Source organism: Desmodus rotundus, chromosome 3 (genome assembly GCF_022682495.2).
Source record: "Desmodus rotundus isolate HL8 chromosome 3, HLdesRot8A.1, whole genome shotgun sequence".
Classification (NCBI taxonomy): domain Eukaryota; kingdom Metazoa; phylum Chordata; class Mammalia; order Chiroptera; family Phyllostomidae; genus Desmodus; species Desmodus rotundus.
In genome coordinates this window covers 142,572,213-143,148,928 of record NC_071389.1, presented here as the reverse complement: position 1 = coordinate 143,148,928, position 576,716 = coordinate 142,572,213, and the positions used below count along the sequence as shown (strand labels likewise).

At 40.2% G+C, this 576,716-nt stretch overlaps 4 protein-coding genes and 4 pseudogenes across 9 annotated transcripts; 4 read left to right on the top strand and 4 right to left on the bottom strand.

The window, feature by feature from the left end:
* Positions 1-18,320: 18,320 nt before the first annotated feature.
* On the bottom strand, positions 18,321-19,278 carry LOC112318954 (transmembrane protein 59-like; annotated as a pseudogene).
* A 72,542-nt stretch (positions 19,279-91,820) lies between these two features.
* LOC112318997 (aurora kinase A-like) lies at positions 91,821-116,305 on the top strand (annotated as a pseudogene).
* Positions 116,283-149,785, top strand: RXYLT1 (ribitol xylosyltransferase 1). 3 transcript variants are annotated; one of them, XM_053921215.1, is made up of 8 exons: positions 116,283-116,639; positions 117,501-117,656; positions 121,536-121,638; positions 131,421-131,735; positions 132,786-132,956; positions 135,919-136,254; positions 136,599-136,762; positions 149,639-149,785. In XM_053921215.1, the coding sequence occupies exons 1-7, from the start codon at positions 116,471-116,473 to the stop codon at positions 136,735-136,737; spliced, it is 1,389 nt and encodes a 462-aa protein (XP_053777190.1). In that variant the 5' UTR covers positions 116,283-116,470; the 3' UTR covers positions 136,738-136,762; positions 149,639-149,785. The 3 variants fall into 3 exon arrangements, with proteins under 3 accessions (XP_053777190.1, XP_053777191.1, XP_053777192.1); XM_053921216.2 differs by lacking the exon at positions 149,639-149,785 and adding an exon at positions 137,384-139,622; XM_053921217.1 differs by lacking the exons at positions 136,599-136,762; positions 149,639-149,785 and having other exon boundaries at positions 135,919-136,361.
* Positions 149,786-152,650: 2,865 nt separating this feature from the next.
* Positions 152,651-408,158, top strand: SRGAP1 (SLIT-ROBO Rho GTPase activating protein 1). Of its 3 annotated transcripts, none has more exons than XM_024576286.4 (22): positions 152,660-153,606; positions 269,283-269,478; positions 274,881-275,043; positions 296,486-296,548; positions 318,401-318,583; positions 319,057-319,185; positions 337,393-337,614; positions 339,701-339,802; positions 350,373-350,570; positions 351,080-351,164; positions 357,271-357,298; positions 361,556-361,589; positions 364,662-364,722; positions 364,878-364,955; positions 367,053-367,187; positions 386,367-386,472; positions 389,271-389,495; positions 392,075-392,154; positions 399,427-399,607; positions 400,786-400,920; positions 401,063-401,402; positions 405,587-408,158. In XM_024576286.4, the coding sequence occupies exons 1-22, from the start codon at positions 153,540-153,542 to the stop codon at positions 405,962-405,964; spliced, it is 3,189 nt and encodes a 1,062-aa protein (XP_024432054.2). In that variant the 5' UTR covers positions 152,660-153,539; the 3' UTR covers positions 405,965-408,158. The 3 variants fall into 3 exon arrangements, with proteins under 3 accessions (XP_053777189.1, XP_024432054.2, XP_053777188.1); XM_053921213.2 differs by lacking the exon at positions 361,556-361,589 and adding an exon at positions 360,942-361,044; XM_053921214.2 differs by lacking the exons at positions 361,556-361,589; positions 389,271-389,495; positions 392,075-392,154; ... (2 more) ...; positions 401,063-401,402; positions 405,587-408,158 and adding exons at positions 360,942-361,044; positions 388,435-389,216 and having other exon boundaries at positions 152,651-153,606.
* Positions 186,948-190,011, bottom strand: LOC112318982 (small ribosomal subunit protein uS17-like; annotated as a pseudogene).
* Positions 408,159-435,003: 26,845 nt separating the features above from the next.
* On the bottom strand, positions 435,004-462,051 carry KICS2 (KICSTOR subunit 2). 2 transcript variants are annotated; one of them, XM_045184754.3, is made up of 4 exons: positions 461,509-462,051; positions 454,426-454,711; positions 440,674-441,485; positions 435,004-436,315 (listed from the first exon to the last, which is right to left on the bottom strand). In XM_045184754.3, exons 1-4 carry the CDS (start codon positions 461,741-461,743, stop codon positions 436,242-436,244), a joined length of 1,407 nt encoding a protein of 468 aa, XP_045040689.1. In that variant the 5' UTR covers positions 461,744-462,051; the 3' UTR covers positions 435,004-436,241. The 2 variants fall into 2 exon arrangements, with proteins under 2 accessions (XP_045040689.1, XP_024432232.1); XM_024576464.4 differs by lacking the exon at positions 435,004-436,315 and having other exon boundaries at positions 439,239-441,485; positions 461,509-462,049.
* A 28,981-nt stretch (positions 462,052-491,032) lies between these two features.
* C3H12orf56 (chromosome 3 C12orf56 homolog) lies at positions 491,033-572,333 on the bottom strand. The gene is given in 14 exon segments (XM_071220790.1): positions 491,033-491,149; positions 493,278-493,319; positions 493,321-493,463; positions 498,069-498,126; positions 502,728-502,847; positions 509,867-509,957; positions 510,567-510,673; positions 513,077-513,221; positions 541,135-541,207; positions 548,498-548,590; positions 548,593-548,659; positions 570,315-570,453; positions 570,455-570,681; positions 572,325-572,333. Coding segments are annotated over 14 exon segments (1,431 nt in total).
* On the top strand, positions 513,250-522,262 carry LOC139440819 (RNA-binding protein FUS pseudogene; annotated as a pseudogene).
* Positions 572,334-576,716: the final 4,383 nt, after the last annotated feature.

Sequence of the window (576,716 nt, the reverse complement as noted above, 5' to 3'; positions counted from 1 at the left end):
ACTCTCCATATTTGTGAAATCATATTGTATATGTCTTTCTCAGACTGGCTGATTTAATTTAGCATAATATTCTCCAGGTCCATTCATACTGTTACAAAGGGTAAAATTTTTTTTTTACAGCTGAGTAAAATTCCATTGTGTAAGTGTCCCATAGTTGTTTTATCCACACATCTATTGATGGAGACTTGGGCTGCTTCCATTTCTAGGCAATTGCAAATAACACTGCAATGAATATAGGGGTATTTATGTTCTTTCCAATTAATGTCTTGAGTTCCTTTAGATATATTCCCAGAGAACGAAGAACAAAGTTGGAAGAGTCACACTACCTAATATGAAACTATACTACAAGGCCATAGTAAGCAAAACAACCTGGTACTGGCATCAAAACAGACACATAGATCAATGGAACAGAATAGAGAACCCAGAAATAAACCCACACTTTTACAGTCAATTCATATTTGACAGAGGAAGCAAGCACAAACAATAGACTAATGATAGTTTATTCAATAAATGGTATTGGGAAAACTGGACAGATACCTACAGAAAAATGAAACTGGAGCACCTTCTTACATTATATGCAAGAGTAAATTCAAAATGGATTAAAGAGTTAAATGTTAGATCCAAAACCATACAAATCCTAGAAGAAAACAGGCAGCAAAATCTGGAACATTGCTTGTAGTAATTTTTTATCAGATATATCTCTCTAGGCAGGGAAAACAAAGGAAAAAAATAAATGGGATGACATCAAACTAAAAAGTTTTTGCACAGCAAAGGAAAACAAACATCAATAAAATAAAAAGACAACTCACAGGATGGGAGAACATATTTGCTGATACATCTGTTAAGGACTTAATATCCAAAATTTATAAAGTACTTACAAAATTCAACCCCCAAATCCAAACAACACAATTAAAAAACATGGGAAAAGGACATGAATAGGCAAATCTCCAAAGAGGACATAAAGATGGCCAACTGACATATGAAAAGATACTCAATGTCACTAATCATCAGAGAAATGCAAATAAAAACCACAATGAGATACCATCTCACACCTGTCAGAATGGCTATCATCAATAAATCAACAAGTGCTGGCAAGGATGTGGAGAATGGGCAACTCTTGTGCACTGTTGGTGGGAATGCAGATTGGTGTAGCTGTGGAAAGCAGTGTGGAGATGCCTCAAACAATTAAAAATGGAACTGCCTTTTGCCCCAGTGATCTCACTGGGGTCACTAGAGTTTCTAGGAATTTATCCATTTCATCCAGGTTGTCCAGTTTGTTGGCATATAATTGTTCATAACATTTTCTTACAGTCCTTTGTATTTCTTTGGTGTCAGTTGTTATTTTTCCTCTTTCATTTCTGGTTTTATTTATTTGGGTCCTTTCTCTTTTTTTTCTTGATGATCTGGTTAAAGGTTTGTGAATCTTGTTCATCTTTTCAAAGAACCAACTCTTGGATTCATTGATATTTTCTACCTTTTTTAGACTCCATTTCATTTATTTCTGCTCTGATCTTTATTATTTCTTCCTTCTACTCACTTTGGGCTTTGTTTTTCTTTTTCAAGTTTCTTTAAGTGTGAAGTTAGATTGTTTATTTGAACTTTGTCTTGTTTATTTGAGATAGGCCTGTAATGCTATGAATTTTCCTCTTAGGATTGCTTTCCCTGAGTCCCACAGATTTTGGATTGTTGTGCCATCATTTTCATTTGTTTCAAAATATCTTTTGATTTCTTCTTTGATCTCATTGTCAACCTATTTATTGTTTAATAACATGTTATTTAGCTTCCATGTCTTAATGTGTTTTTCAGTGTTCTTCTTGTGATCCATTTCTAATTTCATAGTGTTGTGTTCAGAGAAGATGCTCGATATGATTTCAATCTTCTTAAATTTATTGAGACTTGTTTTGTGTCCTAATATGTGGTCTAGCCTAGAAAATGTTCTGTGTGTACTTCAAAAGTATCTATATTCTGCTGCTTTGGGGTGAAGTGCTCTGAGGAGATCAATTAAATCCATTTGATCTAGTGTGTCACTTAAGCCCACTGTCTCCTTGTTGATTTTCTACCTGGTAGATCTATTCATTGAAGTCAATGAGGTGTTAAAAATCCCCCACTATGACTGTATTTCTGTGCATCTCCCCTTTTATGTCCATCAAAATTGCTTTACATATTTAGGTGCTCCTATGTTGGGTGCATAAATATTTACTAGGGTTATATCCTTTTGTTGGATTGTTCCCTTTATCATTACGTAGTGTCCTTCTTTGTCTCTTACTATTGCCTTGGTTTTAAAGTCTATATACTGTTGGATATAAGTACTGCTACCCCAGCTTTTTTTTTTCTTTTCCATTTGCACGAAATACCTTTTTCCAAATGTGTGTATCATTTGGTCTGAAGTGGGTCTCTTGGGGGCAGCATATATATGGGTCTTGTTTTCTTATCCATTCAGTTATCCTGTGTCTTTTGGTTGGAGCACTTAAGCCATTTACATTTAAGATGATTATTGATAGATATGTATGTATTGCCATTTTATTGTCTAACTGTTTTCCTCTTCTTTTTTCCTTCTCTTTTTATTCTCCTTCTTCTTAAAACAAGCCCTTTAACATTTGTTCGATGTTAACAAACTCCTTTAGCTTTTTCTTGTCTGGGAAGTCCTTATTTCTCCTTCAATTTTAAATGATAGCCTGGCTGAGTAAAGTAGCCTTGGTTGTAGGTCCTTGCTTTTCATCACTTTGAATATTTCATGTCACTCCCTTCTGGCCTGAAATGTTTCTGTTGTGTAATCAGATGCCAGTCTAATTGGTGCTCCCTTGTAGGTAACTACCTGTTTTCTCTTGCAGCTGTTAGGATTCTCTCCTTATCTTTAAGCCTCGTCATTTTAATTATGATGTGTTGATTTAGGCCTCTTTGGGTCCAACTTGTTTGGAACTCTGAACTTCCTGGACCTGCGCGGCTTTTTCCTTCACTGGATTAGGGAAGTTTTCAGTTATTATTTCTTTAAATAGGTTCTCAACCCTTGCTCACTCTCTCCTTCTGGTATTCCCATGATGTGGATGTTGTTATGTTTCATGTTGTCCAAAATATTTCATAAGCTCTCTTCATTTAAAAAAAATTTTTTTTTCTTTTTGCTGCTCTGCCTGGGTGTTTTTTTCTACCTTGTCTTTCAAAACACTGATTCTATCATCTGCTTCATCTAACCTATTGTTTATTCCTTCCAGTGTATTATTTATCTCAGACATTGCATTCTTTATTTCTGACTCATCCTTTTTTATGGTTTCCAAGTCTTTTTCCATGCTTTTGAGTATCCTTATAATCATTACTCTAAACTCTCTATCTGATAGATTGCTTGCTTCCATTTCATCTAGTTATTCTTCTGGAGAATTCTCTTGTTCTTTCATTTGGGGCTTATTTCTTTGTTTTCCCATTTTGACTGTTTCTTTGTATTTTCTGCCTTAGATGTTAAACTGATCAGTCATTAATCTGTTTAAGTGCCACAGGGTGAGGCTGGGTAATTTCTGCAGGCAAGGCTATTGGTTCTCCTCAGGCTGATGCCACTTGGAGAGGAATGCTCTGCCTGAGAAAGATGCTTCTGCAGTATGGAGAATGACTCAGCATAGGGATTCTGGCAGTTGTTCCTTCAGTTCTTTCCCCACACCTACCAGCCCGAGACTCCCCTTAAGCAGCTCTAATCCACTCTGACCTCCCTATGCCAGAACCCAGGGTAAGTGGCTGCAAATGAATTTTGTGTGTTGGCCTTTTAAGAAGCTCTCTGTGTCTCTGGCAGTCTCTCCCACACAGACAGAAGCCCTGCTGCTTTTCAGAGCTGGGTGTTACATGGGTTTCTTCCTGGCTCTGCTGCTGTACGCTGGGGAGCCCAGCTTGGGGTTTAAACCCCACACTTCTCAGGGGGTCCCTGTCCATTGAAATGTCCCTGTGGTACCTCAGTTGCAGACCGTGGGAGCCCAGCCAGCCCTTTCATGCCTCTTCCCCCCTCCCTACCAGTCACATTGTGGTGAAGTGGTTTCTTCTGTCTGTCTGTCTGTTATAAGGCTTCTCTCCATATAGTATTCAGTTGGTTATTCTGGATGATTTCTCTACAATGTAGATGTAACTCCAGATTGGGCCTGGGAGAAAGTTAGTGTAGCTTCCACTTACTCCTCCACAATCTTGGATCAACCTCCTCTGTTTCTTTGTTCTACTCAGGCCCTCAAAAATTAGATGATGCCCACCACATCAGGTACAGCAATCTTCTTCACCCGGCCTACTAATTCAAATGCTAATCTATTCCAGAAAAATCCTCACAGAAACACCCATAAATAATGTCTTACTAGCTATCTGGGCATCCTTAGCACATGAAAAGGCTGAGAATTTATTGAGTGTTTACTATGCCAGGAACTGGTCAAAGCTCTTTATACGTATTATTTATTCAATCCTTACAACTACTGAAGTACTAATATTATCCCCAATTTAGTGATGAGGAAACAGGCACAGAATGGTTAAGAAACTTGTCTAAAGAAATAATCAAAAGCTAGTTAGCAGTTGAATCTGGACATGAACTTAACCTATCTAGTTATAAATCTACAGTCTTAGTTGCTACTACATGCTTCATTTTTAAAAATCTGTTTGAAACAGCAACACACTTCCAAATCCACCTTTCAAAGACACACATGCTCTCCCACAGTTTTCCCACTAGACCTTCTGTCTATGAGTATCCAGACCAACCCCATTTTGCCATTCAGATGGCTCTTGTGGTCTATCCACATGGACTATGATTAAGATGACTTAACATCAGATTGATTGATTTCCGTAACTCCAACAAATCCCTTTGTCTGCCACCAGACTAAAACCATTTGTTCTAGTAGCTGTTGGTAAGGGCTCACAACAGAACAATATTCCTTACTAGAAACCCATGCAGTAATGGAAGCACTGTAAAAGTTTTCCCCACTCTGAGACAAAATTTTATATTAGAAGCCCAAAGGAGAACGACTGAGAAGTAAAATTTTACAATAAAAATTCTAAACCTCAAAGATATTTTTTTAATATTCAATTATTTATGGTTGATTTTATAGAAAAAAAAGATAAAAAAGAACAAAAATGGAAATTTGCATTATTATTTTGGATGTGACAAATACTTTATTTTCATTACTCTCAAGCCTTTAAACCAAAATATGTAAGCAGATCAACTTAGAGGACAGTATCTCAAAATATATTTTGCTGTTTGCTATAATAAAACTCAATTTTCTCTTTTCCTTTTGATAAAACCAGTTAGTTGCCCAAGTACAGTGCTCTGCATGCTACTCGAAGTGAATCAAATCCTTTCAAGAAGAAAGCTTTGATTTTTGGAAAAACTGTGGAAAGTTATTTTTTAAAGGCTAAATATTGTATACTGAATTTTGATCAGTCTTTGTGATTATATACCAGTTTCTTAGTGAAAAATCACACTTCTTGAATGAGGCTTTAAAAAAAGAAAATGAGTAAAAGCAATGTTTTCTGGGCTGATGAGAAATTATATGTTTAAAAGCCCTGGTTAGTACTTCTAAGGAAGCATTTCAAATCCTCCATGGTAGGAAGACTCCAGCTAAGCCTAGAATTGGCAACTGCAGAAGCATGACGTGAGAATTCTGAAACACCTATCTACCCCTAAAAGAAGTACATAAAAGCTCAGTTTTGAAGAAATGTAATGGTCAAATACTGCAATCAATCTGTCTGTGTTTTAACTCTCTTTCTCTATAGTCCAAAAATGTCACCACCAGCCTATGAATCACACCTCTGTTGACAAGAAACTTTTTCTTCATTAATCTCTAAATGCTATACAGTCATTCCTCATAAGGACCAACTTTAAGACATTTTCTAGCTCACAAGTGTTTCATTGATATTTGTATCCCCAATGCCTAGTAAAAAAGACATAGACATACAAGTGCTCCATGGAGATGGTTGAATTGAATTGAAATGGATTTCCTTGGGTCATATACAACCTTCATGTTTTATTTCCCCTACTAGATTGTAAACTCGTCGAGGTATCTTGTTTCACATGTCTTTGTATCTTCTGCATCCTATAACATTCTACATAGAATATCCTAACTATTTGTTGAATTAAAAATGTGAATGAATGAATGAATGAATGGGTGAATGAATACTTGAATGAATGAATCTTACTTCTAGGCTATTCTCCAGGAACATGTTTTTATACTGCTTTTCAAAATCAGAGACTAGCATTTAGATTCTATTTCCAAGACTTCAAAGAATAAGTTCAATTACAATTTTCCCATAACTAGAAATTTCTTCACAAGCAGCCTATAAGAATGTGTATTAAAACTGGTACTTAGCTCCTTGATCTTTGAAGCTGTTTATTTCCTTCTTAGGAGTATGCAAGGGTTTTAAATATATAATTTAATAGAATTGAAAGGCTTTTCTATATCTTATTTCTGTCTATTACTGTATTTTGAACCTATAAATATAACAGATTGAAAAAACATTTAAAAGCAAAACTAAATTTACATCTCTAATGAGATTTGCACATTCTTTTTGTACTCAGGGGAGACACTGAATATGAAAATGAGCAATTGAAACTGAATAGAATCAAAAATACAGTATAGAGTATAAGAGTTCTAAAAAGGACTTTATCTTTTCAGCATAATAAATAGAAATCTTTGGTTAAATGTTTTTGAAAATATAGAAGTTGACATTTAATTATGCATATTTCAAACTTTGTCACTTCAGTTGGCTTGATGAAATAGTACATACACAAAGTATGCCTTTGTTCAAATTCTGAGTCTGCTACAGACAAGCGGGGTGATGTTGGACAAGTTATTAAAACTTTCTGTGCCTCAGTTTTCTCCCTGTAAAGAGAATTTTTGATGATTAATACACATAAAGTATTACTATTAATACACTCACAGGGAATACTGCATGGCTACTGAATGAAAAAAATGATTTCAAAATGCCAATACTAACATTTATGCAACTAGAAAGGGCGTATACTTTCAAATCAGTCACTTTCTGAAGCTGTTTAATTATGTAGGAAATATTGCCTTTACTCAATTAATTTTGGAACTTTTTTTGAAATTACCTTACAACTACTTTGTAAGCAACTTAAAGCAGAGACTTAACATCATACTTTGCTTTTTTAAGAAGTAGTAAAACCCTACCATAGTACTCAACTTAGTCACAACACTTGGCTGTGAATAACTTTGAGATGTTTATAGAAACCTAACCATTTACCAAAGGAAAAAACTTTCTGTCAATGGTAAGAATCAAAACAAGATTCTGAAAATGCAGAAAATTAATACAGAAGGTATTTTTCACAATGGTATTATTATTAAATTTAATGTCTGTTACCCTAAGAATTTCTAAAGATGATTGATATATATTTGGCCATGTAAGTTTTATGAATATTTACTTTATTATATATTTGACTTACATTTTTTATATACATACTGCTTTATTACTACAATATTGTATTTTATTATTATGTAGGAAAAGTAAGTGTTTAAGGCACGATTAGTGAAAACCAAGATGGGTGGTAGGAGTGCCGGGTCCTGTGCATGCCTGAGCTCTCTGTTCGGCTCTACCACACACTAGAGTGGTCCAGGAAGCTTGTCCAAGTGCCAGAGATTACCTTTTGTTTTGCCCGGGAGGGGAAAAATGTGGCAGGAAAAGCAAAATGCTTTCTAGACTCTGACATGCTCCTATACACTGGGGAAGGAAAGTCTCTCCTGGCTATCCATATAAGGGTTTCCTCACCTTAATTTCTTAAGTATAGGTTATAAGTCAAAGAGCGGTCTTCATTTCCACCTCTGTTCTTAGTCACCAGGTCTTGGTTATGATAACTGTTTTGCAGGAACAGAAGAACTGTGTTTCATCTTGTGAGCAAGGCAGTGATTGCTCTTTGTTCCAGGTTATCTTAGTTGTGTAGCAAAGACAGAGTGTCTCCATTCAGAGCAAAGTGCAGGTTTACTTATAGCCTTAGAAGATACAGTATCACCTTGCAGAGCAAAGGAGAGACACGCTTACCATCCAGTACAATGAAGATAATGCACCCCTTGGGAACAAAGGCTAGGCATGCTAACTGATCATTGTAGATTAGATTTGGGTTTCCTAAACTCGGGGTTCTCCTGTAATGCCACCTTATATGTGTGTAGGTATTTTCATATTGGGAACTGCGACTCAGGGAACTATTGCAAAAAAAAAAAAGAAAAGAAAGAAAACCCCAAAAAGGCTGTTATTCTGGCTACTGCTATTGTTATAAATAGTAAACTCTCTTTTATCTTTGATCCATGAGCTTTGTGTCTTATACCAGCATCCTTGAAACTGTGTCAGGCTAACTTGTTAGTATGCAAATGGGATAAAGCCTCAAGACCCTTCACAGTTCTGAAAGAGCACCTAGAAATCAGAGAGAACACTAGGCAAAAACAGTAGTCGAGAGCAGTGCTGTCCAACAGAAATATGATGATGGCCACGTGTAAATTTAAATTTCTAGTAGTCATATTAAAAATTTTAAAGAAATAGGTAAAATTAACTCGAGTAACATTTTATTTAACACAGTATATCCAAAGTATTATTTTAATATGGTAATCAGTATAAAAACAGAGATATTTTACATTCTTTTTTTATACTAAGGCTTTGAGGTCAAATGTATATACTCACCCACAGCATGTCTCTATTCAGATTAGCCAGGTTTCCCAAGCTCAATAGCCACACGTGCCTACTGTCACAGTACCGGTCCACGTAGGTCTTAGAGAAGGAGGCACAGCTAGAGCAAGACGACCCAAGAATGTTCCGTGGATATAAATAGGGGTTCTACGAAAAACAGGGCTGCACATTTGCTTAAGTTCAAGAAGTTCTCAATTATGCAAAGTCCATTTTTTTTTTGCAAGACTCCTCATAGACTATAATACTTAAAAATATTGTTTTCTTCATCTTTTTGGCTGGAAAAAATGTTTTTCAGAGCATTTTGTGGGATCAGCGATCTGTGCAATACACTTGGGAACTGCCGACACAGACTGGGTTTTCTAGGTCAGCCGTGATTTCGCATATTCTGTCCTGGAGTCCTCTGAAGCATTTGCGTGTGAAAGACTTTAGGTTTGGAAATTTTAATCACCAAAATGCACTGCTCGGCTAACCATACTCAAAGTTCTCTCCATTCTGCTGCATTCCCATTTTCACCCTTGCGACTTTGTACTCTCCAAACCACCCCACGCACCACCATCCAATTAATTGGTTAAGTCAGGGTTTTACCCCTTTCGCAGTCTCCCCATTTTTTCCTAAATATACTTACGTGTGTATTATTTCCTAGTGCTGGCTTAGCAAACCGAGTAGCTTAAACAACAGAATAACTATCCCACAGTTCTGGGGCTAGAAGTATGAGATCAAGGCGTCTGCAAGTGCCTCCTGAGGGCAGTGAGGTGAGACGCACTGCATGCCTCTCACCCAGCTCCTGGGTGCTTGCTGGGCATCTTCAATGCCCCTCCGCTTGCGTCGGAAGCATTGCTCCCATCTCTGCTTGCATCTTCCCTGGTGCTCTCCTCGTGCGTGGGTGTGTGTCCACATTCTCCCTTTCAGTAAAAATCCCAATTGGATTGGGGGCCTACCTTTAAATTACCTCATTTTAACTAATCACATCCACAAGGATCCCATTTCAAGTAAGGTCACCTTCTAAGATACTAGCAGGTTGGGACTTTAACATATGAATTTGAAGGGGACACAGTTCAAGCCATACTAACATGTAAAAAATGCACTTAACAAATAGTTATGAGTGTTTGCTGTATGCCAAGATCCCATCCTCTTTTTCCCAACCAGCAGATTCAGCCCTGTTTCCCACTGCTTCCCTACAAGCACCTTAGATTACATCCAAACTCACTATTTCCTTAAAGCTGTACTTCCTCATTGTATTAGTTTCTCATTGCTGTTGTAACAAATTAGCACTTAGGAGCCTAAAAACATAAATGTATTGTCTGATAGTTCTGGAGGTGAGAAGTCAGAAATGGGTCTTATAGACTGAATCAAGGTGTCAGCAGAGGTGCCTTCCTTCTAGAGGCTCTTCCTTCTAGAGGGGAGAATCTGTTTCCTTTCCTTTTTCAGCTTCTGGAGGCCCAGCAATCTCTGGCTCATGGCCCCTTCCTCCGACTTCAAGGCTAGTTATGTAGCAGCTTCAGGAATCTCCCTCTCTCTGCTTCCATCATCACATCTCCTTCTGTAGCATTGACCCTTCTGCATCCCTTAAGGACCTTTGTCGTTACATGGGGTCCACCCAGGATAACCTTCCTATTCCGAGATCCTTAACTTAATCACAACTGCCAAGAAGGTTTTGCCATATAAGGTAACATATTTGCAGGCTTCAGGCATTGGAACATGGACATCTTTGGGAGACAATTATTCTGTGTCCACACCCGGGTTGCCATCCCCCCTGAAAATCCCCACAACATCCTTGTTTTTGAAACCTTCATCATTTTTCAAGTTCAAGATAACATAAATGCTTTTAAAAAGATTTTTCCAATCCTCTAGTTAAATATGCTTTCTTGCTCTCCTGAACTCCCAGAATGCTTTGTCTGTACCGCCCCTCCCTTACCTTCTGGTATAGTAGAGTATTTCTGCTCTCGTCCTAGCTCTCCTATTAGCAGCCAGCTTTAGAAGGCAGGAAACATAGTTTACTCCTTTGTGGATCCCTGTGAGCTCTCTCAGTTGTTTACAATTATTAACAGTAGTTGCCCCAATTTTTTAATTTACTGATTATTAACAAAGCTGTTGGGTCTGAATGGGAACAAATTGGATTCTCTTGGCAGCCAAAAGGCAATCCTAGGCAATGTGTTCAATTTCAACTTGTTTCAACTACTTCACCATTTCTGGCTTTTAAAGAGAGGCAATAGGTGCAGGAAAGAACGTGAGCTTTACCACCAGACTGACTGCATGCTATACAATCCCACTGGTATAGAATTGTAGCAAAGACCAAACTGTGGTGACAGAACCACATCAAAAGTGGCTGGGGGAAGGGGAGGGTATGCCATCAAAAGGACTTGAGGGAACTTTCAGGGTGACAGAATGTTCTAGATTATTATTGTGAAGACAATTACAGTGCTGTATGAATGTGTCAAACATCAAATTTTGCAACTTATTACATGCAAATTATACTTCAAAAAAAGCAAATTTTAAAATATTGAGCAAGTTAGGGACAGCAGAGATGAAGTAAAAGTTTAGATCCAAGTGGCAGAAGGGAACAGAGCAAGAAAAACCCAGATAATATATGTCCTCATTTAAAAGAGGGGGAAGCAGCCCTGGCTGGTGTGGCTCAGTGGACTGAGCACTGGCCTGCAAACCAAAGGGTCGCTGGTTTGATTCCCAGTCAGGGCACATGTGTGGGTTGCAGACCAGGTCCCCAGTAGGGGGCGCATGAGAGACAACCACACAGTAATGTTTCTTTCCCTCTCTTTCTTCCTTCCTTAGCCTCTGTCTAAAAGTAAACAAATGAAAATCTTTAAAAAAAATGAAAATAAAAGAAGGGGAAGCAAAAGAGGGAGAAACTGAAAAGTTCAGAATAATAAATTCACATGAGATAAGCCACCTTCAAGGCACAAAAACAGTAAAAGGAAAATAGTAACAACAGATAACATAAAATGAACATGGTGCTACATTTTTTGCCCATTAGTAGTTTAAGTTCAGCAAAAACAGCACGCCCTGCTAGCCAGTGACACAAGAACAGCTAAAACGACAAATAGCACAGTCAAATGTAATAATGGAAAATAGTAAAGTACAAAGGAGCTACAAGGATGGATTTCCTGCAGAGGTGTGCTCTGAGTCAGACTTTGAAAAAGTGATTGCACTGGCAGGAGCAGTACTCCAGCTGGGAAAGAATATCATGAGCAAAGAATTGGAACTGGGAGATAATAAGCATGAGAAAATGTTATTGATTTTCTAATGACTTTATGTTTCTCAGCACATAGTCTTGAAATGACACTTGAAGTCTGTCACAAGTCATGACTCTTCCCTGAAAGCTGCCCTGTCACCTCATCCCAAGTCCAATGCTGCAACTTCGTGAAGGTTTCATTTTGTGCCTCACCAGTTAGCATCCTGCCTTGTTGTCCAACCGTTCAACGCGCTCTACTGAACTGTTCCTGGGGGCAGGAATTGTGCGTGTATCTTGTTTCCAACATGCCTAGTATAGTTCACGGCATAGAGTAAGCACTAAATAAGACAAAACATTGATTAATAAAATCGAAGACTTACCTCCAAAAGAAGTAGGAACATCTTCTTTCTTCAGCAAAAACATTTCACCTTGAAGTACAGAAATGCGTTACTCCTGCAGGGAATCATCGGGATGGCATTGCTGTTTTGGCCTTTTTGTCCTTTATCCCTTCTGCTAATCTTCCCTGAAGGTATGAGACATACCTGTGAAGTGGATCCAGCTGAACTCCAAGCCCTGCTGGGGTACCCCCAGGGGCTGCAAAATAAAAACCCTTCTCTCCGTGTTCAGTGGTCATTGGCTGCTATCACGCCAGGGCTTTACAAGCTGAACTCTCTTTAACCTTGAAATCCATGGAGCAGAAGTGTCTCCAAGTGAGTCTAACTGCAGCTAACCTCATTATTTTTTATGTTTCTCTTTGATCTGATTTCCCTTTTTTATCATTATTTATTCTCATTTATTTAACCCACGTTTCCTAGGAGTTGTTGGCTTAAATGAAACAACTTTAAATAATACTTAATGATGCTGCTTTCTGGAGTCATACTGGCTTGTTCCTTTGGACTAGGCCAATTAAGTTGCAATATAATAGGCTTATTCTACTCCTGTATTTTCTTTTTTGTCATTTCCATTGCCAAATGGTCTGCCTGGGTTTATTTGTCAGTCTTCACAGGAGTGCATGGGGAACACACAGAGGTATTTTTCTGGATAAGGTTTTTCTACATCTCACATTTAGTTCAGAGTGATTTTATTCTTTGTTTTGTTCAGAGTTTAACAACTCATATTATAATCTAGTCCCACAAATACAATTAGGAAATGGTATTCTAAGGATCCCATAAAAATGCAAATCACAAGTACAGTCTGCCTTGGAATTAAAAGCAAGATGTTTTCCTTTACTCCATAGCTCTCTCTTTGGTGACTCTGATACAAGATCATTAGTCATCATTTGGGTATATTTTACTCTACTTAGCATTATTCCTCCTCAGAGTACCTTAAAAATGTGCCACATATCAAATATCTATATATGTGAAAACATCCCTTCGATAATATTTTCAATCCTTCAGACATATGGTGTTACAGAGACCCCTCCTCACTTTTCTTGGAATAACATGTATTTCTTGGGTCTTCATATGACATTACTAAAGTCTTAGTATAGTTACATGTGAAAACCCCAGAAATAAATTTGGAAGATGATGTTTACTCTGCATTTCCGGAAGCAAAGAAAATAGACTAACTCCCCTAGATGTTCTCCTTACAATTAGAAATGATTGCAGTGTTTCTCTATCCATGCAACTAAGGTTAGCACAGCAGAATCAGCAATACATACTGACAAAAAATTTTTAATCAGAACATATAGTTCAAAGGATTTTTTTTCAGCTTCTTCATGAAAACAGGAAGAAGTTATACCCTGACTAGACAGAACGAGAAAACTTTTCCTTTCATGACTGAGTGCCATGTCTTAAGGTTCCCTGTACTAGGTTTTTAATGCCAGATGTTAAGAGGAGCTTAGAGAGATCCTTTCTCTTCTAGTTCATCCTTCTCTTTCACAGATGCAGAGCCACGATTCAAACCCAGGTGGTACAGCTTCTTACATTAACTACCACACTTGAGACTGAAAATGCAATTAGAGTTCAAAGAAGAAATCAGGCCAAAGCAGCTGGGAAAAAAATTCACAATGGAACTGGAGCATATCTTTGAATGCCTAGAATATTAAGTGGACCAAGAGCAAAGTTTAGGGTGTTCTATGCAGGAGGAATAGTGTGAAGAAAGGACCAGAAGCAAGAATACACAGGATGAGCAGTCTTAGTATTCCTCCATCATCATCATCATCATCATCATTATTATTATTATTATGTTTTTGAGTACTAATTCTATGCCAGGAAGTTTGTTAAGTGCTTTACATGAATTATTTAATTTCATTCATATAATAACTTATATAGAGGTAAATATTCTTATTTTCCCAATTGTTGTAAGGAAATCAAAGTTCAGAGGGTTGAAGAAACTTCTTTAGGGTCAGAACTAAGGTGCATACTCTTAAGCATTATGTCATATTCCAAGTAAATGGACCCACTGGGTGGCTTTTCAGACATTAAGCAGAATGTATAACCCTCAGAAAAAGATAACCACAGTTACATCATGTTCATCTATTTTCATTTGTAGCCACTTCTTTTTCATTTTTCAACATGCAAATTCCAAATTCCACCATCCCATTGGATTTATTGTGTGCATGAAACAACATTCACCAAATAAAAGTTTATTTCCAAACAAATGAAAACAAGAACGTAGCCACAGAACACGCACAGACCTGGACTGTCTCCATGTAAAGATAATTCCAAGGAAAAACCTTAACTTGGAGAGCACTCAGGAGGTATTAACTGGCCCGAAAGATACATACTCACTCACGCAAGTCACAACCTTACAAAAATTATAGCTGTGTGTTTCTTCACTTTGGCTCAGACTCCATTGTTCAATCTGAATTGCCCAATCTGAAGTCAGCAATGTTCTGCCAGAATATGAGGCCTTTCAAAAAGGACTGAATATTCTCCTTGACGCCACTCAGATATCTTCCAGAGCATATGGGTGGCAGAAACTTTTAAAAATTATTTTGTCAAAGTGCTCAGAGAGCTTCCTCAAATCACCTCATCTAAAGCACTCTTGTTCTCTGTTCCTTCAGCTATTTACCCTGTAACTTCATTTAGTTTTCATAAAAAAACCTAATATCGATTTCTCACAAAGTGCTTTCAGTATTGGTCTCAGCAGACTCTAAGCTCCTTGGAGATGCAAACTATGGGTCCTATAGTAGTCCATGTGCAACCCTCCCTCCAGGGCTCTGCATACAGCTAATCATGAGCCACCTCCATAAAACTGTCCATGTCTTTGGGCAGCTACAAAATTAGTTCTTCAATAGGTAGATGTAACTTAAAAACTAGTATCTTTGAGTCACTTGGGATTTACACCATGTGAAAAAAAGAGGTAGAATTTTCATTGGGCTATAAAAGTCCTCCTTTGCCTGATTGCCTTGCCTTGAATGTGAAAACAGACGAAAACGGTTGTAAAGCTTGGAACCGAGGCAGTGGCGAAGCATGCTCCACAGGCACATTGCACAATTGTCATAAACCTCTGTTTTTAAGCAAGAAGTAAAAGTGGAAATAAGAAAACACTTTATAGTTGTCTTTTGTAAATAGTTATCCATTCACCCATAGCAACATAACAAACATTTGGGATAATATACTTCAGAAGAACTCGCCTCCCTTTAGACAGGGCAAATAAGTGGAAAAACAGAAAAGTCGGGAAAGGTTGCTATAGAAAGGAATTTGAAGATTTTCTTTCCTCTCAAATTGTGGTTAAGCACTAATTAGTATGCTTAGAGTAAGATATGAGATCACCTCTGCTTCCTCCAAGAATTAAACAACAGGTTTGTTTTCTTTCTCAAGTGAAATTAAATTTCAACTTTATAGAAAGTGATTTAGAGAATTAAGAGCTTTTTATGTGGGTTTATGAGGTTTTATTTTGAACTTGTATGATGGTGCTTTCTTTGTATCATTTCTCTATCATTTCTATGACTCCAAATGTATATGTATTAGCCTCACAATTGAATTAGGGATTCTCGAAACTGTATCTCCTTTCAAGGAAGAGAATTGCACACAAAAATAAGCAACTGCTGGTTAAGAAAAGGAGGAATTAACACTGTTTTAAGCACAAGAAACATGTGGCAGCCCCTGTGCGTGATTGGGCCTTTCCTGCCTAGACGGACTTTCAGCTGTCTCTTCCCATCTTTCCTAGGGCTCTTCTCAGAAGGGGGCCCAGACCCTTTCTGCTCTGGCACACCACAAACAAACCTGGGAGCTCCAACTTCCCTCTGAGCCTGAGAATTCCCACCGTGGGGTTGGGAGGGAGGCAGTTCAGGACCCTTCTCTCCAACACGCAGCAGCATCTACCCTTTTCCTCTGACTCTTCCTCTTCTCCAACCCTGGAAACGTAGGCTGTGGGATGGCAAGTGTCCCCGATCCATCTCAAGGTCTTCCCAGGCTCTTGCTTACACTTGGAGCCCTCTCTGTTTCCTTCGGGGTCAAGACTAGGAACTCAAGCCTAAATAAAACTCTTTTTCTCTTTTTTCCTAACCCATCTTTTTCCTGAGGCATTAAACCCAGACTAGCCTAGTGCTGCCTGAACTGGAGATGGAGTGGAGACAAAAAAGAACTTATCGGCAGAGAATTCCTGTGAGGGTGTGTGTAGTAGGGAAATGACATCCCTTGTGCATAGGAGAAAACACTTCCCTGAATTGGATAGAGATTCACACAAACAACATTCAAACATGGAGGTGACATGAAGGGGTGTCACGAGCACATGTTCGATATACAGTCTTTCCTATAAGTCAGCCAGGCAACTGCTTGGCTAGCTACCTACTGAGCAACCGGACACCAAAGAATAGACAAGAATCACACAAGGTAACAATGCTGTTCCTCAGTTTTTATCGAATGCAGGTTCACTCAAAGTAGAACATCAATATACATTAATATCCTGCTCACACTCTAACAGTCTGAGAGAAATATAACACACACACACAGCAATCAAAGGGGAATAATGAATCCGAGTCCCAGAGTCTTGGTCTGCATGTCCGGGAGACAGCACAGTGGACAGGGGAGTCCTCAGCATCTTGCAAGGAAGGATATCTGGAGCCGCGTGGACAACAGGACAGACAAAGTCCTAAGTCCAGCAGGGCAGAGCCTCTGGTGGCCGATGCCACGGGAGATCAGCATGGCGTGGAGCAGCACTCTGGTGTGTGGAGCTCGGCTGTCTCAGCAGTGGGCTGGAGCCTACCTCAGTTATACTCTTGAGGGTAGTGTACTCCACCCCTTTGGGTCTCTTGATAACTGTCTTGGAATCCCTGATGGTGAGTGGGGACTTTTCCCCAGGAGCCTATCTATCTATCGGTTCTGCTCCGCAGACATGGCTGTTCTGGTCCCTTGTGCAGATATCTTAGGTGTGCCTTCTTGCCAGACGTGTCCAGCATCACTTAGGTAGTTTCCCTCTTGAACCAAAGTGTCATAGCTGTCTGGCAGCCGTCTTGGTTGACAGGAGTGACTCCATTTTGTTTTGTATACTTTATGCTGTCTTGACCAGACCAATGCCATTTTACTGGTCATGCTCTCCACAAGGCGGATGTAAGAAAATCCTGGGATGTGACCATGAGTGCCACCCAGAAGATGCCCCTTGATCACCTGGCTCTGGAGGCCAGGGGTGCTTGTGTTCTTGGATCCATGGGACTGTAACAACTGGGGAAACAGTTCTTGGCTGGCCTCCACCCCTAGGGCACAGAGCAGACAGCAGACTGAAACACACCCCCAGTTTTCTTGTGAAAGAGGCCCATTTGCTTGTCCTGGACCTTTGGCCTCAGTCAGGGGCTGGCCTACTTCTCTTTAAATCCTTTCCTCATCTCCCTTTTCAGAAATGATCTGTATCTCTTTTGTACTTCCTTAGTATGTTATTTTTCCCTTTAGTAGTAAGATTCATATTCATATTCATATGTTTTTAACTATGTCCTTGATCATCTGCTTTTAAACTGTAGACTCCTTAAATTGGGGCATATTCTGCATTTGTCTTTCTATCCTTTGCAGCACCGCACACTTAATATGAGTCAATAGCTTTCTGCTGACTTGAACTGTTGGATGATTCTTAGAGTATATCAGACAGCTTCTTCTATGATGCAGAAATGCTAATTTTCTTGGAGGAAAAGGAGTATAAATGGAACATTTATTGTAGCGATAATGTTCTGAATATTTTTAATGTGTTGAAACTATTATAAAAAGTGCTAGAAAATAATTGGCATAGTCATGCTCTATGAGAATAATCTCTGAACAAACCTAATCTTAAATATTAAAATTTTTTATTAAGGTTAAAAATATATTATTTTTAAAGAGCTGTATGCATTTTGAAGCATCTTTTTATTTCACTTAGAGTCAAGTGATTTTCCTTTCATACGAGCAATGGTTTTCCCCTACCAACCCCTTCCAGCCCCTCCCCTCCCAGAGTCGGGTAACTTTATTTTCACTTTATAGTGACTTTTAAGAACTATAGCCAAAAAAACTAATTTTAAAATCTCTATGAGAAATGGAAATTTAAATATCTATTACACTTATCTTTTTTAAAAATAACCTTAAATTTCTGAACAAACAAGATTCACTTTTGTAGGTAGAGGTCATGCTTCTTCATGATCTTTAGCTTTTGATCTAACAGCCACAGAGAAGGAGCTGGGTATCTGTCTAGCTGTTGTTTGTTCACAAATTCCAAGTCACCGTAGACACTCAGCAGCTCAGAGGGAACAGACTGCTCCATGGCTGTTGCAACAGTTGCACAACAAACCCAGAGCAACACCATTACCGGGAGACAAGATTGTGGTTAAAACCCATCCAGAGTTAAGAGAGAGGCATCTTAAAAAGCGATCACTTTCTACATCGTCAAGATAGTTTCTGTGTGCTTGTGAACTTCTCTTTGGTAATTCTGAGGACATTTTGCTTAGCAATGATATTTTTCAAATTTGTAGGCGTCTGCTCCAAGTGTGGTGTGCACTGGATTTCTGGCTTAGACTGGAGTATAACAATTTTTCCCCCATCAGCCTTTAGATAAAAAGTCCATGAAGGGGTTATGAAGCTCTGTGCAGAGGCCATGATGTCACTCCAGAATGACTTGACCAGAGTTAGATGTATTTGGACATCAGGGAGATGAGTTGTTCTTGTCTCAGTTCAGCAAACGGCAGCTGATTCTGTCAACCAAGATGGGAAGCCTATTGCTCATCACATTGGGAATGTGCTTGTGAACATGCAGATTCACATTCCAGTTTGGTCTAGTTTAAATCAGTTCTGTCATCCACAAACTGACAAATTGAAAACAGCCTGCAACCTCTCTGACATGCCACAACTCCTCTTCCTCAGGGTAGGTGTGCAAGGGCTAGGTCAATGGACAGGCCTGGTGGAAGACACCGTACCACCCAAAACAGAGTAGAACACTTCAGCTGACGCGGTTCCCAAGCCTCCGGCCATGGTCAGCAGCAGCAGCAGCAGCAGCGGGAGCCCCAATCGGGGTCTGACCCAGAGGCTCCCTTACCACACTGCCATTTTGTTTCTCTTTGTCTCAGCAGCTCAGTTCATTGTTTAAATGAGCATTGGGTTTTAAAGAAGACTCTGCAAAAATTCAAAATTAAATTCCTTTCATATCAGCCAATCTGTAGCATACACTAAGTATGCAATTAGATTTGAAAAATGTTGTATAATGCCTAGCTATAGTAATAGCTTTAAAATTGCACTTTCCAAGGAAAAAGTACTGAGGCTGACATTACGCTGGAACTAAATATATACACTGAAAAAATGAACTCATAAAGTTTTATGGTTTGTATTAGCATTTTCATCTCTCATATTCCCCAGAGAAAAGCAGCTTTTAAGATGGTCTCTGTCTCTTTTCTTTATGCAAGGGCAATCAGCAATTAACAAAGCTCCACGAATTCCAAATCTGATTCATTACAAATGCGTGACACCCAATTTCATCAAACACTGAATCACAATCGATTAACACCAGGTGATTTTCAGCATTTTGTAGATTAGAACCAAATAAAAAGGTATGTATAAAACAGAGTAAAGGAACTGGCATTTTGAAACAACTATAAAACTGTCTGTTTTGATTTATTCATGTTAAAATTACTTTTTCCCTGAAGATTTTCAAAGAAAAATATTGTCATAAAATGATATGGAAATGAGTTGAGATAACATACATTCTTAACAATTGATTTTTCTAGAGTAAAGTTATTTTCCTTCTCAAAGACAATTGAAACTTTCAGTTTCCATAAGATGATGGCGGGCACATAAAGTTTAATCCTTCTTACACAACTCTCAAAACACCAAACGGATTAACATAGAAAGCAAATAAAGTCACCATAGCCTTTAAGCCTACCACACAACTGCAGAAAAAAAGATAAAAAATATGAACAATAAAATGGCAATGAATATATATCTATCAACAACTGAATTTAAAAAACAAAGTAAAAAAAGCATGTAAAACAGAAAAAAATCTCATAGATACAGATAACATCTTGAGGGTTGCCAGATGGGAGGAGCGTTGGGAGTGTGGGGCGGGGTCTGGGGGCGGGGAGTAAAAGGCTTAAAAAGCACAAATTGGGTCTGGCCCCATGGCTCAGCTGGTTGGAGCATCATCCTATACACCAAAAAGGTTGCAGGTTTGATTCCTGATCAAGGCATGTACGGGAGGCAGCTGATCAATGTTTCTCTCTCCTCTCTCTCTCTCTCCCTCTCTTCTTCTCTCCCTTTCTCCCTCTTTCCTTTCCACTCTCTCTAAAACTAACAAACATGTCCTCAGGAGAGGATTAAAACAAAGTACACAGTGGTTGTTACAAGGATAGTCATAGGAAATATAGTCAATGATATTCTAGTAACTACATATGGTGGCAGATGAGTGTGAGATTTATCAGCATGGTTGCTTAGTGAGTTATGTAATGTCTAATCACTGGGGTCTACACCTGAAACTAATATAATGATGCATGTCAACTGCAATTAAAAAATAAAATGATTTGAAAATGAAAATAAGTTTTATACAAACTAGGCAATTACCATTTTTCTAATTCTACATCTTGAAATAATGCCCCTAAATCCCTTCCAGTTTCCTCCGGCAGTTCACATGAGCATTCTCCTTTTCTATGTGTGCCATTAAATAAAAAGTTCTACAACAGCAATTTGCACCCTTTTCATCTCATGGTACACATAAAGTAGTTACTAAAATTCTGCAGCACACCAATCTGATTAAAAAATAGGTATAATTTTGACTCATTCACATTGGACAGCTATTGTTGTGTTAGCTGGTGTCATTTTTTTATCTGACAATCTAAGGGAAAAGAAGTCAGTGCCCCTGACTAAATAGCCAGGTACTGCATGTTTGAAAAATTCTTGTAGCCCACTGGTTGAAAATCACTGATCTGGACCCATTGCTTTGGCGAAAGCTACTTTTGTGTCTGGGTTCCAGTCCCCTCCCCTAACCATCACCAAAGCCGTGCTGCCCTCTCCTGCACTTGAAAAGCATTCTCGGTGCTGAAGCACATCCCAAACTGGCCCCTGAAGTAAGGTGAAGGAAACTAAAATCACCTTTGGCAGGCAGAGAGTGAAGGGACAAGTCTGGAAAGTAAGTATTGTCACACTGCAGGACAAGGAGAATATGAGGCGTTCCCCGCCCCCACTCGTGGAATAGATGTGGGTCATGTGGGAGAAGGAACAGAACTGAAGGCGTTTTAAGTCATGGAAAAGGGACCAACTGTCAGGGTAAGGGCACTCCAGCAAAGACGGTCTGTGTAGAGCAGACCTCTGTCCACCAAGGGCAGTGGAGAGGCATCATCCAGGCTAAGGGAGGTCCCAGCAGAAGGACTGAAAGAGTCCTGGGAGAACAAGAAGGTCAGGTTAAACTTAAGCCAGCCTCCAAGATCCCAATGTCAATTTATGACAGAAAGCCACCAGACAAGTAAGAACTTTCCTGAACCGGTTTTCCTCCTTCATTTTCATTCCAAACCTAAAGTCACTGGAAAGCTGGGAATCAAGGGGAAGGGAAGGAGTAAAGAGCCTGCCGTCTCCTCCTGCCTCATGCAGGAGTTCATGTCTACAGCCTGTAGCTGATTTCACCTAGCAGGGTGTATGTGTGGTGTTTGTGGGTTGTATATGTTGACTGTAGGTCTTACTTTTGAATTAATGTTGAAGTGTTGGCTAATACATTGAACTACACCATTTTAAATGAAAAATGGGGGCTGTGTTTGCAACTTAAAATTGCCAGAGGACTTTTTATTACCTTTGAGTGGGTGGCTGGACTATGATATGACACAGGGCCAGCTCTGGTCTCACGCATCATCTCACAGAAGGGCAAGTTCATCCCCACCGAATACATTTTAAGGAACAATGGAAGACAAATAGTGCTTCTCAAGAGCTTCACTTGTTCAGTGTATCAATTTTCAAACATTAATTTAATGTAATAAATGTAGTTTGCTGAAAACAAATCGATAACGCTGAAGTTAGTAACAAAAAGACTGTCCCTCTTGGCCATTTCTAGATTCAATCTGTATTTGTATTTTACCTTTATGATACCAATACAGAAGATGCTTGCTCACAAACGTAGAATACGTAAAATAGTCTTTACAAACTTCAAGTCTTTATTGGCTAGTTCAAAATAATCTCACTTCAGATATATTACCCAGCCAACCTTCAGTCCTCAAACACCAATTTTAATTCATTGTCTCTTAATAACTACATAAATCCATTTAACTTATTTTAAATTAGCTTTGTTATGTAATTAAAATCTGTATTAAATTCTAATCCAATTGTAACTGAAATCACAATGAGGATACTTGTTCATTGTTCATTTACTACCTCACTTGCTGTTAATTATAAGCTCCTCGGTACATCAACTGCTAAAATGAACGTGGTAGAGACCCCTGTAGTGTAGGCTGTTTTGAATTTTGCATCGTTCTGACAGTTCCGACCTTGTGCTGACTTAGTTCTCCCTACACTTACCTCTGATTTTACTATCACGGGTCTTTGTTTTTACAACAAGCCTTAAAATCCTTTGGCCTTCTCTTAACATAAATGAAAACAAAAACACCAATGCAATTAGGGCACAAAAACCTCATCAGGGTGTTCAGTTATGGTCATCCGCCATTGGCACCCACCAAGGTGCCGTTGCCTATCTCATGCCCCCTACTGGGGACCTGGCCTACTGGAAATCGAACCTGCGACATTTTGGTTTGCAGGCCCAGGCTCAGTCCACTGAACTACAGCAGCCAGGGTGAGAATCTGTCCTTCTGATCAGTACTCTTTCACTTTGAACACCAATAATATTTTAAAATATATAAATTGAATGCATATATAAAATATATATGTGCCTTGAATTAAATGTATTTGTGCTATATAGAGAGAGTGAAACATAATTTGTTTCATCGACCTAGGGAGATTTTTAGTGGTAATGTGGCCGTAATGGAGAAAGAAACGCCGAAGTGTTTGATCTGTTTGTGAAGTACTCCACTGTGCTTCTGTGAGGGTGTTTGTGCTTAGGGGAGATCATATGGAAGAAAACTTTGAAAGATAAATACATATCATGAAAAGTTGTTTGAAAAAATATTCCCTTCTTCCTCTTCCACACTTTAATTGAAGAAAACATTTTTTCTTCAAGGTCTTCTGTACTAGGTCATATAGCCATAAATTTCTAAGTTATTCTTTTGATAAAAGTATTTTTCCCCAAATCTCCCTTCTGAACCCTCTCATTTAATATATTGGGGTTTTGACTCTGCTTTTATAAAATATCATAATATTTTTTAACATTTTATTAACTCTAGATAACATGTACCAAAGATGGGAACATAGGATTTGATTTTCCCTTGGCCAGGAACTAGCTGGGTGGTCTCAGAACCCCGGCTCCTCATCTGCCAAGTGTAAATATTAATACCTTATCTTTGTAAAGTCAGGCAGCTGTGACAAATAACCTTCTAAGTTCTTTCTAACTTTCTAACCCTGAGTTTTTTCTACCTCTAGCTTCCAGACTCTCTGTGATTCTGTCTAAGCATAACATATTTCCTGTACATTAAATTGGTTATGCCAACTTTTGATGAGCACATTTACCATGCTTTTTATGGGATGGGGGTCAAGTTAACCCTTTTCTGGTATAAACCCTTCCACAGTCTCCTTTTGATTCAATCTTTGCATGCATATTTAATTCACTTAATTCAGTGTTTTGGCTAAGTCTTGGGCTTTCCTTGAAGTAATGTTCTATAAAAGGTAACTATCATTAAGCTATAATTGTTGTTTGTGGCTCCAAATTAAGAGAAATAGGATAACTTCTGGAACTATTCTGAAATTTTTTTTAGTGCTAAAAGGTCTAGGGAGGAGGACACTGCCCAAATAATATGCATGCACTGAGTAAGAGGTAGTAGAATTAGTTAAACCACAATTAAATACAACAGATTGAAGTAGATTCTTCCCCTCTTCCTTATTATCTGTATAGATCAGGGAAGTTCACTCGAAAACTATGTGAAATTAGAAAAATGTTTTCCAAGAAGAGGTCTTATACCATAGAACTGAATGAGTCAGAAGCAGAGAACATCAAACAGATCACTGCTCATTTTCTCCCTGGGCTGATATGCCACAAAACACTCTGTAGTACTTTTCATTTGCCCAAATGACCTTCCTGTCAATTCCGTCCTTCTATTCAGACAAATGTATTATTCCTAAGACTTTTTATGCCTAAGAAGTTTCTGAGTTGCTTAGATTTTATTTGCATTCTTCAGGTCTATGCAGATAAGCCTCCCTCTTCTCCTCTCCTTTCCTCTCCTCTTTTCCCTCTCCCTGTTTCTCTCTGTCTCTTTCAGCCATGCAAAATACCCCTAACCATCAGAATTATTATGTCTGTCTCATTCCTTTCTACCCTTTTATTCTTACTTCTCAATTTCTATTCTTCTCTGTCTCAGAAATCTCCAACTCAAAACCTTTAAAAAGAGTACATGTTTCCTGCCTTTACTTACAGTGCCTATATTGACTTTTTGCATCCTATCTCTACCACAGACAGCAAAAGGATTTTCAGAACCAAGTCCTCAGTTCTAAGGCAGTCGCTGTTCTTGCTTCCAGGACACTCATGCTTTAAGCTAATGAAGCCTCTGGACCCAGGCAGAACAGGGAAGAAAGAGGGTCACTCTAGTTTCTCTTATGGAGGATCTAGCTCCATCTCTTCCAACATTCTTGAACTTCTTGCTGAGCAGAAACCCCACTAAGGGTCTGGCGCTCATGCTGCTCTGGCTCCCAGAGGCCTTCCTATGGGGCATCACCTCATCTATCCTCTCCGGAAGAACTCCAAGCTTGAAGTCTTTTCAATCTCCTTCCATTCCATTCCTCAGCAAAGGGTACACTCGTTCATTCCAGTCCTTCAGACTCCTGATTGCTTCCTGATTGCATCTGCTAAACCTACTTACTAGTGAGGTTTTAATAATTGTTAATGAGTTGAGTTTTCATCTTTTCCATTTTAATAGTGACTTATACTGTCTTGGTCCTGAAGATGATGGGCCAGCAGCAAAGCAGCAGGAAGGACACAGATGACACTGATGATGAGCTGAGCAACTGCGTGTGCACATGAGCGGATGTTCCCATGAGGCTTCTCAAAGCGTTCTTTCAGTCCCATTGGGAAGTGTGAACTGCATTGTCCCGGTATACAGAAGGTTTTGATAATATTGATGATGACACTATGCACTTACGTAGAAGTAGAAGTATTATTAGTAAAATGCATCGCTCTAAGAATGTGAATAACAAACGACTTCTTAATACTAGAGTCACCTAGGTGAAACATCATCCTTATTACTAAGCATTACTAAACTTTGTTAACAAAAGGAAAACAGAACAATTGTGGCAAATAATAAGTTTCTTCCTTCTCCAAATAGGCCTTGGGAGGAAATAAGATAATTAGGTATAATCAAACATCCTCTCTAATTCATTGCTTTCCCTCCTTCTATTTATTACAGGCTTGGGGAATAGACAGCAGGAAGGTTCTTTGAGTTTTTGTTTTTCTTTTTTTTCCTGCCACTGAAAAGTGATCAGTAATGGTAGAAATCTCAGGCACTGTGACGGACTACATAGGAAAACTCAGGGTCAGTAGAGTAAGTTAAGGGACCCTGAAAGACAAGCCTTTTCATCACCAGTGTGACTGACAGTGACTGCAGTGAGTCACATTTCCTAGAGAGATGAATAGTGATGGGAAGAGGAGAGGTCGTGGCAGCCTTGGTGCAGGCAAACTGAGAAACTGTCACAGGACACTTGTTGTCTGTGGCTATTAGGTATAGACACCTAATTCCTTGACCCTGAGGGACTTAAGCAGGGAAGTAGACCACTGGAGGGTCTTCCTCAGCGCCCCAGAGAACTTGATGTTCCGAGAAGAGCAGAACATTTGTTTTTTTTTTTTTAAGATTTTATTGAATTTTAGAAAGAGGGAAAGGGAGGGAGAAAGAAAGGGAGATAATCAGAGATAAACATCAATGTGTGGTTGCCTCTTCCATACCCCCTCACCCCCTTTAGAGGCGAGGTCTCAGTCTGTTGGCTTCTGGAGGTGACCTAGCAGAGGCAAACAGGAGCTCTTTCCCGAAATGCAAGCAGCATCTAGATTACATATTCTTTGGAATTTTTTCAGGCTCTCCTGAGGTTTGCAATTTCCAGAATAAAGAATAATAATTTATTTTAATATCATGGTCTTCTCATCATACAAACTTCCTAGTTTCCATGTATTGTCACTTATTCCAAAGACTTAGTTGGCCACCCTCTAAAATGTTTGCCTTCTGACCTCGGGAACCTTTGCTGCTTTGTATACAAACTCTCCTCAATCCTCGATCTCTTGAGGATTGTGTGAAACACTGTACAAGAAAAATCTGAAGGATGAATGTATTAGTCAGGGTTCTCCAGAGAAACAGATCCGATAGGACATGTGCATACACACACACATATGGAGGGAGAGAGTTTTATTATAAGAATTGGTTCATATAACTATGGAGATTGGTAGATTGAAAATCTGCAGTGCGGGCTGGCAGGCTGGAGACCCAGGACAGTCGGTGGTACAGCTAATGCGCAGTGGCAGTCTGCTGCAGAGTTCACTCTTACTGCGGGGGGCACTCTTTTTGTTCTATTTAGGTCTTTAACTGATTGGATGAGTCCCATTCACGTCATGGAGGGCAATCTGCTTTCCTCAAAATTCACTGATAAAAAATGCTAATCTCATCTAAAAACATCCTCTGAGTTGACACATAAAATTAACCATCAAAATGAAAGAAAAACAACCCTGGCTGGTGTGGCTCAGTGGGTTGAGTGCTGGTCTGCAAACCAAAGGGTCACTGGTTCAATTCCCAGTCAGGGCACATGCCTGGGTTGTGGGCCAGGTCCCCAGTAGGGGGCACTTGAGGGGCAACCACACATTGATGTTTCTCTCCCTCTCTTTCTCCTTCCCTTCCCCTCTCTCTAAAAATAAATAAATAAAATCTTTAAAAAATGAAAGAAAACAATAAATAGTTGTTGTTTTAAATATTTTCTTTCATTTCTTACCTTAATAGGACCTGGATTTCCCACAACAAATCTGCTTTCCTTGTCCCCTCTTCCATGGAGGCCACCCATCCTCCCATATGCCACGATCATGGACTCAGAGCTATGTTGTCATTTGCTTAGCAGCCCAGTGTCTCTTCCAGATCATTTCCCACCCTACCCCACCCCCGACTCTGGGCAGAAAGCTATCTTCCTTCGACCTTGTGCTAATGGGTTATGACACCTCTTCCTGTCACTGTCAATTTCCTGCTGGTCAGTTCCTCATTGAATGTTCTGACACCCAACTAGCAGTATTTCCTCCTTAACTGAATTCTACTGTTCCCATGGGTGACCTGGGTGCCCACGGTGCTGACTCATCTTTAATTCAAGAGTTTCTTCATCTCCTTGATTCCTAAGACTTCATTCCACCCCCTCTTCAGCCATCCAATCTGCATCCCAGGCCTGACCCTTAAATGTTAGTCATTATCTTTCCTTCACCAACATTCCCTAATAGAAGCCATTTTCTATCGGCAAGTCCTAAATAAAAACGTGCGTTGAGAAGGACACTTAGCCAAAGACTCCAAATCAGGTGGGCCCTAGAACAGAGCGAGAATGGAGTAAGCAGGAAATTTCCATCCAGCCTTGGATTCACCAATCAATCCTCCTCAGTCCTTCCAAAACACTGATCCAAAGCTGGTATTTCCTCACACGGAATACTTTAGTGGTTTAGTGGGTAAGTCCTAAATCCTTCCCATGGAATGCAAGGGGCTTCGTGATCAAACTTCTTCCTAAGTCTTCAACAGTCAGTGTCTACATATTCGGCTGCCTGTTTAGTGAAAGACTTCAGATCCCATAATTAAACATGCTTTCTAGCATGTAATTCCTTTGCATGTTATTCTCTGCCTGGAAACTCTACTGTTTTTATACTTTTGTTCACATAGCAAACACCTCCCCTCCTTATACTGTAACAACTAAGGCAACAGGCACTTCCTTGGACAAATTTTCCCTGAACCACTGGCCCCCAACCAGAGATGATATCCAAGCCCTAATCCCCACCCCCACCCTCACCCCACCAGATGCTACACTTACTACACACTTTCTATTGCTTTCTATTGCAATGTACTTGTTTGTGCATGTGTCAGTAATCTTTCCCATACTCTGAGTTTTTTGAGGGTGTGATTTGTGTACTGCTCAGTCCTTAGCACCCTACACAGTGAATAAATAAAGCCGACTTACTTACAGCAAGTTGACCACCGACATGGCCAGGAGACTCAGACACTCCCAGACCATTGAGAGAAGTTCTCCTGGGCCCTCCTACCCTGTTCTTCCCACTCTGGTCCTGTGTTTGTCTGGCATCTAATCTCTTTTGCTCCATCTCTCATCTCCCTGTCTCTGTTTCTCCTTTGGACAAGACAACAGAACTCAGACTTTAAAGCTGCTTAGGGAGGCAGTTCTAAACCTCTGTATCCCAAATGTGTTGAGTCATAGAGCAAAAAGACAGGAGGGGTGGAGTTACTGTGAGCTTGCTAGGAATGCAAAATGCATACCACATGCCACACTATGCATGAAGCTCAAAACCATTATATTGAGGCAAGCAGCCAGACATACAGGAAAAAAAAGTACATACATAAACTAACTTATGCTGATAGAAGCCGGGACAGTGGTTCTTTAGGGGTGGAGTGAATTGAAAGGAGCATGGGGGTAGGTACTGGAGTACTTATAATACTCTGTTTCTTGACCTGACTGTTCATTTTGTGAAAATGTATCTAACTGTACACTTATGATCTGTGTACTTTTCTCTATTAGGTAATACATAAAGAGGAATATAAAGTTAAAAAAATTAATGCTACAATGGGGAACCATAGTATGCCCAGGAGAATAAGAAAAAATTTAAAACCTGACTATGCAAAGTTTTATCAGAAATGTGGAAAATGGGAAGTCATTTTTAGAAGTGTAAATTGGCAAAAAAAAATATTTGGCAAACAATTTGGCATTATCTTGTAAGGCTGAACATGTGCATATTTTACAATTCAGTAATTCCATTCCTAAGCCAGAGAAATTCTTATCTGTAGCACAAAGTACATAAAAGAATGTTCATAGAAATATTGTTCATGGATTTTTTTTAAAAGAGAAAAAAGAGAGAGACATTTGAGATGACCAACCATCAGGGAAGTGGATAAACGAACGGCAGTGTGTCCACACTACACAGCAGTGAGAAATAAAAGAATACAACTACTCACATCAAGAGATTATTTTAGAAACAAAATATTCAATGAAAAAAGCAGGTCACAAGAGATTATATATGATTCAACATTTATAAAACCTTCAAAATAGCAAAATGCATGTGTGATAAAGCCATTAAAGAAAGCAGAAGTACAGTAAACACATGGTCTAGGAGAATGGTTGCCTGTGGAGTGGAGGGGGACACAGTTGAGGAGGGACATCTGGGAGCTGCACCGGAATTGTCCATTTTCTAATTCTCAGGTGAGGGGGTGAGTTAAACATTGTGCTTTATAATTTGCATATATATTATCAATATACATTTGTATGCACAGATAGTAACCAAGGAAAAACTTACCTAATTCCTGGTCAGTATGAGCACCTGTTGTTACCTATCTCCCTTCTAAATACTCATTGGATGAAAAATAACAAAAAGCAATGATAACAGAAGCAATGATAACAATAAAATTTTTAAGAAAAACACAAGGCAAAAAAAGAAGAACGATTAGCTAACAAAAGTTTTCTACCCACTTTTGAGACAGAAGGTGGGTGGAGAGGGTTGGTGAGGAAGCGTGGCAGGAAGCTGCAGTCAGAAGGTGTGTGGGTTGGAGAAAAAGCTGAGGAGAGACAGCCCCACGGAACCCACAGAAACATCTGGCCCAAGGAAATGGCAGCTGTGGTGGAGCAGGAATGAGAAGTAGAGCAGAAAGCAGGAAGGTTCTTTGGACATCTCTATATAAAGAGTCTGATCCATTCTGTGCCCCGCCCCCAACCCAGGTGGACAATTCCTGGATGGAAAAGTAACGCACTCCTGGCGAATGCAGCCTCCGCGGCCCCACCTTGGTGAAGGCAGGCGGGTCTGGATTTGGGCACTTCTTTCAGAGGCAACCTGGGACTCAATTTCCAGGGTTTGTCTGAGATTCTGTAGCAGGAAACATTCAGCTTCTGTGCTTTTCCCAGGGAAAGGCCTCAAGCTAAATCTGTTATCATTTGTCCATCTACCATCCAGCTTTTAAAGGGTTGTTGCTATTTTTTCCTCTTAGCTCTTGTGTTTTGCTCTTTTATTTAAATTCCTTTATCACAGTGTGGGGTGGATGCAAGCTTATAGGGAGCACCAGCAAATTTGAGTATTCAGTCTTATGTTTAATTGAAAGTCTCTATAAATTTTACAAAAAGATAAGAAATATTCTAAAGTTGAATTGGGTTGGGGAGACATGCATGTTTAGTAGATGGTTTAAAAATTAAACAGAACAGAAACATTACACTATGTCTTATATAGCAAGAGTAAGTATCGTTCCCTGAAATGTATTATGTTACTTTGCAACAGGGTGCAGAGTGTGTCCCCTACAGCCCTTGATTGGGGAGAAGGAGGAGCAGATGATACTGATACAGCATTTAAGACACATTGCATGACAATGGCAACTTAACAGCCTTGTCTTCCTGAAGAGAAGAGGCCTGCCACCCAGGGTGAATTGTGTGGTGACTGTGAAAACACTTAGGGACTCCTGACATAGCCAGGGGAGCTCATACAGCACCTGTGTGAGAGGCAGGGGACAGATGCCCACCCTGGATGTGCGTGCATCGCTGGGAACTTTAGCCCTGACTAAAGATGGCAGCCAAAAGAAGGTAAAAGATATGGGGGAACTGGCAAAAATTGTGGATACTAATTCATCATAGGAAGGGCTGGATATGAGGTCAAGTGGGAAGTTCTGGGCTGAGCATTTAAAGGAGGGTGGGCTGACAGGTACTGGAAGCAACCTAAGTGCCCATTAGTAAATGAATGCATCAAAAATTGTGGTACATTCACACAATGAAATTCTATGCAGCAGAAAGAAAGAAGGAGCTCCAATCCTTTGCAACAGCACGGATGGAACTGGAAAGCGTTATGCTAAGTGAAATAAGCCAGGCAGTGAAAGACAAATACCATATAAACTCACCTTTAACAGGAAGATAATCAACAAAATGAACAAGCAAGCAAAATATAACCAAAGACACTGAAATTGAGAACAGGCTGACAGTGACCAGAGGGGACAGGGGAGGGGATAATGGGAGGAAATGGTGAAGGGTTTACAGGAACAATTATAAAGGACACATGGACAATAACAAGGAGGGGGTGGAAACAGGGAAGGAAGGTGGGGAGGGCTGGGATGGTGGGGAGAGGTGGGAGGAAAATGCAGAAAACTGTACTTGAACAACAATAAAATGTGTTAAAAATAAAAATAAAAACAAATGAGGCGGGCTGAAAGAGAAAGAGGAGCAGCCATGTGGTCTGGAGTGACAGAGGAGGTAGTTCTGCTTCTCTGAAGGACGTACGGAAAAGCTACTCTCTTGGGACGTGTGCCTTCCTGGACTCCATCATGACCCAGCATAACACGGCACGTGTTTTCCTGAACCACTGCATGGAGACTGAGGACAGGGCACCCCAGATCCTGAAGGGGAGAGCTGCTGCGAGAGGATGGCGACTCTGAGACCCACGAGTGCACATTCCAGAGAGGATGGAGGTCTGTTTGCAGGACTGGCTTCAGGACAGATGGGCATATGGGGATCTTCTAGGCATGGTTTTGGCTTATAGCCTTTGGGGCAGCAAGGGGGCTCCAGAACTCATGGGAAAGGGGGCTCTGAGCAGGAGTGCTCTTGGCCCTCCAGAGGTTGGAATCCTGATAATAAAAACCTGTTTCCTTCAACACTAATTGTTAGGTCATATGTTAAGGAACCAAGTAGCCGAGCCCCAGTTTCCTTGGTAACAATTTAAAATGTGTGCGTTTAAATATGGTTCTTACTGTGGGTTGTAATGTTTTTTTAACTTAAAAAAAAACTCAAATAATTGTTGATTAGCTTCCAAAGGCCAGAGTGGGACTTCCAGGGTCACGGAGCTGGGAAACTGCCAGACACAAACTAGTTCTAAGTCAGCGGCTAGGTGCCCGCCTAGGAGCTGCCCTGTGGAAGAGGAACTGGGTGGACTGGAGACAAGGTTGAGGCTAACTTTTTATAGGATATCCTTTTATAAAAATATCACCTATTCATAAATAAATAAACACACTTATGAAAGGGCAAATACACCTTTCTTAAAGTTGACTGATTTCCTACAGTGTGCCAGGCACTGCCTTATGGTTTTATTGAGAGAACAAGCTGACTGAAGGAAAAAATACTGCATCATTAAAAATCTAAGGAAGGTGGAATGGTGAAAAAGTAGTACTAGTATATTCTAGTGATGCCCACCCCCACCCCCAAGCAGAGGATGTTTATTTGTTGATTTATTTGTTTGTTTATATTTATTTTAATTTGTAGCCAAAATGAGAATCAAGTGAGATCATGTAGAAGATAGTATTTTGAAAATAAGAATAAGTAATACAATTTTAAAGAAAGGTAAAAATCTTAGAAACCTGTGATCCTGTAGGGTATGAGAAAAATGAGGACTTTTCTATCACAGAACTAGTTCATGGGGACATTTACAGGTCTATATTTGTTGTTTTCATACTTTGGGATGGGATTCTAAGTAACCTCAAAGGTTGCAATACGTCCTGAATGTCAGAAATGCGGAAAGGTCAGCATAGCAAGCCACAGAGGTTGTTGCTAAGCCTAACACAGCTCTTTGTTTATGGCATCAGCTGTGCAATATTTTTATCATTGTCCTTCCAGCTGGGTGATTGTAGACAGACAATGCCTTCTTACCTGTTTCCTCGTTTGTAATTTTAGACTTAGAGAATTATAGCTATTGAACCTGACACAGGAGATCCCTTCCAGTGCTAACAATTGTTGGACTACCTCCACCAGCCGAGGTACCTGGGTCCATTTTCCTCTTGAAACCATTACTCGAGCCATTTTCATGAACCCATGCTCTGATTAGTTTAACCGTGACAGCCACCCGGAGACGTGCTCCTTCCCACGGTTCCCAGATCAAAAGAGAACAATTTCTGCTGGAAAGTATTTCTGGCCACTTGCAGAAAGCAGTCATTGGCACGCTGCAATGCTGCAATAGCATGAGAAAAACCAACCCGCACACCACTCTATTTTACATGCCGATTTCAGGAGCGCTGAAGTCTGGGCCTGCGGCAGAAGAGGGACTCTCCATGTGCCCATAAATTGAGATGCTCAAAACCAACATCTAATCCCAAACGCTGAGGTCAGGAAGAGAGCGCTTGCACAGGTTTCTAACGCACTGTTAAGGCTACATGATTGCACTTCACTGTATATGTACCTAGAAATGGGAAATTGAAGTTTTAAAATATTTGAAGAAAATATTGAAGTTTTAAAAATAATTCATGGTAGGGAATTTCTTCAAAGCAACAAACAACCCCAACATTTTAAAAGAAAGGAATTATAGATTTGACCCTACACAAATTTCTGGACAAATATAAGAAAAGTGTGCCCTGACCAGCGTGGCTCAGGGGTTGGGTGTCATCCCACAGACCAAAAGATCACCACTGTGATTCCTGGTCAGGGCACATGCGTGGGTTGTGGACCAGGCCCCTGGTTGGGGGCATGAGAGGGGCAACTGATTGATGTTTCTCTCCCTCTGTCTCTCCCTCCCTTCCCCTTCTCTAGAAATAAATAAACAAAATTTTTTTAAATGAAAAAAGTATGTGTTTATGTATAGGCAAAATTAAAATATACTTTAAATATCTTATTTTAGTTGTCGTTTACACCTCAATAAAGCTGAGAAATTGAAAACCAACAACAGATGGGGTGAAATATTGACAACATATTAAGAAATACATAGTTAATATCTAGAAAATATAAGGGGTCTATAAATAAGAGTAAACAAAATAATAGAAAAATAGGCAAAGGATACAAAGAAAAGACCAAAAAAGGCCCAGCCAGTAATACCTGAAAAGATATTCCACTTAACAAAAATCATGTAAAAATGCTATATTGTTGGCCATTAGATGAGCACATTAAAAAACGGATAATAACAAGTGTTGACATGTGGGGACACATGCATTCATTCAAACATGATTGGTGTAGGTTCAGTTGCTACTGCCTGTTTGGTAGGTAATTAGTGGTTTCAATTAAAATTTGCAATTGCACTCTCAGACCCAGAAATTTTACTCCTAAGTATCTGCTTAAAAGAATAATTCATATACACACAAAAATTTATACAAGTTTGTTTATTTCAACATTCACTGAAATAATAAAAAGTATGTTATCTAAATATAATACCTATAGGATATATATTAAATAAAGAAATATAAAATATATAAATACATAATATAAAGTATATTTGGTATATAACATTTTTATTGCATAGTAAGTATAAAATTATGTATAAATAAATTAATTCATTATAGTTTAATGAATTGTGATAGGGGACCCTAAAAAACCCAAAGTTATCTTCTGGAGGGCAGACGCCTTCTAGTACAGGCTTCTTCTGCTAGGTGAGTGTTATAGGAACCCAACTGTATCAGTGTACCGGCTGGTGGTGTTGTGAGAGGCTGCATTCGGCTTCAGTGGATTGGTTTTTTTGAAGACTTTTTCAAAGTGTTTGCCCATTTCATGATGGGGAATTTATGAGTGCACCTGTCCAGACCACAATGAGTGTTCAGAATTTTTTGACCAAAAATGGCATAGCCCCCATGCCCCACCCTCCCTATTCACCTGATCATGCCCCAAGCAATTTTTTATTGATTTCCCCACATAAAAAAGTCCTCAAAGGGAAATGTTTTGCCAATGTGGAAGAGGTGAAACAAAAAACAGCAGAAACAGTAGAAGGAATCAAAATCGACAAGTTCAAACACTGTTTTGAGCAGTGGAAAAAAGTGTCTCAATAGGTGTATTGTATGAAGTGCAGAGTACTTTGAAGGTGACTGAAGTTTACACATGTAAGAATAAATACACAATTTTTTATAAATTCCAGGGTTTTTTGGTCCTCCCCTCATATGATACATTTATATTTGGATATGCAGAGTAGTCCAAAGGAATGATAAACATATGAGGTCTATCCAGAAGGTATCCAGGCATGTAATATGAAAAATAGAGACATTTCTTGAAGAAAATATAAGATATAAGAAACATTGTATGTAGGACAATGACACCTCAGTCCCCTTCAAAGTAGGCACCTTTGGACCTCACACAGTTCTCCCAGTCACTATCAGCTGTCCTGTCACACTGTCCTGAATGTCATTAACAGTCTGAAATCTCTTCCCTTTCAATGATGATTTTAGTTCTGGGAAAAGCCAGAAGTTGCAGGGTGCCAAATCAGGGTTGTAGGGGGAGCTGAGTCACCTGAATGATTTGATGTTTCACCAAAAACTCTGCATGAGATGTGATGCATGAACAGGCACATTGTTGTGATGAAGCTGCCAATCGCCAGTTGCCCATAGCTGCAGCCTTCTGAATCATCCAAATACTTTCCATGCAGGAATGTTCAAGTTTAACACAAAATTTGATGTGGATTTGTTGCTCTACTCACTCAGTCATTTTGAATGCGACAGCCACACAGTACACATGCTCACTCAAGGGTGAGCACACACACATACACATTCCAGTCCACTCTCCTTTGCTGCCAGGTTGCATGAATGTCGTGCAAACCATTCTCGTTATATTAACAATGGCTGGACTTTTTCTGGACAAATCTTATATACCTCATAGAAAGAGCCCCAAGGTAGACTGAGGGCTCTTGCAAAAAGCAAGTCACATTACATGCATGTTATATGATTACATGGTGCTAACATGAATACACCAAAAGAAAAACCAAAGTGTGTAATTGAATAAATACATGTATTCCTAGAAGAAGTTCTGAATGGAGCCTCACCGCTAGGTGAGGTAGAGGGTAGAGGATGTTGTAAAGGAGTGTTAACTGTTTAGTTACTTTTGTAATAATAAATATTTACAGGGGCATATTGGTGTGTCATTTTCAAATTTGAGAATAAAACAATACAGGAAAGAAGAGAAGAGGGAATTAAAGTTTCTGCATATATCAGGCATTACAATATCAGGGTGGGATGTATCTGGTCTCTTTAATAATAATTTACCCTTGAGAACCCTCATTGCTTTCATCTAGATTTCTTCTGCTGAGAGTGGTAGAGCAGAGTGATTTGTAGCCCAATCTCTAGAACGAGGCTGTTGAATTCAAATGCTACTCCATCTTACCAGATGTGTGATCTTAGTCCAGTTACTAAACCTGTCTAAACCTCAGTGTCCTCATATGAAGGGGGGAGGGTGTGATATTAATACCTACTCCATGAAGTTCTTGTGAAAATGAAACTCAAATTCTAGGAACAATAGTGACACATGGCATACAATAAATGTGAGTTATTAATACCAGTGAGCATCCCCTGTATGTTCTGGCTGAGATAAGATAAAACAGCACTGCTTTCTTTCCTTGCTTAGTAAGCAGGGAGAGAAGGTTGCGTTGGAAGCCACCCACGTATGCATCAATCCAGGAGGACAGAGCAGCCCCTGGCCTCATACCCTACTCACCCAATAGGAATGTTTCTAAGCCGAAGAGCAGGCAGCGCTTGCATGGCAGCAAAAGATGTGCCAGTATGTGTATGACTTTTCAAGTGCTCTCAGCACAGTGGGATCTCAGTAAATGTGTATTGACCAACTTGGTAGCAATGTCATAGTACAGCATGTCCATTCGGACTCAAGTTCTGGTTTACAAGCCATGTGATATTAGATGAAAATTTTAATCCTTCAATTTCTAATGTGAAAAAAAATGTGGACTGGAATACCTCCTCTGCACTGTTGTAAGTTAAAAATGGCATTTTCATAGTGCTCAATAGTTCCTGGAGTAAAGTAAGTGTTGAGTAGATGGTGGCCAAGTCTATCTAAGCTGGCTCAATTTTTAAAAATTTGGAAAATAATTAAACTTCATGAGTATCACTGTTTGTAAAGAAACCTTATGACATAATGTATCTCAACATAGAGCTAAGAACCAAGAGATCATTCTAACTTGGGCTCTGTTGCAGACTTAAGTGCCCTTTAAAAGTCAACTCAACAAAACATCTGTTAATGATAATAAAGTCTGTAGCCAGAGCACATTCACCGGCAGAACCACTCACTGTGATTACCCCATTTAAAATTCTCAGACTACTGTTTGATGTTCCATGAAGTCATCAAGCTATGAACTTCCCCAAACTTTCACCTATCAATTTGGATCTGGTCTGGTTCCTCCCAGCACTTCAGGCCTACGTGCTAGCATCCTTGGTCAGCCCACACAGTTTCTAGTCCAACCCGCCCCCACCCCCACCCCGGCTTTTTTTTACCTCCTTTGCCAAAGGTGTCACAGAGGTTGGACAGGGTAGGTCTTATTCAAAACTTGCATTGGTTAACTGAAAGGAACAGGCCTATGGTATTCCTTCCCTAATATTCCATAATTATTTGTCTTGTATTGATTCCAGTTGATTCACCAACTTTTCTTTTGCTAGTGACTGTAGTGACACACCCACTCCATCCTCCAAGAGGAAATGTCTCCACTCAGCCTGAACCCCCAGAGCATTTCCTCTCTAACTGCTCAAGGTGTGTGTAACTTTCTCCCCCCATTAGAATGGCATATCTTTCCTCTTGGATTATATATTCCCTGGGGGAGCAAAAGTTATATAGCCTCATGGGCCTGATAAAGTTTATAGACTTCACTTTTTTTTCAATGTGATGGGTTAAAGAAAAAGGTCTAAAAATATAACCTATTTTATAAAGAAGTGTCAAAAATGTAATGAATGGTCTTATATGGTGTGAATGCATATAGGTAGAGGTCTGGCCCTGGGAAATATTTTAAAATACATTACGGTCTCTTTTAATCTTTTTATAAAAGCAAATTTCTTTAAATTCTTAGCATGTGTTATTTAAGCTTCAGAACAAATAGCCCTAGAAGTAAGTCATTCATACATTGATTCATTCATTCAACAAATACAAATTGGGACCCTACTATATACCAGATACTCTTCCAAGTACATTAGGAAAAATAGTAGTAATAAGGTCCCCATTCTCATGAAACTTATTAAAGGAAGAAAGAAAGAGAAAATAAATAAACATATAATGGAATATAAGGAAATAATAAATGTTATTTTCCTCCCCCAAAATAAAAGCTGCATGAGAAGTAAAGGATTTAGGGGAGGGAGGGGATTCTATTATTATACTATGATACTATGATAATATAATCCTATTATAGTAATAAAATAATTACTATTATTGTTTCTCTTCCTATTTCTCCCTGTAGGTCTGTTAAAATTGCTTTACGTATTTTGGTGCTTTTAGGCTGGGTGCATATGTATTAATAAACGATGTGTCTTCTTCCTGGTGGATTGTCCCACACCCTGACTCCTCCACAGCTGCCACATTCGCTGGAGCCGCGGCAGCTGGATCCTGAACTCTGTCCCTCTTCCCGCCCCTTCCCTGCCTCCCCAGCAAGTTCCAGTCTGCCCGCCTTCAGATGGTGCAACGTGTGGGTCTCTCAAGCATGTTTGTGTGGTGAGCAGGAGAACTTTTTTGGATTATAAATGCCCAGCTAGTTGTAAATTTAAGGGGAGATTCAAGTGGTCTTCTCATTCCACCATGATGCTAACCTCGAAGTCTAACAACCGTCTTATATTTCCTTCTATCACTCCCTACATATATTAACAAGTCCCTTGATTTTTTTTCCTTTCAAAATCAAGTACGTGTTGAATAGTTCTGCTTTGCTCCATCTTTGCAGCCGCAGCCGGAGTCGTCTGTCTTCTGCCCTACTGTGGTGGTCTTTCAGCTGTCTCCCTGCTTCAGTTCGTAAACATCACTTCACAAGTATTCCAGCCTCACTGTGTACCTCTCTCCCGCCGCTCGCGAGAGTTCAGCCATATTTGCTTTCTGTCAGTTCTTAGAATACATGTGCCACTCTCATTCCTGTCTTTGAGTTTTTGCAGAAGGTGTTCCTCCTGTCCTGGAAACTCTTTCCTCTTGAATTGATGAGCTCCTGGACGTTTATATCTGAGCTTAAGTTGTGACCTCCTCAGAGAGGCCTTCCCGAACCATTTTATCTGTAATGCTTCTCCCCCATCCGTCTCTGACAGCTCTAGTCCCAGCTACTTGTCTCCTGCACTGCACTTACCATGATTTCAGTAACTATTTCATTTATTCTCTGTTTGTTTTCCTCCCTAGGACATCAGCTTCATCAGGGCAAGGTCTATCTATGTCTTGGACTCTTTGTGGTTAAATGTTGTATCATAGTGCCTGGCACATAAAAATAGTCCACAAACATTTTTTAAATAATGAAGTAAACAAATAAATGAGTATAAAATAAATAAGGTCCAAGTAAAGAGATTAATGAGCAAAAACACAGGTTAAGGAAGTCCAACATATAGCCCTGGCTGGTGCAGCTCAGTGGGTTGGGCGTTGTCCTACAGACCAAAATGGTACCAGTTTGATTCCCTGCCAGGGCACATTCTTAGGCTGTGGGCTCAGTCCCCATCAGGGCGCACGCGAGAGGCAACTGATTGATGATTCTCTCTCACGTTGATGTTTCTCCCTGTCTTTTTCCCACTCTCCCTCTCTCTCAAAAAACAAAGCAAAACAACAGGGATCTGCAAAAATTTGATGTGAAAGAACAGCATATAAAAAGATGGAATTATGGGAGAAAAAGTGCAGAAGTCTTTTCTGACCAAATATAACAGATAAGGAATTGGAATTCTACTTTTTACCGATGAGAATCCATTAAAATTTGGGGCTCTGTACCCTAATTCTGGTGGTGAGCCTTTGGAAAAGAAAGAAGAAAACATATCAGATACAAGTGCTGTTGAAACCAAGTTTTAATGAAACTACGCCCCAAAAGTTGGGAAATTAGCAACTGATTAATTGACAACTTTTCATCAGTACATCTTATCTGAGCCATCAAGTAGTTTTCCAAGTTTCTGGAAGAACTTGAACACCCAAATCTGATAAGAAAAAAAAAGGTTTTAAATGAATTCTACTCATTAATTCTGAGCAGCTCGAAGTATTATACGTGGAGGATCTCGGCCTCATACGGAGCCTACAGTTAGAGATTATTTTCTCCGGTCTGTGGTCACTAGCAGGCTCTGCATACTGTTAATCTCAATAAACACTAATAAGCTATGTAAGTATAACAGTATTTCTAAATGTCCAGTGGGCTCTTTGCAGTTAACCATTCTGTTATAAACATGTTTTAAAGCCTGACACTTAAATTAAAGCTCAAAAAAGAAAGCAGAAATAGTACCTTAGGAAGCTGGAGGGAAAGTAAAGAAGCGTATTATAAATGACAGTTTCTAGACATAATATTTTGAATTGAAATTAAAATCATAACCTTGAGCTTCTCCTCATGTTATTTTTAAAATTAAGAAAACAACATCTTATGAATAATTTTAAAATTAACTGTGGCTCATGGCTAAAGCTTTAGATTTTTAAAATTAAATCCAGGAAAGAAAACTTCTTGAATGAAAATGCAATAAAAATTTAAGTCATCCCTGGTTGCTGTGGCTCAGTGGATTGAGCACCAGCCTGTGAACCAAAGGGTGGCTGGTTCAATTCCCAGTCAGGGCACAGGCCAGGGTTGTGGGCCAGGTCCCCAGTTGGGGGTGTGCAAGAGGCAACCACACATTGATGTTTCTCTCTGTTTCTCTCCCTCCCTTCCCCTCTCTAAAAATAAATAAATACAATCTTTAAAAAATCCTGTTTAAAAAATTTAAGTCAAACATATTGGAAATTTCATAGTTATTGTTTCCATTAAGGAAATACCAATTTTTTTCTGCTAATAATTTTGGGAATGATGTGGGTAGAAAAACAAATGACCAAAAATCAATTCTTTCAAAGCAATTGGGGAATATAAGGAAATTTGTGTATTTTTAAAATTTATTAATAAATGAAACAATGTATTCAAGTGTTTGAGTTGAATAATGTACGCATAAGTCCACATCAATAGCATCACCAACACTAGGAATATAAAGACGAGCAAAAGGTAACTTCTGTTAAGGAGCTCATTATTTATCAAGATATACATTAAATATACGGAAAACTTTAACTGAGTAGAGTTGATGGAAGAAAGGACCTACCAGGGAAAGGGATTGGCTGGAACAAAGACTTTTGTTTTTTGGGTTTGTTTTTTTTTTTTAATTAATTAATTTATTTTTATTCAGTTACAGTTGTCTGCATTTTCTCCCCTTTCCTCCACCCCACCCCAGCCAGTCCCACCTCCCTCCCCCACCTCTACCCTCCCCCTTGATTTTGTCCTTGTGTCCTTTATAGTAGCTCCTATAGACCCCTCTCCCCACTATCCCCTCCCCACTCCCCTCTGGCTATTGTTACAATGTTCTTAATTTCAATGTCTCTGGTTATATTTTGCTTGCTTTTTTCTTTTGTTGATTATGGAACAAGGACTTTTGAAAGAGTAAAAAATTCACTTTGACCTCTGAGAGTCATGAAATAGAAATAAAATCCAAGAAGCATGCTGGGATTGTTAATACCTGGCAGAATAGTTTGGCCTCCATTCTCAATATTATTTCAGACAATGAAATGTTGAAAGACTGTTAATTGGGAACATGATGTGCTTTGGGTTGTGCTCTTCCATAGAATGTAGGACTGGTCTGAATATGGAGGAACAAAAGGCAAGCAAACCAGCTAAGAAACACTGAAGGAATATGGCTGAGGAATAGTAGGGCCAGATTTAGGTACAGGATTGCGGAAAGGCAAAACAGAATTATTAGACTCTTTCTTTGTTTCAGACAGTGCACTATAAATTATAAGGTGTTGCTGACTCCCTGCAAGGAGTTAACACAATTGGGTAGCAGTGTTATTACCCTCTTTTTACAGGTTAGGAATCTGAGGCCCAAAGAGGTTAAATGACTTCTTTTAACTTCTCTAGTTAAGGTGTCACAGCTCAAACAAATGGATGTCTAATGGGGGTGTAACAAAAATCTTGGGAACTGATTGGATGTCAGGGTGAGAAATATTAGTAGAAGATGAGACTCAGGCTGTCAGCCTGATTCATTTTGGTGGCAAAGTCGACATGAATGGACAAGTCTTTAGGAAGAGCTGGTTTGGGTGGCTGATGAGGAATTCAGTATTGGATATAATGAATTGATGCTCCCAGTGAGATATCCTGATGTACAGTTGAAGCAGTCTGTTAAAAATAGGAATCTGGACATTCCCCTAAAAATAGGGGAATAGACAGGGATGCAGAGAGAAATTTGGAAATTCTTCTCTTAAAGCTGAACAGAGAGACTAAATGATATACAGAATGAATATACTAAGAAATTATAATTATCTCTTTGAAGTGATAGAGAAAAAGAACAGTATAAATAAAAAAATGTGCTGTTGTTTGGCAAAAAGAAAGACATTTTCTTTATACTTTCTATTTCTAAAATAACCCAATAATGGAATCTCAGACAATTATTACCATATAGTAAAGAGAGTTACTTGCTGTTTTCTGCAGGCTCTATATAAAACAATCTTTTTTCCTGTGGGAAATGAGCCCAATTTCTTGTTAGAAGCACAGGGAAATATTTAGTTCACTCAATTTAATTTTTCTGGCCTCAAAGTCTTTCTCTTGGCCAAGCTTATTTTATCTGGGGAATAGCAGCTGATTGATGGAAATCTGTCCCCAAGATCTCTTCTAGTTTCAGTGTCTCGTCTTCATGCTTCCAGAACAACTTGTGGATGTTTTAGAAGCACCAAACAGTATTCCTTTCATTAAAAAATTAAATTTATTGGGGTGACATTGGTTAATAAAATCATATAGGTTTCAGGTGTACAATTCTATGCTATGTCATCTGTATTTTGCATTGAGTGCCTGCCACCCAAAGTCAAATCTTCTTCTGTCCATTAGCAACAACATGGATGGATCTTGGGAATGTCATGTTAAGTGACATGAGTCAGACAAAAAAGGTCAAGAACCATACGATTTCACTCATATGTGGGATATAAAACTGAAAGCAACAAATAAACAAATAGAGACAAACAAATAAAAAGTCAAATACAGTATTACTTTTAACTTACCCTTTATTTACTTCGATTTCTCCAAGAGTCAATGGGTGTGGCTGCTAAAATCAGCTCCTGAGTGCTTTTGCTGGAAATCTGGGTGCCAGCTGCTGTGTGTCGGGGATGAAGGGAGGAAGGAGGGAGGAGGAACAGTTCCTTCCGTGCAGAGTCAATCTCCCCACTCCCTGTCCAGAGGGCACTTAATCAGAGAGGTCAGTATTAGCTCAACGCAGGGAAGAACTCAGAGCAGCCCTAGATTGGCTTTACTGTTTTTTGGCAATTTGGGGACCATCACATCTGTTCTGGAATTTTGCAGCATCCTTCTTCCCAGAAATTGATAAAAATACTAAATATCTGTTAAGACAAAATTATTAGTTTGCTGGAATAATAAAAAAAATCAGATCCTAGTTATCCATCAATTTCCTTTTTGTTTGTTTTCTTCTGCGTGCTTGTTAAATATAACTTTGAGGGAATTACCTTGCAAATCAGATATTTTGTTGATGATAGTTGCAAAACAGAATTACTTAAAACAAGTAACCTCTAAAACTACTCTATGATTCTCAAGAACAAGTCAACAAAGGTAGTCTTAGGAAATGTAGTCCCAGAAATATGCTGTTCAAAAATAGTGCTGCCCCATGGCAATTGGTATCAACTGAGAGGTAAAATAATACTCTACAACTATTATTGTGACATCATATGCAGTGTATACTCATAGAAAACTGGAATTCTGGTTTCAAAAGACATCACAGAGCAAGGCCTGCTCGTGAGAGCAGTGTGAGCCACCAGAGTGAGCTACAGGGTCAAACAGAATGAGGTGAGACTCCAGCTCTGCCATTTACTCCGCAGCCCTGTGCAAGCAATTTTCATCATCTATAATAACACCCCCAGATTGATGTGATATTAAATACTAAAATGTACTTAAATGCTTGGCAGATTCTTTCAACAAATAATTATTGAGCATCTACTAATCTCACCATACTGAATGGAGGAAAAGGGAGGCAGGAATAGGGATAAATGAGAAATACATGGTTTCTATTCTCAAAGGCAAACACTGAACAGCATTGTAATTCGACAAGTAACGCATGTACAAAAGACAGGTAGTGGATGCTCTTCAGTAGGGGCTCTGTAAATAGTAGTTGATAGCATTATCATATGAGTGATTTTCTGAATTATATTAATTAAAAAATAGTCATATCAGAATACAGGGAAAATAATTTATATTTCAAGAGAAAAACAAGCTATTGTTGAGATATTTTAGTGTATTTATAAATAGAAGTAAATTAGCTTAAGTGACAAGTTTAAGATACATGTATGATAGGCTGTTAAATCTACATTGCCAAATTAAAATTCCACCAACACTCCTTTATGTGTTTGTACCCAGGCTCATCCTTAATTAAGAACACGATCTTTGGAGCATGACATGCTTGGTTTTCACTGTTAATTCTGACAATACTAGCTGAAGAGCCTTGTGTAAACTTTTAACCCTTCCTAAGCCTCACTTTCCTTATCTGTAAAGTGAGAATAATAAGACTTCTCTCCAAGTTGTTATAGACAGAGCATTTAGAGTGAGTGCTTAGCAAATAAAATAATAGCTTTCACTATCGTTACCCTGTAGCAGGCACTATGCAAGAGCGAATAAGTCTGTCCTCCGGAGTTTGCAGTACAGTAGAAGAGATGGGTGTTTAAATTGGGAATCGTGAAGAGGTATGTTAATTGCTACAATAGAAAGAGTACACAGTGCTATTTGAGGATGCATTGTCATCCCAGGGCTCGGACTGAGAGGTGAATAAGGAAAAGTCTCTGCCCTGTGAGCTTGTGCTAAGTAAGGAGGAGGAGAAGCAAGGCGTGTACCTAGTAAGTACCCTAGGAAGTATAATAAGTATAAGGTGGTAAGTACGTTAACGAAGACCAGTACGTTGTAGAGGTTTCATAAAGAAGACTATCTCACGTATGGTTTGTGGGCCAATCCATACTTCTAAGGAACATTGTCTATAAAACCTCAAAACTAATGGAAATCTTATTGGCATGGACTGTTGTCCATTGTGCCTCTAATATGAGATAGAAAGCCCCTATTATGCATCTATTGTCCTGCTTGTTGTGCCCACAAATAAAAAACTCTGTTGAAAAGATACTTGAAGCTAGCCTACAAAGATTAGATCCTGCTTTTCATTATTCTCCTTTGAGAGACTCAAATGGCAGTAAGAATTCAGAGCAAGTTAATTTCTATATCATAATGATATATTTAATCTCTTTTCAAGGAGAAATAGATCACTCAGCATGTCAGAATTGGCACAGCAATTGTTAAAGCAAAAACATTCAATACTCTGAAGTCCATTATATACTGAAATGATTATTTTTTCACACAGAATAGGAACAAGCTCAAAATTCATGTTTCACTTAAAGAGAAATAAAAATATGAAAGCAGAGACTTATGTGCATTTGAAAGTTAATTTTTCAAATTTGTTCATTGTGGTTAGCACGGGCAGTATGTAAGTTTTATTATATTGCACACTTTATAGTGGAGAGCTATAATGCAACTGAAGAATTCCCAAACCATAGGATGAATGTGTGTTTTGATTCAAGTCAGTTAAGTTCAAGAAGCCATTTGACTGTTTCTGGACCATAATTCTAGTTTTCCACAGCCAGCAGGGCAGATAGAAGAATATTTTCAATTCAGACCAAATATTTTTGGCAACTTCATAGTTTTAATAAGTTCAGTAAAACAAGAAGGTGAAACATTTGACCAAAATGAAGCTCATAAATACCTATTTATGAGCCAAATAGGTAATAGGCCCATAGTTATGGGCCAAATTGTGTCCCCCTAAATTCACGTGTATGTTGGAGCCCTCATCTCTGGTCTCTCCGAGTACAGCCCGTTTTGGAGATAAGGTCTTTAATAGGTGATTAAGTTAAAATGCGGTCATTAGGGTAGGCCAGTATGACTGGTGCCTTCATTAGAAGAAGAAATTTGAACACAGACCCACACGGAGGAAAGACCGTGTGAAGTCACAGCGAGCGGGCTCTCACATTTTCAAGTAGAGCCACAGTCATTCCTCCCTGAATGCCTCTCTTTCCTCCCCTCAGTGACACACAGCTAACACTTCGGCTCCCGTAATCTTAGAATATTCTTCTCACTTGTATGTTCCCTTTCAAAAAGAGCTCTGTGCTCTCTGCCTCCATGGAAATGACACTGTGTCTCTCTGAAATAAAACCAGTAGTAAAGGAATTGGTTACCGATACCGAAATCCATCTGGGCAGCTGATCCTGTTTGCTTTTCTTTAACTACTCTAATCCATGACCAAAGAAAGTTTCTCCCTAATCCTATTCATTTATTCAAACAACATTTAATAAGTGCCTGTTCTATGCTAGGCACTCTCCCAGGTACTGGGAATACAGAGGGGAATGAGAGAGAAGTCTCATGGATTTTAGTACATTTGTAGTAATCACACCCCATGCTCCTACCTGGATAGTCAATGCTTATGTGCATTAGATGAACTCGACCATGTCCAAGGGTGGAAAATTGCTTTAAACTGAGATTTCACAGATAAACTGAGTTTCTGTTGTGCTAGCACTAAAATACCATTATTGGAGCGAGGCCTGTGACTGAGGGCTGGGAGGGCACAGTGCCCACACTCTGATATCATCATATTGCACTCTCTCTGTCTCTCTGTCTCTCTCTCTAGATTCTCCAGTCTAAGATTCATTGGAAAAATCATCTCCAAAAAACTCATCAAGTACATATTTATACATTCCATAGACTTACATATGCATGTGCATTTATATTCACTAAACTTTAGAACCAAGAAGGGCTTTTGAAACATATTTGGCCCTGGCTGGTGTGGCTCGATGGATTGAGTGCTGACCTACAAACCAAAGGTTTGCTGGTTCAATTCCCAGTCAAGGTACATGCAGGGGGGTGTGGGCCAAGTCCCCAGTAGGGGGTGTGTGAGAAGCAACCACACATTGATGTATCTCTCCCTCTCTTTCTCCCTCCCTTCTCCTCTCTCTAAAAATAAATAAAAATAAAATCTTTTTTTAAAAAAGAAATATATTTGTTATTTTTTAATTGTAAGTTTGTTATTTTCATGGCTACTAAATGCTTTCCTAAATATTTGCTTTTTTATTAAATACATTTCAAAATTGTAATTCTGGAAATACCCAGAGATACTAGTTTCTAAACATGCTTTTGCGAGAGAGAGAGAGAGAGAGAAGGAAAGAAGGAAGAAAAGAAAAGGGAAGGGAAGGGAAGGAAGGAAAGAAGGAGGGAGCTCCGACGTGTGCTTTGAAAGACAAGAGTGAGTGGCTCCTGAGTGTGGGAGAGCATTGCCTCCTCTTAGGGACTGTTATTGTGCAAACAGACAACTGCCTGCAAGCTCCGACTGTGACAGAGCTTGTGACTGACCATTGGAAGCAGACAGTAGAACTAGTGTTAGAATCAGCACTTGAAAAATATAAATGAAATTTAGGTACTATTTCAGGCCCTTTGCTTCCAGGTGCCTGAAGTATATCTAGATTTCCACCAAATCCATGACCTGGTCAAGTATGAAACTTCTCTCTGGATTTTATTAGCTTTCCAGAGATTTTTTTTTTCACAGCTTCTTCTACCTGCAAGTCCTGGCACTCTGTGGTGATCCAGATGTCTAAAGTACCTCTTCACTGTTTTCTGCATTAAAACCATTTCCACCAAGCATTTTATAAATACAAAGAGAACACATGCAGGTCACAAAAAGATGAACAGGATTATGGACCATTTAACCTTCGATCCTCTCTTCATCCTTTTGCTTCTCTCTCCTTTCAAGAATAAAGTGAATCCTTCTCTGCTTCACACGTAGCAACTAAGCAACTGTTTTTTATTGCTTCAGAACATCCTTGGGTCTCACTGTCCATAGCAATAACTTAATAAACTGCCTTTCAAACAAATACTGTGCTCCCCCCAAAAAGTAAAATTTCCTACATCGTTATATCAATATGCTCTAGATATCACTCAAGTATTGATCAAGCCTCAAGTATCTGCCAGACACATGACATTATATATGCTTTCCCTGTCCTCAGTACTAGGATGTAACGCAGAAGACAGACAAAGTCACTGACCTCACAAATCTTGTATCCTGTGCAGGGAGTGGGATGACAGATAACAATTATATACATATGCAAACACAGGTAAAAAGTAGAATAATTTTCTATAGTGATCATTACTATGCAGGCAAAAAAAAAAAAAAAAAAAAAACAACTGTGCAGTGAGACGAGGAGCAGGCATGCTGCCCGTGGCTACAAAGGAGGTGAGGTTTCCATTGAGACGTGGATGTTGGGAAGAAGACAGTTGTGCAAGGGCCTTGGAGGGGCACACTGCAGGCAGAGAAGACACCTGGTACTAATGTCCTAATTGGGAAAGGGCATGTCGTGGTCGAAGGACAGAGAGAAGACTCTTCTGACTGGGCAGGAGTGAACCAGGAAGAGAGGGTAAGAGATCAGGAGAGGAGGGGCCTGGACATGAAGAGGCTTCTGGGCTGGAGCCAGGAGTTTGAGTTATACTCAAAATTGTAATGAAAAGCTGCCAGAAGATTTTTAGGAGGGAAGTGACACAATATGGCTGTTATTTTGTTAACCACTTCAGTTACTGTGCGGTGAAAAAATATAGGAGCTATATGCTGGGAATTTGCTAAGAGTGGGTTTCCGGTGCTCTCACCGCACACGTAGGCACACGCACACACATGAAGTGGTAACTATGTGAGAAGATGAGTAAGTTCATTAGCTTGACTGTAATAATTACTCCACTATATACATCAAAACATGCTGTAGACCTTAATATATACAATTTCACGTGAAATTTTTTAATTAAAATAAACTTTGACTTGCTTGTAAAAAATATAAAAAGAAAGAATATAGAAGGAAGGCAAGAACAGCATCCAGGAAACCATCGCGGGGGCTGTTGCAGGATCACTTGTCAGGCATGGTAGCCACAGAATTAGCAAGAAGTGGTCAGTTTCGGCTGTACTTTTGAAGTGCGTCCTACAAGTGTGGGGGAACACTGCCTCCTACTGGGCACTGGCTCCAGAGTTGCTGATAGATTGTCAGGTGGCAGGTGATGAGGGAATGAACACAATCAAGGATGACTCCAGGGTTCTCCTTATACAACTCAAAGAAGCATAATAATTGTGGCACATTTCACTTTGGTAGAGCAGAACCCTGCTCTACCAAAGAACCCTTTGGTACGGTTTTTTTTTCCCTTAGCTTTCTAATATATGAAAGATACTGCTGAATGCTATCAAAAAGTCCATGGCTGGACATGGCAATTGGACATATATGTGATTGTTAGTATGCAATATAGAGTACAACCTGGCCTAACACTTGTTTCCCAGGTTGAGCTGAGGGATTTGTTTCTCTGAAATTTTAATGAAAATAACAGGTTAGTGAGGATGGCTGAGCCCATGCTGCGAAATAAGAAATTCACCCATTTTAACTAAATAGCTACCCTGAATGTGTGTCATACGGAGGAATAGGAGTCGCGTATAGAAGATTTGTCTCTGTTCTGATGCAGCCTGTATTCTTCCTTCTTGCACAGTCCGTCTCCTGCTGATCCCCCTTGTAGATGTTTCACGTGGTTCCTGCTTTATGGAGATCAGGGTCCTCGTTTTCTGTCTCTAATGATGTACTTGCTCAACTTTCACGTTAGGAACAATTTTCTTCCATTGTGTCTTGAAGGGTGCCTATTTTCTCCCAACTCTCAGCAAAATTCCTCCTGCCAATTTCTTATTCTTCTGCATGCACTTAATTGACGAGGGAAGTTACAGTGCGAACCCTTTAGTAGAAAAGCAAAATCCATTTTGGTGCCCCATTGGCAAATGGAACTGCAACATGAACTGACACACTGCCACTTTCTGGCAGCACTTCCCCATCCTCCCCCACCCCCAGCCCCTCTGCCCGTCCCCCCAGCCACCCCGGGGCCAAGCCTCAGGCTTCACCATGTAACCCTTCCCTGCCTCTTTTGTGTAACTAGTGATGTGGTGTATATTAGAAGGCATTCTTTTTGTGTTTAACTAAAGATCACACATACGTGCGTGCACACAGTGTTCCAAATCCAATTCAGGGAGCTCCTAAATCAAAAACAGAAATGTACACTGAATAGGAATAAGCTGGGTTTTAATTGAAAAAAGCTGTGGTTATAAAATGGCACAGTGCTGCCAACAAATATCTTAAAAAGTCCCAGCTGTGAACTGACACCTGCTGGGCACAAGAAGTACAACTCTGACACGAAAATGTGATGTGACTGACTCATTAAAAATAATACTGAAAAAGAATACCACTGAAAGCAAAACAGGCTCCGAAATCATTTTCACACCCACAGCATCTCACTACTGCTGTCTGGACAATCGCATTTACTTCAGAACATGCGCTCACTGTTCCAGGAACAGTTTGCCGGCATTCTGCTGTTCCACCTCACAAGTTCTTTACTCTGAAAGGCTGTGCCCCGTGTTCTCCAGCGTTGGGCTGACAGTTCTCGTGCCGTTTTATGGCGCTGTGTGCAGCAGGCACCTTGCCCAGCGGCCGTACATGTCCCAGGCAGCTGAGACCCCTCCTGGCATCCTGTCCACACAGAGCTCCGGGTGCACACACTCCAGGGACTCGGGATGTACTTCCTGTTCTACCTCTTCCCTTCCATCATGGACCCTCTTGCTCAATTTCTGTCCCATTCCCCCGACCTGGATTGTCTCCCTGCCTAGCGTTTTTGTGCTCATGCAATATTCAGACTATGCTCTTGGCTTTATACTAAAAAATCTGTCCCTTGCATCACCCTGCCTTGTGATATATAACTGGGGCTTCCTGTGACTTAAGTCAGACCCACCACCCCAACTTCACTCTTGTCTGGAAAGGAGTTTAGAAATCATGTTTTCAAAGGTCTGCAGGGGAACCTTCTCTTGCCTTCAACTACTTTCCTCATCTGCTTGCTAGTACCTGTAATTGAATTATAAGCATAACATGACATTTTCTCATTATTCTAGAATGTTTGATACTTGCTAAAGTTTGAATCACCTCAGGCCTGGCATTTTAATAACCTGGGACATGTTCTGATGAAGTGATAGAACCTTGGGGCTGAGTTGGAGGGACTGTATCTAGGACACCAGGCGCACACACGTGTGTGTGCTTATACGTGCTCAGAATAAGGCTGCTCTTTCTGTCTCCGAGTCACAATGTCATCCTTCCTTTTGCTCAAAGTTTTTATTCCTAAAGGGGTACAAAGTTACATGAGTGCAGTTTTTCTGTAGAAATACCTGGGACAGAGAAGCAGAGGATGGTTTAATCTAAGTGCTAATCGTACAGACTCTGATTTCTCAGGAAAAGACCTAGGAACAAACATTGCTTAGGCCCCTGGACATGTCAAGAGCACCACAAATACTATCTTAATTCTTCCAACAACTGAGGGACGGAAGATGGTTATTATTTTTCCCAACTTAGTGAGAAGGAAACTAGGTAAGATCACAGACCTAATAATGGCACAGACAGGCTTCAAATCTAAATCTTTCTGACACTTCATCTCATGTACTTTTCACATTCTATATACATCTTGGACAGATTCTGTACACAAGAGGGGATCTAGTATAGTTAGGAGCTCACATTTTGAAGTCAGGCAGATGTAAGTTCAAATCTTTCCTGTGGCCGGGGATGAAACAATTTAGCAATGAGCTTGGCTGCCACCCGTCTTATATTCTTTCAGCTTTTGTCTTAACTCTCGTTGCTGTTGATTAGTGTCTATCATTGTTTCCACTTCTCATCATCCGTAAGTCATCAAAGCCTATGTCCCCCTCTCCAGCTGCAGTTCCCATCGCTTTCTCAAGTTCAGACCTAATTGCTGGTATCCCTAGTGCTTGAAGGGTGGACATTTTCACATTATCTGACTGTCATTTTCATTCATGCTAAAGAATGTTAAGTCAATTATTATTTTTTGAGGAAATTACCATGGTTACCATGTTTCTGTACACAAAAGACGTTTGTGTAGTTTATGTATGACCCATGTCAAATGTGATTTATTTATGTCAAATGAGTAGAGCAATCTAAGGTGTCTGCTCGAGAAGGGGCCAGTTCTCGGTTGGGTTAATAGATCATGAAAACATGCACTAACCGTGAAAATCGTACACACTTCATTTAAGGATTTTTGATACATGCTTACTCCCAAAGAACATTGTTGATATAACATTATACAATAATGACCAATAAATAAATAGCACTAGCCATATGCCAGTTATCATACAAGTGATATATATACACACATATATACACATATATGTAGCTTATTACTCACACTAAGCCTATAGGGAAGTTATTGTTGTTGTTATTATTATCATCATTATTCCAACTTTACAGAGACATTAAATAACTTCTCCAAATTACACAGCTAGAAAGCAGTAGGGATAACATTACAAATAAATGAAAAGAAGACTCTTCAATTTTTGACATTGGGACTATAGGTTTATTGCATAGAAAAATAAAATTAGATCTTTATCTTAATAAGCCTCAGCTACATTGATACTTAGGATGAAACAATTTAAACATTAGAATAAAATATAAAAATTAAATTCATGGTACTGGTGGTAAGAAAGATTGTCTTATGTAAAAGCAAAAAAAATGATAAAAACACACTTGATAAATTTTACATCAAAATTAAAAATGTATGTTCAACAAAAACACATAATAAGTTGAAATGGGAGGCCAAAAAGACAGAAAATAACCAAACTCATGCACAGAATATTTTTTAAAACTTCCAAAATCTACTAGAAAAAGAAAACCCCATAGAAAATGGACAAAGGATATGAACAGGTAATAATCACAAGAGGAAATGGCCTGACAAAATGCTCAGGTATTTGAAAACTGAAAATTCAAACAACAAGAAGATATCATTTCATCGTCAAATGGTTAAGAACACTGAGGTGCTGGCAGGGGTGCGGGAAATGGGAACACTCCACATGGCTGCAGAAATTGGAACAACCATGTTGGGGGGCAATTTGGCAATATCTCATAAAACATTAAAATGTAATTTTAAATACAGTTATATGTTCTAGAATGGTTCTTTCATTTATGCTCAAGGAAACTGTAGACAGCTATTTACTGTGGCAGTGTTTATAATAGCAAAATAGAAGGAAAAAAGAGAAAGCAATTTAAATGCTCGCCAGAAATGAATAGATAAATAATGTGACTTATGTTCATAAAACAGAATTTATATAGCAGCTAAGAGAAATTATGTATTTCTATACCAATATATTTCTTTATATCAACATAGGAAGATTTCAAAACCTAATCTTCTGTGAAAAAAAATAATTCACAGCTCTATATTCATATTATATATTTTTTTAAAGATTTTATTTATTCTTAGACAAGGGGGAAGGGAGGGAGAAAGAGAGGGAGAAAAACATCGATGTGAGAGAGGAACATCAATTGGTCGCCTCTTGTTCACACGCCAGCTGGGGACCTAACCCACAACCCAGGCATGCGTCCTGACCAGAAATTGGTGCTGCAACTCTTCGCTTTGCAGGATGACGCCCAACCACTGGGCCACACTGGTCAGGGCCACGTTATATTTTTATGTATTGTTTCTTTAAAAAGATAAAAATAAAAATTATTTCATAGTTAAATATCTATACAAAGTAAAAATTGATTATTTAGAAAAGTATTTGTATTACTTAAAGTAAGGTACTGTATTTATAAAATACTAAATGTACTAATTTGAGTAATCAATTAGCTAATATATCTATAAAAGGAGATTAATTAGAGAGGTTAATTAGAGCAATAGATCTACAAAAATAAAATAGGACAGTCAATTAGGTAATTGATTAGAAAGATTAATCAGGGTAATATAACAAAAGAATTTAAAATTTCAGTGGATTAACCTAATAATTTATTTCTTGCTCATAAAACAGTACCAATTTTTCTTGTCATCACCTGTCATATTACCTCATGAAGTGATTCAGGAATTCAGACCTTTAAAACTGCAACAGCCAAAATAAATCAAACATTTTCTAGGGCCTTGTCCTTGGCATCCAGCCAACAGAAGGGGAAAGAGGTAAAGAGGGAACATGCTTCTTGAAAGCTTTGGCGAGAAGTGGCTTCTGATCGTTTCTGTGGTAAGAAATAGTCGTAAGACCACCTGTGCAGAAGACCACATGGACATGGAACCACCAGCGGGATGGCCATTTCCCCGGGACTGCTCTAAACTATGAAAAGAGCAGGAATTTTAGCAAATGGCTGGCCGTCTGTACCTCACCCAGTGTAGTGTTTCCCTGTAAAAGGAAGTGGGTCTGGGAGTGGGAGAACAAAGAAATTTAAACTTCATCTGTATTATTTTGTGGGGAAAAAATGATGTAAATAAAATGTGGTAGTTCACAATTATTAGTTCTGTAAGTACATGAGTGCTGTGACAATATTCATGGTACTTTTCTCAATTTTAAATTTTTTCAAGGACAAAACAGGTTCCATGACTGCTAATGTAACCGTGTCATTACTTAGGAACGTCACTGTCACTCTATCTTTGGATTTAGTGCCATGGCACCAAAACATAGGCAAGACTTCCTATAAGGGGATTATTCCGGAAGATCCTGGCAGGTAGCACAGTGAGATAAATGGATGAAAGCTGAGGTCAGATTAGGTGTTGAGTCCTGGCTTCACTATTGCACCACACAATCTTAGACACTATTTGACCACCCTGAGCCAACAGTGATAATGATAATCTCATAAACTACTATGAAAACTCAGTAAGATATTTTATGTAAACTGCCTGCCGTGGTGTAGAGATTTTAAAATCTCTCTTTTTGGTTTGTCTCATAATTATTATTCCAAAAGAGAGAAAAATAAAGTGGGATAATAACATATCTTAATTGCTTCTTATATACCACAGTACTAGGGGTACAAGCTCATTTGCACAAACTGTTCCTGTTAAATTGCTTGTGTCTTGCCACTTCTGGAAATCCAATTTCCTTAATATCTGTGCTGTCTGGTTTAATTACTCTTGAATTTTCTTCATGTGGATTGTCTTCATACTTCACATTTTGATTTCATATTACTGGGTTGTCCTCAGTTGTGTGGTCTGATGTCCCCATTACTAGTCACGATTATGGCTTTCCAGCTTTCTCCTTGACACTTTTTTTTTTTTTTTTTTTGCTTAAAATTGTCCTGTGTCCCATGGCCTAGTGTTCCTCTTTTACACGTCTCTGTTCACCAGGCCAGAAAACACTTCAGTGCCTGTCCAGGCAAACATATATACATAAGTATCTCAGAAACTTTTAGACTCTAATTACTTAAAAGACATGTGCGTCGCTCTGCCTTTATGATTGGTTCCCTAGCAAGTAAGCAGTCACTGGGAAGATATAAGAAAATGTATGGCAAGGTCTACCCAGGAAAGTTATCCCAACTTCCTTTGAGTCGTTTAAGTAACTGCGCAGAGGCAAAGGCCGAAAGAGTCTTCCGTAACCCGCAGCACTGGTGTGGTGGACTGTGCTGATGGTCACAGGACATTCACTGGGCCAGCCAGCCCAGTGGGAGACTCCACAGGAAACACAAGGGAGAAATGAAATGCTTCTCTTCGCAACTCCCACTTCTCTCAACTTCAAAAGCCTTTAAATACATATTTTTCTCTCGTTCTTTCATTAATTCACTTATTCTTTCTTTTAAGAAACACAGAGTAAGTACCAATCATATCCCAGGTTTTAAGGGACTGAAAATCAGTAAATTCTAATCTGTGCCCTGGAGAAACTCAGTGAATTGGGAAGATAAATTATTGTCTTACAGTCACGTATGTTTAGAGGAGGGCAGCAGGAAGTGAGGAAGCAGCAGAGAGCAAGGAGATATCAGAACAGCTTGGAGAAGGAGATGCAATGGCATTGAGATTCAAAAGATGCACACACCTGCAGGCAAGGGAGAACATCAGAGACAGAGGAACGTGGGAGCAAGTTCATTACATATTCAGGGAGAATGAAGAGTCCCCTGTGAACAGAGACAAGAATTGGTTCATGAGGCTGAAGAAAGAGGTTTTGGGAAAAAGGGAAGAAAGTGATCCTGGGAAGTTTAGGTTCAGCCAGTTCTTTAAAATATCATTTGCACACTAAGAGATATGGCACGCAGAGATGGTAAGGGATTGTGGTTTTGTATTCTTGTGGGTCTTTTTAGCTATGTGAACTTGGACTTGCTACCTCTGAACTTAGTATATTAACCCTAATTTCTTTACTTGTCAAGGGAGGATGACATTCAGGATGGAGCTAGAAAGGAAAGATAAAATGATTATAGTCACTGTAACCACTATTCATTGAGTAGGCACTATGCACAAGTATCATGCTTTACACTGATTACCTCATTCAATTATCAGATTAAAATGTTATACCTTGGATATTATGATTATTTATATTCTACCACTGAGAAAACTGAGATGAAATAATTTTCTAGGTAGTGGCCCTGGAAAACCTGTTTGTAAAAAATTAATTTTTTGGAGAAAGTTCCTAGAGCTTCAAAGTTCATTAATAAATGGCTTCCTAAATAAGGAGATTGTTTTATAGATAGATGAGAGATTATGAGCACTGGACATGAGAGAACACATTTAAGGACTATTTCAGAAATAAATATAGAAATCTTAGGGTTTCCTGAATATTAGAGTGAGATAAAGAAAAGTTGATGCCACCAATGCAAGATGGGGACACAAGAGGAGAAAGACACAGAAGGTGATGCTTTTGTTTGGGAATGTATTGATAGTGGGACATTCAAGTGGCCATCCAGTGGGTGGAAGACCCTGGGTGAATGCGCTCTGGGTAAATATAATGTACAGGCTTCCTGTGCGGGTAAATAAGAGCACCCAGGAAGTGTTGAATAAGGAGAGAAGGGGACTCAGGACAAAGTCTTACGGAGGGCCACTCTTCGGGATATGTAGAAGAGTTCAGAGAAAAAACCAGGGGAGGAAGAACAAAAAGGGAAACAGATTTTGTCACTTCCAGTTTTGATGGAACTGACACTAAACTCATGTGAGCACAAAGATTTTTCTTGTATTGGTGTCTGCTCTCAGATATGCCACTGCAGAATATTATAATCCCCATAAACCCATCCACAAAGAGAAACTGAGTTTTTACATTTGTTTACTTTTTGTTAATGTAAATTTAAATTTAAGTGGCCCCGTGTTTCTAGGACAGTGCAACTTCACTGTGACAAAAAACAATGGAGAAAATAAAATGGAAGGAAAGCATTGATTATTGCAAAATAAGGAAGAAAAAAGACAAAAAAAAAAACAGATGGGGGGAATATAAACAAATAGAAAATTAGTTAACATAAACCCATATCAGTAATTACATAAAATCTATCTAAATAGATTACATATCTAATTAAAAGATAGACATTGTCAGATGGTTTTTTTTTAAAAAAAGACCCAATTATTTACCACTTCAGGAAACACATTTTAAGCATAAAGACACAAATAGCTGAAAGTAAAAGATTCTAAAGTAAAAAACCATATCATCTAAATGATAACCATTATTAGGAAAGTACTACTGACATCTCAAAAATGTCACCTGGGATGAAGCCCAGAGCAAAGAGCACATCGCATGATTCCATGTGTGCGGAAGAGTAGGTAACCTATTTATGATGGCAGTCGTAACAGAGGACACACGCGGGCGTACTGGCAGGATGAGAGGCCTGCAGAACCCTTCTGGACTGTTCTGTATTATGTACTGGAAGGTTACAAAGATCTATGTGTAGGTAAATATGAGACTATACAATTAGTATTTGTAAAATTAACTGTCTACTAATCATATCTCAATTTAAACTAATATTTAAAGCCGCCTTTAAGGGACACGTCTCATATGAAGGAAATAAATAAATGTGTTCGAATGTGTTACCTTTGAGATACTGCAGTAGGTGAACAAGTGGGGAGGTCAAAGTCACAGTCATTAATCATTTCAGTGCAGTGGTGACATGAAACCCAAATGAAGTTAGGTTGAGAAAAACATAGGAAGCCACCAAAAAGACAACAAACGCAGACCACATTTTGAGAAGTTTTGCTGTGTGGCAGAATAGAGACATGAGGAAAGACAAGAGAAGAGAGGGAAGAGGGGGATAACTTTATGAAGAAAGGAGCATTTGTTTCATATAGGTGAGACGAGATGGGATCTAAGTAGAGTGTGAGAGCTCAGAGAAGAGTGAGGACAATTTTCCACTGTAACAGGAGAGAAGTTACGGTAAGTAGCTACACACGCTGGTAGGTTGACATATTTGCCATTGGAAAGATGAGGTAATTTCTCACCTGATTCTTTCTCACTGAAGAATAAGATGAACTCATCAGCTGAGAGAGAGGAAAAGAATGTGAGAGATTTGAGGACAAAGGAGAAAATGTAAAATAATCATGTGAGACTACAAAAGTAAATTTATTAGAGAAAAGTCAGAGTTTGGAACCATTTCAGATTAGTGACAATAAATTTTAAATAATGCATAGTTGTGTAGTTTTTTCCAACAATGTTTAGTTGTTATAAACCAAGTGCTATTTTAGGTATGAGTTGGATATTCTCACATAGAATAATTTTACCATAATGGATTATTCAGACAATTACATGTTAAGTCTTAAAATTCAGTGCTTATTTTACTGTCCACTTTTAAAGTATATTACATGGATTAACTTAATTATTCCAGTCATCCTCACTCCATTTTTTAAGTTTTTACTTTTTATAAAGTTATTTTTTATTGAAAATATTGGGGCACAGGTTTCAAGTGTACAACCCAATGAAACATCATCAGCACACTGCTTCATGTGCCCATCACCCCAAGCAAAGTCTCTTTCAGTCCCCATTTTCCTCCCCTTCCTCCGCCTCCCCGGCCCCGCCCCCTTTTCCCTCTGGCCACCACCGCGCTGTTGTCTGTGCCCATGGGTAATACATGTATGTCCTTTGGCTAATCCCTTCACCTTCTTTCACCAGTTCCCCAACGTCCCTTCTCCACAGCTGTCAGTCTGTTCCATGTGTCCACGCCTCTGTTTCCATTTTGTCCATCAGTTTAGTTCGTTCATTGGTTTCCACATATAAGTGAGATCATACGGTATTTGTCTTTATCTGACTGGCTTATTTTACATAGTACAATAATCTCCAGGTCCATCCATGCTGTCACAAAATTTTTCTAAATTGTCGGTTGTATTTTTCATGAGGAAATATTAAACTGAAGTACCCTAAAACTGTGAGTTCCTCAGTCACATCAATGGAAGCTTTATATTTTGAGTCAAAAGGACTAAAATGAAATTTTAAAGGATAAATATATTCATGAGCTCTTTAATTTTTATATATACTTGTCTAGTTTTATTTTAAACTTTGATATTTAAAGTCTCTGAAATGTTGTAAACTTAGTCTATGCCACAAGTATAAGAAGTATGAAATAAAAAAGATCTCAGAAGAAACCATAATGTATATGTGAAATGAAGTAAATTTTCCAGCCTTAGTTCCATGTGAATACTATGAAGAAAAATAAATTTTCATGATAATTTAATTTAAATGTTTCTTTAAATAATCAAACCTATACTGAAGAAAACTATGAGTCTATTCTCTAAAGGCAGGAGACATTTCTCAAAAAGCAGTGTAAAATTAAAACACAACCACCTTGGGGAAAAAAACATAAGATGTTTATGAAATAAGGGAAATTTTTTAACCTCAATTTCATATTGATGCTATCAGTGAAAAAATATTTGTTTTATAATTTAACTTAAATGACTGTTACAGTGCATAATCCAAAGGAAAATACACAAGACAATTCTCAAAAACAGGAGAAAATGGGAAAAGGGAAAGCTCTAACCTCTAGCAAGCACGCACTTTGTTCTAGGCACTATATCAGGGTTTTTAAGCAATTCATTGAATATTCATATTTCTTTCCTTTAAATTTGTTATTATTATTCTACTACAGTTGTCCCAATTTTTCCCCCTTTGCCTTCCTCTGCCCAGCCCACCCCCCGACTCCCACAGTCCATGGGCCATTCATACATGTTCTTTGACTAGTTCTTTCAACACTTAATCATCTTACTGTGAATCAGGACAATTTTTATTAATCTGTAAGCCTATTCCAAACTTTCCAGGGCACAGTTCACAGTCCTGTCTTTAGCCCTAATAAATAGGGTTATTGCCATGTATTGTCCATTAAAGCTAATGAAAATAATAAATAATAATAGTTTAATTTTATGTTTACTTTTGTTTAATATCCAGGTTGGCTTCAATATCCTATATCTAATAGGAACATTAAGAAACTCTATGCTCCTTTGGTGACAACCAATCTAATATGTAAATAATAAATATCAAGTAGCTAAAAATCTAAAGTAAAGTTACTAAGCATTTCTCCATTTGGGGAATTTTGAGAGGAACAAGTGGTCTTTTAAATTTCTTTCTATACGTGATACTGGTAGATTTTTTTGTAATTTTTTAAATTTCTTCTAACCACTATAGTGTCCTGTCTCATAGTCTTAAGTAGCATACATATAATTATAAGGCTTTCCCAGCAACTAACTTTAAATATATTTGTCTTGTCTGGAGTCAGAGAAGTCTAAAAAGATTAATAATCCAGAACAGGGTGTGTAGCAGACACGACTTCCCTGAGGAGTAACTTGTATTGCCAAATCCATAAAAAGGACTTTCTAAGAATTGGGGTCCATAAAAGTCTAAGAATGATGGAGTCGTCTACTTCCCACATACCTCAAATCCCCAAGCATCTTTGTGGGCATATGATTTTGTGGTTTAAGAAACTTGTTAAATCATTCTTTCTAAAAATGTCTTCTAGTTTTAGACCACTATTATACATCTCTAGCCAAAACTGAACTGCCTGGTAGTAAGGCAGAACTTCCTAAAGAATGTTCTGCCTTCGTGTATGCACTAAAAGTCCTAAATGCATTAGATCAAGTCCAAGTTGAAGTTTAAAAGGCCTCATTCCTATGGGATTGCTGAGGGCCTTCAATATACACATGTGAATTGTGAATCTTCAGGAGAGAAATACAGTTGGCAACTTTCTCTGAACAATTAACAAAGAATCCCTTTTATGATAGTCTCCAAATTTTCAAGGAACCTTTTCAGGAACACCAGCTATTGGGATAGAAGCCATCACCTCCCCATTAGAAAGTTTCCTATTTTTCACTGATTAAATAACACTTTCATTTAAATAATAAATTTTCCTATAAACAACACAAATGTAATTACATGTTAGTTGGACTCACAGTGGATTTCGTCTCTGAGCTTGGGACTTAGTCCCACCAGTTATGGGCTATGTGTACTTTATAAGTCACTCAAACTCTCTGAGTCTCTGCTTCCTCACCTATAAAATTAAGGAAATGGCAGTATTTTATAGAACTTGTATGAAGACTAAAATAACAAATATAAGAGTGACTTTTCAAATTATAAAACAATTACATCTGTAATATTAATTGAAATAGAATCCATTAACCTTGACAGAAGAGGAAGTAGACCTTTGCACAGGAAACTGCACGTGATGAGATGGGTTTATGCATAAACTGGTTAATATAATCCACATGGAACAGTGAAGCTAGATGCATTTTTTTTACATGGGAACATTTTTCCATTCTATTCCCCCAATACTCCAGTACTATGTTGATTATTGTATTACTTCTATTGTATTAACTGTTAAAGAAAACTCAAAATAATAGTGACTTACATAAGACAGAGGTTTGTTTATCTTCTGTGGAAGTATCTGAGCATGAGCGATTGAGAAATAATACTGCATCAGAGCCTCAGGCACCCTCCTTCTGGCTGCTCTGCCCAGGTGCTTGAGTCTTCTTCGCTCCCGTAGTGGACCGCGCAGGAAAACAGAAGAAAAGAGTAGTCGCACACATCACTTTTGCTCGTGTCTTATTGGCCACAACTACCTGCAAGGAAGGCTAGTAATTGGATCTTTATTCTTGGTTGCCATGTGTCCTGCTAAAATGTGAAGGGTCTTTTATAAAAGGAAAAGGAGAGAACAGATAGTGAAGGACCAGGATTGTTCTCTTCTACAGCTGTGCCTTTCAATTCCAATTAGTTTAAGATCCTGAAGATCCTGTAAATATTTGCACTAAATTTCCATATTAGCAAGCATTTTGCAAACCATTCTTATGTTCACTAACCTTTGGGGATAGAAAGATTGTGTGACATGATGCTCACCCTCTTTATTAAGTACTTCAACCTAATTTCTTCCCTATCAGAAATCTGAGGTCTCTGATCTATTAATTTTCTTGTCGGTTGCATTGCTGAAAACCATCTCTGTGAATGCTTATTTTGATGGAAAGTTAATTTTGACTCAAATTAGTCAGCATGACCTTTCCAACACATGCTGAAAACTGAATAGCTCATGATCAGATAGAGCTCACACAACTTACATTATTATAAATGTATTATTAAGTTTATTAATGTATTTTATAAAAATAGATTTTGTAGATATGTCCCCCATGGATGGAGGGAACAAGAAAAGTAGTTAATAATGTCTTGATCTTAAAAACATTTTTATTAAATTTATTGGGGTGATATTGGTTAATAAAACTGTATAGGTTTTAAGTGTACATGGCGAGTCCATCAATAACTCTGAGAGACTTCTGTGTGGATGTGTGTATGGTTTAAATCCAGGGCATTGATAACGACAGCCAAATGAGGAAGAACAACGTCCTCTTTCATACTTCTCAGAATCAAAAAGTCTGTATTTCGTTTCATTTGTTCAGAGAGAATGGCCCATCATTCTAGAAAATAGAAATGATTCTGTAATAAATGAAAGTAATACAATAAATGGAGGAGTTATATTTTATTAATTTTCAACACAGGGAGGAAAAATAGAGATGGCTTTGGTCTCCACTGAGACCTGAGGCAACAGGGGACCATGTCACTGAGCTCTTTGAACATGTAGGGAAAAAATCGTTGCAAACTTTAAGAAACCCAGTAGTTTTCTGAAAAGAAACACTCCATGGGAATATTGGAACTGGCTATTTAAAAAATGATGAATGGGACAGAAATACTTTTTAGATACTAGGTTGACATTTTTATGTATGTTATACTTAGTAATGCACCTCAAGGAAGCCTTTATTAGTATTAGTCAAAAATTATTTTAAAAAAAGAATATCACTCATCTTTCAATTCTAAATGAGGCTTCCAGTTCCCGTTTTTTAAATGAGAAAGGCTGATTCTTTCAACCATCTTATCACCAACTTAACACAGATTTTACTTTTCTCTGTCAGTTCAATTTATTTTTTAAAACTTAAAAAACTAATTTACTTTTCCTAATAACCCTTTTTTGTGTTTATTAGATTGCACTAGTAGAATTTTAAAATAATTCTAATATTCGATGAAATGAGCAAGTCTTTTCCAAGAGTAGGCAGAAAAGAATCTAAAGAAAGAACCAGTGGAATAAGATTAAAGTACTTTATATTAACTTTGGGAGAAAAAGAACTAAAATATGAAACCTCAGCAATCTATTAACCAAACTAAATATCCAAACCAGAGTTACTTTGTAATTATTTTTAACCAGCAAATAGACAAATGATATTCCAATTTTAAAGTCTCAATATTCCTAGAAGCCAGAGAAAGAACCCAGTTACCTTTCAAGGTCGCCTCCACTGTCAGTCGTTAAAGCCACGGCCACATTTGCCTCCCATGAGATTAAAGATCTATGAGAGCAGGATTCTGAGGATTACGTTCACTGCTGCACGCCCAGCTCGTGGTGGGTGTTCAGTAAGTTCTTGTCCTTGCAAAGTATACTTTGTTCCCTCTCCCCAAACTTCCCTCTGTGAAGCCAATCAACCTTCTCCAGAGTTTCTGCTCACAGGCAAAAGGCCTCGTCAGTGTCAGTGGACAATAGTTTAGGCTTTTTGTTTTTCTTCCAGGAGGTTTACAGTTTCTGGTCCTATGTTTAAGTCCTTGGTCCATTTTGAGCTGAATTTTATGTGCGATAAATGATAAGGGTATAATTTCATTCTTTGCATGTGGATATCCACATTTTAATCAAGGCAGTATTACCTGGCTCAATAAAAATATGTGTTTGAGAAAATTATTAGAAAAGATAATGTCTCCCAAAAATGTACGGTAAAATATTGATCACTTCACTGACTTCTCTCCAAAGGAGGAGGAGTCTGCACAGAAGGCAATAGCTTTGCCCTCATTTCTAACGAGCCGGACCGTACATCTCAAACTTGAGAATTCTTTTACTTTGAGAATATCTTCCCTGACCCCCGGGATGAGAAGAGTCTATTCCCCCACTGAAATGTCGTCAACATCACCTAAGATGACCCCACAGTGAACACAAAACCAAAAATGAGAAAAGAAAGTGCCACATTTGGTTATAAGATAGGCATGCAGACAACCCCAATATACTTGCATTTTTTAATCATGTTTATTGAAAGAAAATACAAAATTTAAAAATTCTTATATCTGTGGATCACAGTGGTCTGGGATTCTAGTTAAAGAAATATCCCACTAGGCCATGCCAGGAGAGAGCTAATCTTAAAATATTTTATTACACCCGTAAGTGACACTCTTGCAGCCTCGCCAAAGCTGAGATGTGAACAGAGAACTTGAAATAGACTGCGTGGGAATGGCGACGAGTGCCAACAGCACCTGCTGCCAACAGCACCGGAGTGGTGATGTTTATTACTAAATGCTATTTCCCCATGGAGATATGAAGTTGTCCACCATACTGGCTTGTTAATCTTTAACATTTATTTCAAAATTTCACAGTGATCCTAATAACTCTATTCAGGCTGTGTCCATTCTAGACCAAAACAAATACAAAAACTATTGTGGCACATATGTTTTCAAGCCACTAAAAAATATTATCTAACAGAACAAGATTGTTAATGCATCCTCTTTTTCTTACTAAATTCCATTTTTGTAAGTTAGAGATGAAGAAAACCAAAGTGATATGGTATAATAAAATTGGGTATCTGTTTACCAATGGAGTTACAAATACACATGGTGAGATTAAGAAGACAATTCGCTTGTCCTTCAGAGCATTTTGTAAACAGTACCTATGGAATCAAGTATCTATGAAAATATACGCATATTTGAGTATATTGAAGTATTGAACTTCACATGCTTGAATTTAACAATAAAAGGCTCACTCAGAAAATTGAAAGAGGAATCACAGGAATTGTATCAAGACATCTGAAAATAGAACCCATCCTACACTTATTATTTTTCTGTGGTTACTGGGTCAGCAATTGTCAGGAATAGATTGAGAATTATGAAATGATGCTCAATGTGAAGAAATCATTTTTACTAAAGAGCATCTATCTTTTCCCTTGAGAGAGAAATGAACTGACTTAGAGAATGTGGAAAAAATAGTTACCTAAGTACTTAACTAGGATTATTTGCTCTTCATCCTGATTTCAGATCTAAAGTACACCTGAAAGACGATAAGCGTGTTTCACCGGGAGAATCTGAGACTCTCCGTTCTCCCTTTTCCCCTCTGTCACATACTGGTTTGGGGAACTTAAGCTAGAAATCTGACTACTCTAGGCCTCAATTCTTCCAGAAAAAAAATGGATATAATAACGTTTGTCTAGAAGCATAGAACTTTATCAATGGGATTTTAAGAACCATTTCAAGGTAGAAGACTTTTTTAGTTCATAGACTTCTTTAATGAAGTTGGAAATTCAACCTACAAGAAATTAAACCACTCTATATCAAATTGTTATTATAACATGTAGTTTGATTGCTTGGAATTATTTAGATTAGTACATAGAGAATGCTCACTATAAACAAATAATAGTCTAGCTTTAGGATTTATAAATAATAGCAATATCTGTAAGATTTTGGAGTGATAATATGAACATAAGTTATGAAAAGTACAGATATACTATTTATTATTGGTTTTTAGTTACTCACTGTTTCTTCAGAAAACCAAGTGCTTAATCCTATGGGCTTAGTTTTAGGGGGGTTTTTCCTGCTTGTTTGCTTGTTTTGCTTTTTCCCTGCATGAACAATAACCTGAAGTCAGTGTAGGCTGGACTGACTTTGAACATGTGCTACAACTTTTTAAGTGCATTCAGATAGAACATATTTGAATTAATCACCAAAGAACTCATACATCAAATTGATGTTATCAATTTTTGTTCTTAATTGGCCAAAAAGAACTGTTCATATCATAATTACGTTTAAATCATATCTTTAATTAAAATCCAAACTAATAAGGAGAAATGATGGAGTGACAAAAAGCAATTAATCTATAAGAAGGCAATAAAGGAAACAAAAAGAAACTAGAAGAGGATGGTACATAAGAGAAAGCACAAAAATACATGATTTGAAACCCAAACATATCATGAAGTTTTCATTAAAAACTTCCTTCTTTGGGTTCACCCCACCTGTCAATGGGCTTCTTATTCTGGGGTATGATAGAATTTCTGGACACTCATTGCATCATTTTGTTTTATTTTCATTCTTTAGATTCATTGGACTTGGTTATTTACTCTTCTAGTTTTTGAGCTTTTCATTCTAGAGATGTTGGACAATAATTTCTTTTCCAAATAATGATTCTTACTGAGTTTCATATTTCATTAATTTCATCAGCAATGTTTTTCATGAACTTCTGTCATTTTGCTGAACCAAAATCTTTGGACTGTTAATTCTATGTCAGTAATAGGATGGTTAGAACTTAAAAATGAAAAGCCACCTTCATTCTAGTTTTACTTCTTCCATTTGTTTTGAGGTTTATAATAATTTGGGTTTTTCCTTCATCTTCCAGTTTCTTTATATCAATAAAATGAAGTTGAGCACTGACCAATGTAGCTCACTTTGGGGCACCATCCTGCAAAGCAAGAGGTGGCCAGTTCGATTCTTGGTCAGGGCGCATGCCTGGGTTGCAGGGCCAGGGAGCCTATGACAGGCAGCTAGGTGATGTTTCTCTCTCACATCCGTGTTTCTCTCTCACTCTTTCTCCCTCCCTTTCTCCTGTCTCTGGTATTAAATAAATAAAATATTTTTTTAAATGAAGCTGATAGTATGTCCTTCAATATACCTAACTTTTTTTTTTTACTTCCTCAAGAAACTTATAGTTCTTTCATATTCCGGTCTGTTATATCTTTGAAAATAGTCAATGGAATAATATTAAAGATAGCTTTCATCTTTAAAAATAGTTTTGGTCATTTTAATTGTTGCACATGATTTTTAAAACTGAATATATCCAAAACCAGCAGTTCTTCTTCCCACCACAGGCCATTTTCAGTTACTGTTGCTGCCCACCCCCAGGGCAACCACTTTCGTGGGCTGTTTTCTATTCCCTCTAGATTCCTAAACATGTGCATGCTGCCACTTACTGATTTATTGGTTCTTTTTATTGTTCCTGACTCTTTGCCATGGTCTCCTTCACATCATTCCACTTGCCCCGAGGGGTCAGAGTCAATGCTTACATTATATCACCTGTATATTTTGTTGGCATAAGCAGAGTGCCACAACTACCTTTTCTTACAGAATTTTAATAGAACAGATACATATTTAGAATTTAACTAAAAACATAAAAGTTTTATTGGTAACCCTTTAATGTGTTTAAATTGAGAGTTTTTGTGTGGAAATTGTTTAAGATGCTTTTTGTGAGACATATTTGCTAACAAGAAAAGATAAGTGAAACCTTGCTGACTGAAACTAGAGAATGGAATGTACTCTCTGATGCTAACGTGGGTAAGTAGTTAGAAGTAAAAACGTCAGAAAAGGCATATACTAAAGTGAGTTTGACTCCCCCCTCCAGACCTTCACAGTCGCGTGGCCTTGAGGCAGGCACTTGACCTGTATTTGGTTTTTTCTTTGAAATTTAAGCAAACAAAGAACACAAGCAGAAAAGGTCATCAGCTTGGGAACCAATTTGCGCAGGAAGCATGTTTGTAACCTACTATTTCCCTTTTGGTAACCAGTGCATGACTCGGGAAAGCTAAATAAATGTTGTATTAAAATGAATATGATTGGTTTAAAAGGATGACATCTGTGTGGGCCATTTTATATTAAATAAGATAATGAGTCAAAGCCCTTTGCATAGTCCCTGATCAATAAATTTTAGTAATGATTATTATCATCACTATTAATCTTTTGCTTATAAGACTTATAAAAATTTGTAAGACTGAAATCACTGCAAAATTTCCAAAGGAGTTTGAAAATACTAGAAGTCTGAGAATATATCCTAAGGATCCCAAAACAACACTGCAAAAAATATACGTGCATCCCTATGTTTATAGTAGCGCTATTTAGAATAGCCAAGATTTGAAAACAGCCTAAGTGTCCATCAGTACATGAGTGGACAGAAAAGCTGTGGTACATTTACACAATGGAATACTAAGCAGCAGTAAAAAAGAAAAACTCACATTTTGCAACAGCATGGATGGACCTGGAGAACATTATGCTAAGTGAATTAAGATAGTCAGTGAAAGACAAATACCATATTAAATCTCACTTATATGTGGAATCTAATGAACACAATGAACTAATGAACAAAATAGTAACAGAAGCTTAGATACATAAAATAGACTGATAGCTGTGGGAAAGTGGGGGGCAGAGAGGACAGGATGAAGGATGGTGAAGGAATTAACCAGAGAGCATTTACCACACAGCCCATGGATACAGACAACAACATGGGGATGGACTTAGGGAGAGGACAGGGTGGGGCTGGGTAGAGGTGGGGACAAGAGAAAAAGCAGTAACTGTAATAGCTTATACAATAAAATTTTTTTAAATTTTAAGTGGCTTAACTAAAATAGCATAAACAATAAAAAATTTTTTTTAATGTATGTGGCTTAATTAAAACATAGCAGCCTGAGGATCTGAAAAAAGGAAAAAATTAAAACTCACCCATTATCTCATGTCATTCTTCCTGAATTCAAGACTTAAATTACTTAGAGCCAAGTATTTTAATAAGGGCTTATTCTCTATATATGGGAAGTTTTATCAATGTATTTTTTAAATCTTTTTCTTGTTTATTCTATTATAGTTGTCCCAAATTGCCCACCTCCTGCTCCCACAGCCCATCCCCACACTGTTGTCCACGTCCATGGGTCATTCATACGTGTTCTTTGGCTAATAAATTCTTCTGCTTCTTTCCATGGTTCCTGCCCCACCCCCTTTGCTTGGGCAACTGTCAGTCTGTTCCTTTTTTCTACCTCTCTGTTTCCACAGCTCATTAGTTTGTTTTCTTCATTGAATTCCTCTTATAAGTGAGATCATATGGTACTTGTCTTTCATTGACTGGCTTATTTCACTTAGCATAATAGTCTCCAGTTCCATCCATGCTGTCACAAAGGGTAGGAATTCCTTCTTTTTTCTTTCTACTGAGTACTATTCCATTCTGTAAATGTACCACGGTTTTTTAATCCATTTATCTACTGATGGATGCATAGACTGTTTCCAACACTTGGTTATTGTATATAGCACTGCTATGAATATTGGAGTGCATACATTCTTTTTAATTGGTATTTCAGGATTCTTAGGATATATTCCCAGCAGTGGAATCACTGGGTCAAAAGTCAGTTCCACTTTTAGTTTTTTGAGGAAATTCCATACAGTGGCTGTTCCAGTCTCAATTCCTGCCAACAGTGTACTAGGGCTCCCTTTTCTCCACAACCTCACCAGCATTTGGTGTTTGTTGATTTATTAATAATGGCCATTCTGATTGCTATGAGTTGATATCTCATTGTGGTTTTAATTTGCATCTCTCTGATGGCTAGTGATGTTGAGCATCTTTTCATATGTCTATGGGCCCTCTGTTCTACTTGGAGAAGTGTCTATTCAGATCCTTTGTTTATTCTTTAATTGGATTGTTTGTCCTCCTGATGTAGAGTCATGTGAGTTCTTTACATATTTTGGAGATCAAATCCTTGTCAGATCTAACATTGGCAAATATGTTCTCCCTTTTCATTTTGAAGCTGGTTTCTTTAGCCATGCAGAAGATTTTAATTTGCTGTAGTCCCATTTGTTTATTTATTCCTTTATTTCCCTTGCCTTAGGGGATATGTCACCCAAAATATTGCTAAGTGGGGTATCTGAAATTTACTACCTATGTTTTCCACCAGAACTTTTATGGTATCATGACTTACATTTAAGTGTTTTATCCATTTTGAGTTTATTCTGGTATACAGTGCAAGTTGGTGATCTAGTTTCATTTTTTTGCAAGTACCAGTCCAGTTCTCCCAACACTATTTACTGAAAAGGCTATTTTTAATCCATTGTATGCTCATGCCCTCCTTGTCAAATATTAATTGACCATAGAGACTTGGGCTTATTTCTGGATTCTCTCTTCTATTGCATTGATCAATGTGTATGTTCTTATGCCAGTACCAGACTGTTTTGATTACAGTGGCCTTGTAGTATATGAGGCCTGTCCAGAAAGTATCCAGCTATATAATAGGAAAAATAGTGACATTAATTGAAAAAGATAGAAGATACAAGAAACATTGCACATAAGACAATGATGCCTAGGTCCCCTTCAAAATAGGCACTTTAGGACCTCACACAGTTCTCCCAGTTGCCATCAGCTGCCCTATCAAATTTTCCTAAATTTCATCGACAGTCTGATATCTCATCCCTTTCAAAGGTGATTTTAGTTTGGGGAAGAGCCAGAAGCCACAGGGTGCCAAATTTGGGCTGTAAGGGGGCTGAGTCACCTCGGTGATTTGATGTTTCATGAAAAAACTCTGCACAAGATGTGATATATGAGCAGGCGCGTTGTCATGATGAAGCTACAAATCACCAGTTGCCCATAGATCCAGCCTTCAGTAGCCATCTGAGTACTTTCTGCAGAGGAATGTATAGCTTAATGCAAAATTTGATGCAGATTAATTGCTCTACTCACTCATTTTAAATGCAACAACCACACTGTACACATGCTCACTCAAGGCATCTACCGCCCCCCACTGACTAGTACAGTGAAGTCGTCATTGTTCATGCATGCACATTCCATCCACTCTCCTTGACAGCCTGGTTACATCAAAGTCATGCAGACCATTCTCGTTATATTAACAATGGTGGTGCTTTTTCTGGACAGACTTCATAATTTGATATCAGGTATTGTGATCCCTCCCACTTTGTTCTTCTTTCTCAAGATTGCTGAGGCTATTTGGGGTCTTTTTTGGTTCCAAATAAATTTTTGAAATATTTGTTCTAAATCTGGGAAATATGTCATTGGTATTTTAATAGGCATTGCATTGAATCTATAGATTGCTTTGGGTAATATGGACATTTTAATGATGTTAACTTTTCCAATTCATGAACAAGGTATATGTTTCCATTTACTTGTATTTTCCTCAATATTTCTTCAGTGTTCTGTAGTTAGCTGACTACAGGTCTTTTACCTTCTTAGTTAAATTTATTCCTAGGTACTTTATTTTTTTGCTGCTGTAGTAAATGGGATTTTTTCCCCTTAGTTTCTATTTCTGATAGTTCATTGTTGGTGTACAAAACTCAATTTCTGAATATTGACTTTGTATCCTACTACTTTGCCAAATTCACTTATTAGGTCAAGTAGTTTTTTCATGGACACTATAGGATTTTCTATGAACACTATCATGTCATCTGCAAATATGACAGTTTTAATTCCTCTTTTCCAATTTGGATGCCTTTTATTTCTTCTTGTCTGAGCACTTGATCTCCAGTACTATGTTGAATAAAAGTGGTGAAAGTAGACACTCTTGTCTTGTTTCTGATCTTAAGGGAAAAGCTTTTAGATTTTGCCCATAGAGTATGATGTTGGCAGTATGTTTTTCACATATGGCCTTTATTATATTGATATGTGCTCCTTCTATTCCCACTCTACTGAATGTTTTTATCGTAAATGGATGCCAGATTTTATCAAATGGTTTTTCAGCATCGATTAATAGATCATGTGATTTTTGTCTTTCATTTTTTTATGTGATGTATCACATTCATTGATTTGTGAATATTGTACCATGCTTACATCTCTGGAATAAATCCCACTTGATCCTGATGTACAATCTTTTTAATGTATAGTTGGATTGGGTTTTCTAGTATTTTGTGGAGGATTTTAATATCTGTGTTCATCAGAGATATTGGCCTGTGACTATCTTTGTTGTGCCTTAACTTAGTTTGGGGAATAGGATAATACTGGCCTTGAAAAAGAATTTGGGAGTCTTCCACTCTCTTAAATGTTTTGGAATAGTTTGAGAAGAGGTATTAGTTCTTCTTTGAGTGTTTGGTAAAATTTACCTGTGAGGCCATGTGTACCAAGGCTTTAGTGTGCCAGTAGATTTTTTATTAGTACTTCAATCTTGCTTGTTGTTTTTTGGTTTATTTGGGTTTTCTGCTTCTTCCTGATTCAGTTTTGGAAGATTGTATGTTTCTAGAAATTTATCCATTTGCCCAGGTTGACCAATTTCTTGGCATCTAGTTGTTCATAATAATTTCTTACAATCCTTTGTATTTCTGTGGTATCAGTTGTTACTTCTCCTGTTTTATTTCTGATTTTGTTTATTTGGTTCCTCAGTCTTTTTTTCTTGATGAGTCTGGTTAACAATTTGTCAGTTTTGTTTACCTTTTCAAAGAACCTGCTCCTGGATTCATTGATCATTTGAATTGTTTTTTACTTGTTTCTATGTCATTTAATTCAGCTTTGGTCTTGATCATTACCTTCTGTCTAGTCGCTCTGCCTTTGTTTGTTGTTGTTCCTCTAGTTCTTCTAGATGTAGGGTTAGGTTGTTCCTTTGAGATTTTTCTATTTTTTTAGGTAGGCCTGTAATGCTATGAACTTCCCTCTTAGGAATGCCTTCGCTGTGTCCCATAGGTTTTGGGTTGTTAAGTGTTCATTTTCATTTGTTTCCAGATACTTTTTGATTTCTTCCTTGATGTCATTGTTAACCCATTCATTATTTACTAATATGTTATTCAGCCTCCATGTATCTGAATGATTTTTAGGTTTTTTTGTTGAGGTTGGTCTCTAGTTTTAAGCCATTGTGATCTGAGAAGAAGCTTGAGATAATTTCTATTTTATTGAATTTATTAAGGCTTGTTTTGTGTCATACCATGTGGTCTATCTTTGAGAATGATCCATGTGCATTTGAGAATAATGTGTATTTTGCTTCTTTGGGGTGAAATATTCTATAAATATCAATTAAGTCCATGTGATCTAGAGTGTCATTCAATTCTATAATATTTTTATTGATTTTACTTGGAAGATCTATTCATTGTTGACAGTAGGGTGTTAAAATCCCCTACAACGACTGTATTACTGTCTATCTCTTACTTAAAGTCCTATAATATTTTCTTTATTTATTTCAGTACACTCATATTGGGCGCATATATGTTACAGGGGTCATATCGTCTTGTTGACAACTCCCTTAAGTACTATATACTGACCATCCTTGTCTCTTATTATGGCCTTTGTTTTAAGTCTATTTTATCTGATATAAGTATTGCTACCTCAGCTTTTTTTCATGTACATTTGCATGGAATATTTTTTCCCAACACCTCACTTTCAGCCTGTGTAGATCTTTTGTTCTGAGGTGGGTCTCTTGTAGACAACTTATATGTGGGTCATGTTTTCTTCACCATTCAGCTACTCTGTGTCTTTTGATTGGAGCATTTAATCCATTTACATTTAAGGTTATTGTTGATAGGTACTTATTCATTGCCATTATTTCCCTTTGTACCTGTGTTCCTCTCTCTCTTTCTATTTCTTCTTCTTCTTAAAGTCATCCCTTTAGCATCTCTTGCAATTCTGACTTAGTGGAGATATACTCTTTTAGCCTTCTTTTGTCTGGGAAGTTCTTTATTACAACTTCAACTTTCAGTGAGAGCCTTGCTGGATAGTAGTCTTGGTGGCAATTCCTTGCTTTTCATTACTTGGAAAATTTCATGCCAATCCCTTCTGGCTTGTAGTGTTTCTGTTGAAAAATCAGTTGATAGCCTTATCTGAACTCCCTTGTATGTTATTAGCTGTTTATCCCTTGCTGCCTTTAAGATTCTCTCTTTATTTAAATTTTGTCAGTATGAATATAATGTGTCTTGGAGTGAGTATCTTCAGGTTCATCTTGATTGGGGCCCTTGGTACATTCTGAACTTACGTGATTTTTTCCTCCTCAAGTTAGGTAAGTTTTCTGTCATTATTTTTTCAAACAAGTTTTCTATCCCTTGCACCTTTTCTTCTCCTTTGGAATCCCTATTATGTGAATGTTTTAGAATTCATGTTGTCCCAAAACTCCCTTAAACTATCCTCATTCTTCTTGAGCCTCTTTTCATTTTGTTGCTCTGATTGGGTGTTTTTTCCTACCTTGTCTTCCAGCTTGTTGATTCAATCCTCTACTTCATCTAGCCTGATTTTAATCCCTTATTGTGTGTTCTTTATTTCAGGTATTGCACTCTTCTTTTCTATCTGGTTCTTATTCGAGGTTTCTAAGTCCTTTTTCATGCTGATGTAGGTCCCACTAAGTTTTTTGCATTTCTCACTAAGTGTCTTGAGCATCCTTGTAACCAATTCTTTGAACTCTATGCCTGATAAATTGTTTGCCTCAATTTCACTTATCTCTTTCTGGAGATTCTTCCTTTTCTTTCCTTTGGGTGTTGTTTCTTTGTCCACCCATTTCAGTTGTCTCTTTCTGGTTGTTTGTATGTATTAGATTGATTTGCTTGACTCTCTGTCTTGTGGAGTGGCCTTGTGTGTTTGGAGCCCTATGGGACCCAGTGGTGCAGATTCTTTGATCTCCCACTCTGAATGTCCTAAGAATGACCGCTGTGTGGGTTATGTGAACTCTCCTGTTGTATATGTGTTCTAATTGCTATTGGCCCATTCATTGTTGGGAATGTTCTTCTGTCTCACTGAGTAAGAGGCTCAACCTCCACCACATGTTGTACACAGTTGTATAGGTGCTGGCAGAAGAAAGCAAAACAACACCATCAGAAGCAACTCCTCCTGATCACCAGAGCAATATCAACAAGAGAGCAAAGAATATTAAAAATGGAAAGAGAAATAGAATAGTAGAGAAAGAGTAAGAGGAAAAAGAATATGAGAGGACCAAAGAAAAGTCATTATTAAAGGAGAAAGGGGAAGAGAATTATTACTCGTAATGAATTGAAAGAGGAAAATGGGAGATAGGAACACAGAAAAAGTAACAAAAATAATAAAAGGAGAGAAGAAGGGAAGAGTGGAGTAATCAAAGAGTAGAATGGGAGATGTGAATGAAAAATTAGAGCACCAAAAATAAAATTAAAAATAGATTAAAAATAAAAGGCTATGAAAAAGAAAAAATAGCTAAGATAATGAGAACAGAGCCAAGTGGATTGTCACAGCACAGTTTAGATCTTGCCTTCCTCTTTCTCCCTTTGGATACCAGTCTGATATCTGAGTCTGGTGTAATCAAATTACCGGTGCTGTCCATGTCTGGCCTTCAGCTGCCTTTTTGAAGCTACTAGAGGTCCACAGTTTGTGGCTGCTTCCTCCAGGCTTGGCTGCTCCCAGGGTGGGCCAAGCTACTCTGCAAAGCTGGCTTTTATCAGCACTATGTGTCTCAGCAAATGTCCCAAGTCACCACAGGAACCGCCTCTGCCTGTGTCTGCCTGCTGTCAGTCTTAACCTAGACACACACTGAGTATTTCTGAGAGGGCTTCTGGTAGAAACAGGTATCTCTGATTCCTGGACCTCCCGTGACAGGTGCCTTTCAGGCTTCAGGGAAGGTAGTGAATTTGTCCCCCTTCCCCAGAGCCACTGGTCTGAGTCTGTCCAGGGTTATTTCCCTGTACTCGGCAAGGCAGGTCCCCTAGTAAGCTTCCAGAGCCAAGACTTTTGGTCTGCCCGACACCAGGAGGGTGTTTCTATGGCTCTCCCAAGAGGGGGAAGCACGAGTCTGTTTTCCAGGACAGTCTATGGATTGGCTGCACCCTCTAGCCAGTCTCTGACGTCCCCAGAGTCTGTTTATGTTGCCATATCCTCAGCAAGTGTTGAGATGTAGGATGCAAGAAAAGAAAAAAAAATGAACAAAACAATACCAAGACAAAGTAAAACTGAAAAAACAGCAACAACAAAAAGTTGCTGAGTGGAATGAACAGGATTTCAGAAGTTGTGGCAAGGGCAATTCCAGAGGGTAGGGGAGGCAGTATTGCACAGCCTAAGGTAATTGCTTTTCCCCTGGGAGGGGCTAGCTCTTCTCAAGAAAGATGGCTACTGTGTAGCCCCGATATATCCCGGCCTGAAAATCCCACTGCCACTCCCCCAAGACTCTCCCTTGTGCCTCCCACTCCAGACTCTCCTCACACAACTCCAGTCTGCACCACCCTCCCTTCACTGGGGCCCAAGGTGATAGCTGCAAACACACCACCTGTGCTTGCCCCTTTAAGGAAAAAAAAAGATAATGGATTTATCTCCAGTGGTTCTCATCTCTCCCCAGGGCAGAGAGCCCCCAAGGTACAGACTCCTTGATCTCCTGATCTGGGTGATCTAAGATTGTCCTTTGTGTGTGTTATGTGGACTCTCCTGTTTTATTTTTCATAGGCCCATTTGTTGGTGGGAACTTTCCTCCAACTGACTAAGGGACTCAGCCCCTACCAGCCTGCCTTGGCCTTGAGAAAGCTTCTAGGTATGGGTTGGATCCCCAGTCGGGGCATGTACAGGATGCTACCTATCAAATTCTCTCTCACACTGATGCCAAATCAAATCCTATGAATCCCAGAATATATCCTGTGTGCATCATCTTAAGTCTCACATTATCGTGATGGGGTGGGGGAGGGGAGGGAAGAGTCCAGCATCAAAACTATAATGCAGGACAGTGACAGGGTGGTCACACCACTCCCTCCAGTGAGTCTCAGCTTGGACTCCTGCCACTGCCCTCCCACTGCTGTGCTACTGCCACAGTCCCCGTGACCAACTCCACCCCAGCCACTTCTCTCCACCCCCAGTGCTCCCAGCTCCTCGGCTGATCCACAGCTCCTCAGTCAGACTCTGTCCTGTTGGCACCCAGGACTGGAGAGGCTATAGCCCCCTCCATGGCAAGTACTGGTTCCGGGGGACCGCAGTGTATGCAGCCTGGTCACAGAGGCAGGTGGTCCAGGGGCCATGGTGCAGACACTCTGGTGACTTTTTCCCAAGGAGGATATTGAAAATTCCACAAAATAGTTCCTGCTCCAGATCTGCACAGTCAGAAGCACTGGTCTGGGAGGCAGCTGTGGCAGCAGCAGCAGCTCTGCCAGGAGAGCCTGAGCAGTCCACCCCCAAGTGCTCTCGCAGGCAGGCAGGCACTCACACACTTGCACACACACCTGCACACTCATCCACACACACCCTCGCTCACACACGCCCTCACGAGCACTCAGCTGGATTCATGAGTTGATTGCTCTGTGGTTTAGCTGCAAGACTGGTGTGGATCTGGGAGCAAATGGAGGGAGCTTCTGGCTACTCTGCAGTCGTCTTGGAACCTTTTATATATGAAGTATTTATAAAGTCACAAATCAGTGAAAGCTTCACAACTGGGCTCAGAATGATGTGTTTCCAAGGTGCAAAAAGCAAGAACAGTCTGCAAATGGATTCAACAGGTAGGTTGTTTGTTTGCCATATCTGGATTCTGCTAACATTCTTGGCTATCAGTTACTAGAGAGAGAAAAAAAAACAAAACAAAACCTTACGGTGGATAAATCCTGACAGCTCAGGTTTGCTGTAAAGACAAAGTAAAACACACATAGAGTTCAAAGACCCGAGTGAAACATCAGGAATGTTCATATAATAGAATGACATAAAAAGTTAAATCTCTAGGTAAAAAAAGGAAAAAGGCCCAATGTAACCCAAATATTGATATTAAAGGTTATAAAAAGTGGCCTTTCCCTGTAGCTGTTCTCAGGCTTTCATACCACTACAAAGGAGTCATGTAGTTATGTTTCCATGGAGAATTAACTCATCCTTTAGTGACCCTTAATTCCTTATAAGATCTCACTTAGAAATAATATAAAGCAGGAAATATCTACTTTGCAGAATGGGGGTGGTTATTTGAAGAATCAAACTAGTATAGTCATCACCAAAACCTCCTTCATGGGCTCTGTCAAAAGTCCCTTAAAAACCATATGAATGCTCGAAAGCTCTAATGAACAAGGAGGAGGTATTCTACAAAATTTCTAGGAGGAGATAATTTCTACAAAAAAATCTCACTATGCGAGTAAGAAATAACAAAGGAGAGAGAGGAATGCATTTTTCTAGGTAGCCGAAAAGAGGAGTTACACTAAAATAACAACGACAGGGATGAGCAAATCTATTGAACAACTACCATAGGCAAAGCACTGTGCTCACATTATTTTCATTTCCACAAAAGCCTTACACAAGAAACATTATTTGTCCCTGTTTTTCTGAAGGAAAGATCAACTCATATATACAATATACCTGCTCTGATAAACTGACCCCAAATCCCAGTAGCTTAATGCAATAAAGGTTTAAGTCTACCTCACGTCACAGTCCAATGCAGGCATATTGGTTGAGCAATCTCCCACATCGTCATTCTGGGATTCAGGCACTCTGTCTTGTGCGATTAACATACCCTAGAGCCTCAGAATCTATGGATCACTTCACTTTTGCTCATGTTTCATTTCCAGAACTCAGTCACATCTAATTACAAGGAAGGCTATAAAATAAGACCTTCTGCTGACAAGAAAAATGAAATGGAATGAGCTTTTTCTAGCATCAAGTAACTTGTGCATGCTCACAGAACCAGTGGGCGTTGCTCTCATGGAACTTACACACAAAATCGGGCGTTAATTACTCACAAAAGTAAGGTTGCAACCTTATATAAGGAACACAATAAACTAGGGCATGTGCTATGAAAGTTTATGAAGGAGGCTAGGGAGAAGCAACATTTCAATGAAATCTGAAGGATGAATGGGAGAGGGTTCTATGCAAAGGAAGCAGCATGTGCCAAGGCCATGAACAGGGGGGATCCTGGTGAGTACGAGGAAACTTAAACAAGACCTTGTGGCTGATGGAGAGGGAGAACAAAAAAGAGTGGAAAGATATTGGACTTCGTAAGTCATGTTGATTAATGCTGCCTTTATCTTGAGAGTAAGGTGAGCCGCTTAAACATTTTGAGCAGAGTTGAATTGACTGAATTTGTTAGCTGAAAGACCAGTCTATATGCACCACAAAGAACCGATGGTGATGGTGTCCAAGGATGCACAGAAACCATGAAGCTGATCAAATAAGATAATGGTGGCTGGGACTAGTGGTGATGGGAAAAAACGGAAAAAGGGAAAACAATTTGAGAAACATTTAGGAATGAACTGTACGAATGACAGAGTTTTGTGAATACTTTCTTTTTTTTGTGAATACTTTCTTAAGCCCAACCACATTAAAAGTAGCTTTACCCACATCATTCATATAAAATAGAAATAATTATATGCCATTTTAGAATCAGAATCTATCATGATTTTTAAGTAAAAATAAAGACATTAAAATATACTTACAACTCCCTCTCTTATTTATGTTTCTTTTAAATATCAAAATAGGTTTCCCTTCCCTCAGTCCCCCCTCCCCTTTTTTTAAGACTCTAATGTATTTTTTTTATTGGTTTTTTAGAGATAGAGGAAGAGATAAAAAGAAAGAGAGAGAGAGAGAAACATTGATTTGTTGTTCCACTTACTTATGCATTCATTGGTTGATTCTTATATGTGCCTAGACTGGGGATCTAACCTACAACCTTGGCATATCAGGATGATGCTCTAACCAACTGAGCTACCTGTCCAGGGCATTTTCATTTTCTTTAAACGTAAGAAGTTCATGGGAGATCCAAAAACATTTTCTAAATCTACTTGAGAAAAGAAACATTTTTTCATTGCATCTGAATGTCCTAGACAGTTAAAATGGGACAATTTTGTGGATGGAAAATTGGATAGGGAGAAAATGTCTCTAACGTTGTTGTGATTACTGAAATTAAATTTATTATGTGGCATGTCCTTCTAAATAAACAATGCCGTGTCCTGAAGAACAGTGTTTTCTTCATCTTGGCAGTGGACATACATTAGTCATTCAGGTCACGGCCATGTGATTCAGAAGTGATCTGTATTTGATTGCACTTTTATATTAACACCTGAACTGCCTGATGATTTTTTAGTTATTACTTTTCCCTTCTATAAAATAAATGCCTGCTTATTAGAAAAAATTCAGAAACTATAAGAAAATGGAAAGAGAAAAATATATTACTATGTTCCTTTTAGGTTATTTCTTTTTGCTCTGAAAAATAATGTTATGAATCTCTCTGGGAGGAAAAGTCTTTGTGTTTCTTCATTGATTAATTCCTTGAATTCCAAGCTATTGAATTATTACACATGACTTTTTATATATTCTCAAATTGGCATTAAAAAGAAGTTATGCCAGCATAGATATGTAGCAGCAGTATAAAATAATAGTCTGCTCTTGAAAGCATTGAACATCATCTTTGCTCAGTGTCTGCCAATTTGAACTATGAAGAATAGTATATTTCCTTGTCTAAATTTTAATTCCTTTGAATGCTAGTGAAGTTCCATAGTTTTCTATCTTTTCTTTCCATATACAACACTAGTCTGAAGATTTTTAATTGGGGCCATATTACTAATTCATGTGTCCATTTGCTATTGTGGGATCACAGTCCTTTCCACAGCTGCCAAAATTGCCTCACTTGAGAAGGGACACGAGCTGCCCTGGATCATCATTCGACCTCTGTTGTTTCTCCTTTCTGACTTCCTTCAGAAATACAGTAAGTCCTCCAATAACGTTTTGTTCAACGTTGTTTTGTTACAACATTGTTGAGATGCCGTGGAACTTAACTTCTGTTTGTATCAGTTAGCCTATGGTAAAATCAATTATACGTCATTTTACTGCAGTTCCAAGAACCTACTGATGACATTAAGTGAGGACTTACTGTATCTGCAGCCAAGGTCTTGACTGCCTGAGAAACTGCTTGGAGGGCCTTTGTCAATAACTGAGGTGTCCTTAAAAAAGAGCTTCCCCACTCTAAGCAGTAACAATCCAGGGAAGCTTCTTCCTCCGGAAGTCACTGCTGCCCCTTCCACTGGGTGCCACTGGGCTGTTTACATGGGGGAGGAGAGCTTTCCTACTGCATCACTTGTGTGTGGTCCCCCTACTCTGCGGGCGATGCCGATGCAGTGTCCGCAAATCACCAAACATCTGAGGGCTTTACCTCCTCACAAAGAGGGTTTTTGATCCAAAAAGGAGAGGCCGGAATTCCAGGCCAACTTCTCAAAGATCCACAGTCAAGCCAAATTATCTTGCTTCCTTTCTGATTCTATTTGTTTAAATCTCAGGTCAGGAAAAGCAAATACCTCTCTTTCTGTATCAAAGGAAAAAAAATAAATGGACAAGTATTTTTCAAACCTGTTATTTCTATTATAAACTTGTGTGTCTTTAGAAGGAATGAAGGAATAAATTAAGGAATTGAAGGGACCAAAATACCATGCCAATGTTTCATAATATCATCTCAATAATAAAGACTTAGGTATATTTTGATATGCATGAATTAAAACTGTTTAATGGAAGGCTCAAATATACTAGTACTTGGGGAAGTTCAAATTAAAGTGAAATTCCATATTTTACCTATGAGCTCAGGAAAAATATATTGAATCGAGCAATAGAACTTCTTACTGGTAGATGTGGGGAAAAGTGTACTCCCATGCATTGCTCTTAGTTTGAAGTATTTCAGCCTTTAAAGAAAGCTCTCTGGAGCTCTATTAAAATTAAAACTACAAATACCCTTTAACACAGTAATTTCACTCTTGGGAATCAATCCCACAGACATAACAGCCAGTTTGTGAGAAAATGCTTATAGAAATCATTATTACAACATTTATCTGAAGAGTTTAAGCATGGAAACAAAATGAAAGCCCATCAATAGACAAATAGCTGAGAAATACATCACATAGCAAAATATTATGAAACCCTTGTAAATAACCAAGAGATGTATCAGATAAATTACAGAAATCCCCAAGAGATATTATTGACAGATAAATCAGGAAGCAGAAAACTGTACCTAAAATCATATTTTGGGGGAGAGAGGAAATCCTGTGTATCTATATATGTCATATATATGTGAGAGCAGAGGGAATTGCAAATTGATGCATTGGGTTCATGGGAGTGATTCATACTGAGTTATTAATATGGATTATCCTGGGAGTGGGTGGAGGAGGTGATATAAGGGGTGCAGAGAGAAGAATTATAAGAAAATCTAAGCACAGAGAGAAAAAGAATATATTTGCTTTATAAAAAACCTGTGAAATGATTGTATTTATTTTCAGTAAAATTATATGAGTGTTTGTAATGGTTTTTAAAGTATAAAAATCTTCTTAATGGATATCTTATTAATAAATACATTCCTAAAATTGACATAAATCCAGTATAATAATAGTTAGCTGTAAAATATCATATAAAAATATAGAACATAGTCAAGGGGAAATTTATTCCACTTTGCTTTATATCAAGACTATTAAGTGGGTCAAGGCTCAAAAATACTTGGTCATAATTTATCATGATGTTCACTAATACTATATATGTCAAAGATCAATACGAACTACCAAAAAAATTTGATAGAAGTTTTGAAAGGTACCATGAAATAAAAAAGTTTTATATGAAAGTATCTGATCAAACCTCTGAAATTTAAAGTCTTTGTTTTTTTAAAGTATACTTTATTGATTATGCTATTACAGTTGTCCCATTTTTTTCTCCCCTTTACTCTCCTCTACCCTGCACCACCCTTCCCACCAGCATTTCCTCACCTTAGTTCACGTCCATGGGTCATACATATAAGTTCTTTGGCTTCTCTATTTCCTATACTATTCTTAACTCCCCCTGTCTATTTTGTACCTACCATTTATGCTTCTTATTCCCTGTACCTTTTCCCCATTCTCTCCCCTCATCCTCCCCACTGATAACCCTCCATATGATCTCCATTTCTCTGATTCTGTTCCTGTTCTAGTTGTTTACTTAGTTTGTTTTTGTTTTTTTTTTTAGCTTCAGTTGTTGATGGTTGTGATTTTGTTGTCATTTTGATCATCTTCTTTTTCTTAGATAAATCCCCTTAACATTTCATATAATAAGGGCTTGGTGATGATGAACTCCTTTAACTTAACCATATCTGGGAAGCACTTTATCTGCCCTTCCATTCTAAATGAAAGCTTTGCTGGAAAGAGTAATCTTGGATGTAGATCCTTGTCTTTCATGACTTGGAATACTTCTTTCCAGACCCTTCTTGCCTGCAAGGTCTCTTTTGAGAAATCAGCTGATAGTTTCATGGAAACTCCTTTGTAGGTAACTGTCTCCTTTTCTCTTGCTGCTTTTAAGATTCTTTCCTTATCTTGAAACTTGGGTAATGTAATTATGATGTGCCTTGGTGTGTGCTTCTTGGGTCCACCTTGTTTGGGACTTTCTGAGCTTCCTGGACTTCCTAGAAGTTTATTTCCTTTACCAGATTGGAGAAGTTCTCCTTCACTATTTTTCAAATAAATTTCCAATTTCTTGCTCATGTTCTTCTCCTTCTGCCAGCCCTATGATTTGTATGTTAGAACATTTAAAGTTGTCCTGGAGGTTCCTAAGCCTCTCATTTTTTAAAATTCTTGTTTCTTCATTCTGTTCTGGTTGAAAGTTTATTTCTTCCTTATGCTCCAAATCATTGATTTGAGTCCTGGTTTCCTTCCCTTCACTGTTGGTTCCCTGTATATTTTTCTTTACTTCACTTTCATTTCTATGCACAGAAGTGAATAGCCTTCACTTCTTCCTCTATTTTTGGACCATACTCAACCGTTTCTGTGATCATCCTGATTATGTGTTTTGAACTCTACATCTGACAGGTTGGCTATCTCTTCATCACTTAGTTCTACTTTTGGAACTTTGATCTGTTCTTTCATTTGGGCCATATATTTTTTGTCTCAGCTTGCCTGTTACATTGTAAGGGGCAGAGCCTTAGGTATTAGCCAGGGCAGGGCAACCCACTTTGCTGCTTTCTGGCACTGTATGTGGGGGAAGGGTCTAAGAGAGAACAATGCTGCTTGCTTGGCTCTCGCACTTTCAGTCACTTCCCCCACTACCCACAAGCAAACTGGGCCCTTCCTGTGCTGATTCCCAGGTGGGTTGGTTTGTGCGCACTCTAGGGTCCTGTGGGTCTCTCCAGTGAACTTTCCTGTAAGGCTGGGAGTTTCTCCTGCTGCTGCATCCCCCTGCAGGTTTTGAGGCTTTATTTCTCCATGCTTGAACCGTGAGTTGTGCGGTCTGTCTTGCTCCCCAGTTGTTCCTCCCACTTTATCCTCATGCAAATGTGGAACTGCCTGGTCCACCAGCTGTGGCTTTCTCCTCAACCTCTCCCACCACCTGTCCTCCAGCCACTGCCTTGCTGAGAGTCCTCTCCACCCCAGCTGCCCATCTCCACCCTTCCTACCGGTCTGGATGAATGAAGGAGTTCTTCATTAACTCCTTGGTTGTCAGATTTCCATACAGTTGGATTTTCTGGAAGTTCTGTTTGTTTGGTTTTTTAAAATTTGTTGTTGTCCTTTTTTTCAATTGTGCGAGAAGGCAAAGTATATGTACGTATACCTCCATTTTGGCCATAAGTCCCCTAAAATCTTTAATAAATGAACTTTTGCAGCAGAAATGGAATGGCATTTATAGAACTGATTTAAATTAAATGATTTATAGATTGTTCATAATGATAAAATGGAAATGGTAATTAGGAATTTCAATAATAAACTTTAGGTTAAATCAGGCCTCAGGCTAATTCCAGATTTCCAGGGCAATCAAAAAAAAAAAGGTATGTTTAGACTTTCTGAGTTCATTTGTCTTTGCAATGAAGATATCACTTGTCAAATAAGATATGAGAGCAACAAAACTGTGGACAAAAACTTGAGCTTGACAATAATTTACTTTTGAATTATATGTCCCTGGCTACAGAAAACAATTTTAAATGAAAATGGTACTGAGAACAGAGCCTTTTAAAGGTAAAATACCATGTAATTTGTTTTTAAATAGCATGCACTTTTGAGCCTGTGAAGTAGAAAGGCAAGAGTACTGAAAGACAAAACTAAACTATGAATCACGGGGATGTTTTAAAAGGATCCAGCCCTGGCTGGTGTGGCTCAGTGCATTGAGTGCTGGCCTGTGAACCAAAAGGTGTGGCCAGTAAGATTCCCAGTCAGGGCACATGCCTGGGTTGCAGGCCAGGTCCCCGGTAGGGGGCGTGTGAGAGACAACCATACATTAATGTTTCTCTCCTTTTTCGCCCTCCCTTCCCATCTCTCTAAAAATAAGTAAATAAAATCTTTCTAAAAAATAAAAAGTATCCAATATGTTCTCAAAAGAGTCTCATGTCTTAAAATAATAATAAGTTTCAGTTTCCAAAAACTGCATTCAACTCTCCTTTGTTGCATAGCTCCTCTTTTTTCGCTCTCCCTGCCTCCAGGACTGCATTTAGGAGTATTTGGCAGGGTATGAGTATGATTGGAGGCCAAAAGGCATCTTCCCCACTGTTCTGCCATGGGAGGACTCTCCACTCCTGCCTGACTTGAAATTCTCAACACTGGGGTCATCTGTTTCCCGTCAGAGACTAGACACCATATTTATTAGGTGGTCAAAATCATTCCTCATGTCTGACAAAGTCATTTCTCCCCTGAAGAGAAGATTCTTTTCAGTGGACATTCTAACTTGTATATCAAGAAAAAGGGAAAAGAATACCACCTGTTCTAGGGCAGCCAATATTACTTAAGGCCAGCTTTCTAATGACATATTAAGCTTGTCCCAGTCAAGTGGTGCTCAGAGATCACTGAAGCCGCCATGGAGATGAATGGGTGGTGGGTATCTTCTTTACTTTTCTCTGGAGAAAAGATAGGAAGAGTGGATAGGAAGAGTGTTCAAATACCACTATAATTCCTTCAAGTGACTCTCCAGTCAGGAAGTTCCTTTTGTGTGGTTGACCTTTTGGTAGCAGCGGCTCTCCTGCAGTATGACAGGCCTGTATAGCCCTAGAATTGAGGAAGCTGACCTCATGACACCTAATCAAAAATCAACTTCATTTTTCCCACTGCCTTTCAGTGGGACTAGGTATTTCCCTGGACAAATTTAGGGCAAGTTCCACCACTTTGCTGGTCACTCTTAGATAACAAGGAGTTTTTAGTAACTTCTAGACAAATGTATAGTCTTCATTTAGTAATTAATAAGTTCAATGAAGTAAAATAGTCAAAAACTTCTGAATCTTGAAGGTTAAGCTTCCTCTCCCTAAGTTTGGACCTCTAGAACAGGAAGAGGGGACATGACCAGCTCCTTCTCTTCAGGCAGACTGCTTACCCAGCTTATTTCCATCAGAGGCATGTGATTCGGAGAAATACGGAAACAGGAAAAATCTTTCTTGGCTGACACCATTTATTTTCTCACTGAGCACCTGCACTGGGCCTTCATGGCAGCCAGCCACAGCTAATCGCACCAGCATTCTCTTTCTGAGAATGAAAGCGATTTTTCTGCTCGGTCCCTTACAACTTGTCCCTTCTCCCTTGGACCTGGCATGTATCTCCACTTTTCAGTTCCTCTGCCTCACACCCCTTGGACAGGATGAGTGCAGTTCCACAGCTGAAGGGACGTCTACCTGCCTGGATACCTCTGCCTTTTGAGAGGAGGACTCTGGACCCTGCCTGGGAAACAGCAGCTCTCTCAATAGTCTCCTCTAATCTTCCAGTCCATTTGTAATCTTACTTGGAAGAGTCATTTAAGCATCATGAAATGAGTTTTTGTCCATTTCTTTTGCAAGTCACATTGGTGACCTCACATTGCCCATTGGAGTGTAGCATTTATCATTTTGTAAACTTAGCCAGACTTACCTAAAATAACTACATTTAAACAAATTTTTATCCTTGTTGAATAGCAGAATTCTCAGTTAAATTTTAGTACCTGTTGATTATGCTTTGAGGTCTATATGTGAGATAACGGTATGTTTTGAAATTTTTTTTCATTAGATTTAACCTTCATATTATGTTACACTGTTCTGCATTTTTAATTCTATTTTGTCCATAAAGTTACAATGGCCATGGGGCAACTAATTTAATCTCAATTAGGTCAGTAGTGGTTTATAATTGTTTTCCATAGGTGCCTTTTCTACTCTACTCAGCAGCTAGCAATCCACAGCGCTTTTGATATTATGGCAAATTATCTGGTATCTCATTTATCTGGAAATAATATAGAAAATAGGATAAATTATAAAAATAGCAAGACATTTTAATCCATACATTTTTCAATTATTTTTGTTTTCAACAGATAAAGGAGAAGAAATTCAGCACAGAAATATCTTGAGCATCTCAGTAGTGGAGTTATGCACCCCCCATGACTGGGTATTATGTTCAAGCTTCTGTCCATTTGGGCAGAGAAGTTAACAGGCTGGGAGGGCAGACTCCTGAGGTGGACTTCACCCAGTGGTGGCACTCATCTGCGGGAGCTCCATTCCCGGTCATAACTCTTTCTTCCGACCTCATTGCCCTGAGTGCCTCCCAGTGCCTAGCAATCTGCAGAGCTGGCGGCCACTGTCTCTCGAATTCTCTGAAGTGTGGGCTACCTCCAATGCTTGGTGTTCCTCCCTGATTCTAACTGTGAAAAATGAGCAAACAGGGAGTTAAACAGAGATAAGGATCATTTATCTTAAACTTACTTTGAATACTTATTAAGCTCATGTTGATTACTTTTAGACTTTAGCCCACAGGAAAATGTTCCCCGCCCCCCATGGTAGTTAGCTGTGAATTAATGGTTCTCAAATTTTGCTGCACTTGAGAAATTGCCTGGGAAGATTTTTAAAATCCTGACACCCAGGGCTTATCCCAGACCAATTAAAGTACAACTGGGAGTGGACCTCAGGCATCAGTGTAGTTTTAAAGACTCCCCAGGTGATTCCAATTAGGGCCAATCTGAGAACCAGAGCCACAGTGTAAGTGACTCTGGGCCATGGCGGGGTGCTTAGGGAAGTTCCTTCCAGCTCTTACAGATGGCAGTCACTTACCATCACCTGCTCCTTTCAAAAATCCAACAAAGGAAAACCAAAATTTAGAAAATAAGCGGTGTATGATTTACATAAAAATATCTTCTTTTTCAAAAAGGATTCATCAAAGTCTCCTCAAAAGAGTAAATGTGAATAGTCAGTACATGTACAAACATAGCATGTAGTATTTTAGGAAAACATGTATATTTACTATTACCTTAACCAATTATGTATCAAATCTGAATTTGTGACCTCCCCAAAATTGGACCACTCTCCTGCCTTCAACAATTCTGTGAATGAAGAAACATGCACTGTCCCTGGTCTTAACCTCAGAAACATGTTGGTCTTTATTGTTTTATTTTATTTATCGTTCCTAATAAAGTCCTGTAAACATGTTTTACAATTAATTAACTAATTAAGTGTATTGAGATAACAGTAGTTAATAACATCATATAACTTTCAGGTATATAGTTTTGAAATAGATCACCTGTATAGTACATTGGGGGCTCACAACCCAAAGATCAGTCTCCTGAGTATCTCTTAAATGATTTCCTATTTCTGTATCACCATCATAATACAGGCCCACTTTTATCCCAAGATTATTGCTAAAGCTTCCTAATGTGTCTTTCTGCTTTCAGTATGAGTTAATTTTCATAAAATACTACTTCTAACATGTTCTGCTCTTTTCAAAAATCTTTTGTGGTTTGCAGTCACATAAAGTTTACACTCCTTAGCCTGGCCTACAACCCTTCCACAATTTGACTTTATATTCCTCTCTTCCACTTCTCCCATGGTAGATTTACTCTGTTCACATCTAGGACTTTTTGTAAATTTTTTCTCTGAAGAATATCTTCCTTAGTGTGTCCTCCCTATTCTTATTGTATTCTCTTTTAGGCCTCAAATCAAATCCACTGTTCTGCAAGAAGTCTTCTGGGCCAAGCCACCTCTGTCCATGGAAATCTCTCTCTCTCTCTGTCTCTCTCTCATTATTCACTATCATGTGCCCTTCTAGTGCCATCTTTCCATTATTGAGTTTTCCATGTATGAAAATACCATCTCCCCATCCATGGTGTAAGCTCCTTGAGAGTAGACACCTTCAGTGTTTCCTCCACATAGATTAACACCGTCCTATCCACATAATAGATGTTCAATAAACACATACTGAACACAACATTTAGTAAGAAATATATCGCCCTGGCTGGTGTGGCTCAGTGGTTGAGTGCTGGCCTGAGAAACAGGAGGTCACTGGTTTGATTCCCAGTCAGGGCACATGCTTGGGTTGCCGGCCAATCCCTGGTTGGGGGTGTGCGTCAATATTCTCTCACACATCGATGTTTCTCTCCCTCCCTTTCTCCCTTCCCGCCCCTCTCTAAAAATAAAAATAAAGTCTTTAAAAAAAAATAAGGAATATATCAAATACCACTAATATCTGTCATGTTTCCTGTGTAAAGAATTTCTGTTTGTTGCCCTGGCTGGTGTAGCTCAGTGGATTGAGCACAGGCTGCTAACCAAAGGGTTGTCAGGTCGACTCCCAGTCAGGGCACATGCCTACACTGCGGGCCAGGTCCCCAGTGAGCACCACGTGAGAGGCAACCACACATTGATGTTTCTCTCCCTCGCTTCCTCCTTCCCTTCCCCTCTCTCTAAAAATAAATAAAACCTTTAAAAAGAAAAAAAAGAATTCCTGTTTGTTAATCTTGCCTACAGGTGGGGCTCTATGTAAATTCTAAGGCTATGCTTGGGCTAAGAAAAGAGAACTGAAGCCATGAAGTTACCCATTTTATCCGGACCTTGTGAATTGTGTGACTGTGTAAAAGGCATAATCATTTACAGGAAGAAAAACAATCTTCTGCTAATTTCTGTCTCTGTTACTAGAAAATTAGTTCTTTATCAGAGTAATACATCTAATTTTGTCCAATTCTTAGTGGTATTGATAAATCCTATAATTAAAAGTCATGTGTTTAAGGCTTGTGCTTTCATTTTAGGCAGTAAATCATCTTAATTTTAAAAGGTCATTTCCATTAATGGGGTTCTCTGAGAAGCTTTCCAGATCTGTTATACTTTGTAGCTGCCCACGAGAGAAACGTTTGAGTAGATGTTTCCTAGAATCACGGAGAAAACTGTGCACACAGTGACAGAAATAATTTGACAAGGGAATGTCAGCATGTGCCATGCTACTTCTCTTTTCAGAGTTTTTTGAGATATTGTTAAACCTCCAAGTAGGCACCAGACTTCCTTCAAAGCACTCATTTCCTGGGGATACAGTTTTATATTTAATTCACTTGTGTGGTTTTAAGGATCCAAGGTATATCCTAAACAATGAGAGAGTGAGTCTTAAATACAAAATAGAAATTCTATAGGAATTGTTTTCCTAGGTACTATTCCTCAGGTATATTTCATCCACTATTTGGTAGTAAGTAGTGTTCATTGTTCAGACCAGGAAGGTCAGGCATCTATTCTACCTGGATTCAAATGCCAAGATCATCCTTGTAGGGCTATGTCCTTGGGTAGTGTATTTAACCTCAGGTGGCCAAGTTGCCTGACCCGTAAATGGAGTATTTTTTTCCTTTGAGGGATACACACAAACCTATACAACATCTGTTTGTGCATGTGTGTAATTTCTTTGGATGGGGTGTGTATTGTTTCTTTTAGGGGAGATATATGTATTAATTTGTCTAAACCACTTAAAACGATAGCAGAGAAAAGTGCTAATCAAAACTATCAATTACAGTTTGGGGGCCTAGAAGAGAAAAGGCATATGCAGTGCTAAGTAAGAACCATCTGTCAGGGCAGAAGGCCCTGAGTGCTGAGCGAATGGGTGGGGAGGTCCCGTGAGCAGATAAGGGGATGGAACCTTCACCCAGGGTGGAGGGCCCTGCCACCAGGAACAAGAGCCCGGTCTTCTGGCTCTCACTCTACTCACCAGACACACTTTAAAAAAGAATATTCAAAACCTTCAGGAAACCAGCCCCGACCTAGAACAACTTCATGACCACAAAGTCTCGAGTTCTAGGACTTGCCTGTTTCTCCGTTGGCATTACTAAATCATTCAAGAGCCAGTAGCGAGTTCCATAAACCTGCTCTTCCTTTTCTTCCCTCTCCCCTTTTTTTCTCCTCTAAATGTGTACAGTACAATAAGTACCTTTTAGGGAAGCTCAGAGTCTGTCTTTGGTCTGAACACTCTCAATGGTCTTTGAATAGAACTTTCTGTCAAGGTGGAAACAAAAAGGAACCCTAAATAAAGGTTGGTTTTAAAATTCAAAATTAATGTAGCTGTCAGGAGTATTGAATGTGATGATTTATTTGAAGTGTTTAGTGGGGTGGGCAACCTGGTCCCCTGAAGAAATGAAATCCCCATCAAGCAGAAATCACTTGCTCTCTTTGCAGTAGAAAACACAAATGTTTTTCTTTTCCCACTCATAGCCACAGGAAAATTAACTCTCACATAGGTGGGTTATGGAAGTCTAGAGTATCAGATGCAACGATTTCTAGCAGGGGAGGGCTTGGCTCTCCAGAGGACTCAGCAACTTTGGGTCGGAGGCCAGAACCGACATGCACCATGGACAAATCTAAAGAAAACTGCATGTCAGAGCCTGTTAAGACTACAGTTCTACCTGGTGATGGTCCAAGATGTGTTCTGGTGACTCAGCAATTTCCTCCTCAGCATCTGTTAACTGCAAATGGTGACCAGCCTCAGGGAGTCTTATGTCCTTCAAATTCCTCCCAGTGGGTTCCTTCACAAGCACAAAAGCTTATTTCCAGCCATAAACCAGATTAGAATCTGAAGCAAAAGCAATTGCAGGCAAACAATGTCCCTCATCCTGTCTCCAGGCCACTGAATAATATGCAAAAGAGCAAGCAGCCCCAGCCACCAGCCCCTGGAATAAATTCTGAAAAGGAACTGACATCAAAAAGGAAAACTGCTCTGGCTGGTGTGGCCTGCCTGTGAACCAAAAGGTTACTAGTTCAATACCCAGTCAAGGCACATGCGTGGGTTGTGGGCCAGGTCCTCAATTGGGGGTGAGAAATAGATAACCTGTCAAAGCTGCTCTCGCACATCAAAGTTTCTCTCCTTCTCTTTTCCCTCCCCTCTCTTCTCTAAAAATAAATAAATACAATCTTGAAAGAAAAAGAAAAATGAAGAATTAAAAAAAAAGACAACGAGCTTTGGAAGATTTTGAAATTGGTCACCCTGTGGTAAAGGCAAGTTTGAAAATGTTTACCTGGTGAGAGAAAACAAAGCGAGTTTATCCTGGCTCTGAAAGTCTTATTCAAAGCTCAAATGGAAAAGGCAGGAGTTGAGCATCCCCTGAGAAGAGAAGTAGAAATACAATCCCACCTGTGGCGCCCTAATATTCTCAGACTGTTTGTATTTCCATAATGCCATCAGAGTTTTCTTAATGCTAGAATATGCACCTCTTAGAGCTGTCAGTAACAGTGATTTTCAACCTTTTTCGTCTCCTAGCACTCATAAACTAATTACCAAAATTCTGTGCACACCAAAAAATATATTTTTCCCATATGACAAAATAGGTATAATTTTGATTCATTCACACTGGACAGCTATTGTTGTGTTGGCTGTTTTCATTTTTTTATTTGACAATCTAAGGGAAGTCAGTGCCCTTGACTAAATAGTCAGCTATTGCAGGCTTTAAAAATTCTTGTGGCACAAGTACGTGATATTCTAAACACTTTGCTGTACATCTGAAACTAACACAGAATAATACTGAATGTGAGTTGTAATTGAAAAAAGTTTAAATAAATAAATTAAGCTTTATAAATCCAGTCATCCACTATTCACATTCTATTTTCTTGGATCCATGCAAAATTGAAAACAATTACCAAGGCTTTTTAAAATAATTCAACTAATTGCAGTGGACTGTTTCCATGGTTTTTCTTTAAAGACTTTATTTGTTTATTTTTTTATAGAGAGAGGGGAAGGGACGGAGAAAGAGAGGGAGAGAAACATCAAGTGATTGCCTCTCACATGCCCCCAACTGGGGACCTGGCTCGCAACCCAGGCATGTGCCCTGACTGGGAATTGAACCAACAACCCTTTGGTTCGCAGCCTGCGCTCAATCCACTGAGCCACACCAGCCAGGGCACGTTTCCATGTTTTTGAGGGCTGAGGGGATGCCTTCCTAGCACCTCTTCCTCCTTTCTAACAGCACCCAAATTTTATTTTCAGGAATTAACTCTACCCCATTGGATATGGTCTGGTGGGACTGTAATGAGATGCCCTAGCTTCCCCTCAACAAGGGACAGACCAACACCCCACAACAGGCCATTCAAATACTCTCTCCTTGAAATACGCTTCTTGAGTAGGATGACACAGAAATTGAAAACAGCTAACTTTTTATTTTTTCCCCCATGTAACAGGGTCCCAGCCACACTTTTCCTATAATAAGTTCAATATGATGCTTCTATTTCCAGAGCAACCTTGGATGCACCTGTTTCTCAGCTTCCCATAAATTATGAGCCCATGTGAGCCTTTCAATAGATTTCTTCTTGCTTAAATGAGTCAGAATCATCTATTTCTGCTGTTTACAGTGAAAAAAACCCCACTGGTATACCAATCTACTTTTAGTGAATGTTTTATCAGAGCAAGCACTAAGCTAGGACATTGAGGTCGCTACAGAGGTTCAGAAAGCATGGTGCTTGTTCCTAACTCACTAGGAACACAGAACATAGATCCACAAAAAGAAATTACTGAATAAAGCAATGGATAATAATACCAAATGAATTGTAAAAACAGTATTTCATAGACATGCAGAAGAGAAATATATTTCTGGGAAGCAGCTTTTTATTGTGGTAAAATATAAAACTTGGAGTCAGATAATGGGCTTCTGAGTTCCAACTCTGCCACATTTTATCCGTGATAGGCACTTTTTTCAATGACTCAGACCCTTCCCTCTGGCTGTAGCAAAGTAAGAAAGTAGATTTTGAACTGTTTTGTAACCTCAAAGCACTGCCCAAATATTAATTTCTAGTGATCACAAGGAGCTAAGCATGGTCAGCCGTTTCACAAGGTGAGCCATTCCATATAAGAGCTAAAATTCACTGCATGCCTAAAATACACTGTCCCCAGACCCTGGTTGGGTAGCTCTGTCGCTTAGAGCCTCATCCCAATATGCCAAGGTTACAGGTGCAATCTCCGGTCAGGAAACATACAAGACACAACCAATAAATGCACCCATAAGTGGAACAACAAATTGATGTTTCTCTCTCTCTCTCATCACTAAATAAAATTTTAAAACATAAAATATACTGTCCTATATAACTTGATCCTATAAGGTATACATAATTAATATTCTTTTATAGATTAGAAAACTAAGACCAATGGATGTTTGGTAATTTGCTAAAGGTCATGTAGCTAGCAATTGACATATCATGGGTTTCAATTATATCTGACTCCCAGTTCTACACTATTTCCACAAAATGCTACTTCCCTGATGGTACTTTTAGGGTCGAGCATAGGATTCCAACAAAGTGTAATACTGTGAACAAACTGATGTATATGGGCCTGTCTGCTCTCATCACCTACACACGTTAATGCCTCTTCCTGATAACCTCATCAAACTCTCCACTCTTGGAGACAGGGAGAGAAGTGCCACAGCCGTCAGTCACAGGAGGCACAGACTTTGTGACAAGGTCAATGGAGCAAGATGTAGTCTAGATCACTACTACTAGTGAGAGCAAGAAGTAGGTGCATCTCCTTGGAGAATGCTATGTTTTACCTCGACATGTAGATGAGAAGTGGGTTCAGCAATGCCACGATAGCCATATGCTGCCAAGAATATGCTACTACTTTATGTTCTCTTTCCCTCAATTGAAATACAATACAAGCCTAATACCTAACAAGCTGTGGAAATACAAGATTCCTATTGGCAACAGTCAGCAGGTTAACTAAAAGTGAGCTACTAACTTGAGCTCTGCTGCTCAATCCAGAGAGACAACACAGGGCACTTCAGCAGCACCAAAGTGAAAGGATCTGAGAGAGTCCAGTTTCTTTGCATCCCGATAGCCATATTTCCACAGGCAATCTGCTGGAACGAGGGTCTGGGCTTGTTCCAGAAAACTTGATGGAATGAAGTCTACATCTTGTCAAGGCTAGAAATTAGAAATTTCTTCTAAATTTTTAATTAATATCTAATAGCATCTTCTCATTTTTTTCCCAGGAGCAGTTTTGCATTAATCCCAGTCAGAGGTACTACTGTTTTGTGGCCATTAGAACACCTTGAATGGCCAACAATATAGTGATTGATAAACTAATCATATTAAATGTCTTTTTCTGATTATTATTCACAGGCTTCTAAAATCAATTATTTGGTGGCACAAACTTAGCAATTACTTGTATTATAATGATTGTACAACTGAATGTGCTAATCAGTCATTGCTTAAATTTTATGAATAGGATTGAGTAGTTGAACAGATTGACTGTCAGGTTGTACATGTTACTATAGAACTTAACATAAATATTATTCATTCATAAAAATACCCAGTAGCTGTACAAGATAACATAGCAGGCACAGTCCAAAGTTAGCAACCCTCAGACTTACACTGTGAGAAGTAGTACACCTCTACGGAATACAACATGATTCTTTAAATCTGGTGTCTAACATTTGTTGAAATGAGACAACATCCACATATTGGAGTTGTTCTCTTCAGATCCTATATTGTTGCTGTCAGAAGCAATAGATTAATGTTTAAGTGAAATATCAACACTTCCATGTATTACTTTCATAGGAAAAGATGATGAGACCTAATTTAATTCTTTTTATCTAGTTTTTTAAATCACATGATCAATAGTATTTATTCTTAAAGTTTATCTTTATAGACATGAAAATGGGTGGATTTAAGCATTTATGACCTGGCCTAAAAAGTGTCACTTACAATTCAAAGAATTAGAAAACAAAAGGCAATATAAATGCAAGTGATGTGCTTGTTTTGCCTGACCTAGACCTCTTCAAGACTCCAGGACCATCCAGTTATGCCCTTGTGAGTCGTATTCCGGGTAGTCACCACCTACTCTTTAAAGCATCATTGATCTATGAAAGTAATTTAAAGAAAGAGATTTTTTATTTACATTGAATATCACAGCCTTGATTTACCTATATACTTTTTAGATTTATAATCTTCATCTTTACATCTACATTTTTATCCATTGTATTCATTCTCTATTGCTACTTAACAAATTACCCCCAACATGCAGCAGCTTCAATCAACAAACCATTAGTAACTCATAGCTTCTGTGGGTCAGGAATGTTTGTGCAGCTTAGTTGGACCCTGAGACTCACCTTCTCAGTCAAGGTGTTGGCTGGCACTGCCATCATCTAAAGACTCACCTGGGGAGGATGTACTTCCAAACTCACTCACATGGCTATTAGCAGGATTCAGTCCCTCCGGGGCTGTTGGTTGGAGGCCTCCCTCTGTTCCATGCTTCTCTGTAGGGCCTCTTCATAGGACATTTCCAACTTATGACATAACACCTGGCTTCCATCAGAGAGAGCAAGAGCGGGTGAGTAAGATGAAAGTCAGAGACTTTTTGCAGTCTAGGTCACTAGGGCAGTCTACACTCAAGGGATGAGGATTACACAAGGTCGTGGGTATCAGGAGGCAGAATTATTGAGGCCATGTTAGGTTCCTCCCACTTCCATCACTTCAGGAAGTATAGTATGTGATCTAATTATAATCAAAGTCACATATAAAATATTTAAATACACTAAAGAACAAAGTGAAATTTTTACTTAATCTGGATTCCCCATCACTTCAAGTGTATCTGTCTCTCTGGTTATTTTTTGTTAACTACTCCAAAAAGAAATAATGGATTTTGATCAAATTCTTTGTATTGCTAAGAAGAATCAGGATATAACTTAAGCATCTTCTTAAAGTAAAACGTTAATAAAAGGATTTCATATATATAATGATAGCACTGTCAGTTTAAGTACATCTGACAGAGCATCAGATTCTACCATTAGTTTTGTATTGTTTTCAGCTCGTTTCTCTAGTCATTTTAAATTCTTCAATTTTAATGAAAATAAAGTTTGTTTAAGGGGCTACTATAGGATAGACAAAACATTTTGAGTAGTAAAATGTTTGCTTACATTTAACTAAGAACACTTTCCTGCTACTCAAGGCAGAGTGAACATTACATGGTAAAAGAATGTCAGAAACTCAGAGTATTTTAGGACTCAGTTTTTTTTTATGCAGCCTTTCTTCTAGATAATTCTAAAACTCACTACAGGTGTCACATACATCTTCTGGAACATGTTCATCAATGTCATTTATGAACTACACTACTCCTAAGGAGAAATAAATATGTGTATGATTTGAGGGACACATATCAATATTTATTATACATGTATACACACATCCCTTCATACTTGACCAACACCTTTAGGTATACAGTTCATGAAGCTCTAATGACTCACTTCCCACTCTAATAAATGAGCATAATATGACCAACACCCGCCCTTATCTATAAAAAGTGGTATATAGTCAGGATACACTGAAGTATAACAAGTACACCCGAAATCCAATGGCCTAACACAGTAACAGTTTATTCCTCACACTGGATGATTTCTGTCACCCCTCAAACTAGGACAGCCCAATCCTGCCACTAGAACACTGCCACTGCTGGTTGCCTTGGGTGAACATTTTCTGCATGGTGCTTCTGAAACAGCCAAGGACACAGAGACAACAGTATTTTGGCTTCCCGAGAAAGGGGAGGTGGGGGAGTAGTAAAGAATAAAGGGAGTCAAACATGTGGTGGCAGAAGAAAGTTTCACTCTGGGTGGTGAACTAAAAATGCAATATACAGATGATGTATTATAGAATTGTACACTTGAAACTTATATAATTTATTAAGCAATGTCACCGCAATAAATTTAACTAAATTAAAAAACAAAAAAGAAACAGAGAGCTAGGACTTCATCCAGCTTGCAGAACAAGTTGCAGGGCTGTTTACATCAGTCTACGAATAAGTATCTGTCAGTGTGTCCGTCTGTGATCTGGTTGTAAAATAATACCAGGTAGAGAGGATGGACTGGAGAGGAGACCTATAACCCTCATATATCTTTAAATATCGGACGTTAATGATCTCAACCAAAAAATAAAACAAAGAATTATAAGACCCAAAAGGTTTTTATCAGTCTGCAAGACAATGATGCACTCTATATATTTATTTTTAGACAGAGCATCTTTCCCGGCTTTCTTTACTCACATGCAAGTTCAATGATAAGAAGTGTGCCCTCTACTTGCCGGTCATTATTACTCGTTCTCTGTGAGAGAAGAATAACTTGGAATCTCTGGAATGGTATGTCCCAGTATTTATTCCGGATTCCATAATGGTAACTTTTAATGTGCGTTGCCACTCAGAAAATTCAGACATCTTAATAACAGTATTTCACTTTGTATGCCAGCAAGATACTGCATTGGTATATGCTCTCCTGGGAAAGTTACTATTGAAATGACAGCAAGTACAACTTCGAAAACTTTTTCTCTTAACTGAAAGTGAAATATTCATCTCTGTTGTCACCAAATCCAAGAAAGTCTCGGATCAAATGTATTCTCTAGCAGCCCGCTTTAATTTCTCTAACACTGAATATATTCCTTTCTTGAACAGATATCAAAATAGTAGTATGCCTTTCATTATAGTTTATTCATGGACTCATAAAAACAAAATTTACACACTGATGTTTCACTTTTGAAAGAGGGCATGTTAATATTCTGTTGTTTCCCCTACCCTACAAAGAAAGGGAAATCAGAATTTCAAAACATGTAAAAATCAGATCAAATAATTGTCTGAGGGAAATTGCTGCAAGTAGATCTAACTTTGTAGCTTCTTTTTATATTTTTGGCAGACCCTATCCTAACATATTATTTATTAGAATATTCTTCATAATTCATAAGGGTAATTTTTCTATACATTTACACTTCTGATTTTATTTACTTAGATTTTATTTTTATTTTCTTAGTAAAGAATTAATAACAAAGCTGTGTAGGCCCACAGAAGACATAATAACTCAAAACCTTCTTTAAAATCTAGACACAGTCACAACAAAATTGTCACTTTCAATTCAATAGATATTTGTTCTTACGAAGGATTCTGACAAGCATTTTCATCTTTCATACCTAAAATGTTATTTGATTTATGTAGATAAAGTGGATGGATGAAATGACTTCATTTTCTCTAAAGACAGGGTTAAAAGTTTTCACATTTTGTTTAATATCCCCATGGAAAAATTCATTCAAAAAATATGTTGTTATATAATTCATTCCAATTCTCCTTGTGATTCTGAAAAGTATGGTGTACACACCATGAGCAGCAGAAAGGATGAAATTTCTTCCTCTAACGCCCCTGCTCTCCTTCACTTACATCTTCAGGGGGATTGAGATTGAGTTTAAATTTCATAACTCTAAATCAAGATTCTCATTAAATGGTTTAATTCTCATTTAATGGTTTCCATTAAAACAGGTAGTTTGCTTCAGGGCTGATTAGAAATTGAAACAAACTTTAGAAATACCGCTTTTCTAAAAGATTGCTTTATTCCTTCATCTGCCTCCATGTACCGGAAACAAAGTTTTCAATAGAAGAAGGAAAAATACAAAGGATCTTCACTTCAGGGTCATGGCATGAAATAGGGAGCCCCCACCATCAATAACCCTCCTTACAGACGTCCTCAGGGGGTCCCCAGGCTCTCATAGGCAGCAGAGCAGGCAAGTGAGGTGTCCTTCCAGGACTCAGAAAAGAGGGACTGGTGAAGCTGCTGTGCGTGGGCTCTAAAGAATGAAACAAGCAAACACAACTGAAGCAGACTCATAGACACAGCAAGTGGACTTATGGTTGCCAGAGGGTAGGTGGGGGTGGTTGGGTGAAAAAGGTGAAGGGACTAAGAAGTACACATTGGTAGTTACAGAACAGTCACAGGAATGTAAAGTACAGTATGGGGAATACAGTCAATAACATTGTCATAACTATGCCTGGCGCCAGGTGGGCACCAGAAATATCAGAGGGACACTGTGTAGACTGTATGACTGTCTAGCCTCTATGCTGCATACCTAAAACTAATACAAAATAATACTGGCTGTAAACTGTAATTGAAAACTAAAAAATAAAATAACATGCTTGAGATTCAGAAAAACTTTACATAGAATTTCTGATCTTACTTTTGACAGAGATATTTAAGTAAATTAACAAATATGTATTGATTTTAATGATGCCTCACTCCTACACCATCAAGGAAAAAGAGTCTCTTTCTATGAATTTACCTTCGTCTGACATGCGCTGGCCTCATAGTTGTGTTCTTCTTCGAGTTCTTGCATCTGCACTTACAATCTTTTCTTCTCCTTTGGCACGTAGTTACTCCTTTCAGTTTCCAGTGTGCCTCTTCTGGTAGATTTTCTCAAAATTGCCTTCTAATTTCCTCCTTTTCACTTGCTAAAGGCTAGGAAATCAGTTGAAAAAGTGGTTGAATTGCACATAAACGGAGCATGAGTAGGCTCTGAAAAACACCGGTGCCCTCTCTTAGGAGCTGTATGGAGTAGGTTTAGTGCTTGGGTCAAGTGGTCATTTTTGGCCACTCAGAAAAGTTTATTCAGGAATCCCTACCATCAGATTGCATCCCAGGAGATTGAGCTACTAAAATAAGTGATTCTCATCCAAGAAAATGATTGCCGTATAGACATAATGCCCTGGGCACAAGTATCAGTTTGGTTGCTAAATGCTACAAAAATTCTAGGTGAGGAAGCTGGATTATACACGTATACTGTTATAATGTTATTATGATGTTATTTACAACAAAATAAAATTTGGTGATTAAACATCTAAAAATAAAGAACAGGTAAATAAATTATGTTATATTCACACAATGGGTATTCATAGCTTAAAATACATTTATAGGGCATTAGGTATAACATGAGGAAGTATTTCTGTTATCAAATAAAGTGAGGGGTGGGTAGGGTTTAAAAGAGCACATGACAATAACAGTAGCTAATCTTTACTGAACACCTGCTACTTCTCAAGCATTGTTCCAAGTGCTTTACATGCAGCAGCATCTTAACTATGGGGGGAAATGTACTTGGAAAATGGGACAAGAAATTTACCAAAACTATTAAATAGTGATTGTCTCCAATTGATACAGTTATAAATAATCTTATTTTATATAATGAGCATGTATCATTATACTAATGAGGAAAGCATTTGTACTTTTAGGTTGACTATCTTTCAAAGAAACTCCAGATCATACAAAATAACAGCAGAGCATATTTTTATCTCATCTCTCCTTGATACAGGACATGAAGACCCAAAACAGGCAAGTTCAAGGTTTCTTCCATATACGCTCAAATCTGGTAATCCTGAAGCAGCTAATCAGCAAAGGGATATCTATTCCATCTCCTCTATGACCTGGTGCAGTAGTGACTAAAAAGACCCATTTCAAATGCTTGGCATTGGCATCGTCAAACAGTGCCCGGAATAGTCAAACATTTTTTGTTTCTGTTTTGAACTTTTTTCTTAGCAACTTTTGAATATGCAATACAGTGTTGTTATCTATAAACTCCGGAGATGGCTTGTTCACTCTAACATTTGAAGGAGGAGTCATTTCTAACAAAGGAAGGGCCACTAGTCTTTGGCCAAAGAGATGAAGAAAATTGTCTCAGGAAAAAAACATAATCAACAGGTATAAGTTGGTCCCATAAGTCTGGTGTGCTTGGATAACTTTGATTCCCTATACGTCCTATGCCAATCTCTGATGCCAGCAGTGCTATTAGGAAAAATGCTGATTGGAGCTTTCTGTTAGATGGACCAAGCTAATATCACCTGAGTCCACTTAATGGATCTTAAAAACACAGCAAAACAATTAACCATCATATGCCTTCTGTTTTGCTGCAATCAGAAGTACCACCTATTAAGCATTCTTGCCAAAAATCAAACTGAATCAGTTCTCTTTTTTGTGTGTGTTTGAAATTTGCTATAATAAAGTTTGAAGGAATCATGGTCAGTAGACTGAAACTTCAGGAGGACTCAAAGCAAAGCTGTCGGCAACAGAACTGCCTGAGCAGGCAAGAGTCATGCTCCATTGTATCTCCAGAGTTTTCTCTAAAAATCCCTCTCGTGCCTTTCTCACCTGGAAAACTACTATTCCATCTCAATACTTAGTGGAGGCATTATCACCTCCAGGTATCCTACCTTGCTTCTGCTCCCAAGAAGCAATGCCACATGGTATTTAAGAATATTGGCTCCGTAACCTTGTCAAGTAATTTAATCAACCTGTGCTCCAGTTTCCTCATGTATAGATTGGGAATAATTTCTCATAGAGTTATTTAAAAAACTGAACAAGATACTATACACAAAAGTGGTGTGAACTGTTCCCAAAATATCATAAGCACTCTATATATGTGAGCTATTTTCTTTATAAGAATAAGTTAAATTTCTTACTTTTGTGGTCCCAGTCATCCATGACCTACCCAAATGTGTGGAAGTTGTACATTGGCTTACAACAGGTCTTATCCGCTTACCTTTTAATTGGAAAAACTAGAAAACCTAAAATATGACTCTGGTTCCCTTGCATCTAAGCCTTTGCAGGCAAGCTATGCTGATGGACAAGATTTAAAGAATGGAAACTAGTAGGAGGTCATTCTCCAGTCAGTTCTCTGCTAGCAAATATTACCTTGGAAATGACTACATTTCAGATTCCTCCATATGGAAAAGCAATCTGGTGGAGGCAGCAACATCTTGAGCTGCATTCATAAAGGTAGCAGGTCTTTCTAAAGACTCCTGGAAGCCCAGCCCAGAATCTGCTCCTCCTCCTTTCTAAAAACTTTGTAGACACCTACTTCCCTATTTTATATTCCTTACTGCTTCGGTTATTGCAGGGAGCCAGTTGGGGGGGAGGCAGTTCTGTTTTCTGCACTGAACATTAACAATTTAACTGACCCTAGTGTTAGCTTTCATTTCTCCCAGTGTAGACTCTGCAATCTAGTCAGGATACTTTAGTCACCGTAGACAAGCAGTTTATCTGAGAAAATTATACAATTTAAGTAAATAGCAACATACAATACTGTAATTCTAAAACTCCTGAGATTGTCATGAATTCAGTAGGAAGTCTAAGAACTTACTCCACCACTGTGTCTTCTCTGAAGTGGCCTTTTCATTGCCCAAGCCATTCTGGACATTGTGGAAACCAACACACCTCAGTAGAAACCTTCCTGAGAGGAAAGTAACCTTAACTTGATTTCACTATACTCGGACACATATGCTATTTTTAAAAAAAGGTAGCATCTGATTGCTTCAGGATGTTATGGAACTTTTTTGTGAAATACCTCAAGTTTTTTTTTTAACTCCCTCTTTAATAAAAACTAAAGCTTAGCATAGTCCAAGATGAGTAATTGGAATAGATGCCCAAAGCTGTATGCTCAGAATTGCCTTCATCTTCTGCCACTGACCCACTGTCAAAGGAAAACCCCAAGTTTGCTGACACAATTGTCCCCGTTTTCTTGCTGACTGTCAGTCAGGGGTCATTCTCAGCTTCTAGAGGGTGCTCGCTATCCTTGGCTCATGCCCCCTCCTTCAAAACCGTCAGTGGCATTCCCAATCCTAAAGACACTCTCTAACTTCCTCTTCTGCTTCATTTTCTGGTTTAAGGACTCACATGATTACACTGGATCTACCTAGAAAATCCAGGAATCTCCCTATTTTAATGTCAAATGATTAGTAACTTCAATTACATCTGGAAAGTTCCCTTTTACTATGTAAGGAAATATATTCATAGACCCAAGGACTAGAGATTACGGAACTTCTAAGGGGCCAGGATTCTGTCCACCACAATCAGACATGTCTGAACCTAAGGCTTTCCAGCTGGAGTACCTACTCTTGGAGCATTCAGTGGACCGGGGGGGGGGGGGGGGGGGGGGCGGGAATCTCTCTATTCACGTGTCCACTTCAAACACCTGAGGATGAAACAATAGTTAAGTCTTATAACCATTGCCAACCAATAAATGCATTTACACTCTCTCTTCCAGTGTCTTTTTTTCAAAAAAAAAAATGTGGAAACTAGTTTGGTCATATGCAAGTTTTAATAACAAGGTCAATATTCTGGAATATTTGTTATATGTGTTTGACAGTGTGTGACTATGGATGACAATCAGAATTTTTGTGGAGACCTATATCTAATATATATATTCAACATAATATACTATGGGAAAAAGGCCAATTGGATACCAGACTTCTGAGTTTTTGCACAAGTTCTACTACAAAATACCTGTGTCACTTTGAACACATCATTTAAGAAACTCCAGGCATAGTTTTTTCCATTATAAAGTTGGGTGTTTTGTTAGGTTAATATCCAATTGATGATCACTTAATCAAGCAATTTATAATTATATAAAGTAAAATGGCACATAAACAATAGATCATCTTGTTAAAAACATGTCTTAATAGGAGAATTGTAACTTAACTGTAATTTCTACTGTTATCAAAAAGGCAAGAAATCAACAGTGTTAGAGGAATTGTGGCAAAAAGGAAATTCCTGTGCACTGTTGGTGGGAATGTAATTTGGTGCAGCTGCTATGGAAAACAGTACGGTGGTTCCTCAAAAAACTAAAAATAGAACTATCATATAAGCCAGCAGTTCCACTTCTGGGTATTTAATCAAAGGGAATGAAATCACTATCTTGAAGTGATATATGCATTCCTACGATCGCTGCAGCATTATTTACAATAGCCAAGACATGAAAACAATTTAAGTGTCCATTGATGAATGAATGGATAAAGAAAATGGGATAGAAGGATTGATATACAGGTAGATAGATAGATATAGACAGATAATATAGATAGGTTATATATACATATGCATATATGTGTTTATATATATGAATATTATTCAGTCATAAAAAAGAAGGAAAACCTGCTATTTGCAATAACATGGGTGGACATTGAGGACATTATGAGAAGTGAAATATGTAAGTCAAACAAAGACAGATACTGTACGGCCTCACTTATTTGTGGAATCTAAAAATAAAAAATGAACTCAGAGATAGAGAGAACAGATTGGTGGTTGCCAGAGGCAGGAGGTTGGGAGTATGGATGAAATGGGTGGAGATAGTTAAAAGGTACTTGCAGTTATAAGATAAATAAGTCCTGGAGATGTGATGTTCAGCATGGTGACTATAACTGACAGTACTGTGTTGTATATTTGAAAGTTGCTAAGAGAGTAGATCTTAAAAGTTCTCATCACAAGAAATGAGTAATTATGCGTGGTGATGGATGTTCACTGAACTTATTTTGGTAATCATTTTCTAATAAGTACATATATCAAATCATTATGATGACACCTAAAACTAATACAATGTTATATGTCAATTATATTTCTATTTTTAAATTTCTATGATGTATTTTCATTTCTTCCTAGAAAAATCACAAAATTTTTGTTCCTCATTCATCTTACTATCAACAAAAGGAAAGTATACAAATCTACAAATCTGCTCCTCGAGAAACAAAATAAAGTTTAGTTGTAAAAACATTCAACCTCTCAAGATTCATATATATGCTAATGTGGGACAGATAGTTATCAAAATTTCTTCCTAAGAAGGCAACATAAGCAGAATAAAAATCCCACAAAAGATTTCACCTGTCATTTTTTTCCTGTGATGAATCCTGATGTTCCTCTTACATTCACAGCAAGTTCCATTTGCTCAGGTCACAGCATCCATTTTCCAGTGCACTGATTGCACAGAACATAATTTTAGTAAAACATATATTATACGTGCTTTGGATACAAGAGTCATGTCAGCTATCACCCAAACCCACATGATGTGAATAATATTTGTTGAATGTACTTAAAAGTATCCATATTAACAGAATCTCAGGTTGTTTTTTTCCTGAAAGGGATTCATGGTTCAAACCCTCTTATAAACCAGATAATCTCACAAGTTTTGTTTTCTGTTACTTGCTTCAATTTCAAACTGCCTGAACATAATTATTTTTCTTTAGCTAAACTATTACAATCGGTCTCTTAAAAATAGTTTGTATTTCCCAGTAACTGCTGCCTATTTTTGGAAAGTTTATAACATTTTTAATTATTTTTAGATTTTATTTATTTTTAGAAAGAGGGGAAAGGAGAAAGAGAGGGAGAGAAACGTCAATGAGCAAGAGAAATATTGATAGGTTGTCTCTCACATGAGCCCAACTGGGGACCTGGCCTGCACCCCAGGTACATGCCCTGACCGGGACGTGGCTTCTCATCTTGCCACAAGGAAGGTCCATTTAAGCAGGAACTCTGTTTTGCTCACAGCTGGTGCCATCACTAAAAATAGTGATAAGCACATAGTCATTGTCCAATACTTATTTGTTGAATGAATAAATGAGTGCTTAAGACCATCCACCAGATTCCTGATACATTCAAGATATAGACAAAATTCTACATTGTTGAATACTTGGCTCTCAATGGCCTGACTGTATCTCTTCAGGAGACCACTAGTTTCTGTTCCTGTGAAGCAGAACTGCTTTGCCCCAGGCCAATTCTTGGACATTCCAGAACACGTTTACAATGAATATCTTGCTTGACTACCAAAGTAGACAAATCACCATATTGTGGATAGATTTCATTCGTTTAATTTTCTGGAGGCAAACGCATTCCCAACCCCTTGTCGGACACTCTTTCAAACATGATTGCATCAGTCTGTGGAAGCGAAGTAATGCTGAGGTAACAATTCTAAAGTCTTCAGTGACCTATACCCTGAGGTTAGTTGTTCTCACTCACAGCCCACGTCCACAGCTGGTTGACAGTGGGGTCTGAGCATAATGGTCCCCCTCGGTCCAGTTGGTGATACATCCACACTGAAGGAATAGAGACGCAGCCAGAACATGCCCGTCACAGTGGCAGAGGAAAAAGAGAGAACAGCAGAGAATATCAGGTCCTCAGCTTCTGCCTGCCAGTGCCACACGGCGTGTCTGCTCAACATTTTATTAGCCGACGCAAGTCACATGGTCACGTCTGAAATCAATCCACAGGCCAAGAATGTGTCATTCTCCTGTAAGGAGGGCACTCGAATATTGGTAAACAGTAATGCACTGAACCAAATATTGATAAACACATGCACTGAAAAATAGACTGTAGAATGTCAAATAAGTCATTTCACAGCGTCTGGGTCTAAACCCAAGTTATCCTCACCAAGAGTAGGAAAAAAACAGACCAAAATATATCACTTAATTTTTACTTTAATATTTGGAGAAATATAAGCTACAACTTCTTTTCCCTACACAATAAATTACAAAAACTATTATAAAATTAATTAAACCAGTTACAGAATTCCTTCCCAATTGTTGGAGAAGATAAAATTCGTATAGCAAAAGATTTGTTTAAAAAAGCAAACATATACAAAAGATACAAAGCTTAACAAGATATAGGAGAATACCACACACAGAAATTATCTCAACACACAGGAAAGGTTTAAAGTCCCATAACGAGAGGCAAATACTAGTCAAAAAGCAAAAACCAACTATGTGCTACCTGAGAGACAAACCTAAAGTACAATAAAGCAAAAATGGTAAAAATAAAGGCATAGACAATTTAAGTTGTAAACAAACAAAAAGAAAGCTAATAGTGAAATATCAATCAGGGAAAGTAGAGTTTAAATCAAAAAAAAGAAGTAAATGTGACAAAGAGGATAATTTAGTGATGATAAAAAATAATTCACAATGGAGAGAGAGTAGTTATTAACTAATATATAACAGATATGTCCCCACAGAACAAGTGATACAACTTTACTCCTTCAGTATGAATCAAGGAATAAAATTAAACCCCTTGCATAAAATCTAGAATTCAGTTTATCTCATCTATAGAAAAAATGTGGTGTTCTGCCCATAGTCCCAGAAAGCTGTGAATTAGTTTATTGGCTACTCAGAAACTTGGAAGAAGGGCAAAGTTACCCAGAAAAATAAAAATCTAAAGCCTGCTACAGTCACATATGTGGTATCCAAATGTAGAAGACTTTCTTAGAACAAGAACCATAAGCTAAAATAACATTAAAATTAGTCCAGGTAAAAAAATTGTGGTGTCTTTTCACGTTGAAATACAGCAAGGAGAATGATCAACAGCACCACATAAAATATTGGCGAACCTCACAAATACAATGTCGAATGAAAGAAGCCACTCAGAAAACTACATAAAGTTTAAATACAAATATACCTAATCAACAGTGTTGAAAGATAGGATGGTATAAAACTAACAGTAACCCAAACCTGGAACCGAATCCTAAATCCTACCCTACACATAACCCTAATCCTAAACTTCAACTGAATCCTAAATCCAGCCCTAAACCTAATCTCTAAACTTCCATATAAACCTAAAAGAAAAAAAAAAGATAGGATGGTGGTTCCTCTGGTGCAGGGAGGGGTTGCTTTTGACTGAAAGGGGCCCAAGGCTGGCTGCTGAGGTGCTGGTAACGTTGTTTCTTCATCTTGGGGAGAGTTACAGGAAGGGGTCACTTTGTGAAAACGTATGGAGCTGCATGCTTAGGATGTTGCCCTTTTCTATATGGAGATTATATCTTATACTTCAATAAATACCTCCATTATATGTTATAGTTAAATAAAATGAAAGGAAACTAGGTCCTAATCTATTGAAATTCAATTAAAAATAAAACCCAACCTGTAAAGACACTTTCACAACCCAGGGCAATTGTCATTTGTCCTTTACCCAGAACAAATGAACCTCCCTCAGGAAAAAAGTAGCCTTTCCCTGATGAAGTCACAAAAACAAATTACAGACATTCAAATATGACAGATATCAACAGTGATGTTGATGACAGTGTTTGTAGATGTAAGTTTTTAGTCCCCCAAAAGAATACCCAAAGAACCAGTTTCTCAGTGAAAACTACTGATCAATACAAATTATGAGAGTTACTGTAGTAAGAAAGGACACAGTGTCATAGACACTGAGTAATGTCTCAGAAGAAGAAAATCAAGATAAGATGCATCTAGGGTTTTAGGACCCAGGCTAGGTAATTTTGAGGTGAGTCTTGGAGGGCAGGTAACTGGCTGCAATTGGGTAAAATTTATAACATAATTGCGTTGGACAGATGAACACAGTGAAGCTAGGACCTTGAAGAAAGTTCTTGATAAGTAAGCTATTTTAGTTGGTTTACAATCTTAAGTTCTGGGAACAATCATTTCCTGGACCAAGTGGCTAAGCTATATTGACCTGGTCCAGGTACTGGGTTGTCAAAATCAGGAAAGTACAATTTGGTCCAAAATTGATTAGCACAGGGACAAGAAAGTATGTTATTTTCAGTGATATATACTTATATTTTCAAATAAAATACAAAATGATGTGTACATATATATTTTTTTTCAAATTCAAAAAATGATGTATATTTATAGTTTCAACTGCAAAACATTTATGACCATAGTGGGTAAAATTGTAAATTAACAATAAATATATATATTTTTTGTTTTTTGTTTTTTTATTTAATTTTTTTATTCAGTTACAATTGTCTGCATTTTCTCCCCATCCCTCCACCCCACCCCAGCCAGTCCCACCTCCCTCCCCCACCTCTACCCTCCCCCTTGATTTTGTCCTTGTGTCCTTTATAGTAGCTCCTATAGACCCCTCTCCCCACTATACCCTCCCCACTCCCCTCTGGCTATTGTTACATTGTTCTTAAGAAAAAAGCAAACAAAATATAACCAGAGACATTGAAATTAACAATAAATATTTTAAAAATATTGTTACTCAAATATACATTAATAATAAATAATATTAATAAAAATAAAATTTTCAATAATAACATAAACATTAAATAAAACAAAACTAAACTAAAATTAAAAGTATTCAAGAACTGCCCTTTTTATGGATAGTGGGCTATAGTTTGTTTCAAAGAATGCTTTTCTGGTTTTTTCTTCTTTAGTTTTATCATGAAGATATTAAGATGCCAGTTCAGTTACTAGGATCATTTTCAGTTCTGTCATGTTAATATGCTTGTTCAAAAAGTCTTTGATTAAAATGCAGATTATTTTTGCAATAGACACATTGGTTAATTTCACTTTTTCCCCCGCTCCTCAGGATTGTGGAGACAAGTGAAAAATTATTCTATAAAAGTCAATACATTTTTAATTAAGATGCCAACCTGCACATGCACCCCAAACTATAAAGGAAAAGGTTGATAACTTAGCTGTATTAAAATTTAGAATGCTTTTACAATAAAAGGTAATATAAATAAAATCAGTAGACCAGCCAAAAACTGGAAGAATACTTTAGCAATATATACAGCCAACAACTGATTGCTATATAAAGTAAATAAAGAAGTTTTATAATCAAATGTAACAGATAATAGAAAACTGCACAAAACAAACAATTTACACAAGAAAGTAAAGAATAACTATTTTTTTTGTCATTTTTTAAAATCTTCACCCAAGGACATTTTTTCCCCATTGCTTTTAGAGCAGGAGGAACCGAGAGCGGAAAGGAGAGAGAGAAACATTGAAGCAATAAAAGCATCAGTTGTTTGCCTCCCATATGCACCCAGACCGGGATCGAACCCTCAACCTTCCAGTTATGGAACTACCCAGCCAACCTAGCCACACCAGCCAGGGCAACAATAACTATATTTAAAGACAACCTGAATATTAACCGAGGAAATGATAATTAAAAGAACAATATTATTTCATCCATCACATTGGTAAAATTAAAAAGCCAAATCAAGTCTTTACCACTTGGAAATCAAAATATCACACTCTCTTCTATAATAACTACTATAAGACCAAATAGCAGAGAGTAAAAACACTGAATTTCAGAATATAACCAGTGCTATAGAGGTATATTAATAGGTCTCCATGATTTCATTATTTGAAAGGAATGATAAAAATTTTAAACCAACTTTCCAACTTAAAAAAAGTTAGGGAAAAAGTCAAACAAGCAGGAAAAAGAAAAGAAAGAAAATAATCAAAATAATGAACAATGTAGTAACTGCAAAATAAAAAAAATACTTATAAATAAATTCAAAGACAGTTGTAAGGGAGAGGGAAAATAAATCAAATAATCAAATTAACTATAAAATATAAAATCTGAAAAATCTAATATAAAAGAAAAAACAAAAAATTAAATTAAGAATGAATAAAGGGAGATATCTGAATATTCTTGAATCCCAATGAAGTGCATTGTTCTCTTGGAAAATTAAAATTGCCAGAACAGACTCAAGAAGTACAGACATGAATAAACCAATGAAATATTACTAAAAATTACCTCCAAAAATATTGGGTTGGCCAAAGAGTTCATCTGGTTTTTCCATACAATGGCTCTACTAGTGCTTAGTTGTCCTTAACTTCATTCAAGACAATTTTGTTATTGTGACATCTGTCATATGTGTGCATTTAAAAAAACATCAAAATTTGTGAATTTTTATGTAGTAGTCATTTAAATATTGAAGGTGGGAGAAAATATGGAACTTCTTTGGCATATTTTGCTTTATTATTTCAAGACAGAATAAAACACAACTGACACAAAAGAAAAAAATTTGTGCAGCGCGTGGAGAAGGTGCTGTGACTGATTGAATGTGTGAAAAGAGGTTTATGAAGTTTCATGCTGGGGATTTCTCACTGGCTGATATTCCATGGTTGGGCAGACCAGTTGAAGTTGATAGCAATCAAATCCAGACACTAACTGAGAACAATCAACATTATACCACATGGGAAATAGCCGACATACTCAAAACGTCCAAATTAACAAATTTATTGGCGAAAATGCAAAGTGTCTTTTATTTTATGGAAAAATACTAAAGGGACATTTGGGCCAACCTCATAGTTGTAGGTTCAACAAATATTACTGGAAAGTGCAGCCAAACTGTCAAGGACTAAGTGTTCTCTATGCTTAGAAACTCTTAGGGCCCTAAAAAAAAGCTGGGATGCCATCCAATCCACTTGAGGTAGCTAGCAATAACCCTGGCATAAAAGTAAACATGGCAGAGTTTATAAAAATAAAAGTAAACCTCAGACTACCAAATATGCAATGTTAATCAAAGTGTCTGTTTTGTTGGATTGCCTTGTGATGAAAGCTCAGAATTAGGAAGGAGAGTATACCAATGTCTACATACTCGCAAACACTAAAATAAGAAGAGCAAAATACACAGAAAGGTTTAAATAAATGGCACTAAAAGAAGTTGAAACGTATTTACGTCTCTTCTGGGCCCCTTCAGTAGACTCCTTTTTCAAGTTGAAGATAATATTACAGAAACAGCACATATAATGAAGTCAGCAGTAAATTAGGGATGAGCCACGTAGGTTCTAAATGTCATGAAGCACTCGCTGTGGCTATCGCCCAGGATGATACTCACCCAGAGGGCTTGTGGTAAGGCAGGGTCCACAGATACCTCCATTTATGATATAAAAGTAATCATCCTAAATAAATTTTGATTAAAATTGGTGGATCACATGGAATAAATAAACAAAAAATTGTGATGAAATGTTACAGCAGTGATGAAATTGTGCACAGAGCTTAAAGGTCAATGGGGGTGGGGCATAAACGAGAGAAAGATTGACAGACAAGTGACGTTTGCACAGAATCTGCTTTTACTCAACTAGCTTCAATTTCACCTCCCAGTTCTGCCATCTCTAACCTTTATATTCTCCTCATAAATTTCTGTAGTTTATTTTCATCACCATCATAATTACATAGAAAATAAAAATGTATCTTATTGAGAATAAGTTTTATAAATTTATTAAGATATATTTAATGACTTACTGGTTGTTAGATGGCCAACCCCTGCTAGAAGTATCTTACAAATAGTTTGAAACAAAGGCTTGTGGCCAAGCTGTGGAAGATCTCTCAAGTAGTTAATGCATTTCTAGAGTATTACGGAAACCTTGCTGAACTTAGGAAAGAATGTTGGCCAGCTGTCACGAGAAATTTGTACTTGTGGACTTCTGATAAATGTGTACTATTTTCATGCAGCAAACTATGCACTAGGACTTATCAATATTGGACCCTAATGATTAAATGATTAATAGTTCTTCCTTTTGTACGCATGAGAGATAATTTCACCAAATGTGATTTGAGTTAATTATTAGTATCTGATATTGTTAAGCAAAAACAAACAAACAAACAAAACCGGGATGAGATGAGGAGCAAGGACGCAGCTACTATAATGTCAAGAACATGGGACTAAGAACAGACGTAGAGATTCTAGAGCCAATGTACACAATTTTGGTCAAGTCACCTCACCTCTCTGCACTTAAATTTCCTTCCAGTTATAAAATTCTCCTTATCAAATTACCCATGGTGTCACTTTGAAAGACAGAGACCTGACCTCAAGAGCATCAAATTCAGGAAACATAATTTTTTGCAAATAAAGGGGTGGAAATTTTATCCAAAAATATTGAAAACTCTGCATTAGGGTAGAAAGTTGCATCAGTCAGGGCACAGCAACCACCCTGGTGGCTACTCCACACCCGTCCCACAAGCTCTCTCACTACCAGGACTGCCGGACAAGTTGAACAACACTGGACACAAATGACAAAAAATTGTAGCCCAACTTCACAAGGTTTGACATGGAAAGTTTATTGGCAACATTCACTTTTACAGCCTCTATTTGACAAAAGACTGCACACTTGTGTTCATTCAAGTCACATCACAGTACTTTAAAAAATATTTTTATTAGGATTTCCAGTCAAGATGGAGGCATAGGTAGACACACTTCACCTCCTTGCACAACCATAAAAAGAATTACAACTAAATCCCAAAACAAGTAACACTCAGAACTATCAGAAAATCGAACTGTATGGAAGTCTAACAACCTAGGATTTAAAGAAGCCACAATCATTCTGACGGGCAGGAGGGATGGAGACAAGGAGATGGGATGGGGAGGTAAGGAGGCACAGTGTGGTGTGGAAGGCAGCAGTAGCAGAATGGGCATGGGTGGTCCCACATTCACATGTGGTGGACAAAAATCAGGAGGGACCCCTTGGGAGTGAGCGATCCCAGTCCCAGGCCAGACCACATAGCCCAGGGTTCTGGCGCTGGAAAGATAAATCTCCATAACTTCTGGATGTAAAAACCAGTGGGGGTTGGAGCAGCAGAAGAAAATGCCAGGTTTTTAGAACTTTGCTTAAAGGGCCCAGATGGTCTTAAAACATATAGAAACACACCCAGTCTGAGATTCAACACCAGGGAGACAGCTGGAAGGGCACCAGTCATATGCAGGAAGTGGATGAAGTGACTGGAAATGGGGAGAGTGCCAGGCAAACCCCCAGAAGCCAGGCAGAGGCTCAGTCCACTCTCTGAGCCTTCCCCTCACACAGAGCCACAGAGTGGGTTGCCCCACCCTGGCGATTACCTAAGGCTCCACCCCACACAATTTGCAGGTGTCTTTTACAGGGAGTGAAAGCAGCTCTACCTAATACACAGAACCAAACACAGGGAGGCTGCCAAATTGAGGAGAAAAAGAAATATGGCCCAAATGAAAGAACAGAACAAAACCCCAGAAAAAGAACTAAATGAAACAGAGATAACCAACCTATCAGATGCAGAGTTCAAAACAGTGGTGATCAGGATGTTCAGAGAGCTCATTGGGTACGACAAGATAAACACAGAAATGAAGGTTACACTAAGTGAAATAAAGAAATACCTATTGGGAGCCAACAGTGAAGGGAAGGAAGCTAGAATTCAAATCAACAATTTGGAAAATAAGGAAGAAATAAACATTCAACCAGAACATAAAGAAGAAATAAGAATTCAAAAAAAAAAAAAACGAGGATAGTGTAAGAAGACCCTGTGACATCTCCAAATAAGCCAACATCCAAATCTTAGGGATGCCAGAAGGAAAAGAGGAAGAGCAAGAAATCGAAAACTTATTTGAAAAAAAATAATGAAAGAAAATTTCCCTAATTTGGTGAAGAAAATAGACATACAAGTCCAGGAAGGACAGAAAGTCCCAAACAAGGTGGACCCAAAGAAGACCACACCAAAACACATCATAATTAAAATGGCAAAGGTTAAAGGTAAAGAGAGAATCTTAAAAGCAGCAAGAGAAAAGCAGAGAGTTACCTTTAAAGGAGTTCCCATAAGAAATCAGCTGATTTCTCAAAAGAAATTTTTCAGTCAAGAAGGGACTGGCAAGAAGTATTCAACGTAATGAAAAGCAAGGACTTACAACCTAGATTACCTAGAAAAGCTATCATTTAGAATGGAAGGGCAGATAAAGTGCTTCTCAGACAAGGTAAAGTTAAAGGAGTTCATTATCATCAAGCCATTATTACATGAAATGTTAAAGGGACTTATTTAAGCAAAAGAAGATCAAAACTATTAACATTAAAAAGGCAACATATTCACAACTATCAAAACCTGAATCTAAAACTAACTAACTAACTAAGCAAACAACCAGAACAGGAACAGAATCATAGGTGTGGAGATCATTTGGAAGGTTATCAGTGGGGAAGAGGAAAGGGGAGACTGGGGGGAAAGGTGCAGGTATTAAAAAGCATAAATGGTAGGTACAGAACAGACAGGGAGATGTTAAGACTAGTATAGGAAATGGAGAAGCCAAAGAACTTACATGCCTGACCCACAGACATGAACTATGAGGGAAGATTGCTGGAGGGGAATGCGGGTACCAGGAGAGGGGGGCAAAGGGGAGAACACTTAAAAAGTTTTGGTACAACTTAATAACATAATCAGTAAAATATCCTTTAAAATATTTTTTATTATGGTAAGGTGTATGTATCACAAAGTTTGCCATTCTAATCATTTCTGAGAGGTATTAACACTTTCACAATGTTTGCCTCTATGACCACTTAATTTTTTTAATGGATGTTTATATTCATTCATCTGTCAGTGCTGCAGGCCCTATGCTAAACTCTGGGGATCACATGTTAAACAAAAACTGACGCGATTTGCACCTTCAATTTGGCGGTCTTCCACAGCCCAATTCTGGAATCAAAGACTAGCGGGGTGTGAGCGCTCGCCCCGCCCCGCCGCAAGGAAGAGCTACAGGAGGGGCTTGGGAGGCGCTGTGGGCGGGGCTGAGGGCGGGGCCCAGCTGGGCTCCGACGGGTGAGGGACGGAGGTGCTGCGGCCAGGCGTGGGCGGAGCGTAAAAGCCGGGCCTGTTCTGACGATTCCCTTCGGCGGCGCCCGGGCCTGCCCCTGGGGCCCGGCGCTCAGCCGGTGCTTTTCCTCCGGCCCCGCTCCAGGGAAGCGGCCTGACCGGAAGCCCGAGTGGGATGCGGCTGACGCGGAAACGGCTGTGCTCGTTTCTCATCGCACTGTACTGCCTCTTCTCTGTCTACGCGGCGTACCACGTCTTCTTCGGGCGCCGCCGCCGGGCACCAGCCGCGTCTTTGCGGGGCCACAGGAAGGGGGCGGCCCCGGCGCGGGAGGGGCGCGGCCGAGGTAGGACGCGGAGCAGTGGCCCGGGTCCCCGGCTGCGCGCTGCGGCGCGGGGGTGCGGGGTTAGTGGGGGCCGGGCGGAGCCACGCCGCGTGGCCGGGGATCCCGCTCTCGGTCCGGGCTGCCCTGGGGCCCCGCGGCGCGCTGTTCCTGCACCCGCTCTCCGTAACCTGGCGGGTGACGAGTAGCTCAGCGCCGCCCGGATCCCACACGCCGCCCCACTTACCACCCTCAAAGCCGACAGACGCGCACACCCTTAAAACTTGTCTTAAACAAACAAGACGTTGTCACAAAATGCCAGAGATTCTCGGGAATGCTGCCGGGTGTAAGACACCTATTTCCATACTGAAACAAAGAGCCGCCTCTAACCGTGCAGCGATTTCGGAAGGCCGGGACGCTTTACCCCCAAGTGCTGGTCCCCTGGCCAGTTTTTGACCCACGTCAGGATGGGACAGAAACTCATCTCTTCCTTTTTCAGAATTTTGCACAATAGTATTTTAAAACCGTTGGACACTTTATTCTTAAGTCAAATTTTTATGTATAGGCTACGTACATACCATCTGCAAAAGTTGAACTTGTAACCTGATACGTATTATCCAGTTATTTTAGAAAGTTTTTATTTGGGAGAGATAATTTTATCTCTTCAGATCTTTCAGAATAAAGGGCTAATAAAAATTAGATTCTGATATCCTTTCTTAAAAAAATGTATGTTTAACCAGTCCAAATTTTATTTCATTGCCTCTTCGAAAAATTAAAGTTAGGATTAAATTAGAACTCTCTAATAACTACTTTAAATGGCTTGAATTTATCTACAACTCCAGCTCTACCTTGCTAATAAATACTGTTACTTTTTTTAAAACACAGAACCAGCTACTTTGGGAAGTGAAGAATGGAATCCTTGGGAAGAAGATGAAAAACAGGAGCAACAACACAGATTTAAAACTAGCCTTCAAATATTAAATAAATCCACGAAAGGGAAAACAGACTTCCAAGTGCAAATCTGGGGCAAAGCTGCCATTGGTGAGTTAATATGTGGAGCTAAGACATGTGAAAAGCATCACAAAATGTACTTTATTAATAGTAGATTCAATTTATTTTAATACACTTACAGCTTATTTTATCACTTGTTAAAATAATACATTTTTTCAGTATTTTATTTCTCCTTTTTGTTAGGCAATAGCTGTGTAAATACCTGCACACACATTCTATTTTTGGTCTTTAGCCAAGCACAAGTTGATTTGTTGATACAAAGAATGAATTGTGTAAGCATTATTTTCGTTAAATGCATATGTCAACTAAATTGTTATGAATCTATGTTTATTCATAATTGATACACAAGTATAAGTTGTGGCCACTGCCCTTGATGGCCAGACAAGTTTGGGGAACATTGAACTATGCAAAGTGAAACCAAGTTCTTTATTGATTTCTCAGAGCCTTTTGTAGGCCGATATTTGTTGTCAGTGTCCAAGAAGGGGATATAGTATGTAGCTGATTAAACTTGATTGCCCACAAAAGCATTTTCCTCTGAGTAGCCAACCATTCCAAGTTATGTATTATGCTCAATTAGAGAATGGAGCCTTCAATTCTTAGAAGAGTCAGAAAGAATTGAATTAGAAGGGGCTTTATTTGGCTTTTACATATGAGTTGGATTTATATGGACAGTAAGGGATATGGATAGAAAGTACCAGAGGAGAGGAAAGGAAACAGAGGGCAAAGCCTGGCCCATGAGTTTCATAAATTCGTTCACACCTGCATGCAAACATACATCCTTGGAGATTACTACTGACCTCTAAATTTTAGGAACCCAGAAGCAGGCCTCCAATCATCAATTTCTAACAATTTTTTCTTTGTAAAATCTTGAATATTAATTTCTGCTTTTAAATATTTCCCATTCTAGTTTTTAATTAAATCTACATCTTAACAAGTTGTAATATTTCTAGACGTTTCTCTTTTTAATCCAGTAAGCACAAAGTGACCGGATGAGTTTAGTCAAACTCTACTTTCATCAACCTGTTCCCCAGGCACAGTAATCATGTACCAGTTATAGACATTCCCGTTAAAAGGGAGAAAATGGAAGTAAAATTGAGTCACTGGTTCAAGCAATTTTGAAATCCAACCAGGCAAACTCGATTAGGTTTCCAGGCCTGGGGATCATCTGTGGCTCAGAGCTTTGCTTCTGGCCTTTCAGCTCTGCCTTTTGGAGTCATCCTTCCTTTTTCACGAAGGGTGGGATGTGTTTTCAGGTCAGTAGTTTTATAGTGTTTCCTGAAGGTAGCCTTCTTCACTTCGACCGCTCTCCGTCCCTGGTGGTCCAAGCCGCCAGTGTTTCTGCTGACAACATTCTCAAGAACCTTGTGCGTCTCCTGTGTGTGTCTGGGGGTTGCTGCGTTAGAAAAGAGCTCCTCCACAGCTCTTTCCTGGACAGTCCCATCTCTACTGCAGGCTTCTGCTAACATTCCTGAACAAGATCTATTGATTACACATCTAGTATCTTCAAAGAGCCCTCTCTATGACTAAATATGATCTTTTTAATCTTCTGGGGCACTGGCCAAAAGGATATCAAGTCACATCCTTGGCCTTCTTTCAAGAGCATGCTTTCCTGACAATGAATCTCCTAAATTTTCACATCTTTTGCAATTTGAATAGGCTGAGAATTTACCAAATCATCAAATACTATTTCTTTTTTACTTAACAGTTCTTCCCTCAATCTCGCTTTCTTTTTATGTGTTACTGTAATCAGCAAGAAGAAACCAGGCCACAGCTTTGACACTTTTCTTAGAAATCTCTTCAGCTAAATATCCAAGTATATTGTTTACAAATTCTGCTTTCCTCATCACTTCTGGACACAATTCAGCTAAGCTTTCTGCTGTTATACAGGAATGTGCCACTTAACAAAGGGATGCATTCTGAGAAATGTGTCATTGAGCAATTTTGTCCTTGTGCAAACACCACAGTCCTAAATGGTATATCCTGCTAGTGTAAAGTATATCCTGTACTTTTCTGTGACTAGTAGAACAGAAGCTTTGTTTACATCAGCGTCACGACAAGTACATGAGTAACGTATTGTCCTATGACTTTACAACATCGCTAGGCATAGGAATTTTTCTGCCCCATTGTAATCGTACCATATACTGCAGTCCATCATTGACTGCAATACCATTATGTGGTACATGATCATATAACAAGGATCCCCTTTTCTCCGTTTTCTAATAACATGTTACTCATTTCCTGAACCCTCACCAGCAGTGCTTTTAACATACATATTTCTACCAGCTTATGATGGAGGTATTCCTCAGGATGATACAGGTTTTTTCCTACTGTGCTCTGAATTTTCTTCTCCATCCTCACTAGCTGAGTCATTAACATCCATATATCTACCTGTAATTTGTTCAAGGCAATCTAATCTAGGCTTTTCTTTCCTCATACTCCTTAAAATTCTTTCAGCCTCTTTCCATACCTAATTCCAAAGCCGCTTCCAAATTTTAAATATTTGTTACATTGGTACCCCATTTCTAGGTACCCATGATCTATAACTACATAATCTGTAGTTTCCTATAGCTGCTATACCCTATTACCAAAAATTTAATGGCTTAAAACAACACAAATTTATTATCTTACATTTCTGAAGGCAGAAGACTAAAATGTGTCCACAAGGTTATATTCCTTTTGGAGGCTCTAGAGGAGAATCAGAATCTCTTACCGCTTCTCCAGGCGACCCACATTCCTTGACTCACTGTCCTGAGTCACTCTGAGCTCTGCTCCCATCTTCGCATCTCCTTCCCTCACTCTGGCCCTTCTGCCTCCCTCTTGTGAGGACCCTTGTGGTTACGAAGATTCCACTCAGATGATCCAGGATAATCGCCCCACCTGAGCATCCTTAATTTAAGCACATTGAGAAAGTCTCTTTTGCCATGTAACATAACACATTCACAGGTTCCTGATACTACATCCTTGGACCTTTCAGAGTCGGGGGCCACTGTTCAGCCAATTGCAGATAGAAGGCTTTACCTCATTGGGCAAGTCTTTAAACATGTTTGTGTGTGTATGTGTCCTTTAGTTCTGGGATGTCATGAGAATGAAACAAAACTCATCTTTCAGTGTAACTAAAATAGGGTTCCCAGATTTCTGCATGTGTGACATTGCGTTCCTCTACCCGGAGCTTCCATTCAAGTGAAACCATGTAAAACAGCAGAGGCTGCCCTTAGGGGAGAAGGTGCAATGGCACTTGTCTGCAAAAGGCTTCCAGCAGTGAGAGGTGTGTGTTCAGAGAAGGAGGTGATATCTCCATGACATATTGAATGGATACGTACATACTGGGCTTGTCTGATTATGTTTGGCACAAAATAGTGAATCCTCCCAGTTTGTTATAAAATAGAAATAGTTCTAATCACATGCAGCAGGTCCTCCTAACATCCTTTAATTCAAGTTGTTTTATGGTAATGTTGATGAGCTTCCACAGGAACTTAATTCCTCTCTATATCAATTAGTCTACAGTAAAATTGGTTTTGTTTTACACCCATCCACTTAAGAACATATCAAGGACGTTAAGTGAGGACTTACTGTAGTAATTTACATAGTACTACAGCACATTTCGGGATAAAATAGGTAGTAAAGGTCCAATGATGAATAGGCGTTTCTCAAATTCAGGGTAAGAGAGGTTATTGTCTGTCACCCACATTTTGCCCCACTTCACTCTGACAGCCTGTGAGTTCTGTCTGTCCTGCTCTAGCTGCCATGCCAATGATTCTGAGCTATCGCTTGGTAGCACTGCCTGCCAAGGGACCAAGATGAAAAAATTTTGGTTTCCTAATCAAATGATGTAAAAGAGCAGAACATAAGCTCATCCTACATGCCAGAGTAGACTAGACAACAAGTGTTTTTGTTTTTTTTAATCCCCAGGTTTGTATTTCTGGGAGCATATTTTTGAAGGCTCACTTGATCCCACTGATGTGACCGCTCAGTGGAGAGAAGGAAATGCAGTTACAGGAAGAACACACTACAGGTACTATTGTACGATGTTAACCTTTGCTGTGTTGCCATACAGTGTTTTATGCCAGTACTAGAAGAAAAATAAGAAGAATCTATATTTGTAGAAAATATTTCCACTTCAACTTGTAAAGAATACAGAAATAAGTCTCATGAATACATATTCATGGTTAAAGCTTATCTTGAACATTTTCTTATGTAATGTAGTACTCCTCTTTTTTGAATCGTGTCTGTTTCATTTTTATCTAAACATTTCTGATTACATGAAAAAATTCATGTTCCAAATTTTGTAACATTTATTTGTTGATAGGCATTTAACATTTCATATCTTGGATGAATAATATATAAACTTATTTTTCAGTTTTCCTCTTTCATGTAATAGTTTTGTTCACATATTTTTATAATAATATGTGGTATAAAAGCTCTTGGTATGAGTTTTAAAAGTTTTATTTATTAAAACATTTCATATATGGGTTCTATAATGATTTAATGGTATAAGTTACCATTTTACTGCAATATAAGAAATCTCTGTTTTACACTCAATAAAACCAAGGCATTGTTAAGACTTTATTGAGTGTTTACTTTTATAAAACTTTTCATTATGATGGCATATTTTCTAAATATTTTTAATAGGTAGAATTAAGATTTTATTTAGAAAACTTACAGTTTTATTATATGAAAGAATGCTGTTTCTATTAGATTTCACTTTTTTGTTGAAATAAAAAATAAAAATAATTATTTTAAATTGTTTATTTCATGTAAAATTATATTATTAGGGGGAAAAAAAGTGAACCAAAGGCTCTGTATTGTGTTAGGATTCCACTTCTGAGAGAAATCAAGAGGAAAAGTTATATTGTAGTTAATCTCAATTTTATTTGAATTTTTGCTGCATTTTTAATTTTTTACTTACTTTATACACACTTAGAAAGCAATTTTATTGCACGAATCTTTTCAAAGTAATAATTCTTGAAAAGTAGACAGGTTTTTCATATCATCATTGGTAATGATTATTTTTCCTTTCATCTCCAGGCTTCTAATGATAATTCCATCCAAGAGTTTATACATAGTCCTTAACTGACAATAGTTGGATTTCTGTATTTGAAAGTAAATGTGTATTCGTGTATATATAATATTTTGATATTTTAAAAGTAAATGTGTTATGAGTATTAGTGTAATAATTCTACCCACAATATATAGAATTTTCAGAAAATTCTTAAAAATTTATAGAAAAGTTAGTATATACTGTTACTATAATGATACTAAAGGATTTGAACAAACAGCATTAATTCCCAAAAGAAAATCTTCCCTTCTGAAATTTTTACCTGATATTTTATGTTAATGATCAAATAGCAATGCTATTTTCTCATAGGATTTAAGAGAACTGTGTATTCAAAGAAGTTAACTATTATGGCAGATTTTCTTAAACAACTTATTAAAATTTTAGGCTCATGAAAAGTAGTATTCCTAAATTATTTATCCAAAATTAATAAACATTTTTCTTTTCAAATTAAATTTGTTGGGGTGACTTTGGGTAGTAAGATCATAAAGGTTTCAGGTGCACATTTCTGTGACACATGATCTGTGTACTGCATTGTGTGCCCACCGCCGAAGTCACATCATCTTCCGTCACCGGAAATGGGGTGCCCTTTACCCCCTACTACCTTTCCTCTGGTGACCACCGCATGTTGCCTGTGTCTGTGAGTTTTCGCTTGTTTTCTTGTTTGCTCATTTGTTTTCAGTGTTCTATCCCACATGTGAGTGAAATCATATGGATAAGTTTTTCTGTCTGACTTATTTTCTCTAAATCAATATAAAATTGCAAGTTCTGAGTAGACTTGAACTACATGAGAACAAACTTAAATGTTTCAACACATTGATCCTTATTTGACCAAAAGTGAATCAGAAGTAATGGGTCATCTTGAAGAAATAAATGGAAAGAATTTCTAAGTACTATCAGGGTACTTGTAAATAAGTAATATATTTTGTTTAAATACATGTTTTAGTTTATAAGGAGCTTATATCATTTACTTTCAGCCTCACAACAATTCTGAGGCAGAAATAAAAATGATATCATTAGTGTTCCAGGGTTGATCAGGTTTATGAGTGCTAATTCTTACCGCCTCGTAGGCCCAAAGAACGTAACCAGAATACCAAGTCAATAACTAGAATGGAATAGAACTATCAGCCCACATGCTCACATTGACTTGACCAGCACATGCTTTCCTTATAGGCAGGCTGCAGTTGATACCCAGTCATTTGAGGCTTGTAGGATTAAATATGGAATCAAAATACGTCATTTAAGAATATGAAGTACTTCCAAACTCTGAGTGTTTCAGAAGGGACTAAATGACTCATTGTTCACAGTGGATCAGTAATATACAGTCTGACCTCAGCATGTGACTACATGTACAAGTGGGGCGCAGTGAGCTTCTGCGTGAGCCTCATGAAGCTGTCTCCTCTGGGCAGTGTCAGTGTGGCTGAGTTGGAAGAGCACGGCCTTTACAGCCGAGTATCTCAATTCAAATTCTAGCTTTACCTCTTATTAGCTGTCTGACCCTGGTCAAGTTTCTTACCCTCTCTGCACTTGAATGTCCTTAAGTTTAAAATAAGGCAAATAGTAGATTCTACATCACAGGCTTGTTCTGAAGCTTAAATGAATTAAAAGTTGTATATTGCTTAGAACAGTCTCTAGCACATAGTAATCACTACAGAAGTCTTGTGCTTATATTAGTTTTATTATTTTTACTGTTATTAAATTGGTACTACAACATCTCCCTCCCTTTCAGTTCTCCTTTTTCTATGTTTCCGTTATTGTCTAGTATCCATCACATACCTCCTCACCAATGCCTACTGATACATTCTTTTTTTTTATTTTGAGTGAACAATTTTTATTGAAACCCTCAAAGATTAAAGAGGACTAAATGGTGACTTTGGGTACCATGACAGAAAGTCTCATGTAACTGTACCATCATCTACAGGAATGAACAAACACAAATGTGACAAAATTCAAATTCTTGTGTAATTGCTGCAAATGAATGTAAACGAACTAATCATTCACTCACAACCTTTCAGTAACCATTTGAAACAGAAGGGAATCCACATGGCATAACAAAAGGTGCAAAACTCAATGAGATCAGTTTCTCAAACTTACTTTTACAGGATGCAGCATGCACTTGAAATGATTAAATGACTTAAGCTGATTTTGTATTGCAAACTGTTTTAATATCAGGTTAACTTCCATGTATGGTAGGTATTCAAAAAGACACAGCTTCTGAATTAGAGAGATCACTTAAATTAAAATGAGGAATTAAGTATTGTAATTAGGAAAAAGCTGAGGGGGGAGGGTGGTCGAAAGGAATCTTCAAGTACCAGTAAGTATAGAGAAACAATACTAATTTTAGTTCATTTTCCCCCTTACTGTGAAAACTATTATACCTTTCAAAGTAAAATACCTACATAGGATAACTTTAATAAGAAACATTCAAACCAGATCTTGGAAAAACATTAACCAAAAAATTTACTGGACCAATCATGTCTTAATTTGTCATTATTCAAACATTTTATTAAGTGTTTTCTGCTGCAGAGCCCAGGTCTCTCCCTTTTGGTCCCTGCAATGAGGAAACATTCAGTTAGCTGTGCTATTGAAATTGATATATTCTTTGTGTTAATATGTTCAAGTAGGTTACAAACTACCCTGGGATCCCTTCCGTCTCTTAAAGGAACTTTGCCCATCTCTATTTAGATCCATCTTATGTTGACCTACAGTTTGATTTTATTAGGCAACCTTACTTTTAATTTCTTAAGAGGAATCTTACTCCTGCTCATCATGGCCTTTGCTCACCGCTTGAAGACTGCCTTTAGAACCCTGTAATTTCCATACGCAGGCATATGTCTGTATGTCTGCTTCATTTTTTCTGTGTACATTGTTATATAGTTAAGATCATTGTGCAGATACTATACTGTTTCCTGCTTCTTCACAGAGGAGTGGCTAACATTTATTGAGCAGAAACACAATACTGATTGTGTTAAGCACTCTACAACCATTACCTCCTTTTATCCTTAGAACCCGTTGCTAACCTCCATCTAAATAAGTTCTACTGCCCATGCGTAATCTCATTCTCCTTATACACCCTTGGATCACAAGCTTTCCTGCTTCTCTGCCTTTGTTCATACTATATTTCCTGGAATACATTTCAACCTTTACCTTGCTCCCCTGATTCCCCTTTCACTTGAACTACCTTAGCAATTTTATTCTATATCACTTAATATAGCATTTAACATGTACTCTTATGATAGTGTTTATTGAACTGTAAAACACTGAACAGGTGTTTATAATCTATTACATGCTTATATAAAACAATAAATATATATATTATTTGAAAAATGGTTTATGCCTCAAAGTCATACCCTATAAATAATACGTTAGAACAATTATATCTGCTGTGGCTCAATGGATTGAGTGCCGGCCTGCAAACTGAAAAGTTGCGGATTCGATTCCTGGTCAGGACACATGCGTGTGTTGCAGGCCAGCTTCCCAGTTGGGGGTGTGCGAGGGAGAACCAATTGATGCTTCTCTTCCTGCCTTACGCACACCCTTCCCCTCTCTCTAAAAATAAAATAATAATAAAAAAATAAAACAATTACATCAAAGACAAGCATTAACAGATAAAGATACATCTTTTAGGGCATAAAGACTCATGGTATTACTAGATGCCCTTATGAACTACTCTGATAAAAATATTTTTAGGTACATTCATGTCTTAGGTAGTTAGAAATCAAAATGAAATATTATTAGGTAATTGTCAGTGTTATCCTTAGCAAAATGTTGTTTCATGTCTTTTTAAAAATAACATAAGTATGTATATGGTACTCTTTAAAATAGTTTGGGCATATGGGCTTAGTGGCAGATAACTAAGTTCATGTCCCATCCACGCCATTGCCTCTCTAGTGACTGCTACCTTTATACAAGTCACGTAACCTCTCTTGAGGTTACATTTTTCCTTCATAAAATTGACCTCGGGTGGGGAAGGACGGCTGGAAGAGTTCTCGCGCTGTAGGGATTATACTTGCCTATAATTCTAAATGAGAGTATTTATATACTACCCATAATAAATATTTTAAATCTATCACAATTATCATCATCATTTCTAAAGCATGTTCTAGCTCCTTTGATTCTGCAGATTCTCTTAAATTACTAAATGACCCCTGGATCATTGGCCACCTGCAACGCTAGGTTCTCTCCAAGGCAAACTCAACACGTGCTTCTGATCCCTGTAGTTCATTATCATTGTAGAATAATGTCATAGAATTTATATAGTACATTTACACACAAGCAAAGTAGATATTTAGGTTTTCTGTTTAAACTAATACCTACTAACTCTAGTATTTGTTAAGCCTAATGTTGGGGGAACACCTTAAGCTCTGAAGTGAGACTGATTTTGATTCAAAACTCAGTGTTAACAGAGAACCCAGAAATAAACCCACGCCTATATGGTCAGTGACAAAGGAGACAAGAATATACAATGGGATATAGTCCCTTTAATAAACGGTATTGGGGAAACTGGAGATATACATGCAAAAGAATGAAACTGGATCACTTTCTTACATCATAGGCAAGAATAAACTCAAAAAAGACTTAAATACAAGACCGAAAACCATAAAACTCCTAGGAGAAAACATAGGCAGTAAACTCTTTGACATCACTCTTAGTAATATTTTTTTGGATGTGTCTCCTCAGACAAGGAAAACAAAAAAAATAAACAAATGGCACTACATCAAACTGAAGAGGTTTTGCACAGCAGAGGAAACCATTAACGAAACAAAAAGGCAGCCTAACAAGGGAAAAGATATTTGCCAATGATACATCTGATAAGGGTTTGACATCCAAAATTTATAAAGAACTCATTCAACTTAATACCAGGAAAAAACCTCAAACCCCACTTTGATTAAATATGGGCAGAGGACCTGAATAGACATTTCTCCAAAGAGGACGTACAGATTGCCAGTAGACATATGAAATGATGCTCAATGTCACTAATCATCAGAGAAATGCAAACTCAAACCACAATGAGATATCACCTCGCACCTGCCAAAATGGCCATCATCAGTAAGTCAACAAACAACAGGTGTAGGTCCAGATGTGGGGAAAAGGGAACCGTCGTGCACTGTGGGATTGCTGATTGGTGCAGCCATTATGAAGAACAGTATGCTTCTGGGTATTCTTCCAAAGAAATCCAATACACTAATTCAAAAGATATACCCATCCCTATGTTCATTGCAGCATTATTTACAATAGCTAAGATAAAGGAAGCATCCTAAATGTCCATCAATAGACAGCTGGATAAAGAAGTAGTACACATGTAAAATGGAATATTACTCGACCATAAAAATGACATTTTGCCATTTGCAACAACATGGGTGGACTAGAGGGCATTATGCTAAGTGAAATAAGTCAGACAGAAAAAGACAAATACCATATAATTTCCCTTATATGTGGAATCAAAAACTTATAGGGAGAACAGATTGATGATAGCCAGGTCGGTGGGAGGTTGGGGGGAAGTTTGAAAAAGGGGAAGGGATTAAGATGCACAAATTGTCAGTTATGAAAACAGTCACAGGGATGAAAAGTACAGCACAGGGAATAGAGTCAATAACATTGTGATAACTGTGGTTTCAGATGGGTACTAGACTTACTGGGGTGATCACTTCGTGTTATATAAATGTACGATCACTATATTGTACACCTGAAATTAGAAATAGACGAGGTCTGTCCAGAAAGTATCCAGCCATGCAGTATGAAAAATAGAGACATTTATTGAAGAAACATTGTACATAGGACAATGACACCTCAGTCCCCTTCAAAGTGGGCACCTTGGGACCTCACATAGTTCTCCCAGTTACCATCAGCTGTCCCATCATATTTTCCTGAATCTAAACAATGGTCTGAAATCTCTTCCCTTTCAAAGGTGATTTTAGTTTGGGGAAAAGCCAGAAGTCACAGGGCACCAAATCTGGGCCGTAGTGGAGCTGAGTCACTTGGGTGATTTGAAGTTTCGCCAAGAAACACAGCACAAGACATGATGCATGAGCAGGCACATTGTGATGAAGCCGCCAGTCACCAGCTACCCATAGTTACAGCCTCCTGAATCATCTGAATAGTTTCTGCAGAGGAATGTTAAGCTTAACGCAAAATTTGATGCAGATTTGTTGCTCTACTTGCTCAGTCATTTTGAATGCAACAGCCACACAGTACTCATGCTGACTCAACAGCATCTGCCGCCCCCACTGACTAGTACAGCGAAGTCGTCACTGTTCACGCATGTGCACTCCAGTCCACTCTCCCTGACTGCCAGATTACAGTGATGTCGTGCAAACCATTCTCTTTATATTAACAATGGTTGGACTTTTTCCAGACAGACATCATATGTCAATGGTAATTGAATTTTTTTTTTTTAATTTAGCCCTGGCTGGTGTAGCTCAGTGGATTGAATGTGGGCCTGCAAACCAAAGGTTTGCTGGTTCGATTCCCAGTCAGAGCACATGGCTGGGTTGTGGGCCAGGTCCCAGTGGGGGTCGCTCAAGAGGCAACCACACATTGATGTTTTTCTCCCTCTCTTTCTCCTTCCTTTCCCCTCTCAAAATAAATAAAATCTTTAAAAAAAAATTTTTTTTTAAACTCAGTGTTGCCATCACGGATTTAGCAACTTCAGCCTGATTTCCCAAATGCCAAACAAGGAACCAATGTAGTCTGGAGTTGTTGTGGGTGTTAAGTGATAACCTGTGCAAAGTGCCTGTGTATCGCATGTATAAAAGGCATTTAATAAAAGTTAGTCTTTATATTCTCAAGTTACAAGCAATAAAAATAGGATTTCAGGATATTTATACTAAAGATTAAAAGATTCTAGGAGGTTATAAAGAAATGTGTGAGCAGATTGTAAAGAATCCAGGACCATTGTTGACGCAGGTGCCGGCCTGCAGTGTCCACGGCATTATGGCTGAGAATAAGTCTGCCAAGACATGATCTGCTTAGGGAGGAAAGGTGGCTGAACTCTCAAAGGAGAAGGGCCAGGAGCCTGCTCCTCAATGGACTTTTATTGGGTTTATTTGCATAGGAATACAGGGCATATGGGTAAAGCTCATCAGTCATTGTCAGGCAGTAATGATCAAATAATAGGTAACATTCAAAGAACTATGAGGGCTCATTTAGAGTCAGGGTCAGATAGCTAAAGAGCCTTAAAACTTTGGGGGAACAAGCTCATTTCACACTTGGACCCTTATCATTTAAATTGAGGGTATTAGCAAAGCAGGTTTCACAGGATATTATGCATTCTTTCTTAGGCCTGATGCCCCCAGGGAACCTGTGCTTTCCAGCACAGGGTGGCACCAACTCCAGCATTGTTTCAGGCTTAGGTTGAGCAGGGGAAGTAAGGCAGCCAAGAGATTAGGAGACTTCTTGCAGACAGAATGAGGACTCAGGCTATGTCAAAGGTGAGGGGCGAGGATCCATTACCCCCTTTTTCTATAGCCCCCCAAGCCCTTCCCTGAGGGCCCCCTCATGACCATGGGTGTCTTAGGTCATCCCTCCCTTGAGGAATCTCACCTGTCATTGGGCAAGCACTCATTTGCTCGGGGCCAAGCAGGGTGAAGTAAAGGGGGCAGAGGCAGCACCCCTACCAGGGGGATAAGCTTTGTCTCCTTAGTGGCTTAGGGTCCCAAGGTCTGTCATTCAGCCTTAGCCGTGGTGGGTTACAGCTTCTGAAACCAGACGGGGCAGTTCCCAACATATTATGGCTAATTTTAAGGTAGAGTAAGTGGTATTTTTTTATGTTTAATGCATATTAGTTAAAAATATTTCAATGGTGTTGGTTGTTCTCCATAGCACATAAGATGAAAGAAAATATTAGTTATGAAACATGTCTATTTCTTGACAGTTTTTTAATACCTTAAAGAACAGAGAGAAATACAACAGATTCTCATTTACCAACCACACGGAACTAACACATTCCAGCTGTCACATTTACTTCAGATACTTAATTTTCCTCTTAAAAGAATGAAATACTTCCAGTAAAAGTGAAGCTCTTTTTGTGCTGTTGCCCCAGGCCCTTTTCCCTTCCTTCCTCCTCAGAGGCAGCCACTGTCCTGAATTTGGTGTGTATCTGCCCACTCAAGTTGCTGTGTTTGTGCCTATGTTAGATATATAAGCATAAGTTTTTCTGAATTTACTTAAAAATTTACACAATTATCATATTGTATGAGTGTTCTGCTACTTGCTTTTTTTTAATACTATCTTTTGGAGACTTACCCTTCATGGAATGTTTATAATGCCACCTTCCATTTCTTAATTTATGAACACTTGCCCATCCATTGATTCAGACATTCATTCAGATGGGCAGTATAATAGCAGCTCACACCATAAAGGGGGTGGGAGCTTCTGGCTTAACACCTTTCCAGTATGAACTACAGAGGGTTTCACTATATTCAACTGTGTTCCTTTGCTTAACGCTCAAATTCCATCCAGCACTTATTTTGAATGTGGTTTTAAAAAGGGGGAGGGGGTACCACATTTCTGGTTATCATCTGCAAGCTGATCTGTCTACAACCAAAGCTGGTTAATCCACAGCAAAGCCCCATCATCCAAATGTGTTCAAACGAATTTATGTTATAGAAATTACGTTTCCAGAAAAAGTATGGATTAAATCTCCCTGTAGATTTTACATGAAATGATTAGAAACTCATGGTGCCAAGTATCTCCATTCTCTTCTTTGTTTGTCTCTTGTTCTGTTGTTTTGTTTTTGACAGCTTCATCACTGGTCCCGCTGTAGTCCCAGGGTCCTTCTCCATTGATGTAAATAATGTGGTACTCATTTTAAATGGAAGAGAGAAAGCAAAGGTCTTTTTTGCCACCCAGTGGTTACTTTATGTACAAAATTTAGTACAAACTCAAAAAATCCAGCATGTTGCTGTTGTTTTGCTTGGAAATGAACATTGTAACAATGAGTGGATCAAGCAGTTCCTCAAAAGAAATGGAGGCTTTGTGGAGCTGCTTTTCATAATATATGACAGCCCCTGGATTAATGACGTGGATGTTTTTCAGTGGCCTTTAGGAGTAGCAACGTAAGTACAAAACTATTGGACATGATTCTAGACTTTCGGACCTGAATTTCAAGATCAGGAAGATTGTGTTTTACATTTGCAATAACCGTAGTTCTTTTGAGATCATTGAGGCCAGGTACAATCTTTTCCATGGACAAAAATATGGTTTGGTCTCATGCTTCAGTAGTAGTAATGATGTTTTGAGAGTGTTTCAGCCTTTTGTGAAGAAGGCAGATGAGTTACCCTTTGGTGTTTCACAACTGCGAGGCATAAGATGAATTTTTAAATTCATCAGCAGTTCCATAAAGAGATGGTTAGCAGAGGATGGCAAACAGGATTTCTTAAAACAGTTTTTATAAAATCTCTATAATTAATACTGTAAAAAAAAAAATCCCTTCCTTAAAGGCAATATTAAGTCAGAAGCACACTGTGCCCTTGGCCTTGGAGCAAATAATATGATCAGATCTGCCACCAAGACTAGGTGAATTTATACAAATTTCTATTTTAAAAAGGAATTAATTAGTAACTAAGATTTCTCAATATGACATATGTAAGGCCTTTCTTTAAAATGAAAAACTTATTTTTAATCTTTCTGTTAATGGAGAATTTTTTTTTGTTACTATTAAGAGTAAGTTGGCTTTAAGAAGGATTGCCACTGTACGTGAACTTCCTGATGGCAGGGATTTTTGTCTCTTTTCGTTCACTACTTTATCTGCAGAGCCTAAGTTTTGTGTGAATGTAGCAGGTTATTTATATTTTTAAGGCCTTGAATTCAACCTGCCTTACGACTACAGGTGTATAATAAAAGTTGAATAATATAAAAAACAAGGCACTTTGGCACACAGTCTGTATAGCAATTTTGTAAAAGATGTCATTGTGAGAATCTTTTTTTTTTAAGTCAGTAGATTCCAGGACTTTTCCAAAGTAAGCATGGAAAAGTATAGTTTGGGGTTTAGAAAGTCATAATCTAGATCTCTTCTTCCTACGTCATCATGCTAAGATGTCGGGTTATGGGAATTTGGCCAATTCTGTTGTCACATATTACTAACTTGTATGTGCTTGTTTTTCCAGATACAGGAATTTTCCTGTGGTGGAGGCAAGCTGGTCAATGCTGCACAATGAAAGGCCCTACTTATGTAATTTCTTAGGAACTATTTATGAAAATTCATCCAGACAAGCACTAATGAACATTTTGAAACAAGATGAAATTGATAAGCTTTGTTGGGTTTCAGTAAGAGAACAGTAAGTTACTTGATTCATTCACTTTGTACTCCAGTCTGAGAGTTGCTTTACGTGGCAGCACGGGTTTCCAAAGAGATATTGTTAACTCCACTTTCGAGTGTATCCGTCCTTCCTCAGGAGATGGATCGGTAATTAAAGCTATGAAGAACTGGGGTTGTATACATTTAAAACAGGGAGAATCTCCTATAGCCGTAGTGCATCTTGAAGAAGAACACTAGTGACTGCAAATGCCAGTGGTTTGGGTTTGCTCAGTAATATTTGCTAGTTACACCTGACACACGGGAAATTGTGAATATGCCAGTGAGGTCTTACTTTCATCCTGAGATGTTCTGCAGGCCAGCTCAGTGTTCCATTAATGGCATGGAGTACTCCTCGCACCTCCAGGAGCCTGGCATCACCCTGAGGACAGGGGCCACTTACTATTCTTCTTCGAATCCCCAGGTCAATATAGGACCTTGCATAAAGTAGGCCAGGCTAAGAGGGGCAGTGGGTGGATGCAGGCACACGTGCATTGATTTAGTAGGGCTGGCTTTCTTCCATTTCTTTCTACGTGGAAATCATGAAACAGGTGTTCTTGAAGTGAAAGAAGAAATTTTGGAATTATTTTGTCTTTAAAAAATCAAATGCGGTTTTGTGTGTATGAAGCAGAGTCATCAGAGAACTAATGGCTAAAAAGTGTCCTTCTAGATCTAGAAATGTATTCATTGTAGCAGGTCCTCTCTTCTAGAAAATGTAACTCCCAACTCTGCTATTTGTGTAACCATATTATATCCATTCAGTCAACAAATATTTATCAAGCACCTGTCTGTGCCCCAAACTGTTTTAGCCATGGGGGATGCAGCAGCGAACGAAACAATCATAGTGCATGTCCTCTTAGAATTTAGATGCTTGTGGGAGGAGACAAACCAGTAAAATACATCATGTGTCAGAAGATGATAAATCTGTAAAAAAAAATTGAGCAGAAGAGCGAAGTAGAGCGGACCAGAGATCAGGGATGGAACACTTGCTGTTTGACAGTGGCCGGGGCAAGCACTGGTAAGAGGTTACATTTAAGCACAGGCACGGAGAAGGTGCAGGGGTGAGCCTTGTGTCTGTCTGGGAGAAGAGTGGTCCAGGCTGAGGGAAGGGCAAAGGTAAAGAGCCTAAGTCAGCAGAAGCATGCTTATGGTTGAGGAACAGCAAGGGACAGTGTGCCTGGCATGGAATGAGTGACGTAGGGTAAAATGACAACGCTTATTGTGGCAATAGCATTATTCCTGCAATTCTTCTCATAGCAATGGTCCAGGAGATCGTCAAGTAAGTGTCCTTGCTTCTCGTTGCTGCTCCCAGACCATCTCCCTTTTCCCTCCCTGAAGCCTCCAATTTTGAATCCCATGCCAGCAGACAAAACCATCCATTCCTCCTCTTCTCTGAAGTCATACTCTGACCCTGAAGGGTATATCTCCTGAATTCTTTGAAGAATTTCCTTCCTGGCACTCTCCCTCTCTGACGGAGAGTGATTCTCACTTTGCTGATCCAGATCTACATAGATGGTGCTTCCATCACCTTCGTCCTGCAGTTCCTTTACCTCCTCTCCTCCATGAGCTGGTCGCCACTTGACCTCAGCTACTTACTGTCATGGTTGTTTTCTAGACCTTATTCATACACATACTGCTTCTCCTCCATGATCTCAAGTTCCAGCATCTCTCTCTGTAACCACCATTTCCTGTAATTTCCTGTAACCATCGTTCCCTGTAATAGTCTCCTACAATGTAGCTGGGACTAAGAGCCTATTGTTCCTACTCCCTTTTCATTGTCCTTTTGCTCACTTCATTATTTTCTTCTTTACTCCACTTATATGTCGTAGTCAGCCATGACTGGATATACGTTCAGCTCCCTAGTTCCCTAATCTAGCAAACCCTAACTGCTTAAATCCAGCTCTCACCTGCCCCGTGCCTGTACCCCTGCAACCAAACATATATGGAGAAAGCTGCCAATCAAGTTCACTTTTAATGCATGACCTTGACCCTCAAGTGCCCAACAATCATCCATTTCCCTTCTCTGTGTATTTTTCTACCCTCCTAGAAGACTGTTTTATACCTGGTTCTCTTCCAAACCACTCCTGCCTCATGACCCTATTGGTCATTTCACTGAGAACATGGGAACGGTCAGGAGAGAACATCCAGCTTTCTGACAGGCATCTCAGCTTCTACCCTTGCCCCCTTATAGTCTGTTGTTAACACCACAGCCAGAATGATTTTGATAAACATACATCAGGTCAGTCACCCCTGTGATCCAGACCCTGCATGACAGGATCCTCTGACTTCACCTTCTCCACTCTCCCCCCCAGTCACTCCCCCTCAGCCACGCTGGCTTCCCAGCTGGTCGTTGAGTGTGGCAGGACACACTGTCTCATGGCCTGTGTGCTTTCTCTGCACTCTGTCCCCCCCACCACCAGATATTTGCATGTTTCCTCCCTCACCTCAAGCTCTGTGCTCAGATGCCCCTGTAATAAAATATTCCCCGATCACCTATTTTCACATTGCAACACTATATCCTCAGAAACGCCCTCCTCACGCTCTGCTTCATTTTTCCTGACAGCACTTAACACCTTCTAAATAATTTACTGACTTGGTTGCTACCTGTCTTCACCCACTAGATCTAGACTGTAAGCTCTGAAGAGGCAGGAGTTTGGAGGCTAAGGTAGAGAAGATCTGGACTCAGAAAATATGGCCTGAATTAACATTCATTCAGAAATTTTATGGTGACCACTGGATTTTTAAAATGTGTAGCTGTAAACTTTTCAAAATCTTAAATATTTTCAAGAAATCTATTTGGGCAAGATTGTATTTATTTTTTCTGCCTGTTGTCTCTAGGATGGGTTCATCATTGCCTGTAACTGACATTAAATGGTAAAATCTTTTCTTTCACAAAAGATATGCTTAGTAAAGTGAAAACTACAGTTGTTTTTCTGATTTTTTAGGTGGCAGCCCCAAGAAACAAATGAAAGCCTTAAGAATTACCAAGAAGCTTTGCTTCAGAGTGACCTCACGTTGTGCCCAGTGGGAGTAAACACAGAATGTTATAGGATATATGAGGCGTGCTCCTATGGCTCCGTCCCTGTGGTGGAAGATGTACTGACAGCTGGCAGCTGTGGGAATGCATCTGTTTCCCATAATGCTCCTCTGCAGTTACTCAAGTCCATGGGCGCTCCCTTTATCTTTATTAAGAACTGGAAGGATCTTCCTGCTGTTCTAGAAAAAGAGAAAACTATAATTTTACAAGAAAAAATTCAAAGAAGAAAAATGTTACTTCACTGGTATCAACACTTCAAAACAGAGCTAAAAATGAGATTTACTAATATTTTAGAGAGTTCATTTTTAATGAACAATAAAGGTTAACTATTAACTTAAATTTTTGAGCTAAGATCTGATTTTTCAAATCATTTCTAACATCGGGTGTGGGTGTGGGTGGTTGGGTGATTGTTATTTATAAATATTCTTCACGGTGCCCTGGTAAACCCCCGATTATGTCTGTCATGGTTGACCGAGTGCCCCTTGCTGGGCCACTCCTGAAAATGAAGCTAAAATGTTACTCAACTCACTTTTAAAGTTGAATGATTCAATATTTATTAACTCCTTTCACCAATTAAACCCACTCTAGGGGAGCGGCATTGCGGAGTGGAGAGACGGGGCGTTGGAGGCAGACACAACCTAAGTTAAAACCTTGCCTCTGCACCTACTCTCTGGGGACCGTGAGGAAGCCACCTAATTGCTCTGAGTCTGGGTTCCGTTCTGTGTAAAATGGAGATAATGGTACTTCATAGGGTAAGTTGTAAATATGAAACAAAATAATAGATAAAGTATTCAATATGTATAGTAAACTTTAAATAAGTAATAATTTCTAATTCAGTTTTCATTCCTTACTTGTTAAGGGTTAAATTTAAATATTTTATCACATCCTCATTTACATAATTTGGGAGCAGTCACTCAATGTTGGAAATGTGTGTGGACAAATCATGTTGAGTTAGACTTTTAGGTGACTCAGGCTTTGTTGGGTTACGTTGAGATGGGTGTCTGGATGCAGAAATTGGTCATAATCCATACAAACCATGGCCCAGGACAGTCAGAACTAGAAAATCAGTGCCTAAAGTCTACAGAAGTTGTCACTGAAGGACAGAGAAAGACGAGCCGGCTCAGAAGAGGGCTTCGTGCACAGGCTGGCCGGTGCCTTGGAGAGCAGTGGCTTGGGTTAAGGCCGATGAGTGGTCTGTATCTTCATGTCCCTGGGCCCCTGCAGGGATGCAGGGGAAGATGGGCTCCATCTGTTGCTTTGCCAGGCTTATTATTTCCTCAGGAATCCTGTGGCTTAATTTCTGTGAAGCCAGAGGATTAACATCATTGTTAATGATGGGTTTCTTTGTCTCCTCATTATATGAATGGCCACAGATATTGAATAGGTATAAATTCTCCCACAAGTTCCTAGACCTGGAGCTCACGCAAGGGTCTCCACATCATCAGAAGTCTGGCAGCCTGGAGATAAAGGACCTTACCTTAACCTCGTAGTGAAGACTCACGGAGCCACCAATCATATTCAACTCTGAGGAAATTGTCCCTGCTAAAGACGCCACGTGTAGGGAGCACTTTTGTACTCTGTGTCTCTCTTCTGTTGTGACACACTTCAAGTGACAACTGTGGACACTTTATTCAAGGGTACCCTGTCCATATGCTTCCTGGTGACCCTGAACATTAGTAATAACTGAGGCAGATAGCTAGTTCAAAGCCTTTGTGAACTAGGAAATACCGAGAACCTCGGAGTCAGCTGCAGGAGCAGACACTGACCGGATGCACTGGAGTAGGGGCTGTAAGGTCGATGGGGCTTTGAGAGAAGCAAAGATGCCAGGAGCGAGCTCGATGGGACAGATCTGCCCTAGAGCTGCTGTGACAGTGCCTTCCGGGTTTCCAGCTCCAGTGCCTGTGAATCTTGAGACTGCTTTCTTATTTCCCCATTGTGTATCTTCAGAATTATCTCCTTTCTTGAAACTTCATCCCTCTTTACTCCTGGTTACTTGAGCTAACTTCTAACCCAAAAGAGCCTACCCAAAACTATGACCTTGCACTTCATCTTTGACTCCCCATTCTGTCTTTTCCTGGAACAGGGGTGCTTCCAGGTACAAGGTTGTAACACAGTTCTCCTGTAACTAGGTTGAAGAAGTCTGTACTGTATTTCACCAACAAGACTGGGTCGTCTCTCTCTTTATGTGGCACTTGCTCTTGCCCCTAATCCTTTCCAAGAATGCTTTCTGCATTGATGTATTTGTTGCCAGCAAAGCCTTTGGAATGTCAAGACTATGGGTCAAAACACAAGTGAATCACATCCAAAGAAATTTTCCAATGTCCTCCCACATTCTTTCTTACCATATGGACTTTGTGAGTAACTTAGTAAGAAGCCAACTCTGAGCCATCAGTTGCCTCAAGAACTAGTTGGAAATCTGCCTAAATACTTCTGGTGGTTTCTGTTACAAAGTTTGAGTACATGAAGTTTGAAGCTCCAGAAAAAATATCCAGGTCTGAATTCAAACTTCATTGAACCGGAAATACAGTTTGAGACCAATGCTGGAGTGGGACTCCACTATTTCAGGTTGCTTTTCTATCAACACCAGATAATTTTCTAGCTCAAGAAGTAACCAGGCAGCAGAATGCATTTGTACATTAAATACTGATATTTTGTAACATATACCGTGTACCAGGAACTTGCCTAAATGTTAAGAATAAAAATTTAAATTTAAATTAAAAAAAAACTAATTCCTGGTAGCAGAGAGAACTATATAAATAATTACAGAATATTTATGTTAAGAATTCCAATAAATATATTTACAAAGAGCTATGTGAATTCAGAGAAAAACCTGTCTGTCCCAGAGTAAAGCTTCCAGACTTGTCTTGAGTTGAATTTAAAGGATATATAGATTTAGTGGCATCTTTCAGTAACAGCAAAGGGACATGGGGGCAGCATTTTCCCCCCTCTAAAATCAGCTGAGCCCGAGACCTTCCAGGCGCACCAGTTCAGGAGGTGATTAAGGCTCCTGGGGTGGTAGGATAGCAAGTTACATGCCTCTAGGGCTACGGAGCCACTGACTGTGCAGGCAAAGGGTGTCTGTTGGTCATCATCCATCAGAATTAATTCATCACAGAAGGGGTCACTGAAAACCAGGTCACTGGGGTGGTAGTTCCTGAGGACCCCCAGAGCCCCCAGAAGGAAGTGGAGTCCCACTTTGCTTCCAGTTGTTTGGCATCTGACTGCGTCACTGGTCCTGAAGTGACTCTTTGAGCTCCATTTAGGTATCTTTCATGCATGTTAATCTGTATAACTAAACCTGTGTTTATTATCTCCCTCTTCTAAAACACACATGTACAAACCCATTTCCTCTCAAACCTTCTTAATCTCAGTTAATGGGAAACGGTCATTCTAGGAAACATTCTTCTGAGTTTGTTGAGATCTTACCTCCAGGTGTGCCCTCTGCCTCAAGTAAATTCTTACAAAAATTCTGTACCGATTTGGGTGTTTCTTACACTGACAGGATTAAAACATAGAGAATAGTTAGTATATAAGGGAAAGACATCAAGAATAATCAATTGATAACATTTTAAAATGCTGTATTGTCACCCAGACCTAGGGGAAAGGAGAGAAAGAAAAACAATCCAAGATGTCTATCAAGTACTTACCTATCTATTTCTGTCTGTAACAGATGGAGGTGAGACGGCAGGTAGGTACTTACAATGCAGGGTGGGGCAGAAGTGGGTTCACAGTTGTGAGTACTCAGAACAGAGTTTGTACTTGTATCATTATTTATTAACTGTATTTTCCATACAAACGGTAAGCCTGCTTTTGCCCACCCTTTATATCATTGTGAATTTTTTACATATATGTTTTTATAGATTTGGGTTATAAAGTAGAAACACAGAAACAAAATTTTCATTGTAATAAGCAGTGGAAGATGGATGGCATTCCTGGTGCAATTTCTGTTTTGTCCAGAAGAGGGAGCGGTGAAACCCATGGTTTCCTGAGTTTGCTTCTGTTATTTCTCAACCGACAAAGGGAGGAGTGTATGGAACTGGGAAAAAGAATGCTATTGAATTTTGGACGGAGAGGCTTCCTGAGTGAGCGACTGTCTCCCACACTGCATTTCAGAACCATTGAACAGAACACCCGGCCACCACCGCCCAGGCGTGATTTTTTTGTCAAGTCTCCTTGACAAAATGTAAGAATCAAGTCAACATCCATTGTTAGGAGTTTCTCATTCTTTTTAAATGAACTGGTTAGAATCCAGAATGTGTTCATTATTTAGTGAAAGATGGGTTTGCATTATTGAAGTTTGATTGCACAACCAGAAACCCAAAAGTAGAAAATTTGTGTCAAAAGAGCAGTGTTCAACTTTCTCAGAGCTTGAATAGTTCTTATTCTTAACATGAAAACACATGTGATTACTTATATTTTATCAAATGTAATACGTGCACTAGTTCCTCGTGTACATTTCACTTTAACGCTATGGAACTTGAATGTCCTGCTTAAACAACCAGCAGAGCCTGGGGGGTCCAACCACATGCTCACGGGCGCTCATCCTGGACACGTGAGTGTGTCTCCTGCGTTGTTTCACGTTACTGAGACAGTTCCAGGAAGGGGAAAGACACAGCCAGTAAACACATGTGAACATGTTCATCCTTGCTAGTAATCAGGGAAATGCAAATTGAAATGAAAAGGAGATACCAGTTTAGATTCACCATATTGACAAAAATTTAAAAGTCAGATTTGAGCACTTCATGCTCTGCTGGAAGAGTTGAAATGGGTGCGACCACGTTAGAGAGCCGCGTAGCACGTGCAGTAAAGTTAATGATGCACAACCCTGTAATCCAGCAGTCCCACTCCCCTTAAGGTGCAAACTTGGCTGCACATTCCACTCATTATCCCAGTGGATTGTCAGCCCGCCACCCTATAGAAAGCTCTTGCCCATATGCATAAGGAAAAAAATTCAAATATATTCATAGCAACATGGTTTATAACAGCAAAAAAATTGAAAATGACTTAAATGTCCATCAACAGAAGAGAAATCAAATGTGATATGATTATTCAATATAAGGCTAATGAAACTATACACACTACAAGTATATGCAGCAACATGATTGAATCTCCCAAATAAAAATTTGAAAGTAGGTAAAGAACAAATACAATGGTTCTATATCACAGTTAAAATGAATAAATTAAGCCTGTATAAAAATCTTGTATTCATCTTCTATGGCTGCTATTTAAAAAATTACCAAAAACTTAATAGATTAAAACAACACCAAACTTTTACCTTTCCTTTATGTTTCTGGAAGTCAGAAATCCAAACTGAAGCGCACTAGGCTGACATCCAGGCGCCAGCAGGGCTGTGTTCCTTTCTGAAGGCTCTATGGGAGTGTCTGTTTGCTTGTCTTGTCCAGCTTCTGGAGGGCACTGACCTTCCTGGCTCGTGGCATCCTTCCTGCATCATCAAAGCCAGCAATATCATGCTGAGCCTTTCTCACGCTGCCCTGTCTCTGGTTCTCCCCCTTCTACCTCTCTCTTTAATTTAGAAAGACCATTGTGATTACATTCGGCCCACCCAGATAATCCAGCACAATCTCCCTCCTTGAAGGTCAATTCCATCTGCAACCTTAATTTCCCTCCTCCAGGGAAGGTAACCTGTTCACAGGTTCTAGGGATTAGGATGAGGAACCCGGGGTAGGGTGGCACAGCACCAGGTATGGGGTGGGCATTTTCCTGCCTACCACAAATCTCACAAATAATGTATGAATAGAAGACAGCAAATTAAAGAGTGATGTGTACTATATGATACCACTCATACAAAGTTTTCAAACAATAGCAACACTATATTGCTTTAACACTACATGTTTTATTTATTTTTAAATATATTTTGTTGATCATGCTATTATGGTTGTCCCAAGTTTCCCCCTTTCCTCCCTCTATCCAGTACCCCATTCTTTCCAGCAATGCCCCCCTTAGTTCATGCCCATAGGTCATGCATATAAGTTCTTTGGCTACCCCATTACCTATACTGTTCTTAACATCCCCCTGTCTATTCTGTACCTACATGTTTGTAGTTCTTAATCCCTTTACCTTTCCCCTCATTCTCCACCTTCCCCCCCAACTGCTAACCTCCAAATGATCTCTCTCTATATGATTCTCTTCCTGTTCTGCTTGTTTGCTTAGTTTGTTGTTTAGCTTCAATTATTTTTTTTAAATTTTTATTGTTATTCAATTACAGTTGTCTGCATTTTCTCCCCATCCCTCCACCTCACCCCAGCCAAATCCACCTTAGCTTCAATTATTGATAGTTGTAAATTTATTGCATTTTAATGTTCATTGCTTTGATCTTCTTCTTTTTCTTATACAATTCCTTTTAGCATTTCATATAACAATGGCTTCATGATGATGAACTCCTTTAGCTTTATTTTGCCTGGGAAGCTCGCTATTTGCCCTTCCATTCCAAATGATAGTTTTGCTGGATAGAGCAATCTAGGTTGTAGGTCCTTGCTTTTCATCACTTTGAATACTTCTTGCCATTCCCTTCTTGCCTGCAAAGTTTCTTTTGAGAAATCAGCTGACAGTAATATGGGAACTCCTTTGTAGGTAACTATCTGCTTTTGTCTTTCTGCTTTTAAGATTCTCTATCTTTTTTTAATTAATTAATTTATTTTTATTCAGTTACAATTGTCTGCATTTTCTCCCCATCCCTCCACCCCACCCCAGCCTCTCTCTTTATTTTTAATCTTTGGCATTTTAATTATGATGGGTCTTGTTTAGGATTCTATGTGCTTCTTGGATTTGTATGTCCATTTCCATCACCAGATCAGGGAAGTTTTCTTTTATTATTTTTTCAAATAAATGTTTAATTTCTTGCTCCTTCTCTTCTCCTTCTGGCACCACATGATTCAGATGTTGGGACATTTAAAGGTGTCCCAGAAGTTCCTAAACCTATCCTTGTTTTTTTGAATTCTTTTTTTCTTGCTGTTCTGAATGCTTTTTCCTTCCTTGTGTTCCAAAACGTTGATTTGATTCTCAGCTTCATCCTCTCCACTGTTGATCCCCTGTGGATTTTTCTTTATTTCACTTAATGCAACCTTTATTTCTGCCTGGTGCCAGGGTCCAGCCTCAGCAGGTCTCAGGGTCCCTGAAGGATGGACGGCGCAGGCGAAGAATGAGGGGTCAGATGCACCAAGTTTGATGCCGGAGAATGGCCAGCACTTGTGGGTCTGACTGAACTCTTAAGAGTTTAAACAAGCTTTATTTTTATAGGGATTTGTCATATGACATCAAAGGAACAGGTGCATGGCATGATTTTTCAAGCAGAAAAGATCTATACAGAAATACCAAGAAAATGTACAGGAAGTTCTACAGATTTATTCATACTAAACAAAGGTTATTTTGACCAGGAGGGCTATCAGTCAGACAACTACAATTAACTACATGTACAAAGTTTCAAATGGCTATTGATCATTTGATGTCTAACAAAGTTTACAGAATTTGGCATAGGTCAAAAAGATACGCTAGACTAGACAGCGGTTATATGTGAACTATTAAAGGGCCTATGTGGTTAGGCCTTCTAACTCAGCCATCTGTCTTCCTGTCTAGGTTCTTTCTTTATGCACTTTGCAGGGGATGATCTTTGTATTTGTTCCCTCGTGCTTAAATCATAATAGTTCACCTATTTTCCTTGCTCTTTTACCCATCTAGTTCTGTCAATTATTACTCCTGGCCAAGGTAAGAGGGGGATATCTAGTAAACTGTTTCTCCATTTTTCAGGCAGCTGGTCTGCCCATTGTCTAATATTAATCTTCCAGTAGGTAGGGGGAGTAGGCTGCGGAGGGGTTATAAGGGACTTTTGTTCTATGGCCAAGAAATCATTTTGTACAATTGTATTGGAATTCTGCAGGTCAGTGGGCCTCAAATACAAGTGCTCAAAAATCCCACCACCTAGTAATAGCAAAAACAGACATGCAAGAAGAGATATACAGGAAATCCAGCCACAGTTGCCTCTGCTGTGCAGATGCATCTCATCCATCCCGACTATTTCAAGGGTCAGCTGTTGGTCAGCTCCTGACAGCCTGGGTCTTTTTTATGCCGTTGAAGTACCCAGTGAGTTCTTGGAGAATCCTGATAACCAGTGTTTTGAACTCTGCATCTGATAGGTTGCTTATCTCCATTTTGTTTAGTTCTTTTTCTGCAGTTTTGTTCTGTTCTTTCATTTGGCCTAAATTTCTGTCTCCTCAATTTGGCAGCCTCCCTGTGTTTGTTTCTGTGTATTAGGTAGAGCTCATTTGATTCCCTGTCTTAGTAGTGTGGCCAATTGTAGAAAAGGCCCCTGTTAAGTTGTCTGGGGCAGAGGCTCAGGTACTCGCCAGGGTGGGGCAACCCGTGTCACCGCTGTGTTGCTCCGTAACATGTTGCTACGTGTTTCCTAAGTACCCCATGCTAAGCGATGGCACCACCGGAGCTCCAGTAGTGCTACACATTTTAAACACTGTTACTACATGTTGCTTCTGAGCACATATGCATGCATTAAAAGTAAAAAAGCATGCATGTGAAGGATAACACAGATTTAGGGTAAAAACACCTCTGGAGAAGGACAGACTGGCAGATGGATACACAGGAGCTTTAATGATATATCAATGTTTATTCCTTCCAAAAAAAGAGTGACAAAATGAGGTATAAAGCAAATATAGCAATATTAGATTTGATAAAGCTTGATAAAGGCAAACATGGATATTTATTTTGTTATTCTCTGTGCTTTCTGTATGCATGGAATAGTGCATCCTTTAAGATAAAATGAGAACATGCAATTCCATTACACTCTCAGCAGGCTGCCCACATAAACTGACCAATACTGAGGGCATTTTGTATCAGTGGACTTGACTTCTTTGGTCCCTAAGGGCTCACGGAAAATTCTCAGGACGTAGGGTCCAGAGGCCTGTGTTCAAGTTCCAGGGACTTCTACTACTGGACAGCCATATGCAAGTCCCTTCACTTCTGCTTTTCTGTTACAAGGAAGTTTTGGATTTTGGGTTGGGTTTTTTTTTTAATTGAGGTGACATTGGTTAATAACATCATAAAAGCTTCAGGTGTACAACATTATAAATTGATATCTGTGTATACCATAGTGTGCTCACTGCCAAAAGTCGAGTTTCCATCTGTCACCTTACAGTTGACCCCCTTACCCATATGGCATGTGAAAGCCCTGTGAAGATGATAAACTAGCAGCCACATTAGGAAGTAAATTAGTCAGTGTATCTCTGAGTCAGTAGTGCCACCCCTGGCAATGGGGCTGTGTCCATTAGCACTTGCTATCTTGCAAACGCCAGAGAACACTTCTCAGCCCAGCTTAAAGAACAACATCAACCACACGGGGGGATCTGCTTGCTCACAGGAACAGACGTCTGGCAACCTGGGCAAAGTCTGGTACACGCTGGTCCAGGGCCTCAAAGCATGGCACTAGGCGTGGCTACACTTCTCAGTTCCACACTGTGTCTCTGGGCTTCAGCTTCAGGATGGGTCTCCTGACAGAAGCAAACCTTAAGAGTTCTAAGACCACTGAATCCAGCAGAAGAAAAAGCTTTGCTTCCTCTCTCTTTTCACTGAGATGTTAGCCTCCAAGAACCTTATCTGTCTCCTGTCATCACTGGATCTCTGGCACCTACAACAATGCCCACATGTGGAATTTGTTCAATGGACCCTTAGTGAGTTATAGACAAACCTTAATAATACTGAATGAATTCACCTTCATTTTCCCTTTTCCTTCATTTTTTAATCTGTATTTAAAAATATATATATAGCAAAAAATAAAACAAATGAAAATAAATGTCACATACACATGTGTGTATAAATATGTGTACATACGTGTGTATACACACACCCACCGTACATACAATGCATGATGCTATAATTATCACCCGTAAACTCAACAGCCAGTAAGTTGCATCTACCAACATGTTTCCCCTTCTGATGCCTGTGTCCTCCTTCCAGAAGTAACCACTACCCTGAATTTTATTTATCATTTTGTCTTTAAAAAAAATTATATATATGTATGCCTGAATGCATACTATCGATTATCCATGTTTTTGCACTTTATAAAAGTGGTTTCATTTTGTATGTAGTCCTTTAGGACTCGTTTCTGTTATTTTTACTCAACATCATGTTTATACGAATCATTTGTGTTATTAAGTATAACTATAATTGTTAGTGTATCACTGCTATAGTAAATTCCATTATGTGAAAAGATCAAAATTGATTTATGCTCTCTTATGTTCCCTGCCCTCTATAAATTTAAAACTGCTACAAAAACTACACAAATAAATTTTTTTTTAATGTTAAGACAACATTGGTTCTGATTGGTTTAAGAACTACCACTTTATAGAAAGACTTAATACATAAAAGTTCAAATTTATACCAAAACATTAGAAGAGAGAATAATTTTCCAAAGATGTTCTTTGCTTTACAAAATACTATACCTTGAGATTCTTTTAAATAGCAAATATCTCCATTCTATTTGAATAGAGTTCTATTTACCAACCCAGGCTTCCCTGGCTCCCTCACCAGGAGCACATGTGTATGTAAAGTGAGAAATGACTCTGTGTTCAGACAGGTGACAAAATTAGGCAGCCTTAAAATGTGTGTTGCCAAGGTGTAATGTCAAGAAAGGAGGATTCTGCCATTTATTTCCTAAAATATAAGCATTAGAAAATATCCATTTCTTGGAATAATAAATCCTTTTGTTGGAGTTGACTCCACACACTAAACCATCTCTGAGTCTGGCAAATGAATTGCAGCTACCAGTTCTTGCCTAACTTTGGCTGTTTTCCTTCTACTGATAATACCATCTTTTATTTTTATTTTTTAGAAGTGATAGGCTTAGTACTTACATCAGGATGTGCTCATTGAGTATTCATATCCTGCTTATATTGTGCAACAGCCACACAGGAAGTTGTAGAAGGATTTCAAAGCAAAAAAATAGTAACTCTGATGAGAAGAGAGTTATGTGTAGGAGTCTGGAAATTGTGGATGTGAGAGTGAACACAGCAAAGTCTGTTTTACTGCTGTTTTGTACAAAATGGAACAGGTGATTTCAAGCAGTTGATCAAAAATATTATAAAGCAGTTTTAGTCAAAGAAAATTAAAGGTATTTAGAAGCCCTGATTTATTTTAGCTTTAAAGAGTTTTCTTGAAAATCAGAGACAACTTTTTTTGGGGGGTGGGGTGGGTAGGGGAACGAAATGATACAATTGAACATTTTAAAAGAATCATTCATTTTATTGTTCTCTTTTGCTTTTTCTATCCCGTGGCCTTTAGTTTCTTCCCCTCCTTCTTTCCAATCTGTTCTTTCCCGCTGCTCTCTTGAACGTTTCTTGCATCGACTGCTCCGAGGTCTCATTTAAACTCACCCTCCTTGTTACATCCTACACTCTTCCCTACCAGGGGAAACCTGTCAGAATGAAATTGGCAAGATCTGTTGACAGCTTTTCTTTACTACTATGATGCCAGAAAAGGGGAAATGGTTATTTGCACGGTCCATTTCCACAAGCTGTTGTTACATTATGGGCCAAGTTTTTTTTTTTTCTTTAAACAATAGTTAATATTTCTGGACTGACTACCTGGCAGTTCACACTGGACTAATGCAACCTATGAGTGAGTGGGATTTCTTTAGATCTGGGCAGGGTTCAATTGAGACTTCGCTTGAATGTTTGGAAGTAGATTTTTAAGTGTTGAATTTTGTTTACACCCATTGTAGAGAGTGATGTTCTATTTCACTGAATCATATGGCATTTCCATCTTTTATGGTGAAAATGGTCAAATATCAGCAATGTCTGATAGTTCAACTTAGTATAACAAAGTCTAAGCTCATAGCACGTACCGCACGACAGCCATCAAGTTGAGTGAGAGGTGCTGAGCACGGGGAGCGACTTTATTTGGAAAGCCAGCAAGCCAAGAAGACGGGAGCCTGAGTGGTGTCTCAAGTCCACCTTAAGAAAATAACAGAATTCAGGCTTCTTTTATGTCAAGGGAAGGGGAAAACGGAAGGTACAATAGGTGGCTAATGACCACAGACAGCTGAGTGTCAGCAGGGGTCTGAGGAAGGTTGACTAGTTAATGTGAGTCTGGTCAGGAGGTTCCTGTAAATCTTTGATAAACAAAAATGTTTGTACATACTTCCTTTATGCCTTTGGGAGAGGCACTTTCTGGTTTCTGAAAGAAAAAAAAAAAACTTTCTGCTCAAGCTGCAGGCAGAACAACTCTAACCAGCGGCATGTCTATAGCAAGACTGAGCAGAAACTATTAACGTGAAGGGCATGGGAACAGAGCAGGCCTGAACAAGATGGAGTCAGAGAAGCTAAGCATTTCACTCTGTTACTTTAATAGATAATAAATATTTGTTGATTAGAACTGAATAGACTATAAAAATCATTCTGTGAAAGATTTGAGGTAGTGTATAGGAAATGCAGACACAGTAAACTAATAAATTACAAAACAAACCCATTAATTGACAAATAAATTCTCAATTTAGATAGGTTTAAATAATGAGATAAATAAGACACAGATAAACATGCTATAAGATCCTTCAGGATTGCCAGAGTTTTGCTATAAACTTGGAAGTTAACTTGCTGCACCAAAATAATAGCAACAATGACAAGAACAACCGACATTTACTTAGCACTTATTATGTGTGTGGCTTGGCACCAAGTCCTTTATACACACTTTGCATTTACTCTTTACCACAGACCTATTATTGTAATTATTATCTCTATTTTATACATGAAAAGGTGAAAACAAAATTTTTCTTATCTTGGAAGAGAAAACCAGTTTCTTAGAGCTACATTAAATTGAAAAAAAAAATCTTAACAAGGTCAACATTACTTGAGTAAAGCAGCAAATCTATTGTAAGGATATTCTTTTATCACCCCTTGGCCATGGGCAAAGATTCCGACTCAGAAGAGTCAAATGGGGAATTCCCCTCACCCCAAATTTGGGCCCTGCGGGGGGGTCCTTGCTCCTCCAGTGTGGTCGCAATGGCGGCATCGTCGGCATGGCCTAGATTACTAGACACGTGGGCTCTCAGCCCTCACTCCAGAAGGCTTCGGAACCTTATTTTAACAAGATTCCCATGTGACTTGTGGGCACAAAGAAGTTGAGAAGAGTGGCTTTAAGTGTAGAGGAGGTCCCATGTGCGTGAATTCTAAACAGACCGCAAAGTGACTCTGATGTAGGTGACTAATGGTAAGGTCACACTTTATAGAACACCGCCCCGGGACATGGTACCGAAATACAATTCGCTGACAGCAGTGCCGCAAGCATTTGAGAAGCCAAGGGGTCAAGAAGTCCAGACAACAGAAGAGACGTGATTGCACAACAGTTGCTGTTCTGCTGCTCTGGCTGGATCCAAGAACAAAACATAGGACGTTGGCAGGGCTACATCCGCTTTTCCATCCCAACGGCTAGAGGAGAACAAATCCTTTACATAAAGGAAAGTAGAAGGATGGCCTATCTCAATCATAAAATTCTTAGACACTGAAACAACAGCTTAAAAATCGTGTGAGTTTGGCATTGAATATTCAATGTGGTTGTATTTAACTTTTTTTTTTAATTCTCACCCGAGGATATGTTTTTATTGTTTTTAGAGAAAGAAAGGGACAGAGAGAGAGAGAGAAAGATTGATGCAAGAAAGGAACATTAATCAGCTGCTCCTATACACACCCTGACCAGGAATCGAACCCACAACTTAGGTACCTGCCCTGATGAGGAATTGAACGTGAAGCCTTTTGGAGTACAGGATGACTCTCCAAACAAGTGAGCCACTCAGCCAGGGGATTTTTTAGAGAGGGGAAGGGAGGGAGAAAGAGAAGGGAAGAAACATCATTGTGTGGTTGCCTCTCGTGCGCCCCCTACTGGGGACTCGGCCCACAACCCAGGCATGTGCCCTGACTGGGAAACAACCAGCAGCAATCCTTTAGTTCGCAGGCCGGCATTCAGTCCACTAAGACACACCAGCCGGGGCTGTATTTAACTTTTTAAAAATGATTTAAATTACCACTGGGCCAAAGTGAAACTGTTGTATGATGCATGGTTTACTTTGTGGCCGCAAGGATCCCTACCTGCTCCAGGGTATATGGTCAGAGGGTACAGTAATTTTTATTTCTGGAAATTTGGAGTGGTCCTGAAAGAAAAATACTAGCAAGAGGGTGGATCAATATGTATTATGGATCCCACCGCGAGGCCCTCCAAATCTCTCACAACATGTCCCTTAAAGAGTGTGGCAGGGGTGGAAATTTTCGGGGGCAAACTGCAAATAGCCATCCCGTTTTACAGCTAAGAAAACAGCTACCACAAGGTGGAGCAAAGTCACAGAATTAGAATCACAGTTGCCTGTCTCCCAAACTCGGTCACCCTTGGCTCTCTGGACTTTAAGTCAAAGGCATTCTCCATATCTAGCTTTGTGAGGCGAAGTGGACTCTTAAATATGGGGAAGATAAGGAGAACCTGAAAAAGAGAAATCTATGAAATGAATAACTGACCTGTTAATCAGACTGAATGGCTGCATCAGAAGAGCTTCACCAAAGGAAAACATGAATCTGTCACACATTTTACTGTAGGTGAATCTGTTTCACATGTTTAAAGGGACCATAAGTTCAGAGGCAGAATGGAAAATTAGGAAAACTGACTTTGGAGGCAAGCTGGTACAGACTAGAATTCTGGCCTAGGCAGGCCTTTACCCATACTGAACTTTCCAGGTGCTCATCTGTAAAGTCGGGACAATGCTGTCCACCTTGTAGGATTCTTGTAAGAAAGAAGCAAAATGCTTTACTCAGCAACAAAATGGTGGGCACTATCATTGAGACATTAACATTCAGAAAAATGTATTGACTCATTGGATACCATGATGGCATCAAATATAATTAAGATACTGTTCCTGAATTTTAAATATTAGCTTTCTTTCAAAGAAGATGAAAACTGAGATAATAACAAGTTGCACTCCTCAAGTGCAAATATAAAATAAATTTCAGTACCACCATGGATGGACGATATGAATCACGTATAGATACGGCTACAGTAATCACCAAAGCACGTTGCTTGCCTCTGATCTCTCTCTCCCCTTGCCCAGCCCATTTTTTCCACACTGCCAACAGTTATCTGTGTGATTATGACACTTCTGCACTTAAAAGGCTCCCTGCTGTCTGCAGAACTGGATCCAAGAGCTCAGCACAGAAGGCCTCTCCCAGCTGGCCATGACCTTCCTTCCCAGCCTCTGCTTTGGATATTCTGGCTCTTCACCATCCACTCTTACACAAGAAATTAGGGTATTCAGGGTTCCATAATAAATCTCCTGTGTTGCAAAATGGAAAAAATAACTTAAACAAAATTGTCATTTTTTTCTTACATTCTATTCTGTTGTTAAAGTAAAAAGATTTGCTAAATTTTTTTGAAGCTGTATAGTTAAAATCAATGTGCACACACTATCAGTTGAAATATGCATATGTATTACTATTTTTCACCTATCAGAGATCTGCTTTTAGCAGAGGACATCTTGTATGACCATTTAAATTGTCTAGAATATTCTGCCCCCTTTTCCCTGCGGAATGCAACCCATAACTCTCTGGGATGGCAAACTACTCACTATTTATCCATTAAATCCAGTTCAAATACCACTACTCTAGAAAGCCTTTCTCCCCAAATCTCTTTCTTCTGTCCATTTTTCCTTCCTCAGGGCTCCCAAAGGTGGGAGTATTTCTCTCTCTTACAGCATCATTGTACTGCCTGCAATTACTTATTTATACAATGGACCGTGAGATGGTTTAGGGCAGGGTCCTAATCACTGAATCCCCAGCTCTTAGCTTGGTGTTTGGTCCACAGAAAGAACTTGAAAGTTTATCTCTGGATACATGGATGGATGATCAAAGCCTAAAATTCCCTACTCTCTTCAGATCTTGCAGGGAAAACATGTTCATACTGGGCACGCCTTTGGACACACCACTTTGATAAATCAGGCCCATGATGTTTGAGAGGGGGTTGAAAGGAGTTCAGGAAAGGTCACGAGCGGCACATGTGTCCTGTCGAAAAGCTGGTGACCTCCTGGGTGAGACCTATTCCCACACCCCGCCTTTCCCACCATCCTAGCTCCCGGAGCTACTTGTAGGAGGCGGAAAATACTGTGTTCGAGATAGGTATCTTTTCGGCTTCGATTGAGGAGATTCGCCATCCTTCGATTTTTAAGAGCCACGTCAGTCTCCAGTTTTCCTACGGGGGTCCAACATCTCAGAGTCACATCCTTTCTGTCGTGGAGACATCCAACTCTGGGTTTCTGCAATGGAGCCTGAGAGGAACCCCCTTCAGACCTGCCACCCTCGGCCAAACACAGTCCCCCTGTGTGGGAAGGGGGTTCCCAGGTGCTGGGGATGCGAATCAGGCGCGCGTGGAGCACAGCAGAAGGAGCGCGGGGACGGGGCGGGGCTGCGCTCCGCCAACCGAAGCAATGAGCTTCCCGGGCCAGCCCGGCGTTTCCTCACCCGGAGGGGCGGGGACAGAGAATGGCTTGGGTGACCGCGCCGTCCCCTCCCGCCAGCCCCGCCCCACCTCCCCAAGTCCCGCGCGCTCCGCCCGGCCGCCGCCGCCTGCCGCTCTCTCGCTGGGCACGGGGAGCGGCCCGCCGTGGTCGCGGCGGCAACTCGGCGGCCACTGGGGGGCGCGGCTCCCCCGGGTGCGAGTGTCGCGGGCGGCCGCCTGGGGGCAGCAGCGGAAAGGGAGACGAGAAGAAGGAGGCAGCCTGGGCGCCGGTCGGCCGAGCAGGCAGAGGCCCCTCGCTGAGCGGGCTCCGGAGACCTAAACTCCGGCGGGGCTGCGCCCAGGACGCGTTCTGGCGGCGCTGCAGCCGCCCTCCTGTCTTCAGCCGAACTCGCTCAAGGACTGCGACTCCTTCGGTCCGCCCGGGCGGCAGCCACAGCCTCTGCCGACGGGAGAGCGCCGGGCGCGGCGGCAGCATCCGCAGCCCCGGCGGGACCGCGGGGCGCCCGAGCCGGCGTCCGGAGCTGCACGGGAGGAGGGTCGCTGCGCCTGCGGTGACCGCGTCCCCGGCGCCCGCCCCCACCCCCGCGCCGGCCCAGCCCCTGCCCCGAGCGCACCCTGCGGGTTTCTAACAATGGTGCGGGGCGCCGGCGCGATCCCCGCGTCCGCCCAGCGGTCGTAGAGGAAGTGGCCCGGCTCCGGGTGGGGTGAGGCAGGGAGACGCCCCCCGCCAGTCGCTCGCTGGAGTTTGCCTGCGCACCGGGCCTCTCCGGCTCCGAGCCCCGGGCTTCCCTCCGGGTCACCGACGGCAGTTCTACGCGGGGAGTATGGTGCCAGCGCCCGGGTTAATCTAGTACTGGGCTCGCTCCCTTCTTCCTCCGCTCCGCCCTCCTTTACCGCCTGTCGGTGCTGCCTCTGGGTTCCCGGCGTGTGGGAGTACAACTCTCCGCCTTTGCAAGGAGACTGGTTTGTGACCACCTAACCGAACTTGCCCATTGAAAGCAAACCCAGAACAGCTGGATAATGTCCACTCCGAGCAGATTCAAAAAGGACAAAGAGATCATAGCCGAATATGAAAGTCAAGTCAAAGGTAAGGATGGGAGCGGCCGCCTTGCTCCTTTTGTGTGCTTTCTTGTCATTGTGCTCTCGGGGAGTTGCATTTATAACTTGGGGTCTGCGTTGGAGAAACGCAGTTGCGAGGGACAGTTCAAGGCTCTGGCCGAGCCACCCGGGGCTTCGTACGAGCCAATCCCAGTCCTAACCCAGTCCCGTCAAACCCACAGGGAGTTGGAAACCCGGTGGCTTTCCCTGGCTGCCAGCGCGCACCTCCAAAACGGAGAGAACTGGCTCTAACTTAACCACCACCTTCAGCTGGGCAACTTACACCGGCGGCAGTCAGCCCCTGTAGTGCCTCCCAGTTATCATCATCATCATCATCGTCGTCGTCGTCGTCCTTATTATTCTTTTAAAATGCTAGCATTGTCACAACATAATTTTTTTAAGGAGTCATTTTTCTGAAGTCTGGACACAAAGTGGTCTGGAGCTTCATTGAGTGCAGGCAATTTTGACATTTCCACTGTTCACTCTTAATTTATTAGGGCGAGGTCCCCTTTTATAAAACAACTCCCTGGAAGCCTGGCAGTTAAACCAACCGGGGACTGGTGGAATCTGACTCCTCCTTTATGAAGGACCAGAATTCACTGCCATCTTTCACACTCACACCGGAATATTGCTTTATCATTTGCTGGAAGCCACTTGCGTGTCAAATGAAGGTTTGAATACTTAAGTAGTAGTTTCCATCCATTTACATTGTCAAGTAAGGAACGCAATTAAGGTTAATTAAACATTTTTGCTTAACGTGCTTTGTGGTTTGAAAATATATTGTCTCTTTAGAACAAGTATTTTATGTGGCTGTTGAAGTGTTTCATAAACCTTTGTTTATTTTTTTTTTCTTTTGTGGTCTCTCAAGGGTAGCTTTCTCTATTGAGACAATGGATGGAATGCTGAGGTCGCTACTGTTCTTTGGAATATTCGATGCAAAGTGCATTAAAATTGCTTTGTAGACACCTGTGTTTGTACAGCTACAATCTCCTGGAAGGGCTACCGAGAAGGGCGTTCCTGTACTTGCCTTGGGCGTTCTTTTGTGTGGTCAAGTTGTGAAAATGCCTGGAGTCCTGTGAGAGGACCTGGTGGGGGAACGCTCTATCACCTGAGTGTGGGTTTGGACCAACTCATCATGTGCAAGCCAGGGACTCACGTTTCCTTTACGATGACCCCTACAATGGAGTTAAGCTAAACATGGCTCAGGAAGATTTTTATCTGCTTGTAATTAAGAGAATTTATAGTTATAGGAACTGGCTCCATTGACATGGACGTTTTAGTAACAGGGAAGTAATTATTTCTTTAGAGACAGGTAAACTTTGTAGTGAGCATAGCCTTTCTTTTCTTAATGAGCCCAACACCGCGCTTATAACCTTTCATTCTCCGGTCGAACTCTTGTTCATCGTCACTGTTCCTCTGTGCGGTTTTTCCACGTGGCTCTTTTGTGGCAGCTCTTCCATGGGTGGCAGTCTGGCCCTGCTGCTGCATGAACTTCCTAGTATTGGTGTAGTTATTTCTGCTCTAAGGTCATTTGTCTGTAATCAGGTTCTTACGTGAAAAATATTCTCCTGATTCATTTCTTTCAGAGTGTGAATTCTATAGTTATATGGTTACTTATATGCTTGAGAGTATAGACCCTTTACATTAATTAAAACTCAATCAAATGAGATGTGTTGCAAAGTTTTATATGTGTCTTGTCAAACCGAATACAAGGACAAATTATGAACATGGTGAAGATTATTTTTGGAACAAATTCTACCCCATAAAAAGTGATCTCTGTACTCCCTTCCACCCTCCTCACTTGTACACCCTGGAGTCCTCGGGCTGCTTTTTGACTCCGTACTGCACTTGACCTGCCCTTCTCCTGAGGGCCTGTGTCCACACTTTAATTATCTCTCTTGCAATACTCACACATCTCAAGTCTAACCCAGATCATTATATACCTATGCAAATGTGGGAGTAGGGTAACACAGCGAAGTCAGATGGTGTTTAATGGCACACATTCGCCTGTGCTTGTAGGCAAAATTGGGAGGAGAGTGGGAGAGGAGTGACAGGTACGTACGTAGTGCTCGAGGCCGGCAGTGTTACCCAGGCAGAGCAGGTTGCTTAATGAGAGTAGAATGAGAATCAGGACTCCGACTTTCTATTTCATTTCCCGAGTCCCTCTTTAAGGCTGAATGTCTTGCCCTGGCAGAGTGCTAGTCCAGTGTTTAAAGACAGGTGTTTCTGGAACAGCCAACTTTGAATTCTATCCAGCTGTTTCATCTGATGAGCAACAAAAGCAATGTGGCCCTATTGCATTGCTGGAGGAGAACCTTGCTGTGGTGGCCTCATTAGAAGAGATAGGTCTGTTCTCAGTGAATAAAGCCACAGATAGTGGAGACGCTGCGTGATTTAGGAGTATGAGTGGTTTCAAGAGTCATTTTTGATTATGTGTGATTTTACCTTCTGACCTAGAACCTAGTACTCCAAAGTATTGTTTTCCTTATTCTTTCCCGTTTCCCTAAACCAGTTGCATTTATTTTCAGAATTGCTGTGATAATGTTTTGATCTAAAGGAATGACTTCAGATACGGGCTTTTGCCTCTGTGGCTGCCTGCACATGTTTTGGGAATAGACTTCAGGAGCTATTCTCAACTGTTAGAAGGACCATCCTAGGTGATACTGTGTAATTTTATGTGTAAGATTATAAATGTATCCAGTTAGAGATCTTATATTGGGCAAGTCACATAGCTTCTCTCTGGGTTTTGTTTTCCTGTAAGATAAGGAGTTTGGACTCTTTCAGTCTTAGGGGTCTTTGAGTCTAATCAAAGATGTCATGTCAGTTGTTTTAATCACCTTGTAAATTTTTCAAACATATTTGCATTTTCTCTCAGCTGCCGTGTGTGGGGGAGAATCATCTTTGCTTTTACTTTTTTCACAATGACTTCACAAACACTATGTGTTATTTGAGTACTAAGGGAATTAAAATGTGATGCAACAGAAAATACATAAAAATAATAGCCCTGGCCGTGTGGCTTAGTTGGTTGGAGTGTTATTCCATGCACCAAAAGGCTGCAGGTTTGAACCCTGGTCGGGATGCATACAGGATGGGGGCGGGGGGAGGGGTGGCACAGCCCATTGATGTTTCTCTTTCTCTCCCTAAAATCAATAAATATATCCTCAGGTGAGGATTAAAAATAATAGTAATAATAATAAATCATGTTCAGTAAAGTGTAGCAAAATTGTAAGAGGAGGGAGAATTAGGAATTATTATTCTTTAACATGTAGTTAAAGAATAGATACATGTAGCCCTGACTGGTGTGGCTCAGTTGGTTGGGTGTTGTCCTCACAAAGCAGAAGGTCCTTGGTTCAATTCCCCGTCAGAGCACGCGCCTGGGTTGCAGGTTCAGTTCCCAGTTGGGGCACCTACAAGAGGCAACCTCTCTCACATGGATGTTTCTCTCCCTCTCTTTCTCCCTCCCTTGCCCCTCCCCCAAAATAAAAATAAATTTATAAAATCTTTAAAAAAGATTTTATTTACTTATTTTTAGAGAAGGGAAAGGAGGGAGAAAGAGAGGGAGAGAAACATCAATGTGTGGTTGCCTTTCATGCATCCCCTACTTGGGGACCTGGACTGCAACCCAGGTGTGTGCCCTGATTGACTAGGAATTGAACCGGCAACCCTTTGGTTCCCAGGACGACGCTTAGTCCACTGAGCCACACCAGCCAGGGCTAAATAAAATCTTTTTTTTAAAAAAAAAAGAATAGATAGGTTTAAATCAGGGACAAAAGGAACACAAGCAATAATTTAAAAGGAGTGTGTTAGCAAGGAAGAAAAAGACTATTTTATGCATTTTGGTCAACTTCCCGAAGATTCAGAATCCAGAGAAATTAATGTCTTGTTTGTGCGGGCCCTTAAAAAGCAAGCTTGTCTGGAAAAATGTATGAAACGCAAACCATTTGACAGGGCTACTTGTTAGCATCTCTGGCAAAAAGCTTAACAGTGAGAAGGTTGTTACCAAGCGGCTAACAGAAGATTTGACGATTATCTATGGGTTTTAGTGACCTATGAATTTTTGAATTCTGCACAGAAATATTGTGGAGCACATATTAAAAATACTGGTTCATGTATGGGAGCCAAAGTACCAAAAAACATTTCATGAGGTAGGATGCATGAATGGGAAGTTGTGTTTGCTTTTAATAATGCATATTCTTAGTTGCTAAGAGTTGACAGCTATTATTTGCAGTATTTTCCTAGGAATAATCTCATACTCATTTACGTGCTCTATGTACAAGAAGTGCCAAGAAAATCTGTTGTTCTTTGACTACTCTGCTGCCTGAACACGAGACAGTACATTTTGGTAGCAAATGGAACGTAAGGAAATACCAGTTCCATTTGAACTGACACCGTGCCATGCAATCGGCTTTCATAGGGAAACGAGAAGTGCTACTGTCATTGACATGGAACCTGGTCTCCATCGAATGTTCTCTCATCTAGCGTGAATAGAAAGCAGCAACAACTTAAATTATGAATTAAAGCCTTACAGCTGGGAGGGACTTTAAGCACTTCCTGTCCAGCTCGCTCATTTACAGGAGGCATGATGCCAGAGTTGCACAGTTCACCACTAAGGACTGGAACCCAGGTCATCTGCTTGTCAGTAGCAACGGTTTATTTTTGGAATCCTCACAAAGTAGAACGAAGATAGAACCCTATTTTGACTTTGTGTTCATTGAAGGAATCATACTTGGACCTAAGAGAGAATAGCAACTCTGGTCTGTTAACAGGAGAGTTAATTAAATTGATGAACTGTAACTAAGTTGTTGTTGTTTTTTTTAAACCAAGATCATTTTAAGAAACCACAGTGCCCATCCAGCAGCTTCACATGCTGGCCTTCAGGTCGAGGAAAACAATGGCGAATATGTACAAATGCAATTCGCTCGGTATTTTGGTCAAACTAATCGCAGCCATTGCAATAAGCCCTCTTATGTTGCCCCCAAAATATGATTCGTTAGATGGAGTTAAAAAAATATTAAGGAATAGTTTTGGAGAAGTTTTTGAGCAAAAGCATGTCCTGAAACACAGCGAGGGTGGGAATATGCTGAGGATGGTAAACCTCAGCTCTGACCATCCAGTCGGTGTCCAGTGTAGGAGCCACACACCCCAAGTCTGGTTCGGATTTGAGAGTGTACTTTGTGGATTGACCACAGACCCTTATTTCATTCACGCTGCCTACCTGCACTTCACTTCGACAACTGAGAATTAGAATGAAGACATTGAGGAAGCTGTGTGTCTGACCACTCCGTCTATTTTTGTTTTATTTTGAAGGCAGAAGTGGGGATTAGAGACAGTTACTTGAAGAGATTTTTTTGGTTATTTGAAGGTGTTTTTGTTTGTCGGCCGTGAGTTACTTTCTTATTGACATTAGATACATGTGCTCTCCCACTGATATCTTGAGATGGGAAGAGGAGGAACATAGTGTTTAAGAGCAGAAACTTCGGTGTTAGCCACCCAGCCCTGCCACGATTTTTTCATCGTAAAAGGGGGTTAATAATAATAGTACTTGCCTCCCTGTCTTTTTGAGGCTTCAGTGAGGTGACTTGTAGAAAACATTGATGACAGGCCTGGCATGTAATAAGCAGTCAACAAAAATTAGCAATTGTTCTCTTTAACTTTGGTTTTCTTTACATCTCTGCTGCTTGTTATATTCTGATTTAGATAAACTCTTTGAAATTCAAATGTTTAATCTCCAATCTGTTACCTGAGTCGACCCCAAAGTGGACAGATCTTGAATTGTCGTGATAAATGCCATGTCCCAGAGGCTGCTTACACTACCCTCGATTTGTTCATTTGTTTGTTTTTATATTCTTTTTTCTTCTTGTTGTTCTGATTGGTTATTTTTTGCTTCCTTATGTTCCAAATCATTGATTTGATTCTCAGCTTCAACCACTCTACTATGTTTTCCCTGTAAATTGTTCTTTATTTCAATTAGTGTACCCTTCATTTCTGACTGGATCTTTTTTATGCTGTTGGTCCGCACTAAGTTCCTTAAGCATCCTTACAGCCAGTGTTTTGAACTCTGCACCTGATAGATTGCTTATCTCCATTTTGTTTAGTTCTTTTTCTGGGGTTCTAACCTGTTCTTTCATTTAGGCCGCGTTTCTTTGTCTCACTTTGTTTGTTTCCCTGTGCCCTCAGTGTGTTTTATCTTAGTGTAAGTAATAGAACCTGAGAGCACATTTCCTGGGCCTGGGCTGCCATATGTTTGCTTACAACTTCAGTGTTAAATTTTCTCTACCTTTTGTTCAGCATCGCTATACAGAAAATGAAAACTGAAGTCCAGTCAATGGATCTTAATTTATCAGTGGTAGAAAGGATTCTTGTTACATCAGTTAAAGTCACTGACTTAATTTCATAGTCTTAAGAAAAAGATTTCCTTTTAAGATTAAAGTAGAAATGAAATTTTTACTTATAACTACTTATTTGCCTCTGCTTCATTAGAAAGCACTTTGACTTTTTTCAGCTGTATTGAGATATAAGAAGACATAATAGCACCTTGAAATTAAAAATTATATCTCCTGGTACATGGCTTTATTAAACATTTATTGAATGAATAGAATAATAGTTTTGGATTATTATTTCTTTATAGTGTTAATCAGTGAAGATTTGAGGCTGTAAAACAAATGAAAAGTTTATTTGGGGTCTTAAAGGATTTGAATCTAAGAGACACACAATCAGGTAGCAACTGAAAATGTTCTCTGCAGAGAACAAGGAAAAGCAGGTTTGTGTGTAAGGCAAAAACCACAAAATGAAACTCTTTCCTACGAATGAAGGATTGCTGACTGGGTTAACAGGGATTAGTGTGTTCCAGTATACAAACTGGGGCGGCGAAAACTACAAAAAGGAAGTCAAGTCTGAGTATGGTTAGTAGCAGTTGTTCTGGGATGCGTATGGCTGGGCCTTGAGCTGAGTTTAGCAACAGGCTCAGCAACTTAACAGCAGCCCTGAGAACTGGGCACAGGTGTGCAAGGGGCCCACTTCCCTAGTAGCCTCTCAGCTGTATTTTAAGTGACCCTCTCAGCAATGCCTATTCCATTTTATTTTTTAAATTATCAATAGTATAAACTAACATGGTAATCATTCAAAGGTATCTAGGGTGCCTGTCCAATGAAGTATTACCACAAAATTAAATTGAATTAAAATTGTGTGTAACTTCTTTAGAAAGCCACAAAGCTGGAAACAGTCTACACGCCCAACAGTGGGGAATGGTTAACTAAATTCCACCAAGAATGGTTAACTAACTTGTACACAGGGATGTTACACAGTTGTTAACACTGGTTTTTGAAGAACATTTTATGGTATGGAGAAATATCTTGTAATAATAACTTTTTTTAAAAAAGAGACCATGCTTAAACAAGCCCAGTGGACACAAAGCTGTGCCAGGTACATTCCTACCCCATCCGGTCATGTGATTTCAGCAGCAGGAGAAAATCTGGTCAGACCTCAGTTTTCTATGTCATTTGACAAGTAAAAGAAAATGTCACTTCCCCAAGTCAGATGTTCTATGAAGCCAAACGTTTACAATAATCATAACAGCATCCGACAGTTACTGAATGCTAACGGTGTACAGTCACTGTTGTGGGTGTTTGCCCGGGGGACAGAGCTTTATACGTACATTCCAAGTAATGCAGGTAATGCATGGCACGCGGAACTTCCAGTTGTTTCTCCCACGTAGCAAAGGTGGTACTTCCTGTAGTTTTGGACCACGGCACACCCGCCCCTTGAGAGGTTTCCTGGTTTAAAGCAGGGATCTCACGTTGAGTCCCACCCTCCCTCAGATGGAGTGGGGCAAAGTAAGCCCAAGGAAAATTTAGTCTTTGGATTGAATCTCAGGTAATTGAATTTGTCCACAGGACAGTATCATACTTCTTGTTTGCTTACAGTTCAGTGATATACTTTGGTTTTTCCTTGCTTTGAGTTCAGCCAACACTGGTGTGTGTGTATGTGTTTTATTATTTTGCTTTTGACATAAGTTTTTAATCCATCTAAAGTTTGTTTTCCATAATGTGAATTTAGGGATATGTTTTCACACGGATGAGCAAATTATTTTAGTTCGATTTGCTAACTCGTCCCTTCCTTTAAAGAGTGGTCTACTTGTGTCCTGATCAAATTTTCGTATGTGCGTGAGTGTGTCTCTGGATGCCGTATTGTGTTCATTGGTTAGTTTGTAGATTCTTGCAGCCACTGCACTGTCTTAATTACCGTAGCTTCCTAATGTCTTTATATCTGGTGGGCCAAATCCCCTTTATTTTCTTTCCAAAATTCCTTGGTGATCTTGGTACTTTCTTTTCCAAATATATTTTAGAATCAGTTTTTCCTTCCATGGAAAACTCATTGGCATTTTGACTGAAACTGCATGAAATTATAAATCAAGGAGAATTGGCATCCACATGATATTCTTCCTACCCATGAACATTTCTCCATTTATTTAGTTGTTTTTAAAATATCTTACTGTACAATTTAATATTTGTTATATTCTTGTTAGATTTATTTAATGGCATGTTACAATTTTTATTACTCATGTTCATGAGATCTCTTTTTTTTAAAAAAAGATTTTTAAAATGTATTTATTTTTAGAGAGAGGGGAAGGGCGGGAGAAAAGGAAGAAACATGGGTCAGTTGCCTCTCCTACGCCCCCAGTGGGCGGCCAGGCCTGCAGCCCAGGCGTGTGCCCTGATTGGAGTCAAACCAGCGATCTCTTGGTTTGCAGGATGGCACCCAGCCCTCTGAGACACACCAGTGAGGGCCATGAGATCTCCTGTTTTCTCATTGTTCCTAGTATACAGAAATGCAGTTTATTTTTGCATATTGGTTTTATATCCAGCCACTTTGCTTGTCTATTATTATTTCTAATACATTTTTTAACTTTTATAAAACGTCTTTGCAAATAAAGACAATCTTCTTTACTCCTTCCAAACTTTATGGTTTTAATTTATTTTTCCTGTATTTTGCCCTAGATATAATTTTGAATGCAAAGTTAATAAAAATGGTGATATTGGCTTTTTTTTTTTGGTCTTCTTTTTTTTCCCCTTTTTTTTTTTGATATATTTATTGATTACAGTTGTCCCTTTTCCATCCCTTCACTCAACTCCATCCTGCCCACCCCCTCCCTCCCACATTCCCCCCCTATAGTTCATGTCCATGGGTCATACTTATAAGTTCTTTGGCTTCTATATTTCCTACACTATTCTTACCCTCCCCCTGTCTATTTTCCACATATCATCTATGCTACTTATTCTCTGTACCTTTCCCCACCTCTCCCCCTCCCCTATTGACAACCCTCCATGTGATCTCCATTTCTGTGGTTCTGTTCCTGTTCTACTTGTTTGCTTAGTTTTCTTTTGTTTTGGTTTTAGGTGTGGTTGTTTATAACTGTGAGTTTGCTGTCATTTTTACTGTTCATATTTTTTATCTTCTTCTTAAAGGGAATGCTTTTAGGCTCCTCTTCCCTTGACCAGATGATGATTGCTTTTGGTTTATTATAGATAGTCTTCATCAGATTAAGTAATATTTCTTGCATTTCATAGAATTTATTTTTTAATCTGTTAATATGAGTAATATTTCTAGCTTTTCTAATATTAAAGCATCTTTGCATTCCAGAATTAAGCCTCTCTTCATCATTGTATCATATGTATATGTTTGGATTCAGTTTGTCAGTATTTGTTTTTTGTCTCTAAATTGAATGAAATAGGCCTAAGGTTTTCCCTTCTGATCATATACTTGGGTTCATATCTAAATTATATATGAATACATTGGACAGTATCACTTCTCTTTCTATTTTGTGAAAGAGTTTGAAATTTTTGAATATTCCTTTATTTGAAAATGTTGTTTTATTTGGGTCTAGTTATTTTGTGTGTATGAAGAACTTTTAAACTACTAATCAGAAGTTATTTTCTTTATTAGTTATAGGATTAGTATTTCTATTTCTTCTTCTTTGAAAAGTTATATTTTCCAGATATTTATCTATTGTGTATGTTTTCAAGTATATTGATATAATATTGATGATCGTATTCTCTTATCTTTTTAAAAAGTGGCTTATATGTATTGAATTTAAAATATTTTGAAACATTTATTTCTGTCTTGTCTCTTGATGAATATTAAAAGGGCTTGACTTTTTTGGCTTTTCCTTTCATTTTGATCTGTTATTTTTTTTTTAATATTTTATTTATTTATTTTTAGAGAGAGGGCAAGGGAGGGAGAGAGGGAGAGAAACATCAGTGTGCAGTTGCCTCTTGTGCACCCCCTACTGGGGACCTGACCCACAACCCAGGCGTGTGCCCTGACCTGGAATCAAAGCAGCTTACCTTTCAGTTTGTGGGAGGACACCCAACTTACTGAGCCACACCAGTCAGCACTTGATTTCTGCTCTTATCTTTACTACCACCTGCCTAATTTTCTTTGAGCTTATTGTTTATTTTCTTAAGTTGGATACATAATGCATTTATTTTTATGGGTTTTTTCTGCTGTTATATGCACGGCTTCTTCTTTGACCCATGAGGTATATAAGCGTATGCCTTTACATTTTTTAAAGTGTGGGGAAATTTAATTTATCTTTTTAAAAACATGTAATTACAATATGATTTGAGAACAATAGTATTTGAAATTAGTTGGGGATTGTTTGCTCTTTTACTATTCTCTGGAGTTCATGAAAGATTGGAATTATCTGACTCAAGTGTTTAGTAGAACTCGTCTTGAAGTTATCCATGTCTAGTGATTTCATCAAGAAAAAAATTACTATTGCTTCCACATTTACAGACTTTCAGATTAACTGACATGAAACTGTTCATAGCATTCTCCTACCTTTTTCATCTCTGCTGCATCTGCTATTCTGCCTTTTCTCTGCTAATAACACTTGTGTGTCTTCACCCATCTCCTTGACTGACCTTGCCAGGTGGATGTTCATTATCTTTTCAAAGGACTAGTTTTTGCTTTCTTGGCTTACTGTATTTCATATTTGTTTTCTTTTTCATTAGTTTATTCTCCCTGTTGTTCCCTTTCTTTAACTTTTTTGGTGAGCATTATTTTGCTAATTCTTTTTTTTGAAGTTCTCATTTATTTTCCAAGTTTTTATTTTTCTTCTTTTTAATGTAAATATGAAAGGTAGTAAAATTTCCTCCGTGGCTATACCTACACTCTACAAATTTTTGTGTGTAGTGTTTTTATCTTTTAGGTCTGTGCATTTTCTAGTTTGCATCGTGATTTTGTCTGTGACTCATGATCTGTTTAAATTGTGTTTTAAATTTTTCAGGAATACACAGTTATTTCCATTATCTTTTAGTTACCGATTTCCGACTTAATCCCATTGTCATAGAATATAGTCTGGTTATACTGATCTTTTGAAATTTTTTTCTAAACGATGTTTTCTTCGACTGTGTATGCTATTTAGGAATATTAAGGGTTAACTGCCACTGGCCCTTCCCATCTCCTTCCTCATAGCACTTTTTCTCATTTGATCTTTTTTATACTGACTTAATTTTGTTTGGAGGATTTTTAATTCCTTATGTGAAACTTGGTGATGTGATTCAAATCACATTTTAAAAAATATTTTAGACCCTGGCTGGGTGGCCCACTCGGTTAGAGCATCATCCCAATACACCAAAGTTGCAGGTTCCATCCCCGGTCAGGGCACATACAAGAGTCAACTAAGGATGCATAAATAAGGAACAACAAAATCACTGCTTCTCTCTTCCCCTCTTTTTACCTCTCCCTTCCTTTCTCTCTTTAAAATCCATAAGCAAAAATTTTTAAAAAATAAAAATATTTTATACAATTGTTTCAATCAGAAGGGTCATATAGAATTACCTATCTAAATTTACTATCCTGTAGGAAGTAGAGCTCTCATATTCAGTGTTTTTTTAACCCATCAATACGTTACACTTTTTAAAATTGAGATATAATTGACATGTAACATTTTGCTAGTTTCAGGTGTATAACATAAGGAAGGGGTCAATACTTGTAAGTATTGTGAAATGATCACAATGGGCCTAGTTAACATCCATCACCAGACAAAGCTACAATTTTTTCTTGTGATGAGAACTTTTAACATCTACTCTCTTAGCGACTATCATGCAGTTATATTTAATATATCCATTATCGAGTTCTGTTTTAGCAAGAGAACCCTTTAGCCTCTCTGAGTATAGTTCAAGTTATTATAGGAAAAACAAGTGTTTTTTTCATAAAGAGAATTATAGGGAGCTGGATGTATACACTGAGGAGGATATACATACAAGAGAACAAATAATGTTACACTAAGAGTTTTAAGTTCTTTGTATATAGATATGTGTCTGCACATTAAAAAAATCCAGGATATGTGGAGTTTAAGGATGGAAATGTGTAGTGAGGACCAGTGAAAACCTCTAGTCTACATGAGAACATCCAAGCCTGTAGAGCATTGTTAGTAGTTTATTTGAGCCAAACTGAGGTCGTATGCCTGGGAGCAAGTTCTCAAATGGTGTGGAGAATAACAGTTTTGCAACTTCCTTTATGTATTTGAAATTAAGGAGGGAATGTAAGGAAGAAAGCAAGGCCAGGATCAGGTTTCAGGATAGTTAACAACATTATGTGCTCTGCTGAGGGTTGATATCGCCTTTGAAGGCTATTACTTCCAGTGTTTCAAAGGTGTGTTAACCTAGCTGCCCAAGAACAATGGACAGGGCTGGCTTAAAATATTTCACTAAAGAAGTTACAGGTCTGGGGCAGGAGAGCCCACCAGGAGCTGCCCAGTTAGGAATTTATGATTAGATCACCCTGTGAGGTTACTCTCCATACAACCCTCCTTCTCCCCAGCCCCCACCCACACTTTCCTGATCAATCTGAGATTCTGTTGGGAAATCTGGGGTCTTGCTGAACATTCAGGTCTGGTCTTTCATTGTTGCAGCTTGCAGGTGACAACTCTCCTTTTGTTGGAGCTGCTCCTACCTTCTTACCCCTTGGAGTTCTACTCCAAAGCCGCTTGCAGCGATACAGTAATTCAGGGCTCTGTGGAAGACGTAGCACCCTCCAGCCATCTTGGCATCATAGCTGACCTGGCAGAACCAGAGCACCTACAAAGGTTCTAGCAGTTCTCACAGTGCTTGAGGTCCCAGTTTCTGGGCTGTCACTTCGAACTGCCTCCTCAGCTGGTCTGTGGAAGACCTCTGGACTTCTGCCCCTCCCTTTTATTATTCCGAAGGTGCAGCTTATAAAAGCAGCTCCTGCCCTCAGACCTCCAGCAATTAAGGTAGAACAATAGTTGTCTGCTTATCTGAAGTCAGACGATGTTCTTACTCTTCTGAGGAAGTTCAAATTTTAGAGTGGCTGTGGAATTAGCATGTGTATAAAGAGGAATTAAGCCTCCAATCCTTCTTTTCCAAGGAGAGGGAGCAAGAAGTCAGTCTGCTCATCTTGCTTTACATTTGTAAATGTGCATGGCATTATTTTGACACACAGGTTCTCTGGTGATGATTTTTTCTTGTATTCATATTGAATGTCCACAATTGAGTACAGTTCAGTCAATTACAATCTGTAAACTCCGTGAAAAAGCGAGAACTCAGAGCCAGAAATGTGATCATTGCTGTGGGACCGAGTGCTGCCTGTCCCCGTCCTCAGAGGTCGGGGACACAAAAAGAGGGTGGTCAAAAGAGCCCCCGTGGGGTTCTGGCTGACCCCCTTGGCTCACTTAATTTGCCCTTACTTCTTCACTGTGCCCAGTTTGCACCTTTCTTTTCATCGTTACAGACGGTGGACCCATTCCTTGCTAGTAACAGGGCGCAGAAGACACATTTTAAGAACTCAGCAAAGAGAATTTGTAAGATTTTGTGTTCCTTAGAAAAGAGGTTTCTGATTACAATATCCCCTCCTTTGTGGTTTGGCTTTCGTGGTTTCCTTGTGGTCAGTCGTGGTTTGAAAATATTAAATAGAAAATAACAGAAGTAAAGCATTCATACATTTTAAATCATGTGCAGCTCTGAGTAGGTGATGAAATTTTGGGATGTCCAGCCCCGTGAGCCCAGGATGTGAGTCATCCCTTTGTCCAGCGCACCCAGGCTGAGTGTGCTCCCTGCCCCATAGTCAGGCAGTAGCTGTCTCAGAGTCAGATCCACTGTCTCGGTATTGTAGTGTTTGTGTTCTAGTAACTCTTATTTTAGTTAATAGTGGCCCCAAGAGCACTGCTGGCGATTTGGATATGCCAAAAAGAAACCGTAAAGTGCTTCCTTTCAGTGAAAAGGTACATATGCATAGAAAAAATATAGTATATATAGGGTTTGGAACAATTCGAGGTTTCAGGCATCCACTGTGGGTCTTGGAACAAGTGCCCTGAGGATAAGGGGGGGACTACTGTTACTACATAAAGAGAAGGAGTTAATGAATTTTTTTTCAAATGGCTGCTCCTTTTCATTTGAACTTCTATTCCCATTGTATTAAAAATGTTTATGGGAACTCTCAAATGTGTCACAAAAGCCCATGTTTGAAAGATTTTCAGACACCTAATCTACAAATACATCTCTCTCTCGTTTGAAGCTGGGAACACCACTTCCTACAGTTGGGTCAGCACAATTGTCTTTTCTGTCAAGCTTCTCATATTTCCTCTAGTGGTCTTGGAATTAAATTGTGAAATCATTTAATGACATAATTTGATCAGACTGCTGGGGTCTGAATCCTGACCCAGCCAGCCTGCAGCCACGTAACCGCGGACACACTACTGACGCTCGTCCCGCCTTCCTTTCCTTGCCTGTGAAATGGGAAAATAATAGTACTTAACTTCAGAGCATTGTTGAGACAGGTGGAATGTAGAACAAAAAACTGGCACACAGTAAGTGCTCGAGAAATGTTAGGATATGAGCTCTGGCTCTGGAAGCAATAATAAGCCTTAGGTTACAAAACACCTAGTAGCCAAGAGGAGCCTGAGGAGACAGGAGAGCTGAATATAATGCAGCATCCTGGATGGGATCCAGGAACAAGAAAAGCACATTAGGTAAAAACTACGGAAGTCCAAATAAAGTATGGGATTTAATGAATTTAAACAATACTTAGTAAGAAAATAAAACATTTTTGTTTTTAAAAACCTCACTCATATAACTTTTGTGGTTGTGAAAAACTTGCAGGCCAAAGGACTGAATGGGTTAGGCAAAAATGGAAATCCTGAAGTGGATTGGAATGTGTCCACCCAGTGGCATCATTTCTGTCCGTATTTATACTATTTATACATTTATTCACTGGACAAATGTAATCATTTACAGAATGGGTAATATAGACTTTCTTTTTGCTCAACAATATCACCTATACCAGGCTACTCAGAGTTGGCCCATAGACCAGTGTTACTAAGTGCACTGGTTATTACCAGGAGATAAGGTAAACCGTGGTGCAGCTTCCTTTATCCTGAAGGTCTTGTTACGAAAGAATGTCAGCCAAACTAAACAGTGCTTAGTGATGTGACGATTTCGGTTGTGGAAGAAGCCCGTTATCTCATTGGGGATCTGCCATACACAGTCCGCTGACCTTCATTTGGGTGGTATTGGTCGGCACCGTTCCATACAACTATGTAAAGATCTGCCTTATCCCTTTAGTAGCTATGACTATTACTTGTTCTTTGTTGATTTAGAGACAAGATTGTCCTTCAAATGGAATAGTGGCGACCTTCACCATTGGTCACCTGTGTACTTGAATCTTCACCAGCCTCAGTGATTAGGCCTCCTTTAGGAAGGCAACGTGTGTAGAGGTTAATACTTTAGATAAATCCAGTTCAAACGATGGTTCCTTTTGGAACCTCAGTTTTCTAATTTGAAAATGAGTATGATGATTGTATCTATTTTCAAGATTGTCGTGAGGGTTAATGGAGATTCTACCTTAGCATCACTCTCGGCAAATAGGACCCGATGAAAGTGAGCTTTTTCTTACTCTTATTCTTCTGGTTATTATTTACTACTGCTTGAAGCTGTTGTCTTAATTAGTGAAAAATTTTGTTATTAAATAATTTAAAACTCACTGATCTCCAGAGAAATTAATTACTTAACAGACTTAAATCTTACAAAGCAAACACTAAAAATATGGATTTTAATGGTTCTTTAGAAAAGCAGTGGGAGACCTCTACCCAACCACCAGAAGCTATGCTGGGCGCAATCTTAAAAGAATTGTGTTGGTTGGCTTCCTAGGACATCCAGCCTCAGAGTGACGTTGTTATAGTGCCTTGCGTCATCGCTGTTAGAGAACCTTGAGAGCTACTGACGTCTGTTTTCTGGGTGTGTGCGATTGCAGCTGTGGATGCAGACTGCCCACCGTTAACTGCACTGGTTGTTCATTGAGGATCTCCAGAAATAGGTCATCGGCCAAACAAATGACGAGCTTTTAGTTACTTCAGCCACTGTCAGAGGCATAATCTTCTCACTTGCTTCCAGCGAGGATCTATCTGTGTGGGGTCTGTAACTGTGCGTGTGTGCTTCTGTCCTCCCTGGGGGCGTGGCAGCGCCCTTCCTGAAGAACACCCCAGGCAGACACTTACTGCACTGTCCTTGGTCGGCAGCTCACTGTCGACGAGTCTCCGGTAATTTCTCTCCGCCTTCTCCTCTGTGTTCACCTACAGGTATTCACTCTGCCACTACAGTCTTTATGATTTGATTGTTTTGGAGGAAGATCTAGTCTCCCCTGTTAATGAACCAGAGAAAAGCTTGGGTCCAGACTGATACTTGTGACCTGATGCAGAATGCGTGCTTAATCATGTAAATGTTGCCTGTGGTTATTACTCTTACTGTCTACAGCGCCAGCCGCCCACATTTGCAGTGTGTTGCTTCTGAGAGAGGTCATATTGGTGTCATTTTCATGTTTACAGGGAAAACAAAACTCAAAACGTAGAAGCCTGTAGTTTCCCCAGCATAGATACTAAAAGGTGGAGCCGCCAGGGTTCAAACCTGTGTCCCAGCCGTCCTGCAGAGCGAGGTAAATGCTTATGAAAAGGTAAATGCTGAGATTTCACATCAGTCACTCTCTTTAAACTTCCAAAAAGCTAGGAAGAATAATTGCCATCTTTGTCTTAGGCGTTTATATCAATTCAGATAAAAGCGCTTTTTGTTCAGTGATTGTGTACTGACATTAACTTGTTGCCTTATTATTAGCTCAATGGATTACTTGATGAGGAAACTCATGGTGGAGTCGCCCCTTTGTGTGCAGTAGAAAAGGCATTTTAGGGGAGCAATATTTAAAACGTGCTAAACTGGAACACTTGCTAAATATAGTGCCTTGTTGCTGGGGGTGATACGAATCGCCGCCTCAGCTCCTTTGTTGCTCCAGCTGAAGGACCTTGCTGGTTCCCAAGTGAAGAGGCCCCTTCCTGTCTTAATTTCTCCTGGGAAAGAAGTTGTAGCTCCTTAGCCAACTCTCTAAATTTACTTAAGCTAAGTTGCTGCTGTTCCTCTTTGAGTGGTGGTAGAACTTCTGGTAGAACCACTTAGCATGTATTAGAATCACTTGGAAGTATTGGTTAAACATTGTGCTGGGCGCCCGCCCCAAGCCCTAGAATTTGCATGTCTTACAAGTTCCCAGGTGATGCTGATGCTGTGGGTTGAAGACCACTCTTTGGGAACCATTGCTATAAAAATCAAGGTAGTTTTTAACGTCCTTCAGTTAGCCAACTTAGATGCAGAATTGCTCTCGATTCCTGTATATGGACATCAGATCGCAGCAGTGTAAACTAAGACTGCAGAAAATGCATGCAGCCCCCCGCTTCTTGCTTTGCTGCCGCCCCTTCTTAATTTGGCAGTTTCGCAAAGTATAACAAGCCTTTTCATGACACACCTGAGTAAATTGAAAACTAAAATGGGGACATGATGAGCCCTCGAGGAATTAAAGGTATAATTTCCCTACCAACCTGCTGAGCTTTTAAACTGGGGAAAAAGAAGATAAGGCAAGGCACCCTTTTTAGGGCTTCTACAGCAGGACCCCATTTTCTATGGTCACCACCAACTCTTAGGACAGCCCAGAGACTTGAGAGCTGCCTGTGGAGCAGCTGATGCGCACTGTCGTGTGGATTTCGGTTAATTCAAGTTCGTGTAAGGATGGGGGGTTTTCTGCAACAGATAATTATATTAGGTTTCATGAGAGCTTTTATTTGATTTAACAAAAATCCTCGGTCCACTGACAGAGAATGAAATTCCCACAGCAATAGTTACAGGGGAATTGCAACTTATGTGAGGGCTAGAATCTCAAATCAAACAATAAGGAGAAAAATGAAGCAGAATTATATTCTTGAAAATCCCCAAGTCACCATGTTATCAAGAACTACATCCACGAAAGCTCAGTAGCCAGAAGCCGAATCTCTCTCTGCTTATGGAATATGGCCTCACACTTCCATATGGCCAAGTTGAAAGAGCAAAAGGATGTTGAGGAAAATAAGATTTTTCCCTTCGTCTGTCAGTCCCTTCCAGGTGAATGTGGACATGTAGTTAAATTCCAATAAGTTAAATGTGCTTATAATGTGACTCCATTATATTATTAATAAAACTGAAACATTTGATTCTGAGTCACCCATCTAAATTCTTTTATAGTCATGCAGGAATTACATTTCATTCATTCATTCATTCATTCACTCATTCAACACACTGCTATTGAATACCTCCTTTATCATCGACCCCAGGGGTAAATGTTTTTTAAGGCACCCGCCTTGGCTTATAACAGTTGCTCAGGCAGAGTTTATTGAATTAATAACTAATGAAACGCAGCCCATGTTTTTTATGGATCATGCCCTGGCTTCAGAGATGGAGAAGTAAACAAAGATTTGCTATATATTATGTCAGAGGTGTTTTAAATTTATGGGAATGTTGTACAGGAAAAAGTTAGTTCTGCCTGGGAGAGTACAGCATAGACTCACGGGACAGACTTCATGTTAGCCTTGACGGGTGAGCAGATGTTCTCCAGGAAAGAAAAGGCATTCCGGGTGAAGGGAAGTCTCCTCGAGTGATTCTACGTTTTTCCATTTTAGGAATTATTAGCTTGGTGTTTTAATGCTTTGAGCAGAGTAACGAGATAAGAATAGAAAAGTAATACTGAAAATAGCTAATAGGTGTTATGGGCATGGCAGGGTAACCGTACTTTGCAGGCATTCTTTTGGGAGCCTCTCACAAGAAGCACTGAGGTAGACATGGCTGATTTCATTTTCCAGAATAGATTAGCACTGAGAGAAGCTTATTTTGCCAGAGACGATGTAGGGAGATGACCATCATGGTGTTTATGTCCGTCTGTGGTGTTTGGCAGTTCAGACTGTGTACTGTGGGGAGCCACTGGCGGTGGAACGGTCAGAGGCAAGCGTGGGAAGCCTCGCGTGCAGGGAGGCCAGTGGAAAAGACGCCTAGTCCTCCACAGTGGCACACTGAAGGCCTCAGTTCTGTCCCTGACCTGGGGGCGGAAATGCTGAGAGATACGAAGGAAACTAGAGAGGGGGAATGAAGAGGCCTTGATGACTCACGGGAGGAAGAAGTGAGTGATAAGTTTGCAAAAGGGAGGAGAAGATACACAGTGATGTACTGGAAGAAAATATCATGCGTTTTTCTGTCTCCTCTGAAACCTTGTGTGTGTGTGTGTGTGTGTGTGCGTGAGCGCTATCCGAAGTATATTAACATATCAGGATGTGTACATAAACACAGAAATGGAAACACACTGAGATGATGTTCACTTTTTTAATGTGATGTACCACCAAAAAAGTGTGGGGGCTGCTGATCCAAACATGCCCAAGAGGTGCATGACCTGACCGTCCCGGGGTCAGTAAGCCTGTGGCAGGAAAGACTGAAGAGCTGAGAAAGATGACTGCCTGTACTTCCACTTTAGCTGGTGATCATTTGCTTTCTCTCTTTTTGAGCCATTTGTCTTTTTCTTTTCAGAATAATCCAAAACGTCTTTGAAGTTGGGATGGAGGCACCAAAGGGGAAATGTATTTCTTTCCTGTGGGAAAGATTCTGTACTAAGCTGTTCTTGGCACTGAAGAAGGCTAGAAGTGGAATGGACATCGAGGCCACCTAATCCAACTTCTTCCTCCCCATCCAGAGTCTCAGACAGACAAGTAGTCATCTTGCTTGAACCCTTTGAGAGATAGGTAGCCCAGTCTTTCACAAGGCAGTTTGGACAGATGTCATTGGTACAAAGTTCTTAAGGTGCAGTTTGCTTCCCTGTTTGCAAGCAGCTACACATTTGTCCTTTTCCTTCCCTGAATCGAGTTTCAGAGCCAGTAACATCATACGTGGTATTTTATTGTACCAAGCACACATGTGTGCATAGTCACACTTGGTGCTCACAACCCTCCTCTGGAGTGGGCAGGCATGTATCTGTTCTGATTAAAAAATGAGGCAGTTGAAATTAGAGTCCCCTGGAAGAGCATCTTAGTTATTTTCCCCATAAACATTGGTCATGCCTAATTTGCATATTTTGTATAGGAGGCATTGAAACACGAGCAGCCATCTGAGTTTCAGTTCTGGTCCCACCACTTTCTAGCAACAAGACCTTGGGCAAGGTGATGTTGCCTTTGTGAGCCTCAGTTTACACCTCAGAGCACTGTTGGGGAGATTACATTAGATAAGGCTTGTAAAGCCATTGTAAAAGCCTGGCTTAGAGTTAGTTGTGCAACAAACTGTGAATTTACTTGCTTTTCTTATCTTAATTCAAATAAGTTTTTAAAAACCTATTTGTACCATGTTAATTATCTTTGTTTAACTTTATATTGGTAGTTCAGTTCTGTTATATCAGTTAATGGAGGTTATCCTGTTTTTCCTCAGCTTTATTGAGATACAATTGACATAAAACCTTGTGTATGTTTAAGGTGTACAATTTTATATATATACAGATAGATAGATAGATAGATAGATATAAATAATGAAATGATTGCCACAGTAATGTTAGTTAACACATCCATTACCTCACATGTTAAAATTTTGTATATGTGTGGTAAACTTTTAAGATTTACTGTCTTAGCAACTTTCAAGTATGTAATATAGTGCTAACTATAATACAATAACATCATGCTTGTATATTACTTCCCCAGGACTTACTCATCTTATAACTGGAAGCGTGTCCCCTTTGACTGGTATCTCCCCATTCCTCTCTGCCCCCCAAGCTCCTGGCAACCGCCATTCTAACCTCTTGTTTCTAAGAGTTTGATTTTTTAGATTCTACATATAAGTGAGATCATACAGTATTTGTCTTTCTTTTTTCTTTTAAAGATTTTATTTATTAATTTTTAAAGAGAGGGGAAGGGAGGGAGAAAGAGAGGGAAAGGAACATCAGTGTGTGGTTGCCCTGAGGACCTGACCCACAACCCAGGCATGTGCTCCAACCAGGAATCGAACTGGCAACCCTTTGGTTCTCAGGCTGGCGCTCAATCCTCTGAGCCACACCGGCCAGGGCAGTACTTGTCTTTCTCTGTTTGACTTATTTCACTTAGCATCCTGCCCTCATATCCGTTCATGTTGTAAATGGCAGAATATCCTTCTTTTTTATGGCTGAATAATATTCTAACATTAGATGGGTGTGTGTGTGTGTGTGTGTGTGTGTGTGTGTGTCAGTTTCTTTATCCATTCACTGATGACACTTAGCTTGTTTCCATGTCTTGCTGTCATCTGAACATAGGGGCACAGATGTCTTTGAGAGAGTGATTTCATTTCCTTCAGACAGACACTCAGACGTGGGATCACATGATAGTTCTATTTTTACTTTTTCAGGAACTAATGGACGTTACTTTGGAATTTAATCCTTTTCATTTTGGTTATCTCATAATAATCATTAATGTTACCTGATTTTTAAAGAGAATTTTATTTATTTCAAAAGTCATGAAAAGAGGCATTATCAGAAAGGAATTTAAGCTATTTCCATTTTGAGGGGAAAAAGTTAGGCCTGCATTGACTCCTTTGTAAACATTTAGTTCTGTATGACTTCACAGGGATTACCTCACTGCGCTGCAGCCAGTTGGTATTAAATGGGAAAGGAATGAGGGTAGGTATTTTTTTTTAATTTGGAGTTTTTTTTCTTCCTGGAGTTATGTGATAAATGCATGTGTGTGTGTGTGTGTGTGTGTGTCTTTACAATTACATAAGTATTTGAAGAGGTAGGATCAATTCCATTTGACTCTCTTTATTCCTTCATTCTTTTTATGTTTGTCTGGAGGGAAAAAATAACATTTTTATTTTCATCCTGAGAAATCTTCCGCTTTCAGGGGTTTTAAATCACGATAATGTGAAAGCCCTTTGACAACTGCTAGCTCACGTTTAAGTGTATATTTAGTCTGCCAAACTAAGCTTTCCGAGGACTGGGATCCAGGAGGAACTTCTCACTATGTTACTGGTACGTAGCACGTGCTCATAATAACTCATTAGCTATCTTCTAGCTATTGAATGTTACTTACTGCTGTCTCTGTTGAAATTTAGTGAGGGCAGTTTTATTAATATATCTTGGGAGTTTCCTGCTATATCTTTTAGTTCAGAAACATACACTTTAGAAAAATATATAAATACAGAAAAAAAATTTCCCCAAAATATACAGAATTATATTGAGTGCCTTTTTCTATATAGAGACAGTGCAAATAATTCAGATGTCTTATTATCGATGTCAGTAGTATTTTGGACCTCCCTAGACTTTTCCCTCTTGAGGAGTGCGTGTTTTCCTTTGTTCCCTAACACTTGGGTGATGGGGGCGGTGCCACGGGCCCTAAGTGAACTTATGCAGTCCAAGGTACATGTGAGATAACGCATTTCCAGAATTCTAGATCTCCTCTTCAGCTTTAGCCCAAGAGCATATTTCTGCAAAATCTTCCCACATCTCTTGTTTTAAAATTTTCCTCCAGTAAGTTCAGTTGTGCAGGGAGTCTGTTATCCGTTGCAGCCATTTTTTATCAACTTCCTGGGCTCCACAGGGATATTAAGCAGAGAAGAATTCAAGGCCAGACACAGTGTGGGTGAGGGTATCTCCGGTTAGGGCTTTGACTCTTTTCCAAAAGTTGTGCTGAATCATCTGGGAATGATGCATTATGCATTCGGTGTATTTCTTCTCTCCGTGGTGGAGTTGTTTGTGTAACTAATTTTTGTTATGATCTGTTCTTCTCTATACTAAATGCTTCCCTCTTCATTTTATTTCACTTTAGTCACTATTTATAAATTCATTCTTTCTGTATGCTGAATCACTGGTCTTCAAGTTTCTTCCACCATTTTGGCATTTAGATGCTTCAACGTGAGTTTAACCGAGAAACAAGAATCCTCATGTCCTGACTTTGGCAGCAAGTGTGTGCATTAGGGAGCTGCAGATTTTCTGGCTTGTCCTTAAGTTCTAGAGAAATATGTCTAATATTTGCCACCTGAGGTTTTCTAAGTATTAATGTCATTTAGTATAATTAAATTGTTTTTAAATACACGTTCCATAGCACCGTAGCTGAGAGCGGCGTGCTGCAGAGGTGGGCCGCACACAGCGAGGTATGATAGTGCTTTTCGGCCGGAAGGTTTTTGCTTAGGGTAATATTCAATTCAGCTAAGGGTGTGACATGATAAACATAATTCCTCAGTAGGGAGTATAAATGGATACACTCTTTGTGGATTGTAATGAGACCCTGTAATCTCGCTTTTAGAAGTCTATCCAAAGGAAATAATCATAGTTTTTCTTTAGAAAAATAAATAAATTAAAAGCCATGTAAATAAAGATCTAAGAGTCAAGAAATAATCTAGTCGGTTATGGCATGCACAAATGTTGGAATATTATGGAACCGCTAAAATTAAGACTCTGACAAGTATCCAAAGATGAAAAACTTTTCATTAAGTGAGTGTGTGGGGGGGAGGAATCTATGGTGAATAAAATGCCTTATACATCAGAATATTACAATTGTTATTTCTGAGTAAACGAGGCAGGCAACTTAAAAATCTTTGTGTGTTCCTGTATTTTCCAAGTTTTCTACTTTTTATGTATTTGTTTTTACTCATGGATTTTAGAGAGAGAGGAAGGGAGAGAAAGAGAGAAGCATTGATTTGTTGTTCTCCTTATTTATGTATTCATTGGTTGATTCTAGTATGTGCCCTGGCTGGGGATCTAACCTCCAACCTTGGTGTATCAGGATGATGCTCTAACCCGTTGAGCTACCCAGCCAGAGCCCAAGTTTTCTGTAACAATTATGCATTACATTGACGATGAAATGAATGAGTACAGGTAAAGCACTGGAATGATGCTTGGCCCCACCATGAGCTCTCAAGTCTGAGCTTTTACTGTTGGTGTGAGATTTACTTTTATAATAAGAAAATTCTTTTTTAAGCCTTCTCCAATTGAAATGAATTGTTTGTGTAACCATTTGTTTAATATCTGCCCTCCATTAACTGTGGTCCATTATTTGCCACATAGAGTCTTCCTGCAGCATGTAACACGGTACCTGGCCCATAGTTAAGTGTTCAACAAATAATTGTTCAGACTCTCAAAGATCAGATTTTAAAATGTTTTCTATTATTATGGTTTCCTAGCAGGAAGGTCACCGATGAGAAAGCTGTTAAAAATTCTTAACTGGGAACAGCTAACATTTTGCGTTTCTATAAGTGTTGAAAAGTGTGCAAATGAAGGAATTTGCATGTGTTAAATTAATAGTATGTTGTTTACCAGAAGTAGGTTTATTGGATTATTTTATGACAAATTGGCACTGAGATGTCTTTAAAATTTTTCCAAAAGTTATAGTTTTCAAATTTAGGACACAATAAACTCCAAAAAGATTATGACAAAGCTACTTCAGACTCATCTTAAAGTTACAAGTTTAAGCAAGAATAGCCACTTGTAATATAGCCTGGGAAGTTTTCGGTTGGGACAGTAGGAGTGTATTTGGATATGCAAAGATCCATGATTCTATGAAAGGACTAATTTAAATCTGTAGTTGGTTACAAGTTGTAATATACAAAGTTTCTCTGTCATATACGGAGTTTCTTCATTGTAAATTAGTGACTTCCGGGAGTTTGGTGATCACTATGAGGGAGTAATGAAATTTAGCAAGAACTACCAGCTGCTGTGTTTGAAAATAGCCAGTGAAGGAGAGAACCAAGATGGCGGCGTAGGTAGACACACTGCGCCTCCTCGCACAACCAGAACTGACAGAGAATCGAACAGCAAGGGGGACCAACACCAAGGAAACAGAAAATAATCATTCATCCAGACCGGTAGGAGGGGCGGAGACAGGCACCGGGGTGGAGAGGACTCGCGTGGCTGTGGCGGGACTGAGACTGGCGGAGTGTGGGACAAATGGCGCAGGCAGTCCGAGCACTAGCAGACCCTGCGGTCCCACATTTGCACAGATAAACCCAGAGGGCCGGACTCAGAGTGGCGGAGAGTGGGGCAGGCAGAGTGGCGGGTAGCACATTGCGGCACCACATTCGCCCACAGATAAACCGGACGAACGGCGGGCAGAGAAGCAGACTGCGCAACCCAGGGCTCCAGCTCGGGGAAATAAAGCCTCAAACCTCTGATTGAAAACGCCCCTGGGGGTTGGGGCGGCAGGAGAGACTCCCAGCCTCACAGGAGAGGTTGTTGGAGAGACCCACAGGGGCCTAGAGTGTGCACAGGCCCACTTACTCGGGAACCAGCACCAGAGGGGCCCAGTTTGTGGGTAGCGGAGTGAAAGACTGAAATCCAGAGGAGAGTGAAGCGGGCGCCATTGTTCCCTCTCCGCCTCGCCCCCACGTACAGCATCACAGCGCAGCAGAGACCAGCATTACCCCGCCCTGGTGAACACCTAAGGCTCCGCCCCTTAAAGTAACAGACGCCCCAAGACAAACAAACAAAAAAAATGGCCCAAATGACAGAACACTTCAAAGCTCCAGAAAAAATACAACTAAGCGACGAAGAGATAGCCAACCTATCGGATGCACAGTTCAAAGCACTGGTTATCAATATGCTCACAGACTTGGTTGAATCTATTCGAAAAACAGATGAAAAAATGAAGCCTATGCTAAGAGAAACAAAGGAAAATGTACAGGGAACCAATAGTGATGAGAAGGAAACTGGGACTCAAATCAATGGTATGGACCAGAAGGAAGAAACAAACATTCAACCAGAAAAGAATGAAGAAACAAGAACTCGGAAAAATGAGGAGAGGCTTAGGAACCTCCAGGACACCTTGAAACGTTCCAACATCCGAATTCTAGGGGTGCCAGAAGGAGAAGAGGAAGAACAAAAAATTGAAAACTTATTTGAACAAATAATGGAGAACTTCCCCGATCTGGCAAAGGAAATAGACTTCCGGGAAGTCCAGGAAGCTCAGAGAGTCCCAAAGAAGCTGGACCCAAGGAGGAACACAACAAGACACATCATAATTACATTACCCAAGATTAAACGCAAGGACCTACGTCCAAGATTACTGTATCCAGCAAAGCTATCATTTAGAATGGAAGGGAGGATAAAGTGCTTCTCAGATAAGGTCAAGTTGAAGAGGCTCATCATCACCAAGCCCTTATTATATGAAAGGTTAAAGGGAGTTACCTAAGAAAAAGATCAAAAATAGGAACAGTAAAAATGACAGCAAACTCACAGTTATTAACGACCACACATAAAACAAAAACGAGAGCAAACTAGGCAAACAACTAGAACATGAGGGTTGTCAATAAGGGAGTGGGAGGGGGAGAGGGGGGTAAAGGTACAGAGAATAAGTAGCATAGATGATAGGTGGAAAATAGACAGGGGGAGGGTAAAAATAGTGTAGGAAATGTAGAAGCCAAAGAACTTATAAGTATGACCCATGGACATGATCTATGGGGGGGGAATGTGGGAGGGAGGGGGGTGGGCAGGATGGAGTGGAGTGGGGGGGGGAATGGGACAACTGTAATAGCATAATCAATAAATATATTAAAAAAAAAAAAAAAAAAGAAAATAGCCAGTGAAACTCACTTAGTAACAGTAATGTGCTGTCAGCAGTGTTTATTGTATAAAATAATCATGTTTTATTGTATCTCCCTGAGACAAAATATATCTTAAGTGTACCAGAGGACATTGAGAGTAGCATGCTTTTTAAAAAATGTGCCCTTATTTATGTGAAACCAACATAAAAAGTTTGAAGAACTGTTTATCAGAGGCCTCAGTTGTACTGCGTTAAACTGGAAAAGTTGAAGAATTGGAAAGTAACTTGTTTTGGAAATATTAGCAATTCAAAAATATGAACTCAGAAAACATGGACATTTGGGGAAGTTTTTTAATAACATGAACCATAGACCTTGTGAACTTCAAAAGACCTTAAAATCTTGATGACTTGGAATCTCAGAAATAGTGTGGAAAGAACATAGGATAGAAAAGAATAATCAGGGGAGGTATGAGAGGGTAACACGGGGATAAATAGTGATGGAAGAAGAGACTTGACTTGGGATGGTGAACACACATAAGTTTTAAAAAATGAGAAATAAAAGAAAAGAATAATCAGGAAGTTTAATGCAATCAGAACCTCATAGCCTGTTATTTGGCAAAGCCTGCTAAGCTACTGTAAATGAATGTTAATCTGATTTTATCAGCTGCTTGTACTATTTTATTACATAATTTGAATATTTATGACCCTGTAAATATGTGTAACAGTGACTTGCAGTGTTTATGGAACTCAGATTTCAAAAATTGTACAACCCTTTGATGGAAAAGAATTATGTTTAAATACTACACAATTCGAGATGTTTCTACCATTTAGCAGTATTCCGTATCCTATGGGACAAGTATTTCTGCCTAAAATTCTGTGGCAAACAGAATGATGTGTGTTAAAACTGACTATGAAGACAAACGTGATTCAGTTACTTTGTTGTTTATGCAAAGATAGATAACCAACTGGAGTATTTTCACTTTTTAGGATCAAGTACAATTTACTATATTTTCTCACTAGAGTTTATATCATTTTGGTTAACTGCATCCCTATCTGCTTAGAAATTATTAATGAACCTTTTTTTAAAAAAACGGCATGAGCCCAGCTTTGAAACTGAACAGTTCACCCTAAAGGAGCAATGACATTGAAAATGGAAATAACGGGGGGGAGTGCCTCTTTAATTTTGTCGTCTGTACACATCTAGTGCCGTGTGTTTTGGGAGAACTTGACGCTCTGCCAAAGCTTTCTACTTTGCAAACATCAACCTACAAAAAGGTATTTTTCCCTTCAGTAAGATTCAAACACGTATTTTTCTTTTGGAAAGTATAATCTAATAGGAAAATACAGTTCATATTAAAACTCCCCCCCAAAAAAGAGCCTGTAATTAAGATGTGTCTCAGTCACATTTTCCCCAGTCTTTCTTTGAAACAAAAACATGGATTCTTTTAATAAAATTGTCAGTGGGTGAAACAGTGTTTTCAAGGTTATAGTAATGTTACAAATATCTGGTTACTTCATTTCGATTCCCTCAAATATTAACAAATTCTCCTTTTAAAAAACTTGGGTATATCTGGTTACTTTACATTTTGAGGTTAATTTAGATTAATTTAGGGTAATTTGCATATTGCTGTCCTTTGTGGACACTAGAGAGAATTATTAGGGGAGAGCTTTGGAATAGAGTGATGAAAACAAATTCTAGATCCCGCACCCTCTTAGCTTAGTCACCACCGTTCTTAACAGTGGCCTTACTTTCATGGGGTTGCTGGGAGAATGACCCGAAACCCTCGCAAATGCGTGGAAAGCGCTAAGAAAGTACGCCGGAGTCATCGGTGGTTCTCATACACTGCTCTCATCAGCTGATGCTTGAGCCTTTCTAGGTTGTAGGTTGCAAACTTACTTTAAAGCCTTTGCCTTTCCGTCATCCCCACTTGGAAGAATTAGCTAGTTGGTACCCTCTCCTTTATAAAGTTGACAAAGAAAAGAAATTCAGAATGCAAGTCAGCTCTCTTTGTCTAATCACAATGTTAGAGAAGTTGTGATAAATCAGATGCTTGATCCTAATGCCTAAACTGACACTGTGGCTCACTTGAGTGAGTCACTGTGTGTGCTGGTGCCCGCCTTACTGGTAGAGAGCGAAGGTCGCCACAGATATTTGTGAGAAGAGCCAGGAAATAAACATTTTAGCCTTTGTAGGTCCTACATCTGCTCTGCTCTGTCATTGCTGCTAAGACCAGGCACAGATGCTATGCAAACTAATAGGCATGGCTGTATTCAGTGAAGCCGTATTATAAAAACTGGCTGGTCCCCGTGTGTGGCTGTTGGTGGGAGCATCTCAGTACACCAAGGTTGCAGGTTTGATCCCCAGTCTGGGCACATGCAAGAGTCAACCAAGGAATGCATACATGAGTGGAACAACAGATCAATGTCTCTCTCTCTCTCTCTTCCTTCTTCTCTCTCAAGTCAATTTAACAATTTTTTAAGAAAAAAAAAACTAGTTGTAAGCTGGATTTGGCCCATGCATGGACTATAGTTTGCCCACCCCGATGCAGATGGAGACTTTAGAGTTTTCTTTTTTTTAATCAGAGATAAATCCTTGCCTTCAAAGTTGTAGTAGTTTATTATTTAGTTTATCCAAATCTAAATCCGTATTCTAATTCTCTATTCTTTCGGGGGTGTTTTTTTTGTGTGTGTGTATAATTATATATATATATATATATATATATATATATATATATATATATATATATATATAATCCTAAAAGAACGAACTGTCAGCTTTTGATTGCTGAAGCTATATGCGAATTCGTCTTTTGGAACAGGGTGGAGTGATGACAAATGCCTTGATTGCCCGAGAGATTAAACTTTGTACCTTTTTATTCATAATTTTGTACATGTTGCATTGTATTAGAAAGCATCACGTTCTGGCTTTGCAGTTAGGTAGGTTCACCTTGTAGTTCTGCCCCCTCCTAGCTGCAAGTCACTAGCTTATGGTGTAGGTTCTTAGGACGCAGTTTTCTCATTGGTAAAACGGTGGTAATTCTTACCTTGTTGGGTTGCCGCGAGGATTGAATGAGCATGCACTCAAAACGTGGGGCTCAGGGCCTGAAAAAGATAAACCGAGTCAATGGTAGCTCTCAGAACCTTGGATGAGAATCTTATCCTGTGTGCTACATGATTAAAAAAAAACTTTTTTGTAATTTTACATTTTTTGTTCCTTTTGGACCTATGCCTCCCAAACTATCCGTGCTGAAAAACTACTTTTTTTCCCCTAATCTCTCATGGACTGATTCTTTTTAAATATATAATACCGTAGTCCCCACTTATCCACAGGGGATGTGCCCCAAGACTCCTCATGTGGGTGCCTGAAACCTGAATAGCACTGAACCGTATATGTACCATGTTTACTCCTATACACACTTGCCTATGATAAAGTTTAATTTGTAGGTTCAGCACAGTAATAGATTAATAATAACTGGTAATAAATGGAACGATTATAATATACTATAATAAACATTGTGTGCATTTGGTCTCTCTCTCTGCTAACGGATCTGATAGCCAAGATGGCTACCAAGTGACGAACGGGCAGGGAGCCTATTCAGCGTGGATGTTAAAAATGCACTGACATGTGAACGAACGGGTGGGTGATGCTGTCCAGGCCTCCCACCAGCCTGACATCCTTTATCTGCATGCTCTTCACTTTGCTAAGGTCCCTCTCAAAAATATAACCAGCTCGGGGGACAGAGAGGAGGGGTTCACTCCAGAGCAACACATTGCTATCAGCACTTTTTCAATGATGATAACCCAAAAGAACATGCACTGTGTATTTTGGGAAGTTGACTTTTTCTCATCCCTCATTTTTTGGTGCTGATTGTGTACGAGCATTGTAGCAAAGCAGGTAACAGCAGTGCCACCACCTTCCAAGCTGTCACACTGACTTTCTGGAAACTGCCAGGGCCACGCCTTACCTTAGCTGAAATTCAATGGCATTGAGCTCTTGAGATTATAGATAGTAATTTTTTGGAGTAGACACAAGGGTGTGCGAACATAAACTGGGCTGGAATGTATCAAAGTGCTTGCATGGGATATTACAGATCCTGGATGCATTGTAGTAAACCATTCATGGATGTTTCAGATGCAGATTTGGAATAATGTCACTTTATGATAGGGGTAGGAGAGGATATCAGAATTTCATTTGCATGGTAATAATCATTTGCGAGGAAAAAGAACTTAACCAAAAGTAAGTCGATAGCCTACAGCAATAGACCAGATTTTTGGCAGTTAGGGTGCGGTGGACCAGTACAGTTCACAGCGTATGGACTGAAGGCCGGCTTCGGGTCAGGATGTTTGGATTTCCATCCCGGCTGTATGGCCTCGCTCATGTCTGTAACCTCTCCGAGCCTCACTTCCCTTATTTGTACACGGGGTAATCATAGTACAGAGACGTAGATTACTGTGAAGACTAAATGCGCTAATTCATGGAAAGTACTTAGCGGTGCCAATATTTCTTTAGCACTCAGTATTGCCTCTTAATGTATGTAGATTATTTGTTGGCATGGAAACACTTTTGAAAAGAAATAGCCTTCAGAATATGTATGAATAGCAGTTGTCTTTGAAAACTACTTTTATGTGCACAGTGCTAATTTCATATTTAACCATTTTATATATGTTAATTCATTCTTCTGGAATCCTTTTTGAAATAAAAGTTAATTTTAACTTTTAAACATTTTACATTGAGGTGATTTATAGCTTATTAAAGTAAGTCACTAAAATCCTAGCAAAAATAATAAGTAAACCATATTAAACAAAGTTTTAATTCAAGGAATATAATATTAGAAAATATTATGAAAACTAGTAGTATAGAAAATAAATGAAAAATTGAATATAGAGTTGTATATACAGCATGATCATAATTAAGTAAATTTTGCATTTTAAGATGAATAGGTAAGTAGTAGCTCTGGTACAGTGTTCAAATTCAGGATGGCTGTTTTTTTCCCTCCACTTCCCAAAGTTTATAATGTTGCTGTAAGGTTTTCAGAATTAAAAAATCTAAAAGATCAAACATCTCCTATTTAATTGCTCAAAATGAGAGATATTAAAAAAATCATATTGAATCTAAGTAAGTCTTTTATGATAGCTATCAAATTCATTGAATTTATTTACAAAAGGTTTGTTAAAATCAAGAAACTGCTGCGTAAATTAACTAATTTCCTAGTTGGCTAAGAATAAACAAGGTCTCTTGGTTTTATGTTGAGGCACCACACGTTAATTAGACACAGCTACACAAGACCCGAAACAGTTCTCTCAAAACTCTTAGTCCATGACAATCTGTAGACATTTCAGAAAGGAACTTTTCAAGGTCGGTGGGAAGTCAGCAGCCGAAACTTCCTCTGTGATCTGTTCAGGGGATCCCCAGAGGTCATCGCTGGTTCCTGAATCAGGTGTAGAGATACACAGTTACAACCCAGGGAAAGTACAGACCTGGTTCCTCATGTGATGAGTTCTCCGTCACGAGCAGGATGACAGCCTGCCAAGCCGACATCTGCCTAGCAGACCGTGCTGGCCCACCTGCCACCACCCTGATTCCCACTTAGGGTCAGGTCAACAGCAGCCTTACTCAGGTAACCCCTAATGTCTTTGTTTTCTTGAAGTTTTCAAAGCAGAATGAAAGACTCAGCAGGGTGAATGGTGGTGTGATGGGACCCAGGTCAGTTTCTTAAATTCCAGGACCCTTTCCTGCTTACAGATGGGGCTGCCCTTTGTCCCTCTCAGGCTATTCCCAAAGCTTCTATTGAAACAGAACACATTGTCATAGTAGCAAAGGAAATTTGCCTAGGTAAATCATCTAACCTGATGTTAGAAGGAAACCATTTTTAAAATTTTTTTTGTTGAAGTGTTCCATATGGTAGACTCTGACATATGTCTCATTGAAAATGCTCTTATTCTTATGACCAAATGTCTTCCTAAATTGAAAGTTTTTAAAAGTTAAAAAAAAATTTATTTCTAGAGAGAGGGGAAGGGAGGGAGGAAGAGAGGGAGAGAAACATCAATTGGTTGCCTCTTGAACGTGCACCAATCCAGACTCGAACCCACAACCAAGGCATGTGCCCTGACAAGAAACCGAACCTGCAGACACACCAGTCAGGGTGAAAGGTTTTTATAAATAAATAAATAAATATTCTGACTAAAAGTCTATGGCATTCTGCATATACAAAATTGCTGAACTTGTAAAAATGCCTCTTGTACCAGAATATGTCTTCATGCTGACAGCCCTACCCAGGGCTTGCTCAGCATCCAGCAAAACACAACTCTATCTGGACATTTCCTGTAGAGAAAGATGCTTTTGAATACATACATGAAGAATTATAGAGAGCCTTAGTGTTTTAAGGCTAAGATTTTTATATGCAATAGTTGAATATTATTGTTTGTTTTGACTCCCACATTATTTGAGTAGATTTTTAAACCAACTAAGGTTTATGGGGGCCCCCAGGGGCCGTTCACTTTTCTCCTGGGGGTGCTCTGGGTGGAGCCATAGGCAGCGAGAAACGCATCTGCTGTTTCGGATGCGCCTGGTAGCCGAGCTGCTCGTGGAGACATGGTGTTGAGCGAACAGTGTCTGGCTCGTCAGGTTCAGATTTGCTGCTTGTATTTTCTAGAATGTATGATATAATGAGAGTAATTTCAACTATTTCCTCTCACTAAAATCTATCTAAAATTTACACCAAGTTGCATTTTGAACAAAAGGGGAAAACACTTATGTAAAGGAGGGGTTTTTTTTTTACTAAATACAAGTAATTCAAAAATACTTCAAAAGAGAAAGTAAAATGACAAATGATATCAGGCCCTTTCCGTGTGTCAGGATTTTAATTACTGGGGTCAATGTGAAGGCCCAGTGGCCCCCCCAAAATGTGGCTCACTTCCATTTTCTGCATGGGGGTATCCAGGGAAAAACCCAGCCCATAAGGGGGGTTAAGGACAAGAACACCTTGATGGGAAGCCAGCCCATGGTGGAGGTGGCAGTCAGGGGTTATCCATCATGCTTTTTGGAGGAGAGACAGCAAAAGGAAACCCTCTTGCCATATGTGCACCATTTGGGTCCATTGGAAATGTCGAAGTTAACAATGGAGGGGAAGAGAAAGGCTTGGCATCCAAGGAGAGACTCTGAGGGGAAAGGCGTGAGGCCCTCCTGTCTCAAAGGAGCAGCAGTCGATGCCCAGGCATGGGAGCAGGTGGGCCACCTGGATCCTCAGGTGCGCGAGGATCCCCTTCTAGGAGCGCGAGTTTCATCACTGCTGAGTCGTCTCAGGTCTACAGCCTCCTGTCTTAAGATGAGAAGGTTTTGTTCAGCCTTCCATGCCCTCGCCCAGTGATTGTGAGCTTTTAGTTCAAGGAACAGAGTCTGCTTTGAGAAGAAGAGATGCCTTTTTTCAGCGTTTCTTCAAGGTCTTTGAATGGCTTTTAATGTTTCCAGCTCTTTATCCTCACGGTCCATCTTGTCAGCTGCTGTGGAACATTCCCCCCTCACTGCAAGTCACGGTCTGATAATAGCATGAGAAGTTCTATTACTTCTTGACAAAGTTCAGTCATTTTGTTTCCCTTTCTCGAAGATTTTTTTTTTTTTTTATTGAGAAAACAACTTTATTTTGTTTGAGGGAATGGGCAGGTATCTGGTCCCAGACCTTCTGGAATTGCTTCTTGGTGCCAGCAGCCTTGGTGACCTCGAGTAGTTGGAGCAAGCACACCGTGTTGCTCTGGAGCCGGCACTCACCCACCGTGACAATGTCGCAGATCTGGACATCTCTGAGGCAGGGGGCAGGTACACTGACGTGGTCTTGCGGCACTTCTCGAAGCAGTTGTACTTTGAACTTAGTGGAGGTAGCCTCGGGAGATGACAAGGCCCCTCTGCATCTTCCTCTTGGTCACCACACCAGAAAAGATGTGCCTCGGGTGGAGACATTGCCGGTAAAAGGGCATTTTTTGTCAATCTAGGTGCTCTCAGTGGCCTCCTTGGGTGTCTTGAAACCCAGACCGGTGTTCTTGTAGTATCGAGGTAGCTTCTCTTTGCCAGTCTCTCCAAGCAGGACCCTCTTCTCATTTTGAAAGATGGGCTGTTCTAGGGAGGCACACTGGGTCTCTCATTCAGATTCAACTCTAAACCTGGGGTTACTCTAGCATTCATGCTCTAAAACACTTCCCACCGCCTGCAGAATTCACTCCTTGAGACACGGAGTCCCAGAATCATCCCTCAGACAGCCCGGCCACCTTCCAGCAAGGATTATTTCCAAGACACACAGACACCCACCCAGGACTCACTTCTTATCTAATATGTACAACTTCCAAGTGTGGAGACCTCGGATTCAGGAGACACTAGTTTAGATAATACAGACACACACGCTCTCTGCCAGAATTAATCCCTGGGAAATCGAGGGCCCCCTGAAATAACCCCCAAACTGGGGTGCAGGGTCCCGCTGTCCAGGACACACCCCTGCAGCCCGTGGAGGGCCCTGTCCCTGCGGCTCCAGCCTGAATCTCGACGATTTCGAAGTGCATTTTCAATGGAGGCTTGCCCAGTCTGAAGGCTTTTAAGATGACCTGTCAGGTCTGCTTTGTGTCTTCTCTTTTAGAAATGTTGGTGTAGAATTGATTTTTCCTCTGTTCTGGCTGTTGAAATGCACGCTTAACTTTGTGACAGCTGTGTGTTTCCTCCTGGCCCCTTGTGCCTGATCGTTGGCATGCTCTCCCTCTCTCAGTTCCAACTTATCACCTGTCCTCTCCTCGGCAGGCAGCTGCCAGGTCTTCAGCCTTTCACACGTGCTCCCCTAGTCTTGATCTGACTTTGCAGAGAGACTCTAGGATTCTGTTATGGAGATACTGAGGTGTTTTTTCTGTAGCCCTTAATAGTGTTGCATTTATTGTAGCTTTTTTCACTTATGTCTTTATGAATTTAGTTTCTGTTTATGGGACTGGCTCTTTCTCGTGGTGGCAAACATCAGCTCATCTTGTTCAGAACATGGAGATTTTTCTTTTTCAGGTTGGTTTGCTTCAAAGCACAAGATGGATCGAATCACAGGGCTAACATGTCCAGGGTACCAGGCACTTCTGGGCTTTCATCTTCTTCCACCACAGGGTAAAACTTGATGGGAGCTTTACATTTTACTAGAACTAGTGCTGAGCTCTTAATGGCATGAAGCCTTTATTGCTGACTGAAAATTCTGCTCAAGAGAATTGGCAGCATACCAACTATCCAGGCACACAGCACTTGTCTCCATTTTTACCAGGGAGGACAAGACTATTCCCACATCAGTAGGCAATGCTGCCGTGTAATTCTGCAGGGTCTCACATTTGGCTGAAAGGACAGCTCCTGGCAGGACGAAGCCCGGCCTTGGTACCCCAGACTGCCACAGAGCCCCCTGTGCTGCTCATACCCAGCTGGGCCACAACAGATCCTGGTGAGCACTGGGCACAGTTCTGCTCGGAACCACGCTTGCACCCGGAGCGGGGATGGGCCGTGAGTGGAGAGTATCCATGGGGGTACAGGGCGGATCCCTCTTCTCTGCCCATGGCTCCTTCTTTTCTTAAACTTAGCTTTCTGTGGCCCTGGAGGCCTCCTGCATGCTGTTCCTTCTGCCTTGTAAGCCCTTTGTCACCTTGTGTGCACGGGAACAGCACCCATCCTGCGGCCTCCTCACCCTGTGACCCCAGCTCCCAGGGAAGAGCCAGGTGCAGAGTGGGTGCTCAGAGTTCACACACGTTTGTGGAAGGAACGAAGGAGTGAGGGAGGGAGTGACAGAGGGAGGGAGTGACAGAGGGACTAAGTGAATCCACTCTTTTGTTGCTACAGTTATTTTGACTGTGTTATGCTGCTTTCCCTGAAGATTCACACATAACACCCTCTCTCGTTCCTGTGACTCTCACGTACTTGGCTCTGGGTCACTCCTCCACTTACAGCGGCCTTCGACACCTCTCTCCTGGATGTCCTCAATGCCCAAGTCCCCTGACCTGCACCTCCACACCCGAGTCATTATCAGAGAAAAGTTCTCTAATGACCAATACCTCCTCTCTCACTGTCCCCACCTGTTCTAGTTTTCTTGTCTCTCGGCTCCCAGATAGGGACCTACCCGATCACTTGACCTCACACTGTTCATCTCACTATCTCACACCACATGGTCCGCAGGTCACTCATTTCTGTTGAGGTTATTTTTTACCCTGTCACAGGGGACACTCCCTCCTCTGAACCCCTTCTGTGTCCGGCCCGAATTTCTCTTACTCAGTGGAAGGGCTTATAGTTGGCTGGGATCACCCTTGTTCTAGTGAGTATAACACCTAGTAAATTTCTTCACATATTGTTGATGGGGAGGTACTGTTGATGGGTTAGCATTTGAAGCGTGTTAGTATATTAAGGAAAAAATTGGCAAAGGGGGTAAATCTCTGTCCCCTCCTCCTAAAAAGTATGGTATAGCTATGAAGTTTGTAGGGGGGGAAAATTATTCCAGATATTCTGTTGTAGAGGCTCTGTCCCCAAATTCAGTCTTGTAACATTTAGAAAAATTGTTATCAAAGTAGCACATGCACATAATTAAAAAATAAAATAGAACAAAAAAGTTTATAATGACAAGCAGCCATCCCTTCCCCCACCTCCAGTCTTGAAATACAGGGTCAACCATTTTCAAATGTTTGGGTTTTAGTTTATCTGGTGGCCACTGCCATATTTCAAAATACTGAAGTGTAATCTTAAATAGGGCTAGTGAGAAACAGCTCCTAAAAATAATGAAGTCATAAGAAGTGCAAACTGACTCACTATTTGTACTGAATTATTGTTGCCAATTTTATTATGAAAATTATTGAAAAATATTCTAGACAAATGCCTTTAAGTCATGATAATATTGAATCAAAATGTTCACCTATCACTCTTCTCTTTTTAGTATTAGGAATGAAAAGTTTTTTTCATTTTTGGTGTATTTTGTATATTCTGTGTACACATATTAATAAAATAAAATTGCTGTTTCTCCATGTTCTTTTCCATGTTCTTTTGCTTCTTGTGGCCATTTGTTTTTTTGGTTGTTTGGTTTTCTCTTCATTCCATGGGGACACAGTCTGGAAAGTCTGTAGCCCCTGACTCACGAGACCATGGCGAGTGCTCTGTGTGGCCCTGTAAAGGCGCAGCTCACTCAGTCTTCGAGTCCTGTCTCGGAAAGTGGGCTTAGAAAGGGGCGCGTATCTGCTCTAAGCTGATACTGTAGGACACGCGATTGAGCAGAGGAGTACTTTTTGGAAAAAAGCACACTCCAGATGCCTCATCCAGGGTGCAAAATGGCTGCCCGTGGTTGAAAATAAGTTGGTAGGCAGAGACTTTAGCGCATTTAATTAAAAGTACTGTGCTAAAAGAAATTGTAGCAATTATATATTATTAACCTAAGTGGTGGCGAGGCTTTGAAGTTGTTTGCCATGGCCCATTATTTTCCTTGATTGCATATCATCTGAGATTGAGCCGGGCTGTTTGGTTATGTAGGCATTTGGAAGAAGAGCAACATAGTAAACCCAAGTACAAAACTATGATCTTTGAACTCTGTGCCATATATCCAAGCTATTGCTAAGTGAATCCACTCTTTTGTTGCTACAGTTATTTTGACTGTGTTATGCTGCTTTCCCTGCCCACTCCCCAATCAGGCATTGTTTAGTTTATTGGAAAATACATGTTGTATATGTCAACTAGAAACAGGGTGTCATTTTGGAGCTTAAAGGGAGGAGGCTTTTATTTCAAGTTGAAATGAATGAATAAGGAGACTGAAGATTTAAGAACAGTGCTGGGTCCATTATCATAAGAAAACCAGGCTTGGCAGATGTAGGGATTATAAATTATTGGGTTGGCCAAAAAGTCCGTTTAGTTTTTTCTGTCAAATAAAAGACACATTTTCCATTTTCACCCACAGCGTTTTTGAGGATGCTCTGAGTATGTTGCCTGTCTCCTGCTATTGGCTCCTAGTGGGTAGAAGCCAGGGGTGCTGCCAAACATCTTCCAATGCATGAAACAGCCCCACGGCAAAGAATTACTGGGCCACAATGTCAATAGTACCAAGAAACTTCGCAAACCACTTTTGGCACGTTCAATCAGTCACAGCGCCTTCTCCATACACTGTAAAAATCCTTTTTGCATTTCAGTTGCATTTTTACCTTTCTTGAAATAATAAAGCTTCATATGCCAAAAATGTTGTGTATCTTCTTCCATCCTCAATATTAAAATGGCTGCACAAAAATTTACCGATTTTGATAAGACTTTTTGAAATGCACACTGATATGACAGCTGTTGAAATACAATCTAACAAAATTGTTTCGAATGAAATTCAAGACGACGCAGCACTACTAGAGCCATCATATGGAAGAAATCAAACATTTTTGGCCAACCCAATATATGTGTGGTGAGCAGCAGGGGAGGATTTCCGGCTGAGATAAGATCAAAATGTACTTTTCTGTACTAATAACTCTGCAAGGTGGCAAAGGTTTCAGTGAAAAGAATAAAATACGGTTCCAGAACCGATTTCATTATTGTAAGCTGTGCTCAGCTACACTTATTAAACAGAAGGTTTATTGAGAGCCCATGACATATTTGACAGCTAACCTGACTAGGAATTAATGGGCCAACCCCTTCATTCTGCAGAAGAGAAAACTGCAGAGGCCAAGGAAGTTGCCTGAGTGACTTGCCCCAGGTTAAGGACTCAGTCCCCGAAGTTGGTCCCCCTTCACATGCCAGGTGCATGTCTTGGGGGGTCTTCGGGCTTCCAGTCAACCAGTAGAAATTGGAAGTTCCCACAACACTTACCTCAGGTTCAATCATTTCCTAGAACGGCTGTCAGGAAAACAGTTTACTGACTAGATTACCAGTTTGTTATGAAAATGATACAATTCAGGAACGCCAGACGGGGCAGTGTATGGGGAAAGGGGCAAGGAGCTCCGTGCACCCTGCAGGTGCGCCACCCTCCCAGCCCCTCCGTGTGTTCTCCCGCCTGCAATCTCTCCTAACCCTTTCCTTTTGGGTTTTCATGGAGGCTTCATTACCTAGGTGCAATTGATTAGATCATTGGCCATTGGTGATTAATTAAACCTCCAGCCCCTCTCTGCTCTGGGAGGTGTGGGGTGGGGTTGCAAGTACCAACCGTTTAATCATAGGGTTGGTTCCCTGATAACCAGTCCCTAAAGTCACCTGTGAACACAATCCCAGGTGTGGTTGAAAGGGACTTGCTTTGAATAACAAAAGACACTCCTTTCACCCTTATTGCTCTTATCACTTCAGAATTCCAAGGGTTTTAGAAGCTCTGTGCCAAGAAACTATGGGCAAAGAGCAAAATATGTTCTTATTATAAATCACAATACTACCAGTAGGGACTAGTCACTACCTATTTAAATGTCATGGTTGTCACGGGGTCCTCCAATTTACACCCAGTTGTTCAGAAGCCCAGGTGAACCCTGGATTTGCAGTGTGCAAACTGGATTTTGCAATGGGGCAGGCTTGTAGGACCGAACCCCTAACTTGTGGGATCTGACACTCTCTCTTCATAGTTATCTATTTAAACTTAAATAAAAATTATTTTAAAATAAGCATACTTAAAAATTCAGTTCCTCAAACACGCAACCGCATTTAGATTGCACTGGCCAGCGCTGTCCTACCCCTTTCATGCCAGAGTTACTACTGTGGATCTAGACGCGGCCGCCGAAGACCTGACTAGGAGCTCCACTTTCCCCGTTCACCCTGTCATAAGCTGTAAGGTCTCAAACGGGTCCTCTAACCTAGACAGAACTTTGTTTTTCTCTTGGTAAAATGAGGTTACATATCCTACAATGTCTGTGAAGTACTTCATGTTATACCTAAAGTGCTTACATTAACGCAGAAGTTGGCGTTATTAACTTGGTTACTGTTGAAAAATACTAGCACTGGAAAGTCTTTGGCCCTTTGCTTGCTTCATGGGGAATTCAGGGTTTGTGTGGAGTCTCAGATTAGTCCGCTCTGTGGGTGAATTCTGACTGTGCAGCTGTAGGTTGATGAATGCCTTTCTTTATTCTTTGATAAGATAAGACATTGCCTTCTGCCAAACTTCTTCAAGTCTGTTCTTCACTGGGTCTAGTTTTGGGGAGGTTTTTTTGTTTTTTTTTTTAAGTAAGCTAAGTGTAGTATAATGGTTAAGACCATGGGCTCTGGAAACAGCTTGTTCTGCCAGCTCTGCCAAACATAAACATACTTACTGTGAGACCGTGGCAGTCCTGACCTGTTTTCTCATCATATGCCTTATAGTTACTGTACAGGTTAAATGATTTGGTGCCCATGTACTTAGCCTAGTGCCCAGAACTTAGTAAGTGCTCAATAAATTGTTGTAAACAATAGGTGATGACATTACAAATTTAGTATAGGAAACACATTGCAGAGTATTCGAGTTGAATTCTCTGGTAAGAGCACAATGTCTATCTAGGTAGAGGTATTTCGTGCTCTAGGAGACGCATGACGTTGAAAGTTTTGTGATTTACAAGAGATGGGATTTCTTGCAATACCAGTAATTGATCAACTCAGGGCAACACGCTTCTGGTTCTTTTTCTGTGTTCCCCTTTCCTCTGCAGTCTCAAAGGCACATAAATGCCTAAGAGAAACAGGCAGGTAATACCCATGCATAAAACCTACTGTGTGAGAGACGGTAGAGAAAGGAAAGGCTTGCACCAAACTGGAGAATGTCTAAGTGTCCTGTCCAGGTGGACTGAATCCACTGTTAAGCTTCAGCTAGTTACTGCCTTGAACTAAATACATCAGTAAATAGAGATGTTTATATGAAAATTTCCAAATTTCCAGTATTGGCTCAAGTTTTATTTCAAACTTTACACGTACTAGGTAAGTCTGTCGAGGTAAGAAACACCCAAACCTGTAGAGAATTTTTGTAAGAGTTTATTTGAGCCAAAACTGATGACAGTTGCTGGGAAGGAAGCAAGACCTCAAATGCTCCTGAGACTGACAGTTTCAGTCTCTTTCATACATTTGAAATTAGAGACGGATTTTTATGCATTTGAAATGAGGGAAGATTATATTAGAGTGTGAGTCACAGCACAGGGATTGGACTACAGGACAGTTAACAAGATTCTGGGCTTTCTTGAGGGTGGTCACGCCTTTGAAGGAGGGGTCTGAAAAGAGGCCTTTCAAAGGGGTGTTAACCTAGATGCACAGAAACAATGGACAGGGCTTACTTAAGGTGAAGATAAACCTTTTACAGGCCAGTGGCTGATGACCCACCACTACCTGCCATTAGAAATTTATGATCAGATCATCCTGTGAGGTTACTTTGGGTTGGGTTTATTACGGAGCCCTTTTGTTGTCCTCCGGAGTTAGACAATATGAGCAGCCAGATTTAGGGGGGATACTAGTAATGAGAACCAAGGGCACTGGAGCAGTATCTGGGAGAATAATGTTTGGACATGGAAACTGTGGTCTCACATTTACTATTGCTGTATGATCTATGGCTTGGTTATTTGGAACGAAGGGATGGTTTCACTCTCATCAGTGAAATCCATGCACCGTCTTTGGGAGGAGGTGAAAAAAATCAGAAGGAATTTAGTGAGCCTTCTATTTAGGTAGTAACCCTTGAACATACTCTCAAGGATTCCTTTGCTAATAACCCCAATTTACCTTGCCCGCTCTTTCAGATGTCTTAAAATAGCATGATTTCCCACAGGCTTATTGAAATGATGGTGCTTCTCCATTTAGTCAAACATTTCTGCATTAGACTTCACTTAATTGCATTTTCATGTTTTGGGGTTTTCTTTTCTCTGAGCCAGGAATTCAGTTTGGGAACACAGTTAATCATACAAATCTTTCTGGGGATTTCGTTTTGGTAGCATTTGGATTTGGGGGTGGGGGGAAATAGATTGTTTTCCCTTGATATTTTTCAAAGGTATTTCTAGATATTAATATAGAAATCAGGGAACAATAGGGCACAGAAGGCCTCCTACCTGAAGCTGAATGTATTTCAAACACTGAGAAAAAGAAGGTCTGAGCCTGAGAGATGGTTGTGTCTCATCCTCAGTACAGCTGCTTCACTGTGATAAGAAAGCAGAGCTCAACATATGCTGAGCCAGCCAAAGTTTATCCTACAAACTACTGGAATAAGGGAAGAACTTCCTGTGAAATACAGCTAGGGCTGCAACATGAAAAGCTGTGAGCATGACGCATACTTGCAGGGGAGACTCCAACAGGATTTCCTGTGCTGGAAAGGAAGCTTATTGGAAGTCTTAATTCATTCAGAAATGTGGAAACCTATTGGAGACCTACACCTGTTAAGAGCTTGGTTTCACAGTTACAGAATCTAATCTAATACTATCAGCTCAATACATGCCACTTCTGTTGTATAAGATGATTATGCATTCTGATATCTCATTGTACATCTCCCTGATGGCTAGTGATGTTGAACACTTTTCCATATGTCTATGGGCCATCTGTATGTCCTCCTTGGAGAAATGTCTATTCAGGTCCTTTGCTCATTTTTTTAATTGGGTTGTTTGTCTTTGGGGTGTTGAGTGGTATGCGTTCTTTATACATTTTGGAGATCAAACCCTTGTCTGATGTGTCATTGCAAAATGTTCTCCTATACAGATGGTTCTGTTTTGATTTTGATGATGGTTTCTTTACCCGTACAGAAACTTTTTGATTTGATGTAGTCCCATTTGTTCATTTTTTCCTTTATTTCCCTTGCCCTGGGAGATTTATCAGCAAAATATTCCTACATGAGATATCTGAAATTTTCTGCCTGTTTGCTGCTAGGACTTTATGGTATTACGACGTATATTTAAGTCTTTTATCCATTTTGAGTTTATTCTGGTATATGGTGTAAGTTGGTGGTCTAGGTTCACTTTTATGCGTGTATCAGTCCAGTTCTCCCAGCCATTTATTGAAGAGACTGTTTTTACTCCTTTGTTTGCTTGTGCCCCCTTTGTCATATATTTATTGACCATAGAGACTTGGGTTTATTTCTGGGCTCTCTGTTCTGTTCCATTGATCTGTGTGTCTGTTCTTATGCCAGTACCAGACTGTTTTGATTACAGTGGCCTCGTAGTATAGTTTGATATCAGGTATTGTGATCCCTCCTACTTTGTTCTTTCTCAGGATTGCTGAGGCCATTCGGGGTCTTTTTGGTTCCATGTGAATTTTTGAAATATTTGTTCTAGATCAGTGAAATATGCCATTGGTATTTTAATAGGAATTGTGTTGGATGTATAGATTGCTTTGGGTAGTATGGACATTTTAATGATGTTAATTCTTCCTAATCATGAACACAGTATGTGCTTCCATTTATTTGTATCTTCCTCAGTTTCTTTCTATAATTGGAATCTAATGAGCAAAATAAACTAATGAGCAAAATAAAACTAGAGACATAGAAACATGGAACAGACTGACAGGTGCCAGAGGGGAGGGTGAAGGGGGGAATGGTGGAAAGAAAGGGAAGGAACTAGTCAAAGAACATGTATGAATAACCCATGGGCATGGACAATGGAGTGGGGATTGACTGAGGGAGGGAGGGGTGAGCTGAGTGGAGGGGGGCAAAGGGGAAAACAGTTGGGATAACTAATAGAATAAACAATAAAAAAGGAAGATTACGCATTCTGGATTCATTCAAAACATAGTGTGATCTTGAATGGGAGCATTTTCCTTGAATATCTCATGTATTTTTTTTCTCATGGTTTTAAAATGTAATTCTGCCAGCTAAAGCAGACGCTTCATTGGGCACTTTAGTCACTGTTCCAATATGGGACATTTCCCTAAATTAAAACTGAAGTCATACTGAGTTTTAAACTAGATGTGTTACTAAAATATTTAAAAGATTTATATTACATAGGTATTATACAACTGAAGTAACCAAAAATTATCATTCAATCAGAATCATTGAAATGACATGTCAAGGCTCAAAGCAACAGATAAGAACTGATAAATGTATATTGATATTATTTTAGTTAAGCTTTTTGTAATATTCATGTTTACCATTGTTAGATATTGTTTTTTATATATTTTTTTAAAGAGAAAAACAAGTAAGTTTAAATTCAGACATAGCTTTTGGCAGAAGGAATGCTAAGGGAGCCTCACCACTTGGTTCTTTTGCTTCAGATTGGTTGGAAGAGTCTCGCTATTTGTAATAAAAATATGCATTGCGGTTGTACGTGCAGATGGGGGACTGGAGATCCAAACCAAAGCACGTGACGGCTGACGCTGCACGGGCTTCTCTGCCCCTTCAGAGTGGCTGAGCACGCCTGCCCGGAGTCTTCCCTAAAGCTATGCCAGATTGGGTTGTAAGGTGGCAAAGTCGATTTTAACCTGCAAAAGTAGACTGATAGTTTATTTTCTGTTCCCTTAAACTGCATTTAACTTGTTTCTAAACTTTGAAGCAAAATCATAGCCATATGAAGAGGCCTGCACAAATCTAATTGCTTAAAATTAGTTTGCATGTTTGTTATGATTTTTGTTAACCACTTTTACTATTTTTGTCACATTTGCTTATTTCCAAGGGTCATGGCTACCTCATTCTTCACCACACTGATCTCTCCTTCCTCTGGATTTTGTCCATATTTCTCATTTGGTCATTCCGTTGTATAAAGTATTATTTTAGTCTTGAGCTCACAACCAGATTGTAAACATTTTAAGGATAACATAGGCCTTTTTTTCTCCCATACATGGGGTATTTATGTATGTGGCACAACATTTAGGACCATACTTTTTACAAAGTAGGTTTTCAATAAGTGTTGTGTGATAGGATACCAATGAGCCACAAAAAAGATGAAATCCTGTCATTTGCAACAACATGGATGGACCTTGAAGGTATTATGCTCAGTGAGATAAGTCAGACAGGAAAGGACAAAAACCATATGATTTCACTCATGTAGAATGTAAAACAAAAAAGAAACAAATGAACAAAAACAAATGCATAGATATACACACAGGTGATTGGTCACCAGAGGAGAAGAGGGTGGGGGAGGGCAAACTGGGTCAGGGGGTCAGTTATATAGCGATGGGTGGAAACTAGACTTTGGGTGGTAGGCATGCTATAGTGTATGTAGATGCTGAATTATTATGCACCTCAAACTTATATGGTGTTATTAACCAGTGTTACTTCAATGAAAAAAAAAGTATTGTGAGTCTGGGAGGGCATTCAGATGAAAGTGTGTAAATGTATATAAAGTGTGTGTATGTGAACATTCTAGAATTTATCACATGTACTCAGAAGTTGAGAGTAGTATAATAAATGCCATGCACCAATACCTTCAACAACTGTTTTTTATAATGATGAAATGTATATAATGAATATTTTTATATATACACATTTAAAGGAAGAACAATGAAAAATGAAACCCCATGTTGTAATTATCTGGCTTAAGAAATGAATGTTATTAAAATGCCTAAAGCCCCTGGAATGTATTCCCTTCCCTCCCACGGGAGATAACTCCTACCCTGAATTTTGTATTAATCATTTGTGGCTAAAATTGCCATGGTTTTTTGCTCATCAACACTTATATTCCTTTCTTCTTTAGTAATACAACTTGCCATGTTTTAGCGGGATACACACCTTCTAAAGACAATTGCACGTGTTCCCTTGCAGCTATGTCATGTGACTATGTTCTGACCATTGTGATGTGAATAGAAATGATGTGGGAACTTCTGTGCTGTGTCCTTAGAAGGCTTGTGCTGTCCACTCTTTCCCTTTTCTATTAGTTGGAATGTGGATGTGATGGCAGGTACTGAAGCAGTGTCTCAGAGACCATGAGCCAGAAACCAGACGTTGAGGATAGAAAGCAAAAAGATTGAAAAAGTAGATTTTGTTTGCTCCAGCTTAGGTTAGGCAGGAAGTGCATGGCGCTTCCATGATCATTTGGCTAATATACCCTGGTAAGCTTTTAAAAGTATTTATTCTTGACAGAGTAATATAGTTACACGTACAGTCATACACTGCTTGAGGATCTGAGGGTCCCTGCTTTTGCCCCTGGTTCTGGGTTTTACCTTAAGTGATATTGTTAGTGCCTTACTAAATGGTTATCAAAAGAATTCTGATACTGTATCATATATTTCAAAGTTGCTAAGAGAGTAGATCTTAAAAGTTTTCAACACAAGAAAAAGAAATTGTAACTATGTAGTGATAGATTTAACTAGACTTACTGTGGTGATCATTTGCAATGTATACAAGTACCAAATAGTTTTACACCTGAAACTAGTATATGTCAGTTGTATCTCAATTTTAAAAAGAATTCTAAAGCATGCTATGTTCACTTATACAACAACGTATTATGATCATTTATCAAAGTCTGGCACAGGAGAGGGTAGTAGCTGCATATGCCGATTGTTTGATAACTCTGCTGTTATTCTCATTAGTTGATGAGAGCTGAGCAAAGAGAAGTCCCAACTCCAGAATAGTAGGTGGTCTAACTGTCTTGGTAAAGGACCAGCACCTTTTGAAAAAGCCAAGTAGATGCACCAGAGCTCATGCAATTTTCATATCAGGGAGTTTAAAAGCTCTACTCAAAACTCTTCTACTCTTCCAATGCCAGCTCTGATTTATACACAGCTCTAAACCACCAAGTGCAGTAAGTCTGCTTCCTAACTCATTGAACAGTGGAGTGAGTACATGGGAAAGGGTGCTTGCTGTAGAAGCAGACCCACAGACAGAAGAGAGGAGTAACAGCAAACAGGATGACAAGGCAGGAAGGACTTCAGCCACAGGCAGCCTGGGGAGACACTCCCACACACCTCAGTAAGACCTTTTGCTGTGTTGGAACTATAGTGCAGCAAACTGTAATTCTTAGTGTTTGTGGAGATCAGCCTGAGTCATCAACACAGTGTGCTTAGTGCATTGTGTTTTAAAAGACGAGAATCACTCAGGTGCACGGAGGAATGTTAACTTTGAGCCCTGGAACCATAGGGGAAAAATTGGGAAGACTGACAGATTCAACTGTGTCAAAAGTGATAACTTCCACATGCAGAAAAAAGAAACCAAAGTAAAATAAGGCAAACAACAACCTGAAAAAAATGAGTTTTACATTAATATTATAACCTAGAGAGGGATCTAGAGTTTATACTAGAAGAGAAAGAGCAGCTGATAGATTTTTTTTTTAAGTTTGTACAAAGGTAATAGAACTATGTTACTTTGAAAAACATGTATTTTTACATTTAAAATAATAGTAAGTGCATATAAATTAAAATATAACAAAAGCATGGGACTTTGTATAAGGCATTCTAGAAAGACCGTCAGCTAAATATGTGACATTTCTGATTTTTTGTTTGTTTTGTCTTCTCATATACATGTGAAAGGGATAAAAATGTTTAGGTCCCCAGAAAACTTTGCTAAGACTATCTTGTACCATTGGGGTAATTTTTTCTTAATAACCATATAGAGATTTTTGAGAGCATTTTCTGAGGCCCAAAAATTCTATGGAAATTTTAATGTGAATACTTTAAAAGTTTTCTCTGTGATCTTAAAATGGCGTGTTTTGGATTATATGTGGAAGACCTCCTAACAGATTGTTGCCTCACATTTACTTTTTGAAAAACAACTTTATTTGGGTATAATTACCGTAAAAACCCACCCATTATAAGTGTATGCTTCTATGACTTTTGTAAATTTATAGAGTTGTGTAGCTGTCGCTGCAGTCTAGGTTTAACACATTTCCATCGCCCCAAAGTTGTTCCCTTATATTTTTGTGCAGTTAATGCCTTATCCCAGCCCTAGCCCTCGGCAACCTCTGATCTGCTGCCGGGCTCTATAAGTTTGCCTTTTCTAGACATTCTATATACAAGGAGTCAAACCATATGTGTTATTTTGCATCCGGCTTCTTTCACTCAACGTTTTCAAGGTTCGCCAGACACTGTAGCGTGGCTCAGTAGCTCGTCTCTCTCCGTTGCCGAGTAGTACTCCATTGCATGGGTTTTACATGGTGTTTATCCAGTTGCCCTGTCATCGGCACTGGATTGTTTCCAGTCACATGTACTTTTGTGCTTACAGTCAGATCGGTACCAGCAACCATCATCAAGCTAAAATTATGACACAGGATTTCTCAATTTGAGGTTTGTAGAATTATTTTCCAGGATTCCTTGTTACAGTATCAAAAGGGCCCATCCATCCATTATTAAAATTTAAGAAACACTGTTTAAGTGTGTAAGACTTAACGAGCAGTATCCTAGTAACAGGACATACCCCCCCCCCGAAGCGCTAGATAAAACAATATTTATATCTGCCTATATGGTTTGCTTAAATGCATAGTGAACACTATGCCTTGGTTTCTGCCTAGTAAAGCTAGAACACGTTGTTATAGTAATCCATCAGTATCATTAAGTGAATCCCTGAAGGAATCTTTATAATATCAGTTCTTCAAAGGAAATTAACTTATATATTGCACTTTGCCTTATATTTTATATCTATCCTCCAACCTCCTCTGAATATCTTTTTAAAAAAAAGATCAGTCTCCCAACAGATTGACTTGGGATAACCTAAGCTTTGGGGGAATTTATTGGAATTCTAATAACGGGAAACAGAATTGAAGGAGAGTTGAACAACCAGGATCCAGGGTAGCTCTGGGGAGCAAAGTTATAAGGATCCCTGGGATGCTGACATTCACATAATTCAACTCCAGATGGCTTCAGTTCTGGTGTAAGTGCTCAAATCAAATTCCTGGGAGGCTGGGCTGTCTGTTTATCCCTGAGGGGTTGAGCGCCGGAGAGCAGCCACAAGAGACTCTCGTTGAATCAATCTCCCACACTTTTCTCTTTTTTACTTTCCTTTTTTTCTCTGCTTTTCTAGTACGACCTTACCTTTAACACATCTTCACTATTTTTAAAATGTTCTCTATTAATCCACATTGATTATCTAATTGCTTCCTGCCCCTCCCCTTTTACAGCTTTATTGAGATATATTTCACATACCCTAACATTCTCACATTTCAAGTGGTTCAGTGGTTTTTAGTATATTCAGAGTGTCACCACAATCTATGGTTAGGACATATTCCACACCTTCAAAAGGAACTCCTTAACCATTCATCGTCAGTCACCCCGATTACTGCTCCCTACCCCCACCCCAGGCAACCACTATGCTACTTTCTGTCTCTGTAGATTGGTCTATTCTGGATGTTTCACAGAAAGAAAATCATATAATATGTGATCTCTTACGACTGGCTTCATTTACTAAGCATCTCTTTTCAAGGTTCACCTGTGTTGTAGCATGTATCAGCAAGCACTTTTGTGGTATTCCATTGTATGGCTACACCGATTTTGTTCATTGGTTGGTGGACATTGAGGGTTTTTTTTTTTTTAAACTCTTATGAGTGATACTGCTATGAACACTTGTGTGTGTTTGTATGGGCGTATAATTTCAGCTCTCTTGGGCATATACTAGGAGTAGAACTGCTGAGTCATGATTAATCTATGTTTGGCATTCTGAGAAATTGCCAGATTGTTTTCCAAAGTGACCGCACCATTTTATGTTTCCAACAGCAGTATATGAGGGCATTAATTTTCTTCACATTCTCACCGACACGTGTTATTATCTGACTTTGGTTTTGATTTGCATCTCTCTGAGGGCTAGTGATGCTATTAAGCATCTTTCATGTGCTTAATGACCATTTGTATGTCTTCCATTCAAATTCTTTGCCAACTTTTAAATTGAGCTATTTGTCTTCGTTGTTGAATTGTAACTTCCATGTATATTCTGTAATACAAATCCCTTGTAAGATCTATGACTTGAAAATATTTTCTGCCATTCTGTGGGTTGTCGTTTCATTTTCTTAATGGTGTTCTATGAGACATAAAGGTTTTCAATTTTCATGAAGTGCAATTTACCTATTGTTTCTTTTGTCACTTCAGTTTTGGTGTCATATCTCAGAAACCATTGCATCACCTAAGCTCATAAGCATTTATTTGTATGTCCTGTTGCAGGAGTTTTATGGTTACAGCTTTTACATTTAGGCCTATGATCTATTTGGTGTTAATTTTTCTTTAAGTTGTAGGGTAGAAGTCCAAAGTCTTTTGAATGTACGTAGTCAGTTGTCCAGCATATTTGTTGGAGGTTGTCCTGTCCTCACTGAGTCTTCTCATCACCCCTGTTGAATTCAAGTAGCCTTTGAAGTGAGGCTTACACCTGGATTCTCGGTTCTGTTCCATGGATGTGTGTTTCTCCTTATGCCGGTACCACACTGTCTGTTTACTGTAGCTTTGTAGGAAGCTTTGAAGCGTGAGTCCTCCAACTTTGGTCAAGTTGAGTGTTTATTTGTTTTGACATTCTGTGTTGTTTCTATTTCCATATGGATTTTAGGATTGTCAATTTTTGCAAAAAATCATACAAACTGAGACTTTGATGAAAGTTGCTTTGAATCTGTAGATCAGTTTGGAGACTCTTGCCTTCTTAACGATAGTGTCTTTGGGTCTGTGGACGTGAGATGTCTTCCCACTACTTTGGATCTCTTTATTAACTTTCAGCAGTGTTTTGTAGTTTTCAGTGTGCAAGTGTTGTACTTGTGTTAAGTTTTTCCTAAGTATTTTATTGTTTTTACTCCATAATAGTGTAAATGGGATTTTCTTCATTTTGTTTTCAGATGGTTCATGTAAATGTACAGAAATAAAATTTGATTTTTGTATATTGATCTTGTGTTCCTCCACATTGCCGAAATTATTCTACCTCTCTCTTTAACTACATTATCTTTACAATAACAATCTAAAGTAATCCAATAGCATTCATAAAATATCTATAAAATCAACAAAATTAACTGAACTGCTCTGAAATGCACGAGAGCATAAGCTGATCTGGTCCCTGTCCTCCCGGATGGTACCGTTCTCCCCAGCGGGCAGAGTCCCCCATGTGCAGCCCACTTTGTCCTCTGACCTTGATGCTGTCTTTTTACTGTGTGCACCAACAGACGCACTCTGCATTCTAACATCTCCTCTTAATTGTGCGTGTTTTTTCCTTTTCCTGCAGTGAATTTCCTATGTATCCTCTTTAAAATCTAAGATATTTTTGACAGTCAAACATAGGCATTCCTATGTTCCTACTGTCTTTTGCACTTGGCTCCACTCCAGAAATTATATTATTTTACTGGAGTTATCTTGAGTGTCTGTGCAGTCTTGGACATGGCCTTCATTCTCCCCATTTACTATTTGCTTATAAGAGTGTGTATCGGTCAAGGTTCTCTACAGAGACAGAACCAATAGGATATATTTTGGGAAGTCCAAAATCTGTAGAGCAGGCTAGAAAAATAGGAAGGAATTGGTGCTGCAATTTTGAGGCAGAATTCCTTCTTTCTGGGAAACTTTAGTTTTTGCATCTAAGGCATAAGTGATTGAAGCCCGTTTACATTACAGAGGGTAATCTTTTTTACTTAAAGCCAACTAACTGTAGATATTAACCACATCTATAAAAGGCTTTCACAGCAACACTTAGATTAGTGTTTGATTAAATTCCTGGGGTACTATGGCCTATCAAAGTTGACACAAAATTAAGCATTAGAGTATACATTTCTGTAGAAAAGGGTTTGCATGTTCTGTTTATCTTATTTATTCTAGGGAGTCGAATGCAATGCTAATAATCAATACATGTTTTATAAGGGCTTAATTGGATGATTGAATGACATGAACTAGGTTAAGACTAAAATCCAGCTGGAAGCCCTGGCTGGATGGCTCCATTGGTTAGAGCCTTGTCCATTAACCGAATGTTGTGGGTTTGATCCCTGCTTGGGGTGTGAACGGGAGGCAACTAACTGATGTTTCTCACTCTCCCTCTCTCTCTCCCTGCCCCCTACTAAAAATCAATAAACATATCTTTGAGAGAGGATTTAAACAAGAAACAAAAAACAAAATCCAGTAAGTCTTGAGACTTGTAATTTCGGTGAGATGAGTACTACTTAGCAGGTATTTTATGTTGTCATGTATTATTAGCAGGGAATTGTTTTCCTCCATCTTTGACAGCCCAAGTATTTTAACTAAATATATCTGTGCCTTCAGTTCTGCGTTCATTCCTACCATAAGGTTACTGAAATATAAACTACTTTTTCGTTTTGTTTAGTTGACTATCCTTCTAACTGTACTTTACTATTAAACTTAGCATGCAGAGTACAGCACAATTTCCTTTCCCATCCTCTTCTGCCCTGTTTTGAACTTGCAAGCATTAACATGCTTCCCTGTAGTCCTCTCTCTACAGTAATGGGGTATTTGGAAACACGTCGAAGTCACGGTACATTGTTGTTAAGAAAAAAATACATGGAAGTTACAGAAACACTTTAATCGTATCTGTAAGACCTGTGGCAAAGCACGCTTAAGAGGTTAAAAACGTAACAAAAGCAAGTATGGAGTGGAGAGGCTGTTGGTCATGGTTATCGGGACCATAATAATATTTTCTCTTATTCTTCATATTCTCTCAGCAAGTAAAGGTGAAACCAGTGTAGTTTTTTTGCTTTTAAAGGACAACGCTTGTACTAGTTTCCTGTAGGTCAGCCCTGTGGCCAGTGGGAGCAGTGGAGGGTCAGCCAACCGGGTCTCAAAGGGCCTCCTCAGGGGTTGAAGAGATCTGACATTTGTCCTGACAGCTACAGGGTGAGGATGTAGAAGTGTTTGGAGAACAGAGGAGAAAGGAGTAGGCTGGAGAAACAATTCACTTGACAATAAATTTGAAGTATAAGGAAAAAAACACTTAATGATTTTATCTAAGATACTAAATGCCTATTGAATGCCTTTGTAAAGTGTCCTTAGTACCCTTAAGGTGGCCCCTGGAACACTTTGGCCTCTAGATTTCTTCTTGTCTCTACTGGTGTGCCACCAACATCTGAGGCAGCCTCGGTTCTATCTCTGGAATTTGTGCTGATATTGGGGAGCCTCCGTGCCCACCCTTGTAGTGGAGGTGTTTTGTCTAGACGCCAGTGCCCTAAGATGATCTTTCCGAAAAGACTTCAGTAGAACTTGGCTGCTGCAGGCTCCACAGCTGCTAAATTAAGATAAACTCCTGCATTCCTGACCCCAAATTACTACATCCCCTTGTTTAAGCCTGTGTGTGAAGTGGCACCACGTTGCTTATTCTACAGTCTCCAGTTGTTGTCCGACTCTCAGTGAACTCTGGACAACCATCTCAGACTTTTAAATATTTAGGCATCACCCCGATTACTTTACATTTCTAAGAGGTGCTAAATGTTTTAAATAAAGCCTGCCTAAACAGTCTTGTCTCATTCCGGTTTCCTCTCACAGAGGAAGTGTCTTTCAATAACCCAAAACTACTGGCTTCTAATTTTAGGAATAACTAAGGTAGGATCAGGACAGAAAATAAGCTCTTCTCTATTGATTTTCCGTAGTCATTTTAGCTGAGAGACCTATAATTAGCTCTATTTTCTCCACCTGTAATACATGTTTGGGTTTACAGTGATGTTGGAGAAACAGGGGATGATTACATGGTTAGAATTAGGGAGCTACTTGGTCCTACTTTTGGATGCTTATGTGAATGATTGGGGTCGGGGAGAAGAGCACTATTGTCCATCTGTCCGTTTTCATTTCCTTTTACTTTTAGTGATGTTAATAACTCAGGGACACTTACCTCTCTCCTGTAGTTTGCCAGGTGCTGTTAGGAGTGCTTTACTCGTATTAACTCGCTTAATGCTCACATTGTGGAAACTCTGTGGGGTGGGACTGTCACTGTCCTTCTCGCAGAGCTGAGGGAACTGGGAGGGTCAAGTAAATTGTCCTGAGCCGATAAAAGTCAGCACTAGCCAGAGCTGCTCTCTACTGCTTTGCCCATGTGCACGGAGACACAGAAAAACACAAACAGAAAAATAAAAGGAGGACTGTGAACCCTATCCCTTCACAACTGAAAACACTCTCTAGGTCTGGCATGATGCATTTTAAAGTTAGTCTGAGCTCTGTGCTGCCAGCTCCAAAAAAAAAAGGAATTCATATAAATATAAGGTGGTATTTAATGGGCCCCTCCCAGGGGGATTAAATTCACTGTGACTCTCCCTGGAGTTGTTGTTTTTGTAGTAATATTTTAAATACTCAGCAAGGGGATCAGCTGCTTCCTTTTTTCATTCCTCTGTATGAAATCTCACCAAATGGGGCGTGTACTCCACTTGTAAGAGCCTCCCTAGCTGGCCTCTTCCCTTCCCCGATTACTCAATTACATAGAAATTCTTGCTTTTTCTAATTCGATTCTTTCTACCTCTCACTGTATTTTTTTTTTCTGGCAAACCCTACTATTTTAAGACACAGATCAAGGGTCACATCTTTTAGAAAGCTTTTCCCTAGATTGCCTCTATCCCTCTCCCCATAAACTGACCACTTCCTCCCATGTGTCAGAAGCTTACGTACTTGTATTTTAGCACTGTATTCATTGTAGCTCATCACGGCACTGCTTGTCCACGGACTGCAGGGCATGTCGCTGGTTCTCCGTGAAATAAGTACACAAATTGAGGACGAACGTCTAAAATTTTTATTTCTATATTTTTATTTTCTAGTTTTGAAAAATTTACTTTACAAAAGTGTCACTCTGTGAAGGATTTAAATGTTTCAAAGACCGGCCCTGCACCCGGGATAGTTTGAGAAGTCCTTGTCATCTTTTCCTTGCCTGTCCCCTGTGCGAGGCTGTCAGCACCTTCAGCGCCAGGTTGTCTTTCTGTGGACAGTGTTTTTGTGTCAGCACTGCTGCGTTTGGCAGGCAGGGCAATGAAACCGCCGTTCTCACCAAACCGTTTCACACCAGCTCTTGCCCCCGTTTAAAGACTCAGTTACGCTGTCCCGTCCTCCATTTGCACTTGTGTCGTACTGTAGTTGCCTGCCTGTGGCTCTGTCTTTTCCACTGAATCCCGAAGGGTGGTTAAGACAGGCCTTAATCACCTGTGTATCCCGAATGCCAGCCATAGTGCCTGCTGCAAAAAGAGTGTCCATTAAGAGTTGTTGATTTAATGAACAAATGAATGAATGAATTCTAGCTGTTTATTCTCTTTGTTTTTAGTGACCTAATTTGATTCATCAACTCACAGGCTCCACAGATTCCTGATGATTTAACCCTCTATATTAAGGAAATGTCCAAAACAGGTCCAGAAGAATTAATTTCTATTGTATAACTACTTATAAAATCTACTGCAATTTAATATTGTCAGAAGCGACTAGCCTAAATTTAGGTAGTGCTGTTCTTTCCACGTGAATAAAATGAGATTTGCATTCTTTTATGTATAACTTGCGCTAATAAAAGGTCTTTGTATCATGTCGCCACCACTTCGTATACTCCTGCTGCTCAAACATTCCCTCCTTTGACGACTGAAATTTTAGTCTTTGTCCCAGAGTTGCTCCTCTTTTCAGAAATATGGCAGCTGAAGGGAACTCTGCTCATTTCTGTCTAAAAACTATTCCCTGTGATCCATTCACATTTTTTTCTTCTAGATGTGTTTCCTGTTTGCATCTAACCTTTTCAGGAGAGTGCTAAGATTGCTTCTGGATGTTGCATTTTAGCTTTCCCTGGTCACTGGGCAGTCCGTATTTAGATTTTGTTTCGGTTTACAGCATTTCATGTTCTTTTCCCTCTTAAACATTTATACGAAATAGCTGTCATGAAATAATTGAGGTATTTGAAATATGAATAATGCATGAAGAATCAAATACATTTACATTAACTTTAGTCAAAAGGAGAAATAGCAAAGTTGCATACATTTAAAAGACTATTTATTTATTCATTTATTTTTTATTTTTAGAGAGAGGGGAAGGGAGGGAGAGAAACATCAGTAGGTTGCCTCTCTCATGCCCCAAATGGGGCACCTGGCCTGCAACCCAGGTATGGGACCTGACTGGGAATCGAACTGGCAACCCATGGGTTCGTGGGACTATGCCCAACCCACTGAGCCACACAAGTCAGGGTGAAAAGTTTCATACACTTAACAGTTAATCTTGAGATGTTCCAAGCCAAGAGCTTATAAAGTAAGCAATCTAAGAAGAATCAACCAGGTTGGTATTTTCATGGTCAGTGTTCCGTGGTTTGCAGTGCAGAAAAAGAGGAGGTGGGCAGGGTGGATGGCTCTATGAAAAATTTACTTTCAGAGAACCAGGAAACAAAAATACAAATGGTATTCCTAATGCACTGCCAAATTTATAATCCAAAAAAAAAAAAAAAGAAGCAGCAGCAGCAGCATTTGCAGAGGAACCAAAAGAATGGGGGTATTCTGTTCGTATGGAATATTAGGTGATACAAAAAAAATATGAGCAGATTGCATTCATAAAGAAGGAAACTGTGTGTGAGGGAAAAACAGCTAATAAAGAGGAGACAGCAGAGAATAAAGGCAACGATCCACATTTTGAAGATTTTAGCAGGGGACACTGCGAAATCATAGCAACCATCTCCAAGGAGACCTGTGGAAATGTGAAAAATGCTGAGGTCACACAGGCGCCCAGAGAAATCCCATATTGATTAACAACTTCTAGATGTATCTTTCTCTCTTCACCTTGAATGCCTCTAGCCTTTTAAAAAGCATTTATTAGAAAAAGAAAGAAAAACCAACTGTGATTTACCCTGAAGAGAAAAAGTAACTCTCAGAACAGAAACTACTCCAAACATTGTGAGCAGCCTTTCACTAAACTTAAAAAGAGAAAAAAAAGCTACTCCGAAACTTGGATATTAATGAAGTGAGAAGTCCCGAGGATTTAAAGCTTTTGGTCGTAGCTGGTAGGGATGGTTATTGTCTTATTGAAAAAGATGCAAGTATAAATTGTAGGGCTGGAAGCAAAGCTCCCTAAAGGGTTCTCTTGTAAGTCCCTCATTACTAACCAGGCAGGGACACCGCCTCTTTCTAATCCTCCCATCCACTGGTTCTGCAGGGGCCGACAGGGAGAAAGGACGTGCTGTCCACCAGGAGCCGTGGTTTCCTTAGTTCCTTCAGTCAGTGAACACTTACCACTTGTCTGCAGCCGCCCAGCCAACTTTGCGTCAGACCCTGGGAAAGCATCAGTCAGCCGTGGTGTCGAGATGCTAAAAGTTTAAAGAGGGGGACAGAACACAATAAAAACAAAACTGGTAATAACATGGTGTTGGAAACATGCTCAGGGTGTTCTGAGCATAGAGGGGCTAGAGGGAGAGGACACGGAGACATGTGACTCAGGACGAAACTCCAAGAGCAAGGAGAGGCTGTGCTGAAAGTCCAGAAGGGGTTAAGGTGCCCTGGATGACGTAAAAGTCTTGGGACTTACGACAGATTTGGGAATTGCAAGCAGGCCAGTAGACTTGGTGAGTAGTCAGAATGTGGGACGTAACACCAATTAAGTACCCCGTCCTCTTCCCCCTTCCTACCTCTCCTCCACATTTAGCTCCATGTGGTTAATTCTGGAGAAATAGCTGCTGGAACTGGAGACAGAGGGGCTTGATCAAAACCAGGAGGCCAGGCCATTGGGAGCCACTGACTTTCTTACTTGGCACCATGTGGGATTCTTATTAATCTCAGATTCTTCCAAGTTGTTGGAACCCCTGGAGGGTCCTATGTATCTGTAGCCTGCACAGAGCTGGAGCCGATCCCCCAGAAGGGAGTCGATCCTCCAGAAGGGCCTAGGGCTCTCCAAGAGGGCCTGGTGTGTCTGGAGGGAGGGATATCGTAGGTCCTTGGCTATAGTCCAGCTGGAAAATGGTGAGTTAACTGGAAGGTTGTCTTTACTGGGAGTATGCTGGGAGCACTGGGAGCCCATGGCACCGCAGAGTGTGGTCCTTCTGAGACAGAGGTGTTGCGATAGTAATTTTCAGAAGGGACCCCATGGGTTTCACAGGAATAAAGGCCCTGGGTTTTATTTACTACTATCAAATAATGCATCACTTACGATGTGAAAGACAGTTTTTGCTTTTTGTGTTTTAGTTTTGCTTTCGAAGGATGTATTATAGTTGATAGTGCAAGTCTATTCTCAAGATTGCTAATTACTACTTGAATATTATTTCCACTCCAGAACCTGCTCAGTCCCAAAGTTGAAAACAGTTTACAATAAGCCTGTCTTCTAGAATTCTTGTACATATATACATACTGATTTCTGAAGTAGTTGTGAAGAATCAATGTAATGATGTGTCTACATTTTTTTGTTGTTGTCATAGAGAAAACCTTCAATAAATGGCAGGTGCTATTTTTTCTCTTCTCGTCTGGCTGATCTCCTAATCTGGTGGCTAGGTCATATGCAAGATTATATTGTGCCATCCGTACTAGAAGTTTGGTGGTTAAAAGATTTCCCTAGCACACCTCTGTAGTCTGGTCAAACTTCAGAAATAACTGTAGGATTCCAAGTTGGTCCCTGTTTTAAAGTTGGGTGCGGAGGAAATCGGTTACAGAAAAACTGCCTAAAGGATTCAAATTGTTCACAGCCACCAAGGAGGGAAAATCCTTTATGAAGCAAATTATATTGTTCTTGCATAGTAATAATTTGTGCTTAGAAAAAGTGCTAAAAATTTTTTTTAGTCATCATAAACATCCCATTAACTTTAGTGCATATCAGTTTCTATAGATGAGGAAACTGATACTAAAGTAAGTCACTCAAGGTCAACCAGCGAGGAAGACTGACCAGAGCCTAGATTGGAAACCAGAGGAGTCTGACTCCAGAGTCCAGGCACTAACCCTTTTGTGCTCTATTGCTTGGCTGGTGCTGTCTGGACCATTCATTCATCCATTTATTCACTTATTCCATAAAGACTTATTGTGTGTGTCAGGTAGTCTTCGAGGTCCTGGGGATTCTGGGGTGAACAAGAATGTCAAAGATTCCACAGTTACAGAGTTTACATCCCAGCAGGAGAGACTTAAAATAAACAAGGAAATGAATGTGTGTGTTGTGTATGTATATGTACATACACATGTACATCATTTGGGAATGATGTGTGCTATGAAGAAAGACAAAAGGCCTGAGAGGAAGTGCTGTTGCTATTTTATAGAGTCAGGGGAAAAATAAAATGTTACCAAAAATAGTAACTTTTTCCCTCATCTTGGTTCAGTGTTACTTTTTATTTTATTACCTAATATTTAATATATGCATGTAACATGTTTATAAATTATGAAGCATAATGACCAGTGAATCTACCACCTAATCTAAGAACTAAACATTGCCAGTTTTGTTTTCTCTTCCAGTGCTTTGTCCTGCCTCATCTACCTGCCCCTATTGTGAAGTAACCACTTATATTTTTTGTTAATTCTCTTGTATTTTATTAGGAAAAAAGTGTTTACCACCTATGAGTGTATCCATAAGTACTGTATTGTTTAGTTTTGCTTATTTGTTTTGCCCTATAAAAATAGTATCATTGTTCCACATTTTCACGTAGCTGCAGTTCATTCATATTAATAGCTGAATTAGTCTGTTGGGTAAATGTGCAAAACCAATCAATTCATTGCCCCATTGATGGATACTTGGATTTTTTCCAGCCTTTTGTTCTTTGAATAGTGCTGCTAACATTCTTGTGTGTGCCTGTTTTCAAATTTTTTTTTTATTTATTGACTTTTAGAGAGAGAGAGACTTTGATTTCTTGTTCCACTTACTGATGCATTCATTGGTTGCTTCTTGTACATGTGCCCTGACCAGGCATCAACCCCACAACCTTGCCATATCAGGACGACACTCTAACCGTCTAAGCTACCCAGCCAGGGTCTTGCGTGTGCTTCCTGGTGCACCTATACATGAGTTTCTCCATGACATTCCCAGGAGTGGAATTGCTAGATCATTGTTCAACTTCACATGATAATACTAGTTTGTTTTCCAAAGAGGTGGTACCAGTTTACATTGCCACCCAGAAGTGATTAAGAGTTCCAGCTAATCCACTTGTTATTATGAGACCTCTTAATTTTTGTTAGTCTAGTGGGTATAAGGCAATATTGCATATGGTCTTCTATGGCATTTCCCCAGTAACTAATGAGATCAAGCCTCTGAGGAGGGGATTTTGAGCCGAAACCTGAATGAAGTGAGAGAGCAAGCCTTGCAAAACTGGTGGTGGAATGTTCCAACAAAGTTTGAGAGGCAGAGACTCTCTTGTGGTATCCAAGGAGAAGCAAGAGAGCAGTTGTGATGAGAGAGAAGTAAGCCAGGGTGGATGGTCGGGAAGGAAGGCAGAGGAGCCATTAAGATGCCCCTGCTCATATCTCTGGTCTCATCTCTAGCTGTTCACTCTGGGCATCTCTTCGTCCTTGAACGCATCTGTCCCGTTCCCTTCCTGGACCCTTCCAGAGGCTATTCCTGGCATACTGCCTCTTCTCACCATGCATAACATCATCCTTCAGATTTTAACCCAAATGATCCTTCCTTGGAGAAGCCAAAGCATCCCCTCCCCACAACTCTTTCCCGCCTGCTACAACTAGGTTAGGTTTCCCTGTTAAATGTTCTTAAAGAATATTATTTCATGTTTTTCCTTCATAGCACTTGTCACAATATACATACAGTGGTACCTCCGTACTTGTTGTAAATTCGTTCCAGAACTCTGATGAGTGCCGAAACTGACGAGTACTGAACAATGAAGCATTTTCTCTTGCGGGGCAGCCTTGTGACTCAAACAAGTTCTGGCAAGGTCAATGAGTCCTAAGCAAGCACCAAGTGCTGAAACATGTTTTTCTCATCAAGATGCAATGAGTATAGGGTTTGACGAGTTCTGAAGCTGACTAGTACTGAGGTATGACTGTGTTTGCATAGTTATTAATATCCCTCACTTTCCCTAAAGTGTGAATTCTATGACACCCCTAAGACCCTGTTTGTACACCATTGTGTCTTCAGTGTCTAACACAGCGCCTGGCACATAGAAAACATTTGCTGAACATTTGTTGAGTGAATCAGTGAAAGGGCAGGGGGAAGCCTGACTCAATATCTGAATTGATTTCTTAGGCTTCTTAAGGCCTTTTTCAGTGATGATAGACTCACTCTTTCAAACTCGCTTGAAAGTGTGCCAGTTCTGTTTTAGACTTCCTTCGTAGTCACAGCTCTGCATTTACCGTTTACTGTCAATGAAATCAATAATCACTTATTTCTTAGTGTAAGGAACTTGATTTCTAATTTAGTCTAAAAAATTTATGGACACAAACTTCAACTGAGAATATTCCATTTATCATTCCAGAGCAAATGCCCAGATAGAAAGCAGGATAGTAGTAACCAGTAAGCACTTTAATAGAATTTGTTTGCATTAGGAATGCCGTTTGCACATCAGAGAAGCATTTTACATCACTGGTATAATCTTTCAAATAGTCTCCATTGTCCACCCAAAGCCTTAGTTCTTTATCAAAGTAGACTATGCCTGCAGGGTTCTACCCCAGACTACTTTTCTCTCATCAGCTCTCACCATGTCTTGTTACCCTTCACATTCCAGCATTACCCAACAGTTGCAGTTGCCCCAAGCTAGATCAAGTACCCTGCTCTGTACTTTTGTAACATGCTGGGCATACATCACATGGTAGGCATTTGTTTGTCTTTCCCGTTGAACTGTGAGCTCTTTTTTGTCAGCTCTAATAGTACAGAGCCTGGTAGAGAGTAGGGATTCAGACCAATGCTTGATGAATGAATGAATGGACGAACGAACATGTAGTCAACCATGGGAGTAGGTCTGTTTGGTTACTAAAAGGGGACAGACACCCAAGACTGGCCACTCGGTCCATACTTTCCTGAACACTTATGTGATAATTAAGGACTTCCTCTGTATTTGATGCTGTCTGTGTTTACTCCTCTCCTTTCTGTCACTGAGGTTACCCTTGCTCTGGGCTGTGGAACTCAACTTCAGTGGGCTCGTATTTAGAACACAGATGTGCCAGGATGACCCACAAGGTAACAGGAGACCAGCAGAGCATTGGAGGACATCCACTCTAGCACATCTGCACTGTGGGGGACTCACTAGTGGCACAGAAGAAAAGAACGTGGTCACCTTCCCTTTGTAAGACTCACCTACTAAGTCTGAAATTTTGTATTGACCAATCCATAAATTAAAATGCTAATCCTATCACTTAGGGGTAGACTCTTAATGTTTTGTGATACTCTACCATTCTTTTATCAGTGCCTCTATGTATTATTTTCCTAAAATGGGATCAAACCATCCCACTTATGGGGGTAACATTCTTCTTCTCTTATCCATGTAACTATAAATATATTTTCCCCTACTTACAACATCATTTTACAAAGATCTTTAAATATTTTTTGTACTTTTATAGCCAAATTTGGTTTATTTTAATTTAAGGGGTCATTAGGATAAGGAACCAGTTCTCTCAATATTTTAAACCAGTCTTATCAGAGAAATTTCATGTGATTTTATACTAAGGAAAGAAAAATCTGAGGTTATAGCTACTTGGATACATAATGAAGATAGTATTTAATAGCCTCATTCTGTCTCTCTAATCAAAATCATTTACCTCCAAATGCCTTTTTTATTAAATATTTTTTAAAATACTTTTATTTATTCTTTAGAGAGAGGAAAAGGGAGGGAGAAAGAGAGGGAGAGAAGCATAAGTGTGTGAGAGAGAAACAGCGATCAGTTGTCTCTCTCATGTGCCCTGACTGGGATGGAACCTGCAACCTGGCATGTGCACTGACTGGGAATTGAACCGGTGACCTTTAGCTTTGTCTGACGATGCCCAATGAACTGAGCCCTGCCAGCCAGGGCCCAAATGCCCATTTTAAAATTCCTTCATTATATAATGTAATCAAGATAACTCCCTCCCTTGTTAAACTAAGTAAGACACTATGCTAACAGTCTTCTTTGAGGTTCTTAGTTTTATACAAGAAGTATACAGGATGACTGTCAAGATTTGTTAATTTCAGGAGGGAGTCACTTGAGAAAAGTCTATAGTCTGTACCATTGGCTTTTTTTTTCTTTAAGACAGAGAGAGGAAGGGAGGGAGGAAAGTAGAGAAAGATCCATTGATCAGTTGCCTCTCGCACACCCCCAACTGGGGACCTGGCCAGCAACCCAGGTATGTGCCCCGACTGGGAATCCAACTGGCGACCTTTCAGTTCACAGGCAGCGCTCAGTCCACGGAGCCACACCAGCCAGGGCTGTACCATTGGCTCTTGAGGAATTTAATTAATTGGGAACTTGAACACTTGAACCTCATAAGACATTTATACAGTTTGATGTGTGACAAAGAAGGTGTGAGCTCTACCAAACCTTTTTATTGCCATGTTAATTTTACTTCTGAGGTTCTTCAGTTTGTCACATTATTCTGATTAAACATGAGAGAAAGTGGGTGTCATTCTTCCTGTGGTCTGAGTTACAGATAAACTGGGTTTCCGAAGACACTCCCCCACCCCAACCTGGTGCTACCTTTGATCAAGACTTAAGCAGATCACAAACAAATTCTCTATTAACTTTTCATGGTTATGCTGTGTTCCCCGACTCCACATTTTAATAAATCCTCTAATTTAGGCATTACATGAACATTTTTTTTTCAAGAAGTGCTGGGATTTTAAAAAATGCCAATCATAACTGATTTATTGTATGACATTAAAAAGGAATATTTTCGGTCATCCTGTTAACAAGAGTACAGAACTGAGCAAACTCACCCCTTTAATGAACTTGTTGCATAAATTGAGTGGGGCCTTCCTTCCTTTACTCTTTTGGTCTGTGCCACCTCTTATTGAGGATTGAGGAGGGAGCAGTTTGGGGGACTCCCAGAGGGAACATCTTCTTGGATGTTATATGCTTGCTTTATGGCTTGGTCCTTGAGAACCAACTTGTTTGAGGACGTAAAATGTAAAAAAAAAAACAAAAACATGAATGTCTCTAAGAGACTTCTCACTTTTAGGCACTGCCTTCCCAGTGCCTGGTGTACAGCAGGGAGGAGGTAAAGATTTGCCAAATGAATGATTGAAGTAAGAATGAATTATTTTAAAACTTTTGTTTAAAAAATGAGATCACCACTTGAGCCAAGCCATGCCATCTGGTTAAAGGCTGTTTATAACTCCTAAGTGGTATGGTTTTGGCATGGTACAGGAGGGGTGACTGTCACTGCACTGCATGTTCGCCATAATTGTGTGTCCATAGTGCTTAAAAGAACAGACGATTCAAAGAAGGTGTGATTTGTTGCCTGGATCTTGATTTAGTGGCAGAAGCTCTTTCTGAATGAGTGGCCTGCCTTCTGTAGCCTAGGACCAAGATCATCTGCTTTAGATGCATATCGTACTAGCATCCATATTCAAGGTGAATCTATTGCTGACATTACTCTTTGTCATGAACTACTTGCTTCTAACATCAACGACTTAGGCTCACGTCTACGCAGTTGCATGCTAGGGCTTTACATTTTTTTATGATCATTTGGAAAGATAAATGGGATGTATAGCATCTTAATTTTGATGCATTTTGAGTTAGATTACAAGAAGAAAAATTGCTAAAATTTCATACATTAAAAGTTGTCATTGTTAAAATTATATCAGTTAGGAAGATATATCTGCAGTGTGGAAATTAAAACTTACAAGTGACATCACCCTATCACTCTCAATGTCCTAGAATTCAAATTTTCTGGGGAAATGTTACAACAAAGAAAAATTGAGGAAAGTACTAACATTTGCTGAGAATTTTTGCTCCTTAATTTTCACAAAAGTACTATTATAACATGTACTGAGAAATTTTGTTACTTACTTTTCACAGTCACCAACACATTAGACTCAAAAGTAGAAAATCTGAGCAAGGAAGAAAAGAGAATTGAGGAACATTAAGGGGAGAAGGAAAGGAGTGAAAACAATTTTGGTAGGACATAATGAACGTGCTGATAATGAGGTTATTTGTGACAAGAGATGATGGAGTTTGGACCAGGAAGGACCACGACGTGGCTGAAGTCTCCAGAGGATTTCTTTCCATTGTTTCCTCCAAATTTAATTTTTTTTCACATTTAAAATATTATTGGATAATGTATATTTATAGTACTTTGATACTGTGCCATTGGTTTATGAGTCTTTCCTCTTTACATCATCATTATGTAGATTTTTTAAATGTTCCCAAATCTTTCTAATTTAATGTCTTAACAAAAAGCAAATGTATATTTTTTGATATAAATAATAATAGCTAAGAGATGCTAGGCTGTTACTATGTACTTGGCATTGTACTATTTGATTTCATTCAATCTTCTTAATACTCCTATGGAAGATGTGAATACAGATATTATCCCAGTTTTTCACAGGAGGAAAGTGAGGCTCAGGTTAAGTTCCTTGGCCAAGGTCACCCAAGTTGCAAGAGGTGCAGCTGGGATGTAGACTGACTTTGTCTACCTCCTGAGTCTGAGCTCTGCCTTTTCTCTGGGGAAGGCTTTTTTTGTTTACAGAGTCTAATGTGATCATGGTTTTCATATGACTTAGATAAAAGATTAGTCAATAATATTGAAATTATTCCATTTGTCATATTGTGTGTTAATGATTCCAAAGCTGTCATCCAAACCTTTTTTTGTTTCCCAAGTATTGCTATCTGGATATTTTTCCTCATTTCAAATTCCTCATCTCAACACACCTCATCTCTCCACCCTAAATATACAGTAATGAAGGATTAATGACTCTATTCATACACTTTTCATTTTTATATCTCTGTTAGTATTTCTTTCTGGAATTCTTGAATCGAATAGATTAGATTCTGCTCCTATGGCTCAGGGGACTTTGGATGGGCATCCATTCCTAGTCTGGGGTTCTAGCACTTGCCCTGTGTAGGCAGCGGCTTCCCCCTCCCCTCCCACTTCAAGATCCACAAGAGCAGACGCTGCGTTGGCAGTTATTACTTTACCCCAGTACCTAAAGTAGTCCCTTGCTGGCCCCGACGAGGTATTTGGTAAAATAATTGTCGACTGACTGATCGCCACTCTTACATTGTTGCTGACCAGCAGTACAGCCGGTCAACAGAACTGCTGTAGCAGGAGCGATGGCATTCGCACGCTTACAAGGGAACCTGCGAATTGCCGTGCGTGACTCCACTCTCCCCTAACTCACTCAGCAGTGACCCAGTTCTTTTGACAGAATTCTCATTTATGCCCTTCACACTTTCCACTTTGTCCTTTAGTTCACGGTCTGTCCTAAATTCAGAATGAGAGCACTTCTACTCTCTTCGCCCATTTCTACAAGTCTAAATAAAACCTTACTGTCCAGCAAGATCCATATAGAACATCCTGTTTGTCATGAACTCAAGCCCAGTCTACTCAGGTGATTGCCCTCTTCTGTGTTCCCCAAACTCTGTAACATTGGGAAAAACACAGTTTGCTTTGTATTTCTTATCTTCGAGAATTGGGGACAGCTGAGTTAAACATGATTCATCGGTTTACTGATTTTCTTACTGATCCTTTATTACAGGATTTCTCAGCGCCAGTGGTCATTTATATACTACAAAGGATTGGGCATTTTCAAGAGAAGAACATTGAATATATACATATACCGTATTTTGCCATGTATAATGTGTACTTTTTTTGCCCAAAGTTTTGAGGGAAAAATAGAGATGCGCGTTATACATGGGTAGTATTAATTCCATATCTATGTAAATGTTTATAAATCTCTTATTTATGTGTATGTATTAAAAGTGGAACTCTAGAAAGCCATAACTATATCCATGTGCAAAATGATATCCTGGAATATGATCATTGGTTTTTGTTTCTAAATATAAATAAATAATTTAATTAAAATGAAAGATTTTTTCCCCTGAAAGTTTGGGCCCAAAACATGGGTGCATATTATATGGGGGAGCACATTATAAGCAGCCAAATACAGTATTTATAATTGGGAGTATCCTATATATAGTGGGGTTTTTCCCTTCGTTTTATTTTCTTTGATGTTTAGCAGGACCAATGTTTCAAGTACCCAGCAGGATATTCTGCTGTGGGACAAATAAATGTGGTGGTGGTGGTGCTGTTTGGGTTTTCTTTTTCTTTTGGGGGATGGGTAGGTGTGGTCAAATAATGAATTGTTGTCAAATACGAAACCTCACCTTCTGGAGGAATGCACTTCCTAAATTGCAATGTGCTCTTCCTAAAAGGCACTCTAGGGGGTACATGTTCTACAGAGAGAGTAAAGTGGTGCAACCACTTTGGAAAATAGTTTGGCCGCTTCTTATCAAGTTAACCATATACTTACTATATGATCCAGCAATTTCACTCCTATGTGTATAATCACAAGAGAACATATATCCTCAAAAAGACTTAAACAAGAATATTCATGGCAGCCTGATTCGGAATAGCAAACAATGGAAATAATGAATATAAAATGTTCATCAACAGGTGATTGGGTAAATAAATTTTGGTATATACACATGACCATGACCTGTGAGGGGCAGATATGGGGACTACTCATACCAACCATAACAAGGATGGATCTCAAAACCATGAAAATGTCTTAAATCTTGCTTTGGATGGTAGTTACATGGGTGCATACAATTGTCAAAGTTTATTGAATCGAATGCCTAACTTCTATGCAGTATATTGTAGATGAATAATCTTGGGAGAATCAGGCCAGCTCAGCAGTCAAGAGCCTGGGATTTGGAGCCAGATTGCCTAGAAGCAGATCCCGGTTCTCCCCATTCATTGCTTCTGAGACCTTTGGTGAATTGCCTAAGTGTCTGCTTCAGTTTCCTCGTCTGTCAAATGTGACTGAAATTAGTGTTTACCTTGTATGGTTGTTATGTGAATTAAATGAGTTACATTATTTGTTAGTGCCCTTCAAGTTCTTTTTTAAAATTATATTTTATTGATTATGCTATTACAGTTGTCCTGCTTTTTCCCTGTTTGCCCCCCTCCATAGAGCCCACCCCACTCCCTCAGGCAATCCATTAACCATTGTTCATGGTATTAGTTCTCTGGCTACTCCATTTCCTAGACTGTGCTTTATATCCCCACAGCTATTTGTAACTACTCATTTGTACTTCTTAATCCTCTCACCTCTTCACCCATTCTCTCCCACCTGGCAACCATCAAAACATTCTCCATATCCTTGATTCTGTCTCTGTTCTTCCTGCTTGCTTACTTTGTTTTTTAGACTCAATTGTTGATAGATATGTATTTTTTGCCATTTTATTGTTCATAGTTTTGATCTTATTTTTCTTAAATAAGTCCCTTTAACATTTCATATGATAATGAATTGGTGATGATGAACTCCTTTAGTTTTCTCTTGTCTGGGAAGCTCTTTATCTGCCCTTCGATTCTAAATGATAGCTTTTCTGGGTTGAGCAATCTTGGCTGTAGGTCCCTGCTTTTCATGACTTTGAATATTTCTTGCCACTCTCTTCTAGCCTAAAAAGTTTCTTTGGAGGAATCAGCTGACATTCTTATGGGAACTCCCCTGTAGGTAACTAACTTCTTTCCTCTTGCTGCTTTTAAGATTCTCTCTTTGTCTTTAACCTTTGGCATTTTAATTATGATGTGTCTTGGTGTGGTCCTCTTTCGGTCCAACTTGTTTGGGACACTGTGCTTCCTGGACTTGTATGTCTATTTCCTTCATCAAATTAGGGAAGTTTTCTTTTACTGTTTTTTCAAATAGATTTCCAATTTCTTGCTCTCTATCTTCTCCTTCTGGCACCCCTATGGTGTGAATGTTGGAATGCTTGAAGAAATCCCAGATGCTGCTTATACTAGCCTCATGTTTTTTGGATTCATTTTCCTTTTTGTTGTTTTGATTGGTTATTTTTTGCTTCCTTATGTTCTGAATCATTGATTTTATTTTCAGCTTCATTCAGTCTACTGTTGTTTCCCTGTAAATTGTTCTTTATTTCAATTAGTGTCTCCTTCATTTCTGACTGGATCTTTTTTATGCTGCTGAGGTCCTCACTAAGTCCTTGAGCATCCTTATAACCAGTGTTTTGAACTCTGCATCTGACAGATTGCTTATCTTCATTTTGTTTAGCACTTTTTCTGAAGTTTTGATGTGTTCTTTAATTTGGGCCATGTCCCTTTGTCTTCTTGTTTTGGCAGCCTCCCTGTGTTTGTTTCTATGTGTTAGGTAGAGCTACTATGATTCCTTGTCTTGGTAGTGTAGCCTAGTGTAGTGGGTGTCCTGTAGGGTCCTATGGCACAGCCTCCCCTATCACCCAAGCTGGGTACTCAAGGTGCACCCTTCGTTTTGGCTGAGTACATCCTCCTCTTGTAGTTGAGCCTTGGTTGCTGTTGGCAGGTCAGTGGGAGGAATTTACCCAGGCCAGTCAGCTGCAAAGATTGCCTGTGACCACTGACCACCAACCTCCACCCTCCTTGGAGGATCAGCTGTGCAGGGGCAGGGTGGTGGTGCTCTGATGTGGACTGTGGCTGTCCACTGGTTGTGCTGACCCTGGGGTTTCCCGAATGGTGCAGGCCAAGGTCAGCCCCCACCTGTGTTTTGTCTGGGCACCCTACCTGAGCTATAAAGCAGTCTGAGATGACTGCTGGGCTTGTGCTGGGCTTGGAGATTCCCAGCAGAAGCTAAGCTCTGACTCTAAGCTGGCTGCTACTAGTGCTGGGCCTTGGGCTCACTGAAGCCAGCTGTAGCTTGTTTGACAGGATTTAGGGAGTTGTGAAACATGAGCCAAGACCAGCCATTCATATGGAAAAGCAGCTTCTTAAGTTGGGTGGGGCAGAGTCTCTGGGGATGTCCAAGGTGAGTCAAACAGTGATAACCAGGTTGATGGGGCCTCAGATGTGGCACCAGTTTGCAGGCTCTGTGGGGGGAGCGATTAGAAAAGGGACAATGACCTCTGCTTGCCTTGATCCAGACACTTCAGTTTCTCCCTGTGTACCACTGACGCCTTTCAAGCTGCTACCCCAGTGTTGGAGCTCAGAGGGAATGAGTGTAAGTGGGTGAGTCTGTGTGCAGGTTCTTTAAGGGGAACTGCTTGGGGCTTCAGAAGTTTCTTCCACTGACTCAATCCCCACTGGTTTTTGCAGCCAGAAGTTGTGGGGATTCATCTTCCTGGCACTGTAACCCTGGACTGGGGCACCTGGTGTGGGGCTGGGACTCCTCGCCCCTGAGATATCCCTTCCGAATTTTTATACAACACACATGAATGTGTACCAGCCCGTCCTACATCTGTGCCCCTCCTACCAGTCTGGATGGATGTGGTTTCTTTAATTCCACAGTGGTCAGACTTCCATTCAACTTGATTTCTGATAGTTTTGAGTAATGGTTGTTCTATATTTTAGTTGGAATTTTGATGTGGTTGTGTGAAGAGGCGAGCCATGTCTACCTATGCTGCCATCTTGACCAGCAGTCCCTCCTTTAAGTTCTTTTTAAATAAAATTAAAAAATAAGACACTCTGATCTTCATGGTAATACCCCCAAGCTTATTATTTCTAGCTGCACCTGAGAATTTCCTGGGAAGCTTCCTAAAAATAACAATTATTTGGGCTCTGTTCTGGAGATTCTGATATATTTAGCTGGGGTGGGGTCTGGACATTGCAGTTTCTTTTTTAAAAAAATATTTTCTCATAAATTCATAGATGAATCTGCCAGGGAATGCTTCCCATCTTTTTATTTTTTATTTTTTATTTATTTTTAGAGAGATGGGAAGGAAGGGAGAAAGAGAGGGAGAGAAACATCGATGTGAAAGAGAAACATCAGTCAATTGCCTCTCGCATGCCTGTAACCAGGGACCTGGCCCACAACCCAGGCATGTGCCATTGCTGGGAATCCAACCAGCAACACTTTGGTTTGCAGGCTGGTGCTCAATCCACTGAGCCACACCAGCCAGGGCATTACAGTTTCTTTATAAAGCTCCTCAGGTGATTCTGATCTGTACGTAAGGTTGAAAACCACAGCAATATTTTAGGGTTTTTTTAATACTACATTTGATGAGTAATGCTATGTGTTATAATAATATTCTCAATTTCCAATAATTATGGCACTTGGTGACAGATGGACTCTATTTGCTTCATTTCCAAAAGCATTGAAAATCTTCCCAGAGAAAACCGAAAAGATCAATTTAATAATAAAGTTGCATAAGAATAATGGAATGTCCCCTTTTTTATATTTCCAAGGAGAAATACAGAAAATTCTAACATTCAGGAGGGGGCCCTGAGACCAGCTCTTTCTTTGTTCAAATCATTTTTTTCGCTCACTGTGAAAACTTTATATACCTAAAGTGCTCGAGGAGAAAAAGCACTGGTCAGAGTTGAGACGATAGCATAGAAACTCTAAAATACCCAACGTGCAAATTGTGAGGCTCTTGGCCCTTCTATTCAGAGCTCTATAAATGTAGGTGTCACTTTCCTCTCTTTTTAGTTGTTTAGTTGTGAACGCAGGCAGTGCTGGAGAACAAGAGTCTGTGGTTAATATGAGGAAATAAGTTACACCATCTTTTTAGTGTCTCTGAAGAAAGAAATCAAAGTACCTCACTTTTTGCCCTGGCCAGGTAGCTCAGTTGGCTAGAGCGTCATCCCGATACACCAAGTTGGTGGGGTCAATCCCGGTCAGGGCATACACAAAAATCAACCAATTAATTCATAAATAAGTGGGAAAGAACAAATCTCTCTCTCTCAAATCAGTCAATAAATAATTTTTTTTTTAATTACCTTACTTTTGTTGTGAATGACTGAGTGAATTGTTTGGGACTGTATTAGTGAAAAAGATAATCATAGTCATTGGGATAGAAGGGAAAAATTCAAGTGTCAAGAATGTCACTAAAAGCCACATGTGGCACTAGACTAGTAGACAAGCAATTGTGAGTATAGCCAGAGTGTTTGCACAAATGTCTAATTTCTTTCTCTTTACTTAACTATTTTTTTTTTACGGTCACATCCCTCTTACTGATAATTAGTTGCCAGAATTATGATTAGTTATGAATCATAAATCATAACTGGCTTGTGATTCTAACAACTTAATCCCAATGCATTTAGGAGATGGCCAGTGTGTCTCCACCCTCTCCCACCATTTGTTTTTAGGTCAAAAAGAACCCAGTCATGTAGCGGAAATCTCATACAATTATTGCAGCGTATTTCTTCATCAATAATGAGGTAATGTTGTTAGGGCGTGGGGTTTGTTTGTAAAAGTTTTTGGCAGATGATTCACATTTGCACTGTCTGATTTGACTCAAAAATTCATCATGAATGGGCAAGAAGTGATGGACTACAGTAGAGTGATATACTTGAAATGAGACCCTAATTCTGTAAACACTCTCAGCCTCAATTTTTATCTCTTTAAAATGGATTAAAATGGCTTTAATTTTGAGCAAAAGAAGGGAAATGCCAAAGTACCATAGATCAGTTGGTGAAATCAGTTAGCTTCAAATTTTTTCTTCCACAAGCTACTGTTGACACTTCTGTTTGATTGCATTTCTGTTCTACAGTTATATATTTTTGAATTAGTTGAAAATTTTTTTCCTGTCTTCGCTCCTTCCTTTAATACATACTTATCGAATGCCCACTCCTGCATGTGGACAGAGTGTTGTGTTAATGCCTTGAACGAGCCATATCACTTGAGTGGGTTTCTACTTGAATCACTGGAATTATTCATTTATTAGCAGATATTATTGTGCTTACCATGGGCACGACGAGATGTGACACACTATAGGTCAAATGCTGGGTGTTCAGAAAGATGGAGATCATACCTTATTAGAGAAGGCTCGAGGTCAAGGAATATTTCACAAATTAAAGCAACTGATTGTAAATACAAGTGATTTTGGCATATGTGGTAAGGCACACAAGGAAAAAGGCATCATTGCCACTTGAAATAACCTTCATGCAAAAGTAAAGTTTAAGGTGGTGACGTTGTGTCCAAAGCCTTTAGAAATACTGCGTTTTTGCCCTACGATATAGTAGCCATCACGAGGGTAGGAATTTTAACCTGAAAAGATAGGGAAGAGATTCTTCCTACTTAATGTCAGTTAATTATTGCTCTCTTGGAAACTGTGCTTGGCAAGGCATGTAAACTCTCAAAGTCTCTCTGTTGTCCTGCTTCAGTGGTCATCTCTGTGCTGCCCAGGAGTCAGTCAGTAAACCCAGACCTGGGCTCCTGCATCCTGTTCCCGTATTGCCAGCTGCTTTGGAGTCAGTTCTGTTGGGTTGGCCTCCCAGAGCCATTCCACCTGCTTGGAGCAGCTTCCTGCCTCCAATCTAAGAGGCCTGGCAGGTATCCCACCATTTCCATTAAGTCCTTGCATATTTGCAGTGGCCCACTGGAGCCCTTCCTTCCTCTGGACCCATAGAACTCTTTGCTCTTCATTTTTTGCTATGTTCATAACCTCCCTTGCAACAATTCTTATATTTTTATCTATTCCCATGCAATTTATTTCAAGCTTATGTTGCCCTTTAGTGCTGTGTATCTGTGATTCTTCCAAGATCTGAGCACAGACCTCTCCAATAAATATCTGTAGGCCGACAGATTCCTGGATACCTTGAAGATATTAACTGCAATAACTTAACAAACAAGGATTGAAGGGAATTTGAGGGGTCATTGTAGCCGCTGCATGTCCCTTTCCTCCTGGACTTTCAGATTGTTCTACTCACTTTCATGCATTTCCTGAGGAGGCCCTACAACATCCTCTAGCATTTTCAACTTACCACCTCACCCCCATATTTTCTCAGTAACTATTTTAATCTAAATTCTTTGTGTTTTAGTTCAGACTTGTTTGCTCTTGTTTAATTAGTAAAGATGGAGAATAGCAAGGCAAAAAGATGGTGACACCGGATGCTTTGTCATTGGGGATTGTTATTGGGACAAAAGCCTTAAATTTCTTATAAACCCCCTCAGCAGCATCCTTGGGTCCTCACCAGCCTGTGGACACCATGGGAGCCGGGCATGCCTTTGTTTGGCACACCATTCAGTCGCCTGTGACTGGCACGCAGTCTGGCACATAATGTTCAGTAACTTATTTTTTTAAGTAAAAACTGGTCCATGAACTCCTATGGAAGGTTTCCACAGTGGAAGGTTTGTCATCTGGGTCTCGTGCCACGTAGAATGGTGCCTTAACAAAATCCTCTCAGCAAAATCAGAGGCCAACAGGCAGACAAATTAGATTATTTATTTTTGTAATATTTATGTTATATTTCCTTCAAATAGCCACTTATCCCAATGTTTTTAAAATGTATAGTGTATAGATTTAAGTGATTTACACAAAAGTGTTAGCAGACTTACCTCTTCTGAAGTGAATTATCTGAACATCATGCTTCCTAAAATTATACTTATCCTTCCTAACTCTGTCCTATCTTTAAATGAAGGAATAGTTTAATTATTAATTTAAATACAAATTCCCTGAAATTGCTAAACATCAGGGAAATTGCACAATACTTTTTGTCCTAAAAACAACATTTACTCATAGAAAACAGTGTATCTTAATTGCCAGAAAGTTTAATAAGCTTTCTCATTAAGTCTTGGTTAAAAAAAAAAAAAAAACCCTGAAAAGTTAGTGTATATGTTTTGGAATGTTGTTTCATTAAATCTTCCTCCTCGATCCCCCCAAAGGAAAAGAACAGCTTATTTACACTTTTCTGTGTGTGATCACACAAGCAAGTGTCTTTAGTGATCCCGTGACTATACGTGGGATGGAAACAAGCCTGAACATCCAGCCCTCTGAGTCTCAGTTTTAGTTTGAAAAGCCAGGAAAATTTATACCAAAAAGGAGACATTTCTCTCATATGTATAAACACACATAAATAGAAAAAAAAGGGTGGAAGATATTCTGAAATATTAATAGTGGTTTTCTCTCATGCTGAAACTAGGAATGATTTTTATTTGTACATTTCTGAAAATTTTCCCATGAACATGTATAACTGGCATAATTTTTAAATATGTAAAAAAATAAACTTTTCAACAGCATGCAGTGAGTACCAAATGAGGTGCTGACAGAAAGGGCTCTGTGCCTAGGGGAATGAACTCACTCAGGCTTGGGCAGCGGGGTCGCACCGAGCAACTGGGACACTGGCTGGGTCTTGAAGCGTGGGTAATACCATAATAATGATGGTGTCTTCAGTTCATATGTCACTTTCGCAGCAGGCTGGTTGTCTCCTCTGCATGTATTTTTCCCTTCCCTTACTTTGTTGGCAAAGTCCCAGTTTTGTTCAGTTAGGATGGTTCCTTTCCAGTTGTCAGGGACTGCTTCACGGTTGAACATGTGACCCAGTTTTGGCCAGTGAGATGGTGAAGAGAGGTGTGCTCAGGCACTTCTGGGAAAGTTATTTAGACACTGAAAGAGAAGATCCTTTATTGTCCGTGTGCTTTGTCTGGTCTGATGTGGCACCTGGAGCTGCTGACGAAGAGGAACCCCTTGTAACTGCAAGAGGAACCACACAGGGGATAGTAGAATGTAGAAGAAGGGACCAGGGGCATCAATGCCATTAGTCAGCATCTATGCTTTGGGTGAACTAGTTCTCTTCTTTCCTACTTATATGTTTATAATTTAACTAATTTTCTTATTATTTAAAGCTAGTTGGAACTGATTTTCTTTAACTGCTTAAAGCCAATTGGGCTGAAAGCATCCTCACTGAGACGACAATTCTACAATTTGCTAATCTGTTCATATCCAATATTGATTTTAATCTGAACTCTGTGAGGTAGATAAGACATATTAGTCAAGGTTCTCCAGAAAAACAGAACCAACAGGATGTGTGTGTATGTGGAGAGAGAGACAGAGAGATTGGCTGATTGACTGATTGACTTTAAGGAATTGGCTCGCATGAATATAGAGGCTTGGCGAGTCCAAAATCTGTTGGGGAAGGCTGGGGCAGGCTCAGGAAATAGTTACAGCTTCTGTCCGAATGTGTCTAATGGCACAATTTCTTCTTGCTTGGAGGTCGGTCTTAGTTTTATTGAGACCTTCAACTGATTGGGTGAGGCCCACCCCCACTGTGGAGGATAATCTGCTTTGTGCAGAGTCCACTGATTTAAATGTTAATCTCATCCAAAAAACACCTCACAAAACCATCCAGAATAATGTTTGACCAAATATTTGAGTACCCTGGCCTATCCAAGTTGATACATAAAATTAACCTTAATTATTCCAGTATACTGACAACGAAACTAAAATTAAGCAGATATAACTTATCTAAGGATTCAAATCCAAGTTTACTAATTTTAAACCTTTCTACCTTCTGTGTGCTCTTCCAAATGGAAAAACCTCTTCGTGCAAATGAAGAGGTGTGGTGCTTGTCATCAGTCCATCAGTTCTGAATTAAATGCCTGCTCTTGCCAAGCAACCCAATGTGGAACCAGCAAGCCAATGTGGAGGAGGGGAGGGAAAAGGCAACCAGTAGAGAGTGAAAATGTGTGGTATTTGGCTCATGAAGTCTCATATTGGCTTTAGTGGATGATACACATTCATGGTGAGTGATTATTAACTTGGTCAGAAAGCTAAATTGGGATTAGATTGTGAAGACCTAAGAATTTCAGCTAAGACTTCATTCTTATATTAGTGGGAAAAGCTGTGATATTGATGACAGTAACCCAGAGTCCCCAATCATAGAGAAGGAAAAAAAAAAGAGGATCTTTAAAAGTCCTTTCTTCTTGGTGACAATTTCTAAATTGTTACATATAATTTGTATATTATAATCTACCATAGAACTTGGAATCAAGGAAATCGCGAAACCATCAAGAACGTTTCTTTTCAGTGTGGGTAATTTTGCGTTACTCACAACTCAAAGGAAATTTATTATTATTTTATGAATTACTTAGTGCAAATGAAACTCATCCAGGCCCTGGAGGGCAGCTCAGTCAGTTAGAGTGTCGTCCTGAGTGCCAAGCTTGTGGGTTCGATCCCCGGTGGGGGCACATGTAGGCATCAACCACTGAATGCATAAATAAGGGGAACAACAAATCTGTCTCTGTTTCTCTCTCTCTCAAGTCAATAATTTTTTTAATTAAAATAAAAAAACCTGTCCATGACATCTGTGCCCCATATGGTAGATTAATTCAAACAGGGATGCTGAATTTGGATAATTTGATCCTGTTCAAATACTGATCTCCCTTGGGACTAAGACAGGAGAGTTCTGACATTTTGATGTTTCTGTATATAGGGACCGTTAGCGTGAGAGCAATAAACAGCCTTTTGTAGTTTCTTAATGAGACGTGCAGTGTATTCTATTAACACCCAGGAGCCTGCCTAAAACTGTTCTTCCTCACTAATAACTAATAAAATGAGTTCACTCGAAGTGGTAAGTCACAGCACTTGCTTTTTCTATACGCTTTTCACATGTGTCAGCAGCCTTTGCTTTTCCTGCTATCAGGGCCTCCTTTACAGTGTGTGGAAATAGCACCTGGTGCTAGAATCGCCCCTAGGCACAGTGAGCTTGGACTCTCCAATGACCTCCCTGTCCAGCAGCAGGCCGCCCTGGATCACCAGGTCAGCCAAAAAAGTAAGTTGGGTATTTTGCACATTAGTACACCACACATGTGGACTAAGCAATGTGTAATAGTCTCCAGAGAGGGTCATCAAATGCTTTCTACTGAGATGAGTGCACTGGGAGGAGCAAAAGCTGGCGGAGTGGCCCGAGAAGACAGCTTCTTAAAGGAACCACAACAGTAGAGACGCACAGGACATTAGAGGTGGAAGCAGCAGGACCTCATGGAAGGCCTGTCTTTTTTTTTTTTAACAAGTGTTTGGATGCCAAAGGCTGGCTTGGTGCCTTCTCTGTTTCTAAATTTAAATGCTTACATTTTAGTTCACATTTCACGTCTCCTCAAGCCACATAAATTATGTAGGGACCTCTAAGAGCCCTTGCAGATGGGGATGAGCAGGTGCCACCCTGGTCTGGGGTAGAATCTTCCAGGCTTAAAAGGAACTCTGGTTGTACTCACCTGTCACCTGTTACAGCTGAGCCATAGTGTGTTCTTACTTCCTGGTTTCTTGTGTCCTGAAGCTTGAAAATTCTTAAATCCAACCTCAACCCCATCCTCACGAGAAATTGAGTAGAAAAAAAAAAGACGGTACTTTCTCTATTCCTCTTTTTTTTTCCCCTTTCTAGGTAATATTGTCAAAAATAAAAATGATGCCTTGGGCAGTTGAACAGCTTAAACATGTTGTTAATTGTGCTATTTGTGAATGTATGGAAATAGAGTGAAACACTAATTTTTGCCACTTTGGCACATTCTGCTGCTATTTGTAAAATTCCTTTAGAAATGTATTACATTTTTCCCAGCTTGAAATGTCTTTAATTTGAATGAAAATGTTCCTTAAAGTCATAAGGCTTGAGAATGTACTTCTCCATTTAATCTGAGCAAAATACAATTTTTAAAAACATATATAGAAATGTGAACTGAGTTTTCAATTAATTTTCACTCCAGAGGAAGCATATTCTAAGGTAATAAGTATGAGAGTGCCAGTCCCAAGACTGAGCTCAGACTCTCATGTGACCGTGTAAAGTAGAGCAGTTACACTTGACCTCCCTCCTCCAGGAGTTCCAGTGAGAATACTTGAGCCTGTGAAACACAGCACGTTCCTTGGAAGGGCAAATGCTCGGATGAGATATTTGTAATATGATATACTCTTTTTGTTCCAGAAAGGGCTTAAGGGACTTTGCAAGAATCGGTAAGTACAAGAGGACAAAAATTAAAAGGAAGATCTAGAAGAAAGGAGGAAAAAAGAAGGCATAAAGGGGCACTAGAAACGAGTTAAGAAAAATACACCCATGCTCCCTGGAATGCCGAACGCTTCACAGCAACCCTGAAGTGGAAAACATGTTTCTCAGAAGAATAATTATTCATAGTGTTACGATAGCGTTTTCTCCCAAGGGTGCTTATAGCTAGAGAAGCTCTAATTATGTTAACTGCCTGGCATTATGTCTCCAGGAAGGTAGCTTAACAGCTCTAAACTTTTATTTCCCCTTCATGACAGGAAGAGATTGAACTCAAAGATCTGTTTAAGGCCCTGCAGCTCTCAAGTCCAATGAGTGTACTCCCTTCCCTCCTAATCATTTTTTCTTCTAGAAAGACAAACTTTCCTTTTTTTTCTATTCTCCCCCTCTTTCTTTCTATGAATGTACACTCTCCTTCCATCCTCCCTTTCCTAGCCTCTATTTCGCTGTTGCCCAACCTGATATTGTCAAACTTGTCTTTCTCAGACAGCTGCTTATCTGTGTTCCCTACTTAAAAAGAAAAGAAAAAAAAAAGAAAAGATGAGGGGGAGAGCTAGGGGAAAGAGCACGTGTGTGCACGCTTGCCCTGGGAGGAAGGGGACGGCCGCTTGTGAGTGGGGTGGGGGAGCACTGTCTGGAATTGAGATCTGCCAGGAAACAGGAGGCAGTTTTTACACTTCCTCCACTTGCAGGATGGTTGAGTATTCTGCTTGGAAGCTCGGCTTTCTGTTTAAAATATAGGCCACAAGGAGAACTGTGTCTGGGAGTGCAACCGAATGGCTAATTGTTCTTAATTGCATTCTTCCGTGCTCAGCCGACCACTAACTACAGTATCAGCTTAAAAACAGTGTTTGGGGAAATTGTTTGTGCCTCCGTTTGTTTCTCACATTCCAGTGTCTTCGTCATTGGAGGCAACATGCCCCAAAGCATCGCCAGGAAGGCTCACAAGGGCACCTGCTTTAGACGGCATGTGGCAGCCCCTCTGAATTATGCACAGTCGACATACGGAGAGTGGAGGGCGGCCTCAGGAAGCCACCAGACCCATTTTCATTGCCGTAGTTGTCCCCCGCTTCCCGTGACCTGATTAGAGGCAGTTTTGCCCTACAAAGGGGCTGTGATCATTTCTTCCAGGTGTTCTCCAGAGACTGTCAGAAGCTTAATGGTATCATCTTGTGATGCTGGCCTGTGAAAGATAAGTTCATGGTGGTAGATAAGATATTTGCAGCAGAGTTAATGCCTGATAAATACACATTAAATTACTCACCTTTCTTTCCCTCAAATACCTTTACTCCTACTGTTTTTGCTTTTGCAGTTTTGTACATCTGCTGAGATTAACTGTGATGTCTTGTCCTTCTGTTTGGATTAAAAAAAAAAAAAAAGGAATGGCTGTTAGCTATTGTCATCATGCCAAAAAATGAAGTAATTATTATTTTTAAACTAGAAACCTCTATACTAGGGCTCCTGTGATTTAAAAAAATTAGGTCCATTGGATTTAACTGTCAGCTCAACTAGTACCTTATCTTGAGAATGTCTGTGCTGATCTGTAGCTAATATAATAAGCTAAGGGGTGCAACTCATGGTTTTCCCTAAAATTATAAGTGGGATTTTATTTCAGAATTTTACCTAGATTTCATCAAGTCTGGCCCTTAGCAGTAAATTGTGTGACTATTTGCAACATCCTTGGTGTGGCCCAGTTTTTTCATAGCGGAGGATTTACAGCCGTTCCTTCCAATACAGAAGTTTAACAAAACAAAACAAAAAAGCAAAAGCATCGATTCCTTTGAGCATAAAGCTCTTCATAGCATATTAGTAATTTTGTGCCTAATGTCTTGAATTTTGCTGATAATAATGAATGTGATTCCCTAGAGTATCGATGCCAATGAGCCTGGATTCCGTTGAATGGAATGACCCTACCTAGTTGTGATTTCTGAGCTTTTCTATCTGCGTTTCTTAGGAATGTTATTATGCTGTTTTTTTCTTATTACATTATCTTCCCTTGCTGGCACTTCTCGACTCTTATTGCCTCTATTACAGGTTTGTAAATCAGATTTGAGTGTACTGTATTAGAATTCTATGTAAAATAAGAGTAAGTTTATGTTAATAATGACCTTAGGGGAACTTCTTTGAATAAAGAACATGAAATCCTGTACATTTATGACCCATCCATCAATTCTGCAAATCTCCCCTCTTTCAGCTCCCTTTGTTTCCACTCAAGTAAGAAAAAAAATTAAAGGTAGCCTTATTGAAAAATTTACTATGGCCATCAATATAATGAGCAGATAATTGAAGCAGTCCTCCCAACTGTCATTTACACTGTAAGAAAAACACCTATTGTAGTTCTTTAATTAAATAGAAAGGACATACTTCAGAATAACTATACATATTATGACATGTAAACTTTCTATGCCATTACATTAATAACCTAGACATCTAAATAAAGTGTATAATTCTGAAGTAAAACTTCGTTACCTTTTATTCCAAGCCACCTCCTATTATTTGGAAGATTTGGTAATAGTTTGTTAGGTACGACAACATGCTTTTTTCTTCATTGCTTTAAATTCCTGGTCAGATGCTATTTTAGTCCGCGTGGGGCCTTGTGATTTTGCCGGTTGGCTTAATTGGGCTGGATCTTCAGAAGAGTTTTTCTCACTTTGTGATGAGTGTCATAGTTACTCACTACCTGCCTCAACAGATGTCTTATTGAACCATTATCGGCATCACTGAAACTTGCCACTGAGCATCATTAGTCCACTTTGCTCTTGCTTTTTTAAAAAATATATTTTATTGATAATGCTATTACAGTTATCCCATTTTTTTCTCCCCTTTATTCCCCTCCTCCCTGTACCCCCCCTCCCACCAGCATTTCCCCACCTTAGTTCATGTCCATGGGTTGTATATATCAGTTCTTTGGCTTCTACATTTCCCATTCTATCTTTAACCTCCCCCTGTCTATTTTGTACCTACCATTTATGCTTCTTATTCCCTGTACCTTTCCCCCTATTCTACCCTCTCCCCCTCACCACTGATAACCCTCCATGTGATCTCCATTTCTGTGATTCTGTTCCTCTCCTAGTTGTTTGCTTAGTTTGTTTTTTGGGTTTTTTTTTTTTAAGGTTTGGTTGCTAATAGCTGTGAGTTTGTTGTCATTTTACTGTTCATATTTTTGATTTTCTTCTTTTTCTTGATAAGTCCCTTTAACATTTCATATACTAAGGGCTTGGTGATAATGAACTCCTTTAACTTGACCTTATCTGGGAAGCACTTTATCTGCCCTCCCATTCTAAATGAAAGCTTTGCTGGATAGAGTCATCTTGGATATAGGTCTTTGCCTTTCATGACTTCGAATACTTCTTTCTAGCCCTTCTTGCCTGCAAGCTTTCTTTCAAAAAATCAGCTGACAGTCTATTGGGAACTCCTTTGTAGGTAACTCTCTCTTTTTCTCTTGCTGCTTTTAAGATTTTCTCCTTATCTTGAATCTTGGCTAATGTAATTATGATGTGCCTTGATGTGTGCTTCCTTGGATCCAACTTCTTTGGGATTCTCTCAGCTTTCTGGACTTCCTGAAAGTCTATTTCCTTTGCCAGATTGGGGAAGTTCTCTTTCATTACCTTTTCAAATAAGTTTTCAGTTTCTTGGTCTTGTTCTCCTTCTGGCACCCAGAAGGAGATGGATGTTGGAACATTTAAAGTTGTCCCAGAGGTTCCTAAGCCTCTCCTCATTTTTTTGAATTCTTGTTTCTTCATTCTGTTCTGTTGAATGTTTCTTTCTTCCTTCTGCTCCAAATTGTTGCTATAAGTCCCGGTTTCCTTCCTATCACTGTTGGTTCCCTGTATATTTTCCTTTATTTTACTTTGCATAGCCTTCACTTTTTCCTCTATTTTGCAACTATCCTCAACCATTTCTGTGAGCATCCTGATTACCAGTGTTTTGAACTCTTCATCTGATAGGTGGCTATCTCTTCATTGCTTAGTTCTATTTTTAGAGCTTTGATCTGTGCTTTCATTTGGGCCATATTTTTTTGTCTCGGTGCAGCTGTTAAGTTGTGAGGGGCGGATCCTTAGGTGTTCACCAGGGCAGGGCAACCTACGTAGCTGCATGGTGGCGCTGTATGTGGGGGAGGGATCCAAGAGGAACAATGCCGCTTGCTCAACTCTTGGATGGCTTTCAGTTACTTCCCCCACTACCCACAAGCAAATTGGACCCTTCTGGTGCTGAATCCTGGGTGGGTGGGTTTGTGTATGTTCTAGGACCCTGTGGGTCTCTCCAGTGAACTCTCCTGTTAGGCTGGGAGTTTCTTCCACCGCCACAACCCCTACAGATTTTTACAGTCAGAGGTTTTGAGTCTTTATTTCTCTGTGCTGGAACCCTGGGTTACTCAGTCTGTCTTGCTCCCCAGTTGCTCCTCCCAGGTATCTGCACACAAATGTGGGACTGCCTGGTCCACCAGCCACCACCTTGCCATGAGTCCTCTCTGCCCTGGCTGCCCATCTCCACTCCTCCTACCAATCTAAATGAATGTTTCTTCTTTAAGTCCTTGGTTGTCGGACTTCCATACAGGTGGATTTTCACTGTGGGTCTCTCCAGTGAACTCTCCTGTGAGGCTGGGAGTTTCTCCCACCGCTGCCTCAACCCCCACAGGAGTTTTCCAGACTAGCTAAATTTAAAAGGCCCATGATACCAAGTGTTGATGATGATGTAGTGCAAATGTAGCTCTTTCAGACTGCTGGTAAAGACTGTGAAATGGCACCATCATTTTGAAAAATAGTTTGGCAGTGTCTTATAAAGTTACACATAGATCTACCATGTGATCCAGCCACTCCATTCCTAAGTACCCAAGACAAGTGAACGTGGTTGTCCACACAATAACGTGTAAACAAGCGTTCATGGCATTTTTATGTGTAGTAGTCACAAGGGGAAACAATTAGATGTCCACCAACTAGGTCAATGGAAAAACAATGGAACACCACTCAACAATAAAAAGAAAGTAACTATTGATATACACCACAACATGAATGAATCTCAAAATGATTATGCCCAGTGCAAAAAGTCAGAACTACCCTCAAAAAAAAAAAAAGAGACTACACAATTCCATTTAAATAAAAGTGTAGAAAATTTAAACTCATCTAGTGACAGATAGCAGATCAGTGGTTGCCTGCAGTGGGTGGGGCTGCGAGGGACCAAAGGAAGAAATGACAAAAGAGCAGGACAAAATGTAGGGGCAGTGATGACAGAAATGTTCACTATCTTAATAGTTTCATAGGCATATGTCAGAACTCATCAAACTGTATGTTTTAAGTGTGTGCAATTTATTGCATGTCAATTATATGTCAATAAAACTGTAAAAAAAATTTTTTTTAAGAAGCTATTCCATGAATTCAAAGAGAGGTAATTAAGGCCAAGATTAGGATGGTGATGATGGCAGTATCAGGAGAAAATGAAAATGAGATATTCCCCATCCTTATGCTGGCTTATTTTTATTGTTCATTACAAAAACCTCGAGTCCAGAATGCAGTTTAGGGGCAAAGACGGTAGGAGGTATTTTTAATTGAAAAGGCTCCTTGCTTTGCCCAGGTGACTTCAGAGCTTTGAAGAGATCAGAGTGTGGAGACCAAACAGAAAGGCTGTCGCAGAGGCTGCCATGGGTCGGTCGACCCAATGATCCCGCTCCCGCACTGAAGGGCCCTGGCTGCAGGCTGCCGGGTCTTTGGGCTGTGGAAGGCTCACAGCTGATTTCCTCCCCAGTTATTGTCCTCAGCTGAAGGGAGTCACTTCACCCAAGGTTCAGCCCCCTCCCTCAGACCATCCCAGCTCCAGAGCTCCCTGTGGGATGAGTGCAAGCTTTTTAAGAAGTGCTGTTTCCAAAGCACCACCCACTAAACTATGAGCACACAAATCTCCACCTGTTTCCCAGGGAGCGAGACCTGAGACAGCTCCCCAAAGCAGCATAATAGACAAAGCTGAAATGTGGGTGGCAGCACATGGAAGGGTTTAAGATTGAAAGGAACAATTTTTAAGTTGGTTGGAGAAAAGGAAAAGCATTCCAGAAAGCACCATTTTCAAAGGAAAAAATAAATAATCATTATTATAATCGACACACAATAACAACAAAGCCCACAAAACAAGAGTGTACACACTACACAGTGACAGTCTCCCACCACATTCTGACGTCCCTAGAGTGATCGTGAGGGTAGTGACACTTTGAAGACCCTGGGTCCATAAGCTGAGTCAGCTGAGATGTGGAGGGGCTGTGGAGATGGCTATTAGGAACTTAGCTGAACACATGGAATGACAAAGGGGAAAGGAGGAGAGGGGCATTTGTCCCCCAAGAAGGGGGGGGACAAATTTATTGCCATTAATATTAACCCATTAATATTAATGGCAATAAAGAGTTAAAAGTAAAAGTGCTGAATCCACATTTTTGCTTTCTTTGGGGAAGAGGCAGGGGCAGAAAGAGGATGTCAAAATAGGGGAATAGGAAGAGCTCTGTTTGCTTTGTTTCCTGCAGCTGGGTGGGGGCGTGGGGGGCTTTCCTGAGGGCTCTGCCAGGAAGTCATCGGTGGTGCCTGCGTAACTGAGAAGTGGACCAGTGGCCCAACCGTGTCACTACGCAGTCAGGGAGGATGAGAGGCAGCCTACCTAGGACACGGCACTCGCTGCCTGGGTAGGACAGGCACAGCCGGGGGTACTCACTGTTGCTCATTCACCCAGCGTGTACCTGCTCCAAAGCAAATCTGCCACTACTACAGCTGTCCCAGGATTCTTTTACGTGATGGAACACTGGTAACAGTAAGCCTCAAAATCGTTTCGGGTTGGGTTATTTCTTCATGCGCTATCAGAGGCAACTAGGGGCCATCCACTGTATGTGTAGTTGTGTGTAGAGAGGAGAACCGAATCTGTTTTCCTAGCAAAGCTTCACACCCACAGCTGTTCATGGCCCAACTCTACGCAGTAGGGGCAGAGCACAGGGCAGTCACAAAGCTCTGGCTTCACATCCTAGCCCTGCCACTTACGACTGTGCAACCCTGGCACATTACTTAATTTTCTGGGCCTCAGTTTCCTCAATGGTAAAATGGGGGACAAGTGCACCTTCTTGGAAAGAGTCGTGAGACCTGAGGTAACATGTGTCTCAAACATGGTCGACTATTAACAAAACGAGAAAAGTGCTTACCACTCATTCCTGCTTATTAGCTGAACGTAATCCCAGCACATAACATGTATATACACATCCAACTTCCAGAGGGCTACATATCTTTATATTACACTAAGTGCTGGTAGTGATATCTTCACTGAACTATGATTTATGTTCTTGGGCCTTTTTTATGGGAGTAGATTTTTTATATGTATTCATCTCATACATTTCATACACTTTCTCCTTATGGCTTCATTTACCAACCATGTGCTGCTGGCACCTAAATATCACCTAAATGTTGGCCCAGACCTCTCTGCCCAGCTGCGTCTACTTTTTTCATACTTTCAGGCAACTCAAATTCAACACATTTCAAACCAATCATCTCTACCTACTTCCAGCCCCTACAAATCTGCTTCTCTTACTTTCCTTATAGCCCTGGAGAAGTCACACAGAACAGTTGTTAAAAGGTGGGCTCCGGAGCCGGTCAGCCCTACTCGGGTTCAGATCCTGGCTCTTACTATTTACAGGCTGTTGAATCTTGACGAATTATTTAACCTCTCTTTGCCCCAGTTTCTTCAACTGTAAAATAGAGAAATAATAGTGCAAATAGGATGTTAAAAGAATTAACATGTTAACATATGTATACACTTAGGAGCCTGAGACAGAGCTAACAGCTTAATGAATGCTAATTATTATTACTATTAACTCATTTCATGGAATATAATAAAAGCCTTTTCTTTGGTGGCAGAGACCATGTATTTCTTATTCATCTTTGTGTGATCGGTTCCTGGCACAGTGCCCTCACATATTAGATGCTCAATACATTTATTTTAACTAAGAAAAAATTTTGGCAGCTTATTGTAAAATTACTGAGACTGTTGATTATTTTGTTGAATGAACAAATGAATATACAGAAATAAGTGCTAAGAAAAAAATAGTTTCTCCTGATGCCTTGGCATGCTTCCTTCCACCAGACAATGAGTGATACATTACTCATTATGCTTCCCTTTTTGAAACTTTCAAAAAAAAAAAAACACGGAGTTCAATTTTGAGACTCATTTGTAGTGACTAGACTTAGCCTAGACTTCCTGGTACCTATAATTCCCCCAGTTACTTTGAAGGGCTCTTTTTCTTGTTTCTTATTTTAATGCTTTTATTGAAGGCTGGATAAAATAATTTTTGGATGTATCCACTCATTTAAAAAATCTATATATCTATCTATCTAATGAGCTCTTTTATATGTTATGTATTGTGCTAAGAACAATAATGAATGGATGAACAGTGGAAAGAGTGCATGCTGGGAGATGGCACCAAGGGAAGAAACAGATGGAAGGCAGCGTGGGGCAGTTCAGAAGACAGGAAAGAAGGAAGGCTCAGAGGAGAAGAAAAAAAGCAAGAGCAGCTGGCCAAGAGGGAGGCATAGGTAGATACACTTTGCATTTTCACACAATCAAAAGAAGCTCAATAACAAATTTAAAAACAAAACATAACCAGAATTGCCAGAAACATACACAAACCCACTCACATGGGAATCAGCACCAGAAGGGCCCAATTAGATTGTGGGTAGTGGGGGAAGTGACTGAAAATCAGCAGAGTGGAGCCAAAAGCATTGTTCCCTCTAGGACCCCTCCCCTACATACAGGGTCACAACGCAGCCATGTGGGTTGCCCACCCTGGTGAACACCTAAGGCTCCTCCCCTTACTACATAACAGGCATGCTGAGACAAAAAAAAAAAAAGGCTCAAATGAAAGAACAGTTCAAAGCTCCAGAAAAAATACAACTAAGCGACGAAAAGCCAACCTATCAGATACACAGTTCAAAACACTGGTTATTAGGATGCCCCAGGAACTCATTGGGTACTTCAACAACATAAAAAAGACCCAGTTAGCAATGAAGGTTGCTTTATGTAAAATAAAGAAAAATCTACAGGGAACCAACAGTGATGGAAAGGAAACCAGGACTCAAATCAATGGTTTGGAGCAGAAGGAAGAAAGAAACATTCAACAGAACAGAATGAAGAAACAAGAATTCAAAAAAATGAGGAGAGGCTTAGGAACCTCGGGGACAACTTTAAATGTTCCAACATCCGAATCATAGGGGTGCCAGAAGGAGAAGAAGAAGACCAAGAAACTGAAAACTTATTTGAAAAAGTAATGAAGAAGAACTTCCCCAATGTGGCAAAGGAAACAGACTTTCAGGAAGTCCAGAAAGCTGAGAGAATCCCAAAGAAGTTGGACCCAAGGAAGCACACACCAAGGCACATCATAATTACATTAGCCAAGATTGAAGATAAGGAGAAAATCTTAAAAGCAGCAAGAGAAAAAGAGAGAGTTACCTACAAAGGAGTTCCCATTAGACTATCAACTGATTACTTAAACCTTGCAGGCAAGAAGGGGCTGGAAAGAAGTATTCGAAGTCATGAAAGGCAAGGACCTACATCCAAGATTACTCTATCCAGCAAAGCTATCATTTAGAATGGAAGGGCAGATAAAGTGCTTCCCAGATAAGGTCAAGTTAAAGGAGTTCATTATCACCAAGCCCTTATTATATAAATATTAAAGAGACTTATCAAGAAAAAAGATCAAAAATATGAGCAGTAAAATGACAACAAACTCACAGCTCTTAACAACCAAACCTAAACAAACAAACAAACTAAGCAAACAACTAGGAGAGGAACAGAATCACAGAAATGGAGATCACATGGAAGATTATCAGTGGGGAGGTGGATGGGGGAAATGAGGCAAAAGGTACAGGGAGTAAGTAGCATAAATGTAGGTGGGAAATAGACAGGGGGAGGTTAAGAATAGTATAGGAAATATAGAAGCCAAAGAACTTATACATACAACCCATGGACGTGAACTAAAGGCGGGGAGGGAATAAAGGTGGGAGGGGGGTGTGCAGGGCAGCGGGGAATAAAGGGGGGAAAATGGGACAACTGTAATAGCATAATCAATAAAATATTCTTAAAAAAATAAATAAATTTTAGACAGTGTGTTAAATGTGTAATAGTATTTAATTGTTTTAATTTGCATTTCCTTGGCCCAAGGTCACTAAAATATTTCTCTTATTTTTTTTTTAAGTTATGTGTTTTAACTCTCACATTTAGGTCTGGGGTACATTTTGAGTTAATTTGGTTTATCGTATTAGTTAAGGGCTTAAGGTTTTTTTAGATATATATGTTGATACTGATTGTTCCAACAATATTTGTTAAAAAGATTTTTCATTCAACACTGAATGTTTTTCAAAAACCAATTAATTATATGACTGTGGGTCTATTTCCAGACTTGATTCCGTTCCACCAATTTATACCTTTATATGCCAATACAACACTTCAAATTGTTGTAGCTTTGTAATAAGTCTTAAAGTTAGGTAAATCCATCACCTTTTTTTTCAGAATTGTTTTGGCTGTTTTAGGTCCTTTATAGTTAGTTTTAGCATGAGCCTATCGCTCTGGCTAGAACCTCCAGTTCAGTGTGGACTAGAAGCAGTAGAAGTGGCAAGAGGTTCCAATCCTAGGGAATGAGCATGCAGCCCTTTACCATTAAGGGTAGTATTAGCTATAGGTTTTTCATAGATGCCTTTATCAGGGTGAGGGAATTTCCTTCTGCTCCTAGTTTGCTGAAGATTTTATAGTAAATGGATTTGAATTCTGTCAAATGATTTTTTCTGCATCTATTAAGGTGGTCATATGGTTTTTCTACTTTATTCTGCACATACCACCTTAGCGATATAAGGAGTCATTTCAACTGAAAGTACTGCTTTGTTCATTTTGGCCTAAGCTGCATAAGGAAATGCATAAGGTCTTCCCAATGTAAAAGAATTACTAACACAATGAAGAAGACCTGGGTACCATTTTCTCCTTTAGTTACCATTGTCACATCCTCATTTTGGCCTTAATCTCTAATTTGCAGGAATAGACTAGTTGCTTAACTGTTCTGCCCTCCCCGTCTCTTTCTGTTCCTGTCGTGAACTGAGAAAAATTTTCCTAAACAACATCTCTAGTCATGGTGTTAGTTGTTCCCATCCTGAAAACTATCACTGGCTCCTCATTAATCTCAGAGTAAGGTTTATCTGCTCAGAGGTAGGCCAGCGTCTCCCACAGTCCTCCTCTCTCTAGTCCATCCCTGCCCTTCTTGATCCAGTCTAGATATGTTCACTTCCCGTATCTGCGTTCTCATGCCTTAGGACACTCATCACACTTTGTTTTATTTTATTCTGTATCTGCTTCTGTATCATGTTACTCACAGGATTGTAGCAGCTGAATATATAAGCTGTGTTGTATTAGTTTTTGTATACCATAGTGCCTCCCTGATACAGTGACGGAATATGGCAGGCACTTTGCATATGTGTATTGAATAAATAAATGAATATAACTTACACAATTTCCACAAATGCATATTTAATACTAAGAGAATATACCTTTGATACAAATGGAGAATATTTTTTTCACTTCCACTTCTGCAAGTCCTCATTCATTCTATGATAGTTGCTGGACCAGTCTTTTTTTGCCTTTGGTTTTTAGGAAGCCTAGAGTCTTGGATCAGATGTTTTCATTTTAAAGGATACAATGTATTTTAGAAATATGATGGATCTCACGCATGGAATTGTATGCCTTTGAAACAGTTTTACAGTTGGTAATGTACTCATAGTTACTCTTTTTCTGACCATTACCAGAGTAATCCAGTTACTCTTTTGTGGAAAAAAGAAGGAATCCAAACTAATACACACAAAAAAAATTCCCTTCACTCGGATACTGATTGATCCTAATAGCTCTTGTTTTGAATTTCATAATTCTAGAAGAGTTAAACTTGAAAATGTATCTCTAAACAATGGGGCCTCTGTTTTACACCAAAAGGCAGTGATTGTGTTGAGCATTTTAACTGGTTATCAGACCTCAGGCTGCCGTTCTGACAAGTGAACTTTGGCAGTAGGAACTTGGCTCTCAACCCTGTTTTGCAGCTGGCTTGAATGTGAATAAACTTCCCATGAAAGAGAGACATACCGTCTCAAAGAAGGAAAGGAATAAAGCCCTCAACCTACTAACCTCTCTCCCTTCTGTCTGCCCGCCCTGAGCCTCTACTTAACCTTCTCGGAAGGTATCTTCAGGTATCAGAGAGAGATGTTTTTAGGTTCTCAAAAAACATAGAAAAGAGCTCCACAGTCATCCCTCCCTTATAATGCTCATCCTGAAAGATTTATTCTTAGTGATACCCTGTATCTAAGCATAGTTTTCTTTCTGACTTCTCCCTCTTCAAGGAATTGTGCGAATACTGCCAGCCTTTGTGCTTTGTGAAACCCAACTACTTCTTCTTGACTTTCATTAGGTTCCAACCTTGTTTCCTTGCATGGTAGTGGCTTTATGTAGAGAGCATGCTTCCTCGGGTGGCCCCGTGGCACCAGCTCACAGCAGGCACGTGGTCCTCTCCCACCGCAGCATCCTGTTAGTCTCAAAAAGGTTTACCCCTCTTGAATCACTCCGTGCCCTTCCTTCACCATGAGACTCACCATCTTTACCAAAGTCTTCGGGTTTTCAGATGGGGTGGTGGTAAAAGCTGCACAAACCCTCACATTCTGTAGCATTACTTGACATTCTGTAAATGTAGCAGAAACATTTGAGATGTGTTGGGAAGCTAACATGGGATTTCTCATTTCAAACAGTGAACCATTCCTGGATTTATTTTTGATATTTTATTTTGTCTTTAAAAAGTTCATCACAACCCATAGAGTTGATCCCATGGCGTACTGATGGCTTACACACACGATGGGCAAAACGGCGATATAGAGATGTTTTCCACTGCTGTGCTGGTGGCATGAGCATGTCTGCTTGATGAGCAGAGGAAGTAGCTGATGTGTTAGACTGTTGCCTGATACAGGAACTTTCTTGAAGGAGTCCATAGGTATCTATCTTAGGTTGTCACCCCCAGTATCTTTTCACGGGGAGAGGTTTTCAGAGAGCCGGATATGGTCCAATTTAGTGAGGCTCCAGGGAGGGTTTCCATGGCTCGGTCAGCTATCAGGTCAGAGCTGATGACATATTTTTAGTATTTTCTGTGAATGCATCTTTGACTTCCAGCCCAGCACTGTGAGCCAGGTGTCTCCCCCTATCCATCAGCGGCAATTCTGCTCACCCCGCACTCCATACACACCGCCACTCCTGAATACTCTTTCCATGGTGTCACCTCCTGTAGAATGACCTACCTGCCTATCCCGCGTCCCCCAGAGTTCGGAGTCTGCAAGAGGTGCCTCACATCTGTGTTTTCTTACACGTCCTGCTGGTTGCTGTCATGGCCCTTAGCCTATTGTAAGACGATTACCTGTGGTGGGTTTTTTTAGGTGAACTCTCAGAGATCAGGGAGGAATCCATTCCCAGTCCTATTTTTATCTCAGATGTCTTATCTGAGTAGCTGACACATGGCAGGTATCTGATTCATATTTATGAATGGACCAGTCCATACCATTTAGAACCTGTTTAACCACTGCCCTCCCCTTCAGTGTTGGGTTAATAATATGTTCCGGCAGCCACAGCAGTGAACCTCATCTGAAAACGGTCCTGTTTTTCAAAGTTCATATAGTATTCGTACCCTAATTTTGGCAGATATTTTTAAGAGCATCGTACATTTTATTTACAGATTAAACTTGAAAAGAAAGCTTCTCTACCATGACTCTTCATTTTATCAGAATTAAAAAATATTTTTTAGCCTGACTTTCAGAATGTTTATGCTGATGGTATGAAGATGAATTTCCTTAACATTATAGATGCTTGGTTGCTCAGGCATGCTCCTAACTTTCTCATTTAAAGGCTTTTGCTATGAGAGGGGGGGTGGCAGGGGGATGGGGGGAGGGAATATGTCTTTTTGGACTTAGTAACTGAAAAGTTGTATAACTGTTTATTGAAATTCTGAAAACATTTTATGTTTTAGGAAGAGAATATACCTTTATTAAGTGGACCCAGATTTTTTGGTAGGTTGTGTGTGACTCAGCCAACTCCATGTCCCTGGGAGTGGCGCAGGGCAGCTGCTAAGCCCTAGAGCTCATGCAGAAAATGACCTGGCCACTTCTCCTCTTAGAGCCGTGATTCTTTTTACCTCCACAGTGACTACAGTAGCCACCTGTATTGGCCAAGGTGGTTTTAATGCCGAGGAGCTGTATGTCAGGTGTCAACAAGTGTTAGGGCAGCACTTTTTCCTCCCTCCTTTTTCCTTTCTCTCTAAATACTTCCTTTAGCTAGACAATGCCCATGTTCGGCTCTTTCTAAGGGACTTAGTGAATACCTACTGAATTGAATAAGTTAAAAGTAACGTGAAGAGAAACTTCATTGAGACATCAAATCAGACCAGGTGGTCGAAAGGATGACAATTCTGCATTGTTGGCTTTCTTTTTTGTTGTTGTTTTGTTTTTCAAGAGATACCCGAAACTGAGCTGTCTTTGAGTTAAAATAATGAGCTACTCATGGACATTTGAGTTGGGGTAAGAAAAAAAACTGAAAATAGAATACTAGTAAGTTCATTTCTTTTGGTAACTGTTAGTTTACCTGGAATCATTTATTTGAGATCATTTGAAGATGTACAGTGCTAATTATAAATCACTGCCCCAAACGAACATTTTATTCTCCATCTAAAGAAAGTGGAGGACTAGCTAGGACAGTGGGCCTCTTTAAAAAGACTCTCCCCGAGTGAACATGGTCTTTGGAGTTTGTTATGAAGGAGCTGCTGATTGTGTAACGTACGTGAGTGTGACAAGTTACTGACATCTGTTAGCCCATTTGCATGACACAGGAGTGATTCACACTCTTAGGCAACCTAGGTCTGTAAGAAATGGGAACCACTAAAAATGCTATGATATTGTGCAAACATGCAATATGCTTGGAATTTTTTTTAAATGAATGTTTAATTATAGACTAGAAGATTAACCAGAAATCCCTCTTGAATACCAGAAAATGGCAGTTGTTGCGATTCTTTATAAGATATAGGGGAATGGATAAATAAACTGTGGTACATCCAGACAAGGGATTATAGTTCAGCACGGAAAAGAAATGAGCTATCAAGCCGTGAAAAGACACGGAGGAACCTTTAATGCATACCACTAAGTGAAGAAGCCAGTCGGAAAAGGCTGTGTACTGTATGACTCCCACTATGATATTCTAGAAAAGGCGAAACTATGGAGGTAAGAAAGAGACCGGTGGTTGCCAGGGGTTGAGTCAGGACAAGGACGAAGAGGCAGAGCACAGAGGATTTTTAGGGTGTTACAATACCCTGTGCGATAGTTTAATGGTGGGTACATTTCACTACACATTTCCCAGCCCATTCACTAAGAGCGAGCCCCGTCGTAAACTATGGACTTTGCGTGATTGCGCCACATCAGTGTGGGCTCATCAACTCTAACCACTGTACCCCTCTGGTGAGCGATGCTGATAATGGGGGAGGCTGTGCATGCGTGAGGGCATGGGAATGAATATAGGAAGTGCCTGCTTCTGCTCAATTTTGCTGTGGACTTAAAACTGCTCTAAAAAGTAAAGCTAAACAATTTTTTTCTTGAAAGAACAGAAATGTAAGGAAGCTCCCCCCCATCAAGCCCCAGGTTATAGCCAGGACTCCTTAAATATATAAATTTGCCTTTTAAGAATCAATGAACAAGGCACACTTTTTTTCTGGTAGCAGCTTTGTGGAGATGTAATTTATATATCATACACTTCACCATTTATGCTGGAAAATTCATTGGTTTTTAGTACATTTGGAGTTGTGCAACCACCACTACAATCAATTTTAGGACATTTTCGTCATTCCTAAAAGAAGTCCTATACCATTAGTCATCACCTCCCAGCCCTTCTTCTCGCACTCCCAGCCCCCAGGCACCGCTACCCTAGTTTGTCTTTACAGGCTTGCCTGTATCGGATGGTGCATATAAATGGAATCAGATCGCTCGGAGGTGGGAAAAAGCAGGCTTTTGTTTAAGTATCCACTTTCATTGGTTGTTGGTTAAATTACCAGCCATCATTACCTAAAGATAAATAAATCATAAGTAAGGATACAAGATAATAATAAGACAAATAACATAAATAAATAACACAATAATTAATAAATAATAATACAAGGATAAACTCTATGTTTCACATACTCAAAAGTAAACCTACTTTTTCCCAGAAAAGCCACCACGGCCTACTCCTTACCTCAACCAGTTAGGGTAGTGGTGGGGCCCTGGTCTATCTGTTGTTCCAGCAGGCAGCCACCTGCAGCTCAAATCCTCAATGATAATTGGACCTGGTAAAACATTGTGCCTGCCAATGTTCGTAGCAGCATTATTCATAATAACCAAAAAGTTAAAAACAACCCAACTGTCCACCAGCTGATGAATGGACAAATAAAACGTTGGGTATCCCTACTATGAAATACTATTGGAAATAAAAGGAATGGAGTATTGGTACCTGCAGTCACGTGGATGAACTTGGAAATCATCATGCTAAGCAAAAGAAGCCAGGTCGAAAGGAACAACAGATAGGCTGTGGGCCCCCACTGTCACCCTACCTGGTCTAAGTAAGGAGCAAGCTTAAGGTGGCTTTTCTGGGTGTCGGCATCCTTGGCAAACTGACGTTTGTCAGTCTGCTGTTGAAGTTTAGGCCTCAGGCAGGAAACCACATGAACACAAGAAAATGCCCACAGCTGCCCCAGAGAGCCCACAGTTGTGCCTGTGATAGAATGTCCGGAAGTCCTTGACCCTCGAGTGAAGATGGAAAGGAGCCAGACTCAGGGCACACCACAGCCTGGCAGGGGCCCGCTACTGACTCGACTTCTCTGTCTGCTGTGTTCTAGGACTTGGTGTCTGTGGTAACTTTTGTAGGAACAAAAGTAGATCTGTGCTCCTTCGTGCCTCCGCCCCACCTCCAGTTCCACACTGAGGAAGAAAAACCATATGGGAACTGAGAGTGAGCATATGGGTGTGAGGTAAAACAGACAGGCGGGTGGAGACGGCTCCAGTGCCCGTCTGCTTGTCTTTGTTGCTTGTCTGCTGGCATCTGAGTGTGTTCTTTTTCCTCACATCAGTGTTCTTCTTGGAAGGTTTACTGGGGGGAGCTATGCATGATTTAATCTTGAATGAGACGTGTGATGTAAAAAAATCTCCAGAAATGGTTTCTCAGTTGGGTTGGTAATGCATCTCCATTCTACATGACTCAGTGGGTGCTGAGTCTTGGATAATAATACCCAGTGGCTGGTGTGAACCCCAAGAGGACAAATGGGATGGAACCACCAGAGGCTACTCCCCACAGCAAAGAGGGTGCGGTCTCGGGTGCTGGAGGGGATGCAGAACAGTCTCTAAGTACCTGTTTGAAGTTTTTTGAGCCTGCCTTTCTTTCTAGTCCCAAATTTATGCCACGATAGGATGGTGACTGAGTTTTCCCAAAATGTCACTAAAATGGTTCAAAACCTGCTTGGCAGGGATAAGGCATGTGGCAGCTAAAACACCCTGGCACCCAGCGCTATCATTACAGCCCTTGGATTCCTTCTCAGAAACTGTGAAGAGCCCCAGAGGGTTACGCTGCCACCTTCCCTCTGTGCAGATGTGCTCAGCTGTCTTGGCGGGCACCTCTGCTCACTCCCCACCACTCCCTTCTCACTCCCCAGAAGACTAGGGATTAGAGCCTTCCTCACCAGAAGGCTGCGTCCCACGCTTGCTCTTAATGCCGAAATTGTCATTAAAGCGTTGCAGGCTGGTTTGCACCTGTGCCCATTAACTGTGATTGATCGTCCTTGTTGAGCGACTTGACTTTATGAGCAACTTCACTGAGTGCTTAATAAGGTGAAGTAGAGTCCAGAGGATGTCATTTTTAAAATACTGTTTATGGACAGTGAAGATCAGCATTTAATTTGCTGTGCTTTGGTGAGTGGGGTTTGCACATAGGAGGCCGACTGGCCAAATTGTGGTACTGCGGCCTCCTGTCTTGCAGTTTGTTGGCCTGCTTTCCGTGGGTATTACCTTTGCAAAAGCACAACTATGCATTTGAATCCAGTCCTCAAGACATCACATGCAACACCTTACTATAAATAGGCCTTGTCAACAGAATGCTGATTTTTAATAATTCAGTATGTTTAAGCTCCGGTTTCCCCTCCCCCGCCTCCTCTTTCCCTATGAGTCAAGTCCACGGTGCGCCTGTCCATTCAGGAAGTTGGTCATTTATCTAAAACATGCTTTGAAGGTGGGTCATTGCTGTGTTGGTTTAGGTGAAATGTCCTGCCCCAAGAGGACAATAGAAATAAATGTGTTATACTTTAGGTAGACCCTCTTCAGTTGCAAGACGTTTGTCCATTACAAAACTGGATATTCCTTCATTACCAGAAAATGCGGATTACTTTGCCACTTCAGTCAAAACGTGACCCTAGCAAGCTCAAAATTTAATGTGAAGTAATCTGTTTAATTTCATCTTTGTCAAAATACCAAATACCATCTATCCTAATCCCATGGCTGCTTCCAGAAAATTTTGTACTACATATTTCCAGAGAAATATGTTTCTGAAATTATGATTGGGAAATAAGTTGTGATTACCAAAACCTAATATATATATATATATATATATATATGTATATATGTATACATATACGTATACATATGTATTCCTTCAGTATTGATGCCAGGATAATTGATAAAGGTTGCTGTGAATTTTATTATGTTCCTTAAAACAACAGTGAAGCCTGATGGGTCATTTAAAGCTGGGAGGGAAACTAAAGAAATTCAATTCTGTTGGCATTTATCCTGAAGATTTAAATCCATGTCATTAGATTACCCATAGTTATTTTATGAGGATTTAGTGATGTGTTTCTTTCCAGATTTGAAAATTCCTACTTGTGTGTGAGTGTGTTTAACTGTTTAGTATGTTTTTCTGATTGACTCTTCCAAATAAGGCTTTCAGTTAATAATAGTTACCTTTATTGATTACCTACCCTACATGGGACATAAAATGGGGTATTACTTAACCCTCATAGCAACCTAATAATGTGCATGATTATCTCTCCTTTAAAGAAATGAAGAAACTGGTGTACAGAGTTACGTAGCTTCCTCAAAGGTCACAGGACTAGTATATGGGAAGGCAGTGTTTGAACTCAGGTCTGAGAGATACCAAAGCCCACCTACACAGGCGTAATCACTATACTGTACTCAAAAGGAATCCGCCAGATTTACCTTCAGGCTTTGAAACATGCAAGCCCTTTGCACTACATCTTTGAAAAACTCCAAAGCCTTGATGAACATGCCTTACAGCATTAGGCTGAAATGATGGAAACAAAACAAGACAAAACTTGTCTGGCAGCCAGACTGACTCTCTTGCCTTCTTGAACAATGCATGCATCTGCATCTTTGAAGAGCTGATGAAAATTCTCCATAGTGTGATCATGTATGATGGATCAGCTTTTTTATAGCACCTCATATTGTCAAGAATGCCCTCATGACTTAGTTCATTAGTGGCATCAATTTAAGCCAACTGATAGACAGGAAAATGACACAAATAATCTAAATCACCAACTGGAATTCTGAGAGGTAAGCATGCAAGTTCGCACTCACCTTGTCCTTCCCACGAACATCTCCTGAGGCCAAGGTTCTGTGTGTTCTGCCTCCTTAATACTTCTTATCCTCATTCTTTCTTCTCCTGCCCACCACCACTAGCTGGTGTTAGGCTTCTCCTTTCACCTCTACTCTTTTCCTTCCGGTCATTCTGCTATCACAGTGATCTTTTTCATGTCTTTTCCTGAAGGAGGCTCTTCCATGCCTCTCCCTTTTGCTCTCTCGGTCTCTTTATTTCCTATAGCACATAATAACCTGTGGGAGGTTGAATAATGGACCCCCAGAGATATTCATATCCCCAGAATCTGTGAATGTTATCCTAGATGATAAAAAGGACTTTGCAGATATGATTAAGTTAAGGATCTTAGAATGGGGAGGTTATCCTGGATCATAGAAAGGATTCTTTTAAGAACAAGTGTTCTTAAAGAACAAGAGGGAAGCAGGGAGGTCAGCAGGAGAGAAGATGGATGTGAAAATAGAAACAGAGAGAGATTGGAGTGTGCTTCTAATTCAGGGCCAGGGAATGTTGTCAGGCTGTTGAATCTCTGAACAGGCAAGGAATGGATTCTCCCCCAGAGCCTCCAGAAAGGACTAGGCCTCCTGACACTTCGATGTTAGCTCCTAAAAATTCCTTTGGGCTTCTGCCCCCCAGAACTGTAATGGAATATATTTGTGTTGTCCTGAGCCACATTTGTAGTAATTTGTTACAGCAGCCATAGGAAACTAATACAGGCCTGCTCCGAATCATTGACTTTTCTTTTCCACTACACCTGTGCTGTCCAGTATGGTAGCTGTTTAAATTTAACTTTAAAATTAGATACAAAAATTTAAAATTTCAGTTCATCAGTCATACCACATTTTAAGTGCTTAATAACCACGTGGGGCCAGTGGCTACTCTGTTGGACAGCACTGCTTAGGACAAGAATTGTGCGCATGTACCTAGATTTGACTTCTTTCATCCTCACCCCCAACTCTGTTCTGCACTGCAGAGGGCCTTGGGCGGATCTGGGGCTGAGGCTGGCAAGCCCAGAAGCGGGCTCAGGCTGTACGGACAGGGAATTTAGAGCATACTCTCTATGCGGGGCAGGATCAGCAAGAAGGCGTTGCTGTGGTCCCTAGGGCTCCTTACTAGCTCAGGGGCACCATTTCCTCTGGTCTAAGGGTGTCCCTTTGCACCTGTCACAGTGCTTAGTAATGGATGCTAGATGTATAGTATTGCTGAGTAAACACACTTACTGAAAACCCACTCATGCTCTGCTTTGTATGAGTACTGGGATTTCACAATGAATAAAACAACTTCCCTGTGCTCGTGGTGCTTACATTCAGGGGGAAGAAATGGCCAATTTAGTCAATAAATAAATATATACCCCAGTCAGGGAATGATAAGTGATGTGAAGAAAAATAACCACAGTAACTGGATAGACTGGTGGGGGTTGAAGCTAGTCAACGTAGTTTGGACAGATTGGATAAAACATTTCAGGGAAGGTGACACCTGAGAACAGGCCTCAGTGAAGTGCGACGGGGAGGTGCAGAGACAGGAAAGGAGGAAATGAATTGATGTGCGGTTCAGTTTTAATCACAGTCATTCCGAATCCCATGTCCTCCAATAGAATACTTCCCACGTTCCCTCCCACTGCTTCCCTGTGTGTGGTCGCACTGGGAGTCCACGCCCACCAGGATTTTATTATTTGATTGATCATTATTATTTATGTGTTTGTGTGTATCTACACATACAGACACACACATTTGCAAACCGAGCTGTTATTTAACTTCTAATTGAAGAAAAGATTTACACTAAGACACTATGTAACTCTTCGAGAGTGCAGAATTACCAACCTGTTGTAACTTTCTTACTTGGGCAAACATGGGGGTTGGGAAAATAGGGGTAGTTTTGATTGAATATCTTTTCCTTGCTTTATGCTTAAGACAGTATAGCAGAAGAAGATTACAAGTATCAATAAGGGAAGAGTTTTATTAAGAGAAAACAGGTGGTAATACTGAAACCTGGTTTCGTACCCCTCCAGGTGTGGAGGGTATAGGTGAGTAAATCTGTTCCTTTTATAGTGAGTAATCAACTTGGCAACCATCTTCCAGGTATGGAGGTTATAGGTGAGTAAATCTGTTCCTTTTATAGTGAGTAATGAACTTGGCAACCATCTTCCAGGTATGGAGGTTGTAGGTGAGTAAATCTGTTCCTTTTATAGTGAGTAATGAACTTGGCAACCATCTTCCTTTTAGCCTTTGGCTCTCAGGGTGATTAGGAAAAGATGTTAGGTTAATTTTGAAGGAAGTTTCATGTTTGAGTATTCATAACTACTTCCCCGTATCTATTAAACCTTCCTTTTAATTATTTCTGTACTTAGTTCCCATGAGTTGTCTTACATTCTGAGCTTTTTGATTGGTTGCCTTTGTCCAGTCTCTTGTGTGCACTTACTCATATAAAGTAGTCTTTTGGAAGTTGCTATTTAATTTAAAAAGTACTTCGGTGACTTCTTTGCAGAGGATGAGGGATGTCCCGTGTACTCACCTATACATAAATCAATTAGCACGAGTCATATTGTTGGTGTTTGATACATTTTTGTGGAACTAGTAGATGAGTTCTCGTTTCAGTTCAAGGAGACTTTTTTAAGGGTTGGAGCTGCCTGATGGAAGTACAGCCTGCTGTTGGGGGAGAGAGAGTGAATTCTGGGTAGGCAGGGATTTGGCCAATTCGATCACCAGAGAGGATTAAATGATTTGTAAGGTTTGTTGTAAATTTCAGATTCTGTGATTCTTCTGTTTCTCTAACATGTGTTCAAAGAGGAGAGATACAGAAAGTAAATTGCTATCACAGACTAGCCTGTAGAGCCTTCCATGGCCATGCTGGCTGATGGGATTTGTACCGGCACCGGGAGCAGAAGTGTTTTTTCTCTAATTTCTCGAGACAGTGTGAACACTTCTCATCTTGAGAAATGGTTCCAGTGAAGTTGGCCTTCAGACCGTCTCCCAGACTTAGCGTGAGCCCCAGGAGAGACTGGTGAGGAGGGGAGACTGTTCTAGTATTTTCAGTTCCGAGACAGCCAGTGTGAGAAGTTTAGAATACGTGAAGCCATTGGCACCCGGATTACAAATAAATTCACTTAAAAGCCAGAAAGCAGTATCATTCACTGAATATGGCACCCTAAGTAACTTTGATTGGATTTCCACACACCATTTACATTGCTGCCTCATTCACGAGATTTCCCCAAAGTATCGTCGATCTTGATTTCGTTTCACTCACGTTGTATTTATGACAACTGAAGGAGATACTAATTTTGTCCAGTAAGCTTAGAATTTCTCTATGCCAGAGACTGCAAAATGGTAGTTAAGAGGCAAAAATCTAGCCCAAAGATGGATTTTATGTGGTCTGTTCAGTGTTTTGTCTTCATTTAATTAGTTGCTGATATTTAAAATTTTGTACATTTTACCCAAAAATCCAGATTTCTGGCCTCTCTATTAAAAACATCAATTTGGACCCAATTGACCCATGATAGAGTTTGATGGCTAAAAAGTATTGACTTAAGTACAGTCGTTATTGTCCCTTGCTATTTTATTCCCTGCCTGCTTCATTCGTTGATGGGATTTGTGTGGCCTCCAAAGGCATTTGAATTTGCTCTCTATACAGTGCTCACACATAGGTCTCAATGTTATACGTAGCCTCAGGAGGGGACCGTTGAACGATATAAAGTGTTTCCTCGGATCTGTGCAGTGTCCTGCCTTTGGATGACTGCAGCCAGCCAACCCTGTAACCAGAGAGGAGAAAACATGTATCCTCTGCTTCATCCCCGCTGGCGTTCGGGAGACCCCTAGGCCAGGAGACGGGCCTGAAGTGCCCTGCAGACTGTTGCTTGCCCACGCTCAGGGTTACTTGGCACCTGTGCCGGAGAAGGAGCCTGTGGAGTGGCAGAAGGCTCAATGGCACCCATTCAGCAGCTTTCTGAATGCCGGCAGCCAAGAGAACATCAGCTGTGCCTGCGAGTAGTGTGGGTGCGCGCCAGAAACATCTAAACTTCAAAAGAAAAAAAAAGTTGTACTGTGGGTCGATGTGGAAAGCTTTTGGTCCTACTGAATTGGGCTCATTTTTACTGAGAAGGAAGGTGGTAGAAAATTTTGAGGGGACTGTACCTGTTTTTAACCGCTTTTCCACTCTATCCCTGAGGTGCCAAGATAATTAAAATGCTCGAGGAGCTGCAAAACCTAACAGTGAAAATAGAGAGAATACAAAGAATTTCTGCTGTTTGGTCTCAGAGCTGTGTAGAATGAGGATGCTCTGAAAGAAGAATGGGGATGCTTCTTATGGCAAGTTCCATTAAAAGGGAAGTTACACACTGAGGACCAATTTTGATTTCACCTACATTTGACAGGGGGTGGGGATATGGGGAATCTTATAACTCTGAACAACCTACACTCTGGTTATAATGAGAAAAAGAAATTGTTCTTTATGTGGTCCTTGAAATTTTATTTTCGTGCCGGCTCAAGATTGAAGTTTGATGCTTTTTATTAAAAAGCAAAATGTAGCCTTCAAAATCCAAGAGGCTGAAGACAAGCACGAGGACACCAGAGCGCTCTCAAAGCCCCTCCGGCGCCCAAGTCCGATTTGGCAACTTCCTGACGACCTTCATCACTGACTCGACATTTGTTTTCTTTTCCTCAACTGCCCACTTTTCTCACGTTTGCCCCCTTTTCCATCTTACTCTTTTTGCTTTCCTTGATTCGTGTCTTTGTTTTCTCATTAAGCTGTATTTCCCTTTGCCTTATTCCTGCCCCCACCTTCCCTCTCTCCTGCAGTCTCTCAGTCCATCGCCTCTGTTTCCATCTTTTTAATACTTCTGCCTCTTACCCAAGACACAGAAATTTAATAGAGGGGTACACAGCGTGGGCAGAGAGCTAAGGCGAAAGGGACTCCATTAAAAGCCAATGTTTAGGTCATGGATGCATAATCGGGGAGCGGGGAAAAGCTAAGTGGTACCGGGATTTGTAGGGGGAAGGACTTCTGTTTCCTAACAAGGCACTGGAGCTGTTTGCACTTCCCAGTCACGTTTAAAAACCAGATAAGAGCAGCGATGTAAAGGAGTGGGTGTGGCAGAGGCAATAAAGCTCATATTGTATTTGAAATCCCATAGAGTTTATAATGAGGTATAAGATTAGAAAATTCTAGCATTTTTACCTTAGTATTGTTTGTATTTTTTCCGTTACCATTTATCCCCCTTATTCCCTGTCTCCTCCACCCATCCCCGCCCCTGCAATCACCGCACTTTGTCTGTGTCCCTGAGTCCTTTTCTTTTTTGCTTAATCCTCCCACCTCCCCAACCCTCCACCCAAGAGCTGTCAGCCTCTTCTTTGAGGATTTTTAACTGCTTTGTTGTAAAGATTACAAGATACAATATTTTTTAAGAAGTGTACCTTTTCAAAGTAAATTGAAAGATGAATGGACCAAAATAAATGAGTGGAAGAAGACAGGTGTTTTAAATAATTTGTGATTTTAAGCTACTTTAAAAGTTAACTCTAACTACAGTGAAATAAAGGGTCGTTCTGGTCACATTAGGGCACTTCCATTCCATATCGTCAGTAGTCTGTTGAGTATAGCTGACTCTGCCCTTTTATCTGAATTAGCATAAAACAGTTTTTAACATCTGTTGTCAAAATTTGGTAGGAAATGTCATTTCCTGATAATGTCGTCAATTAGAACATAGGTCTACCGCCATCTTTTCAGTGAATAATATGATTTTGTTTTTAACTTGTTAAATAAATTGAAGCATTCCATATAATAAGTGAATAGAGAGCTGAATAAAGATAGTATCCTTTATAGAATGTTTAATTTTTAGTTTTCTAATAATTGGCCCATCCCCTGCTTAACTTATCAGCCCACAGAAAGTAATGAAGCACCATCCCTGTAATGGCCCTGAGCTCTCCAAGCACTCACACCCCTGGGCCTTTTTGCACACGCCACTCCTTTTGCCCATAGTACTTTCCCCACGCCCACCTCCAACTTGGCACAGTCCTGCTGAGCTGCTAGCTCGTGTGTCACTTCAGAGCCTTCCCTGATTTACTTGGGCAGAATTTGTTGCTCCTTCTTATGTGTTGTTCTCACAGTACTTTCCTCATGCTCCATTGTAGGTCTTATGCATTACATTATAAGTGATGATCATTATAAAAGTAATAGTTACTTGCTTTCATGCCTGTAGACCAGGAGCTAATGTGGCAGACCCTGAGGGCAAAAAGCAATCCAGTTATCTTTGTCTCTCCTGAGTCCCTTACATGCAAGATGCTCAGTAAGTATTTGTCGGATGAGTAGCATAAGCATTTCGATCCTCCCTGTTCACTTGCTGAGTGAACATTGTTGAATAAACATTGTGAATTTTTTTTCAGATTATGTGGGTAAAAGTTCAATGTAGAACGAGAAGTACACTTCTATTACAGAGTTTGGCTCATATCTGAGGTTAAAATAGAATATGGGGGTGGGCAAAAAATAGGTTCACAGTTATTCATATGGAAAACAATACAATAATTAATAAATAATAATATAAGAATAAACCATGTTTTGTGTACACACAACTGTAAACCTACTCTTGTGCCACCTCTATATTATTGTCAACATTGGGTTGGCCAAAAACTTTGTATGATTTTTTCTGTAAAATAAAAGACACATTTTTAAATTTTTACCATTAACTTTATTGATTTGGATATTTTGAGTACGTTGGCCATCTCCCACATGGTATAGCATTGATGGTTTTCAATTAATGTCTCAATTTGATCACTATCAGCTTCAACTGGTCTACCTGACCGCGGAGCATCATCCAGCACAAAATCTCCAGCACAAAACTTCACCAATCACTTTTGACCTGTTCAGTCAGTCACGGCACCTTCTCCATACACTGCATACACTGCACAAACTTTTTTGTGTGTGTCAGTTGCATTTTTAACTTTCTTGAAATAATAAAGCATAATAGCCAAGAAATGTTGTGTATTTTCTTCCATCTTCAATATTAAAATAGTTACACAAAAATTCACCAATTCTGGTAAGTTTGTTTTAATGCATGCTGATATGACAACTGGCACAATACAATCTAAAAAAAATTGTTTCAAATGAAGTAAAAGATAACTAAGCACTACTGGAGTCATCTTACAGAAAAAAACAAATGAACTTTTTGACCAACCCAGTACATAAGTGGTCTATCAAATTGGACATTTTTTGTAGAGATAAAATAATAAAGAAGAAATTAATATTCCTGGCTTTTAAACAAAGCTAGCTGATATTCAGTATTTGCTTAGGCCTAAAAAAATGTTACAATACAGATACACACACACACATTGCATATATATAGATTATATATATTTGTCATATATAAATTGATTATATATATAGTGCATATATACTGATTTTGAAAACTGCCATCTCTTTAAGGATTTTTAAATTTATTTGAGAGAGAGAGAGAGAGAGAAACATCAATTTGTCGTTCCACTTGTTTATGTATTCATTGATTGATTCTTGTATGTGCCCTGGCCAGGATTGAACCCACAACCCTGGTGTATCAGGACGACACTCTAAGCAACTGAGCTACCAGCCAGCGTGAAATTTTGTAGCTTAAAGCTTGGAAGATATATATTCTGTGGTCCAGATTGTGGCTTTCAGTTGTGCAGTGAATGCTAACTAGACTACTTCCTGTTTCCCTCTTGTCTGCTCCTGAGCCAAAGTTTTAGTTCACTTGGGGCTGGAGGTTATTTGATCTCTCATTTATTGAACTGTAGTTAAATCATAATAAGATGTGAAGTTGCCAAAGTCTATAATAGAAGTCTAAAGAAAATTAAGTGAAATAATGGGTGTTTCCTTTGTTGCTTTCTTAGATGAAGATCTCTTATGGTAGAAGTAGACATACAATATACCTATGTTTGAGAGATGTTTAAAATATTATGATATTCAGTGCACTTAACTGGAGTTCTTTCCCACTGTTGACCAAATGGGACATTGTTTATGGGAAAACCTTGTCAGGCTGGATGCCAGAAGGACCACGTGGAGCAAAGAATGAAGAAGTGGTGATGGGGCAGTGGTGGTAATAGGTTGCAGGAAGAGGGGAAAGGAAAGCCATTTTATGAATTAGCAAAATTTGGGTGTGCATAAGTAAGCATTTTGATAAGTCACTATCTTTACTGAAGCAAACATTTCCCAGAGTTATTGAATATTATGTGCTATGTGAAAATTGAGACATGATTTTTGTTTTCAAGGCAGTAATTTGTAATCTGTATAGTTCTAGGCATTACAGTAATTACAACATGATAGTAATAATACAATGCTGGTTTTAAAACAAAAGCCATTGGCCTAGATACAGTTACCCTGAAAGCCACAGTATCATGACATTCAGGAAATACTGGGGAACTGGCATTAGCTACGTAGCTAGTTTTTTAAAAAATATTTGAATCCTTTTTTGGGAGGGAGGGATGTCTTTTGGCTATCTTACTTTACAAGGTAGAAATGCAATCATTGCTTTTCTAAATGATGCTAGACACTTGGTACTTCAACTTTTATTTGATACATTAGTAGTCATACAGTTTACAGCATCTAGCTACATTCTAACAAATTATTAGAAGGCCAGGCCTGGATCACTTGGCTTGTTTTCTGTAATTACACTGTTTATAATTGTTGAGCATTTTAATTTTGTATCATGGACTTTGGAGTCAGATAAACCTAAATAGGAATTCAGGCTTTAGTACTTATTAATTGTATGACTTTGGACAAAATGCTTAACTTCTCTGTGCTTGAATTTCCTCATCTATGTAATGGAGACACAGTGTAATAGGATTACTGTAAGAATTAAATGAGCTAAGCTATATCAAGTACTTATCTCAAGATCTGGAACCTAACAGGGACTCTATAAATATTCTCCTGTCTGAAGTAAATGGTAAATTGCTTGGGAGGTTAAACTGTGTTCTAGTAGACACTCTGAAATTGTAATTACTGCAATAAAGGAAATAGCCTTTATTTGAAAAGAACTTCAATTTGCAATTAATTCAGTACAAAAGATTTAAACCAGTTCCAAAGTTTTTCATTCTTGCAACTTATTTGGAGAAAAAGATGTGCAAGACTTTATGCTTACTCCATGAGACTTCCTGTCGAATTAGATCAGGAAAGGAAGTCCACGTTTAGAGAGTAGCTTAAACCTTTGTCAGTAACACAGCCATTCTAAAGTGTAAATCTTTGTACTCTGTACAGATCAATGATTTCCACACAGTCTTTTCTCGTTTAGTAAAAATCAATCTACTAATAGGGTCTTAAATGTCCTTGCTTAATTATGGGGAAGTTAATGAAATACCGCCTCTTGTGCATTCTAAACAAAAGCACAATAGTGAATCATTCACATCTGTACTTTCTTAAACTGGCCTTTCCTACAGTGTAGTTAAACTGTTAATAATTGATCACCTTAATTTATTATCTTTTACCTGTCTAGCAGTCATCTGAAGAAAAAGTACAAATTTGTTTTTCACACTTTACCTAAAAATGTTATCTAGGCCAAAGTGTAATATTCGGCTTTCAAAAGCTATGAAAACTGATGCTTTTGTAGGAAGCTTTATCCTAAAATAATACTAAGGTTAACATCATTTCGAATCAAGGTATTATAATGAAAACTTAGATAGAAAAGTGCATACAGCCTCTCTCAAGTGTCAGAAATGTGAAATGGACTTTACTTTCACTTCCAAAACAATGAGGGTTAACTGTGCCGAGAGGACAGGTTCGTACCTTATTTTACAAACGCTAAATGATTTTGCTATAAATAACTCCTCTCTACACAAATGGGCTGGTCATCTCTAGAGTTCTAGGGTGGGACCATGATTTTGAATGTGGAATGGAAACCATCTGATTTCATATGTGTCCGTGTCATTTAGTTTGCGAAAGTGATCAGTGATACCATAAATTCAAAAGTAGAAAAGGACTTTCGGGACTTACGTTTTCCATGAGGCACCACCTGGAAGTTACATTATGTTCAGCCACCCCAAACTTCCTTCCCCAGAGCCTAACTCTTTCGGGCCCAGGTACCAGAAATGTCATTTTTAGTTTAAGGAGCTGTATTTTCATTTCCCCAAATCGCATAGTCCTCCAAATCCTACATAGCTTTTAAAGGCAGTGCAGGGCCACCCCCCTGTAAAGCTATTACTGATGATGACCCCAGTTGCCCATGCCCTTTCCTTTTCTAAAAGTCCTTTAGCTTGTGCAGTTGGTACCATCAAATGTGGAACTTTTTCTTTTTTCGTGACACATTTTATGACAATCGGCTAATACAGTGCTTTACATAATGGGAAAGTGTTTTCATATCTCATCCCATGGAAGCCTCCCACAGCCTTTGGAAGCAGAATACGGCAGGTAGGGTTAGTGACGTTTTGCAGTTTAGAAACGTGAGTTCCACAAAGGTAGTTAGTTACTCCTCCAAGGTTATACTTCTAACTGAAACTGGTGCCCTGATACTGTGTGTTCCATCCCACATTTGCTTTGTGCGTAAGTCTTGTCTTTGGCTCAAGCCTGCTAACTCTTCAAAGACCTTTTCTGATGGGAAGTCCACATTTCAGATTCCACCTAGGAGACACCGAGATACCAGTTCACTCATGTCCTAGAGGAGGGAGCGTTATCCTATAGGTGAGCCACATTTCTAACTTTAGACTCTTTTTAGTGGTCATTAAAAAAAAGTAAAAAGAACAGATGAACAGGTGAAATTAATTTCAATAGTATCTTTTATAAAACCCAGTATGTCTAAAAATTTTAATTCCGATATGAATTGACCATGGTACCCCCCCACAACCCATACCTCTCATTGCTCTTTGACATTCACACATGAATACCCTGAAGGTCACTAGCCCTGTTTCCATTGCCTGTCTCCTCTCTGAGGATGGGGCTCCTGACTTTCAGTTGGTTATTTACAGCTACTAGTAGGGAGTCTGGCACAAGGAAACATTCAGTAAATATTTTTCAGATGAAAACCTACTGATACTAGTAATAAGAACATCTTCATCTGTTTCTTAGTGGTTTTCAGATTACATAATGCTTTTCATTTATATCTCTCATTTAAGTCTCACCAGTCCTCATGAGTTTACAAGATGAAACTTTGGGAGGTTAAGTGATTTTACACATGTCACATGACTTGTAACAGGTGGCACTGTAGCTCCAACCTGGGTCCTTCCTGATACTGCCAAATTCTTGTGCACGGTGCAGCAGAAGCCTAAGTCTGGGGTTCAGATTTCTAGAGAAAGGAAATCATGCCGTTTTCTTATTCAGTCCATTCACTGAAGAAAAGTCAGAGCTCACTTTTATGAACTTTTATTTTTGTTCCAAATTTCTACCTTAAGGAACATATTTCACAAAAGTTTGTGCCTGGTGTTCAGCTACTCGGTGGCTATAAGATTGTATGTGTTTTCGTAGGAGCAAAGAGCATGTGAGCAATTGATGGAACCAGTTAGAGTTTCACTGGGTTCTTCTTAAAGACAGTCCAGTGGTTCTCATCTGTCTGTTGGGAAAACGTCTTATGTCCTTCGGGTAAAGGTACTGATACATCCAAACAGAATGTGGACTTTTTTTTTTGATACCATAAGGAACATCTGACCAAACAAGACTATGAGATAATTGAGATGATCTGTGATGCTTTCAAATGTTGTGGTTTTATTTGCTAATCATGAGTGTCGTATCTAATCTATCAATTTTGTGTTCTAGTCCTGGGCATTCAGTAACACATTAGAGAAACAGGCCAGTCCGGATTCAGTCTTTCCATGAAATATGCCTTATTCTGTGGCCTCACTAAATTTATTTTAAGAGTTAGGATTACCCTTTACCAGAGCAATAGTGAGAAATGCCTTCGTTTCTTCCTTTCCTAGGCAATTCCATTTTGTTTGGTAAGTATTAGTCAGTAGAATTTTATAGCATAGAGGAACTAAAGGGTTTTTTGTTTGTGTTTTTTTTTACAAATTAATTGAGTAGTTTGAAAGCATGCTTTTTGTGTATTATTATGTTGGATTATTGATGTTGATTCATTCTCTGGTAGAATAGAAATGAATTAATAGCCATTTTTTAAAAAGTAAATTTTAGCGCTGTTAAAAAGGCCATTATTATTATTTAGTTGAATGGCTCCAACACCATTCTATTTCATATTATTCAGGTTTTTTCCTCTTTTAGATAGAAGTTCCTATTCCAGATATACATTGCTTATTAATGCATGATTTGCAAATACTTTCTCCCATTGTACGGGTTGTATTTCACCTTCTTGGTGGTTGCAGCTGTATATCTTATAACTAATCTTTCAGGGCGTTATGTTTTCCAAGCTTGTCCACGGTCTGGATCAGCTCCTCTCTCCATAGCTTCCTGGTGCATTCCTTCATCATAGCACTGAGCTCAGTGCATTGTATTATCAAATTGGGACTTGCCTTTCCTGCTAAAGGAAGGTGCGTCTTACAAATTTTTGTAACTCCCGTGCCTAAGACTCTGCCTAATACAAAATAAGAGCACAACAATGGCTCGGTGAGCTAAATTAATAAGAAGCTTGAGTCTGGCGAAATGATGCGAGTCAATGCTAATCCAAGAGAGCTACCTGATAGGAAGGGGCCTGAAAGAGTTTCCTTGATGAATCTGCAAGAGGGAAGGAAACAGTAATTCCTTGTACAGCAGTAGGCTCACCGTTTTCCTAGAACTCACCCCTTAGTGTGATGTTTTCGTCTGTCCCAGCCCTAACGTTTCTGTGGTGCCGGGGCTAACAGTGGTGCTGCGCTCTGCGGCCCCTGTGGCCCCATCGTGAGGACTGATGGTGTGGGGCCCAGAGTACTTCGGACTGCTTTCATATGTCCTGCGCAGCGGACCAAAATTTCTATGAACAAGCATTGAATTCACTCATTTATTTAAAAACCTTTAAAATTTTTCAGTGGTATATTAGGTTGGCTCAAACCTAGCGAGGTCATGTTAATGAAGCCGCACCGCACGTGCAGGAAGATGACCTGCTGTATTGCAGCTCCTTGTGGCTCTGATGCGATGTGAGGAACCCGAAGGTTCTCTCTTCCTGGCAAGACATTTCTTATGGTAGTACTTTAATATTGATTTTTTCCCTGATGGTCTTTTTTTTAATGATCTTTTCCTCATTTCTCCTAAACTTTTCTAAATTAAGTATGTAATCAGATGGATTCTCCCTCTCCAGATTTTGGAGCATATTTTATTTCCCTCAGCAACACTCTAGGTTCTGTCCCTCCACATTTTCAGTATCGCAAATGCTGCCAGTGTATTATTTTGATTAGAAAATTACAGATACCATGAAGTAACAGTTACTCCCTGCAAAAGGAAGATGAGGTTTTAACTGTTTAAATACAGTCTTCTTTCTCAGGATCCCCTAGTTCTTGATTTTGAACCCTGATGGAAGTAAGCAACAGACTATTCAATTAAGACTGAAGAAGGAAGCCATTTAATTTTTGTGTAATTTTGATGAGATTTGTACTCTCAGAGGCTTCTCTTTTTTTAATATATTTTATTGATTATGCTATTACAGTTATCCCAATTTTCCCTCTTTACCCCTCTTCTCCTGGTACCCCCATTCCTTCCAGCAATCCCCTCCCCTTGTTTGTGTCCATGGTCATGCATGTAAGTTATTTGTCTTCTCCATTTCCTATGTTGTTCTAACATCCCCCTGTCTATTTTGTACCTACCAATTTATAGTTTTTAATCCTTGTACCTTTTCCCCCATTCTCCCCCTTCCCCCACTCAGCTGATAACCTTCCAGATGATCTCCATATCTATGATTCTGTTCCTGTTCTGATTATTTGCTTAGTTTGTTTTTTAGATTCAGTTGTTAATAGTTGAGAATTTGTTGCCATTTTAATGTTCATAGTTTTGACCTTTTTCTTATATAGTTCCCTTTAACACTTTATATAATAATGGCTTTGTGATGATGAACTCCTTTAGCTTTAACTTGTATTGGAAGCATTTTATCTGCCCTTCCATTCTAAATGATAGCTTTGTGGGATAGAGTAATCTAGGATGTAGGTCCTTGCTTTTCATCACTTTGAATATTCTTGCCAATCCTTTCTTGCCTGCAAAGTTTCTTTTGAGAAATCAGCTGACAGTCTTATGGGAACTCCTTTGTAGGTAACTCTCTGCTTTTCCCTTTCTGCTTTTAAGATTCCCTCTTTATCTTTCACCTTTGGCATTTTAATTATGATGTGTCTTGGTGTGTTCCTCTTTGGGTCCAACTTGTTTGGGACTCTCTGTGTTTCCTGGACTTGTATGTCTATTTCATTCACCAAATTAGGGAAGTTTTCTTTCACTATGTTTTCAAGTAAGTTTTCAATTTCTTGTTCTTCCTCTTCTTCTTCTTCTGGCACCCCTATGATTCAGATGTTGGTACATTTGGAGATGTCCCAGAGGCTCCTTATTCTGTCCTCATTTTTTTTTAATTCTTGTTTATTCTTGCTGTTCTGATTGAATGCTTTTTTCTTCCTTATGTTCCAAATCATTGATTTCATTCTCACCTTCATCCACTCCACTGTTGGTTCCCTGTAGATGTTTTTTTTATTTCATGTGTATTTACCTATACCTCCATAATGACCAGAAATCCCACTTTTATTTCTTATTTGGCATAGGGCCGCTTAAACAACATACACGCACACCAGAGAAAACTAGCTGACAGCCTAAGCCGACTGATTTATTTTCTCTCAGCACAGCAAGAAGTGCTAAAATTACTAAACCTTGAAAGACTTACTAGGATTCCTGAATGAGAAATACTCCCACCCTTGATTTTTTTTCTTTAAAACAAAAATAGTTCTGTATTCATGGGTGAAAGAGTTTGGCAGACACGATTATAATAATGTTGCATTGAAAAACACTTACTTTGATTGACTAAAAACCAGATGCTGTTCATGGTAGTTAAAAACCTATAATAATGTCCTCATTCATGTGTTTACCACACTTCTGTGAGATTTATAATAGGATCCCCCAAACTAAAAGTGGAGAAACTGAGAGAGGACACTTGAAAAATACTCTCCTATCTTCTGCCAAGGTTCCCCTGAAACGGTTCTGCTTGGAACATAACCTTCTTGAGGGCAGAGACCTTGTTTTACAGTTACTGTAAATCTTCTTTGTCAGGATACAAACCTGGCCCACTATAGGTGCTCAGAACATGGTGTATGCATGGAAGGTGGGCAGAAATGTTTTGTTAATCTGCCCTGGCTGGTGTGGCTCAGTGGACTGAGTGCCAGCCTGCGAATCAAGGGGTTGCTGGTTCGATTCCCAGTTGGGTTACATGCCTGGGTTGCGGGCCAGGTCCCCAGTAGGAGGTGGGTAGGAGGCAGCCACACATTGATGTTTCTCTCCCTCTCTTTTTCCCTCCCTTCCCCTCTCTAAACAATAAATAAATAAATAAAAATCTTTGGGGAAAAAAAGGTTTTATTAATCTAACCAACAGACCTGGGTTAGAGGTCATGGGGGGATGCCATTTACTAGCTGAAGTCTGTAGGTAAAATTATTTAATCTCCTTAAACCTCAGTTTCTTATTTGTAAAATGGGGGTATACTAGTACTTAACTTCAATAAGGTGTAGAATAGTAAGTATTTGATTATTATTAGAGATTACTAAATTCAGCAAATTTCCTGCTGCCTCTTCAGAACTTGACCACCATGCTGTTAGTGAGTTTGATTAAAACATGGGCAAGTGTATGCATATATTTATATCATCAGTTCAGTCATTCTTTATTGCAAAACAATAGAAATTGAGGAGATGTTATTTGGATACTGATTTCTATTAACTCCACTGAATTAGATTCAGCCCTCACTTTTCGGGATTATGCACTGGAAAAAATGAAATAAAGAGGTTTTTCCAATATGAATGTTCTTGTCTTTGGAGGTTAGCCCTGGATCTCAGAACAAAAACAAATCAGTAGTCATTAGTTACTGTATCTCATTTTCCAAAACACATGTTTCATTGTTACAATCTTCTACAGATAGTTTTGCATGATAACTTCTGCTTTTGTTCTTTTTGCTAAATCACGAAATGACTAACCTTTGTATTCCTGATGTATTAAAATTGTCAAAAGATTCATTTTAGGATTATGTGTCAATAAGGCTGTTAGTTTGAACAATGCGTAACAGTGAAGAGCCCTTGATGAACACAATAGTAAAGTGGAATCCGAGGATTGCCCCATTATGAGTGGATTTTTGGATGTAGGAAGGAATTATTTTTAGGCACAGCATCCCTACAAACCCTGAAGCTATGTGTTTTACAAACTAGAAATTTATGCACTAAATAAAAATTACCAGATGTCAGTGTCCGTATGTGCCAACTGGCAAATACGCGGTGGTTCCGAGTCTGGAAGAAGTGATGCTCACTTCTTTGCCACTCAAACGCAATGGGTAGTTGAGGTGAAATGCTGTTGAAAAAATTACAATGTACTCGGCTACCCAGAGATGTCACATGTTACAAATTGTTATCTGAAAGGCTTTAATTTTTTCCCTCATGACTCCATGAATGTTTGTGGCATTGCAAATGTAACCCATGTTTCCGTTCTAATTTATTACATTCTTTCCAGCGGCTTGTCTCATTCTCTTAAAGTGTCAGCAGACACCTTATTTAGAGAGCCAACCTGGACACAGCAGTCTCGTAAAGGTCCAATACAGAGCTAATGTATAGTAGGGCTCACGGCCGTGCCCTCGCACATGCCAGCACGCCTCTGTAATTTCCGTGCGATCGTCCAATGGATTCTCTTCTCTCCTTAGAAATTCGAGCTCAACTGGTAGAACAACAAAAATGCCTGGAGCAGCAAACGGAGATGCGAGTTCAGCTCCTGCAGGACCTGCAAGATTTCTTCCGGAAGAAAGCCGAGATTGAGACGGAATATTCTCGGAACCTAGAGAAGTTAGCAGAAAGGTTCATGGCGAAAACAAGAAGCACTAAGGATCATCAGCAGTACAAGTAAGAGAGACTTGACTCAGATTCACCTTTCCAAGGCAATATCCTCCTTTTTCACTACCTTTTTTTGGTTTTAGAACTTTCCATTTTTGTCTCATAAGCTATTGATTGGCATGTCCCCATAGATAAAAGCAGCCATCTCCATTTATGAGCATCAGTTTATCACATTTTAAGTTAATAGTATTCTCTTCACACTTTTCTCTTTTCAATAAATACATATTTGTGAGTAACTTTATATTCAAGGAGATCATAAAGTTTATATTTATAAACTTTTTTTAACATTAAAATTTTTTTAATTTAATGAATTTTAGAGAGAGAGAGAGAGATCAGAAGGGAGAGAGCGAGAAACATTGATTTGTTCCACTTATTTAGGCATTCTTCGGTTGCTTCTTGTACGTGACCGGAGTGGAGATCAAACCCACAGCCTTGGCGTGTCAGGTCAGCACTCCAATTGAGCTGCCCGGCCAGTGCATCAACTTCTTGATTACAGAAAACCAGGAGTTGGTATCTAGCACAGGTATATGTTTGAATGGGCAGATGTTAAACAGCTGATTGTTCAAGCAGAGACCTCAGGATTTCTGCAGTGATTTTATATGGAAAAAAGCAGGAAGAGTTGCTTGAGTTTAGTACCTTCCTCCCCCATCATGCTTATGGTCATTGCAGTTGAGACTGACTTAAACAAGGGTCTTTGGTAAAATGCTTATGATGGAGTGTAATGAAACCTTATGTTAATTATACTTCATTTGTTAAAAAAAATACCTGCACAATTTTCTGATAATGAAATTTAAAATAAATTCTAGAGACAAAAAGAGGTTAAGTGTGCAGACAAGTCCAATAGCGTACACAGGTGCTACGACAGGGGTGAGCGCAGCGTGTCGTGGGCCGACCTGACAGAGAGCCAGCCCACAGTGAAGGTGGGAAGGGAAGGTCAAGGACAGGTCCTGGGAGAAGTAAGATTTCTCCAGGTCATGGGGGCCTGAAGATCTTACTCAACAATTTGGATTCCATCCTGAGGGCATGAGAAGCCTTTGGGGAGTTCTAAGCAGCAGGATGACCAGTTGAGACCTGCATTTTAAAATGATGACGAAGACCCTAGATAAGATGTGCACTGCCCGGCACTGTCATCGAGAGAGGGAGCCCGTACAGGGGCTTGTGCAACACGGTGGGAACTAGCAGCACTGCAGGTGGAAGTGGACTGGTTTAGGAGATACTAGAAAGGCAGCGCGGTCGTTCATTTCTGCGAATGCAGTGGGCTGGGTAATCTGAAAAACACTTCTGCTGCAAAACTCCCGGAAATTCTGACTCAAGTACAGTAGACATTCTTTTAAATATATAACTGAACTCATAGGAAAGTAAGGGAAATTTCCAAGGATGAGAAAAGGAAGAGGGAACTGAAAACCAAATTGGCAGCTATATCCACTCTTTAGTCCCACGTGGGAACAGAAGATTAGGGCTGGGCAAGGTAAAGAGCTGGCCTGTTGGATTTCCCACCATCAACCCTATCATATTGCACCCCAACCTAACATCAGGACCCATGGAACTACTATTTCAGTGAAATGATAAAACAGAAAACCATCCACCCACCCACACTGGACAACAACAAGGAGGCCTGTGTACTCAGCCCGGCTCCATATTGGAGGGGGATTTAGAGATACCTGTCTTTGCCTTCACTGTTGGCTTTGTAGGGGGCAGGAACTATCCTTGGGGTTCTTCTACAGAAGCGAATGCAAAACTACTCTGCATAGGGAATACCTTTTTAAAATCCTCACCTGAGGATATGTTATTGAGAGAGAGAAACATCAATGTGAGAGAGAAACACCAATACGCACCCCAATCAGGGATTGAACCCACAACGTTTGGTACGTGGGATGATGCTCCAACCAACTGAGCCACCCAGCCAGCCCCCCACCCACTCTTTTTCCTATGACTTTAACTTCTAACATTGGTCCAGTAGAGAAATAAACCTTAGTGATGATTTCCAGAGTGAACAAATGTTAAATGTACAGACAGAGACTGGAGCTAGGAAGAGGAGACTGGAGCCAGCACTGTATTCCCATTTATAATAACTGTTCCTTTTTAAAGTGATTGCAAATAAGAAGACAGTTCATTCATCATTTCAGTAAATACTTTTGAATGTCACCTTCTGTGTTCTGTACTCGGTAACTGGCTGTGAACTGAAAATATGCACAGGCCTGTGCGCCTTAGTCTAGTCCCTTAGTGGATAGTTGCCACTTTCTGTTTCTCTGGGTTTATTCACCAGTTTTCTTCAAAAGGTAAGCAACTTGGGATTTTCTTTGACCTGAATACGTTTATTATTGAATATGGTTCTGGAGATAGATGGATAATAAGTCTCCAGAAAGGACAAACCAGGATTAGGAAAAAACTCAAAGGCTTTATTAAACAGTCAGACAGGTAATCACTTTATAATACATGTAAGTCAAACCATTATGCCGTACACCTTAAACTGATACAGAGGTGTATGTCAATTATATCGCAAAAAAAACTTGGGGGTGGAGAGTCAGACAGACCCCGTTTGAATACTGACTCTGCAGTGCGCCTTTCATAAAGTTACTTAACCTCTCCGAGCCTTTGTTTCCTAACTTGCACAATGAGACTATGACCATTAAATGGGAAACTTGACAGCATTCTTGATGTGATTGATAGCTGGCATGGGGTCTACACACAGTATTTCTTCTGCTCTTCACAAACACATATTAAATCTTCAGCTGTAACTTTACCAGTCATTTAAGCTGGACTTTTAGAGTCTAGCTCTTACTTAGTTTGTAGAGGCTTATGGTATAGAACAACCCTTGACATAACATTGCCACTTCATAGTGTAAAGCAAAGGGTTGGATCAGCCTCCCTGGACTCAAAGACTCCCTGACACCCCAGTTCTGGGAATCTATCCAAAGAAACCCAAAACACTGATTTGAAAGAATATATACATCCCTATGCTCATTGCAGCATTATTTAGAATAGCCAAGTTGTGGCTATTCTAAATGTGCCCAAAGGCTCATCAGTAGACTTGTGGATCAAAACACTGTGGTATAGCCCTGGCTGGTGTGGCTCAGCAGATTGAGTGTCGGCCTGCAAACCAAAAAATGGTGGAACATTTACACAATAGAATACTATGCAGCAGAAGGAAAGAAGAACCTCCTATCCTTTGCAACAGCAGGGATGGAGCTGGAGATTATTGTGCTAAGTGAAAATAAGCCAGGCAGTTGAAGACGAATACCATAGGATCTCACTTAAATGTACAATCTAATGAACAAAATAAACTGACAAACAAAATAGAAGCAGAGGTACGGATACATGGAACAGACAACGGTGTGGTGATAATCAGGGAGAATGGGGTGCGGTAGGTGGAGGTGGGCAAAGGGGGGATAAATGGAGATGGAAAGAGACTTTGCTTTGGGTGAAGTAAATGGGCGCACAATGCAATGTGCAGATGATGTTTTGTTCACTTGTACACTTGAAACCTGTATGGGTTTGTCAACCAATGTCACCCCAATAAATTCAGTTAAAAAAACATAATGAGAAAAAAAAAGAACCTCTGGCACTAGCTTTGGTGTTCAGGAAATCACTGAGTCTTGCTAAGCTCAGTTCTGTCGTTGATGGAAGGGACGTAAAGAATCTCTGCCTTAAATGGTAGAGTCAGTGTGTGGAGACTTTAGACCAGCCTCTGGATAAAAAGACCTAGCTTTATATAGCACTTACTATGGATCTAAGGCATTTAGGCTAGCATTTTTAAATGTATTAACTTAAATAATCCTCATAATAATCTTATGAAAGAAGTACTATTATTTTATCCATTCTGCAAATGAAGTAATGGAGACAGAGAAATTAAATAATTGGGCCAAGATCATGTAGCTAGTAAGTGGTATATTGATATGTATTCCATCCTCTTGACCTGTGACCTGCTTCTTATAGTAAGTGCTCAGTAAATGGTAGCTGCTATTACTATTAGTACTAATTACTACCACCATTGTTATTAAGGCAATGACAAGTATTTGTTCAATGAATGAAATAACAATTAATGCTTAGTGTGGGCAGTGCACTCGGGAAACAAAGTATGAAATGTTCTCCAAGACTTCACAGGCCATTCCAACGTAAAGGATATACGTAGAAGTTACTATAATAAGATAACATTTACCTCTTGGGCTGGGTGGATAGAGAATGTGAGTGGAAAGGCTCTGTTGTCTGCCTAGAACCACTGCCCTTTGCCTGAGTGCTCCAAGGGAAAAATGGGGTTCTCCAGGTGGAGGCAGTGATTCTTAGTGTGCCAGCTGGGACAGCAGGCAGCTTCCCTCAGGGGTACAAGTGCTAAGCCTCTAGATCAGGGGTTTCTTCCCCTACACCCATTCTCACCTCTATCCTCTACTTCCTCTTTTTTTCCAGACAGGGTTTTGACTTAATGCAGTGTTAAATCCTGATTCTGAGGGACTTACTGGCAGAAAGATCCCACTTACTGATTTCTTTCCTAATTTAATTAATATTCAGAGTTAAAAATGATCATGAAAAATAGGAGGACAGCATGTTTCATAAAATGGCACTTGTGTTTCTTAGGATAAACATTCTATTCCATTTTGCCATTTCACAGTTAGATTTTAATGTCAGAACAAATAAACACATAAAAATTCTACCTTGACTTTTTTTTTAAAGTAGTAACAGCCCAATTGGTCACTGATTTTGTTCAGGGTTTTTCTTTAAGATTTTTTTACAAGTCTTTTTTGTAGTTTGTTTACTTTTAGCTTTACTATCTAGAATAACAAGGAGCAGTCAGAAAGCTAAAATAGTTTAATGGGTTTAAACGGGACATGTAGCAAGTTATAAGCCAGCAAACTTCTTGGTTCTATTCAGAGGCCTTGAGACAGTGCTTTAAAGTTCCGATTCTTTGGGGAAGGCTGGGGGTTATGTATCAGGGGATTAATAAATAGCCCTCAAATTTATGTTCCGTGGCAAGCATACCTAGCCAAATCTCTTTCCCAGCAACCGACTGGGCATTCAAAACAGACTTTGTGTGCAGAGGCAAACCACAGTCTGTCTGTGAGACAGCAGTCTATAGATTTGTATGTGAACGTGAACTGCTTTCTTCAGTGGAGTGTTTAAAGCTGAAACTGCCTGAGTACTCTGTATGGTAGGGCCCCGTGGCCCTTGTCTGGAGAATGGGTGTTCTTGGTCCACGTTTTTTCTTTCAAGCCTGGGAAATTGCTGGTTCTCTTCCATCACAGCCTAGAAGGCTGTTCCTCTGGCTGTTGGGTAGCCTGGTGTGAGCAATACCCAGAGTAGAAAGAATAGCAATAAAACTAGTCTCCTGTGGCTGTTAGTTTGCTTTTGTGTCTTCCCTCAGCTGATTGGGGCAACTTGGAAATTGATGTTAATTCTGTCTTTCTTCACTTTCTTAGGAAAGACCAGAACTTGTTGTCTCCAGTGAACTGCTGGTATTTGCTCCTGAACCAAGTGAGGAGAGAAAGCAAAGACCATGCAACCTTGAGTGACATCTATCTGAACAATGTGATTATGAGGTTCATGCAGATAAGCGAGGATTCCACCAGGATGTTTAAAAAGGTACCCTCCATCAATCCTGCCATACTGTGCTTTCCCATAACTGCTCTGCCTGTAACCATGACTGAGAAGGGGCTCGTGCCTTGGTTGCTTAATTGGACTCAATAAATACTAGGTTAAAAAGGAATTAATATTTTAATTAAAAGTGAAGCCTGCACAAGCATACTTATAGAGTTAAACCACTGAGTCTGTGACCTAAGCAATGTGAGCAAACTTTGGAAATGAGAGGTGTCTACCAATTGCACCTCTGACCTTATGAATAGGCTGCCTGAAGTTATGAAAAAAACAGACCAGAAGGAAAAATTCATTTCTCTGTTTGGGGCTCACGCCTGATCAGAGACTTGTGAAGAACAAGATAACCAGATGTGCTGCTCTCTCGGGAAAATGTTATCACACAGTCTCTTCTTACTCCCACCAGACCAGCCGCGGAGGCGGTGAGAGAGTGACATGGAGAAAATTCCACAGGCACAGAAAAGTCTGTCCTTCACATACCAGAGAGCTTGCTCCGTCCCAAATGCATTTATTGTTCCAAGGAAGAAGAAACTGAGCTTTTAAGCCTTCTTATCGTTGTTACTAGTCTTAGCCAGCTCTCATCAATTTTTTGTTGTTTGAACATTTTTGTTGAGAATAATAACAAAATTGGACCATTTCCTGAGTAGAGAATGAGGCTACTTGCCCAGTTAGAATGGCTTTCAGTTTTTGTTTGTAGGACAAGGGTTCTCCCCACCCCCACCTCAGCTTTGTACTAGTGGTGGTTGGTGCCTACACCAGTATCTGTACCTCTGTTAAGTAAGTAATTATTAGTTTCATAAAGTGGGAAAAAGCCCAGCTTGTGGATTAATGACATATTTATGTTTCAAAGGGGCCCCTTAAAACAAAGACATGGCGTTAAGCAGGCCAGCTGGAAAACTTCTTAGTCATGTTTGATGTATCCATACTAGATTTGATTTCTGACCTAGAAATGGGATTCAGCAAACTCCAAGCCATCATTTTGCTCTAGTAAATAGGTGGAAGAAATGTTTCAAACAATGGAGAAATGTTATAAACTTAGAACTAAGGCCCTAGCCATATGGGCTCAGTTGGTTGGAGCATCATCCCATATACCGAAAGGTTGCAGGTTCAATCCCCAGTCAGGGCACGTGTGGGAGACAACTGATCGATGTTTCTCCCTCTCTCATTTTCTCTCTCTCTCTCTCTCTCTCTCTCTCTCTCTCTCTCTCTCCCTCCCCCATCAATAAACATACCCTTGATTAAGGATTAAAAAAATTAGAACTAAGAGCATATTAATTAACAAGAAAATAAATATAGGAATATACTATGTATCTTTAACGTAGAAATGGAAAAAATAGTTTAGACTGAGCCATGAAAGTGAAGTAGGTTTCTCATACATCAGCCCTTTCAGCCAAGACCTTATTTGGTCAGTTGTTTGATTTTGATTTTGTTTTTAAGCATCTTCTGTGAGCAGGAGATGGGGTTAGGTCTTGGAGAGGCCATATAGCTGAAGAAAAACTAGTCCTGTGTTCAAGGAGGTAACAGTTTGTCCAGATCTGCATGGCACTATGCTTGCCAGTCATGGGGGTGTTGGCAACCATTCAGCCAGGGCCTCTGGGACAAGCACCTCAACTAACTGAGTTTATTTATTTATCCATTTAACAAAACATCTTTAAAAAGCCTGGCTGCAGAAGCAGAGTCAAAAGGCATGTCCCTGCCTGCAGGGGACTCACTACGATAATTAACAGTTGCCATGATGCAGAACTGTGGGAGCTTGAAGGAAATTCTTCACAGGAAAGGCAACACTAGTAGTGGGATCTGTAGGAGAAGGGCGTGGTCATCAGACAGACAAGGACGAAGACCTGTTCTAGAGAAAGCAAGAGCGTGGCATGTTCAGGGAGAGGAAGGAGTTTGATGCGACTGGACCAAGGGTCGTATGGGCATTAGGAATGGGATGTGAGGCTAGAAAGGACGGTCATATAAAAAGGGACTTTGTATGTCTTGCTGTTACAATTTATATTTTGTAAATCAAAGTTGAGGGCTTGACAAAGTTGATGGAAACCTAGAGCTGAGAGCCAAATGGATTTGGATTTGAATGCCAGCTCTTCTGTTTATTTGCTTTATGACCTTTGGAGAGGATTCAGGAGATTCAGGAGAGCGCTGTTCACTCTCTAAGGGAGCGAGGAGGGGAGGACTGGGCAGAGGGAGAAGCTCTGGAACTGGGATGGCCCTTGGGGTTGTCTCATATTCAGGCAAAGGACCTCGTCTTTGTTTTGCAGTCATTGGATTTGAGCTGCCCTAGGGGAGGGGCTGAGTAATCTTGGGGTGAAGCAGCTCCCTTTCGTGGAGAGTAATTCTCAGAGAGGGATCAGCTGTGAGTTCAACAGTCAGCGACCTGTATTCCCAGTGGTTGGAATGAGTTCCTGGCTGTTGAAGAAAAGGTCTGCAGAACATGTAATAAATACACACACACACACACACACACACACGCTTTCTTGCTTGCTCCCTAGAAGTTTCTTCTTATCCAGATCTAATGGGACTCAAAAGATTCACAGTCCTTGGAAACTGCCAATTTGTAGAGGACTCCTGGTTACTTTGGCGTTTAGTGGGTGAACGGTCTTCTCCTGACCATTGCTGACCACTGGAAAGTTAGCAGTCATTACAATTATAGGTATCAAATTCTACCTTCCTCAAGCAAACCCAGCAGACTATGCACCCCACGTCTCTATGTATATTATGGCTGGAAAAAGAAAGAGCAGGAGAGGCAGAGGGCAAAAGGGAAAGAACAGAGGTTATTGAAAAGCCAGGTTGGCCCATTAGGACACACCTGTGATCTAAAAGAACAGGAAGCCAGAGCCCACATCTACCCAGTCCTAAGGTCTTCAGGTCCCTTTGGATGACAGAGCAAGACTAGTCTTTTCTGATTTATTATTATTATTATTATTATTCATCAACGTTCCTCTTTTCCAGTTCTTCTTCCAGTGTATGGTTCTCTCAGAATGGAAAGAAATGGTCAGGGCCAGGCTGAAGTGACGTTTAGAGCTGCTCTGGAGCCCTTAGTGAGCATACTGCTGTTGTTCTTAGGAAAGGATTTTAAGACTTCCTCATTTCCCAGAAATACTCTGGTCTTTATGGAGACCCAGAGAGATGCTGGGTGCTTGACAGACTCAGCCTCTTACACAGCTGTATCTTGCTTAGATCGGTCCGTCATAGAGAATACTTTACCAAGCTGTTGTGTCAAATAAAGAGTTTGGAGCGGATAACTCTAAGAATGTGTTTGTAACCAAATGGATATCGTAATCAAGTAGACACATAGTTCTACGCTTAGGTATAGGGAACAGCTTCAAGACTTAAGTTTTTGTCACATCGGAGCCAGTTACAGAAATAGCTGCATCCACTTGACAGAAAGTTTTCAACAGGTAGAAAAGGTGAAGGTTTTTAAAAACAAAAATAATACCCAATTATTTAAATTTGATTATTTCGGATTTAGACCTTTAGAGTTTAAAGGAAGCCTGTTGGTCACAATAACATAGTGATTCGTCTTTTAGTCTCTGAAGTGAGATATTGTGGGTGTAAATCGTAGCTTTGCTACTGTTCGTAGCTATGTGGACTTGAAAGTGTTCAATATTTGTGAACTTCTTAGGCCTCAGCTACCACATGTGTAAAGTAGACTAATAACCTATCTCAAATAATTGCACGGAGGATTCATAAGTCATACATGGAAAGCCACTTAGCCCAGTGTCTGGACTTAGTAAGTCCTAACTTTGAGCTATTGTCTTTATATTTATCTATATTGTATACACTTTCTCCACACACCAGCGATAATCTTGTAATGTGAAATTACATTAGACTTTATCCTAAATGTGTCCTCAGTCTCAGGAGAATATCTGTCACAACTGTGATAATCACATCCAGATCATCACGAGCTATTTGTATGTCACTTACTATGAACCCGTAATTTGTATTCCAACCCATACCTGTAAGTGGACTCTGAAAAATGCCCTCCTCATAGCATCCTTGCTTGAAACTGAGTTAAAATTTCGGTCCTTATATTTCAGCTATTAGTTGGATATCAGAGAATAACAAATGCCTGTCTTGGTCAACCCCCAGTGCCCTGCAGTTCCCCCAAAGCTGTTTCTCATGGGGAGCCTTAACTTAGAGGCGTCACTGATTTCTTTGTTCATTCAACAGTGATAGCTGTTCAGCTCCAGACCCTTTGTTATGTAGAAACAATGTAAGCATGGCTAGAGGAGGATTCTGCTTTTGCACTAAGATCTGCTTTGCCATTGTAGAAGGTCAGAAATCAGAGACTCCTTGTACATATGGGTTCCCTTTATTATCAGTTCTCATTCCTCTCCCCCAAACCAAGGTTTTATGGGGTGACTCCTGCCCCATTTCCCAGCCCTGCGCCTGGAGTGGTGAGACCTCGATGCCTTCTTTCCATGACTCATGCTGAGAGAGAGTGTTCTGCATCTGTTTGGTGCCGTAGCCAGAAAACGTGCAGTTCGTGTGCTATACACACACACAAAGTAATTAGTGTCAGCAGCCACAGTCGCAGGAAAGACCCCAGCCAGCTTGCCGTAATCACTTTATTTACGCACCTTATCACATGATCTTATTTACCAGTTTTGAGAATGTTAATGGAAGTGTGTACTTTAGAGAGACTACCATAACAGGACAGCATTTGAACATGTTCAATTATCTCTGTGTTTTAAATTATCTTGAAGTCTGTCATTTCCCCATGGATTGTTTTAAAATTACTGTTTTTTCTTTCCTTGGTTTGCATAAATATGTGCACAAGTATAATTGATTTTGTTTCTTTACCAGTAAGAATGACATCTCTGGGCTACCACTTACTGAATTTTCACTGTGCACCGAGCACTGTGCTCTGCATTGCTCGCATGTTACCTCTCACATTTCATAGCTGCCTAGTGAACGGGTATTATAATCCGCATTTCAAGGATAAGGAAGCAAAAGGCTCAGGCTGACTCATACCGTAGTCTTGTCTTCGCCCATAGGTCTTAGGTAGTTACGATGACTCTTGATGTCCTTTTTGGTGGTAACTGGAGATGTTACTCAATGCATAGGTTGAATTTCTGAGAATTGGGACACTGGTTCTTGGCCCTATTTATTTCTTATGAAAATCCTGAAGAACAGTAGTTCTGGATAAAGCAGCAAAATCAGTCAGTCATCTGCGTTGTAGGTTAAAGGCAGTGATTCAAAGTAGCACAGACTGGCCCCAAGCCACCGAGAATTACCCCACTTTGGCATAAATGCCACAGGTTATCAGATTCAGACTCACAGGAATTAAATTAACCCACTTTGGTATTATTGATTGTGTGGCCTGATTTGAAAGGAAGGATGACAGGTTACTAGGAAGATTTGGAAATTTGTAGTTATTTTTTTATTTTGATCAAAACTGATCATATTCTACTTAAATATCCCAATATGAAAGAAAACAAAGACATTTCATGGGGGGGAAATACTGTGTTTCCAATGAGATCATTTAAAGTAAGTTAATAATCAGACAGGTGCTTTAATATAAGTTAGTGAAACATGCGAGTCTCCAATAGGTCCCTAAGGCTCTAACCCTGCTTTGAGGGAAAGGTCCATACACTTTGAAAACTACTAATCTATATATGAAAGAAAAAGAGCCTACCTCTTTTTTAAAGTAAAAATACATATTCATCGCGGAAATTTAGAAAACTAAAAAATATAAAAATGAAAATAAGAATTACTCATATAAACACTACCTACTATAAATATTTTGGGCTATCCATGTTTAGTATTTATATGAGAAACATGTATGTGTAGTATACAAACATACCTCTATGTGTATTTTACAGAATTGAGATTTCATTGCATATGGCTCAGGAACCAGCCCTTTCATGTAAAATGTTGTTTCCATGTCTGGAAACAGCCTTTTAAAACAGGGTACGGCCTGCTTCTGTAGTGCTTTACTGTCTGCACGGCCACGTTGTTATTCTGTTGTTTGGACATGTAAATCTCTCTCACAGCTGTGCTTTTTTTAGCACCACATCCCTTGAAGGAGAATTATTAGGTCAAAGGGTGGCATTAGAATTTCATGCTTTTGATGAAATTCTTATTCTTACCTTTTGCCTTTCTGGAGTAAAGATGGCCACGGCTGTGATTTACCACTGAGTATCTATCCTTTGAAAAATAAAGTGACTATTTTATTAGCAAAAAGCTACGACATGTGATTTAGTACGCTGATGCAACAGTAGTAAATAATATAACAGGAGGAACTTTTTCAAAGCATTTTAGTGCAGTGCAGCAGAAGAATTAAATGGTGGCCTCGAGAGACAGCTTAATTATTGATGGGGCCTGGAAAAATAAGTGGGAATAGTGCAAGCTAACACTACTAGCTGGTTCTCTTGAGTTTTATAAATCAAAACCACACTCATTTCTTACAATGATATAGGATTTTGGAATATTTTAGGAAATGTTTTCGATGTGTATTTATAAATTACTTATCAGGATGGCTGGCACTTAGTAAGTGCTTAATAGAGAGCAGTCGTTGGTGCTGCTGAGGGAGAACAGGACACGCGTGGCCTGCCGGGGGTGAATGCAGCTGGCGAGTTACTGGGTAAGAGCGTGCACCATCGGTTCAGAAACTGTATTAGACTTTTCAAGAGGACGCTAAACAGATGATACATGTGTGTCGCCTTGGAAAGTGATAGAATTTTTAAAGATCTGATGTCAGCTAAACTGGACATTTTGTCATGCAGCGTGATATGGTGGTACCAGCACTCGTGTGAGTAGTTAAGCCCACAGTTGTATTGAGAATAGTTGTTGAAAAGCACTTGAAACTTATATATGGTTAAAAAAAAAATCTGGAGGTGTATGGACCAAAATTATTTTAAATGGATATCTCTTCGTTTAATTTTCTTCTGTTTATTTATCTGTAATTTCTGATTTTTTACAGTGAACCTATGGTATAAGACACATAAGAAAACAATTATTTATTGTAAATTAAAAACTTAAAGAAACTTGGCTCAGAGTATACCCGTCAGTGTCTACTGTAAAGAAGTGGGGAAACCACACCCATTAACTGATTCAGCCCCAGCTGCTGCTTATTAATGGAGAATTAGCCTGTTCTCCAAGTACACTTGAAAAATATGCTTTGCATATAGTGTTAGGATTATTCAAACAAAAAAACATGAACCCAGGGAACTTCTGAGTAACATGGCAGCTTTCACACGGGCCCCAACTGCCTTATCTCCTAAGTTGTCTTTGAAACGACTAATCAAATATAGAAGTGGGAAGAACTGGAACAATCCTTTTAACTTCAAGCAGATTCCACTACTCCTTTGCTCACTCTATTGGCTCCTACTTCACTCTGAGTGAAAGTCTGTACCCTGCCTCCTTTTCTTTTTTATGCCGTTTGAAGTACCCAATGAGTTCCTGGGGCATCCTGATAACCAGAGTTTTGAACTCTGCATCTGATAGGTTGCTTATCTCCATTTCATTTAGTTCTTTTTCTGGAGTTTTGGTCTGTTCTTTCATTTGGGCCCTATTTCTTTGTCTCCTCATTTTGGCAGCCTCCCTTATGTTTGTTTCTGTGTATTAGATAGACCCGATTTGACTCCCCGTCTTAGTGGCGTGGCCTATTGTAGAAAAGCGCACCTGTTAACTTGTATGGGGCAGAGCCTTAGGTAATGCCAGGCCAGGGCAACCTGTGTCACTGCTCTGTTGCTAAGTGTGGGGGAGGGCTCGCAGAGGGGACAATGCCGCAACCTGCCTTCTAGAGGTTTGCCCAGGAGGAATCTGTCTCTTGGCACTGCACTTTCTCCCCATATGCCACTGGGGCCCTTCCAACTGTTGCCCTGGTGCTGAATCCCAGAGGGGGTGGGTCTGCGTGACTCCTAAGTCTGTTGTGGGCCCTTTAAGAGGAGTCTCTTGAGAATCCTGCAGTTTCTTCTGCTGCCCCCAACCCCTACTGGTTTTTACAGCCAGAAGTTATGGAACTTCTTCCTTATGCTGGAACCCAGGGTCGGGTGGTCTGGACTGGGGCTGGGATCCCTTGCTCCCAAGGTAACCCTGCTGACTTTTATCCACCACATTTGAATATGGGACTGCACATTCCCATCTCTGCACCACTCTGTATCTCCCTATCTCTGTCCTACTCCATGTTTCCAGGCCTCTCCGCCTCTCTGCTTTCTCCACGCCTCTCTGTGTCTCTGCCCCCCCTACCCATCTGGATGAATGTGGCTTCTTTAAATCTTTGGTTGGTCAGAGTTCCACACAGCTCAGTTTTCTGACAATTCTGGGTAGTATTTGTTTTGTAGTCTACCTGTATTTTTTGCTATGCTGTAGCTGTGCGTGGAGGCAAGGTGTGTGACATATTCTGTGTTTACTTATTGTTTATCCTCGTTCTGTTTCCCCTCAAATTCGAAGTAAGTTCCCGAGGGAAAAGACCTTGTATTGTACACTGAAACCGTGACTGGCACAGAGTAGATGCTCAGTAAATATTTATTGAATGAATAAATAATGAATACTTACACCTATATTAGAAACCAGAGATGAGTGTGATCCGCATAACAGAAAGTTCAAGGCATTTTAGCAAGATCCAGTATTGATTGACAAGTCTGGATTTAAGCAACACTATCACATACAGTCTACTTCCCAAGAGAGAGAAGTCAGAAAAGATGGGTCCCAGGAAACCCAAAAGTACTAGGGAGATTACAGAGAAGGTGAAGATTTACAAAGCAACTCTACAAAGTTATTTTTAACTCGTGGACTCACCCATGAGGTGTTCAGGTTCAGGTCTGATCTTTAGCAGTACACCTACCAATGACAATGAGACCTGAACTAAGGGATAGACCATTGCATGGGTTCCAGATGGGCCACTGGGTGGTAACACGCAAGACAGATCAAAATAGTGCTCTGATAGTGTTGGAACAGACCTGACACTGAAACCACAACCATCGAAGGCTGCCCAGAATTTGCATCCTGAATCTAACCAGGTTGATTTCCTGATAAAACAAAAAAAATCAAATTCTACATATGGTTTAAACAAGACCCAGATTCTCATAACATAATGTTCAAAACATCCAGAATACAATCCAAGATTACTCAGCATACAAAGAACCAGGAAAATCTCAACTCATATGGGAAAAGAGAATCAACAGATACCAATTCTGAATGACACAAACGTTGGAATTCTCTAACAAAGCCTTTTATTTATTTTATTGTTGACACCATCACAGATGTCATCCAAGAAGTAAGGGCAAGCACTCTTGAAATGAATGGGGAGATAGAAAACTCTCAGCAAAGAAATAGAAGATGTAAACAAATGGAAATTTTAAAACTGAAAAATATAATAATCAAAATGAAAAAACCTCACTTAAATGGGTTCAGTAGCAGACTGAAAATAACAGAAGGAAGAGTCTCATTAATTTCTGTTCATTTTGAAAACAGAAAAATAGAAATTATCCAATCTGAGCAACAGAGAGGAAAAAAATATTGAAATAATAATAATTAGTGCCTCAGTAACCTGTGGGACAATACCCAAAGGTCTGACATCCATGTCCGCAGAGTCTCTGAAGGAGAGGAAGAGGAGAGTAGGTGTGTACAGAAAAAAATATTTGAAAAAAATTATTGCAAGAAAACTCCCCAGTTTTGGCAAATGAGATAAGCCTACATATTCAGGAATATCAGCAAAACCCAAACTACGTGAACTCAAAGAAGTCCATGCCCAGACACATTATAATCACACTGAAAATTAAGGATAAAGAAAAAATACTGAAAACAGAGGAAAATTGATACGTTAGTTGTGGGAGGACAGCAATTGGATGAGTGTGGATTTATCTACCCACCAAATGTCAGTAGCACCTTACCGATCGTGACAATCAAAAATGTCTTTAGATATTAACAAATATTCCCTTGGGGGGAGGGAATTGGCCCTAGCTGAGAACTGTTGATTCAGATTGAGTCCTCTATTCTCCTAAACAGCTTTTTAAAAAGAAATATTCCAGTTTGATTTTGTTTTCAATCTCATGGTTTACAACTCTAGAGTAAATTAACAAGGTTCGAGTAGGTTATAAAGCACCCAGACCCTACCTTGCCATTAAGAGGAGTAAAAAAATATCATTTGGTACCAGGTTTATTTAGGTTCAGTTATTTATTGGGTTGGCCAAAAAGTCCATTTAGCTTTTTCCATAAAATAAAAAACATATTTTTCATTTTCACCAATAACTTTATTGATTTGGATATTTCGAGTATGTCAGCTATCTCCTGCATGGTAGAAAGTTCATTGTTCTCAATTAGTGTCTCAAGTTGATCGCTACCAACTACAACTGTCTGCCTGGCCGAGGAGCACCTCCCAGGAAGACATCTCCAGCATGAAACATTGCAAATCACTTTTGACATGTTCGATCAGTAACAGCACCTTCTCCATACACTGCACAGATTTTTTTTTGTATTTCAATTTCTTGAAATAATAAAGCATAATAAGCCAAAAATGTTGCTTATTTTCTTCCAGCTTCAATATTAAAATGGCTACACAAAAATTCACCAATTTTGTTTTTTTTTAAATGCATGCTGATATGACAGCTGTCACAATACAATGTAACAGAATTGTTTTGAATGACATTAAAGACAACTAAATGGTACTAGAGCCATCTTACAGAAAAAAACAAATCTTTGGCTAACCCAATATAAATGATCAGGACTTAATAAACCAAAAAGAGCCATATATACCACTGAATTTTTACCCACTCTTCTCATCCAAGAAGGAACTTTCAGTCTTACAAAAAGAACTGTTAAGGAGAGAACATTCCTACCATATGTCTGGGTGTCTGCATTTGAGATCAAAGTTTAAAGCAACCTGAGAACAGCATCCAGGTTGCTAGCCAGCATTGCTTGCCAGTTGAAGGCTATGTTTGATTCCACATGGCAGGATTCTGAAAGATTTTCAGCACCTGCAATAAATGGCATATTAAGCAATACCACACATATGGCAAACATTTGAATTAAGGAATAACAACCCAAAAATATGCAGTTGTAATGAGATACTGAATATCATTACAGATTGATTGATCTTAGTACCTTTTAAATCTCAATCAAAGAAAAAATATTATTTCATTATTAGATAAGTAGTTAAACAGAAACAGATATTTTACTGACTAAATGTCAGATCAACATAGAAACTTACAAAAATAAAAAAATGTTTAAAGATTATTTTTAAAGATTTTTATCTGTTTATTTTTAGAGAGGGAAAGAGAAGAAGAAAAGGAGGGAGAGAAACATGAATGTGTGGTTACGCCTCATGCACCCCCCACCGAGGACCTGGCCCACAACCCAGGCATGTGCCCTAGACTGGGAATCGAACTGGCAACCCTTTGGTTCTCAGGCTAGCACTCAATCCACTGAGCCACACCAGCCAGGGCTAAAAATAGAAAAATTTTAACATGGCATATATGAGTTATTTAAATTGAGAGGAAACAGTAATATTCAATAATTGATAGTAAATAAATACATGTACCATTTTTACTTTTTAAAATTTGATAGTTTCAGTTGAACAGAGAATCATAATTGGCCAATGCCCTGGCTGTAATAAACATACCCATAAAAATTTCCTCCCTCTAGCTCTAAAGATGGAGATTGCAAGGGTCAACTAAAACAATTATCTTTTATTATTTAGCAGCATCTTATAATTCCACTGAAGAGTCATGCCAAATCCATTGTAACTTTGTTTTCTTCCCTTTTCATTTTTTTCCTGAGCCTTACTGAGATCAGCTTTCTTTTCCAAAACAGATTAAACATTCTATTTCATTATTCATTCAACAAACCTTTATTGATTATCATTATGTGACAGGCATATACTATAATGAGTGCTAAGGTCACAAAAGTGAGTAAGACACAAATCCTTAATTGGTAACCAGAGGAGCTTATAATTAAGGAAGTGATTAAAAGAAAGGAACTGCAGAGGTCAAAACTACATTATAAACTGGTAACCGCTCTTACAAATACAAGACCTAAGAGCACAGAGGACTGAGGAAGGCATACCACCTAGGAAAATGGAGAAAGGCTTCATGAGAGAGTTGCATTTGATTAGAGTCTTAAAACTTTGCAGAGGAATGAGGAGGTGTGTATTCTTTTATACAGAGAGATTGCGAAGAAAAGGGCTTGGAGTTCTGAGAACATGAGCGTAGGTGGGGGTCTTCGTAGCCCCACCTGCTCACCTTGTAACAGTGGAGAGTTGTAAAGACATATTAGAGCGAGCACCTCAGTTACACAGCTGGCTGGGGGCAGGAGTGGAGCCTGAAGCCTGGTGAACCGTACAAGGTAGGATAACAGCTATCTGAGATCCAGAAAGGCAGGTTGGGGAGGTAGGGCAAGAATTCTGATCCTCAGCTTGAGGAACTAGTATCTTGTCATCTAAGCAATGAAGGAAGCCAAGAGAGATTTTTCAGCAGGGATATGGCATAATCAGCCTTGTTTTTCTAAAGCATTGTGAAGAGGAAATTGGATTGGGAAGAAATTCGTCCGGAGGAACTGGATGAGGAAGCTGTTGCATTAGTAACCTGGGTGATTATTTTCCTCTATTGTGAATGGTGGTCAGAGAGTAGTTCCATACTTGTAATGATATTGCCTTCAAAAGTTTTCACCCATGCAGATTAAGAATAAATCAAATGTTTATTGGTCTCCTATGAAAGGTCTTTTGGCAGTTTAAAACCAGAACAGTGCTATTTAGTCCATCCTAATCAGATTTTCTTAAGGCTCCTACTCCTTTTGCTGATGGCTGTTTAGGTTATTGGAAAAAGAAGAATGTAACAATGATGCCGAGATTCTTGGGTTTACAGTAACTGTGCAGACGGGTTTGGACTGTTTCCACAAAACAGGGCAGTTGCCAGTGACTGCGAGTCCCTGGGAGGTGCGTCTTGCCTCCTGATCCTCCCAAGAGCTTAGCTCCACCCCTTGAAGTGTAAAGAAAGTGCCCTTTTAATACTTCTAGCTACCACTATGAGCAGTTGTCTGGGAAGCAAGGAGAATTCTCTCATTTCTTTAAACCGTGTCACATGAGGAATAGTTGAAGTTTCTGGGAGTATTTAGGACAGAGAAAGTAAGCCTTAGCTAGGATAGAATAGGTCTTCAAATATTTGAAGACCTGTCTTATAGAAGATGGTTTAGATTAACTAGCTGTGTCAGTCTACAAGATCAGCCAGGAAGACCTAACACTTACTTGCCGTCTGAAGTCAGCCAGGGCTAGCTCAGAATCAGGGTCCTGCTTGGTTGTAGCTTTGCATTGTTCTCTGGAATGGGCTTTACCTTCCTTGGTATAGTACCTCATATACAATTAAGTATTCCATAAATGGAGTCTTGAATTATACTGAAGTGACTACCTTAGGCACCTGATTTGAAAGTTGATACAAATAGGCTATTACAGCAGTATTTGGAAAAACAAAGGGTGATTTTGTGTGATGAAACAAGAGTATGACTTACCCCATGGGAATTATTTTTCTATTCCTTAGGCTACCTTTACTTAAATCCATTGTTAATTCTATAGACCAATTAACCAGTTCTGAGGTGGTGCTATTAGTATTAGGCTAAATGTAGATCTTTAAAGGAAGTTTCTTAATTAGGTTAAGTTCTTGGCAAGTGATTAGTTTATTAATTTTTGGATTTGGTTCATTATTTATATATAGAAACTTTACTTGCTTCAAATTGAATGAGCATAAATCATACTGTATTGAAATTGTTTTGTTTACCTCTCTCACTAGACTGTAAGGCCACTTCTCTGTCTTTGGCACTTAGAAGGTTCTCGTAAAGACTGGAAGAATGATTGAGGGAATGCATGAGTGAGTACATGAATGAATGAACTTTTGTCAGTGTCTTAATGAACGTCAGCCTTTTCCTCACTAATTCAGTGGATGACTACTAAACGAGCAAATCTCTGACTTACTGATTGGTTATGGAAATAGTCCCGGAATATTTCTTAGCACAGTGCTATTAAGACTAAAGCCATGGGTGTTCTTCACAATGTGGTCTGGTTTGCTTCACCACAGACTATAATCATAGTTTACTGCAGCACACCAAAAAATATATATTTTGCCAATCTAACAAAAAAATAGATATAATTTTGAGTCATGCACACTGGACGGCTATCATTGGGTTGGCTGTTGTCATTTTTTTAATTTGAAAATCTAAGGGAAAAGAGGTTAGTGCCTCTGACTAAATAGTCAGGTATTTCACATTTTACAAATTCTTGGGGCATACCAGCTAAAAATCGCTGTACTAAAGAAAATATACTATTATGATAATATTAAGAAACTGTCAATAAAACTGAGTTATTTAATTTTTGTAAAGTTTAGCATATTGACAACTAGTCTGAAAATATATTTCTGATCTATTTAATTATAGTCTGAACCAGAGTTTGATAACGCATTCTGATTTTAATTGGGTAAGTTTGTTTACATCAGCCACTGCAAGTTTATGGCTAAGTGATTATCCATTTAGTGATACTGAAAGGTGTTTCCTAACTTATCACCATTTTGAGTAGAGAAATAAACCCTCGTATGAAAAATTGTGTTTCTTAAAGAGTTAAAGAAATGCAAGTTGAAAATGAAAATAGTTGTGCCACCTACTTTCCTCCCTGTAGGATTTTAAATTTCACTCCTGAGTTATTTAACCTGTCTGTTCAAATGCTTTTTGCACCTGAGAGGTTGTGAGTGGCTCTGCCGTCTGCGACTTTGCACCGTGCAGATCAGCTGCTCACAGGCTGAGCAGGCGGCAGCAGCCCTTTTCTCACCTGGATGCCAAATGCCACATCTGCTCAGCAGTTCCTTTAGCAAATATTCTAGGAGATGCCCCAGATATTTCCTTTTTAGATCAAGTTTTGTCTTGTTTCAGAAATGGAGTTCTGGTTCCCCCTGTGTCTGTGATTCCTTATCATTTCCCAAGTTTCCTAGTGGTGTGGGGTTTTGTCTGAAAGGGTATTGATTATTTTTCTTCGTGGGCATGATGTAGATGATGAGGCTAATTCCATCTGCTGATATTTAGTTGCATATTTTAATAAGTACAAAATCATGTCCCTTGACAGGAGGGAAGTGTGCAGAAACACTATAAATATTATCCAGAAGCTTCATTCAGGCCATTACGCCCAACCCAGCCCTCTCCATTAGGGGTTTTGGAGGATGCTGTTGACTCTTCAGAGTTTACATGAATCAAGGGAATCTGTTATTGTAAAAACACATGAACATGAGCTTCGGACTTAAAAGCACACGCTGGGGAAGTATAGCCTGACTCCTTTAACTAGAATTTACATCTGAAACTCACCAATCCTGAGACACTAAAATCGTTTGAAACCCTCTCATTAAATATTTAATCTGGTTTTCCTTTTTCTCTTTTATTCCCAGTGCGACTCAGCATAAGGTCAGGATTCCTTGACTGGTCATCACAATAGATTGACTTTAAAAATACCTCTGTCAGAGGCCAGAGGCCCTCTGAATTGGTCATTTAATCCAACCACGGAGATCACTTGATTGATTGCTCAGGATACTCCTTTGTTGTATTATTCTGCTTCTAGGTATGCCTTTCTTATCTCCTTTCTGGGAGGTTGCAGGAAGCTGGCCTGCAGGCCTGCAGAATAGAGATGCAATGCAGCGCTTGTTCCTGTGCTCTGCAGAGAAAGCTGCCTGGGCACATCCGGCTCCTCCATGAGACTGTGAACTCTGGAGGCAAAAGCCACGCCTTGCTCAGCTCCGGGTCCCATTCATCCCACAAGCATATATGGACCACCTCGTGTGCCAGGCACCAGAGCAGGCCCCGGGAATACAAAGATGATTCAGATGTACTCACTCGCTCTCAAAGAAACAAGGTTTCTGAAGAAGAAGTGTGATAAGCATAATAATAATGGGTAGTATCAGTTTCACACTCGCTGTGTGCCAGGTTTTGTGTGAAGTGTTTATTAAGGACCACCCCAGTAAAACTGTGGCATAGACACTGTTGGCATCTTCATTTTGCCATTGATATAACTGAGGTCTTACAAAATTATTTAACTGATACACAGACTAGAACAAGATAGTTTAAAAATAAGCAGTTTGATTTTAAAATTTAAACTCTTAACCACTAAATTATATAGCCTCGGAGTGGTGATAGATAATGTATTATAAAATTATAGAGAAAGCAGGGTGTAATTTTTTTTATTTGGGACTCCAGGCAAAGTTACAAGAAAGTTTTCACAGACTAGCATGTAGGATTGTACCAGGCAAGAGAAGGAAGGAGAGTCCAGCAAAGGGGACGACTGGGGAAAGGTACCGAGACTGGCGAGCTAGCGGTTTATGACCAGACAGGAGGATGTGGTTGGGGATTTGTGGAATGTAAGATAGAGTAGTTGGGGGAGATTATGGTGAGTAAAAAAAAAAAACCACCAAGAACTCTATTCTGAAAAAATGTAGCAAGTGTTTGAGGGGTTTTAATCAAAGGAAGGACATAATTTGATTTTTGTTTATTTATTTTTAAAATTCTAATGACATGCAGAAAAACGGATCAGCCAGAATAGATAGCATTGGTGACTTCTTCAAGAAGCAGAAGCAAGCCTTGGGTGAACCCCAAATTATGACTTAGTGACCCTGTTGTCCTGGCAGCAATATAAATTTACTATAACCCTTTAAAAACCCTTATAATATGTATTAAGGGTCTTAAAAATGTCAATTATTTTATCCTAGTAATTTCAGGTCTAGGAATTTGTATTAAGGAAACAACACAAAATGCAAGATAAACCTTTAGACCAGCATTTGTGATAATAGTTCAGAGAGTTAAAATGTGTTGGTAAAACCGAATGAATATGTAAATAATTGAATGATTAGTGGGAAAGAGTGGGACTTTTGGAAACCATAATACAAGAATGGTTAATATACATTCCCTGGGTAGTTATGATGAATTTAATTATAATGATGGTTCTGAAAATTATATAAATACATAGGAAGTTTTATGGCAACTGAAACAAGAGTAGAAAAAGAGTCTGCATCAAATACATCAAATCATGATGGTGGTGGTTTTGTCCTTCTATTTTTCCAATATTTGTCAGTATACTTAATTTGCTTTTACAATAGAAAAAGATAAAAAAAACTTTGGGACTATTAATTTTGTACTTATGTTTGAGGTATCTGAAATGTCAAAGTAACAATAAATAGTAAACAATTAGCAATAGGTTTGGTATTTGACTCTGGGTTTACACATTGAAGACATTCAATAAATGTCACCTAAACATAAGTTCTAGCCCTGGCTGGTGTGGCTCAGTGGATGGAGTGCCAGCCTGTGAACCAAAGGGTCACCAGTTAGATTCCCAGTCAGGGCACATGCGTGGGTTGTGGGCCAGGTTCCTGGTGGGAGGCACGCAAGAGGCAACCACACACTGATGTTTCTCTCCGTCTCTTTCTCCCTCCCTTCCTCTCTCTCTAAAAATAAATAAATAAATAAAATCTTTTAAAAAAGAAGAAGAACAAGTTCTAACCATGTTTTTTTCCCTTTGGTCAGAATCCCAGAATCCTATTGAAATGAGTTAGAAGTTTTACCATAATCTGAACAAGGCTTATATTAATAGAGGGGGAAAACTCTTCCCTTTTTCAACCCCATACCTGAAGCTGTTGAAGGGAGACTCCTTTCTGTGCAAAAGTAAATTTAACCAGCCAATCTCAAGTAACATAGAAAATACTTTATTTCAGACATATATCATTTCATGAAGTTATTTTTTTTCTCTTGTACAAAGAGAACATTGATTGCTTTCTTTCCTTCATGCCCCTATCATTTTCCTTACTCTGCAGTTCTTGTTCAAGGGTCAAGGGTCTACTCTCACTCTTGTCAAATTGTAATGAAATAGAATCCAGAGGCATCTTTAGCCTACTGGGTTCTGATGGACTTTCGATAATCCAGATATTAGATTTGCCAACCAGAGGGTTTCAGCCCATTAGTTTAGTGTGCCGGCCTGCTGTGTGCCTCAGCAGGCGGGTTTCGGTTTAAGATTGCTTCTTTGGCGGGGGGAGTGTAGAGTGGCATTTAGAAGAAGGATTGGTTTTCACTATTACAGTAATCAATTAGAAACATGCTTAAAGTTGGGATGGGGGCAGCATGAAATGATCCTTTCATTCTTTCTGTGCCCAAGGACAGGGACCGTGACCCCAGCACTCAAACTGGGGTGATGTTGTGTCCAGCCCAAGTATCTGTGAATGCCAGGGTGTGTGGATTCGTGTTTCATACTTTAGTCACGTGAAGTAGTGCTTCAGGGCCCAGTCCAGTTCCTTAACAACCTTTGCAGACAAAAGGGGTGGTGGTGGGAAGGCAAGGTTAATTTCAAAGTTATTTACTGCACCCTGGAGGGTTTGGATTGTGATTCAAAGCTGACAAATAGGCAGGAGCTTTGGTGGTGAGTCATGCAGATAGCTGGGGACCTACCTGAGAGGAACTCCTCCCCAAGTTTTCACAAACTGGAAAATTCTCACCGGGCTCTGGCTCCGTAAGGCTCTCTTTCCTGAATTGTATATGTGTTACCATGCTGGCTTGAGGCATCTGAAACGTGAAAGTGACAATAAATAGAGCATTAGAAATAGGCTTGGTATTCGACTCTGGGTTTATCCATTTTCTAGTGGATGTTGGATTAATTCATCCAGTACCACTAGTGGTAGGACCCCCACGAAAATGGAACGTAGAAAGGTAAACTTAGTTTACAGTATGGCAAGGAAATAGGGGTATAAGAAATGCCCAAGGGCTGGAACTCAATACTGGGGGCCCTTCCAAATCTGGAGTCACTGAGAGGGGGATGTAAAGGCCAGAGCAATAGCAAGGGACTTCAAAATCAAGTCAGCCTGTATCTGCTGAGCACTTCCTATGGGGAAGTCAATGGAATTAAGTGTTCAGAGACCAAAAGAAAGAAAAAATGCAACGTGGCCCTGTCACTCAAGGGTGTTGCCATTATAAGCAGTGTCTGGGGGGAAATAAATAATTCTAACATTTACAGGATATGTACTGCGTGTTAGGCACCATTCTGAGTGCCTGTGTGCGCCATCTATTTAATGCTCTCATCGACCCCATGAGATGGGTGCAAGGACAGTGTTCATTTGATGGGTCTGGAAACTGAGGCCTTAGGGAATCCAAGGTCTTTGAGACTTAAGACCCAGGCATTATGACTCCAGAGTCCTTCTAAGCATTATTGCTATATCGCCTCCCAGGCAAAGTTTTTGTATTTCAAGACCCGTGGGGAAAGGTGAAAGAAAAGTATAAGAGTATGCTTGGCGGAGCAGTTTGTCTGTGATAGATGTCTTCCACCTCACTGCCTGAATTCATGTAAAATCAGACATACACAAAAAATCTTCTGGCTTACTCTAAAATATTTGGCCTGGGATACCTTGGAGTGCCCTTATCACCCAAACCTGTCTTTAATCGGATCCTTAATATTCTTGGCTTGTGGCTAATCGGACCTAAGGGGTTTTTGGTTTTGTTTTTGTTCTAAAGTCTTAGACAAGAAATATTTTCATTTTGGATTTGCTACCTGAAATATGGGCAACTGAGCAGTTACTTGCTGGCCTTTGATCCCATTAGAGTTCTGAATTGGTGGCCTGGATCCTTGAATGAAATCTGATATTGAAATAACACCAAGCCGAAGTCATGGGAGATTGTAGTGTAATATATACGGTCAGAATAATGAAGATTTAGGGGAAATAAAAGGAGTTTCCATTGGCCTCATTTGCTCACTTGTGACTTTGCTTTCACTCTTGAGTGATTCTTAACCCACCTCTTCACATAACAGGGACACAGCAAACATAAAATCTCTAACTTCAATTTAGAGATTTTAGAAGCTATTGCAGCTTGATAAACAGCAGCATCCTTTATCATGAACGAGTTTGAATTTCTCAAAGTTCAGGTAGTGTTCTGATGTCACCTTCCCACACTGTGCTATAGAACAGGAATTTTCGCTTCACCACATGAGGCCGTTTTGGAGGGAGGCCTGACCCAATGCAATGGCCTTGTGTTCATAGCTGGACTGTGTTTCATCGCAGTCCTGATGTTTTCTTAGGAGCGGTCTGTGGGCCTTTTCTTTCTGCCTTCTCACCAGAGGCCAGGCCTTCAGCAAATATAGTAACTACTTCAGCTATTACACAAACACAGTGGCTCAGCTCGTTTACAAATTCGCTTAGCAAGTGTTTATAGGAAGCTTCCTACAAGCCCAAGCATGCCGTGGACTAGGGTGAAGGCAAGTGCCTTCTTAAGTTCCACACCCCGCAGGCTTCACTCACCTCATCCTCATCCTGACCTTGTGCCCAAGCACGGGGAAGGACACCGGGGTCACCGAGCTGATAAAGATGTGACCCTTACCCCTAATAGTGAAAGTCTAGTGGTACACATATAAATGAACCAGTGGATGTTCTTGTAGTGTCTCAAACTATAAATTAAGTCCTTCTGCACATTTTTCCCCAATCTGCATAGCTGACTTACATAATGAACCCAAAACAGAAAAAAAAATGGATATATGATTTTCTTTACAATTGCTTACAGATTTGGCTGGAAAAAAAAATTCAGATACTCTTCTACAGAACTCTCAGAATTAACCTGGAGAAGACTATTTTAAATGCTGTTATTTACCAACTGAGCAGAAGAGTGAAACTTTTTTGTCTTAATGAAAATAATTACAACAAACACAGAGGTGAAAGTATGTGGACTATACGTGGCCTTACCACCTCACTGCTTTGGAAGTGCTTTCTTAACATTATAGTCAGTCAAATTAATTCTTATTTTGAAAAGTGAGAATTAATTTCCCTCCTGGATTCACTTTAGATTTTGGGGAATCACCCTGGAAAAACTCCTTTGTGACAATACCGAAGTGGGAGACAGGGTGCAGGACTGCATCTGGTAATGACTTCAGTTCCGCAGCTCAGATTCTGAGCAAGCATGATGCTTCACCCTACTGACCTTTTCTCTCTCTCTCCTTTTTTAAAAAAATATTTTATTTATTTACTTTTAGAGAGAGGGGAAAGGAGTGAGAAAGAGAGGGAGACAAACATCAGTGTGCAAGGGATACATCGATCCATTGCTTCTTGAATGCCCCCAACTGGGGACCTGGCCCACAACCCAGGCATGTGCTCTGAATGGGAATCGAACCAGCAACCTTTTTTGCAGGTTGGCACTCACTCCACTGAGCCACACCAGCCAGGGCCTTCTCTTTTTCTCTTCTTGATAAAGTCTGATTTGGATGTTGGGAGAGCCATTAGACTGTTCAGGCCCTTTTTTGCCTCTGTCCAGCCTGTGGTGAACGTGGGTGCATATCTCTAGTATTTGGAAAGGGCCATTTGGTCAAATATTGGGGCATGCTGGCCTTCTGCTGTGTTATACATTACATTCGTCTATTTTTGGTCAGTGGATTTAGGATGTAAATAATTTAGAAACAAGTTTCTATTACATTTTTAAATATTCTTTCTTAATTTCTTCTTAATTACAGAGCAAAGAGATTGCATTCCAACTTCATGAGGATTTAATGAAGGTTCTTAATGAGCTGTACACGGTAAGCACATAATCTTTCTTCTTTTGAAAGAATCTTTGGTTTGGAATTATGGCTTGTAGAAATACTGCATTTATTAGAACTCATTCCAAGCTAGGGTGTTGACAGATGCTTGTTCGGTTGAGATGATGAACAAAGTGGGTAGATGCATCCTACTATATCCTTTGCCACTCCCTCCAATTTGGAGAGAATGCATTCAAGTAAATATGTATAGGCAGTTATAACATGTTAAAAAACTAGATTGATAGGTGTTCTAATATGACATGGTTTTAACTGGTTGGATTATATGTGCTATGTACATATATTCAGTTCCAAATATTTTATTTTAAATTGTTGCCATTCTTAAATTAGCCATTCTGGGATTTGAGAAATTTAGAGTTGCTTTATTATGGTACTTTAATTTCTCACCCCCACCCCCCATTTCAGTTAAATTGTTTGGTTAATGATTTATTCTATTAAAATTACTTTTGGGGGAGGTATCTTTTTTGTCAGTAATATGCTTTTGTGAATTTAAATTTTATTCAAGCTACTGCATATAATCATAAGAAATTAAATGATTTGAAATTATTTTATTAAGAAAGCCAAAACCAATGAGGCTGTAAGTTGGAATTTGTCATGTGCCTAAGTGAATTTTTTACATTTAATGATCATATTATTAAATACAAATTTGTTTTGGAGGGGTTGAATCAGTTTTTATTTTATAAGAGAGAAATAATGAGAAATGAATAATAGTAATTTGTTCTGACTATAGGTATTTGCATTTTCATTGCACAAGATTATCTGAATTTTTCTTTACAGGCCAATTAAACCTGAAAATTAGTATTAAAATGTTTCTCGATTTATATATCCCATTTCTTCCTAAAAATCAATGTGTGTAAAATGCAGTTTTGTGAATTAAAGTGTTTTTAATGCTCCATTGACACTGGCTAATTAAAAGAACCCGTAGTTTAAACTTTTGTGAAATTTGTAATATTCTCATAAAATTACTTTCCAATTTTTGTACATGTGTGATACATTTCTATTTTTATGTAGCGTGTACTTACGAATTTAATTGACAGTTTCTATGTGTTAGTTGCTCCTTCAGAAACTTTTAACTTTACATGCAAAAGCCTCATGTTATAAGGTCATATCCACATTTTAAAAATACCTACTGAAGTAGAGTTTTTGTTGATAAAGGCCATTTATTAGCCTGTGATTTATTAATTTTTGACAATCAAAGGTAGCAACCATTTCTAGAAATCCTGGATTTAGAGTTTAAAAGTTAAGTGAGCATTGTGCCTCCCAGACGTCAAAGAAATGTCATCCTCCACTGAACTCTTTTAAGATGAGGGCTTCACAGCATTTTCATTGCGGTTCCCTTTGCTTGAGCATTGTTTAAAAAATTAATCTGGTGGTTGTCATGGCATCAGAGACGAGCCTGTTGATTAGGGTCTGAAACTAGTAGTACTAGCCAAAACAATAGTGACAAAGATAAACTTGATCGTCGACTATGAGAATTCAGTAGAATGTTATGAAAATTTTATCTCAATGAGAGATGTGTATAGTGAAATTTTTCCTGGATTCAGCCTATCAAGTGGACTTAGATATTTAGCAGACTGTACATGTAGTTGAATCAAGTAAGCTGATATTTCCTTAAAACTCTCATCATGATCAGTCTGAAAGCCTGAAGGAGCCAGGCTCCAGAACTGGCCACCTGCGTTTGAATAACCCTGTCAGAGTCATTTAGCCTCTCAGAATCAGTTCAGGTATTAGGGTAGAAGAGACAGCAATGAGTTTTTAATTAGATAGCCTGTAGAGCACTTTGAGTTCTTGGGAAAAAATTTTACTTTAACCAGAGAGCACGCTCAGCTGAGGTCAGAGGTCATATTTTGCCCAGAAAACACCTTCATATTACAGACACACATACCTTTTACACTGAAAGGGGGCATTTGGTGTCTCTTATACTTTAAATTCCGATATACGAATTCTGTCTTGTTCAAATGAAATCTACCCATTATACATACTCAGTTCACATTCAGAAAATGAGAAAATGTAAGGAGTATTTGAACCATGAGCCAGGAGAGGAGGGAATGTAGTTTAGATTTCTTATTCAGCCACTGACCTGTCACAAACAAATAACCTTCGAGCTGCATCATGCATAGAGTTTGTACGACTAACCAGGTAATAATGACTACGGAAATAACACGCATAAAGTAAGTAGCCTCGGGGAATTGAGGGTGCTATTGAATCCCCTTTTCCGATAGATATTCACTTCTTCCTTTCGGTCGGTCCTGGATACTCCTTGGGAGTTGACAGTGAACGTTCTGGGTACACGAACTTCCTTACACGAGTGGGGAGTTTTGTATTAAAACATAGTCGACCTTAGTGGTGGGTAGCAGTCTTTTGTGTGGGCTTCTTTTCCCAAAAATACTTCTCCCATAGGCCTGTTGATTATTACAAGCATTATATCAAAAAGCCTTGCCTTAAATAAAATATAAACACCCAGGGAGAATAGGAAGAGATCATTAAACCTTAGTATGAACCAAGTTTTTCAGATTCGTTGAGTACAGGTTGTGTGCATCAGGCATACAGGCCTGGACTTAGGAGTGGGGAGGAGAGGATGGTGGCATCACAGCGCCATTTGGAAGAGGAGGGAGGGTTTTCTATATTTTTTCCCCTCAACCTTACCTTTATTTGCAGAAACAGGGCCTCATAATGGTTTAAAGCATCCACTTGGGTTCTGAGACCATAAGGACCAACCACAGCAGTTAGGATTAGTTGGGCTTTGAGTAACAGGAACTCAAAATAAAAACATAAAATAGAGACTCATAGTGTCTCTCACATAAAAGAAGTTCAGAGATTGGCAGCCCAGGGCTGGTATGGAGGTTCCATAAAGCCATCCAAGATCAGGCTCCTCGTAATCCCTGTTCAGAGAAACGTGGTTGTGACCTCTGTCTTTATCATTCACGTTGGTTCCCAGCGCTGCAGCCATCACATCTGCATTCCTGAAGTGGAGAAAAGAAAGAGGGGCAGGTCCCCCGTCTCTGAAGGAGACTTGCTGAAAGTCTCATATAACACTTTCATCTCTGCCCCAGTGGCCAGAACTTAGAACACGCACTTAGAATTACAGTCTGTTAGCCAGTCAGCTCATTGCTAACCTGTTACAAATTGGGGATTCCGTTGATTTGAGAGAGAAGGGGAGGTATTTGTGGGGAACTAGCCCTGACTGTCAGAGTAGCATCCTTATTTTGTATGTGCTAGTTCTTTCGCTAAGCACATTACTTGCATTATCTCATGTAATCCTCACAGTATCACTGTGAGGCAGTTACTATCATTATCCCCATTTTACAGAAAAGGAAACCACGTCTCAGGGAGTTTTGCCCCAGGTTGCTCAGCAAGTAGTAGAGAGGGAGCTGAAGTCCAGGTCCAGAGCCCACGCCCTTTACTGTCATTTTATCTCTGCGCCACAGTTTTGGGAAATCATTTTCTAACAAAAATCTCTAAACATTAATGCCTCCCTAACAACATAAAGCACTTACACAGTTGATTACCTACTCACTTTTTTATCAACAGCATTAGTTTCTTTAACAAAAGCATACGTGAAAAATTGAACATGTGCTCAGTGGCAACCTGACTTCTTAGAAAAGTTGATTTAAATGATCTAACAGATGGAACTCATTGGACTAAAAAATAAAAGGGTAAAGCAAGATCCTCAGACTCCCTTTCTTAGTCCACTAATGAACTTCTTTTGAGTTTAACTTTTGAAAGAGAATCAAAGTAGGGTTAAGAAAACAGAGAGTACTATGTTTTAAGAAACAAAAATGATGGACTCCAGGCAGCAAACTTGTACATGAATTTCAGATTACTTAGCCAATCTGGGGCTTTGAGTTCTCCAAAGTCTCTTAGTCTGTGTTCTCCAGAACCAATAGGATGGAAATATATTTATGTATTATATAAATATATGTATATACACACACACACACACACACACACACAGAGGGAGAGATGGGTGCAGTCACAAGCTGGAGAGCCAGGTTATAGTTCCAATTTGAGTCTGAAGGCCCAAGAAAGGACCAGGAGAGCCGATGGTGTAAGTTCTAGCCTGAGTTCAAGCCCAAAGCACGAGAAGAGCATGTCTCCCCTCAAACACAGTAATGCAGGGAGAGCACATTCTCTTATCCAGCCCTTTTGTTCTCTTCAGACCCTCAATGCCTGCTACTGTGCCAGCCACTTTTAGATGTTCTGGAGAATATAGCTGTGAATAAAAACAGACCATACATATACTTGCTCTCAAGGTATTTACATTGTAGTGAGGAGAAACAGACAGTAAGCAAACAAATGTATAGTACAGCAGATATAAGTGCTAAAAGGAAAAATAAAGCTGAGTTAATGAGATAGGAAAGCATTCAGAACAGTGTCGGGCGCATGGATGCCTAATAAATGTCAGCACCTGGTGCCATCTTATCTCATCAGTGGGGTGGGGAAGGTAGCAGCTCCTTCTCTGCCTCTCAGAGTAAATGTGGAGACCAGGGATGATATTAACAGTAATGACCGATAATATACATGCTTTTTCCTCACAATGGGTGTATGCGAAAAGAAACAGGAAAGTAACTTCCCCTAAGAAAACCAAAGCAATAGTAGAAGTGAACAGTGCTGCGATTGGGTTAATCACAGGGACACGAAAGGTTGGAGGGAACATTCCAAACACAGTTTGCCTTCGTCACGGTCACACGGTTCATCATCAAACAGTGGTGTGAAGTGTTAAGCCTGTCTCCTAATACCGAAATCTCAAAAGGTCATGGTGGATTTTATAGAAAAATAATTATTTGTTATATATTAATATTTATTTACGATGCCTCAGCCTTGCAGCATTAAGTTTGGCATTTTAAAAACCAGTAAGCAAATTCTAATAGAGATTAACACAGATGTCATGATAAAATCCACATGAAATCGATCGCTAATTATGTATAATTGACTATCACACTCTCTGTACGTCAGGGACACACATGGCTAAGCCAGAGTCAAGAGGTAATCCATCCTCAAGTTCTATTAAATTAAGAGTAAAGAACTGAGAAAATGAAAATTTATCCCCCCTTACTGGGAGTCAAATACATCATCCCAATTCCTTTCTCGCAGCAGCCCTGTGGGGGAGGTATTCCTAATCCCAGTGTTAACACACGGGAGCTGGAACCCAGAATAATTACACAGGCAATAAATCTAAAATCTAAACCCAGGTCCCGCCCTGAGGCCCGTCAATTCCCTACTGGACAGCCGCTTTAGGGAAGGATGTGCAAGGCAGGCCAGAGAAGGAAGGGTGGAACCGGATCTCATAGATAAAACTCATGGGCAAAATTCTTAAACTGCGTGCGCCAATCGACGCTCGTCAGAACGTGATTGAGCTTTCCAGACTATTGATAGGGGTTACAATATGGGCAAAGCCAAATGGCTTTCTACGTTCAGCTTTTATATTAGGATGTTCAATTGGGGTGCCTCTTCAACACATAGTCCCTCAGTCAGCGTTAGCGTTTTATGTGCCAACACCGCCTGCTTAGCTGTGTATTCGTGCACGGCGGTTACTGCTAAGACCCCATTACTGGGTACTCCATTCACCTTGTTTTCCCCTTCCGAGCTCTAGCTCCGATCTGCCTAACAAATTTCGATACCTAGAGAACAGAAGCTGTCCTAGCACAAAGCCAGAGGCTGCTGAGCATCTTGTACAGAAGTCATTTGGGAAGCATGGTTGCTGAATGCACACAGATATTCTCTCTGGCCTTTATGTATCTTTGAACCACATATCTCTTTAAAATGTTAAAATAAAAAGCTAATTATTTTTTAGAGGGGATGGGAGGGAAGACACTGTTTATTATTTCAAGCCCTTCCTTGAAAACTCCATCTCAGAGGACTGCTGAAGAAAGCTTTTTTGGCTGGCTTTGTGAGCCTCCCAAGAACCAGGAGCTAATGCATTCTTCCGTAACGCAGGAACATGCCCCCGGCAAGGTTGAACAGCCATTCCGAAAGAGCCCAAGATACTTGCCACCTCCTATCAGAAGATTTTTCTCTGAGCCTCAAAGAGGTTTTTAATTTTTATTTTTGGTTAAGTATTTATTTTAGCTCAAGGGCATTTTAAGTATTTGAAATACATTTTTCTGTGAAAATGAAAACACACTCCTTTGAGATGGACTACAAAGAGGTCTGGGTCTTAAAACAAAACACTGAACAAAGAGAAATAAGGCAGAAGGGATATGAAGCAACTCCCAAATTGAAAACTCCTTTGGAATACCACATTCTCTGCGATGCCACCTGGAAAACTTCTTTTTTAAAGCCCTCTGGAGATCTCAGGGTGATGAAGTGTTTCTTTGTATCCTTACCCTGGTTTTATTACTAGACACTTAGATGGAAAGAAAGAGAGGTGTTGGGATTAGATGACTCTTGGCCAACTTCTGAATTCTGATCTTGGTGTTGACAAAGACTGATGTTGGAAACTAGGTTAGCTAATTTAACCTGGCTTCATTTTCCTACCAAAATGATTGGGATTAATAACATTTCCATTGCAAGGAACTGTGAGGACAACTGTTTGATAAAAACTTCATACGTGAATGTCGTTTAGGCCCCCCTGCTAATTAATGAAGCCAAGTGCTCCCCAGCTCCTGCTTAGAATTTTCATTTACTCTTAGAGATTTGAGAATTAGTTATGATTGGTGGTTATGAAATACAAATAAGACTGTCTTTTAAAAGAAGTGAACGGTATGAACCAAAAAAATTTCATTTGCCTTAGATATTAAAAAAAGTGTTAGAAAGTATAGTTTAGTAAAAACAAAAAATTTCTAGAGCATGTTTCATATCCAGAATCCTACTCAAAGGATATATACACGGTCTATCCAGGAAGTATCCAGACATATAATATGAAAAATACAGATATGAAGATACAAGAAACATTGTACATAGGACAATGACGCCTCAGTCCCTTCAATGTAGGCCCCTTGGGACCACATACGGTTCTCCCAGCATCTCTTCCACTTTTCAAAACACTCTGTAGAGTCCTGTGTTGGAATCACCATCAGCTGCCTTGTCCTATTTTCCTAAATCTCATCGACAGTCTGAAATCTCTTCCCTTTCAAAGGTGATTTTAGTTTTAGGAAAAAAAGCCAGAAGTTGCCTGGCACCAAATCTGGGCTGTAGTAGGGCTGAGTCACCTGGGTGATTTGATGTTTTGCCAAGAAACTGCAGGAGATGTGATACATGAGCAGGTGCTTTGTTGTGATGCTGCTGCCAATCACCAGTTGCCCACAGCTGTGGCCGTTTTTGTTGTATCGCATCTCTCAACCAACGAACATTGAGGCTGTACTCCTTATTAATTGTTTGGCCTGGAGGGGTGTGTACTTGTGATGGACAACACTTTCCCAATCAAAAACACAGTTAATGTGGTCTTGATCTTGCTGTGACTTTGCTGTGCCTTCTTTGGGCATGGAGAACCAGGCGACTTCCATTGGGACAACTGAGCTTTCATTTCCGGACCATAGCCATACGCGTAGACCCACCATTCATCTCTGGTTATGACCTTCTTGAGGAAATCTGGTTCTTTGGTAGTGGTTTGAATCAAGTTACTAGCAACTGCAGCACATTGTTCCTTCTGCTCTGTTAGCAGAAGCCATGGAATGAATTTTGCCATAATTTCATACCAATGTCCCACATCAAAATCTGACACAGTAGTTTTTGGAATCCCCAGATCAGCTTCTAGTTCTCACACTGACAGTCACTGATCTTTGTTGATTGCAGCCCGTACACGTTCAACATTCTCAGGTGTTCTGCTTGTTGCAGGCTGTACAGAACCTGAATCACTTTCAACAGACCCTTGACCATCTTTGAAGCATTTGTGCCACACTTCTATTTGCACTGCGCTCATTGCATCATCCCTGAAAGCCTTCTGACTCATCAGAATAGTTTCGGCAAAGGAATGTTAAAGCTTAATGCAAAATTTGATGCAGATTCATTGCTCTACTCACTCATTTGTTAATGTGACAGCCACACAGTGCACATGCTCACTCAGTGGGGTCTACTGCCCCCACTGACTAGTACAGTGAAGTTGTTCACACATGCGTGTTGCAGCCCACTCTCCATGGCTGCCAGGTTACATCGATGTCACACAAACCATTCTTGCTATATTAACAATGGCTGGACTTTTTCTAGACAGACTGTATTATAGAAACTATTGCATTCTGAAATGCAGTATTACAACTTTTAAATTATTAGAATACTTTAGTAACAGACATATTAATAGGGATGTTTTTTTAATTTGGTAATTAAAGTACATGGCTTAGTTTATCATTATCCTACATATAAATATGCAGCTAACCTTTGCCAGGTACTGTTCTAAGCCCTTTACATATTAGGTCTTTAAATTCTTCCAACAGTCCTATGGGGTCGTGGAGATACAGAGAGGTTGAGTACCTGCCCAAGGTCACGAGGCTAAGAAGTCTCAGACCAGGCAGAACTCCCTTTATATCAGTGATTATAACATAAGGCAGACCATTATGTCCAATGGTCAGAGGTTTAGGCAGAGGGCTTTGGAGATCCAAAGAAAGAATTCCACATTGAGGACTGAGAAAAATTCAGAGGAAAATATCTGAAAATGGACAGAATTTCAGTAATAGGAGAGATGGAGAGGGGGCAGGAAGGTTTTCAACACTAAAAGATCAATGTGAGCCAAGGCATCCAATCAGGAAGAACACAAGGCATATTCTTAAAATGTCCCTCTGCAGCTATATCTAGAAAGAAAGGAAAAATCAGGAGTTAAAAGATTTCAGGAGAATACCAAAATGAGATTATCAAGAATACATGCATGAGAAAGAAGATCAAAGTTGGAGGAATCACACTACCTAACATCAAACTATACTATAAGGCCATAGTAATCAAAACAGCCTGGTACTGGCATAAAAACAGACACAGATCAATGGAACAGAATAGAGAGCCCAAAAATAAACCCACATCTTTATAGTCAATTAATATTCATCAGAGGAAATAAGCACATACAGTTGGCTAAAGAAGGTTTATTCAATAAATGGTGTTGGGAAACTTGGACTTATAGATACAGAAACTAGACCACCTTCTTATACCACACACAGGAATAAGTTCAAAATGGGCCAAAGACTTATATGTTAGACCCCAAACCATAAAAATCCTAGGCAGCAAAATTTCAGACATTCCTCATAGCAATATTTTATCATATATATCTCCCCAAGCAAGGGAAACAAAAGAAAAAGTAAGCAATTGGGAATACATCAAACTAAAAAGGGTTTGCACAACAAAGGAAAATATCAAGAAAATAAAAAGACAACCCACAGAATGGGAGAGCACATTCACCGGTACATCTGATAAGGGGTTACTATCCAAAATTTACAAAACTCAATGTCAAAAACAAAATAGCCCAATTAAAATATTGGCAAACAGCCTGAATAGACACTTCTCCAAAGAGGACATACAGATGGCCAACAGACATATGAAAAGATGCTCAACATCACTAGTTATCACAGAAATGAAAATTAAAACCACAATGAGATATCATTTCATACCTGCCACATAATCAACACCAATAAATCAACAAACAAGTGCTAGTGATGATGTGGAGAAAGGGGAACCCTTTTGCACTGTTGGTGGAAATGCAGATTGGTGCAGCCACTGTGGAAAGCAGTATGGAGACACCTCAAAAATTAAAAATGGATTTGCCTTTTGACCCAGCATTCCCACTTCTGGGAAGATACCTGAAGAAATCCAAAACACCAATTCAAAAGAACATAAGCACCCCTATGTTCATTGCAGCATTATTTACAATCACCAAGATATGGAAGCAGCCCAAGTGTCCATCAGTAGATGAGTGGATAAAACAACTATGGGACATTTACATAACGGAATACTACTTGGCCATAAAAAAAAGAAAGAAAGAAAGAAAACTACCCTTTGCAACAGTATGGATGGACCTGGAGAACATTATGCTATGTGAAGTAAGCCAGTCAGGGAGAGACAAATACCATGTGATTCACTCATATGTGGAATCTAATGAATAAACTGAACTAACAAGCAAAACAGAGAGAGACTCCTAGATGGAGAGCAGGATGACAGCCATGGGAGGAGGAGAGGTTAGAGGTGGAGGGATTGAGCAAAAAGGAAAAAGGGCTCATGGACAACTGCGTGTTGCCTGTGGTGGGGGATGGGCTTATAAGGGCAGTCAATGGTAAAGAAAGAATATACAATAAATTTTTTCAAATAAAAGTAAACTACAATAATAAAATGCTAAAAAAAAAAAGAAAAGAAAAGAATACAGGCATCAAAAAATGAATGGGTCTACTCCAAAGCAGTTTGAAAACCCAAAAATCTTTCTTGCACAGCTTAACAGCTCCTCTTCCACCTCCTCTTCCTCCTCAATAAATACAAAGATTAGTATTGGATTTGAGGCATCGGGTATATGTGTTAAATCCAAATCATTTTTCATTAAGAGAAAAGGATTCCATATCATTTTTTCCATTTTAGTTGATGCTGCAATTCTAAGGATTGTAGGGCTTTTAAGATGTTAAGATTTCAAGTGTCTTATATCCTCAGCTTAAATATTTCATATATTCAACCTTATAATTCAAATGTCTAATACACACATAACATCAAAGACATGGGAAACATTTCCCTGAAAAGAATTAGGTATTTAAAACTGCAGGTGACTTTGAAATTCTAGTCAATCCATTGGGCTTTCATTATACATGAGCTTTCCCCTCAGCATTTCCAGCTCCTGGATCCCGTGCCACTTCTGTTGCCGCTGTGTGCCATGTGGCCTGGTTAATGTGTGTTCCGTGTGCCAACTCTCGGGTATTTCTTTTTTCAGCAAACTTGTATTTCAGTGCCCTTTTGAAATAAGGACTTTCTGCACGATCTCTCTCACTGACTTTCTCTGTTGACTTCTTGGGCAAAGATTTAAGTCTCTTTCCAGCTCCATTTCTTTGATCCATAAAACAAAAACCATCCCTCTGCTCTCAGCCTCTCAGGTGTGTGAGAATAAACAAGTGAGCACTGGCAGGGCCACGGCTTCTTGTGGGTTTAAAAGACAAGCTGCTAGAAGGGTAGGGTGTTTTATGAATTGCAGGAGCATTCATTGTGTGCCAATTAGCACTGATGTTTGTGGGTACTATTCTCATTTCTAACTAGAGGGGAGAAAACTACGGGACAAGCTAAAAGGCAAAACAAGGATTGGAACCCAGGCAGTAAGATTCCTGAGTTTAGGCATTAGAGCTTTTCAGAAATGGAACAGGTTATCTGTGTAAGACAGGGTTCTCCATACAGGATTCTTCAGAGGGTGGCTGCCCATCAAGTCCGTGGAGAAAGGTGGTGATATGTAAGGTGCTAGCATTTACGGACTGCAGTTATTCGGCACTTGTCCCAAACCTCAGAGTCTGTTCCCTGTTGCTACAGCAGTTAAATGGAAAACACTAAAAGCATTGTTGCCTCCACTCTAAAATTGTTACAGGATCATCTCTGTTGCCTCTAAATAATATACACCGAATGGCCAGGAGGTGCCTTTCAACAAAGATATAGGTCCTAGAAATGCATCAGTGATAGCATCAGTGGTCCTGATGACACAGCCCTGTCATCAATGGGCTACACTGGTGAGGTATTTCCATATACGGTGAGGGGTGCTAGGCCCAACAGAGGTCTCCAGAGCTCTGTGCAAACAGAGAGTCACTCCGTGCACGTGTGTGTGTGCGTGCATGTGTGTGCGTGCACGTACATGTGTGCACGTGTGTGTGTGTGTGGCGGGAGCGGGAGGGAGGCTCCCTGGTGAAGCTCACACCTGAAATTAAAAGTAAAGGAAGGGTGGGGAGGATGCATGAAACCACATCACCTGTGCAGGGAACTCCGTCCACTTTGCTCTTGTCACAACATTAGCAAATCACTGGTATGAAAATAGAGGGAGTATTAAGCTGGACTTCCTGAAAAACTTCTGCTTTTACCACTTTCTCCTTACCCTGCTACAAACGAAGGACTTGAGAGACAAGAAAGGAAAGTATCTTTTGTAAAATTAGAATTTCCTGGATAAAAATGACATTTATTTCATGTTAGAAATCTCCAATAATTGTGAAGTGGGCAGAGATTACACCAAATTGTTAATTGCCATCATGAAAAATTACCCTTATGAACTAATGAACTAGTATGAATCAATAAAGAATAACATATAATTGGATTTCTAGTAATTAGAATATAATGGAATCAAAGAGGACAAGGTCTATTTGTAATACATAGTAGGGGGCTCAAGAAACTTTACTGAATATGAATGTTTGTCAAGAGTTCATTAGAGATAAATAACACAAATAACCCCTGTCTATGACTCAAAGACTTCAATTAGAAACTGCCTCTAGTAACTGCTAGAAATAGAGCTAGCACAGATTAAGATCAATAAATACAGGTTACTATGTTACAAGTAGAAACAGTTTCTTTTCAATAAGGCATTTGTCCTCTATAGGATAAATTAGTCATTTTTCTTTTTTTAACTTTTATTTTTTAATTATATTTATTGATTATGCTCTTACATTTGCCCCAATTTTCTCCCCTGTGCCCCTCCTTCCCATCACCCCCTAGTCCCTCAGGCAATCCCCAAACCAATGTTCATGTCCATGGGTCATGCATAGAGATTCTTTGGCTATTCCATTTCCTACACTGTACTTTACAGCCCCACAGCTATACTGTAACTACCTATTTGTACTTCTTAATTCCCTCACCTCTTCACCCATTCCCCCACCCCCCTCCCATCTTGCAACCATCAAAATGCTCTCTGTATCCATGATTCTATCTCTGTTCTTCTTTGTTGCATAGTTTTTTAGACTCAATTATTGAGTCTCAATTGTTGAGTGTAGATATGTATTTTTTGCCATTTTATTGTTCATAGTTTTGACCTTTCTCTTAAGTCCCTTCAACATTGCATATAATAATGGTTTGGTGATGATGAACTCCTTTAGTTTTCTCTTGTCTGGGAAGCTTTTTATCTGCCCTTAAATTCTAAATGATAGCTTTCCTGGGTAGAGCAATCTTAGCTGTAGGTCCTTGCTTTTCAAGACTTTGAATATTTCCTGCCAATCCCTTCTGGTCTGCAAAGTTTCTTTTCAGAAATCCGCTGACAGTCTCATGGGTACTCCCCTGTAAGTAACTAACTGCTTTTCTTGTATTGCTTTTAAGATTCTCTCTTTGTCTTTAACCTTGGGCATTTTAATTATGATGTGTCTTGGGGTGGACCTCTTTGCATCCATCTTGTTTGGGATTCTCTGTGCTTCCTGGATTTGCATTTCTACTTCCTTCACCAAATTAGGGATGTTTTCTTTCATTATTTTTTCAAGTAGATTTCCAATTTCTTGCTCTTTCTCTTCTCCTCTGCCACCCCCATGATACAGATGTTGGAACTCTTGAAGTTTTCCCACAGGATGCTTACACTATCCTCTTCCTTTTTGGACTTTTTTTTCTTCTCATTGTTCTGATTGCTTGTTTTGGGGTTTGTTTTTTTTTTTGCTTCCTTACATTCCAAATCATTTATTTGATTCTCAGCTTCATCCACTCTACTGTTGTTTCCCTGTAAATTATTCTTTATTTCAATTAGTGAATCCTTAGTTTCTGACTGGATCTTTATTATACTGTTGAATTCTTCAGTAATTCCCTGAGCATCCTTATAACCAGTGTTTTGAACTCTGCATCTGATAGATTGCTTATCTCCATTTTGTTTAGTTCTTTTTCTGGAGTTTTGATCTGTTCTTTCATTTGGGCCATGTTTCTTTGTCTCCCCATTTTGACAGCTTCCCTGTGTTTGTTTCTATGTATTAGATGGAGCTGCTATGACTCCGTGTCTTGGTAGCATGGCCTCATATAGTAGGTGTCCTGAAGGGTCCAGTGGCTCAGTCTCCCCTATCACCCAAGCTGGGTATTTGCAGTGTGCCCTTCATGTGGGCTGAGTGAGTCCTCCTCGTAGTTCAGCTTTGGTTGCTGTTGGCAGATCAATGGAAGGGATTTACCCAGGCCAGTCAGCTGCAAGGGCTAGCTATGACCACTGACCACCAACCTTCACCCTCCTTGGAGGATCAGCTGTGCAGGGGCAGGGTGATGGTGCTCTGATGTGGTCTGTGGCTGTCCACTGGTTGTGCTGACCCTGGGGTTTCCCGAACCAAGGTCAGCCAAGGTCAGCCCCCACCTGTGTTTTGTCTGGGCACCCTACCTGAGCTATAAAGCAATCTGAGATGACTGCTACTTGTGCTGGGCTTGGAGATTCCCAGCAGAAGCTAAGCTCTGAATCTAAGCTGGCTGCTACTAGTCCTGGGCCTGGGGCTCACTGGTGCCCCGGTAATTTGTTGTGACATTGGTTTTTCCTTTAGGTTAAAATTCATCTGCCATCTACCTTGTCACTGAAAAAAATCAACCCTGTTAGTCACTGAGAAGTATAATATATACAATACTTTTAACCCCAAAATAAATTCTTATGATATTTAGTTGTTGCAAGATTAATTTCTGAAATCATAGGAGTTGTAGAATTCCAGAGGTGGGAAAGGCCTGAGAGATCACATGGTCCAACACCTTCTCTACAGGTGAGGAAGCTGTGGGCCAGCTGAGTTAAATGCAGCCTTGCTGCAATGTCCCATGGTCAGGGCAACGGTAGATTGAAGAATCACACCCTTGAATATCTAGGACATGAGTGCTCCTTCCATTAACACCGTCTCTTGAAGAGGAAGAAGAAAACAGTTAGTCTCCAACAGAAAACAAAAACAGAAACGATATAATGGATTGTTTTTTTTCTGACAGACTGCTAAAAGTCATTCTATCTTAGTTCCTCGGAGCTTCATCAGATATTCTTTTTCAGAGGTATATATTAAAATTCTCTTGGAAAAAAGCCTTTTCGTTACACAGTCCATTTTCCCTTCTATGATCAGGCCTCTACTTTCTATTTTTAATTTTGTTACACACTTTTCAACGTGTTTGAGGTACATAGTTAGATTTGATTCTCCCCCTAATTTTGGTCCTGTAGGGCAGGGGTCCCCAATCTCTGGGCCATGGACTAGTACTGGTCCAGGCCTGTTAGGAACCAGGCCACCCAGCAGGAGGTGAGCTTGAATGTAATGTGCTTGAATCACCCTGAAACCGGTCCCTGGTGCCAGTAAGGTTGGGGACCGCTGCTGTAGGGAGACCTCATGTTGTCATGTTCTCTCTAATAGATGAGGCTCCTGTGGAGGGTCAGAAGGATTGAGGTTATAAAGTATTTGTTGCAAAGCTGCAACCAAAATCCTGGTTTATTGGATTTCATAGACCTAAGCTCTTGCCATTAAAATGTTGCTCTGTACAATTAATCCTGAAACAAAATCTTCAACCCTACATCAAACAGGGTATAACTTTTTGTGATTTTCATTAGCCATAGTTCCTTCCTATCTATATGTATTCTCTGTTTTCACTGATTTCATTTCTGTGGAGTCATAACATACCTCAGATTCTTTTGATAAACTACCTACTGTCTACATAGAAAGGCAGTATCTCATGATATTTATTTGTTCATCTAATTATTCATCCTAAAGAGATTTGCTAAAATTCTTAGCATTCACTTAAATGGAAATATTGCTCATTTCTTTCCCTTTACCTCTGTTAGAAATGATCATCTTTCCAGTGATGGAAAATCATTACTCATTTTTTTGTACTTATAAAATTTTTAATTTGTTTTTATTGAATTTATTAGGAAACCCTGGCTGGGTAGCTCAGCTGGTTAAAGTGTCATTCTGATGTGCCAAGTTTACAGGTTTGATCTCCAGTCAAGACACATAGAGGATCAACCAGTAAATGCCTAAATAAGTGGAACAACAAATCAGTCTCTCTCTCTTCACTACCCTCTCCTCTCTCCCCTCCCAAAAAAGATTCCACCAATGAATTCATTGAGGTGACACTGGTTAATAAAATTATGTGCATTTCAGGTGTATATTGGTTAATAAAATTATATGCGTTTCAGGTGTACAAGGCTATGCTACATCATCTGTATATTGTATTGTGTGTTCACCATGCCAAGTCAAGTCTCCTTCCATCACCACTTATCCTTCCTCTACTCTCTTCTATATACCTCTCTCACCCCCTTTTCCTCTGGTGACCACCATACTGTTGTCTGTGTCTGTGAGTTGTTCTTTTTCCCTAATCCCTTCACTTTTTCACCAGGCTTCACAACACTGCTCCCTTCTGACAACTGTCAGTCTGTTCTCTGTATCTGTCAGTCTGTTTCTATTTTGTTTGTTAGTATGTCTTGTTCATTAGATTACACATACAAGTGAAATCATTTAGTAGTTCTCTTTTTCTGACTGCCTTATTTCACTTAGCGTAATGCACTCTAGGTCCATCAATGCTGTCTGTCGCAAAGGGTAAGATTTCATGCTATTAACGGCTGAGTAGTATTCCATTGTTTATGTACCTACCACAGCTTTTTATTCCACTCCTTTACTGATGGACACTTGGGCTGCTTCCAAATCTTGGCTAGGGTAAATAATGCTACAATGAACATAGGGGTGCATGTATTCTTTAAAATTAGTGTTTGGGGTTTCTTTGGATATATTCCCAAAGAATCACTGGGTCAAAAAGCATTTCCATTTTTAATTTTTTGAAGTATCGCCATACTGTTTCCCACAGTGGCTGCACCAGTCTGCATTCCCACCGACAATGCAAAGGGTTCCCTTTTCTCCACATCCTTGCCAACACATGTTGTTTGTTGATTTATTGAGGATAACCATTCTGACATGTGTGAGGTTATATCTCATTGTGGTTTTAATTTGCATTTCTCTGATAATTAGTGACATTAGCATCTTTTCATATATCTATTGTCCATTCGTATGTCCTCTTGGAAGTGTCTAGTTAGGTCCTTTGCCCATTTTTTAATTGGATTGTTTGGGGGAGTTTTTTGGTGTTGAGTTTTATAAGTTCTTTATAAGTTTTGGTTATTAACCCCTTATCAGATGGATCATTGAGTATGTTGTCCCATCATTTTGTTGATGGTTCCCTTTGTTGTGCAAACTTTTTAGTTTGATGTAGTCCCATTTGTTTATTTTTTTCTTTTGTTTCCCTTGCCTGAGTCCAATATTTTAGAAAAAATATTGCTGCAAGAAATGTTTAAGATTTTACTGCCTGTTTTCTTCTAGGATTTTTTATGGTTTCAAGTCTAACATTTAAGTCTTTAATTCATTTTGAGTTTATTCTTGTGTATGATGTTAGAGGGTGGTCTTGTTTCATTTTTTTGCATCTGTCTGTCCAATTCTCCCAACACCATTTACTAAATAGACCAACTTCACCCCACTGTATGTTCTTGCCTCCTTTGTCAAATATTAATTGACCATAAAGGCATGAATTTATTTCTGGGTTCTCTGTTCTGTTCCATTGATCTATATGTCTGGTTTTTTGCCAGTACCATGCTTTCTGATTACTCTGGCCTTATAGCAATAGTATATAGCTTGATATTAGGTAGTGTGCTTCCTTCAAATTTGTTCTTCTTTCTCAAGATTGCTATTCAGGGTCTTTTTTGGGTCCACATAAATTTTTGGAATATTTATTCTAGTTCTGTGAAATTTGTTACCCTTTTTATAAAGAAGATTTTATTTATTTTCAGAGAGAGGGGTAGGGAGAAAGCAGGGGGTGTGGGGGGAGAAACATCAATGTGTGAGAGAAACATCCATTGGCTGCCTCTTGCATACCCCCAACTGGAGACCTGGCCCACAACCCAGGCATGTGCCCTGACCAGTAATTGAACCGGAGATGTTTCAGTTTGCAGGCCCACGCCCAACCCATTGAACCACACCAGCCAGGGCTGTTACCCATTAATAAAATAAATTATTTTTGGCACATTTTCCAAATATCAGTAGTTGACATTTACTGTGCACTCTGTATATGTCATGCTCTTTCTTTCTGTGTTCTTTACATATGTTGACACATTTAATCTTTCCAACTACCCTATGCAGTGAGTAATATTGTTATGCTGATTTTACAGTGAGGAAATTGAGGTACAGAAAGGTCAAGTTACTTGCCCAAGATCACACAGCAAGTAACTGCACAGACAGGACTTAAACCTAAGCAGTCTGTTTTGTGGGTCCAAGCTGTTAACCACCAGTATACTACCACTCAAAGTGAATTTTCCTGTAAAAGTTACTTTGCAAATATGATTAAGTTTTGTAAATTCTGCTTTCACTGACTTATGGAGAGTTATATGGGCCTAAGAGGAGGAGGTGGGTTATGAAAGGTCATCCATCATTGGGACCAACCTCAGGGATCAGCTTTTCTAGCCTGACGCCACAAATGACAATAAAAAAGATAAGTGTCACTCACAGGCCTTAGGTGGGAGGTAGGGGATGGGGGGTACTGACACTTCCATTGTAGTTTTTGGCAGAGTGACATTAATGTTGAGGGTTGGTTTCTCCTGTCTTTATATTCTTTGTACAAATAAAATGTAGTAGATATTTTAATTTTTTTATTTAACATGCAAAAGTGGTGTCAGATACATTATATGGGTCGGTCAGTGTTTTGTAGTCTCACGAAGAAATCCCTGATATGGTCACCTTCTACTTGACTACATTCTTCCTGCAGTTAAGGAAAGAGCAGAAAGATAAATTGAATGTGTTCAATAGAGAATTATGCATGGAGTTTTAGTAGAGATTTCAAACAGGGAGGTATGCTTTTGGAGTACATTTAAATGGATATAAGCTTATCATCATTTGGTATGCAAACGCTGGTGTTTGCATTAAGCTGATGGAGAAGCTGTTGTTTTCTTTGCTGTGTGTATTCAAAATGCACCTTTGAAAAAATGAAAGCTTTCTTTTCCTTCTCAGAAAAAGAGAACTGTCGGTTATTTTATTTTATATACAGAATACATTAAACTTCTGTCAACAGCTTTTTAAATAATGCAGTTTGTACTTGCACTCATCTGCAATTAGAGTTCTCAAAGAAGCTTTTAGTGTTTTTCTCCCCAACTTTTAAAAATTCATTCATTTTAACTGTTAACATTACAGAGAATAGTGGAAACCCTAAGTCAAATTGGAAAGCTGAACAAAGACATTTCACTGAGTAAAGAATCCTCAGCTATTGTGCTGAACTACATGAGATGTTTACACCCTTTTCTCGCTAGCGTTAGGTGAGACTCAAATGTTTCCCTTTTAACCCAGGCCAGTTAATAAGAAATGCCATGTTGGCAACCTGCTTGGGATCCGTTCTTTTTAAGGCTTAGTTTGTGCAAATTACCTCCACTACCTCCACTAGTCCTCAGCATCTAAGTAAAGCAAGTGTCAGGAGATCAGTTCTTTTCTTTGTGATGTATTTTTTAAAAAGATTTCTTAGGTACCCATGGCTGTCTGGGATGCCTTTTCATGCAGCTATGATGGGAGTCACGTGTTCTCATTTCTCCTTTCCTATGAACAAGAAGAATATGACAGCTGAGCAACTGTGTGTGTGTGTGTGTGTGTGTGTGTGTGTGTGTGTGTGTGTGTGTTTGAGAGAGAGAGAGAGAGGATTGCCAGGGGAGAGGGGGAGAGAGAAAGATTGGGTTTTTTCACCCTCTTATTTAAAGATGGAACTGGAACCAGCACCCAGATGGTCTGTGGGTTTGCTTTGGGCAGGGAATATAAACAGAGCCAAGCCTAGCAACGCAAGGTGTGTAGTAGATTCATTGACCTCTCTGTTTGCCCAGCTGCAGGGTGACTCCCTCTTCATTCCGCAGCTGCCCAGCTGCTTCCTAATGCTATTTTATGTTTCTTTTAAACTGAAGTAGCCAATCGGACTCCCCCCTACTGGTTTGATAATTAATAAAAACAGACAACTTTGCAGTTACACGCCACTCAGAAAAGGCTGCCATAGTTTATAGGTTAGCACTTACTTTGTTCTTGCTCAGCAATGCCTTCCACTCAATTTGCTAGCTTACATTTTTAAGGAAAGACATCATCATCAGATTTTATGAAAGTAAGTAAAGGCTCTTCATTAACCCCATATTTTACTCTTCAAAATACGCATCTTGAGAAGGTGTATTACGCTAAACCATTAAAAATGCTGATTTTTATCCCTTTTCAAATATAACTTTAAAAAAAGCAATTTCATATGATTCAACCTAAGGACATGTATTTATTCCAGGGGTGCGTCCAGTACCCAGACTATTTTATAACTCATTTTGAAATGAGAAAAATCAAGTTCCTTTCTTCAAAACATTACATTGATCTCAACTTCTTAACAACTGTACCTTGATCACAAAATTGTCTCTGGCTGTGTATAAATGAAGTAAAACCTATCTTCTATGGGGAAGAAATCGACATACTTTAAGATAATGTGCCACCACCATTACTTGGGGGCTGAAATCCGGTATGTTCCTTGATACAGCTGCCTTGGAGTCCTCACACCTGACGCATGCTGCTTCTTTTAAGGGTTGTAATTGTGCTCAAAACAAACAGGTCTCAGACAGGGTCCAGGTGTCTGACTCTGCAGATAAAAGCAGATCGAAATTATATTGGAAGACTCTGATTTTCAGGTAAACTCTCTGAAAATCTGACCATTACTCTTCTTTATCTAAGAAGAAATTATATCAAGATATAATAGGTTTAATCATAGGGATACAAAATGAATATTATTTGAGAAAATATTAAGCAACATATGTTATCTAAAGTGCTTTGAGAGATTGTAGAGGGGTTATTTTTTCAAGTTAGCAGAGTGTTAAATTGGCGGTATGTTTCAAAAGCCTCAAAAATGTGCCTGTTCTCTAACCCTGCAATTCTCCTTTGGAAATGTATCCTAGGAAATATGACACAACTTTGTGAACAAATATTTCTGTAATAAAATATAACCAAATTTTTTAATAATTAAGAATTCATTATATAAGTTTACAGTATATGTAGAAGGGATACCATGCAAAAATTTGTATTCTGTATATTTCTAAATTTATTAAAATGCAAAGTATGTGTATAATTTCTAAGAGAAAAAGATAGGGTACACATCAAGGAATTGAATAAAGCAAAAAGTCGAAATATCCTAAAATGTTCAACAATAGGGAATTAGTTGAATAAGCTGTGGTACACTCGTATAAGGAAATACTATACAGCCCTTAAAATTATGTTTTAGAAGAATATTTAGTGGTGTAAGAAAATGTTCTGAAACATTAAGTGAAGAAAGGATATAGGACATTAAAAATAGTAATACAATATGATCCCAGTTTTTCAAAAGGAGAAATGATATATGTCATTTTAAAATGAGGTGTGTCTATATGTGTATTTTCATAAGAAAAAGACTAGAAGGCTGTATACCCAAATTTTACCGGTGGTTACCTCTGCTTGCTTTTCCTTTCCTTTCCTTCTACATTAAATATAGATTATTAGTTTGTGGTCAGAAAAACAATATTTTAAATTAAAACTGTGCTTGAGCCTTATTATTTAAGTTTTGTATTTTGACAAATAGATTTTAAGCAATAAAATTGAGTAAGGGCTGTACTAATTTAGAGACTTTTTAAAATGAATCCAAGGTTAGGCTAAAATTTATCCATGAATAATGGTTTTTTCTGCAAATTAATAATGCAGAGGAGATTTTAGAGAAACACTTTTAAGCTGGAGGGACTTTTTCAAGTACACTGAAAGCATGCCTAAGACTCTAAATCATTTTTTCATCAAGGCCTGTCCTCTAAGTACCTCTTCTGGCAGGTGAATTTAATTTGCATGTTTCTGTTTGCTGTAAGTAGAAGCACTATTCCATAATTCATCTATTTTACTAACAGTCTGAAAGTTGGAAGGTGATATTTTTAATGTATGTGTCAGATAATGGTTTCCATTTACTCTCTAAGTTACAAACAGGCATCTTTTAACAGTTTGGGTCACGTGTTCGCAGGTGATGAAAACGTACCACATGTATCACGCAGAGAGCATCAGTGCAGAGAGCAAGCTGAAAGAGGCCGAGAAACAGGAAGAAAAGCAAATCGGGAGATCCGGTGACCCGGTCTTTCATATCAGACTAGAAGAGAGACATCAGCGGCGAAGCTCTGTGAAGAAAATTGAGAAGATGAAGGAAAAGGTAAGTAAAAATAGATGGCCACGCCTTTCTGTCCTCACTTGGGTGACACACTGAAGAACGCTGATGCAGTAGCTGACAGACACAGATTGTAAGTCGTTGTGAAATGACATGGATTTCCTCCCAAGGGAATGCAAAATGTTTCAGAAACATAAAGATCATGTAATAACAGCTGGACGCCATTTAGTGGTGAATGCCAAGTATTCAATACACAATGTAGAGAACTCGAATATTGACAAAGAAATTTCATTGCAAGTGGGCCCAAAGCCCAAATACATTGTTGTTGTTCCCCATAGCCAGGTAATTTTAGTTTGTTATTCAAATCAGATTTGAAATGTACATTTCTCAAAGGACTTCAAAGGTCATTTGTAGATGTGGAATAAATTGTTTAGATTAATAAAAATCCATGTATGTTTCTCTGTCTTGTTTAAAAATGACTTTGTTGTCTTTCCCAATGCCTGGATCTTCATTGCCAGAGACAAGCAAAGTATTCAGAAAATAAGCTAAAGTCAATTAAGGCGCGGAATGAATATCTCCTAACTCTCGAAGCAACCAATGCCTCAGTTTTCAAGTATTATATTCATGATCTTTCGGATTTAATTGATGTAAGTACTTAAAGTTTTTATGTTTTTCATATTAGGGTGAAATTAGTAATAACTGTGTTTTATTGATTCTAAAGCACCATCATTCATTAAAACAGTGTTATTTTATGTAATACTCAGAAAGAAAAAATGCTACTAATTAAATGATACACGAGACTAAGACACTCCCAACTTGTAAGAGGCATGTGAAAAAAGGTACATTCTGAAACCATGGAAAACAAATTACTCGGCTCTGCGCAGCTGTGAGTGCCCGGTGAGCCCAGCTAGGAAGGGGAGTGCACAGCCCCAGCTGCATTCATTGATTCAAAACACGTTATTGGGCCCCTGCTGCTGTGAGATGCTGAGGCTCTGAGAAGCCCTATACAGCTCTTACCCTCTGGGGTTTAAAGTGGAAAAAGCAGATGTTGAGCAAACGATGACACAAATGATTGCTTTGGTATAGTTGTGATAAGTACTGTGAAACAAAATAGTGTGCATGGACCACTTTTATAGATTTATCCAACTCTGTCCCAGCGACTTTCAGCTGGTATGCCGCAGCACACCACTGTGCCACGAGAATTTTTAATACATACACTACCTACTTGTTAGTCAGGGGCACTGTCCTCTTTTCCCTTAGATTGTCCAGTAAAAGAATGACAACAGCCAACACAACAATAGCTGGCTGGTGTGAATGAATGAAAATTATTCCTGCCCTGACAGTTGTGGCTCAGTTGGTTGGGTGTTGTCCCCCAAAGGGAAGGATCCCCCATTTGATTCCCTTCGGGGCACGTGCCCTGCTGTCTGCAGATTCATTCCCGGTCAGGGCACATATGAGATGCAACCAATTGATGTTTCTCTCTCACATGTATGTTTCTCTCTTTCTCCCTCCTTTCCCCTTTCTCTAAAAAATACATAAATAAAATATTTTTAGAAGTATACTTATTTTTGTCAGCTCAGCCAAAAATATACTTTTCTGCTGTGCCACATAATTTTAGTAATTAGTTTATGTGTGCCATGAGATGAAAAAGGTAGAAAATCACCACTCTATACTTTTCACTCACGGATCTGATGTAGAAAAGCAGTAATTGGGCCCATTTGGAGCTCTGCAAGCATATGCCCACTGTTACATTTTTGCTGTGATTACTGCCATTATTCCTCCACTTTAACCTTCTCCATTATTTATTCTTTCATCGGAAGATGTGTACTGAGACCCCAGTCGTTGTGCCAACCCTGTAGAGGGGACTGCAAAGATGAAGCAGACAAAAGACCCTGTGTCCAAAAACGCCAACATTCATAAACGAAAAAGTGATATGTCATAAGAAAAGCACAGATAAAGTAAACGAGCTTCAGAGAGTTATCCGTGGGAACTGTACTCCTATGTTGGTTTTTAGTGATTGGATTAAATAGTTTCATGTTAGAGAATTATTTTCTGTGACTTAAGAGTATCTGTCATAATTTAGACATACAGCAGGTTAAAGCAACTTTATTTTATGGCGAATTTAAATCTCATGAATTTACCTGTTGTTTTAGATCCACAGTTGGGGAATTTTATGAAGGAATTGTTAAGGGAGGGAATTATTTTTAGTTTTTAGCACTTAGATGTGACTTTTTATTTGAGGTTTTCAAAAAATTTTTATTGTATTTTTCCATTACCATTTAGCCCCCTTATACCACTCTCCCCCCACAATCGCCACACTGTTGTCCATGCCCATGAGTCCTTTTTCCTCAATCCTTTCACCCCCAGCCTCCCCTCCACTATAGCTGTCGTCTGTTCTCCATCTATGAGTCCGTCTGTTTTGCTTATTAGTTCATTTTGTTCACTAGATTCCACATATGAGTGAAACCTTCTGGTGTTTTTCTTTCTCTGACTGGCTTATTCCATCCACTCTGTCACAAAGGGTAAAATCTTTTTTTTTTACAGCCAAGTAATATTCCATTGTGTAAACATCCCTTAGTTGTTTTGTCTACTCATCTACTGATGGACACTCGGGCGGCTTCCATTATCTTGGAGATTGTAAATAACAGTGCAATGACAATAGGGGTGTTTATGTTCTTGCAAATTAGAGTTTTGGGTTCCTATGGATATATTCCCAGAAGTGTGATCACTGAGTCAAAAAGTAGATCCATTTTTAATCTTTTGAGGTATCTCCATACTGCTTCCACAGTGGCTATACCAGTTTGCGTTCCCACCAACAGTGCAAAAGGGTTCCCCTTTCTCCACATCCTCACTAGCACTTGTTTGTTGATTTATTGGTGTTGATTATGTGGCAGGTATGAAATGATATCTCATTGTGGTTTTAATTTTCATTTCTGTGATGATTAGTGATGTTGAGCATCTTTTCATTATGTCTGTTGGCCTTCTCTATGTCATCTGTGGGGGGCTGTCTATTCAGGTCCTTTGCCCACTTTTTAATTGGGTTGTGTTTTGTTGTTGTTGTTGTTGTTTGATGTTGAGTTTTGTAAGTTCTTTATAAATGTTGGATATTAACCCCTTATCAGATGTATCAGTGAATATGTTCTCCCATTCTGTGGGTTGTCTTTTTATTTTGTCGATGTTTTCCTTTGCTATGCAAAACCTTTTTAGTTTGATGAAGTCCCATTTGTTTATGTTTTCTTTGTTTCCCTTGCCTGCAGTGATATAGCAGATAAAATATTGCTGCAAGCAACGTCCGAGGTTTTTCCGCTTATGTTTTCTTCTAGGATTTTTATGGTTTCAGGCCTTTAATCCATTTTGAACCTATTCTTGTGTGCGGCATAAGAAGTTATCTGGTTTCATTTTTCTTCATGTATCTGTCCAATTTTCCCAACACCATTTATTGAATAAACCATCTTTGGCCCATTGTATGTGCTTGCATTCTCTGTCGAATATTAACAACCTGGATGAAATGGATAAATTCCTAGAAATATACAATCTTCCAAAACTAAATCATGAAGAATCAAAGAATTTGAACAGGCAGCTTACACCTAGTGAAATTGAAGCAATAATAAAAAAACTCCCAACAACAAAAGCCCTGGACCAGATGGCTTCACAGGAGAATTTTCCAAACATTCCGAGAACTAACACCTTTCCTTCTCAAACTATTTCACAAAATTCAATAGGAGAAAAGTCTCCCAAGCTCATTTTATGAGACCAGCATTATCCTAATTCCAAAACCAGATAAAGACACTACAAAAAAAAGAAAATTATGGGCCAATATCCCTGATGATCATAGATGCTAAAATCCTCAACAAAATATTAGCAAACCAAATACAGCAGTGCCTCAAAAACATCATACACCATGATCAAGTGGGATTTATTTCAAGAATACAAGGCTGGTACAACATTCACAAATCAATAAATGTGATTCACCACATAGAAAAAATGAAGGGTTAAAACCACATGATCATATCCATAGATGCAGAAAAAGTATCTGATAAAATCCAGCACCCATTTGTGATAAAAAAAAAACCTCTCAGCAAAGTGCGAAAAGAGGGAACTTAGCTAAACATAATAAAGACCATATATAACAAACCCACTGCCAGCATTATACTCAATGGGCAAAAACTACAAGTGTTCTCCTTACATTGGGAACAAGAGCAGGGATGTCTGCTTTCACCTCCCTTATCCAACATAGCACTGCAAGTCCTAGCCACAGCAATCAGACAAGAAGAAGAAATAAAAGGCATCCAAGTTATTTGAGTCTTAAAACTAATTTTATCCCACAATATCATAATTTCTTTATATAGAACTATTTAGTAATACATAAAACCAGGGAAAACTTTTTTCTCTTTTGTTACAAGTATTTCAGTCAAGTAACTAGTCATTTCATTGCTTAAATACAGAAATTTTTTTTAAATATTTATTCTAGTTACTCTGATGAAATAAAAGAGTTTTTTCCTGCTACACTGCTGCTAGATTTCCTAAATAAAAATGAATAATTTTTTATTATCAGACTCAGATCCATGCAGATTCTGCAAAGTATATGGAATACAGGAGAACTAATTCCATGTAACTGCTGTGGTTTCTTTATTCTCTAGGGCATACTTAAGTAGTGGTTGCAGTACTTGGCTAAACCCAGCTCAATTTAACATGAGTAGCACTCTCCATGTATTGAAAAGTACTCAGTACTATTCTTGAGAATGGGGATCCAGCAATGAGCAAAACAAAGTCCCCATTTTCATGGTGTTTATACAAGCTAGTTCATAAATGAATCAAACAAATGTACACACACACATATACAGTAGTGACGGTGCTTTGAAGCAAAATAAAACAGAGCTATGGGGGTGCTGCTTTTGATGTTGTGGTCAGGAAAAACCGATATTTGAGCAGAGATTGAGCTGGAGGGCCACATGGCTATCTGGGGAAGGAATCCCTCATAGAAAGGACTCCCAAGGTTAAAGGAATAGAGGCAGGGTTGTTTTTGGCAAGCTCAAGATGCTCAAGGAACAGCAAAGGAGCCAGTACGCGGGCACTGAGTGAGTGAGGAGAAAAGTGCTAGAAGGGAGGTAAGTGGAAGCACTATCACTTAGGGTCTTTTCAACAGAGGAAGGGGTTTAGATTTTAGTCTAAGTGTGATGGGAAGCCATTGAAGGTTTTGCAGGAAAAAGTGGCATCAGCTGGTTGACAGTTTAAAGACTCATTCTGTCACCTGAGTGGACAATATACTCAGGTGGTGACAAGAGTGAAAACTAAGCTCTCTCTAGAGTCTTTGCAGTTGTCCAGGCTAGAGATGATGCTGGCTTAGACTGCGTGCTAGTGACAGACCCGTGAGGAGTGGCTGGATTCAAAATAGATCGAAGATCTAATAGGAATTTGATGTAGTGAGTGAAAAGGAGGATATAAATGACTCCTTCGTTCAGGTCCTGAGTAATGAGGTGAATGGTGGTAACTTTTATTGAGATGAGGACCCTGGGGAGAAGCAGGTTGAAGGGAGAGAACAGTAGTTTTGTCTAGGAAAATTGAGAAACCTATTGGGCATCTGTGTAGAGATGTAGAGTAGCATCTTCAACGTCACTGTGATACAAAGGACAGAAATAGCACATCAGGATTATCAGAGGGTCACCGTCATTGTCATGGATATGCATTGAGCCCTCGCTATGCAACAGGCAAGTTTCTAAGCATAGCTCACCTAACCATCACAGCCTAGTGAGGTAAGTAGTATTTTCTCCACTTTGTAGATTTAAGAACTGAGGCTCAACTAGTCTGCATAGCTTGCCTAAGGTTACACAGCTCATAAAAGGTAGGTTTCAAACTCAGATATTTTAACTTCCAGATCCGATTAACTCTGATATAGATAAATAACAGTTAAATATGCCAAGTAATTTTCAATTTTAAAAAAGTTGGGCTTTTAAAAGATCAGTCTTAAATTTAAAATATGAACAATTCTCAAATAATACAACTTAAATATGAATTTTAAAACAAATGATACAAAATTGGTTTATTGTCACATTTAACTGAAATTGCATATTCTCTTAGTGAAAATTATTGGTTGACTTTTAAGGCAATCACACGTGACTATGTACATTCTAAAATGGCTGCTTATTTGGTAGGAATTCAATTTGTATATATAGCGGTGATCCTAAGAACCATTATACTTGACCATTCCTGGTGAAAAAGAAACAGACCGAGTTTTATCCAAAGGCATCTAGAATCCTTTATGCTTTGTGAGCTTATTTAGCAAAATACCTTTATACTGAGCTATCCAATAATAATTAGAAGAGTTGTCATACCTCTAGTGAGGAAATGTCAAGGCAACTTTTTTTACCTTTTAGGTTTTTAAAAATATATTGTATTGATTATGCTATTAACAGTTGACCCAATGTTTCCCCCTTTGTCCCCACTGTACCTGGTACCCCCTTCCCTCTAGCAATCCCCCCTTTAGTTCATGTCCATGGGTCATGCACATTAAGTTCTTTGGCTTCTCCATTTCCTATACTATTTTTTACAGCCCCCTATTTTGTACCTACCAATTATGCTTCTTAATCTTTGTGTACCTTTTTCCCCCTCCCCCTCCCAGCTGATCACCCTCCAAATAATCTCCATATCTATAATTCTGTTCCTGTTCTGGTTGTTTGCTTAGTTTGTTTTTAGATTCAGTTGTTGATAGTTGTGGATTTGTTGCCATTTTAATGTTGATAGTTTTGCTTTTCTTAAGTAAGTCCCTTCAACATTTCATGTAATAATGGCTTGGTGATGCTGAACTCCTTTAGCTTTACCTAGTCTGGGAAGCACTTTATCTGCCCTTCCATTCTAAATGATAGCTTTGCTGGATAGAGTAATCTTGGATGTAGGTCCTTGCTTTTCATGACTTGGAATACTTCTTGCTAGTCCTTTCTTGCCTGCAAGGTTTCTTTTGAGAAAACAGCTGACAGTCTTATGGGAACTCTTTTGTAGGTAACTCTCTCCTTTTCTCTTGCTGCTTTTAAGATTCTCTTTAGCTTTAGCCTTTGGCATTTTAATTATGATGTGTCTTGGTGTGATCCTCTTTGGGTCCAACTTGTTTGGGATTCTCTGTGCTTCCAGGACTTGTATATCTATTTCCTTCACAAAATTAGGGAAGTATTCTTTCATTATTTTTTCAAATAAGTTTTCAATTTCTTGCTCTTCCTCTTCTCCTTCTGGCATCCCTGTGATTTGGATGTTGGTATGTTTGGAAACATCCCAGAGGGTCCTTATACTGTCCTCATTTTTTGAAATTCTTTTTTCTTCTTGCTGTTCTCGTTGAATGTTTATTTCTTCCTTCTCTTCCAAATTGTTGATTTGACTCCCACCTTCCTTCCCTTCACTGTTGGTTCCCTGTAAATTTTTCTTTATTTCACTTAGTGTAACCTTCACTTCTTTATGTTGTTGCCATACCCAGTGAGCTCTCTGAACATCCTGATCACCAGTGTTTTGAACTCTGCATCTGATATGTTGGTTATCTCTGATTCATTTAGTTCTTTTTCTGGGGTTTTGTTATGTTCTTTCATTTGGGTCATATTTATTTGTCTCCTCAATTCAGTAGCCTCCCTGTGTTTATTTCTATGTATTAGGTACATGCTTTGGCTCCCTGTCTTAGAAAAGCCCCTATAAATTGTGTGGGGTGGAGCCTTAGGTAATCACCAGAGTCGGGCAACCCACTTCACCGCTTTGTGTCTCTGTGTCGGGGAAGGGCTCAGAGAGGGGAGAGTGCTGCTGCCTGGCTTCTGGAGGTTTGCCTGGCACTCACCCCATTTCCAATCACTTCACCCACTTCCTGTATGCAGCAGGCACCCATCTGCTTTTGCCCTGGTGCTGAATCCTAGAGTGAGTGGGTTTGCATACATTCTAAGTCTGTGTGGGACCTTTAAAGTGAGTCTCCTGAAAACCCAGCAGTTTCTTCCACTGCCCCAACCCCCACTGGTTTTTACAGCCGGAAGTTATGGGGATTTATCTCCCTGGCATTGGAACCCTGGGCTGTATGGTCTGGCCTGGGGCTATGATCCCTCACTCCCAAGGTATCCCTTCTGAATTTTATCCACCACACGTGAATGGGACCCACCATTCCACTGCCGCGACTGCCTATCCACACCACATTGCATCTCCTTGTGTATCTGTCCATCTCCGTGACTCTGCCCCGCCTTTCCGTCTGGGTGAACATGGTTTCTTTAAATCCTTGGTTGTCGGACTTCCACGCAGCTTGATATTCTGATGGTTCTGTGTGTTACTTGTTTTGAGATCTAGCTGTAATTCTTTCTGTGGTTGTGCAAGGATTGTTTTTACCTACACCTCCATCTTGACTGGAAGTCAGGGCAAATTTTTAATGCATAGCATTTTGTATGTGCAGTGACATGAAAGATACTACATGTATCTTCATTAAATCAAATCATTATAAATAATGAAAGAGTTCAAGTTGAGACCCTTTTTTATATACACCTCTGCTTTCCCTTAGTTTCTATCCATGTCAGTATCTGTCCTGTCTAAATTTTGTGATAGACCATGATTTAAGGATTTATTAATATAGTCATAATTTTCCATAGAATTTGTATTTTAAAACTAGTCTTTTACTACTACAGAAGCAATTTATGTTCATTGCAGCAAAGTAGAAAGTACTGCAAGCAAAAATAAAGTGACAACATTCTTCCCCCCCCCCCAAGATCACCACTGAAAATGTGGACTTTTTCTATGTGTTGACATACACGTTTTTATATCAGAAGTGATGAAATTATATTTTACAAACAGCTTTTTAACCTACTTTTTAAAATCATTGATCTCCATCTTTCCATCTCAGAAAAACCTTCTCATCTAATAACAATACCCTATTCCCATTTTGACCCCAAAATATTTCACAGCTGGTGTGTCTAGACTAGACCCAATTTAGGATCACACATTGCCTCTGAGTGATGTGTTCCTTCAGTCTTTTTTTATCTAGCCAAATCCCTTGTTAAAGAGACATAGACAGTTGTTTCTTAAAACATCTTAGCTTCTAGATTTCTTAATTGGGGTGTCATTTAGCCTGTTTCTCAGTTCCCCATATTTCCTACAAAGCAGAGTTATATAAAAGGCTTCATGAATTCAAGTTAATCCCTTTGCACCAGAATACATCACAGGTGATGTTGCTACCTTTCATGTAGATATGTAACAACATCTGTTTAACTCACCAATAGTGATATTAAAGTTGATCATTAGCACAGGGTGATGTGACTCATTATTCCATTACACAGTGAAATTTTACCCCTTGGAACAAAATATGGATATTCTAAAATCTCTTGAATTTGGATCTTATTAAATTATAAATCTGCAAATTTGGAACTCAGCAACATCTGAGCTATAAAGGAAGTAAAATGCTTTCTTCGAGTACAAATTAATCATGTAAATTAAAAAGGAATGATATTTTCAGGCACTTCAGATTATCAATTTATATATATAATTGATATAGTATTTAATGGAATCCTCTTAATTACAGGTCTAAAAACTTTAATAATTGAACACTTTGATAAACTAGTTAAAGTTTTTTATATATTTGGAGGTGAGCTAATAGATTTTTTAATTTAATAATTCCAATTTTTATATATTTTAGGTAAACTTCATCGTTTCCTGTCAATATTACGTTGAATTAGCAAAGTTGTCTCTATCTTTCTCTCTCTCTCAGAGACATAGCTGTCAGTGTAGAAGCACTTCTGTTTCTAGACAGTGGTCGTGGGATCTCTACTGAAATTTACTTTTAATAAATCTTAATTTTTCATTGTTCCTTATTATGATCAATAAATTAATTTTATGATTAACTGTACCACTGATAACACTATAAACTAAGTAAATGAACTACTTGATAAAATCCAAATTAAGAGTATTAGACATCAGGCCTGTAAAGTTTATTGATACAGAGATACCTCAGTTCTCATCATTAACTCATTCCGGAACTCGTGGTAAGTGCTGAAACCCATGAGTACCGAACGATGAAGCATCTTCTCTTGCGGGGCAGCGCTGTGATTCATACAAGTTCTGGCAAGTGCAACAAGCCCTGAGCAAGCGCCGAGGGCTGAAACATTTTTTTCTCATCAAAGTGCATTGAGTACAGGGTTTGACCAGCTCTGAAGCTGACAACTACTGAGGTGTAACTGTATTAAGGTTAATATACTGAAGAAAATATGGCTCAATTGTTAAACAAGTATTTACTCTTTTATTTTTGCTGGAGATATTTGAGTATAGCATACCCAACCAGGTTTAGACAGCTTGAGGTACTCCAGGTAGAGTTATCTTTAGGGAAAAGGGAAGGGTTCGTGATTGAGAAGGGGAAATTTAAGAGACTTCTGAACTGTCAGTGGTATTTTATTATTTAAAGGGAGCATATATGTTTTGCACTTGTGTGTAAGTATGGCATATTTTATATAGGGTGAGACAAAAGTAGGTTTACAGTTGCTCATATGGAAAATGATACAATAATTAATAAATAATACAAGAATAAACTCTGTATTTCATGTATTCACAAATGTAAACCTACATTTGCCCCACCCTGTATTTAAAAAAGAAAAAGCAGAAAGCTGCTTTTTAAAAAAGGTTAAAAGCATGCCTTAAATATTTTAATCTAAAGCACACCAGTGTACTTGCACTTGCCAGGCTTTTAAATATTATGATTTATCTCTTGTATGGAGTACTAAGTGGTCTTCATTTGCACAAACCATATCCATTGTGTATCATCTATGATTTCTAATTTTGAGTTAGAAATCATACTTTAATGTAGAATAAAAAATACTCCAGATATTTACAATGTTTTTCATAATCTTACACAATTAACATACCTCTGCCTAATTTATAATAATTTTGTTTACTCCTGTCTTTCCAATAACTCCTTTCTCACTTTTTATCAATTTATTTAATATATTAATTGCTTTATAATTAAATTGTAAGTGGCACAGATATTATACAGTCGGCTCTTGGATGCATACAGAGCAGAAATGTTGGGGCAGAGGTGTACTGGAATGTCTCAGGAATAGTGCACCCACTAACTGTGTGTGCTCGCAGTGTGCTGGCGTCGGTCAGCATGCTCTAGAGCAGGGGTTCGCAGACTCTCTCTAAGTGTCCAGATAGCGACTACTTCAGGCCTTGTAAGCCATATGTCTCTGTCCTTACTTAACTCTAGTGCAAAAATTACCTAGATTATTACCTATAGATCTATGGCTGTCGATGGCTATGGAAGGTAGTAATTAAGCAATGAATGTGGTCGTATTGCAACTAGACTTGATTTACCATATCAAGCCATGGGCTGGACTTGGCTCACAGGCTTGTGACCTCTGCTTTACATAATGAATTGCATATTAATTAATCCAGAGGGTCACTTGGGATCTTAATAGCAGAAGACTATTAAGATGCCTTCTCTGTCTCTGAAGAAGGTCCGAAGTAAATTTAGTTTGTGGAGTAATAATCTCTTAGTTTGGAATCAGGTGGGAAGCGGAACAGAGTTAATTTCACACTGAGAATTTTTATTAATGTCATTTTAAAGAATAGGTATGAATTGCAAGAAATATGTTGCAAATATTCACCAAAGGAAATTTAATTGGTTTGGGAGAATAAAGCCATAATTATAGGGGAAAAATAGATTGTATTTTTGTAAACAATAGATTTCATAATTGTGGTCATTAAGAGCCCCAACATTAAGTGCAAAAGAGACTATAGCTAATTATTCTGTCAGCGTTAGAATTTATCACCAAAAGAAAAATCATACAGGCAAGAAATATTTATAATTGATGCTGAAATTTTTGAGTAATTATGATTTGCAAAGAGAGTACAGGCCATTTTGTTAGGAATCTCTGATCTGTATAATCAAATTCATCACTCCGTACATGTGGAATTCTTTGAACAACTGGTTTTAAGATTGCAGAACTGATAATATATAGTCTCTTTCAGTCTAGTTCCATACCTACCACCCTCAAAAGACATTCAGAGAAACCAAGCCCTCGACAGTAAAGTTCCATCTGTGCTTTGTCCCAGAGCACCTGCCCGGTAATAATAAAGCATGTGTTGTTCTTACAAGACGGCATCACAGTCTCCAGTCACTCCCCACAAAAGTGGGATGTTGCCATAGAACAACCCCCTACTCCAGCTAATTTTCAGGGTACGGATAACTGTCAGGGGTTTTGTTACCCATTTATACAGAATGAAATTGAAATTAGATTACATCATATAGCACATGCCATGTTTGTTTTTTCATTTCTAAATAATCAGCTGTCCTAAAGCTTTTAGCCTTATCTTTTTGTCTCTAGAGACATGTGTTTAATCAAAAAACAAACTTACTCAAAATTTAGATTTTCTTAATTAGTTTGACTTTCCCCCATATGTAATGGTATTAAGATGTATCCATGAAAGCCTACCAAATTGTAATACTGTAGTCCCCATTAGGCCTGAGCTCTTCGTGGAAGATTATGGAGGGATGATGTTAAATGAGTTAGGATGGTGTAGTTATCATTTAAACTGATTATGAATGTTTTTATCCCTTCGTGATAGTAAGGGTATTCAAAAACCAAAATGAGTTGGGCGACTGAAGTAGATGGCTTTTAGGGTTTCTTCCAAGGGAAATGCCTGGGCCTTTTTAACAAAACCTTCACCTTCCTGGTTTCCACCGGTAGCACAGGCTGCTCCCTCTCAGGATTCCCTGCCCGCTTTCCTTCTTGGCTGGACCTCTGAATGTCGCACGGCACCTACGGCATGATCTCTGGCTTTCTATCTTTGGTCCCTTCCCTTGAGTACTATATGATGGCTCCTAGATTTTTATCACCAGCCTCGATCACCTTCCCAGGCTTCGGATTTGCGTATCCATCTGCCTACTGGACATCTCTAACCAGATGTCTAATAGGCACCTGGAATCCTGGAATATAATCCTGGAAAAGCTCTCCAAACAGCTTTTTGTATCCTTTTGCCTCATCATTGTCATCAGCATCCTCCAAACACACAACTTTTCCTTACCATTTTTTTACCCCTCAGAAAATGGCACCACTTTCTACCCATTGAGCAAGCAAAAAATCCAGTTCTCTCAATTCCCACATAGAAATACATCAGTAAATCCTCTCTTCTCTACTTCCTAAATATCCCAAACCTTGCTATTTCTCACCACCTGCACTCCGATTCTCCTAGACAAAAACCTCCTCTCCTCTTGCCTGCTCTTAGGAAGGAGGTTCCTCTGAGACCTTCCAATCAACCCATTCTCTTCCCAAGCAGCCGAAGTGTTAAAATATATAAATCAGGCTTGTCAATCTCTATTTAAAACTTTGCAAAGGCCTCCCATTGCCCTTAGAATAAAATCCAAACTGTTCACCAACACTCTATGTGAACTGGTGCCTACCTGTCACTCAATGTCATGTCCTGCAACTTTCCCCTAGGATACCACGCTTCAGGTGCATTGGCCTTTCTGTTCCCCAGGTCCTTGCAAAGCGTTCTCTTGCCCGGAGCCTTTGTAATCCTGTCTAGGACACTATTCCAGAGCTTTGCGAGACTAATTCCTTCTTTTTCTTCATGTTATACCTGCCAGCTGCCCTATATAAAAGAGCAATACCCCTCTGCCTAGCACTCTAGATTCTTCTGACTTTTCTCTATAGCATTACCACCTGACCTGTATTTATTTGGACTTGCTTTATTCTCTCTCCTCTTGTGATTTGATTCAGGGTAGCTACAGAGATTTGGCCTGGGGATAAATGAGTCTATGGTCGCAGCTCTTCTGAGGAAAGTGACTGTCCATGTGGGTAGGAGCTGCATTAGGCGACAAGTGGTTTGTCCAGACTCCTCAATGGCACAGGCATATGCAGCCTCAGTTCTTCCCGTTTCCTACTTTGTCTTCATTCCTATCACATAGATAGATGTACCATTTTGACCTTTTTGTTGTTGGAGAGAAACTCAAGACAGGTTTTACTAACAGCAACAAGAATTAAACTGTCAGCTCTTGATGGACCTTCAGGAACCCAGACATGAAAGCAGGTGTGTAAAAGCTGCCTGTAAAGTTTAGACATCCAGTTCCATTTTACAAGGTGCCCATGTCTACCAAAATTTGTGTATGGTTTCTAGGATGAGGTACTGAATGGCTGGAGAGGTGGTCCTTTCAGAACTACCCATGGTCACGTGAAATCTGTTTTTGCACTTCAATTTGCTTGGGATACACCATTCTTCAGAAGGATTCAGACAAAGGGTAGACCAGGTCTTCACCCAATACCCATAGCTGTGGAACCATGAAGGTCAAGTTTACTAAAAGCTAGAGATGGGGACCCAGGACAAAAATCACGGCAGCCTCTCAGACGAAGGCAGGAGTGAGAAAGTTCGGGTAGAATACTTCGGCAGTAGAGTTCCTTCCCTCTCCATTCTCATGACAGCTGATTAATTCTGGAGTTCCACAGGGCCTCGTGGCTGCCCTCTAGGCACTTCCAGGGATGTCCTGCAAATGGCATCGGTTCTTACTGGGGACATGTGTGTAGGGCTTGTTCTGTTATGGTAACTCCCGTCTAGGACCAAGCTTTTACCCCGCTAAGGCTTCTCATGCCGTTAATGTTATCTCCCAGAACAGTGGTTACCAGTTTTACCCGACATCATACCCACAAAACATACATCAGCCGACCTCTCAGCCTTTCGGACAACACGAAGTATTTATCACAGTCTTTAACGCCTGGATTTCGTCTTCATTTTTCATACTAATTGCAACCTTTCACCTAAGGAAATTAGCCTACCTTGGTGACTTACACTGATATCTAGTGGAATCTATCTTGGCAGCTCTTAGGATATTTAAAAATAATACACCCTTCTGCTTCCAACATTCTTACCCCAGTTTTAATCCATAATTTAATGTATCCTGACAGAGGGGATTTTTAAATCCATCAGAACAACACTTTTGTTTTCATGAATTATTTTATTGGTTTCTTATGTATTTTCAGCATTGAATGTGCTTGGGTTATAACTCAACTCTTTGTGCAGAAGCTGGCTTTTCATATCATCATTAATAATTCATAAGCTCCATAGAATTACTTTAGGTCTTTTTAACAAAGATCTTCAATCTTAACATATCCAGTGTCATTTTAGCTTCCAGTTTAGAAAAGAGATGATTCTGTATTGGGCCCTATTGTCTTGGGAGACCTTGAATCACAGTTTTATTCCTGTTTCTTGTTTCTTTTCATATTCAGGACGCTAGAAAAACCTAGACTGGAGAAAACACTGCATATCGGAAATTAAAAATCATGCCAATTAAGTGACCTTACAGACTGATAAGCCCCGTAGCTGTCAGAGAAGGAAACTTTACTTCATAGCTCACCACAGACACCTCCTAAGCGTAGCAGTCAAAGTCCGCAAGACACCTGGCCAGGCCCCTGGGTCGGCTACTAAGCCCAGGGGCAGGTCTCTCCCCAACCTGTTGGGAAACTGCAGCAGAGTCGGAGGTCTCTGACTGGGTCCAGACCCACCAGCTCTGCCCGGCAGACCTGGGTATGGAGACATGCACCGGTGCTTCTATGATCTCGGCTTTTACTACCCCCCCCACACCCACCCCCGCCAAAAGCCATCCTTACAAATCTGAAGAATGAACTGTTAGTTCATTCTAGAATATTGAAAACTTAGTATGTATTTTTCAGACCTCTAACTCACATTGCATTTCTTTCTTTTTTTTCTTCCTCTTCCTCCTTTGTTTTTCCTCTCTTCCTCTCTTTTAAGTTGTTGGAAAGAGATTTGTTTTCTGTAGGAGAAGGGTGGAAGGGCTTTGCTTCTTTCCTCTCAATATCAATTTTCACTTAAGTCCCATTGGGATCAGTACTCATAAAATGAAGTAGCTTGTGTGTTATTCTTCATTACAGTCAAGCTGAATCTGTCTGCTTGCAGGAGAGTAGGGTGCTTTGAAGCACTGGTTCAAAGAAATGAAGCCATTTCTTTACAAATTCATGTTTTCATAAAATGAGGTTTTATTGAATGATAGAATTTTTCAGTCCTTCTGATGTGTATAAAACTGCATCACAGAATCTGTATGGATTTTGAGGAGCCAGAGGAATAAAAGTGGACTTTGCTCATCTGAGACTAGAATTTTTTAATTAACTGAAAATCATTCTCTGTATTTGACTGTAGCTGATTCCACTGGAAATGTATTAATGATTAGACTGATTACTGCATTTCACAATTGTATTTTGCTTGTATTTGTAATTGTGATGTGGCTGTAATTGTGATGTGGCAGCTACTTTCTGCTTTTTTTAAATCAAGTAATCTTTAATCAAGTCGATTCTCTTACCTGATTGGGGAAGCACTCCCCCCCCAAAAGATGTTATGGGACCTTTTTATTTTATTGTTTGAGCGCAGTGCTTCTCAAACTTAGGGGGGGGGGAGCGGTTTTAACTTCAGATTCCAATTCAGTAGGTCAGGGGTGGAGCCCAAATTCTGCATTTCTAACCAGCTCCAGGTGATGTTGACGCTGCTGGTCCACAGACCACATTTTGATGGTCTGACTTTAGAATAGATTTTAGAATATGTTTATGTAAAAATTCCAAATTTAGTAATTCTGAAGTTGGAGGGTGAGGGTGAAATGAAATACATTGGCATTTCTAAGGACAGGCCAGTGATTAAACCTGTACCTTCCTGAAGGCAGAGCAGATGGCTCATGTCCTGATGGATGCACCCTTCAGACAAAGGTTGCTTCCTTTGCGCCTCTCTACTGTTCTGGGTAGCAGACTAATGAACAGCTTCTGTTCGAATTCCTTGCAAATGGAGATTATATTTTACTGGGTTCCAGTCTTCATATTACCAGAGCCTAGTAGATTCCCAGGCACCTAATAGATGGCCAGTTAGTGAGTTGGATTCAATCAAATTGAACAATATAGGGATGACCTGGTTTTATATCTTTACAACCACGTTTCCTTTTTAAAAGATTTCTCTTGCTTTTATGTATAAATGTAAATTCCGTCAGTAATCTATAACTGGTCTTGTACAGAGCTCTCTCTATATATTATTAATTTTAGTCTCTTGAAATGCAACAAGAAAAAGTAAATATAAATACAAATTAAAGGTAGTGAAGATTCAAGAATCCTAAAGCTCTTTTATTTCTAGATATAGAAATAAAATTCTATCTCTAATAAGGTCTTTCGCAACCAATTCCTATTTAAGAATTTTATTCTAGGGATAAGAAATAAGGCATTCCCAGACTGTTTTGGCAGATTCAAAACTGTTCTCATTTCTAAAAGAGTACAGATTATTATTGAGTCCTCAGTAAATTAGGCAAATCCGAAATATTATAGTTAGCATAATTGCATTTGAGAAAGATTTCCATAAAACATTGTGTCAATCTTAGTATGCACGGACAAACTTGAATGCTATTTTTTCATTATTTACTTTTAATGTTTGGTTTTGCTTTTATTTTTTAACACTTTTATTAAGCTATTATTCCCATGCCATGCAGTTTATTCATTAAAAACCTACAGTTGGCTTTTAGTATATTCACAGAATTGTGTGTCCACATAACCACCTTTAGAACATTTTCATTACCCCAGGGAGCGATTTTATACGCCTTAGCCATTCCTCCCCAATTTCCTCCCTCCTCCAGTCCCAGGCAACTACCAATCTACCTTCTGTCTCTATAGACTTACCTCTTCTGGACATTTCATATAAATGGAATCATATACTGTGTTGTCTTGTATGACTGCCTTCTTTCACTGAGCACAGTGTTTCATGGTTGACCCATATGGCAGCGTGCATCAGAACTTCCTTTCTTTCCGTGCCTGAATCATAGTTCATTTTGCTTATTCATCAGTTGATGGACACTTAGGTTGTTTGTACTGTTCAGCTATTATTATACAGCTGCTATAAACATTCACATACAGTTTTGTATGAAAATAGTTTTATTTTTTTGTATACATACTAGAAATGGAATTGCCAAGTCATATGTTAACTCTGTGTTTAATCTTTTGATGAGCTACCAGACTGTTGCAAAGTGGCTGCAACATTTTATGTTCCAGTCACAGTGTATAAGTCTTCCAATTTCTCCACATCTCCCCCAGTACTTGTTGTTATGTCTTGTTGACTAGGGTCATCCTAAGGAGCGTGAAGTGGTATCTCACTGTGGTTTTCATTTGCATTTCCCTGATGACTACAGATGTTGAGCACCCTTTCATATGCTTGTGACCATTTGTGTAGTATCTCTTTTTGAGAAATGTCTATTCAGATCCATGGCCCATTTTTAAATTGGGTTAGTTGTCTTTTTATTATTGAGTTGTAAGGGTTCTTTATATATTCTAGATGCAAATCTCTTATCAGATACATGATTTGAAAAAAAATTATTTTCCCATTCTGTGGATTATCTTCTTACTTTATTATGCCCTTTGAAGTAGAGAAGTCTTCAAATCTGATGAAATCCAGTGTGTTCATTTTCTTCTTTTATTGCTTATGCTTTTGATGCATATCCAAGAAAGCATTGCCTAATGCAAGGTCATGAAGGTTTGCCTATGTTTTTTTCTGAGAATTTCATAGTTGTAGCTGTCACATTTAGGTTTTCATTCTTTTCAAAGTAATTTTTATATGTGGTGTTCTTTTAATTTGTAAAATTTTCTGAATTACCATTTGCATTCGATATTATTTTGTATTAGTTTCACATGTGCAGAATAGTGGTTAGACAACCACATACTTTACAAAGTGGTCCCCCTGTTATTTCCAGTACCTGCCTGGCACCATAGCTAGTTATTGAAATAGTATTGACTATATTTCCTATGCTGTCCTCTGCATCCTTGGGACTGTTTTCTAACTACCAACCTGTATTTCTCAATCCCTTCATATGTATTCTTTTAATTTTCCAGTGTTGTGATCTTGGCTACCATGCCAGTCTGAACAGAGCCCTAAGAACATATCTCTCTGCGGAGTATAACCTTGAAACCTCCAGGCATGAAGGCTTAGACATTATTGAAAATGCAGTTGACAATTTGGAGCCCAGGAGTGATAAGCAGAGGTTCATGGAGATGTACCCTGCTGCCTTCTGTCCACCAATGAAGTTCGAGTTTCAGTCTCACCTAGGTGATGAGGTCAGTAATTATTTTAAAACTAACGAATTGTCTCCTCAGTTAAACATTGCTCATCACCTGCTGTAACCAACACTTGGAAGAATTCCCAGTTGTTTTCTCTCCTGCCTTCACATGGGATCACATACTAGTAAGATCAGCCTTTGATACCACCTTTTAAAGCAAGGATTAAATAATCGGATGCCTGCGCAGGCCAAACAGGTTTATGTGCAGCTCAGTTGGGTGTAAGCACGGAACTGTCCTGGGTTAGTTGAAAACTTCTTCCCCTCTACCTCAACATATTCTAATTTAAATTCAGAACAAAACATTTTGCTGGCCCCATGGAATCTATCTGAAGACCTCTTGTAACCCTGTTTTAAAGATCCCCATAAAGAAAAATAATTGTAAACGGCAAGAAAATGGGAAAGAGGGAAAAATTGCAAAACATTTTTTAACATTCCATTTGACATCAAATTGGTGAAGTAAGCATTAGGAATGATATCTCTTTATATGAATTTACTTTTCATCCTATTTTCTCAAGGGAAGAAAATCCATTGAAACTATTTATGAGTTACAATGGTATATTTTACTGTCTGTGGACTGGGGAAAACAAGAAGAGCCAATTAATGGAGCATGCTCTATAACACTTGATGGCCCAGCCATGCAAACAATATTCATGCATTAAAAATCCAATTTTAGCTTATCATAGTGACAGTATGTTTTTTAAAATTGATGTAATTATACTACCCAAGGCGGATTTTTTTAATGCCGTAATTTTTTCTGAAACACCTAATGTGAAGACTTGTAAGATATATATGTTCGTACCTGCTCATTTCTGATCTAATCTTATTTTTGCTTGATTTGATGGAGTGAAATACTCAGTTAGAAATGGTAACCATTTTTTATAACAATAGCACATGAATTTGACAGGCAACTGGCTTATGCTACCTGGACTTGTTTCTCCAAGGGGTTGTTCTTTTAATTTCTCAACTATGGGTATGTCAAACATGCAGGGTGGGGGGAAAGTAGGTTTACAGTTGTGAGTACGTGAAACACAGTTTATTCTTGTGATATATTTTATTAATTATTGTATTATTGTCCATGTGAACAACTGTAAACCTACTTTTACCCCAGCCTGTACAATGACAAAATATCACAGACAGGTGACTTCAATTGGGTTAATAGTTTTTACCTTTTTTTAATTAATATTATTTTAATAAAGTAAGTCTATTGCCTTTTTTATTTTTTTTAATGGCCAGCATCGCCAGGGAGCAATAATCTCTGATGTTTTGGAGACCCCATAAAAGAAATCTTCATCTGCCGAGAGTATTTCTATGACAAGAAAGAAAAGAAGGAATTGTTTCTGGCATAATTTTAATATAATTAAAACATTCTAATTTGACCTTATTTATAATTGAGAACATGGCCAAAATATCTCTCTGACAAAGTGTAAAATAAGTGGCCTCTTGAAGTGCAGGGTGACTCACGTTGTTTGCCTGGCATTGGCGAGGCAAGCCGTGGTCGAAAGATGTTGAGAATGGCTATTCACGGTTTTTTGAGGTTTCACTGTTCCAGGCAGTGTTCTAAGGGATTTGTGTGCATTATCTCATTTCATTCCTACAACAACCTTGTGGCACAGAAACTCTTATTATGCCCATTTTATAGATTAGAAAACTGAGGTTTGGTAACTTACCACAGTCACCCAGCTGACTATAAGCAGCAGGCTCTGCTGCCTGCCCTGTTGTGCCCGGATGTTCCATTTGGACCATGCTTCACCCTCTGTCGTCTGCCTGATAGTCATTAAGAATTCCACGAGTGAGACGTTAGCATCAGAGCTCCGTCTCCAGCAACTGCCTCATTCTTAGAACGATGCTCCTGCAGCTGCTCTCTTTCCAGTCATATCCAGGCCGTGCAGCTGCATTCTGCTCTTCCCACTTACGTAACCAGTTCATATTTAAAGCTGAGGTTTTGAGAAGGCTATTAAAAGTAGATATGTAATTGGAAATCTTGGGATCGGCGTGATTCATGCAGCATTTAAATAGGAGAGCCATCCTTTGGAGGCTGGCTTGGTGGTTCCCTGCTGTAACTATGGCTTCTGATTCCCCGTCAGGTGTGTCAGGTCAGCGCTCAGCAGCCGGTCCAGGCGGAGCTCATGCTCAGGTACCAGCAGCTGCAGTCCCGACTGGCCACTCTCAAAATCGAGAATGAGGAGGTGAGCATGCTTTCTGCCCCACGAGTAATTCTAATGTCAACTGGAAGACATTTTCACACAACCAGGCATATTTAACATTCTAAATGCAATCACTTCATCATGCATTTTCAGCTAAATCAGGGCTCCTAAAACACTCTTTGTAGAGGATAAATGCAGATTCTGTATTCTACCATAGATGAGTACTTTGCCAGGGATTCACTGCATACACATGGAATCGATAGTTCACACTAAAAACTGCTCCGATAGGTTATCAAATTCAACATTTGTGTCCAAGAATATACAATAATGTGTGGCACGGAAACTTTGATGGGTGTGTTCATTTAATCATAACTTTTGAAATTAGTACTTTTTATGCTTTTTGTATTCTGTAGGTTTTTGGGACTGAACAAGGCATTACTGATATAATTCGTACAAAAATCATTTTAAAATAGTACTTGAATGAAAATAGAAACTGTTTATTTGCTGACATTAATGGATTTAAATGTATAGAACATAAAATGTGAATTATAAATATATGATGAGCCAGAAAGCAGTCATACTATTCAGCTGCCTCTTTCTGAAATGAATTTAATTGGATCTATGTTCTCCTAATAAAAATATGAATCACAAATGTTTCTTGCATTATCATGGCTCTCAGTTATAATTTATAGGGACCCAAATCAAATTTATGTGTTGGAAGTTTACTTATTGATCAGGTTTCAGTAGCTGCAGTCATAATTAAATCTGTGTTCAGATGATATTATCAAGAATCTCTGTTTTCATCACTTTGAAGTGATACCTTCAGGTGTGGGGGTAGGAGTTTCCTCCCCGCTGCCGCGTATTGGGAGAGCCAGGACTACTTGGTACCTATGGCTTGCCTCCTCACCCATTCCAGCACTTCTCTCTCTGAAAGAGGATCATTGGCCTGACTTGTCATGCATACTTCTGCACCAGCCCTTACATCCAAGAAATGGGATTCTCTCATTGGTCAGCCTAGATACTGTACCCACCCATAGAGCCCTTTGATTGACAGCCCCAACAGAAATATCTATTTCTAGAGACAATTCCCCAAAGTAAAGAACGTGGAACAGAAAAAAAAAAACAATGAATTTTATCAAAATTCACTTTAGTGCTCTCCTTTATTTCACTCCCACTGGGACGTTTTGAGCTATGTGAATGTGTGTGTATTAGTATTTAAAAAGACTGATGTGTTTGAAGACCAGTATAGTTTGGTCAAAACCCATTGCAGCTTTCTGGCTTCCATTCTTTTCAGAAGAACCAAGCCACCCCTTATTCAAACATGTGTATTTAAGATGTAACCAGTGGGATTAGGACTTGGATCTCTGTGTAAAGCCCCACAAATGAGCCTTTCCAAAGGAAGGCTGTCACTCTCCTTCAAGTGTTCCAGAGTTGAGGCATGAGGGTTTGAGCAAGGCATTGCAAAACATTCATCTAATACAGTTACTGGGTCCTACTGAACTTACAGTTTGTGTGTGACTTCTACTTTTTTTTTTTTTTAATGCAAGTCTTCCTGCTGTTCTAATTGGAAAAATTCTCCAAACTCTAGGAAAATAGTGTGTTATACACAAAGTCAATACTGGCAGCCCACAGACCTGTTTCATTTGGCTCCTGCAGTTCTGGCCTATTAAAAACAGGGCAGACGGCGACTCTGGGCCTGCATTGCCCCATGAAGGGGAGAGCCGGACTATTTAAATTCCCTTGCCATAGTCGTTCAGTTCCTGACTTCCTTACATTGGACTTGTGCATTTATGTTACCTCTCTGGCCTCCACAGACCTCTCTGAGTATGTAACATTTTATGTATGTCCCTTTGGGCATAAATTTGGAGAAGCCCACTGCCCATATAAACTGATGAGGCAGGCAGCACTTCCTGAGGGTTAATTTGTAAAAATTTACTGTAGACACAAATGAATTGGTCTGTCCTGATAGTTCCTGTGAGCATGACTGCTGGTTTATGATTTGTTGTATGGAACAGATGCACTGTAGTGGAATGGGATTCCCAATGAAAATAATATTTAAATTGGATTTTTGGAAAATATTATATTTTTGACAGTCAGTAGATTTCCGTAGGTATATAGAAGGAGGAACATGTTTCAACATATTTCAAGGTACTCTGGGAGAACCTTGCTTTCCCAGAGCAGTTTGGTTATCACCCAGGTTCTCCTTGGGGATGAGCTGTGGGTGAAGCTGAAGTCAGTGATAAGAGGCCTGGAGAGCCCACCTAAGGAAATTGGATACTGTGGGTCAGTTCAGTTCGGTATCGTACAGTACCTATTTGTCGAGCAACTCCTACATTCCACATATTTTGCCAGGTACGGAGAGTAGAGAGGTGAATAAGTTAGTATCTGTCTAGCATAAGAACCAGACTGTAAGAAGTCATTTATACAATGTGAGATATAAGAGCTATAACTTGGGAACAACATAGCAGCCATTGCTGATTTGGAGTCCTGTGTAGCACTTTACTGTAAATGAAGAACTCGCCTCTCAACCTCCCATAATAGGACAGAAAATTGACACATAGGTATCAAGCCAAAATATATTCAATACCAGTAAAGAAGCATGTATAATTCTATATAACTCTTTGCCTCTGCACAAAAATATGCACACTCATAAAGTCCAAATTGTACTAGCAGGGGCTCAGTTACCTACAAATAATTTTGACTGCTGTAAAAAGATCAAAGTTGAGAGAATTTCATCCAAATTTACAAAAGAATGGACAGTGCAGTTCGGTAAGTCCCTGAACCTTTTCACCAAATCTTACACAACGACAAGTAATGGGAACCATTTGAAGCTGTAGGAAGCCTGCTTCGAAGGGTTTCTATGCTAAGAGCCCTTTGGTTATATTAACTTTGTTTGCTTTACAGTGCTTGATTTTTAAAAAATTAGTTGTTATTTAAAAATTGAAAATGCTAAATAAAAATATTGATTTCTAGCTTCTAAAAAATTAGAAAGTCTTGTTATACTAGACCTACATTTCTGCAGGATGATAGCCTGCTTGAGCTGAGCAATAGATGCTTCCTTAGACACAGCGCGTTTGCTGCCTTTTTGCCATGCTCCCCGCTCAACCCACTTGCATCATTTTCATTACTCCCTTGGCCTTTGAAGATATTTGAGTTTGTAGCACCTGCCTTAAAGAATAGAAAGCAGTAGCATTTGTGAAATGACCTCAGTATACTCATAAATAGTAAAAGTTGAAAGAAAGATTTGAGAACGGCTTGATTAAATTTGTGGTGGTTGCAGATTCATAATAGATTGTGACGTTCATTTTCACTTTACAACTTTCCATTTGCCTGCTGAACCTTTTAAAATGAGCTTTCTGTTTCATTCTGCTGCAAACTTGCATCACTGGTACCTCACTCTTGCAATTCCCACTTCCAGTCAGTCAGCCAGTCAACAAACACTAGTGTCCACCAGGTGTTGTGCACCTAGAAATAGATCAGGGCCTGCTTTCCACACAACTTATTCCCAGCTTTTTTCATGTTCTTTTCCTTACTTCAAAGAATAACTTTTCATGTGAAACATTAATAAACATCACTTTGAAAGACAGCACTTTAAAAGCAACCTAAGTCTAAATGATCATTTCTACCTATAAACATTTTCCAAACTTTTTCCAAGCTAATGTTACACAGTCTTGTCCATTTTCTTACAGTTTACTCTTCACCTCTGTCATAGGGATTTCAGTTTAGAAGTCATCCCTCTTGTTTCTTCCAAAGCTGGCCTCTGGAGTGACTCCCTGAACCCTTTTCTCAGGTTCCTCTTTCCTTCCTTTACTCTACACAGCCAAGGAAAAGGAAAATGAACTGCATAACTAGAGGAATTATGCCTTTCAATTTTTTAGCACAGTCTTAGTTTTAAGTAGCTTGTCCCATTTTCAGACCATTTGTCCCAATATTTGGTCCAGAAAATAGAGTTTTATAAGCATGTCACTTCTGTGCTGTGACTAAAATCTCACATATAAAACAAGTCCCTCTTACATTATAGATTTATCCCCCTGAAAGGAATGGAAAAGACAGAAGCCTGTGATTCCTCAATTAATTTGCAACAAGATTTAATGAACTGAGAGCCCCAAGTAAATTTTCCTAGCATCACTTAAAATCTTCCCCCAACAGTTTACTAGGGAGTATTTCACAGACTGTTCCAAAAATGCATTCCTTACACAGGATATTTTCAACAATGATGAACAAGATTTTAGACAAACACTTGGTACCATTTTTATGGCATGGGTAATTGATGAAAGTAAGAGATATTTTGGTTATACCATAGAAAAATTACATTTCCCTTCCAATTTTCCTGTAGTACCTACCAGTGGCTGCTGTAAAGTCTCAAGTCATGTAAATCAGTGAGTGATCAGCCCCTTATGGACAGTTGTCAAATTCTTTTAAGACTTGGTATAAGATGTGGGGCTTGATAACCACCAACTTATAATTGCTGTCTCTGATGGTTTCTGTGGCTTTTACTTCATTTTTACTTATTTAAGTATTTCTTACTCGCCTGCAACCTTCTGCTGATGAGGGGAGCGGGAAAAGCCGAAGTACAAGGTAACTGCCACTCATTCCTTAAATGATGGCGTCATCTTGGCCAAAACTGAAAACAGGATCAACTGCCTTTCACTGAAAACACATATTTTTAGAAGCAACGTGCATAAGTACTATAGGTATGTATCGTTTTTCAACTGAGCTTTAACTCACTGAAGGGAGGGCCTTGATCCAGAAGGATATCAGGCAGAATGAGGAGAGGTTCTAGAAAAGCTCTAAATGTGAGTCATGAGGTAAGGTACCCCCAAAGAAGATGGCAGAGACCACGAGGACTGTCAGCAAAGAAACCACACATTGTTGGTGTGTGCCGGACACTTCTTTGGCATCTGTGGATTTGAAAGGAGGAGGATTTCAACTTCCGCCATTCCTTCAGTGAACTTTTTGGGTAGCCTGCTGTGTTCCAGGCACTGTGCTAGTGACTAGAGATATAAAGATTTACAGGCTGCCCCTGACCTCAAGTTGCTCCCCTGATTAATGGAAAACATAGTCCTCTAAACAGTGTGGTAGGTGCTTATGAGAACCATTTGTCACAACCATTGGCTTCATGCTCCTTGGACCGCATTCAGTATCACATCCATTCAGGTGGGTCATTAAGTCAGAGTTGGAGGACAACAAGCTTTGTGAGACACAGCGGACGGCAGGATGTTGTTCAGAGAGCCGTGGGCAATGATCACTGGATTAAGGTATATTGTTGCTGAGAATGAATGATGTTCGAAAATCAGGAAAGCTTGGTGTTTATAAACATCCCCTTAAGTGCAAGTACATAGATGATGAGTGTGAATTCCTCTGGAAAGATGGTAGACCCCTCCCCCAAATGGACTGTTTTTCCAGGTCGGGTAACACCTTGGCCAGCATAGACAGGGTCACTAGCATCTGTACCCCCTGTTGGGTACCAGAAGTGAGGGGGGGCCATGGCAAGGAGCTCTGACTCTGATCCTGCCTGCTATGGCCTGTGCTGCCTAGAGGCGTCTGCATCCTCAGCTAATTAATTACAGCATTTATCCAATCTCTCTGTGTGTGCATGTGTGTATGGTCCCCTTCTGCTAATTTGTAACACATCTGGAATGACACAGTGCTGTAACCGACATGCACCCAAGGTCAGTGATGGGAAGCAGTAAGTAGATAAGTGAGGAGGGAAGGCAGTCCTGGGGTCGCCTGCACAAGTGGCCTGATGGGTGTCAAAGGACAAGTGGGCCTGCACCACACGCGTGGTGCAGGACACAATGCTGTAAGACAGCAACGTTCAACCTGCGTGCTGCAAGAATTTTTAAAACATGCAAATAGCTAACTATTTAGTCAGGGGCACTGACCTCTTTTCCTATAGATTGTCAAATAAAAAAATGACGACAACCAACACAACGATATCCATCCAGTGTGAATGAATCAAAATTATGCCTTTTTTTGGGGGGTACACCACAGAATTTTAATAATTAGTTTATGTGCACCATGAGATGAATACGGTTGAAAATCACTGCTATAAAATAATGTGGTATGTGTTCAGTTGGGTTCCCCAAAAGATCACGTTCACATGCGTGGTGCAGGCCCACTCGTCCTTAACACCCATCAGGCCCCTTGTGCAGGCGACCCCCAGGACTGCCTTCCCTCCTCACTTATCTACTTACTGCTTCCCATCACCGACCTTGGGTGCATGTTGGTTACAGCACTGTGTCATTCCAGATGTGTTACAAATTAGCAGAAGGGGACCATACACACATGCACACACAGAGAGATTGGATAAATGCTGTGATTAATTAGCCTAATTCATAATATGACCTTATCTGAAGACAGGTCTTTAGAGTGGCCCCTAATCCAATAAAACCGTGTCTGTATAAAAAGGAACATTTGGACACAGAAACACAGAAGACAATGGGAAGAGACCTAGAAATGGCCATCCGCAAGCGAAGGAGGTAGTCTTGGAACAGATTCCCCCTCACAGCACTCAGAAGGAACCTTGATCTCAGACTTCTGGCCTCCAGAACTGTGAGGCAATAAACCTTTGTTGTTTTGGCCAACCAGCCTGTGGGACCTTGTTACGGCAGCCCTAGAAATCTAATAGTTTGTTTGGAGAATGAAACAACCACTGAGACAACTTTCTTGTTTTCTCCAATGATTGCAGTGTCCTGGGAGAAAAAAGGCAAAAACCCATCCACAGAAGCCAGCAGAAGTCACCTTTCCCAATCATTTGCCTCGATCGTTATCTCCGGGTCCTCGCCACCCGGGCATGCCCCCAGTGCAGTACGTTCTCCGGGTTGTTTGTCATCCCTTTTCACGCTTCTGGCCTCTCCTTCTGCTAAACCCAACTGCGTTTTCCTGCAGCTAATGGAGAGTCGTTGCAAGTTCCATGCTAGCTGTTTCATGTTTGCCTCATTATCTTCTCCCTTGTGACTTATTAACACGACTTGTGTGTGTCAGAAGCTAGTGTTACTCTTCGTCAAGAGCATCCCATGGGATAATACATAGTCCCAACCATCATGTCTGGTGTTTTCTGCTACATCTTTTATTTTTCCTGACATTCTAAACCTAACTGTAATGTAACACTCTTGTTCTGAGGAGGAACTGAGAAAAGAAGAACAGTGGTGTTGACGATGACAAGAAATTACCTGGCAGATACTGGGTCCACAGTAGGGTCTACAATAGGTGGGCCTGTTACCAAAGGCTTGGGTGGGCGTGGATCCTGCCTGGTCCCTGGGCTAATGGTACTTCCTCCAAGACTTTAGTTGGTTAGTATGGTGCTGGGTCAGGAGTCCACTTCAGGGTCCACAGTTGGTCCCACAAATAGCAGGTGTATTACTAGGTTCTCAAACAGGTGTGGCACCTGCCAGGCCACTGGACATGACCCTGGCATGCAGCACTGGCCTCAGACCGCAGCTGAGCGTGTGTTGATGGACTGGAGCCAGGTTACAGGGATGCTTCATGATCCAACGTTGGACCAAGGTTGGTGGGCCTGCCACTAGGAGTACGAATGGGCTTGCCTTTTGTTGTGTCCCCACGCAGGCATGACTGCTCATGGGTCACTGCCAAGAAGTATTGGAATCAAGTTACAGGGCTGCTTTATTATCCACAAATGGACCAAAGTTGGCAGGCCTGTGTCCAGGGCACAGACATACATATCTCTGCCTGGTACCTCTTCAAGAGAACTGCTTCTGGACTGCAGCTGAGCTTGTCTGGAGCCAAGCTATGGAGCTACTGCAAGATCTACGGTCAGAGCAAGATTGGTGGGCCTTCTTCTGGAAGCATGGCTGGGCATGCCTCCTGTCAGACCCTTAGGTGAGCAGGACTACTGGACTACAGCTGGGAGGGGCGAGAGCAGAGTTACAGCACAACTTCAAGATCTGCCCTTGGACCAGAGTCAACAGGTCTGCCTCCAGGAGCATGCACAAGTGTGCCTGCTGGCAAGTCCCTGGGCAGAGGAGAACACTCCCAGACCAGGGCTAAGAAGGACTAGAACTGTGTCAAGGTCAGCAGTCCTCTTACCTAAGACCCAAGTGGATGGGACTCCTCTTGGGTCCCTTGGTGGATGGAGTCCGTGGCAGGACCAAGGCCAAACAGAACTGTAGCTGAGCCCACAGGGGGACAGGGCTGTTTCTGGGCCTGTAAAAGGACCACTGTTGGCAAGCCTGCCACCTGGGCACAGGCGTGCTTCCTCAAATCAGCCCTTCCCAGTCTTGGACTCCACCAGGTTTTGCAAGCTCCTGCCTGGATCCCAGAGCTCCCACAGATGCACTTTCGTCCATGAATGGCTGCCATATTTTTGTTGCTGTGGGAAGAGATGAGCAGGGGACATCCTATTTTGCCACCTTGCTGATGTCACCTCCAGGGTGGTGATTCTTTTCATTTAGCCAATAAATATATAATCATGACTTTAATAACTTGCTATATGGTTTCGTTTAAATGATCTTTATATGTCTGCTTCCTACAATAATGGACTGAGTCACTCAGCTGATTTCTTCACATTTCACTATCCAGGACAAGGTGCATGGCCAAGCCTGAAGCCCGTGACACAGGGAACCATGTGTTTATAAAGAGAAGAGCATCTGATATTTTAATCAGAAATAAAATCTGATGATTCCGAACTATGAATAGCCCTAATGGTTTGGAAAAATAAACAAACATTCTTTCTGGAGGATGATAAGCTCACTCTAGACTTCAAATAATTCTACAAAGCAAAGATAACTAGGCACATGAGGAGACAAGAACACAGGATAGCCAGAAGCAACATGAGACAACAGGCATACCGTACTTTGCCATATATAGTGTACATTTTGTTGCCCAAGGTTTTGAGGGAAAGATAAGGATGTGCATTATACATGGGTGTAATGAGTACTTACCATGTGTGTGGTAATGGTAGGATACTCCTGTGTACAATGCACACAACTAGGCGGGTGTGCACTGTACACGGGAGCACGTTAAACACAGCAAAATAGGGTAACTATAGAAACTCCAAATATTGGGATTTTTAGAAACAAACTATAAAAGAGCTGCTGACTGTGAAATAACACATTTGAAAGTGAAACACATAGAAATTTTAAAACTGAGAAATACAATAATCCAAATTAATAAATCAGTGAATGGTTTTAACAGCAGATTAGATACAGCTGAAGAGTGAATTATCAACATGGAAGACAAGCCCGAAGAAAATAAAATGCAGCATGAAAAACAAAAGGTAGAAATGTGAAGAGAAGGGTAAGCAATATAGAGAATACACTGATATTTAGCATACTAAGTAAACACCCAGAGTGAAAAGTGATAAAAAAGAAAGCAGAGACAATATTTGTAAAGATAAAGCCTGCAAGTTTATCAGAGATTATGGAAAACATCACACAATTCGAGAAGCCCCCCCGCAAGTTCCAGGTAGATTTTTTTTTTAATTATTACATAGAAACCTCATGGTGTGAAACTAGAAAACTTTAAAAGCAGGTGGAGAAAGAAAACAAAGTTCATTCAAAATAGTGATAGATTGGCAGCAAACTTCTCATTTATCAGGAACAAGCCACAAGAAAGTACAGTGATATGTTTAATGTATTGAAAGTAAATAACTGCCAACTAGGAAAAATATATTTCATAAATGAAGGTGAAATAAAACATAATGTCACATGAGTAAAAACAGTTCAATACCGCAGACTCATGCTAGAATGAATTTCTAAAGGAAGGGTGCTCTTAAAATTATAAGGAGTAGGATCAAAAAATGTAAAATATATGGATAAAGCTAAATGAGTACTGACTATATGTAACAACATTTATGTGTGTGTAAAACATTAACTATATTGTCTTATCTAAATATACACAAATATTTGCATGTAATAATACTTATAAAAATAGCATGTAATTCAGGAGAAGTCAATGGAGATAGGTGTTCTAAACTGTACACTGTCTGGGAAAAGGGTAATGTTATCAGTTTACATTAGACTTTGGTAAGCAAAGTGGAGTACAGCCTAACTGTGGAAAATAAATGTGGGAGGTGAGTTAACCAGCTCCTAGAAGATGGTGTAGGACACTATCTTTATTGCCATGAGATAGGAAAAATATTTCTTTAATAACACAAAAAGCACTCATAAAGGAAAAGAGCAGTAACTTATTACATTAAAATAAGAGGCTGCCCTGAGCAGTGCGGCTCAGTGGGTTGGGCGTCGTACACAGAGCTAAAGGTCGCCAGTTCGATTCCCAGTCAGACACATGCCTGGCTTGGGGGTTTGGTCAGGGTACGTAGGAGAGGCAACCGATGGATGTTTCTCTCCCTCTCTTTCTCCCTCTCTTCCCTTCTCTCTAAAAATATATAAATAAGATACTCAAAATAAATAAAATCTTTTAAAAAATGTAATTGAGAGAGCACCCAGTGATACATGAGATTTATAAGGACTCAAATATAACGTGGTGTCCTCCTTCGGATAATTTTGAAGAAGGCCCTTTTTTAATGCTCGTGACGTGGGATATTGTTTACCTGTCTCTCTCGTCTCCGCCTGACAGAATGGATTCTCACTGCATGCTTGGGGGATGTGCAAAATGCGCACTAGTGTGAGAAATATGTGCCTGTTCCCAGGTTAAGAAAACGACCGAAGCCACCTTGCAGACGATACAAGACATGGTCACCATCGAAGACTATGACGTCTCTGAGTGTTTCCAGCACAGTCGCTCCACAGAATCCGTGAAGTCCACCGTCTCCGAGACCTACCTGAGTAAGCCCAGCATCGCCAAGAGAAGAGCAAACCAGCAGGAGACCGAGCAGTTCTACTTCATGGTGCGTCTGTCGCCTCCCCAGCCACCCTTAGCACTCACATCCGGGGTCCCCAGACGCTGCTTCTGGAGTCCCGTTGCAATCACCTGGGGTTCTTCATTGGAGTGGACTCCTGCCTTCCCTCGGAGTTTCTGATGCAGTCGGCCTGGGATGGGGTTTAAGAGTTAGTACTTTGTAAAAGCTCCTCGGGTAATTCTGATGTGCAGGCATATTTACACAGGACTGGGCTAAAGGAGAACTTTTAAACTTTGATGGACATGCGTGTCACCGGGAGAGCTTGTTAAAATGTAGGTTCTGATTTCAGTAGGGCTGGGGAGGGAGGGACCTGAGAGTCTGCCCCTCCGTAGGCGCCCCACTGGTGGCTGCTGCTGCGGACCTGCATCAGACCACACTTCAGGTAGCACGGTTCCAGGATCTAGAAGTAACAGTGTGTCTGGATTTTAGATATTCCATGGGAAGTCCCTGGACGTTGAATTTTTTTTTTAATTAAAAATGAATCTTTCCTTTGGCAGAAACTCAGAGAATATTTGGAAGGTAGTAATCTCATCACAAAACTTCAAGCCAAACATGACTTGTTGCAGAAGACCCTTGGAGAAGGTCAGTTATTTCAAATAGATGGGAAAAACATGGATTATGTTTTATTATATTATATCGTGTATATATATTCCATGATGTGTGTGGATGATGTGTTTAAGCTTTAAGACTCAGAGAACGCTGTTTGTTTAGACTTGGCTTTATTGGTTTCTGTAATAACTAAGTTCTCCTTGGAACTATTTCCTTCATGAGCTCGGTGGAATCTGGGCAGGACTGAGTAGTCAACACAGAGCTCCTGAGGGAGGCTCCTCGGAGCAGGGGCTGCTACCAGCAGAGAAGTCAGAAGGAGCCGAACTTGGCCCCACCTGCTAAACACCCCCACACACACACTTCTTCCTTCCTTTCCTGGACATTTCCGCCCCTCCAGCCCCACCCCTTTTATTTTACGGGGCCAATATTTTTGTCCCATCTCATGCCTTTTTGGACTCTAGAAAACAGTTCAACCAGTTTGGGCAACTTGTTTTCTTTCCATTGGCATTGGTTTTAATTAAGAAATAATCTACCTGGATACATTGTTAAATCTGATCATAGTAAAAACAACAACAATAGTTACCATTTATACAAGCCAGGCTTTCTCTGTGTTAGGCATCGTTCTGAGCTGTATGTTTAACTGGATACAATAAGTGTCCTCATTTTTACAAATGAGAAAACTGAAGGGGGAAAGGATTATAGGCAAAGGGAACTAGGTAAATGTTACTGTTTCTCTTTTCATCTTCAGGAAATTTAAAGGAAAAAATAAATATTAGCACAGTCCCTGTCTTTCATGCCTCATAGTCTGTAACTTTAATCATCTTTTATTCACACTGGATCCTGCTAGAAGTTATAAAAAGTGAGAAAGAATATGAATGGGAATGGGAAATGAGGACACTGAGGTGTGTGAGCAGCTCAGGCCAAAAACAGTTTGCTTCCCTTTGACATAAACTCTTGCCTCCTACCATTCTAGAACCTTCTTTCCCCATAAATTTTTCTATCACCTTACTTCCTTGTTTTCTCCAAAGGACCCGTTGCCCTCAGGGTGTGGACACATGGAGAAAGGTCGTCATGACCTAAGATCCCAGTGTCACAGTTAGTGCCAGGTTCTAAGATAGAAGGCCAATTTCACATACAAAAAAATTAACATTTATACTACTAAAAAGTGTCTTAAAAAATAACCAAACACAATGTATGAACTTTCATTAGATTCTGAATCGAAAGACAGAAGTTATAAAAGGCATTTTTAAGAGAATTGGAGAAATTTAAATATAGACTACTAAATGATATTACTGAATTAACGTTAATTTTCCTAGATATGGCGGTATGTTTATGAAGGAGGAGATCCTTCAGAAATGCTTGCTCAGTGTCATAGTGTTTGCAACTTGCTTTCCAAATGGTTCAGGAGAAAAGATACAGAGAAGGAGAGAGAAATAAAGCCAATGTGACAAAATGTTAACAATCGGGAAATCTAAGTGAAGAGTACATGTTTTCTGAACTAGTCTTCCAGCTGTTCTGTAACAGGCGTTTCAAGAACAACAACAAAAGACCTTTTTATCCTTTGAATTGTTGTTCTACTTCAGCGTTTGTGTCCCATTTTCCCTGCCCCATTTTCCCTTCATAGTATCAGGTCCTTTTTTTTTTTTTTTCTCCATTTTTTACAAATGCCTGATATCTCACTGATGCCCCCAAGGCCAGTTGCCAGTCCTGAAGCGTAAGTTATCCTAAGTGTAGACCAATGCTTACGGGCACACAGCGCATCCGCGCAGGACTGGATACCACTTTAGAAATTGTGAGCTGGAGGGAGTTACGCGCTGGGTGAATTCATGCTGGGCACTGCATGCAGAAATGTGTGTTAATACCCTTGGGATCTCATTCTGAAACGAGTGTGGAACTCATTCGGCATAGATTCCCTTATGTTTCTAGGAGACAACTCTCCGATGGTTAATGTTATTTACGTGCCATTATTAAATAGGGCTATATTTTAGCCAATTTAGGGCTATATTTTTAGCCAGTTTGTTGAATCCGTGCTCCAGATTCTGTCTTTAGTTCCTGAACTGTGTAAAGCTATATTGTACCTTGTGAACTCTAAGGCAGGATTTCTTTATCTTGGAATTTCTTTCAGTAATTTCCATTGCTCTAGTGGCATAAGCTGGGGTCAGGTGTACCAGGCCTTCCTAAGACTAGGTTTATTCTGCATGGGAAAGTGGCTGGTTCTCATTCGGTGGCAGCGGGCACAGTGGCCTCTGCCCACTGGTGGCAGGCCTCTGCTCCCCGGGCCTGGCCCACATGGAGGCTTGGCAGCACACCAGGCATTGGTCACTGCCTGCAGCTGACACTGGCAGCTTTGCCCCGGGAAAAACTGAGCATAAAGAACATGGCCTACCTTTTAGCTCGACCACTGGGAGCCTCTGGCTTTCCATGCGTTAACAGGCTTCCGCTGAAGGACACTAGGAAAGTTCATGGCGCCTGTCCCACACTTGAGATGATTCAATGATGAGCCCTTATGAAAAAATCCAAGTCTAGGTTTGGCTGAATAAAGTAGTAGCACAGGATTAAATGGTGTGTTCGGGGACAGCCCCGCCTTCCTATACAGAAATCACGTCTCTAAATTATTCTAGACTCACTACTCCAAAAACTGCCTTCCTAGTAAAACAAATAGAGCTTACCCCAGGGATTTCACAGCTGATCATACACCGCTGAAACTGTAACTACAGACATGTGTTTGGCCTGTCTTACTGCTCGCTGTTGGCAGGCTACCCGTGGCCAACTCCTTTGATTTACAACATTTCGGAGCAACGAGACTGGGTTCTTAAAGCAGCACTGTCAAAATTCAGAATTCCAAACCTTTGAAAACTGTTGAGATAGAAAGAAACATCATCAGTTGTTAATGCCAAAGTTGTCGTCATCTTCTGTACCCTTCAGCAGCACCGCCACATCCTTTCGTGATAGCGTTTGTTTTTAAATTGGGGAAGTTACATTCAGCACAGTAAGTGAACACCGAAATCTTTTTCTTTTGTAGTAACGAGCTTAATGTCCACATCGGCTTCTTTGCGTGCAACATTTGGAATTGAGGGGAGGTAAACATCAGGGCAGTTTCTGCGAAACACAGATCGTCCGGCCCTGGAAGCGGGGTTACGTGTTACGTTATTTTTGCACCGGGCACAAGATTTCTGACAAAGGCATTAAATAGGTTACCCTCACACAATTCATTGTCTGTCTTTAAGTAGGAGTACAAATATCCTTTCAAAAGAGAAGATAGTGGTAAAAACTTGGGTGTTTTTGTTTTTTAGAAAAGCCTGCAGTTGTTGATATTAAGGAAGAAAAAAGGCTGGGAAGTAATGCCAGGAGGTCCTCATCAATCATTCATTAAGGACCTTCGCTCAGTTTGAGTTTTGCACATTTTAAATATTTTATTTAATTGGGTTATTTTTTATCTCAGATTACTACCAAAATATATTTTGGTTTACCCTTTTATATTGTGGAGGAAAAAATACATTTGGGCATGAAAAAATAATTTACTTCCTAATTCTCAAGTGAAATTGTAATGAGCAGTCAAATTAGGCGTTTGTATCAAGAACAAGGTAATCCTGAGGCTTTTTTTCCCCCTCCAAACAACATGTATTGGGGAAAAAGGGGTAATGAGTTGTCTGTTGCTTTTAATAATTAAGTAACCTAACAAAGAAAATGATTGAAATCTAATCTTCAGACCACTGGAAGCTTTCACAATTCTCTGGGAAGCAGATTCTCCTAAGCTTGTGTGTTATTGATCTATTAATGATGATACTGATTAAAAAATAAAACATTCATCATTTGAGACACACTCAGTACTATTAGCTGAAAGAAACGGATGTGGTGGCGGTTATACTATGAATGATAGTTCTTTTGCAAAGCTTGCTCTTGGTTCATTAATCAAAATGCATCTTTTATAGGTTTTTAATTTTTTATCTCATACTATTAACCATGGATGGATGGAGCAAAATGAATTTGAGTCATTTTATATATGATCTTTTTCTAACTCTAGAGAATATTTGGTTGGGATATTTGAACAAAAATAGCAAAATTTCAAAGTTGTAAAGCATTTCATTTTTAAGGAATTATTAGCATCTTTATCACTGACTTGAAAGTGATTAAGTTGTGTTATTTCATTTAATTTTATATGTATTTATTAAATTTGTTTAATAATTGGTTAAATGTGTTAAACCTTCAGTGCTAAAACTTCATAGAGCCACATATGGCGCAGAGATGCTAGCCGTGACCCCTGCCTTTCCTCTGGGATGTTTCAAAGTGTTGGATCGCGGGGGAAACACTTGCATTTTATAATATATGACTTGGGAGCTCAGGTCTAGAATTCCAACAGACCTGGACCCTAGTGCCAGGCCCATCACATACTAACAGCATGACCACAGGCCAGATGCCCAGCCTGTCATGTAAAAGAAGAATAATACTAGTGCCTACGTAATGACATTGTTTTGAAAATTGCGAGTTAATATATAGAAAGTGCTTAGAACCACGTCTAAAGACATGGCAGCTATCATTGCTGTTTTTACTGTTGTTACTAATATATTTTATGTCAAACCGTTATGCTATAATAAAGTAGGCACCACGACAGAATACAACACAGCACAGGCCAGATAGTTTCTGTGCCCTCAGCCCGCTACTCATTCTAGTGACTCACCCTGGGTGATCTAAGCTGGGCCCCGCGGCCCCAGCACAACATGGGTGGTAGAGACTGTCAAACCTTAATCGCCAGCCCCGCCTTCTCTCTGCCCTTTCACTCTATGTAGCCAGGTTCCTGCTGGAGGAGACCCCATAGACACTGCATGCTATACTCAGCTCAGGGCGTGCTGTCTCTACTTTCTGGTAGACCCTCTCTCCCACTTACAGATATAACTATAGATTATTCTGGAGTTAGGTGTCCACCTTCTCTTTCTCTTTTCCCCCAAAGTAGCAGAAGGAAGAAGAGGGGACTTACAGGTAGATGATAGGTAGATCCGGGTAGCAGGGGGAAAATCTAATTCTTCTTCTATCCCTTTGCCCCCACTCCAAGTCTTGGCTAAGATCTGATTCTGCCAGCCAACACTTAACAGTGGCCTGGGTCTGTGTTGAGAAAGGTATTTTCTGATATTAAACATCACCCCCTGTTAAGTAAATAGATGTGAATGAAAAACTTTGTGTTACTTGTTGAAAAGGAGATAATACAGTAAAAGACTCTTTGGTGGCCTGGGAAGGTTCATTCACCATTCTGAATAAGCCAGCTTTCTGTACTGTTGCCACGTTGGCCTTGCTCTGCAAGTCTGAGTCACTGCCTTATGATACAGTGGGCCGGGCACACCTGTTTGGGCTACAACATGAACGCTCACTGCCAGCTATACCTGCAGACTGAGGACCATATCATCGTTTTGCAAACAAACCAGCTGAATGCTTCACTTTCCCACACCCCTTCCCACGGCTCCACCCTAAATGTAAGAAAGAGCAGACAGCAACCATAGACACATTTAAACTTGAAACCGGCACAGCTTGTAGGAACACCGCAAAAATACAGAGCAGTTATTTAAAACAAGTCAAGAAGTCTGAATGTACAAGAAGAACCTCATGTTTTAAATAACTGAGAACTTCTAGCTTACAAATTAGTGGAATGTAGCATAATTTAATACCCTTTTACTTTAATATCTGCAAATGTCATTTCTGATTATAAAACTCAGCTTCTCTCCCCAATTTCATATTATAGAAAAAACAGCAATTTAATCTAAAGGAAATTAAGTTCTCCCAATCCTACATGAACCCTTACTTCTTTCTTCCCTGTAAGGTGTCAGTCAAGACAGAGGGAATAACTAACAATCTGGGATGTGTTTTATTTGTATTTCATCCTTGAACTTATAGTTAGATAAAGCAGCTACTTCTTGTTTAAATAAATAAATAAATCTCTCTGCCTCAAATTGCCAAGTAAAATGTGTTTCTACAATCTATAGAATTTATTAGATGTTATGTATAGATTCTATGAAATATTTACTTTGAATTATTTGCCTATAATTTTATGCTATCCTCATCTTAAAATAATGGACAGATGATATAAAATATTACCAAATGCATTCTACTAATTTCATTCTATTTCCTTATTTTAATTTTTTTTCTGCAGGTCATAGAGCAGAGTATATGACTACAAGGTAGGAAAACGTTTTATTATAACTCATATTGTGTCCCACTCACCTGTTCTTTAATAAGAAGCAGCCTTTGAACATACTTTGTTAACGAGCATGAAAGATAGTTTTGGCTTAACAGAACGCAGTAACGCGAAATGTTTGAGCTTCTCCCAAAATAGGATTTGCTCTGTCTGGCAGATCTGAAGATTCCCAAAGGAATTGTAAAGCTCTTTAATGAGGAGACTCAGAAAAAAAGACCTAAATTGAATGTGTTTAGTTTATCTAATTCAAAACGCTTTTAAGTTTCTAGAAAAAGTCCAACAAGGCTTTTGATAATTTTATTAACAAGCAACAGTGTGTGCATATCCACTGTGTTAGCAAGTGCAAAGCATGATGGGTTACATCCCACGCCTGCTTTGCCCTGTCATGTAAAAGTTAGAGCTGCGTCGAATGTGCTTCGGATCTCGGCTCTCTACCACCTGCTGGTTTACTGGAAAGATTTAACTTTTAATGCCTACAACCATATTGCATTTCATTTCTTTTTTGTACTTCGTGGAAGGATTGTCAAACTAGTGCTGAGAAAGAAAAGCCTTTTTGGAAGCTGATTCTGATGTGGGTTGAGGAAAGGTTATGGCAACTTTTATTTTCCTGCATCCACATTTGTGCAACAGTCAGAAATTATTCTAATTGACATAGCAAGAATTTACACTTTTATAGTTGGGTTCTCTTTGAGGTAAGAGGCATTTAGAACACTGGGGTGCCTGTTGCTGGAGTTGGCAAGTTGATTTTCAAGGATCTGTAATGTTCCTGCTGGGAAGTTTATTCAAAAGGAAGCTTCTCTTACTTTTTGGTGAACCAAATAGGGAGACACAGCTACTGACTTGTCAAAACTTTACAAAAATACTGCGGTTTTTCTCCCCTGTATCAAGGACAAAAGGGAATATCACTGCTACACAGTAATATGCAGCTTAGGGGGATTTTCTTGCATTTAGTATCTCTTTGCACTATCCACCGTTTTACTTGTTTAACTTATAATTAATGTAAGGCACTTTGGAATAATTTTTCCAAAAGAAGGAATGCAAATATATTAATTTTCAATGGGAGCAGTACCTGCTGAACGGGCTAGATACTCGTATCCCTCCGACTGGAGCTTTCTCTCCTGCACTCGGACAGCCTCCACCGGCGGCCAGAGTGGCAGGCAGTTGTGTGCTGGGCCCACACCCAGAGCGAGTCATACCCTGTGTGATGGCCCTGGCTCTGCTCACCTGGTGTGCATTGTGCAGCGTAGAGCCAGAACCACTGTCAGCACAGCAGTCTGCCTGATAAGCCACCGCTGCCCTGGGAAATGACTTTGCTAAGCACTCGGGCAGTTTGTTTTAATTTCAAGTCATTCTCACAGCGATAGTCTCTTCACATTTGCCTCATAATTTAGAGCCATTGGGAGAGGCAATTTTCAGGCCTTTGGTAGAAAACTCAGAAGACATCCCTGTATTAGCCCCAGCCAGGGGCGGCTCTCAGTCAAGCGGGAACAATGGCCCAGCGCCACTGGGGGCTTTGCTCCAGGTACAGTTTTGCTTGTCCCATGAATCAGTGACCAAGCAAAATGAGCCTGTGTTCTTGTCTTAGCTTTGTGAGCTGCTCCAGAGACCATCAGATGTAAAGCTCTGTTGGACCTTGGAGTAACTATGCTTTCTAGTTTCTTAACTGATTTGTTGGTATCTTGGAGTCTTGCTGCCCCTCGGGGGTTAGCCAATTCCTAGAGATAGCGAGGGACCTGCTGTCCCATGTGCCTTTTTGTTTACAAACCAACCAGTCCAGAGCCCATCCCCTCCACCACCTCCTTCATCGAGCTTTCACACTCAGGGCCACTATTCCTGTTCCCAATCACCCAAAGGCCAGGTCCCAGACCACTAGGGACAGTTCCCATGCCCCAGAGCCCACCAAAATTATCCCAGCTAGCCAATCCTAAACCTGTTTACCCAGCTTTGTCTATTCCTTCCAACGGGATCACAGCAAAGGCTCTTGCCCAATTTTCCCTTGCTCCCTCTCTCCCCGACCAGCCCTGCCGCTTGCCCAGGTGGGCATGCCCCTCCCTTTGAGAACTGTGAGTAAGCAACTGTCTCTTCAATGACAACTGTCTTCTGATCTGTTGCCCTCACCAGCCATGGATAAAAATAAAGCCTACATTTTAAAATACTCCTATAATAATGAAAAGAGTGAATAAAATCAAGCTCATGTGGTTAGTTAGAGTCCTTGGTGGGCAGTGTTTTCTTTTCTTAACTCTACCAGACCCTTTCTTCTGTGGATGGCACAGAATTCAGTGTATAAAAGACCAGAAATTTCAGCAGCGGCAGATTATGACAAGCTGCCTGGTAGAAGTTTCTGCATTTGCTTCTGGACATTTGCAAAGGCTCCTTCTGCCTTTCAAGCTCAGTGGGGCTTCAGGTGCTGCGTGCTGCATGCCCTCATTTCATTAGTCATATAAGCCCACCTGCTGGAAAGTCTTAGCATCTGGCTGTGGAAGGCCAAATCAGCACATTCGTTCCCCTACTGCTCTTGATTGCAGTGGTAACATCTAATGAAGCTGGGCAGGCTTCCACATAAATTCCTGGGATTTTGTTTCCAAACTGGCCTTTCTGAACTTAAGTGAACTTAAAAAAGGTAATTCTTCCTAGAGAGTTTGCAGCTTAAAAAGGGGCTTTACCTAATTTCCAAGTGTGATGTACATCGTCACATAAGCCTTCCAATTAAGAAGTTTACATTGGAATGTCCCGAGAGAGAGGTCTTGGGACTCTTCCTCCATGTATTCCATTCAGCACAGTTGTAGAAGTTGAATTAGATAATCCTGAGCCTCTTTGCTCTCAAGGGAGAGGACAGAAAAGTTTCACTTGCCCAATTACAGAGCAAGATGCTGCAAGGTGTATAAATATGGTATGTGGCACACCTGATGTACGTGTGCCACAGGCTTAGCCATCGAAGCAAACAGGCTGGAGACGGAGAGAGCTCGGAACAGAATGAACTGGTACATTCTAATACTCTGCAAATATCTAGGTGATGAGATGGTTTGTTTTAAAGAAATAATAATTCATGTGAGTCTGTACATTCGTGCCCAAGAAATAGCTTTGAAACCCAACTCTGTCTTTTCACCTGTGATCCATTAATAGTTACTTTTGTATCAGATCAAATCCCATTGATACCTGTGGGATACTGAACAGATGTGATGTTATTTGCATTGGGGAATTGTGTTGTAACTAAAAATACGATAGTTAATTTCTCATATGAGGATGTATCAGAGCCCTAATTTTCATGACCCTTCTTGCCTTCTATGTGGCTTGTCAGCCAAATAACACAAATCTTGGTTTGTAACACTTGGCCAAATAGTTCTCCGTTCCCTTTGGTGATGCTTTTCATTTTACACAAACTAGCCAATAAATGTCAGCTACAACAGCCACAATACATGAAAAAAGTGGTCTGAATGAATAGCTTGTATGACTTTGATACGTAAGTAAAAGTAAATCTACAGGGAAGGGGAAGGACTATTTTCCACCGTGGGTGGGGGTGGGGAAGGAACACAGAATTAGTGTTTTATAATTTTGACGTGACCTATGGGTGTTTCGTTTATTGTTTGATTTCTGCCATGCTCAGTAATTATATTCCCTTCCCTTAGGCCTCCAAATGTTCCCCCTAAGCCCCAGAAACACAGGAAGTCCAGACCCCGCTCACAGTATAATGCTAAGTTGTTTAATGGGGATTTGGAAACATTCGTCAAGGTACTGGCTCCAGCCATCTGGGTGGCTGATCTCCATGCTTCTTACTATAATGGTCTCAGCCTCTCATAAAAGGAGGCAGGTCATTATGTCCACGTCTGTCCTGGGGCTCTTCGCTTTCCCAGAAAATCAATATAATATTTCCTGAAGTCAGAGAGAAAAGAATATTTGGTTTGAGTGCCTTCAGTAGAGGAAATAAATGTGGGTTTCTCTTATGCTGGCAAAAGAGAAAGCCCTCTTTATTTAAAAAGAAAAAAAGCCACAATTTGTACAAAAAGGGAAAAAGCTACCTGGTAAAATGTTTTGGTTTTTCTCGTGCAAGTGAGATGGCACAGAATATATTATTGAAGTGTATTGTTACGGTGGCTCTGAAGCTCAACACGAGTTTTTATTTCCCTTGACTTGAGGAATTCATTATATTGGATAAATTGTAAGACCCTGTGGCCTATATCTTGTATCTCTGCTGTGTTTACTCTGTCTTCTTTTTCACCCTGTATTTCTGTAATGCTTCTAGCCGAGGACGAAGGAACTCGCACGCGAGACATCAGGTATAGTGCTACAGGCAAGCGAGGACACAGCCTCTTTCGCTCTTGGTGTCAGTTTCAAATCAGAGTCATGCTTGGCTTTAATTGGGTTTTTTAAAGGTCTTTAAAAGAAAAATGTTTGCAGTGAGAAATCAGGCCTATGAATAGGCTTTACTTAGAAAGGAATTGTAGAAATAGAACACTGATCTAAGAATAGTCTTCTCTAGTAAACCTGGATAAACTCATAGTTTTTATATTCTGTATTTGGCAAATGGACCAAATTTGAGTCGTAGGATTTTATTAAGGAAAGTCAGTGTTAAATACCAAATGCACATTTAGTACTGGATTATGTACCCTCATGTAAAATATACAAAAAAAAAAAAACCCTGAGTCTTTCATAGTTAACATTTTATGACCCAGGCTGCAGTGTTTCTGAAGACTAAATTTACATAGGAAACTACATCATTGATAATCTCCCTTAATACTATGGTACAGATATCCTACTTTCTTAATAGTATGTTACAGAAAGCTTACCTTCTTTAAAGACATCTTTTACTGAGTAGGTAAACTAATGGTTGTAAAACATGTGCACACACATGTGGTGTGTGTATGGACAGACAGATACACACGTGCACAGAGAGATTGAATACCTCTCGGGGCCTTAAAAATGGGCCCTCACCCTAGAAGTAAGTGAAAGGTCACTGGACAACCTAAATAGCTAAATAGCAATCACAAATCCACTGCGATAAGCCTTAAACTCAGAAGAGCCTTACCGGCTCTAATTTAATATACAATTATTATCAAATTTGATTATCTAGTTTCCCAGCGCAGGGCTCACAAGCAGGGATAAATTAGCTGGAGAGAAGGGAACAATGACACAGAAGCCCTGAGGTGAGCAGCAGAACAGGCCTGGCAGAGAAAGAGAATGTAGAAAAGCCCAGAAAAGCAGATGGAGGATTCTGTTCTATCTGATAACATAGTGTGAGAATGACTGCTTAAGATGATAGAAAAGCACATATTATATTTTTGAAAGATTTTTCATTAAGAAGAGTTTAACCGAATTTAGGCACTAAAGCAAGGGTAAACCAGTTATCATGGGACATTCCCTGATGTGAACCCTTCCTTCTCCCAGATGGCACATTACAGAATCGTTGCTAAAAGCAATAACAGAGCGGACACAGAGATCTCTGCCCTTCTAGAAAGTGCTCCATCAGTTGAGGTCCCCACAATGTCCCTGTGAGACAGCAAGAGCAAAACCATTTTTCCTCTCTTTCCCACTGGGCCACTGAGACACAAAGGGGTGTCTCTAAATGGCAGGTGAGCACTGCTCACTGTTCCGCCTCTTGTAAAGTGTTCGACCAAAGTATCTGGCATCCATAAAATTGAATTAGAACACACACACTTTTTTAAATCCAGAATTCATTATATCTGAATGAAATACTTATAATAGGTAAAAGATTAACAATTGAGGAAATATAAGGACAAAAATATTTGAAGTGATATGCAAACCTAAGACATCTTTCTTTAGAACTATTTTAGTGCAAACATTTTCCTTTTAATAACCTTTATTCTTTGTTTTTCTTTTTGTTTTAACACTAAATTTACCAGAGATGCAAACTAATATTCTCCTTTCATCACTTTATATTTAAATATTTGTTGCTTTTTTACAATGTTACATGCATTGTTCATATAAAGGTTACTTCCCCTAAAACACACTTGTATCTTAATGAAAAATCCCCTCACATATTCAGTAGGTTTTGATAAAATTACATTGTCATTCTTTTGTCAACTAGTCCACACTAAAAAGAGTTTTTATTCTTAAGGGCCTTCTTTAAGAAATTAATAAAGTTTATATTTCTAAAACAAACTAACTATTACAGAAACCTAATATAGGCTCTAGAAGTAATTGAACCATTAACTGGATTATACACTGATTAGATTGTCTTAAAACCTAAAATAAAACTCTCCCTCAAGTTGTGTATTACCCATTCTAGGAATAATAAAGAGTTTAAATTGCTGAACCACGTTATTCCCAATCTTTCCTATGTGGCTTAATTGGAAAGGTTAGTGGATTCTGAATTGTTCAAATATGTTAAGACAGCCAAATTCTTCTTGTATTTCAGAATAAAATTCCTCATGAATTAGTACCTAATGTCAGCTAATCAGTTCGAACCTCCATGTTTCCTTTAAAATCTAATTTCTGAAAGAGCAGAGTCTGAAAGTACATGAAAAATAACTCCCTAGCCAGTAGCCTCCTTTAACTACGCGGAGTGCATGGCGTCGATCCATACTTAACTGTGACCTTCACAGCTCCTTTGTCTCATTTGTCATCCTATACATGTTTTAAAGCATTTCTAGTATTCCATTTGTTCAGTATAGTGCTCTGACTATATTACAAGATGTGGGAGAAAATGGCAAAAAATGTCCCTTCCTAAGAAAACAAGATCTCCTGGGATATGCAGTTGTGCCATTTTTTAAATCCATAAAACATGAAAAAATAACAATGAAAAATCTGTAAGGATATGTAAGTTCCGGTGCAAATTAAATAAATACATTACACATTATAAGCATCTGTAAAGCAATTTTCATATCATATACCCGGAAACACGTAAACCTCGCAGGGACGCCACAGAGAGGGTCCTGAGGTGGCTGTAAGGCTGTGTTTGGTGCCTAGGACAGCCAGTCAGGCCTAAGATGCTGTGGTCAGAATGCACAGTTCTTTTTAGGCCCATTAGGTTAATTGTATAAATAACCTTTTAAAAAATGAGCGATTCATATATTCATTTTGGTAGGTGTGCCTAAATGTAAGTAAAAGAGGTGAGTTAGCTTTGCCATCTCTAGGCATAGGCGAGTTAAGTTGAATCAGGATTGTTTTAAATGTATTTAATTTGGTTTGCTCCAGAACTGCTATATACCTTTGGTTAAATATAAGTTTATAGTTGGCCCTTGTGGAATATTGGGAGGGGGGTGTGTTTGGAAACAATCATTTGAAAGATGATCAGAGCCTGCACTCCATGCAGTTAACCTGTGGGTTTATTATTAGGTGTGATTTATGCCTCTCCCTTGCAGTTAACTGGCTTCTGTCTCTTTACCCAGGACTCAGGACAGATTATCCCCCTCATTGTGGAAAGTTGTATTCGGTTCATCAATCTCTACGGTAAGCCATGAACTACGAAATTCTTATTTCAATAAATAATCACTAGGAAGATTTCAGTAAATGTGTCTATCCACTTAACATTTAATTCTTGAGAAATGGGGGACCTAGAGGATGTAATGGGATCGCTCACCCTCTCTCCCTTCTGTTCTCCTTAGGTCTTCAGCATCAGGGGATTTTCAGAGTGTCTGGTTCCCAGGTGGAAGTCAGCGACATTAAAAACTCATTTGAGAGAGGTAATTGCATGTCTATACCTTTAAGCAAGTCGTGTAAAAAGTCATCATTTTCTGTAGAGTGAAGTAGCATACTCATCCTTTATATCTTAAAGACCTTTCTCTTTGCATTTATTTTATTTTGGATATTGAGGTAAGAATCTATTTAGAATAGTTGAGAAATCAATCCAAAATCATGTGACTTCGTTATCAAGTCTAGGAAAGTGTGTGAGGTTTGGTCCAGGGTTAGCAATGGCCACGATCATCCCCAGCGTGTGTGTCCAAAACGCAGGAAGGGTCCTAGAAGAGTGGCAGGAACAGCTCTGGGCCTAGATAGCAGGTGTCTGAGGCGACTCATCCCAGGTGCATGTCTGTTTCCTTTGCTGGGAACTCTTTTCTTCCCCTTGGTCGCATGCCCAGACCCCTTCCCCATGACCAGATGGTGCCTTACTCTTACTCACAATCGGCCATCACGTAAGTCCTACCAGTCTGTTAATTAGCATGTTATGATAGCAAAACCATACACTTTTGAGTCAGGCAGACCTAAAATCCAATCAGACTCTTTCATTTACTAATCGTGTGATTTGAGTCAGGTTACCCATCTCTTTCTTTGACCTCAGTTTCCTCATCTGCAAAATTCCAGAATTGGTGTGAGGATTAGGTGTGATCCATGAAAATACCTAACTCTTTAACGATGGCTCTTAGTTATTAATGCTCTCCAATTATAATGATCTGGGTACATCTGCACCTCCCTCCTCTGCGTGGAAGGCAAGTGGAGAGTGCAGAGCGGGAGGCATCGTGGCAAGGAGACAGGGCTGCTTTCCCTCTCTCAGTGCCATTTCCCCTGGCCTGGGCTTGGCAGGGAGCCCTTGAAATTTTGAGACCTTGGTTGAGGAGTAAACTTGGAGCCAGATTGCTTCCCTGTTCCAAATTCCCAGGCTGATGTGATGTGTAGAGCCGAGCGGCCTCCCCTGTCAGCAGCTAAGTGTTCCAAGGCCCTGACATTGACCACATTCAGGATAAGCCGAAATGTAGTGAAGCCTCAGGTTCCCGTGCCAGCCACCACAGGCATTATTATTTTTCCTTGGAAATTCCCCTGATATTTGTTATTTGTTTGTGATCTCTTTGGGTGAAGTTTTGTCACATTGGGCAAAAAAAAAATTTTTGGTAAATTTGCGTTTAATGATTTCCCACCCCAGGAGCAGAGAAAAGGGAACGAACATGTCCTTGAAAATAAACTGCCCCAAGAGACAAAAAGGAAAAATATTTAAATTCTATGTACATTTTTTGTGAACTTTAGAAGAGAAGAGCAGTCTTGTGAATAAAAAAATGGAGTTGGATTTAAGGCTGCATAATATTATGTTGAACTTAAGGACTTATCTCAATTTCTCAGGGAGATAGACTAGCCAGGCTGCTTACCTAATATTTTAAAACTGCTTACCATAAAGGAATAATAAAATTTTGTAATGTGATATATTTTTTAAATTTCTGCTTTCTATACAAATTCCTTGGTACATGGAGTTAAGGGTACATTTTCAAATTGCGCTGTCTGATTTCAGAGTCTTCCGCTGCTGAAGGCAGCTTTCAGAGATGCTGTGAATGCCACCTTCCACTTTGGGAAACACTTATTAATTTAATTGTGGGTGTTCACAATCAGGTGAAGCCTATAGTATTTCTGATACATTCTGCTGATCCATACAGAATAGTCAGACAGACCTGTACATTCTGTGTCTTTTTCCCACTAGGTTAAAAACACAGAATGTAGTATTTGAATTCATGTCAAACTAAGATTACAGATTTTAGCTTCAAAAAAAAAAGTTGGGTAAAATTTTAAATCCCACAATATTTTATTTTAAGATTTTGGTAACTTGTAAGGGATTATTTGGTAGCATAAGATTTTAAAAAGCTTTATTTTAGTCAACTATTTTAAGTTAATCATGGGGTGGCATATCTAAACCAATTATTTTAATTTTAGTACCATATAATCTTTTACAAAGTATAATTAAAAGATACACATATATATAGAAATGTGTGTGTGTGCGTGTGTATATGTGTAGAAACATATTTTTGCTCAGAGGCAGAAAACGAAACACTGTACATACAACTTTTTTTTTTTTTTAGGTGAAAATCCTTTGGCTGATGACCAGAGTAACCATGATATTAACTCAGTCGCTGGTGTTTTGAAGCTCTATTTCCGTGGGCTGGAAAACCCCCTCTTTCCTAAGGAAAGATTTAATGATCTGATTTCTTGTATCAGTAAGTGGACTTTAATTTTTAGTCTTTTCCCACTAGAACTGTTTCACTAACCAGTTTCCTGGAAGAAGCCGTGGCCCCTGCCCACATAGCCTCCCCGCCCCCACCATTGCCCCATTACCACCAAATTTCTGAGACCATTTGTTTTCTTTCTGGATTCAGCGTGAGTCATCCACCCAGCTGTGGCCTCGCCCTTAGCTGAGTGGGCTTTGCTCCTGAGCTTGCTCAGGCTCCGTGGAGCCCAAGAGCCTCCCACTTAGTGTCTGAAATAAAGCAGAAAGGCAGGTACCAAACAGCTAAGGGAGAGGAGGAAGTTATAAGCAGGGAAATAGAACTTTTTCTCGGCTTCTGGTTCTGGTTTCCCACCAATCTTAGGAGTGGGGTAATTTACCCATCTTGATGTTACTTCAAGAAATAAGGTAAACTGAGATAAATGATGGTTCTTACAGTGCAGAAATGCCAGGTGGTGACTGTCCATCAGTGGGCATCCCAACTCACAGGCAGAGCTGCACTGGGACTGTGGGCGACATATTATGAAACCAGTAATCATCAGCGGAATGAGGCACTGCTGTTTTCCTCAGTGGGGGCTTTAGACACTACTGGGGTGAAGGTGAAAAGAATATCAGCAATTAGGTATTAACTGCAGTTTCGTTCCATACATCTAAAAATGCGGTGCCCCTTTAAGTCCGTTTTCGCAGGCAAGAGTCTGATGCTGACTTACATCACTTAGTGAGGGCTTTCGTTAAAATCAAGCTTTATTCTAATACGGAAACCTCCTACACCAGCTTTCCAACTTCACACCTAATCAACAAGTACTATTGACTTTGCCTCCAAAAATCTCTCTACTCAGTCCTCCTTCCCCATTCTCACCACCATTTTCTCCCTGAAACTGTTGTTATGGTCTCTTACTTCTCCCTTTTGCCCTAGCTCCCCACCCTCCCCATCATTCCACGTTTCATGCTGCAGCTAGCTTTGGAAAGACCAGTTGGGTTCTATCACTGTTTAAAACCTATTTCAATGTGGCCCACCTAAAAACAACCTCCTTAGTATGGGCAGTTCATAGAATGGAATTCTTTACCTGACCTCTTTCTGCTTCTGTACATTTATCTCCTCCCACCCCTGCCCAGTTTGCATTGTATTTCAGCAACGGCAAACTGCAAGCACGCTGAGCCATTCCCCACCTCCACGCCTTCTCCCACAGTTTCACCTGTAGCCATTTGACATCTGCCGGGACGTCCGCAGCAGATGAAACAGCACAGGCAAAGGCATAGAGGTGGGAAACGGTATGCTCGCAGCTTGCTATTGTTGAAATATAAAGTAAACCGGGAAGTGGCGGCAGGAGCTGAATGCACAGATGTGAAAAGAGATCAAATAGATCTCTCTTCTATCTGATCTAGAGGAAGAATTCTGTTCTGTGAACTGCTCCCCCCAGAATACCATCCTCTCCAAAGCAGAATTAGTCCTTTTCCACTCTATTAATGTTCCACTGTGTACCTATGTCTATAATTTTTCTTATCCCCCTACATCACACTTTTTTTAACCCCACTGTTGCCCTGTGCTAGAGAGAGTTCAGAGGAAAGGTTAAGAATATAGGCTCTGGACTCAAACAGCCCAGGAGGAAATCCTAGGTCCAAGCTGCTCACCAGCTGTGCGACTTTAGGCAAGTTTCTTAGTCTCTCAGCACCTCAGTTTCATCAGCTATAAAGCAAGGAGAATATTAGCTCATGTGTGTCAATAAGGGTTGTGAGAATTAAATGAGTTAATACATAGGAAGTGCCAAGAAAAGTGCCGGCAGTTTGTTCAGTGAAATGCTTGTAATTAAGCTCCATCCATAGGCCCAAGGGGTCTTGATGAATTACTCAGCTTTGTAGTTCCAACACTTGGCATAGTTAAATTCCAGGCACATAGTAAGTGCATAATTCACGGTTATTAAATCAAATGTAAATGAAATGAAGAGCCAAATTCCACCAAAATTCTTTTGTCGGCACCCATACCGAAAGTCCTGGCTCTCGCTGGGCGTGAAGTTCCTGGTCATAATTACCTTCACTCCCAGCCCATACAGTCCGATGTCTTGTGTGGAATTCAGAAGTGTGTCTGTGTCCATTCCAAGGCCCTTGCCTAATCTGACTCATCTCAGTGGGCCTCTGACCCAGCTGGAAAGAACTGAAAACGAGGTGTCACACTTCTGGAATTCTCTTCTGGCCATGTCCAAAGATTTCCCTCACATCACGGCCAGAAGCTGAAATCTGGAAAAATAATAAGCACTCTACAATGCTTAGAGGTTTTCTAGGTACATACATCATATCAATGTTAATACATGTAGCAATTGGATAAAGAACATTGGGCTACACTGTCGGTTACTATTGTAAAATTATTTCAGTTTTGTTGGATGAGAAATACTATTTCACTGTGGTTATTAAAAGCTGAAGCCACTGAGCCAGAAACAGCTAGGTTCAAATCCTAGATGTTTACCACTTATCAGTTCTGCAATCTTGGACAGAAATTAATATCTGTTTATATCTTACTGAATATCTGTTTCTTTATCTACTTCATGGAGTCTGTGTGAAGAATGAATGAGACAATCCGTGCCTGGCACATAGTAAGCCTCAATAAGTGTTACTAGCTGTCATCATTACAGCTATTACAACTACTCCTACTATAAACTTGGGTCACAGATGCCAATACCTGGGTTAGCCACTTACCAGTTTGTTCATTACCCTAAACATGTGGAGTGTTGGGGGTTTTTTACATAATTACTTCATGCATTTGGAAATGATGTTAGTATAAGCCAAAAGTTGTGTTGGTTCCAGCATGACTTTGTCCAGTATATTAAATGTTTTGTAACAATCAAAGACAAGTTATCCACACTTAAAGAGTTAGGCTTAGCAATCTACAAAGACTTAAGGAAAAAATGGGAAATCTCCATAAATATCTTTCTTTCGTGCAAGCAGTGCCTTACCTGTAATGCTGCAAGTGCAAACAAAGAAGCTGCAAAGACATGTATCCCTGTGTTGACTAAAACAATGGAAGGAATCAGTGAAATTCAGTGGGTTAATAATCCTCGGGTTAAGCGTTATGAAAATAGTCTCTGTTGGAAAGGAAAACCCTTCAGGACCTCCTTCTCAAAGAGGCAGGAGCCCTGGGGCTTGGGGTTGGTAAGGACGCTGGGTGCACACACCAGCAGGCATCTAACTGTGCTAGTCATTTAAGCAGTATTGCTAATGTTTTTGTTATGCTCTAGTTACAGCCTTTCATAGGTGTTCAGCAGTCTGTCCCAACCCTGCTTTTACCTATAAGTTCTCATATTTTTAGGACACAGTTTTGCAGAATAGGGTAGTTTCAAGGACAAGTGATGGCACTATATATCACAACTCCTTTTCTTCCAAAATCTAATCTCTTAAAAAGAGGGACTTTCTGGCTATTACTGACTTATCTCTAGGTAAGCATTTTTTCTTACTGATGTGACCATGACGTATCTGTAGTTTTCCTGGATTTTCAATAAAATCTTTGAGAATGGTATATGTCCTTCATCATTATTTTCTCTCATTGATATTACATACTTTTGATGATTTGAATGATTGATTAATTGACTACAATGTGCAAAACTTTCTAGAGACTCAGAGACTTGATTTTTGCATTCAACAGGCTAAAAATCTAGTAGGGAAGATAAGATACTTACAAATAAGGGCAATGTAAGTTAGTACATGATAGAAGCACAGAGATTTAGAAATTGTGGGGGAGAGAGCTCTTGTGGAGATCAATACTTTTTATCCTGTCATATTCTCCTGGAATCGCCATAATCGCCTTTAACCTTCCCTAGTAAGGTAATTGCATGTGGCGGTTATTTTGTATAAAAAAATCTTCCCCTTTCATCTTTTCTAAGAGTTTACGTAAACCTCTGGAGCACCTCTTACTTTTTTGTTTACCTAGTTTTGGATTGTTTGGAGAAAGTTTTTTTTATGATGAGTTGTTGTCAGGCCATTTTTATGCCCCTAAATACCATATTCTTTGGAAGCTGGCAGCATATGTATTGACAGTAAAAGACGATTGGTCTTAGCATTCTCTTTCTTTTCCGTTCAGTGTGCACTACTCACTTTCCAGTTCACTGCAAATTTCTTTTTAAAAATTGCTTGTCTCAAGACCTGGTGAACTCAAATGCGGTCTAAATTCGAAGTGGCAAACTTGGTGGCATCTCAGTTCCTCACCCAAGGGTTGACTCTTTTTTTTAAACCATCCCCCTTATGAATGGTTTTGTGAATGGCTGTGCCCACACAGTCTGGGCAGCTTCTAGAATGTCTGTGTAGTGTGGCTCTGAGATCGCCCAGGGCAAAAGTCCAAGTGCCTTGCTTAGGAGAGCTGCTCGAGCAGTTCGCGGTCTCTCCTGGCTGGCTGAGGGCTGAGAGCCCAGACGAAACGTTTGCACTTCACTCTGCATTATGTGTTGCTATTTAGGTGACTGCTCTGGACATGAGGAAACATTGTTAGGGGGTGATTTCTTTACCTATCACAAAATCAGCACGGTCCTTGCAGAACATTTGAAAAATACACAAAGAAGAGCCTGTAGATGAAAATACCGTCATGCATGATGCCACTTCCCAAAGAGAATCATTGGTGTGCATGCACATTGTCACGTTTTCTTCTGCTCTTTTTCTATCCATGAGCACACTCAACTTTTTTTTTAAACCAAAGTAGAACTGTGCTGTCCATTGTGTTCAGAATCGACCTTCTTTTTGACTTTTTTACTGTAGAGAATTTCAAACATTTACAAAAGGATACAGAAAAAAATAATGAACCCCAGTATAAATTGTCGCCTAGCTTTAACAATTTTCATTTCTTGGACAAAATTATCGCCCCTATACCCTTTCAGCCCTCTGACATCATATTACTTCACCTGTATGTATATATCTCTGGAAGATGAGGATTCTTTTCTCTTTTTTTTTATATGTACAACATAGCCACAATACCATTATCATACCTAAAAAATAATAATTCATTAAAATTATCAAATAGTCAATCAGTGCTTTTTAAAAAGCAGTTGTTTATTGTACTGTTAATATGTGATCACTGTAGAAAAATAAGAAAATACACTAGAAAAACAAATCACCTATAATTCCTCTACAAAAAGATAATATTCAGCTTTTTAATGTCTTTCCAGCTTTTTTTCTATACATATACCTATACACTTTTAAAAGCACCTTTTTGAGATATAATTCTCATACCATAAAATTCATCCATTAAAAAACTTCCCATTTACTCATAACCACCACCTGCCTCAGGACTGGGTGACTACTAATCTGTTTTCTATCTATAAATTTACCTATTCTGGCCATTTCACAGAAGTGAAATTATATAATATGTTATCTTTTGTGGCTGGCTTCATTCACGTAGCATAATGTCTTAAGGTTCCTCCATGTTGTAGCATTTATTAGTACTTTATTTTATTGACAAATAATACTCCATTATATGTATATACCACAGTCACATACTTTTAATAAAAATTGTATCATGTCAAACGGCTGCTAATGGATGTGAGATTTCTTTTTGAGGTCATCAGATGTTCTGAAATTGATGGAGGTAATGATTGGTCACTTGTGAACATACTAAAACCATTGAATTGTATGCCTTATTTTTGTATTTAATCTTTATTGAATTTATTTCTGTTACTACTTAGTCCCCTTATGCCCCCTCCCCCCAGCAATGACCACACTGTTGTCTGTGTCCATGAGTCCTTTCTCCTTATTGTTCAATCCCTCCACCCCCTGGCCTCTGCGCTGCACCAGCTGCCATCCTGCTCTCCGTCTATGAATCTGTCCCCATTTTCCTTGTTAGTTCAGTTTGTTCATTCGATTCCACATATGAGTGAAATCTTATGGTATTTGTCTTTCTCTGACTGGCTTATTTCACTTAGCATAATGTTCTCCAGGCCCATTCATACTGTCACACAGGGTAAAATTTTCTCGTTTTTTACAGCCAAGTAGCATTCCATTGTGTAAATGTCCCATAGTTGTTTTATCCACTCATCTACTGATGGACACTCAGGCTACTTCCATATCTTGGCATTTATAAATAATGCTGCAATGAACATAGGGGTGCTTATGTTCTTTTGACTTGGTATTTTGGGTTCCTTTGGATACATTCCCAGGAGTGTGATTGCTAGGTCAAAAGGCAGATTCATTTTTAATTTTTTGAGGTATCTCCATACTGTTTTCCACAGTGGCTGCACCACTTTGCATTCCCACCAACAATGCAAAAGGGTTTCCCTTTCTCCACATCCTCATCAGTACTTGTTGTTAGTTGATATATTGATGATAGCCAATATGACAGGTGTGAGATGATATCTCATTGTGGTCTTAATTTGCATTTCTCTGATTAGTGATATTGAACATCTTTTCATATGTCTGTTGGCCATCTGTCCTCTTTGGAGAAATGTCTATTCAGATCCTTTGCCCATTTTTTTATTGGATTTTTGTTTTCTTGGTGTACATCTTTGTAAATTCTTTATTGAGTTTGGATATTAACCCCTTATCAGATATATCAGCGAATATGTTCTCCCATTCTGTGGGTTGTCTTTTTATTTTGTTGATGACTTTCTTTGCTGTACAAAATATTTTTTAGTTTGATGTAGTTCCATTTGTTTATTTTTTCTTTTGTTTCCCTTGCCTGGGGAGGTATATCCGATAAAACATTGCTACCAGCAATGTCCAAGATTTTGCTCTCTTCTATGCTTTTTATGGTTTGGGGTCTAACATTTGAGTCTTTGATCCATTTTTAATTTACTCATGTATGTCGTATAAGAAGGTGATCTAGTTTCATTTTTCTGCATATGTCTGTCCAATTTTCCCAACACCATTTATTAAACAAATTATCTTTAGCCCATTGTATGTGCTTGCTTCCTCTGTCGAATATCAATTGACTATAAAGGTGTAGGTTTATTTCTGGATAAATATCTCTGGATATGTAGGAATATCTCTTTATTCTGTTCTGTTGATCTATGTGTCTGTATTTACGCCAGTACCATGCTGTTTTGATTACTTATGGCCTTATAGTATAGTTTCATATTAGATAGCATGATTCCTCCAACTTATTTTTTCTCAGGATCACTGTTGCTATGCAGGCTCTTTCGTGGTTTCACATAGTTTTGAAATATTTGTTCTAGTGCAGTGAAATACGTCACTGGAATCTTAATAGGAATTGCATTGAAACTATAGATTGCTTTGGGTAGCATGGACATTTTAATGATGTTAATTCTTCCTGTCCATGAACACAGTATGTGCTTCCACTTATTTGTATCTCCTTCAAATTCTTTCTTCAGTGTCTTATAATTTTCCAAGTACAGGTCTTTTAAATCCTTGATTAGGTTTATTCCTAGGTATTTTATTATTTCTGTAGCAATCGTGAATGGGATTGTTTTCTTAGTTTCCCTTTCTGGTAGTTCGTTTTTGGTATGATGTAATCAGCCATAAAAATGTGACTGATTTCTGGATACTAATTTTGTATCCTGCTACTTTGCTGAATTCATTTATCAGTTCTAGAAGTTTCTTCATGGAGTTTTTGAGATTCTCCATGTACAGTATCATGTCATCTACAAGTAAAGACAGTTTCACTTCTTCCGTTCTAATTTGGATGCCTTTAATTCTTCTTCTTGTCTGATTGCTGTGACTAGGACTTCCAGTACTGTGTTGGATAAGAGAGGTGAAAGCGGACATCCCTGTCTGTTCCCGATCTTAATGGAAACATTTGTAGTTTTTGCCCATTGAGTATGATGCTGGCAGTGGGTTTTGTTTGTTGTCATATATGGCCTTTATTATGTTTATGTATAGTCCCAGTAATGTCACTTTGCTGAGTATTTTTATGATAAATGGGTGCTGGATTTTATGCATCTATTGATATGATCATGTGGTTTTTATCCTTCATTTTGTTTATGTGGTGAATCACAATTTTTGATTTACGAATATTGTACCAACCTTGCATTCCCAGAATAAATACCACTTGATCATGGTGTATGATCTCTTTGATGCATTGCTGTATTCAGTTTACTAATATTGTGTAGAGGATTTTAGCATCTATGTTCATGAGGGATATTGGCCTAAATTTTTCTTTCTTTGTAATGTCTTTATCTGGTTTTGGAATTAGGGTAATGCTGGCCTCATAAAATGAGTTTGGGAGCCTTCCCTCCTCCTGAATTTTACAAAATAGTTTAAAGGAGACATGTTATTTCCTCTTGGGATGTTTGGTATAATTCACCTGTGAGGCCATCCAGTCCTGGGCTTTTGTTGTTGAGGATTTTTATTATTATTGCTTCAGGTTCACTAGGTATAATCTGTCTATTCAGATTCTCTGATTTTTCCTGATTTAGTTTTGGAAGATTATGTGTTTCTAGGAATTTATCCATTTTGTCCAGGTTGTCTAGTGATGGCATATGGTTATTCATAATATTTTATTACAGCCCTTTGTATTTCTGTAGTGTTGATTGTTATTTCTCCTCTTTCATTTCTGATTTTATTTATTTGGATCCTTTCTCTTTTTTCTTGATGAGTCTGGGTAAAGGTTTCTCAGTCTTGTTTATCTTTTCAAAGAAGCAGCTCTTGGATTCATTGCTCCTTTGTATTTCTTTAGGCTCTATTTCATTTATTTCTGCTCTTATCTTTATTATTTCCTTCCTTCTGTTCACTTTGGACTTTGTTATTCCTTTTCAAATCCCCTTAAATATGAAGTTAGATTGTTTATTTGAACTTTTTTTTTGGCACACAATATGCCTGTAATGCAATGAATTACCCTCTTACGATCGCTTTCCCAGTGCCCCCCAGATTTTGGATTGTTGTGTCCTCATTTTCATTTCTTTCAAGGTATCTTTTGATTTCTTTTTTTTCAATATATTTTACTGATTATGCTATTAGCGTTGTCCCGTTTTCTTCTCCCCTTTATTCTCCTCTTCCCTGTAACCCTCTCCCATCATCATTCCTCCACCTTAGTTCATGTCCATGGGTCATACATGTAAGTTCTTCGGCTTTTCCATTTCCCATACTATTCTTAACCTCCCCCTGTCTATTTTGTACCTACCATTTATGCTTATTCCCTGTGTCTTCCCACATTCTTCTCCCTCCACCTCCCCCTTATAACCCTTCCTGTGATCTCTATTTCTGTTAATCTGTTCCTGTTCTAGTTGTTTGCTTAGTTAATTTTTGTTTTTTTAGGTTTGGTTGGTAGATGGGAATTTGTTGTCATTTTACTGTTCATATTTTTGATCTTCTTCTTTTTCTTAGATAAGTCCTGTTAACATTTCATACAATAATGGTTTGGTGATGATGAACACCTTTAACTTGACCTTATCTGGGAAGCACTTTATCTACCCTTCTATTCTAAATGATAGCTTTGCTGGATAGAGTAATCTTGGTTGTAGGTCCTTGCCTTTCATGACTTCAAATACTTCTTTCTAGCCCCTTCTTGCCTGCAAGTTTTCTTTTGAGAACTCCTTTATAGGTAACTGTCTTGTGCGAACTCCTTTGTAGGTAACTGTCTCCTTTTCTCTTGCTGCTTTTAAGATTCTCTCCTTATCTTTGATCTTGGCTAATGTAGTTATGATGTGCCTTGGTGTGTGCTTCCTTGGGTCCACTTGTTTCGGACTCTCTGAGCTTCCTGGACTTCCTGGAGTCTATACCAGTTTGGGGAAGTTCTCCTTCATTATGTTTTCAAATAAGTTTTCAACTTCTTGGTCTTCCTCTTCTCTTTCTGGCACCCCTATGATTTGGATTTTGGAATGTTTAAAGTTGTCCCAGAGGCTCCTAAGCCTCTTCTCATTTTTTTGAATTCTTCTTTCTTCATTCTATTCTGGTTGAATATGTATTTCTTCCTTCTGCTCCAAATCATTGATTTTAGTCCTGGTTTCCTTCCCTTCACTGTTGGTTCTTTTTATTTTACTTTGCACAGCCTTCACTTTTTCCTCTATTTTGCGACCATCCTCAACCATTTCTGTTAGCATCCTGATAACCAGTGTTTTGAACTCTGCATCTGATAAGTTGGCTATCTCTTCATCGCTTAGTTGTATTTTTTCTGGAGCTTTGATCTGTTCTTTCATTTGGGCCATTTTTTTTGTCTTGGTGTGCCTGTTGTATGTCAAGGGGCAGAGCCTTAGGTATTCAAGAGGATGGGGCAACCCACATCGCTGCATTGTGGCCCTGTTTGTGGGGGAGGGGTCCAAGAGGGAACAATGTTGCTTGCTCAGCTCTCCGTCAGCTTTCAGTCACTTCCTTCACTTCCCACAAGCAAATTGGACCCTTCTGGTGCTGATTCCTGGGTGGGTGGTTTTGGTACGTTCTAGGATCCTGTGGGTCTCTGCAACGAACTATCCCGTGAGGCTGGAAGTTTCTCCTGCCACCTCAACCCCCACAGGTTTTTCATGTCACAGGTTTTGAGGCTTTATTTCCCCATGCTGGAACCCTGGGTTGCGTGGTCTGTCTTGCTCCCCAGTAGTTCCTGCATGCAAATGTGGGACCGCCCAGTCTGCCAGCCACAGCATTGCCTGCCCTGGTCTGGTCCACCAGCTGCCACCTTGCCACACATCCTCTCCACCCCAGCTGCCTGTCTCCACCCATCCTGCCTGTCTGCATGAATATTTCTTCTTTAACACCTTGGTTGTCGGACTTCTATACAGTTCGATTTTCTGGCAGTTCTGGTTATTTTTTGTTTTTAAATTTGTTGTTGTTCTTTTTTTGGTTCTGCAAAGAGGCAAAGTGTATCCACCTATGCCTCCATCTTGGCCATAAGTCCTCTTTTGATTTCTTCCTTGATCTCATTGTTGACCCATTCATTTGTTAATAACATGTTATTTAGCTTCCATATCTGTGTGTGTGTTTTTCAGTGTTCTTGTGATTGATTTCTAGTTTCATAGCATTGTGGTCAGAGAATATCCCTGACATGATTTCCATCTTCTTAAATGTATTGAGACTAGTTTTGTGTCCTAACATGGTCTGTCCTAGAAAACGTTCCATGTGCACTAGAAAAGTATGTATATTCTGCTGCTTTGGAGTGAAATGCTCTGAAGATATCAAATAAATCCACTTGATTTAGTGTGTCATTTAACACCACTGTCTCCTTGTTGGTTTTCTGCCTGGAAAATATATCTATTGAAGTCAATGGAGTGTCAAAATCCTGACCATATATTTCTGTCAATCTCTCCCTTTCTGTCCATCAATATTTGCTTCAGAAATTTAGGTGCTCCTTTGTTGGGTGTGTAAATATTTACTAGGGTTATATCCTCTTGTTGGATTGTTCCCTTTTTCATTATGTAGTGTCCTTTGTCTCTTACTCTTGCATTGTTTTTAAAGTCTGTTTTGTTGGATATAAGTACTGCTACCCCAGCTTTTTTTTTTTCCTTTCCATTTGAATGAACTGTCTTTTTCCATGCCTTTACTTTTAGTCTGTGTATCTTTTGATCTGAGATGGGTCTCTTGGAGGCAGCATAGATATGGGACTTACTTTCTTATCCATTCAGTTACCCTGTGTCTTTTGGTTGGAGAATTTAAGCCATTTACATTTAAGGTTATTATTGATAGATACATATTTAGTGCCATTTTGTTGTTTGACTATTTTCCTTTTTCTTTCTTTCTCTTTTTCTTCTTCTTCTTAAAGCAAGCCCTTTAACATTTGTTGTAGTACTGGTTTGGTGTTAACAGACCCCTTTAGCTTTTTCTCATCTGGGAAGCTCCTTATTTCTCTCTCAATTTTAAATGATAGCCTTGCTGGGTAAACTAACCTTGTTGTAGGTCCTTGCTTTTCATCACCTTGAATATTTCGCCATTCCCTTCTGTCCTGAAATGTTTCTGTTGAGAAATCAGGTAACAGTCTAACTGGTGCTCCCTTGTAGGTAACTACCTGCTTTTTTCTCTTACAGCTTTTAGGATTCTGTCGTCGTCATTTTAATTATGATGTGTCTTGGTATAAGCCTCTTTGGGTCAGACTTGTTGGGGACTTTCTGAGCTTCCTGGACTTGTGTGTCTTTTTCCTTCACTGGATTAGGGAATTTTTCGGTCAGTATTTCTTCAAATAGGTTCTCGATCCTTGTTCACTATCTTCTCCTTCTGGTATTCCGATGATGTGGACATTGTTCTGCTTCATGTTGTCCAAAATGTTTCTTAAGCTCTCCTCATTTTTTTAATTCTTTTTTCTTTTTGCTGCTCTGCCTGGGTGTTTTATTCTGCCTTATCCTCCAAAACACTGATGCAATCCTCTGCTTCATCAGACCTACTGTTTATTCCTCCCAATGTGTTTTTTATTTCAGATATTGCATTCTCTGTTTCTGACTGGTCATTTTTTGTGGTTCTGTCTTTTTTCATGCTGTTCATTTTCCTTATAATCATTACTCTAAACTCTCTATCTGATAAATTGCTTGCCTCCATTTCATCTAGTTCTTCTTCTGGAGAATTCTCTTGTTCTTTTATTTGGGGCCTGTTTCTTGTCTTCTCATTTTGGCTGCTTCTTTGTATTTTCAGCCTTAATTGTTAAACGGATCAGAAACATAGCCTTAAGTTGTAATCAGCAACCAGGCTTAAGCATCACAGAGCAGAATAATCCCTGCAGGCAGGGCTGTTGCCTCCCTTCAGGTTGATGCCACTTGGAGAGGAATCTGCCTGAGAAAGATGGTTTCTGAAGGGTGGGGAATGACTCAGCACAGGGATCCCGGTGGCTGTTCCTTCAGTTCTCTCCCCCAGAGTCACCAACCCCAGACTCTCCTCAAGTGTCTCTAGTCTACTCTGCCCTCCCTCTGCTGGAGCCCAGAGTGACTGCAAAAGAAATTTTGTGCATTGACCCTTTAAGATGTTCTCAGTGTCTGCAGCCATCTCTCCCTGGCAGACAGAAATTATGCTGCTTTTCATTACTGGATGTCATCAGTAATGACCATCCTTTACGGTTCTGGTGCTGTAGGCTGGGGAGCCCTTGTTGGAGTATAGACTCCACACTTCTCAGGGGGAACCTCCAACTCTGGCTGCTGAAATTCCCTGCAGAGCTTCAGCTGCTGCCCATGGGAGCCCAGCCAGCCCTCTCGCAGCTCCTGCACACTCCCTACCAGTCACTTGGTGGTGAAGTGGTTTCTTCTGTCTGCCCGTGGTTATAAGGCTTCTCCCATCTACTGTTCAGTTTTTTATTCAGGATGATTTCTCTACAATTTAGTTGTAACTCATTTGGTCCTGGAAAAGGTTAATGTAGCTTCCACTTACTCCTCTGCCATCTTGGATTTCTTGTACTGTACACTTTAAATGTGTGAGTTATATGATATATAAATTATATCTCAAGAAATCTGTCATTAAAAATTTTATCATACTATATTGTTCTTTATAAACCACTTTCTAAATTTAATGATATTATTAACATTTTCCCATATAAGTAAATATTTTCAAAATATAGATTTTAGTTGCCATATAATGTTTTTATTATAACAAATTCCTTAGTTTTAGAAATTTACGTTGTTTTCAGTGATTTTACAATGATATAAAATACTATGATGAGCCTCTTAGTACATAAATCTATTTGCTCATTTTAATTTTTTCATGAAAAAAAGCTTTTGAATTCTTTTTCTAGTACTCTAGTGTATGTTTTTGTTACTAAAAATTATTTCAGCTTTATTGCAAACGTGGTAGTTTTCTGTCTGAACTCATACATTATAATAATTTTCTTTTATGCTTAATAATGTTTTCTAGGCTTAGTATCTGAACTGAATAGATAAAGCTTCCTAGGCTAAGACTCAGTTTCTTTACTTACTCTAATATGACAATTCAGCAGAAGGAGAAACATTATATATTTTTACAGTGTTAGTAATTCACTAGGAAAGAACACACACAATGGCTTAGTTCACAAAAGTCGATCTATGAATAGTTAGTGACAGTTGCTAGCATTTCCTTTCTTATCTAGAACAGCAGCTGGTATCTCATCTCAAGACCAGGCTAAGATCCATCCAGATGTACTAGAACATCTCTCTGTTTTTTTCACTATTATATACAAAAATTATTTAATTCCTTGATATTGTTAGAGCGTAACAGTGAACCTAACTGCCCCAGCCTATTAAATTCACATTGAATACTGCTTTGGGGGCTATAGAACTCAGAAATACTTACGTGCTAGCTCTTAAATAAACCATTTTAAAGGTGGCCATTAATTTCCTTCTCTGTCTTCATACCTGAGGTTAAATTTGCATCTTGTGATTTCTTATTTGTCTTCTGACAAACCAATATTTATGCAAGCAAGCAGTGCCACAGAACTGGTACTTCCCAGTAAAGGCCATTTGAACTTTTTGCCATTTTCTGAAGTATCTTGTGCTTTGTGGGGAATCTCTCACACGCATTTACACAGAGCTGTCAAAGCCCCATGCTGGGAAGTTAGGATTTTGACATGGGAACCTTGCCGTGCTAGAAAAGGAACATAAATTAGCCCGCAGAGCTTGGAGCACGTGACCAAGATTGGATGAATGCTACTTTTACCTAATTACATAAGATCTGAATTGTGGAAACAAAGCCCAGCATAAAGGAAATTCAAGTGAACCACTGGTTTTCCTCACTGACAACTTTCCTGGAGGGAAGAAAAGATCCATCTTTTCATGCAGTTTAAAATTATGAAAGACCTGAATTGCCACACTCACAGCCAGCTAGGAATTCTCATTAATCAGTGTCCTTAGCAACCTGGACTCGGGAGACTAAATGAGTCATCCGTGCCAGAGTAAGACTGCTGAGGGGTGCACGCTGCAAGCCTGTTGAGCAACCAGTCAGGTAATGCCTGAGTCCTGCTCACAGCCATCGTGGTCTGACGTCTTTGCGACAGAGAGATTAGCTGCTAATTCAGGGGCGCCAGCCACGCTGGTTTGCTTTGATTTGTGTTTACGGTGGTGCAGAGAATGTATGCCTACTCACTTCGCTTTAGCTAGTCTTTTTGGTGCCACGTGTTTCTCATTCCTGTTGCTTTTCTCTCCTGAATCTTTCATTTGCATCTCACAGCACCCTTTCCCAATCCTTTATTTTTAATTGTGCTAAAATATACCATACCATAAAAATGTATCATTTTAACTGTCTTTATGTACAGTTTAGGGGCATTAAACCATTCATCTCCAGGTATTTTTTGTTATCCCAGGTTGAAACTTTGTATCCATTAAGCAAAAACTATCTATTTCTCCCTTCTCCTAATCTCTGTCAAGCACCATTCTGTTTTCTGTCTTGATGAATCTATTCTAGATACATTGTATAAGTAGAATCATACAATACTTGTCTTTTTGTGTCTGGCTTATTTCACTTAGCCTAATGTCTTCAAGGTTTATTCAGTTTGTAGTGTATATAAGAATGTCATTCCTTTTTTAAGGGTGAATAATATTTTATCAACTATATATTCCATCTGTCCATCAATGAACATATAGGCTGTTCTTCCTCCTGGCTATTATGAATAATGGTGGTATGGAATTGGTATGTAAATATTTGTTGCCCCAATTCTTTTAAAATAAAATTAGAAACTGTCTTTATGGGGTAGGGGAACTAAATTTAGAACTGAGAGACAGAAACTAGAGGACCTTGAAATCACATTAAGCCCCTTGAAAGTAATGCCTGTGTCCTCTTCTAGCCTGAAAATGACTTGCATCCTAGGGGATTGGACAAAGATTAAAGATCAATAATGCATTACAACTGGTTCCTTTTGCATTCTTTCCTCTCCTTTTCTTTTTTTCTTTAAGACCTCAAAGCTAGTTTTCAGCTGCTAAGGCCCTCTAGCTGGTAGTTGACTGTAACCTTACGTTGAGGATTAGCTTAGAGAAGCAGCACACTCAACTCTTGAAACACTCCCAGATCCTCCGTAAACAACGGCAGGAGTTTTATGTTGTTATTTTGTTTTAAACTATAACCCTTATATAGTTCTTTAAGTGGCTGGAAAAGAATAGAAGATATTGCCATTCAGGGGACCATTAATGAGACAATTCATCTTTATAGTTTATTATTTACATTAATATGTTGAACTTTGTGACTGCTTGGTTTTGAGGCATGAATGTAAAATCATTTATGCACACATAATTTTTAATGACCAAGGGAATAAATGCTAGTAAATCTCAATGTACACTCTTCTTTTTTTCAATGTATACGTTTAAGAATGGATCATTATATATATAATTTCACCTTTGAGAGATTTTGCTTGTTTGTTGAGGCAGACTTCCTAGATAGAGGTGTGCTAAATTATCTTTTTATCGTTAACTGAAAAGAACAATAGTCATTTCTTTTTTTTTAAATATATTTCTTGATTATGCTACTACAGTTGTCCCATTTCACCCCCTTCACTCCACTCCATCCTGCACACCCCCTCCCTCCCACATTCCCCCCTTATAGTTCATGCCCATGGGTTGTACTTATAAGTTCTTTGGCTTCTTCATTTCCTACACTATTCTTACCCTCCCCCTGTCTATTTCTACCTACCATTTATGCTACTTATTCTCTGTACCTTTCCCCCCTCTCTCCCCCTCCCACTCCCCTGTTGATAACCCTTCATGTGATCTCCATTTCTATGATTCTTTTCCTATTCTAGTTGTTTGCTTAGTTTGCTTTTGTTTTCATTTTAGGTGTGGTTGTTAATAACTGTGAGTTTGCTGTCATTTTTACTGTTCATGTTATTATCTTCTTTTTCTTTCTTTAAAAATATCGGTTATTTCAGGTAATAACCTTTTAATGATTTAATTTCAGATATGAAACAGTAATCTAGCTATTCTTAAATATTAGTATTTATAGATGCAAAATAACCCCCTCCTGCCCTCCCCACAAAACTCTCAGGGAGCTGCACAGTACTGCATCTGTCGGTATTTCACTTCCTCTCTCTGCCCGCGTGGGTTTGCCAAGTGGCCCACGACGGTGTCTCGGGAGACAAACAGGTGACTCTGGGGTGTGTTTTGGTCCTACTGGGACACTGGGGCTGAACTAGGTGGAAATGATGGTAAACTTCATTGTTGAGTTCTTGTGGCCTGAGTAAACTTACATTCTTGTTTAGTAACTTTTATTAAAGCCTCTTATTCCCTCTTTTCAGAAAAAAAAATTCAAGATCATTTTGTGGAAAGTAAATTAAACAAAGTACTTAAATTCAACAGATGTGCCCCTAACCTACATTGTTCGTAGCATTACATCTTTTCTCATTCTGAAATACTTCACAAATTAAAAGGCAGGATATAAATGTATTTATTTCAATATTCCTGAAATCACATTATTATTAATTATAGGTTGATGTTGAAAAATTTAAAGTGTCGTAGGAATGTTAATTGGATGACCAAGTTTTACTTCCATTCTGATTAGAGTTTCCGAAATCCCATTTTCTGAAAGTTGACAGCAGTAGTTGCAGCCGTGGCATACTCAACGGTGGGAATGGAGGCGATTTGTCCCAAGGATCATGATCAATTATTCGTTGTTTCGTGAACTCATCATTGGTTCAATGAGAACATTCCTAACACACTGTTCACTTTTCCAGCCGTACAGAGAGAAAAATAAAATGCCTAGGTAACTGGGTAGTTTGATAAGTGGGAAGTAGGTAGGGTCAGCCCTTGAGATTCTGGGGACCTGAGCTTGGCACAAGTGAGGCAGTGGCTCTCAGTCTTGGCTGCATAGAAGAATCTTGGGCATCAGCATTTTAAAAATCTCCCCATGTGATTCCAAGTCAAGGTGGAGACCACAGGTTTAAGAAGAATTAGAATAGGAAACTGAGTTAGAGTATTATGATGGTCCAGTAGAAATAATAAAGATTTCAACTAGGAAGTGTCTTTGAGACATATTCAGGGGGTAGAAACAACAAGGGTCACTATGTCCCACACGAGTGAGAAAAATGAAGCTGAGATAACCGACTCTCCATACGAGTGGTACCCTAACCTTGAAGCTGGATGAGGTTGCCGCTAAAGAGAACCAGGTAGAGATCCTTGGGGGGTGATAACTTCATTTGTGGATGCGAGAAGGTTTAAAAAAAAAAAAAAAGAAATCTCCTGAGAAGTGGGAAGAGACTCAGTTGGCTATACTGTCAGAAGCTAAAGTCTTTCAAGTAGGATACATGAATATCCCAAGAGCAATTAAGAATAAACGTAGTAATATGAAATTATAGTAAGCTTTAAAAATGCTTTTGAAATTTTTTCTGAAATGTATGCTTATTGGATGTGTTCAAAGCTATGCTTCATAAAGATATTTTGAAATCCAAGCAAGACAACCAGAGTTGGGAAACATAAAACAGGTTCTAGTCCCAGCTCCACCCCTCTAGTCAGCTGACATTGGATAAGCCACTCCCCCAGTTCTCATTTTCCCAGTCCATTGTGTTGGGATGACAGTGCCTGCCATACCCACCACACAGTATTGTTTTCCACATTAAATTAGACAATGCATGTGAAAATACATTGTAAAATACAGACCATTATGCAGATAATGTATTATTAACGGTAACCTTTTTGCTGTTGATCGTAAGCACTGTAATACTGAGATGCTTTGGACAATGTGTATTCCTAGTAAAGAGGTAAAATGATACTAGAAAGCCCCAGACACCCATCTCTTCAGAGAGCTCGCCATCCTACAGAGAGGGCAGGATAAGGGAATAAATAGCTGGGAACACCAGGGTGTACGTCCTGTGAGAGCAGGAACCCTATCACTGATGTACTCCTAATGCCTAACTCAGTGCTTGAAACCAGGTGGGCTCTCCTAAAATATTTTGTTTAAAAAATTGATGGAATAGTATAATGCAAGGTAAAAATCATATAAATAAAATACTATGGTAGTTTCAGGGAAGGAACTGCCTGAATCATAGTAATAGAAAAATAAATATATGACAAATCCATGAATAATAGGGTGAAGGAGAACATCCCCCAAAGCTATTTTAGTTAACATGAAGCAAAAAATGAGTTGAAACCATATCAAATGCAAAATCTAGAAATAGCAGCAAGTGAAAAATTATGTTTAAACCTAGAAGACTCTTGAGTTGCTCAAGTCCGAGACCATGGAAATCAGAGGACACAGGGTGGGTCAGAGGAGAAGCCTTCAGCAATGGTGTTACACCCGGACCGGTCACTTGTTCCCTCTGCTGGTTATGGTTCCATCTCACCCAAGGGTACGGGACTGCTTATGTTCACATGTAAAATTTGGTCCTGTCGCGCTGTGTGTTGAATGTGGCAAGAGAAAGGATCCTGACCATGTCCGCTTCTGTCCGCAGGAGTCGATAATCTCTATGAGAGGGCTCTTCACATCCGCAAGCTCCTCCTGACCTTGCCCAGGTCGGTCCTTATAGTGATGAGGTACCTCTTTGCCTTCCTCAATCAGTAAGTACCCTGATACCAAAATGCCCATCTTGACTGTACTGGCACAGCTATGAACGCTGTCTTTGTTCTTGGATTCTGCAAAACACACGCTGGGTTTCACTTATCAGCACAGCCCCACATGATGGAATACAGACTGAAGGGACCTTTTCCCTCAGCACATCAAGGTCATTGTGTGATAGATGAAAGGTATGGAAACGCTGGTCATAAATGCAAAATTATACAAATATCACTAAAAAGAACACTTTTTGGTGAAATCTGTGTATTTCAGACTTTCATCCAAAGCTAACGTCACGAATGTTTTTGTCAAAATGATGTAAGCCACCTGTTCACTGCAGAAAATTTCTGTGATTTTTAATGTTGTAGTCAGGGAAGGAGGGGAATGGTAGATGAGCCTTGTACACATATCCAAAAAAGAATTTCTGCAGATTCAATATAATGAGACTGTTTTAGGCAAAAGTTATCTCTAAAACCTCTTTTTAAAATGTAACAGAAGTCTTAAAAATCACTGCTTATTTTCAAAGAAATTGCTTTTAACTTAAGCAGTTCGATTCTCAGTACTGGTACAGGGGCTCTGTTATAAGAATATCTTCCCCAAGTTGTATCTAAGAGTCCCCTTACTCTTCAGTGTTTCAGTTAAACGACTGCAAATAAATCCAGGGGCAGTTAACTGGGGACTTGCCTTCTCATCCTGGCATGGCTTCTCCCTTCCTAAAATTAGGGTACGCTCTCTTCTCATTTCACTAGAGGTTCTGAGTTCTCCAAAGCCATGGGGATTTTATACAACCCTGTTGACTCTTCCTGAAGTCACACCCACTCGGGCCGACCCTAGAAACCAAGTAGCTCACACTAGGGAAGTGCTGGCAGGGAACCATCCGGAATGGAACTGAAACATCCGCAAACGACAGAAGGAACCCATTTGTACAGAAGTCACTACTGGAAATAAGCAGCATCTAGAGGAGTGGGGATAAACTATGTTTAGGTTAAATAGAAGCCATAAATTTTCACCTCGAAATAGGCCTACTGAGTCTAATCACTATGTTGTGTGCCTCAAACTAATATAGTATTGTGTGCACACTGTAACTGAAAATTTTTAAAAACATTTTTTAAAAAATATTAAGCCTAGTCACCCAGACAGTTGTAAAATCTGAAGGCTGGCCATGTTCCCCTTTACTCGCCGGTGCCTCCTGTTCCCCAATACGGAGTGCCGTGCGTTCCTGCGGGTCCTCTCCGGCCATGCTGTCCCGTCCAGATTCTCCTGACACACCTGAACAGAGCCAACTGTGAACCAGTAAACCACAACAGACTAGGAAGACAGCCTGTGAATCAACGAAGTTTTCGAAACCTGAGTCTAACTCACGAGAATGACCAGCGTGGCAAGGGTCAGGCAGCTGGAATTGCTCCCAGTATTTCCACCCAGAGATGCCCCTGGCTCCCTGCACCTGCCTTCATTCGGGGACAAGACTGAGCCCCCATGGCAGGATGCTGGGGATAGGAATTTTGAAAAGAGAATCTGTTTATTCTTTTCCAATTGTGAAATCAAAACATAGTTAAATAACATCTTTATGTCAAGGTTTCGCTTTTTAAGCCAGCACTGACTTAAAGACCCAGAAAGATTAACTGTGACTTTCCCCAAGGAGCTTAAGTTTGTCTTTTGAAAATTAGACCATTCTTCTGAACCTCCCTCCTCCTCCCCGCATCCACTTTCAGGCTGGTCTGTAATGTGAGCCTGGCTGTTACTGTGAACTTTTTTTTTAGAGATCGTATGTTTGAGAAGTGGCAGAAGGGAAAGACATATGTTAGCTGTGGAAATTATGCTTTTGTGTTTTCTCCTTTCTAGGCTATCTTATTTCCAAAAGAGGGTAAAGTGTCATGTCATGTGGTTTCTCAGTTTCTTTGTGTCTGTCACCGTGTCACAAAGGGAGTTTGGTATCTTCTTTCTCCTTCCATCTGTCATCCGTGCAGGGGGATTTTACATTTCAAGATCGACATTTTATACACTGGAAGATAGCATCTCTGGGTGGAGCACTGCCTTGCTCCTGTGTTAGACACAGCATAAAAAGCTGGCTTGTTCTGAGTCACCTGTGGAAAATATCTTACAAATATCCTTTGCATTGAATTTAGAAATTAGTAGTAGACAACTGGAAATCTCCCAAAAGTCTGCAGTGTCCCAGCTTTAAATGGAATGAGAGAACTGAGGGTTCTTTTCCCCTTCTCTTCATTTAGTGTTGGTATTCTTACCTAAAAGCAAATTCCAGGGTTTGGAGTCGTTTGCTTGCTCTCAGTGGTTACAAAGAATAGGCCCTTTGTTTTCCTCTAGGCTTTCCTCGAGACTGATAGGAGAAGACCGAAGTCTGAGATCTTTTTGAGTAGGGGAGGACAACTTTAAAGGTCTCCATAAAGCTTTATGGGGTTGTTACTGCCCTTCCCCGATTTCTGTGCGCGGCACTTAGAGCCTGACTGCGATGTTTGCCCACGGAACTCAGTGGATCCCCCTTCCCACCGCAGTAGAGGTTATCTCAAGTTCCCTTCTGGCTTTGAAAAATGCCACTTAATTAAGCAAGCAGGACTTACATTTCCCTTTCAGTTTCTATCTGGCTGAAGGATTGTAAATCTTATTTTCCTCAGTGTTTGCTGAGCCAACCTAAAGTAGGGTGGAGTGTTGTTTTATTCTAATAACAAAAAAACAAAGAAAATGTTTTAGATCCCTATGTTTCACAACATGGAGTATCTTATGAAACATCGACTTTCTTTTTTTCCCCCTTATTCTTTTATAACCCCCGCCTTGCTTCCTTCCAAAGTCTTTCGCAATACAGTGATGAGAACATGATGGACCCTTATAACCTGGCCATTTGCTTTGGCCCAACATTGATGCCCGTCCCAGAAATACAGGATCAAGTGTCTTGCCAGGCTCACGTGAATGAAATTGTGAAAACCATCATCATCCACCATGAGACTATTTTCCCAGATGCCAAAGAGCTGGACGGCCCTGTTTATGAGAAATGTATGGCTGGAGACGACTACTGGTAAGTTCAAAAATGTTGGTCCTTCTCCCCTGGAAAAATCATGAAAGTATAGATACCAACTAACTTCCTCCCTTCCTTCCTCCCTCCCTTCCTTCCTCCCACCCTTCCTTCCTCCCACCCTTCTTTCCTCCCGCCCTCCCTTTCTTTCCTTTTCAAACCCTTGTGTGGAGGGCTGACTTTGAATAGATCTCAGTGGAATGGTTTATTGCCAGGTTCCCCACCAACATGAGTTCTGTGACGGCCAAGGGAGGGCCTGGAATCCTGGGGTGAGGAGCTCTCCCCGCATCGTGGGACCCGGGTCCTGACACCCGGGCGCTGTGCGGGGCTCTAGATATCAGCTTTTTAACAAAAAGAATTGAATATAAACTGCCATTGCTTCCATTTGACAAAAAAAGCAGCAGTGGGAACACCTGAGGTGGGTTGGAATGCTTAGACCCACGACAACGCTGGCTTCTTGTTACAGAACTCATATTTCTCCCTTCCTTTTCCCCAAGGACGGTCTTTTTAGATGCATCCACCCTGTCATGCTTTTGTAGAGAATAAAGGTTTTGATATTATATAGAGCTATTTTAATTTTTACTGTTACATCAGGAAAAGATAACTGAATTGACAGATATTATTTTCGTTCTGAAATAGTTTTAATTCTATATAAAGTGGTTTCAAAATTCTCATTTTTAAAGAAGCTCTATCAACCAAATATATTTTTATTCATACTACTATTACTCGAAACAATTGTAGTAATGGTTATTTTGAGCAAATTTATTATATTAATATATTTTTGGGATAACAGTTTATCATGTCTTATTTTTGTTTATTTGTTTTGAATTTATTGTGGCAACATTGGTTAATACAATTATATAGGTTGCAGGTATAAAATTCTATAATACATCATCTGTATGTTGTATTATGTGTTCACCACCCCAACTCCAATCTCCTCCCATCACCATTTATCCCCCCTTTACCCTCTTATACCTCCCTGTACCCCCTTTCCTTCTGGTAATCACTTTTTTTTTAATACAGCAGTATAGACACATTTCATTAAAGTGGTAAAAAATGGAGAGTGCGTAGGCAATTGAATACTACCAATGACAGAAAACCCTAAAAGGTGTATGTTCACTATTTGATACATGGGTTCCAACTTCTAGGAAATCATATACAATAAAAGTAGCTATGATTTCTTGAGCCCCTACCGCATGCCAGCTACTCAGTGCATATGACCTTTTAACTCCTCACAATCACTCGATCAAGTAAGTTAAGAGAGACCCAGGAGCTTGGCCAATGCCTGGTGGTAACTGGAGACGGCCCAGGTCTGTCTGATTCCAAAACCCACAGGAGCCCTCCCACTCAAGAGCCACCTCCCAGCCTATCTCAGAAGCTGCCCCGCACAGTGCAGACGCAGGAGCAGCTGGAAATGGAAATGTCTAAGCCTTCCTTCTCCGCCCTCCTGGGAACTCTCTGTTTCCCTTTACCTTATCAGGGATTAAGTAGAAGTAGGATAAGTAGCTGAAAGACTTTAAGTAACTAAAGGTACACTTATTTTTTACTTAAACCACAATAACATCTTAAACCACAGTGTAGTCATATGCCTTAAGAAAACTGAGAGTTGACTCTTTCTGGAAGTAGTGCTTTCCAAATTAACAACAGAATATGACAGACGCCAATTCTATTGTATATCCAGCAATTTTACCCATGAAATTCAGTGCAAAAATATTTACTTGAGCATGTAACTATGTACTGACTGAGCTTGGCTCTGAGAAGATAAATGAGTAAGTATGTAGATGTCTGATCAGTACTATTTGATGTGTGGTACTCTTAGACTTTTTGTGGCTGCTACTTTTTTACAGAGTAAAAGCCTCGGAATAAAGAGGCTTGCAGCCGTAACATGTGCTTGACTACGTCTTTCCCCATACATCGCGCTCCCCACGGGTACTGCTCATTTCAAACAGAGTCAGCGATGCCGCAGTCACTCATGTCACCCAACATCAACAGTGTAAATGTGCTTTTACAGTAAAGTCAGGCTTGTGTTTGTGCCCGATGCATGTCCCGTTTGTCAGCATGCATTTCAGGAGAGGTGGTGGTAGCTGTAAAGGGTAAGTTTTTTTGAAGGATAAAATCGTAACTCTCACACAAATATACAGTGAACATCTGTCAAGAAATGATGAAAAAAATACAATCAATTAGAAGCAGAAATCACTTTATTCAAAGCCAACAATTTACATGAAGTGAGGAATGTTGAAATGAATTTGCAAAAACTGGCACATCCATAGGGCAATAATCATAATCTGCTAGAACTCAACACACTTTCATTTTTATGGATAAGAATTATTTGTAAACACTACAAGTTTTCTGCAAGTTAACTGTGTCTTTACAGACTTGTAAAATGACCCTTGTGTCAGAGACGAAGGACACACAGTCCCATAGGACCAGATAATCCTTGGAGGCTCCAGCATTCCATTCAAAGGCTGCCCAGTAACTCTTCTTCCATTCCAAGTCTTCTGTGTTGCCTTGCAGTAGCAATTGGTCACTTTTGAAATTCTTTCCACATTGGCTTCACATGGATTTCTACTTCCGCCCCACAGCGACAGCCCCTACAGTGAGCACGGCACGCTGGAGGAAGTGGACCAGGATGCTGGCACGGAGCCCCACACCAGTGAAGATGGTACGCCCTGGGTTCACGCCGTTATAAAACTAGCCTTTGTATCTTTTTAAAGAATTGCTTAAATGAAGGATTCGGTAGACACAAAAGGTGTGTGCAGGTTATGAAGAATAACCTCACAGTGAACACTGTGGAACCACCAGCAAGTTTAAGGAAAAAGCCATCGCTCCCCGTATCCCGTGGCCTTCCTCACCCCCAAGGGCGACCCCTGTATGTCGGTGTGTTTACCTGGTTTGTTGTTTCATTTTCTGTCGTGTTGAGCTTTCTGTAAGTGCAATCATACTGTATATGTTTTCCCTTGTCTTTTTCCACTCAGTGTTACGTTCCAGAGGTTCCTCCACATCGTAGCGTCCAGTTGGGATCATCTGGTTTTCTCCTGCAGAGTATTTCATTGTGCTTATCTGTTTCATCACTGATGAGTACGTGGGGTGTTCTCTATCTGTGCCACTAAAAACAGCACTGCTGTGAATATCTTGAACGTGGATCCATCCCACTGCGAATGTACAGGAGTTTCTCTGGCACAGACCCACCTAGGAGTAAGCGTGTCTTCAACTTTACTAGATACGCCAAACTTTCTGAGAGTGGTTGGAATGGGGTACAGTTCCACCAGCAGTGTATCAGCCTTTCTGTTGTGCGTGTTCATCAACACTTGATTTAATTTGTGTTTCTGTGGTTACTGATGAAGATGTTTTAAAATACAGTGTGTTAATAGGAAATTTGGGGTATAGTAAGGAAAACAGGCCAGAAGATGATTGCTATTGAAGATGCTGTTTCTGACAGTTCCCAAAAGGAAGGACCACATCCCACCTTGGGTGGCCACAGGACGCCCGCAGCAGGGTCTGTCAGGAGGGGTGGGGGGAGCAGCTGGGCCAGAGCCTTTGTTGTGGTTTGCACAGGAACGGGAGAGGCCAGATAAGCAGGCCTGAAAGGCTCTGGGGCATAGGCTCTGTCTCTCCTTGTCTGGTACCTGGCCCTGAGGTTATTGGGACAGGTGGATAGTGACCCAGAATGTGAGAACCCCAGAGGGGACGTGGGTGCGGGCTCGGGATTGGTTGGATTGTGTTTGAAAAACACACTCTGGGTGAGTTGGTTCCTTTCTGTTGGAATTGGCTGACCCTGGGAAGGGCAGTCCATCCCTCCAGGGTCAACAAGGCCCCAGATGTCAGAATACAGAAAATAAAAAAGGCATGGTTAATACAGATATACTCATTTTTAAGTGTTCAGATTTCTTTTGTGAAATTCCTAGCAAGTGGTTTGCCCATGAACACCCATTTGCCCCGTTAGTTTCACTGAGGTGTTGGGGGTTTTTTTGTTGATTTATGGTGGTTTGGCTTTGTTTTTGTTTTTGGAGGGGTTTTTTCCTTATTTGTAAGAGTTCATTGTGATTCTGGATCAGATCTTTCTTTGGGTTAATATTTTACAAATATCTTCTGTTCTGTAGGTTTTCTTTCACGTGCTTACTATGCCTTTTGCTAAAGAAAGGATCTTAATTTTAAAGAAGTTAAAGGTTCTTTCACTTTGTGTCTACTTTAAGAAATCCTTCTGTGGCCTGAGGCAATGAAGAGAATTCTTCCATGTTCCCTTTCAGATCTTTTCAGGGTTTGTTTTTCACACATGGGTCTTCCCTCTACCAGGAATTCATTTAGAGGCACGGTGTGAGGTGTGGAGTCAGCTTCTTTTTCTCCACATGGACCCACTGCTGTCCCAGCTGCCTTGGCGCTGGGTGTCCTGTCCCCACCACCCCACACGCCGCCACACGTCGGGGCCTCGGGGTGTGGGTCTGGTTCTGGTCTCTGTTCTCTCCCTGCTGGTCAATGTATCTGTCCCTATATCGGTGTCTTAATGTTGATACCTTTTAGTAGACCTTAATATTTGGCAAATCATCACCCCCCGACTCTGTCCTTCTGAACAATTCTTGGCCTTTTTTCAATTTTACATAATTTTTAGACTCAGTTTTTCAAGTTCTTAAAATAAACAAAAAGCCCTAAAAACCTGTTGGGGTTTTGACCATAGTTACACAGATAATACATATATTAATACGGAGAGAGTTGATGTTTTTATGATATTCAGTCCTCTAGTCCACAAACACTTTTCTACTTACTTCATGTCTCCCAATAAACTTTTATACTTTTGTCTGTAGAGATCATTTTTTTCTTTGTCTGATATGAACATATAAAGCTGTCATTTTTCTCTTAGTACCTCTTTAGCTGTACCCATGATCCTTTGATTCTTTCTTCAGCTAGGGCTAATATGCTTTAAACTCATTCACTGGGGGAGTTTTTTTCCCACTTTTTCTGCTGAGTTCACTTTTGCATTTGCTGCTTGGTCACATTTTATAGTCTCTTGCTCTGTACTCATATTAATCCTTTCCATCGTTTCAGATCTTGTGTCTGATCATTCTAATATCTGCAGTCTTCCTGGCTCTTGCTCACTGAGTCTGATTTTCCGGTGTATTTTGAAAATTTTTTACACATTTTTGGAACTTTGCAGAATTCCTTTCGGCTCCATTGAAGGTTAATTCCTCCAGAGAGGGTTTGCATTTACTTCTGCCTGGGGTACAGTCAGCTTGGGACCACATTGAATTTTTAGCTTGAGGTTTTCCAGACCACCCAGGTAGCCTGAACTGAATCTGCAACCTGCCTCAGGCCTGGAATGTGGTTGTAATTCTCAGACATGATTTGGTCCAAGGTTTGAGATAGATGATTTCCTTAAATCAGGGGCAGGAACGGGGTGGGGTGTTTCCAATCTGTGGAGAAGTGCAGAGGGCCAGGAGGTCACCGTGGCACTGAGATATGATGGGGGTGGGGAGGAGCTGAGATTCCCCACACTAAGCCAGCCCCTAGACTTAATCTTTTGTATAAAATAAAAGCTTAAAAAGTTAACCAAGCAGGGAAATGCCCTGGAGGCAAACTCTGACTCACATTTTCTAGTGTTCTGTTTACTTCGCTGGATTCCCACTTCCAGCAGTGTTTGGTCTTTAGTATTCCTTACTGTTGCGATAACTTACTGATGCCATTACAAAGATTTTTTTAATCCAATGTTTTTAATTGATTTCAGCAAGAGGGTAATCAAGGTGTCTAGTGTGTCTACCCCATGCTGCAAAAGGAAAGTTTCTTGGGATTTTTAAAAGTAGGATGAGTCGTCCTTACAGTGTGGCTCAGTTGGTTGGGAGTCATTCGCAAAGCGAAAGGTCACCGGTTCAATTCCCAGTCAGGGCACATGCCCGGGTTGCATTTTCAGTGCCGGGTCAGGGCTCATGCAAGAGACAAGCGATTGATGTTTCTCTCTCACATCAGTGTTTCTCTCCCTCTCTTTCTCCCTCCCTCCCTCTCTCTCTGAAAGAAAAATAAATAAATAAAATATTTTTTTAATAAAAAAGGTAGGGTAAGTTGATACTTTCTGAACTCAGTTTAGGAGATATTATTTAAAGTGAGAGCTGTGGTGTTGCTTTTGAAAGTCTCTGCGTCCCACCTCAGCCACCATTTATTCTTCTGTCTTCAGTGTCTTTGTTTCTCTACATGATTCATTCCTTTTTCACGGATGACTCCTGTGAGTGTTTCCTTGCTTTCCCCAGGGGCAGGAGGGGCCAAGACAAAGCCGCCTGGCTCTCGTCCCAAACATCAGTCTCACCGCCATGCCATCTGTCAGTTGTTCTTACCACTTGACTGTAAAAGAAGAGCTTTGCTGAGGGCCGAGTGTTTTCGATACCACTTTGATCGTGTTCACCTGATGTTGCTAAAGGAAAGCTTTCTTAGAAAGGACAGCCACCCTTCCCCACAGCCAGCCCCTAAAGTCCTGTAACTAAATTAATTAGAGTGTTGATTATCTTTTTGATTGCTCAGGTAGTTATTTTGTTTTTTCTGTTACGGTCTCACTAGAGAGACTAGCTTTTGTTTCCAAAACAGAGGCTGTCACAGAACAAAACCATCATCTGCAAGGGCAGCAGGTAACAGATCTAGGAGGGTAAGTGTCAGAGACAGGAAGGTCCCAAGGAGAAAGTGTGATGCACTAGCATTTTGTGTAAAATTAGAAGACATGCACATGTAAGACTTGATAGTACCAGGCAGCCAAAAGGTCAGCTCTGCTGAATTATATTTCCCTTCGCACAAAGTTGTAACAACCATGCAGAAAAATGAAGCTCTCACATTACACTGTTGTTATTATTGTTATCGGTAGCAGCAGCATTCTCCAGAGTCTCTGCCCACCCTGCAGGGGCCATGGCGCTCGCTCTGTGAAAGGCGTGCGGTGCGCCGCCGCGCCCTGAGGCTGACTGGTCCGCAGTGACTAGACTAAGATGTGTACAGACAACTTATGATTGACACCTGACTGTGCAGTGACTCTCATGGGAGCAGAAAGAGTCAAAATAAAATAATGAAATTTCTCAGAATGTAGGAGGGTTACCAACAAAATGTCTTTCTGATTCATGTGGTCATTCTTTCATAACCTCTCTACGTTTGAACTAAATAAGCGAAGACTGATAATTGTGTTGCTAGTTGTCTCAAAAAAAAAAAGAAAGAAGAAGAAAGATAGAAAGACTGAGCACAGAGGTTATGATGGCGGAATTATAATAAAACATGTACGTACCTACTAAATAGTCTTAAATAGCCCGTGGCCGACACCGACAGCGTGCGAATGGATGGCCTTAGAGAACGTTAGCGGTCTCTCTTCATTTCCCATCGACAAGTGCACGGATTGCATGCTATCTTGTGGGCTGGCATCTTTTCACTTTTATTTCAACAAAATTTTAATCCGTGGGGGTGTTCACATAGGAATTTACAAATTACATGTCATGAAGTTCTTTTTTTATTGATTTGAGACAGAGAGAGAGAGATAAACATCGATTCGTTGTTCCACTTATTTATGCAATCATTGGTTGATTTTTCTATATGCCCTGACTGGGGATCGAACCCCGCTCTAACCAACCAAGCTAACCGTCCAGGGCTTATGAAGTTGTTTTGTTTTTTTGATAAATTGGCATGTCTTCATTCTCTCATGGATATGTTTATTTCTGTTCCCCAGAGAGAGCTGCAGTAAAAAAAAAAAAATTGGTATCTGTTATCTTAGATAAACCAGGATTTATTCTGCATCTGCGAGTTTAGAACAAACTAAAAAGTCAGTCTCTTTGAATATAAACTTATATGCCTCCTCTATGAAGCAGACTGGTAGATATTTAATAAAGCTGCTATTTGTATTCTTTTAATAAAGAAAATATAATTTTAGGAGAGAATACCAGAGTCTTAACATGATCTAAAGTTATAGTCAATCATTAAAGGACTGAATTGTTGTTTTAAAACTATTTTTACACATACGTTGCTGAGAAGTACACTACAAGCAAATTATACTGCAATGTGAAATATCAGTCACCTTAAAAATTACCTACTAGCAAGAAGATGGGGCATTTGTTGCCTTTTCTTTAAATGTATAGCTGAAATTCACTCAGGCCCTTCAGATGAAGCAAATCCTAAGCTTTTTCAATATGTTTGTTGATGTTTGTGCTTTTACCTTACATGTTCTAGAAAATGTTTGAATTTATCAAGTGAGAAAGGAGCTTAGCTGAGTAGCCAAGGACTTCTTGGGCAGTTATTCCATATAAGTACAACAGATACTGAAGATGCTGCCATGAACTATGGGAAAAAATAAACCATTTAAATTAAACGTTTGTTACCAAGGGAAACAGAAGACAATTTCCTGAGAAAGTATTTGACAGATAGGTAGGTTTTAATCTGTTATATATGCATATATATTCCAGATATTTGGAAATGAATACATGCTCAGTTTTTAGCAAATGAGGTATTGCTCATAGCATAGCTCTGTTTCTCTAAGTATATATATACCACCTGCATTGGCCCTTTTTAGTTCTGTTTATTATTGATGAGAAGTTTATTCCCCTGTGGTTGATAGCAGAGAGGAGGATGGGGGGCGATGGTGGGAGAGGGGAAGAAAGATCCTATTGCCCCGCATAGAAAGGCTTTCTGCAGTAAGCCGAATCACAAAAAGCACGTCCTATACTTGTTTAATATAATTCGTCTGCTTATCTACCTTTGATATTTGTGTCAGAATTAGATCAGCGCTGAAATTCCAATTCTAGGCCCAGAATTCAATATCTTTTTTGAGCTTTTTATTTTGAAATTATTATAGATTCCCATGCTGATGTATGAAATAATACAGAGATCCAGTCTCCCCCTCACCCAGTTTCCTGCAGCGGTCGTAGTACCTTGCACAACTGTGGCATCATGTCGCAACCAGGAAATTGACTTTGATACAACCCATTCACCATACAGTCACATTCGACCACTTTCCACGCACCCATTTCTGTGTTGCTCTTTAGTTCCCTAAGGCTGTATCACGTGTACAGATCTGCTTGACCATGACAGCAGTCAATATGAAGAACAGGGCCACCACGAGGGTGTCCCGTGCTGACCTTTCCCAGCCCAGCCTTCCCTCTGTCGCCTCCCTCACCCCAACCTCTGGGCACCGTTAATTGAGTCTCCATCTCAATACTGTGTCCTTTGAAACATGCTACATAAATGGACTCATACAGTATGTAGCCTTTTGAGATGGGCTTTTTTCAGTCACTGTCATTCCCTTGGATAACTGCTGACCTCTAGAAAATACGACCTGGTCTTTTAATTACAGTACTGGACAGGCATAAGCCATGCTTGTTTTGTAGGTAATACCCAGAACCTGTTGCTGACGTTGTCTTTCCTGTTGGTGGCAGTTTGAAGATTTGATAGTGTGAAAAAAAGTAGACAAGGAAATTAAATGTATTCAAATAGTATTTAATGTGGCAATTTTTGTAAACTTGATTTTTTTTTTAAATAAGGAAATAGAACATAGACTTCCTAGTGTTCTGGGGTAGTGATATTTTCCACATTATAAATGGGATTAACATGTTGCAAGGGAACTCCATCAATGTCAAAATAATATTGGAGCTACTGTGGAGGAAATCACAACCCAAGGAGAGATCTTATATTGCAAAATTTAAAATATTTTTTATTAGGTTGTCATTGTATCTGTAGTAAGAGGCTACGGAAATTAAGATCTAATGTTCAGTTTTTCTTTGCCTGAAAAACTGTTGACAGCCAAAGAATGTTTTTCTGTATCTTTTTCAATACCCTCAATTTCTCTTTCTTGATGATTTGTTTATTCCCTTGTTCTGTCTGGATATTAAAATAGCCTTGTGTTATTTCTAAGGCCTCATCTTGGCCTTTCAGATAGTGTATCACGCCTTCCCAGAACCCTGTCCCTCACCACTTTCTGGTGTGTTCTTTGTAGAATGTGAGCCAATAGAAGCCATAGCCAAGTTCGACTACGTTGGACGATCGGCCAGAGAACTGTCCTTCAAGAAGGGCGCGTCCCTGCTGCTGTATCACCGTGCCTCCGAGGACTGGTGGGAAGGCAGGCACAACGGGATTGACGGGCTTGTGCCCCACCAGTACATCGTGGTGCAGGATATGTGAGTAGTCCCAGCTGGGGTCGCCAGGGTGCTCCCAAGAAGAGACCCCAGCTCTGCTCTTTCACTGGCCTTGGGCTTGTGAGGAAAGAGCAGGGGGAATTGGGCTAACACTTCTGAGCTGGGCACCTTGCCCATGGATCTCTGAGAACAGAACTTTAGGTTTTGGTTTCCCAAGCTCCTCACGGAGCTTGGGAGCAAGGGGTAGTGAGAGGTGCCTTTTGAAGCGTTCAGATTCTGAGAACCTGTGCAGGGAATAATTTTAAGAGCTGAGGTGATGCTGCTAATCGAGAAACAGCGGGGCTTCCCTCTTGGTATCTGGCTCCTGTTTCAATTCCACATTCCTGAGAGAGAAGGTCCTGACCTAACGTTTAAAAAGTATCATCTCCAAGCTGCTTCTTTTTTTTAATTTTGCTGATAAGGAAGTTCTAATTTCAAAATTATTTAAAGAGATGGGAAGATGGGCATGATATGTAAGTGAAAGGAGCAGGCCACAAAGCGATATGCACAGTGTAACCCTATTCAGTGAGTGTAGCGTTCGCAGGCAGCACCAACTTAGGAGCAGCTTCGAAAGGAAGAGAGGAATATGCCACATCAAATGTATGAGGTGAACAGGTGATTCAGCCTCATTTTAGAAATGTTCAAATGTGTACCTCAGAATCCAAGAACCATTGTGTGTATACACAGATCAGGCATATGTATCTAAAGTATGTAAACATAAGCATCGATAATGTACTGTACATACACACTGTACCTGTACAGGGCGGGCGAATGTAGGTTTATAGTTGTTCATATGAAAAGGAATGCAACAATTAATAAATAACAATTCCTGGGTCAACTCTGTTCTGCATATTCGTAACTGTAACCCTCCTTCTGCCCACCCTGTGCGTGCACGTCCTTGTGGATTTGTACCCCAGGCATTTTTTAAAGTGTAGAAGGATATTTTTTAAATTCTAACAATAGTTGTCTCTGGATGTTATGTAATGGGTGATTGTAATTTCACTCTTTTTTGTATATCTGAATTTTCCACTTTTTCTGCCATGAAATTGTATTATTTTTATAATGAAAAGAAAAAGTTATGTTAATAAGAGACTTACATACATAAATGCCATCGCTTTTTTTTTGTCGTCGTTCCTATTTATCTAACAAAAGACTCTCACTCTTGCTTCTCACTACTTCAGGGATGATACATTTTCAGACACTCTGAGCCAAAAAGCTGACAGCGAGGCCAGCAGTGGGCCAGTCACGGAAGACAAGTCTTCATCCAAGGACATGAACTCCCCGACGGACCGACACCCTGATGGCTATTCAGCCAGGTAGGTGGAGCCCGAGACTCAGGCTCCTGAACGCCCCCTTCTCCTGCGGGGTCGTGAGGAGCCACAGTCCCCGTGTCTTTGCCACGCTACCCAGTGTGAGAAGCTCTCCTTTTATCTCTCTTCCTCTCTGTGTTGTGTCCAGACAAAGAAAAAGAGGAGAACCACCCCCTCCAGGAAGGCGTCCTGGAAGAACCAGTGACGGCCATTGTCCCCTCCACCCCCCACATGCTCTTTCCAACTCCTCCATTGACCTGGGGTCCCCAAACCTGGCCAGTCACCCCCGGAGCCTACTGCAGAGCCGTGGCCTCAACAACGACAGTCCGGAGAGGAGGCGCCGGCCGGGCCACGGCAGCCTGACCAACATCAGCCGGCACGACTCCCTCAAGAAGATTGACAGCCCTCCTATTAGAAGGTCCACGTCATCGGGGCAGTACTCAGGTTTCAGTGACCACAAGCCGCTGGACCCAGAGACCATCGCTCAGGTGGGATGCTTTTAGGGGAACAGTGCCTGCTAAGTACATGGGGTGTGAACAAGGGGGTATGTAGGATTTACTTTTTTGTAGCCGTGTATTTTGTGTAGAACCAGCTAATGCAAACAGGAAGGAAATTAGCCCATCCTTTCATTTAAGGCCTCACTAAGGGTGTCTTGAAGAACCATTTGTTACTGGAGAGGCCCAGTACATTAGGTTTATATTGCTTTAAATAGAGTCATGGCAGAAACGTAGGACCCAGGGCATTCAGGTGTATCATTGCTACATAGACGGGAAAATTCTGCAAAGAAGAATAATGAGGAAGGACTAGCCGTATCAGACCCTAAATGCATGCTAAAGACAGTAAAACAGACACACTGATGGAACCGAATGGAGAGCCCAGAAACAGAAAACATTTAGTATAGGAAGGGACAGATGAGTCAACAAATAATGTGAGAAATAATGGCTGGCTGTTTGAAGAGCAGCACGTCTGGACGCTGTGTCACTCTTGAACGCATGTGTGTCTTCACTCCCCAACAGGGGCCGCAGAGGGGGGCTTTGTAGTTTTCCGTAATGATTGGGATTGACGAAAGTAAAAGTACCTGTAAAATAGTATTATTGGATAATTGATTTTCCCATAGTTCTACCATTTTTCCCTCTAGCTCTTTTTGCAGCATAGCCATCAAAAACTGTGTGGCCTTGGCTGGGTGGCTAGGGTGGTTGGAGCATCATCCCATACACCAATAGGTTGCGTGTTCAATCCCCGGTCAGGGCACATACCTAGGTTGTGTGTTCAATCCCCAGGCAACCAATTAGTGTTTCTCTCTCACATCTATTTCTTTCTCCCTCTCTCTCCCTCCCCCCGTCCTTACCTCCCCTACTCCTTCCTCTCTCTCAACAATAAATATATCCTTGAGTGAGGATTAAAAAAAAAAGTGTGTGTATAGTCAGTGACAAAGGAGGTGAATAGATTCAGACTTTGCCATTAGAGTAATCTAAAGTGGCTTGCAGCTATCACTGAAGCTTAAAACTAAATAGAACAAAAAAGACAGTGAAAGAGAAATGAATGGAACAAATATGGAGAAGTATTAAAGATGCATTATTTTTAATAAAAAGCACCCAAGAAAACCTGTATTGATATGACACATTTCTAAGATATTTTCAGTGTTCTAAGAAAAAAGAATTTTGGATAGCAAATTAGATTGTGTAAAGAATTTAATGTGTGTGTTTTTTTTAATTAAACCAGTTTTAAGCACATAACAGTTTTTCAACAAAAATCGAAAAGACTTTTGACCTTTTTGATTTTCTCTATTTGAAGTGGTATCTATGCAGGACCCTTTGAGGCCTGTTGAGAACCAGTGATATTTGACTATGTCTGAGTAATGATTTCAGAAAGCTGTAACATCGCAGCTTATAACAAACAGGTGAAGTGGGATTTGGGTTACAGAGACAGGGAGCTAGGAGCTTGGGGGTGGGAACATCTAATAAGGTCTGTTTAACCGTTTTGCTCTACAACAAGGAAATCCGTTCACTGTAAGTCATAAAAACAAAAGCTCAACAGATAAACAAGCCTCTCTACATTCTCTCTGGGGCAAAAACTTGTTATAAAAACAAATCCATATGTTTAGCGTCAAATGGAAGTCACATATGAAAGTAATCAGTTGAAAAGTGATGTCATCCTCACGAAATGGCTTCCAGCTGTGTCCTTTATTTATCTTTCCATCTCGCATCTCCAGATTTCCCCGGGGGACAGCTAAGCCTGCCATCGTGGTGTTTGTACAAAAAATATGCAAATTCTTTCATTAAACAAATCAGTGGAATCCCTGGTGCAGTTTTTTTTAACTACAACATCCATATGGGATCATCATGTTTTGGTTTATTCATTCAGCAAGCCTTTACTGAGCACTTACTGTGTGCCAGGTCTTATGCTAGGCTTTATGGACCCAAAGTTAAATCCGTAGCCAGACGCTGCCTGAAGGTGCTTTCAGTCCAGGGAGGGAGTTAGATGCAGGAACCAGCTACCACTGCGCATGGCCGTAAGGAGTTATGCTCCAAGTGAGTGAAAGAAGAGGTCCTCCACTCACCCTGCCTCACACAATACTCCACTTCTTGTGTGCATGGATGCTAAAAACACATAGTTTACCATCTTCACCATTTTTAACTGTATGCTTCAGTATATTCACCTTGTTGTGAAACAGATCTCCAGAACTTTTTCATCTTGTAAACCTGAAACAGTATACCCATTGAAGAACGACCCCCCTCCTGCCCTCTCCCCAGCCCCTGGCCACCACCATTCTATTTCTGCTTAGTCTATGCGTGTGACTGCCTTGTGTAAATGGAAGCAGGCAGTATCTGTCCTTTCTGGTCGGCTTATCCCACCTAACATGATATCCACAAGGTCATCCGTGCTACAGCATGTGGCAGGATTTTCTTCCTTTTTAAAGCCAAACAATATTCCATTGTCTGTATGTACCACATTTTGCTTATCCATCTATCCATTGATGGAGCACACTCCATATTTTGAAAAAAAAATTTTTGAAATTTCCCCTTCAGTATTTGAAATAAATTGATAGATAAAATACCTAATTTAAAAATATATATGAATCTCGGAATATAATAATATAAAGGAAAAGTAAAAGGCAGTAAAATTAAAACAAATGTATTTCAGCTAATGCTTAACAACAGTAGAAGACAAATGAAATAGTGAGGTCCTTTCACCAACACGTAGAATTACCAAAAATATAATTAAAAATGCACATTGAGCCCTGACCAGTGTGGCCGAGTTGGTTGGGTGTCATCCCACAAAGCGAAATGCCAGTTCGATTCCTGGTCAGGGCACATGCCTGGGTTGCAGGTTTGGTCCCCGGTCAGGGCACATTTGAGAGACAACCAATTGATGTCTCTCACTCACTTCAATGCTTCTCTCCCTGTCTGTCTCCCTCCTTTCCCCACTCTCTAAAAATTAATAAATAAAATCTTTAAACAAAAAAAATTTTTTAATAAAAATGCATATTGATGTGAAAGTATTAAGTTAGTCTTAACTCAAATTCCATGAAAGGTATTTCTATCAGTGATGTGATTTTTCTTAAGTGGTGGATAACCCTGGGTCAGTCCCAATCAAAATAGAGTATAATTTATGTGATCATTTACATAATTTATTCCTAGAGAACTTAATACCATTAAAAAAATATTTTTTGTTTCCCTGGCTGGTGCGGCTCAGGGGACTGAGCACCATCCTGAGAACCGAAAGGTCGCCCGTTCGATTCCCAGTCAGGGCACATGCGTGGGTTGCGGGCCAGGTCCCAGTTGGGGGCATGGGAGAGGCAACCAATCAATGTTTCTCTAGCACATCGATGTCTCTCTCCCTCTCTTTCTCCCTCCCTTCCCCTCTCTCTAAAAATAAATAAATAAAATCTTCAAAGTATATATTTTGTTTATATATAAAAAAGAATTACGTTCTAGGCTCAGGTTAGTATAAATGGATTTTCACCCACATAACTCTGGAGGACATTCAAAAGTTGAACAAGTTGTGGGACAATTTACTGCATATAAACTATCTAGGACACTTGCAAGATAGCTAGTGTGTCTGGCCTCTGCCTGCCAAAGGCTAATAATGCCACCCAGTTGCTATGGTATCTAAACATATACACACACCCCGTATTACAAACATGCCCTCTGTGGGCGGTACTGTTTCCATTGAGATCCACCGGTCACGGTCATGCAGGGAACGCTTACACTGATTTTTGAGGAACTACTAGGAGTTAGCCGAGTGCATAGGAAGTGCTCAACAATTATTTGTTGAATGAGTGAAATCAACCTGACTTTTACTTGCAATTCACTTTTATTTCATGAGAAACTGTTATGGTTTCTGAACTTCAGCTACCTTTCACCATCAAGTTAAGTAGAATTCTATGTAAAAAGTCAACATGAAAGATAGAAATCATCAGAAGGGTACCTGGTGCCTTAGAATGGCAAGTGTTTGATAAATGGCTCCATGAGCCATTGCACCTTGGTCTCCTGAACATTCAGAGTCAAAATAATTGCATGAGATGACATTATGCGTATACACGTTCTACCTACTGTGAAGTTAAAGCATTCATGCTTTTTTTGCTGGCCTGTTTGAGATGAAATACTGGGTTTCTGTGCATCGATATTAATTATCTGTTTGTTTTCTCTCTCTAACGATTTTATAACAGGATATTGAAGAGACAATGAACACTGCTTTGAATGAACTGCGGGAACTGGAGAGGCAGAGTACGGCAAAGCACGCCCCGGATGTGGTTCTGGATACCTTAGAACAAGTCAAAAACTCTCCCACCCCAGCCACCTCCACAGAGTCTCTCAGCCCTTTGCACAACGTTGCCCTCAGGAGCTCAGAGCCTCAGATTCGGCGAAGCACTAGCTCCTCCAGTGACACCATGAGCACTTTCAAACCTATGGTGGCGCCCAGAATGGGCGTGCAGCTGAAGCCTCCAGCCCTACGGCCAAAACCTGCAGTTCTTCCAAAAACAAACCCGACCATAGGCCCAGCACCTCCTTCCCAGGGTCCAACAGACAAGTCTTGCACAATGTAAAGACCACTGAGCAAGGTCAGACGAGGAGGTGATTAAAAAAAGAAAATGGATTAGTGACAAACGTCAACGATCCATACCTTTCCTTAGTTTTGTGCTTATGACTGGAGATCTGGCTTTTCTATGTTCTCAAATGTAACACCTGAGACTAGCTAAAGTAACATGGGCATTTGTATTTTGTAATTTTTTTTTAATGACTGGACATACGTCATTTTAAAGACAATAGACACACTTAGACTTACTTGAAAATTCAATGCTGCACCATTTGTGATGAAGGCAACCCCATGCGCCCTTCACATTGTACAGAGCTTCAGGGTTAGGGTGGCCCGGGGGTCAGAAACGTCTCAGTCCAGAGGCGCAAGGATCTGAGCCCCGGGCTTTGGAGTAAAACCGGGGCTGGTCTGTGGCACTTGGGATGATGGCTGAAAGGTGATAACGGCCTTGTGTGGTAGCTGACAGGGAGCGCCTCTGATTCCCTGCAGGGGGCAGGGTTCAGCTTGTGCTGAATACTTGCAGTTGTCACAGTGGGACAGACATTCCCAGGGGGACCTTCAGCCCACAGCCGGAATGATTGGATGATTGCCTCTTTCCTAATAAGTCATTCCCCTGGGTCCAGGTTAAAGACTAGCAGAAGAAGGTAGAACCTCTGTAGTTACTGCTTGAACTAAACCTGGGAAAGGAGAGACAGACAGACAGACAGTTCTCCAGAGCTATCCACATAACTCCTTCTATGAGCCTAACCAGGCCCCAGAAGATTTCCGACTCCATCCTGTGCATTTGCAAAGGACTAGAACAGTCTAATTTCACAGAATTTTTGGTTACACTACTCCACAAACTCCTTCTGAGATCTGTGGTTATACCTGCCCAGACAATATTTCCAGCTCCCGAAACCCCCATGTTCTCCTGTGCAGGGACGGAGAAAGCAGACGCACACAGGTCCTGGGTGCACTCAGCCTTCTCTTCTCCCGACCAAACGGTCTTGGCTCCTTTGAACCTGCGGCAGAGTCCTGATGACCCTGCATCGAGTGCCCACCTTTCCTCTCGGCTCTTGGAGCCAGCCTAGCACGGGCCGTGGTGCCAGCGTGGGAGCCGTGCCGGCCACAGGAGGAGGCTCACCTTGTGGTTCCAGGATCATTTCCTCTGACTTGGTACCTTGGAGCCCTGACCACTTTTTTTTTCACTTTTCTTTTCACGTGTGGTCGCTGTGTAACTAACACCATCACCCAGCCCCAAGAGGGCCCCCTTCCTCTGACACCGCACACATAGACAGTTTTTCTGTAGCCCATATCTATGCTCTATTTTTTTCTATCTTAAAAGAGTTGCTTTGAATGCCGTCGCTTTTACTGAGATACAAAGCACCACTCCCACCAGCAGCAGCTCCTACCATCTGTAACCCTATGAGCATTTAAGCTAGTCTGTCATTGAACTTACTCGTGTAGAGACCTTTCTGTTTTTTAAGATAAGTGGATGGCCAGAACTAACCCCTCCGGACCACCACTGATTTCCTTCTAAGTTTGGTTTTGGCTCCCAGCCAGGTGCGTGCCCTAAGAATTCCATAGTAGGGACCTTATCGGCCGCTCGTGAATGCCTAGTGCAGCAAAGAATGAGGATGTGGGCCACAGTCAAAATCGTGACTTTGGTATCTACCTCAGTTTGCCAGGCTGATCATTCCAATGCAAACAGAGATTGAATCAACGGGATAGTCACCTTTCAAAGTCACACTGCTGGTTGCTTGCCTAAGACCTAATTTCACTAATGTATTGGATAGTGAATTTTTTTCCTCTATCCAGGAATGGTAAGCTTTTAAACCTCTTAATTTTCAGAACCAGCCTTTTTTGCCCATCTTGAAAAAGAGCATCTTGTCCAACCCCTCACCATTCCTCTTGGGCATCAGTGGTCCTTCAGCCCCTTGGACACAAGGAGACCACAAAGGTGAAACTTTGAACAGCATTAACCCTTTTAAACACTCTTCCCAAATTCCCTAGGAAATTTAAACTTTCCTAAATAATCTCCCAGTTTTTTCTGGATTCCACTTTGGTTTCTAACTCTCTGTCACTATTTGGGGAAACAGGAGCAAAGAACAGAGGTGGAAGTAATAGAGAGGGGAAGGGAAACTTGAAGTCTTTTAGAAATTAAAATAAAAAGGGTTTTTAAAAACCATTTTCCATCTTTGATGGAAGTGTAATATGTTAACGAAGGGTATCAAAAAGTACAAGGAGGGTCTTTTATAAGCTTTAACTATAACTTTTCAGGTCTTACTCCAAACTCAATTCTTCAGACCTTCCCCTGGTCATGCTCCCCACGTTTCCTCCCTGTTTGCACCTGTGATGAATGAGGGTGGCCTTTCCACCACCAGGTCAGGACCCGGCTGCCTGGGACTGCAGAGGACTCACTGCTCTAAACCCTCAGAGCCTCAGAGGCTGTGCCTTCCGGGAAACAGCTCCTAATAACTAACTGTCCCACCGCTTCCTTACTTTACCTGTCTCTAGCTTTTTCCTCTAAACCCCTGTTGTCATCCTGAGGCTTTTTCCCCCCAATTCCCAGGGAAGAATATGACTCACAGTGAGTAAGGACTCAGTAGGGACTCACCTGCCCTTATTGTTTAGTAAAAGTTTTCAGATTCCAGGGATAAGACAAGGTGGCCACTTTACAAAGTATCCAAACTCACACCTAGTCAGCTCCTTGAAAGCTGCAGCAGATTAGAGGCTTTACCTGGTCCTCACCCGCCTCACAGCCACAGATGGAGCACACGCAGGGGAGGGGAAGGTACAGGGAGGGAGTGGGGAGAGAGTTCCTGCAGTTTCCAGGACCTTGGCAGTCCTCGTGAGCAGTCTGGGAACAGGGGCACGGTGCTGATGGGGAAATGAAGGTTCTACAGAGATTACCTGATCCCACTCACACAAGAACATGTACTCACAGTTCACGTCCCTGGGTGTTCACGTCCCCTCCATTGAGCTCACTGAAGGAGTTTCACCAAGTTGGCCTTTGGTGTGGGTCAGGGCGTGGATTAGCGTAGAGGAAAAGGTACTTTGACACATTTTCTGATGAGTGCTCTAAGTTATTTCAACATGTTGAATGGCCCCTTGTAAAGCTATTCAACAGTTTTGCATGTTTTCATACAACGTAATCTGACTTAGGTGCCCCTTGAGCTATCCATAGAATTATTTACAGCAGCGTGCCCCTAAACCCACTGCCAGGAGCGTGGCCAGTGATCAGTGGACATAGAGCACGAAGGGTCAGGTGGTATCAGTTCGGCTTTCAGTGTTTGTACTTCTGCCGTTTCCAAAAATGGGCTTATAACTTGATGAAGGAGAGGAAAGCGAGGAGAGTAGTAGTCTCCTTAGCATTTAGGAATGACACAGCCTCTGGGATCTACAAACTGGAGAAACTTGAATCTGATCATTACAGCCTCTGACATCCAAAATTAAGAGCCTGTGGGTCTGGGGAGGAGTTCAGAAGACTTCATGTTGGGGGTGACAGTCACTCCTGGCCAGAGTGGTGAGACGCCGTGAATGCAGGGAGTGCACGTGGGACTGAGCCTTGCTCTGCGTTACCACCACCGCGGCCCTGAGCCACAGAGCAGCTTCGAAGTGAAGGCTCCACCCAGGTGTAGGAAAGCTTCCTACGCCATCATCCCCTGAACTGAAAACCCAGCCACCGGCGGGGGCCAGGCTTGGTGCAGGGCGACTTCTGCACAGTTTCACAGATGGGTAAAACAGACTGGAAATTGAGCTCTCACTTACCCTAGTATACTTTCTTTAAAAATAGTCTACGTGGTATAATCGAGATGGTTGCCTGTATCTTTAAATTATGTAGGGAATTTTGTATGTTTATATAATTGTTCTGGGTTCCGCAATGCCTATCATAGAAACTGTTTAGTAAAAGAAAATATATAAACCGTGCATTTGTGAATGCCCCCCTTAGAGCATTCATCCAAGTTCAGTGTGTCGTGCGATGGGTACTATAGGTGTTTCAAGTATAGTTAAGGCTGTGTAACAGGAGAGACTGCTACCTGCCTAAGGGTTCAAGGGCAGCCCCTGCCCACCTAATTAAGCCAGTGTTGTCCTTTCCTGTCCGTTGCGCATTTGCAGTACTGGTAGCTTCCTGCGTGTGACTGTTACCTAATTTACCTAATCGTGTCAATGTACATCTGTAGTATGTACATGTGAAAGTGCCTTTCTATTTTAGTTTAAGCCTGGCTCTTCACTGTTGCCCCGCCCACCTCCACCTTCTTCTGCCCCTCCCTTCCAAACCTGCCCACCCCCACCCCCAATTTGAGTGTTGAAACTTCCTCCGCTTTCTCCCAGCTTTTGCATCTCCACCTTCCTGTGCCTCAGGTGCACAGTTTTGTCCCATCTTGCGTCCCTGTCCATCATCACACTCTGTTTTCCAATGCCTGTGACCTGCCCTTCCCCACAGTAACTCTCCCTGCGTCTGCCCTGCCCTCTCCGCTCACACCACGTGCTGCGGCCTCGCCCTCGTGTTTGCCTTTTCCTCTCCTCTGCCTCGCATCTTTACACTCCTTCGTCTCCCAGGTGAAAATAAAGGGGGATGCTTTTACAGTTCTGGGGGGAAAAGTTTTGTTACTCTGTTGTGACAATGCACTTTTATGTATAGTACTGTACATTTTGGCATGTACCATTCCAGGCTTCCGTATACAGTCAGGTCTGTTCTTCACGGTATATCTTTATAATAAATAAGGTAGTTCTGGCTGCCTTTGTCTGCTTCGGGTTTCGTGGGTGTTTCTCCGTGGTCTTTTCATTCCTTTCCTTTCTTTTTCTAATCAGTATTTACCACCACCACCGCCCCAGAGAACCAAGTTGCATTAAATAATGTGAAACTATATGTTTTAAAAAATGTTATGTCACATTCATTTTTGTTTGTGAATTTGAAAATGAGGCTTCATGCCCAGGCCCTTGACCCTGAAGCCAGGGCTTTTCGGAGTTGGAGCTGGGAGACTCCTTGTGGGAGGGAAAAGGGCCTGGGAGAGCCCCGTGTGGGGCTGGGAGGGCGGTCCTTCTAAATGCTCATCAGCTTGAAATCTCCTTGAGGCCTCCTTGGCATAGGAAACCTGTCAAGCTGATCTGTGGTTTCATTTGAATAAATTTAAATGCAATCCTTAGGTATACGCTATGTTTAGAATTCCCTCGGGGTATTGGTATTTTTTTTCTTCAAACTTAAAAAAAAAACAACCTAACTCTTAGAGTACTAGAAATATATTTTAAGTAGTCTTATAAAACTGTATTAGCAATATGGATTGATGTGGATTGAATTTAGCAATCCACAGTTGAAATTAGCAACTGGATTGAATAGTGATAAGAGATGTAGAGTTAAAAAAAAAAATAGCATGTAAATCAAGAGGAAAAAACTTCATTGGCATTAAAATACACACGGAAAAGTGCCCAGGTCATTAGTACAAGAGTTTTCACAAAGTAACACAGTGATGTATTCAGCACTTAGATGAAGAAACAGCACGTTATCAGCGTCCCAGGAGCTAATCTAAGCTTCTGTCTCTCCAAAGTTCCCCAGTATCCTGACGGGAAGCAGGTCTGGTTTCGCCTGTCATTGTACCCGTCTGTAATGGACTCAGTGTACGGATTTGTGTGGGGCTTCTTTTGTTGGAGTTTACATCTGAGGGCTGTCTGTGTTCTTGCACATAGCAGCGGGGGGGGGGGGGGGTCCATTTTTCACTGCTGTATAGCTTGGTATTATATTTATTTTAGTATTTCCTGATTAAACTTGGGGTGTGGTATGCAGAAATCTTTAAACATGGACAAGTAAGTGAACCAAAAATAAAACAAAACCCATCTGTTAAAGGACGTGTTTTCCCAAAACTTGGTGGAATGACTTTGAACTAAGCCATTAAGGGTTAGTTTATTAAGCCGCCATAGCTTTGAACGTTGTATCTGTGCCCTATGTCAACTTTTTTCGTGCATCCAAAAGCAAGATGTGCCCCAAGATACCAGAAAAGGCTAAGATAACTCATAAGGGTTACCTTAGTGTAAAACTGGATGTAATCAAGCTTTTTTATTATGGTAAATAAAATAAAAACACGTGTATTGAATTTTGTGTCTAGGAACTCTCAAAAATTCCGTATAAATGAATGGCAATTGCTTCTTCACTTTATGCCATTTCACCTTATGAAAGGTCTTATAGGAACTGTCTACTTTTCAGAGAGCAGGGGAAACCTATAAAGCTAAAATAGTTATTCTTGAGGGTAGAATAAATAGAACCCTAAATGTTAAAGAGGCAAATTCTAGTGCAGACCAGCTATGTGCCCAGGAGAATGTCCCCAACCCTGCAGACCACAGCAGTCGCGGCAGGGCGCTCCGCATGTCAAAGGGCTGTGAGAGTCCCATCTGCCATCTCAGCAGAAGAGGGCTTGGAAACGACCCTGCCCGGGCTTACCCTCGCTTTATTTGGCTTAACCACTTCAGCATTTAGAAGCAAGGCAGTAGGACAAAGATTTCATTTTATTTTGGAGGTATTTTAGGAGTTTTTAAAAAATAATTATTTATTTTTAGAAAGAGAGGAAGAGAAACATCAATGTGAGAGAGAAACATAGACCTGTCACCTCTCACACGCCCCCAGCTGAGGCCCTGGCCCACACCCCAGGCATGTGCCCTGACCAGGAACGGAACTGGTGACCTTTCAGTTCTCAGGCTGGCCCTCAGTCCACTGAGTCACAAAGAAAAAAAGATGATCAAAAATGGGGAAAACTTTTTTAGCATGGTATGAAGCAAAATACATAACAACAGATGCTTATTGAATAAATAGAACACCTGACCAAAATGAATAAGTAAAATGACCATCCATAAGGCTTCGTAAGTTTCTCCTTGGAAAAAGAAAAGCTGTTATATAGCTCGTTTTGGAATGAGAGGATGTTAATGAAGAAAAGCATAACAAGTCCCCGTGACCTATGTGGGGAAAAAGAGGTTCAAATGTATCTGATAATGTGCCAAAAAAAAAAATCACCTATGGGCTCTGGGAATAATTTACATTAAATAGGCAAAATTTCAAAACAGGAATTCATATGTAGGTCAAATGCAGGTCACGAGTTATATAAGTCTACTGGAATTCAGAAATATATTTAGAATGAAGATATTATAATTGAGTCTTGACAATGCAGTATGATGAGGGAGATTTCTATGAAATAATTACCAGGAAGTTCTAGATGTGAAAATATTGGTTACAATAAAGAGAGAAGGTCATTGTTAAGCCATCCAATTTGATGGTGTAATTCATCCTTATTACATCATTAAAATTAAATTGCCTGGGCCCTGACCCCCAGCTGCCAGTCACAGTCGAATTTCCAGAAGTCCATTCCCTTCCAGGCTCTCATTCCTCCCCCTGGGCAGGGGTGTCCACCCTTTTGGCGTCTCTGGGCCACATTGAGGGAAGAAGAGTTGTCTTGGGCTACACATTAGATATACAAACACTAATGAAAACTGATGAGCAAAAAAAAGGTTTTAAGTGAATTTACGATTTTGTGTTGCACCTCCTTCACAGCCATCCTGGGCCTCATGTGGCCTCCGGCTGCGGGTCCGACACCCTGCCCTGGAGGTTCCTTCTTGTTTCCAGGTACCAGGGGTTGCAGAGGTTGTCCGGCTCCATCCGGTGGCACTGCACAGTGTGGCAGAGAGGCTGCTATAGCTGAGTGGCTGCTGGCCTTTGAGAGTTATGCCCAAAGCACAGTGCTGGACAAAGTCCCTGCTCTCAGCAGACCCGGGGGCTGAGACAGCAGTGTCCTCTGAAGCAGCGAACCCGGGATGGGCAACGCTGACACAGAGAGGCACGTGCTGGCCCGTGACTGAGATGTCCAAATCATCGAGGACTAAATCAACATTTCAGTAAAAATACCCATCCCATAACTGGGTCTAGGACCTTTCCCTCGGCATTTATTTGCTGGTGATTAATTGCTCTTTTGTCCAACTGAGAACAGAAGAAGTTATTTTCTTATTTCCAGCTATTCCCAGGGAAAGTCCTAGAGAGTTGAGAGTTGACTTAAAATTTAATGTTATTTTAAACTCTGAAGATAGATTAAGGTAACTTGTTAACATCTGAGTTTCCTAGCTGTCCTGTTGCCATTATATCATGGCTTATGGACCCGAAGGGAAGAACTATGTCTGCTTAAGACAAAATAAGCTCCCCATGGACTGGAGTATCTTTGTCAGATTCCCGAGCCAGGGAATCTAGGACCCAGGGAATGAATGATAAACACTTCTGCAGGCAGCTAGAGGCAAGACAGTTCCGAATGGTTCTAGGCCTTCACTGTTTCTATGGACACCCCTTTCCTTTCCCTTTCCTTTGTTTTTAAGGTACATACCATGGATCTATGGTGTGACCAGCTCTTAGCCCTTCCCCAAAGTCTGCTTGGCTTTAATCCCAAGGGCGTCACAGTTTCCTTAGATCTCTGCTGAGAAGAGGCTTTCGGGCTGGGTGTTTATGTTGCACTTAGGATTCAGTCTGCTCTGATGAGACAAAGACATTTTTTAAAAAGCAGTCGATAATTTAAAATGGACAACACATCACCTCATCCCCCACTTAAACCCGCCACGACGATCTCCCATGCCACTTAGAACAGAAATCTAAGCTCCCAACCTGGGTCAACGTGACCCAGCTCCACTGAACCCTTCTACCTCATCTCTTCCACTGTCCCCCTCCTGTCACCCCCGCCACAATGGCAGTTCTGCGATCCTCCAACATGCTGTGCTGTTTCTGCCTCAGACCTTTCCCCTAGCTCCTTCTACTTAGGATGAGCTTCCCTTAGATTTTCACCTGGCTGTCTCCTTATTGATATTCAGATTGCTGCTCAAATGTCAACTCTGCAGAGAAGCCGCCCCCGCAGCCCTGCTGAATTAACACCCTGGATACAGGCTGAGCAGATGTAAATCTATTCTTCCCCTTTACAGGGCAATTTGGCAACAATGATCAAAATCACAAATACATATTCCTTCTGGCCCAGTAATTCCACCTCTACAAAGTTATCCTACAGATACATTCACACATGGGGAAATGATACGAGCATAAAGTCATTCATTACAACATCTGGAATATCAAAAGGCTGCAAACAAGCTCAGTGTTTACCAACAGAGGCAGGTTAAATAACTTACAGAACATTCACACAGTGAACTATTACTTCGCAGCTATACAGAAGAATGAGAAAGATCTCCAAGTCCTGGGTCCTGGCATGGGAAGCTCTCCAATATATACAATCATATAAAAAAGCAAAGTGCATAACTGTGCGTGTGGTATACTGCCGCCTGTGTAAGGAGGGGTTAAAGTAGGAACGCATTCTGGTATACGCTTGTTCACACAAGAAACTGTGTGAGGACACACGAAAAAGCGCTCGGGTGCGTTGCCTGGCAGCGTGAGCGGCAGAGACCGGTGAACAGCGGACGGAGATGGAAAGGAGACCCTGGCGGAGCACTTTTTAATGCGTGTTTGTGTCAGCGTGACTGTGTTACTTTTGCAAATTAAATAAATTTTAAGTGACTTTTATTCTGCAGGAAAATAAAAAACAGCACTTTCCCAAGGTCCCCTTTATTCTGTTACCCTGCTTCCTTTTCGTCACAGAGCGTTTGCTACTCTGTACCGGGATACAAAAATGGGAGCTCCCCTGAGGGACCAAACACGTTCCACCCTAGGAGGCCAAACAACATGCGAGTGTTCGAAGGATTTCACTAAAAGCTGGCGAGTGCCTTGCTCTCCTCTAGTGATGTGTAAAAACGAGTATTAGGAGAATGATTTATGAAGAGGATTTTTGGAGAGAAGCGGGTGTGTGCTGTGAGCTCCTCTCCAAGGAGAACATTGGAGATGCCTGGTCCTCTCCTCAACTCTAGCAGGTAGGCCATCAATAGAAACCTCCAAAAGTTCGACATATTAATCAATGTCCTGCCGTTGAGGGACACAGTGGAGTGGGTGGACTTCCCCCATGAGATCACTAGGGAGAGGCATAGCCAGGCTGGCTAGGTGCTGATGGAGAGGTGACAGAGAGGCGCCAGCATGGGCCAGCTGCACTTCCAATGTCTGGCAGGGCCAGGGACACATGATGCAGGCCAAGCTCCATGCATGGGAAGGCTGAGTGAGTGTCATCTTAGCCTTGGTCCGAGAAGTGCCTGGAGACAAGGACAGAACCTTGAAAAAATGGAGCTGGATTCCTAAGTGCTGAGGAAGTAGTAAGCAAACAGCCAGAAGAGAGATCCCAGCTGGAGTGGGGAAGAGGAATGTTAATTCAAATTGAATTTTAAGTTTATATTATTTATGTTATGGAACTTAAAATTATAAATGACTGAACCAAGGCTGTGTTTATAACTTTAAGTGCTCATGGGATTTTTATTGCCTAATTATAACCAGAGTAAACGCCACAGCCGAGTAAAGCAGGGCAGAGAGGGACAAGGGGCACCGCGCTGAGTTGGGGATCGTGGAAAGCCTCTTTGAACAACGACTTAGTGAGGTGAGAAGACAAACCGCACTGACATCTCAGCAATTTCTAAGAATTTCCTAAGCAGAGAGAACAAGTACAGAGTCCCTGAGCGAGCTGGGGGGGCGGGGGGGGGAGGGCTGTGCTTGAAATGTTTGAGAAACAAGAAACCCAGCGCTGACTGGAGCAGAGTGAGAAAGGAAAGGAGGGAGGACGTGGAACAGGAAAGTGAACCAAAGGCCAGATCATGCAGGGGCTTGTACCCGTCTCGAGGAGTTTGGATTCTCTCCTCAGGGGGCTGGGAGATGTGTAGATGGGGTGGGGAGTTGACAGACATGAGTTGAGTGTGTAAATGGTAAAATGACCTAATCCTACCCAGTCACCATACTCCATCCCTCTCACAAGATTAAATGATTTGAGGATGGGCCATGGGCCAAATTAGGATCAATTCTGGGGCTTGTGTTATACCGGTGGAAAATAGTTTCTCTCTTGTCCCTGAGGTTGCTGAGCCAGTGAGATGAAGCCCGGAACTGTGGGTGCCATCTTCAGTGAGCCTGCCTGAGAACAGTGCCAGAAGAGAAGAAAACATCTCAGGGGAGAAAGAAGAGAGAGGTGACAGGAACCAAATTTTGATGATATTGTGTAAGCCCTTGAATGCAGATGAGCCTAAAACTAAATACTGTATAACCTTGGACTTGGCAGGTTCATAAGCCAATACCTTTCCTTTTTTTAACTCAAGGTAGTTTCAGTTGGGCGTCTGTCCCTAGTCAGAGTTTGGATACTGCAGACACCAAATTCTTAACTGTAGTTATCTGCAGGTGGTGAGATTACAGGTGATTGCTTATTTTCCCTTTCTGCTTACATGTGTTTTGGGGTTTTTTTTAGTATTAATACCAAATTTACTCATTTTACAGTAAGAGAAAAAATTAAACTATTTTTTTAATGTACAGAGAAAAGAATGTCATCGAGGTCAGAGAACCAGCAGGTGCCCAATCTAAGAAAGGGCTTTGGACCTTTGGAGATGGGCCTCCTTGGCCATCTCCAATCCCTACTTTGCTTTGAGCGTTTTGAGCTTCCCCATGATACTTGCATAATTTATCTTTAATACCCAGGGATAGAAGTATGGCACCGATGATTCCCGAGAGTCTCTGCCAAGTCTGTGACTTTCAAAATGACCTCTATTCCTGCAGGGGTCATAACTGTGCTTTAATTCAAGCTCATGTTGGTGCTGTATTTTTTTGTAAAAGAAAGCATGGAAGATGAGAAATTCTTTTTTCATTCCAACAAACACTTTCCTCCCACTTCGATTACTTAATGCCATTTGGACCACAGACTACCTCAAGGTCACCTGGGATATCTGTGTAATACAAATTCTTAGGCTCCACCCCCCAAAATCTGAATCAGTAGGTCAGGAATGGGGTCCAGTAACCTACATTTCATAAACTCTCTGTGGAATTTTCCTGCACAATAGAGCTGGAAATCACATTCATAAATAACATGTAAAAATCCTATGGTAGCAAACTTTCAATATAAATTTACACCAAAAAGCTTTTTCCTCAGAGTTCATGTTCATATACCAAAAGTAATCTCAAAAATTGAGAGGTCCACGAAGTTAGACTTGTTCCAATATATTTTCCCTAAATTCTCTAATCAACCCCAAGTTGAGCCAAATGGTTAATATTACCACTCTTTTCCAGAACCTCAGAAATGAGCAGCTAAATTATCTCTTTGGGAGCAGTCAAAAAATAGCTTCATCACATCCATGCAACATGTGAACAGCATACATTTCCCATTGGTGACCCATGCGGTGAATTCTAAACAAAGAGGAACGAAACCTCCATCAGCACCAGGACGGAGTCAGAGATAGGCTTTGCTCTTTTCGTGGCACCTTGGAGCCAGGCAGCTGCCAGAATGGATGAAGCTGCCAGAACTCCCTGGAGTAAACACCGAACACAAACTTCATACGTTTATGAAAAGCGCGTGACCACGAAAGTTGCCGCTGATGCTCTCGGGGTGAAGAGTGGCAGGGTTTTGTATTTCACATCAGTGGTGGGAACAACAAAGAGTATTTCCCCACAAAAGAGGGGTCCTGACCCACGATCATGTCCACCTGCTGCTAAGGGGTATTCCTGTTACAGACCCAGGAGGACTGGAGACAGAAAGCACAAATCATCTGTCTATGGTTGCGTTGTGGATGCCAATCTCAGCGTTCTTCTCAGCTTGGTCATTGTGGAAAAAAAAAAAAAGAAAGAAAGGTATTCCTGGTCTTACTGACACTACTGTGCCTCATCACGTGGGGCCCGAAAGAGCCGACAGGACCCGCAAACTCTCAGTCTCTGCAAACTGGATGGCGTCCGCCGTAGGCTGAGAAAGCCGCTGAACAAAGAAGGTGAGAAATCTAGGGCCAAAGCGCCCAGGGTTCAGCGTCTTGTTATCCCACGTCCTGTAACACGAACATCAGCCTGTTGCTCTGAGGGAACAATATCACTAAGAAAAAAAGGAAGTGGCCACAGAATATGCTAAACTCTTGGCTAAGAAAATGAAGGAGGCCAGAAAAATGCCAGGAATAAATTGCCAAGAGGCGTAGTCTGTCCAATCTGAGAATTTCTACCTCTCAGTCTGAGTCCAGTCAAAACCGAGATTTTCTAAGGCTAACAAATAAGAACAGACATCAAACACACACACACACAGCCAGGTTTTGCTGCTTTCCCAAATAATTTGCTTCAAAGAGCGATTCTAATAAAGACATCAGTGAGGAATAGGTGATTGGGTTGAATCAACAAAAATGTCCTTTATATCATGTGGAATCTAAAGAGTGGAACTCACAGAAGCAAGGTTGCCAGGGCCGGGGGGCAGGGTTGGGGGAGCAGGGAGATGCTGGTCAAGGGTACAGAGTTTCGGCTATGAGATGAGTAAGTTCTGGGGATCTGATGTTCAGCGTGGTGGCTACAGTAATAACGTATTGCACACCTGCAGTCTGCTAAGTGAGTAGATATTAAGTGTTATCACCACCAAAAAGGGGGTACTCTGTGAGGTGATAGATGTGCTAGTTAGTTCGACTTTGGTAATCACTTCACAGTGGATCCCTACACCAAACCATCACATTGCACTTCTTAAATACACATAATTTTTATTCCTCGGGTGTACCTCAATAAAGCTGGAAAAGTGCCCTTTTTCATTTACAGCACATTGTATTTCTTTTAACTGTATTCTACTTTACACCAGAATAACTTTGGAGGAATCCAATGGCACTTGGCAGAAACCCTTTTTGGGGTGATAAAAAGAAACCTGGCTTCTGTAGCGTCGCTCTTTACTATGAGCCATAAAAGGTTCTGTGTGGGGGTGTCTATTCTCATCACAGAGTTGAAAAGACTTAAACCATGTGATCTAAGAATAAGAGAAGATAATGCAAATCCTGAACTGTATCACAGAGTTTGAAAATGAACCCCTTTAAAAAGTACTTTGAAATATGGTCAAGTTTTAAGGAAAGAAAGACAAGGCTTAATGAATGCACCTCCTTTAAAGAAATTGGTCCCCAAAATTTCATCGCCATGACAACTATACTCCATCATTGCCATAGTAACCAGCTGCATAGTATTTGTCTAAAGAGAAGCTCCCTGATTGGGAGACCAACAGGAAGCCATTAGGAGCTTCACAACAATACTAAAAAGGCTGCTCAGCAATCACGCTGACCTATTTCTGGTCTTCCAGCGTGTTTCAGTTCTCCAGTGTGAGTCCCTAAAACCAAGCATGATTATACTGGAATGAGACAGCCTCAAGAAGTGTATAATAATTGTATTCCCACATGTCACTGCTAAATTTGAGGCAATTTGGTTTCTAATTTTCCAGAAGTACGGTAATATCTGACAGCCACACCCTTCACCATGCCTTGCAGCTGAATTATTATATCCCCTGTGTTACAGCAACAAGGCACGCTAGCCACATCTCAAACCAGATGTTGGTTGCTAGTGACAAGTTGTCTTATTTATTTATTTTTAATTGTGTTCACCAATCCAGAGCCCACACATCCCACCACCTCCCCATGGGGCTTTCATGCTGAAGACGGCCCCTACACTCCAGAGCCCACTGCAATGGTTCAAAGCAGCCAATCCTAAGCCTGCTTGCCCTTCTTGTCACTCCTTCCCACGCAAGCCAAAATAGAGGCTCTCGCCCACATGTTCCCCTCTCTATTTGTGACCAACTCTGGTGCTTCCCAGTGTGGCCCTGTGTGAAATGCTGTGGCTCCTTTTCCTTCCTGCCTGCCTTCCTTCCTCTTTCTTTTGTTATTTTAGAACATAGTTATGATTGAAAACCACCAACACAGAGGAAAGAGACAGTACAACACAGTCTGGCTAAGAGCCTGGCTCTTACATTCAGGCTTCACAGGTTTGAATCCCCTCTCTGCTATATACACATGCTCTGTTTCTCATTTTCCTTGTCTTTCTCTGTCTGACTTACTTCATGTAGCACAATGCCCTCTAGGTCCATCCAATTGTTCCCACAATTGCAAGATTTTATTACTTTTTATTGCTGAATAATATTCCACTTTATACACACACACACAAATTTTCTTTATCTCTTTATGTACTGATGCACCTCCAGGTTTTTCCTTATTTTGGCTATTACTAGAAATACATCAATGAACATAGAGGAACATGTATCTTTTACAATTGGTGTTTTTGTTTTCTTCAGATAAATGCCCAGAAGTGGAATTGCTGGATCTTATGGCAACTCTTTTTTTAATTTTTTTAGGAAACTTCACACTGTTTCCATAGCGGCTGCAGCAGTCTGCATTCCCACCAACAGTGAAAGAGGGTTCCCCTTTCTCCACAGCCTCGCCAGCACTTGTTTGTTGATATATTGATGATGGCCATTCTGGCAGGTGTGAGGTGATCTCAATTCTGGTTTTAATGTGGATCTCCCTGATGATCAGCAATATTGAGCATCGTCACGTGTCTGTTGGCCATCCGTATGTACTCTTTAGAAAAATGTCTATTCAAGTTCTTTGCCCATTTTTTTAATTGGACTGATTTTTTTTGCTGTTATGTTGTCTGAGTCCCTTACACATTTTGGACGTTAATTCTTTACTGGATGTATCATTTGTGAATATCTTCTCACAGTCAGTAGGTCATCTTCTTTGTTTTGTTGATGGTTTCCTTCCCTGTGCAAAACCTTTTTAGTTAGGTGTAGTTCCTTTTGTTTTTTTTTTCTTTTGCTGCCCTTGCCCAAGGAGATATATCAAAAAAGATACAGCTAAGAGCAATGTCAAAGTTTACCACCTATGTTTTCTGCTAGGAGTTTTTCTTACATTGAAGTCTTTAATTCATTTGAGTTCATTTTTATATATAATGTAAGAAGTGGTCTAATTTCACTTTTTTGCATGTATCTATCTAGTTTTCCCAAAACACTTATTGAAGAGCCCGTCTTTACACCATTGTGCATTCTAGCCTCCTTTGTTGTAAACTAGTTGATCATATAAGTAAGGGTTTATTTTCTGGGCTCTCTGTTCTATTCCATTGGTCCATATATGTGTTTCCATGGTGGTACCATACTATTTTCATTATTGTAGCTTTGTAGTGTAATTTGATATCAGTAAGCATGACACCCCCTACTTTGTTCTTTCTCAAGATTTCTTTGGCTATTCAGGGTCTTTTGTGGTTTCGCATAAATTTTAGAATTAGTTTTTCCATTTTCATTTATTTCAAGATACTTTTTGATTTCCTGTTTGATTTCCTCTTTGGTCTGTTAGTTGTTTAGTAGTGTTGCTTAGTCTCTATGTATTTGTGTTTTCCAGTTTTCTTCTTGTAATAGATTTCTAGTTTCATGCCCTTGTGGTCAGAAAAAAATGCTTGATATGATTTCAATCTTCTTGAATTTATTGAGGCTGGTTTGTGGCCTAATGTGTGACCTATCCTGGAGAATATTTCATTTGCACTTGAAAAAAAATGTGTATTCAGCAGTTGGAGGATAAAATGTTCTAAAAATGTCTATTAAGTCAATCTGGTCTAATGTGATATTTAGACTATTATTTCCTTATTAACTCGCTGGATGACCTATCCATCGTCTTGAGTGGGGTGTTGAAATCCCTACTATTATTGTATTACTGTGAATTGCTCTCCTTATGCCCCTTATGTATTGCTTTATATATTGAGGTGCTCCTATGTTGAGTGTATAGATATTTATAATTCTTATATCCTCTTCTTGGATTGACCGCTTTATAATTAGGCAATGTCCTACTTTGTCTTTTACATATGTTTCTGGTTTAAAGTCCATTTTTTCTGATATGAGTATTGCTACCCCAGATTTCTTTTCATTTCTTTTTGCATGGAATATCTTTTTCCATCCCTTCACTTTCAGACTGTATGTCTTTCTATTTGAAGTGAGTCTCTTGTAAGCAGCATATAATTGAGTCATGTTTTCCAATACATTCAGCCACCCCGTCTTTTCATTGGAGCATTTAGTCCATTTACATTTAAAGTAATTATTGATGGGTATGTACTTGGGTTGTTTTTATAGTCCTCCTTTGTTCCTTTCGTCTTCTCTGGGTCTCATCCCTTGTAGGTGACTGGTTTACTCTACAGTTTTGTTTGGTTTCCTTTCTCTTTTATGTTTTGTATATCTTCGTATATTTTTGGTTTGTGGCTACTATGAGGTTTATATATTATATTTATAGTAGTCTATTTTAAGATGATAGGTGTTTCAGCTTGAATGGATTCTATAAGGACTACATATTTACCAATCCCTTCCTTCCCCAATGCTTTATGTATTGATAGCACGTTTCAGCTCTTTGTGTTGTGTGTCTCCTAACTATATATTGTAGTTTCGGTTGAGTTTGATACTTTTTTCTTTTGACCTCTGTAGTAGCTTTTTAAATGTCTGATTCTCTGTTTATTAAATACTTGTCTTTAGCTGTGATTTGTTTTCTTTCTCATATTTTCTTATTTCCAGTTATGGCCTTTTCTATTCTACTTTAAGAAGACCATTTAACATTTCTTTTAAAGCTGGTTAAATGGTGAACTCTTTTAGTTTTTGCTTGTCCGGGATACTCTATCTCTCCTTTAAATCTGAATGATAAGCTTGCTGGATAAATCATTCTAGGATCTAGGTTCCTTTCTTGCAGCATTTTAAAGATGGGCTGCCACTCTCTTCTGGCCTGTGATGTTGCTGAGAAATCAGCTGATCGCCTTATGGGGTCTCCTTGGTAAGCAACCCATCTTTCTCTTGCTTTCTTCAAGATAAGCTCTTTAACTTTTGCCGTTTTAATTACAGTATATCTTGGTGTGGGTCTCTGTGGGTTCATCTTGTTTGGAAAACTCAGCTTCCTGTGCCTGGATGTCAGTTTCCTTTCCCAGGTTAGGAAAATTTCAACCATTATTTCTTTGTATAAAGTTTCTGTTCCTTTCTTTCTTTCTTCTCCTAGATCCCTTTAATGCGAATGTTTGAGTGTTTAATGTTATCCCAGAGGTCCCTTAGTCTATCCTCATTTTTTTTTAATTCTTTTTCTTTTTGCAGTTCTGATTGGTTAATTTCCACTGGTCTCTCTTCCAGGTCCCTGATCTAATCTGCTCTTGATTCCTTCCAATGTGTATTTCATGTCAGTTACTGTAGTCAGGTCTGCTTGGTCCTTCATTATACTTGCTACTTGTTGAAGCTCTCCCTAAGTTTCTCTATTGTACTCTCAAGTTTGTTGAGTATCTATATGACCAATTCTTTGAATTCTTTATGAGAATTTTGTTCTCATAAAGAACTTATCTCCATTTTGTTAGAGCTTTGTTGTGGGGATTTTTGTTTTTGTAGCTCCTTCATTTGAGATATTCTTCTGTCTAATCATTTTGTTTGACATTCTATGATTGTAAATCAGCCTCCGTGGGAGCCAGGTGGACTTGGCAGGCCAGTAGGAGTGAGCAGGCGCTTAAGCCATCCAGGGATCCAGGGCACTGGCCTACTGATGACAACTGGTGCCAGGTGGCGAGGCCAGGTGCAGGTAATAATGCCCTGACGATCCTGCCTGCTTCCTTAGTTCCGGGTGAGACCGGCTCAAACAAAGTGCCCGAGAATGAGCTGCCGCAAACTTACAGGTAGGCCAGAGCATCTGAATAGAGCCCACACCCCCCCATGGGGAATACATGTGACATAAACAAGGCTGCTTCCTGGCACCTCTGACCCCAGAGAATTGCCAGAATGGTTGGAGACTCCCCCAGCTCTCCAGTCTCCTATATAGAGTCTCTCTTTTGTCTGTTGTAGAGAAAGTCCTTCCAAGTAGGCTGTCTGAGCCTGGTAGTAGTTTTGAAGACTGTTGGAGCAGGGCAGGCACTTGTGGCGCCTAGGGCACTAGCCTAAGGGGCTGGAGTGGCTCCTGGCAGGGAGGCCAAAGGGTGTGGTGACTGCTCTGTAGTTCCTGCTCCCTTTGTTAGAAGGCAATGTAGCTGGGAATGCGTGGTGATCGTGCAAGGAGGCAAAACACCTGAATAGAGCTCTGGCCGACCTATCGGGCCCTGTGGGAGCAGAGGCGGACTTGAACAATGATGCTCACTGGCTTCTCTGGTCAGGAGAGTTCTCGCAGCTCCCAAAGGGCTTCTGCAATCTTCCCAGCCTTCTATATTTGGTTTCTTTCTCTCCTTTGTTGTTCAGAAGCTGTTCATTCTGCCCTCGGTTGTCTGGCAGGGTAACCACCCCCTATACCCGGGTATACTTGAGTTTGCTAAGGGGAGGGCTTGAGTTCATTGTCCTCCTGTGCCCCGCCCCCATCTTGTACCTCTTGCCTTTATTTAATGAGGCCACTGACAAGCTCAACTGCAAGGAACCCTAAAGGATGCAGTGACATTCCTGTAAAATAAACAGAGGGGGAGGACACAGGCAGGTGGCGGCGTTCCTATTCACATGTGCACGTAAACTGCTACTTACAACACAAAAATGGTGTTTTAAAAATGCTGTTCTTTCAAAACAGTTTTTGAGCTTTTCAAAGAAAAACATTTCTATCTGATATTCCTGCCTGGTGCTTCCTCAAAAAAAATTGCTTGTATATTTCTAAACCATTTCTAGGTTGCTCTGGAAAGCAGAGATACCTTGGGAAATCTATTCTCCCCCCAGCCTACTCTCTCTCTAGTTGGACCACGCTTTGCTAGGTGTGTACTGTTGGAAGCTTCCTTGATATTTTCCCGCTCTGAGCTTTCATAAAATATTTAGTAAGAACCTACTGTGGACAACATCAATGTTTCTAAAGCGAGGGGCTTGAAAGTACAATCTACTTAGAAGGTGGGAAGTTAGGGGAGAAAGGGAGGGGACTTGTCTCGCACCTGCGTTTACATATACAACTGAATATGGCAGCTCAGTGAGAATACGGTTTTCTCAAGATGCCTTTATTAATTCAACAAATATTTCAGAGCACTTGTTGCCTGGCAGATACTCTACCAGATGCTTGAAATACATAAGTGGACAAACAATAAGCCCTGCCCTTGTGGAGCTTACTTTTACCTATTACATAAGGTAGAAACAATGGCAAATGTCGGTATCCAAGAGTAGCAGTATTTTGTGTGGGGTGATGCACATAATGCGAGAACCCCACGCATTTCTTGGCACTTCCAGTCATGCATGTCATGTTCTGGTCACCGAGCTAAAGACTGGATAATACAAAGCTCAGCAAACCAGCTTCGTCCCCTGGCCTCAGGAAAGTTACAGAACAGAGAAGGAGGGAGTCACTCAGGAACGAATGGCCATCAGCTTATAGCTGAGATCGGGGTTCTGAAGAAAAGAAACCCAAGAGCCCGCAGACTAAGCGACTAAGCAGGGCTGGGCAGAGATAGACCCAGGGCTTCCAAAGGAAGTGATGACTAATGACTGAGGTGCAGGCTGGAGGACAAAGGAGTGAGGGGGCGGCATGGGGTGGAGGACAAGGAAGAGCATTTGACAGCGCGGGACGTCCATGGCCCAAAGAAAGCCCCGGAAGCACGCGTGGGATAAGGCTGCACTCACACTGCAGTGTTTACTGAAAAGTAAATCCTTAGATCAGCGATTTTCAACCCTTTTCATCTCCGGGCACACATAAACTAATTACTAAATTCAGCACCAAAATAATAACACTTTTTGCCAATCTGACAAAAAAATAGGTATGATTTCAATTCATTCACACCAGACAGCTATTGTTGTGTGGGCTGTTGTCATTTTTAATTGGATAATCTAAGGGAAAAGACGTCAGTGTCCCTGACTAAGTAGTCAGGTATTACATGTTTTAAAAATTCTTGTGGCGCACCGGTTGAAAATCTCTGCCTTAGACCGTTAATCATGTAGTAAGTCAGACTACACTCTGTTTAATTTAATACGATTTTACTTTCAATCTACACATAGAAAAAGATTTTTTTGGTTTTGTTTGGGGATTATAATAAAGAGAATTTGGTTTGGCTTGGGATTAGAATACAGAGAATTTCCAATTAAACAGTTCTCAAGAACAGCCTATACCCAATGCTAGGCGAAAAAAGATGTTAACACTCAGACACTTGGCCCTTTCAGTCACACACTGTGAGGACCCTGACTAAAGGCACACACACAGAAGTGTACAAATTCATCTAGAAAGTGACCAGAGAGAGAGGTGTGTGTGTGGGACACCCTCCGCCTGACCGTTTGCACCTCGCTGAGCTGAAACGTCAAATTGTAAACGTCTCCAAGGCAGGGCCCGCCGTACTCGTCCCTGAGTACTGAACAGTATAAAGTAGTTTTAGGAATTTCAGGTCCTGGAGTCAGATAAAAGCAGATTCCAGTCCCTGCTTTGCCTCCTTCCTACCTGTACAATTTGGGGCAAGTTACTTAACTACTCTGTGCCTCAGTTTCCCCACCTGAAAACAGGATTTATTGGTTTCTTACCATATATGATGATTGGAAGATTAAGATAAAGCATATAAGTTGCTTCTCATCATTGAAGCACATAACTTGTGGAACACATAGTAAGCACTCAATAAATGTTAGTTCCGTTGTTAGCCCACCATCTTAGGAAAGGAGGGAAGGAGGAAAGGAGGGGTCAGAGAATCGGCCAAATTACCTGGCAGGGTGCCACTGTGAAAACCCGTGTTCTATGCTCACAGCTGTTCTAAGCCTTCAGAAAATTTCAGTTTTTCCCTCCTAGGAAAGAATTTAGTAATAGTAGTTTCCTATGTGACCACAATAAGAGGATAAATTCATTTGAAATGCACATATAAGAATAGAAACTGATTTATAGCTAGTACCAAAAGAACAGATGTAACCCACAAAGAATCAGTAAAAAGTTTAGCACTGTGCCTCATAGGGGAAAAATTCACTAACTACTAACATGGGCGCTTCCCCAGTCTACCATCTGAGAGAAACCCTCTGACCCCAGATGCGGAATAACACAGACCGAATGACTAATATTAAAACCCTGCATTCAGTCCCCTTAAAGTCATCTAGAACTGGAAAGCACTACACAGAAATGTTTATCACCATCGCTGGTGATTATTACTATTTTGCTTTTATATTCATCACTTGAATGTGGTAGAATAACTAAGATTCACAATTCATAGAAGCACAGCGAGGCAGAGACAGGCCTCAGCTGAATTCTCAGAACACGGATCTGCACAAAGGTGTATAGTACCTGCCAAACAGGTAAGATTCAAAGCTCGGGGACCAACACAATTTCTTAGTCTCAGAAGTTCCGATTTGGAAAGAACTTAGAAGCTCGTGTAGATCAGCCTGCAGCCTACAGGACTGCTACCCTAGTCACTGGATTAAAATGGGTAAAGGGAGGGAAGAAGTAGGGAGGCAGGAAGGCAGGGAGGGAGGAAGAAAATGAGATGAAGAGAGGGTAAAGAATTAAATAGTACAAGGATGAAACCAGGATCCTGTAAGTCAGCATTTAACCTAATTCTGTGTCTCCTCCCAGTCTGACTTCAAGTATTGCTACTCCTTGGATAGGAGGTTTGATCAGGTACGGATACGCCATATTGTACTGACGGCCCCAGTGGCCCAAGTGGGTTCATTCTGTCTTCAACAATTGCAGTACTGCGTAGAAGCCTTTGTAGAAAATTCAGACCCACCCTCAGCCCTCAGGGGTCTGACCTATTCAACGTTCGTACCAGGCACCTGGAAGAGGCCATATCCTCTGCAGTTACCATGGGCCAGTGGACATATTTGTGAAATTGGGCTGGAGGGCCCAGGATGTGACCCACTTTGTTAAAACTTTTATCATCATGATAAAGGCCATTTCAACCCATGACACCTAGGAAGGGTGTTAAGTGAATAAACTAGGTGTTCCCTAATTTCTATGCTGCTGAAAAATTTCCCTAATAAGGAGTTCTCCATTGGAGTTTGTCCTTCTTCCTTTTCCTTCTCACTCCTCCCTTCCGCAAATTGCAGTTGACCCTTGAACAGTGTGGGTTTAGGGGCACTGACTTCAGGCAGACGTGGGTTCCCAACTGCGGTTCATCTTTGAACAACACAAGCTTGAACTGTGCAGGTCAATGTAAAAAAAGTCTCGTATAAGTGGATTCACGCAATTCAACCCTGTGTTGTTCGAAGGTCAACTATACAAGACATGGCTAATGCCCTAGAAGGGCTCCCAGTCTTATGAGTGAAAGAAGACCCTTGCTCCTTCATGGAGGTTTAAAATATCGTAGCATTTCCAGCAGCACAAATAGTTTAGGAGATTGGAGGTCCAGGTGGCAACCAGCCACCTTGTCCCCAAGTCACCATAAAACAAAGCAGAAAGCTAAATACCGTGAAAGTGGTATGAACAATTAGGATAAGAGTCTGAAGGGGAAGAAATTTCTTCTGATAAAGATGACAGGGAAAAATACAGAGCATGGACTTGCCTGGGTTCAGAAAGGCATAGGGTTTTGGAGGTAAAGATGGCATGAGGTAATGATCTATTCTCGATCAGAGGTTTTCAACAAGTAGATCCTGGGCCTGCAACATCAGAACACCTGGGAACTTGTTGGAAATGCAAATTCCGGGGTCCGTCCTTGACCCGCTGAATCAGAAACACGTCTTACCAGCCCGTGTTTAGCATCTGCATGGTTCTGACACGCACTCTAGTTTGAGAGTCAGCAATCCAGATTCAAGACTCAACACAGGGTCAAGAATTTGGATGGAAGAAAAATACATCTTTATTTTTGCTAACGTATAACTAAAATTTAGCATTTTCTTCCATTGCAAAAGTAGACAATGAACTCCTTTGATAATTAATTAGAATCAGTGGCAGATCTTGCTATTTATAAATGAATTAATAAAGAAGAACACAAATCACAAATTTTATAACAGTATTTCTTTATAATTAGTTTCCTTCATAATTCTGTGTACATAATTGTACGCATTAAAAACATTCTGAGCTCTGGCTGGATGGATTAGTTGGTTGGGGCATCAATCATATCATACACCGAAAGGTTGCAGGTTCAATCCCCGGTCAGGGTGCCTGCACAGGGTGTCTTTGTCCCTCCCTCTCTCCCTCTACCTCCCTCCCTCCCCTTCCTCTCTCTAAAATCAATACACATGTCCTCCGGTGAGGATTTTAAAAAAATCTGAAAAGGCTCCATCATAAAAAGCTGTTAAGAACCCCTAAACTAGAAGAATTCTAGAGGAAGAACACTGAGCAAAGGCCAAGAGGTGAGAAAAGACAGCACAGGGCAAGGGCTCCATTTTGACTGACACATGAGGAAACAATGGAAGAGAAAAAAAGAAAAAAGTCTGAACTTGACTATCAGAACTGTACTCTTTTCAGCAGACTGTGGGGAGCTGTTTAATCAAGATTTTTTAAAAAGAGGCAAGAACCAGAGGAGAAGAAACCCAATCAAATCAGGATTTTAAAGTAATTGCCTGGTAAAGGTAAGAAGGACAGACTGGAATACACAGAAGCAGAAGGGGACAGATGAAATTTCTAATCCAGGCTTGGCTGGTGGACAAAGTAACAAGGACAACGAAGGAAGGAATTGAGCCCAGAGTGCTCTGAGGACCGAGCACGGACGACGACAGAGAGGAAGCTGTGATGACTCTGGAGCTCTAAGTGAGGGTCTGGCACACGAGCTGATCCAAGAAAACCTCCCAGCAGCCAAGCAGAGCAGGGCAAGTGCTGAGTCGCCTGCAGGATGTCTGTGAAAACACTCAGTATTGACTTACGGCACAGCACTAACCCTCGGGAGTTACTGAGTCTCTATTCACTCTTCTAAACACTCCAGACAAGTAAGCCCTCTTTATAATTTGGGAAGGGGCATGAGTCTCAGGACAAACCAAAAAAACTCTCAGTCATGAAGCAGCAGCAAGATTACAGTCATTTGTGAATGGTTCTGAGTCAGTAGAAGCTCACCACACACTCACCAGATGAGGAAAGGGTTTGGAATTTCTTGGTCAAAATTCAGTGCAGATGACAGGAGTTTCTGACTCATCTCTTGAACCAAATCTTGCCTAAATACCTGTCACTACAAGAGCAGTCCTTAAAGCCCCAAATTTTAACACTAAACATGGGCATTTTCATAATAACTCCTGGACTGTTTGGCTTTCCACCGTCCAAAGAAGCTGGCCAGGACGGAAAGGCGTCCCCAGCTCAGCAGCTATGTTTTAGGGTTGCCCCCTACTGGCTACTTCCAAGTTGCTCTCATTCCCAATCTTGTTACTGCCTAACGAAAGGTTTTGTGATTATGCTGCTTTTGATAGAGCCTCTCTAGAAAGTTCAGACCCCAAGACGGTCCAAAAAATTGTATCTGAAGTCTACCAGCTCCAAAACCAAAATATAACAATACCAAAACGGTGACAACGTCACCGGGGAACTACAGAGTTGTCTAACCCAGCTCAGTGTTGATGCTCACTAAATGCTTGTTGACTCCAGATAATCAAGACAAAGGATGCTTTCAATATGATGTATATGAAGTGATAACAAATAGAAGAGGCAAAGATTGGGAAATTTAGAAGTTGTGCCACCCTTGTTAGGTGGTGCATAGAAAGTGATTTTCACAGTAAGCTGAGAAACATACTTATTTGTCATATATACCTCAAAGCTAGAAAGCAGGAGACTGGCTACATTTGGCTTCCTTTCCATTCTCGCCTTCCAGAGTAATCAGTCTGGACCGATGGTCAAGGCTAAGTCGCCATCCCCATCCCATCAGAGTCAGCCGGGCATGGTGCTGTTCCTTCCCTCCTGTAACTTAAGGAACAGAATGAGGAAGAAAAAAATATTGTTTACACTGGCACGCAACTTAGATGTTAGCTGACCCTTTCCCCGCCTTTGAAGTTCCTCCCCTCACTAACCCCTCCAAAAAATCTACTCAAGAAGTTCCTAAAGTTTCACAGGGGGAGAGAGTAAAGGTTTACATTGCAACCTCTCAACTAACATCCTGAAAGGCCTCCCGTTAGGCATCTTCCTCCTGCTTGCCCTGGGTACTAGGGGTCTGTTTGATTCTGTTAGGCAGGGTTCAGCCGCTTGTCCCTTTCGGTTACCTCCAGTAAGGCCCTTCTCTCTCCTCCCCCACCCACCCCAATTCTTCCTTGGGGAAGCAAAAGGGAGATTCCTGCTCACTGGTAACCAGACCAGTTCTACTCCAAGTGTCTTCTCAAAGTATTTCTTCCAAACGTTTGATAGTTTCCCCAAGAAGAATTTTATTATTGGCAGCTTAGTAGTTGACAGACAGTGTTTCATTATTACAATTCTCACTTGTAGGGAGTTGAAGTTGACAATTCTGTACACTTGTTTTGAAGCTAGGCACCTCTTTAGCTGCAGCAGGCCCCCTTCACTGGAAGTGACTTCCCTGAGGACAGACGGGAAACCCCTCTTCCTTTCCTCCATGCCATCCATCCCTTTACAATGTAAACAAGACTGTAGAGACTTAGCTTGGATAAAAGGAGACATTATTGCTGCTGGAGATGTGGGCTGGTTTTAAAACTGAAAATAACATTTAAAAAAATACTCGAAGAATCACCTTCTCAAGCTTTCCAAGGACAAGGGTACTTGCCAAGCCAGATGGTTACAAATGCATGCCTTATAAGCTGGCCTTGTTATTGAAAAGCACAGCTGAAAAAGTTATGCAAATAAGTCGTTGTGTCTGCATTAATGATTTACTGTGGAACTGTGTGACTCCACATCAGGTTAGCCTAATACAATTTGGTCAAAAATGTTAGCTGGCACATCCAGACCTTGCCAAAGGAGGTGCAAAATAAGGCTACACGTATTTATTAATTCCCATTTTAAGAAAACTTCAGTTCCCTCATCCTGCTTAACTGCAGGATCTCCAGGGCCTTGACAAATGCCTCCCCTCACGATTTCTGGGAATCAGGACGTCACCCCAGTTGTCTGCTGCGTCAGCCACAAGTCTGCCCCCTTACCAACCCATGCTCTCTCTGCACAGGCTGACACTGCTCTGCTGCAAACCACACCCTGCAATTCCTGGATTCCATCTCCCTGCAGCTGCTACTGCCCACTCCTGGTCTACTTCTACCTCAGCAAGGGCAGAGACCCTTATTGTAATTACCTGAGGTCAGTGCTCAGCCTAACTGCGATCTTTTGCACAGGCGTCCCTCCAGAGAAGTCCAGGAAAATAGAAAGGGCATTGCAGCACCAAGAATACCTCCAAGCCATGATGGGCGTGGCAACTTGCAACCCAGGCGCACCTCCAAGTCTCTTGAAATAAGTGATCTTTATACCAGGCTTCTTGGACCGAGGGTATATGAGTATTTCCCAGAGGTACAAGAACAGGGACCATTTTAATGAAATCAATTTCAGATCCTCAGCTTCCGTATGCATTCTTTCCCAAAATGAATCTCCGTGAAGGTGACTTTGGCAAGTCAAGCTACTTCTTTCTACCTCTTCCTTTATTAATTGCCCCTCTGCCACATAAAAACAAACTCTCTTCCCACCGCAAATTTACGTGGTACATAAGGAAATAATTTTCCGTGGGTCTCTTGTGTTTCTGCAGGTCTTGAGAGTGAGGCACTAGGCGTCCTTAGTTCTGGACTACCTTGCAAGCGCGCTTAGAATGCAGTGTCCCCTCTCTCTGGAGCAAAGAGCAGGTATGTTTACTGTTATGGGTTGAATTACACCCTCCACCATCAAAGATGTTGAACTCCTCACCCCCAGTACCTCAGGGTATAACTTTATTTGGAAATAGGGTCCTTGGAGATGTGGCTAATATGAAGTCATACTGGGGTGGAGTGGCCTGACGTACTTATAAGAAGACAACCACCTGAAGGCAGAGACACAGAGACCACCAAGTGATGACAAAGGCAGAGACCGGAATTATGCATCTGTAAGTCAAGGAACTCCAAAAATCGCCAGCAAGCCACCAGGAGCTGGACAGGGGAGGAAAGGTTCCCTTACGGATCTCAGAGGGAAGGCGACCCTGCCAACCCCTTGACTCATACTTCCAGCCGCAGACAATACATTTCTGTTCTAAGCTCTCCAATCTGTGGTTCTCCGTCATGGCCGCCCTAGGAAACCTACTGTCCAGAATAATGTCTCCCACCAGCAATGGAAGTCATGCTTACTCACCATTACAAAATATTTGGGTTTCCTGAGATCATAATTCCTCTCCTGAAGTGCAGCCTATTGCACGAGCAGGCGTCCGTCTGGGTCCATCCACGGTGGCCCTGAGGGAGCTGGGGCTCAGGGGACCAAGGCAAACTGGTGGCATTTCAGCGTCAGTGCTGGGAGTGCCGTCTTGTGTCCTCTGGTGACAGGCACTGTGACCTGGGGCACGCTGACTTGTGAAACCTCAGACCCTTCGCAGTTCTAAACAAGGTGTTACTCCAGCTTATCAATATAAAGAAAAAATTGACAATTTCTCTAATTAGGTCACCATGAACATTGTACCTGTTCATTTCATTGAAACATGTATTTCAAATAAGACTTCTAATATATATGCTATTTGGTCATTAAACTCTTAAGAGCCTTATGGAATGGAAAGGACATACAGCATATACAGTGTAAGTATTAGCTCTTCCTGAAAGCGGCCACAGGTGACCTCTGAAAATGGTTCGCTATTCACTTGACCTAGAAAACCCCACAAAATTATGCAAATCAAGAGGTTCAGATCTTCATGTTCACTCTAAGAACACTCGTGAAACTGCCCAGGCCACCAACGGTGTGCATGTTTGAAAAGCCACCAAGTATCTGAAGGATGTCATTTTAGAGACGCAATGTGTCCCATTCCATCGATACAATGGTGGAGGTGGTAGGTGTGCCCAGGCCAAACAGTGGGGCTGGACACAGAGCTGGTGGCCCAAAAAGAGCGCTGAGTTTTGCTGCACATGCTTAAAAACGTGCCAAGAGTAATGCTGAACTGAAGGGTTTATATGTCAATTCTATGGTCATTGAGCACACCCGGGTGAACAAAGCTCCCACGACGCAGTGCGGAACTCACAGAGCCCACGGGCAGATTACCTCACACAGAAGCCCTCCCTGCCACACTGAGAGGGTCCTACTGAGCAAGAGCAGACTGTCCCTAGGCCAGAAGAGGCGCTGTGCAGAAGCAAAGGGTGTCCCAGGAGAAACTGAAGGGACAAAAGCTTGTGACTCAGGAGTAAATTCAGCATAAAGTAAATGCTAATAAAAGTAAAAACATACATACACACACTTATATATTACATGTATTATACATATAATCCTGTGAAGTATTTAATAGGGTGATCAATAAGACTTTCAAGCAAAAAGAATCATATTAGGACAAAATTCAGTGGGAGAAGTGGACTAGAGTTCAAGGAACAAGAGGAGTAATAAAATATTTCCAATTGTTATAAAGCTTAACATAATTTTAAATATGGAAAATGATGAATATCAAGACTCTATTTTACCAAGGTTTCACTGGATACATTGAAAAGAACTAACATTTGAATTTTAAACATCAATATTTATAATACATGATAAAGTGTATAAAATGTATCTTTTGAGACTATTTAAGTATCATGATGACAATTTCAGATTTTAAAAAGAAAATCCATCAAGGTATCATGATTTCTCCAAAACTGGTAGAGAGTGTGCAAGTAAAACACATTTGAAGAGCATTCATTGCCTGCCTACTTACAGCTCTTGGAGCTCCTGGCCGGCCGGGAGCTCGCCTCACTGCCGGCACCAACCCGGCAGGCCCTGTGTGTTTTAGTTGACTTATATCACCACTCTTAGCACAGCTGATGTTTAATCACTGTTACATGAATGCGGAATACAAGAAAGTGCCATTCATATGCTCTCTCTGCTTCTGCTTTGGGGACGTCTCTAACCCTTGCCTAGCCTGGGGTGACTGGGGCTAAGATCAAGGGGTCAAGGGGTGCCATGCACTGCCATTATCTTGTCAGACAAAAAATAAAATAAGTCTAGACCTAATCTGAACAGTTTGATCAGCTTAGTTATTATAAATCTCAGATCAAATGAGCCATCAGTTTTTCAGATTTAACAGGATTCTGGAATTTCTCTATAGTTTTTAAAATCAGCAAAAGCAGAGTTCAAGCCCCTAGGGACAGTTAGCCAAAGTCCGAATGACCATCTTCCTCTGCTAGGTCAACGTCAAGTGCCACCTATATTTTCCTGCTATCGCCACTGCATGTCTGAGCTATCCTCCTTCAGAGTGAGGCCCGACGCAGCGGCCTCTCACGACCCTCCCTGAGCTGAGCCTCACTCCGAACCCTAACCCAGGTTCTGACATTAGCTATGGGGCTAATGACACGGGATCCCATTTGCATCTCTCCCTTGTCAGCATTGATACTGTACACACACCACATGGCTTTAAATTTAAAGTACCCCACAAACAGACTTTTTTTAAAAAATGAAAACCAGATTGAAAAATATACACAGATAAGTCAAAATGCTTGCATTAAAGAAGCCTTATGGATTTACATGATCTCAAAAGAGGTCTCCAAAGGCAGAAACCTAGTTCTTCTGATTCATTTTCTCTGGAGAAGCAGCTTAGAATTATTCAGGCAAACGGCAATGAAGTAATTGCGTTGGTAACAGAAACCTGGGAGAAAAGTAGAGGGGGAACTGTAAACTTGACCTACCGGGCTTCCTCGGGGAGCCACATGCCATGTTTTTTCTTTCTCAGTTAGATGGAGGGGGGGGGGAATCTATTTTGTTAAACATTTACTTGAAGGGAAAATAAAATCAGAAGTTAAGGTAATGTTTTATACAGATGAATTATAGCAAATAGACTAAGAATGATCTTTTACTTAGTATTAAAAATTCTCATAAAAAATACATTTGGAAAGACTTTAGTTCTGAGCAGGTTTCTTGCCAAATAACCCGCTACCCACACACGGCGCAGCTTGGCTGTAGCTGCCTAAACGACTTGGGGTTCACAAGGTAGAGGAGCTCACTTGTGGTCACCCCATTTGTGTTAATATCGAACTTTCCCCCACTGTGTATTCCTCTGTGGCTGCTTGGAAAAGACTAACTACTTGTAAAATCATCAGAAGAAATACTTTCAGATGCTCCTTTCCAAAACTGGGTCAGAGGCCCCTAGGGTGCGTTCTGGCTCCCTGAGGCACGGGAAAGGAGGGACGAAAGTGAACTTGCTGAGGAAGATATCAGAAACTAAGGGAGGGAGGGAGGGAAAGGAGGAAAGAGGGGAGATAAGGAGGGAAAGAGAGAAGAAAAAATAGTCAATAGTAATCAAGAGAGAAAATTAACCACAAAGAATAAGGGAAGGCTATATTTACATAAAAGTGTCTTGTGGCAAGGGGGAAAATGGCTGCTTTACTGCAAATTTAGTGTAAAATCTTAAGAGGCAGAAATCCTCATAAATTCATAAACATTAAAAAATAACTCCCCGGTATCTCTGGAAGGTGTAAGGGAACTAACTCAGTATTTTAAAAAACAGCATAAGGACTAAGCATTCATCCAGCCACACTCCTGTACAAGCTGCTCTTCGAGGTAACTGAATAGAGGCGACGTCTCTCCATTTCACCATTTGATATCGGTAATGCCAATTATTAGCTGCCTCCTCCTAAGATGCACAACATACCACTACGAAACTACACTAAACTAAAGCTGATCAGACTTTTTGGTCTAACTCCAAATATGAAGGGAGAAAAAAGGACAGACATGCATGTTAAATGATGTTGTGAAGATACCATCAGCAAAATTCTGACTGCAAACCAAAACAGCTATAGGAGACATGAGCTAAGTACTTAAAAGGCAGATATTATTAGTTGGAGAGCTCAAAGTTGGTTATTGCTCTTTTTAATCACTCTTCTCTCTTTAGTTCTTACTATAGACACTTGAAAAAGAAAGACACAAATAGATGAGAAGTGAGCGGACAGAAAAAGACATACCATGCAAACACACTGTGCAAGCTGTAAGCATAAGCAAGCTGGAATGATAATAAAAAACGGACTTCAAGGCAAGGAGTAGTAATGGAACTAAAGCAGGAAACTTTGTAATGAATAGTGGTTAATACATGCTAAAGACAAAAAATTATAAATGTATATTGGACTAATGAAAGAGCTTCAAAATACAAAATGCAAAAAATTGACAAATAAAAATCCACAACCACCGTTGGAGACTTTAACACACCTCTCTCAGTAATTCATAGATCATACACACACAGAAAATCAGTTTGAATATGGAACTGAAATGATGCTATCAACCAACCATAAAACCTTGGGAACAAAGAACCACAAAGATTCTAAATTAAGAAGAGTAGGGTGGGTTGGTTAAGCATCTATCTGCCTCCTCTTCTAAACTAGTTCTTTAAGTACTATTTAAACTTAATGACTAAGCCCAGGTTTGCCACAGACCTGAAGAGAAAGACGAGACGAGAACAGGAGAGGCGGTGACTTTAGGGAAAGAGTGGTCCATCTTTTATTTATACAGCTTTCAAACCGAAGTATGTTTTAGAGCTTTTTTTACATGCATGATCTCAACCCATTCTTACATATATTCTTGGAAAAAGAGCCCCCATTTCCTTACCCCCATGTTACACATAAGGAAGTCCAGTTCAGAGGCCGACTTGCAAAGAAATAAAACTGCAATTTTGCTGCTAGATCAAAGGGTGGACACAGGATTTTAAAGGTCACCTGAGTGACTCTAGTGGGAGTGCAGGGAAGTACCAGCTATTTTCTCTCTTGAAAGTAAGTTTTTCCAGTATGTCCAAATGTACAAAGTGATTATATAAAGGACTTTGTCTTCTCAGTCAAGAATTAGGCTGTTTTCACGCACTCCCTAAAAAGACATCGTCAGATGCCACAGGTGGCCCTGGGAGAGGACAGTGGTAGACGTCCACCCTGTGCCCAAACAGCATCCTGACGAGAAACACTCCTTGATGGGCTCATTGGCAAACTCAGTGTTGATTGAACACACTCTCAGTTACCCATAAAAATCAATCAAGTTGTGGTTTAGAAACAAATTTCAAAATAAGCAATCTATGGAAAATATGCAGATTTACTCTTCCCATTAGCAAAACATAGACTTTACAGGTCACTTCAATACTGAATTTAGACGACAAATCTCAGAGTAGAATGACTGTTTCTTCGCTTGAACCAAAATATGTTTAAAAATAAATATACAATTCAAATATGTTCTAGGTGAGTAGTAGTTATTTAAGTATTGTATATATGTTTTATTTACACTCTTCTCCATGTTATTTTCCTTCAGGTACATGAGAGACCATGTCATTAAGGCTAATGGTGGTTTTATCTAGGATTAAAAAAATACACGCACACCAAGGAATATTTTTCAGCTTCTTAGCAAAACATAAAAAGGAGGAAAAATGATTTTAACTTCTCAGTTCCAATTGTCTTCAATGTCTTATGTCAGGTCAAAGTTGTATAATCTGTTCAGATTTTTATAGAATCTGAGTGAATAAAATGCAGGTGTAAATCACTACTTTCTAGTTAAAGCAAACTGGCTTTTTACAAATTATATGACTTTTATTTTTTTTAAAAAAAAAAAAAGGAAAAAGAAGGGGAAAAAAAAGTGTTCTTTCCAGAAAATAGGAGAGTGGGCTCTTCCACCAGGTGACCCACACTGAGGTGGGAGAGCCCCCGGAACTTGCAGGGCTCCTCCGGTCTCTGCCAAGGCTTCCGGCGTGTCTGCTGCGGTCGCCCAGTGACAAAGCGGCTCTGTGCAGTTGTGAGAAACAGGACTGACTGGACTATCACACTGCACACAGGCTTTGAAGGAACTACCCAGTAACAACTCGATGACTCCCTGTGGCTTATTTTGATTCTGAATCAATAAGCTAGAAGTGCAGGTCTCCACATCATGCCTTCTTCCTCGTGAACACCTACTGAAGGAAAGGCGTAAGGCAGCATGTGTTAAGGTGTAGCACTACTTCTAAAAATATGTGGAGGAGATAGGCATGAATCCCAAGTTCAGATGTGCTTAAGCTGAGTACTCAGCTATGAAGAGGTCTTTTGAATGCACAACGGATTTTTAGCCAGTGCAGTGATTCTATTGGGATTTTTATAAAAGTAGGCTAAGTCGCATGAATGTCTAAGAGTGGCTGAAAAACCAAGACTGCATGCTTTTTCAGCCTGAAAATAACCAGGGGTGGAGCCAAACATGAACATACATTTCAGCAGACAGGTGATACACGGAAAGCCAAGGAGATAACATGCTGGAGAGTGAAGAATCACACGTAATGGCTTATGCTGACTTTAAAAGCGTGAAGAATTTAAGCATATATAAGGGCAAAAACCAATGCAGTTAGGCGTGTACATCACCCCAAAGAACCCATGGCTATTAAAGCTGCCACAAGGGCTTCCGAGCTGTTAAACCTGATGTTACCCTACTATTCTGATTTACCTTCAACTGTAATAACTGGCAGAAATTTCTCACCAAGACTTTAATTTTGGCATCAGAAATATGAATTTGTAGATCAGAATCATAAAACATAACTTCATGTTAACTGGCTAGTTTACAAGATAGGAAACATACAGTCCTCAATTCTAAGAAGGCCATTTAACCTCTTATCCCAATTACTCCTGCAGGTAGGAGGGGAAGAAAGAGGGCATTTGGAATGGCGCTAGAACACAATGTTTAGAATATAAACCATCTGGAAAGAAACATTAAAGGCCAATAAATATTCAGTCTACATGAAATACAGGAAAACAGAGGAAAATAGAGGGAGTACTTTGCTGTCTCATGGAGATACACAGTAGCCGTGACCACTTCCTAGATTATGCTCTGGATACTTTATTCCAGTGGCCTTAATTGTATATAAAGTGTGCGACATAATTAGGGATGATATGTCTTTAATTAGGTCTGAAAGAAGCATGAATGGGTCAAAACTCTAATCACAGACGGCTGTAGACAACTAGAGCAGTTAAGAACACAAGTTCTTATCTTGAAACCCTTTCGCACGAATAACCTGCTAACCTTTGGATCCAGGTTTCAAACTTGCAAAAATTTTGGGGTTCTTAAGGGCAAGTGAGAGCTCATTGAGGAAGGACACGAAGTGGGAGTCCCTTTCGGACTTCTTGGACTCGAAGATGACGACGACGGTGAAGTGAGGCTCCGGGCGGGTCAGGAAGTAGGTGCTCTGGACCTTGTCGTCGTAGAAGTGGACCACTTTCTCCAGGCCGTTCAGGTCGGCTGCGCGGTCAGTCATGATCATGATGACGTTGGGCCAGTGCATGACGGGCCTGTCGCTGGGCAGGGACACCACGGCTGGGTACTGGTCCACGCCCTTAGGGGCCTCTCGGTAGGAATGGGGGTGGTGGTAGCCGTGACCCTGGAAGCTCTCAGACCCTCGGTTATCAAAGATTAAGGACACGTTGGCAGCATCGTATTTCCTGATGAAGCTGGAGATCTTTCCAAACAGGTCTGGGTTGGCTTTGGCAGTCAGCGTTTTCATTTCTGAAGCAGTCGTTTGTCGGCTCAGAGCCTCATGAAAGTAAAAGCTGAATTTGGCGAGAAGCATGTTTTTGAGTTTCATCAGCCAAAGGAAAAGGTGTGGGGGCTGGACAGCCTTCTGAGACTGCCCCCCGAACAGATGTTTCTTGGTCTCCCGCTGCTTTTCAAAGATCTGGCCCCAGGTCTGCAGCTTGGTGTGTGCACTGTGCAAGTTAACCAGCGACGGCAGGAACTTCCACTCCGACACCTGCGCCTGGGCCTTCAGGAGGTGACTCAGGACATCCACTTCCAGCTGGAAACTGCTCTCCAAGGGACTGAGGATTGGGTGGTGAAATCTGAAGGGGGAAGGGAAATTCACAGAATATAAGTGGAAATATTTCTCTATGTTGACATTTTCTACCCTCAAGTAAAATGTGTTCAGAGAAATAATATTACATTTGGGGGCAGGGGGAGGAAAAATGGAAGGACTCCATGCTGACTTATTTAAAAATTCATTCTGACCTAACTTTACCATTTCAGAATTACGTCAGCATCATATTCTCCCATGGCAATAGCCTGATGTTTTTAAAAAATGAGAGTAGTGGCCACCTTCTTTTCAAATACATGGAAACTACCTATAGTTCTTTCTTATAAACTCACCCTAACTCACTTTATTTACTCTGGTAATTGTGCGATTCAAGGCTTCTTTTCGGGGTGTGTTCCTAAAGATGCACAAGTAATGGAAAGGTCACTTGAGTATGTACATAACACACTAAACTTATTTGATATTCACAGTAACTCCATAAGGTATTAAACCTACTTTTCAGATAAGAATAGAGTAAAACCTATAACTGAAACATAGTATATAATAAAAAATGTTTATTAAAGAAATAGAACATTTACCAGAAAGCCCTTATTCAATCCTAGTTCCCAAATTCCCTTTACATTTAATCACAGTTACAAGTAAAATGGTAGCTAAACAAAAAAAATATCTAACAGTTCAATCATTTTCCATTTATCTTAGGGCAAAATATAAAATCCTTAAAAAGGCTTGAATAATCTGGTCCCTTCTTAGCTTGAGCCACATTCTTCTTCTTCTCACTTTCTCTAAACATTTCTTAAGTAGAGCTAAAAATACATGTTAAAATTATTCTGCCAAGACTTTGAGATCAGTATTACGATGTATCATTTCCACATTTCCACTCCGCTGTGTGCCTCATACCCATTCTATTCACAACTCACACGACAGGGGGCTCTGTTAAATTGCTGTGACCCAAAAATATACACCTCAGCTATGGCGACACGCTTGAATGAGTCTGAATACAGAATGAATTGACAACTTCTTACAGAGAACATCTGCTTTTTAAAAAGCCTAAATAAATAAATAAAAATAAAAAGCCAGAAAGAGAGTGCACATATACAAACACACCCCTTCCTTTATAAATCCCTATCAAAGAGCTGCTTCCAAAAGAAGTATGCAGGTCCTGTGCACGTGAGAAGTCAGAAGCCCACATGAAAATAAATCTGTGACAACAATGCGAATATTCTAAATGCCACAAAACTGTACATTTAAAAGTGGTTAAAAGAGTAGATTTTATGTTATGTATATTTTACCACAATAAAAGTATCTGTAATATCCTCTTTTAAAACAATTTAGTTTATTTGTTTTTAGATACAAATACACTGTAGGGATGAATCAGCCAGAAGTTTGCCCTGTAAGACCTCCCATGCTCGAAGGAGGTATTTATCATGGACACAAATAGAAAGTAACACATCTCTAACGACAGGTAAAATCAAATAACAGTTTAAAAGAAGGGGCAATTCCTACTATGCAAGCCGTAGAGGAGAGTATTTGAACTGAGCCATAAAGCTTAAGGAGCAGATAGGATCAATTTTAAAAAGGGGCAGGTAGGGTTTAGCTACATGAAGATGAAGGCTTACATTTCTGGTCCCAACTCATAATCACCCGATTCGACGCCCTTTGCCACCTGTCTCTGGAGCTGCTCCCACCTGAGGAGTGGTATATTTTCCCACCCTGGACTGTGGAGGGACTGGGCCATGTGATTTGATCTGGGGTGTTAACAGATCCGATGCAAGCAAAGCTTAAAATGAGCTTGGCTGGGCTTGCTCTTTTGCACTTTGGCCATGGCCACTGAATAGCTGCTTCCCCTCTAACCTTGGGCTCAGAATGAACACTTGTGGGGCAGATAAGCCCAAAGCTCACAGCAATAAGCCAAGCCTAGTGAGACCAACAGTGTTAAGCTGCCCAGCTAAGATTAGTCCAGGTAAGCAACTCTCAAAACAGACCTGCAAGCCTGTAAGTGTGAATTTTCGGTTGGTGGTTATACAGAATGATTGTGGCAATAGCTAATGATACACGATAGGACAATGTGATAGAATTCAGAACATGCTGCTCTAAAACAGGTACATGTCGTTGAGTCAGCTCTGATTCCCAGCGGCCCTATGAAGAGTGATGTCCACCATGTGCTATACTCAACAGCTCTGCTCAGCTCCTGTAGACTTATGCCTACAGCTTCTTTTACAGAGCTGTCCATCTCACAATTGGTCTTCCTCTCTTCCTGCTGCCTTCTACTATTCTCAGCATCATTGTCTTTTCCAAAGACCTCTGCCTTCTCATGATGTGCCTGAAATAGGACAGCTTCAGTTTTGTCATTTTTGCTTCCAGCCATGTTCCAGCTTAATTCGTTCTAGGACCTAGTCTTTCTGGAAGTCCAGGGATGGCCCAGGGTATCCGTAGATCTCTCCTCCAACACCATATTTCAAATGAATCAATTTTTTCCCTTTCAGCCTTCTTCACTATCCAACTTTTACATCCGTACATAGTAATTAGGAACATGAAGGTGTGGATGATCTTAGCCTGGGTCTCTAATGACACATCATCATTAAGTTACCCAATTAAAATAAAGAGAGAATCCTAAAAGAAGCAAGAGGAAAGGAGAGAGTTACCTACAAAGGAGTTTCCATAAGACTATCAGCTGATTTCTCAAAAGAAACCTTGCAGGCAAGAAGGGCCTGGAAAGAAGTATTTGAAGTCATAAAAGGCAAGGACCTACATCTAAGGTTACTCTATCCAGCAAACTTTCATTTAGAGTGGAAGGGCAGATAAAGTGCTTCCCAGATAAGGTCAAGTTAAAGGAGTTCATTATCACCAAGCCCTTATTATATGAAATGTTAAAGGGACTTATCTAAGAAAAAGAAGATAAAAAATGTGAACAGGAAAATGACAACAAACTCACAACTATCAACAAATGAACCTAAAAGAAAAGAAAAACAATGAAAACAAAAGCTAAGCAAACAACTAGAACAGAATCAGAGAAATGTACATCACATGGAGAGATTTCAGTGGGGAGAGGGAAGGAGGAATGGGGGGGAAAGGTACAGGGAAGAAGCATAATTAGTAGGCATAAAATAGATGGGGAGAGATCAAAAATGGTTTAGGAAACAGAGAACTCAAAGAACTTATATGTACAACCCATGGACATGAACTAAGAGAGGGGAATGCTGAAGGGTTGGGGGGTACAGGGTGTAGGGGGGATAAAGGGGGAGAAATTGGGAAAACTGTAATAGCATAATCAATAAAATATACTTAAAAAATAAATTTATCACTGAACCAAGGTAAGCAAAATCTTTAATATTTTTGATACTGAGTATTTTAAGCTGAAGGAACTTGGGAAACTACATATGCAGGAAGGACTTGCTGACCCTCCCCTGAATTGGGTCAAAAAACCCTCAAGTGAAAGGCACCATCCCCAAATCCTGCGGAAAGGGCATCCCTATCTCTGAAGACTAAGGGCCACAGAGAGAACTCTGGACAAACAGACCTTGCTGTGTCCCTCAGTTCAGCACACTTAGCTCACCCCCTTTTCATCCTAGTACATTTTTCCTTGACTCTCCAGTCTTCATTGTCGAGCATAAAAACACAGCTAACAGCTTCAAGTCTTCATTTCTTATGCAAGCTTTGCTCTCACATAAAATTTATATTAAATACCTTCGTATGCTTTTCTCCTGTTAATCTGTCTTTTGTCAAAGGACCCCAGTTGAGAACTTAGAATGGTAGAGAAAAAAGGTATTTTTCCTCCTCTACAAATTCAATGGCATTCTAAGCAAAATAAATAATACGAACCAAGGTAGGAAATAAGGAACACATAAGATTATGGACTGTGTTGTGGCTTCTGCTTAAAATCCTCAAAGACTTATCTGAGTCTTCTTCCTTTTTACTAAGAGTTTGGCTGCAATTTGAGGCATTTGGTTGACGTTAGATGAATTTGAAAAGATAGGCTGGGGCAAGATCACAAAAGGCCTTACGTCTGCACTGTTAAGATGTGACATGTGGTGCCTTAAGTAGAAGGCAATTCACAGAAATTGCACTATTGTTGGTTTTGCTTATGAAATTTTCAGCGAGCAATAATTAACCCTGTTGAACTATACACACAACTGTTTCATTAACGGTCTAATAATCACAAAATCTTTTTCTGAAGGAAAAAAGGCATAAAGCCTAAATAAATATAGTTCTGCCTTTGGTGAGAATTCTGTCATCTGAAGCATTCAGATCAAAAATGCAAACAGAAATTTTATGTAACTAAAAAAAATGTTCTTTAAATTCTAGATATCAAATTATGATTAAAGAATAAAAATCACAGAATGGTGTATTATTCCCATACCAGAGGGATTTTTAAAAGCTGTTTAGAATGCATATATAATTGCTGACTTCTTTAAAGCATCATTTGCTAAAATTATATTCTTCATTTAGGAGAGTAAGTATTAATTTGCATTAAATCTATCTTCCAGTTTTGTTTTAACCACAAAACAGAAAGATTAGCTAGAATTTGCTTTTATGCTCACTGTATAAAACAGTATAAATAAAGTCAAAACAAATTCTACCAATGCAAGAAACAGCTCATTGATGCTTCCTTGGAAAACAAACAGTTCTATCCCTCCTGAAAAGTATTCAAAGCATAGTGGAGCCTCTGGTCCTAAATGAGCTAAATTCATGTTTTTTCTTCTAGAAGGCACACAAAACCTCTTATATGAGTAATGTTAATTATTCCATTTGAAATGCAGCATCATAAATGACTGTGATTCTTAAACAAGAATTTGTATTTGTATAATAATGTAATAAGTTTACCAAAAGAGGAAGCCTTTAACACCATTCTATTCTGAACACAACTGGCTTGCAGAGAAAAAAACCAAACATGCTTTCCATTCATCTCTGAAAGGAGACTGGACATCACAGTAACTCACACAAGATCTGCATCTCAAATCAGGGGCTGAGGATTAGACTCCATGCTATACACCATGCTCATTAATTTTTTAATACAAAGCTCTCCATGGTTTCAAAGATGATTCACACAATTTTTTATAAGTATTTTGACATGGATCAGATATATTGGGGCAAATAAGCTTCCCCTGAAAGATAAATTGGGTCCTTTGGGAAAGGGATTAACTCATTTAATACAACAGAATTCTAAAATATGAATTATTTCTCTAGAACATCAGGACAAAGAAAGAAATATGTTTGGTGTAGCACAGATGCCAAATTAAAAAATCTACAGAAAAAAGGAAGTTACCTTGGCAAAGGGCGATTCATGTTCATTTATACCTAAAATAATCCCACCTCCTAAAGAAAGTAAATATATTATACAGATTATCAACTTTTCAGAATTTCTTAAGGAAGGAATTTATGTTGTTCAAATTAACCCACAGCCTCTAATTCAGATAATTCTCAGGCTAGGATGTATCTGTGATCAGTAATTCCCTAATGATTAGAGAAAGGTAGCACGGGCGGAAGATGGATACTGTGAAGGCAAACCCCATTGACCATATGGGGTTCTGCAATCCAGCTCCATCATGACTGCATCAACATCCAATCAGAAGGCTGGTGGGCACAGCCAAGTACTGCCCAAAGCGTTTGAAGAATGCAATCTAGTCATTGCAAGAAATGACAGATACTCTCAAGCCTCTGGGAAGTGGGATGTTTCAAAGGTTCCAAGATAATGGACAAATCACCAATCTAATAAAATACAAATGAAAAACAGTCACATCATAGTAATCATTCCTAGGAGACACATGTATGTACACACACACACACACACACACACACATCTGTAAGACTGAATACTCAGTGTATCCTAGCATTGGCATCTTTCTCTTATTTTTACAAGTTTTTTTCATGCAGACTATGTGTCAGGATCACAGGGAAATTTAATTTCTTTTAAATATATTTTATTGATTTTGCTATTACAGTTGTCCCATGTTTTTTCTTCCCTTTATCCTCCTCCATCCTGCACCCTCTCTCCCACCAGCATCCCCTCCCATTAGTTCATGTCCATGGGCTGTACATATAAGTTCTTTGGCTTCTCCATTTCCCATACTATTCTTAACCTACCCCTGTCTATTCTGTACCTACCATTTATGCTTCTTATTCCCTGTTCCTTTTCCCCCATTTTACCCCTCCCAAACCACGGATAACCCTCCATGTGATCTCCATTTCTGTGATTCTGTTCCTGTTCTACTTGTTTGCTTAGTTCATTTTTGTTTTTTAGGGTCAGTTATTGATAGATGTGAGTTTGTTGTTATTTTACTGTTCATAATTTTGATCTTTTTTCTTAGATAAGTCCCTTTAACATTTCATATAATAATGGTTTGATGATGAACTCCTTTAATTTTATCTTATCTGGGAAGCACTTTATCTGTCCTTCCATTCTAAATGATAGCTTTGCTGGATAGAGTAATCTTGGATGTAGGTCCTTGCCTTTCATGACTTCAAATACTTCTTTCTAGCCCCTTCTTGCTTGTAAGGTTTCTTTTGAGAAATCAGCTGATAGTCTTATGGAAACTCCTTTGTAGGTAACTCTCTCCTTTCCTCTTGCTGCTTTTAGGATTCTTTCTTTATTTTAATTGGGTAACTTAATGATGATGTACCTTGGTGTGTTCATCCTTGGATACAATTTCTTTGGGACTCTCTGGGCTTCCTGGACTTTCTGGAAGTCTATTTCCTTTGACAGATTGGGAAAGTTTTCCTTCATTATTTGTTCAAATAAGTTTTCAATTCTTGCTCTTCCTCTTCTCCTTCTGACACCCCTATGATTCAGAGGCTGGAATGTTTAAAGTTGTCCCAGAGGTTTTTAAGCCTCTCCTCATTTTTCTGAATTCTTGTTTCTTCATTCTGTTCCTCTTGAATATTTATTTATTCCTTCTGTTCCAAATCATTGACTTGAGTCCCAGTTTCCTTCCCCTCACTATTGGTTCTCTGTATATTTTTCTTTATTTCATTTTGCATAATAGAGGAAAAAGTGAATAGCCTTCACTTTTTTCCTCCATTTTGCATCTGTACTCAATCATTTCTGCGAGCATCCTGATTACCAGTGTTTTGAACTCTGCATCTGATAGGTTGGCTATCTCCTCATTACTTAGTTCTTTTTCTGGAGTCTTGACCTGTTCCTTCATTTGGGTCATAGTTCTTTGTCTTAGCGCACCTGTTATGTTGTAAGGGTGGAGCCTTAGGTACTCACCAGGGTGGCACAACCCATGTTGGCAGTGTTGTGGCGCTGTATGTGGAGGGAGGGTTCAGAGAGGGAACAATGCCACCTGCTCGCCTCTCACTCCACTGTCATCAACTTCCTCCGCTACCCAGAAGCAAATTGGGCCCTTCTGGTGCTAATTCCCGGGTGGGTGGGTTTGTGTACATTCTAGGACCCTGTGGTTCTGTCCAACGAACTCTCCTGTGAGGCTGAGAGTTTCTCCCACCACTGCAACCCCCACAAGTTTTTACAGCAAGAGGTTTTGAGGCTTTAGTTGTCCACACTGGAAGCCTGGGTTGTGTGGTCTGTCTTGCTCCCCAGTTGCTTCTGGCTTATCCACACACAAATGTGGGGACTGCCCAGTCCACCAGCCGCTGCCTTGCTCACCTGGTCTGTCACCTTGCCACGTGTCCTCTCTGCCCTAGCTGCCTGTCTCCACCATTCCTACTACTCTGGATGAACGTTCCTTCTTTAATTCCTTGGTTGTCAGGCTTCCATACAGTTCAATTTTCTGACAGTTCTGGTCAGATGTTTTTAAATTTGCTGTTGTCCTTCTTTGGGTTGTGTAAGGAAGCAAAGAGAATCTACCTACGCCTCCATCTTGGCCAGAAGTCTTCACAGGGAACTTTTAAAGCATACAAATTTCTGAGCACCCAATCCAGAATCACTAAATTTTACTCTCTAGGGAAAAAGAGGAAGGGCCCAGGTACGAGTATTTTCTTAAGCTTGCAAGATGGTCGAGCAAACTTGTACATTAGCATTTAGCAGTCGCCACATGAGATCCCTTCCCCTTGAGAATCATGTCTCCAACGGTACTTAAGTTTTTGTTTTTCAAACAATTACTTCATTAAAAATATATATACTAGTCATATTTGAGAAAGAAATATATTAACAGAAAATTTGTACACATGTAATATTTGTTTAAAAAAGAAAATGTATATATGGACATATATCTTGGGCCTGACAGGAAGAACTTGCTAAAACTCACTGCTTCATAGGAAGAGAATTAAGTAGCTGCAGGACAGTGGCAGCAGGCAGGCCTTTCACTATGTATTATTTTTGTACTTTATAAACTTTGAGTCATTTTAATGTATCATCTACTGAAAATAAATAAAAAGAAAATTTAGAATACAAGATCTGTCCAGAAAAAGTCCAGCCATTGTTAATATAACAAGAATGGTTTGCACAACATTGATGTAACCTGGCAGCCAAGGAGAGTGGACTAAATGCACATGAGTGAACAATAACGACTTCACTGCACTAGTCAGTGGGGACGGCAGATGCCGTTGAGTGAGCATGTGTACTGTGTGGCCGTCGCATTTGAAATGACTGAGCAAGTGGAGCAATAAATCTGTATCAAATTTTGTCTTAAGCTTGAATATTCCTCTGCAGAAACTATTCAAATTCAGAAGGCTGCAGCTATAAGCAACTGGTGATTGGCAGCTTCGTCATGACAACATGCCAGCTCATGCATCACATCTCGTGCAGAGATTTTTTTGGTGAAACATCAAATCCCCCATTTGACTCAGCTCCCTATAGCCCAGATTTGGCACCTGTAACTTCTGTTTTTTCCCAAAACTAAAATCATCTTTGAAAGGGGAAGTGATTTCAGACTGTCTATGAGATTCAGGAAAATAGGATGGGGAGCTGATGGCGATTGGGAGAACTGTGTGAGGACCCAAGGTGCCTACTTGGAATGAGGTGTCATTGTCCTGTGTACAATATTTCTTATATCTTGTATCTTCTTCAATAAATGTCTCTATTTTTCATAGTACATGGCTGGATACCTTCTGGACAGACCTCATATATAAGATCAAAAATACAGCACAATAAGAACAACAACTATAGAGGACATTTTTGGGACAATTGAGGAAATCTGAATATGGACTCTATATTATATGATGGTAAAAACCAGTGTTAAATTTTCTGTGTGGAGACTATATTATAGTTTTATATGGTTCTTAAGAATGTACAACCTGAATATTTAGAAGTGTCATTATGTTTCCATTTGACTTCCAAAAACTCAGGAAAATAAAGTTATATACAGAGAGAGATAAAGCAAGTGTGGCAAAATTTTAATAATAGTGAATCTAGGTAAAGGATATGTGTCCGCTGTACAATTCTATTCAGTAACAGTTTTACCAGTATTTAATTCAAATATGTAACACACACTCATTTAAAAAGTATAAAGTTCAATGGTTTTAATAAATTCAGAGATGTATAACCATCACCACTTTCTAATTTTAGAACAGTCTCATGACCCCCAAATATGCATTAACAGTCACTCCCCATTGTCCCTTCCCACCCTCCAACCCCTGGCAACTATTTTCTTTGTCTATGAATTTGTAATCTACTTTGTGGGTCTATGACTTTGCCTGTTCTGGATATTTCATATAAATGGAATAATACAATATGTGATCTTTTATAACTAGCTTCCTTCGAGTAGGACAATTTTACAAGGTTCATCCATGTTGTAGCATGTTTCATTACTTCATTCCTTTTATTTGCTGGATAATACCCCACTGTGTGAATATACCACATTTATTTATCCATTCATCCATCAGTTGATGGACATTTGTGTTGTTTCCGCCTCTTGGCTGTTATCTATAATGCTGCTATGAACATTCATGTAAAAGTTTTCATGTGTAGACATATGTTTTCATTTTGTATTTTTCTTTGGGCATATACCCAGCAGTGGAATTACTGGTCATATTATAACTCTATGTACATTATACTATTCTTGAAACTTTTCTGTGGGATTCGAAATTTCAAAATAGCCCTAGCTGGTGTGGTTCACTTGGTTGGAACATCGTCGCATAAACTGAAACATCATGGGTTCAATTCCCGGTCAGGGCACAAGCCTGAGTTGCAGGTTGTTCCCCATCGGGCCATGTGCAAGAGGCAGCCAACTGATGTTTCTTGCCTTCTCTCTCTCCCTCTCTTCCCCCCCTCTAAAATCAATAAGCATTTACTTGGGTGAAGTTAAAGAAAATTTCAAAAGAAAAAATTGAGGAAAAAACTTTATAAAGGAAGAATATAATAATATATTAACCAAACTATCTTGTGCTCAGAGAGAGTATGTACATTTCATGACTATCTGCAGCACACAACTCTTACTCCTTGCAGGGGAACACAGTGAGTGCTTGCAAAGTTTCCTATCTTACTGTGACACACTATTACTTCACAATCTTACTTTGTCTTATTATTTATTCAGTAAATAAAAATTGTTCTTATTTATTGACTTGCAAAATGATCAATAGATAAAGTATTGATCTGGACTGGATAAAAAGCATCTCACTATTTGATACAGCAATAATGCACATAGAATATGAGCTCTGGCATCACGGAGAAGTGGGTTCAGACATAAGGTGCATGGGGCATGCTTAACTTCTCTGAGACTCCACAGAAGGAGAACTATCTGCACCGATACTTCAAAGCAGATCTCATATACAGGGTCTTACACAGTGCCTGGTATGCAGTAATTGCTCCACATGTGCTAGTTTTCTTCAAAATAGCTCTATATGAATACTTCCCCTTTTCCTGAAAGCTGAAAAATCAATTGCTGCTGTAACTACAGAAACACTGATATGTTTTAAAAGCAAAAAACAATGTTTACTTCTCTATACAGATGACCTCCAATTGTTTTCTCGGTTTCTGCCTTTTCATCTGAACTCCACATACCCCTTCCCACCTGCCTACTGAATCTCTTTAAAAATCTGCTAGCAATTTAAGCTCACCTCACTCCAAATTTTCCTTCCTTCCTTCCTTCTAAGCCAGCCCCTCCTGACTTCTCAATCCTGTAAATGAGTATCACTGGAGGTGCAAAACCTCTGAATCACTTTTGATAGAAACTTCTAATTGCTCCCACCATCCTGTTGCCAAGACTTACAGACTTTTCTTGTCCTCATCTCTTTTCCACTGTTTTGCAACCATGAGGCCCTACTATGCTGATCAGATTACCATGCTGGCCTGCTAAACTAACCTGCCCTCCCACAACCACTCCCCTTACCATCCCATCCCATTCCTCACGCCAGTGCCTTAGTAATCGATCTGAGATAAAGATGAGAACACAACACTCCAGTAAGCAAAAACCTTTCATGGTTCCCCGCTATTTACCAATTACTCACTTTTTTATTTGATAAGTAGCTATTGAGCACCCACTATGTGCCATGGAATTTACATTCTAGTTGTGAGAAAAGAAAAAACACACTGAGCGAATAACAATTTCAGATTGCAATACGGAATGTGAAGAAAATGAATCAGGGGAACAGAATAGTGACAAAGGGTAAGGTAAAGAGAGAAGGCTTCCCTGACATTTGAACTGAGGCTTAAATGATGAGAAAATAGCTACACAAGAGTATTTCAGGATGACAGCCCAGCAGGTACCCAACCTCTGAGGCATTTCAGTGTTCTGAAATCACCTTCTTGTCTTAAAGCATCTGCTCTCTTTTTTCCTACCTTTGCTTTCCAAACCCTACCTGCCCTTACAAGTCATCTCCAATTCTACCTCCTCCATGAAGTCTCTTTTAATCCCTCCACCACTTTGCCTCCTTTCCCCAGTCCATTGGTCAGATGAGTATTATCCTTCATTTGGGAATGTAAAGTAACATATCTACCTTTCTCTTTTAAGCAAACATATATGAACTCATATATCCAAATGAGTGGTATCCTTCAAAGTAATCACTTTCCACTTAGTCCATCATAAAAGGATTCAGCACCTACTAAGTGCAAGACAGCAGGCCAGACTCCATAGAACCAAAAATAAAACTGGGTTATTCACATCAGTGATGTTCACAACACTTCTCAAACTCCTTTGGTATTACTGCCTTTAGGATCAGGCAGTGAAAAATACCTTATAATTAGTCTCATTTATTTATAAGTAGCAATTTCCTTCAAATCCAAGTATTTTAGTCAATCAATATCTTTTAAAAAATTAAATTGGATACAAATAACTTTTTGACTATCAAAAAAAAAACCCTTAAATATGACCTGCTCAGAAGTACTGATACCTACCTCCACTGTGATGAAATTTAAAACAAAGCCAAGGCCTGGCTGGTGTGGCTCAGTGGATTGAGTGCTGGCCTGTGAAACAAAGTCTTGCCAGTTCGACTCCCAGTCAGGGCACATGCCCAGGCTGTGGGCCAGGTCACCAGTCAGGGGCATGCAACAGGCAACCACACACTGATGTTTCCCTCTTTCTCCCTTCCTTCCCCTTTCTCTAAAAATGAATAAATAAAAATCTTTAAAAAAAAAAAAAGGCCAAAATGAGGCCATAGGCACCAAAAGCAATTATACAGGAGTTTCTAACATGTGTAGGTAACTGGTACATAAGAGGAGTAAGTGGATTATTCAACAAGGTGATTACTTTGAAGGGGCATTTAGTTGAATAGTGGTTTGTTAAAAAGTCATATTATTTTATATACAATATTCTTGTTGTTGTATGAACTCTTTCATAAGCACCAAAATCAGTTATAATACATCTCTTAAGGGTTATTTCATTATTGGTCTTTCGCTATTGCTTAGAGAAGTATTTATCCAAGATGGTGTTAACTAAGCCCAAGAAAGGTGTCTAATGTATACCTGTCAATTAATTAATATGAACAAAATCTAACACAGCTATTCTCCTTTGTTTTTTCATCACAAATTTTTGTAGAAGTATGGTGAAAGCTTAGGGTCTGTGTGGAATTGAGAGGCTGCCACATCCTATCCCTCCTTCTCTCCCTCCCTCTCTCCCTCCCTCCTCACCTACACTGACCTGGAGCTGTATTTCTTGAGGATGGTGTCCAAAAGGCCAACGAGCTCTTCAGCATTGATAAACTTCTGGGTGCTGAGGGTGTACATCTTCTCATAGAAGTCTGCAATCTCCATCCTAGCCTGAACGAAGAAGCAGAGCTGCTCTGACAGGTGGGAAAGGAGTTCTTCCACATGAGGAGCACTCCCACCCAGGGCACCACGGCCAGTCACCACCTTCTTCAGCTCATTATGCAGGGAAGTATAGATGGTGCGAATGGAGTCCTTCCTGCTGAAGAAAGACTGGCCCCCTGGGAAGCAAATAACATAAGCACATGTCTGGTAAGGAAGAGAAACCAGAAACACAAAACAACTCCCAGCACCCAAAAGGAAAGGATCTGAACCTCCTGAGCTCAGTGAGTTTTCACCTGCCATATTCTATGACTTCTGTGACTGGGATTTAAATATTATGTGGTTGGTAAGTTCACTGAAGAGTAAGTTAAACAACACCTGATACAACTCATTAGTGACCTGTGTTTGATTTCCTTACCCATGCACCAATTCTGCCCCACCGCACTTTAATGAGTACTCGGTCTCATTTCAGAGAATAATCAACCTAGATATAAAAAGTCCCACTTCCACATAAATATATTTAAAACAAATGAGAACACCTGATTATGAAACACTGTTCTTATGTAAATCAGAAAATTTTATTTCTGCTTTAGAGTTGCATTTTCCTTTGAATGTTATCTTTTAAGCCAACTTTTGATGTTACCTTTCAAACCACAAAATGGAAGATACACATATCCCTCCCTTACACAAGAACACAGACTACGGGGATCTCAGGGCAGGGAAGAAAACTTTGTACTCTCGACAAAGTTGACAATATAGGTTTTAACATAATAAGCAGCACATTGTGAGTCATTAAGAGCAAAAAAGCAATTATAAATACCTGCTGCTGTAACTCAGGGTTTTCAAAGGAACTCAGCAAAACCTAAAACCAAATATTGTGTACCCTTTTCTTTTTCTTTCTTTTTAATCCTCACCAGAGGACATGTTTTTATCAATTTGTTTTTTTAAAGAGAAAGAAATATTGATGTGAGAAAGAAACATCACCTGGTTGCCTCCCACACACGCCCACTGGGGATTGAACCCACAACCCTCCAGGAACGTGCCCTGATCAGGAACTGAACCCACAACCTCTTGGTGCACAGGACAACACTCCAACCAACAAAACTACCCTGCCAGGGCCAAACACATCCTTTTCAACAATCCAAAAGGATCAAATGGCATAGAATCATTTCCTTACTTCTGTATTAATACATGATCACCTGTATTTCTCCATGTGATCTCTATTTCTGTGAATCTGTTCCTGTTCTAGTTGTTTGCTTAGTTCATTTTTGGTTTTTTTTAGGTTCAGCTGTTGATAGCTGTGAGTTTGTTGTCATTTTACAGTTCATAGTTTAGGTCTTCTTTTGCTTGGATAAGTCCCTTTAACATTCCATATAATAAGGGCTTGGTGATGATGAACTCCTTTAATTTTACCTTATCTGGGAAGCACTTTATCTCCCTTCTATTCTAAATGATAGCTTTGCTGGACAGAGTAATCTTGGATGTAGGTCCTTGTTTTTCATGACTTTGAATAGTTCTTTCCAGCCCCTCTTGCCTGCAAGGTTTCTTTTGAGAAATTGGCTGATAGCGTTATGGGAACTCCTTTGTAGGTAACTGTCTCCTTTTCTCTTGCTGCTTTTAAGATTCTCTCCTTATCGTTAATCTCAGGTAACTTAATTATTATGTGTCTTGGTGTGTTCCTCCTTGGGTCCAATTTCTTTGGGACTCTCTGGGCTTCCCGGAAGTCTATTTCCTTTGCCAGATTGGGGAAGTTCTCCTTCGTTATTCATTCAAATAAGTTTTCAATTTCTTGGTCTTCCTCTTCTCCTTATGGCACCCCTATGATTTGGATGTTGAAACGTTTAAAGTTGTCCTGGAGATTCCTAAGCCTCTCATTTTTTTGAATTCTTTCTTCATTCTGTTCTGGTTGGATGTTTATTTCTTCCTTCTGCTCCAAATTGTTAATTTGAGTCCTGGTTTCTTCCCTTCACTGTTAGTTCCCTGTACATTTTCCTTTTTTCTCACTTTTCATAGCCTTCACTTTTTCATGTATTTTTCAACCATATTCAACCATTTCTGTGAGCATCCTGATTACCAGTGTTTTGAACTCTGCACCAGATAGGCTATCTCTTCATTGCTTAGTTATATTTTTTCTGGAGCATTGATCCATTCTTTCATTTGGGCCATTTTTCTTTTGGTCTTGACATGTCTGTTACACAGTAAGGGGCAGAGCCTTAGGTATTCCCCAGGGTGGGGCTACCCACCTTGCTGTGTTGTGGTGCTGTATGTGGGGAAGGGGTCCAAGAGGGAACAACGCCAGTTGCTCAGCTCCTGACTGGCTTTCAGTCACTTCCTCTGTTACCCACAAGCAAATTGGGCCCTTCTGGGGCTGATTCCCAGGTAGGTGAGTTTGTGTACATTCTAGGACCCTGTGGGTCTCTCCAACAAAGTCTCCTGTGAGGCTGGGAGTTTCTCCTTCCACCACAACTCCCACAGAACTGTAAGGCCAAAGGTTTTGAGGCTTTATTTCCCCGCACTGAAACCCTGTGTTGCACAGTCTGTCTCGTTCCCCAGCTGTTCCTCCTGATTTATCTGCACACAAATGTGGGACCTCCCATTCTACCAGCTGCTGCCTTCCCATGAATGCTCTCCACCCCAGCAGCTCATCTCTGCCTGGTAGGTCTGAAAGAATGTTTCTTCTTTAACTCCTTGGTGGTCAGACTTCCATACAGTTCAATTTTCTGTCAGTTCTGGTTATTTTTTGCTTTTAAACTTGTTGTCCTTCTTTTGGTTGTACAATGAGGCAAAGTGTATGTACCTCCACTTCATCTTGGCCAGAAGTTCCAATTTTTTTTTTTTTAACAGGGGTCCATAAATAGGCTTTAGGAAATCCAAATGAATCCTCTCAGATTACATACAAACTTGTACAACATATATATTTTTCCAGAGAGTTAAATCCACAGGTTAATTAAATTATCATAGATAAGCTAAAAAAAAGTTAAGAATCATGGCCTGAGGTCAATCACCACACTTCTTGAGGAAGGGGAATCTAAAAACAATAAAAACCGACTTCCGGTCAAGATGGTGGCATAGGCAGGCTCTACTCTTTGCACAACCATGTCAACATTACAACTGAAATACAGAAAAAACATCACTCAGTACCCTCAGAAATTGAGTTGAATGGAAGACTGACAACTACAAAATCAAGGTGAATGAAGTCTGAGAACTACAGAATTAAAGAAACTACATCCATCCAGACTGGTAGGAGGGGTGCAGTCACAGAACAGACTGGTACCACACCCACGGGTGGTGGATAAAAGTTCAGGGGAGATATCTCAGGAGCGAGGAGTCCCAGGCCCCACACCAGTTGCCCCAGTCCAGGGTTCCAGTGCCAAGAAAATAAGTCCTCATTAATTTCTGGCTGCAAAAACCAGTGGGGATTGAGTCAGTGGAAGAAACTTCTAGAGCCCAAAGCAGTTCCTTTTAAAGAACCCACACAGAGACTCACCTACTGAGACTCACCCCCGCTGAACTCCAGCATCAGGGTAGCAGCTTGAAAGGTACCAGTGGTATATAGGGAGAAACTGAAGTGTCTGCCATAAAGGTAAGCTGAGGCCACTGGCTCTTTTCCAAACCCTCCACCCACAGAGCCAGCAAGCTGATATAATACCTGAGACTCAACCTGGCAAACACTGTTTGAACTTCCTTGAAGATCCCCAGAGACTCTGCCCCACCCAACTTACGGGCCCACCCAAGCTGCTTTTTCCTTGTGAATGGCTGGTCTTGGCTCTTGCTTTACAACTCCCTAAATCCTATCAAACAAGCAAGACCTGGCCTCAGTGAGCCCCAGGCCTGGCACTAGCAGCAGCTAGCTTAGATTCATAGCCTGTCTTTGCCTGGGAATTTCCAAGCCCAGCTGAAGTAGCAGCCATCTCAGATTGCTTTTATAGCTTAGGTAGAGTACCCCGGGCAAAACACAGGTGGGGGCTGACTTTAGTCTGCACCACCCAGTAAACCCCAGGGCCAGCAGATCCAGTGGACAGCCACAGACCACATCAGAGCACCACCACCTTGCCCCTGCACAGCTGATCCTCCACAGAGGGTGGAAGTAGTAGTCAGTGGTCACCGCCAGTCCTTGCAGCTGACTGGCCTGGGTAAATCCCTCCCATTGATCTGCCAACAGCAACCAAGGCTCAACTGCAAGAGGAGGGTGTCCTCAGCTCGTATGTAGGGCCTACCTCAAGTACCTAGCTTGGGTGATAGGAGAGGCTGTGCCACTGGACCCCACAGGACATCTACTACATTAAGCCACACTACCAAGACACGGAGTTAAAGCAGCTCTACCTAATACATAGAAACAAACAGAGGGAGGCTGCCAAAATGAGGAGATAAAGAAACATAGCCCAAATGAAAGATCAGATCAAAACTCCAGAAAAAGAGCTAAACAAAAGGAGATAGGCAATCTCGCAGGTGCAGAGTTCAAAACACTGGTTATAAGGATGCTCAATGAACTTAGGACCTCAGCAGCATAAAAAAGATCCAGTCAGAAACAAAGGATTCACTAATTGAAATAAGGAACAATTTACAGGGAAACAACAGTAGAGTGGAAGAAGCCGAGAATCAAATTAATGATTTGGAACATAAGGAAGCAAAAAACAAGCAATCAGAACAACAAGAAGAAAAAGAATCTAAAAAATGAGGATAGTATAAGCAGCCTCTGGGACAACTTTAAGAGGTCCAACATTTGCATCATGGGGGTGCCAGAAGGAGAAGAGAAAGAGCAAGAAATTATTGAAAATAGAATTAGAAATCTATTTGGAAAAATAATGAAAGAAAACTTCCCTAATTTGGTGAAAGAAATAGACATGCAAGTCCAGGAAGCACAGAGTCCCAAACAAGATGGATACAAAGAGGCCTCTTCCAAGACACATCATAATTAATATGCCAAAGGTTAACAATAAAGAAAGAATCTTAAAAGCAGCAAGAGAAAAGAAATTAGTTACCTACAGGGGAGTTCCCATAAGACAATCAGCTGAGTTCTCTAAAGAAACTTAGCAGACTAGAAAGAATTGACAAGAAATATTCAAAGTCATGAAAAGCAGGGAACTACCACCAAGATTGCTCCACCCAACAAAGCTATCATTTAGAATTGAAGGGCAGAAGAGCTTCCCAGACAAGAAAATACTAAGGAGTTTTTCATCACATTATTATGTTAACATAATAATGGTGTGGTGATGAAGAACTGTTAAATGTTAAAGGGACTTATTTAGGAAAAAGAAGATCAAAACTATGAAGAATAAAATAGCAAAAACATACATATCAACAATTAAATATAAAAAGCAAACCAAGCAAACAAGAATAACAGAGACAGAATCATGGATACGGAGAACATTTTGATTATTGCCAGATGGGAGGAGTGTTGGGGAGAATGGGTGAAGAGGTGAGGGGATTAGAAAGTACAAATAGGTAATTACAGAACAGTCATGGGATGTAACATACAGGATAGGAAATGGAGGAGCCAAAGAACTTATACACATGACCTGTGGACATGAACAATGGTGGGGGGATAGCCTGAGATAGTGGAGGGTGCTGTGTGGAGTTGTACAAAGGGGGAAACATCAGGACAACTGTAATAGCATAATCAATAAAATATAATAAAAAAATAAATAAAACTGCCAGAAAATTACCCACCTTCAATTTTACAGTCAGAATCCTCCCCATTTACATATGTACGTAAATTGTAATGCATGTACAAATTTTTTATAAATTATGGATACAACAAAATCTGACAATTCAAAAGCAGGTATTCTGGTTTGGGTTCTGTTACCTACTCACACAACTGCATGTATACCATTGGCCAATCTGTAGAAAGGAAAATAACACTGCAACAGCAATTGCAAATTTGTGAGAAGTGACACTGTAAAAAGGGGAGGAAAAAGTGCACAAGGTGAAAACTATCTGATCAGTTTTTGCCAGTAAGTCAACATACTAAATAACAAATTATTTGAATGGCTAAGGCAGACATTTAGATCTCAGAAAGCCTTGTCCCTTGAATGTTTACTGAGAGGTAGATATACACACATGGTCTCCTTCAGGCAATGTAAGGAACTGGCAGTGAAGAAGCATCAAAATGTAATCTGCACTCAATTTTACACTAACCTATAGTGTATACTTGTGTCCTCCATTCATACCAGAATCTGTGCCCCTGACAATTAAGGATTTTAAATAGGCCAGAGTACTTAAACAACTGTAAAAGCTCTGGGATTCATATTTATTACTGATAATTATAAGCAGTAATACCTTGTATGCATAGCCCTTGGCTTTCACATATAGTATTTCCTTCTGATCTACTTAGACTAATTGTTTCTACTAAGTGAAAAATCAATTGAATCTACTCTTGCATCTTATTTTCAAGGACAAGATTTATCAAGGGATGATAAGAGTGTACTATTTTCCCTGTAAATCCCCTCTTGCTAGTAGTGTCAGGCATATCCTTGCCTATCCTGTCCAGTATTCATTTACTTCTCCATTAATTAAATATTTATTAATGGCCTAGGGAAAGGGGATAGGACTACATCTGTAACTCTCAGGGCCCTAACCTTAATAGACCATACAATTGTGTTCATTAACTCTAACTAGATTGTATTGCCAAGTTTTGTTTCTCTGGCCGTAGTGTCACTGGTTAGAAGAGCGAGGACATAAAGTTTGCTTAACTTCTCATTTACCGCACCAATCCATGCAGTGGGCAAAACAGAGACATCCATCGGTTTGGGGCACAGCCCTGCAAAGAGCATCCACCCCGTCCGCCAATCTATCCGCAGCAGAGGCCGGTGGGCGGGGTTTCTGGGAGCCGAGGGAAGGAAGGGAACTGTGGGAGGAGAACTGGGAGTGCCTAGTTGAGAAGTGACAGAAACGGGAAACCCAAGCCACTGCCGACCAGGGAATATATCCCCTTTCCTTCCTCAACAAGGGTCACGGGGAGGCGGGGCGGAGGTACCTAGTTTCTGCCCCAGGTAGGTGAGGCTGTGATAGACCTTCTCGGCCGCGGCCAGGTGGGCCAAGGCCGCCAGCAGCGACAGCCAGCTGCCCCCCGCGCTCTTGTTGGCCTCTCGTTCCTTCTCCACATTGTCCTTGGCCTTGTCGTAAGAGAAGATACCCAGGTGAGAGAAGAATGTCTCCAGCACAGCCTGTTCCACCGGGACCGGGGCGGCCAGCGGGATAGACTCCCCCATGCGAGCTGCGCTCCAGCTCCACCCACGTGGCTGTGCTCTCCCTCGCACTTCCGGGTTCTCAGGGAACGTGCGCACTAGCGTGCGTGCTCGTGACCCCGCCGCTAGCGGCGGGCTCGCGAGCGCGCGGCTGCCTGGTCCGCGCCTGGGCCTTAGAGAGGAGGCGGGTAAGCGCCAAGGAAGGAAGTGGTGGCTCCTCAGCTCCTAAGCAGCTTCAGCGCTTCAATTCGCGCATATCTGAGTATTCCGACCCTCAGGGCAGGAAGCGTGGTGGCCAGCTCGCTGCTCCGTGGAGCTGACCGCGTCCTGAGGTGAGCTCAGAGGCCCCTCCCGTGAGACTGCGTCTTGCTAATGACGTCACGTTTACATGACGTCAGTAGTTCCTAGCCAAACATCTGGCCTGGGCTCTCCGTGGGCCAGAGGGGCGGGGCGAGATTGTGAGACTCTTGGCTGGCGCTCTGCTCACTCACACGTGGCAAAGACTCAGTCCTCATAGCTTTTAAACTACCTCATGTAGGTGGCTTATAGATTAGAAACCTGACATAGGAAGGTTTATATCTTATCAACATGTCTAATTTTTGCCCAGTCACAAACTCAGGGTGTATTCTCACCTGCGTCCCGTTCTAGTCATAGCTTCGTGGTAAGGAAACAGCTTCAGCTTGCCCATACTACCCAAACTACGTTTGGCCTTTTTAAAAAGGTCTCAGTATGAAGGATAAATTAATGTAACTTCTGTTAAAAGATCTGAATTCTTGCACTTTGTCATTCAGATTAATTACAAATTCCTTTGACATTTAAAAAACACCATACACCCAGCATATAGGTGTGTCCACTACTCGCTGAGTTAGTTTTTCCTTTCTCCTTCTTTGTACATGCTTTATTTATGCTACCTAATCGCACCTGTAGGTATTTAATCACCTATATTTCTACGTCTCTTTTCCATACGAAGTGGTGAACTCCATAAGGCAGAATATAGGGTTCACTCACCTTTATTGTCTTTTCATAATGGGTAGCACAGTGATGTTTATTGAACAAATGAGAGAATTTTCTCTTTTCATTTTTTGGTCAAACGAGAACTATTTTGCCATTACTACCTTTTAGTGCAAATCCCATAGCTTAATTGTAATGAATAGGAGTATATATGATACCTTGCTCTCAAGTATACAGTTGAATAGAATCAACCCTGTTGACTGTGACACAAGGCAGAATTGTAGATATTAAAATGGTGAAAAAAGAGGCAACAATCATTTGAGGGGGGAAATGAAGGCCTCCTGGAAGAGAATGTGGTGGTTCTTTTATTAGTAGTACTATTTTTAATCCTAAGCGGAGGATATAGTTATTGATTTTAGAGAGAGAGGAAGAGGGAGAGAAGGAGAGGCAGAAACATCAATGTGAGAGAAACGGATCAGTTATCTCCCAGACATGCCCCGACCCAGGGCTGGGGCGGGGGATGCACGATCAACCCGGGGTCCAACCCTTATCCCACCTGTGTGTCCTGACAGGACCAAACCCACGATCTTTGGTGTACAGGACAATGCTCCAACCAACTGAGCCACCCTACCAGGGCGAGAATGTGATGTCTCTTGATGAGTGAGTAGAAGCCAGTAGTTAAAAAAAAACCTGTGCTAGGCCCAAAACCAACAGGCAAGGAAAGAGGATTATCAAGCTCATAAACACACCCAAATAACATAAGAATTCCTTAGATAGTAAAGGTGGCATCATAAATCAGTGGAGAAAGGAAAATTTATTCAATTAATAGTGAAGGAGACATGATTATGAAAACAAAAATCCCTTTACCCTGTATTCTGAAACAAAAAATAACTATATGTGTAATGAAAAAACAAAACCATAAGCACATTATAAAAAATACAAGTGAAAACTTAATTATCTAGGCATAGAGAAGAACCTTTTACTTATGAAATTGGAAAAAATTATGGAGGAAGAGATTGACTAGACTATATAAAAATAACAAGAAAACATTATACCAACCTAGGAAAAAATATTTGTAATATGTCAAAGGTTTAATATGGTTAACATATTAAGATCTAGTGATCATAGAAATGCAAATTAAACTATTCTGGTTTTCACCTATCGTATTTTTTTAACTGTTTTTAAGTGGTGGTACAGTGAGACTGTTCTTATCTATTGTAGATGGGTGTGTAACTTGGTGTGACCCTTCAGAAAAACATTTGACAATACAGTATATATTAAGATTAAATGAGAGTACCTGTACAGTGTCTAGAACAGTGTAAGAAAAAGTAGCTGCTTAATTAATATTAATAATACCTATCATTGTTGTTACTATTGTTATTTTCATTAGCATCATACCTTTTAATCAGCAGAGTACCTAGAATAATACTTTGAAATTAATAGATGTTTGCTAAATATTTGATTGGCTGATTCTTCTTGTCTCATAAGAATTTTATAGAAAAAAATATACAGTTAATGACATGTCAAGCTGTTAAAAGATTAAAGTTATAAAACAAGAAGTTACCTTAAATGATCATATGGTTCAGCCCACAAGCAGGATACTTGGTACAGCACCAATAAATGTTATTGATGATATGTTAGCTCTTTATCCATGCATATCAAATAACTCCAAAACTTAGTGGCTTAAAACAATAAAAATCATGTATCCTCTCTCGCAGTCAGGAATTTAAGAGCAGCTCAGTTAGGCATTTCTATTTCAGCCTCGCAAAGTTGCAGTCAGACGTTGGCTAGGGCTGTTGTCATCTGAAGACTAGTTTGGAGCTGGAGGATCCACTTACAAGGTGGCTCTCTCACATGTCTGGTGAGTGAGTTAGCTTGCCAGACATTTGCTGTGGAACAACCTCCTTCAATTCCTTTTCAGATTATTTGCTAAAAAATACCATACAGTTAATAATGTATTATGTAGCCCTTTAGTACCCAATTTTTAACTAAATATTGGATTGTCCAAAAAGTCTGTTTAGTTTTTTCTGTAAAATAGAAGACACATTTTGCATTTTCACCAATAACTTTATTGATTTGGGTATTTTGAGTATGTTGGCTATCTCCCACTATTGGCTGCTAGTAGGTAGAGGCCAGGGGTGCTGCTAAACATCTTCCAATGCATAACAGCCCCACAGCAAAGAATTACTTGGCCAAAATGTCAATAGTACCAAGAAACTTTGCAAACCACTTTTGACACACTCAATCAGTCATAGCACCATCTCCATATGCTACACAAATCTTTTTTTGTGTTTCAGTTGCATTTTAACCTTTCTTGAAATAATAAAGTATAATATACCTAAAATGTTGTGTCTTTTTTCCATCATCAATATTAAAATGACTGCACAAAAATTCACAAAAAATTTTCCCCCTTTATTATATTCTTATTAAATATTTGATTGTTATTCTAATAAAGTCCCAATTTTTCCCCCTTTGCCCTCCTCCGCCCAGCCCACCACACTCCCACAGTCATTCCCCATCCTGTTGTTTCTGTCCATGGGTCATTCATGCGTGTTCCCTGACTTGACCCTTCCCCTTCTTTCCACCCTTATCCCCTTGCCCCTTCTCCTCTGGTCACTGTCAGTTTGTTCTTTATTTCCATGTCTTTGGTTCTATTTTCCTTGCTTATCTATTTTATTGAATAGGTTCCACTTGTAGGTGAGATCATGTGGTATTTGTCTTTCACCGCCTGGCTTATTTCACTTAGCGTAAGGCTCTCCGGTTCCATCCATGCCATCACAATGAAGAGTACTAGTTCCTTCCTTCTTTCTGCTGTGTAGTATTCCATTGTGTAAATGTACCACAGTTTTTTTGATCCACTCATTTACTGATGAGCCCTTAGGCTGTTTCCAGCACTTGGCTATTATAGATAGCACTGCTGTGAACATATGGGTGCATAGGTTCTTTTGAAATGGTGTTTCGGGATTCTTACAGTATATTCCCAGAAGCAGAATTGCTGGGTCAAAAGGCAGTACCATTTTTAGTTTTTCGAGGAAATTCCATACTCTTTTCCACAGTGGCTGCACCAGTCTGCATTCCCACCAACAGTGCACTAGCATTCCCTTTTCTCCACATCCTCACTAGGACTTGTTTGTTGACTTATTAGTGATGGCCATTCCGGCAGGGGTAAGGTGATATCTCATTGTGGTTTTAATCTGCATCTCTCTGATGGCTAGTGGTGTTGAGCATCCTTCCATATGTCTGTGAGTGATCTGTATGTCCTTCTTGGAGAAGTGTCTATTCAGATCCTTTGCCCATTTTTAAAATTGGATTGTTTGACTTCCTGGTGTTGAGTAATATCAGTTCTTTATATATATTTTGGAGATCAAAATATATGATCCCTTGTCTGAAGTATCATTGGCAAATATGTTTTCTCATACAATGAGTTCCCTTTTCATTTTGATGATGGTTTCGTTAGCCGTGCAGAAGCATTTCAATTTGATGTAGTCCCATTTATTTATTTTTTCATTTACCTCTCTTGCCCTAAGAGGTATGTCAGCAAAAATATAGCTGCATGGGATATCTGAAATTTTACTGCCTATGTTTTCCTCTAGGACTTTTATGGTGTCATGACTTATATTTGCCTTGTATCCATTTTGAGTTTATTCTGATGTATGATGTAAGTTGGTAGTCTAGTTTCATTTTTTTTGCATGAACCAGTGCAGTTTTCCTAACACTATTTATTGAAGAGGCTATTTTTACTCCATTGTATGCTTGTGCCCCCTTTGTCGAATATTAATTGACCATAGATACATGGGTTTATTTCTGGGCTCTCTATTCTGTTCCATTGACCTAGACCATCCTGATTACAGTGGCATTATAGTAGAGTTTGATATGATATCAAGTATTGTGATCCCTCCTACTTTGTTCTTTCTCAAGATAGCTGAGGCTATTCATGGTCATTTTTGGTTCCATATAAATTTTTGAAATATTTGTTCTAATCTGTAAAATATGCCATTGGTATTTTAATAAGAATTGCATTGAATCTATAGATTGCTTTGGGTTGGGGAGATATGGACATTTTAATTATGTTAATTCTTCCAATCCATGAACCCAATATATGCTTCCATTTATTTGTATCTTTCTTAATTTCTTTCTTCAGTGTTCTATAGTTTTCCAAGTACCAGTCTTTTATCTCCTTGGTTAACTTTATTCCTAGGTACTTTATTTTTCCTGTTGCTATAGTAAATGGGATTTTCCCCCTAGTTTCTGTTTCTAATATTTCATTGTCAGTGTACAGAAATGCCCTCAGTTTCTGATTGACTTTATATCCCACTATTTCGCCAAATTCACTTCTTATATCAAGTAGTTTTTTGGTGGAGACTATAAAGTTTTCTATGTACACTATCATGTTGTCTGCAAATAATGACAGTTTTACTTTCTCCTTTCCAATTTGTATACTTTTTATTTCTTTTTCTTTCTCATCACTGTGGCTAGACTTCCATGTAGCTAGTACTATGAAGAATAAGAGTGGTGGGAATGGACACCCTTGTCTTGTTCATGATCTTAGTGGAAAAGCTTTTAGTTTTTGCCCATGGAGTATGATGATGGCTGTAGGTTTCTTGTATATGGCCTTTATTATGTTGGGGTATGCTCCCTCTATTCCCACTTTGCTGAGTGTTTTCATCCTAAATGGGTGCTGGATTTTATCAAATGCTTTTTCAACATCTATTGATATGATCATGTGATTTTTATCTTTCATTTTGTGTGTGTGGTGTATTACATTTATTGATTTGTATATATTGTACCATCTTTGCATCCTTGGGATGAATCCCACTTGATCATGGTGTTTGATCTTTCTAATGTATTGCTGGATCTAGATTGCCAATGTTTTGAGGATTTTAGCATCTACGTTCATCAGAGATATTGAAATGTACTTTTCTTTCTTTGTTGTGTCTTTACCTGGTTTGGGGATTAGGATGATGCTGGCTTTGTAAAAAGAGTTTGAGAGTCTTTCCACTTCTTGAATATTTTGGAATAGTTTGAGAAGGACAGGAGTTAGTTCTTTAAATATTTGGTAGAATTTGGCTGTGAAGCCATCTGGTCCAGAGCTTTTGTGTGCCAGAGGTTTTAATTACTGCTTCAATTTCACTAGTTGATACTGGTCTATTCAGGCTTTTTGCATCTTCTTAATTCAGTTTTGGACAATTGTATGTTTCTAGATATTTGTCCTTTTTGCCCAGGTTTTCCAATTTCTTGGCATATAGTTCATAGTAATTTTTACAATCCTTTGTATTTCTGTGGTATTGGTTGTAACTTTTCTTTCATTTCTGGTTTTATTTATTTGGGTTCCCTCTCTTTTTTTCTTGATGTGTATAGTTAAAAGTTTGTAAATTTTTTTTATCTTTTCAAAGAACCAGCTCCTGGATTCATTGATCTTTTGAATTGTTCTTTTAGTCTCTATGTCATTTAGTGCTGCTCTGACCTTGATTATTTCCTTCTTTCTACTCACTCTGGGGTTTGTTTGTTGTTGTTCCTCTAGTTCTTGTAGATGTAGGGTTAGGTTGTTTATTTGAGATTTTTCTGTCTTCTTTAGGTAGGCCTGTGTTGCTATGATCTTCCCTCTCAGGACTGCCTTCACTGTGTCCCATAGGTTTTTGGTTGTTGTGTGTTTATTTTCATTTGTTTCCAGATAATTTTTTAATTTCTTCCTTGATCTCATTGTTAACTCATTCATTATTTAATAACATGTTATTCAGTCTCCATGTATTTGAATGTGTTTGAGTTTTATTACAAGAAAGGAAATATGAATATGACATGACTAACCAAAAAAATGATTTTGAGAGGATAAAGGGAAGAGAAATAATAAAACTAGAGAATGGAAACAACACAAAGAAAGAAAGGAAATATAGAATTTACATTGTAAATAAGAAGAGGATGAGGAAGATTGCAAAATGGAGTAAGAAAAGGGAAGAATATATTATGAAGTTTAAAAATAATTTTTAAATAGTGAAAAAAATAGGAAACAAATTGGGGGAAATGACCTACCACAGCAATATCAGTGACAAATGAGCAAAGATTAATACAGGTAGAATGAAAATAAGAAGGAAAAAAGGAAGGAAAAAAAGCTTATGAGATGTCTAAAGGAAAGAAAAGTGATTTTGAAAAGAAATAATAAAAGTAAGGAATGAAAACCAGGCTAACAGAGGAAAAAGGTAAAATTTTAAATGAAAAAAAGAAAGGGCAGGAGGAAGGCAAAATAAGGTTGAAGGGGGAACAGAAAAATTTGAGATTTGAAATACAAAAATAATGAAGATCTAGGAATAAAATTGAAATGCAACAACAACCACCATATCAACAGTCAACATGCAAAGATTAATAAGGTAGAGAGAGAATAAGAGTATTTTAAGAATGGGAAAAAGAACGTGAGATGACTAATGACAAGAAAAATGGTTTTGAGAGGCTGGAAGGGGGAGAAATAGTAAGAGTATGGAATAGAAATAAGTCATAGCAAGAGAAAAAAATAAAATTAAAACTAAGAAGAGGAAGGAAGAAGGCAAAATGGAGTAAGAGAAGGAAGGAACAAAATATGAGATTTGAAATAAACTAAAATAAAAAAAACTAGTGAAATAATAGGAACAAACTTGAAGGAAAAGTAATGAATGTTAAAAAGCTATGCAGGAGAGAAAAATCAGGCAAATAATGAAGAAGACCGTGGTGGAATTTGTCTTACCAGTCCTGTGTTTACCACTGTCTTCTCTTTCTGGATCCACCCCTGGTAATGTCAGATGGTGTCCTAGTCTAGCCCTGGTGGAGACTACAGGTGATCCACAGTCTGTGGCTGTCTCCTTCAGACTTGGCTGGTCCCCACTGTTCTGTCCTGCTTGCTTTCTATCAGCCCTGGGCCCACTTGTGGTTCATTTAATGACCCAAGAGGACTGCCAGTACCACTTCCCCCTGCCGCCAGAGGGGGGCTCTAGTGCAATCAGGAGGGTGGGAACTCTGGTTTCCACCCCCACCCCTGGCAGGGTGCTGTTCTGTTTTCAGGGAAGATGGTGGTAGTGTTACCCTGCCCCTTCGCCACATATCTGGGTCTGTCCCAGATTCTTTCCGATAATGTATGGTTTCTGGTGAATTAGCTGTCCTTTTCCTGTGAGAGGCCAATCTGTCTGAAAGGGGCAGCTCAGACAGCAACTCTGTCTACTGCTTAGGCTGAGTGGAGCCCTGAACACCCCCTGCCTCTAATCTCTGTTATGCTGGTTTCAAAGGATCAGGGCCTGAGGAACAGTGTAGCTCATAGTGTCTGGAAAAAAGAGCCCTTTCAGAGCTTTTCTTTGTTTCCCCTGTGGATATGCACCCAGCAGGGGGCTCTTGAGCCTGGCCTCACAAATCTGCAGAGCCTGTATCCTGAAGGTGGGGGTTGGGCGCATCTGCCTGTTCAGTGACCTGCTTGGGTACAATGAATCTCAGACGTTCAGCTCCTGGCCATCCTGTCCCCAGCCTACCCGCGCTCTCACAGCACACTCAGTCCCAAACTCTCCACACCGCACAGTACCCTGCTCACCAGCTGTGCTGGGTCAAGTCCCACAGTAGCTTCCGTGTGACACTATCACTCTAGTTTCTTTGTTGGCAGAGCCGCTATGTGTGCTTCTACACATGCGAGCACAGGGTCCTTGTCAAGTCTTGCATCTCACCTCAGCTCCTCTTTTAAAGGAGTTTTATGTGGCCCCACACACACTGTGGGGCCTGTTTTCCATGCGACCCCTGCAACCCCGACCCTGCCAAAATCGCAAAGTCTCTCTCTGTCAGGGCTGACCACAGCCTGCCAGAACCTCTGACAGTTTTAGATAAGGTTTCTCTCTGGATCTTCCCCTGATGGCATTGGGAAGAGTCCAGCAGCAATACCACATAGCACAGGGTGGTAACAGGGTACTACTCTCACTGCTCCCTCCAGTGAGTCTCAGCCTAGGGCAGGCCTGCTCCTGCCATGCTGCCTTTGCATCCAGTACCACCCCAGCCGTCTCTCTGCCCTGAGAGCTCACGGCTCCCAAGGCGATCCACATCCTCCTCAGTCACACTCTGTCCCGTTCACAGATGCCATGGAGCCCAGGGCATCCCACCCTAGTAAGTACTGCAGTCCCCTGTTCCTGGCTCCTGGCAGCAGTGGAGTATGCGGGCCTGCCAGGGTGGAGGGCACAGAGACACATCTGGGCACCGAGGTGCAGTCACCCAGGAGGCTTCTTCCCAAGAAGGATATTTTAATTCCTCAGAATGGCTCCCATCCCAAATCTGCACAGCCAGAAGGGCCAGGCTAGGGAGCAGCGGTGGCAGCTAATCTAACTGGAGAGCCCAGGCCACCCACTCTCGAGTGCCCTGCAGACAGGCAGGCAGGCTCTTGCCCACTCACACACATCTCCCACACTCATCCACATACACACTCACTCCCACAAGCTCTCACTCTCAGCTGGATTTTCGAGTTGATTGCTCTGTGGTTTAGCTTCAGGACCAGTCCAGGTTTTGGAGCAAGTGGGTGGAGCTTCCAGCTACTATGCATCCATCTTGAATCCAAATTCACCGATTTTGATATATTTTTTTAATGCATACTGATATGACAGCTACCACAATACAATCTAACAAAATGTTTTCAAAAGAAGTTAAAGGCAACTAAGCACTACTAGAACCATCATATGGGAAAAACTAAAACTTTTTGGCCAACCCAATATTTTTCCTGTTGTATGTAGAAAACTGTAACCAAAAAACCCAAAACACTTTTTTAAAAAACATTTAATTAACTTTTTATTTTGTTTTTCTTTTTTCTTTTTTCTAAAGATTTTATTTATTTATGTTTAGACAGGAAGGGAGGGCAAAAGAGAGAGAGAGAAACATCCGTGTGTGGTTGCCTCTCTCACGCTCTCTACTGGGGACCTGGCCTGCAACCCAGGCAAGTGCCCTGACAGGGAATTGAACTGGTGATCCTTTGGTTTGCAGGCCGGTGCTCAATCCACTGAGCTACATCAGCCAGGGCTATTTTATTTGTTTTTCTACACATCTAAATATGATCTTGAATAAATGTGATCTTGAAATCATGGTTAGGGGATTATACCTAGTGAGTTGAGGAAGTAATCTAAACTTTAAGAGAGAAAGATTGTTAGATCTATTCTCTAACCATTGCCAAGTTATTGGTACAAAGCCACATGGTCCACTATGGTAGCCACTAGCAACGTGTAGCTATTCACATTTAAATGCATTGAAACCAAATAAAATTTAAACTTTGGTTCTTCATTTGCACTAGCCACATTTCAAAACTCAGTGGCCACTAGTGGCTACTACTGTATTGGATAGTAAAGGTGCCAAAATTTCCATCACCATAGAAAATTCTATTGGACAATGCTGGGAAAAAAAAAAAAAACAATGTCATAAGAAAGAATTTCATAGATAAAACGAAATAAGCCAAGATGAACAGCAAGATCCGTTATTATCTTAATTCTATTTCATACTTTCTTGACAACTCTACATTCATGTTTTTCTCTTTAAAATTTTTTGTATGTATATATATTTCTAAATAAAAATAATTATAGCTAAATTTATTGAATACTTAATAAATTCCAGGAATTGTGCTAAGTGCTTTAAATGAATTAACTCATTTAATCCTTAGGGCAATGCTCATTATGGAAAATGTGGAAAATATTTGAGAGAGAGAGAGAAAGAACCAACCTTAATCCCGAAACCAGAGACAATCACTGTTGACATTTCTAGTGGATGCTGTGGTGTGCTGCCCAGATCCCAAGATGCAGCTGCCAGGAATGTTGGCTGCTGATGGCTCACAGTTGAATTTCTCTCCAAAATTGCCTTCTGTGAAAGAAACTGCATCACCCTAGGTTATATCCTCTCCCTGGGGGCAGCCCAAATCCAATGACTGGCCAATTGTGAAGGTACAAAGGCACAGTCTCTCAACTGGGACAATCTGGAACATCCAGTTTTAGAAGTTCCATTGGACTGCTTAAAGTCTCTGTGGCAACTGCCCTGCAGTTTAACATCTCCCTGTGCCCAGTCCTGCCTCTGTACAGGTGCTATTCCCAAGAGCACTCTCCAGTAAACCACCTGCATGCAAATCTCTGCCTCAGACTCTGTTTTCTGGAAAAGCCAACCAAAGTCAACCTTTTCAGAATGTAAGTTCCAGTTGTATTTTTTCTTTTTTGCATACATCTGTTTAAATTTTTTAAATTTATCTAAACTTATTCCACCCCAACAAATTTGATGTTTTTCTTTTTTGGGCATTTTCTTATCTATTGTTTGATATGTTAATTTTTTAGTTGACAACATTTTATGAATAATTTTGCATGCAGCTAAGTATTTTTCTATACCACAACTTGGGATTCACATGGCACCTCATACTCCGTCAATCTTGTATTCTTAGATATTTTTTGGTTTCCTGGATTTCATTTATGGCACACCCTAAAATGTGGTAAACCAATACTGGTTACCAACTCCCCTCTCCCTTGCCTGCCTCAAGGATGGGAAAAACCAAATATCTCCATTTATTTCATTTTCCTAGCCTTAACTACAATTTGAGGTGGTATAAATTCCAGCCATTAGGAAGTAAACTGAAGATTTCTGAGGTTGAGGGGGAAGTTCCAAGAAATTTTGCCTTCCAAGTTAAATGAGACAGCCAGAACTGGTATCCTCTCTTACCTATTCTTTCTTCTTTGTAAGGAATGAGATGTCTAGAGCTGTATGAGCCATCTTTCATCCATCAGGGAAAAGTTAAGAAAATTAAAGGCTTTGGCCTTGAGATCGTTGAACATTTAAAAAATGCCTGCAACTACCAATCTCTGGATTTCTTGTTATGATGAAAAAATAACTATTGTTTTAACCTACTTGTGTTTAAGTTTTCTGTCTTTTACATCTAAAGTCATTTATGAATGCCACTGTCCCTGACATTCATGGTTAGACGTAATACAGTAATGAACATCATTGTACGTAAATACGTGAACAGCAACAACTTAAAATGAAAGTCAGAGAGGAAGAGCATTAGGACCCTGCATTTCCAACATTCCTTCTTTGTGACCAAATGCAGCTCTGTGCTTACCTTACCCTTCCCATTATCCTCTGCTTGTGGGGACCAGATAAATAGTGCGCATAAGCCTTCCTAAATTGTTCTAAAAAAGAAGTAGTTAGAAGAGGAACTAGATCTTGTATAAATCAGAATCTTATCTCTTGCCATGGTATTCATTACCCACTAGTACAGAAAGGACAGGGTTAAGTTGAAAACTAAACATTGAAAGTGTGTTTGATTTGAGCCTTCTAATAGCAGGCACTTGACAATGCAAAGCCTGAATCTGGCAAGTTTACCTCTATGACTCCCTCTTATTCACCCAGTCTTTAAGGCTTGTCCTGGTTCAAAGCAAAGGAGTGCAAATGCTTTTCAATATCACAGGGAATCAGAGGATATGAGACCTGAAGTGTCCAAAGTGAAGATGCTCCAGCTCATTGCCACTAGTGTCTTTAGGATAGAAGGTGGCTCCCGATCTGGCCAGGCTCACCTGCAAGCTGCCCTAGATTAGACTTCCATTTGTGAGCACAGACCAAAACTCAACTGGCGTCAGCAACAAAAAGAAAAAGCAGCCTATGTAAATCATCTGTGTGATAAAGGTTTAATATCCAAAATATGTAAAGAGCACCTAATTCAACAACAACAAAAAACCATATAACCTGATTTTAAAACAGGCAAAGAGAATAGTACTCAAGTGGCTGACAACCATATATGAAAAGATGCTCAACATCACTAATCATAGGGAAATGCAAACCAAAACCACAATGAGATATTATTTCACACTTATTAGAATATAATTTAAAAAAAAAAACAAAACAGAAAATAACAAGTGTTGGCAAGGATATGGAGAAATTGGAAACCCCGACCACTGTTGGTAGGAATGTAAACTGCAACTATTTTACATTCCAGTGTGGTGGTTCCTCAAAAAATTAAAAATAGAATTACCATATGACCCAGCAATCCCACTTCTGGGTATAAATCCAAAAGAATTGAAAGCAGGATCTCAAAGACATATTCACACATTCATGTCCATAATAGCATTATTTATGATAGCCAAGAGATGGGAGCAACCCAAATGTCCATAAAAAGCTGAGTGGATAAAGAAAATGATGAATATACATACAATAGAATATTATTCAGCCTTAGAAAGAAAAGAAGGAAGGACGGAAATACTGTCACATACTACAACATGGATTTTGAGGACATTATGTTAAGTGAAAGAAGCCAGTTACAAAAAGACAGGTACTGTATGAATCCCCTTGTGTGAGGTATCCAGAGTAGTCGGATTGATAGACAGAAGGTAGAACGGTGGTTGCCAGGGGCCTGGAGGGGAGGAGAGGGGGTTGTTATTTAAGGAGTATAGACTTTCAGTTTTACAAAATGAAAATGTTCTGGAAATGGTTGCACCACAATGTAAATATACTTAACACTGAGCAGGAGGGAACAGAAATCAAGAATATAAGTGGCCCACAAACCTCAAAGTATTTACCGTATTGGCCCATTACAGTAAAAGTTTGCTGACCCCTGTGAATTACATTATTTATGGCACATTTTGCATTTTTTGTATTCTGTTGGTATATTAGGTGCAAGATATAGGAAACACTCACATGATTTTAGGGGGGAAAGGTATTTAATACAAGGAATCAGGGGCTTACAGATTCACTGGAAAGACTAAAGAGAAGGTCACTTAGCAGGGCCTCTAGGAATGATTCCTAGGACAAGACAGCTGGTCAGGTCTACTGGGCAGCTGCTACCTCTGCAATCATCAGAAATGTGGGGAGTCAGTGTACTCCACCGTACTGTTGAGTTCAAAGACACATTACTGTAGCTGTGACCCAAGGATCAGGAAGCCACTGCTCACCTGTGACTACCTTGGTGTGTCCACGCTGAGTTTGCCAGCAGAGGCAAAGCAGATGACTCTAGCCTGGGATTCACCTTCCAAGTGCTTCTAACTGGCACAAGCAGAACCCCAACTGCAGAAAGATGGAGAATTGTGGTTTTTCTTTCTTTAGCCCCTGCAGTATGAGAAAGCACACTACGGGTATGGAATGGATGCTGAGAACCAGTTCAGAATACCAAACCATAGGTGGTTTGTGGCTTTAGGCTCTTTCCAACTCTTCTCATCATTGGCCATCTCCTTATTCTTTTATTTGAGAAACCTCTGGCACTCCTCTACCTCCACCCAACCTTACTGGGTGAATTGCCCTTTTGTGAGCTTCCATAGCTCTTAGCTCTGGCTCTTCAATATGTATATGCCTCCATATCATAATAGCCTGGATTCTTCCTCCACTAGACTGCAAGCTCCTTGGAAGCAGAAGCTCAGTCTTATTTATCATTGTGTAAATTAATTGGTGTATAGTTGTTGAAAATAATAGTTCCTATATTATAACTTTCTAAATAGACTTTCTTCTCCTATTTTCCTTGTTCCATACTCTTGTATGCTGTATCTGTATGCAGTGAAAGCTCAGTAAAACTTTCTGGCTTTCTTTTTGTTATGACAAAGAAAGTTTCCACCAATACTCTATATCCGTGTCACTATTTGACTCTCTGTATACCTGTATAGGTTAATTAATACTATGGAAAAGCTAATGTGTGAACAGTTTCCATATATATACACACACACACTCAAGTGAGTGCATAAAATCCTCACAACTATCCTATTAGGTAGACACTATTTTTATTCCTATGTTATAGATGGAGACACTGGAGCTTAGAGAAGGTAAGTGGCTTATTTGCTGTTACATGTAAGTGGCAGAGCTGGGACTCACATTAAGGTCTGGCTAATACCATGATTTATACTCTTAACTATGATGATGATGATGATGATTGTGATAATGGTGACAGCTGATGGTTCCAGACATCGTGCTAGGCATTTTACATGTCTTTCTCCAGCTCTATACTTCCTTGCATAGAATTGATGCTTAATAGTTATTACCTATGGTAAGGCAGACAAAGCTCTTGAGACCCCTGGTCTCTTCCTGGCTCTGCTACTAATTCACTGTGTAACTTCAGGTAACTACTAACCCTTCGGAGCTCCAATGTTCTCTGCAAATCAGTGAATGATCTTAAAAATAATTATAGTTCTAAAATTTTAGGCCTCTGTGAATGAATTCTATTTTGTTTTTTATTCTATAATTATTACTTCCATATACCAAGCATTTTCTCGCCCTTCAAATTCTAAGTTCCTGTAGGATCTTGATTTTGTTTTATATTGATTTTTTCCCCACATTTTCCATGGTACCTAGTCTGGTGCTCGCCAGACTATATAACAGGCTTATGAGAGGTGTGTATATAGATATATGGATTGAGGTGTGTCCGAGGGGAAACATCCATCTTCATAAGAAGCTGTGCTTATTGTCATGTTACCTTCCTTTGGAGATGACATAGAACTGGAATTTAGGGCTTCCTCAGAGAAATCAGCACTCAGCTCCTTTGGAAACTTTTCTGCAGTCAGAGATAAGATTCTTATCCCTAAAGCAGAGCTGTGGTCACTGTACAAGCACCTACTCCTGTGACTGAACGAAAAAGGTGTCTTTTATGAAAACTATGCTGTGGTCTTGGACTGTGGATAATGCCAGATACAGTAGGGAGTTTTCTACAGGGAACCAGTTTTTATTCCATTCCCTGTCTCTCATAAGGCAATCTGAAAGTCACAAATCATTTCATAGCTTTTCTGAATCTTTGAGGAATCACTTTATAGACAATCAAGTTTTAAAAAAGAAACTAAAATTCTCCCCAAACATATGAATGACTTACGCACAATGCAAAATATTTCTGAATATTTAAATAGGAAAGTTAAGTCAAAAAGCATGTGAACAGGGAAAGAAAATAACTTTTAAAAATAGTTATTTTTAGCTGCTAGTTTATGCTCTGGGGAATGGCAAAATTTACCTCTAGAGTAAATGAGAACTTATTTGAGGAGGAAAAAAAGAAAAGACGGGCCTTTTGGGATTGTTAACTAGTCCATATGGGGTAGGGTTTTATTGCTTGGAATAATAAAATTATAGAGATTGGACCTGAAGAACTCAGAAAAGAAGATGGAGGAGAGGAATTCTGAGTGAAATAGCAGCAGGCAGGGCCTGGGGAGAAAATACAGTGAAATTTCCCATGTTGAAAATGGCCAAAGAACTTTGGGTACTTATATTTCCTGTCCTGTGCTTTATTATTATTCCCAGACTTTCAATAATAGTCCGTTATAAACAACCACTCATATATAGTGATGTTTGGGGAGTAAATGAGAAGAGGACAAAGGTCAAAAGTTGGATGAGGTGGGGCAAAGAGAACCACAGGAGAGACGAAAACAGAAATTTAGATCAAGAGATGGTGAAGAATTCCTTCTTGACCTTGGGGTAACCTTGGGGAATCATACCTGTATATTAAAATATTGGATAAACTTAGACGCCTGGGACACTTGAGATCATTCCAGACTATACCTAAAGGGTTAAAGCCACTCCCCAAGCACTGAGAAAACCCCCAGACTGTACCTGGTCAGCATGGATGGGTCCACATGCTCTTGGTTCAGTTTCTTTAAGGACTTGAATGCAGAGTATCCACATAGAAAATTGGAGACCAATATTAAGAATTATTCATCTGACTGGAAAAACTGCATATTTAAAAACAGCAACAACAAAACAGAACTCTGTAACCTGTTCATATGTGGGTCTATGCATTTCTTAGTAACTATCACCATGGTAGCAAGGCAGTTTGACAAGGGTGCCTTCTCAGTACAGCACATACAAAGGAGAGAGCTATCAACTAATCAACGTACTGTCTTATGCCTTTCTTTAATTGTGTTGATCCTGCATCACTGACTGTTAGCCTTGTACACTTCCCTCCCTATTAGCATCAAGTACAGTGCTAGGAATGTATCAGGCACTCAAATATATATACTGATGGACTGAATTAAATAAATGATGTTTCTGCTATGTCTTCCTTTCCAAGCTATAGAGAGAGTCAGTTGGCAGAAATTTGATTTTAAAAAATGGCTCCTACATTTATCTGCCTAGGGGATCAGAACTAGGCCATGTTCCTGATTGGGCTGGCCCAGCAGGGATTTCAGGTTGAGGTGATTGGGTACTCTGAGACACTATATTATTAGAAAACTAACATGTGAGTGGTCGTAGAAAAATAAGTAAAATTCATTTTCATCAGTGAGGCCCTTCCAAGGTCCGGAAGCTTTGTTTAGGGACGTGCAGTGCTGTTTTCTGGGTGCTGAGACAAGGTTTGCAGCAGTCCCTGGAGTGTTTGGTGTCAGGCCTGAGCTGAAGCCCCAAGGACAGGGAGTTCACAGATTCAGGCTTCAAAATGGGAAAGCTCTTTAGGCCCCCACCTTACACAAAATTATCACTCAGCCTGGAAAGCCTCCTTGTTACAACTCCTTGAGTTAATGATGGTCTACAACCTTTTTCCAAATACATTCTTAGATTTCATTTTAATTGTCCTCTATATACTTGCTCTCCATTGCAATGACTTCCATTTTTATTTGTAATGTTTTGTAATTTCACATTGCTTTTTAAAAGTCTTTAAACGTAGGCACACCCTCTTTACTTTAATGGTCGTGGCGTCCATATTTGCCACTTAATAAATATCTGGGTTACAGTAGTGTCAGCAGATCCTCAAAGTGTGCCACCTCCAGCTCAGAGATTGATATTCTAATCATGTTCAAGGCTGAAAACAGCTGCAAGAATTTGTCCGTGGCATTCTTCAGCAGTAGCTTGCTTTATCCAGTTGATAAAGCCGAAATTTGTCCATTCCAGTGGGTCGACCACTACGACATGATTATCGTGATACCACCCTCCCTGGGACAAACTGAGCAGGCCTGGCCTCTTGTGGAATGAGCTGCAGAAGTCACTATTCCCGGAGAGGAACAGGTTAAGCCCTTCCAAACCTGCTGAGGAATTTGACCTAGTTCCTTGATACTAGAGTGTAACTTGAAAGTATAATTGGTCGCAAATGTGTTTCTTTCTTCCTCGAAATTACTCTGAACTCCTGTGAGGCAGAGAGAAGGCCCCTCTCTTCACATGGACTTGGACCACCAACGGTTGATAAACTTGATGCATTTAATATGAAATTTGGGGAGCAGACAATTAATGCCACTTCATTTTACAAAGAGAATGTTTAGGTCTCTGAGTGTGAAAGTCTGTGACTACACGGATGATGTGGTTATAACACTCAAGTCTCCTTTCTGTATTTTGGCTCCTGTGTTCAGCACAACGCCGGGCACGGGTGCTCAGTGAATGTTGGGTGAGGGAATGAATGCAAAGCTCTTCACAATTTGATTCCTACCTACTTTTCCAGTTTTATTTCCTGTGCCCCTCTTCCAAAGAAGGAAACATAGAGTTTAGTTTACACTCTGGCAAAATAGCTACTCAGTTTCCTAAACACCTCTCCTGCTTTCCCACTTCTGTACCTTTGCTGTTGCCATGCCCACGGTCTGGAATGCTCTTCTCCAGTATCCCAGACTATGAAAATGTCACTGTTTTCTCATTTCAAATGCTACTTCCTTCATGAAAATTTTACTGATTATCTCATGAAGTTATAAGCTTTTTCTCCCTCGTGAAAATTTGAGCCTCTTGTTTATTTATTATCAACCAACTTATAATTATTTTGTGGTTAACTTTTATTCCTCTTAAGGTATATATATACCTCTTTATATATCATGGATATATATATGTATATCTTGAAGACAGGCACTGGGCCTGTTAATCTTTACAGTGGCTAGCATACAGTTGACCCATTGATTACAGTAATCAGTTTGCTAATGCTATAGAATGAACCCCAACAAATTTTCATCACTTTTCTTAATAAAATCTAAATGTTATTCTCATCTATAGACATTACTCAAACTCCAAAAATAGACTGAAATTGTACCTTTGTCAACATTTGCTTCCTAGTTACGTACGTAATTCTGCAGGAGATTGAAACATTCAGTAAAACTCTCCCTTTGTGTTTCAAATGATCATGGACTTGTTCTGTTCTTTCAGTGACATCATTAGCATGATTACAGTTCTTATCTTGTGCTCCTCAGAGATCTGTTGAGTGTTTTTCCCTAAGTATGTACGTGTCCTTAAATTCCTAATTCATATAACCATTCATTCTGTCATCTTGCCTGTACTACTAACAGGTGGCATTTCCACCCATTCACCCATTTACATGTGAGGCAGAGGTCTTTACGGAGACCCTTGAGGCTGTGCTTTCTGCATATTATTAAACATTTCTTTCCACAAATGACCTCTTCTTGACACTTAATGATAAAAGCAAATAATATCTTCCTTTTTTTTTAATTAGCTATCACCACCTGCAAGGTATAAAGAGAGAGGAGCTAGAGCACAAATTACCCCAGAATTGAGCCTGGAAATGAGTTGAGAAGCTGCCCTCTTGAAAGCAGAAACCCTGCTATGTGCTTTAATTCCTAAAACTCCCAGCCCTCCTGAAGAAGGTTTCTAATACCTCATGTGGCAGAGTCTAAGGATGTAAGACAAAAGATACAGAGGTGGACAAAATTGTCCTTTACAAAATTTGGAATAATCTTTTTTCTGACCAGTGTGTGGGACTTTCCAAGGCTCTTAAAAGCATTGTTTCTGAAATAAATGCTCCTCCATTTAATGCCCTCACCAGTTTTTATTTTAAATAAAATTCTCTTTTCACCACACTCTTCTCAGAATACAGCTGTGATTCCACCTACTTTCTCTCCGTCCCACCCTTCCCTCTTTCCCCCGCCCCTCTCCTCATTTCCTAATCATACCTTGGTCCTTCTTTTTTTCATTCTCTTTATTCTAATTTATATTATAATACTTAGTCATAAAATACTTTTCCATTTTTTTAAAGGTTGTATTTATTTTTAGAGAGAGGGAAGGGAGGAAGAAAGAGGGGGAGAGAAACATGGATGTGTGAGAGAAACATCAATTGGCTCTCGCACACCCCCAACCAGGGGCCTAGCCCGAAACCCAGGCATGTACCCTGACCACCATCAAACCAGTGACCTTTTGGGTTGCGGGAGGATGCCCAACCCACTGAGCCACACCAGTCAGGGCAATACTTTTCCATTTTTGAGATAATTTCATAGTCTCCATGATTTAATTGATCTTTTTCAAAACATTGACTTCTTATTGATACATGAAAATTTTCTTAAGTTCAAATTTCAGTGTCTGTAAATGCAGTTTTATTGGAATACAGCCACACCTATTCATTATGTATTGTCCATGGCTGCCTTTCTCGCTGTAACAGAGTTGAATAGTTGCAACAGAGACCGTATGGCCTGCAAAACCCAAGGTATTTGTACTCTCTGGCCATTTACAGGAAAAGTTAACCAACCACTGGTCTACACTATAGTTGGATGAGACTACACAGGATCTGGGATAGGAAGGAGGAAATATCACTGCCCAGCAGAAATGGATTCTTAAAAAAGAAAAACAGAGAACAACCAGGCAGAACAAGGGAGCAAATCAGGTTGTTAGGGGGGTTAGGTAAACCACCGTATTTTTCTCTGAATCAGTATTGTAAGATCCTCCCAAATCTGTGCTTTCCCATCCTGCACATTTCTCCCAGAGTTCTACTGCTGATCTACTGCTCTGATCACGCAGTGTTCATCAGAACCCTCCGGGGTTTCCGCTCCCTGCAGACCTCCAAGTCAGGGACACTTCGCCAGCGTCCTGCGTGATCTGACTGCATCTTAATTTTCTAGGATTCACCTTCGATAGGACCAGACACCCAGCCTGAATCTCAGGATTCTGTGCTTCCGCTCACACTTTCTATACTACTTGGAAAGAATTTCTCTGTGCCAAGTCCTAGACATACTTTATTATTGTTATTGTGAACTATTTCAAGCAGAGTACTAAAAAGAATAATACAGGAATATCTGTGTGCTCACCACCAAACTTTGTCCAATCTTAACATTTTGCTTTGTTCTTTAGTTCTAACAAAGTATTACATACTTAGATATTTTTAAAATTTCTAAGTAGGCCTCCTTGATATACCCAAGAATTACACTTTTTTGCCATGACCAGTGTGGCTCAGTTGGCTGGTCATTGTCCCGTGGAGCAAAAGGTGGCCAGTTTGATTCCCAGTCGGGGCACATGTCTGGGTTGTGGGTTCAGTCCTTGGTGGAAAACATGCTAGAGACAACCAATTGATGTTTCTCTCTCACATTGATGTTTCTCTCCTCCTCTTTCTCCCTCCTTTCCCCTCTCTCTAAAAAAAATTAAAATATATATTTTTTAAAGTAACATTTTTCTTCCTGTGATATCCTGTAACACTTTCTTTGTACCCCTAATATCTGACCTATTCTGCCCTTGTAAAATATTTTCTTTGATTATTCTTACTTTTATCATTCCCAGAGTGGACTCTTTTTAGATAGTCTAACGAAAAGACATTAAAAATTTTTTAATTGTGTTTATTTAAAAATGTTCATTAGAAATATGTACATTCAAGTATTTAAAAATATATAGCTAGAACATCAACTCCATGATTCCCCAGATATTCTTTAAGATATGGGTATCATAGGTAGAGACATTAGAAAATTAGTAAATAATGATATTAGAAAATATCATTATATCATGATGTAATACTATCATGAGTAAATAATGATATTAGAAAAATGTTGAGTAAATAAAAATATAGATGATACAGCAAAAATGTGAAGGTTGTACTCAAAATAATTTAGCTTGGAACACTTAGCTTATTAGTATGTGATCCAACATTCATTATTTTTCTATACCCTAAGTATCCAACTAACTCAGAAGAGCTGCTTATCGAATTGAATTGAATTGATTTCTCTCTGGCACAGCAAGAACCTTGAAAATCGTATGGAATCAGCTAAGCCCTCTGACAGACCACTTTTAAGATACTTTCCCCACACTGAATGAATACCCCTGACACATAAGCCAGGGACAGATGGTGCATTTTCTCCCCTCTCCCTTCCTTGTCTGTTGTGACAAGTTGTCCCTGTTGGGGCTTGGTAAATATGAATAATGCTAATAATAGTCATCTTCTGAAGGAATGAGGACTCCAGGTTGCCATAATCCTCTTATTAGTATCACTTCAAGGGACCAATATCAGCAAATTTCAGTCTGTGGATTTGGTTCAGGAGACACACATGCACACTTTCCCTCAGAATGCTTTATGTATTTTTTAGAGAAATCATCCTCAGTCTTTTTAAAAGTCACTATTTTGTGGCATCTTTTCATTGTCGTTAACCCTGAAGCATCTGAAGTCACGTTGGCAACTGGATTTGGTCCCGAGACTTGGTTGTGAGGAATCATTTTGTCGAGCGGCGACCACTGCGCGACGTTAGCCACATCACGTCGCATCGTTACACAACTGCTGTCCTGGCCGGCGGCCTTTCAGAGTCAGTGTGACCCTTCCAGAAGTTCCTTTTCTCCTACTCTGAAATGACCTTACCTGCTCTCAGAGATCAGAGGACCCTAATTGTGGTGAAATCTTTCACTTCAATTTCCTTCTTTCGGCCTGTGCTTTGAGGGGGTGTGTTGAGAGTGTGGGGAGTGTGGTGAATCCCTGAGGCCTCTGAGTCACAAAGGAAGATTAAAACACGTCAGAAGCTTGGTGTAGCCCCCAAAGCTTCACTCATATTGGACTAGATAAGCTTCTAAGAGAAGCCCATGTGACTTCTGTGAAAGGCTTTGACTTCGCTTCCTCACTCCTACTGTTAAGACACAGCTCTTCCCTGATCCCCAAACTCCACGCCAGGCCTGGCTTATAACCAGAGCATGTAGCCTTACACTCGATCATCCAAATAAGGACACGTCTGAAAATGAAATGGCGTGCTGGGGGGAAAAGACATGACCCACCACCCAGGGAGACTGTGACGTTAAGTCACTATACTTAAAACATTTTGAGCCCATTTCCTTTAGCAGAGCCTATCAAATTAGGATCTAGATTTCAGCTGAAAGTCTGCGGGTCCCTTAGTAAATTTAAAGTTTTGTTCTCATTTCAATGAAATGCCTGTGTTTGCATTGTTTACGTTGATCCATTGTTTGTCCCTAAGTGGGAGAACTTTGATTGTCCCTGACCAAAAAGAGAACAGAAGTAGAATTCACACATAGCAAAATGTTCGAGCCAAGTGAAAGTCAGCTTGGCCTTTTAATGAAAGGCGCGTAGTAGTTCTGAAAGAGAAAAGTGAAACGTGATAACAGAGGGTACTGAACTTAGGGGCCTACGTTGTACATTCTAGCATAATCCTTTTGCAAGGGGAGGCGGAGTTTCGGCAAAACATTGTGCATGACATTAATGATATTAACTTGCACTTAATTTTATAAACTTCTAAATTATAAATTTGTGTTGATTTTATAAGAGAATAGGATCTTTCTCACACCTAAATTTGCATTGGTTCATGTTAAAGAAGCATGATAACAAAAAAAAATTAATTCTGCATGAGTTTTAAAAGTTTGAGATCAATCAATGCTCCTTGTTAGAGCAGTTTTGCTTTTATTCCTTTGTCTTCCTAATGCAACTCTGCCCTCTGGTGGTTATAGTTGCTAACAGAAGTAAAATACTCTATCCCCTTTTTATAAATGTATCCTTTCAAAATTCATTTGTAGGTCAGGTTGCAGAAGAATAATTTCCCTAAAGAAACAATGTTACAAATAATAGCAGATATTGCAAGATAGCTCACAAAACCCATAGTGGCCCTGCATCCCTCGACCTAAACCCTCCCTCCTCCACTGCCCTCCTTGCTGCCAAAAAAACCCAAATCCAGTTAATGCCACCACCACTAGTACTCTGCTGCCATCACCACCAGTAGAAAGAAAAGGGAAGGGGTTTATGCTTTGGTCAAATCCAATATCTTTATTTATAGGCACAGTTTCTGTCCTGAAACCCCACACCCCGTCTGGGACCTTCAAAGGAGTGATCTGCCTACAAGGAAACTTGAAGGTCCTCTTTGCCTCTCAGAACCTTGGGACAAATATGAAATATTCCATCCAAATATTCCTTCATCCATTCCTTCATTCATTGTAGAAGAGGCACTTTGCCCTGGCTGGTGTGACTCAGTGGATTGAGTGCCAGCCTGAAAATCAAAGGGTCGCCAGTTCCATTCCTAGTTTAGGGTACATGCCTGGGCTGCAGACCAGGTCCCCAGTGGGGGCCACATGACAGGCAACCACACATTGATGTTTCTGTCCTTCTGTTTCTCCCTCCCTTCCCCTCTGTCTTTCTCCCTCCCTTCCCCTCTGTCTTTCTCCCTCCCTTCCCCTCTCTCTTTCTCCCTCCCTTCCTCTCTCTCTTTCTCCCTCCCTTCCCCTCTCTGATTCAGAGAGGGGAAGGGAGGGAGAAAGAGGACAAAAACATCAATGTGTGGTTGCCTCTCACATGGCCTCCACTGGGCACCTGGTCCACAACCCAGGCTGGGAATGTAACTGGCAACCCTTTGATTTGCAGGCTGACACTCAATCCACTGAGCCACAACAGCCAGGGCAGAATCTGGGAGGGAGGGAGGGAGGGAGGGGGGGAGGGGCACTTTGTGCCAGGCACTACTCCAGGTGTGGGGAAATAGTATTGAACAAGACAAATGAGGGCCAGACCTTCATGGAACTTACATTCTTAAATTCTTACATTGCAAAGTATAAGCAAGTAAACTTAATCATTATAAGGCGATGTAGGTGGGTGGGAGAATACTTCCTAGTGATCAAAGCAGCTTTCTTCGAAGTCACATTTGAAGACTGGGACAGGGAGAGCATTTGCCAGTGCAAATTTCCAGGGCCTGAAAGAAGCTGGGGTATTCAATCTGAAGGAAAGTCACAAAGGCCGATGTGTTTGGGGAGTAGTGAATGAAGATGAGAATGATTGGGTCGGATCACAGAGCTAGGTAGTCAGAGCCCAGGTCGTGAAGGGCCTTGAAGGCCACGGTAAAGACTGGGCTCCGTCGCGGGTAATGGGAAGCAATGGAAAAGTTTTAAATCAGAAATTGTATTGATTTTCTTGTTCGAAAGATCACTCCACTCACCTTAGAGAAAAGATTGTAGGTGTCAAGGGTAAACGCAGTGTCACTTAAATAGGCTGCTGCAGTCAGGGAATGGAGATTGGGACGAGGGTAGTGGCGGTAATTATGGGAAATCAGTCGGTTACAAATACATGTTGAAGGAATTTCTAATAAGCACTGCTGACGGATTACATCTGGAGAATGAAGAGATAGGAGACAGCACAGAGGTTCTGGCCTTAGCAGTGGACTGGGGGGAAGTACCACTTACTGACATGAGGACTGGTAGAGGAACAGATTTTTACTGTTGGGGAAAGCAATCAAGACCATTTAAAATTCTCTTTTGAACATATTTAAGTATGTTGTGCCCACTCAATAATTTGTAATTGAACTCTGTGATTTGATTTAAGGTTTATCCTAATCTGTGCAGGAATAAGCCATGTTATAACAAGGTGCCATACTATCTGGGAAATTAGACTAAATGATATATATTTGAAGTTTAAGTTCATTAAGCAAGTGTTTCTGTCAATATAATAGCTACCGCTTATGGAGGGATTTTATTGTTTGAGCCATATGAAATTATGGATATTGACAAGTTTGAAGTTGAAAGTTGCAATTCCATATGGTTCATCCCAGTATGTAGTGTCCAGCAGAAGTGTGGCCTGCTTGAGTGTGGTTGGTAGAGTAATAATATGGACGTAATACTTTATAGTTTTAATTTGAACATTTCACCTAATATGTCATATAGTATACTTGAGTGTGATATTGTTATGTTACAGAATTACATGCTTATGATTTCATCATAAAAGATTTTGAAATAAAAAAGGGGGCATTACTTGTGCTGGACCCTGTATACTAGCCACAAATTATATACTATTTGTTTATATAAAATGAATGAATATTCACAAAGACCCTCAAGGTAGGCTCTTTATTGCTTTATAATTGATAAAGCTAAAGTTCTGGAAGAGGTTAAATGTAATTGCCTGCCAAAAGTCTGATGACAAGTAAGCAGGCAGGCAAGGGTCAAACAGGATATTTCTGACACAGCATCGTACCGTTAGCCACAAGTTACAACTACCCCGATTCCTAGCCTTGGAGTCACGCTGCCTTCCTCAAAAGGAGAAAAGCTTCAGGTCCAAGGCACCGCTATACAGACAGAAGAGTGCTTGGTCTGACTGGATGGAGAACTGCAGACTGTCTCCCTCCTACAGAGAGCCAGAGCCAAATCCAAGTGGACCTTACAGGTTGGTGTTGCATTTTAGATGTAAGTGCAATGAACAAAGAGAAATCAGACAGTGAGTTGACACCATTAAAAGTGTTCTCAAAAATTCCCATCAAATTCATTCCTTCAAGAAATTTCCAGCTTCTCTTCCATATTTATCACATATATTAAATACAAAACAAGTGATTCTAACCTCAGAAACAGAAAAGATAATGCCACAAGTTGGAGCGTATCACTGTTAACCAGCTTCAACCATTTTTATCAAATGCCTGGTAGCGTGTTTATTACTGGGCTCCCAAGCATTCCCACACACTATCGAAGGTGGTACTACCAGTGAGCGAGAGTCAGATGGAAACATGTAAAATATGATTATCAATTATAGCAATGTCAAGCTTTTCCCTCTTTACAGAGTGTCTAGATTGCCTAGATTTCAGTAAACTGAAGAAACTCCTCATTAATCCCCTCTCACATTCCCTGTGACTCTATTAGGATTCTGTAAGTACAGAATGGCTGCATCAGTTTCGTCAGTAATTAGCTGCTCAGGGCAAAGGCTGAACAGAGTTTGTATGACTAAAAAGCTTTCTGTCTGCTCTCGGGAAGAATACTCCCCACATACCTCTTGCGCTGACAGCGTCAATTAGAGCCAGCAGTCTTTCATGGTGGTGAGCAGTAGAAATAGTCACTTGTCAATTAAATCGCACTCCTGCTGATGGAAAACTGGGTTTTCACCTTAATAACTAAATGAATCTGTTCTTCAATGCTATAGAGTTCAAGGGTTCTCTGAGTCTCCAGATTGGTCCAAAAAATAAGGGCAATGCTTATTAACCCCTAATTTCTCAGCCAGCTTTGGTATTATCTTAATAATCGTAATAATGAATATCACTTCCTGAATTCTTACTACACACCAGATACCATTCTATGTGCTTTACCAACCTTTCTATTTCAATCTCCTAACAATGCCATGGGATAAGTTACATTATTATCTTTGTATTGACTGAAACTTGGAGATGTTAAGTAACTTCCCAAGGTCCCAAAGTAGTGTGCAGCTGAGACGGAAAGCCATTTTGGCCTCAAAACACCCCTGCCCTTACCGCCTCATACATCTATCTGTTTGTCTTGCACGGTAGCTGCCTGCTGTGAGTGACTTTACTCGTGGTGGAGGTGTGGAAAAGGGCAATGCCTGTGTTATAAAGGTGGTCAGTGTCCAGGAGCGCAGCCTGAAAACTGACTCTATGTGCTCCTCTTCTTGGTGATCCTTTGTTATTTATGTGATTTTCATATTCAAAATTTTTCTACAATGAGGTTTCCTGAAAAATAATTATTTTGTGGTTGAATTCAATATTTAGAAAATCAAATGTATCTGATCACTAATAGAGATGGATTATTTAGCTATTTTCTTGGTTTGGGCTACAATGCAAAAACACAACAGAATTTTGACAGGATAACCCTTCAAAGTATTAATTTCTGGGTTCCCCCTACCCCGTCTCCATCCCAGACTGCACAAATGAAGAGACGTGTGCCACAGAAAATCAAGGTGACAAATATTCAACCAAGAGAGCTGACAGAAAGATTCAGGTCCAGAGCTTTTGCCCCCAGAGATTAGATAAGGTGTGTTCTCGCAGCAAACACACCACTGGGAGGGAAGGGACGACACGGACAAAAAGGCAGGCGGGCGAGAAACCCCCAGCCCTCTCTAGAGCCCATAGCCAGGGGGCACTGCTTAGAAGCTGACAGAGCTGAGTTGATTCATTGTCTTTCTTTGGTTCCACCATTCACCAGTAGTCAGTCCACTGCCCACCATTTGTCAAGTTTGAAGTGTTGCTTTCCTGTTTCCCAAAAATATTTTCATATTCTTCTATTGACCATCCCGATGGAATAACCCTCCACCTCACAGCCCAGGACACTCATAAACACCATTTTGTTCCCCTTCGTGCCCCCAGGTTGGAGGGTAGAAAACTTGCAGTCCTTGATGGGCGGTGGTGGAGAAGGCTAGGACAGCATGCAGGGGATGTTGATGACAGCTGAAGGGGAAATGTTTGGTCTAAAGAAGGCAGGAGTTTATAATCGATGTGAAATCATCCACTAAGCCAGGATGGCGGAGGAATGCGGAGGAATGCACTACTCTGTTATAGGGTGTTGCGAAGTGTCTTATAACAGGCAGAGAATATTAGAGCTGTGAGAGAACTTGCAGAACGTCTATTCCCACCCTTCTATATGGCCAAGGAGGCCTGGAAAGGTTACCTCACTTGCTCAAGGTCGAACAACTGCTTAGTGGCTCAGGCAGAACCAGAAATAAGGTGTCCTGAGTGAGGTTAATGGTCTCCACTGCACAGCACAGGCAAATCTGGCTTGGGAGTTCTTTCTTTCCAGCTGGATTTATCTCTGATACTCCCTCAAGTCATGCGAAATTCTTCAAAGCCCGAATTCAATAATACCTCACAGTGATACCAAAGTTAAGTTTTTGTTGGATTAAATTAGTTTGTTGCCATAAGATTAGTAAAGAACGCTTTTCGGTGGTGGTTGGGAGATCATAAGTGCTTATGCACAACTTCTCTTGCACAGACACTCCACTCGACTGCTCACATGAGCACAGAGGTACCTGAAACAGTGGCGAATGCATTTAATTTTGTTGACGAAAGTCTAAGCTTCTTTCACCACGATAGATGAGAGACTGGCATTCCTTGTGCCTGTGTCCTGCTCATTCTTCATGAACACTTCTGTCACTAGAATTTTTTCAGGTGGAGAACCAGGGTGTCGGCCTGTTGCTCAGCATTTCTCTAATGACCACTTTGTGGTTGATACTCCCCACAACGATTTATCTTTGGGTATTTCTGTGGCCCCGGGCCACTCCCCATTATTACACCCACAAAACTCATCCAGTTGCACTTGCTCCATTTGCTCTCCACAGACTTCTGGTCCCTTTATAGTTTTTTATGTCTTTAGAAACTATTTTTAGAGAAACACTAGTTTTTAGCACCACTTTATGCATGTCAGTGTATTGAAGTTTCTTTTTTGTGACAGATAAAAACTTTAAAGACTTCTCTTAGAGAGGGGTTGATGGAACATTCAAATAAAATCTTTGTTTATACTACATGGGGTTAGCCAGGTACTAAATGAATCAAAAATGTTTCTCATAAATATTAAGTTGACTTGTGATTAACATTTTATACTCAATTTTTAACATTTCACACATTGTTGCTGTTCAACCAATTTTAGAACTTCATGAAAAAGTTGAGCAGTAGGCTGGGTAATAGGGTAGCACAGTGGGAGCTTCTTCCCAAGGCTGGCATGTGCCTACGGTACCTGCAATCATAGAAAGAAATGAAATAGGGAGCTTTAAAAAGAAGAGGTTTCACACTGGTCGCATCAGTATGCACACGCTCGCTGGCATAGAGCAGTTGGGTGTGGGAATCTCAACCATGAGACTCGGCCAACATCCTCGGCCCTCCAACCTCTCCCACATGTGACCCAGGAGATCTCTGATGTGTGTGCCTGTCAGCTCACTGAAGCACTCACTTCAGCCAAGAAAGTGAACTTCATGAGTGATGTATCAGTCATGAAAGCATTACTAAGGAAGCCAGGACTGTCCTCCCCACAGTGTGAGCTGAGGCCCTGCCTCTTGTTTCCCAGGCAACATACAGGGGGGAGTTGGAATGAAAGAGTCAAAACTGTGGTGACCACTAGAGCCAAGTCAAGAGAGAAAAGCAGGGTTCATCCCCATGGCCTCAATAAAAGCGTAAGACAGGCCAGGGGAACGGACGAGAGTGATTGAACGTTTAGCCACTCCCTGGGATGGCTTAAAACATTGGTTCTCAGCCCTGGGTGCGTATAGAATTACCTAGAGAGTCTTTCTCTTCCAATGTCTATGCACAGACCCCACCTCAGAAAAACTGAACAGAATTTCTGTATATGAGACCTGGGTATCAGCATTCTTTAATAGTTGTTCTGCTGATTCTAATGCATGGCAAGCTGGCAATCACTAGTCTAAAACACAGGTCACAAATCTAATTGCCTGCGGGTAACATATTAGGAGAAAAGTTAAGATAAAGAATAGAGAGAGGAGCCAGTGGCAAATTAAACTGTGCAGCATCACCCAAGAGCGTAGCTGCTTTTGAGCTTCAACCAACTATCGTCACATAGAAGTATGATGCCATTCTTGCTAGTACTTCTGATTTTTAAATATGGGTAAGTCATTTTTAAAAATTGGATAATGTGGTACATGCTACAACATGGGTGAACCTTGAAAACATTATCCTAAGTGAAAGAAGCCAGACACAAAAGGCTGTATATTGCATGAGTCCATTGATATGAAATGTCCAGAATAGGCAACTCCATAGAAACAGAAGGCAGATTTGTGGTTGGCAGGGGCTGGTGGAGGGGAGAACTGCTTCATGGGTACCAGGTTTCTTTGGGGGGGTGAAAATGGTCTGCAGTTTGATAGCGAGTTGTGCCTGCACAACATTGCAAAATGTATTAAACGCCACTGAATTGCCACTTTAAAATGTTTAAAATGGTGAATTTCATGATATATGAATTTTACCTCAAAAAAAAGTGAGAAAAAATTGGGTTGTTTGGGTCAACTCAGAGCAGGTGAACCAAAGCCCTTTTATAGGAGCCAGAGTGGAACCTATATTGTAAAACCACACGGAGAAAAAACAGAATTCACAAACTGGGCTACTTTATTTTAAAGACAATCTAAGGCCATAATGTGTATCTCCACATCCTTTTATGTCTCTGTGCAAACTGGTAGCGAAGCTATGCCTACTGTACCCTTTTCATCTTAAGTCAGATACAACCTGGTTTTTTTTCTTGATAGGAGCTGATGCAGGGCTGTAGAGCTAAGTGCACTTGGCTTTGCCAGCCTATAAATAGAAGTAGGAACCCCTGAGGTGCAGAACAAGCTGGCTAATGAAACCAAGGCTTGCTGCTACTGCTCTTTCTTACTGCCTCCTGACTGAGAGTAAGAGGGGGAAATGAAACAAACAAACACACACCTAATAACTACATTCATTCGTTGTTTTCCCTTTATCAATTTCTTCCCCAATGACTCAGTTGAATTCACAATCCATAATTTTTCATCCCTTTCAGTGGGGTTTGTTACTCTTAATTCTCACAGCATGTTAAAATCATTACCACTTCTGTGAGATGCTGGCTGCAACAAAGACAATGAGTGAGAAACAGTTCTTCAAAAAGAGTTTGATGTTTCACTAGTCTTTTCTGGCCTGGGAATATATTTCAGATGGCAATGGTTCTTAGAGCTCCCCCAAATCCTATCCTTACTACAGATCAAAGTGAGATATTATTAAAAGCAAAAATAAAAAAGAATTTCTTACTGTCACTTAATCTTCTAAATATTTGGCCATGTTGCAGTTTTGCATGAAGATTAGAAATGAATGGATTTTACTATAGGTTAGGTTCAGACTTCTTCCCTGAATTCTTCTCTGTAGTGTCTCCTAATGTCCTCCAGCTAACATCTTGCTATACTGCAGGCAGCTCTTGAGGATGTAAAGCTGCTGGTACAGCAGAACTGCTTGGCTGGGACTTAACAGCTGAAATGAAGCTGAAAGCCCCTTCACCACTCGCTTCACAGTCCAGCCACAAAAGTCACCTAGACAAGGAAAATACAGTTACATGCAGGCTGCGTGCCACCCATGAGAGCACCTATTTCAGCTGGAGCGTCAACCAGAAATCTAGGCTGAAGCCCTCACCACCCTTATGCCAGTGCCTTTGCACTATTTCTCATTGAAGTGGTGCTCAGAGCATGAGATTATAGACCCGTTGGGTGTACCAACTGCCCCGCTACAAGCAGAATCAGAACAAGTACTGACTCAAGGAATTTGGGCTCCAAAGGGGAAAGAGAACATTGGAAGCAGAAGTGGGGACAGAAGGGAAGCTCGGAAAGCTCTGTGGCCTCCTGCACTAGTAAGGAACATGGTTTTTCTTCTATTTTACTGTGAAAAACACATGGCTATGGCTTTCCAGGACGGTCCCTACAAGGCAGTGGTTCTCAAAATTCAGTGTGCATAAAAATCACCTACACAACTCACTAAACATGCAGAATCCCTCTCCTCCAGATATGTGCCGTAAACAATTTGATGGATTTGCTCCCTGGACCACACATTGAGAAACACTAAGTGAGAACGCAAAGAAAACGAGGCTTGAAACAAGCAAGTGATGTTGATGTCACTGTTAGCTGGGGTTTTTAATCTAAAGCACTTATGTTATCATTTCTCAGGGAGAAATTAAAGTGGAAAAAGTAGCAATAATGTGAAGTTATTGGGTTCCTGCTTTTTACATGCACAGAAAGCTGTCATTCACAACAGAACCAAATATTAAAAACAAACAAACAAACAGTGGATTCCATAAGTCTTTTGTGGGGAGGGTACATTTTCAAACGACTATCCATAAATGTAGGCTACTACAAAAAACAGAAAGGAATGTTAGTGCCCTTTCAAGATCTAACACCAAGTCACTCTACACATCCATTAAGTCAGTAGCAATTAATGCATCACCTTTTCTACTGATGTAGCCACTGACCCTTTCTAAGTAGGCCAGGTGGATTGAAGTGGGTTTTCCAGATCCGTTTACACATACTGACTAAATATTGTGTCAGGCAAACACAGATTGAGGTTAGAGAGCCTTGGAGCCATGGGACAAAGCAATGACCTTCTGGGGACCAAATTTTTAACTTTTAGCATTTTGCTCTAACCAAGTAAGATAATCAGCCAGAACTGACCGACAAGCAAGTGTATTCAATGATTCCAAGTTTCTTTGCTTGCACATTTCTCTCAGATGGTCAATTTTGCCCATACTCTTTAGAACTGAGTTAATGCAGAAGCTTTCCACAGTGTTGGGGCGGGGCGCGTTTCATCCTGACGTGCTTTTTGGTCACAGACTGGCCTCATGCTCAGCCCAGTCCCTGTGGTGAAGCAACCCTCGGGGTTGATAGGGAAACTTTCCTATTGTTTGGAGTCCTTAGGACCCCAGATTTCACACTTCGACTCAGATGCTAGGGTCTGCAACCACTGCACAGAAAAAAAGTGTCTTGCATCTTGCACGTATGAGCTTCTGTTGCTGTGAATTACTATAACTTTGACACTCCTCAGTGTGGGCATGAGACTGGTTAGGGACTGTGTGCTACTACTAAAGGAGCCAAGTTCATGGGCTCAATTCCTGAATAAGGCAGTTGGCTATGCTGCTGACAAGTGGACCCTCCTCTGGCTGCAGCCAGGTTTTTGTCGCAGGGATCCGGCATGAGAATCTAGATCCCATAGGACAGGCTCAACATCACTCTAGAAAGACAGTGGACAGCAGGAACCCTGTAATGGTCAATGGAGGAAGATTTGTATATAGAAAGAAAACATATTACCTCATGTCAAATCCTCCATTAGCAATGAAAATTTAGTTTAAATTATTACCTTTTGAAGAGATTTCTAATTAAATGTCTGTTGATTGTATGGATACATGAGTGAATAAAGGGAATCTAAGTTTGGGGAGATGCAGAAAGATTAATGGATAAAGCCTGTATTAGAATTAATTCAGCATCTATTTTATCACACATTCATTATGTGCCTAGCACAACAGACAAAGCTCCTATCCTCATGGCACTCGGAGTCTGTTGGGGGAGAAAGGTATCAGCCATGATAGACTATGGTAACAAATGTCACAAAATATCAATGCTTTGCTTAGAACAGCAAAGGCTTATTACTTACTCATACTTAATGTCCCTAGTGGGTTGGTCCATAGGAAGAAAGAAGTAGTAACACAAACAAATGTGAAGTTCAGTAGTGACAGTCCTATGGAGGAAGGGAAGAAGGTGCCATGCTAAGTCTATGTGTGCCACAATGGGGTAATCTGCCTCAGAGGTCAGGGAATCATCCACCCGGTTCACCCCAGGAAGGGGTGCTGAGGCCTGAAGGATGAGTGGGAGTTAACTAGGTGGGAAAGGGAGGGAAAAGCATTTCAGACAGACAGGTGGTAAAGGTCCTCCGATAGAGTTGAGGGTGTTGGGGGTGGGCAGTGAGTGAAAGACCCACATAACTGGGAGAGTGAGGGATTAGGTGAGGCTGGAGGACCATAATGTGCATGGCCTTATAGGACATATTAAGGAATTTAGTCTTTATTCATTATGTCTTCATTTATTGTGAGCAATTTAAAGCAAGAGATGACATAATCACATTTTTAATTATGTTTTATTGTTTATGCTATTACAGTTGTCCCAATATGTCCCCATTTGCTCCCCTCCACCCAGAACCCCTACTCCCTCCAGGCAATCTGTACATCATTATTCATGTCCATGGGTAATGCATATAGGCTCTTTGTCTACTCTGTTCCCTATACTGTACTTTACATCCCCATGAGTATTCCATAACTACCTATTTGTACTTTTTAATCCCCTCACCTCTTCACCCATCCACCACAACCCCCTCCCATCATTTTTTAGATTTAATTATTGATATATATGTATTTATTGCCATTTTATTGTTCATCGTTTTGATCTTATTCTTTTTCTTAAATAATTTCCTTTAACATTTCATATAATAATGGTTTGGTGATGATAAACTCCGTTAGTTTTTCCTTGTCTGGGAAGCTCTTTATCTGCCCTTCAATTCTAAATGATAGCTTTTCTGGGTAGAGCAATCTTAGCTATAGATCCCTGCTTTTCATAACTTTAAATATTTCTTGCAGATTGCTTCTAGCCTGCAAAGTTTCTTTTGAGAAATCAGCTGAAGTCTTATCGGAACTCCCCTGTAGATAACTAACTGCTTTTCTCTTGCTGCTTTTAAGATTCTCTCTTTATCTTTAATCTTTGGCATTTTAATTATTATGTGTCTTGGAGTGGGCCTCTTTGCATCCATCTTGTTTGGGACTCTCAGTACTTCCTGGACTTGCATATCTATTTCCTTCACAAAATTAGGAAAGTTTTCTTTCATTATTTTTTCAAATAGATTTACAATTTCTTGCTCTTTCTCTTCTCCTTCTGGCACCCCTATGATGCAAATGTTAGAATGCTTGAAGTTGTCTCATAGGCTGCTTATACTATTCTCATTTTGTTTTTATTCTTTTTTCTTCTTTTTGTTCTGATTGCTTGTTTTTTGCTTCCTTATGTTCCAAATCATTGATATCATTCTTGGCTTCATCCACTCTACTGCTGTTTCCCTGTAAATTGTTCTTATTTCAATTACTGTATCCTTTGTTTCTGACAGGATATTTTTTATGCTGCTGAGGTCCTCTCTAAGTCCTTGAGCATCTTTGTAACAAGTGTTTTGAACTCTGCATTTGATAGATTGCTTATTGCCATTTTGTTTAGCTCTTTTTCTGGAGTTTTGATCTGATCTTTCACTTGGAACATGTTTCTTTGTATCCTCATTTTGGCAATCTTCCTATGTTTGTTTATATGTATTACATAGAGCTGCTATGATAGTGTGGTATCTTGGTAGTGTGGCCTAATGTAGTAGGTGTCCTGTAGGGTCCAATGGCACAACCTTCCATATCTCCTAAGCTCAGTACATGATTTGTGCCCTTTGTGTGGGCTGAGTGCATCCTCCTCTTGCAGTTCAGCCATGATTGCTATTGGCAGACCAACAGGAGGCATTTACCCAGGCCAGTCAGCTGCAAGGACCAGCTCTGGCCACTGACCACCATTTCTGCCCTCTGTGGAGAATCAACTGTGTGGGGGCAGGGTGGTGGCGCTCTAATGTGGTCTGTAGCTGTCCACTGGCAGCACAGGCTCTGGGGTTTCCTGGGTGGCACAGGCCAAGGTCAGTCCTCACCTGTGTTGTGCCCAGGGCTACCCTGCCTGAGCTATAAAGCAATCTAAGATGGCTGCTTCTTGTGCTGGGCTTGGAAATTCCCAAATGAAGTCAAGCTGTGAAGTCTAGGGTGGCTGCTGCTAGTACCTGGCCTTGGGGCAATTAGCAAGAGGTTCAGGGACTGGGGGCTCACTGAGTCTGGCTACTGCTTGTTTGAGAGGATTTAGGAAATTCTGAAGCATGAGTCAAGGGCAGCCATTCATTTGGAAAAGCAGCTTGGGTGGGCCCATAAGTTGGGTGGGGCAGAGTCTCTGCAGGGCAGAGCAGTGTTAGCCAGGTTGACAGTCTCGGATGCTGTACCAGCCTGCCAGCTCTGTGGGAAGAAGGTTCAGAAAAGTGACAATGGCCTCTGCTTTCCTTAGTGCCAAACACTTCAGTTTCTCCCTGTGTGCCACTGGTACCTTTCAAGGTGCTACCTTGTTGCTGGAGCTCAGAGGGAGTGAATCTGAGTAAGTCCGTCTGGTCAAGATGGCAACATAGTCAAACATGGCTCACCTCTTCCCACAACCACATCAAAATTACAACTAAAATATAGAACAACCATCACTCAGAAATATTAGAAATCAAGTTGAATGGAAGTCTGACAACTATGGGATTAAAGAAACCACATCCATCCAGACTGGTAGGATGGGCACAGACTCAGAATGGGCTGGTCTCTCACTGATGTGGGTAAAAATTCAGGAGGGATATCTCAGGAGTGAAGAGTGTCAGCCCCACATCAGGCCCACCAGTCCGGGGTTCCAGTGCTGGGAAGCTAAGTCCCCACAACTTCTGGCTGCAAAAAACCAGAGGTAATTGAATCAGTGGAAGAAACTCCTGGAGCCCAAAGCTATTTCTCTTTAAAAACAAAAACAAAAAAAAACCACATACACACACACAGACTCATCTACTCATATTCATTCTGAGCTCTAGTGCCTGGGTGACAGCTTAAAGGGCACCAGTGACATAATGGAAGAGGCTGAAGTATCTGGCATCAGGGCAAGCAGAAGCCATTGTCCCTTTTCTGAGCCCTCCCCCCACAGAGCCATGGAGTTGGCAGGCTGCTGCCATATTTGAGACTCCATTATCTGGACTAACACTATTTGACCTTCCTTGGAGATCCCCAGGCACTCCGTCCTACCCAACTTACAGGCCCACCCAAGCTGCTTTTCCATATGAATGGCTGGTCTTTGCTCCTGCTTTACAACTCCCTAAATCCTACTGAACAAGCAACAGCTGGCCTAAGTGAGCCCCAGGTCTGGCACTAGTAGCAGCCATCTCAGATTGCTTTGTAGCTCAGAAAGGGCAGCCCCAGGGGAGAACACAGATGGGGGCAGACCTTGGCCTGCACGACCCAGGGAATCCCAGGGCCAGTCCACCAAGTGACAGTATAGACCATTCAAAGCACCACCACTCTGCCCCTGCACAGCTGATCCTCCACAGAGGGTAGAGGTTGGTGGTAAGTGGTCACAGCCAATCCTTGCAGCTGACTGACCTGAGTAAATGCCTCCCATTGATCTGCCAACAGCAACCAAGGCTCAACTACAAGAGGGTGTACTCAACCCACATGGAGGGTGTACCTTGAATACCCAGCTTGGCTGATAAGGAAGACTATGCCACTGGACTCTGCAGAACATACCACGTTAGACCACACTACCAAGACAACGGAGTCAAAGCAGCTCTACCTAATACATAGAAACAAAGACAGGGAAACTGCCAAAATGAGGAGATAAAGAAACATAGCTCAAATGAAAGAGCAGATCAAAACTCCAGAAAAAGAGCTAAACAAAAGAAGATAGGCAATCTCTCAGGTGCAGAGTTCAAAACACTGGATATAAGGATGCTCAAGGAACTTAGACAGGACCTCAGCAGCATAAAAAAGATCCAGTCAGAAACAAAGGATTCACTAATTTAAATAAAGAACAATTTACAGGGAAACAGCTGTAGAGTGGATGAAGCCAAGAATGATATCAGTGATTTGAACACAAGGAAGCAAAAACAAGCAATCAGAACAAGAAGAAAAAAGAATCCAAAAAAAAATGAGGATAGTATAAGCAGCCTCTGGGACAAATTCAAGAGGTCCAACATCTGCATCATAGGGGTGCCAGAAGGAGAACAGGAAGAGCAAGAAATTGTAAATCTATTTGAAAAAACAATGAAAGAAAAACTTTCCTAATTTTGTGACGGAAATAGATATGCAAGTCCAGGAAGCACAGAGTCCCGGTCAAGTTGGACCCAAAGAGGACGCACCAAGACACATCATAATTGCAATGCCAAAGGTTAAAGATGAAGAGAGAATCTTAAAAGCAGCAAGAGAAAAGCAGAGAGTTAATGTCAAAGGAGTTCCCATAAGACTGTCAGCTGATTTCTCAAAAGAAACTTTGCAGGCCAGAAGTGATAAATACTTCTTTCAAGAAGTACATAAAACCAAGATTACTCTATCAAGCAAAGTTATCATTTAGAATTGAAGGGCAGATAAAGTGCTTCCGAGACAAGGTAAAGCTAAAGGAATTCATCATCATCAAGCCATTATTACATGAAATGTTAAAGGAAATTATTTAAGAAAAAGAATAAGATCAAAACTATGAACATTAAAATGACATCAAATTCACAATTATCAACAACTGAATCTAAAAAGTAAAAACAAAAGTAATGGGGGAAAAGGGATTAAGAAGCATAATTGGTAGAAACAAAATAGACAGGAATATTAAGAATAGTATAGGAAATGGAGAAGCCAAAGAACTTACACACATGACCCATGCGTGTGAACTAAGGAGGCAGGTATTGCTGAATGGAAGGGAGGTATCGGGTGGAGGAGGCAAAGGGGAAAAAATTGGGACAACTGCAACAGCATAATAAATAAAATATATTTAAAATAAAAAAGAAAAGAAAAGAAACTAGATGAATATTTAAGAGCAAAAGTCTCATCATTTGAGTTAACCAATTTTGGAGACCTTCTCTAATATAAGCATTTTAAAGGTATATTATTAATCATATAATATATAATGATATACTACACATATATAATAACCACACAATATAACACGTATAATAAAAATATATATTGTACCTGCTGAAAAGCAATAAGGATCTTATACAAAAGTGCTGTAGCTGTAGCTATAGCTATATTGCAGGATAAGCTTCCGTCACTAGAATTTTAAATAATAATCAATGCAATATCATTGGCAGAGCCAAAAATGGTAATTTCCCCTGGTTCCTTTTAGGTACTTATAAAAGAATTTTTGACTAACTGAAAGTATAAATTAGTGTGGTTAATTTTCCTGTTTTCTTTGGTTTAGTCATTCTCAAAAAAAAAAGTGGTTCTCATAAAAAAGACTACACATTTAATAATAGCTGAGAAAGTGGGTCAGGGAAAAAAGATACAATAGCCCACAGAATACTAACACAAAAAAATGCACACTGATTTGCAAAGTCATTCAGATCAACCACCCTACTTTCTTTCAAAATAGTAAAAATGTCCTCGCCGGAATTAAGAAAGGAGATTCTCTGAAATTTGGGCTTATGTGCAACTTGCCCTATAACTCCTATGGTCTGGGTAAATATAGAGACAGTTTTTTGCTCTCAAGAACTCCAAACAATTGTTGAGGCTGTCTTCTAGCCCCTAGGCCACTTGGTGGATGAGAGCTGCGTCTGCGGGCGTGCTATAGGCCAACACATTTTCCATGACAGTATTCTTTGCCAGGAAGAGTGATAGTTTAAAATCTCCCACTCTATTAGAACTCGGAACAAAATTTATATGATCTGCTCATGGTTGCAGTAATAGCCCAGGTGCAAAAGATCAGCAAGTCCAAAAACGGGAAACACAGCCCTGTCTATTCTGCCCACTAAATATTTTCATAGGGAAATACCATAGCCAAATCAAATCAACTAACCCCAGTCTCAGTATTTCCTCCCCTTTGAATCTCCTCTTCTTTTTGTAATTTTTATCTGACACCCAGACCAGAATCTAAAATCACCTAATCTTCATACTTTATTTCCACATCAATCTATCAATTCAATTTTCCAAAATTTTCTGGAATCTCTTCTCTGTATATTTGCCATCCCTTTTCTTTTCTTCATTTTCTTATTCAACAAATATGTGTCAGACTCTGTACCAGGTGTTGGGGATACAATGGAGAGCAAAAGAGACATGGTCCCTACCCTGTGAAATACACAATCTAGTGGGGAACATACATCAACCTAATAATCAAATAAATAAATGCATAGTGGCAAAATGAGGTATGGGCTATAAAAGAAAAGTATAGGAAGTTAGGAGAGTTCTAGAAAGAAAGGCTAGTACTGTTTGGGAGTCAAACAAGACTTCCTTCTGGCCCATATTATCGCTCACCTGGACTACTGCACTAACTTCTTTTTTTGTTGCTGTTGACATTATTGCAGATGGCCCCATTGTACCCCCTTTGCCCACCTCTACCCAGTCCCCGCAAGACAAGAAAATGCACAGTATTTTTGGCATATTATGCTTTATTATTTCAAGAAAGGTAAAAAAACAACTGAAATGCAATAAAAGATTTGTGCAGTGTATGGAGAAAGTGCTGTGACTGGTCGAACATGTCTAAAGTGGTTTGCAAAGTTTCATGCTGGAGATTTCTTGCTGGACAATGCTCCACAGTCAGGTAGAGCAGTTCAAGTTGATAACAATCAAATCAAGACACTAATTGAGAACAATCAATGTTCTACCATGCAGGAGATAGCCAACATACTCAAAGTATCCAAATCAATAAAGTTATTGGTTAAAATTAAAAATGTGTCTTTTATTTTATGGAAAAACTATATGGACTTTTTGGCCAACCCAATACATATCTATTTTGTATAGAGACAAACAGATTTATCAAATATATATAGAATGCTCATTATTTTCCTTAGTATACATATCTTACATAAGTATACTAAGGAAATAATTCATATAAAATTGATCTATTAAGTTTTGAGGTTAATGACAAAAGTTATTCTTTGATTTAATTATATATCTATATTCTACAATGTCACAGTCCACATTCAAAGACAAGAAGCCAAGGACCCTATGTTATTGTGTTTAATCTATGCCAAAATTCTCATCTCACCTCAGCATCCAAAGACATCTCAACTAAAGAATCAGGCACCAACTGGATATGAAACATAGGACAATATTTTGGAATCTGAGTCTTGCTAATTAATATTTCCAAGAGATTAAATAGTGTTCACTTGAAAAGTAAGTAAAAGGCAATGAGTAAAGTCTGCAAACATAAACAATGAAGCCAAGTTGAAACATTGAATATGATTATAATTAAAAATACAAAGCATTGAAGACTATTCTTTTTTAATATATTTTATTGATTATGCTATTACAATTGTCTCAATTTTTCCCCTTTGTCCCCCTCTACCCGGTACCCCCATTCCCTCCAGCAATGCCCTTCCTTAGTTCATGCCCCTGGGTAATGCATATCAGTTATTTGGCTAATCAATTTCCTATACTGTTATTAACATCCCCCTGTCTATTTTGTACCTACCAATTTATACTTTTTAATCCTTATACCTTTCCCTCCATTCTCCCCTTCCCCCTCCCAGCTGATAATCCTCCAAATGATCTCCGTATCTATGATTCTGTTCCTGTTCTGCTTGTTTGCTTAGTTTGCTTTTTAGATTCAGTTTTTGATAGTTGTGCATTTGTTGCCATTTTAATGTTCATAGTTTTGATCTTCTTTTTCTTATATAGTTCCCTTTAACATTTTATATAATAATGGCTTTGTGATAATGAACTCCTTTAGTTTTACCTTGTCTGGGAAGCACTTTATCTGCCCTTCAATCCTAAATGATAGCTTTTCTGGATAGAGTACTATTAAGTTATAGGTCCTTGCTTTTCATCACTTTGAATACTTTTTGCCAGCCCCTTCTAACCTGCAAGGTTTCTTTTGAGAAATCAGCTGAGAGTCTTATGGGAACTCCTTTGAAGTTAACTGTCTGCTTTTCTCTTGCTGCTTTTAAGATTCTCTCTTTAGCTTTAACCTTTGGGATTTTAATTATGATGTGTCTTGGCGTGGTCCTCTTTGGGTCCAATTTGTTTGGGACTTTCTGTGCTTCCTGGACTTGTATGTCTTTTTCCTTCATGAAATTAGGGAAGTTTTCTTCCATTATTTTTTCAAATAAGTTTCCAGTTTCTTGCTCTTCCTCTTCTCCTTCTGGCACCCCTATGATTCAGACGTTGGTACATTTGGAAATGTCCCAGAAGCTCCTTATTCTATCCTCATTTTTTAAAATTCTTTTTACTTCTTGCTGTTCTGATTGAATGCTTTTTTCTTCCTTATGTTCAAAATTGTTAATTTGATTCTCAGCTTCATTCCCTTCACTGTTGGTTCCCTGGAGAATTTTCTTTATTTCACCTAATGCAACCTTTACTTCTGCCTGGGTCTTTTTTAACCTGTTTCAGTACCCAATGAGTTCCTTGGGGATCCTGATAACCATTGTTTTGAACTTTGCATGATAGGTTGCTTATCTCCATTTTGTTTAGTTATTTTTCTGGACTTTTGGTCTGTTCTTTCATTTAGACCATATTTCTTTGTCTCCTCAATTTGTCAGCCTCCCTGTGTTTGCTTCTCTGTATTGAAGTAGAGCTGCTTTGACTCCCTGTCTTATCAGTGTGGCCTACTGTAGAAAGGGCACCTGTAAATTGTTTGGGATGGAGCCTTAGGTAATGACCAGGGCAGGGCAACCCATTTCACTGCTTTGTGGCTCTGTGTTGGGGAGGGCTCAGGGAGGAGACAGTGCTGCTGCCTGGCCTCTGGAGATTACCAAGGAGGAAGCTGTCTCCTGGCACTTACCCTATTGCCAGTCATTTCACTTTCTTCCCTTCTCCCCATATGCCACTGGTGCCCTTCCAGCTGTTGACCTGGTGCTAAATCCCAGAGGGGGGGGGGTCTATGTGAGTCCTAAAACCATTGTGGTCCCATTAAGAGGAGTCTCTTGAGAATCCCATAGTTTCTTCCACTGCCCCAACCCCCACTGGTTTTTACAGCCAGAAGTTATGGGGACTTATCTTCCTGGATCTGGAACCCTGGGCTGCATGGTCTGGTCTGGGTCTGGGATCACTTGCTCCCAAGGTATCCCTCCCAATCTTTATCCAGCACTTGTCAGTGTGGGACTGCCTGTTCCTCTGACTCTCTGAGTCATTCCACATCTCCATGTTCTCCGCATTTCCGCCTCTCCTACCCATCTGGATGAATATGACTTCTTTAAATCCTTGGTTGTCTGTCTTCCATTCAGCTCAATTTTCTGACGCATCTGGGTGATATTTGTTTTATAGTCTAGTCATAATTTTTATTGTAGTTGTACGCAGAGGTGAAGCACATTTACCTATGCCTCCATCTTAACCAGAAGTCCATACTTGAAGACCATTCTTGACTAAACTTTTGGATCCTTGGATATGCAGACAAATGTCCAAAGTTGAGCCATTTAAGTAAAAATATAATTTCTTGATCTTTTGTCTCAGAGCAAGTTCAGTTCTAAAAGTTCACATAACTTGGAAATCTTAGAAAATCTGGATTTAAGGGAAATTTGGATGATTCCAATTATAGCACTGTTTTCCAAAGGGCTTTTTATTGATTAAATTTCAGGTGACTTTATAGTCAAAATATATTGTATTCAAAAAAGGAATGAGCCCTGGCCAGGTGGTTGGAGCATACTCTTGTGCATCAAAAGGTTGCAGGTTCCATCCCTAGTCAGGGCACATACCTAGGTTGCTGGTTCAACCCCAGGCCAATGTGCATACTGGAGGCAGCCAATGGATATTTCTCTCACACATCAATGTTTCTGTCTCTCTCTCTCCCCCTTCCTTCTTTTCCTTCCTCTCTCTCTAAAATCAATAAAACATATCCTCAGGTGAGGATTTTTTTAATGTTTAAAAATAAAAGGGGTGAGAAATACATGATTTAACCAAGTTTGCTGGATATCTTTACTACATGACTTCTCAGAGGCTTTCATATGCTAACATGCATGCACCGTATATCTCCAGGACAAAGAAACAGTATAAAGCATTTCTTTTTTTTTTTTAATCCTCCTTTGAGGACATGCTCATTGATTTTAGAAAGAGGGGAATGGAGGGGGAGAGAGAGGGAGAGAAACATCCATGTTAAAGAGAAACATTGATAGCTTGCCCCTCCTACATGCCCTGACTGGGACAGAACCCACAACCCAGGCATGTGCCCCAACCAGGAATCAAACTCATGACCCTTTGGTTCACAGGCTGACACTCCAACCAACTAAGCCACACCAGACAGAGCTGAAGCATTTCTTAAAATGCTTATTTGACCACAAGTGTGTTGACTCTACGACCCTTTTTTTAGACAAAGCATTTCAGAGGTTTACTGTTCCAGTGAAGGCCACTAGCTGTTAATAAAACTGATATTAAACTTCAGCTCTTTTGCTTTCAAATGCAGTGTGCGTTCACTAATGTACAGTCATAGATCCCTTAAATGGACCTACATGTTTGAATAACATACCATATGATTTGAAAATAAAAAGAAAACAATCATCATTCAAACTGAGCATTCTGAGGAGCTGCGTTAGTAACACCATCTTCATATGTGCAGAACAACCAATGGATGCTTGAAAGGAGCTGAAAGCCACCACTAGAAGCACAGCTGCCTAACTGAAGACAAGATCAGAGGAGCTTTGAGAGGGAGGAGCAGAAAAAGAGTTGCAGATAGGAGTGTATGAAAATCCTCTTAACCATAATCATTCCTTTCAAAATGGAGTAAAGGAGACTACAAACAGTCCTTGTTTAGTAATATTTAAGACTTCCTCATCTTTTTACAATCATTTATATCATTGCCATGATTAAAGTTCATGATTAACAAAAATCCTAATTAAGTGCAATTCTCCTTTCTCCAACTCAAAAAACAAATCTAGTTTTCTCACATCTGCAAAAAGAAGAATCATGTAGGCATATTTCTCAAAAAAAAAAAAAAAAGCAGGATATGTCCTACAGGATATTCGCTATGTTTTATTCAGCTATATAAAAATAGCCAATTTTACTCTTAGAAGACCCCTCCAAAATTAACAAAACACTACACTTAGTAGCTTTTCCTGATATTAAGTTTGAACTGACATTCCATTCACTGTTATATTTAATTTTAGCCCTTTATTTTCAGCAACAGCTTCTTTTCAAAGTATCATACGTCTAAGGCTAAGGGAAGGAATGCTCAAAAACTGGTTCACTTGCTGTGATAATACATGAATTCAATCATAACAATAGTGAAACATGAAAGGATTATGGTACATTTCAAGAAGAATACAAGGAAGTGGGTTGAACTAATAAAATCTGCACTTATGAAGAAATAGAGGAAAATACTGAAATGATTAAATGCTTTTTTATTTGCTCAACTGGAATTCAATTTGTAATCTACCCCTTCTGCCAACTCAATTTAAGATCCACAAGGCCAATAATTGGTAAAAGAAAGTTTAATCTAAATGGTAGTTTCAGCCTGAAAATAAAGACTTACAGGATTGACATCACAGCCTTAAAAAATGGTACCAACAGTTTGATTCTTTCATTGCTTAAATTGTTATTATTCTTATGTAAGGAATTTGAATGTATTATATTTTAAAATAGACTTTGAAAGGCAAACTCGTAGCCTCAGGAGTCAGTATATGTCATTGTGACAGGCAGAATTCTATTGGGTTTCCAAGATTTCTGCCCATATATATACCCTAACCCAAACCCTTCCCCTTAAATTTGGGTAGGACTTGTAACTATGTTAGAGTATCACTCATATGATTATGTTATGACGGGTAAAGGGGTTTTGCATATTTCATTAAGGTTCCTAATTAGTTGATGTGGCTTGATTAAAGGAAGATTATCCTGAATGGGCCTGATCTAATCAAGTGAGCCCTTTAAAAGAGAGCTTAGGCCTTCCCTGAGCTCAGAGATATTCTCCTGCCAAGAAGCAAGCCAGCATGAGTTTATAGCTGTAAGGAAATTTATTCTGCCAACAATCACCCAAATGAGTTGGAAGAGGACCCCAAGCCTCAGATGAGATTGTAACCCCAACCGACACCTTGATTTCAGCCTTGTGAGACTCTGAGCTGAGGGTCTAACTAAACAATGACCAGATTCCCTGATACATAGAAACCATGGTATAAAAAATTTACATTGTTTTAAGCCACTGAGTTTGTGGTAATTTGTTACAGGGCAATAGAAGACTAATATGCTTATATTAGGTGTTTACTGTGCTCGTAATGCTATGGATAACATGACCCTCTGCATATGAAAATTGGCTGAAAAGTTAGTATTGCAACCACACTCTATTACAGCAATATACTATATGTATTGAAGGACATGAAAAGAATTAGTCATATCAGGAAAGAAACTTGATATAGCAGGGCTGATATGGTCAAACCAAGTTAAGACAGAACAATTAAAATACAACACTGTATAGTAGAGGTTAGTAAGTGACTTTCTTTTTTCAACTTGGATACAGAAAGATAGGGACCAAAAGAGACACAAAAAAGAGTAACATAATTTAGCGGTAATTTCACAGTGGAAGAGGATAGAAATATTAGAAATAATCTTGAATTTCTATCTTAGACATATGCAGAGAAAATAATAAGGGTGAATTTTCCTATATTAAAGCAGGGGTCAACAAATTGGCCTGCGGGCCTAATAGCCCAGAGCTTGTTTTTGTAAGTGAAGCTTTATTGGAACACAGCTGTGCTGATTCATTTATGTATTGTCTATTGCTGCTTTTGTGCTACAGTGACAAAAATGAGTAATTGCAACAGAGACTATAGGGCCTGAAAAGCCAAAAATGCTTACTATAAAAGGACAAGCAGATAATATGCAAAACATGCTAGCACATACCTTCTGTGACAAAGAATGTTACTATCCCCCTATTATACGTCCATGCATTCTTCCTTTTATTTACAGATATCCCCATCACCATCCAGAGTTTATTTAGGCACACAACTGTGCAACTACAGACACATTTTCCAGCCTCTCTTGCAACTAGCTATGGCCACATGCCTGAAGTTCTCACCATTAGAACATAAGCAAAACTCTAACATGCCTTGCTTATAAAAGAAATTTGCTTTCCCTCCACACCTCTCACTGCTTCCCACAGGATGTAAGGAAATCAAGTAGGTAAGCCAGTTTTAACCATAAGGTCAAAGACAGCCTGATAGAAAATGGCAGAACCACAAAAGGGAAGGAACCTAGGTCTCTGGCTGATCCTGTGGAGGAAAGGTTGACTATCTACTCTTGATTGTTATGGGATCATTTAAATTTCTATCTTCTTTGGGCCACATATTTTAGAGTGTCTTTATTATAGCAGCTTATGCTATACGTTAATAAACCCTCCTGCATCATTCGCTCCAAAGTCACATTATTGTATATTAAATGAAGCTACCATAATTTCTGCCTGTGCAGTGTAATTTTTCGGTTGTGTGGATGTGTTGCCACCCTTCAAGGCCAGGCAGGTCCATGGTATTCGTGCAGATGGAAAAGTATTCGTGGGGCCATTGGGATGTGTGGCATGCCTTTATTCATGGGGGGGCACACCTCGCACACTACAAGCTGCGTGTCTGTCTACATGTCTCAGGTCGTGGCCCCTGCTCCCCAGCATGGCACCCATCATGGCACCTGTCCCCTTGTGTGTCTCTCATCATCATCGCCCCCAGCAGGGAGTCCCTGCCTGTTTAAGTACTAGAGTGGAACAAAGCCGGAAAACTGCCAGAACATTACATAACATAACATAGTTCTGCGCGTGCGAGCTCACTTCACGTTATGGGAACAATTTATCAGACCCAGTCTCAAGGCTATGGGAACACTGCTCCCCTTACCTACCCAGACACCTGGGTGAGGAAGCCAGACTGCCTCCACTTACCCTGCAATGGATATACGGTACTCTGGAAAATTCTAGTAGAGAACCCCTCTGGCTTTCAATGTGCCATGGGTCATTGGTCTTTTTCAAGTTCATCGGACAATAACAAAAGGTAAAATTATGCTAAGAAAATCTTTGTGCCCTTAATAATCAGAGAGACAGAGAGAACTCAGTATGTGCCAGTTAATCTGTTCATCACAGAAGGAGGCGGAGAGACAAAAGAATTTAATATACTTATAAGGAGATTGAACAGAGAATTTAGAAAGCTATGAGATTTTGGAAGACACTCAACAGAGTCGTTAATAGGTTGCAACTACAAGGTCCCAATATTTTCTATTTTCTAATACAACATACTTAGCTGCCCATGTGTTCAGATGTGATAACTCAGTTTTGGTTTCTCTGAACATCAGTCCCAGAGTCTGTATGATTTCAATACACACCCTAAAAAACAAAGAAAAAAAAGCAGGAAAATGCATGATTTCAGTACAAGTTCAGAATTCCGCAAAGTCAGTAATTCTTTATAGAATTGCACTCAGATATCTATGTAGAGAAAAGTACAGGAAGGAAATTCTGTACATCAAATTGCCAGCATTGGCTGAGTGCCTGCCCTGTGAGTGTTACATAGTAACACTCAGAAGTATTTGTTGAATGGATATCAGGATTAAAAGTCATATTTATATTGTTTTTTGTACTCATATTTTTCCCAAAGTTTTTACAATAATCACACACTACTTTTTAAAAGTAATTTTAACTTTTTCAAGTAGGTAATATTTGGTTCAAAATTCCAAACGCAATAAAGAAAATACAATAAAAATTGTCTTTCCTCCAGACACCCAATTTTTCCCCTTTAGGACAGCCAGTGTGACTAGTTTCTTGTGTGGTCTTTCTTTCAAAATTGGGACAAAATGAATACTATTTTTAAAAATCTATGTGAAGAAAACCTGAAGCACCATTAATCATTAAAGCAGTATATATTTTGTCTAGTGCCTTCTATTTATCTTTAACGCCACAGGGGAAAAAATATCTATGATTATCCAGTTAGTACTTAACACCAGCTCATCAGCTCTTTGGCTTTTATTTTGAAGTGCGTTCTCATCCCTAGACTCTGGCAAGTCCTCATGAAGTTTGTTCACTAGGAAATAGAAAAGGTCACTGGTCTGCGAAAGCAAGCAGGAAAGAAGATGAAGTTAGGGTCTGTTGGTAAAACTCTCTGTGCTTACATAGTAAAAATAAGAAGAAATAATTTCTTCTTTGACAAGGAAGTGATTTAAATATCTCTCATTAATACTAGCATAACCCAAATGGAAAACATACTTTTACTTACAATCAGGGGGCCACTGTCCTGGTGAACAACAGGGCAAGAGCTAAAGTCGAGAGAGTGAAGCTGGGAGATGCCTCCTGGGCACTGCTAAGTCATTAATACTGAATGAAGGTTATCCAAAAGTAGGTGTATCATCTCAGGCAAGTCATTCAGTTACCTTGGAGTAATATATTAGATGGGGACTCCTATAATTCCTGCCTTTCCGAAGTAGTTTGGACTTTGTGAATATATAATGAAATCAAGACCAGATAAGCTCTCAATTAAAAATGTTTACTATTACAAAAATAAATGTGCGGCACTAGTGTAGCCTCTGAAGATGGTGCAGAATGAGAGTAACACTTCTGTTAGTACCGTGGAGATGCGCATTGCCCTTTCTGCCAACATAACACGGACTTAAGAGTGGGGAACCAAGTTTCTTGTTTTTCTATCCAGTCTCATGAGATAAATCAAGCATGAAAATGAGCACAGGTCCATGAAATCAGACAAGCTGGTACTAATGAGAAAGAGAATGTAATTGCTTCTCTTTTCTATTCCTCTATTGTTCATTTTTCCCCTAGAACTTTTTTTAAGTAGTGACAGCTTAGATTCTTTGTTTAGACAGGGACATGTGTGCGCTCCTTTAGGTGATAGGGCATGAGACGAGGCTGAGGATTGCAGGTGAAGAGAGGGAGAAGCGGGGGAGGAGCAAGATGTACACCAGGCCCATCAGAAGTGCTTGGGCTTCCCCAGAAACCTAATAAATTAGCATAATGTGGTGGTTTTACACACTGGCCCTGGAGCCAGATTCCTGAGTTCAAGTCCCAGCTCTGCTACTGATTAGCTGTATGACCTTTGGCAAATTACTTATGTACTCTGTGACTCAGCTTCTTCATCTCTGCCATGGGCTTAATAATATACCTTCATGGAATTGATATTAGGATTAAATAACACAGTATTTATAAAACCTGAATAGTGCTTAGCACATTACAAGTCTTAATAAATATCAGTTGTTATCTCCCACTTGCTCACTGGTTCAGGAATATTCTCTCATAAAAGGTCTCCCACCTACCTGCAACAACATGAAAGAACCTCAAAAATATTATGCCAAAAGATGCCAGACACAAAAGAGGACTGAGTGTACAAGTCCGTGTGAGTGGAGTCCTAGGACAGGCCAGACTCGCATGGTGATAGCACAGTGGTTGCCTGAGGCCTGGGTTGGGAGTACCTGACTGCTAAAGCGCACAAGGTCACCTTTTAGGTGATAGAGGTGTAAATCCTGAGTGGGATGGTCAGCTGGGACAGTTGGTCATCCTACATGTGAAACACTTAGGATCTGAGAAATGGCCAGGACTGTCCTGTATGGTTGGGGAGGCTGTGCCCCGCACAAGTGCTCAGTAAGGTTGTGGCAACTATGTACGAGACCACTGGCCAGAATTGGCCGCATTAGCACCAGCACCAGCACTACCTGGGCTTCTCGATACCTTTCACCTGAAACTGCAAATGAAACTAGGGAAGTCTTAACAGGATAAGCCTGTAACTCAGTGAGTGAGAATGAAGTTTTGACTCTCCAGGGGTCACCTTTTTAAAAATAACAGTCCTATACTACAAAGTAATTTTTTTAAGTATGAAAAATTTTTATTGTAGGGGGGCCTACATGTAAAAACTTTTTCAAATCCACTTTCTCATCCCACTGTCTATACTCATACACGTTGCATGCCAGAAGCTTCCCCTCTTATTTAACTCTTTTCTTAAAAAAAACAAAAACAAGATTTATTTATTTTTTAGAGAGGGGGAGGGAGGGAGAAAGAGAGGGAGAAAAACATCAAATGTACGGTTGCCTCTTGCACACCCCCTACTGGGGACCCGGCCCGCAACTCAGGCATGTGCCCTGACTGGGAATCAAAGCTTCAACCCTTTGGTTCACAGGCTAGCGCTCATTCCACTGAGCCACACCAGCCAGGGTACCTCTCTTCGTTGACTCCGTGAACCCAAACCATGTGAGCTGCTATCTTTGCCTCCACTCTCCTCTCTTCTCATCTACCCCCCCGCCCCTACCTCAACACACACACACACACATTGATTACATCACAACATTTTATGTGTTAAGACACAATTGCATTAAATTTAATCAACATTGTAAAATACAGTATCAAAATACAAAGATGACATTTATTTATACAGCATTTTACTTTATCCTTGAATATGCTGCATTCGATAACAGAAGAAACAAGTTTTAAAAGGTTAAAAATAAAACACATACTTTCCAGAAAATCCTTTCCAAAGTCAAGTTTTTCTGGCCTGCTACTTTAAGTTCCGTAATTAAATAAAGTATCTTCCTCAAAGTATTGTCTTTAAGAAAAAGTTAAGATTTAAGTTGACTGAAATGCTTAATTTTCTCCTCAGATCTACAGAAACACAAGAAAACATGTAAAAATGATAAGCAGCAGCAGCCGAGGAATATCAACAATTATTGACAGGTATGTAAAACTGTTACTAATGAAATTTTAATATAGTTATTTTTCCCGTTTGGATATTCTATTTTTATTTTATTTTCCAGTTGCAGTTGACATTCAATATTATTTTATATTAGTTTCGGGTGTACAGCACAGTGATTAGCCATGTATATATTTACGAAGTGATCCCTCTGGTAAGTCTAGTGCCTGGCACCATACATAGTTTTACAATATTGTTGACTGTCTTCCCTATGCTGTATCTTGTATTTCTGTGATTATTTTGTAGCTACCAGTTTGTACTGCTTAATCCCTTCACCTTTTTCATGCAGTGTCCCCAGCCCCTCCCATCTGGCAACCGTCAGTTGTTCTCTGTATCTGAGTCTGTTTCTGTCCTGTTTGTTCATTAATTTTGTTCTTTAAATTTTATATATAAGTGATATCATATGGTATTTGTCTTTCTCTGCCTGATGTATTTCACTTAGTGTACTACCCTCTAGGCCCATGATGTTTCCCCAAATGGGGTACTTTTCATGCACTGGCTCATTCGCCAGTAAGGGGCTGAGCTGGGAATTATTGTACTACTGCATGTATAAAATGTCAGAAAGGCTGAGTAACCTGTCCAGGCTCACACAACTAGTGATTCAGAAAAGCAGGGTGCAAAGTAATGGTAGAAGAGATGTTTCATGTTCTGTGCAGGTTGATGGAAACTTCTTAGAATTTCTGAATTGAATTAAAAATATTTTAACCACTTACTTCACAAATCTTGATACCAGTTATATACATATATATGGAGTCCTGGTTCTTGCCCACTGCCCCCCTCCATTAAAAAAATAAAAGAAAAAACTAAGATATTTTCCCCTATCCAATCAATAAGCCTCTCTTGTCAAGAAAAAAATTATCCCTGGCTGGTGTGGCTCAGTAGATTGAGGGCTAGCCTGTGAACCAAAGGGTTGCTAGTTCCATTCCCAGTCAGGGCACATGCCTCGGTTGTGAGCCAGTTCCCTGGTAGGGGGCGCATGAGAAACAACCACACATTGATGATTCTCTCCCTCTTTTTCTACCTCCCTTCCCTTCTGTCTAAAAATAAATAAATAAAATCTTTAAAAAAAAAAAAAGAAAAGAAGAAGAAAAGAAAAAGAAAAAAATTCAGACTTCCTAAAAGTCTCTTTTCTAGTGAAGACATGAGAAGAGAAATAATCATTAAAAATTCAGTGATAGCAAACATGCAGGCAGAAGAGCACGATTATAAGCATGAGAAGACGGATCAGATGGGCTGATCTGAATCCTAGATCTGCCCCTACTCAGCCTGGTAATAACCATACGTAAGTTTCTTGGTCTCTGCCTCACTTTTCTCACCTAGAAAATGGGGATGATGATAGTACCTGTCCCACTGGCTATTTTGATACTTTAATTACCACATGTGCTTAACACAGTGTTTAATAAATAGTATCTAAATAAAGTAGGAATGAACTTTGATATCCCACTTTCCTATATATCCACTTCTAATTACTACCACATTGCATTGTAAAAATAGCTATAAAGTCCCTCTATTCTTTGTGAACTTCAAAAACAGCAGAAATTAGTTGTCACAAACAAAATAACTTAGAAAAGCAAAAGCTCAGAAAAAATTACAATATCAGCAAAATTACTTTGAAATTCATTTTCTAGTCTTTCCCAATAGAAGTCAGCAATTTGCTAAGACACTTAGAAACAAACTTTTTATCCTTTGGCACCTATGATAATAGATCGTAATACTCAACTATTTTTTTCAACAAGGCCAAAACAAATTTAATTTTAAAAAGCACAGTCATATCTTCATACTAAAAATCAATTCATATATAAATTGAGGTCTCATACACATTATAAGTTCAAGGTAGATTCAGGAGCCTATATTTCTACAGAGAAGTTAAATATAGTCACAATTTCTCTGAACATCCAGATTATTTTTGCTTTACATAGATGACAAACTTCCTTTGACTGATTTAAATAGAAAAAGTCAGTGCCAGAAGACTCCATTAATTTCAATTGAGGAATAAGGAAAAATCATATTCATGTTAACAGATATTCTACATTTTCGTCAGCTAGAAAACACCAAACAATGTGGCAAAAAAAGGATTCTTGGTCTAATGATAAGCTCCATTTTGCCTATCCGTATTCATTTTTTACCCAGACATTTTATAAAATAATACCGTAAAGTTGCATCATGCTTTACAACTGGAAAATGCTTTCACACACTCTCTCAGACACACTGTGTGTACAATGGTTGGGTTACGGAATTCACCTTTGTGACAGAATTCCAATTTGAAAACCTAAAAATTGCTTACTTCTTCTAAACTGAAGGAGCCTTGCAGGCGAAGACCATTCCTTGTGTATCCTGTGCATACACTGTATCCCTGAGAGTTCATTTTAAGTCACTGCATTTTAAATATGCTGCCCTCAGGAATTAACTTTGCCAGAAATATGCTTTTCCTGCATGAAGACAGTGGCAGAACTCTCTCTCTTGCCTTCAGGTGTAAATTTCAAGCCACATATATGCAAAGTTAGAGCCTATTTCATTATACAATTAACTTTAAATAAACACCAAAATTCAAACTAATACTCTTTTAGAATAACATATGAAAACATGTAGAAATTCTAAGCTATGTCTATCACCATACTTTTAAAGAAAGAAATCACAAACATTGTTATTTAACCCCTACATATCAAAATAAAATAAATATTTTCTTCCAAAGACATGATTATCACACCCAACACAATTATCAACCATTCTTTGGTACTGTCTAATGCCCAGTCCACACTCAAATGTCTTCTATTGCCTTAAAAATGTCTTTTACATTCAGTTTGTTAAAATTAAGATATAAATAAGATACTTATTATATTTGCTTGTTATGTTTCCTAAATCTTTTAAAAACTTTTACTATAGAAATTTTCAAACATATGCAAAAATTAAGAAAACTGTAAAAGAAACCCTACATACCCATCACCTAGCTTCAATAATTTTCAGCATTTTGCTGGTCATGTTTTATCAATTCCCTTCCACACATGCCTACCTTTTTAAAAATTGACATAAAATATACATAATACAAAATGTACCATTTTAATCATTTTTAGGTGTGCAATTCCATGGCATTAGGTGCATTCATAACGTTGTGCAACCATCAATATCAAATTCCAGAACTTTTTCATCTTCCTGCACAGAAACTCTTTACCCATTAAACAGTAACTCCCATTCCCCTCTCCCTCATGGTAACCTCAATTCTACTTTCTGTTTCTATGAATTTGCCTATTCTGACTGCCTCGTATAGGTAGAATCTGCAACATTTGCCATTTTATGTGTGTCTGGCTTCTTTCCATTAGCATCATTTCTTCAGGATTCACCCGTGTTGTCACATGATGGGGACCCTGGCCAGCAGGGTCCGTGTGTTGTGGCTGCAATGGACAAATTCACATGGACTACAGAAGTCCTGTGGAGAAAAAGAGACGGGCATGGCCACTCTCAGAGTGAAAGAGAGGGCCCCGACCCCTGCCTGGACAGGCTTTTATTGCTTTTCTGGGTACATTACATCGAGGATGGTCCTCATTTACTATGCACAGGTTCACTTTGGGTGGTTACCTTTTACAGAAAACAAAGGAGAGGATGTTGCTAATTACAGCAAAGAAGAAGGATATTTGCAAATATAAAGGGAAAGGTGGTTGAACTGGTTACACTCCTTCTTGGGAGGTTTAGCTCAGATTTTAGGAAGTTACTTTAAAGATATGCAGTAAGCACTTGCTGCCTCAATTCAGGATGAGGGACTTTTAGCAAAAACAAGCCTAATATTGGCCTAGGTACAATGCAGGCCTGATTCCCCATGTGAGAGCCTATCTGTGGGCATGGGTCCTGTGTGCTGGACCCCGCTCCCCACTGGCTTTTCTGAGTGGGGGCTGGGCTACATTTCCCACTGCCATGCAAAACGGTTCCCTACAGTCACATGTATCAGAATCTCATTCCTTTTTAAGGCTGACATACCCACACTTTAAAATCAGGTTCAGATTTAATTGTTTTAACAAAGATACTTCGTAAGTGGTGTTGTGTGTTTCATATTACATGAAATCATAAGGCACAAAATCTGGCTGTCCCACTTCAGTGATGCTAGGACTGATTAATGAGTTTAGTCATTTACAAACTAATCCCTTCATTTGAAGTTCTGCTTCACCTTTCTGTCTAATGGTTTCATCTATTGAGGATTGCTGCATGAATCTATCATTTGGTTAGGAGTTGCAAAAATGGCAACCTTCTAATTCTGTTAAACCTTCCACATTCATTAGCTGGAATTCTGTAAAATGGAATTTTCCCTCATTAACTCGTGCTGCATGGTTACTTAGAACTTATTACTGTTCACGCAGGAAAGATAGGATAAATGCTTAATTCTTCCCATTTGTTTGCTAATTTGTAGAGTAATGGAGTTCAATACATTTTTATCTCTTTCTGTGTGGAGGTACAGGGAGGACTTTTTCTCTATAATGCATCATTATATACTTCTAAATTTGTATATACTTATTGTGTGTCAGCCATCTAGTTCACTATTTTTTCTGATACTCAAGTGTTCCATCTTTGGCTGTGAAGAGCCTTCCTGTGGGCTCCTGTGCTTTGGGGTCCCGTTACGCTTTGCATTCTGTCACACGCTGTTTCAGACTCACTTTGTGTATTTCCTGCTCCAGATCCAGAACCAGTCATTTCTGTAAGGAGCTTTGGTTCCTTTAGTGGGAAATGAATATATAGCTTTTAAAACTACCTTACTTTTAACTCATTCACATGACCCCCAATATACAACCTTTTAAAACTGGACCATAACTTAAACTTAATATCAAAGTTGTTGATGCCATCAATTCACTGAATGCTTTCTATGTGCAGACCACTGTTTTAAGTCAGAAAAATACAAAAATTAGTAAGAGGTACTGTTTTCTTTCCAGGGGCTCACAATTACTGGAAGAGATAGTCACATCACAAGTAACTTTTCAGTATAAGGCTGACTGTGACAACAACCTAATAGAACTACGAAATCTGAACAAACTTCTTAGCCCTGAAGCCCTTTACGATCTGGCCCCTACCTCTATTTTATCTCATTCATTCATTCATTCATTCATTCTATAAAGGCTTATTGGCAGCCTCTGTGTGCCGGTGACCAAGTCCCTGCCCTTAGGAAGCGCACTGCATAATAGGATAACACATAGTCGAATAAGCAATCCTAACACAGACTGGTGTTAGTGATGTATAAGAACAGGATGTTATGGAGGGGCCCCTCTTAACTTAGTTTTGAGAAATTATTTTTAGAGAAAGGGATAGTAAGCTAAGACTTGCTGAGTTGAAGTTAATTCAGGAAGGGGAAGAGGAGTAGAGAGTAGGGTTATAGAGTAAGGGCCAGCATGTTAAGGCCCAGAGGAAAACCGAACAGGGAACTTTCTAAGAACTGTGAGTTTATTTGGGTCAGGAGTGTAAGGCAGGAGTGGGAAGGACACAATAGCTGAGGATAGAAAAATGAAAAGACATGAGGAAGGTGTGTGTAAGCTGTTACAGAGTTTAGAACCTCCCTCTAAGGGCTGGGGAACCATTCAAAGGCTGTAAGGGAGGAGTTACATGGTCAGATCTGTGCTACGTGATCAGATCCCCTACTTTGGAAAGAGTCCTCTGTTGTAATGGAGAATGGGCTAGAGCGGGCAAGACTGAGCTCACTGACACACAAGGAGTCTTGTAAAACAGTAGCTTTCTGAAAGAGGACAAAGCAGGAAATAGAATTGTTGTGTACTGAACTTCCATTCCCCCTACTTTTAGTTATTATCATAGGTCTATTCTTTAATGCCTTCTATAGTACATGATTTGTTTATGTAACTCATTCCAGTGTTTGATAATACCAGAGGGGATTTTTTCCTTCAATAATTTTTTAATAGTTTTAAACATAAAGCTATTAAAAAATAAAATTATCAAACTCAAACAGTACAGAAATGTATGAAGTAAAAGTTCCCAGTCTCCCTCTACTCCTTCTATCCCACTATTCAAGGTACCTTGCTATTATCAGTTTGGTTTATATCCTTTCAGGCATATAAAAATACACTAATTACAACACATATGTTTATAACATTTAAATATTAGAGGATATATTTTATACTGTATTTAATACTAGCTAAGTCATATCACATATATTAATCTGGGACGTTTTTCCACCTAATATGTGATAGACAGTTTTTGTGTCTGTGTAGATAGATTTACTTCAACCTTTTCGATGATTTCCTAGAATTCCATAGTATATCGGTAGTTATCCAATAATTTAACTATTCCCCCATGAATGAGGTTATTTTTTCCTCAAAGCTTTAGTGTTGCCATTCCCCATTCATTCCGGGTCCTCAAAACAAACAATCACGTAGTATTCAGCAAGTTCTCTAAGTAATCTTTTATTTATGTAGAGGCTTGATGGACAGACAAATTATTTCAGAAGAAATTTCTGAAATGTTGCTGATGTCCTACTCCAAACAAGCTTACCTCCTACCTTATTCCTTAACTGAGTAGGGTGGTGGGTAAGTGGGTGGTGGTGGTGGCAGATATGTGCTTTTTCTTACCACTTTGTCATTGCTCTACGTTAGAAAAAAAAAAAAAAGCTGCCTTTCTTCCCCTCCCCAAATGTTTATGCTTGCCTCAAATCTAGAATTTTAATTTGGGGACATCCCTTAGTTCTTTAGCTTTCTAGTAGCAATCTTCACAACATATAAAGGGCAAAGGATTGCCACATTTAATCTTTGTAGAATTTGAGATGCTAAGCAACCTAGATGTAATTTTTGTGGCAAAAGTTACAAATAAAATTGGTTACTGAAGGAGAATCAACTCTTTGGAAACCCTTAAAATCCATGAGCGTTTGTTTCTAATTGGATAATTTAGGTTAATTTTAACTGAAAATATAGGGAGAGTTAAAATATCCAATTCCTTTTCCCAGGAGCACTTCCCTGCCTCAATGAGGAAGGTCATTCTAGATCTCAAGGCACAAGAGATCAGTTAACTAAGACAAGTCTGACCAGTTTGATTTTTTTTCCCAATTTCCTAAAACTAATGAAGACATCACTGAGACTAAACAAAGGAGACCAGCCTGGTGAAAAAAATTCAACAATGTCACAAAAAGTCAGAACTTTTAAACGTTTATATTGAATTAATATTTTATTCTTACATAAATGAATGCTAACCCAACTTGTCATGTATATATGAAATATCTGCTTACTCATTTTCCATCTTTCAAAGATAGAATATTATTTTTAATATTGTATTATAGTACCCACCAAGTAATAAACCTCTACGCACATTTATTTTGGTAATCACAGGAAGAAAAAAATCAAACTGTCTGGGTTCAAATCCCAGCTCTAGACTAGTTGTGTAAACTTGTGTATATATCCTTTAATTTCTCAGTGCCTTAATGTCCTTATCTATGAAATAAGAATAGCAGTCTTACCTCATCGGGTTGCTGTGCAGATCAAATGAGTTAATATACAGAAAGCATCAGGTGTGTGTGCCAGCACGGCCTTAAATCACCATACCCAATAAGCAACTCAAAGCTAGGGACCTACCCCACCCAGCCTGGGCAGGGTTATTCCCGGCAGAGCAATCAGCCCTGTGGACAGCAGAGTTATGGTGGCTACAGCCAGTCAGGGGACACTCAGGCTGTGGCCAGAGCACCTATGGTTCCTATGGACAGACCCAGAACAGCTATGGCACTCAGTCAGCTCCGGAGGATAGAGCTCAACTGCTGGCTGTGGCGGTGGCCAGAGTTCTCAGTCATCTTATGGGCAGCAGTCCTATCCTGGCTGTCTGTGGCCAGAGGCCCACTCCTAGCAGCACCTCGGGAAGATACAGTGGCAGTTCTCAGAGCAGCAACTACAGGCAGCCCGAATGGGGGCTGTGGTCCGCAGTCTGACTATGGTGGACAGCAGCAGAGCTCCCGCAGTCCTCCTCAGGGCAATGGACAGCAGAACAGGAACAACAGCAGCAGTGGAGGTAGCAGATGGGGTGGGTGGTGGAAGTTACTGTGACCAAGATCAGTCCCCAGTGAGTGGTGGCAGCAGTGGCGGTGGTTATGGCAATCAGGACCAGAGTGGTTGTGGTGACTGGGGCTGCAGGGGAAGCCAGCAGGACCGTGGGGAATGAGGCCAGGGTTGTGGTGGTGATTACAACCACGCAGTGGTGGTGGCTGCGAACCCAGAGATCATGGAGGTGGCCATGGAGGCAGAGGTGGCATGGGTGGAAGGGATGCTAGTGGCTTCAATATATTTGGTGGCCCTTGGGAGCAAGGATCCTGACATGACTCTGAACAGGATACTTCAAACAACACCATCTTCATGCAAGGCCAGGCGAGAACGTTACAACTGAGTCTGTGGCTGATTACTTCAAGCAGATTGGTATTATTAAGACAAACATGAAAACAGGACAGCCCGTGATTCATCTGTACACAGACAGGGAAATGGGCAAGCGGAAGGGAGAGACAGCGGTATCATTTGATGGCTCACCTTCTGCTAAAGCAGCTATTGACTGGTTTGATGATGAATTCTCTGGGAATCCTATCAAAGCTGCATTTGCTAGTTGATGAGCAGATTCCAGTCGGGGTAGTAGCAATGGTCATGGAGGCTGAGGGCAAGGAGAACCCATGGGCCATGGAGGCTGTGGAGGTGGTGGCAGCTGGGGACTGCAGCAAGCCGGGGACTGGATGTGAGAACATGAACATCTCTTGAAGGAATGAATGCAACCAGTGTAAGGCCCCTCAACCAGATGTCCCAGGAAAGGCACTGGGAGGCTCTCCTATGGGGAGTAGCTATGGAGATGATTGTCATGGTGGCAGAGGGAGCTATGATTGGAGTGGCTACTGAGGCCAAGGCGGGGACTGTGGGGGCTTCTGAGGGGCCTGGGGTGGTGGGGACAGAGGTGGCTTTGGCAAGATGGGTGACCCCACAGACAGGAATGCAGGGAAAGGCCATGTTAGCCTGCCCCCTAAGGTTCTGCAACAGCTTTTCTTCTGTACCAGTGTTACCCTCATTATTTTGTAACCTTCCAACTCCTGATCACACACGGGTTTTTTGCGTTGGACTATGTAATTGTGACCATATCTCTGGTTCCCATTAAAAACCATCATTTTAGTTTAAAAAAAAAACAAAAAGAAAAAGAAAACATCAGACAGTTCCTACTGGATAATAACAGTACATGTTAGTTACTGTTATAGTTTTTATTATCAGAAGGACTATGAGCTGGTCTTTCGGACTTGCCCCAACCATGCCTCTGCTGCAGAATTGAAAAGTCATATTTAAAACTAAGAGTTAGTCAGTTAATCGCTTCTTGGCCTTTTAGCTAAGATCAAGTGAAGGGTTAGTTAAGGGAAGTACAAACAGTTATTTTGAAATATTTAGATACATTTTTTAAAGTCAATTAGGTTTTGGTTTTTCTGTTAGAACATGTGAAGCCTTCTTTTAATAGACAAGGGTTTGCCTTCTATGATTCATTTACATTCTTAATTTGGAGAAAGCTGTTTAAAATTTTAGAGAGAAATTTTAAATATTTAACATTTAATTTAAACATTAAACATTCTAACTGTGCTGTGAGAAAAAAATAGAGTTGTCTTACAATCTTTCACAATTTTTAACCATTTATTAAAAAACCCTGCTTCCTAGCTTCTTCAGAGTGAAAACAGCCTTTGATATTTCTTAGCATTCTTATGTTAAAAGACCGATAGTAAAAATTATGTATCACTGAAGATAACTGAAAAGGATCATACTACTTTTTGAATAAATTGCTTATTTTTAAACTGAGCCTGCTGTAATAAAAAAGATTCCTAAATGGGAGTTCTGACTCTGCCCCTAAACTTGAGTAAGTCACTTAAAATGGTTGTGCTTCAGTTTCCTCACTTAAAAGGGGCGTAGACTAGGTGGTTTCTGTAAAATTATCTGATCCCATAGCAGTGACTCCCATCAACCCACTTTCAGTAGCACATCTAAAAACTACGGAAACATATTGGCAATGTTGAACTTCATCTGAGCTCTGTGCTCTTGAAGCAGGGTGCAGCCAAGAGGAGGGCCCCAAGAAGGGATTTGTAATGGGGTCCAGGACTCGGGGTGTCCAGGAAATATTAGAAAAATGTATATAGGATGTCCTCATCCCCACAGGCCTGAGCCAAGGGGTATGGGACACATGGAACAGGGCCATTCAGAGCTGTTTTGGGTAGCAAGAGCTTTGCAGCTAACCCCTGGCACAGTCATTTAACATATCTATAACCTTTAACTGGTTTCATGGATGTGTTAAGTAGCTGTGGCCATGCTTTGAGCCAGGGGGATGGGACCAAATTCCACCCAGGATGGGACTGGGAAGTAACTCCCCCTGGTTACAGCGCCTGCGTGAGAGCGTGGAGATGATTGGCTCCATGCCATGGGGCCACACCTGCCCAGACTTACTATGGCAGCCCAGTAAAGCTGGAAGAATACAGGGATGCTGGCAGGTGTAACTGACTGTAGGAGGAGTCAGAAATGGGGCTGCAAAGGAAGATGGGCGCTGGGATTTAAACCTAGGCCCAGCAGCCATAGAAAAGAAGAGACCACGCGGCTCCAAAGTAAATGGGGAGGACCACAAGGTTTTGGGGGAGAAGGAGGAGACCACGCGGCTCCAAAGTAAATGGGGAGGAGACCATGCGGCTCTGAAGGAAGGAGTGAACCACGAGGCTCTGAAGCAAGTAGATAGATAGAGGTCCATGTGGTTCTGAAGTGGGGAAAAGGACCACACGGTTCTGAAGGAGAGTAGAGAGGACCACGAGGTTTTGGAGTGCTTCTTCTTGCCACGCGGCTTAGGCAGCAGGAGAGACTTTGCCAGGAAGAAAGGGGAGGAAGGACTCTTGCTGCTGGGCCATGAGAAGGTGCCACATGGCTTTGGATTAACTGGAGATTGCAGCAGCCACACAGCTGATGGTGCCGGGAGCCTGAATCACGGACTTCTACTTCTTTTCCTGAGACACGGTACCCCGGACTGGGCACAGGGAGAGGGAAGGACTGTGCATCTGTGGGTATTCTAGAGGACTTTAGTATCTTATTGAAGACATTAAGTCATTACTCTAAGTCTGTGTAACTTTTAAATAAACAATTCCTTTCCTTTTCACCAGTCTCTGGCATTGAGAGAAGTCTTTCCTCTGGCGGCGGGCATTTCGAACCTAGCAGGTGGGCGTGGGGGGAAGGAACCTCCAGAGACAGAAAGGCGGAATCCTTTCTGTAATAATTTATCGTGAACCACCCCCCCCTTGCTCTGTAACACTCTCTGAAAACAGAAATGGTTGAGAAATCACCCCAGCTAACTGCAAAAGCCCACCCTGCTCACAGATCCCCCAAGGTGAGACCCATCTCCTTCCCCGTGACTCTCATAAGACTCACTGATGACCCCTCATTGACCGGCTCTGTAAAACCCAGGACCGTCTCCTGTTCTGTATGACAGACGCTTCTCATGAATGAGCATCTTCCCTATTGCAGTAACTGAATAAAATCACTTCCTTAATTGTGCAGGGCATTTTGTCTTTCACAGCATTATTAAATTCCAAGGCTAAAGTTCCAAAATGGGAAGGCTACCCTAAAAAACAATATTCAAGTCAAGGTTAACTTATGAGGACAACTTACTATAATATAATTGTTCCATGAACTTTTTAAGTACAGAAATAATTGATGACATTGTGGAAATAATGTGCAAATGAAGTTCTGATTCTTTTTTTCTCTAGGTTTGGGTTGCTTTGTAGAAGGGAGGCCAGGGAGGAATTTCCTAAGTACAACTCATTTCCGTTCCCATTGCACTTGAAAGGGATTTCACTTAGAGAGTCTTTGTGATCTGGAAGTCCCTGGGGTTCTTTTGTGTTGCACAAGGCGGCATGCCGACAGCCTTGCCAGCGGCTCATGTGGATGGACAGCTCCTCCTGGAGGGGGCAGCTAAGGATCGAAAGGCACTTTGGCCATGAACAGACAGGTCTGGAGGAGGGCAGAGAGTTGAATCCTTGGACGGTGTGCTGCTCTGTCGGTGCTTCCTGTCGGGCAGAAGTTAGCATTAAACATGATATTCAGAATTTAATAGGAAGGAACACAGAGAAACCAGTGGCCCAATTGGAGCAGTTTAAGACTCTGAAAGTAAATGTTTTCACATAAAAGGGAAACTTGTTCAGAGAAAGGAGTAATTTAATCTCACTTGCTCACTGACCTAGGGGAGATATGGCACAATTCTGCAGTACACTTCTCTGCTTTCAGAAATAAAATTCTACCCAAAGTCATTTAAAGAAACACTTTTTATATCTAAAGTGTTGTGCCTGTCCTTCATGAGGCCCAGTATTTCCACAGAAAGGACTTTTCATTCTAGTTCTGAAACCTGATTTTACTACTTTCATTGTGCATTTCCAATGGATCCTATAAAGAAAAAACAGTTCATATGGAGATATGAAGAGAGACTTTTTTAATGCTGTTTAGATTCATCTTTTGCTAATATTCTTCTGATATTGCCAATAGCATCTCCAAAGCCTCAGTACTTTTTTCAGAATCAACCTTTTACCTTCCCTGATCTCTCCAGCTCACCACCACCCACTTCTACTCTGCAGCACAAGGAAGCAGTTGTAGAGGCTTAGAAGTTGCAGAGTATGATTAGATCTAAATTCCACTCCTGGCTGTGCCACTCAGTGGTTATGTGACTTTGGTTGACCTAAGCCTCAATTTCCTAATTTTAAAACAGGAACAATAACAGCACCAACCTCATATAGTTTCTGTGAGAATTAAATAAGAAAATATACATGCTATGTGTTTGTAGCACTGGAAACACTCAGTAACTGCTAGCTATTATTATCCTATATTGCCTGAAATTGCTGGTTTATCATTTTGTATTAAAGTATTTTTGTCTCTCTTACAAGATTGTAACTGCCATGAAAGTGGAAAGCCACTTAGTTGTTATTAGTTCCTAAATTAATTTTAAACAGGTATAACATTCCTTCATGATCTGTAGAGTGGTAGGAACTGTGCTGAGTGCCAACCATCAGCTCCCCCACCCACTGGTTTTGCGTGTGCACAGGTGTACACACACACGGGCGGTCAAGTCCTCCCCTTTAACAGCCTGTTTCTTCACAGGACTCTATTATGTAACAGTGTTATAAAAGTGTCTAAGAACGTAAGAGGCTCACGCTAGGATTTTCAGTTAAATGAATGTCTAGTCTGAAATGGATGACATATACTCCAATCCTCTTTAAAGAAACCGTTTTTCTATGCTTGAAGATAATATTTTCTAAAATTTTCTCCATGGAAATTGAAGAGAATTAAATAACCAGTGCGTAGATTATGTTAGATAATATTGTGAAAATATGTTACAATGTTCATGGTGGGCACAGCATATGTTTCATGTGACAAATCAGCAAAATGATTTTGGGTAGTTACAGAAAGTCTCACTTAAATGGACCATTATTTACTCAGTTGTAGGAAAAATCTATTGTGCTGGAGATTTTAAAAGAGTTTCTAAAAACGATTACCTTTTTGGCAGCATAGAAGAAAACACCATGGTCACTATGGCCTCACTAGTCAAGCAAGCCAAGTCATAAAACCACACTGTGCCCTTCACCTGAAATTCAGTAACACCCTCCATCACCAGTCTGATTGAAGAGTAGTCCTTTACTAAGCACCAGTTCTAGAACCTTGAATTTGCATGTGTCAACTTCATATTTATAGAACTGAGTTGCTAAAAGTCAAGTGTTTTTCTAATGAGCTGATTATGCATCTCTATGGAGAAAAGAAAGCCACAAAGGAGAAAAAGATGAGAGAAATGGGAAAGAAACCTCCAAAATCAAAAGTATGCACCAATCATTTTTTCCTTTTCCCCTCTGCGTCAAAGACAAACACACTCCTTGAGACTGTAAACGTCAGGTTAAAGTCACAGTCCAAAAATGCGGAATTGAACAGCTTCAGAAAAACCTGTTAGGTACAAGCTCGGCTAAGACTAAAAAGTATATATATGCTAGCATATTGCCTCGATCAAGAAAAATGGTGAATTAGAAAAAAGTCATTATTTAAGAAACTCTTAAAAAGGATAAGAAAGAAGTTCACTAAATAGCAAAATGGAGAGTTTAGTTTCATGGAGAGCTAAAAACCTATCAGGTTGAAATGGATAATCAGATTAATATGTTGAAATATATGAAAAAAGCAGAATAGAGAACAATGATTCATGAGAAGTCATAATGACCTAGATCTAGATCTCAAGATCTAGAATTTGAGCTCTCCTAATAGAAAACCCCATGAAGACCCTACTAAAGCAGAAGTGGTAAAATATAAGCAACTCTCTATGGAAGAATTCAAAGTCAGAAAATAGTTCTCGGATTCTAAGCATCGCTGAGAGGCTCCCAGAGACCAATACCAAACTCTTCATGGTCGTGTGACATAGAGTCACATAACATAATACTCAGATGTCCCAGGTGCATTCTAAACTTTCTTGACATTTGAAAAGCCAGAAAAAATCTCAATATCTTATGAAGAAAAAGACAATTAGGCCCTGGCAGTGGGCTCAGTTGGTAGGAAAAGCATCCCGTAAGTGAAAGCATGCAGGTTCAATTCCCAGTCAGGGCAAGGGCCTAGGTTGTGGGTTTGGTCCCCAGCCCCAGCATGAGCAATCCTGGTCCAGCTGCGTGTGATCTCTGGTCTGGGTACGTATGGAAAGGCAACCAATGGATGCTTCTCTCTCGCATCAATGTTTCCCTCTCTCCCTTCCTCTCTCTCTAAAAAAGCAATGAAAAAAGTGTCCTCCAGTGAGGATAAAAAGGACAATTAACAGATACCAATACTAAGATAACAAAGACTTGGGATTATCAGACAAAGACTTAAGGTAACCATTATAATCATGCTTCAACATATAAGAGGGAGCCCCTCTGAAACAAATGGAAAGATAGAAAGTCTCAGCAGAGAAACAGAAGGTATAAAAAGGGTCTGAATGGAGATTTTAGGAGGGGAAAATACATTACTATAACCAAAAATTTTAAAATTCACTAAATGGTCTCAGTAACCAGAATGGAGATGACAGAGGAAAAGAACCATTGAATTTGAGGACAGATGAATAGAAATTATCCAGTCTGAACAACATGGAGAATAAAGATTGAAGAAAAAAATCAACAGACTATCAGGAGACTGTGTGACAATACGAAAATGTCTACTATTCATGTCTTCAAAGTCCTAGAATAAGGAGAAACAGTGTAGTGCATAAAAAATATTTTAAGAAATAATAATGGCTGATAACTCTCCAAATTTGGCAAAAGACATAAACTTCCATTTTCTAGAAATACAGTGAATCCCAAGCAAGATAAACTCAAAGAATCCCATACCAGCTGCATCATAATCGGACTGCTGAAAATAATAAAAACAACTAAGAAATACTTAGAACTGAATGACATTCATGCTGAAATACATGTGACTTAACTAAAACATTTTAGAGGAAAATTTATAGCTGTTGTTGGCTCTAGGCCTTGTTTAAATTCTCTGGAGAATGTTGATTTTTTTTAATTTTTATATTTTTAATTAGGCAATCAACATAATATGCATTCTATTCAGGATATTTGCATTCAGGGGAGAGGAGGGGTAAAGTTTGCTCAGTCCATCTTCACCAGAATTAAAACCTTAATTTGATTACACCAAAATTAAAAATCTGTTTGGTAAAAGGCACCACAGAGACAAAGGTATTAGGTAGCTGAAAAAATGGAAGGAGATACTTTTCATATCTAAAACCAACAAGTGGATTAATATATAAAATGTACAAAGCAATTCTGCTCCTGAATGTCTATCCCAGAAAAATGAAAAGGGAAGAAAGAAAGGGGAAGGTAGGGATAAAAGCATGGAAGAGAGTGAGGAGAAGAAGAGCGAATATGAGTGCTACCCCAATGCCCAATAAATATTTTTCATATTTTTATAAATGTGTAATTAATAATGAATATTTCTTAATAATAAGCTATGAACAAATTATATGCAAGAAAATATATCTATTTAATGTTTCCAGAGTCAATTTTGAGAACTATCAAGACCAGCTTATTTTATGAACAGCTGTTGGAGGCCTTGAATCATTTATCTTGAGTTTGTAACCATTCTGGATGCAAATTACTTACACATATAGTTTGTTACATAAACACAGGGCTCGGCCCGCCAGCAGAACTAATGCATAAGAAATTCTTAGAAAACTAATACAGATGGTACCTCATGTAAGTTATTGCACAATGATATTTACATGTTTTAAGAACTATAGCATTATTAGTAAGATTAGAATAAAAGAAAGTCATTCTGTCCCAAAGCTTGAGCAAGGATTCTGAGGATGTCAAACAGGTTATTGCTCAGTGACCGACTTCCTGATAACCAGCAGTAATGAAAGAGCTACGCCTTGCTAAGAACTCACTGGGTGCCACACACAGTTTAAGCACTTTATTTAAACGCATGCATTATTTAGCCCTTACATACCATCCCTGTGGGAGAGGCACTATTCTGAGCCCCATCCTACCCATTAGAAGGAAAACCTGGGAAGATTAAATAGCCCAAGGCTGAGTCAGGATTGGAAGGCGGCCAGTGTGGCTACAAAGCCTGCATGTTTGTCTACTATGCAGCGAGGAACAACCCTTCCCTTTTTCTACTTTCTACCAAGAAATGCTTCTTCTTAAAAAAAAATATAAGGTTCATCTTCTTGGTTGTTTTTCTTTTTCCTTCTGAGTTGCTAATGATGTACAACTAATTGTAACACATTCTTATTGCATAAGGATGCCAAGCTGGTCAGCTCTACTTCTGTTTATTAAACAGTTGAGTTTCTCCAGAAGCTCATTCCTCTACATGCCATGCCCTGTGATTAGAAAATCTCCTTTTAAATGTTCATTAGCTAAATCTATCATCTGAGGCTATAGATAGATATGAACAGATCAAAATCCACCCTGGTGGGTATGGGCCTAGCAGTTCTGGACTAAGAGCTAAGCATTGTCGCTCTTTCTTTTCCTCTTGGATTGTCCAAGATTGTTACCGAAGAGCAACTGGGGTCCCGCTGCCGACCACCACCACATTCTAGGCAAAATTCCAGAGGCAAAGGCTTGGTGATAAAGGAATGGAGTCTTTATTCAAAAGTTTCACAACTTTGGAAGAATGGCAGGTTTCTGCTTCAGAGGCCGTCCCCTCTAGAACACCCAGAGAAAATAACCCTGCCACCCTCTGCCAGGGCAGCCCAATCCTAGGCTGTGCCCAGAGTTCCTTCCCATACAAAATACCATCCATTGGGAAATGCAGGCCTCTGCAGCACGATCATCCAGGGATCCTCAAGGAAGAAAGCCCGAGAGCCAGAGCCAGCCAGTCCGGGAGCCAGAGAGCCCAAGCCAGCCACCCCAGAGCCCTTCTTTTATTTCGGATCTTCTTGCCCATAATTCCACGTGCTCTGGGGGCAATCAGTTTTCTCAGCCACTCCCATCCTAGATTGTTTACCATTGCCTCCTTCTTCGGCCCCTCCCTACTTCTCCCCAGAGAGCTGATCAGACCTCTCTGTATCAAGATGAGCTCAATTAAATTTATTTATTATCCTATAATAATAGACTGTGTGCCAGCACTATATAAGTATTCTATTTACCTTGATCTTCCTCTATTTCTTTTTACACTTGCAAGCAATAAGCAATCTCTTTTCCCCTAGCTTTAGGGAACTCTTAAGTAGGTCACTATATACTTTTACTAAAAGAACATTTTGGTGAGATATTTACTTGATTTTTCTCTTGTAAAATGCATATGAGTATCCACTAATGAAGAGCTACACTTAAATGTAGAGAAACCTACAGAGAATCTCATTATCAGAGATCACTGGTCTGTTTTCTATCCCTTTAGTGAAAAGGGCCTGTTGTTTACTATTACCCCGAAAAATAATAAAAATTCTGATGCTCCAAGATAACCACATCTTTTTTATGAACTGAAGCTTTTCATAATCAGTCCTAAAACTTCATACTTCCGAGTTGTTTCAAAGTTCTATGCGTGAGAACACTCTTTAGTCATCTGTCTAATTAGTGTTTTCTATCCTAGCATGCTTTTTGTTACACTTTTGACTTAGATGTTTAATTATGGAAATGACAGTGCTAGGAGACTGTGGGGTAGTAGACCTAGCTCCCTTCTCACCCCCTTTTTTAGGAAGTTACCCCTCCCACCCACATATGAAGAACACAAAAGCTGACATGTTTTTAAAGGCCCTGACCTCTTGGCTATGGTGGATATTTTTTAGCAGTGAGTCATTTATTCAAGCTGGGCATCAGAGACTTTCCCAGGATTTTTTAATTTGATTCAAGAACGTGTGTGAGTCAGCCTTCGTGGTGGTGGGAGTTGTAAAAAGGGAACTGAAGGTGGTCGGCGACTTCACCTGCTGTCCCAGGGAGCACGTTGTACTCATGAGAGAAAATGAAGCTGATCCGCAGACATCGGGGAGACGAAGTTGGAGCTATGCCTAATCCCAGCCTCATTCTTACCGTCCCCGCATTCCTGTGATGCGGTTTCTAACTTGCTGATTTTGCTCACCATCATATATCTAAAATCAAACACGGAGCCCAGCAAGTAGAATATGACAGATCGGATAAACAGATAGAGAGATCAATCTACAGTCGTATCTGTATTTATGTCTACATCCACAGGAGTGGGCAAAAGTGGGTTTACAGTTGTGAGTATGCGAAACACAGTTTATTCTTGTATTACTATTTATTCTTACATTAAATGTTTTTCCATGTGAACAACTGTAAACTTACTTTTGCCCACCCCTGTATACACATCTGTTGAATGAATGTTGAATTATATGAGTTGCCCCCAATAATTCCAATAAATTTCCTTCTTAACCTAGGACTTCTTCCACAATAACCTAAAATAATTACTGCAGAAATCAATTAGCCATCTCTTTTACTTTTCTAAATTGGAAGAAAAGAATGAGACTATCAGAGTTCTTTAGACAAATTATATGTCAAATTATATGGTATTTTATGTCAAAGTGTACAATAAAGAATATTGAGTCCAAGAAATGTGGGTGGCTATCCTAGCAATGCCTTAACCTCAGTACTTCCAGGTACAAAGGCCACGCTGGGAACTTTACTTAGTGGCCTGTAACAGCAAGACAGAGATTCCCTCCTCCCAGAAGCCAATAATTTCCGGCACTCAGCAACAATGAAAGTACATCAACCCTTTCAAAACATGGTCTGTTATTACATGGGTTTAGATCAAATTATGCTCCCCAAAGACTATGCAGTGTAAGTCAGGCTAGGTTGTAAAGAACACGATGAATCATTCAACAAATATTAAGCACTGGCTACGTACCAGGAACTGGGCCAAGCACTAGAAATATATCAGTGTGCAAGAATACCAAAGTCCCTGCCCTCGTGTAGCTTACATCCAAGTGGGCAGACAGACAATGAGCATGTAATTATAGTTCATCAACGTGCTAAAGAGAACCTGCTGGAGGGTGGTATGCTGTAGACTGGATGACCAGGCAAGACCTCTCTGAGATGTGGGCATTCAAGCAAAGCCTGAAGGGTGAGAAAGAGTGAGCCATGTTAAGAGAGGAAAGGAAGTGCAAAGGCCTGAGCTGAGAAAAGCTTGAGGTGCTCTAGCCAGTGTGGTGAGCAAAGGGTGAAGTGACTGGAGAGGTAAGCAAAGGCCACATCGAGCAGGCTTGTCTAGACGTGTAAAAAATTATTTTCTGTGCAGTGGAAGATTGGAAGATTTTAAGCAGTTTGGCTTTAGAATGGATAATGGATTTGGGAGAGGGCAGAGAGACACTGTCTTAGTCTGTGAGAGCTGCTATAACAAAATGCCACAGACTAGGTGGCTTATAAGCAATAGGAAATGTATTGCTCACAGTTGTAGAGGCTGGGAAGTCCAAGACCAGGGCACTGTGGTTGCCTTCTGGTGAGGACCCTCTTCCTGGTTCATAGTCGTGCCTTCTCAGTGTGTCCTCAGATGGTGGAAGGGGTGAGTGATCTCTCAGGAACCTCTTTTATAAGGTACTTATGCCTTTCATTTAGGGTTCTACCCTCATGATTAAAGTACCTTCCCAAAGCCCCATCCCCTCGGACCATCACTGTGGTGGGTTAGAATTTCAGCCCGTGAATCTGGGAGGTACACAAACACTCACACCACAGCAGGTACGGAGAGTGGAGTGCGGGAGGATAGTTAGAAGTGTTGCTAGCCCAGGTGAGAGATGACAGTGGCTTGTACTGGGATATTGACAGTGGAGAACAGAAAAAAGTTGGTGGATTAGAGATACACTATGGATGTAGAACTCCGGAGTCTCTGTAATCCAGGAGTAAACTGACTACCTAGCCCAGGAATTCCCACACCTTGACAGCTCGCCAACAGAAGCATCTAGGGAGCTACCAAACCAGATTGCTGAGTCCCATCCCTAAGGTTTAGGGTTAGTAGTCCAGGGTAGAGCTCAGGAGTCTGAACTTTCCACAAGCCTTTGAGAGATTGTGATACAAGGCCAGGCTTGGAAAAAAAACATGAATTTTTGCCATTATTCCAGGCCGGCTTTATTCCCACACTCCAGATGTTTTGGGCTGTCTCCTCACATAGCCAGCCAGCACGTTGTTAAGAGCACAGGCTAATCTCAAAGCAGTAATAATGCATTAGGAAGCAGCAACTGTGTCCCAGATTCTGGCTTATGCAAACCAGTCCGAGCCCCATAGCCAGTCTAACCTCAAACAGCAGGACTGCTTGGGGAAAAGAGGTCTCCTACTGAACTGACTCTCTAGCCTTGTTTTGGATACTTAACTTGGCTAAGAAAGTTTTCTAAAAGTGCTGTGGTTTTATCTTTTTGTAAAAGGCAACATCGTAGGCATACATGAATCTTTGATCATTGGACCCCTTCTGAGCTTCAGGGTTACCTTCATTATCATAGTCTGGAACTGGAGTTGGTGAGTGGAATTGGCCTAAAAACAGCAGGATTCCAAAGGCAGAGGCCAAGGGGCGGGGGCTTTCATGCCCCTCACTCCCTAGGACCTCCAATAACAGCCACCCACCCCCACCCCGAGCAAGCCACCACAAATATATATATACGTGTGTGTGTATATATATATATATATATATGTATGTATCACATAAAACAGTGCTTTTGCACCTACCAAAGGAAAAGCTCGAAGACACTCCAAATAAGCATGCATTCTAAGTAGGCGAGTCCCCTGGCCCCTCCTTTTGCTACTGTCTTTTATGGAAATTCCAGGACCGTCACGGGTTCCAGGAAGGATCCAATACCAGTCCAAATCCTTTTCCATATATACTGGTGTAAAATTCTACTAGATTTCATCTAGTTCAGGCCCAGATAGAATAATGACTAGATATACCTCCCACCTGAAACAACCAAGAACTAGAAAAATATATGGGGGGGGGGGGAAACAGCTTTTAGGACACTGAACATCAAACAGCTTAAGAGAGTTGATCTCTGGGAGGTGGGGGAAAGGCGAAAACTAGCAGTTGCCCCAGGTTACCGACTTAAAAAAGCTTCCAGGTCATGGTGCCGGAAGCAGGTGATAAGAGATTGGTTGTGGTGATGGTTTCACTGGTGTACACATATGAAAAAAATGTACCAAGTTGTGTGCTTTAAATAGTGCAGTTTATTGTGCGTAAATTATACCTCAAAAAAAGCTGTTAAAACAAAATTCTACTAACAGAGCTTTCCTTGCACTTCTGTCTTTGATGCCTGTTAAAGTGGAAATACCAGTGAAGGGGAAACCAGTTTAAATTTGTGTCATTAGGTTATCACACTGTGGTGTCAGTAACAGCCCAAGTGCAGGGTTTTATAGAGAGAGCAAGGACGCCTGCCAGGGAAGGCTAAGAGCGAGGACCGCACAGAGACGGGAGAAAGAGCACAGGATGGGGAAATGCCACTAAACTTTACAAGGGTGTTGTCAGCTAGCGACAGCAGGGGTGGTTTTGCTAGAAATGTGTGGTGCTGTGTTTCAGTTGCCACAATAATGGGGAACATTACTGGCATTTAGTGGACAAAAGAGCCCACCACTGGGTAGTAGTGGGCAAGAGCCAGAGAATTTCAAGTGCCAAAGTGTGTGGGACTGTCCTGCAGAACGAGGAATGGTCCCACACAGAATGCCAATAGCACCCCATCGAGACACCCTAGTGGAAGGAATTTGGTGATACAGGTGTTGGGCCCCGCCCCGATGCCTGCATTACGCAGGGGGCGTGGTGTGCATTCTGGGCTACCTATGATTTGCAGCGCAAAACAGAACACTTACTGGCCAACCCTGTCCCAGCCCCTAAGTGTTTCTGATGTCTTGGCTTCAAATGTAATCAGAACCTCCAAAGCCTTGAGAACCCTGACAGGAACACAGAGACCATTTTTAAAAGCTAACTCCTTAAACTCTAAAAGCCTTTCAGAAAATGAGTTACTGTAACCATCTTCCATCAATTTTCTTACCCAGAATAGTTGGTTGTAAAGTTAAAATTCTGTAAAGAGTCTCCGGGTGATGTGTTCCCAGTAGCAAAAAGAATCTTCCTAAACCCAAAAATAAATTTTGGTGAGAGAGGATGTTATAATAAGGAAATTCAGATTTGGGAGAGGCCTTGTAGACCATCTTGATAAAACAGCCAGAGAAGGTGGGAGTGAGAGAAAGTGCGCTGGACAGAGCCCGCGTTACCGCGCCGCGTGGTACACCACAGGGCTGCGAGGACTGCGCCGCTGCAGTTCACTGCTCCGGCACAGCATTTTGCAGTGCTTTCCTACCTTGGCTCTTTCCGCCTGCCAGGACCTGTCTTTCCAGGCCCAGCCCACCATGGGTCCATTTCCCCATGCCCGTGTATCTCTTGACTCGCAGCTCTTACAATCCCATGCTCCCCTCCTCCTTCTAATGTCTAATACTTAAAGTGTGTAATAGAATCATGCTTTGAGTTAGGAAGCTCAGGAAACTCCTTTTTAAGTTTATACCTGGGCTTCTTTCCCACTGTACAGACTGAAATTTTAGCTGCCAGATGAACTCCATGAGATGAGGACCTCACGCTTAACCTGTCTAAACCAGCACTGGACTTGATCCTTCCTGACATCCTTATTCCTCTGAAAGGCATCACCTTGTAGTCACCTGAGCTTGAAACCGCAGTGGTTTCTCTCCCCTCCTCTCATGTTTAATCAATGACAGTCTTATAGATTCCACCTCTGAAGTATCTCTCCCATCTATTCCCTTTTCCTTTATTTCTAGTACCACTAGCCCAATTCGATTCCCATTACTTCCCAGCAATCTTTGGTCTCCCCCTGCTTCGATCCATTTTAAGCACAACTGTCAGGTTATTTTCTGTGATAATGATTTTTATCATATTCTCTCACTCAAAACTTCCAATAGTTTTTCTAATAACTTATGAAATGACATGTAAAGTCTTCACCTGGATTTTTAAGATCCTCCAAAATATGGACCCCATTTTACTCTCTAACTTTATATCAAGTTATCATGTTGTATTTTTAAATCACACTAGACTGCTTACCTTTCCTAATAAATAGTCCATTTTTTTCCTGCCTCATTCTTAGCTTCTACTATTCTCTCCACCTCCATTTGCTATATTCTTCACCAGCTGTCATCTAGCCATCTCGACTTCTCCCCAGAACTGAATATAAACCTTCCCCTCTTTAAATCTGTTTGACAATTACCCAAGCTCATTCATGACATGTAGCATGTATACTTTCTATTATCTTTATTTATGTAAATATCATGTATCCTGGTTAGAATCAGCTTCTCAAAGATAGGAACTATGCTTTACTTATCTTTGTATTCATCACACAGAACCAGAGCTTAATAAATGTTTTTTGAGTTTTTAAGTATATTTTATTGATTATGCTATTACAGTTATCCCATTTTTTTCTCCCCTTTATTCCCCTCTGCCCAGCACCACCCCTCCCACCAACATTCTCCCCCTTAGTTCATGCCCCTGAGTCATACATATAAGTTCTTTGGCTTCTCCATTTCCTATACTATTCTTAACCTCCCCCTGTCTATTTTGTACCTACTATATATGCCCCTTATTCCCTGTACCTTTTCCCCACTCTCCCTACTGATAACCCTCCGTGAGATCTCCATTCCTGTGATTCTGTTCCTGTTTTAGTTGTTTGCTTAGTTTGTTTGTTTTATTTTTTTTAGGTTCAGTTGTTGATAGCTGTGAGTTTGTTGTCATTTTACGGTTCATAGTTTTGATCTTCTTTTTCTTAGATAAGTCCCTTTAACATTTCATATAATAAGGGCTTGGTGATGATGAACTCCTTTAACTTGACCTTATCTGGGAAGCACTTTATCTGCCCTTCCAGTCTGAACAATAGCTTTGCTGGATAGAGTAATCTTGGATGGAGGTCCTTGCCTTTCAGGACTTTGAATACTTCTTTCCAGCCCCTTCTTGCCTGCAAGGTTTCTTTTGAGAAATCAGCCTTATTTCTCAAAGGTAACTCCTTTGTAGGTAACTGTCTCCTTTTCTCTTGCTGCTTTTAAGATTCTCTTCTTGGGAGAACCAAGATGGCGGCGTAGGTAGACACACTGTGCCTCCTCGCACAACCAGAACTGACAGAGAATCGAACAGCAAGGGGGACCAACACCAAGGAAACAGAAAATAATCATTCATCCAGACTGGTGGGAGGGGCGGAGACGGCACTGGGGTGGAGAGGACTCGCGTGGCTGTGGCGGGACTGAGACTGGCGGAGTGTGGGACAAATGGCGCAGGCAGTCCGAGCACTAGCAGACCCTGCGGTCCCACATTTGCACAGATAAACCCAGAGGGCCGGACTCAGAGTGGCGGAGAGTGGGGCAGGCAGAGTGGCGGGTAGCACCTTGCGGCACCACATTCGCCCACAGATAAACCGGACAAACGGCAGGCAGCGAAGCAGACCGCTGCGCAACCCAGGTCTCCAGCTCGGGGAAATAAAGCCTCAAACCTCTGATTGAAAGCGCCCCTGGGGGTTGGGGCGGCAGGAGAGACTCCCAGCCTCACAGGAGAGGTTGTTGGAGAGACCCACAGGGGCCTAGAGTGTGCACAGGCCCACTTACTCGGGAACCAGCACCAGAGGGGCCCAGTTTGATTGTGGGTATCGGAGTGAAAGATTGAAATCCGGAGGAGAGTGAGGCGGGCGCCATTGCTCCCACTCGGCCCCTCCCCCACGTACAGTGTCACAGCGCAGCGACCAGCATTACCCCGCCCCAGTGAACACCTAAGGCTCCGCCCCTTAAAGTAACAGACGCGCCAAGACAAACAACAACAAAAAAATGGCCCAAATGACAGAACACTTCAAAGCTCCAGAAAAAATACAACTAAGCGACGAAGAGATAGCCAACCTATCGGATGCACAGTTCAAAGCACTGGTTATCAATATGCTCACAGACTTGGTTGAATCTATTCGAAAAACAGATGAAAAAATGAAGCCTATGCTAAGAGAAACAAAGGAAAATGTACAGGGAACCAATAGTGATGAGAAGGAAACTGGGACTCAAATCAATGGTGTGGACCAGAAGGAAGAAACAAACATCCAACCAGAAAAGAATGAAGAAACAAGAACTTGGAAAAATGAGGAGAGGCTTAGGAACCTCCAGGACACCTTGAAATGTTCCAACATCCGAATTATAGGGGTGCCAGAAGGAGAAGAGGAAGAACAAAAAATGGAAAACTTATTTGAACAAATAATGAAGGAGAACTTCCCTAATCTGGCAAAGGAAATAGACTTCCGGGAAGTCCAGGAAGCTCAGAGAGTCCCAAAGAAGCTGGACCCAAGGAGGAACACACCAAGGCACATCATAATTACATTACCCAAGATTAAACTCAAGGACCTACATCCAAGATTACTGTATCCAGCAAAGCTATCATTTAGAATGGAAGGGAGGATAAAGTGCTTCTCAGATAAGGTCAAGTTGAAGAGGCTCATCATCACCAAGCCCTTATTATATGAAATGTTAAAGGGAGTTACCTAAGAAAAAGAAGATCAAAAATAGGAACAGTAAAAATGACAGCAAACTCACAGTTATTAACGACCACACATAAAACAAAAACAAGAGCAAACTAGGCAAACAACTAGAACATGAGGGTTGTCAATAAGGAAGTGGGAGCGGGAGAGGGGGGTAAAGGTACAGAGAATAAGTAGCATAGATGATAGGTGGAAAATAGACAGGGGGAGGGTAAAAATAGTGTAGGAAATGTAGAAGCCAAAGAACTTATAAGTATGACCCATGGACATGAACTATGGGGGGGGGGGGGGAATGTGGGAGGGAGGGGGGTGGGCAGGATGGAGTGGAGTGGGGGGGAAATGGGACAACTGTAATAGCATAATCAATAAATATATTAAAAAAAAAAAAGATTCTCTTCTTATCTTTCATCTTGGTTAATGTAATTATGATGTGCCTTGGTGTGTGCTTCCTTGGGTCCAAATTCTTTGGGACACTTGAGCTTCCTGGACCTCTTGGACGTCTATTTCCTTTGCCAGATTAGGGAAGTTCGCCATTACTTTTTCAAATAAGTTTTCCATTTCTTGCTCTTCCTCTTCTTCTAGCATGCCTATGATTTGGATGTTGGAACATTTAAAGCTGTCCCAGAGGTTCCTAAGCCTCTTCTCATTTTTTTGAATTCTTGTTTCTTCATTCTGTTCTGGTTGAATGTTTATTTCTCCCTTCTGCTCCAAATCATTGATTTAAGTCTCAGTTTCCTTCCCTCGTTCTTGGTTCTCTGTATATTTTCCTTTATTTCACTTTGCATAGCCTTCACTTTTTCCTCCATTTTGCGACCATACTCAACCATTTCTGACAGCATCCTGATTATTAGTGTTTTGAACTCTGCATGTGATAGGTTGGCTCTCTCTTCATTGCTTAGTTCTATTTTTGGAGCTTTGATCTGTTCTTTCATTTGGGCCAAATTTTTTTGTCTCAGCATATTTGTTACATTGTAAGGGGCAGAGCCTTAGGTGTTCACCAGAGCAGGCCAGCCCACTTTGCTGTGTTGTGGCGCTGTATGTGTGGGAGGGGTCTGAGAGGGAACAATGCTGCTAACTTGGCTCTCAGCAGGCTTTCAGTCACTTCCCCGGCTACCCACAAGCAAATTGAGCCCTTCTGGTGCTGATTCCCAGGTGGGTGGGTTTGTGTATGTTCTAGGGCCCTGTGGGTCTCTCCAATGTACTCTCCTGTGAGTCTGGGAGTTTCCCCAATGCCGCAACCCCTAGAGGTTTTTACAGCCAGAGGTTTGAGGCTTTATTTCCCTGTGCTAGAACCCTGGGTTGCACAGTCTGTCTCACTCCCCAGTTTTCCTCCTGGTTTATCTGCATGCAAATGTGGGACCGCCCGGTCCATCAGTCTCAATCTTGCCACATGTCCTCTCTGGCCTGGCTGCCCATCTCTGCCCCTCCTACCAGTCTGAATGAATGTTTCTTCTTTAACTCCTTGGTTGTCAGACTTCCGTACATTTCAATTTTCTAGCAGTTCTGATTATTTTTTGTTTTAAAATTTGTTGTTTTCCTTCTTTTGTTTGTGTGAAGAGGCAAAGTATATCTACCTACACCTCCCTCTTGGCCAGAAGTCCCTGTTTTCTTAATTTAATTTTAATTGACAATTTATATATTCATTTGAAATGAGAAAAATTATACTTCACTATTTAACTATTAACTTTACTATGTACTATTTAACTAAATGAGATAAATTATACTTTACTATTTACTATTTGAATTTAAAGCAAGTTCTGTCAAAATACCTTCTTCATTGTTACATATATGAGAAAACAGAATTTGGTCCAAAGCTATTAGCAGAAAAAAAGCATTAAAAAATGAACAAATTGAAATGTAAAATAAGTTTTGATTAGCAAGTTGAAAACATACTCCAAACAACAATCTCACCTGAGAGAGGATTCATCCAGACTTTTAGGCTCTCTGCCTCTCCAAAAGAAAGAGCCATTGTTCTCTTCCTTCACTAAAAGAAAAAAAAAGGGTTTTGGTCATTAATTACATTTCAATTATAATTAATTACAGTAATTACATTTTAATTACAATAAACTCATGAGTTTATGAAGAAGATGTAGTCACATGTACTGATTTGATGGGTGTGTGTAAAGTCTCACAAAAACTTACAAGTACAAAATTGTAAGCTGGGCAGCATGACAAAACAAAAAGAACTTTGGCTTTGACATTAAAGCATGTGCGTTCAAATTCAGTACACTTTATAAGTTACTTTATTGCTCTCGTCTCACTGTCTTCAGTAAAAATGAGGATGGTAATTCTGTGAATGAAAATGACATAATGTGTGTAAATATAACTCACATGATGCCTGGCAGAGTAACTATGTGATAAACATTAGCTGAATTTAAAGTAAAACTCACTCATAGAGAGCTGGCTGACAGCTCTTGGGGTGGGGACAGTTAGGGGGTAGAGGGATCAAGCAGAAAAGAAAAAGGACTCGTGGATAACAGTGTGGTGATTGCCGGGGGAGGAGGTGGGTGGAGGTGGAAGAGAGTATAAGCGGGATAAATGGTAATGGAAAAAATACAATAAAATTTTTTTAATAAAAAATGAAGTAAAACTCAAAGAGCCAATCATAACTTACATCAAGAAAACTGTCAGTTTCTCAAATTATGTGGGCCTTTTGTTTATTTGGAAGGATAAATAATAGTATCTATTAAGTATGTAATAAGCAATAGTAATAGTGCCTACTATCTAATGCAAAATCTTGTGTACTTTCACTGAGTTTGGCCCACTCCCTTTTGAACTGCTCTGTGTAACTCTTGTCTGTCACTCCTGTGGGTCTGAGAGAAGGTCAAGGCACCTCTGTGTTTGGGAGAAAGAACCCTCTCGCACTGGAGGACCAAAGGCGATGCCAGATGGGATGGCACCTATGGAAAGATGGAGGGTGCAGACCATGAAGGCTTGCTCTGGTCTGGGCCAAGAGGTCAACGCAGCCCCTTGAAGTCTGGTGCAGCTCATCAGAATTGAAAACCACCTGAGGATTTGAGGCAAGAGGTCTGATGCTGTATAAAAAGTGCTCTTCAGAAAGCGGCAGCTGCAGGCGACTGCTGGAGGGGTCAAGGTGTAGTAGTCATCTGTCATCTTGTCTCCCCGGCACCTTCCTTTTTGGAGGAACTGTCTCTTCCTACAGTTACCACAGGTGCCCCCATCTTTTAAAAAAGAGACTGCTCCTTCCATAAAACTAATGGTGATTCAGTTTTAGTGCCCCTCACTTGCATGAGTTCCTTCCAAAGTCTTAGGAGAGGCCCTAATTGTGTGTTTACATGGTCAAATGTTCTTATAAAATATGCAAAGGAAAGATATTTGAGTCACAGTCATTTAAGACCACAGGCTCTTCCCACTTCAATTTTCCTTTGGTTTCACTTCCCCTCTTGGGGAGTGACCACAGGCACTTGACATTTGTGATTTCTCCTGCCCAGTTTCTTTGGCGTGCTGTAGTCATTGTGTGTGGTGTTTTAACTCTTTTCCTTTAAGAGGGCTCTGCACATTTAGTGAGATTTAGTCCCCACAAAACCTGGATCCACCCCCACCCCTCCCCTAGCCATAGATGAATAGTGTAGGGGTGCACTACTGACCCAAATTGGACCGATCAATGTCTCACCCTAGACTCATGACAAGTGGACCTGACAGGCAGCGCTAGGAGTCTTTGAAGCTGGCTGGACCCTAGAAGGTCCCCTGCAGGCCCTGGAACAGGCCCCTGATTTCTGGTATCCTACTATCTGACACTTCTGTTCCCCTTTTGATTCACTAAGAGATTTCAAAATCCTTCCAATGAATTCCCTTTGGCATTGAGATAGGCAGAGTTAGTTTTTTCTTCCTACTTGCAATCTAAGAACTTTTACTGATACATTAGTGTTTAAGACCCCAGTTATCAAAGACACTTCCAATAGTAGGCATTTCACAAATACAGATACTAAATGAGATAGACGTTATGCTTTAGATTACTGCTAGAATTAAGTAGAACATAGCACAGGTGGCCCAGAGGGCAGACAGGTTTGAGCCTATGTCTTGCCTCAAGACCACTTGTTACAGAATTTCTGGGACGTGAACCACAGGGGTCCTGGGTACACAGCAATACCTCACCCAGGGAACAAGCTGCCTGGAGGAGGACTAGCCACATACAGCCATCACTGATGACGGTATGCTGGAAAGGAGGGAGATCACTGAGGCTTCTCTGTGTGGAAGCAGTGTTACCTAAGCAACAAGCTGTACCTGGGTTTAAGTTGTCTCAAACCTGATCGCATCCACATTCAATAACCAACTTGAACTTGTTCTTTTCTGTGTGAGGTCATTAAAAGGTTGTGACAAAACAACTGCAGGGTCGATGTTCCTGCCTCTCTTTATGATAGCTTTAAATTTTATTTGTAAGGATGGTATGGAGAACCTTAGGTTCATCTGTGCGCTCCACTGAGAAATGAAGTATGGCTCGAGGTCTGTTTCTACAGTTAGTGCAATGTCTGGTCTCCTGGGTGCCAATAACCAGAAGCTGTCAGGTATGAGGCAACAGTGGCAAGAGAGCCTGAATAGAGAAAGCAGATAACAGAGTCATCTGCCAGTGCATTCCCTAGTGTGCACACGGCCGTTTACACTCTCCTTCAGTACCCTGCATATGAAGTCCTGCAGCCACTGAGCACAATGTATATCTGATGGCATGTTCAGTGGTGCTGGTCAGCTGAGAAACACTGTCAGAAGCGACGCTACAAAGAGAATGCATCTGCTTTCTTAACTGCAGTAGGTTCAATGATATTTTTTAAATCCTATCTCCATGAGGAAGAGTGCCATGCTTATGTAGAAATTGTCCACTAGAGCTGAGAGACATATCAGTGCCTTGTTCTTTCAGTTTCACCCCCACATGAGTGGCTTTAGCAAGTGTCTATGTTTTAGGTTTAAAATAAAAATCATACACACACACACAAACTTTGGTTCAGTTCACATTTCATTAAATTATTAGATTTCATTCTGGTTTGGGGATTAGTCTATTTCACTTTATGGCAATTTTTCCAAATGTGCCCCCAAATCCTTGAAGGTCTTCTTTCCAATTCCAGAGCCACAGCGATCCATTTGGTAGTCACTAGCCACCTGTGGCTACTTAAATTTAAATTTAATTTAATTAAAATTCAGGGAGTAACACTGGGCACATCTCGCGTTCAATGGCCAGAGGTAACTGATTGCTGCTGTATGTTAAACGTAATTTGACTAGATATGTGTAGAACAATTCCATCACTGCAGAAAGTCCTATTGGGTAGTGCTGTTCTAGAATGTGTCTGAAAGGAAGGGGTCAATAACCCAATTCATTCTAGCGTTTTAGCTCCTGATACAGTTCGCCACTGTCCCTCTGCTCCCATTAGCACCATCCATGTAGAATTTAATAATCATCCTCTTTCATCTAACCATAAAAAGCACAATTCAAAGTGTTAACTGTGGCCCATACAAGCACATGTGCATGCTACCGAGAAAAGCCTCTTTTTCTCCAGAAAATTTGGGCCTAATTAGGAATCCTGGTAAAAATGTGATAATGAAACTAAGAATTTTTATGATAAATTATTTGTGATTTTGAACTTCCTTTGTTAAGTGATCCAGTCATTTGGAGTGGAAGCACCTTTACCATAGTCAGTCCTAATAGTTACCAGTATTCGAATGCTCGGGCGTTAGTACGCGCTGCCGCTCTAGCATGACATCATCATCACTACCATTAGAGACCTTAGTAATGCCTGCTGTCAAGTGCGTGGTCAGACAGGTCTGGGCCCACCTCTTGCTTCAGGACCACGTATCACAGAATGTCTCACGAGCCACAGGGGTCGTCTGTACCCAGCAGTCCCTACCCCAGGGAACAGGCGACCAGAGGTGAGCAGGAAACACAGAGCATGTCACCGTTGGCATGCTGGAAAGGGGGAGTGTGTTTTATCCTCTCACGTGTGCTGTTTGTGACTCCTGGTGACAGTGGCGGTTTTGTGTTTTCAAAAGTCCTCGTGTAAAAGGGCCAGACAGCGCCTTCAGAGATGCAAGTAAAAACCAGGTGGGGAGAGGTGTAATTCTATGAATAACCATGACCACGAACACCCAATAAGTTTTTTAAAAAACTTCACTGCTTTTAACGAAATTTGCACAGTTTCTAGGAATTTAAATTTCATAAAATTTCTACCTGTAATTGGCTTCTTTAATGTGTGTTTTTGTCTTCCTACACATGTTAGGGAGAAAAAAGGCCAAAAATAATTACGCTTGTGGACAAGGATAAGTATGCATTTAAGACAACCAACACCTGTCAGATACCCTAATTAGCATGACAAGAGACCTGCGGAGCACCCAGGGACTTAGTAAGTGTGCTCATTACAACAACTTCTACAAACAGTGGCGGTGCCACGGAGGGTCAGCGTGGAAGAGTGCTCGTCCGTGAGTGTGCAGACACTGCACAGTGCTCTCACACTTTGGACCTATTCAGTCCTGAAGAGGCTGTGAGTCTGCCCTGGAGGGGAGTCTAGTGAGGAGGAAATGGGCTCGGTGAGATGTCTGTCTACACTGGGGAGATGCCAGAAACAGAACGGCCTATCCGGCAGCCACCTTGACCTCATTCTTCCCTTCTCCTTCTACACTACAGATGAGATCTTAACTGCTTTCCTACTGCGTGCCCAGCCCTGCCTACCTTGTTTCCTGGAATACACCAACTCTGTGATAATAACAGCAAAGACCAGAAAACTGAGGCTCACAAAGGTTAAGTGACTTGCAGAAGGTCACACAGCCAGGAAAGGTGAGAGCCGGGTTTCAGATCTGGACTTAGCTCAATCCAAAGTCCACGCTCTTTTCTGTGCTTTTTACCAACAACTAAATATGGGGATCAGTACCCTAAAGGGTTCCTTTATGTACATGTACCTTTCATATACATATATGTAAAAGAAGACCATGAAAGTAAACAGTGTAATGTTGAACTGTATACTTTTTTTTTATCCATTCATCTTTCAATTTTAAAAACAAATTCACAAGAAACATTTAGGCAAAGCCCCAAATGTGACACAAGAGCAGGGCAGCTTTGGCTGAGCCAGGGGAGTGCCGGGAGCCCTGACTCCTCACCCTCCCCACCCAACTATTGATTTTCTAGCACCTTAGGTACAGCAGGAAAATCACCTGTATCAGCTGTGGAGCTCCCTAAACACAAAATCTGAAGGTGATTTTTAAAAATCTTTTTATGTATCATCATTCTTGGATGAACAGATTCCCACGAAATACTTTTGAGTGAATACTGTTCACAACCGTAATTACCAGGGCAGGACCTCGTGGCTTCCCTTGCTGGTGAGACGGTCCACAGCGATGACCACCGGGAGTTTTCCCTGAGCCAGGGGCAGAGTCTTTCCGGTTACCCCTGCACTTCCTCACTAGGTTTTTTTTTTTTTAAATCCGTGGTGTTAATAAGATTGTTAAAATCAAACAGGAACTGATTAAATGGAATCCAAATTCTAATTCATTTGTTAAAAACCAATATTTAGTGAACGCTCTTCTTTCTCTCTTTTTCTTTCTTCTTCTCTTTCCCATCCTTCCCTCCCTCCCTCATTTCTTTCCATCCTTCTCTTTTTCCCTTCCTTTCTACGGATCCTTATTCATGGCAAACTATGCCCTGGCACCGTGCTGCTGGTAATGGATTGGTCAGCTCATCCTCAGTGTGAAGACCACGATCTTCTCAGTGTCTCTAATCATCAGGGAATTGCAAATCAAAACCACAATGAAGCATCACATCTGTTAGGATGACTTCGTGTTATGATAAAGTCAAGAAATTAATGTTGGCAAGGACGTGCCCTGGTGGTGGGAATGTACAGCCATTCTGGAAACTGGTGTGGAGGCCCCTCAAAAAATTAAAATAAAACTACCATGTAATTCAACAATCCCACATCTGGGTATATATGCAAAGGAAATAAAATCACTCTTTTTCCTCCCATCTGGAACATTTATTGGCATTACACACAAAACCCTAATCTTCCCCACCACAAAGTCCCAGGCCCCTGAGGTGGGGTCCCTCTGCCAGATTTCGAAAACAAGGTCTTAGGCCTTGGCAGCCCGAGTTGCCCCAGGGCTGCGAGCTGCTGAATCTTCTGGCTCATCATCTCCATGACAGCCTGTTTCACGGTGCTTCTCCTGCAGGGTTGGCTGGATTTTCTCCATCGGCTTGGTGAGGAAGTCTGTTTTCCTTTTGAAGAAGTCCTTGGCATCCTCAGCTGTCTTCTCTCCATAGGAGCCAGTTCCCACATCGATGAGCATGTGTTCCCCATCATGCAGCTGCCGAGGGACATACACAGAACTCATCAATAGGATGAGTAATTCTTTCCCCTCGTTGCTCTTGTTCAGCACATTTAGACAGTCCCTGGCTTCCACATATTTGGTTGTACCACTCTGAGCTGGGCAATGGACATGGAGAAGAACTCCACTTCCTGGTCCAGCTGGTTCTTGAGCATTTCCAGCTGCCCTAGATTCAGCTCGGTGGTGTTGACCGACTGTTCCCTTGCTGGGAAAGGAGACTCTAAAATCGCTATCTCAAAGAGATATCTGCACTCCCATACTCATAGTGGCACTATTTACAGTAGCCAAGACAAGGAAACATCCTAAGTGTCCAGCAGCAGATGAATGGATAAAGAAAAGGTACACACACTAAACGCAGTATTATACAGCCTTAGAAGAGAAGGAATCCTGCCGTTTTCCACAACATGGCTGAGCCCGAAAGACATTATGCTAAGTGAAATAAGCCAAGCACAAAGAGACAAATACTGCATAATCTCATCTATGTGGAATCTACAAAAAGGCAAATTTGTAGTAACAGAGAGTAGAGTGATGGTTACCAGGGACTTACGGGGGCAGAAAAATGGTAGATGTTGGTCAAAGGGAACAACCTTGCAGTTATAAGATAATTCAGCTTTGGAGACCAAAATGCCTGGCATGGTAACTGCAGTTAATAAGAATACATTACACCATATACTTGAAATTTGCAAAGAAAGTGGTTCTCAAGTGTTCTCACCACACACACACACACACACACACACACACAACTATGTGAGGTGATGGGTGTCCTAGTTAGCCTGATTGCGGTAACCATTTCACAATGTATACATATGTCAAAACAGCACACTGTATACCTTAAATATATACAATTTTTATTTGTCAGTCACACTTCAGTAAAGCTGGGGAGGAAAAAGAGGCCATTATCTTTTTTGTCTCATAAAGAAAAGTATCTTTTCTTGTGTTACTTTAAGAAGTACATTACATACCTTTTCGTTGTTAGCATTGGTATGATGAAATGCTGACAAAAATTTCCTGACACCTTTTGATTTCTCACACTCTTTTTCAAAAGAGGTGAATAGACTATATGAATGTGTTGGTTGGTTTCTCTATCTTGTGGACTCAAAAATTCTGGGTAATTATCAATCTGAAGAAAAAATTGAGTTGACTGAAGAGAAATACAAACTGCTTATGTTTTTTGGGATAAGAAATTCCCCAAAGCTTAGGGCAAGTTTAAACTGCATCCTTTCTTTTTATTTTTCCTGGTAAATCTTGCCTCTTCTTGTTGTAGGGTTCCTATTTCCTCCTCTATTTGTTTTAGTCCTTACTAAAAATGTGCTCAGCAACAGAACCAAGATACTATCTACACTATAAGATTGCTAAATAAATAGTAACAGTTTTTGTTTGTTAAAATATATCCCTCCCCTTGCCCTGGCCGGTGTGGCTCCGTGGATTGAGTGCTGGGGATTGAGTACCAGCCTATGAACCAAAAGGCTCCCAGTTTGATTCCCAGTCAGGGCACATGCCTGGATTATGGGCCAGGTCCCTAGTTGGGGGCAAGTGATAGGCAACTGATTGATGTTCCTCTCACACGTTGATGTTTCCCTTCCTTCCCCTCTAAAAGTTTTAAAATATATCCCTCCTCACTTGGCTCAGTTGGTTGGATTGTTGTCCCATACACCAAAAAGTTGTGGGTTCGATTCTGGGGCTGGGCACATACGTAGGTTGAGGTTTGAGCCCTGTATGAGAGGCTACCAGTCGATGTTTCTTTCTCACATCGATGTTTCTCTCTCTCTTTCTTCCTCTCTTCCCCTCTCTCTAAAAAAAAATAAATAGATAAAATCTTTAAAGAAAAAAGACTTCAGTCTCACTGGCTGTGATTCCAAGTCTATTTAGTATTGATTTGGTGAAAAGTATGCTTTAAGTAAAGACTGAATGCAAATAAATAGTAAATATTTCTGAATCGAATTTTTTATTAGGAGTTTTGGGGGGAGAAAAGGTACTTTCAATAATTTGAATAATAATGACAATTTATAAAACATAGTACATACCATCATATATAATAATACAACAAATCTATGAGGTAGTTATTATTAACCCCATTTTACAATGAGGAAATTGAGGTTCAGAGTTAACTTCACAAAACTAGTAAATGGTGGAACTAGAATTAGAAGGCAAGACAGTCGCCCAAAGCCAATTTTACAGAAACAACTAAGGTTTAAGAACACAGCTCTACTAGTAGTCAGAGGTGGGGATTTTGCTGGGGAGAGACAGAAGTCTTTCTTATGAAAACAGGTTGAATCCAAACAGTAATCAAGCATCTGGATTAATTATGTCAGAGTTTCGGTCAAATTAGGCTAATTCCATTATTTGGGAGGAAGTAGAGACAGATCTCTTTTTAGCTTCTGTAATCATTAAATTTGGTTAGTTTTGTCATTCAAGACATAATACCTTTCTGAAATACACTACAGTGGGATTCATAGAAAGCAGTCGTGTAAATTTTTTCTGTATTCATTGGTATGGAAATGTCCATGTTATGCCATAAAGTAAAAATAAGAACATTATGCTAAGTGAAATAAGCCACTCAGAGAAAACACAAATACCAGATGATTTCACTCATAAGTAGAAACTAATGAACAAACTGAACTAACAAGCAAACAGAGACAGACTCCTAGATGGAGAGCAGATGACAGCTAAGGGGGGGGGGGGGTTAGGGAATAGAGAGACCAAGCAGAGAAGTAAAAGAACTCGTGGAGACGTGGACAGCAGTGTGGTGCATGCGGAGGGAAGGGGGTATAAAGATGCTATGGCAACGGGAAAAAGACAATAAAAATGTAACAGAAGGAGATTATGAAACATACGTGTGGAGTGGCTCCGTGTGTGTCGATGCACAGAACACCGTTTGGAGTGCTGTACACCAAATTTTCTTATGTGTGTGGTTAACTGTGGTTATCTCTGGGTGATGAGACTTGTTAAAAGACAAACTGGGGCATATTAAAAAGCATGAGTCTATTTGAGTAAAAATTGATTTGAATCAAGCAGCATCCGATCTAGCAGACAGAAAGGAGGATCTCTACAAAATGAAAGACTTTTCTAGGCAACAAGGAGTGGGAACAAGGACGTTGTACTAGCCAAAAAAGAAGTGGATTGGTTATTGCAAGGTTACTTTCCTCTAAGGGATGGCTAGGCTCTATCAGGCAGCTTAGCCAAGTGCTCACCAGTTGGTAACAGAGTGAAATGCTGGGTCTCTGTCCATCTTGGTCAGGCCTGCTCTGTTCCCCTGGCCATAGCTGCAGGCTAACAGCTTCTAATCATTACAGGAATTCTGCTTGCGGCTGGAGTTTCACAAACACACCCCATCCCATTCCCCTTTCCTTTCACACAAAGGAAGCCTGAACTCTGGTGACTTGGATTTGAGACCCCACCAAATCTCCCATGTTCTCAGTTGGCACCTTCTCAACCAATAAACCTTTCCCTTCCCTAAATCTGATGTTTTGAGTTTTGGCCTTTTCAAGCATCAGGCACACAGACTTCGGACCAGAACCAAGGTGATTCCTGACTGACCAGCTTAGGGTTCCATTTCTGAGAAAGCTGAAATCGTAATTAAATCCCAGTCAAGCCATGTGGAGCTTAGGTGACTTCATTTGGGGCTTGCTGTCTTGTTTGTAACAGATTATAAATATATAATTTTTATTTTTATTTATTTTAATTCTAAGAATCAGCTACATACTACGATAAAGACAGTTGTGCGGCTAATTTTTAAAAAAGTGTTTCAATTGGCGGTCCTGCAATCTCAGAGTCATAAACAAAAATGTGTCCATTCCTCTCTGAAAATTTACCACCAAAGAATTAAACAGAGAGAGGGGGCATTAAGGACAATACCGAATATGAAGACTGTTTACAGCAACCTAACTTTTCAAAAGGCACTTGTTTCTACGCACACTGTGAAGCCTCCATCACGGTAAGGGAGGTGGTAAATGATACTTGTGACTGTCACACAGCCAAGGGGACACATCTGTGTCTGTAAAGGGGGGGGGGGGGGGAATGATGGATAAACAGAGTAACTGGGAATGGTGGTAGTGCCAAAATAATCCACGACCCATCGCTTTTCACCTCCCCCATCTCTCCTGTTGGTTCATCTAACAGTCATAACCTCAGCTGCAAAGCCTATGGCGACAGAGTAACCAAAGTAGACAGAACAAAACCGAAAACATTTAATTCAACTTGGACTTGAATTATTATAAGGGTGAAGTGTTAAAATAAGGAAGGTGATTTCTCCCTCTCTCTCTCCCCCCTTCCTCTCTCTCTCTCTCTCTCTCTCTCAATCAATCAAAATCCTTTTGTAAAAACCACACCACAGCAGGCTTGTGAGGCATGAGAGGACCACCTGAGAGCTAAGCAAGGCAAATTTACACATCCCTGGGGTAAAGGGTTTTCTGACTAGAAGGAATATGCTGTCAGTGCCTGAAGGAAGAAGAGAAAGCTCTATAAAGGGACATAGCTGAACTCAGTCCCTTGCTAGGAATGTATTTTAGACATGGTATTATCTGGGAAAAAAATGCATTTACATTAGAGACACCTTTAGGAAATTCAAAAGCCAAAGCTTCCACTTCAGCACAAAGCACAGGTAGGTAGGTAGGTAGGTAGGTAGGTAGATAGGTAGGTAGGTAAGTAGGTAGGTAGATAAGTAGGTAGATAGATAGATAGAGAGATAGATAGAGAGATAGAGAGATAGAGAGATAGAGAGATAGAGAGATAGAGAGATAGAGAGATAGAGAGATAGATAGAATAGTTAATATTGTAATGGTCCCATAGAACTAATTTGTTTAGAATTTTCTAACTTTATGTGTTAAGTTTTAAAAATTGTGAGTTTAATTCTATTTTGTAAATGAATTCTTAGCTTATTAGGGTTAGAAATAAATTAGGATTACGCATTGTTTCATATAGCATTGAACTTGTGTTTTTAGGATTACTTATCAAAGGTGGAAGAACTGTTTGTACGTAGACAACTTCTAGCATAGGTAGTGATAACTGAGAGTATCTACTTTATACTCCACATCAGGGTGCATGACGGATTTTCTCCTATGACCTGCTGACATTCAAAACTCCTATTAGAATTACATCACACTATTTGTATCTTTGATAAATCACCTGTTTAAAATATAATTGTATGAAATCATTATTAACCCAGTACTTGTACTGCCCCAATAATATAAATGATAGCTTTAGCCCTGGCTGGTGTGGCTCAGTGGATTGAGCACCGGCCTGCAAACTGGAAGGTCGCAAGTTCGATTCCCAGTCAGGGCACATGCCTGAGTTGCAGGCCAGGTCCACAGTTGGGGGCGTGCTAGAGGCAACCATGTATCTCTCACACATTGATGTTTTTCTCCCTCTCTTTCTCCCTCTGTCCCCTCTCTCTAAAAAAACTAAGTAAATAAAATCCTTTAAAACAATAAAATAAATGGTAACTGTTTCTATCATTACAAACTAGGGCTGGGGAACTTGGAATTATTTGCAAATGGCCTCCTAGGTTCTCCCTCCCAGTCAATATTATAAAAACTCTAAGTTATAACACTTTGTAATATTTGACCTGACTTTCTTTGCCTCTGAGAAAGGTGTGTACTATATAATCCCATAACTGGTAGTTTGGAGCTAAGTGGTACACCAACTGCTATTCTTCCCGTAAAATTTGGGCATTGGGAAAAATCTTAAGAACCATGTTACCTGTATGAAAGGGGGGGAAAAAGAAACGATGCTGGCTCACCTGCCAGGTACACCTTTCTCAATCTGTGAAGTTAAACGGTTATGCAGGTGTGCAAGAAAGGGCTCATTCCACTGGTCTGGATTGCACAGACCTGGACTCCAAAGAAAGGCCTATCTTTAGACTGTCCCTCGCCTGATCCTGGGAGATAACCTCTGAGCCTTGGAGTTCTGCCTAATAGAAGTGTTCTTGTATGCCTGACACCTGGGGCCATGCTCTACCAGTTTGATCAGATAAATTTGTCTGACGATGTAATTTGTGGTAAACACCTGGTTTTTCAGGGGGTGAGGGTGGAGAGGTGGAGGGGCACTGCAGTCTGAGTCACTGAGGTCACTCATGCAGGCCCTGCACACCAACATGACTGACCCCCAATAAAAACTCTGGACACTGAGCTCAGGTGAGCTTCCCTCATTGGTAACACTTTGCAGGGAAAATTAAGCACATCCATGCTTTTCCATGAGGAGAGGACACCTGAATACCTGGTTTGTCCTGGATTCCATCCTATGCATATTCCCCTTCGCTGAATTTAATCTGTAGCCTCTCACTATTGCAAAACATTTCTGACACCTGTAAGTCCTTCTAGCGAATCATCAAGCATGAAGGCAGCCTGGGGGTCCTCCTACATGGACAACCATACGCAGGCATAAGGCCACCAGCTGCTCAGACAAGTGGTTCTGCCTCCAATGGGCGCTGCACAGCCTCGAGCTTTCCCAGGCTATAAGCAGAGAGGGGCCAGCCCGCCTGCCCATCCTTCCTTTTCAAAAGACTCATAAGGATCCTGATCCTTGTAGAGAGTCCAGTGTGAATATGGGAAAGAGGAACAAACTAAATGTTCAAATAATGTCACACAGAATATAATAAAAGCCAACACTTATCGAGCACTTATTGCATGCTCTTTTAAGTGTTTTCTAGGAATTATCTTACTGAATCTTCAAACAACCCCATGTGTCAGAACTACTCCCATTTTTCAAGGAACCTGCAACTCGGAGAGTTAAGTGGCCTGCCCAGGGTTCCACTGCTAGTGAGACCGGATAGTAAGGAGCTAGGAAAATTTCTTGGCAAGTTGAATAGAGAAACCGAGAAAGATAGCTGAACACAGTGGCCCAGCAACTACAGCCAGAAAAAAAAGATTCACCCCTAGAGATAACATCTAGGCCTCAGTTGTATCTCAGCTTCAGGCCCAGAGAAGCAGCAAAACCAGAACCAACAATGACTAATGACCCCCTGCCCTGCCACTGACCATGACCGTCAAAGGGCATACCTGGAGAGCTGGTGAATATTCTGTTGAAATCCTCCCCTGAGACCTCCCCTAAGACTGCAAGAGAGACAGAAAAGCCTCAAGACAAAGGACCCAGCATGTGCACACTACAGCCAGAGCCGTTCCCTTTCCCCTCCTCTCCCCCCACATCCTTCTTCCCAGGCACTTGTCTCCTAAACGCTAGCAGGGTGTCCAACCCGTGGCCCGCAGGCCACATGCAGCCCAGGATGTCTGTGAATGTGGCCCAACACAAAATTGTAAATTTACTTAAAACCACTGTTTTTTGCTCATCAGTTTTCATTGGTGTTTGTATATTTAATGTATGGCCCAAGACAACTCTTCTTCCAGCGTGGCCCAGAGACGCCAAAAGGTTGGACACCCCTGCAGGCAGTGGGCAGTTTGTCCCAGGCTAATCCCCTGAACGGGTTTCCAAGGCCCCCTTTCTCTGACCTCCCAGTGAGCTGAGGCAGCCCAGCCTAGGCTCTCCTATTGCTTCTTCTCGGTAAGCCCTCCCTTGTTTTACTCTCCCAGCGCTAATAAACCTACCCTGATAGTCACCTGGACTCGTGCTGTGAAATCTTTCCTACACAAAGTCAAGACCCACACACGACAGCCGGCCCTAGGCCGACTCGCTCAGTGTCACCCATCCGGTAACACTAGCAGGTGGCAGAGATTCAGGATGAAGCCTTTGCTCTTAATTTTTGACACACAAAGTAGAAAACACACATATACCAAAAAACTAACACACCGTGGATCTGAAAATACAACTGCTTCCATTACAAGATAGAAAAATGTTACGATGAGGTGGACTTTTGTATCTTCACTATGAGACAATGTTTAAGGAGAAAGACTCTACAAACATGAGTAGATAACAAATATCACACAACCCTCAAAAATTCCAAATTTTCTAATTACTGAAGTGACCCATTGCCCGGGCAGCTCTCATTTCTTATGCGTGCTCATGATTTGCCCACCTACAGTCTCTCTCAGAGGCTTGATTGACATCAAAGAGGGATTGTTCAATAACACGAAAGAACCTCAGACTAAGAAAGCCTAAAAAATGATCTTAAATTAATGTGCAAAGATCAGAATTAAAATCACCTGGAAGTCAGATTTCTGACTTGCAAGGCACTTAAATGTCCTGACAGAGAGCCCTCAGGCAGAACACAACCTATTCAGCTAGTGTCAGTTGTTCTGGTTAAATTCTGACGGACCAGTTCATGTTTTATGTCCTGGTTCTTAAGCACATTGTGACCAAACCAGGTCCTCACAGTCAACATCTTGACAGAAATTTGGAGTGCTGGGGAGACACTGTGAACTAGCAGCCAGAAAACCTGATTTCTAGTCTGGCCTCCATGTTAACTAGCAGTGTAACTTCGGTCAAGTTACCTAATTTCTTTTGGCTTTGGCTTCCTCATAGGTTCAATGAATTGGTTATAATCTCTTTTAGCTTGAAATAAATATATACATGTATACATACACACATGTAAATACAAAACTACATTATAGTTTTCAGATATTAAAACTTAACTCTGCTCATGACTATATTTCAGGAAATGTATTTACTTGATTAGGAAGAACCAGATGGGCTTTTTTTTCCCCCCCCAAAGATGCAGGCAAGAGTATCTGCAGAGTCCTGATTTGGGGGGAAGACAGTATATTTATGTCAATATGTGATTTACCTATGCATTTTGTTAAGAACATCCCTTATAAATAATTCACATCTATATCCCAAAGAATCTACGAGAAATACAAAGTGGAGTTCTTCAGACTGCAATGACAGGGCACTACAGTAATTTGCATCCACATGAAGAAACAAGAGCGCTGATAATGACAACCACAGGTAAAAATAAAAGACGGTTAAATGTATTTTTTGCTTGTAACTCTTTTCACCTAATTTAAAAGACAACTGTATAAAGCAACAATTATAGATTTGTGTCAACAGGCACATAATATGTAAACTGTAATTTGTGTGATAAATTAATGATAAAGGGTCAACCCATCAAGAAGTTCATAACAATTATAAACACATATGTTTGTAAGAACAGAACCCAAAAATACATGAAAGAACTGAAGGTAGAAATAAACCCAACAATAATAGTTGGAGCTTCATTACTCCCACATAAAGAGTAGAGCAGAAATTAATAAAATAGTGAACAAAAATACAATAAAGAAAATCAACAAAACCAAGTTTGTTCTTTGAGAAGATCAACGTAATTGATAATCCTTTAACAAGACTGACAAAAAAAAAAAAAAAAAAATGAGACTCCAAGACTCAAATTCCTAAAATCAGAATTGAAAGAGGAGACATTACTACCAACCTTACAGAAATAAAAGAGATTAAGGGAATACTATGAATAGTTGATTGTCAACAAATTAGACTGCCTAGGAGAAACGGACATACTCCTAAAAAGACATAAACTACCAAAACTAACTCAAGAGAAATAAACAGAAAATATAAATAGACCTATAACAATAATATGAAGCCCTGGTGGGTGTGGCTCAGTAGACTGGAGCATAGTCCCATTGACAGAAAAGGTCGCAGGTTCAATTTCTGGTCAGTGCACATACCTGGGTTGTGGTTTTGAGTCGGGGCACATACAAGAAGGCAGCTGATTCCTCTTTCTCTCTCACGTTGATGTTTCTCTCCCTCTCCCTTCCTCTCTCTAAAAGCAAAAAAAAAAAAAAAAAAAAAAACCCCTCCTAGCCCTGGCTGGTGTGGCTCAGTGGATTGAGCGCTGGCCTGCCAACTGAAGGGTTACAGGTTGGATTCACGCTCAGGGCACACGCCTGGGTTGCAGGCCAGGTCCCCAGTTGGGGGTGTGTGAGAGGCAACTGATCGATCTCTCGCATGTTTCTCTCCTTCTCTTTCTCCTTTCCTTCCTCTCTCTCTAAAAATAAAGTCTTTTTAAAAAAGAAAAAGAAAGAAAATGTTCTAGGGTGAGGATAAAATATATATATATATATGAACAGAACTATAAAAGACTGAATTAGTAATCAAAAAAAGTTCCCACAAAGAAAGGTATAGAACCACATATATATCACAGGTATAGCTTCACTGTTGAAGTCTATGAAATATTTAAATAATTAACACAAATCATTCAAAACTCTTTCAGAAAGTAGAGGAGGAGAAAACACTTCCCATATTATCCTGATACAAAAACCAGACAACGACACCACAAGAAAAAAAACTACACACCAATATCGCTTGTGAACACAGATGTAAAATTCCTCAACAAAATGCTTACAAACCAAATCCAGAAACATATTTTTAAAAGATTAAAAGGTACTGGAGTTTGAGAGTTATAACAAACCTCAGCACAAGCATTTGCTCATATAATCACCTGCCTCGTTCAAGAAAATTCTAAATGAAGTGTCGGTGAGGGCATGATGAAACCTGACTTTCATGATGTCAGTTGTTCCCTATTCAGAAAGTAAGGGCTTGAGAGATTATTGTTCAAATTGCTCTGATCCCTTCATTTACCACATGGCCTAGGCATATGCAGTGGGGAAGTTGGATTTTTTGTTTGTTTGTTTAATTTGCAAAGCTAGCAGTTTCTCTGTTAAGAAGTGATACCAAACAAGGGAAAACTTGGTTGTGATAACATCTGATTGAAATATGTATTCTCAACTTTAGGATACAAAGTCCGTCAGTCGTGGGAATGCAATGTACAGCATGGTGACTATAATCAATAGCAATATATTGCAAATTTGAAAGTTGCTAGGAAAACAAATCTTAAATATTCTGAACACAAAAAACATTTGTAACTTTGTATGGGAACAGATGATAACTAGACTTACTGTGATGACCATTTTGCAATGTACACAAATGTTGAATCGTTATGTTGTACACTTGAAACTAATACGGTGTTACATGTCAATTATACTTTAATTTTTTAATGTATTCTCAAGTAAAATAGCAGCAGGAAGAAACAATGAGCAAATCCAGGAGAAAGACAGTTTACAAAAAATTGGGGCCATCTCTTTAACAAATCATATAAAAAGAGGGTGGGAGAGAGGGGTGATAGTTTCAGTTTAAAAAGGGATCTAAGAGCCCTGGCAGGCAGCTCAGTGGGTTGGAGTGCTGTCCCAAAACACCAGGGTTGTGGGTTTGACCCCCAGTCAGGGCACGCACAAGTATCAACCAGTGAATGCATACATAAGTGGAACAACAAATCGATGTTTCCTTCTCTCTCCCTCTCTCTCTCTCTCTCTCTCTCAATCTCTACCAACCCCCTGCCCACACCCACCCATCTCTCTCCCCAAAAAATTTTTTAAAAGGATCTAAGAGATACAACACCCCACAGGCCTGCCTAACCAAAACAAATAAAGAGGCACAGGATGGTATATGACTACTGATGGGATGTAATAGGAAGTACACAGCATCAACTATGAGTATTCAGGCCAACAAAACTGAACTGCATCCTCCCATCTCAGTTTACAGGAAATATAGGGGAGAGAAGGACATGTTAAAGGATTCCAGAGTCACAATCAGATGGGTCCAGAATGCGGGAAATTCTCCAGGCCAAGTGTCATGACTTCTCCAGCAAATAAGATACAGAAAAAATGAAAAGGAAGGAAGATTTTTCGTGGATTAAAAGGTACTTAAGAGACAAACACAATGTGTGGTCATCATCTGGATGCTAATTCAAACACAACCACCATAAAAAGACATTTTTGAGCAAGTGGGGAAATTTGAACATTGACTGAATATTTAACATTACCAAGGAATTATTGTTAATTCTTTTAGGTGTGATAATGACATTATGGTTACTTTTTTAAAATGTCCTTATTCCTTAGAAATACACACTGAACTGTCTATGGATGAAATAATATGTTTGAGAATTGCTTTAAAGGAGAGACCCCAGATGGTAGAAGAGTAAGTAAAAGCTACACTAACCAAACTGGAGTTACCACTGAAGTAAAATCATCCTGAATAACCAACTGGACACTAGCTGGAGAGAAGAGTGATAACAAAGGACTTTTGGAGGAAACCACTTCACCACAGCAAGACTGGCAGAGTGCGAAGAGGCGCAAGAGGGCTGGTTGGGCTCCCATGGGCAGCGGCTGAAGTTCTAAGGGGATAATTCAGTGGTCAGAAGGGTTCTCCCTGAGAAGTGTGGGGTCTAAATCCCAAGCTGGGTTCCCTGGCCTACAGCACCAGAACAGGAAAGGAACCCAAATAACATCCTGTTGTGAAAAGCAGCAGGGTTTCTGCCCACCACGGAGAGACAGCTAGAGACACAGAGGGCCTGTTAAGGGGCCAAAGCACAAAATTTCGTTTGCAGCCATTTACCTTGGGCTCCAGCAGAGAAAGGGCAGAGGGGACTAGAGATCCTTGAGGAGAGTCTGGGGTTGGTGACTCTGGGGAGAGAACGGAAGGAACAGCTGCCAGGATCCTTTTGCTGAGTCATTCCTTTTATTTTAGTTTTTCTAATGGAGAATTCTTTAATTTGGGTCCTGTTTCTTTGTCCTCCCATTTTGGCTGCTTCTCTGTATTAGGTAGATCTGCGAAGACTGTGGTGCAGACCTACGTGAGATGCTGCCTGTGACCGGCCCCGGGCAACCTGTTTGGAGCTATCAGTGATCCACAACTTGTGGCTCCTTCTGTTGGGTCTGGGTGTCATTTTTGCTGAGTCATTCCCCATCCTGCAGAAGCATCTTTCTCAGGCAAAGCGCTCCCCTCCAAGTGGTATCAGTGAGGGTGGGGGATGGGGGAGGGGGAAGCAATAGCTCCACCTGCAGAAATCACTCTCACCCCACCCTGTAGATCTTAAGTCAGGCTTCTGAGTACAGCTAGAGGCTAAATTACTGATTAAGCCTAACAGCAAAGGTGGACGTCTGAAAGCTCTGAGATTTTAGATGACTCTCCCCCTGTCCCAGAGCCAGTAAAAGCTGGTGTTGGTGTGCAGCCTGGTTCTTTCTGTACACACCCAGACCCAGCAGAAGGAGCCACAAGTGTGGATCACTGATGGCTCCAAACAGGTTGCCCGGGGCCGATCACAGGCAGCATCTCACGTAGGTCTGCACCACAGTCTTCGCAGATCTACCTAATACATAGAAGCAGCCAAAATGGGAGGACAAAGAAACAGGACCCAAATTAAAGAATTCTCCATTAGAAGAACTAAAATAAATGGAGGCAAACAATTTGTCAAATGTGGACTTTCAAGTGATGATTATAAGGATACTCAACAGCATGAAAAAAGACATAGAAACCATAAAAAAGGACCAGTCAGAAATAAAGAATGCGGTATCTGAGATAAATAATACACTGGAAGGAATAAACAGTAGGTCAGATGAAGCAGAGGATTGAATCAGTGATTTGGAAGACAAAGTAGAAAAAAAATCCAAGCAGAGCAGCAAAAAGAAAAAGGAATTTTTAAAAAATGAGGAGAGCTTAAGAAACCTTTGGGACAACATAAAGCATAACAACATACTCTTCATGGGAATACGAGAATCGTTTTAAAATAATCCTTCCGGGGAAACTTGGATGAAACATAGATAAAACATGATCAGATAGATGCTTATAATTACCAAAGCTGGTGATGGGCATTTGGCAAGTCATTATACTTGTTATTCTAATTTGTTTATGCTTGAAGTTTTTCCATAAAAAAAGTTAACCAAAGAGAGGGATGATAATCAAATGCAATGTGTGATTCTAGATAGGATCCTACTTTGAACAAATTGTAAAAGATAGCTAAAGACAGAAAAAGCTATGAGGCCTTCACTAAAACAGGGCTCCACTTGGTTCCACTGATGTGGGTTTAGACATTTTGTAGAAAGTTAGTTAAGCATATGCTATTCCCTCGTTTTGGAATATACTTGCCCTTTTTTCTGCCTAGAACCTACTTTTCTTCCTTCAAGGCCAAGATCAAAAATTACTTCCTTGGTGAACCTTTTCCCATTCATTTCCCCCAACAGAATATGTTAGTTCCTCTTCTGCTTTCTCATCATATTCTGTTTATTATATCTATTTTCACATTTCATTATAAGTATCTGCTTATAACTATTTTTCTTCTTTCTCATTTGCTTGCCTTCCTCTCTAAATTATGAGGTACTTAAAAGCAGGTACCATTTTTTTATTCACTTATATATTTGTAGTACCTGGTAAATCAAAACACTGGTAGAATGCTCCATATAAAATCTGACATCTATTCAATAGAACTGCACAGCATAGAAGAGAGAGAAAAACATGAACCAGGGGAAAAATGAAACGGGAAGAACTGAAGGCACACCTCACGTACTTGAGGTAAAGTTTGGAGATATTGGAAGTAAGGCCCAAAAAGAGCTAAATTGTGTTGTATTTTTCTACTTCCATGGTCCTTTCAAGACCAAACTTCCTCTCCGCAAATCAAGCTCTAACAGTCTCCAACAAAGAGAGAAAAGCAAGCAGTAAATTAATTCACTCAAATTGCAACTTGATGAATTACCCTGTCCAAGAGTGTGCCAGAGAGAATCTGAACAAGGACCGACGGTAAACCCAAAGGTTTCGATCAACTGATGAAGCAGCCAGGGAATATATGGAGGTGTCTTGAGTGATTTTCCCTCTAATTAAACCGCATTAGCAACTACCTGTGTCACGCTGTACATATGTTTAAACCAAAGTAAAAGCTATTTTTACATTTAGCGTTTTGCAAATCCTTCCACTGTCATAATTAAAAAACTCGTTGCAGTCTCAACCAGGTGTTTTTTTTTTTCCAGTATTGTCTCCTTGAGCATGCCAATCCCTAAGGAAGTGTGAGTAGATGAGCTATTTTTGTAATCTATTAATATAGCCCTCATGAATGATCCACCCACATATTCCAAAAGGAATTAGCACTTTGGAGAATTGGACACTGTCTCATAATATTGGAGACTCCCTAGACTAGTTCAGTGTTAGGCTTGAAAATTCATTGCTTCAGGGCCAAGAGCCACAGCTAAGAAAAACTAACCGGAAAAAAGCTTTCAAGGCTTGGTGCTGTGAAAAGGACATCCACCAGGGTATTTTCAGCCAAACCCATCCTTGAACCCCATCAGCAATAGCAATGACACCAGGCTCAGTTTTGAAGGACAATAACCTTGAATACAGAGATGTGGTGTTTGAGACTGAAAAAGGCGTTTGTAAGTTCACCCCTCCTGACAGCCAATGCTCAGGAACCATGCTATCTGCGTGTTGAGGTAACTATGGTGTCCCTATTGCGAAGCCTAAAAACTTTGAAAGAAATACCACAAATTCGCAGGAGGCCAGTTGTTCCTATGTGCTAGTGGGCTTGGAATGCCAGCTCTGAGGTAAAAAAAGACCTAAGTTTACATCCCAGCTTGGGTGTTTTCTGAATACATGACCTTGTGTGAGTATTTATCCTCTGTCTGCTACAGTCCTTCATCTGTAAAAAAAGAGATAATATCACCTTCCTTATAGAATTAATAAGATTGAGTGAGATCATCCATTCAGAGTGTTTGGCACAAGGCTGAAACATGGTACATACCCAAAAGGTATCTATTATAATTAATGACCTTTGGCTGTTAAGAACCTCAGTAAAGCAATCCTGAGCTAGACCCATGGTGCGCTCAGTGCAGCATTGTCTCTGATGGTGGCGAGGGGCATTTTGGGAGAGAGGAGAATGCTCTTTTTGTTATTGCCTCAAATGACTAAGGCTTTATCTGAAAATGTCCTTAACTTCTTTGACTAAACCTCTAAGAGTAATATGTCATCATCCACGTATCTATATCATTTTTATCCCTATTTATATTGGCAACTGGAACTGACTTATTCTTACTTATATTAAAATACTACTTTCAAAAGGCAAGGGGATACCCCTTACTTCTTTTTTTCCAATATTTTATTAACAATTCCATTTTTACCTTATAGTCTCGGTGTCAGAGTTTTGATTCAGATTTCCCTTATCAGCTTTAATGTCAAAGAATAAAAGAGCCCTAGCTTTCAGCGGCTGATTATCTAGGCTCTAATTTATTCAGTTCAATTCATCATAGTTATTTTTTAGTTCCTAATGCAGAGTGCAAAACTGAAACATAAAAAATACAAGATGGAGTTTCTGCTTTCAAAGAGCCCAGAGTCGTCTGAATAATCAGTCAGTGGAAACCATGTACCGAGGCAGCTGTAGCTGGGGGGTTAAGACCACTGGCTCTGGAGCCGGACTACTTGGGCTCAGATTCTGATTCTGCCGTTTTTTGACAATCTTGGGCAAACTGCTTAAATTCTCTGTACTTTAGGTTCCTTATCTGTAACACAGCTAACAGTATCATCTGAGGTTATTATAAGGATAAAGAAGTTCCAAATTAAGCACTGAGAATAGCAGCTGGGTGGCTTGTAGTGGGTCTCGATAGAATGTCAGGAATTTGAAGTAGACATTAGAGCTGTTCACAAATATTCCTATTCTCTCTTCCAGACACGTGGGATGTACATAGAATGCCCCCTTTTAAGTTAGGCATGTGCCTGACTCTGGCTAATGAAAACATGAGAAGAAGTGACATGTGTTACCTCTGGGTGGAAGCTTAAAACCCAGTAGATAATTTGCTGAGTTAATGTCTCCCTGCCGTGGTGATTAAGCAAGCATGTACTGAGGTACAGCCTCTGATACTAAAATGTGTGACTAAGTATCACCTATCTTGTGACTATGATGGATAAATACAGTCCCATGGTGGACAAGTAGCTGGAGTAAGACAGATTCTATGTGATGTTAACCCACTGAGAGCCTGGGGCTGTTCCAGGCACAGGGGACATAGAGGTGAATCAGACTGACCAAATGCCTGCCCTCATGGGGTTTCTCAAGACCTGAATACAATATCCAAACTACGCTATGCAAACACACTATTAAGAAGTCAAAATGACTGATCAGAGTTTATCACTGCCTCCTGCAGTGAGAGCTTTGAAATGCTGCAAATGAGTCCAAATAGCGAAAGAAAGCTAAAGAAGAAGCATCCATAACATGGTCTCATTTTACGAAACTCTCATTACCTCTCAAAATGCACAGGGGCCACACCATGCAGACACAGAAAGAAGCGCGGCAGCTCTGAACCTGAGCAGCAGGGCACCAGCGAGAATTTATTCCAGCTCTGCCACTGACTGGTTGTGCGACTCTGGCCAGTGCAATGAGCTGTCTCTGGAGTCCCTCAATAATTGGAAATAACGAAGTATCATCTCCCTTTCTAAGAGGTAACCTGTACAATGGACCTGGGCATCCATTCCTTCATTTATTAATTCTTCCAATTAACAAATAATTATTGGCCATCTATATACTATGTGTCAGAAAACAGTGCCCGTGACACAGGAATGAACAAGACAGTGAAGGGCCTGCTCTCATGGAGATAATAAATCATTACAAAGGTTAATCTTATAATGCTGATACTGATCAGTGCTTTGAGACAAAGAGATATAGTAAGTGTGATGGGGGAATGGTACTTCAGATGGGGTGACCATGGACGGCATCCCTGCGGAAGTGATGCTGAACTTGGAGACACAGCTGACAAGAAAGAATCAACCCCCCGGAGGATCTGGGACGAGTGTTCCAGGTGGGATGGCAACTGCAAAGGCACGAAGAAGAAGGCAAAGGGGGCATGGAAGAAGAGCGCAAAGAGCTTACAGAAGAGTGGTAGCAGGTCACTCAGAGATAGAGGGGGTCAAATCATGGAGACTCTTGTAGGTAGTAAGGAGTTTGCAAGTTCATGGAAGCTGTGAAACAGATGACTGACATAATTTAATTCATAATTTATGTTTAAAAAGATCATCCCAACTGCTATTTGGAGAGGGAATCAACTTGGGGGCAATTTCAATAGTCTGGATAAGGTGTCAGACAGCTGGCACCAGGAAAAGGCATAATAGCAAAGGTCATACTTGGATATATTTTGGAAGACAAGTGACAGGATTCAGGACATGCAATCCCAAAATATGACATCTTGGCATACTGAATATCTTAAGCTGAAGGAATCTGAGAAAAAGGCAGGTGCAGAAAGTTTCTCTGACCTTCCCCCGAGCATGGGGGAAGTGCCCTCCCCATGCCCAGAGGAAAGAAACATCCCATCTATGAGACAGGCATGCCTAGAGGAATGCAAACCACAGGCCTGGCTAAGCTCCCACCCAGTCTAGTAACCTTGGCTCATCCCCCTTTTTGTCCTCTCACACTTTTCCATGACTCTTATTCTTCATCAAACCCAGTATAAAAATGCACCAGATTAACTGTTTCTTTGGGTCTTTGTTTCCCTATAAAGGCTCCCATGTCGTGTAAAATGTATATTAAATAAATTTGTATGCTTTTCTCCTATTAATCTGTCTTTGTCAGTTTAGAGACCCAGCCGAGGACCCTAAAAGGGTAGAGAAAAACTTTCCTCCTTTACACAAGACGAGAGGATATACTAATATGCACATTCCTTTAAAAAGTAAGCATAGAAGTACCGTGGGATCCAGCAACTCCTCCTCTGGGTATTTACCAAAAAATATGGAAACACTAGTTGGTAAAGATGTACGGACCCCCATGTTCACTGCAGCCTTATTGACCACAGCCAAGACATGCAAACAACCTAAGTGCCCATTGATGGATGTGTGGATAAAGAAAATGTGGTGCACATACGATGCAGGACTACTCGGCCATAAAAAGATGAAATATTGCCACTCACGACAACATGGATGGCTCTTGAGGGTATTATGCTAAATGCAACGTTAGAAAGGACAAAAACCAAATGACTTCACTTACATGTAGCATATAAAACAAAAAAGTGACAACTGAGCTAACAAAACAAACGAAAACAAAGTCACACACAGACAACAGAATGGTGGTTACCAAAGGAAAGGCGGGTGGGAGGAGGGTAAACTGGGTAAAGGGAGTCAAATACATGGTAACAGAAGGAAACCACACGCAGCGTTGTGAGCATGCAGTGGAGTATATAGATATCGAATTATAACATGCACCTGAAGTGTATATAGTGTTATTAACCAATGTTGCTTGAATACATTTTTAGAAAGAGGATGTACTGATATGTGGGATGTGGGAGAGAAGGACAGAGTTAAAGATGATGGAAAATATTATCTCCTAAAACAGGGAAAGCTAAGGGATGAACACGTTTGGGGTGAAGATGAGGAATTCTGTTTCTGAACGCAATTAAATGTGTCAAACCTACTGGGCAGATTTCTAAGAAGAATGAGATAATGTATTTCAAAACACCTAATATATAATAAATGCTCAAAAAGTCATTTTCTTGCCAAATTTCCTAAAGCTAAATGTCCTACCTTGGAAAGGGGGTAATAATGTTGAACTTACAGATCCATGGGGAGACTTAATTGACTTTACATATATGAATAAAGATTATTAATTATAACTAACATGTATATAGCTCTTATCATGTGCCAAGTGTTATTTTAAGTGTTACATTTGTTAATTTACTGCTTCTAACACTCTGTGAGTAAGGTGCTGTCATCTCCACTTTACAGAGGAGGACGCGGGGCACAGAGTAGAGGTTAACAAACTTGACCGAGTCCATACAGGTGGAAAGCAAAGGCTGAATAAAAATGTAGTATAAAATGCCCAAGTATATACTGCAGATAATAAATTCAGAAAGAAAAGAGACAGGAGACAGATCATGTTGAATATTTAACAAGTATTTATTGAGTGTCTTATCTGTACCAGGCTGTGTTCTAGGAACCAGAGCTGCAGAAATGAACAAAACAGACCCAAAAACCTGCCATTATGGGCTCAGTCAAGGAAAAGCGATTTGAAGAAAGAATGACTTTGGACTTAGCCTAGAAAATGTGTAGGACCTGATTATGGAAGCGGGGAAGCAGGGATCATTTGGCAAACTGCAGTGGTCTCTTCTGCAAGCCTGTGACCATTCTATGCTAAGAATGTTTATTATATTTTTTAAAGCAGGAGGAAGACCAAGAGAAGAAAAAGGAAGAGGAGAAAAAGGACTGTAAATATGATGATCTGAACAACCTTGAACAAGGAGGAGGGCATGAACACTGCAAGCAAACAGGCCAAGCTGTAAAAGGTACCTTTGTTGTTTGTTCAGGAAGCCACATGGAGCCGGGGATGGCTGGAGCCCAGACACTCAGTGAGGCGGCAGCGGGGAAAGGACACAGAGAAAGGCGAGACACGGCGGGTAGGGCTGCTGGAGCTGAGAGAGTTGCTTCTCTCTGGAGCTGTTGGGATGGAATGAACCCACAGGAAATTCACAGACTGTTCTAGATATTTGGTTCTCACACTTGAACAATGTGTCTAATCTTAGAAGCACATAAAGATAGTGTTTTGATGTATACCACAAGAGCAGAAAACTCTAGAGAATAATTTCAAAAGTAACTTTTAAGGAAAATGCCTGCCTTTTATAAAAGCTCTGCCCAAGCAACTGCAGAAACTTTCAGGGGATGAACCATCGAATGCCTACTGAGATCCCCAAGTGCACTTTACGCTGATCTTTGATGCAAAGGAAATCTCCCTTGCACCCAATCGCGGTTCTGGCCTTTTGTGAGCGCGGATAGGAGGACAACTACATGAGATAGAGCCCAGAAAGCGGGAAAATTCTCTATGTTGCGGTATTAAGTAAGGGCATAGAGTTCTCAGGGGGACGACAGTCCACTACCTCTGTGGTTATTAACTGATGCCAGATAAAGCAGTTCCGTGACAACACCCGTTTTTCACACATCCAATGCAGCCTAGTACAAGCCATGAAGTATAGTAATAACCCCAGAACTATTTTATTAAAACTCAGAAAAAGCGACTGTTAAGGAATTTGTGCTTGACATGATTATATTTATTTCTCACTGAAACAGTATTTTTCAAAACAATTACCCACTTTAAAGCACCATAATAGGGGAAACTGCTGTATTAATTTCCAGTTGCTATTGCAATGCACTATCACAGACTTGGTGGCACTGAACAACACAAATGTATTCTCTTATGTTCTGTAGCACAGAAGTCTGAGATGGGCCTCACTGGGCTAAAATCAAGGCGTCAGCTGACTGCATTCCTGCTGGAGGCACAAACTTGATGCCTTGCTTTTTCCTGCTTCTAGAGGCTGCCCACACCCCGTGGTCCGTGGCCCCCTTCCACCTTCAAAGCAGTAAGCCTTTCTCATGCTGCGTCACTCTGCTGCTGACTCTTTTTCTGCCCCCCTTTGCCACTTTTATGGACTTTGTGATTGCCTTGGGCCCACTCATAATCCAAAATAATCTCCCTATTTTAAAATTAGTTAATTAGCAAACAACCTGAACTCCACCTGCAGCTTTAGTTCCCCTGTGTAATGTAACATATGCACAGGTCCCAGGGCTACCTTTTTGGGGTCATTAATCTGCCTTCGACAACGTCAGCCAAAGTTAAACTCTGTCAGCAGTGCTGAAATCTTGGATTTGTGTAGCGCCTTTATGGACATTACACAGTCGTCTATATGCCCGAAAGGTAAATTTTGTACATGAAGTATAACCAAACTGATTGGTAAGCTTTCCTGTAGGATTCTTGGCTCAGGAGGGCTCCACTGGACTTTTCAGGTTCTAACAGCTCGGAAAGAAAGATACATCACAACTACTGCATGCGCGGACTGTCTCTTGTTGGGCAGAGTAACCAAATTCTAAAGTCATTGCCTTTTGTCAAAACAATAAATGTTTACCAGACACAAGAGAAAGCTGAGCATTTAATGTTTTATTAAAAAACATTTGGTAAAGGAAATTCAATTTTTTTAATTTTAGTGCAAGATAATAGAAATAGTGACAGTAGGGGAAAAGGCAGTTTTACTTCCCACATTTTATTTTTTTTTTAAAAAGAATAAATTTGCACTGAGATATTATCCCCAGAGATATTTTAAGTGGCAAAATGGAATTTTTTTTCATTAATTTTTTTTTCTTCTTAGAGACTATTCCACACAAGCTCTGCTTCTCTTGGCAAAACAGCCCCATTAAGAGTCTGACCAACCTCTCCCCCAGGGGGGAACACAGAGACTCAGACAAGGGGAAAAATAAACAAGGCTGGATGCCTGTCCCCGATGGAAAAAAGAACACACATGGAGAGCAGCTCAGACAAAAAGAGCCAAGGGAGGAAAAATAGTAACTGGAGAAGAGAGACTGTTTCCAATCTGTTGCTGTTTGATAAGGTAAATCTATTCCTGGAGCAAAGGGGATACAGTAGCAGCACACTAAAAACCGGGACAAGGCGTGGCTGTGCCAGATTGTATCTCCTTCAAGGCTCCACCCTGCTGACAGTCCTGCCAAGGACGTTTTTCCATCGTGACCTGAGCCCAGTTTGGATCCAGTAACCCGCTTGAGATTGTCAGGCATCCTGTTCGCATCTCATGAATGCATCCATTCCTTCACTCATTCGTACTGAGCACTTAACCTGCTGTACACGCTGGAGAGTAAAAAAAAGTAAACAAGGCGCAAGAGCACTTACCAAAGGTGTCACATGGCATTTGTTGGCATCGGTCTCTAGGAAAGAGACCTATTTTATTTTTGCATCCTCAAGTGTGTAGCACAGTGCCTGGCACAGGCTAGGAGCACACTGAAAGAACGAATGACTGGCAAACACACTTTTGATAGGGGGCTACGTTCTCAAATCTGTAGCCCTATTTGGGTGGGACGACCGGTACACACCGTGAGAACGGGCAAGGCATCTGTATAGGAAGTGCATAAGCAATCCACAGTTTCCCTATGTGGCTGCTAGTACTGGAGGAAGTTAAAGAGAGTTCGAGAGTCCAGGGAGGAAGAGGAAGGTCTTCCTCTCCTGTTCCTTCCCATGTGCAGGAGGGCTCGAATTGGAGGGCCCAAGAAGGAGTTTCTCGAGAACCCGCCTGCCCACCCACGCTCCTCACCAGATCAATGGCCACGAGGTCCCGCAGCGGCACCACCTGCCACTTGGACTTGGGGCGGAGTCTGGGTCAGGTAGATGAGCTGGTCGCCAGGACCAAGTACTGTAACGAGTGCCTCTCTCAGTCCGACACCACAATGCACTTCGTAGATGCGGCTGGCGTCGTAGACCTCGGGCGCCAGATGCAGGTGCAGGAATGTGTGCCAGTGGCTGTTGGAGCGCACTGGGACGCTGGACCCTGCGGGGCTGGGTATGCGGGACCGGGTATGCAGGACCGCGGGGGCGGAGTACCGAGAACTGTGGACGCTGGGCCCGCCCCGCCTCTGCACGGCCCTTGGTGAAACCCGCGAACGCCAAGAAGCCGCTGCCACCTGCCCCCCACCCGGAGCGCAGGGAACTGGGCCCCCAGCTTTGGAGTTCGACTCGGGAGGGTGGCTCCCTGGATCCCTCCTGAGCAATCCTTGCCCCAACCTCCGAGAACAGTGCGGCGGGGGCGGGGAGCCGGTTGTGGAAAGATGCTGGTCCCTCCAGCCAAGCGTCGGGGCTTCGTGGGCCCCTCTTCCCAGAGCGCCCACACCCCAATTACCCCAGCTACTGCAGCCCGAGCCGTTCCTTACTGTATTGAAGCAGCAGTTTCATTCCGGTTTTCTGTTAGAAACTTGAATGAGATGAAATTTACCGATTTATTTTTTATATAGGCAGAACACTCATAAATCCCTAGTAAGACCCATCACAAAGATTTATCATTTGATTATAACTTTGCCTGCAATAGCTCTCTAATGTCTAATTTTAATGAGTATGAACACAGGTCTTCTTTCTCCAGCCAGCTGAAAGCTCTCTGAGAGAAGAGTATCCTATCACAAACTGATTGGGCACAGCCAAAGCTACCTAACGGGTATATTTGTGGTCCCAATACCCAGGACAAGGCCTTGGAAAGAGTTGGAACTTGATCTGTGTAGGACGAATGAATGAACGGGTGAGGACCGCATCTTGAAAAATTGAAGCTTACAGGCTCAGAAATGCTAATTACGCAGCCTTGAGGCTGCGGGGTAGTGAAAGCACAGCTTAGATTTGATAGAAGAGGAATAATATTACAAAACAGGTTAGAGAGATGAGAAGAGTACAACAGAAACTTGCTTAATCTTAGGTGAGAACATTCATTTTCATTTCAAATCCTAAAAAAGTCATTCACCCAAAGACCTGGTATTTCGCCGCGTATAATGCACACCCACGTTTTAGCGCTGTGCGTGTATAATGCACATCTTTATTTTTCCCTTAAAAAAATTGGGCAAAAGTGTGCATTATACATGGCAAAATACGGTGTGTGTGTGTATTTTTTCTCCAGCTACCCACAACCCAGAATCAAGTTATATGTTCTTTATCGCAAGTTCTAGTCTCCTTTTCCTCATATACTGTACGTTGTAAGCAATTTCAAATCCTTTGTGGAGAGAGGGTATAAATAAATTAAACCGCATAAACAGATATTGTAGACTAAATCCCTACAAAAGGGAACTCAGAAGAAACGTTTGTGTCTGGCCAAACAAGCCTAAGGAACTCAATAGCAACAAAGAAAAAGCCAGTGTTTTCTTGGAAAAACTGTATTTGCTGAGGAAAGAGAGCAGTGCCACCTGCTGATAAAAATCTTAAATGACCTAGCATTTAAAGTTTTCTTAGAATCTGATCATACGTCTGATTTCTCAGAACTTCATTAACTGAATGAAAAGTGGACTCAACAGGCATGGCTATTTCCTCTAGAATAAAGACTATGCCCTATATAAACCACTCTAGACAGAGTTTGTTACCTCAAACCAAGGAAGGCAAAGGCGCTTCACCTTTGCCAAAGAGCCACATCTCCCAAGAGCTGCTGACAGGGAAATGGCTGTATCAGAGGTGGAGCTTGAGGCCCAAGTATGGGAAAAGGCCTCACCCCAGGCTGCTATTAGGTGTCTCTCAGGCTTCATACCCAGGACTAAGAGAAACAGAATGTCTGGACATTGCAGAAAAGACAGCATACCTGAGCCATCCGCCTAGAAGCCCATCAAAAGTGAGCTTTTGGTGACAAGGGCAATGGGTTTAACAAAGGTTAAGATGAAGCACATGAAGGGAATTGACATAGGGATCGGTGGCTCATGGCCTCGGTTAAACCTTTCACTTTGTGGCACTCAGAGCAGGCAGTGTGGTGGTTTCCAGGCACTCGGTGTTCTGCACTGTTGCCAACGTAGCAGCAAAGTTCAGACCGTAGGAAAGGACTTCAGTACAGGAGAAAGATTACTGAACTTGGAGTTGGGAGAACTGGATGAGAGTGCTAACCCTGTTGCTCACCATCTGAGGGTTTTGGACAGTCGCTTAACAATTTTGAGCCTCAAATTTTTACCATCCTTAAAATGAAACTACTAATATTTGCCCTGCCAACAAAGAGTTAGTGTGAGGACCAACGCAGTGAGTATGAATTCTAAGAGCACTGTAGACATGCGAAGTATCCATAGTCCCTTATCTTTTGGTAAAGTTAACAAATACACCCAAGATGGAACTTCCTCCTCTTCTATGTCTGTCCAAACTCAAGAAGCATTTGGTACATACCCGTATAACCAGGCACCTAATAGATGATTCTTGATAAAACTATCAAAAGAAGTGAAACATTATTTACCTGGAACTAATCCCCTGAGGCTCTCTCCCTAAGCAGGACTTTCACCAGAAGAACAGAGTTAGCCTTAGGTCAATTCACTTAGTTTGAAGGGACAGTTGTTATAAGCACAGAGTCAGATAACCTGGGTTCAATTCTAGTTCTCACACTCAATAGCTAAATGACCTTGAACAAATTACTTTAATCTCTCAGTGCCTCAGTTTCCCTATCTGTAAAATTAAGTAATAGTACCAACCCTATAGGGTTATTATGAGAATTAACAATGTTTCTGAAGTACTTTAAAAAGGCACTTGAGTACAGTGTACCTGAGTATAACACTATATAAGTGTTCTAAAAATAAATGGAACAATATGTGATTTCCTGGTACATACATAGTCATTTGGTCCCCCATACAGAAAATAATATCAAATTCTTCTCTGTTGCACACTAGGCGAACTTTTTAAACTTTAAATTAAGGTGCAGGACAAAAGTGTAATCTACATGCACACACATACAAACAAAAAGTTTTTACTTGTTTTTCGTTGCATTTTTGGTAGAGAAGTGATTAGTGGGCCATAGGTCAAAAGAACTCTGTAAAAATTTCAAACAAGAATTACCTTTCAATGGACCTATGGACCCCAAATGTCCCATCTCTCAGCTTGAAACTAAAGACTGTATGCATAGAAAGGTACTTGAAATCTGTAGTAGGTAAATAGAACCTGAATTTGTATTGTGTCTGATTTAGGAATCTCTTGATGCCTCTACTTGTTGTTCATGTATACTGACCATTTAAATATCTACAGTTAGCAATCAATTGGCATTGTAATGAAGTTAAAGGGACCGTGCAGGGGCTTTGGGTTAAGAAAAGCTGTTTCTTGGGGGATGTGGGATCATGAAGGACTTTTCACATTCAGCATTAAATGTTCATGGAATATTCAAATTTTAATGAAATGTATGTATCACTTTGTAATAAAAAATTTTTAAGGTGTTTTAAAAAGAAAAGCTGTTTCTTTTATTAAATAATGCTATAATGCTCTATTCTGCCTGAGACTTCCTGCTTTACACCCACTTTCTCTAAGAGAAACCAACGAATGGACTAGAATCAATAAAAATAGTTTACCTGACCTATTTTTCAACTTCTTTCTGCCAGGAAACCCATCATGAATGAGCTTTTAGTGACAATGGCACTAGGCTTAACAAGCATTGAAATGAAGCATAAGAGAATTTGACACAGGACTCAGTAGTGATCAACTAAAAATTATATTATTTTTGGTTCAATTTAATACATTTCACAAATATTTATCCAGAAGTTATTACCCATAAACAGAATCAGGATAATACATTTTAAGTCTTCAAGAATTGACTAATAGGTGAGTGAGATAACCACACAAATTTAATATAAAACAAGAACATATTAAAATATATTAATGACATAAGAGTGGTTTAAAAAATCAACATCAAAGAAATCATCAAAAAAGCCTGGTTGAGGAAATCTGGAAATACTTTATGAGGGAGGTAGCCTTCAACAAATACTCAAAGAGTGAATGAAACTATTTCTTTTTTCCTTTTATTGTAGTCAGTTTTTAAAAATTAATTATCTTTTAAATTTCACCCATTCCTTGGTCCTGTCCCCCCTGGCAACCACCATTGTCCGATATGTATGGGTCTGTTTCCCTTTCGTTTTGTTTATTCATTTGTTTCATTTTTTTAGATTCCACATATAAGTGAAATGATATTTGGCCCTGGCTGGTGTGATTCAGTGGGTTGAGTACCCGCCTGCGAACTGAAAGGTTTCCAGTTCATTCCAGGTCAGGACACATGCCTGGGTTACTGGACAGGCCCCAATTTCTCTCCCTCTCCTTCTCCCTCTCTTCCCCTCTCTCTCAAAATAAATAAATAAAATCTTAAGAAAAGGAAAAAAGCATATGATATTTGTCTCTCTTTGTCTGACTTATTTCACTTAGCATAATGCTCTCTAGATGCATCTATGTTGTCACAAATGTCAAGATTTTATTATTTTTTCTTGCTGACTAAGATTTCATTATGTGTGTGTTTTGTGTGTGTGTGTGCCACATCTTTATGCATTCACCTGTTGATGGACTCCTGGGTTATTTCCATATCCTGGCTGTTGCAAATAATGCGACAATGAACATAGGGGTACCTGTATCTTTTTGAATTCATGTTTTTGGTTTTTTTCAGATAAATATCCAGAAGTTGAATTGCTGGGTCATGTGGCAATTGAGGAATCTCCATACTGCTTTCCATAGTGGCTGCATTAATCCACAATCCCACCAACAGTGCTTGAGGCTTCCCTTTTCCCTACATCCTCACCAGCACTTGTTGTTTGTTGATTTTTTTTTTATGATAGCCGTGGTGACAGGTAAGGTGATATCTCATTGTGGTTTTTTTTTTTTTTTAATTTATTTATTGTTATTCAATTACAGTTGTGTGCCTTTTCTCCCCATCCCTCCACCCCACCCCAGCTGAACCCACCTCCCTCCCCCCTCTCCACCCTTCCCCTTGGTTTTGTCCATGTGTCCTTTATAGTAGTTCCTGTAATCTTCTCTACCCACTGTCCCCGCCCCCACCCCCCACCCCCGCCCTGGCTATTGTTAGATTGTTCTTAACTTCAATGTCTCTGGTTATATTTTGCCTGATCTCCAAAATATATAAAGAACTCACACGACTCCACTCCAGGAAGACAAACAACCCAATTAAAAAATGGGCAAAGGACTTGAACAGACACTTCTCCAAGGAAGACATACAGAGGGCCCAGAGACATATGAAAAGATGCTCAGCATCACTAGCCATCAGAGAGATGCAAATTAAAACCACAATGAGGTACCATCTCATTGTGGTTTTAATTTGTTGAGTATCTTTTCATATCTGTTGACCATCTATATGCCCCTTTTTAAAATTATTTATTTTTATCTACACCCAAGGACATTTTGTCATTGCTTTTTAGAGAGAGAGGAAGGGAGAGAGGGAAAGAGAAGCATTGATTGGTTGCCTCCCAAACACGCCCCAACCAGGAACAGACTGGGACCGGACCCTCAACCTAGGCGTGTGTCCTGACCAAGATGGAGCCTTCAACCTTTAGGTTTATAGATGATGCTCCAGCCAACTGAGCCACACCAGCCAGCGCACTTGTATGTCCTCTTTAGTGAAATGTCTATTCCAGTCTTCTGACCATTTTTTAATTGGATTCTTTTTTGGTGTTAAGTTATATGAGTTCCTCATATATTTTGGATATTAACCCCTTATCGGATGTATCATTTGTGAATATCTTCTCCCATTAAGTAGGTTGTGTAGTCTTTTAAAGTTTTTTTTCTGATTATGAAAGTACTATATGGAGTAATGAATAAATTTCTTTCAATGTTTTCTTAAGTCCAGGAGAGAAGCTCTGAAGGTGTAATCTAAGACAGAGGAAGTAAGAACAGGAACAGAAAGGGTAGATGTGACAGAGAGACAGTATAGGGACTTGGGCCCAGTGATGGTGCCTAGGAAGCCAAGTTAACACCAGTTTGTCAGAAGGAATTCATGATGAACTGACTGCAAAAATGTCACCACTCCCTACTTAATAAGGCAGAGAATACTCAATAAGGCAGGCTAACGTAAGAATCCACGCAAGGATTCACGTATTGAGTTGTAACCTACCCTCTGGGGATACACTGAAACAGAGACAGGAGTCCTAGCCTGACATTCGGAGCAAGTAAATTACAAACTGATGCAAAACCAATTCAAGACTTTCTATATGAAATGCCTCATGCAGTGTCATGCACA

Coding starts and splice junctions, on each gene's coding strand:
- RXYLT1 (XM_053921215.1), top strand. CDS start 116,471: ATGCGGCTGACGCGGAAACGGCTGTGCTCGTTTCTCATCGCACTGTAC. Junction 117,657..121,535: donor CTGGGGCAAAGCTGCCATTG/GTGAGTTAATAT, acceptor TTTAATCCCCAG/GTTTGTATTTCTGGGAGCAT. Junction 136,255..136,598: donor AGAAAAATGTTACTTCACTG/GTATCAACACTT, acceptor AACCCACTCTAG/GGGAGCGGCATTGCGGAGTG.
- SRGAP1 (XM_053921213.2), top strand. CDS start 153,540: ATGTCCACTCCGAGCAGATTCAAAAAGGACAAAGAGATCATAGCCGAA. Junction 296,549..318,400: donor TTCTTAATGAGCTGTACACG/GTAAGCACATAA, acceptor ACGTGTTCGCAG/GTGATGAAAACGTACCACAT. Junction 389,496..392,074: donor ATGGCTGGAGACGACTACTG/GTAAGTTCAAAA, acceptor TCCGCCCCACAG/CGACAGCCCCTACAGTGAGC.
- KICS2 (XM_045184754.3), bottom strand. CDS start 461,743: ATGGGGGAGTCTATCCCGCTGGCCGCCCCGGTCCCGGTGGAACAGGCT. Junction 454,712..461,508: donor CTACCTGGGGCAGAAACTAG/GTACCTCCGCCC, acceptor TTTGCTTCCCAG/GGGGCCAGTCTTTCTTCAGC. Junction 436,316..440,673: donor TTTGAAACCTGGATCCAAAG/GTTAGCAGGTTA, acceptor CTTTTCTCCCAG/GTTTCTGTTACCAACGCAAT.